Source organism: Ornithodoros turicata, chromosome 3 (assembly GCF_037126465.1).
Source record: "Ornithodoros turicata isolate Travis chromosome 3, ASM3712646v1, whole genome shotgun sequence".
In the NCBI taxonomy this organism is placed as follows: Eukaryota; Metazoa; Arthropoda; class Arachnida; order Ixodida; family Argasidae; genus Ornithodoros; species Ornithodoros turicata.
The window spans coordinates 76654736-77231451 of record NC_088203.1 but is presented as its reverse complement, the minus strand read 5'-3'; the positions used below and the strand labels follow the sequence as shown (position 1 = coordinate 77231451).

The 576716-nt window shown below is 45.3% G+C and overlaps 16 protein-coding genes and 6 long non-coding RNA genes across 41 annotated transcripts; 12 read left to right on the top strand and 10 right to left on the bottom strand.

Moving 5' to 3' along the window:
- Positions 1-11356: 11356 nt before the first annotated feature.
- LOC135387371 (uncharacterized) lies at positions 11357-14598 on the bottom strand. 4 transcript variants are annotated; one of them, XR_010421072.1, is made up of 9 exons: positions 14450-14598; positions 13543-14357; positions 13317-13477; positions 13191-13219; positions 12866-12985; positions 12670-12769; positions 12398-12586; positions 11632-11754; positions 11357-11515 (listed from the first exon to the last, which is right to left on the bottom strand). It is a non-coding gene; the product is annotated as an uncharacterized LOC135387371 (long non-coding RNA). The 4 variants fall into 4 exon arrangements; XR_010421073.1 differs by having other exon boundaries at positions 11358-11515; positions 13543-13843; XR_010421074.1 differs by having other exon boundaries at positions 11359-11515; positions 13543-13610.
- Positions 14599-24782: 10184 nt separating this feature from the next.
- On the bottom strand, positions 24783-37839 carry LOC135388663 (chondroitin sulfate synthase 1-like). Of its 4 annotated transcripts, none has more exons than XM_064618363.1 (7): positions 37750-37839; positions 36885-37176; positions 36607-36798; positions 34175-34419; positions 30727-30966; positions 28414-28554; positions 24783-28292 (listed from the first exon to the last, which is right to left on the bottom strand). In XM_064618363.1, the coding sequence occupies exons 2-7, from the start codon at positions 37165-37167 to the stop codon at positions 27201-27203; spliced, it is 2193 nt and encodes a 730-aa protein (XP_064474433.1). In that variant the 5' UTR covers positions 37168-37176; positions 37750-37839; the 3' UTR covers positions 24783-27200. The 4 variants fall into 4 exon arrangements, with proteins under 4 accessions (XP_064474433.1, XP_064474432.1, XP_064474431.1 ...); XM_064618362.1 differs by lacking the exon at positions 37750-37839 and adding an exon at positions 37352-37517; XM_064618361.1 differs by lacking the exon at positions 37750-37839 and adding an exon at positions 37355-37517.
- An 825-nt stretch (positions 37840-38664) lies between these two features.
- LOC135388661 (F-box only protein 33-like) lies at positions 38665-42943 on the bottom strand. Its single transcript, XM_064618357.1, has 3 exons — positions 42496-42943; positions 40949-41643; positions 38665-40503 (listed from the first exon to the last, which is right to left on the bottom strand). The coding sequence occupies exons 1-3, from the start codon at positions 42918-42920 to the stop codon at positions 40217-40219; spliced, it is 1407 nt and encodes a 468-aa protein (XP_064474427.1). The 5' UTR covers positions 42921-42943; the 3' UTR covers positions 38665-40216.
- Positions 42944-43045: 102 nt separating this feature from the next.
- On the top strand, positions 43046-44964 carry LOC135388662 (frataxin, mitochondrial-like). 3 transcript variants are annotated; one of them, XM_064618358.1, is made up of 5 exons: positions 43046-43257; positions 43563-43642; positions 43726-43849; positions 44158-44255; positions 44746-44964. In XM_064618358.1, the coding sequence occupies exons 1-5, from the start codon at positions 43114-43116 to the stop codon at positions 44885-44887; spliced, it is 588 nt and encodes a 195-aa protein (XP_064474428.1). In that variant the 5' UTR covers positions 43046-43113; the 3' UTR covers positions 44888-44964. The 3 variants fall into 3 exon arrangements, with proteins under 3 accessions (XP_064474428.1, XP_064474430.1, XP_064474429.1); XM_064618360.1 differs by lacking the exon at positions 43046-43257 and adding an exon at positions 43269-43408; XM_064618359.1 differs by lacking the exon at positions 43046-43257 and adding an exon at positions 43269-43473.
- A 10279-nt stretch (positions 44965-55243) lies between these two features.
- On the top strand, positions 55244-62111 carry LOC135389694 (uncharacterized). The gene is made up of 4 exons (XM_064619728.1): positions 55244-55433; positions 57949-58092; positions 58612-59748; positions 60886-62111. The coding sequence occupies exons 1-4, from the start codon at positions 55244-55246 to the stop codon at positions 61083-61085; spliced, it is 1671 nt and encodes a 556-aa protein (XP_064475798.1). The 3' UTR covers positions 61086-62111.
- A 2255-nt stretch (positions 62112-64366) lies between these two features.
- On the bottom strand, positions 64367-84866 carry LOC135388660 (uncharacterized). Of its 3 annotated transcripts, none has more exons than XM_064618356.1 (3): positions 84728-84866; positions 66392-66558; positions 64367-65294 (listed from the first exon to the last, which is right to left on the bottom strand). In XM_064618356.1, the coding sequence occupies exons 2-3, from the start codon at positions 66547-66549 to the stop codon at positions 64760-64762; spliced, it is 693 nt and encodes a 230-aa protein (XP_064474426.1). In that variant the 5' UTR covers positions 66550-66558; positions 84728-84866; the 3' UTR covers positions 64367-64759. The 3 variants fall into 3 exon arrangements, with proteins under 3 accessions (XP_064474426.1, XP_064474425.1, XP_064474424.1); XM_064618355.1 differs by lacking the exon at positions 84728-84866 and adding an exon at positions 73410-73719; XM_064618354.1 differs by lacking the exon at positions 84728-84866 and having other exon boundaries at positions 66392-66849.
- Positions 84867-131146: 46280 nt separating this feature from the next.
- LOC135387370 (uncharacterized) lies at positions 131147-131661 on the top strand. Its single transcript, XR_010421071.1, has 3 exons — positions 131147-131306; positions 131394-131490; positions 131551-131661. It is a non-coding gene; the product is annotated as an uncharacterized LOC135387370 (long non-coding RNA).
- Positions 131662-134976: 3315 nt separating this feature from the next.
- On the top strand, positions 134977-382877 carry LOC135388659 (protein madd-4-like). Of its 2 annotated transcripts, none has more exons than XM_064618353.1 (23): positions 134977-135055; positions 159152-159661; positions 331304-331381; positions 358739-358882; positions 361645-361875; positions 363692-363836; positions 365732-365861; positions 366843-367041; positions 367845-367992; positions 368052-368145; positions 368238-368368; positions 368487-368639; positions 368706-368835; positions 369555-369765; positions 373506-373798; positions 374907-375142; positions 376213-376367; positions 376456-376654; positions 376746-376891; positions 377232-377384; positions 377453-377635; positions 377693-377843; positions 382623-382877. In XM_064618353.1, the coding sequence occupies exons 2-23, from the start codon at positions 159374-159376 to the stop codon at positions 382730-382732; spliced, it is 3708 nt and encodes a 1235-aa protein (XP_064474423.1). In that variant the 5' UTR covers positions 134977-135055; positions 159152-159373; the 3' UTR covers positions 382733-382877. The 2 variants fall into 2 exon arrangements, with proteins under 2 accessions (XP_064474423.1, XP_064474422.1); XM_064618352.1 differs by having other exon boundaries at positions 363668-363836; positions 367815-367992.
- On the bottom strand, positions 141945-142532 carry LOC135389693 (uncharacterized). Its single transcript, XM_064619727.1, has one exon. It carries the CDS (start codon positions 142530-142532, stop codon positions 141945-141947), a length of 588 nt encoding a protein of 195 aa, XP_064475797.1.
- Positions 156360-157253, top strand: LOC135389692 (uncharacterized). Its single transcript, XM_064619726.1, has one exon. It carries the CDS (start codon positions 156360-156362, stop codon positions 157251-157253), a length of 894 nt encoding a protein of 297 aa, XP_064475796.1.
- On the bottom strand, positions 213093-216832 carry LOC135387369 (THAP domain-containing protein 5-like). Its single transcript, XM_064616594.1, has 3 exons — positions 216593-216832; positions 216236-216349; positions 213093-215855 (listed from the first exon to the last, which is right to left on the bottom strand). Exons 1-3 carry the CDS (start codon positions 216792-216794, stop codon positions 215662-215664), a joined length of 510 nt encoding a protein of 169 aa, XP_064472664.1. The 5' UTR covers positions 216795-216832; the 3' UTR covers positions 213093-215661.
- LOC135387368 (uncharacterized) lies at positions 256336-260826 on the bottom strand. The gene is made up of 8 exons (XM_064616593.1): positions 260492-260826; positions 260158-260243; positions 259692-259884; positions 258934-259095; positions 258654-258859; positions 258268-258426; positions 256740-256959; positions 256336-256559 (listed from the first exon to the last, which is right to left on the bottom strand). Exons 1-8 carry the CDS (start codon positions 260670-260672, stop codon positions 256393-256395), a joined length of 1374 nt encoding a protein of 457 aa, XP_064472663.1. The 5' UTR covers positions 260673-260826; the 3' UTR covers positions 256336-256392.
- LOC135387367 (uncharacterized) lies at positions 261245-266304 on the top strand. The gene is made up of 4 exons (XM_064616592.1): positions 261245-262719; positions 262845-263126; positions 264091-264351; positions 264654-266304. The coding sequence occupies exons 1-4, from the start codon at positions 261339-261341 to the stop codon at positions 265445-265447; spliced, it is 2718 nt and encodes a 905-aa protein (XP_064472662.1). The 5' UTR covers positions 261245-261338; the 3' UTR covers positions 265448-266304.
- On the bottom strand, positions 319687-322685 carry LOC135387366 (uncharacterized). The gene is made up of 3 exons (XR_010421070.1): positions 322620-322685; positions 320105-320177; positions 319687-320001 (listed from the first exon to the last, which is right to left on the bottom strand). It is a non-coding gene; the product is annotated as an uncharacterized LOC135387366 (long non-coding RNA).
- A 10827-nt stretch (positions 382878-393704) lies between the features above and the next one.
- Positions 393705-394322, top strand: LOC135389691 (uncharacterized). Its single transcript, XM_064619725.1, has one exon. It carries the CDS (start codon positions 393705-393707, stop codon positions 394320-394322), a length of 618 nt encoding a protein of 205 aa, XP_064475795.1.
- Positions 394323-399750: 5428 nt separating this feature from the next.
- LOC135387365 (uncharacterized) lies at positions 399751-402326 on the bottom strand. Its single transcript, XR_010421069.1, has 2 exons — positions 402180-402326; positions 399751-399952 (listed from the first exon to the last, which is right to left on the bottom strand). It is a non-coding gene; the product is annotated as an uncharacterized LOC135387365 (long non-coding RNA).
- LOC135387364 (uncharacterized) lies at positions 400600-401959 on the top strand. Its single transcript, XR_010421068.1, has 2 exons — positions 400600-400988; positions 401244-401959. It is a non-coding gene; the product is annotated as an uncharacterized LOC135387364 (long non-coding RNA).
- A 15542-nt stretch (positions 402327-417868) lies between the features above and the next one.
- On the bottom strand, positions 417869-421893 carry LOC135387363 (uncharacterized). The gene is made up of 3 exons (XR_010421067.1): positions 421864-421893; positions 419775-419869; positions 417869-417900 (listed from the first exon to the last, which is right to left on the bottom strand). It is a non-coding gene; the product is annotated as an uncharacterized LOC135387363 (long non-coding RNA).
- A 120-nt stretch (positions 421894-422013) lies between these two features.
- LOC135388658 (peroxisomal multifunctional enzyme type 2-like) lies at positions 422014-451388 on the top strand. The gene is made up of 31 exons (XM_064618351.1): positions 422014-422135; positions 423598-423651; positions 424020-424127; positions 424246-424305; positions 424430-424498; positions 424595-424679; positions 424833-424897; positions 426112-426234; positions 426318-426434; positions 426524-426586; positions 427731-427793; positions 428130-428264; positions 431081-431244; positions 432092-432215; positions 432307-432483; positions 432892-432957; positions 433055-433161; positions 433270-433356; positions 435940-436041; positions 436111-436252; positions 437559-437689; positions 437753-437884; positions 437976-438120; positions 441056-441186; positions 442365-442538; positions 442630-442768; positions 444403-444533; positions 445203-445340; positions 447558-447699; positions 447765-447895; positions 451084-451388. Exons 1-31 carry the CDS (start codon positions 422084-422086, stop codon positions 451168-451170), a joined length of 3444 nt encoding a protein of 1147 aa, XP_064474421.1. The 5' UTR covers positions 422014-422083; the 3' UTR covers positions 451171-451388.
- Positions 451389-458540: 7152 nt separating this feature from the next.
- Positions 458541-482149, top strand: LOC135388656 (E3 SUMO-protein ligase PIAS2-like). 7 transcript variants are annotated; one of them, XR_010421498.1, is made up of 11 exons: positions 458541-458649; positions 460973-461130; positions 464494-464822; positions 464994-465078; positions 471065-471682; positions 472813-472997; positions 473481-473895; positions 478181-478362; positions 479340-479383; positions 480450-480613; positions 481454-482149. XR_010421498.1 is itself a non-coding variant. In XM_064618346.1 (10 exons), exons 1-10 carry the CDS (start codon positions 458626-458628, stop codon positions 480505-480507), a joined length of 2079 nt encoding a protein of 692 aa, XP_064474416.1. In that variant the 5' UTR covers positions 458541-458625; the 3' UTR covers positions 480508-482149. The 7 variants fall into 7 exon arrangements, 6 of the variants coding, with proteins under 6 accessions (XP_064474416.1, XP_064474414.1, XP_064474417.1 ...); XM_064618346.1 differs by having other exon boundaries at positions 480469-482149; XM_064618344.1 differs by having other exon boundaries at positions 480450-482149.
- Positions 482150-487394: 5245 nt separating this feature from the next.
- On the top strand, positions 487395-536499 carry LOC135388655 (protein polybromo-1-like). 2 transcript variants are annotated; one of them, XM_064618342.1, is made up of 41 exons: positions 487395-487569; positions 488324-488428; positions 488749-488846; positions 489168-489315; positions 492622-492729; positions 495070-495216; positions 502800-502967; positions 503057-503148; positions 503990-504259; positions 505311-505380; positions 505453-505551; positions 505628-505693; positions 508801-508962; positions 509048-509179; positions 509602-509783; positions 509948-510059; positions 511161-511331; positions 512907-513133; positions 513208-513250; positions 513791-513904; positions 513965-514141; positions 517135-517229; positions 517865-518003; positions 518072-518173; positions 518253-518327; positions 519661-519810; positions 519897-519981; positions 520041-520116; positions 520193-520365; positions 521134-521231; positions 521320-521391; positions 525287-525328; positions 525399-525521; positions 525628-525747; positions 526241-526544; positions 528951-529008; positions 529074-529166; positions 530201-530247; positions 532410-532646; positions 535713-535821; positions 535919-536499. In XM_064618342.1, the coding sequence occupies exons 2-41, from the start codon at positions 488345-488347 to the stop codon at positions 536133-536135; spliced, it is 5085 nt and encodes a 1694-aa protein (XP_064474412.1). In that variant the 5' UTR covers positions 487395-487569; positions 488324-488344; the 3' UTR covers positions 536136-536499. The 2 variants fall into 2 exon arrangements, with proteins under 2 accessions (XP_064474412.1, XP_064474413.1); XM_064618343.1 differs by lacking the exon at positions 532410-532646.
- Positions 536500-538215: 1716 nt separating this feature from the next.
- LOC135388654 (dual specificity mitogen-activated protein kinase kinase 1-like) lies at positions 538216-557823 on the top strand. Of its 2 annotated transcripts, none has more exons than XM_064618341.1 (11): positions 538216-538479; positions 540698-540923; positions 541005-541151; positions 541229-541306; positions 542530-542581; positions 545842-545966; positions 548963-549080; positions 549178-549254; positions 549771-549832; positions 551298-551343; positions 556011-557823. In XM_064618341.1, exons 1-11 carry the CDS (start codon positions 538385-538387, stop codon positions 556128-556130), a joined length of 1146 nt encoding a protein of 381 aa, XP_064474411.1. In that variant the 5' UTR covers positions 538216-538384; the 3' UTR covers positions 556131-557823. The 2 variants fall into 2 exon arrangements, with proteins under 2 accessions (XP_064474411.1, XP_064474410.1); XM_064618340.1 differs by having other exon boundaries at positions 538219-538479; positions 548927-549080.
- Positions 557824-576716: the final 18893 nt, after the last annotated feature.

Genomic DNA, 576716 nt, shown 5'->3' with positions numbered 1-576716 from the left:
AGCAGAGTTTAGTAATGGCATAATTTAGGACGCTCCGCTGGGCTTTAATTATCACCGATATGACGGCTATCCTACGTTTTCTGGCAATATAAAGTCCAAGAAATGCGGCGTAGATCCTCTTTAAAAGGCGCTGCTAACCACTTTTTTAGCTAGTAGCAAAACATAAATGATGGCCAGCTTTCTATTGTTTTCCTGGGCTCAGGTTAGTGGTAGCAGAGTTTAGTAATGGCATAATTTAGGACGCTCCGCTGGGCTTTAATTATCACCGATATGACGGCTAATCCACGTTTTCTGGCAATATAAAGTCCAAGAAATGCGGCGTAGCTCCTCTTTAAAAGGCGCTGCTAACCACCTTTTTTAGCTAGTAGCAAAACATAAATGATGGCCAGCTTTCTATTGTTTTGCTGGGCTCAGGTTAGTGGTAGCAGAGTTTAGTAATGGCATAATTTAGAACGCTCCGCTGGGCTTTAATTATCACCGATATGACGGCTATCCCACGTTTTCTGGCAATATAAAGTCCAAGAAATGCGGCGTAGATCCTCTTTAAAAGGCACTGCTAACCACTTTTTTAGCTAGTAGCAAAACATAAATGATGGCCAGCTTTCTATTGTTTTGCTGGGCTCAGGTTAGTGGTAGCAGAGTTTAGTAATGGCATAATTTAGGACGCTCCGCTGGGCTTTAATTATCACCGATATGACGGCTATCCTACGTTTTCTGGCAATATAAAGTCCAAGAAATGCGGCGTAGATCCTCTTTAAAAGGCTCTGCTAACCACTTTTTTAGCTAGTAGCAAAACACAAATGATGGCCAGGTTTCTATTGTTTTCCTGGGCTCAGGTTAGTGGTAGCAGAGTTTAGTAATGGCATAATTTAGGACGCTCCGCTGGACTTTAATTATCACCGATATGACGGCTATCCTACGTTTTCTGGCAATATAAAGTCCAAGAAATGCGGCGTAGATCCTCTTTAAAAGGCGCTGCTAACCACTTTTTTAGCTAGTAGCAAAACATAAATGATGGCCAGCTTTCTATTGTTTTCCTGGGCTCAGGTTAGTGGTAGCAGAGTTTAGTAATGGCATAATTTAGGACGCTCCGCTGGGCTTTAATTATCACCGATATGACGGCTATCCTACGTTTTCTGGCAATATAAAGTCCAAGAAATGCGGCGTAGATCCTCTTTAAAAGGCGCTGCTAACCACTTTTTTAGCTAGTAGCAAAACATAAATGATGGCCAGCTTTCTATTGTTTTCCTGGGCTCAGGTTAGTGGTAGCAGAGTTTAGTAATGGCATAATTTAGGACGCTCCGCTGGGCTTTAATTATCACCGATATGACGGCTATCCTACGTTTTCTGGCAATATAAAGTCCAAGAAATGCGGCGTAGATCCTCTTTAAAAGGCGCTGCTAACCACTTTTTTAGCTAGTAGCAAAACATAAATGATGGCCAGCTTTCTATTGTTTTCCTGGGCTCAGGTTAGTGGTAGCAGAGTTTAGTAATGGCATAATTTAGGACTTTCCGCTGGGCTTTAATTATCACCGATATGACGGCTATCCTACGTTTTCTGGCAATATAAAGTCCAAGAAATGCGGCGTAGATCCTCTTTAAAAGGCGCTGCTAACCACTTTTTTAGCTAGTAGCAAAACATAAATGATGGCCAGCTTTCTATTGTTTTCCTGGGCTCAGGTTAGTGGTAGCAGAGTTTAGTAATGGCATAATTTAGGACGCTCCGCTGGGCTTTAATTATCACCGATATGACGGCTATCCTACGTTTTCTGGCAATATAAAGTCCAAGAAATGCGGCGTAGATCCTCTTTAAAAGGCGCTGCTAACCACTTTTTTAGCTAGTAGCAAAACATAAATGATGGCCAGCTTTCTATTGTTTTCCTGGGCTCAGGTTAGTGGTAGCAGAGTTTAGTAATGGCATAATTTAGAACGCTCCGCTGGGCTTTAATTATCACCGATATGACGGCTATCCCACGTTTTCTGGCAATATAAAGTCCAAGAAATGCGGCGTAGATCCTCTTTAAAAGGCACTGCTAACCACTTTTTTAGCTAGTAGCAAAACATAAATGATGGCCAGCTTTCTATTGTTTTGCTGGGCTCAGGTTAGTGGTAGCAGAGTTTAGTAATGGCATAATTTAGGACGCTCCGCTGGGCTTTAATTATCACCGATATGACGGCGATCCTACGTTTTCTGGCAATATAAAGTCCAAGAAATGCGGCGTAGATCCTCTTTAAAAGGCGCTGCTAACCACTTTTTTAGCTAGTAGCAAAACACAAATGATGGCCAGGTTTCTATTGTTTTCCTGGGCTCAGGTTAGTGGTAGCAGAGTTTAGTAATGGCATAATTTAGGACTTTCCGCTGGGCTTTAATTATCACCGATATGACGGCTATCCTACGTTTTCTGGCAATATAAAGTCCAAGAAATGCGGCGTAGATCCTCTTTAAAAGGCGCTGCTAACCACTTTTTTAGCTAGTAGCAAAACATAAATGATGGCCAGCTTTCTATTGTTTTCCTGGGCTCAGGTTAGTGGTAGCAGAGTTTAGTAATGGCATAATTTAGGACGCTCCGCTGGGCTTTAATTATCACCGATATGACGGCTATCCTACGTTTCCTGGCAATATAAAGTCCAAGAAATGCGGCGTAGATCCTCTTTAAAAGGCGCTGCTAACCACTTTTTTAGCTAGTAGCAAAACATAAATGATGGCCAGCTTTCTATTGTTTTCCTGGGCTCAGGTTAGTGGTAGCAGAGTTTAGTAATGGCATAATTTAGGACGCTCCGCTGGGCTTTAATTATCACCGATATGACGGCTATCCTACGTTTTCTGGCAATATAAAGTCCAAGAAATGCGGCGTAGATCCTCTTTAAAAGGCGCTGCTAACCACTTTTTTAGCTAGTAGCAAAACATAAATGATGGCCAGCTTTCTATTGTTTTCCTGGGCTCAGGTTAGTGGTAGCAGAGTTTAGTAATGGCATAATTTAGGACGCTCCGCTGGGCTTTAATTATCACCGATATGACGGCTATCCTACGTTTTCTGGCAATATAAAGTCCAAGAAATGCGGCGTAGATCCTCTTTAAAAGGCGCTGCTAACCACTTTTTTAGCTAGTAGCAAAACATAAATGATGGCCAGCTTTCTATTGTTTTCCTGGGCTCAGGTTAGTGGTAGCAGAGTTTAGTAATGGCATAATTTAGGACGCTCCGCTGGGCTTTAATTATCACCGATATGACGGCTATCCTACGTTTTCTGGCAATATAAAGTCCAAGAAATGCGGCGTAGATCCTCTTTAAAAGGCGCTGCTAACCACTTTTTTAGCTAGTAGCAAAACATAAATGATGGCCAGCTTTCTATTGTTTTCCTGGTCTCAGGTTAGTGGTAGCAGAGTTTAGTAATGGCATAATTTAGGACGCTCCGCTGGGCTTTAATTATCACCGATATGACGGCTATCCTACGTTTTCTGGCAATATAAAGTCCAAGAAATGCGGCGCAGATCCTCTTTAAAAGGCGCTGCTAACCACTTTTTTAGCTAGTAGCAAAACATAAATGATGGCCAGCTTTCGATTGTTTTCCTGGGCTCAGGTTAGTGGTAGCAGAGTTTAGTAATGGCATAATTTAGGACGCTCCGCTGGGCTTTAATTATCACCGATATGACGGCTATCCTACGTTTTCTGGCAATATAAAGTCCAAGAAATGCGGCGTAGATCCTCTTTAAAAGGCGCCGCTAACCACTTTTTTAGCTAGTAGCAAAACATAAATGATGGCCAGCTTTCTATTGTTTTCCTGGGCTCAGGTTAGTGGTAGCAGAGTTTAGTAATGGCATAATTTAGGACGCTCCGCTGCGCTTTAATTATCACCGATATGACGGCTATCCCACGTTTTCAGTGGCAATATAAAGTCCAAGTAATGCGGCGCAGATCCTCTTTAAAAGGCACTGCTAACCACTTTTTTAGCTAGTAGCAAAACATAAATGATGGCCAGCTTTCTATTGTTTTCCTGGGCTCAGGTTAGTGGTAGCAGAGTTTAGTAATGGCATAATTTAGGACGCTCCGCTGGGCTTTAATTATCACCGATATGACGGCTATCCTACGTTTTCTGGCAATATAAAGTCCAAGAAATGCGGCGTAGATCCTCTTTAAAAGGCGCCGCTAACCACTTTTTTAGCTAGTAGCAAAACATAAATGATGGCCAGCTTTCTATTGTTTTCCTGGGCTCAGGTTAGTGGTAGCAGAGTTTAGTAATGGCATAATTTAGGACGCTCCGCTGGGCTTTAATTATCACCGATATGACGGCTATCCTACGTTTTCTGGCAATATAAAGTCCAAGAAATGCGGCGTAGATCCTCTTTAAAAGGCGCCGCTAACCACTTTTTTAGCTAGTAGCAAAACATAAATGATGGCCAGCTTTCTATTGTTTTGCTGGGCTCAGGTTAGTGGTAGCAGAGTTTAGTAATGGCATAATTTAGGACGTTCCGCTGGGCTTTAATTATCACCGATATGACGGCTATCCCACGTTTTCTGGCAATATAAAGTCCAAGAAATGCGGCGCAGATCCTCTTTAAAAGGCGCTGCTAACCACTTTTTTAGCTAGTAGCAAAACATAAATGATGTCCAGCTTTCTATTGTTTTGCTGGGCTCAGGTTAGTGGTAGCAGAGTTTAGTAATGGCATAATTTAAGACGCTCCGCTGGGCTGTTATCACCGATATGACGGCTATCCCACGTTTTCAGTGGCAATATAAAGTCCAAGTAATGCGGCGCAGATCCTCTTTAAAAGGCACTGCTAACCACTTTTTTAGCTAGTAGCAAAACATAAATGATGGCCAGCTTTCTATTGTTTTGCTGGGCTCAGGTTAGTGGTAGCAGAGTTTAGTAATGGCATAATTTAGGACGCTCCGCTGGGCTTTAATTATCACCGATATGACGGCTATCCCACGTTTTCTGGCAATATAAAGTCCAAGGAATGCGGCGTAGCTCCTCTTTAAAAGGCGCTGCTAACCACCTTTTTTAGTTAGTAGCAAAACATAAATGATGGCCAGCTTTCTATTGTTTTGCTGGGCTCAGGTTAGTGGTAGCAGGGTTTAGTAATGGCATAATTTAGGACGCTCCGCTGGGCTTTAATTATCACCGATATGACGGCTATCCCACGTTTTCTGGCAATATGAAGTCCAAGAAATGCGGCGTAGATCCTCTTTAAAAGGCGCTGCTAACCACTTTTTTAGCTAGTAGCAAAACATAAATGATGGCCAGCTTTCTATTGTTTTGCTGGGCTCAGGTTAGTGGTAGCAGAGTTTAGTAATGGCATAATTTAGGACGTTCCGCTGGGCTTTAATTATCACCGATATGACGGCTATCCTACGTTTTCTGGCAATATAAAGTCCAAGAAATGCGGCGCAGATCCTCTTTAAAAGGCGCTGCTAACCACTTTTTTAGCTAGTAGCAAAACATAAATGATGGCCAGCTTTCTATTGTTTTGCTGGGCTCAGGTTAGTGGTAGCAGAGTTTAGTAATGGCATAATTTAGGACGCTCCGCTGGGCTTTAATTATCACCGATATGACGGCTATTCCACGTTTTCTGGCAATATAAAGTCCAAGAAATGCTGCGTAGGTCCTCTTTAAAAGCCTACTTTTGAAGCCTACGGGCTAATATTGACTTGCTATCTTGTTTTTTGAGTTCGTATCCATGTGATATTCTTTGTTTGACTGAAACTTGGCTATACGAAAATGAACATTATGCACTTCCTGGTTATTCCTTTGTTGGAGTGTCCCGGAAAACACGAGGTGGTGGAGTCGGGATTTATGTAAAGAACACTCTTAGTTATTCAGTTTGTACAGAACTTAATTTCAACATCAATAACGGCTGTGAGGCTCTGTTTATACAATTACTGAATAAAATTGTAGTGGGAGTTATTTACAAGTCTCCCAGCCTAAATGTCAACCATTTCCTTGATCAAGTTGAGGAGCTATTTGCACGGGTTCACCCAAGCGGGAACCGCACGTACATTTGTGGTGACCTTAATATTGGTTGGTTAGATGTGGGGTCTTCTAATGCATTCCGTTTATTATTAAGTTCATACGGGTACAGAAACTTAGTTGCAGCGCCCACTCGCGTAGTCTCAGGGTCTGCCACTTTAATTGACTATATTATATCTGACGATAATAGTAGCGAGAACTACGCTGAAGTTGTGGAGGAATTAATTACCGATCACTTTCCTGTGAGCACTTTAATCCCTGTTACCATAACCGCACCTTCACGCGCTCCAGTAAAACCCTTTCGACGGGATTAATTACTCTCTGTTACGAGAGAAAATTGTCGGATTTTTTAGCCATACTCAGTATGAGGGTAATGCTGATGACATATGCCAGTCTGTCGTCTCACTAATTCAAAAAGCAATAAATAAGGCTAGTGTTCACACACGCGCTGGTTATTACGATAGGCCGTTATGCCCGTGGATGACAGCTCCCATCTTGGAAATTTTGAGAGAAAAAAATTATTGGGCACGTAAGTTCAAACGGGATAATCAAAATCAGCACTTCAAAAATAAATTTAGTTATTATCGTAGTATCTCGGTTAAGATGATCCGAGAGCGTAAACGTGAATATTATTGTCAGTTAATACGGACAAGCAGTAATCCCCGTCTAGTATGGCGGATTACAAATGAGGCTATATGGGAAAGAAATTACCAAAGCAAGTACTGCCTACGACGACTGATGATCTGACCTTATTGTGCGAGCATTTTAATGGGTTCTTTGTTAACTTGGGCTCTTCACGTGGAAACTACATTGGCAGTGTCCCATGTCACACTCATAATGACAATGAGAATACGTTTGCACTGTTCGGTGTTACTTGTGACGATATTCTCGAGGCTATAAATAAGTGCTCTGATAATACTTCGCCTGGCAGTGACAATATCACTATGAAGGTAATACGGCACAATAGAGATATCCTATGTCCGGTGCTGGCTACAGTCTTTAATTCTTCTATTGCTGAGGCTCGCTACACAGCTATCTTGAAAAGTGCTAGAGTGGTACCAGTATATAAAAATGGCGACTATAATAATTTAACTAATTACCGCCCAATCTCCGTGTTAAGCGCGCTTAACATAATTTTCGAAAAAGTACTGTTCTCTAGATTGACAACTTTCTTTGAAAAACACAATATAATCAGCCCAAACCAACATGGGTTTCGCAGGTCGAGGTCCACAGTTACTGCTGTACTTTCAGCAACTGAAATTATCAACAGTACTATTAATAGAGGTGAATACTGTGTTGGCATTTTTTTAGACTTAAAGAAGGCCTTTGATACAGTTCAACACAATATCCTCCTCGCTAAATTGTCTAAATATGGTATAAGAGACCACTCTTTAGAGTTTTTCTCCAGTTACCTCAGCAATAGAACACAAACTGTATCTATTGCCGGGCACCACTATTCGTCACTCCCAATACATACTGGCGTCCCCCAGGGCTCGGCCTTGGGACCTTTGTTCTTTATTTTGTACGTAAATGACTTTCCTAGTGGAATGTCTTCAAATTGCATTATGTATGCTGATGATACGGCGTTGTTTTTTACTAGCAAATGTATAGATACAATTCGAACCAACATTGCTTCTTTTATGCCATTGCTTCTCGAATGGTTAGAAAACAATGCCCTTCTTTTCTGGCAATATAAAGTCCAAGAAATGCGGCGTAGATCCTCTTTAAAAGGCGCTGCTAACCACTTTTTTAGCTAGTAGCAAAACATAAATGATGGCCAGCTTTCTATTGTTTTCCTGGGCTCAGGTTAGTGGTAGCAGAGTTTAGTAATGGCATAATTTAGGACGCTCCGCTGGGCTTTAATTATCACCGATATGACGGCTATCCTACGTTTTCTGGCAATATAAAGTCCAAGAAATGCGGCGTAGATCCTCTTTAAAAGGCGCTGCTAACCACTTTTTTAGCTAGTAGCAAAACATAAATGATGGCCAGCTTTCTATTGTTTTGCTGGGCTCAGGTTAGTGGTAGTAGAGTTTAGTAATGGCATAATTTAGGACGCTCCGCTGGGCTTTAATTATCATCGATATGACGGCTATCCCACGTTTTCTGGCAATATAAAGTCCAAGAAATGCGGCGTAGATCCTCTTTAAAAGGCGCTGCTAACCACTTTTTTAGCTAGTAGCAAAACATAAATGATGGCCAGCTTTCTATTGTTTTCCTGGGCTCAGGTTAGTGGTATTTAGTAATGGCATAATTTAGGACGCTCCGCTGGGCTTTAATTATCACCGATATGACGGCTATCCTACGTTTTCTGGCAATATAAAGTCCAAGAAATGCGGCGTAGATCCTCTTTAAAAGGCGCTGCTAACCACTTTTTTAGCTAGTAGCAAAACATAAATGATGGCCAGCTTTCTATAGTTTTGCTGGGCTCAGGTTAGTGGTAGTAGAGTTTAGTAATGGCATAATTTAGGACGCACCGCTGGGCTTTAATTATCACCGATATGACGGCTATCCTACGTTTTCTGGCAATATAAAGTCCAAGAAATGCGGCGTAGATCCTCTTTAAAAGGCGCTGCTAACCACTTTTTTAGCTAGTAGCAAAACATAAATGATGGCCAGCTTTCTATTGTTTTCCTGGGCTCAGGTTAGTGGTAGCAGAGTTTAGTAATGGCATAATTTAGGGCGCTCCCCTGGGCTTTAATTATCATCGATATGACGGCTATCCCACGTTTTCTGGCAATATAAAGTCCAAGAAATGCGGCGTAGATCCTCTTTAAAAGGCGCTGCTAACCACTTTTTTAGCTAGTAGCAAAACATAAATGATGGCCAGCTTTCTATTGTTTTGCTGGGCTCAGGTTAGTGGTAGTAGAGTTTAGTAATGGCATAATTTAGGACGCTCCGCTGGGCTTTAATTATCACCGATATGACGGCTATCCCACGTTTTCTGGCAATATCAAGTCCAAGAAATGCGGCGCAGATCCTCTTTAAAAGGCACTGCTAACCACTTTTTTAGCTAGTAGCAAAACATAAATGATGGCCAGCTTTCTATTGTTTTGCTGGGCTCAGGTTAGTGGTAGTAGAGTTTAGTAATGGCATAATTTAGGACGCTCCGCTGGGCTTTAATTATCACCGATATGACGGCTATCCTACGTTTTCTGGCAATATAAAGTCCAAGAAATGCGGCGTAGATCCTCTTTAAAAGGCGCTGCTAACCACTTTTTTAGCTAGTAGCAAAACATAAATGATGGCCAGCTTTCTATTGTTTTGCTGGGCTCAGGTTAGTGGTAGTAGAGTTTAGTAATGGCATAATTTAGGACGCTCCGCTGGGCTTTAATTATCATCGATATGACGGCTATCCCACGTTTTCTGGCAATATAAAGTCCAAGAAATGCGGCGTAGATCCTCTTTAAAAGGCGCTGCTAACCACTTTTTTAGCTAGTAGCAAAACATAAATGATGGCCAGCTTTCTATTGTTTTCCTGGGCTCAGGTTAGTGGTATTTAGTAATGGCATAATTTAGGACGCTCCGCTGGGCTTTAATTATCACCGATATGACGGCTATCCTACGTTTTCTGGCAATATAAAGTCCAAGAAATGCGGCGTAGATCCTCTTTAAAAGGCGCTGCTAACCACTTTTTTAGCTAGTAGCAAAACATAAATGATGGCCAGCTTTCTATAGTTTTGCTGGGCTCAGGTTAGTGGTAGTAGAGTTTAGTAATGGCATAATTTAGGACGCACCGCTGGGCTTTAATTATCACCGATATGACGGCTATCCTACGTTTTCTGGCAATATAAAGTCCAAGAAATGCGGCGTAGATCCTCTTTAAAAGGCGCTGCTAACCACTTTTTTAGCTAGTAGCAAAACATAAATGATGGCCAGCTTTCTATTGTTTTCCTGGGCTCAGGTTAGTGGTAGCAGAGTTTAGTAATGGCATAATTTAGGGCGCTCCCCTGGGCTTTAATTATCATCGATATGACGGCTATCCCACGTTTTCTGGCAATATAAAGTCCAAGAAATGCGGCGTAGATCCTCTTTAAAAGGCGCTGCTAACCACTTTTTTAGCTAGTAGCAAAACATAAATGATGGCCAGCTTTCTATTGTTTTGCTGGGCTCAGGTTAGTGGTAGTAGAGTTTAGTAATGGCATAATTTAGGACGCTCCGCTGGGCTTTAATTATCACCGATATGACGGCTATCCCACGTTTTCTGGCAATATCAAGTCCAAGAAATGCGGCGCAGATCCTCTTTAAAAGGCACTGCTAACCACTTTTTTAGCTAGTAGCAAAACATAAATGATGGCCAGCTTTCTATTGTTTTGCTGGGCTCAGGTTAGTGGTAGTAGAGTTTAGTAATGGCATAATTTAGGACGCTCCGCTGGGCTTTAATTATCACCGATATGACGGCTATCCTACGTTTTCTGGCAATATAAAGTCCAAGAAATGCGGCGTAGATCCTCTTTAAAAGGCGCTGCTAACCACTTTTTTAGCTAGTAGCAAAACATAAATGATGGCCAGCTTTCTATTGTTTTCCTGGGCTCAGGTTAGTGGTAGCAGAGTTTAGTAATGGCATAATTTAGGACGCTCCGCTGGGCTTTAATTATCACCGATATGACGGCTATCCTACGTTTTCTGGCAATATAAAGTCCAAGAAATGCGGCGTAGATCCTCTTTAAAAGGCGCTGCTAACCACTTTTTTAGCTAGTAGCAAAACATAAATGATGGCCAGCTTTCTATTGTTTTCCTGGGCTCAGGTTAGTGGTAGCAGAGTTTAGTAATGGCATAATTTAAGACGCTCCGCTGGGCTGTTATCACCGATATGACGGCTATCCCACGTTTTCAGTGGCAATATAAAGTCCAAGTAATGCGGCGCAGATCCTCTTTAAAAGGCACTGCTAACCACTTTTTTAGCTAGTAGCAAAACATAAATGATGGCCAGCTTTCTATTGTTTTGCTGGGCTCAGCACTGCAAGAAAATATTCCGTTTCAAAACGGGAACGAATGCTGCTATCCGTTGATGCCAGCCAAGTGCCCGTAGTCTTCCGTTACGGCTCTGATGGTAGACGGCGAATGTACAGGAATGCACCCGTAACTGAGAGAAACGGTGTTGAGTCTGTTGTGAACTGCCAACGGCTACCACTCAGTAAATAGTACATCATCACCGAAGTGCCGTTTGGACAAGGTACTGCTATATATCAGTAAGTATAGGAAACTGTACTCGTGATGTGCCTCTTCATTACGGCAGCAATTCACTAATTATAATGACGGGGCGCTGTCCAGTAACGAAACGATGATTCCGCTTTAAAACAGGGATAAATGCTGTCAGCCATGATGCTAGCTGCTTTCCTGTTGTTTTCCTTTACAGTCCTTATAATCAATGCGAGATGTCCAGAGATTTTGTTTCATTGTTAATTGTTCAATTCTCATGTTTTGTGTGTCCAGAGAGGATAGCTTTTCAATAATAACCCTTTATTTTGGAAATTACTGGAAAGACTACAAGTAACTTGTGCATGACTTTGGTGGCGGAACATTTGACCGCTATGTATCACATGAGCTGAAAAGAAAAGAAAGTATTACTGAGCCTCCTTAGTAATAATACTTGCACAACAAATTAAATTATTTGATGAATAAAGAAATGTAATATGCTCGTAGGAAGCATTTACAACTTACATGTTCCCACTTCTTGCTATATTCATCTGCTGCCCTCACTGCCTCACACATTTATGTATGTAGCCGTCTTGATTTTTTTATGCCTGCTGGCTCCCTTCGTTCTCAGTGATACCAACCAGGTGCCTAAAATCACAACCAATTAATAAAATTTCCTTATGAGTATTCAAAATAATTGCATGAAATATTCTTAGTTTCACATGGTGTAATGGTCAGGACAAACACTCCATTTCTCTACCAACAATTCCAAATAAGTTTATGAAGAACACTACACGTCCACCACTGCAAGTGGCACAACAAATTTCTGAGCACATAGATAGGATTTTTTTTTTCATTCGTGAAACATGCTTATCAGCATAGTTCAGCATGGCAGAGACACCACCATATGTGAAGCATATGAATGTCTCAGAAAGGTTAGCAGTTGATATGGCCTCTGCTATACGTATGTGTTACATCGCCTGCTGTATTTACTGCAGTATGTATCGTACCAGCCGAGTAAATATGTAGTATAATATAAGGAGGGTTCTTGCGAGACAGGCCCGCAGATAATCTAAGCTAGAGCAATATCTAAACTTCCAAACCAGTTTTTTGTTACTCTACTACATCACGTGAGTTGCAAAATGCTATATTTTACCAGTATGTGATATGCTCTCCTACAACATTTCAATGCATGTCACAACATTTTTTTTTTATATCTGCCGTACCCAATCCAGGTAAGCCAGGCACACAGCAAATATACCTGTGAATAAATATCAGGAGTGCCTCCCACCTTCAATTGATATGCAGGGCCATGACGCTGCCATGTGTGCCACTTCCTGTCGTTGAGAGGGAAGCAGAACATTGTCTGCTTCCAATGCATCAAGTACTGTCTTGCTGAGGCTCTCCCAAGGGTAATAAATTCGTGAGAGCAGAGGCATTTGTGGGATTGGTGAAGGTGCACTCACACATGTTGACCGATCTAAACAGGAAAGCAAAACAAAAAATGGCACTTAAAGTCCAAGCAAGAGGGCAAAGTGGCATCTGGAGATGTATGCACTATACCTTGTTTCTATAGTCCATTTTTAACAATGAAAATGTCATCGAGGCATTTCTCAGCACCAGCAACCATACAGCGAAGTGATAACTCATCCACTAAATACACCTAGAAACAAATAACTGGTGTTACAAAGATTTTTAGAACAACAATGCAATTGAAGCTCATACGAGCATTATCAACGTTATAACAAAAGTGGCATACCTGTATGTCGCCTTCCTGACAAATTCGATGACCCACAGCAACTCTGATTAGCTCCTCAAGACATGTTACTGACACCAAGTTTTTCGTTTTGTGATCTCTACTCCTGATCTTCAGAAACGTCTAGTAAAAAAAGAAAGAGAAAAGGCAGCAGCATTGAGCAAGCTTTGAAAACCACACACATATATAGCAATCACTGTAGCACGCATAGGGAAATATATGTACCTCTCATATAGAACTTTCTGTGTCAGAAAACTAGAAGCTAGTAAGCGAAACCAGAAGTATTGTATATATTTGGCAAAAATTTGGTTAAACAGACTATATATACCTCCATAATCATGGTTGAGCAGTGATATTCTGGGGGAGACAACAATAGAGTTTATTACTTCATAAGCTGAATATGGATGACTGTCCATTAATTATGAGGGTCGCACACAACAATATTCACTTGTACCTGAGATTCAAGATGGTATAGCATGAGGTCTAGTAGGAAGGTTGATGGCGTTATGCGAAAAAGAAAAATTGGCATCACCTCCGGGCCAGTTTCCACAAAGATGTGTACCAGTTTCCCATAGCACAGGTTGTACTCGTCTCTGGAGACCACAAGATAGTGTCCTGTTGTATGTTGAGTCCCATGAATAGTGACTGTCGAAGCACACAAGAAGGGACTGTCAACTCACAGTGCACGATGCAATGAGGTGATGTTTTCAGCGTGCAATATGTGCTTCCTCACTGTCCACACTGCTGGCTGCAAGAAGTCAGAGAGAAAAACTTTTGAGACAATACTTTTTGTGTTGAATGTGTTGGCATTTCGTCAGGATGACACCTGGAGGAATTGGTTCTATAGTTCTTAGAAGCAGCATTACGTCCCTCTATGGTGCAAGGAACACCACTTGCAAAATCTTCATGTGATAGCAGATGGTCGAAAAGAGCTCGACGAGATGAAAATTTCTGCAGGAACAAAGTGCACCCGTATATCACCTACCAAGAGAGTGCAAAAAAGGGATCCATTTATGTACAGCCTTCAGCTGTGCGAGCAGGAAACTGTTACTGTTGAAAATTTTGACGCCGCTTTTACTAGTAAAGGTACATTTGTCTGGAAAGACTGTGAAATGTGACCTCTTTGATAAATTGTAAACTGTAGAGGATTGCAATTTTGCAGACAGGAGGCCTTCCTATAGTGCAAATGCAACAGACTTCAATGGAAAGTAGAACAGGCCATATCGGAATGATATCCACTTTGGAGATTGGGACACCTTCAGGTGAACCTTCCACAACAGAGGAATTCTGTTTACTTCAGCTCCAAGGGGGAAAATAGAGTCACAACATTTATCAATTTTTAGTGCGAGATCACAGCAAAACACAAATTATTTCAGTAGCCTCCCCCTGAATAACTGAAGGTTAGGCAACTCTTTACGTTTCTACTCATGATCCACACACAGTGATACACACAGACACTGCTCTCCTGCTGTTGCACACCGTTGCTGAAACGCGTCTGCAACGAAACAATTTTTTCAACCATGCATACAAGTGGTGCTTATTTGACTTGGCATAGTAGTGGAACAACGAAAGAGAGTTTCAACTCACCTTTGCTTTGCGGGGGTACAGTCGGCCAAAGACCAAACACTAGATGCACTTCTAAACACTTAAAACTTCACGGAGCGTCTCATGCGTCTACGAGGAAAGAATTTCGCGGGCTTCCAGTTAGCGGCTCAGGTGACAATGCTGTATTGCTCCGCGCTGCGCACTCGCTGGCGGCGAGACGCCGGCGTCCTTGAGCTTGCCACATTCATCCGAGCAAAAAGTTACGCCCGAAAATCGCGATATCATTGTCGAATCGTTTAAAAACTGTAAATATGTGCTTCGCTGAAGACATATATCGTCTTCCATATTTCTGCTAGTATAATCGTGACGTGGTCTGAACAAAATATTTCATTTTCAGCGATATTGCTCTACTCATTCCTGGAAAAGACGACGGGATAGCAACGGTTCATGTGCTGCTACGGAATTGGAGCAGCAATGAAAAAGAGAAGCTCTGGTTCCGTGGGCGCCGTTCCGTAAATTTACGGTCTTTTTTAACAGTGAGGTTAGTGGTAGCAGAGTTTAGTAATGGCATAATTTAGGACGCTCCGCTGGGCTTTAATTATCACCGATATGACGGCTAATCCACGTTTTCTGGCAATATAAAGTCCAAGAAATGCGGCGTAGCTCCTCTTTAAAAGGCGCTGCTAACCACCTTTTTTAGCTAGTAGCAAAACATAAATGATGGCCAGCTTTCTATTGTTTTGCTGGGCTCAGGTTAGTGGTAGCAGAGTTTAGTAATGGCATAATTTAGAACGCTCCGCTGGGCTTTAATTATCACCGATATGACGGCTATCCCACGTTTTCTGGCAATATAAAGTCCAAGAAATGCGGCGTAGATCCTCTTTAAAAGGCACTGCTAACCACTTTTTTAGCTAGTAGCAAAACATAAATGATGGCCAGCTTTCTATTGTTTTGCTGGGCTCAGGTTAGTGGTAGCAGAGTTTAGTAATGGCATAATTTAGGACGCTCCGCTGGGCTTTAATTATCACCGATATGACGGCTATCCTACGTTTTCTGGCAATATAAAGTCCAAGAAATGCGGCGTAGATCCTCTTTAAAAGGCGCTGCTAACCACTTTTTTAGCTAGTAGCAAAACACAAATGATGGCCAGGTTTCTATTGTTTTCCTGGGCTCAGGTTAGTGGTAGCAGAGTTTAGTAATGGCATAATTTAGGACGCTCCGCTGGACTTTAATTATCACCGATATGACGGCTATCCTACGTTTTCTGGCAATATAAAGTCCAAGAAATGCGGCGTAGATCCTCTTTAAAAGGCGCTGCTAACCACTTTTTTAGCTAGTAGCAAAACATAAATGATGGCCAGCTTTCTATTGTTTTCCTGGGCTCAGGTTAGTGGTAGCAGAGTTTAGTAATGGCATAATTTAGGACGCTCCGCTGGGCTTTAATTATCACCGATATGACGGCTATCCTACGTTTTCTGGCAATATAAAGTCCAAGAAATGCGGCGTAGATCCTCTTTAAAAGGCGCTGCTAACCACTTTTTTAGCTAGTAGCAAAACATAAATGATGGCCAGCTTTCTATTGTTTTCCTGGGCTCAGGTTAGTGGTAGCAGAGTTTAGTAATGGCATAATTTAGGACGCTCCGCTGGGCTTTAATTATCACCGATATGACGGCTATCCTACGTTTTCTGGCAATATAAAGTCCAAGAAATGCGGCGTAGATCCTCTTTAAAAGGCGCTGCTAACCACTTTTTTAGCTAGTAGCAAAACATAAATGATGGCCAGCTTTCTATTGTTTTCCTGGGCTCAGGTTAGTGGTAGCAGAGTTTAGTAATGGCATAATTTAGGACTTTCCGCTGGGCTTTAATTATCACCGATATGACGGCTATCCTACGTTTTCTGGCAATATAAAGTCCAAGAAATGCGGCGTAGATCCTCTTTAAAAGGCGCTGCTAACCACTTTTTTAGCTAGTAGCAAAACATAAATGATGGCCAGCTTTCTATTGTTTTCCTGGGCTCAGGTTAGTGGTAGCAGAGTTTAGTAATGGCATAATTTAGGACGCTCCGCTGGGCTTTAATTATCACCGATATGACGGCTATCCTACGTTTTCTGGCAATATAAAGTCCAAGAAATGCGGCGTAGATCCTCTTTAAAAGGCGCTGCTAACCACTTTTTTAGCTAGTAGCAAAACATAAATGATGGCCAGCTTTCTATTGTTTTCCTGGGCTCAGGTTAGTGGTAGCAGAGTTTAGTAATGGCATAATTTAGAACGCTCCGCTGGGCTTTAATTATCACCGATATGACGGCTATCCCACGTTTTCTGGCAATATAAAGTCCAAGAAATGCGGCGTAGATCCTCTTTAAAAGGCACTGCTAACCACTTTTTTAGCTAGTAGCAAAACATAAATGATGGCCAGCTTTCTATTGTTTTGCTGGGCTCAGGTTAGTGGTAGCAGAGTTTAGTAATGGCATAATTTAGGACGCTCCGCTGGGCTTTAATTATCACCGATATGACGGCTATCCTACGTTTTCTGGCAATATAAAGTCCAAGAAATGCGGCGTAGATCCTCTTTAAAAGGCGCTGCTAACCACTTTTTTAGCTAGTAGCAAAACACAAATGATGGCCAGGTTTCTATTGTTTTCCTGGGCTCAGGTTAGTGGTAGCAGAGTTTAGTAATGGCATAATTTAGGACGCTCCGCTGGACTTTAATTATCACCGATATGACGGCTATCCTACGTTTTCTGGCAATATAAAGTCCAAGAAATGCGGCGTAGATCCTCTTTAAAAGGCGCTGCTAACCACTTTTTTAGCTAGTAGCAAAACATAAATGATGGCCAGCTTTCTATTGTTTTCCTGGGCTCAGGTTAGTGGTAGCAGAGTTTAGTAATGGCATAATTTAGGACGCTCCGCTGGGCTTTAATTATCACCGATATGACGGCTATCCTACGTTTTCTGGCAATATAAAGTCCAAGAAATGCGGCGTAGATCCTCTTTAAAAGGCGCTGCTAACCACTTTTTTAGCTAGTAGCAAAACATAAATGATGGCCAGCTTTCTATTGTTTTCCTGGGCTCAGGTTAGTGGTAGCAGAGTTTAGTAATGGCATAATTTAGGACGCTCCGCTGGGCTTTAATTATCACCGATATGACGGCTATCCTACGTTTTCTGGCAATATAAAGTCCAAGAAATGCGGCGTAGATCCTCTTTAAAAGGCGCTGCTAACCACTTTTTTAGCTAGTAGCAAAGCATAAATGATGGCCAGCTTTCTATTGTTTTCCTGGGCTCAGGTTAGTGGTAGCAGAGTTTAGTAATGGCATAATTTAGGACTTTCCGCTGGGCTTTAATTATCACCGATATGACGGCTATCCTACGTTTTCTGGCAATATAAAGTCCAAGAAATGCGGCGTAGATCCTCTTTAAAAGGCGCTGCTAACCACTTTTTTAGCTATTAGCAAAACATAAATGATGGCCAGCTTTCTATTGTTTTCCTGGGCTCAGGTTAGTGGTAGCAGAGTTTAGTAATGGCATAATTTAGGACGCTCCGCTGGGCTTTAATTATCACCGATATGACGGCTATCCTACGTTTTCTGGCAATATAAAGTCCAAGAAATGCGGCGTAGATCCTCTTTAAAAGGCGCTGCTAACCACTTTTTTAGCTAGTAGCAAAACATAAATGATGGCCAGCTTTCTATTGTTTTCCTGGGCTCAGGTTAGTGGTAGCAGAGTTTAGTAATGGCATAATTTAGGACGCTCCGCTGGGCTTTAATTATCACCGATATGACGGCTATCCTACGTTTTCTGGCAATATAAAGTCCAAGAAATGCGGCGTAGATCCTCTTTAAAAGGCGCTGCTAACCACTTTTTTAGCTAGTAGCAAAACATAAATGATGGCCAGCTTTCTATTGTTTTCCTGGGCTCAGGTTAGTGGTAGCAGAGTTTAGTAATGGCATAATTTAGGACGCTCCGCTGGGCTTTAATTATCACCGATATGACGGCTATCCTACGTTTTCTGGCAATATAAAGTCCAAGAAATGCGGCGTAGATCCTCTTTAAAAGGCGCTGCTAACCACTTTTTTAGCTAGTAGCAAAACATAAATGATGGCCAGCTTTCTATTGTTTTCCTGGGCTCAGGTTAGTGGTAGCAGAGTTTAGTAATGGCATAATTTAGGACGCTCCGCTGGGCTTTAATTATCACCGATATGACGGCTATCCTACGTTTTCTGGCAATATAAAGTCCAAGAAATGCGGCGTAGATCCTCTTTAAAAGGCGCTGCTAACCACTTTTTTAGCTAGTAGCAAAACATAAATGATGGCCAGCTTTCTATTGTTTTCCTGGTCTCAGGTTAGTGGTAGCAGAGTTTAGTAATGGCATAATTTAGGACGCTCCGCTGGGCTTTAATTATCACCGATATGACGGCTATCCTACGTTTTCTGGCAATATAAAGTCCAAGAAATGCGGCGTAGATCCTCTTTAAAAGGCGCTGCTAACCACTTTTTTAGCTAGTAGCAAAACATAAATGATGGCCAGCTTTCGATTGTTTTCCTGGGCTCAGGTTAGTGGTAGCAGAGTTTAGTAATGGCATAATTTAGGACGCTCCGCTGGGCTTTAATTATCACCGATATGACGGCTATCCTACGTTTTCTGGCAATATAAAGACCAAGAAATGCGGCGTAGATCCTCTTTAAAAGGCGCCGCTAACCACTTTTTTAGCTAGTAGCAAAACATAAATGATGGCCAGCTTTCTATTGTTTTCCTGGGCTCAGGTTAGTGGTAGCAGAGTTTAGTAATGGCATAATTTAGGACGCTCCGCTGCGCTTTAATTATCACCGATATGACGGCTATCCCACGTTTTCAGTGGCAATATAAAGTCCAAGTAATGCGGCGCAGATCCTCTTTAAAAGGCACTGCTAACCACTTTTTTAGCTAGTAGCAAAACATAAATGATGGCCAGCTTTCTATTGTTTTCCTGGGCTCAGGTTAGTGGTAGCAGAGTTTAGTAATGGCATAATTTAGGACGCTCCGCTGGGCTTTAATTATCACCGATATGACGGCTATCCTACGTTTTCTGGCAATATAAAGTCCAAGAAATGCGGCGTAGATCCTCTTTAAAAGGCGCCGCTAACCACTTTTTTAGCTAGTAGCAAAACATAAATGATGGCCAGCTTTCTATTGTTTTCCTGGGCTCAGGTTAGTGGTAGCAGAGTTTAGTAATGGCATAATTTAGGACGCTCCGCTGGGCTTTAATTATCACCGATATGACGGCTATCCTACGTTTTCTGGCAATATAAAGTCCAAGAAATGCGGCGTAGATCCTCTTTAAAAGGCGCCGCTAACCACTTTTTTAGCTAGTAGCAAAACATAAATGATGGCCAGCTTTCTATTGTTTTCCTGGGCTCAGGTTAGTGGTAGCAGAGTTTAGTAATGGCATAATTTAGGACGCTCCGCTGCGCTTTAATTATCACCGATATGACGGCTATCCCACGTTTTCAGTGGCAATATAAAGTCCAAGTAATGCGGCGCAGATCCTCTTTAAAAGGCACTGCTAACCACTTTTTTAGCTAGTAGCAAAACATAAATGATGGCCAGCTTTCTATTGTTTTCCTGGGCTCAGGTTAGTGGTAGCAGAGTTTAGTAATGGCATAATTTAGGACGCTCCGCTGGGCTTTAATTATCACCGATATGACGGCTATCCTACGTTTTCTGGCAATATAAAGTCCAAGAAATGCGGCGTAGATCCTCTTTAAAAGGCGCTGCTAACCACTTTTTTAGCTAGTAGCAAAACATAAATGATGGCCAGCTTTCGATTGTTTTCCTGGGCTCAGGTTAGTGGTAGCAGAGTTTAGTAATGGCATAATTTAGGACGCTCCGCTGGGCTTTAATTATCACCGATATGACGGCTATCCTACGTTTTCTGGCAATATAAAGACCAAGAAATGCGGCGTAGATCCTCTTTAAAAGGCGCCGCTAACCACTTTTTTAGCTAGTAGCAAAACATAAATGATGGCCAGCTTTCTATTGTTTTCCTGGGCTCAGGTTAGTGGTAGCAGAGTTTAGTAATGGCATAATTTAGGACGCTCCGCTGCGCTTTAATTATCACCGATATGACGGCTATCCCACGTTTTCAGTGGCAATATAAAGTCCAAGTAATGCGGCGCAGATCCTCTTTAAAAGGCACTGCTAACCACTTTTTTAGCTAGTAGCAAAACATAAATGATGGCCAGCTTTCTATTGTTTTCCTGGGCTCAGGTTAGTGGTAGCAGAGTTTAGTAATGGCATAATTTAGGACGCTCCGCTGGGCTTTAATTATCACCGATATGACGGCTATCCTACGTTTTCTGGCAATATAAAGTCCAAGAAATGCGGCGTAGATCCTCTTTAAAAGGCGCCGCTAACCACTTTTTTAGCTAGTAGCAAAACATAAATGATGGCCAGCTTTCTATTGTTTTCCTGGGCTCAGGTTAGTGGTAGCAGAGTTTAGTAATGGCATAATTTAGGACGCTCCGCTGGGCTTTAATTATCACCGATATGACGGCTATCCTACGTTTTCTGGCAATATAAAGTCCAAGAAATGCGGCGTAGATCCTCTTTAAAAGGCGCCGCTAACCACTTTTTTAGCTAGTAGCAAAACATAAATGATGGCCAGCTTTCTATTGTTTTCCTGGGCTCAGGTTAGTGGTAGCAGAGTTTAGTAATGGCATAATTTAGGACGCTCCGCTGCGCTTTAATTATCACCGATATGACGGCTATCCCACGTTTTCAGTGGCAATATAAAGTCCAAGTAATGCGGCGCAGATCCTCTTTAAAAGGCACTGCTAACCACTTTTTTAGCTAGTAGCAAAACATAAATGATGGCCAGCTTTCTATTGTTTTCCTGGGCTCAGGTTAGTGGTAGCAGAGTTTAGTAATGGCATAATTTAGGACGCTCCGCTGGGCTTTAATTATCACCGATATGACGGCTATCCTACGTTTTCTGGCAATATAAAGTCCAAGAAATGCGGCGTAGATCCTCTTTAAAAGGCGCCGCTAACCACTTTTTTAGCTAGTAGCAAAACATAAATGATGGCCAGCTTTCTATTGTTTTCCTGGGCTCAGGTTAGTGGTAGCAGAGTTTAGTAATGGCATAATTTAGGACGCTCCGCTGCGCTTTAATTATCACCGATATGACGGCTATCCCACGTTTTCAGTGGCAATATAAAGTCCAAGTAATGCGGCGCAGATCCTCTTTAAAAGGCACTGCTAACCACTTTTTTAGCTAGTAGCAAAACATAAATGATGGCCAGCTTTCTATTGTTTTCCTGGGCTCAGGTTAGTGGTAGCAGAGTTTAGTAATGGCATAATTTAGGACGCTCCGCTGGGCTTTAATTATCACCGATATGACGGCTATCCTACGTTTTCTGGCAATATAAAGTCCAAGAAATGCGGCGTAGATCCTCTTTAAAAGGCGCCGCTAACCACTTTTTTAGCTAGTAGCAAAACATAAATGATGGCCAGCTTTCTATTGTTTTCCTGGGCTCAGGTTAGTGGTAGCAGAGTTTAGTAATGGCATAATTTAGGACGCTCCGCTGGGCTTTAATTATCACCGATATGACGGCTATCCTACGTTTTCTGGCAATATAAAGTCCAAGAAATGCGGCGTAGATCCTCTTTAAAAGGCGCCGCTAACCACTTTTTTAGCTAGTAGCAAAACATAAATGATGGCCAGCTTTCTATTGTTTTCCTGGGCTCAGGTTAGTGGTAGCAGAGTTTAGTAATGGCATAATTTAGGACGCTCCGCTGCGCTTTAATTATCACCGATATGACGGCTATCCCACGTTTTCAGTGGCAATATAAAGTCCAAGTAATGCGGCGCAGATCCTCTTTAAAAGGCACTGCTAACCACTTTTTTAGCTAGTAGCAAAACATAAATGATGGCCAGCTTTCTATTGTTTTCCTGGGCTCAGGTTAGTGGTAGCAGAGTTTAGTAATGGCATAATTTAGGACGCTCCGCTGGGCTTTAATTATCACCGATATGACGGCTATCCTACGTTTTCTGGCAATATAAAGTCCAAGAAATGCGGCGTAGATCCTCTTTAAAAGGCGCCGCTAACCACTTTTTTAGCTAGTAGCAAAACAGAAATGATGGCCAGCTTTCTATTGTTTTGCTGGGCTCAGGTTAGTGGTAGCAGAGTTTAGTAATGGCATAATTTAAGACGCTCCGCTGGGCTGTTATCACCGATATGACGGCTATCCCACGTTTTCAGTGGCAATATAAAGTCCAAGTAATGCGGCGCAGATCCTCTTTAAAAGGCACTGCTAACAATGCGGAGACGCCAGACAGAAATTATTGTCTGTTATTTTTCCCCTGTCTCGGGCACGACCGTGGTCTCGGTCATTATGAACCAGCTAGTCTAGTGCCTATCGACGGCTAACAACTTTTAAAACTAAGCAAGGCATAAATTATGGCCAACTTTCTATTGTTTTAATTGCTTTGCTCAGGTCAGTGGTACCAGAGTTTAGTACCAGGCTTTTGGTGGTGATGAAAATGAGTGCACTATTTATCGCGCTTCACTGGGCTATTATCACCGATATGGCAGCTATCGAACCTTATCAGTGGCATTATGAAGTCCAAGAACTTTGGCACAGGTACACTCTTTCAAGCGCACTGCTAATCACTTTTTTAACTAGTAGGAAAGCATAGATTATGGCCAACGTTCTATTGTCTTGCTGGGCTCAGGTCACTGGTAGCAGAACACTTACAGAACGGAGCATAGAACCTTAAAAGGCAATATTCTGCTGTCGGCACCACAGCACCTGAAGTAGTAAACTAACTGCATGCAAACTCAAGAAGCATGTAAGATAGAAACATGGCACGTGTCGAAAAAGCCAGATTGGTGCAGGAATAGACCTCTCCCTTTTTACAAACACATGATGTCAGAATGTACAACAGTGCCACCAACTTGGTAGACTGGAACTATTATACTAAAACATCAATAAGTCACAAGAAAGCCACATTTAAATATAGCTTTTCATATTGTGAGTTTCTTATGCAATTCCTCATAAATTGTATATGGCCTTGAAAGATGGAAGTCATGTATGTATTTGTCCGTTCTATGTGTTCCAGCCTCAGAACATCAGTTCCCTCATGTTGTATGGCCTTGTTCTGCTCCATTCTACCTGCAGCCCTATCTTTTCAGTAGCCCTTTCTAAAGGTGGCTACCAGACTCTTCCATCTTCTGGAGCCTGAAAGACACCATTTTCTCTCGAAGTGCATGTGGTGTTTCTATACAAAGCAAGTGAGAACAACAACAACAACTTTATTTTCGGCCTTGGAGAGTGGGGAGTTTCATCGCAACAGGCGATACTCTACCCCAGTGCTTGGTGGAATGGGGGGAATAAAATAACGAGCCCCTTTACAATAACGATCGAAGTCCGATGGTGTCCTAAGTGAGAACTAAGTAAGTCGTCATAACAAATCACATTCCGCAGAGGATTACGACATTGACTTTCGAGACGATGCAACCAACACTTGGGTGGAGCCTTTTCCTTTCCATGGTGGATGGGAACTCGAATAAAGACACCAAAGCGACTAAACACGTGACCCCATTTTTGTGTACCATTAATACAAAGAAGCGACCCTCGACCTTCGTGAAGGAGTACGGCTTTGCGAAAGAGCTGTGTTCTCCGTCCGCACTGTTTCAGTTTCGCTATGCCTGCCAACGTCATGATTACGTCGCCGTTTCTTCGGTAGAGGTCTATTCCAAGATAAAGGAGATGTCCCGGGAGGGTGGGGAGTGGGAAATTTGGGTATCTTTTTTGATCTCGGAAAGAAGGGAGGGCTGCGTTAGTAATCTGTCTCTTGGTCTTTCGGGCAGGGACAGGGAAATTCTTAGATCTTTTGAACGTGTCGTTCGTGTATAATAAAAATTTGGCGTTAATGCACTATCTGTGTGTTCTGTTCATTTTCTCATATTCGGTTTTAGCACTTTTAATTTGTGAAGAAGAAATGAAAACCAAAAGAAAGTGACCATATCGCTGGCACCAAAGCAATGAAAATGAGTAATGTTCCAGTGTGCTGCACAGTATGCAACAAAAATCACAGATACTGAAAAAAAAAGAAAAAGAAACTGAGCGTAGTACCCATTTAATAGGCACTGATGATAACATTGGTTGCAAAGTGGTGAATAATGGTAAGTTTTATAACATTCAACAGGGTTCAAAACTGCTGTAAGATTCAATCCAGGAAAACAAGCATGGAACCTCTTTAAAATACACTATTCAACCACTGGAATCATTCGTATCCAAACTATGAACAATGCCAAATTTTATAACATTGCATAGAGCTCAAAACAGCAGTAAATATCGGCAGTGTGAAGGCTTGAGGCAGGCAATAGCTTGCAATAGCTTGAAATGAGAAATTTAATGTGTAAACAAGTGTACATTACATAGAAACAGGTTCTGCAACATGAACTGCATGCTTTTAGCATCTACAGGCACAAGACAGTAAAATCTACACACGATGAACAATATACCCTGTTCAAACTGGAAGCACAGCACTAGCAAAACTTTAACAATGTTGCTCAATATGCAGAATAAGAAGAGGTCTTGGCACTGCTATAATACTTGTTTCCACCTGGGGGAGGGTGCCACGTGCAAAACTAGTCATCTGGTGACTCTTGGGCAGAGCAGTTCCGAGGGGTGGGAAGGGGGTGAGATGGGCAGCCGCTCCAGGTGCCAGGGTGGTGCCGGACACTGGGTACCCAGGAGCTAAGTTGTGCAATAAAGCAAGACCCAGCGGATTCTTAGAGCTCTGAAGAGAAACTTTTTCGGAGGTATTGAAACGTTTTTTAGACGTTTTTAGTGTGGCTCTGGAAAGCGGAGGACGCTTCATGCCTGTCCTGCCCCAGGCGGATATTCACCTTGTACGGTCTCTGCTCTTGGGCATTTCCTGTTCCCCCTTTATGCCATTGGAATTCTTTCACACATTACCCTTCCCGAAGTATACAAGTATACTTCCATATTGCCATAAAATGTGGCACGTTTGCTCGGGCCAAAGATACATACAAGACATGGTAGTTCTAGCGGTATGTATAGCCATGACCTTCAAAGAGAAAATGCCCTGGCTGTGCTGCAGGTTACCACAGAATGGCACTTCATGACTAGCAGTGGTGAATGCTTACCCCACAGTTGGCACATGGTAGGAGCTGTTTTGTGCTAAAAACACCCATCAGTATATATCATGGGCAGTCAATATCAGTATGCAATCACAAATGCATCATGAAAGCGAAGCTGTACTTCCTCCCCAAAGAGTGCATCTTTGGGATGTTTCTTGAACATATATACCGTATTTTCACGCGTATTAGCCATGGCTTATGCGCGATTTTTCTATTTTGCGGACGCTCTGCGGCTTATCCACGGGTGCGGCTTATCTGATGGCTATTTTTCCCTGGTATTTTCCCCATACCCGGGATTAAACGAAAGGGCCGACAGTACCTCATGTTTTTCGGAACAGGACCGCCCTGCCAGTGCACGAACAATACCGAACAGGGGCGGGTCCACATTCGAGTGGACTGACCTTACGAATGCATTCCCCCACGCATCTTTAACAATAGGGCGACAGTGATTAACGTCTCCTGGAACCCCACTAACTCGTCAATCCACCAGAAACTCGCATCAAGGGCACAATCCGATCTTAATAGAACACTAGAACTGATCTCCTTTGTTATACATCATGTCTACACCTGAATGTGGACCACAGGGTTGATGGCCTTCCCTACAGTCTCCTTTGTCGGCAGACCCACAGGAAGGGTTCAATACACCTGACATCGGGATAGGACGTGGTCAGCTAAGCGTCAGCTCTCATTTGACCTGAGCAGCAGCATTGGTGGACACGGGCACGGCAGTTACAGGTAAGGCATGGCTCGAACGCGGAGTCACAGCTACGACAACGGCTTCAAACTAAAAGTCGTCGACGTCGCGGACCAGTACGGGAACAGGGCAGCTGGCAGGGAGTACGGCGTCGACGAGCGTTGAGAGTCTCTATTGATTTTTTTTGTGTGTGTGCATCACTGGTTTAGCGCACAAAGCAGTCGCGTCGTATTACCCGCGGCTTATCTGCGAGTGCGGCTTATCTGAAAAAACATTTTCAAAATGTATCTAAAAACGAGTCCTGCGGCTTATCTGCGGTGCGGCTAATACGCGTGAAAATACGGTAATTTGCTTGGCTGTCAGAGTATAAAACCCTTATTCAATGCAAAGTAATTGTATCAATTGAAACACTTAGTGATGACAGATACTGAGAAGGGGTCAGGACATTTGACCAATTGCTTTGCTCCCTTGCTGTAGGAAATGACTCTCTGCAGCCAATAAGGGCACTCGTATGATACGCATATCACAAGATGCCAGAAGGAGCTCGAAGAGATTGCCGCTACTGTGTGCACTCTTGTTCAGGTTACTTTCCATGCTCCTTTACGGGAACACTGTTGTGGTATGTTTCATAAACTGATTTTTAAACAAATGTACAAGTGATCAGAGAAAAAATTAATGCCGCTCATCTTTTTAAAAGTAATTGCTCGCTGGATGTCAAAAGGTACTGAAAAACTCGAAGCTGCATGGTGCCTGGGGTCAAAGAGTCCCCAGACTTACTGGAATAACACAGCTAATGAACGAGTATGTTTGCTTTTCGAGAAACCTCATTACTTGTACTCAGATGGAAATGTCATGATTAACACCGTGTTCCTAATTTGATTACTTGCAGAGGTTGGGCCACACTGTGGACATAACCTGTCGCGTCTCCTGGAGCAACGTAAGTCAAAATTTTATCGCCTAAAGTTCTGTTTAAGTAAATCAGAGTGCTGTTCAGCTATCAGCTTGGCAAGTGTTCGTTCAGATGCAATGTTGGACCACTTACTGCCGAGACACATGTCGTGCTGAGCTTGAGGCAAGTCTGTGCTACAATCGACTGGGTGGTATACATGTATCAGTCCAGGGTCAGGAGCTCGTACAACAGTTAGGTTTGATCGAACAACGCGATCGTAAAGATCCACGTCTTCTTTACCCCACCCCTGGATCGACACATCCAAACCCCCAACGGCTTCCAAGTCAGCGTGGAAGATTGCCACAATGCCGAAGCCAAACTGTCTCCAATAACCAGAGTCATTGTCTATTGTCATGTCAGATATACCGCTGACATTGGGGTCGTACTGGCTGAACACAATTGGGAAATAGACCGTTTTTCCAAGTACTGTGTTCCACCTGACACGGCGAAGCACAGCGTCATTGAACACCATGTCCACGTCTATGAAAAAGAGGAGGTCTTGCGAGGAAAACAGTCCAGCGCCGAGTTGCAGTGCCGACGCTCGAGCAAAATTTCCCGGAGCGGCAATCACTTTAATTTTTTCGCCGTCGTACTCATCACCTAGCATCTCGAAAGCAACCGTTTTGGCATCAAAGTCATCTTCGTCAGCAGAGTCTTGGAACTGGACAACCACCAAGACAATGTCCTCTGAACTGTGCAGGCACACATCGCGAAAAACACCCAAAAATCTTTCGTAAGTTGATTTCCTTCCAGATAGGGGAAGAATCATGTGAACTGGCCGTTGCATATCTTCCTGACTAGGAGTGATATCCCTGATTTGAAGCTGAGAAAACGCTTGCTGAATGTATGCGTGCCGACGAACAGGAAGGGTCATCTTTCTTCCTTTGTACTTGCGGTACGTTAGCAACAGATCTAGGATGTAGTCAGCACCATGGAGGGGATCAACACGAACGTATCCATACAGAATGTCTTTGAATTCGATGACGCGTCCACGTTGTTTTGAGAACCGGTTGGTCAGCTCCATGAGGTCGCTGATGACGTTGTTGACACTGACCTCGTAGTGAGTCTCAAATCGACGTCTCGGGTTTGTGACCTGTCAATCATATTGGACATCAAAAGCCCCCTAAGGGTTCAGCCACAATAGTGGAGCATTGCTACATGGAGACTTTGTGAAGTATCGCAGTAGTGTTCCAAAAGTAGAGAATTTGGCTTACCTGGGCAGAATAAATGTTTTTCGAAAAGAAATCCCATGTGAGGATGTCTTGAATATCATGCGGAAAGAACTTTGTCATCGAGGGCATTTCGGAGAGTGCGGACGAGCTGTTCAAAATGCTTGTACACCAGGGTGCAGACGCCTGCATGAAGTATGAGGGTCAGCATTGATTATGAAATGGTGAAAGAGTGTTGAAGGCATATTAGAGGACTTCTCAAAAGAGCAAGGATGGGACATTTAACAGCGCTCGAAACCCTGTTTCTAGCACACACATGGCTCCCACAAAATTTTGTAAACAAAATCCAAGGGTCTGTCAAGGACCTCTCAAGGCTCAGCCATAATTTTATGTAGGATGTAATACACAGTTTACGGCCAGGGCTTCAACATTTCACAGAAAAAAAGAAAATACACTTACAACCGACAGGTATCGCATGGGAGAAAACACAGGGACTACACAATAATGATCAATTCCCAAACATGACTGATGATTCCTGAATAATAAAGATCATAGTACAGTACACAAAATTGTTCAATACAAGAGAGGGCTCTGTTCATTTCTCGCTGGTGATCCCATTTGCAAAGAGTGCCAACTCCTGTGGTTGAAACTATAGTTTTGTACTATAGTTAAATTATAATTATGATTCTGGGTAAGTGAAATTATTTGCACTAGCAGTTCCATGAGAACAAGAAAAAGATGCAAAATCAAGGGTTTTCAAGGACCGTTGGAAAATTCCAAGGTTTCCAAGACCTTGAAAATGATATTTTAAAATTCTTGGTATTCAGGGGTTTAAAGAACCAGTGGGAACCATGACGCACAATATTCTCACTATGTGATGTACCGTGACATTGCAATCAAATTTACAAGAAATACGGAGAAAGCTGTCATTGGCAGTAGTGAGCGGGGGTAAGAAACTTCCTACACCCTAAGGTGCACATCCCTGGTGCACGCCCTGATGTGTGTGTGTGTGTGTGTGGGGGGGGGGGGGGGTATGCCCACACCCACTGCTAAGTCATTGGCCCAACCCGATCTCCTTGGCTGACATCAGCAGACCTGCATGGCATCATGCCAGCACGGGGAGCAGCTAAAAGCTATCATCAGCCAACGAAAATTTGTATTTTACTGGTGCTGCAACAGTGCTTCTGCCACACCAGACGACAGCATGAGTAAGGCCCCGAGTTTTCCGCGATTCAACGAAATGTCGCGGAATCTGGAATTCATTGCGGAATCCTTCGTTTGGCATGGAATCCCTTATTCTCAAGGTTGTGTGGATACTGGAGTTCTCGAATTCGAATCGAATATCACTCACTCGAAGTACTCAATTCGCGAATCGAATACCCAATATTCGGGTCTCCGAATATTCGACTGTTCGCCGAATCTGAACGACACCTCCCGAGAGCGGGCTTCACCTGACGCTTCCCTGCATGAGGTGAAGCCTGTTTTACAAAATTGCACATGCTGCAGGACCAACACAGACAGCTTCTAGTGTAGCTTAAAATAACATTAGCCTAAGTTTGTTGTGCATACTTGACCTGAGGAAGCGGTGGTGTCCCTCCCGTGTGCAGTCTAGCATGGCACGAGGGGAGTTTGATTTGACGTCTGGGAGGTTGCCTTTAAAAAGTTGAGACTCTTACATAATGGCTACAGCCCAGGAACAAAAAAGTTGTTGTAAGATGTAACTTTCCCAGGGCATGTTTTGTAAACCCCTTCCTATAAAGTTATTATAAACTGTAGATGTTGAAAGATTTTTGAGCAGGTATAAAATGACTGCAGGCGACAGACTACATCAAAGGAGAACAGAAGATATTATGTATGTAATGCTGAGCCACAAGTGCTTTGAACCTGCAATTTTATAAAAGATTTTTTGTTTGTACATTATCCAAGAAAATGAAGTTTTTCCTGTTTGAACCAGCCGGTGACTCCTTGCCGCGGAAAATCGCAGAATTTACAAGTTGGTGCCGCAGGAGTTTGAATTTGCCACAGCAGAAAACTAGGGGCCTTAAGCACGAGTCACCCGACACCGGTGACACCACATTGTGACTGCAAACAGCATGAAGTGACGTTGTTTGTTGTTTCAGCAGCATTGAGTATGAGATGCAACACACCTAGTTTGCAGAAAATGCAAAGATTGCACAGCCACGTGCACAGAATGCTACTCTGAAGAACATCAGGAGCCACTGTGTTTTTCACCGTCAACAATATCACCCCTGGTGGTGAAACTCCCCATTCATCATCTCAGAAATAAAGTTGTTGTTGTTCACTGTCTGTCAGCTACAATTTTTTTACAATACTCGTGCACTACACTGCATGCCCCACCTCTAGTGGTGATGTGCATCCTTCGTAAGCTTCTGCTGCAGCACGCATTTCCCGCAGCAGCTGAAGAGTGCGATGACGAAGTTCCTGCGCCTTAAATCCGAGAAAGTATGCATGCACCCTGTACATCTCCATGGGGTCCTTGATTGGGTGAAGGGTGAGAGCACGATGAACCTCCCTGCGCCGTACCCTTCCCTTCAGTGCAACCTCACCAAAGAAGTTGTGATAGAAGATTGTCTGCATCTGTAAACAAGCACATCTCATTGTCAAAGGGGGCAGATATCTTGCTAGAGAATGGTGGGGTACACACAGCCATGGATCTAGTAGGGTTGGGGTGGGTGAGTCTGGGTGCCCTGAAACACCCACCCACCCCGATTTCTGTTGGTGCCGTACACTTCAGTTGATCAAATACAGTGTGCACAGCAAGCTGTCCAAGCCTAGACCCAGACAACCCCCACGGATCAGAAAAATCCTCGACCTGCCTATCTAGGGTGGCACAGTGCCAAGCAAACAAAGCAAAACGACATGTATAGTCATATGTTCTTGTTGCAATATCAATGTCAATGCTTTTCAATATAAGTGCATATCAATGTTTTTCCTGCTCAAACTGAACACTGGTGAAAATGTTTATTCTTTATTGTATAACACGAAAAATGTTACTTCTCTGATCCAACAGGGAGCATATTCTGTACATGCTATAATGCATAAGCGCAGAGTTTATCCATAAACACAGAGTTTACATTAAAATGAGCATTTGCGACATTTGGAGGCACAGGTACACAGGATACAATATCTGCTTTCCAACAAGTCTGCCGTTCAAAAGCGCTGTGTGAATATTCGAATTTTTCAAATACCAAAGCAAATAACTGTGTATTCGAATCAAATTCCGAATGGAATATGAAACCCCATATTCGAATAGCTCCGAATCTGCATGCGTGAGCACAAAAATACCACAAAAGAAGGTACGCAACTAAGCGATCACTGCTTCTCGCATGTTATCTGCTATACCTTGTAGCGCTTTTAGCACAATGAAACTACAACGAGGTGCCGGCACACTACGTTTCCTTAACCCTGTAAAAAGACACTTTGCTTTTCACGTCTCTGCAGTGCTTCCGTGGACCGGTATTCACCCACGGCGTCTCGCAGTAGTCAATGTGCGGTGAATGTTGCTTGCAGAAAGAAACCACTCATGTCGTTTTTAATGGATGTGGTTGCTGGAACGCTACATACCAAACTTTGAGAAGTCTTTCATAGTGAAGCCGCTTTGAAGTGTGCTGAATGGTTTAGTTTTCTTAGAAGGGGCACTAAGGTGCAAAAATTTCGCCTTGTAGAATGGAAGACGCGGTTACGGTGACAGCTATGCAAAAGTATCTGGGTTCATCTGTTGCGTCATTCGCTTGCATTTAAGCGCAACGAAAACCGCAATAGATGATTTCCCTCTTCTCTCCTCCTTAAAGAGATTGTTTGCTCTCCAAGCATCAACTACAGTCGCCGTCCGATTTTTCGGACTCGGCGGGGATCGCGTAAGAGTCAGAATATTCAAGCAGTCCGAAAAAACGAATTTCGCTTCAAAATAAACTTTACTAAGCCCTAGTAGGCTGAAAAAATTTGTCGATGCTTTCCCGAAGCGACATTTCGTCACTAAGTACACTGACAGAGGCACCGCCGTCATCAAGGCCGCAAGTCGGCTTCACCTAACGCATGCGTGCTGTAGGTGAAGCTCGCTTTACAGCGCTGTCGCGTGGCTCGCGGGCGGACAGCACGTGCTGCTGGGCCGTTGGACAAAAACAAAGACGCAAAAGCGCTACGAGAGGAATGAAAATCAACAATCATCACTGCCTATTTTTTTGCCTCAATAGTTTAGTTGGTTGATTTCTTTTGATACGAATTTCAGATGATACCAATGTTTTCCGTCACCCCATGAGAGAAATTCGCGGGTTGGGCAAACAGAGTTCGAAATATCGAGCGACGGAGCAGCACGGCGTCCGAAATTTTGGACGTTCTTATATACCACCTCTATGGGACCCGCGGCCGTTCCGCGAACGAGTCCGAATAATCGAGCATGTCCGAAAAATCGGTCGGCGACTGTAGTTGATTTCTGTCGCAAACGATACTGTATTTCAAACTTTATCAGATCCGCGCGTTAGTTTGCCGCTGCTCTAGCGGTATCATTTGATACAGGGATCCGAAAGCAACAAGATCCACGCAAGTAGGCTGTCCTGTGGAGAAGGAGTGCGCTGGAGAAAAATGGAACGTCTAGAGGAAGTGCTGTTTTGGCGGTTCTCCGTGATCAAGCCCCCTCCTATCCCCAGCTTCTCGCCAGGAAATGTCACGCGAGCCATCCCCCCCCCCCCCCGTAATACGCTCCTCCCCTGGCGCCCAGCTGCGCTGCCGATGCTCCAATGAAAATACTTAAAACTCTGTGTCAAACTTAAAGGGACGGTCGCATCCAGAAACTCACCTATGAAACCGATACCAGTGTGTTCGGCATTGGCCAACAGTCTACCTGGCTAATTTTTTCATTCCAAAAGTGCTTAGATAATAACAAAACGAATTTTAAAGATCAGCGCTGCCTCCGTGGCTGCAGCAGCTCCAGCAGCATGACGTCGCTCTGTAAACAAAGGAGTGAGAGGGTGGCGTGCAGAGGAGGAAAGGCGCCGTCCAGACGCCCTGTAATTCTACGAGATGCTCGCACGGCCATGGCATTCCTTTTCTCAAAGGCGTGCCACTATTGGCCAGTTACAGAATGGCATTTTCTCGTTTTTCCAGAGAGGGAATTCCGGCATACCCTCAATATCTGTCGTCTGCTCTCGTCATGTATGCCGCCAAATGACAGTGAAAAAAAGTGAGGAATTAAATGACACAATAGTTTCGAAATTCACTGGAACGGATGCGACCGCCCCTTTAAAACTCGTCCATTTCGAATAAAAGGGATTAACAAGGAGTTGTTAATTGTCTATTGCACATGTTCAGCATGTTTTTTCCTGTTTCGTTGGGGAGCAAACTATCCCTTTATGAGGCACAACAGTCTGTGCGGAAAGGGTGTTCAATCATCACAGGAAACTATGTGTGGAGACTGATGGGAGGTCACCCTGCACTGTCACGCCCTTGAGAAGGAGAGAAGAGGGAAAGTGCAAATAGTGGTTTCCCGTTCCCTTTTGTATTGCTGTCAAGGTAACGGTAAGGCATCTTTCATTCCGCGAGGAGAAATGTTTTATACTTTAGTGCCCCTCTAAGATAGCGTCGAATACCACAACTACATTTGTGAATCACCTGCACCAGTATCTGGTGGCAATTCTTTTGCACTTCATTTTCACTGTGCCTGTATTCAGTTTGATAATGTAACTATTTGCTTCGTATTTGCTTTGGTTTTAAAATGGCTACTCGCGTACCCTTACGGTACATGATTTCCACAATTTCCCTCGCATGGCTTCCCTTTCACGGTGCATACCTCGTAAGACCAAGTGCAGGGAATACCGACGAACCGCCTGACACAGCGGCCCACCTCCACATCCTCATGAGTAGAATAAAGGTTCTTGAGGCAGTAGGACACATGGGGTGCTAGGCGACGCAAAGTTTCCCTGCTGAATAAGACTCCTGGACCTCCCATGCAGAAATTCTCATCTGGCTCCAAGCTCAGTTGTCCAAACTCCTCCTTGTTCCCCAAGCCTGCCTGTCCAATGTACTGTGGACGACCTGAGAGATTAAAAAATGTGTTGCAATAAACGTTGAACAAAGAAGTAAAAGGCAAGTGATATAGTGTAATGAACTTGTAGGTAACATTTCCTTGAGTATGAGAAGAAGACACAAAGACCTTCATGTCTTTTCCTTATAATCGAGGAAATGTTGTCAACAACATTGGTGTACATACCCATACACTATACATAGGGCCAGAAGTTTTCGGTTTTAACCCTATTTCTCCCTGTTTGTACCCCCCGAATGCAATTATCAGACTTCGGGTTAAACCCCATATTTGCGCCCCGACGATGTCAGTAAAACCCGAGAAACCGACCAAACACAGAACATAGAGGAGGGCGCAAGCTAACCGGCCAGTCTCAATCCGTGTCGAGCCGAGCGACAAGTCAATCCAATCCAATATCTGATTTGCGCATGTGCACCAAGCGGCGGGCTTTCTGCGTTCTCCCCGGTTGTGGATGCGTCACGCATCAGTGTCGGACGCTTTCGGTCACACTTATCACACGAACTTCGTTCAGTTTCGCAACGTGCACCTTTGTGTGACGCCTATTCTTGGGATCAAAGCCTGCTGTCCTGATGGGCAGACCAAAGAAGACAGCCCACGACTGGGCGAGGGAGTACTCAGATCTTGAGGTTAAGAAGAAGGCGTGCCTAGACGCTTTTCAGGACTCCGGTGAAATGCCCTGCGGAATTCACGTTGGTCTGCAAGTACTGCTGCTTGGAGATTTTGCCAGATCCAGCAAAAAAGCCTTATGATCGCATCAGAGAGCACGTGGCGTCGGCACGGCACGGTAAATTGAAAGCGGACTTTTGCAGAGCTCTGACTGACAAATGGAATGCCACATGCATGAGGAACCTAACAGAACTTGAAAGGGGCCAAGTCACGCAGAACGAAACATGGAAGCAATCCTTGATCCTCGACCCCCATCAGAAGCAAGCTGCTAGCCAAGAGTTCGAATCATACCAGAGCTTCTTTTCACTTGTAACTGACCCTGCATCTGTGCAAGAAGAATTTTGTCTTTACTTAAAGGAAGACATCCCAACAAATGATGGCCTGGGCATCATGGAATACTGGGTGAAGAACACAAAGTACCCTAATCTGAGGTCAGCAGCTCTGAGCTTACTGCGTATCCCTAATGGGAGTTGAGCGCACCTTCAGCCAGCTGTGTTACGTTCAGAGGCCTGACCGTTCGTCAATGGGTGCAGAGACATTGAGGATGGCAATGATGCTGTATGTTAACAAAGGAGGGTAACTACAGATGACATCATATTAACAATTGTATCTTCATTCCTTTGAATTTTTAAAACATTTTGAGAGAGTACATGTGTTACCATGTCATAGCTGTGTTGTAAGGTTTTGCTGTTGTATTAGAAGCATTGAAGTGATGCATTTAAGAAAGAATTCCTTTTCTGGTTGCGCACTACATATTAATAGTATAGGGATCCTGCCACTGTACCGACATAAAATAAAGCTTTTGGACTGGAAAATGCATCCTGCTGTCAGTCACCTGAATTTGCATGAATTTGGCCATCCAATATATAGCACCCGATTTTTACACCCCGAATTGAGAAAAAAGTATTTCCCAAAACCTTTCCTTCCTAATATAAGACCCGATTTCTCCCTGCACCACAATGCACTAGCACAGTGCAAAGAATTTCACCCGATACTTGCAGGAATTTAGGGTATAAACGTATTTCCCCGATTTTTACTCCCTGAATCTGAAAAAGGGTACCGAAAACTTCTGGCCCTAACTATACACCTACAGCTGCCTATACACTCGCTCTCCTGGCGGTATACTTTCAGAATAGGTACAAATAGTTATTATTGGCTAATTAGACCCCTATGAGGCTGAGAAATTCAGCATTTCTGAACAGCAAAGCATAAACAGCATCAGTTGTGCTGACAAGGCACATTTCAGAGGCAGATGAAAGTTGTTATTTAGGCTGAAACCCCATAAATCATCTAGGCTACAATGCTTGATTTCTGTATCAGGAAGGGAGCCACATGGAAAAAAATCTGGACTGACTCCTTTTTTCGATTGACATTTTTACAAAAAAAGCTTTCGCATTTGGCCTGCTGTGCCACTGTCGAGATTCGAAGTGTGCTGTGTAAACAGGCACTCTACCACGCAAACAAGTGAGGGGTTGCGGACATCTTCTGTGAAACTTTGCACGTGTATCACTCACTTGAGTTAACAGAGCGCAGAAATCTTTCCATGCGCTCGACGTGGACATAGACGTCGTCGTCCGAGCGCATGAACCACTCGTACTGATCGAGCAGATGGTCGTGCATGTACTTGAGCATTAGAAATGACTTCTTCTGTGGAGGGTATGAGTCGTCCACTCCTTGAAGAGAAACCAGTGGCAGGTCTTCTTCGCCTGCGGAAACAGCCAAAGTGCACCATTAGTACCATCCTGCATCCAAAGCTCGAATCGCCCTGGCCGTGTATGAAAGGTAAACGTACCTTCCCAATGGGAATCTTCACTGGAGAAAAACGCCAGGCGCCCCTGCAGAGATCGTCCCCATGTCCTCTGGATAGCAAGCGCGCGTGTCGATAAATACTTCTGAGCAGTCATCACACCGACAAAGAGAAGCCTTGGATGCTCCTCGCTCACTGGCTGAGGTTCCCCGACCAAAATGTTGCATTCCGGCGCACCATTTCGCCAAAGCAGAATCTGAGTTGTTACCATGAAGCCAAATAGGACGCTGGCGAGAAAGGTGCACACAGAAGAAAGGAGCCAGGGCATCGCATACACCTGCGAACAGCACGAACTGCTATTTTAGCTACAGGATCACGATCTATCAAATGTCAAGCTAGGGAGGCGACACGCAGGCACGGCTTTTTTTTGCTTGTGGCTACTTTGGTTCCACTAAAAACCTCGCAACATGAGCGAAAGCTCTAATAAGCACCAGTATGTGACTTTCACTTACTACCTGTCCAGTATATGGGCTGTTTGAGAACTTTCGGAAGCTTCGGAAAGTTTGTCAAACTTCCCCAAACTCATTCGCGCATGGATCGGATTGGATTGCTCAGGATGACAACATAGCGCATGTAGCCAGTGGTCGTAGTGTTGCTTTCCCTCTTTCTCACTCGTGTCGTCTTGTCCTCAAAGTTCTTCATATTGTCCCAAATTAAGGTCATGGGACATTTCGAACACCACATACGAGATCCAGCAGAATCTTGGTAAAAAGATGTAACGTTTCCTTGACTTTAAACCACTTACGTACAAAGAGTGGTTTCAGTAGAAATTGTTTCATAAACCACTCGTAACTGCAAAAATTTTTCACCTCATTGTCTTGTGTGCTACTCAAACTCAAGGAAATGTTACCTCTTTCTTCTAGTGAGTGCACCAGCTCACTTGCACTATTCTTCTTTTGTTCATCAAGATGCAAAGGTGCGAACCCTCAAACAAGACTGATCTGACGTCAGAGAAGTGGCGATTCCCATTGGGTCTCGAAAGCACGTGACCTCGCCCGCAGCTGTGCTTCACTCGAGCAGGTTGAGTTTCGGTATTCTAGGTGCTCCTGCGTTAGTCGGGATGTTGCCTGCTACAGGTGTGGCCGATCGCGGCGAGCAGTTTCATCCAGAAAAAGGGGAAAAAAAAAAATAAATAAACGCTAACAGAAACGGAAACTGTATTATAGCGGAAATATAGCAGGTAACGGCAACAGCAACGGATATCCCACACTCAGAATACCTGAAACAGAAAGGAAAATAATTTACGGTAATATAGTTGGGGTACTGCAGGACCCGAATTATTATAATCCTTTAGATTTACTTTCGTGTTAGCGTCGCGAAGCAACTGTGGCTATGAGCGGGTATCATTTAGATAAGTTGGTGAAATAAAGTTGAATGAAGCAAACAAATTAGCTAAGGAACTAACGCTAAAACAAACTATCAAACTGAAGCATATAAGTAAATGGTATTGAGTGAATAGAGGACGCATAGTTCTTATATGCTTATGGTGATGATACCCTGATGGTCGAAGTTGGATGGTACCTTATGGCGAACGCCATCATAACCGCTCTGAAATAACACAAAAATGATCACAGAATGATCTGCAAAAACCTTTGCCATCGCATGCGGTTGTCCCGCAGGAAAAGAAATTAGGCAGGCAGTACAATGATAATATTGGCTCAGAGCTGCAGATACATGCTAGTACTTAATGGAGGGCAGGAAAGACTGCTACAGCCAACTTTGCGACCTCTTATCAATATCACTCCAAAGGAACTGCTAGCATAGCATCAGTATAGTCAACATTTATTAATTTCACTGAAAAATAACATCTACCTTTGAAAACAATAATTACTCAATAGGTCGTTAAAAGCGGGCATGAGCAATAAAAATATATAACTTGCTTTGGTCAATTTAATATGGCACACACCTGCCAGGCTTCACATAATGAAGGTTACAGGGATCGTTAACCAACAATTTCCCACACTGAGGCCCCCATGGCCAGAGTCACGAATACTGCAGTAGGAAAAGCTTACCCTGCCACACAAAAGTAACAATAGAAGACATTAATAGGTTAATACACGTTCAAATTTCATTGCGTATGGTTTATAGTCAAGATTCCCACAAAAATTACGTGTTCTCTTCCGTCGTTTCCCAAAACCACGTCATTTCAATTGCAGCGCCACCTTGTGCCATTTTCCTGAGTAACACCAGCAATTTTACAGCATTTGCAGGCACGTAGTTGGAGAGTTCTTTCAAAATATTACAAAAGTTGAGCCTCACATTAGGCTTACACCATTTTTTAAACAGTTTTTTGTACGCACGCAAATAGTGTAATGCTGTGGGTGTCTGAAAGACGTGGATCTGGGAAGACGTGTCTTTGTCAAGGAACACCGAGACTGTTGTTATGGTGTTTTCGCTCCTCAGGTAACAATGAGGCCTTTAGTGTTTTTACTTTAGTAGCACATTGCTAAATCCACAACCACGAGTTAGGATATTCTTTTCTCTAGAGTGAAACTGGATTCTTCTGCCACTTGGGATGTATGGTAGCTGTCGTTTAGTTGAAAGTGACTCCCATTAAGAACCTCTATCGGGGCAGTAAACTAGAGTTTGTGGTCAGTTTTGCCCGCAAACATGAAATGTCGTCCTTGCTGTAAAAAAGCACCATCTCAGAGGCAGATACTAAAATGTGAGCACCACGGATACCCCGCACCACGACCACGAGAAAAAGATCACGATTTTCATTTTTTATGACTCCTGAATTTGAGAAGGGTCTTCCTCTCAAAGCTACTATCACAGGAAATACTCCCGAGGGTCGTGGCGTCAAGGTGATACATTTGGAAAACGTGCGCACTCAACAGGTGTTAATTCTCAGGATGCTTCAAAATGTGTTGGAATACTTTTTACTTTGCCACTCTCAGGCCAACGGCACCGGCCTCTTAGTAAAGCAGCCAACAACCCTCTAAAAACATGGTGTAAAAAAGGGGCTGTTCTTTTCCCCTTGTATAAACTTCCTAGTGTGTTTGATCTTTGCACAACAGTAAAACGCCAACATCAGGCACCATCATTTCTAATCAACGAGGGTGATATTCTTCAACCTGCCAAAAATCAAGCAGGGGTCATCTGTTATATATGGTGTAAATATAAATAGACTCTCTTCAAAAAGATGCAACAATGATGCGTTGTTGGAATGCGCAGCTTTGTCCTTAAAATATCTCGATCACTGTGCTGTGTGTATGGTATCGTTGGTCACCACCGATAATGTTCTTAATGCGCGCTTTCAGAAAGTTTGTAAACAGATGATGATGACAAAAAAGCGCGTGTGGTGCCCCGTGTTGCGGCTATGCCTCAGAATAGCCCTGAAGCAGTTGAAGGCTCTTCAGGTAGCTGCGGAATGCCCCGTGTTCCACTTCTATTGGTGACTGGGTACTGTCGAGCGTCCACTTGCGTTGGAGACTTGTCGATACTTCAGTTTCGAGACGCTGAACATCAGTGGGGCACAGTTCACTGTAATAAGGTCCTCCCGATCCTCCCTCCGACACACAGTCAAGCGGGATACGCAGTTCTTTGAGTTGCTGGCCACGTAGGCGCGCCACCGCAATCAGGTCTGTATCGGCAATTTCGTGTCCTGTAAAGCATACATATTGTTAGGACAGTACATCCATCTGGAAATTTTCAGCCACTGTTACGTAGACGGGACTGAGAAATGGGGGACAGCATGTATACAGAGTGTTTATTTCCAGACACGCCAGAGATGGAAAGACAGGAAACGGACGGGAGGAGAAAAAGGGGGTTGAGGGATTCAAGAAAATTCTCAAACAATCCTTGTACATGCTTCTTTTTCTGTCACCATGGCTTTCATGTGGGCCAAACAGACAAAAGGCCACAGCACCTGCAATACACTACATATTGTGGACTCTATTGTGTTCACATGCACCAGAACCTGACGAAGAGGAACCTCCTTGTGCGTCACGGCATGTGCAGTAATCTCGAAGAATTTTACAGCCCACAGTGAATTTTAACAGCTGGAACAGATATATGCTTGGAAAACTTCCATAAGTTAGTATACTAACCCACAAGCTGCAGGCTAGCAAGGCGATGACATCTCCAAGCCAGCATCACCACAGGACTCTCGGCTCTCACCAAAAAAGTCCTATGCGGAATTGCATCTTCTTCTGTCAGGGCGTTCACTACATTTACAGCACACAGTGTCTCTGCATATCTTCCCCAGAGGTAATTAAGGACCTCCCCATGGAACGCGTCGCTGTAATATGAGCTGAACTCCGCCAGAGGCATCGACGGACACAGCAGGCTCTCTACGGCTGTAAATGGCTCGCACGTATGGAGCAGTATAAGTGTTACCCGCAACTGAGGCGCACTCGAAGCCAGCCTCGACCAAGAGGAGTCTTTGATTGACTTCTGATAGCTGTCCTCCAGTCCATGTACATGAAGAATGAGCTTAGACAGTGGTGCCACCTTGTCAGCGAGGAGGAGGAGTAGGTGGTCGCAGACATAGTCGTAGTCGATGCTCAAAGTTCGTAAACGGCTGAACACGGAGAGCAGGCCAAGCCGGATTTCCGGAATGGGATAATGGTCCGGGTTGTCCTTGACACTGGCCAAGTGGAGGTGCGAGAGTGTGTGGCGATGATGAAGGCTTAGCAATCCCAGGAGGTGATCAGAGTGGTGAAGCAGGTCTTCCAGGCCACCAAGTGACAAGTGTTCCAAATTGGTGGAAGTGCGAATCACTTGTTTGATGGCTTCGAGGAACCTGAGGAAAGGTTGGTGAAGAGGGTATGAATCACAGGTTTTCTGACTTGACTAAGCAACAACATTAGGTTGTGCGTGTGAAGATTCACCAGGAAAAGTAGGAATCCTAAAACAACTCAACTGCACTTTAGCCATGCTTTAGGTTGCATTTACAAGATTGCGGCAGGCTCGCTTGTAGCTCTCCCATTGTTACTCTTACCGGTTTTTACACGCGAGCATTTTTTAAGGCAATCTTAGTGCAAGGTCACGAGAAATGTGTCTGTACACTTGATCTGTTATTTTCGGACTTTTGTGTGACTGGTGGCATGGCTGCCTAATTTCATTTGAATTATTGTCACGACATTACAATAAAATATTGCAGAGTTTGCACAACACGATGCTTTTTCTTGTTGACTCGTCATGCAATATAGGGTTTAGCCAAACTACACATGTGGTTGTCAGAAATGACAGTTTCGCGAGAGTTCCGCAAAAAAGGCAATCATACAGCCTGCATACGTGAGGATGTTGGTTAAGGACTGCGATGACATTTAATGAACTGTACCAAACAAACAGGCTGTCCATATGACACATATTGAAGATGGGTACAAATGATAAGTGGGGTTTGATGCACATCAGACTTAACGTGTGCTAACGAAGTGCCTCGCAACCCTGTAACTGCGTCGGAAGTACACGGTGAGTACACGGTATCAGTGATGAGCTACACTTTCAACTTCCTTGTTTTACAAATGTTACCCTTATCTACTATCCACGCCACCCAAGGAGGCGATCAACCTACTGATCCTAATGTTTGTTTAACTAATTTTCTCTCCTTTACGCACCGCGCCACAAAAAACGGTGACTGTCTTCTGCTTACCTGTCGTACACTGCGAAGGTTTCGTTTTCGTTCGAACACCCATTGGCAACGTAGGGCCAGTCGACAACACAAGCCGTTGGTCGTAGCGTGAGCGAATGTAGCATTCTGTTTTCTCCCAGTTGTGTGAGGACGGCGACACATTGCTGGATGATGTTTGCACTAGTACAGTCAAATTCGAGCGTGACATATCGTAAAAATCGGCCGCACTTTCTAGAGAGGAATTCGGCCCGTCGCCAGCAGTTTTTCTTCAGACAAAATTTGATGTTGAGCTTCGTCCAAAATCGAGGGTGGAATAGACATTCTCTCCATGCCTTACACGATGATGATGCTCGTAATTTGTCTTGAAAAGGCAAGTATTTGTAAATTTCAACCAAGACGATAGATGGTAAATATGCGAAATTTGCAGTCACCCTCCCCGCCGACATCACTACTTCGTCGCCCTCCAGAACAACACGGACCAACATTGCGATATATATATCTTTGATGAACGGCCGACGCGGCGCTAGCAGAGGATCGTGTTTCTGTTTTAGATGTCTCCGGCTAAATTCAGCGGAATAGCGTCGAACGGCTTCGCACATTGTGCTCTCGTCTGCTGCTCGTGTTGCGTCTCCTGCGCGAATGGAAATTTTCAGTGTTTCACGGAGGCATTTGTACCTTTGTTTGCGCCAGTGCAGTATATTACGGATTTACAGGAGGAGCGCTTGCTCTTGCAAAGGATGTGCAGCGCAATATAATGGCCACAAATACCCAAGGACTGCTAGTGTCAGTGCCACTTATGTCTGCCGTTGTGATTGAATTATGGGGTCGAGCAGGCTCTAAGTAATCTTACGTAGTCACCGGATATAATAGACAAATAAAAGCGAACAGAAAATTGTGTCAGTGTTCACCGCGGTGACACCGACAGAACCCCCCGGTGCAGTGCAGTTGACAAATACATTGTTTCTGGCGCGGTTTTCCTTCTTTTCTGAACTGCTTCATGTAGGATTATTCAGTACATACAGTGTCTTGCCGTGTTCTACCTCGTGTAGTCTTAGCCCATTATAATGTGTCTTCTTGTTTTTATTCAGCCAATGCAGCAAATGGGTCTGCTACGAACTCCCTGCACTGCCTTGTGGAGGACGTCGTCATTTCGCGCAGGATCAACAGAGTAGGCTCTTGATGAACTCATTTTGGAAAGGTGCCCTTCTGGGCATTGCTTCCCTCACGCATTGTTTTCTGTGTCATCACTAGATCGTCCATATCTGCGGCCCAGTACGAGTCAATCACCCAAGAAACGTTGGAATCCCTAGCAGAGCGTTTTGAGGAGATTCTTGATGATGTGACCGACATTCCTGAAGCCGACCTAGCTCTCAGTGTAAGCAGTTCTTGGCAGCCTGTTAACTGTACATGTGATTCTCCCTCTAAACTTGTATATTACATATCATGCTTATTCTTATGTATTCATAATGTCAGCACAATGGGACGAGACACAAACACGACACACAGCACTTTTGCTGTTGTGTTTCAGCATTGTTGTTTGCTGCAATAACACACACAACACTTTTGCTGCAGCAAAAGTGTTGTGTGTGTTATTTGTGTCTTGTTCCATTGCACTACAAGTATGAGTAGAGGCTTATACCAACTGCCCTGAATCCACATGGTTGTCCATCTACTTTTATGCAGGATGGTGTTCTTACTGTACACTTTGGAGAAAAGCTTGGGACCTACGTCATCAACAAGCAGACGCCAAATCGGCAGATCTGGTTGTCATCACCTGTGAGGTGCGTTTCAAATGATCCTACAGCTCTATAGGTTTCATGTTGTGACTATACATACCCTAATTCCTGCAGTAGCACACTAGCACCTACAGACAGTGGCGTAGCCACGGGGGGCTAGGGGGGGCCGGGCCCCCCCTACCTGCCACGGGCCGACCCACGCAAATCGTGCAAATCCGAGGAGAAAATAATATATAGGAGGGGGTACCAATGTGAGCGTATCAAAATACTTCCAATCTGGTGACAGGGCCTCATTGGTCATAACAGCCTACATGTAATCGCATTGTGAACGTTCAAATCAGTCTAGATTTGCATCCCTAATCTTGCGGTGTCAGCAATAGCTCCCTGGCAATAAAATGTGTGTGTTGGCTGACACAGGAATAGTGGGAGGGGTGGGGGGGGGAGGTCTGGCTACGCCACTGCCTACAGATGCTACAAGATACCTGTGGATGCCATCAGAAGATAACCCATAGTCCCCTATTTTTTCACTCTTTAGTGGGCCCAAGAGATATGACTTTGTTGACAACAGATGGATCTATATGCGGGACAATGTATCCCTGCACCGGCTACTTGCAAAGGAGGTGTCGGAGTTTCTCAAGAAAGATATAGACTTTGGAAAATGTTCCTATGCTGCATAGTGGCCAAGGTAGTATGATAATTGAACATCAATGTATGTATTTATTGCAAAGTAAAGTCAGCATAAGGTGCCATGTTTTATGAGAAACGAAGGAATATTTTTTCTCGTGGCTGTGTGGTTGGAAAACGTAATTCCAATGTACTGTTTGCTTCTATCAAGTGTACAAAACTTGGACCTAAATCTGACAGTGAATCTGGACCAACCAGTTTTTGATCAGGCTAGGTCAGAGCAAATCCAGCCTGGAACCAACAGAATAGCCCTGGAACATCATTCTGTGCCCAGCCCAATTAAAACCAGATCAGGCCTGATCAACGCTGGACGCCATGCTAATCTGTGGCTCTATTTCACTTTTCTTCGAAAGGATGGCGCTCTAGGAGGCCGCTCCTCATTGGAGGAACGGAGCGCCGAAACGTGTGAACGATGGTAGCCGGCAACGAGATGGGTACTACGTAAGCGCAACCCGTAGCCCGTAAGCGCGAACGTGGCAGTGTGAACCAGCCTTAAGACGCGCAAGACACCGTGGCTCGGTTGAGCCATGCACACACCCAGGGCCGTCTCAAGGCAAGCGCGGGGCACAGTGCCATGAATCGATGCGCGTGGCCTGATACAAAAGTGATGGAGGCGCGAGAAAAAAGAAGAAAACGGCATCACGGCCAGAGTTACGTTCTCGGCATAAACACACCAAATCATCAGCGACATACTTTAACTACGTTGATTGACTACACTCTTGTGTTCTTACTTGACGGCCTGTTTTATACGGTGTTTATATAAGTACAAAACTGTCGATCAGAATACTATAAATATATAACCGCCGCGAAGGGACGTTAAATGTGGTATGGCGTGTGTTGAGATTTCACTCTGGTGTGCAAAATTAATCCACACACTGACCACTGGGGTCTCGCTCATCATCATCATCGATGTCTCGCGACGTAAAGCCACAAATTACTTATAAAAGTATGAATAGAGAGTTACATATATAGGTACTTATAACGAGGCGCATAGTTACAGACATAGGAAACTATTCTTCCTTTCTGGCGAACTCGGAAATAATATCTGATACCAGTCAACAGATTCTGCTATTTCGTTTTGGATCGACAGCATTGCATAGCGCATTGGATAGCGCGTTGGACTCACGCTTTGGTGGCGCTATCTTTCCCGCTTTAGTCAGTGAGGTTTGCCCAGGGCACGTGGCCCATCAATGTGCGGGGGCCTGTGCGGCTGGGCACGCATACCGCACCAACAGTCGGTCTCGTCATACTATGTCGTGTCTCGTTTGCACAAACCTAACGTCCAACGCTTCGTGGTGCTGCCGTCCGCGCAGGTCACGCGTTCGCGCGCTAAAGGGGCCACCGAAGTACAAGCATTCCTGGCTTCAGCATTCACATTCGGAATGAAGATACCGTTACTATGACAGCAGCACAGAAGGAACGGGATGTGAAAGGACTGGATATTGTGGGATAATTCTTCGCCCAATGTGATTATATATATTTTATGCTGCATATCAGGAAATAGGCTCGACAAAAGCGAAATGGTGCTGACAAGCTGGCGCGTGACTGCGAAATAAACCCGAGACAAAAAGTGCAGACAAATATTTCTGATCCTTTGTTTGATGTTTAATGATTGTTTAATGTCTAAATATTTCACCTATTTCCATATCAGGAAATAGGTCGGGCGAGCTGCTGCACTTCGCTAGGGGCGCCACTGAGTATTGTCCAGCCTCTGTTGTAGTCCAGCGGCCCTCGCGGCGAACTCGCGCGTTCTTTCCCTGTCTGTCATATGTGGTCGGTGTGGATCCAGGGCATTTGCTAACCGTCAGAAAGCTTAAGAAAATTTTTCATGTGCCTGTTGTTTTGGCAAGTTATGTGTCGTGTTTGGTTGCGCAGGATAATAGAAAAATGTTTGTCCGACGAGAACATACTTCGTTGTGGCTGGGGGGATGTCTGGTGGGGAACATCAAATTTATGCGTCATGTTTTCAACCACGCGCATAATTGAAGCTCCTTGATAGTAAAATAATTCATATAGTATGTGCACAAACATAGAAGCATGGTGGGACTCACGTGGTAGTTGGTTATTTCGGTACAGGGGAGCTTGAGTGTAAAAATCGAGAGCATTTATTGGTCACTCACTTATATAAAAATCTTTCAGACAAGTGCAAAAGCGTATGAAAATAATGCGTCAATGCTGCTTTTACGAAATGCTGTGAGCGTGATATCGGACTTAGTTCCAAGTAAGCTAATCCAGCCACAGATTTTAACCCTGACTTGGCGAAATGCAGTAGGCGCACAATAAATAGGCCCTGTGGTCGTTAATGAAAATATGGGGCCAAGAAATTCGTTTTTTTTAATATGCCTCAACACCTAGTATATCGTGAGACGCTAGGAAGGTTATCCCTCTATTTTGTCGGATGACTCCATAGCGTAATCCTGCAAGGAATGTAAATTCCCTGGGTAGGTGTGCCTCAGAAAGCTCTTTCTGTACTTCATATCTCAGGAGCGCTGCTGCTTTGTGTATGTGATGTGGTGTTCCTCCTTCTAGTATTTCTTGTACAGATAACGAGCACTGGAAGTTTTCCCCACTTATTTCCACTTTTCGTTGGAAATCGGTACCACACAAATGCCGACTAAAAATTTTAGTTTCAATACCTCCAAACAACAAAGAAAAGCGAGTTGGGACCACGGCTATAAATGACCAAGACGACTGACATCTGTCGTACCTTGCGTTAGGGAGGTCTTTAACTCCACCAAGGGAAGACTGAAGCTGCTTTTTAATAGCTGTCAGACGACGCATTCGTTTTCGTTTTTAGGAGGTTCGAAAACTAAAATCGTGATTTCAAAAGTACAAACTCTTATTATCATTGACTATTTCACACAGTGGATGAAATTAAAATAAATTATGAGTCTGTCAGGGTGGGCCCATGGAGAAAGAGAACGGGGTGAGAAAATGTCACGAGTAATTTGTCTTCTTCTTCTTTGTCCGGTGAGCAGTTGTCCGCTCCCCATTGTGGGTATGCCCAAACACGACAGAACAGCCCGCCCGTCCTAACAACGAAGTAGGGAATTGCGCACGAGGCAGGGAACCCAAGTGGAAAGTGGCGACTGCCAACCATTGGCTAGTGTTCTGTTTTTGGTCGGCATGCGACTTAGTCGGCCACTGCACCTTGGACCAACGTCAATATGATGTCGCTCACAGTTGTTGTCGAACGACGTTGTGCGGCGATTTGCGGGTGTGCTATTGAGAGATTTGCATAATATAGGCGGGTCAATGTCGGCCCTGCACTGCAAACAGACCCGAAAACAATGCAGCTGATGCAGCAAAAAGACGCTTTGACGGTTGGCAGAAAGTCGGATGACAGTTGGCCAACGACTCTTTCGGCCAGCCAACGTTGGCGCAATGTTGCATAGTGATAGGCAGAGCGAGATTTGGCAAGCCGTCGGCCAGGGGGCAGACCTGTACCAAGAACGAGCTCGTTGGCGAAGCACCTGCCAGGCACGGCTAGGTTTGCTAGCTAAACTCTTGCCAAGCTCGGTCCAATCTCGGTATGTTTCCTTGGGGAGAGGGAAAGGCGGAATGGTGTAGCACTGCGTAAGTTCGACTTTCGATTGGCCAAGAGATTGTCTCGAACCAAAAGCAGTAAGAAACAGAGACATTATCTTCATGGTGAGGTAATCCGACCATAAATTCCTCATTTCAGTGTTGTTTGTGTACACGTCGAATTAAACTTAGACACCTCACCTTTCATTTTGACTCATACGCGAACAGGGCTCTCGAATCTGTGGATGCTCGCGAGACAACCTATGTATAGTATCTGTTCTTCCTCAGGAAAGAAATGCTTACGTCTTCCCATCCTAGAGTTAGCAATATGAGAAATGTAATTGCTTTTCTTTGTGAGCTGTTTGATTCTGGTGGTCTCGGACATATTGCGAGCTTTTATGATTCTCCCTTTCTCTATTTTGTTTTTTTTTTCACTTTGAAACGCTGTTCCGTTGTGGGAAATTTCTGTGCTCTAAAACGGCGTGCTCACTGACCGTTGTGGGAAATACTAGCAACAAACAAAGGATGATAAATCGTTACTCTACGCTGCGAGACAATTGAGTATGAATAACCAACGTCGGGCCTACTGCTCTATGGCTGTGGGGCCCATGGTCGGCCCATCAATAAAAATGGCTTGCTGGCCAGGGTGAAGCCAGGGAGACCCCAAGCTGCAACCAATCTTGGTTTTGTGCTGGCACTTCCTTGGCCCTATGTCGTTCAGGTCGTCCATATACGTTGGCGGAACCTCCGGCCGCGTTAGGCCAACCAATGTCAATCCCCGACCTTGGCCCGGTCACTTTTACGTAGGTCGGTCCGACAACTTTTAGTCTCACACTGTGCATTGGGCCGACTTTGTGCCGACATTGTTTTTCCCCTTGGGAATATATTCGCCCTCCTGCCGCAACGTGGAGCCGGTGGCGCTCCAAAGGTGAAGTGCGGCTCCCCTATGACCCTCCGTTCGGCCGTGGTCTGGTGTTAGCAGACGGAAAAGACCGAGGTCTTGTTGATCATGACGTCATTGATGCCAGCCTATATGCGTATAGGGCACAGGGATCCAAAACAAAGGTATTTCATATGGCTGAGTTACAGCGCCCGCAAAACGGCATGCAGGCAATTTGTCACCTCTGCAACCGGTTCTTCAGAGGTAGAGAGTGGCGGATACAGGGGTCGGTTGGGCGAGCCCCCCCCTCTCCCGCAAAAAAACAAACAAACAAAAAACAAAGCAAAAGAAAGAAACGTTCGTCTTATATTAAGTTTGCCTCTCCCTCGCCTCCCCACTACACGCTTCGACTAAGGACCCCCCTCCCCTCCCCAAAGAAAGAAAAAAAAGAAAGAAAAAGTGAGGGTCCGCCCCTGCATCGCCATTCACATTACATCTCAAAGATCCCGCTCATCTTACTGAGACTGTCGCTGAAGTTTTTAAGCTGAGGGTTGGGCGCCAATTTAGTCGTTATTCACTTTGTGACTCTGTTACGTTGCCACTTTCAGAACTTCATATTATTAACATTTTTCACTATACTACCGGTTCCATCACAATGTCCCTTCCTAAAAGAGGTGGCCAGGACTTCCCACGCAGCCGGTATTCCACAGTCTGCGTCATGGATATCATTACTAACAATCTATAATTGCCATTTAATCACTCTCTTGGGTGACTGGGACTGCGAAGTAACCCGGGTTCAAGTCCCGGCACCGGCTGTGCTGTCTGGGTGTCTTCTTTGGACTTTCCCCATACATTATAAGGGAAGTGTCGGCACAGTTCCCTGTGAAGTCTGCACAGGACGCCCCGAGCAACGTTGTAAAGTTGGAACTTGCTGTGTGACAGAAATGCCGGGTTTCTTTTATATTTTTACTTCTATGTGCCCCCCCCCCCCCGCGCTTTCGGAGAACACGGCCGGACACTTCGAAGATGTCAGCCTCGTTTCTAGCGGGTCTGGATAGTGCTCCTAGAGTCTGGAGCGAAAACACGGGGGATCCGGTTACCCTGAGGGGTTCTTCCTATGGTTCTGTGTACCAAACAGGGAGCTATAAATCTCAGGGTTCGGGAGTGGTTTGGTCAGCCGATGTAACGTTTGTACCGGGTGTACTGTTTTTGTATTATTTTCGTCAAGTGTGTAACCTAAGCCGTGCAAAGGGAAGGGCAGCACCGGGGACTGGAAAACAACGCCATGAGCGGGGAGAGTTGAAACAAAGAAAGGGGACTTGGCTAACGGACTCTGAGGCGAACGGACGTGTCAGGACGAACGTCTTGACTGTGCTTTGTAAATATCATCGTGTCGTGGAGTGACCGAGACGTTGCCCGATTTCATCATGAACACAGCAACTGGCAACGGCAAGCAGTGGGATCAGAAGAAAGAAGAAAACAACGAACCAACAACTTCTCTCTCCATCCAAGTTTTACTAACGTATACCGGCATACCGCTCGCTATGACCTCTGCCTTAGCTGTGGCCGCAGGTATAAAGGAAGAAGAAGAAGCAGAAATCATCAACAGTGCACCGTTTTCATCAGCTGCCATTGTTTAATCGATACGCCGTTCCCGCTGAGTGATGGAACCATTCAACGCCACTCTAGGAAACACTACCGTCCTGCCTCCTGATTTTGTCACCTCCAACTTGAGCTCTCCGTCTAACCACACCGCTACTTCTCTCGCATTCCCGCGTTCTCTCCTGGTGCAATCCCTCGCTTGGGCTGTACAGCACAGCATCAACGAATCTCGCACCAAGAGACACGGGAGCCCGTTTCGCAGGGCTTACGACGCCAGCAACATCCTGGACTGGGTGGAAGCGCGACACTCAAGCAGGAGTGCAACGACTCTGCAACTGGTGCACGTAGCCGTGATTGTAGCCACAGTGATGGCACTGTTACTGGGTGTCGCCTGCTACGCCTGTTACAACCGGAAGGCGCCGCCGAAACGAATGGCACGGCACAAGCACTACGGCAAGCTTCGTGACAGCCCGTCGCCGCGGCCCAATGTGTTTGAAGCGTCACCCGTCCGGCACAGCCCACAGTGGCCGTCTCTGTCTTTGATCAATCTGTTGACGAATTATCCGTCGACCGGGATGTCCAGGGAAGGAGGCAACATGTGACAAACGCCGAATATGTGGTGGTTCAAGTGCGCTGACAAAACGGGAGCATAATTTGTCTTCGTCGTCGTCGATTCCGCGTTCAATAAACCACGTAGTAGTAGGTCGTGCAATAAACTAGTGATGGGACGAATCCAGAATTTTCTGAATCCGAATCCAAGGAAGGTTCTATGAATCCACGAATCTTTCGAATCCTTTCCTAAGAAAGAGTTTAAAAAGACAAAAAAAAAAAAGAAAAAAAAAGAAGAAGAAAAGAAACGCTTCTACTGAAAAGTGTTATGAAGCAGAATATGATATCTTCGTTTAATGAGAAACAAATTAAATAATAGTTTGCTTTCAGGAGAAAACATACCCGTATACTTAAATGCAATTTATGCGACAAATAACTGTCATTTATTACTTCTTCTTCTAAATGCAATTTATTTAACATGTTGTTCATCGACTACAGGAAACACATAAATTCTCGAGTCCGAATTTTTTACATATAACTAAAATAATCAAAAGCAAAGCTATGTTACTTTCAAACTTGTAATGTAAGAGTCCCTCCCTGAACTCTTGCAGTCCCAGGGCAATGTAGTGGTGGTGGTGGTGGTGACGAAAACTGGCTCCAGAGCAATGTAAAGAAACAAGGAAACATCCGCCAGCCAATCAGGCTTTAGGCGAAGTTCGGAGGTGCCAATTTTTAAAAGAAAGAGACAAACGTGTTTGGTAGATTCGAAAGGTTCGATTCGCCTTTTGGGCACTGGGATTCGGATTTCCGAATATCGAATCCCTGTCTAGGATTCGAGGATTCGGAAAGATTCGGTTGGCACACCCTATAGAATAAACGTAGATCCAGATATCAGTCTGCAGCGAAGAACGAGAAAGTTTGTAGCTCTACAGGTTTTCCCGCTCATTTTAATCCATTGGTCACTGAATTTAATCCAAGCGCTACCCAATTTAGTCCAGTGGTCAACCAAGTTAATCCATGCGCTACCCAATTTAATCCAAGCAACACGTGTAAATGTATTCCATATGTTCTTCGTCATGGAAATTCCCCTGACTGAGACTTTCATGATTATGCCAATGTATCATGAGTTTATGACTACTGATCCAACAATTAACACGAGTTTTTTTGCAGCCATGCGGTGTTTGATGACTGCTTTTTGTCATGACATTTCACGACTATTTTCATGATGTGTGCCATAAATTGGTTTTCTGGAACTATTGCTGGATTTTAACGGTGTCATACAGTGTTTTATGATTGCCGACGGTCAATGTGACATTACATGACTATGATATGTGCCATGAGTCGATTTTTCGGGGGCTTCTGCTGCTTCAAACATTGTCATACGGTGGTTCATGACTACCAACTGTCATTGTGACATTCCATGACCATTTTCACGATATCTGTCATGTGGATCAATTTTAGGGAGCTACGGCTGCTTCAAAAAGTGTCATATGGTGTTTTACGACTACCGATTGTCATTATGACATTCCATGGCTATTTTCATGATATGTGCCACCGATCGATTTTAGGGGACTGCGGCTGCTCCAAATAGTGTCACAGAGCAACCGTAGTCTTATAACATCGATTCATAGCACACGTAAAGATATCATGAAATGTCATAATGACTGTCGGTAGTCATAAAATACCATCTGACCTGTTTGAAGCCACCGTAGTTCGATAACATCGATTCATAGCACATATGATGAAAATAGTCATGGAATATCATAATGACATCGACAGTCGTAAAACACTCGATGACATTATTTCAAGCAGCTGTACTCCCATAAAATCGATTCATGTCACGTGAAAATATAGTATTGAAATGTCATAATGACCACCAGTGGTCATAAAACAACGTATGACACTGTTTCAAGCAGCTGTAGTCCCAAAAAGTCGACTGATGCCACATATCATGAAAATAGTCATGTAATGTCATAATGGCTGTCGATAGTCATAAGACACTATATGACACTGTTTGACGCAACCTATAAAATCGGCTCCTAGCACACATCATGAAAACAGTCATAGAACATTATAATGACCGTTGGCAGTCACAAAACACTGTCGTGACACTATTGAAGCAGCAGTAGTCCCATAAAATCAATGCATGGCAATACTATGAAAATAGTCATGACATGTCATAATGGGAAACAGCAGTCATAAAACACCGCATGACACTGCAAGAACCAGGGGCTGTTCGATCAGCAGTCATAAACTCAGGATACATTGAGGTAGTCATGAAAGTCTCAGTCATTACAATTTCCTTGACGAAATATGTATATGGAATACATTTACACGTGTTACTTGGATTAAATTGGGTAGCGTTTGGATTAAATTGAGCGACCAATGAATTAAAATGAGCGGGAAAACCTGTAGTTGTCCAAGGAAGGCAGCGACCCCTGTAACGAAGGCTGATTTCGCTTTTACTGAAGAAATCTCAGAACCATGGGAAGTTTAGAAGTCATTGAAAAAATGTACTGCTCTTATATATAGGTCGTAGACTAAAGTACGTTTTTTGCGTGGATAACAAAAATTCTTAGTACAATTATTCCTCCGCCTGTACCGCAGGTTAGAGAAATGAGGCGGAGAAGGAATAGAGAGAATTCTATCGCGATAATTGAGATAATTCTGTATGAGGCAAAGTGATGCTGTTTCTCCGTAGCCAATAAACACAAGGACAGGAAGCACTGCACACGTGAGAAAGGGGCCAAAACAAAGCAGCTACACCGACTTTGTCACGCTGTTGTTGGGAAAAATAGCATTGATCTTCATGGGCAGAGCCAACCACTTAGTAGTTGCAAGCACTTGTTCGCACGTGTTCCTGCTTTTCCAGAAGGAGAAAAGCTATGCTCAAAGTCTAGAGCAAGAGAGATTGCAGACTCTTTCCCTACAGCAGACATGCTTTTCTCCTCGTATTGCCTCTGTTGCCACACTGTGACAGTCAAGAACAAGAATGACCTATTTTCTCTCTTCCATTTGTTGGCAGTTCAAAAATACATTCTTCAGGGTCAAAACACGAACAATTTTCCAATACAAACGTCCGAATCAAGTGGTAGAAAATGCACCATGGTCAGCGAGCGTTACCAACAAAAGATAAAGCCTTGCCCCTGCTTTAATAAACTTCACCCGACCAATGTTGTCAAATGCACGCATACAATTTGCTTTATTCACTGCGACACGGTTGTGTATGCAAAATAAAAAATAAATATCTAAAGGTACTAATGGTTCATTGTATATAAGTTTGACGGAAATGTGCGCGATGAAAATGGCAGACACTAATCGTGAGGCCTCATGCAGCGCTCAATGCCAACGTTCGGTGAGCACGAGGTGCAAATATGAGATAGTACAAACAAATCAGCATGAACAGAGGTTTAATATGTCTACGGAAATGCACTACGTAAGCTACAAGGTGACGTGCACTTTAAAATGGACAAAAGGCACAAGGTCTCCAGCACAAGGCAGCTACCATCATGCCATTCAGCGTAGACGCCCGACAGTTTAATTTCCATTTGGCGTCAACCAGGCCAAGGTATATCCCCGTCTAAAGCGTTCCTCTTTCTCCAAGAACAATATTCTCTTCCGCCTACTGTCATCGTCGAGAGCGCAATCGGACAAGGTCAATAACTTCTTGCGGCGCTTCTGGCAGCGGCATCACTTATGCAACTGTATGTCCCTTATAGTCTATTAGGGTCTGCCCTTGAGTACTTCCGATAAGACTTGCGCGCCGTTTACATTCCATGCAGTGCACGAAAGGATGGCTACACAAGTGGACTCTGCTCGCAGTTGGGCAGTGGCTGTGGCCTGTTGTTGGATTAATGGGTTCATCTTGGCCCTGGTGAGGTCATCGGCTGTCATCTATGTAGGAACTCTGCACGCATTCGACGTTGACAGGCAACAGGCCTCTTGGCCCATAACGTTAACGGTGGTCTGCAATTGCTTTGGCAGTAAGTCGATCTTTGGCCTTTGCTTATTTCCAGTCAAGGATGAACTGTGTTCGAATTGTGTGTTCGAGTTGCATTCCTACCAGTAGTTGGACAGGTCAGGTTGTGTAGGCATCAACTACGGAACTGTATCTGTTGTGCCAGAAATTAAGCAGTCCCTGGGTACTAGGTCGTCGTTCTTCCCAATTGTGGGCGCATTATCTCTTGAAGATTCCGCACGTACCTATAGAGCATCGACCTGTGACAAAATAAGATCTAACGTTATCTTCGGCTACGCTTCGAATTTACTATTTGTTCTGATGATATCTGTTCATGCTGTCTACTCGTCAAGTAGTACATGTGCCAACTGGGACGACTGCCAAGTTCTGGGTGTTGAGCTTATTAGCGCGGATAATTCTTTGAGGATTCCGTGTTAAAGCAAGCGTGCACTGCGTCTTACAGTTTGAGAACGGTTTGAAGACGGCATGCCGCTCGAGGGGATCCTGTGCCGAATTCATAGGGAATTCTACCAACATTTGCTACGCTTTACACACATGAGGGCAACCCCGGGTAAGCACTGAGACGGTACATCCGATGCCGGGATTCGAACCTGGTACACTTCCCCGTTCTTAATCCTAGCCATTCTGCCACAATTGCAACTCACTTTTGTGTTCTGTCCTATTCATATCAACTTGGAAAGCTGTCATTTTCCGGACAGCGCGCCACGTTTGAAGTTTTGACATGGCTTGGAGATTCGAAACATGTTGGTGTCCTGGAGGAATTCTTTTCCGCAAACACCTGGCGACTACGCATGCTTAATAAAACACGGGCTCATTGTCTGAGAAGTATTATCCTGTGAATTAGGCAACCGAGGGAGACCATGGTTTCGCTTCTCTCTTGTCGCGACGTAGTGCTCCGACTTCATCCACCTACAGCCCGCAGATCAGCAGAGTCCGAGTTGTTCGATAATTATGCCCAATCATCCTGAATGAGGACAACACCTGGGATATAGAGCCAGCGGTCGCCTTTCTTTGCGCTCGGGTACATGGCGATTTTCGAAGAATTGGGTTTAGACGGGACGTATGGAAAGAAGTACATCACGGGTTCTGCGTGGTTTCGAAGAGGAGCCTCGAGAAGATTGAACCCTGTTCCTCCAGTGGAACTTGGGGACTGTACAATTTCTACGGTTCTATGATTTTCTACGCTAGATAGGTCCTATATAGGCAACGTACGCCTTGCATGGTCACACTTGACGGCGCACACCTGTGAAGCACTGAATGAGGTCATGAAGTAGGTAGTATATGGCGGACCGAAGAATGGGAATAGGGCTAGATTTGAGTACATCCCAGTAAGCGCGATCCCCCTTCCACTGCTGTCGGAGCTTTACAAGTGGTTCTGGTGTCCGCTCGACCCTCCACGCGTATCCTGTCCTCTCAGGTTCGGCAGTTTCCTTCAGGTTCCTTGGCCAAGTGTCAAGCTTCACGTTGCCCGTAAGTACCACAGTCACCGGACTGACCTTAGTACATTACGCCCCATTGCGCGACTGGACTGCGCCTATAAGACCACAGCAGAACGACTGTTTTGTCTGCTTTACTGGTCGCGAGTCAGGCACCACGTGTTGAGGGAAGGACCACGCAGCCACACGTACTTATACCTTGCACATGATCCATCCACTCGATCCATCCACTAGATAGGGGACCGCAATCTTTCTCGACAAGGGAAATGTTCTTTCATTGCATAAGCCGCGTGAGTGCCTTTTCTCTCTGGCATGGGGCTGTGGTCTCGTTGACGATAGTCCCGTTCGCACGATACAGGTTCTGCATAATCAAGACACTTCGTCCGTTACAGCCGACCGCATTTCTGCGCATATTGTAGTCCTGCGGAGCGCCAGGGAGGACCGCCTTCTTTCCCTCGCCTTATGTGCATTGGAGATTGAGCCGTTGCTGTAGCGTTTGAGCCGTTGCTGTAGCGTTTTCAATGGAATTCCTGTGCAGGGCTTGAGGGCTGCGCAGGAGAGAGCTTGCGTGTTGTTGTTGTCGTCTCTGTTTTGCTTGCTCCTTCTACCGTGGACTCTCACCAACTAGCCTGTCTTAACGCGCTTATAGTCAAGGCTTCTTAGCTTGCTGAACCCTATGGGGTGCTCTTTCTATTAAATAACTGCTTCAGCAGTTCAGTCGGTAATGTGCTGCACTACTGCGCTCAACGTCGCTGGGTCGTTCCCGTCCAAGAGCGGTAGCAATGTGGGAGTGAGAAATTTCGACAAAGGTCGGAGATTTTCGTCGCACGTTAAAGGACCTCAGGTCACCTCTGTGCCTCAGGCGGTCGAAATTTTAGTCAGTCATACAATGCGGCTAATGCACGTGGAAAAGCCATGCAAAATTAACCTACATTTCTGTAAAACATCTCCAAAACTACCCTAGGACCACAGAGGGAGAAATTTCTTTCCTAGAATCCGTTCAGAAGTGAATTTATCAAATATTGATGTGACCGATAACAACCACCCTTTTGCATTTCTACAGGCAAACTGTTCTCTATGCAGAACCGCTGGCCGGTGTGCTGGCCAGATACGTGAGCATCTGGAAGGTAACACTCATCGGCTGCATCATGGCCTCCTTTGCTGTCTGCGTGTCCTTTCACGCCACGAACATTATCTTTCTGGCTGCCTTCCTAGGTGTCGTACAAGGTATGTGAGGTCTAACCGGCACTTCAATAGTACGTTTTTTGCAGTCCTCAGAAGCGGTAACTGAATGTCTTAATCAATGAGCGCTAACTGTGCTTCTGGCACAACTTCGCGTGTACAATGTGCGGAGTGTGGCACCGATTCTAGCTCACATATTTGCAAGTCCTGAAAATTTAGACACTAGTCACCATCCGTGCACGAGTGAAGAAATATTAGGTGCACTTGGGGAATAAGTTGGGAAAATGTTGAAGACGGCACGTAAACCTGTTTCGACAATGTCCAGGTGTCAAATCGTCAAATCGGGTCAACTACGCGTCATTTTCGTATTCCGTATAATTTGCATAACACAATGACTTTTCTCATCCTCATTCAAAATGTATACAATTCATGCCACAGGCAGGCGTTGCTCATATCCGTTCAGATGTTGTCCCAGTTCGAGTACGGTACGAATTGTGTAGAGCTTTCATGACCTCACTCTGCGTGGACTAGTAAAGATACAACACTCCATAATACTCACAACAGGAACGGGCGTTGGATTGACGGGGCTTCATCCAGTGGTCATCAACCAGCACTTCCACCGGCATCGGGCCACAGCCTCAGGCATCAGCGCTGCTGGGTTCACTATAGGCGGCCTCATATTTCCTCCACTGGTTCAAGCACTACTGCAACAATATGGCTTCCGTGGAACACTCCTCATCATTGGTGCTATCATGCTTAACGCGGGTGCTGGAGCATTCATGCAAGGAGATCCACCTAAACAGTCAATTCTTCCTAGTCAGTCTGACATTCAGCCTACAAAACCATCGGGATCCACGTCGTCCCCAATTGCACGAAACGGCACAGCAATCAAAGCAGATGGCACGAATCGAATACTGGACGAGCCTGGAAGAAAATGTTTAAAATATGATGGGATTATTACGAGGGAACCTGAATATGAGCATGCTCTACTGCATGACCATGAGGCCTTGTTCCACAAGAGGGATAGGACAGAACAAGACGACGACCAGCAACATTGCAACACTCATTTTGACAGCAAGGGAGACATTTCGAGGATGTCATACGAGATGAAACAAGCAACCGATAGAAAGACCCACAATGAACTGTCCGATGTCACAGAGCCGTTTATGGAAAAATCGATGAACAACAACGGTCAACTGAAGACGTCCTTTTCCCCTCCTTGTACGAAGCCAGACTATTTCCTGTCCTTCCTCTTCAAGCTAAAGTTCTATCTGATCGCGATGTCTTTCGCACAGATCCTGAACTGTATGGTGTCTTACATGACTGTCATCGTGGACTTCGCCGCAGACCGTGGCGTGACGCGATGGTACGCCGTCTTTCTCATAACCACCTATAACATCAGTGACCTCGTGGCGAGACTCGGGTCTGGTTGGATAACGGACAAAGGTTACCTCTCACGCAGTGCAGTGATGTCGCTTCACCTTTTCGTGTGGGGTGCTGTCCAATACATGATCCCGGCGTGCGACGACTTTTACTACCAGGTGATGATGGCTGTGATGTGTGGATGGTGTACGGGATGCACCATCATATTGGTGCCGGTGCTTTTCATGGAACTTGTGGGTATCGACAAACTTGGTGTATGCTACGGAATGGCCACCCTACTAGCGGGATTTTTAGGGTTCGCAAGACCACCGTTAATAGGTATGTGTACACTTAGCAGTGATGAGCATCTACTGTGTGAACTGCTAACTAACTGCTAATAGGTATGTGTACGTTTAGCAGCGATGAGCGTGTACTGTGCGAGAGGCAATCTCTCTTTGTGGGGATACCTGGGAGATGTCCCACAGTATGGTTTCTGGGAGGAGGTCCTCTACACTCGATGAGCCCGTGGCGACAGAATTACTCCTTCAGCGCCACGAGGTGCCGCCCGCCTATAGGGTTCCTGTAGAATCTAAGACACCCTGCCCTAGAGTTTCGATGTCGGTACACTACCTTTCGCGACGTGGAGTGATGCGACCAGCCATTCGAGTCAATATAAGCATAAATGTGCCGCTCTTAGGTTGAACACGACTACACTGGAACGTTGACTTAGTACTCGAGATTTAAATCAGAACGTGGCGAATCAGATTATAAATTATAATATATTAAAGGACTAGCTTTAGTGATACCTGCCCCTCCAGCTCACAAATATGAAACCAGGGGATGTAGATAAGGAATTGCAAGAAAAAAAAAAGAAGAATAGGCAGCAGAGGTGAGCTTCCGGCTGGGGCCGGTTAAACATTAAACCCCATAGAGAGAGCCCAGGATTTTTTCTGAGAGGGGAGTACAGCCTTGGTCAGCGGGGTTGATACACGATCTAGGTCAATTAACGCTATGTGAAGACAGAAATGGGGGAGGAATCTAGATCCGCCCCTGTATAGAGAGCACATCAGAGCGCAAAAAACCTCTTGGGTTTCTCTTTATTGGAGAACCTATAGCTCCCGGGACCTGCATATTCGGCGCCTCCGCGGGCGGCTGGTGCCAGGGACGGCGCTGCCTCCATCCTCCCCTGTCGGAACTAAAGTCCGAACTGCTCTGATAGGCAGCAACTGCAAGCGAGAAAACGATAAAATAAACGAGCCATAATGATATGGCTAAGGTTGCCAGGGCATAAACAACTGATTTATCTACCTTTAAAATGGCTCTTCAAGCTAACAGCCTGTTCGACCAGTGGAGAGTTGCAGACCCAGGTGTCAATAACGTCGGGTTTCTGTTTCCATAGAGTGTACGTGTCTTCTATCGCGCTATTTACCACCCATATGAGAAGAAGGGCTTATGAAATGATGTTGTTCTTTACAGGTTACTACAGAGACGCCCTAGGAGACTACGAGGGCTTGTTCAATTTATTCGGCGCGCTCTCCGCGTCCATAGCATTTTTGTGGTTGTGCATTGCTATCTGGGAAAGGTGTAAGTGCCGAGAGATTGTCAAACGGTTCCGAAATATGTTGTCGTATTTTGCACCCCAACGTAGTACAACGCCGAAGGGGTCAGTCTACTGATCTGCGTATGATTTCTATTCAGGAGGTTGAGTATCGCGACAACGACAAGTGTAATGTAGGCAGGCTCATCTGCATGAAGCAGGGAAGAAAAACAATACCGACCATGATAATGATAATAATTCGTGGCTTCACGTCGAGAGACAACTGTGATCATGGGTTGTCGTACTCTGGGTTCGATATGTCCACCTCTTGGTATATCGAGGCTCAACACGTCACACAAGTACGCCACTAAAAGTGTAGTTCTCGGAGAGAAGATCTGCTGGATCGTAATCACGTCGCAATTTGCTTTAAGCATGGTTTCCTAAGACGAAGATCATCCATCGCCAAGTTCAAGGCTACGTTCAAGGCTGTAAGGATACACAAAGAGTCCCCTGGATCCTGTGAACGACGCCTTCCACCCTCTTCGTCATGTACTGTTTTACTTGCAACAAATACTTGCGATACTGTGCATATTGCGACACCACTAGCCTTCATGTGCACCTCGTCATATTTGCCTCAATAATTCGTGCTGGACTTCACAGAACGTACACAGCCCTTGGCGCTCCTATTGTGCATCCCACTTGATGTCATCGACAGCATCAGCGGAACTATGGTACAGCTTCTATGCCAATGCCGCCTAGATATAGGAAGCCTGCTTAGTGCCCCTTCACTCATTCGCCATGCGGATACAGAGCCGCCATGTCCTCTAATCCAGATAAAATCGCCGCAGACGACACACATGTATACTCTCTGCGGCTACCAGTGGCTGCCACGTCGTTGAAGCGGCCAGCGTTCCTTGTCATTTCGCCTGCGCTTCTGCTGTTCTTCGCCTGCGCTGCGTGAGAGGCCGTTGAATGGTCAGAGGAGTGTCCACAGCCACGTCGCAGAACCGCGTTGACTTCGCCTATCACCATATAGTAACAGGCGGGCCACGTGGTACGCTTGGCGGGGTGACCACTAAAGAGCCGTTCCCTGGCCAGCCCGTGTGCCTATACGATTGTCCGCGTTGTACACGCTTAAAAATGAACTTCACCACATAGCACGCTCCTAGCCAACCATCATCACGAGTGACATCGTTCTTTCCCCTGATTTGCTAAAAACGGGGGGCGTACGCCATTTTTGTGGCATTATGCAGTTCATAATTGCCACAAAAATGACATACGCCCCTGTTTTCATCAAGTCAAGGAAGAGAACATTGTCATTCCGGATGATGGTCGGCTAGGAGCGTGCTATGCGCTGAAGCTCTGTTTTTAGAGTGTAAGAGGAGACTGCACGACTAAAACAAGTCCGGTGTTAGACGTTCACGTTGGAGACAAATCTCTCGAATAAGGAAGGCATCGCTGATGACGACCCAGTGCGCAGATATCGCACTGATAATGGTGCCTTCACTACCATATGGTGAACAAGGAACAAAGACATCATGGTGACAAAAGTATTCCGAATTAATATACTTAGTTTTGTGTTTTTCTAAACTTTTACACAACCCGTGTCAAGCCATATCCTGACAAATGATAGGACTTGAATTTCATTCTGAAGTGTATTAGATAGTCCATGCAATAATTTTGAAGCTTCAGAGATCGCGAATAAAACACAAGCAACGATAAATGTTGAACCGAATGCTTAATGTCCAGTTCCCACTTGATGACGCTTCCGTCGCTTGCGGAAGTAGACGCGCGTTTATATGGCGTCCTCAGAGAAGAGACGCAGCAGTTCGACATGCAGAACCTTTCGTTTTGCCGCGTTTTCGAAGCCCGCTAGACCGATGTTCTCTTGGCCAATGAGGTGGCATGTCCAAATCACGCCTTCTCACTCTTCATCTGCTGGTTTTCGCCGTTGTCGTGGCATAGAAGCTCGCTACATGGAGGATCCACAGAATACACTAAAAGAAGAGCGGGCTGAGGAAATATCTCAAAGAGTCTTGTCAACCGCGAGACATAGCGGCAAGCTCTTCGTACTGTGAAAACGTACTCTCTCCCGACGTCCCCCGACGTCACCATTCGGGCCGTTACGGCGTGAGTGGGCGGTGGAAATAGGCGCGCATTTCCGCCGTCCCGTCAGAGCGCACGATTTTTCAGGTTCCCACCACAGTGGCATTTCGTCGTCCAAAGCAGATCAAAAATCAGGAGGCGTGGCCTTTCTGTGTCACCTGATTGGTCGCCAGTATATCGTTCTTGGCAGCTCTCGCCAACGTCGTGAAAGAAGTTCAGAATGGCATTTTGTTTTTTTTCTGGCTCGACGTCTCTCGTGTCCCAACGCCGGAAATGCGCATCTATTTCCGCCATCCGTTCACGACGTCGCGTCGGGTGTCGCCAAGTGAAAGCTGTCCCTGAGCATTTCTCCGCACGCGCATATGGTTCACAGTGTTGCAAACTCTAGGGAAATTTCCCTAGATCTAGGGGATTTGAAGTCTGCCTGTGGAAAAAAGGAATTCCTTCAAAATCTAGGGGATTTTACTGCTGTGACGCCTGTACCGAAAAATTTCATTATATACAATTTTCCCTGGGTCAAGCAAAGGAAAAATTCAACCACAGAAGGACGTGGGCTGATCGCTGATCTCACTCTGCACCGTAATTTTCCCAAGCACCGACGGCGGCATCGACGGCAGGTACTTGAAGATCGGCCGCGCCCATGTGCTCCGCACATCCACTTTCTGGCAGGGAACCACGGTTTTGTTTTCCTTTCTGCTTGCCGCACCTCGCCAAGTCGCCCTTGGCATCTCATGTTTGTTTGTTGCGGGAGCGAAACTGTTATGGAATTTTGAGTGTACCATGAAATCACGATGCAAATACAAATTTCTCGCACATTTATTCATATTCTCCGACTGACCTGTCACTGCAGGACAAGGTTGCGCTTAGGTGACGTCGTTTTCTCGCATTTGTTCTCGACGCCGTCGCCGGTAGTATATGAGCCGCCGCTGGACAAACTTGTAGTGTAGGGAAATCTGGGGAAATTTTTCGCCCAATCAGAGGGGAAAATGCGAATGGAGGTTTGCAACACTGATAGCGACGGCACGCGTTCTCGTGCACGACTTTTGGCGACGGCGATCGAGCCATCACAATGGACCTTTTTCTTTTTTTTTGCACTTGCGCCATGGTCATTGGACGGCCTGTGGCGTAGTACTGGTGAAGGCGAAGCACACACGAACTTGCGAGGCTAGAAGAGGCGAGAAACGAGCCCCCAGGCTTTTGTTTATTCTAGGTGGCGTTGGCTATGCACAGTTGGATCACTTCGTCTCAGGAGCTTGTGGCAGTAGCAAACATGGCATCTGCTTCGTAGCTACTATGTGTACATTACAGAGAAACTGAGGTATCCGTAGCTTTATTTCGTCGTATTTACATCATGCAGTAGTGATACATTTTTACACCGTGATGCACTTAAGCTTAAAGTTAACCGAGTCAAATCACACTTCTGTTCAGTGACCAACGTCAGCGTAGCTTTAACTTATGCCGTACCTCACAAGGACCAGCATTATCGCAATTGCATCGATGGAACAAAGCAGGTTCGACGTAAAATACGATGCTGCAAATAAAAAAAAAGTGCAAAATAAATAAAATATTCGTATTTCGAAACGTTAAGATGCGTCCTGACGATTTACAAGAATCCATGTCACACCAAGAAGAGCACTTGAGAGTGCGCGAGCTCGTATCTTACATTCGGACGTACTTTGTCCAACGTTACATTAGACGTATCATGCGTTAAGACGCCATGTCCTGAAGGTTTAACTGGCTCAACGACTTGGTCAATGTAGCTTCCGTGTTTAGGAATTTCTTTTCGTCTTTGTGTCTTAAGGGCGATTTTTTGGAGTACGCTTTTACAGTGTCCACGTACTGGGTAAGCCTATCTGGGGTCACTTGAAATAGGGTTGCGGTCTCTACCTCGCAGGCTAGATGTTCCTGGTCGAACACTTTCGTCACTTCAGGAATTGAATCTGTACGGCACTCGTAGATGAAGTTTGACGTCCGCTCCATAGAGTCTTTCCAGCGACGTAGAAGCCGGACGTTCGCGGAAGACACGCGGGCCAGGACTGGATCTTTCCAGTTGTCGACGTCGAAGGTGTCCGCTATGGTATCACCAAGCTTCACCCAAAGTAGAATGATGGCGCAGAAGGCTTTGAGGTGATTAGGACTCTGGGCTTCAATGACGTCGTAGCATTTCTCCAGACAACCCATGACTTTCGCCCAAGAGTCTGCGTACAGCCGGCGGAGATCTTCAAGGAGGACTAGAAGGCGCCTGAGCAGAAAAGCGTTTATCATTGAGGAGTATGTTGTGAAAGCGCGGAACCAGTGTCTTATCAATGCTAAGCAGAACAAGGACGACAGTAACAAGGCTGATTGACCAATCCGATCATATACTCTGGACAGATTTCTGGATCGGTAAACAAAACCTTCGAGCAATGGTACGGTTGGTCAAAGTAGTCATCGTCATCATGTGAGTGTTAGTCTAGTTATTAATAAATTCGAGATACAAGATACACGAACAAAACCAAAAATCCGCGTCTGGCGCTATCATTTCTGCTGCATGATTATCCCATGTGGTAACAAAGAAACCAGAAGCGCAAGAAACCGCATGCCCGTGACACGCGCCTCTCTTCTGCCGTGCGTTGGTTGGTTTTAAGGAAAAAAAAAAATGGAGATTTTGGCCTCACTAATGTGAGGCCCGCAACTCCACATCACTTGCACCGGTGCGTATTCCTACCTTTCCAATACCAGTTATCAGCGTCATGCTGAATTATAAAATTCAAATACCCGGAGGTGGTGGTGCTAATGAAAGAGCTCGCCGTTGTCGGCCTCACGGAGGTGGGCAACGTCACGCAAACGCTCTGGGGCAATGTGCGTCCTGGGCAGACTTCTAAGGAAATTGTGCCGACATATGTCTGACAGAGTCTGAGGGAAATCCAGGAAAAACCCAGGACAGCACAGCCGGCACCCGGATTCGAATCCGGGTACCTCCCATTCTTGACGTGATATGCCCAGCACGCTAACCTCACAGCCACTTGTGAATTCGAATACCCAAGCAACTACCCATATGCTGATAGTTTGGTGACTGGAAGCTACCCTATCAGAAGAGCAATGTCACAGAACTGCAGTCTTCAAGAACCCGCCCACCTATACGCACCCGTGATTTCAGTACATCATGCTGCTTGACGACTGACCACTATCGTTAGCAATGTTTCGAGCGCGCTCGAAGTGGAGAAGACAGAATCGTTATTTCGATTCTGAGTACGCAGGCTTCGGGCCTATGATCAGTTTGAAGCGATGGATACGCCAGCCGAAAAGCCATGGTCCCGTTACACACACCCCCACGAGAAAAAAAAAGTAGGCACCTACCGTGTATTTCTGCTGCCACAAAGGTAGGTTTTACTGCTGACCAAGTGCAGGCTAGACGCGTCCCAAGGCTGAAGCGTCTGCGTCGGAGCTTGATCGGGCTTTGGCTTCAACTCCTTTCGGCACATGATGCTCCACTTGATCAGCTTCTTGAGACCCATTGAAGAAAGCTGAAACGGCATTGCACTCTCGCTTTAAATATCCCGTCTCATCAATAAATGCAGGTGTTTCACGACTCAGCGAGGTGTGGCAGCACACGGGCGAAGTATTCCAGCCAGTTGTCTTTCCGCAAAACGAAGCCCGAGCTACTGCTTCAGGTCTGAGCAGAGCGTCCTTCCAACATCGAGAGCAAGCATTTGACTAAATGTAGGTAGCCTGTCTTCCGCACTGCCTTTTGAACGCTATCTTGGAACTATGCTAGAGATAAAGATAGTCTCGGGATGCCACTGACGCAGTCTACGGATTGACGGCTTCGTCTCCTCGTGTCGTTTGCGTATGGCGATAAGACTGACAGCGTCTTTCAAGGTGAAGAGGGGAGCGCGTGACAGCAGCGCGCATGTTCACGTGGAGATTGAGAAACGTTTCCTCTCGAAAGATGCAAGTCACTACGGTACACTGTTAGACGGCCTATCGCAACTCCTGCTGGAATGAGAGTCAGGGGCTCACATTTCCTTTAGATGTCCAAAGCTAGGGTGGGCAGTAATAGTAATGCTTGGTATTATACATTCCTGTAATATTTCTGGGTTGTTGCGTTATAACAATCACTCTCTGAATGTACTCGTACCTGCATCAAAATATACAAAATCGAAGTGTTACAACCCAACTGGGACAATGCCCTAGTAGCGTATCGCCCTCGGCGATGAAACTACCCAATCATAATCACAAAACAAAGTTGTTGTTTTTGTTTATTTAGGCATATATTTCAGCTTTTCCTTTGTTGGTAGCCCGCGGGTTGAGTAGCATATTACTCGCGTACAATTAGGTACTTAGAATATACCAGAATCAATGTATTAAATTAGTACCCGAATACCGGTTTCTGGCACGTATTATATGTTTGCATTATTATATAAAATAGGAATATTATTGCCCGCCCCTGATATCAAGTATTATCTGATGCTTGCAGGGGTTCCGTTATCATGCAGTGCAGATATTGGTAAATGAAGTTCCGTCCTTTTTTCGTAATTTTTCGTAAAGTCTTCTATAGTCGTGTACTGACTTAACAAAGAAAAGAAATCTAGTCTTTCAGCTACATACGCTGTTGGAGACAATGAGACGCAATAGCACGCCAGGAGAAATACTGCAGCGCCACCATGCACCATCAGTGGGGGAGCGCACTTTCTGCCACAGCTTAGTGTCATGCTGCCAGTCTCAACAACCAATACGGAAGCGGAGTGGGTATGGTGAATTACGTTATCTGGCACGGAGGGAGACTGACCTCTCTGTGTCCAGCCATCCTATCTGCGGCGCAGTAACATTTTGAAAGCTGACGGACTAGATTTCTTTTCCTTCTTAAGTTGAACACAACTACTATAGACATTAGAGATATTGCGGAGTGATTTTCAAATATGGATCACAATATTAGGAAAGGTAAACTAAGCAGCCCTTTGCAAGGGTATCCTATCAACTTTTTGGTGAAATAAAGTATTATTCTTGGCTACAAGCCTCGTAGACTTAGAGGGCCCGCTCTGTTTGTTGTTGTCTATCCATAGCCTGGAATAAAACGAATTGAATTGAATTATTATTATTATTCTAAGACAAATTGGCCGTTGTAAATCGTTGCTTTCCCGCTAAAGGGACACACCATATAAACTTTCTCGCCTCTCTGCAAATAACACAAGTTGGTATGCGGTGATATGGGCACGATAGTCGTTCATGCAAAAAGTCGAACGAGGACGCCATGTTGTACGAGTCTCTCACTTGGCCAGCACGCAAGAAACGTTTGTACCATGTTGAAAAGAAAACAAAAAACGCAAACGAGACATATAGTCGGCCTTTTTTTTTTCATATGGACGGCGTCACTTTTGCGTTTATTTTCATCATGTTTCAAATAGACGAAAACGCTCTGCATCTTGCACTTCTCAGACTACAACTTGTGTCTTCACAATCTTAGCGATTTTATCTGATTGCAATCTATAGGTTCATTCTTTGCGCCTGCACTACATGCACCTTGTGTGTCTCAGACTGTGTTATCCCAGAACATTGTTACCCTATCGGTGACACCAGTAGCATAAAATTAATTTCTAGTTTTGAGATGTATGACGTCATGGGGGTGCCAACCTGCACGCGTCTGGCGATATTTCTCCTCAAAGGTCGATTTCTGTCCCCTCACCACAGCTGCTTGGCAGTTTTCCAACGTGAGGAGGAGAGCAGAGACGCGCGAGACGGACGTCAGAGCTCCCGATGACGTCACCTTCTCTTGGAGAATCCGAAACTATGAAGTTTTGCGGGTTCTTTTGAAGAAGTTCGTGCATGGAAGCGCGTAATGTTCACCGACGACGTTTATATTTTGCGTACCGAGCCATCGAGCGAAGCTAATTTATAATACCAAATCAAATAAAAATTACTTTGTAGTAATTCGTGGCACTTTAAGTCTTTGTTGGACCGTGGGACACCGGTGTCACACTTGTCACTTCCTCTTTAATGCGGGCTCCAGTCACCACATTTTCTCCCCAGATTGTTGTGGCTCGATCTATGAGAAGTAATAGTAACTTGCGCATACAAAATGTTTCCGCAGCGTGACTTGTGCGGTTGACAGCAATCGTCGACGAAAACTGTGCCGTATATATGTTCCTCGGAAACTCCTCAGTGTCTCTTGCACCCAACAGCTGGAGCGGAGCGTCGAATTCTGAGTGAGCGTATGCGCTCCCACCGTCCGCATCAAATAATCGGTGTAATTGAAATAGACCTGGAATTTGATATATGTCCATTACTCATACTTCAAAAATAAATAGTCCGAAAGGATAGTGTGCACCCGGATGCGTTGCGAAAATGCTGTGATCCAACTCCACCGCAATAGGCAAGAAACAGTACGGGGCTTCGGGGTCGCTCGCGAATTTTCAGGAACTGCAGTCTGCATCCTAAAATGGTAGCCAGCAGAATGGGATTAAAATCACTTTTGACAAATGTTCCTATTCCTAGCTATGTCTGTCACACATTTTCTTACTTTTTGTTTTATTTTTACTACGGCGTGTTCTACAATGCAGGCGACCTGTAGCGCGGGTGGGGGGTGGGGGCGTACATCTGTTCCGCACGCATTTGAGAAATCTTCCAGTCTTGGGAAGAGCGTATCAGAGAATGAGGTAGGCGGAGGGTACATCGTGACGTACTCTCTGTTCCCCTGGCATGTGACGTAAACCGGCGCAGCACAGACGGGCATGAGCAGCGTGTGAGCTGAGAAAAAAGAAACAAAGAGGAAAGGTAACGCGGACTTGCCCGGACGTCAGGCGAGGATCGTGTCATCCGTCCGCGGCTGCATTCGCCGACAGCTTTCGTAAATTTGATTGCGCAGTGCCAATACGTCGCACAACGAAAATATTTCGCATGGTGACTCCTGATGGACAGCTTGACGAATGAGACAGGGAGCCACATTAGATGTCACCTCATTAAGGACAACGCCACTTTCTTCGCTTCACTGCCGATGTTGGTACACAGCAACTGAACAGTGTACATCCGCAGATATTACGCGATCTTTTGTCGCTCAGTGACATCACATATCATGCTTGAGTAACTCCAAGTCGTACTACGTTCCTGGAAGGCAGTGTAGCTGCAATATACGCTATTCTCTATACGCCATTACACAAGCGAGGTTCCTGAGAATCATGTTGGTAACGCGGGTTTCCACGAGCCACACACGGATACATACAGCACGAGGCTGTGCTGCGGTGTGCGTAATAATAATTGGAAGTAGACTTACACGTACGGTGAGTCATTACATGTTTTTGTGGGGACACGTGCCGCAGGGTGGGACTGCGGATGCATTCGACCATGTAATGTTCGCCAAAGGCTCTCCTATACGCATGGTACAGGAATAAATTTTTAGGTCCCCCGCGTTGTTACAGTACAGTTCGGTGCAAATTCAGTTTATTCGTCTTTTTTTCTTCTTTGTCGTCATCACCATCAGTTTATTCGTCAACTGCCATCCGTTCTTGGGTCCCTTGGCTTTCGCCTTATGTTTTTCATTACCTATAGTTACGTATAGTTTTTTCTTTGTTCTAATAAATATATCCCCCAATCAAAAATAAATAAGTGAATAAAAGTAAAAATGGAACACTATAATAGCGATTGAGTGGAGACGAAGCACACGATTGGAGGAATTCAATCGCTGGTTTGAAAGAATAGAATATACACTAGACTAGTTGTAGACTGTGAGTGTTATCTTGGAGTTCTCATTTTCTGTCCCGTCACACTTCCATGTTTACTCTTCGTATTATACTTTGTCATTTTCTCGTGTCCTTCGTTTCACGCTTGCTAGTTGCAGAAACCAATCTCCATTAGATGCCCTAACACAGCGTCAATATTTCTATTATGATTCGTCATCCCACCTATAAGACAAGCCGCACGTACAAATATTCTCGGTAACGCAATGGTACACTTGGCTGTAACAGGTACATTACTGCCTTCTTCTCTCTCCCTCTATCTTTCTCTCTTTATCCGTCCCATTAGTTTTATGTCGCCGTGACCGCGCGAACATTGCGCACACGTTAACCAATGACAACACGCGTCACGACATTTTCACGCTGCCGTTTACGTGGTACATGCACGTGTATGTAAGTGCATCGAGCCTTGTAATCCTTGTAATAGTGCATGTGCACAACGAAGCAATACCAAGAACGCATTGAGGACGGGTCGATGAGGAAATGGATTTTTTGCCCAGCTGCTGTTAGAGTTTAGTAGGACGTTCTCGAAATGGGGCTTTCTTTCTTTTTTTTTTTTTTTTTCAGGGTCGTCTTTACATGTGGCTTTTGCGTGTGAAGTAAAACGTTTGGAAGCATTAGAGCAGCTGCAGTACACGCCGTATCGAAAGAGAATGTAAAACGTGGCTGCATTGACATTGTAATGGGGGAGGGGGGCAAATTGCAACGCGTACAACAGAGACTTCGAGAAAGGGTGGAATGGTAGAAATGGCGAGGATCTTGTGTGAAAAAATAAAATAAAAAAAAACGTGGGGGAAAACGGTTTCATTTCGTTTTCTATTCCTCGGCGTCGGAAAAATTACTTAAAATTTCCAATCCTTGATATAAAAAAATATAAAGTGCTGACAAAATCTAATGCATAAACGAAGCCAACAACAGCAGCTACATGCATTGATGGGCTGAGGTACAGCTTGCGACACACTGCTTGCGGTTTATGCTGTCTGAAATCTACATGTGTTGCAACAGCGTTTCTTCCGACTAATAGACACGCACGGTATGCTACCCAGTACGTGTTTATTAGTCGAAACAAACAATGTTGAAACGCCCGGAGTTTCCAGGCCGGATAAACCGCAAGCTGCCGATTCCAGACAAGTATGTCGCAACCTGAAGATCACCGCAGGAATTACGAAGCCATCATATGATGAGAACATATGCCTTTTGAGCCAAAATAAAAGCTGTTCCATGCACTTTTTATTTTATATGGCGGACGTTCGTTGTCTCATTTAGTTTTGCTCTTTGAACGATGTGGAGTAGCCGGCATGCACGTAGATCGAGCCAATTTCTCCATGTTTTCTTTTTTTCTCGTTTACTCAATCTTAGTCAACGAACAATGAAAATTTAGTTTGTCTTCAATCCTTTTCTATGCTTCTTGAACGACAAAAAAAAAAAAAAAAAAAAAAATCGGAGTATGGTGTTCTTCTACTTCAGCAGGTCAAAACTACCGGGAACTTTGCATCTCTGAATAACAACTTCATGTGCGTTTGCTAGTTTGACCTAAACTTGTTATAGTATTTCGTATTCGTGTGCTTACGAATCTGCATCTCGTGTGCTTACAAATCTGCATCTGTTACAAATCTGTATTTATGATTTATAGCATTCTATGATTTTGTTCCCTAATGTTTGCTCATAAATTTAAGTCTGTACAAGAGTGAACATGTCGTTTTCGTCCAAATTTCCCTCCATCTCTATTATTCCAAGCTAAGATGTATCTTGGGTAGAATAAAAATGAATGAATGAAAGAATGAAAAACCGGTGGTTTGCAGCAGTTCAAAATTTCCGGAAATTTTGCATCTCTAGCGGCAAGGGTGAAGTCACGGAAAAGAGAAAAAGAGAAATAACAGAACGTGAATGAGAGACTTTCAAAGAATGGATCCAGTAAAGCTCGCGGGCCTTTGCAGTACCACGCAGTTACTGTCCACTTTGGAAGATTGCGGAATTATCGCGCTGCATGTGTTGCTGACATTAGGTGTTCTCAATTGAAGTATCTACATGACTTATGGAGGTCCCACATATATGGGGATTGAAAAAACGCTCACATCTCCATATTTTATATCTCAATCAACCAATCAATCAGGATTGAACGCAGCGAAAATGACGTCCGCGTGCTACATACCTCCTCCTCGCCATGCACACCGCGTTACGTGGAGAAACAATGCCATTTTAGAACGGAGCGTACCTTTCGTTGTGATGGACCCCGCACAACCTTTTAACGACGTCTAACGAAAAGTACAGTGAGTTTCGCATTCTGGACAGCTCGACGACGTCAGTTAGCCGTAAGGAGGGATAATGTTTTGTAGCAAAGTATACTTCTGAGTAATAATTCTGCTACTCATAACTCGTTATATATTGCATGGGTGTTCATTGTTTGAGCTCTGGGTCAGTGCTATATCATTTTTATTAACGCTCTGCCCTCATCTTCGAACATTACGTTCGCTCTTTCAACAGCATAATATTGTCAGACAACAGCTGCCGGATGACATCGCCATCTGCCTATTTCGGGGGCAGATGTTTGACATGCACCGCAAACACTCCGCTTTTTCGCAAATTTCACGTAATGTATGAGACACAACGACGTAGGCCCTTTTTTAGGGAAAGTAAGTGCCACTTACAGTCAGAGACAGTACCAATCCAGCTTCCGAGACAAAAGCGGTTCAATCCCAAATTGTGGCAGACGACACAGCTTCCGGCACAGCCCATAGCAGACGACAAATCCCGTTCGCGTCGTTTCGCACCTTTGCATACCACGCAAAGGGCTCAGAACCCATTTCAGGTGAGCAACACAACGAATAGACGACACTGGTTAGGCACTGTTTGTGATACACGGCGTGAAAATCACTACTACTGACGTTGTACAACTCCCGCAGCTACGAATACGCTTCAATACGCTCTCGATACCACAATATGTAGACTTATATCACGCAACGGGGTTGCATCGTTGTGAGCTCACGGAGCAGCTGTGTTATGTTGAGCTCGAGAGGAAACTAGGCCGGGAATGTGACAGCGGAAAAACGACGAATTCCTGCGGAACAGCTCACTTCGTATAGGTAGGCTGACATTCTGGGAATGGAAGTGTGGATATAGGCACGGATATAGGCTTAACACTTCCTCCTTCTGCTGTCTTGTTATGAAATAAGAGGCACGTGAGAGGAAGAAGGGAGAACTTCGTTCCTCAAGAAAAAGGAAACAGCAAAACAAAGAAAACGGGAACGGAAGGTTGCTAGCACCTTCATCACATCACCTTCCGCCGTCGTATGAACGTCAGGTCCTTTCTATTCTGAATTACACACATTCTCAGTGTTGGGGTAACTCGTTACAGGTACCTCGTTATTACAACTAAGCTCATTTTTTCGGTAACTTTGAACTTAACTGGTTGCTTTTGAACTCCAGTAACTTCTTGAGGAACTCGTTCCTTTTTTTGGTAACTTTGAACTAAACTGGTTACTTTTGAACTCCAGTAACTTCTTGAGGAACTCGTTCCTTTTTTCGGTAACTTTGTCAAAGTTACTTGGGGTAAGTTCCAAGTTCCTTTTGTTCGGTCTACAAACATCGCAAGCTGCGTCTTCCCTCTCTAATGAGATGACAGCACGTCGAACTCCGCTGAGTGAACGGTAACTGAGTAACAGTTGCGTGGTGAACGGTACAAATTTTGTTTTGGCCGTACATTAGAAGACTCAGGTGGCGTCTATCATAGCGACGAGCAGTGTATTTATAATGACAATGGACACTGTATAGCAAGATTAAAACTTGGTGCGGTTCTACGAAATGTGCGTATAGAGGACAACTCATGGAACCTAAACTTACAATGCCTGCTTTGTGTGCCGTTGAAGAACCTTATTACGAGATCAGAATAATCAAATGCCTCCCTAAAGAAGTACATAAAGTTATAACAGAAACGTGTGCGAGTTGGTGGTGCATACTATAAGGAAAAGGTGAAACCGAAGATAGTGCTTGTTTCATCCACGTCTGTCTTTGGTTGCACCTTCTTGGCACTTTGGCACGTTGCACGAAGGCATGCTTCTTTCGTCATATAAAATATTAATGCGTTAGCATTAGGAGTGTCAAAGTAGAAATAGCTGTATGTATGTATGTGTGTGTGTGAGGGTGGAAGCCTCACCGAGGCAGAGGTATAAGTGGATATGTAAAGGGGAGAAAAGAGGATAAATGTAAATGAAGATAAATCATATGAAATTGAAGTAGTTGAAGACTTGACGGTAATTAAGAGTACGAGGAAGAGGTAAGAGCACATAATTAAAGGTTAAAGCAAGAAAGTTGAGTTTAAAGGTAATGGATGTAAGATATACGTAATTCAGAGAAAGGTTAAATGAAATTAAAGCTTACCGAAGGGAACTGCAGGTTACTGGAGGTAATTATAATACTAATGTTTATTTGTTTTAAAAGATCATACATCTTTGAATTAACAGCATTATCATCATTATTGACATTAACATCGCGAACATCAAATGTAATTACAGGTAATTAACGTCAATTAAAAGGAAATTGAGAGTAATTAAAGCAATGTAAACGTAATTAAAGGGAATTAAATGAAATTCAAGATTACCTCAGGTAAGCTGCTGCGATGTGATGTGATAAAGATAAAAATGGGAATATGGGTTACCTTCGGTAATTAAAGGGTATTGGTATAGTTTTCGTATATCAAAACTGTTATAAAACGTCTTGCAGAGCACATGGTGAGATCAAGATCTGAATTAATTATAGAAAGGTAAGGAACTAAAAAGTGTATGATAGCATTAGGTAACAAGTAACTTCAAAGTAACTCGTTATTTTTCCAGAGTACCTTAGGAACTTCAAGTTCATTTTCATTACTTGGAAGCTGTAACTTCGTTAGTAACTTAGTTACATTTTTTTTTGCATATGTTAACGAGTTCCTTTTGTCGAGTAACTTCCTCATCTCTGGTCATTTCATTTGTTAGCAGCGTATCATCCTCACGGTATGCTGTGCACTATTCTTTTTTAATTCTGTGTTAGCGCCGCGAAGCAACTGTGACTGTGAGTGGCATACAGATGGAGAGAGGCCAGCAGGAGGGAGAGGGGGACAAGGGGATTAGTACACGTCCTAGGCCGACTTCCGGGGGAACTGCGTCGACGTCCGACTGGAAAGCCTGCCGTAAAACCCAGGCAAAAAAAAAAAAAAAAAAACAGACAGGCAGCACAGCCGGTGGTAGCATTCGAACCCACCACCTCCCCGCCTACAACACGACACTGTGTACTACTACCGCAGATATTCCTGTTGTACAGTAACATTACACTAAAGCGGTGAGCAATTAGCCTCACGGTGCTATTGAGCACATACCTGTAAAAGCTAGCCGCGCATATCAAACAAGAAGTACCTTACTCCGTTACCTCAGCCCGATGCCATAGCATTCCCTCTCTCTTAGTCTGATAATCTCCGACGGATGATTTCAAAGTCTTTCCTCGTCTCGTTATGTGTATGATGTATACTTGGGATGTCATAGCACCGCGTACCGGTATTACAGAGAGTTGTGTACCCTTCCTGTCAATGTCCTTTGCCGTCACTAAAACAATGCACTGTATGTGCGACAACGAGAGAGTGTATGTTTAGGGCGACCTTTGGTATTTAAAGGCCTTCGGCTATGTCGTTGCCCTTGGAACGAGGCCTTAAATGAAGGCTGCCAGTGCTAACAGACGTAATCACAATCCAATCGTCTGCCGCATGGCTTATCCTACACAAAAGGTATCACTTTCTCTGGAGTGGCTCGAACGTATATGTTGATATAGCGACGGCTCGTTTTAGGCACTCAGTGATGATGTAATTCGCGCACTTTCTGCTTGAGAAAACGGTTATATTTCCTGTTCCCTGACTGTTCTGTCAAGAATCGATTTCTAGGAATGAAACGAATGCTAATGCGTTTTACGGAGGGATGCTGACGATGAAGTCTTGCAGGCGGCCGTCACAAGATGCAAGGCGATATAAATTATGACCCAGTTACTGCGCTCGTGAAATAACTGTAGTGTCCCAGAATCTTCGAGGAAGATTAGATGCTTGAAGCGTGTCGCTATTCTATATTTGTGTTACATTGTATTGATATTGTATTATAGAGTACTTTGGCACATTAGGGGCTCTGAACAGGAAAACATGAAGACACTGGTCGCAAAACGGGGAAGATGTAATGGCAGTTCCTATCTAGCCGACAAATTTTTTATCGCTTTTACCGCATCTATTTTCTTGAATGTACGGTTTCTCATTGCCAGAAGGCCCTGATAGAAAACCTGCAGGGAATTTTGAGGTTCGCACTCTCTGATGTAATTTTTCCTTGCCGCGTCGTGCTCAAGATGGTATGTCCCTCTGGGTACATGAAGGAAATCGTTTACCCTTGCTTCTCCTAGCATGTGGTATATTGCATCGGTGTAGCCAGAAAAATATTTCGGGAGGGATGCTATGGGGACTTTACGTGGGAGAAGAGGATTTCCCCACGTTTCCCTCTCCCAAATGCACTACTAAAGGTATCATTTCTGAGGAAGGTTTGAACACCATGCATGACCCCCCCCCCCCCCCCCCGCGGTACATTGCATGTGCCATTAATTAACCACAGTTATGTACGTGTCGAAACTCTTTCACATAATGCGACTACTCACTGCGTCCGAATGAAAAGACACGGTGTGGACGTCACAACTCATGGCGTTAAGCCACGCGTATAGCCCTTCCTGTGCAGAACGGTGTTTCATCGAATTTGTCACGGCACAGAAAGGGCCACCGATTCCCAACCATTAGGAAAGTACGATAGACGAAGCAGTAATGATGACGGCGGCTGGCTACTGTCCGCGCGGAGCGGGTCGCTTTGATGACGTCCCCTCAGCAACATATACGGTGAAATGCGGTAAAAGAAAATGCGAGGTTGGAAGGTGAACAGTCCCAATCATGGCCAGTGACGGCGTTAATAGTATCGACGAGGAGAATGCCGGCAGAGATTGAGCCAATTGGTGCCCCCCTTTCGAAGACGCCATCGTATAAAGGATGGGGACACTGAACTGGACGGCTTTGTGGCCACGCATCCGTTTCAAGACACTTTGCCGCCTGATGCTCGGGCAATTCACTCGTTTTTCACGGTTAGAAGGTAAAGCAGAGGGAAAACCTCTACATGCTATAGAAAAAGTGGAAATAAAGACAGAGTGGGAGTACTTCCTTCAAGCACCACCGGTAATGATTAGTGCTGAGCAGAGTTGGGGAAATCACTTTTATTTTGTAATGCATTGCCATTACTCATTACACTCTTGTAAAGTGATGCATTACTAATGACGTTACTTTTTTATGATTAGTACTCGTGTCATCATTTTTCGTCAAGCAGTTACATTACTTTGGCATCACGTTTTCGCAGAAGCCTCTCAGACAGTGGTGTTTGAAACGCGCACTGTAAAGAGAAGCGACCAGTCTTTTCGCTACACGTTAGCGGTGACAGTAACTAGAGTTTCTGCAAAATCGCCACGTGTGAACGATTAATGTAACGAACGTGTAATGCATTACTGGTAACGCGTTACTTTGTAATGCGTTACTCCACATCTGGTGCCCAGGCATTGCTCCATCTTAGTTGTCATGGTGGACGCCTGTGACACAAAAAGACATACGGAATGGAAAAGAAAAGAACAAGTGAAAGAGAAATTTCCGGTTGAAATATGCTTCAACTCACTCATATGCTTCAAGTGTAAGCCCGGTTTCATTCCACTGAAAGGTCATACTTCCAAGCAGGTTTGTGAGTCATATGCGCCGCGTAAGTAGGTATGTCAGAAAGGACAGCAGCAGAAACGATTATATATATATATGTTTAAAGGGGCACTAACTGGAATGAAAGATGTTGTTACCTTGACACCAACACGAAAGGAACAAGATTCGTCCGTTGTGCCGTTCGTGTCTTATGGTCGAAGGAAAAAAACACAATTTACCACTTCCCTCTCTCTATCTCTCCTTCTTAAGAAGGCTGACAATGTGGAGCGTGCTCTCATTAATCGCATCAAACGATTTGTCCAATCATCACCGGAGATCGTTTGAGGAGACCAATGACCGACTTTCATTCCGCGAGCAGAAGGTTTTCGTACTGCTCGAATTGCTTAGCATGCGAGAATGCCCTTTTTCACCTGACTGCGACATTTGGAAGGCGTTCACCAAATTTCTGTGATGCTTTTGCAGCCTCAGCGACAGGCATGTTCCTATGTTTCTGCTAAACACAGGTTTCTTATCATGGTCTTTCATTTTTTCATTTTTGTCATTTTTGTCATCGTCATTTCATTTTTTTCCTTTTCGATTCGTTAAATATTTTCATATTTGTTGCGCGTTGATCAGGGTAAAACAATCAAGTTATACACATGAAAATTATATTTTGAAATGAATGAAACTCGGTGTAGCAGGTGCTCATAAAACCGCGACCAAGCTCTCCGCATATTTTAACTTTACATATCCCCCACTTCGGTGTACCTCAATTAATTTCCAGAGTAACTGAAATCGTAATTTAATCATCCTTATTAGCATCTAGTTGCAACTATAATTCAATTGTTCTGAAAAGTAATATTTACGGGTGTGCTCCGAATATACGTGCACTGTGTGTATCTAACTAACAGACATCTTACGTTTACATAAGTTCTTGTATATTTCACGCATGGACACATGAAAAATTGTAAATAGTGTCAATATGTAAAAAGTACCGTATAATGTGTCTGCATGGAAGATGGCAGTTGACGGAAGGTTACTGTGCGTGTGTGTTCGTAATGTCTGATATATTTCTCCTTAACAACTCTCACATCTTTCTCAGATTTACTGCACACGTATAGTTACGACATTGTCCCTTCACTACTCACTTCCAAAGAAACAAGCGAAAGAACTAACAGAGAGTAGCTCAGCGTAAACAAGAGCTTCCCTTCTATCCACAACGGCCCCTGGAGTGCTTGGCGTCCCTGATGCTACTTGAAAGGACCCCGAGCAGGTGGCTTCCGGTTGACTGCATATTGGAACGTGCTCTCTCTAGGACGCGCAGGACCGTCATTCCTCTATCTGTCGCAGGCCGCAGCCTGATAGTCCTGAAGGACGTACTTAGCCTCCTGTCCAAGAGGTTCTCACTTCAAACTTTTACTTATCTTTTCTGAAAGGGACGTTTCTAGTTATAACGACTGCACTGCCATTGGTTAATGCGAGTCTCTGACGACACGTGACTCTACACCGTCTTCCGATCTGCGGACAATGCAGTGCTTTGTCTTTTCACTTTCACTTTAATCGATATTTGTACCGAGAGCATGTCTGTGGTGTGACCTTTTGTGACTCTAGAAGCGACTTTCGGGGAAAACAAAATATTTTGAGAGAAAGAAGAATGGAGTGGCGAACAAGAAAAATCTACGTGGAAAATACGAAATCGAGACGCTCGGAAGTTGAGAAACAGTTTACTCTGGGATAATGAGGGTTGTAGCGATATGTGCTGGGACATAAAGTTTGTAGATACAGAGAAAAAGAAAGATGTTGTTCCGGTACGTTCTATGCGAGGTAAGGTTCGTCCGGCCTCATTAAAATATTTATGTGTATCAAATTGCATTCTAAAGAAAGATTTTCTCTCCAAAACATAAAGCGTTTCCGTCAAGTGTTTTTCGTGGTCCTTACCGTGTTTCGGTGTCGCCGTCGCGCGAGGTAGCTGTTATTTAGTTCAGATTTCACACTCGCAGCATTTTCTTCGGATGTCGTCGGAGCATCTTTAAAGCGTGCTTCTCCTACTAGCTCCGGTGACATGCGGCGAACCATTATAATTGTCGTTGAGTGTTACGCGCAGGCGGAGTCAATATCTTGCATTTTAGCGTTGCTCCCAGAAGAATGCAACAACAATAACAAATACAATAGTTAAAAAGGATAAAACCCTCAGTGCAGGGAAAGACGAGGACGGAACACAAAAAGAGACAAGGATACCACACTGATGTCCTCGTCAGTGCCGTGTCGTCGTCTCCTGTTGTGTTCCATCCTCGTCTTTCTCTGCACTGAGGGTTGTATCCTCTTTGAACTATGAATCACCAACCAGCCCAAGTTTTAACCCTTTTTTCACAAATACAATGCAGTGACGAACATTGCGGAAATTTGCCACTTAATTTCTGGCTCACTACCCCAGGGCAGGAGTGTGCAGCACATTGCACTGCTATTACGCGAAATGTAAGCCGAAGTGGAACGTAAGAAATAGTAGTAATCGATAATATACCTAGCAATAATGAAAAGTTAACTTGAAAAGTTGATCCATACTGCAGGTAACAAACAGTCTGTGTTACCTGCAGTACGAATCAACGTTTCGTTACGGAACGTCGTCTGATTGGAACAGACGACGTTCCTCCTTGTGTCGTCTGCAAGTGACACGGCGAGATTAGAGAGTAAGAAGCCACAACCGGATGCCCCAAACAAGTAAAAAATGAAAAAAGGAAGAAGAAAAAAGAAAGGAAAAATTACTCCGCAGGTTCTTGTATGATATTGTTTCTGTATCTGAAACGCAGATAGGAGTGTCCTGACACGCCTTTATTAATGAACTCATTCCCATGAAAGCGAAGTTTGACAATGTTCCAGAAACGACCTGTAATTACGCACAAGCAGTATATATGACGCGTACCTTCTCATAATAAGAAAGAAAACTGGCTGCATCTTCGGGCATGACGCCAAACGCGTTGAAATGCCATAACTTTATCAGGTCATCGTTGGCCCCAAATTTCTGGTCACGTGGTCACTGTCACGTGATCCTACAAAGCTACGGACGGACCAACACTGTGGTTAGCCTCATATAAAGCTATCGCTTTATACGCGGTGTATACTAATAGCTGCATGATCCGTAAAAACTGAGGATACGGAATTACGGATACGACTATACAAAATAAAAAATAAAAAAATCACAATAGATGTACACGTAAAATACAGCGGCAGTCAGAGCTTCCTTTACTTCGGCAGACGACTACAGCGCACAGCATTGGCCGCAGTGCACGCAGAAGCAGTAAGTACGCCGTCGGTCATAAGTGCACGTGCCGTTCCTCCGCGCAATGTCTAGTGCTGTTTGCGAATGTAAAGGAACGGTTCGGATGCATTCCAGATTATAGGGCTGCTATAAAGGCCTCTGTGGGTCGTTGAAGTGGACGTAAGAGACGGGATGGAACGTCGCTATAAAGATAGAGGCCAACAGAAGGGTCTTACGAGCTCCCGCTTTCCAAATAAGGTGCGCCATGACGAAGGCCAATCGCCTGCCACTTTTCTTTTTATTCGACGTAACGTGTTTGTGTGCAGGGAAATGGAAGGGTCACTGGCACAACATTGTACGAGTACCGGCACCGTGAGCGTTCACATAAAACGTTACTTTGAAATTCATTGTCTGTTCACCGCGTTGGTTGAGAAACCCAGCCCTCTTCGGCGCCACAGGGAAGAGTTGGGTGGGCACTTCTTTAGAAAGACATGCAACATCGCATCACGGCGGAGCTTACTCACAGCCCATCACATCAACATCATAGCTCATTATTCGACACCAAAGTCACAACCCATCAACATCATAGTCCATCCTTCCACCTCAACTTCAAAATCTATCATTCAACTTCAACTTGAAAATACATTATTCGATCTCAATTTGAACACCGCATCACATCACATAGGCTATTGTTAAATACTCCAATACCTCATCGCATCGCAGCCCGTCGCGCAACGTCACGCCATTCTCCATGATATGATAGTAAATGACGGCAATGATGACCACCACGAGCGAATTCGGCGGCCTACTGCTAAGAAGTGTCCCTGGATCGAATTCCAACACTGGATGTGCTGTCTTTGTGTTTTCCCTGGGTTTTCCTCATTCGCTATAAGGCAAATGTCGGCATAATTTCCTTTGAAGTTGGATCTGCACTCTAAGGAAAAAAAAAAAAAGAAAGAAAAAGGAAGGAGTGAAATTGGGAGTAATTGCAGCTGCTATTCTTCTAGACTGCAACTACTCCTCATTTTAGTCCCTTAACCCCGACATTTACTCCCCAGGACTGCATATTGTCACTGAACTTCGGAAGTGGTCTTCCGAATGCAACAGTCTACGGAAATATGTGCTCCTGGTCAATTTGATGGCATAAGGCCATAACTCAGCCAACTTAGCAGTTTTCCACGCACACAGAGTAAGAAACAGTTAGCGCTTCTCTCTTCGCGAATTGTGACCTATGTATGTTAGTAAGATTTTATATCATTCGATATAAAATCACGGTTGACGGCTTTATTCAAAGTATTTTCATGCATGCACACGAATTATGTGCCCGGGACTCTTAGAACAGAGTGTGAAATGCAGTTTCCACCCTAACATTCATTTACTCCAGTGCATTTACTCCCGAAAGGGACTATTTTTTGTGGCAATGCATTTAGTCCCCAAAGGGAGTAAAATTACTCCTTTTTCTTAGAGTGCGGACGTACGCTTCCTTCAAGCAACACGCCGCCGTGTTGCAATGCGCGCTCAAAGGAAAAATAAATAAATAAAAGGAGTAAATTGGGGCATCACCGCAACTTTTAGTCCCAAGATTGAAATTACTCCGCATTTTAGTCCCTTACACTAACATTTACTCCCGAGCACTGTAAAAAGTCGCTAAATTTCTCATAAACTTTCGCGCATTAAGTCCCGAAAGGGCTTGATGGTCATGGCAATGGATCTACTCCACGAAAGGAATAAAATTACGCCTTTTTTTCTTTCTCTCTTTCTCTCTCTGAGTGCCAGACCGCTGGATAATGGAAGCGATTATCATCTATCTATCGATCTCTGTTCGAAATATCGGAGGCTCTCGTCCTGAGGAACTTCCCTCAACATTTCCTTACCGGTTCACTGCATTCTCTATCCTTAATTGGAATGTGCCTCTCGACAAAGACACAGAGAAAGGGGTCAGTAAAAGGGGCAGGAGTTACTTTTTATACTTTTATGACAGGCATTGTAAACAAGATTCGCAGAGTCAATGGCAACCAACCAAAACGAATAATCACTCTATGATAGGACTGCAGATAATGAAGTGAACAATTACGAAACAGTAGCTAGAACCTGTAAGGTAGTGGTGGTGATGGCGTTTAATAGGCTAATCAAGTGGCAGATTCCCGACTGATATCGTCATGACATGTATGACACGACATTACATGTACTCGTTGTGTTGTTGTTTGATATGAGTTACCCAAAGTGGCCACGCTGTATACAAATGCAGCTTCTTCCGATGCCACGATGGTATCATCTGTCGTATATGGTTAACATATCCGTGCCCTTTCCGACTATACTACAAAAGTGAATCATTGTAACTGCCAGCGATATAAAGTGATCGAGGTTTCTCTTTCCTGCGAGAGAGAGAGAAAAATATGTATCTGTCCAGATGACTATGGAACATAAACACACGAAGAGGTGCGAATGAGCGATGGGCGTACTAATGCATACAGCCTTTAGGACATAGGCGATACCCTTCACGAAAAAGTGAACTTCAAATTTTACGACGCGTTCTTTGTGTTCTAGTGTAGTAGCAAGAGTCGCCCTTTCTGCACAAGTGGTTTTCTTTTCCTTTTTGCATTGTGCAATCTTCCTCGAGGGATCTTGTCTCACGTGCATAAAAAACAATAAGACACTAATAAAATAGCAACTTTGTAATATCACAGGTTTTTGTGAATGCTAATATTCTGTCGGGGTTGGTTCAGACTGTGTCTTAAGTATGGTATCTCGGTGTTAGACAGTTACATCGCTAGATTCACAAACAGCTGCGTGTCCTACCTGTACGAAAGTTAGTCAGTCCACAACTGAGTACTTTTGCTTAATTTTCCTCGTGTAGTTGCCCGTCCCTGTGCTCTGTTCTGCTCGTTCGTATACAAAATGCAATTTTCCTTACGGCATAAATTAGAAATCGAATCGGACGGTGCATATGGTTCGGCCACAAACCGGCTCTTCGCCGAGAGAAAGTTCCCTACCTTCAGTGAATGAATCTCTTCGGAAACTCTTGAAGCCGTTTGCAAAGCCTCTTTCGCAACCGCCGCTAATGTCCCGAGACCCTAGAGCTGCTCCGACGATAAAAACCGAAAGGAGGACGTCTTTTCGCGACAGCTAGCGCGCTTTTCTCTCTCTGTATGTGTGTACACTGTCTGTATACACAGGCGTCGCTTGCCAAGGACGGCTCACAGACGGCGCTCTCGCTTTGTGACGTCAACATCCACGTGCTCCTGACCTTTACAGGAAATGATATTCCAATGAAGAGAAAAGCATTGTGGCACTGCACTGCAAGGCCTTGGGGGTTGTCTTATATAAGGTCGCGATAAGTCTATTGTGTGTGCGGACACAAGGAAAATGTTATGATGCAGGCCCCGATGGAGCATTGCTAGATGGTGTTCGGGTTTCTTCATAATGGCTCGAGTTCTTTGGGGCATGATACGTCAGAGAGAGAGAGAGAGAAAGTGATGACAGGAACAGTGACAACTCATATTGCCCCGTGTGTCGGTTGGTGCACTCGCTAGTTGCGAATATAATTATATTCGCATATATTATTATACAGATGCTATATATATGCATATGTTACTATAAATGCGAATACAACATTGGACGACATGGAACGTCCGACCACCCTACCACACTTTCAGGACTACATATAGAGTGTCTTTAAATCAGCTAGGTTAGGATTGATATCTTGGGTCAAGCAACTATATACTACTATATATGCGAAATATATATGCATATAGATCAATGGATTCCAAACTTTGCTACCCTGCGACCCATCAGAACTACAAGATATCGCGTCGCGACCCCGCCCCCTTATTTCGCCATGCCACAAGCTTTTCGATATCAGCGCATGAATAGTAATATACAAAACCGACGCTGAAATTTAATTTAGCAGTTGATATCGTCACAGTTAGTAAGACGGGCTAGAAACCATCGCAGACAGAAAAATAAACGCGTGGCAGCGGGGATGACTGTTTCTCTTCACGAAAGTAGAGTCTGCTTTTTAGACTTTGTGGACCGCTACCACGAGCTTTTTTGGGACGCAGAATAGTGGGCAGAGCATGGTCTATGGACATCTCTTCTTTACAGTCTCTCAGCCGATTCGCGACCCGCCGCTGTATCTGTCACGACCCCCCGTGGTGGTCGCGACCTACAGTTTGGGAAACACTGAATTGAACCTCTGTATGCAATAAGGGGATAACTCGAATTATCACCTTTTCAGTATTTTTGTTGCAATGACATCTACATACCAGTATGCACCTGTCAAAGAAAATGTAGGACCGTATTGCAATTTATTGTCTCTCTATAGGAGGATAAGAAACGGGAAATGCATGCGTGTCAATGGGATTGACAGCCAGATCAGGCCCCTTTCCTACACATGCATACAAATGGTGTAGGTCAAATTTTGCTACGATGCGAAAATCAACTTCGACTTTCACTCGAAAAACATGTTCTTTCTACCTCACGTGACCGTGCCAGCAGTGCTACTGAGCGTTGTAATCGGAAGAACGTGTGCACTATGCTAATAAGTCATATTTTGCTGGCCATACAGAACATTATTTTCAAGAGCGTGCTCGTTTAGCAGCACGATAATTACGATCTAGGCTGCTTCACCGCACAAAGGTAACTTCGCCCGTCCTGGCGTCACCATGGAAGTCAGACTCGTGAAAACTGTTTTTTCCTGCACGAAAACCCTGTACGTGCGGTGTTATATAGAAAAAGGGGATATGTCATGCTCCTGGGTTTTGCTCAATTTCTGCTAAGTCACCCCCAGAAACGATGCTAACGGGACATGCATGTATATACACATTTTACATTTGCGTTTTTCGAGGAAACTCATCTGCAATTACTTTACCAAATATTCACTTGCAGTTTTCTCGGTTTGGGATTTTTCGACTTATCCCCTTATTGCATACAGAGGCTCAATTATAGGTGATATATGATACAAACACACCCAGTGCTCCCAATTATTATAATTATTGATATGATTTCCTGCATATATATGAGTACTTACCTGTATTCTGTATTCATATATAACATACGTGAAGCCTAAGAGCTCAGGCTACTAAGAAAAGTAGCCGAATCTCTTTGACTGCACGTAGATCTGTACAATTCATAAGTTGGGGGTCGATATGTGCTATGGTTCAAACGGGACTACAAACGGTTTTTCAATTGTTTGAGGACAATGGTGATGAGTAGCGGCCTCTACGTGTTGCCGACGGTTTGCTAAGCTTAAATCGATTTGTAACCAAGTATATCTGCAAGCAGGCACTAATACGGGAACTTTTTTCAACAAACCTGTATCATTGGTTTTCTTGTTTCCTTGGTCTTCGATAATATGGACGATTCGCTTTATGGACGATTTTGGTCAGGGACGAAGGTGTCCATATTAACGAGGCACGACTGTATACGCTGACACTGATCGTTCAACAGATAGTACGTTTGCGATCCCGTATTTGGAAACCTTTTCTGCCATGTTTTGACCGGAACCATATGTTAGACTGACCTCGAGGACATCACGGAAAGAACAGCAGAGAATAAGTTACGTGAAATGCTAATACATCATCCCTGTTGCTTTTGTTTGCTTGATAGCTTTTTGGGGATAGCAAGCCTACACCGTGGCTAACCTTTCCCTTCTCTTTTTTCTTTTACTTCGCATTAAACATACCCCCCCCCCCCCCACTCCCTGTGTTTGAACAGCTTTGCGGAACGCGGAGGAGGCCACCAATAAAGCGTATTGTAACGCATATGATGTGTTTCAATAAAGAGCACGCAATTTGTGTTTAGAGAATTGCGCAATGAGCACGGGCTTACCGCATCTCTGAGTATTAGGCAGTGAGCGTTTGGCAGGGTTATACGTGTAAATATTTAAACCACACTGTGCCGTGTTATTCGGCGCAGAACCATCATGATTGTGGACGATGTACGACACCTTGAAGATTACAGCCGTCTCTAACGTTTCCTTGCTTGAATCACCATACTTGGCTCAACTGTTCCACCACATTTGCAGACACCGTTTTGGTACTTTGGTTGCATTCGACTTGTTCTTAGCGAAGGAATTCGTGTAAAGTACTTGTAGTTTTTTTTCTTTCAAACGTATATCACGTACACGGAGAAAAAAAGAAAGAAAGGAAAAGACAGTCTCTGCTCGAATAAATATATACCAGGGGTGGGCAGTAATACTCATATTTTGTATTACAATACAACAACAACAAATTATGGAAAATCGATGATGACATGGGATGCTTCTCACAATACAACAACCAATACACTGATGGTGATGAATGGGGAAATTCGCCACCTGGGTTGTGTCCCACTACCCCAATGCCGACGGGGCTGCATGAGATGTAAAATGACAATGAGGGGACGAGGAGAGAGAAACGGTAGCAAGGCCGCACATCAGGATTAAAGGACATAAAGGAGACCGCGCTGTCTTGTAGAAAATCCAGGAAAACCTGCAGGGCACAACGGTGTTGCAGGATGTCGGTCCAGGGCCCAAGCACTGTCGCCAAAGTGAACGGAGCGGCAGCGATTGGCTTCAGTCGGTTTCGCAGCCTTTCTCGTTGAACCTCTCGTTCTTCAGCGACACAGGTCTCATGCACAGACTGTGAACTTAAGTCTTGTCATCTCATTCGTCAGTGCCCCACCATCACCTCTCACCCTCATACACATTACCCTCATCTTGTTTTTTTTTTTCAATCTTTACAAGAAACTGCGAAGAGGATGAGGAATGACCTGGCCCCACCTGGCCCCATTCGTGGTTCAGCAGAGCTCGAGCTCGTGGATAGCTGCTCGTTCGGGTTGCATTAAACACTTGTTCTTTCAGTTGGAGTCATATTTTCCTAGAATCTTATCTGGTGTTGGTGATGTAAAGAAAGAAATGGGGATGTCAGCTGCGACGAAGTCGAACTGGCTACGTCAGGAAGCTTACACGCAGAATCTTATTCGTCTCATCTCTCTATCTCATCCTTCTTCAACCTTTTGTTAGTTTATCCTTCACTGCCTAATTCCTTTCTTTTTATTTTTTTTGCGGAATAGCAAGCCGACATACCGTGTGGCTGACCTTTCCTCCCTTTTTCTTTGCTCTAATAAATATACCTCCCCCTCCCCCCCTTGAAGAGAATACAGTCTACGATGACGCGCCGGATGTCTGCTAGCACGGCACACCTTGAGCATAACATGGTGTCAGAGCGACCAAGTCTGTGTTTAAAGACTGGGGTGAAGGCGACACCGAGGCGGAGCCTGTGTATAATGAACGAAAAATTGCGAGGCAGCCGATTGGGCAAGTTGATGGATAAATCGGGATCCACTTCTTTCATTAGGGTCCTTGATGGGACATCTAAACACCATTGTAGATGGGACAGGGCTTTACCACATCGGCATGGAGGCTTCCTCTATTCCCTTTGAAGAGGATAATTAGAACGTTTTCGGGAACTGGCGTGGTGCACACGGTCGGTCGGCCGGTCGGTGCGTGGTCCAGTGGCAAGGAACCGACCGGATCTGGCCAAAAGAGTTTTCGGGAACGGAAGGGAAACAACCGCCGTGATACGTGTGGCGCCACCTCCCGTTAAGAATAGAAGGAAAACAATTAAAGAATTTTTCCGATGCACTGTAAATATCCTTTCACAGAGCAATAATAAGCGTACTCCCACACGTATATTGGACCGATAAGATATTGTACAATCTACGAAATGGAACGTTTGAACAGTTCTAAGTCACCTAAGCATCATCACATGGAACGGCATTTAAAATGGCGGCAGCGGTCTTTTCTGGTCTTTTCCGATATTTTCTACGGCGAGTTTCTGAACGATGAACCAGAAATATCAACACAACGCGAGGTTTCCCAGGAACGAAACTTTGTGAGGAACCATTATACCATCCAAGGAATACTTTTCTGTGGCCAAGTAAATGGAATCCACCGCGGCAGCGGCGGCCATGTTTGAGCATCGTTGAGGAGTCCCCCAAAGGGAACAATCGGTAGCGAACCGATCGTAACGTCGAAGCGGCCAGGAAGATCCCCATGCGGGAAGGCTAATCCCCACGAGGTAAGGCGCATGCGCGTCGCTCCCTTCTCTCCCAACTGATCGTACCGAGTGTGCTCAACCGGTTCCCGAAAACTCTCTACTCGGTACCCATATCGGGACCCATACGCCGCTGCAGCAGCCCTGTCCGGTTCTTCGTTCCCGTGGATGCCACAATGTTCCGGAATCCACTGTAGGGATACTTCGTGACCACTACTCGTCTGTAGACGACTCATTTCCTGGAGGATGGACGTAATAACCGGAGCCAGTGATCCACGAAGCCCCATACGTGCAATATATTGAGGACAGCTTTGGAATCACAGAATACCACCCATCTATACGGTCATGAGTGGATGGGAGGGACATATCACAGAATACAAACACTTCACAGAAATCAGTATTCTAATACTAATTCATAATACTTTGATTTTGAGGTACAACAACAACAGTAAATGAAGAGGAAGTGATGATGACATGGGATGTTTCCCCGTAGTAGCCACAGGGCCCTACCCCACTTCACAGAGGTTAATATGAGAGGACGAATTATGGTGAACGGGAAGCGACGACAGGTCGGAATTCTATTTACAGCCTCTTCGAGGAGTCCAGTGGCTTGCATGAAAACAAAAAGGGAGCGACGAGCCCGGCAATGATGCGCAGGGGAGCTCCATAATACATACATACATATTATAATACATAATACTAACTTATATGTATTACACGAGTAATACTAATACAGTAATACATTGATACATAACTCAGGGGTTTTCAAGAATAAATAAAAAAATCAGAAATACGTATATAAACAATTTGTGCAGTACTTATTGGAACGGTCATTCACGTTTTATTTTAGGCGGTTACATTTTAACGTGTTCTCAAAGGGACAGCCTCGTAGTGCGTGTCTATTCGGTCTTAGAAGAAAGCAGGGAAATGAAAGTAGCCTCTGGTGATCCGATGAGATAGGGCAGACAAATTTCGACCACAGCTGACTCCCTACGCGCACTGTGTCAGTCTCGATTTCGTTCAGTCTGGACAATAAAAAGTGGGCTGTTCAAAATGGTGTGACCGTCCGTGATGCAACTGCTTACAAGAGTGACTTTACTGGACGCTCTGTTTCAGACGACAAAGGCCTTGTAAATGTGATTACTCATCATTAAGGATAATGCACTACGAAGGAATGCAGGAGAGCGTCCAGTAATCTCTGACCCTGAGGTCACTCACTTTTGGAGAATGTGGCGTAAGAGATTGAGAGTGTAAGAATTTGGAATAATAGGGGCCGTGTTTATAGCCATAAATCTGTAGGATACAGAAAAATTGTTGATAAAGTACACGGTGACACTCTGTAGACCTGTGGGACTTACGGTCTCTCAAAGTGTATTACACCTTCTAGAGTATTATGGAATGTGTGTGTGTGTGTGTGTGTTATAATACAGATACAAATACTTTCGGAAAATGAGTATTATATATTATATATTAACATATATATTATATATATTATATACATAACATATATATATATTATATATTAACAGTTATATTACATAAAGCAAGTACTCAAAAGTATTACAGTAACAGTATCATAATACAAAGTGTTACTATTCCTGCCCACCCGTGATAAACACCTACACCCGAGGATAAGATAAGGAATAACCTCGCACAGCAAGGATGCATTTGTTTCTTATGCGGTATTGACTATTTTCATGGATGGTAATTTTAGAAGGGTGTAATTGCCTACACTCTAAGGCATAAAAAATTGGGGAGTAGGGGGAATATATTTATTAGAAAAAAAGAAGTAAAGAGGAAAGGTCAGCCAAGCGGAGGAATTACGATACCCTACATAGGATGAAGGGAGATAAAACGCACACATGACATAACACATGGCCAAATGAGATATACAGCACATGCATAGGCACTGTAACTGTTCGGGTAAGCAGTTCATCCAGTCGACCACCCACAGGTGGTGTAGAGAGCGTAGTAGTGTGGTGGTGGTGGTGGGGGTTCTGGAAAATTCCTGGTGCTGGTGACGGGAACTTTCTTGGTCACCAAGAAATAGCCTACACGCAGTCGAGGCACGCGAACCGCCGGTCGACGTCCTGCGGGACGGCGCAACTCTCCGCGTTCTCGCACGGTACCTTACTCGGCACTCTCTTCTCTACCTTCGACACGTGGATGAGGACTGCCCGGCCTCTGACTTCGGTCGTGCTCTCGTTTGCCTCAAAGGGTCCGTCCCTGCACAGTTCTCCCTGCCCTTGCACGCCCCGGCGATGTGGACGCTTGCTAGACCCGAGGTCTGTGCCAGTATCCCCGGCCTCCAGAGATGTGCCTTTGGCAGTAGCCCACCAGCTCGCGCTCGAGCATCTCAGTTCGGCCTATCCGCAGAGCCGCGCCATCTATACTGATGGGTTGGTAGCGAATGAATCATCAGCGGCGGCCTTCTACGTCTCGCAGGCAAACCGTGACCTCGCCCTCCGACTTCCCTACACAGTGTCCTCCACGGAAGCGGAGCTGTTCGGTCTGCTCGCCGCTCTGTGGCATATCGCTGGATCTGTGCTTGATGCGTGGGTCGTCCTCACAGACAGCAAGGCGTCTTTGGCACTTCTGTCAGCATACCATCCGAGCGTCGTGAGTGATCTGCGTACCATGGTACGTTAGGAGTACGCCCACCTCTCCTCGGCCGGCCACCGTATTCAGTGGGTACCCGGGCATACAGGGCTACACGGAAAACCTGTGCTGCCTCGGCTGTGAGACACGCCGCGCCTGATGAGGCCACGCCGGTGCCCCTACTGCTGCTCCCGGTGTCTGCGTGTCGCCTGCTAACACGGCGTCTCTGCGGCGACGGCACCTGCCAGGTTCTTGTAGACGCTATCCGACCGCATGCATTCCTGCAGTCCATTGACCCCTCATTGGAGTTTGTCATCGGCTGCCGCTGTATCCGCGAAGAAGAGTCCCTTCTACATCGTCTTCGGTTGAACGCTGCCCTCACCCGTTCACTCCTGTTCAAAATGGGCCGCGTCCCATCTCCCACTTGCCCCTCCTGCGCCGTAGAAGACGACATCCCCATCAGCTCCTCCACTGTCAGCGTCACCATCATCATCGGGCCGTGCTCTGGCAACACCTCTCAGAGCTTGGGTGCACGGACGGACGGATGGACGGACGGACGGACGGACGGACGTTTCCCTCGCAACACTCCTTGGCCCCGTACATCGAGCTAGCCAGTGGAGTGTCACAAAAGCGGTGCTCTGCTTTCTGCTTGATACGGGCTTCCCGGGCTCCCTGTGAACCGGGTTTCTTTTTCTTTTTTTCCTTCTTTCTTTATTTATGTCATTTTTATGTTTTATTTATTTTTTGTTGAGGGAATAGCAAGCCGGCGTGCTGCATGGCTGACCTTACCCTTTTATTTTTCTTCCTTTTTTTTTTCTGCCAATAAATCCCCCCCCCCCCCGCTAAACGCAGTAAAGCTTTCAACTGTTCATTGACACAAGCTTTCGTGCAGAACCTGTGCTTCATCAGGGGAAAACACAAGTAACGTTCAGCACAAACGGGCTATAAACGATTGAAACAATTGTGTCAATAAACAGTTGAAAGCTTCGCTGCGTGTACTTTATTGTGCTTGTACATCTTGGACGCTGACTGCCCCTTGGATTTACATATGGTCACCAAGAGAAAGGAAGCTGACGTAACTTGCACCATTTCGCATCGTGTCGGGCCTCATGCCCTTCTTTTCTTTTATAATATATAATCTAGTCTAATGAAACGATAGGGACCATGATGCCATTCTAAAACAAATGGGTATCGCACTGCTAAGAGGTGACTATCAGTCTAGTTTTAGCCACTTAATAGAACCCGCCAATGAGAAACTGTCATTCCTCCCACGTCCATACTTGAAAGAGTTGATCCAACGGTCGGCCCCGGGTGGTGCCGAATGTCGATTTTAGTGCTTTTAGTGCTTAGTCGCATTATACGGCTTACGACAAGTGGACTCTCCAAGCTCTGCGCACACACATGGGATGATGATCGCGATTGGCCATTCACCGGAGCTATGGCGGCCACTGTACGGACTTGGAAAATCTGGAACACATCCTTCTCTATTGCCACCCTACTGTTGGTGCTATCACCTTTTCAGGATATATATTGAGTGTCTTTAAATCGGCTAGGCTCGCGAACTGTCGGTATGACAAAATTGCTTGGGCCACCGGTCAAACCGACCTGCCCAACGCCATGCCTTAACGGTTCTCCCTAAACAAAGAACACAACAGGACGATCTACTCGGGCTACAACAAAATTTGCCTTCAACGAAACGTTGAAGCGACGGGCGAGAGTATCCATATTGAGCGTTGTGCCGAAAAACGAAAACACTCGCATCGATTCTCATCCTATCCGTCGTATCATTCCTCCTACATAGACGATACATGCATTAGTCACATGTAACAGCCCTAGAAATAAACCACGGTAAATGGTTACTAGAGATGAAGATCGTGTTCTACACGCCACACGAAATATAAATTAACGCGAACTGAGACGGTATCGTTATACAAATGGGCCATCTGTGTCCTGGAGCTATGCGGTTTCTGCCAGTCAGGTCAGGTGGATCTTCGCTGGGACACTTTATTTCGGTGGGCCTGAACTCGTTTTGCGTTAGTTAGCTAATAAATTAGTCAAATAAAGTAAGCCTTAGAGCTAGTAGTAAAAGGTGGTTGCGAGGGAAACCGGATGAGAGTTAGCTCTATGGGTGTCTGGTTCGAACCCCACAGCGTCTGGGACACTGTCGAGTGTGCGGAGGGCGCGGCGCCTGTGCGGAGGGTTGTCCGCGCGCTTATCGGCGAGGGGAAGGCTGCGTGTGCGTTTGCCCTCTCACATTTTTCAGCCTGGGCCAACTTCTTTGGTCATTTTTCAATCTGCGCCGACTTTTTTCGCGACTTTTTCCCGTGCGCGACAGGCGGCGCTTGGGTGGAGGGCTGCTGCGGTGGGCGGAGCGTGGCCGGAGGGTTGCGTGAGCGCTTACTTGCTCACATTTTTCAGCCTGGGCCGACTTCTTTCATCATTTTTCAATCTGTGTCGACTTCAATCGCAATTTTTTCCCCGCTACAGCAGGTGTGCAGTAGGCGATTTACATGCAAAGGATAGCCATACACAAAAGTACAAGTGAAAATATATTTATTAAAGTCAGTAGTGTCAGGAATTATGTTATGACTCCGTGTGAAGGAGAAAAACTCAGCCAAAAAATCTGATGCAATAGCATTGAAGGGGTATTTTATTAGTGATAATCACGCAAGTTTTCAATTAAGCAGAAGGAGTAGCACATTTTAATCAAAGAAGACATTTTTAATCAATACGATTACAATCAAAATTAAAAGTTTTATTATATAATCATTATACGTGACCACCATAGTGGAGTTTTAATTACAAAGTTCTGATATGTAACTTCAAGAACAATAGCTGGGCCGACTTCTCTAGCGATTTTTTATTATTTTTTTCAGCGCGCGGTGGGTGGCGCGCAGGTGAGAGGCTGTCCGGGTGCTTACTAGCAGGTCGACGGTGCGCCCTGGGCCGACTTCTTTGGCGATTTTTCCGCATGGGCCGACTTCTCTAGCGATTTTTTTTCAGCGCGCGGTGGGTGGCGCGCAGGTGAGGGGCTGTCCGTGTGCTTACCAGCGGGTTGAAGAGCTGAGCGTACACTTATGATTGTACACACTGGACTGACTTCTTTGGCTATTTTTCAGCCAGGGCCGAATTCGTTCGCATTTTTTTCATGCGGCGCGCAAGTAGGGGCATGCACACTGACAACATCGGACCACATCTTTGGCGATTTTTCACCCTGGGACGACTTCGTTCGCAATTTTTGTCAAGTGGTGCGTGTATCAAAATTAAAAGTTTTATTATAAAAAGTCGAACATGAGCAACCTAGCGGAGTTTTAATTACAAAGTTCTAATATGTAACTTCAAGAACAATAGATAATATTCCATTATGACACATTTAATCAAAGAAGATATTTTTAATCACTATGATTACAATCAAAATTAAAAGTTTTATTATAAAAAGTCTAACATTATTATACGTGAGCACCATAGCAGAGTTTTATTTACAAAGTTCTAATAGGTATAGTTAATTGTGAACAGAAGAGAACCTGGAAGACCATGAGACACGAACACGAGAGGAAATAAAATCTATAACAATACGTTGGTTAATCAAAAACAACAGAGGAGGAGACTATCATTTTTAACTATCATAAAATCATCCTCGTGACTTCCCCATACAATTTTCATTCTAAGAGACACTACAAACCTTACTTTGGTTTATGAATTCAACACAACACAGAAAATATATTAAAAAATGAACTTCACCACATAGCACGCTCCTAGCCAACAATCAGCTCTAATAATATCTGCCCTGATTTGCTGAAGACGGGAGGCGTACACCTGACAGTTATGAACATTTTCGAGCGCAATAGGGAAGATTATTCCAAAATTACACAATTAATCATTTTCTTATTAAGTAAACAGCATAGACATACGGAAATAATGAGAAAAACGATCAACAGCTAATAGAGAACCAGAACACATCACATAAACAACAGACACATGCAGGAAAATAAATGGAAAAGAATCTATCAAAACGATCAACATGCACGGATGAACGGCAGAGAAACACTTTGAACAGCACATGATGAATAATTTAATACAGCACAGAGCTAACGCTGAATAGCAGAGAAACAATCTAAACGGCGCATCTGCCAACGTGTAAACAACAGACAGGAAAATATTACTGAAACAAGATCAACAGCTAATAGAGAGCCAAAATCCAACACGTAAACAAGAGGTACACAAAGGATAAATAGTTGAAGAACAATCTAACAAAACAAGAAACATGCATGGATGAATAGCAGAGAAACACTCTAAACGGTGCATCTACCAACGGTAAACAACAGACACATGCAGGAAAATAATTGAAAAAGAATCAATCAAAACGATAAACATGCACGGATGAATAGCAGAGAAACGCCTTGAACGATGCATCTGCCAACATGTAAACAACACACAGGAAAATAATAGCGAAACAAACTATCAAACATTACAATTTGAAATAATATATCTTTTCAAATATCATAAAATCAACCTAGCGAGCTAACAATATAGAATTTTCATCCTACTCAGGCACTATAAACATTACCTTGACAGAGTTATCCAAACACGCAACGCAGCTATGCTTTACACAGTACAAACAGACTCGAGACTCGGTGGGGTCACTCTCTCCATCTATGCAGCCTGGTGGGGCCACTCTCTCCATCTATACAGCCCAAAGCAAGGAACCGGTTGTCAATCTGTGGGTGGGGAAACCATCTCTCTTTTTCAAATTCCTTCCTCCAAAAGGAAATATTCTTAGGACCAGTGTACAGAGGCGAAATTTTTATTGATCGCAAACAGACATTGGAATTATTCGATTCTCAAGAGCACAATATAAATTCTATCAAAAAAAAAAAAAAAAAGAAATCTAGGAATTGACTTTCTAAGCAAACGAGAAATATTATCGACTCAAACAATACCAAACGAGAAACGATGCATTTTAATGTATTTCAGATCAGACACAACTATTAGGCAATCATTATTCTCAACTTACAAAATATCAATTGAGTGAAAGTCAAATTTATTCAATGATAGAAACAATACTCACTCGAAAACGAGAATCAAATTTAATTACGTCGTTTTATGTTAACTTTGCAGTACATGCAGAAGCCGCAAACAAGTCATCTGAAATGCAAATTATTGTGTTTGCTATAGCCGAAATCAACGCACACAACTTAAAAATACATTCCCAACTAGTAGAATATTTTTATTAATATCAATCGAGTGATCATCTGAAACAAAGTTCAGCAGTAATTAATTTAGGCAAACATTTTTCGTAATCACACAGCGCAAATATACATCACAGAAACATGTCTTTTTTCATTCAGGACCCACTAGTGGAAATAATGTGAGAGAGGGAAGCTGAGTTCCCGCACACTTTCGTTAAGGTTTCACCCGCAGGGAGTAGGGGAATCCAACAACAGCCTTGGTACACAAAGCCATAAACTCGCTCCTACAAGTCAAGTTAGGGAAGGAGGGGCTCTAGCGCTGTCTTGTACATAGAATCACTGAAAGCACACATTTTTTTTCATTACGCATCACATCTTTTTTGTAAATTGACTTTCATAATTCTAACGTCAGGTGGAAGATTATGAACCTGATAATAAAATTTTAATAAATAAAATTAGCACCAATATGATTTAATTAAATGTCGAGGCGCACTACAAAACGGAACAGACAACTGATATACATTGAAGAGATGGACAGATTTTGTACTCGTTACCATTCGTCACGGGAGGACCTGATAAAAAGTTGTTTCGAAAAGGAGGAGCCACGAAACGATTCATTTATCGCTACATTTCAATACGTCCTTGACATGGTCGTATTCGGAGATATGGTGCAAATTATGGAATTCAAGATGCGATAACTTGTATGTCGAATCTACAATAGTTATAAAAATATTTGCACGTCAACATCGGAAGGACCATTTGGATTGATGGTGGAGTTTTTGAGGTTTGCTAACGAAGAATTGAAATACACTAGACCAAACGTAATTGTAATCATTGCAATGGGCATTGCATTAATCAAGAAAGCAATCAGATCAAATTATCATATACAAGCAGTCTATATCGCACGATTCATTACGGATTTGTTGAAATTACACCTAACGGTTGAAATGGAAAGTACATAAAAATCTTATCACGTGGTATATTCCACCCTAGAACCTCTACACATTTATTTTATTCTACCAGTCATGGATGTCGAATGAACAGAAGTTCAATATTGTCGTGCAAGGTCTGATGTATCATCACTTATTGAAACTCAACAAACATATCAATTGCGGTGGGCCACCGGACGATTTTCATCTAATACTCTCTTGTACGCCATTCAAGAATCTTCATACAAACAAAGGAAGCATCAATAAGAGACTGTGCAAGTTGGCCGCAACAAAGTGCAAGTTGTTGAAGCAATACAAACACGGCGACAACATATCACCTGCGTTAATCAACGCTGGATTCAAGCGCCCAATAATCAGAATAAATTACTTGATGTCTTCGGAATTCATTAATCAAGACAACAAACGAAAACTTCGGAGTTTGGAATAGAATTGTAATTTATCGAAATAAACAAGTGTATAATTGAAATAATAATTGTATTCTTTGTCATCATTGTAATGTATTCTACACAGCGCAACGAAAACAGCTTTTGATTAGATTGCTAAGGAGACACTACGTACAAGGATCTTCGCATGGAATCAGCGCTGGCAATCAAAGAGATTTTTACACGACCACACTCTATACAACACCGACACCCGAAGGAAAGAATTGTAGAAGATTCGATAATAGAAATTTAGAGGCATGTTACATCAATCTTTGTTTACAAAGAGGATCACTAATATTTTGCGAAAGCTTATTTTATGAATTAAATTGCACAGTGTATATATTTTCTCAGACTATTGGACAGTTGACAATACTATATTGAAAGGAATCTATTATCAAATGACGCGAAGGTGGAGTCTACAATTCTATGCATAAGATATGTAATTATAATAAGTAAATATTCCTTTTGCAAACTTAACCAAAGCAGCACACATAAACGTAGCTTCAATTCACAGAATGTACCCGAGGTTTTTAATTAGCCATACTGAAAAACTATGAGTCTATTCGATATGTCACGGCATATGAGGCACTACAAATGGAAGGACATACATTAATTTTAGAAGATTTTAGCTCATAATGAATCAAAACGCAATCTCCAACACCAAAGGTTCGTGTTTAAATTTTCAAAGTCAAAACTGTACACTCTTTCTTAAAATTTTTTTTGAAGATGTAGATTAAAAAGCTGTCTATATAGTCACACATTGTATACAAGATATTTGTTTGTACATTAATTGATAAAATTTATCAGATCACATTCCGGAGCAGTGGAGACTATCAGTAAGTGTTTAATTAAAATTTGAACTGCTACCGCAATTTACGAACTGAGTTGTAGAAAGCGTAATTTCACAGCTTTAGCTGGCTCACTTTGATACGCGAAGGTTTTAAGAACTCTTTTGCGATGACAAAGAATTTAATTGAGTGTATTGATGTTTTCTATGTACTCTATAACGTAATGTGAATTCTCCACGTCGTGGATAGTAAAAGTTACAAATATTTTTCGAACAAAATTTACTTAAAACTCGGAGAAAGGGTCACCCGCGTCGACGAACCCGTTTCCGGAAGAAGGCAACACGCCGGGCAGCGTTTCCCAGACACCCTTCCGAAACCGAACGCGATTCGGCGCCCAACGCGTTAACGTGGCACCCCACGCGAGCGTGTTGCTTACTTCCGGAAACGGGTTCGTCGACGCGGGTGACCCTTTCTCCGAGTAAATTTTGTTCGAAAAATATTCGTAACTTTTACTATCCACGTCGTGGAGAATTCACATTACGTTATAGAGTATATAGAAAACATCAGTACACTCAATTAATGCCCATGCCTTCAATGCCCATGGCAACGCGTGGGGAAGCCAACATGAGGATGCGCGGGGTCACCTCTTACAGCAGTGCCTAGAGACTTCTGGTGCCATTGTTTTGAATGATGGTTCCTCGACTTTTTTTCGCGGGCCGTCGGACTCCAGCTGCTTAGATGTCACCTTCTGCTCTGCAGCACTTGCCCGAACACTGCACTGGATGCCTGCTTCGGATACCATGGGTAGTGACCACCTGCCAGTGCTCGTATCCCATAGAGGGATACAAGGTCTTCCTAACAAAAGGAGGCTTATAAATTGGCAAGTTTTCAAGTCACGGGCAGAAGAATTGGCCCCGTCGTCCGGAAACCTGGAAGATTTTACACACGCTTTGGGGTCCAGCCTCTCTATGGCAAGCAAGCAAATCTCTGTACCGCCAATGCACTCCTTTGTCGATATTGAATTTGAACGCCTCAGAGCAATACGACGTCGAGCAGAGCGACGGTTCCGCAGAACTGGATGCCCTCGAGACTACAAGGACGTCTGTAAATTACGATGCCTTATACGCAAACACCTTCAGCGCCTTGGTCGAAAGACCTGGAGGACGTTCTGTTCCTCCCTTTCCCCTTATACGCCGACCTCAAGAATTTGGCAGGTGATCAAGACCCTCAGCTGCCCTGCTGTTGCACAGGAGACGCCCTTCCGAGCACTGGCGCTTCACCAGGACGTACCAGAATTAACTGTTGGTGACGATTTCTGCCGTCTCTTCACTCGCTCATCCTGTGCCTCCTTAGATGACGCTCACAAGCAGTCTGCCCATGATGCTCTCAAGGTAGTCGACTTCCATTGCGGTGCTCGCGAGCCTCTGATGGACCTAGATTTCTCCTTAAACGAACTACAGTCTGCAATTTCTGTCGCAAAGAAAGGCTCGTCGCCAGGACCCGACGGGATCTCATACCAAGCCTTACTCTCTTTGGGACCTGAGACACTTGGTAAGCTGCTGTGTCTCATAAATGAATCTTGGAGGGACGGAGTCGTACCTGACATGTGGAAGACTGCCCGCGTAATCCCGGTGCTGAAACCAGGAAAGTCACCAAGAGAACTGGCATCGTTTCGGCCCATCAGCCTCACTAGCTGTCTCTGCAAACTTGTTGAAAGGTTGATCCTGAACCGCCTCGACTGGTTCCTGGAATCCCGAAGCCTTCTAGATCCAGCACAGGCTGGCTTTAGACGGGGACGTAGCACGATGGACTGCGTGATTAATGTGGTATCCCACGTGGAACAGGCTAGTGCTGACGGCCTCCTGAGTGTTGCCGTTTTTCTGGATGTCAAGCGAGCCTATGACACCACAAGTCACAATCACGTGCTGCATGGGCTTTTTACTATGGACGTCACGGGGAGAGCCCTTAGGTGGATCTCTGACTTCTTGCGAGACAGGACCGTATACGTGAAAACCTCAGAAGGCGAAACCCTTCATCACGGTACAGCAGCTGGTGTCCCACAGGGAAGCGTCCTTAGCCCGCTCCTGTTCAACGTTGTCATGGCCGCACTACCATCTCTCCTGCCACGGGGCGTCAATGTTAGCCTGTACGCTGACGATATTTGTATCTGGTCTTCTGGAAAGCAGTGGCCAGCACTACAACGCCGCCTGCAAAGCGCGCTGGACATTGTAGCCTCCTTCCTGGCAGAGAGAGGTATGGACCTGTCCCATGAAAAGACTGTGTTTTTGCCTTTCACACGCCGCCATTTGAGAAACCTTCAGCTCTACATAAGTGGGCACCCAGTGAGGCGCGTTACGCACCACCGGTTCCTTGGTCTCATCTTCGACCGCAGCTTATCGTGGAGAGCAGAAGTTCGCTGCTTGAAAGACAGAGCAGAGTCCCGACTGAATGTTCTGCGCTACCTCTGTGGTACCCGGTGGGGGCTCACTTCTAGGGCTCTTTTCGGTCTTCACCGGTCCCTTGTACGTCAGGTATTGACTTACCACCTTCCAGTACTGCATCATCTCTGCCCTACATCTGAGCAACTGCTGGAGACCATTCTTGCGAAGAGCATCAAGACGTGCCTCGGCGTCCACAAGTCCACATCAACTGCTCTAGTCTTCGCGGAAGCCAAGGAGCCACCTGTACCCATCATGAGGCTCGATCAGTCTCTTAGCCACTATATGAGGCTGGCAACTCGCCACCATCGACACCCCTTAGTGCGCGCTTTGATTCGTCGTCCAGCGTCTGGGTACAGCCAAGCCGTTCTTGCCCACCGAAGCATCATCCCCAAGCACAAATCTCTGCCGAAGCACCCTGACCCACTATGGGCCCTGCCCATACCCCCTGTCCGTGTCGAGGTACCTGGAGTGTCCTCGAAGAAAGCTGCGTCGACGGTTGTTCTACGGCAGCTCACCTTGGCCGTACTTGACAGCGATAGAGGGAAGATTCAGGTTTTCACCGACGCATCAACGACGCGTTCCGGCTCTGCTTGCGCCTATGTGATCCCACAGTTGTCAGCTGAAGGATGTGCAAGACTCTCACACCGCACGTCGGCGGCGGCGGCGGAACTGCACGCGATTTGTATGGCGCTTGGCGTCATTGCATCCTCTCCATCCCCAGCTCAGTGGTCCATCTACACCGACTCCAAAGCCGCCTTACAAGTCCTTCTCCACTCTACAGGATCGGGATGTCTGTCTCCAATGGTGCATGACGTCCTTGAAGTGTACACTTCTGCCGTATCACGGGGACATGACATCCAGCTGCAGTGGGTCCCTGGCCATTGCGGTGTCCCCGGAAATGAGGCTGCGGATGCAGCTGCCAGGCGTGCCCATCTAGCGCGTGGCGTTCGCACGCACCCCGTCTACTTCACAAGAGGGGATGCAAAGAGCACGATAAACGCAGTAGTGAAACGTCTGAGCGGGGAACACTGGCGTCGATGCGTCCCAGTTAACTCACTGCTGCACAAAGTGGATCCAGACCTGCAGTTTTTAATGTCCCCAGCGCTCCCCCGGGCCGTTACCTCCATCATTCACCGGCTACGTCTCAATGTGCCATATACCGGCCGCCTCCTCTTTAAACTTGGGAAGGTTTCCACACCGAATTGTTCCGAGTGCGGGGTATTGGAGGACACAGAACATGTTATAGAAGCCTGCCCTCGATACAGAGAGCCTCGTCTTTCCCTTGAGGCGGCACTAGCCCGCCTCGACAATCGCCCTTTCTCCGTTGGGAAGGTTCTAGGCTGCTGGCCCGCCCAACACCAGGTGCCAGCATTGCGCGCTCTTGTGGACTTTCTTATCGCTTCGGACTTGCTGGACACTCTGTGAAAACTTCGGTGACATTGTGTTCGCACTATATCTGACATTGTGCAGTGAGTGATTCTCGGCGTCGAACGTCTCCCCCTTTCCTTTCCCCCGTCTTCCTTTATGCTTTATCCTGCTTGGTTGTTTGTTTGTTTGTCCTATTTTTCGTAGCTGACCTTTTTCTTTCTTTTTGTTTACCAACAAACGCGTTTTGGAGTAGCCAGTTCTGACTGGGTCGGGACTAACCTCTCCATATTTTTCTTTCTTTTCCAATCCAATCCAATCCACACTCAATTAAATTCTTTGTCATCGCAAAAGAGTTCTTACAACCTTCGCGTATCAAAGTGAGCCAGCTAAAGCTGTGAAATTACGCTTTCTACAACTCAGTTCGTAAATTGCGGTAGCAGTTCAAATTTTAATTAAACACTTACTGATAGTCTCCACTGCTCCGGAATGTGATCTGATAAATTTTATCAATTAATGTACAAACAAATATCTTGTATACAATGTGTGACTATATAGACAGCTTTTTAATCTACATCTTTAAACAAAATTGTAAGAAAGAGTGTACAGTTTTGACTTTGAAAATTTAAACACGAACCTTTGGTGTTAGAGATTGCGTTTTGATTCATTATGAGCTAAAATCTTCTAAAATTAATGTATGTCCTTCCATTTGTAGTGCCTCATATGCCGTGACATATCGAATAGACTCATAGTTTTTCAGTATGGCTAATTAAAAACCTCGGGTACATTCTGTGAATTGAAGCTACGTTTATGTGTGCTGCTTTGGTTAAGTTTGCAAAAGGAATATTTACTTATTATAATTACATATCTTATGCAGTGCTCATCTTCATTGTATAGCAATTAAACATTTCTGATGACAGTTGTGTGATTCGATTCTCCCAAAATCTTATTGGAATTGTGTGCCGCATGTTATGATGATTAGAATTGTAGACTCCACCTTCGCGTCATTTGACAATAGATTCCTTTCAATATAGTATTGTCAACTGTCCAATAGTCTGAGAAAATATATACACTGTGCAATTTAATTCATAAAATAAGCTTTCGCAAAATATTAGTGATCCTCTTTGTAAACAAAGATTGATGTAACATGCCTCTAAATTTCTATTATCGAATCTTCTACAATTCTTTCCTTCGGGCGTTGGTGTTGTATAGAGTGTGGTCGTGTAAAAATCTCTTTGATTGCCAGCGCTGATTCCATGCGAAGATCCTTGTACGTAGTGTCTCCTTAGCAATCTAATCAAAAGCTGTTTTCGTTGCGCTGTGTAGAATACATTACAATGATGACAAAGAATACAATTATTATTTCAATTATACACTTGTTTATTTCGATAAATTACAATTCTATTCCAAACTCCGAAGTTTTCGTTTGTTGTCTTGATTAATGAATTCCGAAGACATCAAGTAATTTATTCTGATTATTGGGCGCTTGAATCCAGCGTTGATTAACGCAGGTGATATGTTGTCGCCGTGTTTGTATTGCTTCAACAACTTGCACTTTGTTGCGACCAACTTGCACAGTCTCTTATTGATGCTTCCTTTGTTTGTATGAAGATTCTTGAATGGCGTACAAGAGAGTATTAGATGAAAATCGTCCGGTGGCCCACCGCAATTGATATGTTTGTTGAGTTTCAATAAGTGATGATACATCAGACCTTGCACGACAATATTGAACTTCTGTTCATTCCACATCCATGACTGGTAGAATAAAATAAATGTGTAGAGGTTCTAGGGTGGAATATACCACGTGATAAGATTTTTTATGTACTTTCCATTTCAACCGTTAGGTGTAATTTCAACAAATCCGTAATGAATCGTGCGATATAGACTGCTTGTATATGATAATTTAATCTGATTGCTTTCTTGATTAATGCAATGCCCATTGCAATGATTACAATTACGTTTGGTCTAGTGTATTTCAATTCTTCGTTAGCAAACCTCAAAAACTCCACCATCAATCCAAATGGTCCTTCCGATGTTGACGTGCAAATATTTTTATAACTATTGTAGATTCGACATACAAGTTCTCGCATCTTGAATTCCATAATTTGCACCATATCTCCGAATACGACCACGTCTAGGACGTATTGAAATGCAGTGATAAATGAATCGTTTCGCGGCTCCTCCTTTTCGAAACAACTTTTTATCAGGTCCTCCCGTGACGAATGGTAACGAGTACAAAATCTGTCCATCTCTTCAATGTATATCAGTTGTCTGTTCTGTTTTGTAGTGCGCCTCGACATTTAATTAAATCATATTGGTGCTAATTTTATTTATTAAAATTTTATTATCAGGTTCATAATCTTCCACCTGACGTTAGAATTATGAAAGTCAGTTTACAAAAAAGATGTGATGCGTAATGAAAAAAAAAAAAGTGTGCTTTCAGTGATTCTATGTACAAGACAGCGCTAGAGCCCCTCCTTCCCTAACTTGACTTGTAGGAGCGAGTTTATGGCTTTGTATACCAAGACCGTTGTTGGATTCCCCTACTCCCTGCGGATGTAACCTTAACGAAAGTGTGCGGGAACTCAGCTTCCCTCTCTCACATTATTTCCACTAGTGGGTCCTGAATGAAAAAAGACATGTTTCTGTGATGTATATTTGCGCTGTGTGATTACGAAAAATGTTTGCCTAAAAAAATTACTGCTTTAAAAATATTCTACTAGTTGGGAATGTATTTTTAAGTTGTGTGCGTTGATTTCCGCTATAGCAAACACAATAATTTGCATTTCAGATGACTTGTTTGCGGCTTCTGCATGTATTGCAAAGTTAACATAAAACGACGTAATTAAATTTGATTCTCGTTTTCGAGTGAGTATTGTTTCTATCATTGAATAAATTTGACTTTCACTCAATTGACATTTTGTAAGTTGAGAATAATGATTGCCTAATAGTTGTGTCTGATCTGAAATACATTAAAATGCATCGTTTCTCGTTTGGTATTGTTTGCGTGGATAATATTTCTCGTTTGCTTAGAAAGTCAATTCCTAGATTTTTTTTTGATAGAATTCTTATTGTGCTCTTGAAAATCGAATAATTCCAATGTCTGTTTGCGATCAATAAAAATTTCGCCTCTGTACACTGGTCCTACACTCTAAATCGTTTTACACCTTAAAGGGTGTAAATCAAAATGTTCATGGCGCACACCTTTTAAGGTGTATTTTAACACCCTCATGCCAATTGGGGTGTAAAGGGTGTAACGCCGAATAAAACTGCTGGGTTCGTGGCAATATGCTGGTAACTGTGTATTCACAATTACCAGCATATTGCATATTGAGGTCCATATATGTATGCACATCAAGGTGATTAAATATATGTGTAAACATGCACAGCCGACAAACAGACAACCATGTATGGCATGGGAGCTGTGCATAGCAATGAAGCATGGCAGCTGTATATAGCTTTTCGTGAAATTGTAGACCTTCTCATGAGCAGGTACCTCCCCCATATGCATGTTCATTACTTAGAACGTTGCCTTTATTCGTTTCTTCAAGGCTTTGAAGTGTTGTACCCACAAATATATAACCCCTGTAAAATGCATTACATTGTTCATTATCCGCGACTCATCAGGGTGTTTGGTCCTCTCCTAGCTGTATGGTGTATGCGTTTCGAAGGGAAACACTAGCATTTGAAAGATGTTACTAGAAAAACTCGAAATTCTAAGAACATAACCCTTTCAGACATATGTCGGCACAGTTCCCTTAGAAGTCGGCCCAGGACGCACATTCCCACAGGGCGTGAGTCGTGACGTTGCCCACATACGTGAGGCCGACAACGGCAAGCCCTATCACCACCACCACCACCACTAGAAAAACTCGAAATTCTAAGAACATAACCCTTTCATTAGCAAGAAGACATGAATTTTATCAAATGTATGTGTGGTCGCAGCCCTTCATCAGAAATGCCACATCTACTGATGGTTCCGAGGAGATACTACTTCAACATGCGCCAGAAGAAATTCAGAGTTACATTCATAACCGTGACATTCACGCAGAATCTATAGTCTATGTGAAAAGTGCAGTTGATAATGATCACACATTTGCTGTTGGCTGTGTTGTTGCCAAAGAATCATCCTAAGAGGACGTACCCGTGTTCGTTGAGATTGCAGGCATATATGTTATTAACTCTGATACCATTTTTCTCATACAAACATCAACTGCAGTTGAGTATGATGAGCACTGTCATGTATTTGTTCTGTCTTGCAATGAGGAGCAACGTGTTTTAAGAAATTTAAGCACTATCTCAACAGATCTTCTAAATCTGCATACATTATCAGATGGTAGACGTGTTGTAAATCCACGCCATGCACTTTTGTAATGTAACTTCCCGTTCCCTGTTGTTGCATATATTTACTTTTGTTCATGTGAGCGAAAATAAACATACTCCCTTTATGCACCCAGGCGACACACCTATCACCATAGTTCACCTGAGGGTGTAGTACACCATTGTTACACCCTCAGGAACTTCCGAAACAAAGTTGTAGGGTGTGAAAGGGGTGTGATCTTTGTTAATACACCTATTTTACACCTTTAAAGGTGTGAAACGATTTAGAGTGTAAGAATATTTCCTTTTGGAGGAAAGAATTTGAAAAAGAGAGATGGTTTCCCCACCCACAGATTGACAACCAGTTCCTTGCTTTGGGCTGTATAGATGGAGAGAGTGACCCCACCAGGCTGCATAGATGGAGAGAGTGACCCCACCGAGTCTCGAGTCTGTTTGTATTGTGTAAAGCATAGCTGTGTTGCGTGTTTGGATAACTCTGTCAAGGTAATGTTTATAGTGCCTGAGTAGGATGAAAATTCTATATTGTTAGCTCGCTAGGTTGATTTTATGATATTTGAAAAGATATATTATTTCAAATTGTAATGTTTGATAGTTTGTTTCGCTATTATTTTCCTGTGTGTTGTTTACATGTTGGCAGATGCATCGTTCAAGGCGTTTCTCTGCTATTCATCCGTGCATGTTTATCGTTTTGATTGATTCTTTTTCAATTATTTTCCTGCATGTGTCTGTTGTTTACCGTTGGTAGATACACCGTTTAGAGTGTTTCTCTGCTATTCATCCATGCATGTTTCTTGTTTTGTTAGATTGTTCTTCAACTATTTATCCTTTGTGTACCTCTTGTTTACGTGTTGGATTTTGGCTCTCTATTAGCTGTTGATCTTGTTTCAGTAATATTTTCCTGTCTGTTGTTTACACGTTGGCAGATGCGCCGTTTAGATTGTTTCTCTGCTATCCAGCGTTAGCTCTGTGCTGTATTAAATTATTCATCATGTGCTGTTCAAAGTGTTTCTCTGCCGTTCATCCGTGCATGTTGGTCGTTTTGATTGATTCTTTTCCATTTATTTTCCTGCATGTGTCTGTTGTTTATGTGATGTGTTCTGGTTCTCTATTAGCTGTTGATCGTTTTTCTCATTATTTCCGCATGTCTATGCTGTTTACTTAATAAGAAAATGATTAATTGTGTAATTTTGGAATAATCTTCCCTATTGCGCTCGAAAATGTTCATAACTGTCAGGTGTACGCCTCCCGTCTTCAACAAACCAGGGCAGATATTATTAGAGCTGATTGTTGGCTAGGAGCGTGCTATGTGGTGAAGTTCATTTTTTAATATATTTTCTGTGTTGAATTCATAAACCAAAGTAAGGTTTGTAGTGTCTCTTAGAATGAAAATTGTATGGGGAAGTCACGAGGATGATTTTATGATAGTTAAAAATGATAGTCTCCTCCTCTGTTGTTTTTGATTAACCAATGTATTGTTATAGATTTTATTTCCTCTCGTGTTCGTGTCTCATGGTCTTCCAGGTTCTCTGCTGTTCACAATTAACTATACCTATTAGAACTTTGTAAATAAAACTCTGCTATGGTGCTCACATATAATAATGTTAGACTTTTTATAATAAAACTTTTAATTTTGATTGTAAACATACTGATTAAAAATATCTTCTTTGATTAAATGTGTCATAATGGAATATTATCTATTGTTCTTGAAGTTACATATTAGAACTTTGTAATTAAAACTCCGCTAGGTTGCTCATGTTAGACTTTTTATAATAAAACGTTTAATTTTGATACACGCACCACCTGACAAAAATTGCGAACGAAGTCGTCCCAGGGTGAAAAATCGCCAAAGATGTGGTCCGATGTTGTCAGTGTGCATGCCCCTACTTGCGCGCCGCATGAAAACAATGCGAACGAATTCGGCCCTGGCTGAAAAATAGCCAAAGAAGTCAGTCCAGTGTGTACAATCATAAGTGTACGCTCAGCTCTTCAACCCGCTGGTGAGCACACGGACAGCCCCTCACCTGCGCGCCACCCACCGCGCGCTGAAAAAAAATCGCTAGAGAAGTCGGCCCATGCGGAAAAATCGCCAAAGAAATCGGCCCAGGGCGCACCGTCGACCTGCTAGTAAGCACCCGGACAGCCTCTCACCTGCGCGCCACCCACCGCGCGCTGAAAAAAATAATAAAAAATCGCTAGAGAAGTCGGCCCAGCTATTGTTCTTGAAGTTACATATCAGAACTTTGTAATTAAAACTCCACTATGGTGGTCACGTATAATGATTATATAATAAAACTTTTAATTTTGATTGTAATCGTATTGATTAAAAATGTCTTCTTTGATTAAAATGTGCTACTCCTTCTGCTTAATTGAAAACTTGCGTGATTATCGCTAATAAAATACCCCTTCAATGCTATTGCATCAGATTTTTTGGCTGAGTTTTTCTCCTTGACACGGAGTCATAACATAATTCCTGACACTACTGACTTTAATAAATATATTTTCACTTGTACTTTTGTGTATGGCTATCCTTTGCATGTAAATCGCCTACTGCACACCTGCTGTAGCGGGAAAAAAATTGCGATTGAAGTCGACACAGATTGAAAAATGATGAAAGAAGTCGGCCCAGGCTGAAAAATGTGAGCAAGTAAGCGCTCACGCAACCCTCCGGCCACGCTCCGCCCACCGCAGCAGCCCTCCACCCAAGCGCCGCCTGTCGCGCACGGGAAAAGTCGCGAAAAAAGTCGGCGCAGATTGAAAAATGACCAAAGAAGTTGGCCCAGGCTGAAAAATGTGAGAGGGCAAACGCACACGCGGCCCTCCCCTCGCCGACAAGCGCGCGGACAACCCTCCGCACAGGCGCCGCGCCCTCCGCACACTCGACGGTGTCCCAGACGCTGTGGGGTTCGAACCAGACACCCATAGAGGTTTCCTCTCTCATCCGGTTTCCCTCGCAACCACCTTTTACTACTAGAGCTTTCAGCAATACACCATGGGTGCTGCGTGCTTGACCTGCTGGTCAAGAGCTGTATAACTATTACATTATCTGAATCAAAATCCTTACAGCAATCAAAACAAATCACAGCGGGATCCCTCACATTCTCACGAGCACTCAATCAATTGAGCGGGAAAACAATAAAGCACACTACAGATCTACAAAATACGGTGTCAGCAGTTCACACTACGATGGAGTTCGCACTTAGTGTTCACAACACAGTTGTGAGACCAGTCTCACTCAGGAAGGCTACCAGCAGACGGATTGCCCTTAGTTGATTGCACGGAGTATCCCAAGGACCCAATAAATGAGTCAGCTCCACTGGGCGGTCCGTCATGCGTAAAATGCCGGCAAGGAGTAACTGTTTCTCTGACCTGAAGTGGCGGCACTCCAGCAAGACGTGACCGCTGTCATCCACCACATCGCACTCGGGGCACAACGGAGACTCAACCAGACCCATCCTGTGCAGTAAAGAACGGCAGAACGGGACGCCAGCTCGAAGACGGTGAATAAGAGTCCCAGCACCTCGGGGTACGCCGCCAGGCATGAAAAATCTTAGGTTGGGGTCCATCTGTCGCAGAACATTCAGGTTACGGCTACTGTCTGCAAACCACAGTCGTCGAGAAACGTCGTACGTGACGCTGTGTAGTAGTCGTCGTGCGTCGTGCGCTGTGAATGGCATAGCATGACATCGGCGCATACTATGTGCCTCTGTAGCGAGACAGTCAGCCTTTTCATTACCAGGGATACCGCAGTGCTGGGTACCCATTGGAACCTAACCTCGTGACAGTCCTGGACAACAGCGTCGTGAACAAGAAGGGCGTCATACACCATCCAAGTGCACGATGAGAATGGGTCGCGGTTGCGTAGCGCAGATAGAGCGACTTTGCTGTCGCAGTACACGACCCAACGAATGCAATTTGCTGTCTTGATGTATCGAAGAGCTTGGGTAATGGCGTGAATCTCCGCAGCAGCAGACAATGACATGTGTGATAGGCGATAACGCCTTTCAACGCCTCTCTCGGGTACCACAAAGGCGGACGAAGAAGAATCCGATGTACATGACCCGTCCGTGTAGACATGACTGTGGCCGCTGCGGAGCTCTGCCATCATCTCCAGGACTCGCTGTATCTCGGTGCCGGCTGTGCTGTCTGGGGTTTTCCCTGGGTTTTCCTCAGACGCTTTCAGACATACGTCGGCACAGTTCCCTTGGAAGTCTGCCCAGGACGCACATTCCCCAGGGCGTCAGTCGTGACGTTGCCCACATCTGTGAGGCCGACAACGGCGAGCCCGTTCACCATCACCACCACCACCACCACCACCAGGACTCGCTGTTTGATGACATCCGCATTGGCGATTTGTTTACTTGGACATTCAGGCACAGTCAGGGATACAGCTGGGTCCCGTAATATCCATGGTGCAACCATTGGGGCAGTTGAAAGTTTGTGGGTAGCTGGTCGACGTGTTCGGCGATGAGCGAATGAAACTTAGAGTGGCACCTATCACTAAGCTTTCGGACTAGTGGATGTTTTTCATGAAGAGTCAGCAGGCGCAGGTGATGGCGCAGTGTCTCTTGCAACCTCAGGGCTTGTATAGGTGGTTCTTTTCCACCAATGCGCAACGGTCTGAAGCTGCTCGAGGTAGGCCCAGTACTGTACGCAGGCTTCTGGCGAGTGTTCTCTGCAGCTTGAATTCCGATGCGGCCGAGAGCCCATGGAGAACGGCAAGAGAATAGAGTACCGTCTGCCAGATATGTGATGCCTTAGGAGAGACTTACAGGAACGACCCCATCTTACGCCACCCAAGGAGCGCAGAATGGTGCGATACGCATCCGCTTTTGTGGCGATCCTTTTTATATGCGGTCAAGCCAGCGTCCAGAGTCGCGCCCAGAAAACGATGTTGCTTTGCTGTGTTCAAAGCAGAGTCTCCAAGGCGTAAGGGGAATCTCGTCATGCGCTTGCGCGTGAATGGTAGAACGACGGTCTTCTCTGGCGAGACATCCATACCTCTTTCTGACAAGTTTCTCACTACAGTGTCCAGAGCTTTCTGCAGGCGCTGTTGTATTTGCCCGACGTCCAAATGCAAACGTTGTCTACATACAGAGAAATATGAACTCTCCGGGGAAGAAGCTTGGGGAGGTCGCATAGCACCATGTTAAAGAGCACCGGGCTGAGCACGCTGCCCTGCCGAACGCCTGTGGTCATGGTGTGCTTTTGGCACATCCCATCTTCTGTGCGCATGAAGATGCTCCTGGGACAACAACAACATATATATTGTGATGATGAAGTGGGGAGGTTTTCCACTCTAGGAGTGGAACGCTACCCCATAGCTAGGGGTCTAATATGAGTGGTGACAATGATCAGTGATGACGATGAGAGATGACGGGAATGATCGAAGTGGCGATGACGATGCTTGACGTGATCGTGGTGGTGGTAGTGTCCGAGGGCGCTGCTGGGGTCATAGTGAGTCCTTTAGGCCTGTCGCCTCAAAGAAATCAACCACGTGACGTAAGGCCGTCCTGGAGTCGGCCGCGGTGTCCCAAGGGCCGAGGATGGTCGACAAGTTGAAGGGGCGGCAGCCAAGGGTGGCAAGCTGCGACTGCAGTGCACGCCTCTCGTTGAGATACGTCCGGCAGCTGAGGAGTATGTGCTCAACGTTGGCAAGTACGCCACACTCGTTGCACATAGGGCTATCCTCACAGCCTAGCTGGTATCGATAGGACGGAGTGAAGGCCACATTCAGACGTAGCCTGTGGATGAGTGACTTCAGAGGACGAGGAAGCTTTGCAGGCAGTCGGTATGACAGCGTTGGGTCTACATTCCCCAAAGAGGACATAGTTGGAATGTCGTGTTGCCACTGTAGGGTAGACCAGGAATCGGACAAATGCCTGAGGAGGGATCTTCTGTCTCCTCTCGAGAGTATAATGGGCATAGAAGGTCGTTGTTGGTGTGCAGCGGCAGCGGCAGCGTCGGCCTCGTGGTTCCCAGTTATTCCGCAATGCCCTGGAACCCACTGAAAGGCAACGTAGTGGGAGCGATCTTGTAGGGACTTCAGGGCGCACAGGATGTCTATCACCACTGAGGCAAGGGAACCGCGGATGCCCATGTTCTTAATGCACAGGAGAGCTGCTTTGGAGTCTGTGTAAATTACCCAGTGCCGCGGTTCACAGTCTTCCGCATATGTCAAAAATAACAAGATAGCATAAAGTTCAGCGGATGTCGATGAGGTACGGTGAGATAGACGACACCCACGTGTAACAGACTGTGATGGAATGGCAAAGGCTGAAGATGAAGTGTCCCTGGTCGACGATCCATCCGTGTATACAGCGGTACTGTTGCGGTATTGAGCCTCGACGAAGTCAAGGGTAAGTTGCCTAAGAATAAAATCAGGATAGTTCTTTTTGTTGTTCTTGAGACCGGGGATGGAGACAGTGACAGACGGCGGTGGCAACGTCCATGGAGGCACTTTGGGTGCCGTCTGGTCGACTATGAATTTGGGGATATGAGGTCTGAATGATGTCACAGCAGCATGAACCGTCGCGTTCCGTCTAGCGTGAAGCTTGCGAACCAGAGTGTGACGGTTATGATGGGCACGTAGACGCAGATAGTGGCGTGCAGTTTCCCGAGTACGGAGAACCTCAATGGGGATGTCCCTGGCCTCAGCCACTACTAGACGGGTTTCAGCGCCTCGTGGGACCCCAAGACATACCCGAAGGCTGCGCGCTAGCATGGCTCGAATCCTTTGAATCAGTGTCTGAGGAAGTCCGTGTAGGACGGGAAGGCTGTACATCACTGAGCCACGAACCAGGGCATTGTGCAGCATGAGGAGATCCTTCTCGTCTCGCCCCCATCTCATACCTGCGAAGTGACGAATCACGTTGACCCAGCGTTGGACTTTCTGTTCAATGACGTCTATGTGGCGCTTCCACGACAAATTCCATGATAGAGTCACGCCTAGGAACTTGTGATGTGTCACCTGCTCCAGTGGGCTTCCACCAATATACAGGCGATATCTATGCATGTCTTTGCGCGTGAAGGCTAGAACTGCGCTTTTCTCTACGGATATCTCCATTCCTGCCTGGAGTAAGTAGAGGCGAATGGCATCTAACGTGCGCTGAAGACGCTGACGGAGTGCTGGACGGGAAGTGCCTGTAGTCCAAACACAGATGTCATCGGCATACAGGGACAGGTTGACTTTCCGCTGAATGCAGGTTCCAATGCCCGCCATAACAGCATTAAAGAGGAGCGGACTTAGGACGCTTCCTTGTGGTACCCCCTGAGAGATGGGGAATTGCTCTGTGTCGCCTTGTCTTGTCCGGACGAAAATACCTCGTTGACTGAGGAAATCGGCTATCCAAAGCAACGTTGTACGTGAGAGCGCAGCGCTGTATAGAGCATGTAAGATTGATGGATGGCTAACGGTGTCGTATGCTCTCTTAACATCAAGAAATACCGCCGCCGAGATCTTCCTGCCTCGTCGTGCCTCTTCCACCGACGTGACCAAGTCGAGGACAGAGTCTATCGAACTGCGGTGCCGTCGAAACCCAGCTTGCTCTTGAGGGAAGAAGGAACGGCTTTCAAGCCACCACTCAATTCTACGCAAGACCATTCTTTCCATAACTTTCCCCAAGCAGCTGGTCAGAGTTACCGGGCGAAATGATGCCAATTGGGATGGGTGTTTTCCTGGTTTTAGCAACGGTACCACTTGGCCGACTTTCCATTGCCTAGGAACCTGTCCATGCCTCCACGAGTGATTGCAGATGTTCAGCAGGGCCTGAAGGGAAGTAGGGTCAAGGTTTCGGATCACTGTGTATGTAATGGCGTCCGGGCCTGGAGAAGACTTCTTGCATGCAGCTGAAATGGCTGACGAAAGTTCTGCCACGGAGAAGTCCATATCCAAGGCAGGGACAGCTGGTGGGTTGGCATGCTCGAGAATAGATGTCACATGGGCTGTATGGGCTCCTGGGACAGAAAATCACTCAACCAGGCTATCATTCGTCCCACGACGCCTCTCCATCGCAATGCAGAAATAACGTGCGGATGGCTTACGGTGTCAAATGCCCTCTTGATATCAAGAAACGCACCAACTGTTATGCGGCGGAGCGTACGCTCGTAGTCGATGTAGGTGGTAAGGTCTATAAGGCGTAGTCCGATGAATTTATAACCGCAATAGAGCACCAATGGCATCATGGCTCTTCCTTCGTAGGTACATCTATTCGTTCTGTAAATTCTTCTTGTCGCAAACAGGTTGTGCTCATTGAATACTTCGAAGTCCTACGGACTATTAAATTGCTGTTTCGCAGTTCTTGTTATTATTGTGTGGTAACATGTACATAACTGACATTGGATATGATGAGCGACCTATATGCAGGCTTTACTCATGTTTTTACGGACGGCTCATCCACAAAAACCAGCTCCGTATGCGCCTATGTTATTCCCTCCGAAGATATAACTGGTATCTCCCGTCTGTCGCATCCAACGTCGTCAACATGTGCTGAGCTGCATGCTCTGCTCTTTGCCATGCTCAAGATTCTGCAGTATTCGGTTTGACAATGGGTCTTCTACAGAGACTCAAAGGCTGCTCTCCCATGCCTCGAAACAATGAGCCTTCGCGGTCATTTAGTGTCCATTGTCGCTGACGTGCTTGACTCCTACAAGGAGCTGCTGGACCTGGGCCACTGCATGTTACAATGGGTACAGTGGGCATACCCTGCAATGAAGACACTGACCAGGCTGCCCTACGGGGTCATCAGATACCTTCAGCCCACTCTATCATCTTGCCCAAAGGTGACCGACGGGCCCTTGATCACAGTGGCTTCATGACATGACACCCTACTCTCTGCTCCACGCAGTGGATCTGTCTCTCTCTCTACCGCTTCCTCGTCGCCTTCCGCGGCACTACGCATCTCTTCTTCACCGTATGTGGCTGAATGTTGCATTTACCCCAGTTATGAGGCAGCGCCTTAGTCGTACGCCATCGGACTTTTGTGCATCATGCAATGTGCGCGCTGACCTGCGACACCTACTTATGGACTGCACTGTCTAGCACGATATCTTGCAGCACGGAATGCATGCAATCGACCACCGCCTCTTTACCATAGGCAAGGTGCTGGCCCCATGGTCCATTAGCTGCACCATATGCACCAAGGTCTCCGTCACCTTTGGAATTTCCTGTCATTAACAGGCCTCTCTACCCTGCTTTGATCACCTGAATCTTCATCACCATCATCATCTCTCACAATCTACAAATGGCACTGGGGCAACGCCTAGTCTGCTAGCCGACGTCAGCCCCATCTAATCATCGTCCCTTTATGTGTGTACATAAGTGTATCAAAAGTATATGGGTTTTGCACATTATGCACTCAAGCATATCTTTTCCTCACTCATTAGTGTACGTAGCCCATATGAGAAATTATAGCGTGCGTACTGTTATTGTTTGTGCATGTTATTTCCTTAGTTCATACGAGCGCTCATCTTGTACATACTCGTTCACGCATGGCGTGTGTGTAAGTTCATAAGTATTGTTTGCAGAAAAAGTTTTGTGCATAAGAAAGAAAAAGAAAACGTGGCCTCGGTCGTTAACTTTCCCGCTTTCTAATCCCAAGGTTGCGAGTTCCGACCCGGTCGAGGACGCCCAGAACGTAGTGGCAAGGTTCAAGTTGTTTATGGTTAAATTCGATGGTCATTTCGTGGCAACACGGCCTACCGCTCGGAAACTGCTAGGTCGGCGCCCCCGCTGGATCACGTGACCGTTGCCACTCGAACACGAGTGCCAGGAATCTAGCGGATTAGTCGCTTCGATCACGCTAGGGGCATCGCGGTCGCTCGTCTTCGGGTTCCGTAGCAGGTTCCCGAAGGTCGCCATTTTCCCATGTATTTGTTCCTATCCCGATGCGTGCAATGCCGGAGGCCGCCCTTAGATACCCCATTGTTACCAGACGTTGGCTTGTGTTTGATTGTAGCGCGCTAAAGATCCAGTTGAAGCACAGTCCAAGCCAGGCCAAGTCACCGAAGGAGAAATCGACGACTGCGCCTGCGGCGCCAGTGGCGGCGCCTGGTACGACAGGTACGCTATGTGATGCACGCAGCCGTGCACTTGATCCTTTCGATCGCTCAACACATTTAAAAACGGGACCAAAACGTGAAACACGACACAGAAAGTTGTTATACGCGTTTTATTTGGACATATAGAGGCTAGATTCATTCGCAGAAACAACAAAAACATTTTGCCGCTAAACTTAGCGCGCTGAAGTGATCCGGAACGGCAACAGTGGGGTATCTAGTGGCGGCCTTCTTCGTTCCACGCTTTTCCGAGGTGAGTTTGGGGGACCTGTTCCGTAGTCTGCAAACCCACGTGGACTTCGATGTACAGGCGATGTCGCCACCCTGACGACACCGAATATAGTTGGGCAATCTGCTGCCGGGTCGCTTCGAGCCGAGCGGAAAAAGTGCTAGCTGGCAAATTCCTGGTGCTTGGAAAGGCCCACGTGAATGTGCGAAAAATACGCAAAAAAAAAAAAAAAAATGCTGCCGCGAAATGACCACTCAAATTCGCCATTCGACACGCCGTCTTCCGCGAGAGACATCAGGGAGTTTTTAGGAGAACGTACAAGTTTCACGATAACGTTTCCGAAAACATGATAAGCCAATCGCATGATTCCTTTGGGGTGGCTGACATCACGTTGCTACACTTTTAAAACAGAGGGGGGGGGGGGTCGAGGTAGCTTGCCGTTGTGGCATCGTCACGACTATAGTAAAAAAAAAAAAAGGAAAGTGGGAGAGGGGAGTTGAAGACTTCAAAGTGATGCATAGGCAGGATGACCGATACTGATGGGACGGAAGCACACTGTAGGTGAGAGATGCACTAGAGTGGTCTTTCCGCTAGGCCCGTTTCTTGAAGATAGCGCACGAGGCCGCGAGCTTTTGAAAGGCGTTCCGCACAAGAACCTTCGGGGAAAAGGACGTCTGTCAGTATGCCAGGCCTGGCGTGGGGAAGATGAGTTTCCCGCATAGTATGGTATGCACGACATTCTGCCAGGATATGCGCGATAGCCTCCGGATGATTACAGTGTCCGCAACTGGAGTCCTCCCTGGAGCCGATCTTGAACAGTTGCGAGTTCGTGAACGCAGATCCCGTGCGTAATCGATGGAGCGTTGTCTGCATACCACGGGGAAGATCTTTCGTGGGAAGAGAGGGTCGGTGATTCTTCATGATGTCCTGTATGCCAGGATGACGCACCTCAACTAGCTGTTTGACGACCATGTGCCTGTCAGTGTCGGCCGGGACTGGTAAGGATGGGCTGCAGCTGTGGTGTGCTGAGGAAGCTAGCTGGTCCGCTCGTTCGTTGCCTCTGATGCCGACATGAGACGGGATCCATTGGAGCGTAAGCTCACCTCCGGTTAGCCTATGCTGGGCACACGACCTCCTTATACATCGGGCTAGGATGCTTCCACACATGGGGTTCATCACGTTGTTGAGGGCACTTCTGGAGTCCGTAAGCAAAACGGCCTTAGTTATTCCGGTGACTTGAACCGCAGCAGCTGCGTGTAACAAGGCCAGGAGTTCGGCCGTCGTAGATGGGATTGGGTAACGAAATGACTTCCCTTGCCAGGCCATGTTCATTGACGGGATGTAGTACGCGCTGGTAGCGCTCTCCGAACGGTGGTCAATGGAGGCATCCGTGAACACCAGAGTATGTGTGTGATAGACGTCGCTTATCAGGTTCTCAGCCGCCATCCTGGCCACCAGGGGGTTGGACTCGCTCTTCTTTCGTAGACCCGGGATGTGAAGCGTTGTTGCGGGCACAAACTAGCGCCACGGCGGCGTAGGTGGATTAGCTGGGAACTGAGGAATAGCCCTCCTGTTGGCTAGAGAGCTGGTGGCACTAGCCAGGCGTCCTAGGGATGTGTGTGTCCTTTGTTCGAGGTCGGTTAAGAGGGAATGCTTTTTGACAGATGTTGATGCATTATCCAGAAACTGGAGTCCTTTGAGCTCAGAGTGGCAGGCCCTTGAGCGCCTTCATCGCGCCGGAATAAGAACTGCGCCTGGTCTCCCAACCTTCTCTAGCGTCACCCAAACGTACCTGTTAAAACAGAACTTCACCACATAGCACGCTCCTAGCCAACCACCATTCCGAATGATATCATTCTGTGTCTTTATTTGCCGAAAATGGGAGGAGGCGTCTATCTGGGACAGATTATGCATGTCCCAGATAACATCCTCCCCCTGTCTTGAACGAGGCAACGAAATGTCGGCATCAGAGGCAACGAACGAGCGGACCAGCTAGCTTCCTCAGCACACCACAGCTGCAGCCCATCCTTACCAGTCCCGGCCGACACTGACAGGCACATGGTCGTCAAACAGCTAGTTGAGGTGCGTCATCCTGGCATACAGGACATCATGAAGAATCACCGACCCTCTCTTCCCACGAAAGATCTTCCCCGTGGTATGCAGACAACGCTCCATCGATTACGCACGGGATCTGCGTTCACGAACTCGCAACTGTTCAAAATCGGCTCCAGGGAGGACTCCAGTTGCGGACACTGTAATCATCCGGAGACTATATCGCGCATATCCTGACAGAATGCCGTGCATACCATACTATGCGGGAAACTCATCTTCCCCACGCCAGGCCTGGAGGTCGTCCTCTTTCCCGAAGGTTCTTGTGCGGAACGACTTTCAAACACTCGCGGCCTCGTGCGCTTTCTTCAAGAAACGGGGCCAGCGGAAAGACCACTCTAGTGCACATCTCAACTACAGTGTGCCTCCGTCCCATCTGTATCGGTTATCCTGCCTATGCATCACTCTGAAGTCCTCAACTCCCCTCTCCCACTTTCCTTTTTTTTTGGCTATAGTCGTGACGATGCCCACTTGAGTGCGGCCAACAACGGCAAGCTACCTCGAACCCCCCCCCCCCACACACACACACTCTATTTCTTGCTTTCTTCTTTATTTTTATTTTTTGGCTATAGTCGGGACGATGCCCACTTGAGTGCGGCCAACAACGGCAAGCTACCTCGACCCCCCCCCCACACACTGTATTTCTTGCTTTCTTCTTTATTTTTATTTTTTGGCTATAGTCGTGACGATGCCCACTTGAGTGCGGCCAACAACGGCAAGCTACCTCGACCCCCCCCCCCCCCCCACACACTGTATTTCTTGCTTTCTTCTTTATTTTTATTTTTTGGCTATAGTCGTGACGATGCCCACTTGAGTGCGGCCAACAACGGCAAGCTACCTCGACCCCCCCCCCCCCACACACACACTCTATTTCTTGCTTTCTTCTTTATTTTTATTTTTTGGCTATAGCCGTGACGATGCCCACTTGAGTGCGGCCAACAACGGCAAGCTACCTCGACCCCCCCCCCCCCCCCTCACACACACACACTCTATTTCTTGCTTTCTTCTTTATTTTTATTTTTTGGCTATAGTCGGGACGATGCCCACTTGAGTGCGGCCAACAACGGCAAGCTACTCGATCCCCCCCCCCCCTCTATTTTAACAGTGTAGTATCTGATTGACTGACAGTGATACGGCGATACAGAGTCGGATTCGAAGAGAACGAATTATGATCACAAACGGAGCCGAGATAGTTTCCACCCTTTTGTGTACAGCAGTGTGCTCGAATGCGATCACGGGATCAAGGTAGAAGCCGTTGCGTGACCTTGAGACAATGTTTAACGTATGACATTAATCCTTTACGTCAATGCTTTATGGTATGACATCGTTACTGAAAGCGTCGTTGTATCTAATTGGCACAAACATGAATGCAGCATATATTAGTAATGATTAATAACAGCACGGCGAGGACATTTTGTCGCTCGATCAAGTCGATTAATTCGCGAAAGTCAAATGATTGAGCACAGTTTTTCTTTCACGTGTTCAGCTCTGGTGAGCTAATCGATTTTTTCCCCTTTGATTCCGTGTTAGCACCGCGAACCAATTGAGCTCATTGCATCAAGAGGATCGAAAGGAACAAAGAAAACGCTCAGTACTGTACAACTATTTCATAGTTATCGTTATTGCTGGTTTCAGCCCACGTCATGGGCATGACGCTACACATTATGCGACAACGGGTCCCCACATGGCCTCAGAACGGAACAATAAGAGAAAACTGCGAAAGGGTAAACTCTCTAATAAGAAAAAAATATTCCTCGTGAATTATAGTGAACATTCGATTTTTTTTTAAACCAGAGATGAGGAAGTTACTCGACAAAAGGAACTCGTTACTAACGAAGTTACAAGATGAACTTGAAGTTCCTAAGGTACTTGGGAAAATGAGTGAAGTAAAAGCTCTAAAAACACAGGACGAAACAGACGAACTGACGCAGCACACAATACGGAATCGCGCTTCCGTGTTTCGTGTGTGTTTTGTGAGTTTTAAGAGTATGCGGCGCATTGGTCACAGTCCGGCTTACTTGAAGTTAATTTTGCTAGCGAAAAGGCGAACGTTCATCTCAATGGCCACGGAAATCGTCACAACTGCCGATGGTGGGAGATCTCAAGCAAAGGACTGAGCAAGCGTTTCGTTCCACTCGACTGCGAGAGCGGGTACTGTAGGAGTAATCATGACAAAAAAAAAAAAAAAGAATCAAATGAATCTGGTTAATCCGATTTGAATCGGATTTATTTGATTTAAATCTGACTCATTTGACTTTCATCAGGCTCTTAAGTCATGGGGAGCGGTAACCGTAATGGTAACGGAAACAGAAAAGGTATAGTATTACCGAAATTAGAGATGGTAACGATATCGGAAACGGGAACGCATACCACGGAACTCCAGTGTACTGCTCTCAAGCGGTGAATCACCCCAGGCCATAGTCATGATTTAGTTGTTGTTGTTGTTGTTGTTCCAAAACCGAAAACAGAAACGGAAACGAAAATGATCGTTCGGTATTGGGTTCTGGTAATGGCTATTCCTGTTGTGCAATGAGATGAGTGACTTTGCATTTGTTGTTGTTGTTGCTTCTATTCCCAGTAATATATGCTCTGAATGCCAGACAAGAGCACCTCCAACTCCAAGAGTATGGGAAGAGCAATGTGTGATCTGTCGCTTATACTCGCCCCAGTCCGCGTAACTCATGATGACAATGAACACATGTGGTTTACACAACATATTCCACGACATAGCACTTGGACGCGTGTCTGCTTTTTTTTTATTATATCATCATTTCGTTTTTCATTGTTATGGTAGCATTGTTTACTACTGAGAGCGTCTGCCTGTGTATGCAACATTAGAAGCAGGTTCACGTCCAACTTGAGTTGCTGGACACAAAGTTTGAGCACGGCACTCTACGGGATGAATACATGTCCCTGTAGATTTAAAAAAATCCCGCGAGATAGTATACAGATCCCGCCCACGCGACATTACTTGAGCGAGATGTACGCGTGACACCGAAGCAGCACTTGGGCAAAACGCGATGCTGACAGAGTTGAAATGGCTGTCCTCCCGCAGCGAGTCGTTCCATTACCAGAATCACTACCAGAAACGTAACGGAAACGAAATTGAAAGGCTGGTATTTGCATGCCAGCAACAGATAACGGAAACGAAAATATTGCAGTAACGAAACTGGAAACGGTAACGAAAATATACCCCTTACCTTTCCCAGCAGGCCTGGTAACTGGCCATTTTTCCTCCGCAGTCATGAAGTACAACGACATTACAATGACAGCGTTTCGGTTTCGTTTTACTCATATGCGACACTCACTGGCAGCACGACTGCGCTAGCACCACGTACAGCGACCCAGTCCAATCCATTGGTTTCGTTTTTAATTATTGCTGTTGTTCATCTATAACAAGCTCGTACAATGTATTCGAAGGGTTCTTAGGGTAAGTTACGGGAGCGCTAGACAGAAAAGTAACTGAGTATAAAGTCTTGTGCTGCACCAAATACCTCAATAACCTGGCTACACGGCAAACTTAATGCTGAACATGAGAGAACTGAAGTCCTACAGCTGGCTAACCTGAAAACAGGAGGCGTACGCCTTCTGTTTTCATCAAATGAGGGGAGAGAACGACGTCATTCGAGATTATGGTTGGTTATAGGAAGTGGAGTAAATGTCATTTCGTTTAATGCATTAAGTTTGCCGTGTGGCTATGATATTAGAGTAGCTCATTAGTCATTACTGAATGGGTACTATCTTGACAGACCACAACTTCTACACGCCCCCAGCATTAATGATCATGCTCTTCAGCCCAACAGAGCAGTATACGCCGCGTATCCACTAAGCCTGACGTATTTCTCCATACCAGGCATCTACGAAAAATGACACAGGTCACTCAGGTGCCCCGGGATTGTGTCCTAAGGACAGGACTGTGCAGTGCGTTGAGGGCCATTGGTTTATTTGGTATACGATCATTTGAACTATTGTCTCATTAACTAGACTCATTGATGATGATGATGATGATGATGATGATGACGAATAGCAGCAAGAAGACAAGGACCGGGTACGTATACCAACTACCCCGGATTGTTCCTATTGTGTGATGATGATGATGATGACGACGACGACGGACAGAGAGAAAAAAGAAAAATAAAAGAAGAAAAGAACTCATACACTGGACTCGTTCATTATTTCGACCCTGCTTGTTCTTCGTGGGGCATCTTGGGGTTGCATGTGTTATGTTTTTCTACTTCCTTTTCTATTCACGTACTCTGGAGTAGCCTGTCCCGACTTTTGTCAGGACTTACATCTCCTTATTTTTATATTTTCAATCAATCAATATAAAAAGTATTTAACTTAGATACAAAATGCTGACATTTAAAAAAAATTCAAACAATGGTAGTAAGATACCACATTGTATCCAATAGTATTTGAGATGAAGAAACTTGGGCTCACCACTCACCAGCTCGCTTGCTTCCTAGCCATTTTTTCATTGGGTGGAGTATTTAAGTTATGTACAAGTCTGGTGTGAAGTGCACACTATTGCCGGTAATCGTTTGCGTGACGATGTTTAGTCGAAAGGGATGCTGTGTGGGTACTGGGTATGTGTACGCGACATCATTGTAACAAATAACCATTAGTGTGAGCGTTGTTGGAATTACTATTACTAACCAAATGTTTGTACCTTTTGCCACGTTTTCTTTCCTTCCCCTTCCCCTTGCCTTTTTTTGTTTGGAATGGCAAGCCGACCTTCGTCTGGCTGACCCTTCCTTTCTTTTTCTTAATAAACATATCCCCCCCCCCACGTTTTGGAGCTCCTTTCTGAATTTTGAATCATAAAAATTATTCGACTTCAATCATGACAAATACGAGTAATTTAAAATCACGAAAAAAATCATTTAATTCACGCAACCTTACAAACGAACATGGAGAACTGATATTCTGAGGCTGGAACAACATAGAAGGGACAATCACATACAAGGCCTCAAGTTGCCTAAGAAATTAACGATGAAAGATGAAAGTCACTGAAAAGGTTAGCCAGCTGTAGGACATCTTTCATCTTACAAACGAAGACTGTCGCTGCATCAGTGTTCACGGCGCACATGTTGAAGCGGAGCGACCTTCCTGAACTCCTAGAAGTAGTTTCTATCTCGAAAAGGCCCCTTTCAGAGCCTACCATTTGATGCCACGAAGACAAGGCGTCTGTTGAAAAACCACGACACCATGTTTTTCTTTTGTTCTCTACGCAGCTTTCAATGTCTCCCGCAGCGCCGCTTCCGACTGTGCCGCCATCTAGCGGAAGGAGCGGAAACACAGGTGCGTTTTTTAAATTTTCAGGAAATATTCGCAGTAAGTTAAACGGAGTGACTGTACTACTGACACAAAATCTCAGTGCATGATACGCCGTCCGATGCATAGTTAAGCTCCCGAAAGTCGATATTCTCTGTTTTATCGTGATTACAGACCCCGTACTTTATCTTGGGCAACCCGGTACTTCTTCGGGGAGGCATTTAATGATTTTGATCTCGTTATAAGGTTCTTTAACGGCACACAAAGGAGGCGTTGATGTCCTCTACGCACATTTGGTAGACCCGCACCAAGTTTCAATCTTGCTACACAGTGCTCTCCGTCATTACAAACTACATATAATATAATATAATAAAACATATAAACACATATTAAACTTGTAGATAATTTTTGCATCGTCCATGACGTGGACATCTTTCACGTACCTTTGGTGGATGTTATAAACTCTTTTGTTTTATGTGTTTTTCTCTGTTTTTTTTTGTGTGTGTGCTGTTTGCTGTTTTGGTGCACCATTACCCCACACAGTTTGTTGTTCATGACCACTGGAAAAATAGAATACCTCAATTACCTTAGATTATAAATACACTAATCGTCACTATGTAGCGTTCACCGCGCAGCAACAATGGAGCGGAGTCAGACCCGCGCGCTGTCCACGTGCGACCGGCGTGAGCGTGCTGTCGTCTTATTAGACCGGAAGGGCGAAGTTTGCGATGTTTGTAGTTCAGAACTTGGAACTCACCCCAAGTTAGTTTGGAAAAGTTATCTAAGAAAGGAACGAGTTCCACAAAAAGTTACTGGAGCTCAAAGGCAACGAGTTAAGTTAAAAGTTACCGAAAAGAGTAGCTTATTTACAGTAACGAGCTACCCCCAACACTGATAAATGCTGACAGACACCTTTGGGTATAGCCAAAGCAAGAATGGAAAGCTCCATGCACGCAAATAACTTGTCATACAAAGCTGTTCATAGGTGTGTAATGTCATTATTCTTCCATCACCTAATCATGTATCATACTAACCAATGTGCCGCGGGGGTAGTGAACCAGAAATGAAGTGACAAATTTCCTCACTCATTGTCACTGCTTGTACTTATTGTTGCTGTTGTATTCATTTCGCTAGTTTTTTTATTGAATTGCTACAAGGATTTACAAAAAAATTACAGTGCATGTTTTTTCGTTTCTCCTACGACAGCGGGAATCATTATTATATTCCGGGACGCTTTTATTCTTGCAGGGTAAGATGGTGCAAAATGAGGCACACATTTGCAATTCAGCATCGATTTTTATTTGTACGTTTACTTAGAAAAATCATCATAGGAGTGTTCTTCGGGGTCTCGAGCTCCCCACCTGTAAATGTGAAAGCAGTAGACTAAATCTAACACAAACATGTGCTGCGAAATTCTAAAGTCAAAATCGTCACATCTTGCTCAGACCTTCGGGGGTAAGATTAGCAACCCATAAAATGGACCGTACCAATAAAATCTAGGAGTGGAAACAAGCAAAGTGAACGCCATAATACTCAACACAGTCTCCATACTCTGCATGTGGTGCGCTGATCTTTCGCATGCATTGCTACTCCGTTGCAGGGGTGGATCCAGACCCTCGGTTTGGGGGGGAGAGGCGGTTTCTTTGTCGGAGCGCGTAGTGGGGGAGGGGGGAGAGGGAAATCCAATGTATAAACTGACGTTTTGGGGGGGCGATCGCCCCCCCCCCCCTGGATCCGCCACTGGTCTGTTGTGACTTGTGGCGCACATGGCAATAGCTTTCCAGGCCGCTTGTGTTTTGCTATGTCGGCTCGTCATATTTCCCTTTGCAAAGTCTGTTTGTTTCTCGTATGTTTGAAAGATCCCAGGCAATAAGTCAAAAAGAAATACCTCAGGAAGAAGCGTAACGTTACGTATGGCCGGTGCACGCCCTTACTTAAATAATCGTGACTGAACAACGCACAAGCAAGACAGGGCCCATTACAAGCTTCTGTGGTCATTGTCTTGTTAGTGCGCTGTACAGTCATGATACCAACTAGGCCAATATCTTCCATCTTGTTACCTAAATACCTTTTCTCCTCAAAACCAGCAAAAACCAGAGCATGGTATACAAATCTAGCGCGATAAATAAACAAGTAGAGTTGGAACTTTGAGATACCAAACTTGCAAACCGGCGCTGTACTCATCAACGGAAAACGAACTGTAGAAATCCACGCTGTTTTGGCTAGTCTTCATCCTTCTTCACCCTCTCATCCTATAGCCTGCGTCTCATTGTGCTTCACCTAATACCCTTGTCATACGTAAACGCGGTTCGCCGCCCTCACACGGCCGATCGAACGGAGGTTACGCCGCTAACTGCGGTCATGGGAAACCGAGCTTGGCAACTTCGGTTTCGCGAGGTAGCCAGGGTTTCGAGATTACGATCTCCCGACGTCAATACGCGTGTAATGACATTTCCCGAAATAATCATGTGCGTGCCGTGTATCTAATGGCTATTAAGGTTTTCGTTTACCATTACGCCCTTTTCTTTTCATTATATACAGCGTAATCAAAATACACCTAGTGCTTGTGTCACAATCACGTGGTCACTGCTAAAATATCACAAAGGGCCGTGTGACAACAACAAACCGTGAAAGATGATGAAAGATGAAAGTCACTGAAAAGGTTAGCCAGCTGTAGGGCTCGAACCCACATCTTCTCGATTACCGGTCCAGGGCTCTACCAATTGAGCTAAGCTAACACGCCTTCTCAGCCACAAACCGTGGTTCGCGACAACCGCGGTTTTGTCGGGAGATGGGCGGTTAAGCGTTACCGAGGTTAAGACTGCCCGTGTGACAAAGGTATTATTCTAACACAATCAGTTTTTATACTTGTGATGTCAGTTATGACTGACGCAAGGCAGCACACAGACAGCTTATGGTGACGGCGTAGTTTCACAGCTTGTTGTTTGTAAATCCAACACAACAAGTTACAAATACTACAGAGCTGCTGGATTTTCCCATCCATTATCATTAATTTATTTGTTATTGTTGTTGTTGCTACAGAAAACACGTAATATTTGTTAATTTGCAAGCAAACCAGAGGTCAAACGGCTCGGATCGACGTCTGGTGGGACAGAGTCCCCAATTCGTCATGCAACAGTGATCTATGTTCCCGAATCTTGACTGACTTGCTGCTCCTGATGGCTATGCAGCCGACACGTATAGTCAACTTTTTAGACCCAGTGTTGTCCACCTGCAATGTAGTTTTGCCGTCGTACTTGACGAGAAATGTGCAGTATGGTGACCACTTCGACACATTGTTGCCCGTAATTTTTCAATTTTAATTTAAATAAACTACGAGCACACTTGTGACGAAATTTGTGACACAGTAGTATTGAGGGCTCTTGCTATCGACTAGATACATCTCGATTGATTGATTTGTAAAAGAAAAAATTGAGATGTTGGTCCGAACTCCCAAGCCACGCGGGACTGGCTACTCCGGGACGCGTTATTTAGGACTCGTTATATGTAAAACAAATGAAGGAAAAGGAGGGCGGGGAAAAGAAGAAAGGAAAACTATACAAATCTATACATATTGAAATGGAATAGATGAAGGCATAACCACAGAACTTTGCGCCAGGCAACAGTGCAGGAGAGTTCAAGTGCGAAAATCACAATGCACAAAAAACAAAGAGTGTCACAGGGTGCCAAAGAGGTCCGTCGAGACGAGGAATTGCATAAGGGCACACATGGCAAGTATGAGCTGATTTCCCCCAGTCCCAAGTCCCCCGTCTCATTTCTCTACGCCATTTCCCCCGTGTTTCAATTCCCCCTGTCAATTCCCCCGTCCCCTGCCACTATTTCTGGTGCGTTTCAAAAAGGAAAGGAATACTTTGCAGGGTGTCAATTTAACGGCTGATCCGTCGGTATCTAGTCAAGTGATGCCATAAATTGTCCGGCATACGGGCCCTTTTGGCGGTACTCAGCATTCCATGAGCACCCTTCCGAGAAATATCTAACAAAACCACCAGTCATATGAAGGGACCTCAGTTCGCCATAGAGATCCCCAAGATTAACAGAGGAAATGACTTTTCCATGCCTGGATCAGCACATGTACAGCCTACAACACCGCAATAAGAGTGGTGCATTCGTCTGGATACGTTCAAGGTGCTACGGAAACGACTGTACCAGAGCCGTAGCGACGGGGGTGCGAGAGGGGCAGCCGCCCCGGGCGCCCTCTCGAGAGAGGGCGCCGAACGGCAGGCCCTGGCAGGTTGGTTGGACAGGATAAAGCGGGAACGAAGAAAATTTGAATATACGATCTCGGCAGTGCAAATAAGCGTTTTCATTTCTTTGCTTGCAGGACTTCTGACGGCAGTGGGTGAGGGGGGGGGGGGGGAGGGGGCTTCAGATTTACTCTGCCCTGGGCGCAAACTTGCCTCGCTACGGCTCTGGGCCGCACAACCAGACTGCGATGATTAGCACCCGGATGTTTAGACACGAAAAATATTGGTTTTATTCGCCTATAAAAGGCAGAAAAAACCCATTCTAATGAATCACATATTAGAGCAGATTTTTTGGTGCTATGGGCTATACGAATGCGGAAAGCAGAGAAAGGACGTTGAGGAAAAAAATAATAGGGAGAGATTGAATTCCTCAGACGAAAGGAAAGGAGAAAGGAGTGGCAGTGATGGCACATGGAACCAGCTCCGGTAACGCGTGTTCTTGGAGACTGGGAGGTCCGCGGTTCGAATCCGCGGGCCGGCTGTGCCGTCTGGGGTTTTTCCTGGGTTTCCCTCAGATGTGTAATAGGCGTATGCCGGCACGGTTCCCCTGAAGTCGGCCCATGGACGCAGCTATCCTCCCCCCGAGCGGATTCCGCTCGGTCTTCCACTTCACCCTTTCCTCTCCTCCTCTCCACCAGCTTTCCCTTCCCGAGAAACATGCCGCCTAATCAGGCAGGCAGACCTCTCAGGTTCCTCCCAACGACACTCCTCCTCCTCCTCCTCCATGGCACATGAAAGATAAAGATCGAAATCCCCACGTCACCCTCTCCTCCCTTCAATTACGGTCGCACTTTTATTATCATGTAGTCGGGAGCATCATCAAGTACTTGTTACATGACACCTGTAGAGAACTAGAAGCCTCGAACATAATGCTTTTAACGGCGGGTTACGCGTTCCATCAAACGCTATATTGATAGTAACGAGCGAGTGACTGATCTCCAATAAAACCCCCAAGCTTGACCAGCAGTTTCGTCAAAAGCGCGCTTTCAAGCAATAAATGAATCCCACCACAAATTGACAAATTGGACAACAAAATTCAGCATTTTTGCGGCATATGGACCTGACACGCATTAGCCTCGGCATTTTAAAATAGAAGGTTGAAAGAATGTTTAGCCTCTCAAACAATTCTTCCGTTGCAACCTTTATGTGTCACTGCACTAAGGCGGGGGAAATGCGACGGGTGAATAGGTGGTGTCGGTTTCGCGGATTAGTGACGTCAGCGCTCAGTCGTCTGCTACTTCCGTCGTCTACTGCTGCTGTCAGTTGTAGCACCACGTTGTATTTGGCAGCTGTTATTCATCGTTTGCGGACGCAAAAAGACGCTTCGAAATGGGTGGATGCTGTGCTTTAAGTGTACAACTAGCACTACAAAAGGCCATCGCATGTTCCGCGTTCCCTGGAACGCAGAAAGACAGAAGCAATGGGCGGTTGCAATCAACCGACTGGGCAAGGACGGCAAGCTTTGGATGCCATCGCTCAACAGCCGGCTCTGTAGCGAGCACTTCATCAGCGGTAACTGGCATACTTCAAGATCTGCCTGTGCATGACTAGGCATTGTGGACAGCATATATGTTGTACGTGATACGACTTACACATTAGGATCTAGCAGCGACGACCCAGCAAACGTGGACTACGTACCGAGCATTTTCCGCCACAGCCAGAAGCTGAGCGAGAAATGCGAAAAGGCGATTGAGAGGTAAGTTTGCCTTGTTGCCGTGGTGTGCAAGATGGTGTCTTACTGGTATGAATATGACAGCCACAAACGCCGATGCCGCGTCGCTGAAAAACGGAGCATCGCTGCGGCGGCCGCCCCTGAACCAACCGCTTTGGAACAACAACATCCCGCAGAGGATGGAACAGAAGTGGACATGGACGTTGGTTAGTTTTCTTCAGTAACTAGTCAAGTGCATTCACGCTTTTGACACAATACAGATACGACGCTGTCAGATCTGACGACAAACCACGTTGTGGACGCAGAAGTGCAAACTGCTCCGTGTGGAGCGCTATGCACCTCCTGCAACATTCTACAAAAGAGTATAAAGGGAACCGTGTGCCCTTGATCAGCTGTCAGGGCAGTAAATACAAAGAGCATGTGTTTCGATAACGCCTTCCAGATGTTAAAATATTGTTCCAACATCGAACAGACGCGTTGTACTTGCTACAAACTTGCTGGGGAAATAAAATGTAAGCTGCTTTTTGCAGACCTTGTTTAACGTTCATTTTCTGTGCCGTTCCGGCCCTGTACTTCAATATTTCGCTGCAGGCTAGCGAAACATACTGCAGTGTCTGACCATCACTCTAAAATGAGCAATCGCCTCAACTGGTTTCATACTTCACGTCCGGTAACATGCATGCAGAGCGAACGAGATACACGCATGCGATTTAAACTTCGCCGCTGCACATCGTTTAAAGTTTATTTCCTTCAAAATGTGTCGCTACATGTGTCCATGCTCACAAAATACGGCTAATTTTGCCACATTCTAACGGAATACCTCGTAAGTGATTATCGTTGGCCAGGGATTTCACGTATACGAAACGGAGAGCCGCTGAAACTTCGACCCGGAAGTGCTTCCTCCTCTCACCTTTCCTCCTCGTCTGTCCGGGGGAATTGTGACGGGGGAGTTTAAATCAGGGGAATCGTGCACTACCCCATCTTCTGAGATTGCATCTCTACTGATTCACGTTCAAATAATTGGGAGCAGATTTACACGTACGCTCTTAAAAATGAACCGCATAGCACGCTCCAAGCCAACCATAATCTCGAATGATATCGTTATATGCCCTTATTTGTTGAAAACGGGAGGCGTACGCCATTTCTGTGACAATTATGAACAGCATAAGTGTCACAAAAAGGCGTACGCCTCTCGTTTTCAACAAATCAGGGCAGATAACGATATCATTCGAGATGATGGTTGGCTAGGAGCGTGCTATGCAGTGAAGTTCATTTTTAAGAGTGTAAGGCTTACGTTCAACTCACGCACACACATCGCGTGTTTGTGCGGCCAATACATAAAGGGCATCGGAATTATGAGCCGCGGACGGGCACAGCTCTAACACATAACACGATCCGCTGTTCCACTTCATTGACACGCAATCTCTATTTGTTGAATTTCATAACAGAGCGCAATCGATTGCACCTTTGACATTTTCAGTATTACTCAACGCTGCAAACAAAAGTGCGTGCACATTAAAAGAACAAAAGACAGATAGACGAATTACGTTGCTGCAGACACGCAAACAGCCGCGCGTGTCAAGTTAATCTTCGTGTGAAATACAACATCTTGTCGAAACGACATGGAATATGCAAAGAAAGAGAAAGCACTGCGGAACGGGACGTCGCTTGGGGGCGCAGAGTAAATTGGAACGGACACACGAGTATGTGGGGGAGAAATGAATTGAACGAGGGCTCGTTTTGAAATAACAAGGTTGCCAGAAAGAGACGCAAGAAACAACGGGAGACATTTTTATGGGCACTGTTTATGATAGTGTCGCAAACAAGGGCACGGGAAAATGTTTCACTGCATGGGCTCTGTGTTATCGGTGGGAAACGCGGAAGATACCTCGGTGGGAATATGTTGGCGCACAGGGAAATTGCTAAATGGATGATAATGAACATAAAAAGGTTTTCTGTATGGGAGATACAAACTATATTCTGGAGAATTCGTGCATGGCAACAAAATACTGGGTCATGGGCCTGGAGAACTGTAACATAGGGTTTGTGAAAACATGAACGCCTGGTTGGTTTTGTTTGGTGTAAGAAAAAATAAAATGGACAATGTGGTGTTCACGAAGACACCATGCGATCGTCGTGATTGAGATTGTAGTCTACTGTCTGAGATGAGTCCGGTAGTGCAGGGTCTTCAATGAATGGACCGTCATCATCATCTCTGGGACGCTTGTGCAGGGGCTGGGGAGGTCCCACATCGCTTGAAATGTCCCCAGAGCCAGTTGCTGGGGATAGCTGAGGATAACTGGAGTACGTGGAATGATACAGATATAATGGAACTGTTTGTAGTGTACGCAGATTTACAGTAAATCTACAGAGCGGAGGACCGGCGTGCCTCTCCACCGAACACTTCGCCGTCGCTCTTCTTTTTTTTTTTTTCAATCACTGTACACCCATCAGCTTAGTGTCTGTAGAAAACTGTACGAACGCTTGCAGGGCTTGGAATTGTTTGATCGGGGATGTAGGATCCACGACCTTCGTTGCATCAAAATATCGGCTGTTCAGTCGGACCAAGGTGGCCTGGAGATGCTGCCGCTGCTGCTGATATCGTCGACAGGACTCTATGACACGTGCAGCGTCCTCTACAGACCCACACATGCGGCAGTTAGGGGAGTCTACCTTGCTAGATCTATGTATAGTACCAGTAATGATACTACTGATACTAATGACACTACTATGTATAGCAATCGTTCGCATGAAAGCTTCTTCCGTGTATAGTCATGAGCAGTTTCAGGGCTTGGGGGGGCATTAGAAAACATTAGAAAAAAGAAACGGAAGAAAAAGAAAAATATTACGTAGGGAGGTTTATGCTTGTTTAGCCTTGTTAACGCTCCTGTGCTGGAGATACCTATATGCGAACGTCAACGTACAGATACGTAGAATCTTCATTACACGCAAGTGGCTATAACAACGTTGGACAGTACGACAGACTCGATCTGTTATAATTAGGGTTCTGCGTTTTCGATTTTCATCGAAAAACACCGAATACAGAGGAACCATGACAGATAAATTGCTGCACATGCCCAGCTTAAGATTCCAACATGCCTACTTGTCTAGCAGGCTTTCCTCTATTGCTCTTCTTTTCCTGGTATTTGCTATGGTTGGATGACCTGCGACCACATTGAGTGTTCCAGGGTCAATCCTCTTGTCCCGAATCGGGTGCGCTGGTCGGAATCTCATTCTTCTGCCATTGTAGGTGCCCCACCTCGCTTGTGAACCTTTTAGGGACGTGACGTCAAGTAGAATCTCGGTCACCGGCCTTTAGCTATTTAGTGGAGAGGTCACGACAGTACATACACCTCCACTTTCCACGTACGGCGGTCCTGTCTTTCCGCGGCACCCGAGATGGGAAGGAAAAGGGCCTCGAACTACGTTTGCGAAAATCAAGATTTTGAACTCTCAGGCAAAGAAGATGTTGTATGCAAGTTTTGTCACGTGACAGTTAATGTGGGCTGTGGAAGAGGTGCGGCGCGCATATCGGAGCACGTGCAATCGCGGCGACTCGTGTATCTGAAGAACCCTCGTAACGAACAAGGTAAGCAAACGCCTCCCGGTCATTTCTTGCAGCACAGAACTGGTACTTCGTAAAACTGGTACTGGTAAAACTGGTAATTCGCATTGGTTGTTGCTGTTATGAGTGCGTTAGACGCGCACAGTACTGAAATTGCATTGTAATTGCTATTCGCGGATAACTGTCGGGCAAACTATGTACACGCAAGGAAAAACATCGAAAAGCATACGCCGAATCCGCCCAAAAATAAACATCGAAAACGCGGAAGCCTAGTTATACTATTAGAGCAACGTCAGTACAAGGCGGTCTCTTTATACTTAATCTAGGAAACGTGGCTTTGAAGTAGCATAACAACAACAAGAGATAAATTGATTGATTGATTGATTGTGATAAACAGAAATTGGTGATGATGAATGGGGAAATTGAAGTAGCATAACTATTAACTGAACTCCGGCAAATTTGAGTGTTACAGTGTTACGTGCATGATATAGTTCCGCTCACAAGAACGGCAAGGTGAAAATGGTGATGATGATGGTGAATATGCAGTGATGTGCAAGTTCCTTCGAAAATGTAACTATTGCAGCCAGCTTGTGAAAACAGTATCCGAGCCACATAGTTCTTTCTTTTTAAATCGACCTTGTTATAGCTACATGTAGCAAGTTAAAATAACTTAGTTACTTTGCAGTTACTATTTAAGAAAACGAAAACCCCGTAACTGCAACACACAGAAACAATTCATTTTAGCACCCGTACTATGGTCAACTGCAATTACGTTGCTGTAGCTGTTGTTCGAAGCCGTCGTCGCTAAGCTGCCATTCGCTTCAGTTCAAACACATATCCCTTCCCACGCTAAAAGTAGTTAAACAGGGGATGCTGTATAGCATTAACATTGGTTATTTTATTATTCTTACGTTCAAAAGAGCTACAAAATGGCGTTTGAGAACTGACACACGAAAAAAAAAAAAAGCATTCCGAGTAGCTATGCAATCTTTGGTACTCGCAGCTGAAATACAGCGATAGCTGTGTCGCTACGCATTGTGGGCAGACTTTAACACGATGCTTTCTCTGTGTTTGAGAGTTCGTAACATATAATCAGGGCCGGTGCTAGGGGAGTGCGGGGCCTGAGGCAAAGGCACATCGCGGGGCCTGTTTCACAGGCCCCGCTAGGCCTCGCGGTCTAGGCGGTCACGTTACTCGCCCCCCCCCCCTTATCGCCGGCCCTGCATATAATATGTTAATATATCAAACGCATTGCGATTCGAACCCTGTTCAGATGTTTAGGAATCTTCATAATCTTTTCTGAACAAGTTCGTATTACAAGTACACAAGACAAGGACCTTCACTAAGGAGCTTCCTCGGCGGAGCCATCCTGGCGAAAGGCCTGTCCCTGTCGTCTTGTGCTTTCCACTCCCGCAAGCTATATCACAACACCTCACGTTGATCCACCCCATCGTCCCCTGCCACTTTTTCTTTTCATTTTTTGCTTCTTTTTTCTCTTTTGGGAATAGCAAGTCGGCCTTGGCCTATCTGACCTTTCCCCCTTTCCTGTATCTTTAATAAACATATCCCCCCCCCCTTCACGTGATACCCAACGTCGCGTCACGCTACCTTCGCAGCGCGCTTGTTCGGTGGCTCACCGCACCGCGATAATGCAGCCAGCACAAGCCAGAGAGGAGGAAAGCGACATCAGGATACCAGGGAGGAAGCGCACGGCACATGTGCTTTCTCTGGCTTGGGCGGTAAACAGCTTTCACCGTGCTCCCCCTGCTAGATGGCGCTGCACTTTCAATATGGCGGCGTCCACGAGAAAACAGTGTATACACAGCTGTCGCTGTAAAATTTGGCACAACCTGAGCAAGTTAATTACAGTGACATCTCACTGCTACTTTTACCAAAAGTGGTAAATAGTTACAGTTAAAAGTTACGTTTATCATAGTTTACTACCCAAGGCTGGTAATCTTATTCTAAGTTCCATGCCACTCTGTAACAAAGGAACAGAAGGGGAGTGAGCAAGCGAGATCGTGGATTGAGGCGTTTCCTTGAGTTTGAGGAATGATTATAGGAGATACATACAACGAAGAAAAAACACGACACGACACTCAAGTATGTAGTATCGGCGAAGAGAACCGCGAAGAGATAATAGCAACCCTCGGTTTATTCTTTTGTTCATTGACCGAACAAATACTGTGAAAGAATCAATGTGAGGACTTGATATTGATAACGTTACGAGTTTGAGGTCTGATAGGAATCCCAGGATAGCAGAGGCATACTTGACATGGCACTGGAGGCACGTGCGTTCCACGCAGGACATAGGTTAGGTGCATGCAGGGATCGCTCATATTGAAAAACGGGAGGTAATTGTACAGTTCCTTCGAAGAAAAAGAGGAAATATCAGCCAAGTACAAGATCGAGTTGCTTTTCTATTGAAGGAAAAGGAAGAAGAATGGGAAGACGCCAAAGAAGAAGAAAAGAAGATGAAGAAGAAGAAGTACGATGTCATTGGTGGTCCGTCAGTGATGCAGAGAATTCGTCACTTCATTCTGGGAGGTACCCGGGCTTGAATCCCGGTGCCAGCTGCGCTGTCTGGGGTTTTCCCTGGGTTTTCTTCAGACGCTTTCAGACATATGTCGGCACAGTTCCCTTGGAAGTTGGCTCAGGACGCACATTCCCCCAGGGCGTTAGTCGTGATATTGCCCACGTCTGTGAGGCCGACAACGGCGAGCCCTTCCACCACCACCACCACCACCACCACCACCACTGTCACTTACGTCAAAAGAGCCCCAGGTGGTCGAAATTAGCCGCCCGAAATCGTACGCTGCGGTGTCCTTACGTTCTTCTGTGGTCCTTACGTGTAACATCACGGCACCATTATTATTTTTATTACGTCCACACTTACGTGATCATGCAGCACGTCGCCACACTAGGCTAACACACCTTATAAGTGTAAATCTACTCCAATTACCTTACGTGATCCACTTTTATACAAAACGTCTGTGTCACTCAGGAAGTGGAGTGTGGGGCGTACCGTTACAGGACCGGGTATTGTCGGGAATGGGCCGGCCCATTCCCGACAATACCCGGTCCTGTAACGGTACGCCCCACAGTGCAGTACGCTGTGCAGTCCGAGGATGTGCAGTCATTATGAAGCGAGGGGGGCAAAGGAGATACAACGAAACATGCGAATACTAAGGCGCATGAGCCAAGTAGAAAGCCAAGATTCAATAGGCCTCGAATCATTTTGTACGGGAAGGAGATCTGTTACAGAGTACAGTATACAACGCAGCCACCACCGGAAAGAACAAAGATGTTAGTCCAATAACTAGAGTCATTCCGTACACCAGGAATAATAGAGGACCAGGGACCGGAGTCCGAGGAACGGTTGTTAGCAACGGTCTATACTGCGCATCTCGCAGGCTTATCTCTCTCGCTTGCTTTCTTACTATACACGTGCATTTTCAATGCAAATCCGTCGCTAGCACCAGTATTATTCATTTACCAGTACCATCGTTTGCTGCAGAGATGCAGAATGATGAGCTGTACGCTGTACGGTGATATGCTTGACATGTCGGCGATAACAAACATAACCGGCTTTGTCAGTCACCATGTGGTAACCGAATAACAGGCGCCGGAGCAGCTGGCGTGTTTGTGTCGTCCATGTTATGTAGCCTGCATCGGCTAATTCTCGTTGTTCAGCTCGATGATTGGTAAGTTGACCATAAATTGTGGTGGTTTTACGACATTACTTGGCTCTGTTGGTCTTTGCCATAGTCAATGGATTGTCAACAGTTTATCTTTTGTCAACGTCTGCCGCCGCGACGTGCCAGCGACGGCATTGCGATAGTTTTCACTGGATTGTGTCTGGCAAGGTATCGGCAAGAACACCCCCAGCACAATGACTAACAAAGTTGATAATCGAAGCGATGGGTGAATTAGTGATCAGAGCGATGCGGCGATCGTTTTGAAGCGTGAACTGAAGCAACGCTAAAAGCATGGTCCGCACCAGGGTTGCGGAATGGGGTCTCTCATTCCGTTCCAATTCCATTCCGAGGAATGGAGATTTTCGATAATTCCATTCCTTTCAATTCCTCGGAATGAAAACGTATGGTCAGTTCCCACTCCTGGAATGGCTTGGCAACCCAATTCCATTCCATTAATTCCCTCAATAAAAGAAGAGGATCGGTAACCATACTGGCAGGTCTAGCAGTGCTAGAGGAGATTGACATTACCAAGCACGGAAAAAGCACAAAGACAAGGTTATTTCACTCTTGACCGTGTGCATGTGCAGTGCAAAAGGTGCGAGGGCAGATACCAGCACGTTGAAACCAAAACTGCCACCGGGGCAGCCAGACCATTCCATTCCCATTCCTAGGACAGTTTCCGCCATTCCATTCCATTCCGGGCTCCGCTAAATCTAGAATGATTCCCACTCCTGAGTGGCAACTCCGCAAACCTTCCTTCCGTCAGCGTCTCTGTGTGACGGACGGATGGGTTTCCAATTCACGTCAGCACTTTTTCGACGTTGCGTTACGAGAAACAACTTCCAGCCGACTACATGAAGTGAAGTAGAAGAAGATAAGAGTGCGCGGTGGCATGGTTACCGGGGCAACGACCGCCATTTCTTGCGTCGCTCCGTCCAAAAATTGGACTCGGCGAACCTATGCGTCAGTCGCTTTCGAAGGGTCTTGCGTCGGTTCGCAGACGGACGCAACGCTGACGTTTACATTGACGTCAGAGCCAGTTCTCACTTGGCAACGCCGGACGCGGCGTCGTGAGCGGGGGGGGGGGGGGAGGAGGAGGAGGAGTGTCGTTGGGAGGAACCCGAGAGGTCTGCCTGCCTGATTAGGCGGCATGTTTCTCGGGAAGGGAAAGATGGTGGAGAGGAGGAAAGGGTGAAGTGGAAGATAGCTGATAGCGAGATAGCTGCGTCCATGGGCCGACTTCAGGGGAACTGTGCCGGCATACGCCTATTACACATCTGAGGGAAACCCAGGAAAAACCCCAGACGGCACAGCCGGCCCGCGGATTCGAACCGCGGACCTCCCAGTCTCCAAGCGCACGCGTTACCGCTGCGCCACCGGAGCTGGTGTTTTGAGCGGGCGGCGGAACTAGACGCGCATTTCCGGAGTCGGGATAGGAGAGACGTCGAGCCAAAAAAAAAACTCTCATGCCAAGCTTCTTTCACGACGTCAGCGAGAGCTGCCGAGAACGACAGCTGGCGACCAATTAGGTGACACAGAAAGGCCACGCCTCCTGATTTTTCGTCTGCTTTGGACGACGGAATGCCACTGTGGTGGGTACATGAAAATCGTGCGCGCTGACGGGGCTGCCGAAATGCGCTTCTACTTCCGCCGCCCGTTCGCGACGTCGCGTCGGGCGTCGTCAAGTGAGAACTGGCCCTTACACTGACGTTTACGCTGTGTTTACATTCATTGCCGCCACACGACCAGAGCAACAGTAACAATAATCACGATAAGGAACGCGCTATAAAAAAAAAGAAGACACGGACAGAACAGCGTTCAACTGGCAACGGAAGTTTATGTTCACAATCCATCTACTCCGGAATGTCGCGCGATACAAAAGCGAGCTCGGGCGGGGACAGGTTGACCGATTTTTGGCTAACGTTGTTTGGGGACTTCTCAATGAGTGTGGCCATCTCAATCTCACGGCGTAACCTTGAGCCATGCCTTGAACGGTGTCTGTAGACCAATGTTCGTTTAATGTATCTGATAAACCTGATAAATCTGATAAAAGAAAAAGCGGAAACAAACACTTCTTCCGCTATTTGGTGACTCTAGTCGTTCCGAGTGAAAAATAGAAGACGACGTTTCTTTAAACCAACCGCTGTACCTAGTGGCATCAAGATGACGTGAGCGGCTGGTCGGCTCGTTGCGGGCATTGCCACCGTTGCGCACGATCGCGACTATTAAAATCAAATTCTGCGATATTTATACACCTGTTGAATGAATCACTTCGCATGGCGCATTTTAATAGGCAGGTTAATTGATTGGCTTGAAAAAACTGTAGTATTGAAGTGCCTTCTGAGCTCCTAGCAGGTACACGTTAGTAAGGATAAGTAGTCGTCCTTATAGAACGAATCACGGTGGTGCGAATGATATAAAGAGCGTGGCAGGCTTCGCCGGCTTTCTGCAGCTCCTGTAAGGGATGGAAAAATATAAACTTTTTGTATACTTTAGTACTTTGGTAATATTTGAAGGGGGAAGCTAGTGAAGTGTATAGAAGAGACAGTGTCAAACATTTAGGAGTCTGTTTTAACAATGATACCTGTAAACGTATCTTTATTCGCGATGTATTAATTATCGTGAATTTCGTGACCGCTAAAAAATCGTGAATAACTGTAAGAACATAGCTCGACGTTTATTCCGCGGAAGGAAAAAGCCCCAGAATCTGAAATTAAGCACTCGCGAAGAACTTCGCAAATGAGAGATTGCGCGATTCGCGAAAATTAATACATCGCGAATAAAAATACGTTTACAGTGTGTCCTGGACTGATCATCGGTTACAAGTGTGCTCTAGGCTACGAAGGGGGGGTATGTTTATTAGAACAAAGAAGAAGAAAATGGAGAGGAAAGGTCAACGAAACGGCATGTAGGCTTGCTATTTATCGAAAAAAAAAAGAAGAAAGAAAATTAAATAAAAGTAAAATAAAAAGGGAACAAAAGAATTTGGAAGTTAAGGATAAACTAGCAAAAGGTGAAAGCAAGATGCGATAGATTAAAGACAAAGATGACTTTAGAAAAGTTGTCGCGTCGTGACGAAAGGAGTCGAGGACAGGCAGCAGGAAGAATAGCCAGATTACTGGGCAAGAGCGCGACTTAATGAACGCGGGTGGAAGAATGATGATGCGTGCCCGATGAGCTTGACTGGTCACGGGGGGCGTGACCTAGCATCGTCGTCAGCTACAGCCCCCCCCTGGACCGTAAGCCGGCGAGGAATGAGACGGACAGAAGGTGCCGGGTGCCCAATGCACCGAACGTGGCGGATGGACCGGTACAGGCGGGCAGGGGGACGAGGCGCGAGAAAGTTCGGGCACCGGAGTGATGGCAGGCAAAAAGGCAGGCTTCACACGGTCCACCGAGACAACTTCGAGCCGATGAGGAAGCCTAATGGTGATGGTCTTCGCTTGACGAGAGTGGACGGGAAAAGGGCCGTCGTAAGGGGGTTGGAGCGGTTTACGAACCGCGTCGTGCCGCAGAAACACATGCGTTGCGGAATGAAGAGCCGGATGAATGAAGACGGGACGGGACGAAGGGGACCGTGTGGGCGGCGGCCGCAAGTCAGCACAGTACGACCGCAGGCGTGCGGCGTAGTCAAGAAGGTCAGGAGCGGGTTGGGCAAGAGTTGCATGGTCAAAGAATTCTCCTGGTAGTCTTAACGGCGCGCCATGTACGAGCTCAGCAGGTGAGACAGGCGCGTCTGTCTTGATGGCAGGCCTGACGCCAAGGAGGGGGTAGACGTTCCACCCAGCGGTTGGGGTCGTCATGTGCGCGCAGGGCGGTCCTCAGAGTGCGGTGGAGCCGTTCCACGAGGCCATTGGCGCAAGGGTGATAAGCCGTCGCCTGTCGATGTTGGGAACCGAGAAAACGGCACATATCTACGAACAGATGGGAGGTGAAGTGGCGGCCTCTGTCGGTGGTAATTATAGCGGCTAAAGGGTCTAGGCGTACCTGAACCTGAACCTGAACCTGAGCGGGCGCGCCGAAGCGGGCCACCCAAGTGTAGAGGAAGACGCGCACCACCGTGTCAGCAGTTATGTCGGCGATGGGAATGGCCTCCGGCCAGCGGGTGAAACGGTCAATGCAGGTCAAAAGGTAGGCTTTGCCGGCAGATGGGGGAAAGGGACCCACCAGGTCCAGATGAACATGACGGAAACGAGCATCGGGTGTAGGGAACGGTGAGGGAGGCGAAAGTGCGTGGAGCTGAATTCTTGGTGGTGGTGGTGGTGGCGATAGGGCTTGCCGTTGTCGGCCTCACGTATGTGGGCAACGTCACGACTGACGCCCTGGGGGAATGTGCGTCCTGGGCCGACTTCTAAGGGAACTGTGCCGACATATGTCTGAAAGCGTCTGAGGAAAACCCAGGAAAAACCCCAGACAGCACAGCCGGCACCGGGATTCGAACCCGGGTACCTCCCAGTCTCGACGTGACATGGCCAGCACGCTAACCACTGAGCCACGGGAGCTGAATTCTTGAGCGTTGACAGGCCAAACATAAGCGGGCCCAATAGCGGACGTCTCGGGTCATCGAGGTCCAGACAAAGCGAGTCGCAACGAGCTTTTGCGTGGCCTTGATTCCTGGGTGGTGCATGGAGTGAAAGACGTCGAAGATGTGTCGTCGAAAATCTTGTGGAATGAAGGGGCGTGGGCTGCCGGTGGAAACGTCGCATACCAAATGGTGAGGCGTTCCAGGGAAGGGAATTTTGTGGATGGACAGCGATTGAGGGCAGGCAATGAGGTCTTGGATGGCAGCATCGTGGTCTTGAGCTTGCGCAATTGAAGCGTAGTCGACAGTGGTCGGGAACGTGATGGCGGAAATCCGTGCCCGTGAGAGAGCGTCCGCTGCGACGTTGCGGGATGAGGGTAATGCTTACGAGTGTGAGAGGTGAGGGCAATGACATGAGTTTACAGGCTGTTCATGAGACCTGTGTCGCTGAGGAACGTGAAAACTGCTTTTCTCACAGACCGCTGTGTGGGATGCCGTACTGGGCCGAGCAGAGTGGCCAAAGAAAAGCCCGTGCACCGCAGCTCGAGTATAGGCGTCGTCTCAGCGTGGCTCGAGGGGTGTCGAATCTGCTGCAGTCGAGAAGAAGATGTGGAACATCAGCTTCAACAGCCCAAGTGGGGCATTTGGGCGAGTAGAGAGGACTCATTTTATAGAGAAGCAGTGGTGTCCTGGCGAAATTAAGTCGTAGTCCGTGCAGAATGAACGCTTTTCGACGCGAGCAGTGGTGTGTGGCAACGAAATCCGTCGACGGGTCGATGGACCGGAGATGATCGTGTAATTGGACAACGCCCTCTCGAAACTGCCGCTGTGGCGGATTCGGCGTGTCCGTAATCGACATGCTGAGTCTGAAAGTGTTAATGGACAGTTATTGACGGGGACGTCCCCATATGCCCGACGTGCTAAGGCGTCTGCGCGGGTGTTTCCATGCTGGCCGGTGCGACGGGTACCCATTGGAAACACAGGCTATGACCCGAGGATAGAAGCCGCCGGTTGTATGTTGCGACTATCATGGTGTCTAGGCCACAGATTGGTTCGATATGGTTGAACGCGGTCAATGTGGCGAAGAGCTCGGACTCGGTAGATGACGTTTCGTTGGGGAGTGTCTGCGCCACTTCAGGGTGTTCATGTGGGACGTAAAAAGCTGCTGTTGAACCGCCTTGAGACACTGATCCATCGGTGTACACAGGGAGTCGTTGAGGGAAAGCTGAGCTGAAGTGCTCCAGCGTAAGTTGATGAGCAACAACGGGAGGCACAGAGTTTTTCTTCAGAAGACCAGGAATGTGGTCACATACAGGAGGACTGCGAAGAGTCCACATTTGCGGAGCATAGGAACGCACTGATGGTGTGGTGGGGAGCAATAGTTTCAGGTGGTCAACAGCGCTGCCAAAGCTAGAGTCCGGACAGTCAATATCGATTAGCCGAAGATAATGGTAGGAGTGCTGTGCGAGGTAACGCGCATACATTCGAAGTGTTTCCACATCCCGTAAGACGCCTGCTGGCGTTTCGCGTGCCTCTGCCAGGAGAGGGTAAGTCTCTGTCGTCCTGGGAACTCCCAAACAGACGCGGAGGCTTCGGGCCTGAATATTGAGAAGCTCACGCTCTCCGGATACGCTGACTCCATGTAGAATAGGCAGGCTGTACCGTAATGTGCCCAGAATCAACGCTGTGTGCACGTGACGGAGGTCAGTGCATGAAGGGCCCCACGACGATTCAGCAATGCAACGTAGAGCATTTACAAAACCGCTTGTCTTGGTGGCTATTGTTTTTTACGTGCCGCAGATGTCGTCTGCGTACAGAGTGAAGGACTGAAGAAGGATTTCCAATGTATTATGAGGGCTACGTAATGTTACTCCACCAAGCATCAGAACTATACTTCAGAGTTTGGGATACAGTGTCTTTCGATATGGCATTACAGAATTCAGCCACTGCAATGAAGCACGGATAAATAAGTTTAACTACGTGCTAAAAGGCCGCTTGAAAAGCATGGTGTAGGGTAGGAGAGTTGTCGCACTCGCTACTTAAAGAAAAGGAAGCAGAGAGCTGAGCCATTTTTCCGCTGTTTGTTAGCAGCACGGGCGACCACTAACTGAAGAAACCTTCATTGTCACGGAAAGTGTGGCAAGGTGCACACAGCACAAGTCTCGTTTCTGTCACAATAAGTAAAATTTTCCGTTCTTGCAATTTTCAAATTTTTCACGACACATATGAAAGCTAATGCACGAGTTCATAGTGTTTATCAGCTTTCGGACATGTTTTCACGGATTTTCAGCGGAATACTCTCCAGAGTTAAGTCCACTGCTGAGGTAAAGTCATTGCGGGTGTCATGTAAGTGTCAGTTGTCCCATACCAGGCGGGTTAAGTTGTCACGTGCTCCAACTATATCCACGAGAAAGTGCTTCAGTTGCTTTTTTAGCACATCTTAGAGATCGTGTAAGACTTTAGTGCCGCTTTTTACATTTACAATGCTGGTCTGCCAGCCAGTAATGCCTAGCTTGCATGAATCCTGTACAGCTAGGACAGACGTGGAAATATAAAATGTAATGCTTAAGATAATAGGTTCTTCTCTGCTCGGCTAGTTTGTTTTCTATGTGCACTTCCAATGGTATTTCATTCGGTACACCTCCACAATAGAGATTACGAGAAAATGAAGCTGAGACAACCTGCCCCAGCCTGTGTGACAACTTGCCCCGCTAAGCGTATTGTCACACTTGACGACCTCCGCGCAAATGTCTTTTATAAACTGTTTTTGGAAGCCAGCTTTAGTTTAATATGTGCGTTTTGTTGCCAAAAGATCGCAATAAAATCCAGTCTTGGTTTCATCAAACTGACGAACGTACTTTCGTCACAGCAAAGTTAGAAGTAAATACTGTGACAACTGTCCCCGGTCTCCCCTACTACACTTCCTGGTGACACTGACTTGTTTGCCTTTGTACAACTTCCACGAGTCGAAAATTTGTTCAGGTACACTGTTGTGTTAAAACACTTATATTCTGATGCGTTCAAAATCCTTAATGTGATGAAACGACCTGCTAGAAAATTGGGTAGTCGATTTGTAGTTACTCCCTGATTCGGTATGGAGCCTACTGCCGTATGCAGATTCTATGTTCCGGCCATTTTTAATACCCTACCAGATGAACCGTGTATTATCCAGTCACGACTTCGTTTAAAACACCACATCAGAGCTCTCTTTTAAAAACATAGTTTTTAGTGTGGTAGTGAGAGACAGGTATTGTGAGTGACAGGCCTCTCTCTATTACAATTTAGTGTACTAATCTATCGGGAACTGTGTGCTGTATAATTTTCACTCTACGCATGCACCTTAAGGATGCACTTTTCATTCGGTTGCACCATCTGTAACTATGCTCTCAATCACTGCTGAGTGCTGACGCCAGGCCCAGTGTTATAATTACAAGTCCTCGGGTGGTGGTGGTGATGGTGAAAGGGCTTGCCGTTGTTGGCCTCACGTATGTGGGCAACGTCACGACTGACGCCCTGGGGAAATGTGCGTCCTGGGCCGACTTCTAGGGGAACTGTGCCGACATATGTCCTCGGACTTAGGCGGGCCTGTATGTATTGTATGTAACTGAATTGACTGAGAATCAAATCAAATCAAATCAAAGAGCACTGTAGAGTTCATGCCTGGGATTATTCAAATGCACATTCTTACAATTCCATAATATAACAATAAAAAAGAAAAGAAAAGATCGAAGCCTCGCTTGCTTTATACGAAGCGTCTGCTACGTCTGCTACACTCCATGTTTTTTTACTAGTATTGCTTGCGCCCTCCTGCACTAGACTCAACTTTTAACATTCCTTCGTTGTTGACTCCATAATATGCGAAAGAAGCGGACTCCGGGCCGGCTGTCTCCAAGAGAAGGGTTAGGTCAAAACCAAAGTTCTGTATTGTGCATACTACCAGCGGCAGTGGCGCACACTGGCGGCAGCTGGGTTAAGCTCTGAAAGCTCCACGCTCCACGCTCGGATGCGCAGGTTGTGCGTACCGTAGCGACATCCGAAGCATATAAACAGTTTCGTCGTTATCATTTTCATTACATTGTAACTGGTTGATACAGACGCTCACGGGCATGAACGCGCAAGGAAAAAATCACAATCGGAATTTTCTGGCATGTGTGACGCGAAGTGTTCAAATACAACAGGTCACTAGAACAGATGAACAACAACAACAACTTTATTTTCGGTTTGGGAGTTTCATCGCAACAGGCGATACTCTACCCCAGTGCTAGAACAGATGAAAATTTAAGCAGATTGCCGCTTGTCCGGATTTCACCCGAAGAGTTTGGAAATTCAAGGTTTGCGTTTGGTTTCCGGGCGAAGGTGTAATCCGGGCATAAAATGTTCGGAAATTGGCAAAGTCGGAGGAAAAACTTTACGAGTTTTTCGTTTGCGTCATCGTCGCCAAAGAGTGAGCGATAGCTAATATGAGCAATCAAAGCTACGTTGAGCCAAATGAAGATACTGCGGACAACCTCCATCTTTTATTAGAACCCTCCGTACCCAGCGCTCAGCTTTCAAGTCTAAAGAATTTGATACGGTACCTCACAATCCACTTCATCCCATCCAAGACGAAACATAAAAAAAAAAAAAAGAAACAGGAGGGAGGTGTGGGAGGACCCAACAACAACGGCAGAGCGCTCTCCGTCCACTCTGTCCCTCTCTCCCCGGAGCCTCTGCTAAAAGGGTTTTTAAGCCTAGAGAGCGTTCCGTGTGCACGTGATGTGTGCACGTTGCGTGTGCAAAGCGCCTCTAGGCAACGCCACCTAGATAGAGAAAGCCTGCGCATTGCCTCCTCTCCCTCTTTCAATTCACAGTCAGAATTCGTCTGCTACTGCGATTCACCGTTCTGCGAATTCAAGGACCCGCAAATGCTTGCAGCTCACCTGGAACCGGCAGACCTAAATCTTTAGATAAATAGTGCAAGACGCTTTCCAGAAAATCAGTTTGAGAAAGTCAGATTGAGAGCTCTTTGCGGGGACGTTCAATCACAACTCGTAGACGACGGTGGTTCTTCTCCATGGCCAGGACCTCTGAAAGCATGTTCGTGGTTGGCTACGGCCGTTGAAGACACCATCCTGATTGGCTGACTCTTAATTATTACGTCACGTCGACGAGCGCGCAGGCTTTCTGTATCTAGGTGGTGTTGCTCTAGGCCTCTGGGTGTCACTGAATGTTCTTTTCCGATAGAGCCGTCTTCCGATCCGGCTGTCTGATCCCAACTGGAGAGGAGTAGTGAGCGCGAGAAGCGCTCGGATTGGTGGGAAGGAGCGCGGAAACGCCACACTGGCCACACTCCGCAAAAGGAGATGTCCCGTAGCCCTAGCTTGGCTAACCTCTCTTACAACTCATAATAAAGAAAGAAAGAATAAAAGTAAACAGGATCGCGCTCCATGCGCTCCCGAGCCGATACTTAACGCGCCCATAGTTTGAGATAGTTCGCACAGCGCTGTGCAGAATGCAAATGAAACTGACTGGACCAATAAAAATGCGACGTTGCATTCCAGCCGGCCAAACAGGGGCCTTTCTGCTTGTCCCGCCTTTCGGCGTGTCCTGACTACCATCGACTTTCACTGGTTTTCCGCCTAACGCTCAGTTATTTGAAGTCTGAAAGAACTCCTTCCTTCCTCCCTCCATCATCTTCACATAATGTTCCACGTGCAATGGGGTAGGATACCGCACCACCGTGGTGAAACACCCCATCTCATCGTCATCATGTATTGTTGTTGTTGAAGTCTGAAATAACTAGGTCAACTTTTGGTCACTGTTTTGGTGGAGAGCTTCCCGCGAGTTGATTGGATAGCTTTGTACCACCAGTAGCGGCAAGCATCACCCCCCCCCCCCCCCCCACCGTGTTCCGTATTTACGGACGGAAAAGGCGGCCACCCTACTCGCTGGGACAAACTTCTTGTCGTAAAGACATGAGTGCGCAGTGTTTTTCACCTTCTTACATGGGCGTTTTTTCCAAGCGGGAAGTGCTTCCAGGTGCGTGTGTGTGGGGGGGGGGGGGGGAGCTTTTCACTTCTTTTCCTGGAGACGGACGCTGCGGTCTGTGCGTGTTTTCAGAGGCTCATATTTTTACGACATCTGGGAAAAATCAGACGGCCTATGAATAAAGGGTGCACAATTTTCACAGGTGACCTTGAATCTCCAGGGGAGGGGGAGGGGAGAGCAAGGCCCCCTTTCCCCTCCTCTCGGTACACTTATGCCTTCTGGATATGACGCCTTTTGGAAACACAGCGCACCCCTCGCTGCTGCATCTAGTGGTCTCGGAGCTGAAATCCAGTGTCCTGTCCGCACGTTACCTCGAACTGGTCGGACGCTATTCCACAGGTTTCCTTTGAATGTCCCGTACACGGGCGCCAATTCCTCCATAAAATTGGGAGTCAGTGAACTGTACACTTTGTGCAACCGTGGAAGACACTGAGCACATTCTTGTCCATTGTTCCAAATATGCATCTTGAAGGGCCACTATGAATATATTCTGATCAGTGTGAAATCTTCTTTCGACTGATGGAACAACCGAAACTTTGACATCGTAAAAGTGCTGGGTACTTCGCCACCCGACAAGAGGGACGCTGCATTGCCAGCGCTTGTGACTTTTATACATAGTAGTACATTGGGACCAGTGCCGTGTATTAAAAGGGAGTCTTGCCATTAGGTGGAGCCTAAAAAAGAGGCTTGACCTGCCAATGAAACTTAGGCGCGTTTCATTGGTTGCCGTTCTCTATGAGGGCCGCCATGACACCAGAATTTCTCCAAAAATGGAGGATAGCTAGTGTGGCGGCATTGCCAACGCCATCACATCAAGGAGCGAATAATAAATAGCCTTGCCTCGGTCAGCCCAAGCTCTCGCTCTGACCTGGCAATTCCACCGCCATGTTGTTGCCTGGTCTCGTTAGTGTTCAGTAGCACTACAGTGGTGACCCGAACAATACCTGACGGACCTGGACGCAGCACGAGGTGAGGGCCTGTGTAGGGCGGTTGCAGCGGCTTCCGTACAGCGTCACAGCACACAGAGGCGTGTGTGCAGGAGGCAAGGCCGGGATGCTGGAAGACCGAGGGCAAACGCGAGGGCCGAGATGTTGCTGGACGAAGGGCGGCCGTAGTACGGCGGAGCCGCGAAACGTAGGTAGTTGGTGAGAGAGCAGTGCTGCCTGGCAACGGGCAAATGAGATCTCCGGGGAGGCGTAGGGACGTGCCGTATACCATCTCGGCGACGGCGCAGCCCATGTCAGCTTTCAAGGTGGAACGGATCCCCAGGAGCGCGACCGGTATGACTTCTGGCCAGGGTGTTTCAGGAGCAGCCCGGAGGGCAACCTTGAGCTGTCGGTGGAAGCGCTCAACGAGGCCGTTTGACGCCGGGTGGTAGGCAATCGTTCGAATCCGCTTGCAGCCCAGTGTGTTGACGAGTCTAGAGAAGAGGGCGGACTCGAACTGGGGACCTCGGTCTGACGTGATGATAGAGGGTACATCGAAGCGCGACACCCAGGTGTTCAAGAGGGCGGTTGCAACAGTGGATGCAGTGGCGTCGGGTACCGGTACAGCCTCAGGCCAACGGGTGAAGCGGTCAATGACGGTGAAGATATAACGACAGCCGGATGATATTGGGAGTGGTCCCACCAAGTCGATGTGGATATGAGCGAAGCTGCTGTCTGGCGCGGGGAACTGAGAAGGATGAAGGAGGGTGTGCCTGTGAACCTTGGTCCGCTGACACGGAATGCAGGCTTGAACCCAGTGCTTGATGTCCTTGTTCATGAGGGGCCAGACGTAGCGCCGAGAAATGAGTTCTTGAGTTGCGCGTATGCCAGGATGGGATAATGAATGATAGCCCGAGAAGACTTCTCGTCGAAGTGCCGCCGGTACAAATGGGCGGGGTCGACCTTGTGACGTGTCGCACGCGACCGGATGTGTAGCGCCTGGCAGGTCGACATCCTCCTTAGGTTAAGGAAGACGTCGGGTCACTTCTGAAAGATGCGAATTCTTGATCGGATGATTGGGCCTGGGCCAGTGCGTCGAGGAGTGAAGACTGACAGGTTGGCCCAATGAAGTTGACGCGACTGAGAGCGTCCGCGACCACATTATCTGCACCACTGATGTGCTGAACGTCTGTGGTGAACTCCGAGATGAATGCGAGGTGGCGGGTCTCACGAGGGGTGTAGCTTGTGCTGCACGAAGAAAATGCGTAGACGAGGGGCTTATGATCGGTGAATACAGTGAATTGTCGGCCCTCCAAGAAATGGCGAAAGCGCTTGACGGTGAGATATATGGCCAGGAGCTCGCGACCGAAGGCACTGTAGCGAGTCTCCTGGGGCTTCATCATGCGTGAAAAGAATGCTAGAGGGCGCCAAGCACCAGAGATACGTTGTTGGAGGACGGCGCCGACAGCTGTGATGGATGTATCGACCATGATGGACGTTGGCACGTCGTGTTGAGGATGGAATAGAAGGGACGACGAAGCGATTTCCTGTTTGATTGCCTGGAAGGCAGCTGCCACTTCAGGGGTCCAAACCAGCACAGAGTGTTTCGAGCGCTTGGTGGCGAGCAGCCGTCGCCGAGATGGTATACGGCATGTCCCTACGCCTCCCCAGAGATCTCATTTGCCCGTTGCCAGGCAGCACTGCTCTCTCACCAGTTGACTACGTTTCGCGGCTCCGTCGTACTATGGCCGCCCTTCGTCCAGCAACATCTCGGCCCTCGCGTGTGCCCTCGGCCTTCCAGCATCCCGACCTTGCCCACACACGTCTTTGCGCGCTGTGACGCTGTACGGAAGCCTCTGCAACCGCCCTACACAGGCCCTCGCCTCGTGCTGGGCCGTTCACCCAACTTTTACACCATTCAGCTGAACGGCCGCGAGGACACTGTTGCCTTAGAACGGCTTAAGCCGGCATACGTCGACGCTGTACCACCGTTGCCGCCCTCCTTCTCCGTAGGGCTACTCCACGACTCATCCTCCACGGTCCGCTCACTACTCCGGCTGCTCTTTCCCCACCGTCTCCCCGACTCAGACCGCCCCGACAAGTCACTTGGGCTCCCAAGCTCGTTTCTATACGCCAGCTTCCAGCGCTTGGGTAGGGGGGAGGCCCTGTGGCGGCATTGCCAGCGCTACCACATCAAGGCGCGAATAATAAATAGCCTTGCCTCGGTCAGCCCGAGCTCTCGCTCTGACCTGGCAATTTCACCGCCATGTTGTTGCCTGGTCTCGTTAGCAGAGGTGGGCAAAAGTCCTCACGGTCTTTGCCCTCACCTCAGTTTTTCCGAACGGAGCTTTGTCCTCACCTCACCTCACCTCAGAAAAAATTCTGGAATTTTTCCTCACCTCCCCTAACCTCAAAAAAGATTCCAGAAATTTTTCCTCACCTCACAAGGTTTTGAAAATTTTCCTCACCTCACCTCACCTCAAAACTGTTTCAAATTTTTTTTCCTCACCTCACCTTTTCTTCAGGAAGTTTCCTCCCTCACCTCAGAAAGTTTTCTAAAAAATGTCCTCACCTCAACACCTTATTTGAAAATGTACCTCATCTCACCTAAAAAAATTACTGCAATTTTCCTCACCCCAGCCATTTTTAGGATTTTTTCAGCTCTCCTAAGAATATTACCTGAAATATTTGCTAGCCCTCCCTGAAGGTATTCACCCAATAGTATCTTCAGCCTATTCAGGTCTCACTCATTTACTGAGAACGTTTTTAACATACAGGCATAACTTTATTTTCACCCAGAGAATATGAACAAAAGAGCATGAAAGTACACAGTATGAAAGTACATACATATTGTTCTCTGCTATTGGAAAATTATCACAACGTGAAGGAAGCTTTGACAGCTTGAAAACTCCCGTGGTAGTTCAAGGGCCTTTCTGACTAGGCATTGCACTCTTAGATAAGTATCTGCTCATGTCTGTGCACGATTCACTGCTCAGACCGTTATGGAACTTAGAGGCGAGCTTATATCCACGGCCTCATGTTTTCTATCGAGTTGACTGGCCAGTCATCTTATGGGAGCTTTCAAACAGTCAGAATGCCGAGGAAAATGGCAGCTAGGCAATAAAATAAAGGAAAGGTGGCAGACATACATTGTACCTCCTGTGTGCCACCAGTACTTAATACTTGATATATCACAATACTTAATATATCACAACAAGGTTTTCTCCATGACTTATGGATAATCAGCAGTGAGACCTATGTATTGCTCTACTGCAAAGGAATCGTGCTGAGTTTCACTTCTGCCCCAAATTTCTTGAGATACTGGGGATCCTATGCTCCCGATACAAGAGCATTTCTGCAACCTGGCAAGCATGTGCCCTGGCAAACCTGCACAATTTTTTTTTAAGAGAGCGAGAAAATTAAGGAGAGTGAACCTATCTCTTCCGCTACTTACGTTACAAGCCGGTTCTACCTTTGACGTAGCTCGCGTTTGTTACTCAAGTAGCGGGAATATAGCGCTAGTTTTTCTTTTATCACTCTCTTTGAAAAAGAAATCATTGCAGAGTTTCTGGGGCACACTGTAGACTGCTGACCTATCATAAAATAATCTAAGTCATCACCTAGTCAATTTTAGGAAATTTTCCCTCACCTCAGCCTTACCTGAGAAAATTTTTCCTAGCTTCACCTCACCTCAAAAGATTTCCTCACCTCAACCTTCTCTAAGAAAATTTTCCCTCACCTCAGCCTCCTCGAAAAAATATTTCATCATCTCTCCTCACCTCAGCCTTCTTTAAGAACATTTTCCCTCACCTCACCTCACCTCAGCCTTCTGTAAGAAAATTTTCCCTCGCCTCACCTCACCTCAGCTTTCTGTAAAAAAACTTTTCCCTCACCTCACCTCACCTCTCTATTCTTTAAGAAAATTTTCCCTCACCTCACCTCACCTTGCTCTAAGAAGATTTTTCCTCACCTCACCTCAAGCATCGCTCAAAATATTGCCCCTCACCTCACCTCAAATTCCGTGAGGTGAGGGTGAGGGATCCCTCACCCTCGCCTGCCCTCGTGAGGGTGCCCACCTCTGCTCGTTAGTGTTCAGTAGCACTACACTAGTACTTGGAACTACAGGGGAAGAATTCTCAGCTGCGGTGAAGGCCACAGCTGAGGCTGCAACCAAGGTTGTCACAGTTCCCGACACGTATCGTCAGGTGGACGCGGAATACGAGAGACTACGGGCGATACGGCGCAGGGCTGAAAGGAGGTTCCGTAGGTCTGGAAGCCGTGCCGACTATCGCGAAGCATGCCGCTTACAGAGGGTCATCCGCCGTCATCTTCAAAGGTTGTCGCAGCAACAATGGATAACCTTTTGCTCTACTTTGACTCCTTTCACACCTACAACGAGAGTATGGCAGATCATTAGAACGCTTGGGACGCCGACTACCCAGACATACCCGTTTAGAGCATTGGCTATCTATCGAAATACGGACGAGAAGACGGTGGCTAATGAATTCTGCATGTCACTTGCTAAACCGTCAGTGGCATCTGCAACTAACGTGCATCAAACATCTGTGAAAGAGGTCACGGACACCATGTGCTTTACTCGCAATGCGCAGTGCGAAGCACTTGACTTCGACTTCAGTCTTGCGGAACTCCAGGCTGCATTGAAATCAAGGGCTCGCCAGTCATCGCCAGGTCCTGATGGTGTTACATATAGGCATGTGGTTAACTTGGACCCAACTGCTCAGACGACCTTACTGCATATCATGAACGCCAGTTGGGCTGAAGGCAAACTACCAGCGTCATGGAAAGTCTCTAGAGTGGTTCCTCTACTCAAACCCGGAAAGTCCCCTCGTGACGTCAATTCGTTTCGTCCCATCAGTCTCTCCAGCTGTGTGTGCAAGATCATGGAAAAAATGGTCCTGAGTCGGTTGGAGTGGCTCCTAGAAGCGCATTGCGTTTTCCCTGACTCCATGTCCGGGTTTCGTAAAGGCAGATGTACAATGGATAGCGTGCTGGACTTGGTCACGTATGTAGAACATGAGCGCGCTCAAGGCCGGACAGCTGCAGCAGTTTTTCTGGATATTAAAAGAGCGTACGATACGGTCAGCCACAGTCACGTGCTCCACGACCTCTTCACTCAAGGCATCCAAGGGCGTGCTTTACGGTGGATTGCTGACTACATCCAGGGCAGGTCTGTTTACATGAGGACGGAGAACGGTGCAAGTGATAATCATGCTCTCACATGTGGAGTCCCACAGGGGGGCGTACTGAGTCCTCTACTGTTTAATGTGGTCTTATCATCTCTGCCACAGCTGCTGCCAAAGAATGTACATATTACCATCTACGCTGACGATATGTGTTTGTGGGGCTCCGGAGTGCAGATGCCTGCGCTACAAAAACGTCTTCAAAATGCCCTAGACGTAACTGAAGGCTTCTTAATGCAGAGAGGAATGGACATCTCAGCAGAGAAGACGGTCTTCCTTCCATTCACCCGAAAGAAATTGAAGCATTTTCAGTTGCATCTAAATGGGCAACGAGTAACAAGAGTATCTCACCATCGCTTTCTGGGAGTAATCATCGACGCGCAACTCTCATGGGCTGCTCATGTCAAATATATAAAAGGAAGAGCCGATGCGAGAAGCAACGTGTTGCGTCATACCGCAGGTTCTCACTGGGGACTGTCGACCAGATCCCTATTCGCCATACACAGAGCTCTCATTCGGCAGATGATTGCATTCCACCTTCCGGTGTTACATGGTATATCTGACACCTCAGAGCGAACACTGCAGAGTGCACTAGCCAAGGGCCTGAAGATATGTCTTGGTGTACCGTGCGCCACTTCTAATATTCTAACCACAATAGAATCCCGAGAACTTTCGCTCGCTGTGCTGCGGACACAGGAATCAGTCCGTCATTATGCGCGGCTAAGCACGTCACACTACAAACACCCGCTTGCACGACAATTAGTCCACCGAAAATCTAATTTTTCAAATGCGATCGCTCAACACCACCGAACAATTCCTAAGGCGCAAAGACAGGAAACGGCGTTGCATCCTCCATGGACATTTATACCCCCGGTAGTTTGCACGTCCGTACCAGGTTTGCAGAAAAAAGCACATCACCCAACCTTGGCGATCCGACAGTACTGCCTTGCCGCAATGGACAATCACAAGAACAGGACGGAGATTTTTACTGACGGCTCGACGACGACCTCAGGATTTGCATCTGCATTTGTGGTACCAGAGCATAGTAGGGAAGGGATCGCGAGACTATCGCATCGCACGTCGTCGACCATGGCTGAGTTAGTTGCGATTAAAATGGCAATAGATTATATAGGCGCAAGGGAGATACCGGCTCACTGGGTTATCTACTGTGACTCCAAGGCTGGACTTGAAGCTATACAATCGTTCTTGACCGGCAGACGTATTAATCCAGTTGTTCACGACATACTGAAAGAATATGCAAGATCGTACATCACCGGTCATGACGTCCTCATCCAGTGGATACCTGGCCACATTGGCATACCGGGTAATGAGGCCGCAGACAAATTAGCGGACGTAGCACATTTTTCGTCAACAAACTATGTGGTGCCATTTTTCAAGGCAGACGTGAAATCGCTACTTCAGTCCATTTCAAGAGCAGGTATGGAGGAACAGTGGCAGGAAGCTGATCGCCGATCATCTCTCCTCTTCAAGATCGACCCGGAAGGGAAATACAGGTTCCCATCCGGTACACGGAGGCCCATTGAGACGCTGCTGCATCGTTTTCGGTTGAATGTCCCGTACGGTCAACAGTTCCTCCACAAGACTGGGTGGGCAGACTCTGCAGACTGTTCAGTGTGTGCGACAGTGGAGGACACTGAGCACATTCTGCTGCATTGTACAAAGTATGCTCCACAAAGGGCTAGGTTGATGTATACCCTCGACCGCCTGGACAACAGGCGTTTTGACGTGGTGAAAGTGCTCGGACTGTGGGACCCAAGAAAGCGAGACACTGACTTTGCGGCACTTGAGAACTTCCTTGTGAGCTGCGGCATGGAACTCATATTTTAGGATTTTGTGCGAGTGCCTCGTATCAGTGTGTATCTTTGTAGTATGTATTTGTAGTGTGTATCTTTGCATTAGTGTGTATCTGTTTCTCTGCATGTTCTAGTGATATTTATTCACTTGCACCTAGTGTACTAACACACTAATTGTTGGGGATGGGGAATGTACTTTGTTTGTTTTTGGTTGTTTATAGGTTGTTGTTTTGTTTTGGGAGTAGCAGAACTAGTCAGGAGACAAGTTCAATTTCTCCCTGGTTTTCTTTTAAATAATCAATCAATCAATCAATCGTTACAAAAAAAATTTACAGACTACTTTAATTTCATACTGTGAGTATACTATATCCTTGTGTACGCATCTGCAAAATCAGCTCCAACTTTGGCTCCGCCATCATTATTTACGCGAAATTGACATGTTTCGTCGCTAACGTTAGGCCTAGTTAGGACCGCCATACCAGGAATATAGCGCACGTTGGCGTTCGTAACCTCATAACCAGACAAAATAATGGGCCAGGAAATTCTCGTGTCTTCATCCAGGAGAGGATGGCAGTCGTGCAACATTTTCCCATTGAGACAGCGAACTACACGTCCCTGAACTCAAGTGCAGTAACCTCATTACAATACTGTACTGCACGTATTTGTATCTCTTCATGCGGATGACGGAAGAAGCTATTTGATGCCTTAAACAGGCAACATCCGGTGCGCCAACACAACATTGGGAAACAACAGGAAAGTTGTTTTTGAGTTAACCGTGTTTCCTGCAAACTACCCTACAACGTCATCGCTGGCCTTTTCTCTATGGTTTCATCAGCAGTCCTAAATGTTACCTGCATGTAATATCCTAAATGCTACAATTTCCTTTTATCTTTTTTTTGTTTGTTTGCATGCACCATTTCTGCGAGCTCCCGTCCTCAGGCACTGTATCGAACAGTCTTGGGAAAAGTTATTTTAAAAAGTGACTACACTACTGTTACCCATGATAGGCAAGCCTGAGCGATGGGCAAGACACGTAAACTTTACAGTTTACTACACTACACTACACTACACTACACTACAGTTACTTTCCGAATTGGCACCAACACGAACTCGAGCCTAACAACAATTGTTCCGAATCCTACTATAGCGTGCAAGGTTAACATGTGTAAGATGTCCCTACATGAGTAATTCCTATTTCGTAAAGTTTGTCCCACTTTATTGCGAAAAACGTCCCTACATACGCTGAGCAACCGATCAACTGGGGTATACACAATATTAGATGTCATAACCCTTTTTGACAGACCAGAAAGTAATGTATTACTCCAACTATGTAGTTGCTTTCTCAGTAACATGTTACTTGTGACTAATGTACTTCCCAAGACTCGTACAGAACGAATGAACGACAGTGCCCTTACTAAAACACACAACGTGGGGAACAAAAAGGAAACGAATGAGGCACGATGTGGCCGCGGTGTGTATTATGTATATCGTTGCCGTGTGTAAAGATACCGCGTATGTAGATATTCACGTATCGGCGTTGTAAACTTGGCTTATCTTTCGACGGAAAAGGACAGCAACAGTTCTCAAAGGCACTGTAAAGTTGGCATCCTTACATACTCAGGTGTCACGCAGTGAAGTCTACTTACAGCGACATGTTTTTGCCAAATTTCTTGCTCCGCCACCGCTTCCGTCAACTTAAACGGGAGGTAAAAAAGAAACTGAAAATACTCAAATTTTGTACTGCAACGTTGGCTTCCGACACTGGGCTGGATCCCAGACAGATCGATATGTCGCCAGTAGCATTCCTCAACCTCATGTCAAATCTGAAACCTCTCTCGTGCGACGTATCATCTGCTTGCTATCTCAACAGCTAGTGTACCTACTCATCTACACTGCCCAGGTCACTTTATATCTACTTTATCTCGAACGCAGGCACGACAAAACTGAAGAAAGAGAGGGAAAAAAAATTCTTCTCCTCCCAAAGGAGACCGCACTCGAAGAATGTCATTCAGCACAATGAAAAATCCCAATGAAGCCACGATGTTCCTCGGAAACTGATCGATACCCACCAAAACTGCCGTCTTCTTTTTCTTCTTTCCTGTGCTCGTTTATAAACTCCGCCGCTGTTTTGCCGTTTCCATCCTTCTTCCTTAGATGGCGCCACCGTACAACTCTGTTTTCCCCTTGCCGTCTGCTATCGGCCGGGCCGCTCTCCTCTCTGAACTCCTGGACGAGTACCGTTTTTACTCTGTGCCGGCGGGGGTGGTGAATCAGGCAGTGGTTTCCAACTACTCCGTGTGTGTTTGTGCGTGCTCGGCCGGGACGTTGCTTGGTGGGACTACGGGACCATGTAGAAACGAACGCCTCGATACCAAAGCAAATCTTCTTGCAATGTGGCGATATCGGAATCATCTCAAAGCAACTGTCCTTTGGACTTTGTGGGTATGTACACCCTCTTCACTCTCGTCTGCTTCGTTCAAACACAAATTTTCTTCTTGTAGTCTGCTTCCATAGTTTTGAGCGGTGCGATAACAGCGCACGGATTATTGAATGTTTTTGAACAGGGACAAAGCAAGTTTTGGGAACTATTTGCGAGCAACTTTTGAGCTGGAGGGAGCAGAGGAGCGCGAGTAAGTTTAAGGGTCCCAGTTCGGGATGCGAGCTCCCGGAGGTTCGGGAGAATGCGAGGGGAGGGTGGAACCGTTCGATGGCGCCAGAACTGGAAGGAACTGTTGGTGGAAGGTGGCACAGCTTTGAGCAGTTTTTATATAGATCGCTCCATTGTACGCGAAGGCCATGACACGTACAGACAGGGAGGAATACTTCTTTTTGTGTGTATTTTGACTCTTGCTTCTAAAGAAGATCGAGTATCGTGTAGTGGATTCGATGTCAATGGGGCGATCATTCTTTTTCTTTCCCTGTGTACGGGTAGGTGTTTCGTCTGGGAGTGCTGTAAGCACGGATTGTGCAGCGATGTTTGCCCACTGAAATGGTACCAATACAATTGTCTGCAATGTACCGGCTTCGTAGTCCAGTTGCGAGAGACGCATCCCGGTGGCGGTCCTGGGACACCGCGCAATAACAAAGGAGAATTCTTGGTGGGAGACAGTTGTACACATTAGATTCACTAGAATTGAACTATATATAGTTCATGCTGACTTGGGTGCCGTGGAATGCCCGTTGGAAGTGCTGCACTCGGGGCATGTTTGTGCATAAGCAAAGGTGCATAATGGTCATGAACGTTCGGAGATTGGAAACTCAAACAGGCGTGTTACTTGACAGACACGTGCAGCAAGCACCTGACCAGTCTTATTATGATTACGCGTTGGGGCGTCCACGTAATCGGGACAAGTAGTGCAAACTGTACGTACTAGTACGAAATTTTATGAGATACAGTAAATAAGAAGAAACACTCACTGATAGAGCAGGATTTGAAAAGCGCCTGGACACGATTAAACTTCTAGTAAAAAAGAAAAAAAGAAAAGCAAGGAGAAAGGCGCATAGAGCTTTGACAGAGTTCGTTCGTAAGACTCGCTTGAATTTATATTAATTAATTAATTTATAAGCCACAGTCGACAACCGCAGATCTGAAGGACACTGTGAACTACAGCAATACTCTCGGCGCGTATCTTAGTGGTGTTAGGATTTGACTGAAGCGCTTCGTTTTGTTGTACTGCGCCCTTCGAGCACTGGACAGTTAATAGGTATTGATAAAGTATACCGGAAATGCACGTCACCTCACAACGTATGCGGCAGGATTATTTTTCTAAAGGCAGTAGTCGGGCAACATTACAGAAATGAACTTTGACTTAAATATAGCATCAGTGTGCTCCTATACGCGGCAAAAAGGTATAGAGAGAGAGGAAAACAAAAAAACGGTACGGCATATTCTGTACCCCTGTCCATCATAACTTTATCCTGGCCGCGGCCGCTATTTTCTTGGGTGCTTTCTGCGTGGATGCAATCACGGTTGAAGAACAAAAGGGATGCGGTGAAAACGCTTTGTTTCGTTCAGTTGTTATCTTCTTTTCCTTTTTTAACTCGAGAAAACTACGCTTGTTCCTTTTACTTATTGTGTTGAGTTTTCAGCGCTTCCCGTTACCCACACAGGAACATCCTCCAATAGGGAAAACTTTCGACCACTACCTGTTAGGCGCTCAATGTATTTTTGCTTAAACTATTCCAGGAAAGGCACTTTCCTGTTTTCTGTGTCGTGTGTTATGAATTCCCTTACGCCCTTCCGTAAGATCTCGTAGTGCTCCTCGTTGTGCCCAATACCCAATTTTCTTTAAAAAACCTTCAGATACGCATGAGCTGTTCGCCAGAGTAACTACTTCTTGTTCGCGATGAATTAATTTTCGCGAATCGCGCATTCAGTCGTTTGCTAAGTTATTCGCGAGTATTTAATTTCGCGATTCCAGGACTGTTTCTTTCTGCGGGGTAAACGTCAAGCTGAGTTCGTGAGTACAATTTCTGGCGATCTTTAGCGGTCGCCAAATTCGACATATATTCGAAATTCGAATATACGACATTACCGCACGTGTAATGATACCAGCAGGGACTTAATTCATTTATTAAAATGTTTACAAACCGGGTCAGTAGCCAGGAAGGACTCAGTATTACCTGGCTGGGGGGGGGGGGATCCCACGGCCCCCCTCGTTTGTCAAATTTGTACGTATACTGAACATGAGAGCTAAAAACTAGACAAGGACAACGACACTGCTCAGATTTCCAACAACCTGTTTAATGCGACAGCGTGTCGCACCAGCAAGCCCAACCACTCGTTCACTTTATTCAAGTTTACAGGTTGTCCCAAGATTACTTTTCCAGTTGTTCGTGTATTTCCTGGAGTGTAGACGGAACTTCCGATGGTCAGTACTAAGCAGAGAGAAATTTGTCTTCTGCATAAACTTTAGTAGCTTGATGCATAATGTAAAGTCCCGAGACTAGGGAACACGAAGGGACAGACACAACACGAAGTCTCAAACTGTTGTGTAGTGACTATTCAAAGCAGAAAAGTTGACTTCGTGTCGACTTTTGCCTTCGTACCATCAACTGTTGCGTGAGTACTGTTCTTACCTAGACGGTTCGACATCACACTAACTGAGACCGCGCGGGATCCCACTTGACTCACTTATCTGGGGATTCCGACCCACGGTCACGTGGTGTTGTTCGGGAGAAGCGCTAGCAGTAGCGATTAGTTTCCATAGAAACGATTATTGCGTTCCATTATTTACGAAGGAAGACTGACGACCCGCTCAACACTGCCCATTAAACGTCCTTTTTAATTAGTCATTTCGATATCGTCGTTTGGTTTATCTCGCGCAACCGGAACAACGCTAATCCGCAGCTGATGTCTCGAGAGACAACAGGGACCATTAGTCCACTTCCGGCTCGAACACCTGTTTGGTAACGTCAAGCTAAACCGTAGTGAGCGTGAAACACCACTGGCATATTCCACTAGCCGTTGCAGGGAGTCTAACACTGGCTCGAGTGGGTGTGTTAACACTGGGCGTTTCATCGATCCTTTCCTTCACTCTTCGTTCCTTTGGTGTTATAAGAAAATTTATTACCATCATCCTTTCTACACAGAAATCACACCGGTACACCACACTGCGCTGCAAGCTTTCTCGCTTTCTTCCTCAGTGTTACTTGAACTTGAAGTGACTCTAACTTGAACCCGTTTCTCGCTTTCTTCCTTGAGCTTGCTGCAAGCTTTCTCGCAGTCATACTCAAGCTTACAACAAGCTTTCTTGCTGAAAGTCTCAATACGCAAAATAAACATTCCGTGAGTGAACACCCCGCCCTTGCACGAATTTTCGAAAGAAGCCGCACAGCTTCATAGTTTCGGGTTCTCCAAGAGTAGGTGACGTCATCGAGAGTTGGCGTCTCTCTCCATGCAACAGCGTGAGCGTCCTCGCCCTTCACTCAGCTTTTTTTTCTCTCTATCTCTTTTCGTAATGCCTCCGTAATGCTACAGTTGTGGAACTGCAGGGTTTCCTGTAATAAATAAATAAAAATAAATAAACGTTGGAAGTTTGCCAGCAACTCTGGCGAGGACCCGGAAATCGACCCTTGGTGAGCAGTATTGCCAGATCCATTGCAGATTGCGCACCCTATATATGATGTCATACTTACCAAAAACAGAAATTAATTTTATTATACCTCTACTTCACACAGAAAAACAATGCTTTGGGAGAACACAGTTTGGGAGACGCGTATTACAGCATCGGGGTAATTTATCCAACACAAATCCCGGAAAGCACGGTTATGGGCATGAAGCTGTATTCCAAGTTGTTCGCACTGCCTAAGCCGACATGTCTGAAAGATCAAAAGAAAAAGCTGTGCCACACTTAGTTCGCTTACCTGCCACATTGGCCCCTTCTACATGGCCCAACGATCCGCTACGGGAAATACTTGCAGACCTAGGTACAGCAAAGAGAGAAATATACCGGGTGCTTCAGTTAAATCCCCGGACTAAATAATTCGCCGAACGGGTGCACCAATCGACGAACTTTCTTTTTTACAAGTATCTGTCCGACACCATCTACAATCTGCACACGGTGTGAATGAGTGGGAGGCGCTCATTATTTAAATAAAAATTCACATGAGTTTCGTAAAAAAACATAACTTCTAAAGCACGGCACTGTCGGCATTTAAATGGGTACTACCTGTTTTGGGACCTTCAATGGACACCTTTTAGACAAACATCTGCCACCGAAGCGGATCATTGTTGCTGTACATAATTGTTTCGGTTTACATATTTTGTCGCGGCTGGTCGCGGTGAAGCGCAAACGTACGTAATTCATTGGTGTAAGGACATCATTCATTGGTGGATAAGGGAGTGGAATAGCGTCCTTTTGCGTCTCACTGCGACCAGCCGCGACAAAAATATTTAAACCGAAACCAATTAATTACTGCAACAAATGACCAGCTTCGGTGGCAGATTTGTCTCTAAAGGTGTCTTCTGAAGTTCCCAAAAGGGGTAGTACCCATTTTAATGCCGACAGCGCCCTGCATAGCGAACAAAAGGGTAATTGAGGGGAGGCGAGAAGGTCGAAAAACGAACCGAGAGATATTTGAGCTTTCTTACTATTTTACGAAATCCGCTCACAGAAAAACATGATTTTATCCGAGCACCCGTCGGGACAACATACCTGTATCTCGCATTTGTATCTGCATCTTTCATATTTTACCCAACCGCATGATCCTTATTCATCCAAATAAAGTTGTTGTTTCTAGGTGCCCAGTTTTGTAATAACACAAGATACACATATCGAATATAATTCGCACTTTGCATACGTCGCACTGAAAAACGACACGATAATAATAAAAGGAAGGCTCGAAAGAGTTTTACTTCTTTTATTAGGTCGTGTTGTATTTGCTGCAGATCTATATTACATGCGGATGACTCCCTCTTACTCAGTGAGGCGCAATGGCGAACCGTCATTCTGTGTATTGCCCTTGTCATGCGATGTGTTTTCGGCAATGTCGTTCGCTGCACTATACGACGGACGCAATTGGATAGAAGCCTGCAGATAGCGTTGGCTATATACCCACGGTGGTGACGTCGCTTTGTTGACGTCATCGGAGGCAATTGGTCTCATATACAGGGAGTGGCATCGGAGCAACTCAAGATGTGAGGCACGCGTGATGGGTCTAAGAAACATCAGCATTGATGTGAAATACAGTATGCGATAGGGAAAGGACGTGATGAATGTTTCTCTGTGCCTAACGTCTCCCCCTTTCCTTTTCCCCATTTTCCTTTATGCTTTCGTCTACTGCTTCACCCGCTCTACCTCTTTCCTGTTCGTTTGTTTTTTCCACCCACAAACGCGTTTTGGAGTAGCCAGTTCCGATCTCTATATTATTCTTTCGTTTCCAATTCCGATTCTAAGTTTTGTGGTTTTTCTCGGAGGACCTTTGACCTTTCATGTCATCTACACTTCACCACACCCTCGTCATCTTACATTTGGTTTTGCTTAATCATATTTTTGTTTTAGGAAGAGCAAGCCGATCTTCGGTCAGGCTGACCTTTCCGAAATAAACGTATACCCCCCCCCCCCCCTCGAAGGAATGACAGCACGTGGCTTATACGGAGTATGAAACTGGAGATTGGGAGTAATGCACCACAAAGCAACAGTGCATTACCGCTAATGCATAACATCTCGGTAATGAGTATTGCTAATACGTTATATTTTATGCAGGAATTATCAGTAATGCAGTGCCATTACATTTTTGCTGGGTAGTGCGTAAGTAACGACTTTTCTCATTATTTAGGTTCAAAATTCAAAGATCGTCTAAAAGCAGTAAACCGACTTATAACAGTACGCGCGTATATCCTTCTCGAATGTGCGCGGTTTCACACTGCACGTCCCTGGACCGTCTTGATAGCCGACCCTATGACGTTGTGAAAGTGCTGGGCGAGTGGCCTGCGATTCATCGTCAGGGTGCACACCGTCTTCCACGGTCTTTTTAGACGTACTTTTCCTTTTTCTTTTTTCTCTACTAGACCTGGGGTAGCTTGTCCCACAGTGAGCGAGCTCACATCTCCATTTTTTTCTCCTATCATCATTATCAGCAGCAGCAACATCTGTTCAAACACGACGAGAATTCTATTAGAGATCTCTGGGAAAATGTAATGCCAAAGTAATATCATTACTTGATGAAAGTAAAGACATTACTAATGCATTACTATGCATGAAAAAGCAATGAGTGTATTAACTATGAGCATAACTATACAATACTATATTGTATAATTATGCATATACATAACTATACAAAACGGTGATGGGTAATGGAAATTCATTATAGAGTAAATGTAATTTTCCTAAGTCTGTCTGAAACACAATGTAATGGAATAGCCCTCACGTGTCGTCCCTTTTTTTAGCGAACATTCTTGAGGGGGGGATGGAATCGAAAAAAAAAGTTAGATTCGTAGATGTGAAAAGAATCTTCCTCCTCATTAGTTTAAGCGAGACATAAACACGATCAAGTTAAAGATGCTGTTCAGCTTATGTTTGCATCCATAGTACGCACTGCTCGCGACACGGTTGTCTGACATCGACGATCAGTGGATCCGCAGCCCGCGCTTCATTGGTCGCCCTCCGAAATGTTGTGTCAGTGTTGTATTTAAAGGTAGACCATATGGTGCACATGTTTACTACTCAAAACGAGTGGGCTTGCAACACCTGAAGATTTAGGTTGGGATAAACAGCCGGACGCTAAATTCCGACAACCGTGTCGCGAGCAGTACATTTTTGTTTGAAAAATATTTGCTGTCTCCCTGCTGATGCAACGAGGGAGGCGTAATACGATAGCAATCGAGCTACTAAGCAATTGAACTGCTGGGAAAACGCGGAGATAATTTTAACTTGTGCGAAATGGTTTGCAGATGTGGGTCAGATGTACGAGCAAACAACAACAACAACTTTATTACTGGATGATGGCTGGGGAGTTTCATCGCCAGGGGCGATACTCTACCCCAGTGCTGGTGATGATGTGGGGAATGTACGAGCAGAACTGCTATGAGCTACGATGTAATGCTAGCGAGGATAACGCACGGTGGGGCTTGGCGCGAAGAAATAAGATCCACTGACCGGGATTAAAGGATAATTTGTTTGTTTGTTTTTCTTCTTCGTTGAGTACACGAGTTTAGCATATGCGCAGTAACAGCTCATAAGTGCTCGCCTACTGCCCGCAAAGGCGGATATTGTGTGATGAGCTTGCCCGTATCAGCAAGAGGCCGCTCACATTAGCTGCACTCATTGGCCCCTGTGAAGATCCTGTGCTACGTCGTCGGGTTCTTCACCTGTTCATGGACCTCCTGTCGTCCACTGTTTTGCTCCAGACGCCTTTAGTTCTTTCTTGTATTTTCATCCTTCCGTCATCATCTTCACTTAATGTTCCACGTGCAATGGGGTAGGGTACCGCACCACCGCGGTGAAACACCCCATCTCACCGTCATCATTTATTGTTGTTGTTGTTATGAGTGCTCCTTGAAGCCACTGGAACATCCTCATTTGCATTTCCTCAACTGCTTGGGCCTTCGGTCAATCTTGCGCATCGGCTACGAGATCTTCAAGTCCTCATCACCTTAGCAGCAACAGGGCCTCTGCGTGAACTCTGAATTTTCATCATCATTCACTATCTTCTCCCCCTCAAGCAATGGGATAGGGTGCTGCCTCAGCAGCGAAACATCCCACTACGTCATCACTACTTATTTGTTGTTGTTGTTATGAGTGCTCCTCGAAGAGCTCTAAACAGAACTCAGACCTGTGGTCGCTTAGCGTTCACCATAAGTCATTCTCTCATGTTAACCTCTGTGAAGTGGGGTAGGATCCTGTGGCTACCACGGGGAAACATCCGTTCCCCTCATCCGTTCCCAATGCGCAATAGGGCAATGTACCGTCTCAGCGGTGGTGAATCGCCCACCTCATCATCGTCCAATGTACGAGTATGTGTGTGTGTGTGTTGCGGGGAGGGGGGGGGAACATCCCATGTCACCATCACTTCTCCTTCATTATTGTTATTGTTGTTATGAGTGCTGAAATACGTATTTCGAGAGCCACAGATTTTAATGATCTGAGGCATGCACATAAAACCTGTGGGGATGACAGCAGGCATAACCGGATGATTTACTGCAACGCGTGGACAACGGCCACCAACGTGGGAAGTCCGAGAACTACCGTTTGTTCATGTCGGCAGGTCCACGCCACGACGAAGCAAGACGTCGCTCTCCCGCCTTGGCAGTCGCGCTTGCAAGATATAATAGAAAGTGGCATTCCAACGCCCGCAGGTGCCTCGCGATAGCCTCACCTAGCAAACATGCCCGGTTCTAAGCTTTACTGTGGACACCCCTAGCTGCGTGCGGGTTCTCAAGCGACCCTCCGCACCCGAGCTGTATACGGGAAAAGAGGAGGAATCACGTTGAATACCCTCCCATAAACTTTTCTGCGCCCACGATTTCCGCGGCGCCATTTATCGTCCGAGCCGAATTTTCGTCGCAGACCACAGGAATATCCGAGGAGGTAGCCCAATAATGCTATCACACTAAAATCAGCCCTCCTTTCGCTGACAGTTGCGTCGCTCCTCACACTGACATTCGAATTCGTAACGGCGTCCTTCTTCTGACGCATTAATCCCAATGGGGGTTCCGAAAAGGTCACCTTTTCTGGTGATATCGCAGCACGTCAGACCGACCATATAGAATAAGCGGTCATGGCGGCGTGCTATCGGCACTCCGCACTAAACACCGACGATTAGCCAGTCGGATTAAAAAAAGAGATGATGTTGTTCGCATTCGTGGACGTAAGCATTCAATAACGACGGTCATATGTTATTAAGATTACCGCAAGATTACCGCGAAAGCCTTTTCCTATATGGAAGCTGTCTTATGGGAAATTGTCCACCTGTTCTACCATAATATACGTGCACGAAAAACAACGACGCTACCGTGGAAAGATATCAGAAAAGGGATACACAGGCAAGAATGCCTCGCGTTCCGGTGAATCAGCCAGACAATTTAAAAATGATAGTATAACAACTGGGAGGGAATATTTGCACGTAAGGTGAGTCAGCCTATATTTGTTTGCTAGACAATTTCTTTCTCTCCAGACTTTCTCTCCTGTGTTCGCAAATTGTTTACCGAACATAAAGCGTTCATACATGGAACATGGAGCTTGGGTTATCAATTTTTCGATTGAGTGTCAAGTAAATTCCGCATCCAAAAAATTGCCAGCACTCACTCCATGACAGGCATGTGAGAGGTACAAATTATTATTTTTTATTTGCATGTGCCCACCAACGGCGGACGCCTCAACGGGGTGCACAACAAAATTAAGCAACACTGACATACACAACAAAAGTAAAACCAAAAGGAAATTACTAGCAGACATTTTAAACATCGAAAACGGAAGAAGAAAATTCGGAAAATACATCTACATCTTCGCAATCAACGTCATTAAGACGACACTGCTTTCGAACAAGAGGGGAAATACGAGCCGACAGATCATGGTATGATGGGTAGAAGATAAAAGGAAATCTACTGCGTCTAAAAGTAACATGAAAGTCGATAGCATGTAATAAATAAGGCGCATCAACCTTTCACAATATAGTATACGGACAACCTTATACAAGAAAGTCATGTTCCGAAGATAACGGCGCTTACTCAAAGATTCCATACCGAGCTTTGCTAAAAGAAGCTGATAATCATAGAAGAACGTCTTCTTTAAAAATACTTTCCTAAAGATAATAAAATTAAAAAGTTTCCTCTGTATAGTTTCCATGTGATCAGTCTAAGAATGAGATATAGGGTGAGGTTGAGCAAGATGATACAGAAATTTGAAACTTCGTATGAAATTTTTATTTTCCCCGATCTGTAAATGCAGAACGGACGTAGTCGGTGTATAAGGTGAACACAGGACAAGGAATTCAAAAATGCAGATTGTCTCATCTTGCCACAACCCTTGGGGAAAGACGAGACATCGTGTGTGGAGCAAGATGAGACGCGTACGCCGTGGTAATGAACCACACAAATTAGTTTTTGCAGTCGAAGCAAGCAAAGTAATGCACGTGGGCCCTTACGCAATCCCCGCGAGCCCACCGTCCACATGTTGTGCAATGAAGCCACACAGAATCTGATGCTGTTTTGCTCCGCCGTCCTTTCCAAAAAGGCACCGCCAGTGTCGCTGGTCGCTCGCTTTAGCGCGCGCTTCTCTTTTGTGCTGGGAATATCCTAGGACACAGGAAACTTTGCTGGAAAATCTTATAGGCAATATGAAAAAAAAAAAAAAGAAGAAATATCTGAGGAACGAGCACAAAGTCACCTGATAGTTGGCTTATCCGTTTGTAAATAACATTAAAATTAAATTGCATTGAATTTAAATTACATTAAGTTGTCGCGTCTTGCCCCGTGCATGTACATCGGATGCATTAATTTTTCTGTTCAACACCGGAAAACCAAGAGTGCCCATATTTTGCGTGTATCTACAGCTTACGGCGTTATTAATCCTCTTGTCATGCATTTTAATCCTTATACCATGACATTTAATCCATTTGCCATCGGAATTAATCCTCCTTTCATTATTTTTAATCCTCATTTCACACATTTTAATCCGTTTCTCACGCAATTTAATCCAAGTGACTATGTGTGGGCTACATGACTTTTTTGTGTGTATTTTGGGACAATTCCCATGTGTACGCATATTGTACATGCTTTTCACTAATATTGTGGGTTTCTGCACCATAACGGGATACTGTGGGACTGCCAACCTAAATTACGGTATTGTGGGACTATTTCCATGTCTATGGGTATTACCCATGCTTTTCATTCAAAATGCAGATTTCTGGAGTATAACGGGGTACTGTGGGATTGTCTATCTTGTTTAGGATATTCTGGGACTACTCCCATGTGTGCGGGTATTACCCATTTCCCTTTATTAATTTCTTTCTCTTTCTCTCTTGAAACAAACGTGCTGTCATCTAAGAGCTCTTCGCACATTTCGCACGCAACGCAATGCTTCACAGACGAGCAACTGCCGCCACTTTTCTCTGACGATTATTTTAAACTTGGACTTCGCGCTGTTTACACAGCATGTGTGAGCACACAGGCGCAGTGTGGCGTGTCGGCGGGACCCTTTGACCGCGCGCGAGAAAACCTCCAAAGGGACACACACATTACGATATGGGCAAGGAACTCTGTGGAACGTCGGAAAATATTTGGTCATTGCCTCGCTTTCATGAAGCCGATATTATTTGGCTTTGCGTACGCTATACGAGGTATGTCCCAGTTCGAGTTATGTTGATTGGAAAAAGAAGAAAGTGGACCCTCCTCTTACGTCGTTTGTTTTACGTATAGTGGGCCTTAATTAACGCGTCCTAGTAGCCAGTCCCGAGTGTTTTCGGACTAATATCTCCTCTTTTTTTTTTCAATAAATCAATCGAGTTATATTAGGTTATCTATAAGAACGGGAGAAGAAGGGAGGAAAATGTCAGGAAACACGCAATACATTGCAATGCCTGCTGCAGATTGTCCAGTGGGACGAACCAATTTTTGTTAGACTTAAAACCAGACCCAGTGAATCAGTTAAGGTGAATCGCTTAAATAAAACAAGAAATAGTTCCTTTAAAGTAATTCTAGTCCCTTTTGCGGCAGATAGACTGACATAAGAATTAGTCCATATCCAACCGTCCAACATGTCCATATTTTTCTTTTCCATACCAACCAACCAGAATTAATCCCTTTCAGGACTAAATGCACGGGATCAAATGAACGTCACCTTGTATTTCACACTTTGCCCTCAACAACAACAACAACAACAACAAATAAATCGTGACTATGACATGGGGTGATTCACCGCTGGAGCTTTGTCCTCACAGTCCTATATACGTGCGTGATTTCTGTAATATTCATGTTCCGAGGAACCTCGAGGCTTGTGTTTTGTTTGTCAGTTTGCGTGTTCCAGTGTCATAATAGAAACTCTCTGTCATAATATTTGTGCATGTACAAAAATGATTTGACTTCCAATTTAACTGATATGTCAAGATATAAAATCCTGTGACATGCATAAGACACAATTTGTCAAGAAAGAACCACCAAGTATTTCGTGCTCTGTAGGAAGAAAATTGCTTAATTATATTGCATTGTCCATGAAATTTTCGCAGAGCGTATATTTCTGTACAATGTCGCATCCAGGGTATCATTTTCGGGACTGTTTCCAGTGTTGGAAAGTAACTCGCATGGTCAACAGGGTAGCAATCGAGGGATGTAGAAACTTTGTCAAGTGCAAGGAAGCTTGTACGTTAATAAACAGTAGTTTCGCTGTTTTATCTTGTCAACAGGGTACTAAAATGGGGAGTAGTTGCAATCTAGGAGACTAGAAGCTGAAAATTACTCCTCAATTTCCTCGTTTGTTTTTCTCTTGGAGTGTGATTCCGAGGTTGTGGGCTGGATCCGGGCCAAGGACGGCAGCGGACAGGTGGCTCGGTACACGTTGCCTAGGTACGTCGTCCTGCGTACACGAGAAACGTTAGATGGAAGGCACCGTACACTAGAGAAGCAAGAATGGACCAAAGAGTTCAGAGCACCTTCTTCAGCAGCTGAGCTCCACGGGATCCTTCTGGCACTAAAGCTTCATCATTTCTCAACCCACGTGCAGCTCTCAGTGGTCTGTGTACAGTGGCTCAAGACGTGGCCTAGAGTCATTGGCCTCTATGCTTATCACAGGGTCTCTGGCCCTAATTGTTCATGATGTGCTGCACCTATATGACGCCGCGGTATCACAGGGACATGATATCATATTACAGTGGATTCCTGATCACTGCGGCATAGCAGGTAACGAGACTGCGGATGCCGCTGGCGCGCCGAGCACTTCAACACGGTCACGTACAAACAAAGGCCATTTATTTCACCGTAGGGGACGCAGAGAGAACGATACGTGAACTGTGACAACAAATGTGCAACTCTTCTTGGCTGACAGGATCTGCTCGATCTTCGCTGTTGTACAGGGTCGACCCCGAGCTACGCTTCCAGGTACCTCCGTCGTTTCCTCGGCAAGCAGCGTGTCTCCTGCACAGACTCCGGCTGAACGTCCCGTAGAGCGGTCGGTTGCTCTACAAGCTGGCCAAGTCCCCATCTCCAAACTGCAGCGAGTGCGATGTTGTCGAGGACACAGAGCACATCCTCCTCAGGTGCTCCAAGTATGCCGACAGTCGCAGGACACTAGAAATAAGTCTTGCTCGCCTGGACGCCAGGCCATTTGACCTTGTAAAGCTCCTGGGTCCTCAGCCATTCAATCACCAAGCGGCTGCATTGAAAGCGCTCCTACGTTTCCTCGAAGAAACTCATCTGATTGACATTTTGTGAAACTTTCTGGTTCCTCGTTTGTGACAAGTGTTCCCAGTAGTTCGGGATGTTTGTCTCCCGGCCCCCAACTACTGGGTTTTCTCCTTCTTTTTATTTATTTCAACTAACTGCTGCTAAGTGGTCTGGGGTAGCCAGTCTGACTTTGTCGCGACTTAAATCCCCCTTTTTTTCTTCATTTTCTATCACATCACATCACCTTCTGCTTCTTTATCTTTTTCCCCGGTGTGTTTCCCCCGCGAATAGGCGTACGCGAAGACATCAGATGAGGATAATCAAGGACTCTACATAAAAGTCGGCGAGTAAAAACATAAACAAAGATGTCGTTTCGACTAGTCCCGACTACCCGTGTGCGATTGGCGACGAAAACAGCAAATACATTTTTGGACACCGAAGTCGAAACCAATGAAGTCGACCCAGGACGCATACTAGCCCCCCTGTCCCCCACTCACTCCGCAGGAGACCTACTGCAGGTCTCCAGTCGTATATGTTTTAACCCACCTGTCCGCGTCCCTCTTGCTGCATTTTCACTCAAGTACCCACTCATTCTTCCTGCTGTCTTCTCTCCATCTGTCCACATCTGTACGCCGCTCATAGCCACAGTTGCTCGCGGCGCTAACACGGAATTAGAAAAAAAAAAGCATTACCGACAGCAATGACAGCTGGCGTGAAACTCGCCCCATCATCATCATTAAAATAAAGTTGTTTATTGTGTCGTTTGGCTTCCACGTGTTTTCTTCAGAATAGCCTTGTGATTGTGTGACCGTGTGTGTGATTTTTCAGTTTTAGTTCTGTCTGTTTTTTGTTCTGCCTTTTTCTTTTCCTTCTCTTCTTTTCCCTCTCCTTTTCTTTTCTGCTTTTTTTTTGAATAGCAAACCGACTTCTGTCTGGCTGACCTTTCCTTTCTTTTTTTTCTTAATAAACATATCCTCCCCCCCCCCCCTGCAAAACATATGCTGATGTTATTTCCCTACACTCTTAAGACAGAACTTCACCACATAGCGCATAGCCAACCACCACCCCGAATGACATCTGACACCTGGTCAATCTGATGAAGCAAGGATGACCGCCTGTCGACTTGTAACCATTGCCTTCTGCATATGTCTTCTGTCAGCAATTTTAACGTGTGGTTCAGATCTGACCTGGAATATGTCACCTTGTGTTCCGTTGCCGATAGGTGCTATCTCACCTGCAGCTTCATTACCCCGTATGCCAGCATGTCCAGGAATCCACTGAAGCAGAATGTCGTGGCCAGTATCTACTGCTTTCTTGTATGCGACAAGAATGTCCCGTACTATTGGCGCCATACAGCCACTTCCCAAGAATGATGTTATGGCTTGAAGGCCGGCCTTTGAATCGCATTATATGACCCATTGCGCGGGCACATGGTGTGCGGCCACATACTGCATTGCCAGGCTACCAATTCCGCTGTTGTCGACGATGTTCTGTGGGAAAGCCTTGCCATTCCTTCTCTACTATGCTGTGGTACAACAAACGCTGATGAAGACCCAGACGTTGACGTCGACCCGTCTGTGAAAATTGCGGTCCTGGCACGATGGCTTTCCATCAGAGACAGACAGTACTGTTTCAGCACTGGAGATGGTAGTGAAGCCGTTTGGTGATACACACCAGGAAAAGTCAGCGCGATACAAGGAAGTGTCCACGGAGGATCGACCGCCGTTAATGTCAGTTTTTTGTTTTGTTTTGTTTTTGGTAAAGCACTGCGATATGGAGCGATCACGTTGATGAATTGCGAATTTCGACGTGCCACCTTCCTTGCAAGGGGGTGTTTGTGATGCCTCGTGCATAGACGAACGTAGTGCCGCACTGTTTCCTGCGTCCTCGGTACATCTAATGGAAGTTCTCTGGCTTCTGCTGTAGTGTAGGACATTTGAAGTTGCACAAGGTAGTCCAAGGCAGACTTTTAAGCTTTTCGATAATACGCTTTGCAGCGTCCTCTCTGACGTGTCGCTTATTCCATGCAGTACGGGCAAATGGTAGGCCATCATCTGCCGAATGAGTGCTTTATGTATGGCGAGAAGAGACGCTGTCGACATTCCCCAGCGAGAGCCGCTGATGCGCTGATGGCGTGGTTAAGTTAATTATCTTAATTACATTAGTTTAATTAATCTAGCCATACACCAAACTGTAACACCAACACGTTACGTGAAATTTCTTGAGCGTCAGCCATACATCATAAGAGATCGGAAATATGTAAATTCTACGTAAAAAATATAGAAAGCAACAAGAGCAGCCTGCTTGAACTTTAGAAGTCCTCAAACACATTTCCAAAGTCGAAGCAAACTTACTTTCCAAACATACTCCAAAAGTTCCCTCGGAAGACGGGCGAAAACGCGAGCTCTTATTGGCCCATTGATTTTCCACAAAAAAAAAGCCTGAACTGATTAATTATCGCACATACATTCCTTTCATTTATCAAAGAATCCGCATCTCTCTCAGACATGATCTGCGTGAAAAATCCCCTTCGCCAATCGAACAGCGCCCAAGCTGGTTCTGATTAAGTTAACATCCCTTTTCAATGCAGACACAATAGAGAGGATTTTCTCTGCAGACGACTTTACAGCGGCAGACAGAATGTAAAGAGTGAGAAAAAGTAAACAGAAACGAAAAGTAGGAATGGGGATTGAAAGCGGATCGTCTGCGTACTTTGAGCTCTCATCGCGCAGAATTTTTCCTCCACCAACGAACAAAAGCGCTGGCTCGTCCTGATGTGAGCATGCAAGTTGGTAGTGCCCAAATAGACTGCGTAAGTGGGAACAGTTCGCGGAGTGTTTGTGCAGTGCATTAACGAGGCATGGACTGAGTGTTTTCTCATAATGTGTAATGGGTAGGTCGGTTTTGAAGATTTCTTCAAACGCGCTGCAGGTATGGACTCAGCTCTTGACAAGTGCGAGCAAAGTGTAATAGCTCGGGGTAGATAGCAAAGTTAGAGTAAAATACTAGAAGCAGTAAAAAAACAAAACAAAAATCAGCACTTTGAAAGAAATCATATATCAGAAATATATCATTCCCCGCATCACCACCAGCAATGGGATAGGGTATCGCCCCTGGCGATGAAACTCCCCATTCATCATCTCGTAATAAAGTTGTTGTTGTTTGCGCACAAAGGCAAATTCTGCTATTGTTCATGCAGTGAGGCGGAACAGAATCACGACCAAGGACAGTCTCTGTTATTATGTTCAAACTGCAGTCTAAAAACACGGCAGCTCGCCGTTGCTGGCCACACACCAGTGGCCATCGTCACGACTAAACAGAACTTCGGCTCTGCTCCTAGCCAATCACCATCATCCCGAGTGACATCGTTCTGCCACCTGGTTGGTGGCAGATTAACAACTCGCGCCGTACGCCTTTTTTAAAGACTTTCCCCGAGTCATGCAGACGATGCTCCATCGGCTACGCACGGGATGTGCGTTCACGGACTCGCAACAGTTCAAGATCGGCTCCAGGGAGGATTCCAGGTGCGATCACTGTCATCATCCGGAAACTATCGCACATATCCTGACAGAATGCCGTGCATACCACACTATGCGGGAAACTCACCTTTCCCACTCCAGGCCTGGCATACTGACGAACGTCCTCTTCCCCGAAGGTTCTTGTGCAGAACGAATTACAAAACCTCGCAACCTCGTGCGTTTTCTTCAAGAAACGGGCCTCGCGGAAAGACCGCTCTAGCGCACCTCTCATCTACAGTGCGCCTCCGTCCCATCAGTATCGGTCATCCTGCCGATACCTTACTTTCAAGTCGTCAACTCTCTTCTCCCCCCCTCCATTTTTTCTCTTTTTTTGGCTATATTCGTGACGCTGTCAATTCACAACACCACACCACATAGCACGGTGAGGGCCAACCATTGCACATAATGTCGTTATCACCCCTGACCTGTAGAAAGCGCAGGGCACACTCCTTATTGTGACAATTAACGTAACTTCATAAGTGTCCCAAAAACACCTCCCGTTTTTAGCCAACCAGGGAGCAGAACGGTGTCATTCGAGATGGTGGTTGGCGAAGAGCGTGCTATGCGGTGAAGACAGGGAGGTACCCGGGTTCCAATCCCGGTGCCAGCTGTGCTGTCTGGGGGTTTTTCCTGGGTTTTCCTCCGACGCTTTCGTACATGTGTCGGCAAAGTTCCCTTAGAAATCGGCACAGGACGCACATTCCCCCAGAGCGTTAGTCGTGATGTTGCCCACCTTTGTAAGGCCGACTATACGGCGAGTTCTTTCAGAAGCATCACCACCACCACCATCCGTTTTAAGAGTGTACGGGACATTGGCAGAGGTACTAGTGCTTATTTGTGGATAAAATATGGGTTTATCCGCATCTTCTCCGCCTGGACTTCAACAATTTTTTTCTCTCCGCAAACCAGGATGTCGTGCGAATAACCGCACGGATCCGCGGATATAGGGGGGGGGGGGGGGTCGAGGTAGCTTGCCGTTGTTGGCCGCACTCAAGTGGGCATCGTCACGACTATAGCCAAAAAAAAGGAAAAGAAGGTGGGAGAAAGGGGAGTTGAGGACTTCAAAGTGATGTAGAAGCAGGGTGACCGGTACTGATGGGACGGAAGCGGATCCGCGGATATAATCGCACCCACGCACACCTCTGTAGCCTATCACATCCAACCTACGCGCAGAATGCGAGAGAAAAGAAAAGAGGAGGTGGTACCCCGACGTGCACAACAAGCCACAGGGATAGGACGTTAACAACACTCTTTTCTTCTTCCTTTCTCCTACCAACGAAATTCTTTCTTTTTTCGAGGTGGAGAACTATTACACGGAAAGCAAGGCACCCAGCTTTGTGTAACTTCTCTGACCAGAAGGTTTATGAATATCAGGAGGAACGAATGAATGAAACAAAGCTTCTGCGAATACAATTTCAATTTCTACGCCACCGTGTCATACACAGGGAAAGAGCGGGAGACAGGGGTCTTCGTATGCGTCCCGGAAATACTGTGCCACTGTGCCGATATACATATATCTGCAAAGTATGCCGGACAACCCAGAGAAAGCCTGGGACAGCACACAATGTGGGTTCAAACCCATCACCTCCCAGTTTGCAAAATGCGGATGCTACAACTACAGGTAACGTTTCGCCGCGAGATACATGGCAGGGTGGACGTGGTGACCTTGCGAAGGTGACTTTGTCGAGCCTTGGGTTGCGTAATTTTCAATCAGTGACGTAGCAACTGCATCCAATAAAGCAATCCCGCGCAAGAAGATGGCGGTGCGTCGTCTGCGAAAACACTCGTCTGCATCGGTCGTGCATAATAGGTGCTATACGGGCAGGTGGTTGGGAATGAAGAGAAAGATTCCCCAGTCGGGGGTGCAACCGGTAAGCGTGGCCAGATGGCGGGGCCTCGTAAACTTGCTCTTGCGTGAGATTGGCAGCAGACGAAAATGCTGTTCTCGGCACGCAGCTTCTCTTTCCATCAGTTCCGCGCTGCTTAAAGAACGAAACCTCTCCTCTCCTCTATACCTTTTCTTTCTGTTTTCGACGCAGGTAGGTACGGGGAAAATATAATATTCACAACGTCATCGAGTTCAGTGCAGACCGCGCAATCAAAAACTGAGTCACACTCTTGAGCCTTTTTATCTTTTTTACGTCTATTGTCTTCTTCTTCTTTTCTAATCTTTTATCAATTTTCGCGATACATTACTAAAACAGACCTTCACCGCATAACACCCTCCTACACTATTAACACAGAGGGGAGGGGGGTGGGGGGGTGCCGAAATAGCTCGCAGAACACAACTTCACCACATAGCACGTTGAAGGCCAACCATTGCACAGAATGATACCGTTATCGCTCCTGATTTGTGGAAAGCCTTTCCCGGACACCTTTCTCGGACAATTAACCTAGCTGCATAAGTGTCCCAAAAAGGCGTACGCCTCCCATTTTTAACCAATCAGGGGGCAGAATGATGTCATTCGGGCTGGTGGTTGGCTATAAGAGCGTGCAATGCGGTGAACGACCACCGTGTGCGGCCAACAACGGCAAGCTATTTCGGCATCGCCCCCTCCCCTCTGTGTTAATAGTGTAGGAGGGTGTTATGCGGTGAAGGTCTGTTTTAGTAATGTATCGCGAAAATTGATAAAAGATAAGAGAAGAAGACAATAGACGTAAAAAAGATAAAAAGGCCCAAGAGTGTGACTCAGTTTTTGATCGCGCGGTCTGCCCTGAACTCGATGACGTTGTGAATATTCCCCTCCTCCCAATCACGGCCACCACCCATCTGTTTTAAGCCCGACTTCGGCAAGCAGTTCCATCATCACCACCACACTCTTAAAAATGAGCTTCACTACATAGCACGCTCCTAGCCAACTATCATCCCGAGTGACATCGTTCTTTCCCCTGACTGGCTGTAAACGGAGAGCGTACGCAATTTTTGTTGCATTATGCAGTTCATAAAGCCACAAAAATGGCGTACGCCCCCGTTTTCATCAAATCAAGGGCGAGAACTCTGTCATTCGGGATGATAAATTGGCTAGGAGCGTGCTATGCGGTGAAGCTCTGCTTTTGGAGTGCACCATCCTGGCCACCATCCCGAATGACATCGTACTCAGTCTTCCCTGATTTGCTGTAAGGAGGTGTACGCTTTCTTGTGACACTTATGTGGTTACGTTTAATTGTCATAAAAAGGCGTACCCGTCGAAATCGGAGTTAAGCACCGAATAGCGTGCGTGCGCAGTGAGTCACGGAAGAAGCGCGCTGCGAAAGTGGCGTGAGGCAACGTTGGGTATCACGTGAGGTGTGGTGATGCAGGTGGCAGGAGTGGAAAGCACAAGACGACAGGCCTTCCGCCAGGATAGCCCCGCCGAGGAAGGTTATGGAAGTTCCTTGTCTTGTGTACTTGCAATACGAACTCGTTCAGAAAACATCATGAAGATTCCTAAACACCTGAACAGGGTTCGAGTTGCAATGCATTTGTGAGAGATGATTTCGAAATATTAACATATTATAGTATATGTTAATAACTCTCAAACACAGAGAAAGAATTGTGTTAAGGTCTGCCCACAATGAGTATAGCGACACAGCTGTCACTGTATTCCAGCTGCGAGTACCGAAGGTTGCAGGGCTACTCGGAATTTTTAGTGCGCAAAGTGCAAACATTTCTCGCGGAATGAAAGATGCCATTACCTTGACATAAGTACAAAGGGAACGAGATTCAACAGTTGCGTCGTTCAAGATTTATGAGTGAAAGAAACCGCAATTTACGTTTTCCCTCTCCACCTCGTTTTGAAGAAGCGCGACAATGCAGATAGGCCTCTGATTGGTCTCCTCAAACGATCCCCCGCGATGATTGGACAAATCATCGGCGAGGACCAATAAGAGTACGCTCCGCATTGTCAGGCTTCGTGAGGAGAAGAGATAGAGGAAAGACGTAAATTGCGTTTTTTTCTATCGGAACGATGCAATGGATGACTGTCGTTCCGTTTGGATTGTTGTCCAGGTAACTGCATCTTGCATTCCGCGAAGAAAACTTTTTGCACTTTAGTGCCCCTTTAAGGTGAGTATATGCTATAACGGTACTGAACAACCGAGCACCGTCTCCTCATCATATGAATGTACAGCTACGCAATTCCGGTTGCTTTTACGCCGGTTGCGACGTCTATATATCGGAATATGTAGAACAACTTTCACGTGAGTTTACGGTGCTCCATAAGCCTTAGGACATATCGCAAGTTATCAGTGATATAACTTATGGTGATAACTTATCACCATTTGTGCGTTAAATGTGTCACAGCCCTTCGTTCCATTACGCTGTTTAGAAGACTATTAACACTGAAAACATGGAAATTACAGGGCTATAGTACAAATAATGTTCCCAGGGTACAAGAATTTAGAAAAACCAAATGAACGGTGAATACGATAAGGGTGAAGGTGTGAACGGTCAGGACCTGAGGACATACCATCAAATCCGCTGTGGACTGTGGCGCCCTTCTGCGAGTGGCATCATTCGAATGTACCCTATAATAGTGAGACGGGATGCTGCTCTCTTATATTGTCTCTATACCTCGCCCAGAAAGAAAGATCAGTCCTTTGGCTGGCGGCCATTTCTAAACAGACGTATATGTTGTACGGAATCATTCTACTGATGCCGTACTCCGATTGTCAGAGGTGATCAAAGAATCAAAAGGATCATTCCGAAATGACATAAAAGACCAAGGGTAGAGACCTGCAGAAGCGGAAGAGCAAGAAGAATCAATCGCATCGGACATCCGGTCCTTGAAGCCCTTTGTGATGTGTACGCCTCTAAAAGCAACCATATACACCTCGGAGAACAATGCCATGTACGATGTACTTAGAGAACGAAGTACTACATCATTTTGTCCTGTCTGGTAGTGCGGAATACCCTCAGATACGGGTGAATTGGTCGTGAAAGGGTGGACGTGGCGGTAGCACTGGATTGGAAAAGATAATAATTACTGAAGAATACGGCAACGAGACTCGGCGAAATTTGCGTCGACAGATAAGTTTGGTTCTACAGGCTACGACTTGGGACTAGAACACTGCTGAAACACGCACGAGTAAAGACATCTGCAGTTCAATTTATTTACAGGATAATCGAGTCTCAACCACCGGGTCCGTCACTTTGTTTTTCGTTCATGTCAAAAACTACATTTCACAGGGGGTACAGCTGCTATACGGCACGGTGGTGGAGGTGGTGCGCTATTTCCGAGCGCTCTCCCTTGCCGCGGCGTTGTTGCTCGGGAGGGGTTCGTGCGTCCTTGGCCGACTTCACAGGGAACTGTGCCGACATTTGTCTTAGAGCGTCTGAAGAAAACCGAGAAAAAACACCCAGACAGCACAGCCGGCGGCCGGATTCGAACTTGGGTCACCTCCCGGTCTTGATGTGGAATGCCATCATCGTACGTCGCCACTAAGTCACGGGAGCTGGTACTCTGGAGTACCGGAAAAGCCAGTCCGCCTCACGACTAACATTGCCACGAACCTTCTTCTATCCGTCTTATCCGATATAGTTGGGAGAAGACAGGCGAAGGAAGGACACAGAAAGAGTTCATGTGAAAGTGTTCGTGCGTGCTAATTACAGTAAAATAGGTAATGTAGTATTATGGAGAACAAACTGATCCGATGGTTGTGGTGGGGGGTACAACTGCTTGCCGTAGTCGGCCGTGCTCACAGACGGGCAACGTCACGACTATCGCAGAGGGGGATCGTGCGTCCTGGGCAGACTTGACGAGGAACTGTGCCGACATTTGTCTTAACGCGTCTGAGGAAAACACAGGGAAAACAGCCAGGCAAGCACAGTAGGTGGCCGAATTCGAGCCCGGGCTAAACTGGTCTGAAGCGACATGGCAAACGACGGAGGGAGGAATGTAAAAATTGAAAGCAGGCCAGTCGATGCAACATTTTTTTTTTCATTCTTCTTTCCATCAGAGGCATGTACAGCTAGCAGCCTCCAGCAAAATTTTGCTCCAAAACTCACCTGCTTGGTCGTATATTTGCCCGATCAGATGAGCGACATAGCTCTCAATGCCACTACCTGCTCTTATGTAGTACTCTAGTGTACTATGTTGTATAATATAGCAACCTGTCTATAGTAGTGCCACCTATATAGTATCTATAGTAGTAGGTCGTGCCCGGCGCACGATCCAATCCAATCCCTAAGCAAGATCCACATATACCGAACTCAAAGCATTTTGAGAACGCTCAAACGGCAACACCAAGAAACGAGCAAAGCAAAGAAGGAACGCATAAATATATTGCACCCACTGAACGCAACTCCCACGCGTTGTAATCGAATTAACGCTAACGAGATGACAACACGAGCGAATCAACGAGACGACGAAACACAAACAGAGAAAAAGGAAACTGAGCCAGCCTATTATCTCAAACTGTGAGAGTCAAACATCCGAGACCTATAATGACGCCACGAAAAAAAAGAAGAAGAACATGAATGAGAAAGAGAGAAGAAGAAGAAAATTTCTGCAGAAGAAACCGTTAGAATTAAGCTAGGCAAACTTCCGTTCAGAGTGTTCCCACCACGCTATTAAGAAATGACCCGCTTTTTTTTTTTCTTCTTCGTGGCACCCATCGCGTCTCCTCGGCTATAAATTGGCTTAAGAAGCGATTACGCTCGGTCCATGTGTCTCTGCAGTTACGCAAAATCGTGATCCTCAACAGCCGCGGGGTTGTTTAGAGGATGGGGGAGGAGATGTTCAAAAGCGCACCCCGAAGATTGTAATGACCTCACTTAGCTGCTCTATGAAATTCCGTAATTTGCACTTTGGGCTGGGCTCATATCTTCTGGGGGTCGTATAGGTGAGCGAGATCAAAGTCTTCCTTCCGCAGCCTTCTACGCTAAGGAATAACAACGAAGGAATAAAACAATAAAATAAAGGACGAGAAAATAGCTATTTTTGGTGGGTGTAACTCAACGCTTCGTGTTCTCTCTGTGTGTAGTATACGATACATATATTGCAATGTGCTGCGTGCATCGTGAAAATTTCTGCCTTTCGGTAGTCGGTCTGGCATGAAAGAACTGATGTTCTGAGGATGGAACAGCATAGAAGGGACAAATATAAGTTCATTGCAGTAAAAATGAATAATAACCAGCTAGTCGTTATTACGAAATAAAGCAATGACACGAAAAAAAAAAGTTATGCATGTTATCATGTACGGTCAAGCACATCGTAAAATACAGTCCTTGTCGCCGAAATTGCCGCAGCGTACATTCCTGTCAGTGACTGTCCGTACGAGGCAACGGACAAAAAATTCACCACAATTGTTTCTCATTGTGAACGCAAAAACTTTCATTGGAAGAGTTGGTACGGCTTCTGCCATTGATATCGAAACTTTATCACAGGAAGCGACAGTTACGGCTTCCACACCTCCGACCAACATCAGCAAATACACTGATGATGATGATAATGATGATGACCAGAAGCACTGGCACAGTGGGGAAATCTAACCTCGACCGACAAAGTTCGCACTGTACCGGCACCTCGTGTCCTTTCAACATCACCTACAAGTTTTTTTTCTTCTTTATCATCGTTTGATTTTGAGCAATGAACAGTAGACTGTAATCCCTCACGGCTTACAGCAGTCGCTTAGATTCCTCGGTATAGAAATCCGATTTCCTGTGAACAACGGCAATTTGGATTTGAAAAAAAAAAAACAACAGAGTCAGACAGACGGTAATTCACGGTACCGAATGCAACATCCAGATCGTTTTTCTTTTCCTTCGCTTTTCTTTTCTTTCGCAGTTCTTTTATCTTCGACGCTCGCACCGCTTTGTTGCGCTGTCTCGAACCCTTATAACTCGAGCACGAAAACGGCGTAACAAAAGGAAAGCCGAAACTCGAGTCAATCCTTTCTAAGCTGAATTTCTATGTTTCAGCAACATAAAGAGACCATATTTCACTGAATAGCGTTTGTAAATAGGAACACTTCCTCGGTATAGAATTTCCAATATTTTCCCCGAATTCCAAAACAACGTATCGTTGCTTACAGTGTGTACAACGACCCAAGTTTCTGTTGAAGGAACGGTAGGGTAGAATGCCATGTTGAATACTTATTATTGAAATGCGTACAGCAAAACAGCGAGCTACCGATTATTCCGAGGAAGTAAACCACAAGCTTTTTCCCTCCAATAATAATCACCGTACCAACGTATGCATACACGACGGTCATGAGAGATCGTATTAGGTTCTTATGCTTCTTGTGTTCTTAGCAGGGTTGGTTACCGAAAATAATAATGTCTCCGTTTCTGTTTCCAGACGATTTTCGGTAGCGGTTTCCGTTTCTGTTTTCTCAGTGGTTTTCCGTTTCCAGCTGAATTTAGGTATTTAACGTTTCCATTTTTTTTTTTTTTTTCAGTAACAAACCCTGCTTTCTATGCCATACTTGAAGTAGGAAAACACAGAATACGTATATGGTCTTCCCCGACCACTCCTGAGTCCTGACCACTCATGCTCGGCACAGACTCGGGCAATAACTTGGCACGACTTCGTATGTTTACATGTATTTCGCCATTAAATCAATCTTCTGACTCATGGGATGTGAATGAGAGAATACTACTATATACATATTTATTTATTTATTTGTGTATTACTACCTCGAATGCAAATACAGAGGGGATGGTGGTTCGTTATAATTCGATGGAACATAGCATTCATATACAAAACAATGACGATGGAAGGTGATGGTTCCACTCCACGCTGCTGGGGGAATTCCGTTACGTGAATTCCGTTTCCGTTGACGTCTCCAGTCGTGAATTTTGTTTCTTTTCCGTTTCCTGCGGACGTTTCTGGTTTCCGTTTCCAGTAACCAACACTGGTTCTTAGGTTATTTGTTCATTCGTTCAAACTGTAAAGTGTAGCTCCAGCAAGTCCCCACGCATCACAGAACAGAACAACGGAATTCGCGTCTGTCTCGCTTCTCAAAGGCGGCGCTGCACACGACGCTCTCACGCTCTCACATATAGCAGCCGACAGAAAAATGTCCTCTGCTACTGTCAGAACAAACACTACTCAGTTCTCCCACCAATATCGTACGCGCAGATTTTCCAGCACCCTTATTATTTACTGAAAGCCTCGCTGGATTAGGGAAAAGCTCAGTTTCTGACAGAATCGTTTCCGCTTTGTGCGTCCGAAACGCCCTCTCTCTACATGTGTTAGGCAGGGAGATAACGATCCGTTGAAAAAGGTTCTGATTGTGCTCAATTGCCGGGAAAGATTGGATATGGATCGCAGACGGAGGACAGGAAACACACACACACACACACACACACACACACACACACACACACACACACACACACAATGACACATTGATAAAAGGCGCACGTTATGGAAACAGTCTATTACGTGCACACAATAAGCAGCACATTAAAAATACGTCAATAAAATGAAACTAAAGAAGAACGAAACTGTAGCTTCACACATCCCAATATACCCACATTCACTGAGCACACCCAGTTCGCTCATTTATTTGTTGTTTGTGATACGCATCTTGACTAGTATGGAGAGCCCAGCAGGGACTAATTCGGATCTTATGACGAATCGGTATCGTCGGTATAGGAAAAGTATTTCCGTTACAAATTTCTGGTATAACGCGATGTCTGTATCGTTACCGATACCGATACTTTTTAGTGGCCCCACCCTTTCTTCACCGACCATATTTCTCACTGTTATTCGTTGTCAATGGTCCGCATAGCAATCGACAAGAAGCTTGTGGACACGCCTACGTGCTCCGTAACCGGAATTATGGAATTATACCAAACACGTGTTCACCGTTTTTCTTTGAAACTGAAGGAAATAACCATGCTGTGTGCAACAAAAGAGTTGAGGTCAACGAACGGAGGTCAACACTTTGACAGTGCGCTCTGGATTCCACTGCTAAGCTGCCGTGTCGCACTGAGTCACGCTCACATATGCTGTGGCATTGTTAACTTCGGATAGGATTCCTTGGTCATTGGACTCCATGGTATGTGTGGGCCTGACACTAACGTAATTGTCACACTGGCCTCTGTCAGCTGCCGGAGAGACCACGGCTTGCAAGGATGACAGAAGACGATTTCAAGAATCACCTATTGATAAAAGTCGAGCATAACGTTTCCGAGCTACGTATGAAATATGCTGTCTTTTCACTGCAAAGCTGTTCACCTAAGCGATATTACTATGTTGCGTCATCTCCGTATTTCAAACAAAAGTATCGCCCAAAGTATCGCGTTACTTTTTTGTATTAACAGTAGCGGTACCCTATTACTTTAAAAAATAAGTATCGCTATGGGTATTTCGATACTTTTTACTCAGGTAACGAGTATCGGCATCGCGATACCATATTTCGGTAACGGGTACAGCACTGGCTAGTGTCTGTCTTCTGTTTTTTTTCTTCGTTTCTCAAACCCAAGGAAATGTTGCCTTCATCGGGAGCAGTGTAGTAATTGCCCTGAAAACGCCACGTCAACACGATGACGTCTATTACGCAACCCTTTCTTCGTATTACACTCAAAGGGGTTGAGTAGAGCTCCAAAGTTCACGCGCAGGAAGGAAGGTGTGGAGAGATCGTTGCTCCGGAAAGCTTTCCATCGCCTAGACATCGCACAGACTGGAGCGGCGGCAAGCGTTTTAGTGCTGGCCGTCAACCGATCGGCAGGCTCTGGTTACCGGGGCAATCCGTCTGCAAACCCGTTGTCCCAGCAATAGCACGATGAACGTCATTCAGTGCGCGTTTTGGGGCACAGAAAGGGATTCTAATGTTAGTAGATTCGTTAGGCAGTGAAACGCTGTCTGTGTCTCATCATCCGCAGGCGGTTCCCGCATCATTATCGCTTCTAATTCGGAGAGAGAGGATAACCCCATTGCATTCGTGGTAATGGTTGGCGCAGAGCGCGGGTCTTCGGTGAACTTCTGTGTTTGGAGTTTAAGAGTGGAGTGTTTTGAAAATAGCTACCCCTTTATATTCCGCAGGCTCAACTGAAACATGTAACAACAATGTCGCAAAAGGTGTTCATAAAAGGCACATCAGAAACAGCGCTTTAAATGCAATCCACCCCTCTGTAGAACATGCATGCCCTTTGCAATGGCGCGTCGTTATACAGAGTACGCCGCTTAGAAAGGTGTTTCACAGAGCAACGCCCTCTTGTATGGTGTGAAACTTAAACCGCACAGACAAACGGCATGACATTTACACCCGATACGTCTAGAAAATATTGATGTGTGCTGTCCCCTGTCCACGTCGTCGTCGCGACAGCTCACAGCCACAGTCGCATCGCGGCGATAACACGGAATAATAATAATAGCAAACAAAGAACCGCCACGAAGCAGTGGCGCCCTATAGCATTCACATTTTACTCCAGACAGCTTCGGATCTCTCCGCAGACTTTACTGAAGCGTAATAAGCTACAACTGCCACGAACCGCACGCATGCATTGTACTTCAGCAAGTCATAAAATAAGAGTTAAAAAATACAATAAAAAAAAGACAAAGCAAAGTTGGTGTACAATAGACTGAGAACGAAAAAGACGGAAACAACGCTAGTGTCAGAAGAGGAAAATGAAGTGCTCCGACGTCGTCGTGCCGTCCGAATTATGCGCAGAGGTCTTCGATTGAAGGCCTCGTAAAACATCATTTGTAAAAACGCTGTCTGCGTTTTACAAGTGATGCGCCACATTCGCGCTACCAACTTCAAAAGAAAACCTCGGGAAGGAGGAAAAAATATTAACCAGAGATTCGTCTCGACTTTACAATGAAAATATATTTCTCTCGGTGAAGAAGAGATATGTCAGGATGGGGCTTTTTGATTACGTCGTCTGCGCAAGAAAGCTGGCACGTTTGCGACCAACCGACGTCTTGGCGCTGCAACGAGGCAATGTCTTATTTCTATCTTGCATGCGTCGTTCGTGTCTGACTTGGGGTGCATCATTGCGGCGGCGTTTTCGGGATACGTACTAGCAGAACGGGAGACCCATACCCCAGGCCTCTCCTATTGCTTTCAAGAGCTTTCTTTCTCGGAATGTCGGTTTATCTTGGTCTTTGAAAAAAAAATATACAGCAAACCATCGTTATAACAGAGTCAGTGGGAGTGGGAAAAGTTCGATATATGCGACAATTCGATAAAAGTGGAAGTGCCACAAAAACGGTGACAGTAGTCTCGGAAACACCGCGAGTGCCCTAAAAAGTAAGTAGAAAGCAAAAGTCTTTGTAGTGAACACCTTTGCAAAGGGTTAATTCATATGGAGGAGAAGAGAGAGAGAGAGAGAAGACGTGTGTGACGTACGGGCTTCTTTCTGCTTGTCCTTCATAAGTGCAGTAGACTGGAAGTCCGCTTCGGCCAATTGGGTTTGAAACGGGAGAATTTATGACCGGAAAGTGTCAGTTTTCGAATAAAGCGATAATTCGAGAAACGAGACTTCGCTATAACGATGCTACACTGCGTATGTTGAACCGTTAGGGAAAGCAAATGAACTGTTGCATGCGCTCTGGCAACGGCCTCACAGCTGCGGCTTTCCGTGACAGTTCAGAATGAGAGACCGGTCTAAGTATCTCATTCGGTACCACCCCTCAAGTTCGCGGATTTGCTCTCGTGCTGTATCCCTAGCGCCACGTTGGAGACTTTTACTCCAGGTGTGCTAAAATACCCGCAGTCGTATAACCCCTAGGGACTTTACATGGAGGAGGATTTCGCCATCGTTCCCTCTCGCAAATGCACTACCAACGATACCATTTCGGGGGATTGCACATCCCCCCCCCCCCACTGGCTATGCAAGTGCTGTAATCTGTATTACTACCGGAACGACGAGACGTAACATAATGGGCAATAGTTCGTAACCGACATCGGTCGCACAGAGAGAGACAGCGAGAGAGATGGTGAGAGGCAAGGTTGACATGTGGGGGTGCTGTACGAGCAGACAACGTGGAAAACACCCTCAAAATAATAGTCGTAATTCGACGTAATCGCGATTGCTTACTTGACAGAGCTATACATCCAGACATATTTGTACGATGGTTGAATTGTGAGCTATGAAAACAAACGGAGGTTATAATGCATTGAAAATAAAATAAATTAATAATGTAATATGTATAATAGGCGCACATAGAACAATGCTGTCTTTTGTACCATTTTACTCAGTTGCTCACTTGAGACACCCTAATGCGGTATACTTCAGCTTCAGACTGTCCTCCATCGCCGTTAAACATCGAACAGAACTATTGAACGCCGAACGCCCGACAGTGGAACGAGGCTTTGTTACTTCCGCACAAAGTTACTGTTACCGGTGCCAACTGCCACCGGTGCCTCACGGTCCAGCGAAAACTGAGAACTTGCCCCTTCTCCAAACAATGCCCAGAGATGCGGCTCAGCGTGTTTAAAGAGACGCATAAGTCTCGCGCCGAATACCGGCTGCTTTAGAGAGAAAGTTCCGGAAGACAATGCCGCACATTGTATCGGAAAGAGAAACTCTGTACATAAGCTCGGAGGCCCCTTGGAACAAAACAGTTCAAAAGGTTCCGACTCGAAAGTGCGTCTCACGAGGGACATTTACTCGAATGTGTTGTAAAACATCCCGGAACAAATGTAGACATGATTGGATTCACTCTCGTACATCTCCTATCACGGAGAAGATAAAGCGCTGCAAAAAGTTTGACTTGTATAGTTGGAACAGATTAAATTGGAGTTGATATTTTTCGCCGGCCTCGATACATTTTGAGAGTTAAATAAGTCCGCGCGAATGAAACAAGCGTTGTAAACAAACGTGCGCGGGCGTGCCTCGTAAAATGTCGGACGATATATGGGATCTGGCGCCTGTGTATTTTTCGCTCGCAGCGATACATTTGCGTCGTTACAGTGTTTTGCTACGAAGTTGAACAAACGCATTAAAGGACGACAGTGACAAATAGTAAGCACGGTCCTATTCGATGTTCGTAACGGTGGCGAAAGTGCGTATTATACCCTAGCCACACGGCAAACTTAATGCATTAAACGGAATGACATTTACTTCACCTCCTAACCAACCACCATCACGAATGACATCGTTCTCTCCTCTGATTTGTTGAAAACAGGGGGCGTACGCCTTTTTTGTGACAATTATGCAGAACGTAGTTGCAACAGAAAAGGCGTACGCCACCTGTTTTCAACAAATCAGTGGAGAGAACGATGTCACTGGAGGTGATGGTTGGTTAGGAGGCGAAGTAAATGTCATTCCGTTTAATGCATTAAGTTTGCCGTTTGGATAGGGTATTAGCATTGCTGTTCAGCAATGCACGACTCTCTGTCTCCAGTGGGTTCTTGCGTCGCTTTGAAGGATGAGTGCCAGTGGGTCATGAATATTTGTGGGTCTTGGAAAAAGTTACTCGAAAAAGTAACTGAGGTAGAGTAACAGCTAGTACGCACATAAGGTAGCTAAGTTACAAGTACTGTTACTCTCCACAAATGGTAACTAGTTAAGTTACATGAGCTTAGTTACCTTACAGTTGCTTTCCAAAGTGGCAAGAAGGACTCCAAAACTTTTATTCCAAATTCTTTACTGATGCAGTGTCAACTACTTGTGCAGGTTACACTCGAAGGACAGCTACTACCCGAAGTTTGTCTTTGTAAATCTGCCCCGTTTATTCCAAAGTATCCCTACCAATGCCTAACAGCCGCTCAACAGGGCACTAGACGGGACCAGCGCTTCTTCCATATTGCACTAGGGAGCGCTGACCACGGAACTGTTTTCTTATCTCGGAATAATAGTTCCGTTTTACATTGTACAATACCAAAATCAACTTTAATTTCAGGTCTTTGCTACAGTGTAAGCGTTATACGTCTGTGCGAGGGTACCTGGAGTCCTGGAGCATATCCTACACTCTTAGAAATGAACTTCACCACATAGCACGCTCCTAGCCAACCATCATCCCGAATGACAACGTTCTCGCCCCTGATTTGCTGAAAACGGGAGGAGGAGCCTATTTTGTGCCGTGCATAATGGCACAAAATAGGCTCCTCCTCCCGTTTTCAACAAATCTAAGGCGAGAACGTTGTCATTCGGGGTGATGGTTGGCTAGGAGCGTGCTATGTGGTGAAGTTCATTTTTAAGAGTGTACACTCTTAAAAATGAACTACACCGCATAGCACGCTCCTAGCCAACCATTATCTCGAATGATATCGTTCTGCCCTGATTTGTTGAAAACGGGGGGCGTACGCCATTTCTGTGACACTTATGCTGTTCATAATTGTCACAGAAAAGGCGTACGCCCCCTGTTTTCAACAAATCAGGGCAGAACGATATCATTCGAGATAATGGTTGGCTAGGAGCGTGCTATGCGGTGAAGTTCATTTTTAAGAGTGTAGCATAGTGAGGTGCAGAGCTGTAGTGACGGGGGGCGAGAGGGGCAGCCGCCCCGGGCGCCCTCACCAGAGAGGGCGCCGAACGGCAGGCCCTGGCAGGTTAGTTGGATAGTATAAAGCGGGAATGAGGAGAATTTGAATTTATGATCTCGACAGTGCAAATAAGCGTTTTCCTTTCTTTGTTTACAGAGCTTCTGGTGGCAACGGGAGAGAGAGGGGGGGGGGGGGGGGGGCGCTTCGGATTTCTCCTGCCCCGGGTGCAAACTCGCCTCGCGACGGCTCTGGTGAGGTGTATGCCACCACGGGTAGAATCAAGTTGACAGCCTCCTCCGAATGCGGTGCTAGCTCCTCCGTTTTTAAATACCCTTTGCTTTAGACCAATACGGGAAGTTGTGGGAGCCACGAGTAACCGGCAGCAACGGGTGGAGATAGAAAATGCGGAAACCTTACGAAATTATTGCGAATAAAATTACGATTCTGAAAGTAAATAGTTACAGTAGCTAGTTACTGAAGAAGGTAACTTGTTACAGCTGACAGTTACATTCTTAGGAAGAATAATTAGTTACAGTTACTATAGTTACTTTCCCAGTAGCTAGTTATTGTAACAAGTTACGTCTAACTAAGTTAATGCACGACTGGTGATAACATCCGGCGACTTAGAAAGGGAATTGTGATGATGATGATGACGATAATGACGAAAAAGAAGATGGTGATAGGAACAAGAAAAAGAACAAAAATGGGGACGTGAGATGCAAACAAGATCGGGCTAGCTACTCCGTTACCAACTCCGCCTACATTAACTAAGAAAATAAAAGCTACGAAAAGAAAGTAGGAAGGAAGAGGCAAGTAATAGGTGATGAGAAAAAGTGAAAGTTCAACCGGTGGGAATCGCCAGTGGAGAGCACTGGCAGAAAATGTCTATCAGTTGGATTTCCTCGAGAAACGATACCCAGTGCTTGCGCTACAGCCACTTGGTGTCGCTCAAGCAAACGGCCCCAATTTTTTACGGTATAAATTAAAACTTGAAAAACTTGGGAACTTCCTTTCACAACGCCTCACAACCCTTCTCACGACCCTGCACAACGCTAACGCAAGACAGCATTCGCAGCCACTCCTTCGCACAGCTTACATACAGCGATACAGCTTACAGCGATAAAACGCCAGTGCAGGGGACGACACGAAAAGACGAGACGAACACGAAGTTGTTGTTTTCGTCTCGTATTTTCGTGTCCCCTGCACTGCGGTTTTATCGCTTTTAAAATGTACCACCAAACAGCCCGGTTTTTATCGCTTCTCAGCTTTCATAACCCATGGCACGGGCACGCACTCTTAAAAATGAACTTCACCGCATAGCACCCTCCTAGCCAACCATAATCTCGGATGATATCGTTATCTTCCCTGATTTGCTGAAAACGGGAGGCGTACGCCTTTTTTGTGACAATTATGAACAGCATAAGTGTCACAAAAAGGCGTACGCCTCCCGTTTTCAGCAAATCAGGGCAGATAACGATATCATTCGAGATAATGGTTGGCTAGGAGGGTGCTATGCGGTGAAGTTCATTTTTAAGAGTGCGCAGAAACGTCTGAACCTGTCGACCACCACAGCTGCACTACTGAGTGGCTGAGTGCCGACGCGCCGGCAAAGCCCATGCCGCAGTGTCGCCACACGAAAAAAAAAAAAAAAAAAAAAATCTCTGGATCCGAGTTTGAAAATCTGTAGATCGAGCTAAAAATCTGTAGCCACTCAAAGCTCAGTTTCTTGAACGTTTTGCCTTCAAATCTGAAATGCCTGAGCCTCTAAATTAGTAGTAGGGCGAGGGCTTATTTCGTTCGACAACTGCTGAAGGCCACAGGCGGAAGTTATTGCTGCGACGCACTGGCATTACACGTTGGAACTTTCGGTTTCGGTTTGCGATGTCGCATACTTAAGTCCGCTACAATTACACACACACACACACACACACACACACACACACACACACACACACACACACACAAGTGTCACTGCACATAGGTTTTAATATTTTGACATGTGTATTCACATGAGCTGTGGCGCTCCAATGCAAGAATAACGCATCGCGTGTAGTAGGAACATTTCTCTCGCTCGTTCTGCCATCACAGTGGTGAGCGAGGATCGCATGAACACAAAAACAATAAAGCTCGATAGATTTCCACAGGCATAATGAAAGCGTACATGCGCGACGTGAATTATAAACGTTGTGTCTGTGAGGCAAACTGGTAACGCGCACAGAAACACTGAAGAAAACGAATTTAGTGTTGAGGCTCGCCAGTGGTTCAGTCGCTGTAGACGTCTTTCTTCTCCGCCGAGTCCAGTTTCGTGATTGACGGATCAAATCCTTGTTAACGGCGAAGGCGAAGCAGCTTGACCCAACAGCATTATTTTTGTGTGCAGGAGGCCGTTTATGGTGGTCGTTGATAGGCCGTTCCATTGCTTCGTTTTCATCAAATTAACTGCCGAAAAAATTCTAAAAAATAGTCTGTAAAACACTAATTCCCGCCTTCTGCTGGCATTCTTTTTATCGTTGTCGTTTTGTGTACTGATGCGAAACACTGGGTCAGGTGATTCATTCGTTGGAGCAAAAAATCATGAGCTTTTCCGAAATCTCTGTAGATCTGTAGATTTTTTAGAAAGTAGGTAGATCTCACAATAAATCTGTAGGTGTGGCAACACTGCTGTGCCGTCGCCGCGTCGTACTCTCCACACGCCCTCTCCCTCCCTCTCCATTCACCGCGCATGCGCGCCGCGCCGTGGCTACAGACAGACCACGCCACGATTCTTGCGAAGCGAGCACTATAATGCAAGTTCCTTAAAAAAAAAGTCAGACAAATACACGAGGAGAACATTTATTTACGATAGAAGAGCTGGACGAAAGGCAAGTCTTGACCAGAAGTTGACCAAGCCATAAAAAATTATTGCAGTAGATTTACACGTAAGGTGCGGCATCCTATTTGTGTGGCGACATGCTGCACGTACCGCACAGGGTAAGACTGCGGATAATTTCGACCACCCGGGGTTTTTGACGTATGCCGGAAATCTCCGGCACACGGTGCTGGAAACATTGTTTACCTCCTCCATATTGCTACCGTCCACGGTCGGGGTTGCACGGGGAGGGGGGATACGTTTAATGCTGATAGAAAAAAAGTGGGGAAAGGTTAACCATGATGTAGACTTGCTATTCCCAAAAGCAAACACAAACAAACAAAAAGGAAGATGAAGCCGCACAAACACAGAAAATTATGAAGAAATACAGGAAGAGACAGCTCCTTCCCTAATCGTTGTGCAGACAGTCATAAGGGAGCCAAGACGGAAACGAGGAACGACTGCCCGTGTTGAACGATTAGCACGAAGTGCCTCGTGAACGTTACTTCACGAGTCCTTTATTTTCATCACAACAGCAAAGCAAAAGAGAACAAAGTGATGATGGGTGAAACTGTGAATTGGTGCAATGAGTTCACCTTCCTTCCAATCGTGACTTCGAGTTTAACGTCGCCGACTCCCAGCGCTTCCATTACTCGTCCGTCTGCGAGTGTCACTTTTCTCTGCTCGCTCTTGTAATTCCAAAGCACGTCCAGGGATCCTGTCATGTGACTGCTTGCTCCAGAGTCGACCGTCCAACAGTCGTTGGACTCATTATTTTCGCAGGTACCGAAAGCATATTCGCTGCGTGAGCCTTGTGTTGGGACTTCTTCACTGGTCGAGTTCGCTATCCTCGCAGTCTGGTTTGGCCTGTCCCCTCTTCTGTTGACGAACGGTGACGGGTTTCCTCTCTTTAGATTGCGCTCTCGTGGTCCCGACGAACGGCATTCTCTGGCAAAATGGCCTGGTTTACCACAGTTGTAACAATGTAGTTTATCGATCACTCGTGGTCCTCTGTTCATGACTCGCGCCTTGTGCGCAGCTTCTTCAGTGGTATCCCTCCGCTGTCGTAGCTCTTCCTGTACTATGGCGTACTTCACTCTCTCGGGCGTCAAATCGGATGCGTTACAAGCATCAAAACTCCTGGCCACGTTATAGTAAGCCTTTGGGAGCCCCTGGATCGCTAGTGAGGCCACTTCAGCGTTGTCAATCTTCTCACCTAGTACACGGAGTTGCTCTGCCAAATATTCGACGCGCTGCATATACTCAGTAGCAGTTTCCTGATTTTTCCACTTGGCGTTGTTAAGTTCCCTCTTCAACGTCAACACCCGTTCAAGGACTCGACCTCTGTTCACTTCCTCGAGCTTTTGCCAGACTCCTTTTGCTGTCGTCTGGTTTATCACGTAGCTGGTCTGGTTCATTCCGAGTGACTGGACGATGACATTCATGGCTTCTGCGTCGCTTTTGTTCCATTCTCGAATGACTTCAGACGTAGAGGTTTCTTGAGGTGACCTCGAGGAGGTTGTGGGCTGTTGAGGAGGATCATCCGTGATCACATGCCATAGCCCTTTGGTCTTCAAGTAGACCGTAACCTTGTAGCTCCAAGTCGGATAATTGTCTTTATCTAATTTCTCCAGTTGACTCACTGCCTGCGTCATCCTTTCTGATGCGTCGGGTACCGGGGTCGCTAACTGGTAGATAAGTCCCGTTACAGGGTAGCTCACAGACTGTTTCCGCCCGGTCCAAATTTCCTCGGGTACCATCCCATCTAGTATTCGCTTAGCGCAGCGATTTCTGACGTACACAGCATTCCCGAAGGAATCGTGCCAGTGCAGACGTGACTTCAGCGTGCTGAGCAGGGCCAAGTAGCACCGCGAGGGAGAGCTCTCGGTAGCCTAGATGAGCGAGACGGCGTCGGAGACTGGACCGGTGACCTTCGTACCGCTGGTAGGCAAGGAGTATCTGTTGCACGTTAGCTTCTACATGACCCATGGGGCAAAGAAGTGATAGAAGTTGTTTCATCTTAAACAGGAGGAGTGAAGTTCGTGACACACTCAGCCGCAGCAGATGAAGCAACGACTCCTCGATGCTGATGTTGACGAAAAAAAATAATAGGGAGAGATTAAATATGTCACGTGTCAATGGATTTAAGGAAGGCGTTGGTGCGCATAGCGTCTTGCTGAAAGATATGCGTGCAGTTGGCAATAAAGCAGCGGATCTTCAGCTGGCATATAGAGATCGTAAGGGGAAGGACAGTTGGCTGCTCACTGTCGTGGGCAGCCGAGCGAGGCCGTCAGCACGATCATTTCCAGAAAGTCCGTCATGTCCCGGAACCAACTGAAATACCACGCTGTGTCCCAGGGATACAAGTTCGGAGTGCAGGACGATGACCGATGACCGCGGGCAAGATAACGCGTGCACGCCTGTAAGGCGACACTATCGCGAAGAATAAGCACCGATGGTTCACGTACCTCAGCTAAAACAGAGAAGGTTTCCGTAGTCTTCGGTACTCCGAAACAAAGTGACTAAGTGATAGTGACAAGGGCGGAGGCTTCTGGCCTTAATATTGAGCAGTTCCTGCTCGTGAGTATTGGAGATCCCATACAGGAAAGGCAGGCTATAGCGCATAGTGCCAAGCAACAGGGAACAATGCACACGACGGAGGTCACCACAGGACGGGCTCCTGGATCCGCAGAGATGCCGGAGCACATTACTGAAGATGCGGGCGCTAGCAGAGAGATAGTTGATATGCCGCGACCATGTCAGTCCCTTATCAATGATTATGCCTACACTCTAAAGACAGAACTTCTCCGCATAGCACGCTGTGCGCCAACCATTGCAACGAATGATAGAGTTACCGCTTGTGATTGGACGACAGTGGGGGGCGTACGCGTTTTTGTGATGATTTTCATATATCCAAATGCCACAAAAAGGCGTACGCCCCTTCACTCTTCGAATCAGAAGCGACAACCCTATCATTCGTGGCAATGGTTGGCGCACAGCGTACTATGCGGTGAAGTTCTGTTTTTAGAGTGTAGGTAGTGACAGTGCGATACGTAGCCGACAGAGCGGCAACGGCTGCCCAACAGTCTCGGACTGTTGTACCAACGGTGTTATCAAGAGGAGACAGGAGATCACTTGTGAATGAGCTCATTCAGCCACTAGCTCGCCATCAGTGGAGTCGGGACATCACTGACAGGTCTCTCATGTATTCGGTGGATCCCACTATGTCCTTCTCAGTTCCTGACCGTTTACCACGCTATTTTACGTCCCTTCTGCACAGGCTTCGTCTCAACGTTGCCTTCACTCCCCAATTCAAGTGCCGAATCGGATACTGTGACAGCTGCCTATGCTCCAAATGTGGCGTTGAAGCGAACCTTGAGCACGTCCTAATAGAATGTAAGCTCTACGAAACGGAGAGGCGGCAACTCTGTGCTCAGCTGAGTGGTGCTAGCCGACAGACGTTCAACCTGGCTGCAATTCTTGGCCCATGTCAGAGCCATGTCCAACACCGTCGAGGACTTCTGATGTTCTTGGAGTTCCTCTTGGCTACCGGCTTGCTCCAGACGCTGTAGGGTCCGCCCCTGCATCTCAAGGACCATTGGCTTCTTTCATGTGCATCTTCCCTTTGTGCGACGTATAGCGTTGCGCAACCAGACGACGGGAGTTCGAGTTGTACTTGCACATAACTTCATTTTCATATTTCACATCTCATGCTTCTCGTGTAATGGGGTAGGGTACTGCTCTCAAGCGGTGAATCACCCCAGGCCATAGTCATGATTTAGTTGTTGTTGTTGTTGCGATACGTAGTTCAGTCTAGAGCCAGCTAGCAGCAGGGTATTTGTGGAAAGAGCGGCGTGGTGAATGTCAGCTACTCTCTTAGCCAACCCATGGTCAGCAAGATACGCCACAATAAGGTCTAAGGCATGTTGCAGATGACGCTGGATGGCATCACGGCGCGTTGCAGAGGTCCATATGCGAATGTCATCATCGTCATATGAATATGCTTGGGCAGAAGAGAATAGAGGTGCGCCAGGATGACATTAAACCGGAGCGGGCTCAGGACGCTTCCCTGTGGAACTCCACGATGCACAGACTAGTTCGCTCTGTCACCCTCTGCTGTGCGTACGAACAGAGACCTGTTGGAGAGGAAGGCTTTTAACCAGGCAAGGGTACAACCGCCCACACCAGCTTCTTAAAGCGATGCAACAACGGCATTGTGGAGAACACTGTCGTATGCTGTCGCCACATCGAGGAAGACAGCGGCCGTTAGAGGCCCATCAGACTTTGCTTGCTGGATAGAGGAGACGAGATCGATGACATTGTCAATTGCAGACCGCGCTTGCCGGAAGCAGCCATGGCCTCAGGAAAGAATCGGGTGCTTTCAAAATATCAGTTCGGTCGTGCGGATACCATCCGTTCCGTAATTTTCCCGACGCAGCTTGTGAGGGCGATTGGGTGGAAGACATCAATGGCGTGCGGAGGCTTGCCTGGCTTCAGGAGCGGCACTATCATCGCATTCTCCCATTCTGCTGAGAAAACACCATCCCGCCAGCAACCATTGTAGAGCCTAAGCCAGCTCCCCCTTGTGTTCCAGCTGTGGCGAGGTGGCCGACATTCCTCATTGTCTTCTGCACTGCCAGGAGCACATTCCCCAGCGGCAAGCCCTTTAATAGCCAAGGCAAGCCCGTCTAATACAGCTCGGCTGCAACACATTGTCCATGGCCACTCTCCTCGGTCCCGTCCCTCGGCCTACTCAGTGGGCCATCACCACAGCCCTGCTCCGCTTCTTAAATGGCTCTGGCCTTGCGTCTGCCCTCTGACTGGACATTCTTAGAACTTTCTTTCGTGCCTGTACTGCACTGCACTGCGTGCCTGTTTTTCTTTCATTTTTTTCCTTTCCTTTATTTCTTTTGTTTATTCTCGGTTCCTTTCTTTTTGTTTATTTTGCAGTTTCTTTTTCTGAATAGCAAGCTGGCAATATCCTGGCTGACATTTCCGTTTTTTTCTTTCACTCCATTAAACATATCCCCCCCCCCCCCCTGAGGAGGGTGTGTCGGGTAGATTTTGGAGCGTCTTGTACGTATACAGTCATGCCCCGGAGAGGTGTGAGGGGGTGATTTCCTTAGGGCAACCTGTAACTCCATGGAACGGAAGGAGATTACTCTTGTGAGGATTCCAGGATTACCTGGATGGCACGGTCTGACGATACCTGTGACATCGAGGCCCCCGAAGCTGTCGTTAGACAGGCACAATATTTGTTTGCAACAATTTGTTGTCCACACGTCGATTGGCTCGTCGGGCTCGCTCGAGCAGTCTCGTTTTTCCCCGGCATGTCCCCGGCCCGTACTACACACTACTGACGATGTGGCTGCCATCGCCGCGGTGGGCCACAGTCGTAATAGTAGTGAGTTTTAGTGTATCGTACGCTATCGTCATTGCGTACACACTGGATAGCGTTGGTGGTTGGTGGACAGATGCCGACGTCGGTTCCAAGCCTGTTCTTGGTTCACGTGGGAAACAACAACAACTACATGAATGACGATGTGATGAGGTGGGAAAGCGACTGCATGTGGTCGGTCTTATCCGTGGCCCGGAGGAAAATACATTCGCTGCTCTATATCGCCTGATTAATTACATGAGTTACTTACTCTCCGACCAGCCCGTTGTCGCAATTACCTGTATGAGAGGTGTCCATCCACTGCTGGCGCAGCTTGAGGTAAACAAGACAGGGAGAGAGGGAAAAGCTCACTTTGTTTTCACGTTTACTGAATCATATGGATGCTAGTGCAGACTATGTAGTTTCATATTGGCGTTGACGGCTCTATGAGCTACACAGTTTCGAGAGTTGTCGTATATGTGATAGAAAAAAACAATATGACAAACTCATTAGCGCAATTAAAACATTAGCTGACCCCGTGGACGCCTTTCAGGAAACACCCAGCACATCCACAATATGTAGAAGTGTCCGGCATGGAACCGTTTATAGCGGCGGAGCCGGTAGCAATATTTTTATGAGTACGTTTACGATGGCCTCTATTACGCAACACCTTTCCTGGCTGCACGTAATTCGCCGTGTGCGCGACTTATTGCGTAGACGTAGCCTTCCACGTTTCTCCTTCCAGCACTCCCCAGTGTTTATTTTGATAACGTGGAGAACAAACGTAGGGCGGCAACGGCGCAATATTAATGGTCCTTTTATCGCTCCTCTCACGGGTCATGGCACGAGGCCCTCAATTGCGCGCCCCACATGAGGTCGTCAGATATCGGGAGCACAGTGGCATTGCAGTTCAATACTCTGCGCTCACAGATATGGTATGAATTCGAAAGCGCACATTTTAGAGTCTCTTCTCTAGAAAGTCGACTCCGACCGACTTTCCTTCTTTCTTTTTTTAATTTTTTTAGCCTCTAGAACCTAGATTCTGTTCGTCAGCATCAGCTACTTCTATTGCGATCTCATGCGTGTGTTGAAACGTTGAAGCCGAGTATCGCGGTGATGGTGATGTGATAAAGAAAAAAATTGGGATGTAAGTTTCGACGACGTGGAACTGGCTACCCCAGTACGCCTGCACACAGAAAGTACAAACAGATGATGAGAAAACAGAGATGATGACCAGAGAAGAACAGAGATGATGGGTGGAGTTCACCATGCAGTTCAAAAGTTTCGACCAAGTGAGTGTAAAATGTCGGAATCACTGGGGGCACACACAGCACACATCCAGCGAGAAATAGAATAATCTCCATAAGCCCAGTTGTATGTAGAAAATCTTCAAGTGCCCTCAGCGCCATGTCGGACGACGGAAGACCTAACAGTAACCCTATACGAGTAAGTTAGGTAACGCCAAATTATGGACAACATAAGTTGATAAGAAGTACGCTGGACAGGAGAACCTGTGAATCGAACTGAAAGGCATTCGTATATGCCATTCAATCCTGTTGAGCTTCTCTAACGGATATAAAGGGAGTTTCAAACCATATATGTAAACTTCCACATATGATGATGATGAGGATTGAAATCATCATATGTAGAAGTTTACATATATGCATAAATAACTTCTACATAAATGCATACGTATACATATCTTTACATAAGCGGAACCTAAAGAGCCGTGCACAGCGAGAATACATACAGTGGTGACACTGCCAACTGCCACAACAGCAAGCTGTTCACACCAACTCCACTAACCAGGCGCGGATCGAGAGAGAGAGATTGCTATTTTCACATACTTTTTCAATTATTGACACTAGGTGGTATGTAGCATGCTGTCCAAGGCTAGCTTGAACTTTATCGATGAAAAAATTTCTTGAATATCGTCAGTCGGTTGAGACCATGGGGACTCCAAAGCTTTTGTGAACGTTACATATAGCGACATCTGCCCATAATAGCCGGAAAATATTAATAGTGGTCATATATGCGGGAGGGGGGATCATTCCCATTCAGTATACACGACATTCTCGGGTAAACATAAGCAAGTCCCCGCCACAACTTCCGGTGCACGAAGACTTCCGGTCCTTCCGCGACTAAAGACGCTCGGAACCAGCAGCCATGCAGAGTTATATCTTTCGCTTGTTTGATTTGTTGAAAACGGGAGGCATACGCCTTTTTGTGGCAACTTGAATTGCCACAAAAAGGCGTATACGACCCTCTCTCTACCCAAATGAGAAGCGATAACTGCATCAGTCGGCACGGAGAGCGTGTTTGCTGTTAAATCGGATGTCGTCCTGGCACCAAACCGGAAATGGTGAAAATGGCATGCATATAGGGTCTAATAGGATTAATTGATGCAGCATGCTGGAAACAACTTTGTGTGTGTGTGCGTGCGGAGTTCGCTTTTTTTTTTTTTACACTTTGCCGTGACGCTTTTGCCTTTATGTTCTTCATGAGATCGCCCCCCCCCCCCAAGAAAAAAAAAGCAATCTACGCCGACAAAGGAACGTTTTATTTATTGAACATGTACAAACTGACAAGCTGCACACCTCATCGCATCGCATGCATACACACAGCGCCCCACGAACCAGTAGTTACATACTGTAAAACTTTTTAATATCGCGGCCCTAAATTTTCGCCAATCGAGTAACAGGGATATATTCGCGACCACTACATCTCGCGAACAACAAAATCTCACCGTGTTCCTCCTCCTTTGTTTTGAAATTTTTTCGTGCCCTTAAAGTTAAATTGCCTCGATTTCGAAAGTTCGCGAAAATTAAAGGCTCGTGAAATAAAATGGTTTTACACTACTCTCCGGGAAAAAGAAGTGAAAGTCAATGAACGCTGTCATCAAATTATATCTATACATTCCCCCTTCCCGCACTCACTGTATGGTGCACATTTCATTGTACACACATCACACAGAACAATGATACAGAGCTTTGTACGTGACATACATTGACAGTGAGACGTCCAAACAGCTAGCGTCCTGCACATAGACAACCAGATGAATTCAAAAAGCCTAGTGGTTGAATCCTTGGCCCGTTGATGTATTGGGTATCTCACTATAAATAGTGGGAACTCATCGACTGTCATTCGATCGCTTTTGTCGGTTCACTGTGTGGATCACGAGGGGGAGGAGAAAAGTGAACTCAAGAGTGAATTTATTTACTTGCGTGTGTGCAGTGGAGATCGATGACTGTTCAATGTGGATAATAAAGAGGGGGTCCTCGCTGATGGCTTCACATATTTATGCTTGTCTGATGGCCCGGCGGTCGCAATTTTCCTGGTGAGATTGTTTCCCCTCGCGTTTCGTGACTGCGTGACTGCCTTCTTTTTCAGCGTCGTAATGGTGGCTACGGAAGGACTCTACCAAAAACAGTCGTCGGTTCGGTTGTTCTTGCTTTAATAATAATGATCTTGCAACGTGCACCTTGGCAGCTTGTTTTTAATTCGATTTGATTTGAGAGAAAATGGGAAACTTGATGGAAAGTAACCGTTGTAGGACTGGAACGCACAAACTGAAAAACATTCGTCACCCGACGAATACTTGCTTCGATGGCGAGCCTGGTTGGAAGGCCGGTCCGAGGCTTCCGGCGAAAAGCAAATTTGTTGACTGTCTTGCTTCTTAATTCTAATCTTTCTCGTAATGGAGAGTAAATTTAATGGAGAGTAAATGGAGAGTAAATGGATATGTACTCTTCCACATTTACCTCAGCTTATTCGTATCGACGTCCATGTGGCTCACTCTGCGAATATTCCAATTTTTCCAACGCCGAAGCAAATAACTCTATATCCGATTCCATTTCTGAATCGAATGTGGAATTCTATATGCGAATTCCGAATAGAATCGATGTTTTAAGTGAATATATTCAAACAATAGTTCCAAGGCTGCACGCGTAAGGCCGAAAACGCCACAATATCGCCTGTTATACATGCTGTACACACGTTTATATCCGTACATGTGCTGCGTTTTACAACTGTCCGTTTCGTATTCGATAGTTATTCGCACACGCCTGCTTCGATCAAAGTGGCACATAACATGCTCAAGGCGAACTGTGATCCCAATGATGTTCCGCGGGCGTACTCCATTTTTGTAACCGTTTATGTAAGCTGTCACACAAAAGCCGCACGCCCCCATTTTCGATTGTAGGGGACGCCTCTGCCGCCAAGAAGGGAGCAAATGTAGACGTTACTCAACAATAAGAAGACATGCAGAACACTGTCACTTTACATACACCAGTGGTGTGGCCGAGTGGATCAAAGCGTCTGCTCGTTGGTGGTACACTCTTATAAATGAACTTCACCGCATAGCACGCTGCTAGCCAACCATCATCTCGAATGATACCGTTAAAAACGGGAGGCGTACGCCTTTTTTGTGACACTTATGCAGTTCATAATTGTCACAAAAAAGGCGTACGCCTCCCGTTTTCAACAAATCAGGGCAGATAACGGTATCATTCGAGATTATGGTTGGCTAGCAGCGTGCTATGCGGTGAAGTTCATTTTTAAGAGTGTAGCCAATATCGTGCTGAAGACTGGGAGGTGGGGGTTTCGGATTCTACTACAGGCTGTGCTGTCTGCCCTGGGTTTTCTGGCAGACTTTCGAGACGGATATCGGCACAGTTCGCCCTGAGAGCACATACTAAAGCCTCTCACTATTTCCTACTGCCCACACCTGCACTTTCACAACAGAACTTCACCGCATAGCACGTTGTCCGCCAGCCATTGCCACGAATGGTAGGGTTATCGCTTCTGATTCGAAGAAAGCCTTCTCATTCGTGGTAACGGTTGGTGGACAGCGTGCCATGCGGTGAAGTTCTATTCTTGTGCGGAACGACTTTCAAAAACTCGCGGCCTCGTGCGCTTTCTCCAAGCAACGGGCCTAGCGGAGAGACCACTCTAGTGCACCTCTCACCTACAGTGTGCTTCCGTCCCATCAGTACCGGTCATCCTGCTTCTACATCACTTTGAAGTCCTCAACTCCCCTTTCTCCCACCCTCTTTTCCTTTTTTTTGGCTATAGTCGTGACGATGCCCACTTGAGTGCGGCCAACAACGGCAAGCTACCTCGACCCCCCCCCCCCTCTATTCTGAGAGTGTGTACGCGGCTTAATAATAATAATAATTGGGGGTCTACGTCGCGAGACAATTGAGATCATGAGCGACGCCACAGCGCTCGGTCTGTGGATAGGGTTGCCACCATGCCGGTTATTTGCTCGCTCTGCCGGTTGCCGGTAGGAAGGTGATACCGGCAGCCTTTTGCCGGTATTTTTGGCTCGGGGCCTTTCATAGGGGCATTGACGGGGTTTTCTCTTCAACATTCCAATACAGCTCGAATAAATCTGGAGCACAGACCCAACTCCGCAGTCACCAGTCGTTTTCTTCGTTATTCATTATTATTATTATTATTATTATTATTATCATTGTTATTCACTAAGTCTTGTGTTCGGAGGGTACAAGAACAGTGGTTGTGCAAAGCTGTTGGTGGTTGTGTCGAGCCAACGAGAACTTAGGCCGCATACAGCCATCACGAGATCTACGGCTGCAAAGAAGGGTTTGTCTGCTCGACGAGTTTTTCGAAGTAAGTGGCAGTCCAATCCGGTTGCTCCAATACGATCCAGTGTAGCGTTCATGCTTGTTTATAGCAATTTCTAGCATAAATGATCCAGCTACACACAGGAACATATGTTTCCTCGTAGTATCTTGAGCGAGCATGCTCGCTCTTTCTCTCTCTCTCTGTGTGCTCGTCCACCCCTCACCCACTTCCCCTTTCCCGCGAGCCGTTCCTCCTTTCCCTCTATTCCACCTCCTCTCCCTCAGCCGGTATTTTTCACTACCAATGGTGGCAACCCTATCTGTGGATTGCTTTTGCCCACCTGAGGGTTCTTTAATGTGCGATGAAAGCTCATCACACGGCACCCCGTATTTAACGTCCCTCGCGGAAGTACTCTGCCACCAAGTTGCTGGCGTCCTCGACCGGGTTCGAACCCGCGATTTCGGGATCAGAAGGCGCGGGCGAACACGCTACCGACTGAGCCACCGAGGCCGGTGTGTACGCAGCTGATAGGCACAGTTGCATAGCGGAGCACCGAATAAAAGAGAGAGAGAGAGATAAATACCTGATGACGATGATATGGGGATAAAAGAACTTCACATGTTGGTACGTTAATCTACGGGGTATGCGGTCAGTTCTGTACTAAAAGCGGACACCATGCATGCGACCACGTGACGTCGTCACATCAATTGACCACGTGACGGTCCTATACATGCCATTTTCACCGCTTCCGGTTTCACAGCAAACGCGCTCTGCACCAACCACTGGGCGGATTGATGCACTTATCGCTTCTGATTTTAGGAGAGAGAGCGTAGTATACGCCTTTTTGTGGCAATTCAAATTCCCAAAAAAGTGCGTTCGCCTCCCATTTTCAACAAATCAGGAAAGCCAAAGATATAATTCCGCGTGGCGGCTGGTTCCAAGCGTCCTTAGTCGCGGAAGGACCGGAAGTCTTCGTGGTACCGGAAGTTGTGGCTTGCTTATGTTTACCCGAGAATGTATCAAGCTACCGCATTTTCCCGCGTTTCGGTACAATTCTGAAAGATGATGTCAATTATTTTAACGTTGTAGATTGCCTGCATTCAAATCTTAAACATAAGGCCGCGGTGTCGTCTACCGCGGCCTTTTCGTCTACCTACTGCCTGCTGATATCTTTGACTGTAATGTAACCCGTCGTGTTGCCTTTTGGTACATGACCAACCACGTAACGAGCAGCGTGCGCGCGTTTGCTTCCCGACATTTCTCCGCCTGTTATCACTGTTGCGCCGGTCGCCTGTCAACGCCTGACAGTGCGAAGCCCACTTATTCCGGACCACACTCCTCCGGTCGGCAAGCTTCGCTTACTTTTTCGCTATGTCACTTCGCTATGCTGTTTCCACTCTCTTTGGTAGCGCACCTGCAGAGACCCGTGCGCACGCGTGAGCACTTGGATAGCCGCATGCTGTCATAACAGCTGCACATGTACCCCAGACAAACGTCACTTTCTAGAAGCCTCGTCGATTTTCGAACGGTGGGTTGACACAAGACTCCACAAGGTCGCGTCATCACACGTACCGGGAAGATGTGAGGGAGGAGGAGGCTTTCGTTGTGGTTTGGGAAATGAAACTGAATTCTTTGGACATAGCGTTGCTGTAACTCAACTCAGGGATGCGCATTACGGGGCACCTATATTAGGATCATGAAAGCTGGTACACTCTTAAAAATGATGGTGGTGGTGGTGGTGGTGGTGATGATGATGATGATGATGACGATGATGATGATGATGATGATGATGATAGGGCTTGCCGTTGTCGGCCTCACGTATGTGGGCAACGTCACGACTCACGCCCTGGGGGAATGTGCGTCCTGGGCCGACTTCTAAGGGAACTGTGCCGACATATGTCTGAAAGCGTCTGAGGAAAACCCAGGAAAAACCCCAGACAGCACAGCCGGCACCGGGATTCGAACCCGGGTACGGCGAGCTCTTTCATTAGTACCACTACACTCTTAAAAATGAACTTCACCACATAGCACGCACCTAGCCAATCATCACCCCGGATGACAACGTTCTCGCCCCTGATTTGTTGAAAACGGGAGGAGGAGCCTATTTTGTGCCATTATGCACGGCAAAAATAGGCTTCTCCTCCCGTTTTCAACAAATCTAGGGCGAGAACGTTGTCATTCGGGGTGATGATTGGCTAGATGCGTGCTATGTGGTCAAGTTCATTTTTAAGAGTGTAGTGGTACGAATGAAAGAGCTCGCCGTTGTCGGCCTCACAGAGGTGCACTCTTAAAAATGAACTTCACCGCATAGCACGCTTCTAGCCAACCATGATATCGAATGATAGCGTTATATCTGCCCTGATTTGTTGAAACCGGAAGGCGTACGCCTCCCGTTTTCAACAAATCAGGGCAGATAACGATGTCATTCGACATCATGGTTGGCTAGGAGCGTGCTATGCGGTGAAGTTCATGTTTAAGAGTAATGGGCAAAGTCACGACTAACGCTCTGGTGGAATGCGCGTCCTAGGCTGGCTTATAAGGGAACAGTGCCGGTATATATGTCTGACAGCTCCTGGGGAAAACCCAGGAAAACCCCAGACAGCACAGCCGGCACAAGGAGTTAGCCAGCACCTGGATTCGAACCCGTGTGCCTCCCAGTCTCGACGTGACATGGCCAGCACGCTTAGCACGTAGCCATGAGAGCTGGTATGATCATGAAAGACGCTGCAGGGGACGGCACACTAACGTTTCATCATAATGCGCCTATGGTGTCGCCCTTTACACGTCTAAGTACCGTTCAACCAAACTGCTAGCGCCCTCACTGCTACATCACACACTTGGTTGTTGGCACATCACGGGAGAGCAACCACTTTAGCTCTTAAATGCAATATTAGTTACAAGTAAGTCTGGTCCTAGCCAGGCTAGGAGGCGGCCCAGTAGAAGCGGAATGACTTCGTGGTTCATCCGCAGCACACCTGAGAGCGTTATTATCGTGGCGCACGAAACGCGCACCTTCTCACGTGCTTTTTTGTTTTCTATGGGGCCTGGAAAAAGAACGAGAAAAATACTTGAACAAACTACAGTGTCCGTGGGCGCTGTACAGCTTTCGAATTGAAGCCGAACGTTGAAATTGATATTTTTTTTTAATCATAATCAATCTAATTAAATGAAACAAGTATGAACAATACAAGTGGGATACAACGGGGAAGTCGGTAATAGTTCACATTGAAAATGCAGCACGGAGACGGGACTAAGGGGGATTAAAACATACAAGGACACACCACGTAACTCCCAGCTATAGTTAGAGTTACTCTCAGTTAGTTGAGAGTTGCAAGATTGCGTGTCCTTTTATATGCTTTAATCCCTATTAGTCCTGTCTCCGTGCTGCATTTTCAATATGAAGAATACAAAAAATACCCTGTCCCGCGCAAGTCGACTGCCAACAATACACAACCGGTCTCGTTCGCGTGCAGTTTGTTTAGCGCTTGGCTCAAGTGACGTGAGACGCAGTGCAGTGTGCTCTCTTTGAACGTAATGATTACTGAACTACAATAAATTACTTTGCGAGCTAGTTATACGCTAACGCTGAAATACATGAGGACTAATACCCTAGCCACACGGCAAACTTGATGCATTAAACGGAATGACATTTACTTCACCTCCTAACCAACCATAATCTCGAATGGCATCGTTCTCTCCCCTGATTTGTTGAAAACAGGAGACGTACCCCTTTTTTGTGACAATTATGCGGGACATATTTGTCACAGAAAAGGCGTATGCCGCCTGTTTTCAACAAATCAGGAGAGGGAACGATGTCATTCGAGATTATGGCCGGTTAGGAAGTGAAGTTACTGCCATTCCGTTTAATGCATTAAAGGGGCACTAAAATGAAAAAAAAAAAGTCCCTTCAAATTACGTTACAGGCTATGTTAATTTCCCATTTGTTATGACAATTCAAAACTTTGATTCCTTTACAAAGCTACAATCAGAATTATACCAGACTCTTTCTTGCTTCGGCACTCAGCAGTGAACGTCGCTGCAGCTCGTGCATCGGGAGTGTTTTTAGTACATGCTGCACGTGCATGCGCGTGCCACGCCATGTAGCAGTCCCTTCGAAAAACATAGTGCGAGTCGCGAAGTGGACGTGTGTCGCTGTCTGAAGGACGTGAAGCTAATTGGTGTCAGTGGAACATTTGTGATAACTGTTGTGGTCTACAATTCAGTAAACCCAGTATACCAGGGAAGGATAATGGACATATTTTGGTTACCGTTTCTATTTTCGTTACTGCTATATTTTCGTTTCCGTTATCTGTTTCTGATACCGGCCCTTCAATTTCGTTTCCGTTACGTTTCCGTTACTGTTTCCGGTAATGGAACGGTTGTTACAGAGCTGCGAGAGGACAGCCCTTGCAGCTCTGTCAGCACCCTGTTTTGCCCAAGTGCCTTCGGTGTCACGCGTAAACACTACATAAGTAATTTTACGTCGTTGGGATGCACACATTTTGCAAAATGTAGGAACATGTCTTCAGTCACTCGGAGTCCAGCAACTCCAGATGGGCGTAACCTTCATTCCGTGTCGCATTCATAAGCAGACGCTCTCGGTAGTAAATGATACTGTCATGGCCACGGTGAAATTAAAAAAAAAAGAACAAAGTACAAAATAAGTAACTAAATAGTAGGCTGTCGTCCACTTGCTATGGTGGAGTATAGTCATGTGTTGATGTCATGGAATTATGAGGACTGGGACGATGTAAGCGACGGATGCACCCTCGAGATCCACTATTGCGCTTTCCTTCTATTCTTTCGTGTAGTATTTAGAGCATTACAGGGAATGGAGTCATCAAAACAAAAACAAAAAATGAAAAGTCACTCAAATGTCATCGCACAACAGGAATAGTCATTACCCGAATTCAATACCGGACGATAAATTCGTTTCCGTTTCTGTTTCCCGTAATGGAGGACCGTGGTATGCGTTTCCGTTTCCATTATTGTTACCACCTCCAATTTCGGTAATATACCGTTTCTGTTTCCGTTACCATTACCGTTACCCTTCCCTGCCCAGTACTGAAAAATGCAACAATACGCATCGTGCTGCGCATGTACGGAACACAACACTCTTAAAAATGAACTTCACCGCATAGCACGCTCCTAGCCAACCATCATTTGGAATGATACCGTTATCTGACCTGATTTGTTGAAAACGGGAAGCGTACGCCTTCTTTGTGACAATTATGAACAGCATAAGTGTCACAAAAAAGGCGTACGCCTCCCGTTTTCAACAAATCAGGGCCGATAACGATATCATTTGAGATTATGCTTGGCTAGGAGCGTGCTATGCGGTGAAGTTCATTTTTAAGAGTGTACGCAGGTGCTTCTCATGCTGTCTCTTTGGATGCCGCCAATCTTCGCTTTTTGAGGATCCCATTCGTTGCCGCCTAAGGGGGCTCTGTTTTTATTGCGTTTTTCTTCTAAACGGTAGCACTGTGCGAACTAATTTTGCATGCACTGAATACCAATTCAAACAGTGGCTTTTATTTGAGAACAAGTTGTTTTTGCATTTTAGTGCCCCTTTAAGTTTGCTGTCCGACTAGGGTATTAGACGGGCTACCCATGCTCAAACACGGGCAATCTTCACGGTTCAATATGAAGTTAACCTTCGTTCCTCAACCCATAATCGGTGGGCCCTTTATAACTCCACCTCTATATCGTGGCCATACGACCAATGACCAGCGCGGCGTATAACGGCTCGGGACAGAATAGTCGCGTCACGTGGCCTGTGTGCCGTAAAAATAGAGTGTACGATGAGGTCGCACCAGCAGGGTTTCTGGCACCATAAAAAAGCCAACGACTCTTTGCACCCTTATGTATTATTACTGCGGTGGCATCTCTCGTTCTCTCCCTATTTACCCAATGTGGCCGCGTTGGACGCAGTGGCTGCACGCGACAGCCGATGCAGAGATAGACGCTATGATAGAGAGCTACACGAGCGTGTTGATATCTTAATGGGGGACCGACGTAATGAGAAGTCTCCACAGTTGCATGTCGAAACGAGTCGTCAAACGGGGTGGGCAGTAATTGTAATACTTTCTATTACTTTTGAATATTCCTTTTATGTAATACTCATTCTCTGTATTTATTTGTATCTGTATATTATGTTGTAATATTCAGATCTGAAGTATTACTAATAATACCCGACTCTGGAAGACATAACACTTACTGAGAGGTTCTAAGCAGGGAAGGGTAACGGTAATGGTAACGGAAACAGAAACGGTATATTACCGAAATTGGAGGTGGTAACGATAACGGAAACGGAAACGCATACCACGGTCCTCCATTACCGGAAACAGAAACGGAAACGAATTTATCGTCCGGCATTGAATTCGGGTAATGACTATTCCTGTTGTGCGATGACATTTGAGTGACTTTTCATTTTTTGTTTTTGTTTTGATGACTCCATTCCCTGTAATGCTCTAAATACTACACGAAAGCATGGAAGGAAAGCGCAATATTGGATCTCGAGGGTGCATCCGTCGCTTACATCGTCCCAGTCCTCATAATGGACCTTTTTCACTTCGAAAGAGCGCCACTAGCGGTGAATGTCCAAAACACGATTGGGGGCTCTCCGCCGATCCGCTTCTGCGTGCGTAACGCCGGATCGCTTTCCGCAATACTGCTATCGGCCAGCATCGCCCTTATTTTGACAGTCTCGGGCTGCAAATTTTGTTTGCTGCTGTTCCTTTGCTTTTTTGTAGCTTCGCGTAAATGTTTTCGGTGGATGAGCTGAAGGAATTTCTGGGTACGGGTAATGAGTGGACCAGCGATTTAACCTGCGTGCCGACGGTTTGCGAAGACACCATCGATGCCCACTTCGTCGCGTCCAATCGGCAGCTCAACAAGGGATGGATATTCAAGGAGGAGAAGTACATCCGGCGGATTGAATGCTCCGTGCTTCGGGGGACCGACCTGCTAGTGCTTAGGAGCATATGCCTTTGCTCCATGAGGTCCGGGCACTACAAACAAGTCGTGGTTGTCAAGGTGGATGTCTCAGCTGCTGTTGTACAGGCGCACTGCGACTGTGTTGCTGGGTTAGTATAAATGTTTTTCCTCCCTTCCGCTTGAGTATATTCTGCTTTAACGATACTGCGCTGCTGTAAAAATAAGCAAATGACAGTAAAGCTATTTCCACCAAAGGAAACCTGCTAACATGCGAACATTTTCTGTTATAGGTTGAGCCAAAGATGTCAGCATGTAGCCGGCCTCCTTTTTGCAGTCCGGAGTATCCAATTTCCGTCGTGCACCGATATGCCATGCAGATGGATAGCACCGACACAAGGTAAAAGCACAGCAAGCCACTGAGAAAAACATCTTTATTGATTCACGTCAACAAGTTTCATGTCAAGCTCTATCAGGGCATTTATCACCTTATCTTGATATTGTAGCCAGTTTTACAACCCTATGAGGAACGGTATAGTGTATTCCATGGTGGGAAAAGCCCGAGTCTGCACAGCACCGTACACGCAACATGTGTTTATACGGTGATGCCCAGAGTCAGGATTTTCCCATAATGGGTTTCCTCCACTGGCCTGCCTGTGTGTATACTATCCTTTCGCTTCAGTACATACACAGACTCATTCTGAACACAGAAGTTTCAAACGTGACTGTGCCCTTTCTCTTACAAATATTACAAATGCATTTTCTGATTTCCAGGACAGAACAATCTACCAATGCAGCCACTGCAGGACATCACATTTAAAAAGCACGTCGTCAACAAGGTGGTACCAGCAAAACCAAAGCGTCAGCTGCCAGCCACCATCCCGTCACTGACACACTCGGACATTGAAGAGTTTTCCAAGAACATTGCCCGAGATGACCCGCACCTGTATATAACAGATATAGCAAAAGCCGGTCTACTCCACCATGTAACACAAGCATCATTCCCGACACTGAAGATCTGCATTCAGAGAGGTGCTCCTCCATATTTAGAGAACACTTTGAGAAGATTGTACCACTGACGTCTATTGAAAGAGATTCACTGTGTAAAAAGACACTTGGCCAAAACGAGAACCTAGCATGGACCGCAGTGAGAACTGGACGACTGACAGCATCAATGTTCAAGACCATTGTGTGCTGTAGGAAGCCAGACGGACTCCTAAGCAGCATTTTATATCCAAAAAGACAAGAAGTGCTGAGACCGGGTGACCCAAGACTGTACGGTCTCCAAAATGAGGATGTTGCTGTCACCAAATATGTCCACCTGATGCAACTGTATGACAAAGACATAGAGGTCACCAAGACAGGACTGCATGTGCACGAAGTACACCCCTTCCTCGGTGCATCTCCAGACCGACTCGTAAAGGATGGCAACGAGGTTGGACTGCTGAAGGTCAAGTGTCCCGCTTCAAAAGCTGGACAAACAGTGCAGCATGCGTGTACTGACAAAGCATTCTGTGCAGAACTTGCTAATGGAAACGTGTGTCTGAAGCGAAGCCACGCATACTATTACCAAGTGCAGGGCCAGCTTGGAGTGACCGGAAAGCCATGGTGCAATTTCGTTATCTGCACCAATCACCCAGAGCTACACCATTGTTTGTCAGTGGAGAGAATTTATTTTGACAAAGACTTTTGGAAGGAGATGTGTGAGGGACTGCTGTATTTCTACAGGTTTGCTGTGATCCCAGAACTGCTAACCCGCCACATTCGACGACTGGGTTTTTTGTACACTACAGGGCCCGGATACGTGTCGTTTCAGAAGTACAAGGATGGGTTTTATTTTGTTACTGAACAGGATGGGGCATTCAGGTTTAAACTGAGAAAATTGAAATAAATGAAGCTCATGCTGCAAACCACAATTCATTCAAAGTTTTGCCACAGCACTGATGCTAGTCTGAATCTGCCTGCTCTGTGTCCTGTCTGTTACTTATAAGTGGTAGCCTGAAGTTCGACAGAAGAGCACATGTTGTAAACACTGCATCTGCCAGGTCAAACATGTTAATGGGGAAAGGTCTGTCTAGGATGTGGAACTCTTTAATTCTTCTAATCACTCTCTCAATGTGCACTCTCGCACTCGCAACATGTTTCGTTGCTTCGACATCTTTAGCACTCATTTGAGCCTCACCAGCAATGCGAAATGGGGGCATATGGAGGGTAACACCTGGGGGAAGCAGGTCATCAACTTTAAACCCCTTATCGGCCATAACTGCATCGCCAGGCTCCAGGAGATCAAGTAATGCTGACTGCTGCACAATGGCCCTGTCACTCGTACCTCCGCCGTATAGTGCGGAGACAAAGCTTACGTAACAATCTGGGGTTGCTCCTACAAGACACTTCATTGTATTTGTGTACTTGTAGTTCGAAAATGTCTGTTTTTGGGCATTAAGGCCGGAAGGCTTCTGGATACGAACTTCTGTACCATCAATGATAATACGAGTGTTTGGACACTTCCTGAAATGAGGCGGGAGATGTTGTTGGACTTCAGCAAGGCTTGGGAACCTAGTCACTGCAACAAGTGCCTTTCTCAGTGCCAGGACCCACTTCGAGAAGATACGGCTAAAGGTGGCCATGGAAATCGAAAAGTTCCGTGAGATCTCCTTCATCTGCATTCCTGTGCGCAAGCGCACCAGAACCATGAACATCTGGTCCTCGACACTGTGTGCCCCTCTCTCCTCACTTCTTAAAAGCCGTGGACTTTGTTTCAACACTAAGCCCAGAATGTGCTTGAAAACCGCTTGAGAGGGGATGCCTGTGTAATACAGCATGTCTTCAGTACATTTCATATTCTCCAGGCACAGCCTTGCAGATTTCAATTCACGGAAGCGCATCTTCCAGTACTCCGCATTCGCCGTGCTTCTTGTGAGGTTTGACTCCAGGTCAGAGCTCTTCTGCCTTTCATCCTTTAGGAAACCCTCAAGCTGCTGTATTCGTTCTAGCAGGTGATTATTGGTCTGGCAAGATGGTAGCATCCTGAGCTCCGTCATCTCTGGGCAAGCTGCTGGAGGAGGCCACTTCACTTTCTGGTCCTGCCGGCACCTCTTCCCTGCCCACAGTCACTGCATCAGCATGCTGCGAGTGTTGTACGCCAGGTGCTTTGGTGCTTGAAACATGGCTTGTCCGCTGAGCCTTGGCATGACCTAGATCGGAAGGTGCAGGGCAGTCAGTTTGATGTTATAGTACAGAGCAGTACATTTATGCAGATGTCTGGTGGAAAAATGGAGTGGCAACATGCAGTGGCATACCCAGAAAAAATTTTGGGAAAGCATGAAACAGTGTCACAATCTCTCTACGTACAACTCAGTTTAAAGTCCTGAATAAGTACATGTGGATGTACCTCACTGCAGTGTGTTCTGTATGCCAGTATCATTTCACAAACATGCAATGTTCTAGTTGAAGGCAAGAGTACAGAGTAATGCAATGCGTTGCAGATATACCACGGGGGGGGGGGGCATATGTTTACTATAAGGAGAGATATACCACGGGGAAAAGCACTCTGTGCATAATGTCGATAACGTACCTTGCCTCTTTCTTAATCTTTCAAAGCGTTCCAGTGCTCCAGTGCTGGTCGAACACTTGTGTTTAAAGACCGACGGCACATAATCCGGATGGTGAATAACGCGCGGCGGCGCCCCTGGAACATAATACACACTTGAGCAGGCTTTCTACAGTACACTGTCATCATTTAAATATCCAAGCGCACTGTAAACATGCGACCGCGACAAGCGTCTCCCCGGTGTCATGAGATTAATGGCCGATGTTGGCACAGCGAGCTGAGTTCGGTCGCTGATTCCCAACCTCGATGATGGTGTGGTATGTAAGCTACACCTTGCTACACACGTTTCAGTTATTAAACGTACGCAATAACGGCATTTACCTGTGACGAAGTGGTCGCTGCATACGCGTGAGTTGGCTGTCGGCTCCCATGGAGATCCGTCTTCGTTTACACGTCGCATCGCTTGCACCCATTTCTTCCTTTTTGCTGCGTGAAGATTGCCCGCAGGGAATCTGAAGAAACGTTTCTTCGGTGCTTTCTTGCTAGAGTTCGTACAGCTTACAGCAGCACATCGATGAGGCATTTCTGCTCGAGAAGAAGCCGCGTACGTGAAAAGCACTCCTTCTCCGTGGGAGCCGGAGAGAAAATGAAGCCCCCAAAAGTTATGGCGCCCGCGCGCCGCCAGTCGCGCATGCGCAGACGCCGATGTGAAAAAGGTCCATTCCATGACATCAACACATGACTATATACTCCACCATAGCAAGTGGATGACAGCCTACTATTTTGTTACTTATTTTGTACTTTGTTCTTTTCTTTTAATTTCACCGTGGCCATGACAGTATCATTTACTACTGAGAGCGTCTGCTTATGAATGCGACAATGAATGCAGGTTACGCCCATCTGGAGTTGCTAGACTCCGAGTGACTGAAGACTGAATACATGTTCCTACATTTTGCAAAATGTGCGCATCCCAACGACGTAAAATTACTTATGTAGTGTGTACGCGTGACACCGAAGGCACTTGGGCAAAACAGGGTGCTGACAGAGCTGCAAGGGCTGTCCTCTCGCGGCTCTGTAAGAACCGTTCCATACCGGAAACAGTAACGGAAACGAAATTGAAGGGCCGGTATCAGAAACAGATAACGGAAACGATGATATAGCAGTACTGAAAATAGAAACGGTGACCAAAATATGTCCGTTATCCTTCCCTGGTTCTAAGCCCCATACATACCTATATAGCCAGTGCCACCGGTGCGCTCCGTTGCTAATTTTTCCAAGCCCGTGTCCCACAAATGTTTGGTCGCAAGCAATGCACCTACAATTCTCCAAAAATAAAACGTGACTGGAGAGTGACTGTGCATATTTCTTGATAACCCGCGGTTTGAGTGTCGATGTATCAATAGTATTACCCTCGTAAAAAAGTATTACTATTCTGATATAGATTTCTAGCAAGCATGAGTGTATTATAACATAAAGTTATTAAAGTATGACTATTATTGCCCACCGCGTGGTAACAACGAAATAATAACAAAACAAATGGTTTATAGTGTAGTGGAGAATGGCATGCATATATCTCACCTTCCCTTAGCCCAAGAGCTGGCAGTATCCACATCAAAGCGAGCTTCAATATATCGAGACTTACACCTTCTCAACATAAGGACTTCCTGAGAGAATCGTGGCATCAACGTTAGGCATTAACTCCAGTCATGATTTTCTGCGGCGACCGTCATCTAAGCCAGCGGTCAGCCCGTCGGTGCACCACAGTATAGCGGGTCATCTTCTGTACGTGCCGCTTTGGAAATCACTATTTTCAGAACCCGCTTCTGAAGTGTCTCGTTTATTTTATTTATCTATTTTTGAATTCCGCAAGTTGCTTTAGAGAAAGTACTCTTTTATGGTATAAGACTGCTCGCTCCATATTTTTCTCTACTATCATCATCATCATTATTATCATTTCTCACTCATTTGAGTTTGCACTGTGTCCGGAGCGCCACAAACATGTTACGCCGTGGGTTCTAAGCTTGTAAAGCTAACATCAACGAACAAGTTCGTGAAGGAAGATACACTCGGATTAAGTAATATGCTCGATGACTTCTCCAATTCCAATAGTAAGGGAAAGCGAACGCCAATACACCGTTGCACCGGTTGCCAGCACTCTGCCGCTCTTGCCTAAATATAGAACATGCCCTCGTACACACTCACTAACTCACACACTCACTCACTAAGATATCTCCCGCATACGGACGAAGGTATTCCTCATGCTCGAAGCAGCTCTCCGGCAACAACACCCGGAGCTCCGTCTTCTATATGCACGAATCAGACACGCGGACTTCTGTCACTGAGGAAACTGAGCGGAATTGAAATGAGAAGAATAAAATGGAGATGTTAGACATTACATTAACTGTGTACACGAGTATACCCTTAACTCATTAGACATTAGAGAAAGAGAGAGAGAAAGAAAGGAAACCTAATAGGAATATGCATGTCAACGGCAGAAAGAAAGAAAGAAAAATCTAGATGAAAAGAAACAGCGTCATCCGTTCGTTAGTAATAAACACTAAAAGCGGAACTTCACGACATGCAGTGATGTGCAAGGTAAAAGTACCAAGTACCTAGCACCTGTTATGTACGTACTTAAGTACAGTACATAGTACTGAGTACAGAGTAAGTAATATGTAATAAGAACATTACAAACTCACATCGTACCGCTGAACGTTTCAGTTAACAGTTGGTGGTGATACAAGGTGAGGTAATCATGTCTCAACTGTTACCTTTCGAAAGCTTTTAACAAGAAGCATTGCCAAGTGCTATAGTTAGAAAACATTTCGTTATGCACATTTCGTAAACAAGTGAAATAAATATTCTATTGAAAACGTGGATGTTCACAGCTGACTCATTAATATGAACTGAAAGAAATTATAGAATTCGTATTACACTGGCACAGGGAATCAGTTCTGTTAGTGTAGTACTTCAAGTACTTCTCATCACTAGACCACTCTAAAAACAGAACTTCACCGCATAGCACGCTGTGCGCCAACCACTGCCACGAATGATAGGGTTATCGCTTCTGATTCGAAGATAGAGGGGGGCGCCTTTTTGTGGCAATATGGATATATGAAAATTGCCACAAAAAGGCGTACGCCCCTCTCTGTCTTCCAATCACCAGCGATAACACTATCATTCGTGACAATGGTTTGCGCGCAGAGTGCTATGCGGTGAAGTTCTGATTTTAGAGTGTAGCATGCTGTGCGCCAACCACTGCCGCGCGGATGATACACTCTTATAAATGGACTTCACCGCATAGCACGCTCCTAGCCAACCATCATTTTGCATGACATCGTTATCTGCCCTGATTTGTTGAAAAGTGGAGGCGTACACCTTTTTCGTGACAATTATGAACAGCATAAGTGTCACAAAAAGGTGTACGCCTCACGTTTTCAACAAATCAGGGATGATAACGATATCATTCGAGATTATGGTTGGCTAAAAGCGTACTATGCGGTGAAGTTCATTTTTGAGAGTGTTGGGCTATGGCTTCTCGTTCGAAAGGAGAGGAGGCGTACGCCTCTCTGTGTCAATTTGGATCTATTGTAACTGACACCAAAATCCGTACGCCCCCTCCCCTCTTCGAATGACACACGATGACCCTTTCATTCGGGGCAATCGTTGGCGCACAGCGTGCTATGCGGTGAAGTTCTCCAGTTCACAGTTCCCCGTGAAGTTCGCCCAGGACGCACGATCCCCTTCTGCGATAGTCGTAACGTTGCCCGCCTGGGCGTGGCAGACTACAGCTAGCAGTCCAAGCACGTACACCACCACCACCATCTATTTTTAGAGGAGGTAAACATTGACAACTAGCATCGTGTGTCGGAGATATCCGGCGCACGTCAAAAGAACCCCACGTGATCGAAATTATCCTTAGTTATCCTTATAATTAGTCCTGCCCTGCCACACGTGCAAACTACAACGCGACTACATTGGGGAGTAGTCACAGCTTGTATGCCTCTAGATGGCTATCACTCCCCAGTTCTGCAAATACAGAATTTAAAATGCAGTTCCTAAACATCAAATAGATCGCGGGGGGATTGAAATTGACTCGCCGTTGTGCATCTTTGTGCAGCGATGCTTCTAGTTCCCAAACCAACTAAAAATACTCTCTTTTTTTCCCCTTCCTCTTCTTAAACGGACGATCGCATCCGCAAATTTATCTATGAAGCCGGTACCACTTTGTTTGGCATCAGCCGACAATCCACTTGGTTATTTCCTCCGAAAAATGCTTAGATATTAAATAAAGGAATTTTAAAAATCAGCGCTGCTCCCGCAGCGGCGGAGGCTCCAGCGTCGTGACGTCACTCCCTATGTGGAGGAGTGAGAGAGCGGCGGTCAGGGAGAAAGGCGCCGTCCAGACGCCCGCGGCATTACTTTTCTCAAGGTCGCGCCCTCATTGGTTCCTAGTGAGTGACGTTTTCTCGTTTTTCCAAAGAGAGCGCTCTGGTATACCATGGTGCACAGCTTACTGGCCACGCAGCTTCTCCGTAACTCTATGGGAGAGTTTCGTCCAGCGACTGGAGCGCCCGCGTGACGGCGCTGCCATCTGTCTGCGGGAGAGAAACTCCCCCGTCTGACATTGCAGTGCATGTGTTTTTGCTGTCAGCGCGCGATAATTGTATGCTTACAGCATGTCAGAAATATGCTGTGTCACGAAGTGTCGCCCGGGATACTCTGGAGGAGAGGAAGTGTCGATGTTTACGCTTCCCACGGATCCTGGCAAGCTTGAGAAGTGCAAACGCGCCATTGAAGGTGGCGGCTTCACCTTCGACTCTCCTCGCTCACACACGTGTTTGCGAGAAGCACTTCGACCGGACCGATGCCGTGCAGCACGATGAACTCATCGTCAACGGTGAGAAAGTGCTGCAGAAACGTGACAGACCAAAGCGTCGAGATGATACAGTGCCACGCATATTCGACGGCTGCAATGTACCGAAGCAAGCTCAAACCACGAAGCATTCGGGTAAAACCCGATTTCTCCCCGATTACCAGTCACTATGAAATCCTCAAGTGACGGTCTCCACTGAGACAAATTGTCACCTGTAACACGTGTAAGAGTGAGTCACCTACGCTACCAGAAATACACCCATGTGTGTCAGCATTGGCCTTCGGGAACTAGCGCTGGTAGGCTACAAAAACAAAATAAAAATAAAAACAGGAAAGGCCCAAGCAGCAAAATGTACTGAAAGTCGAGTGCAATAGGGGTGGACGGGTAGGTGGAAGGCATTGAACAGACTGATGAAACTAAAGAACATTGATAAGACACATACCGTCCACCCCTATTGCACTCGACTTTCAGTACATTGTGCTGCTTGGGGGACTTCACTAAGTCCTTGGCGTGCGCTTACCCTCGCACATTTTTCAGCCTGGGCCGACTTCATTCATTTTTTTTTTCGCTACAAGATCCGTGTGGTAGGCGGTTTACATGCAAGTATAGACATGCAAAGGGGAGTCATACACAAAAAGTACAAGTGAAAATATATTTATTAAAACCAATAGTGTTGGGAATTGTAATGCCAATTGTGATGCCAATCAGGTGAAGGAGAAAAACCCAACCGAAAACCTTCACGACCTGAAACACAAGAAACAAAATGCAAGACAGTACATGTAAAGAATATACATATTTTATTCACTATACCTAGCCATCTGATTCCGAAAGAAAACATAAAATCAACATTCATCACATTCCTTACCTAGTTTAATATTCCAACATGACACAAATTTAATTAATCAGTTTCTTATGAAGTGAATAGCGCAGACATAAGGAAATAATTCGAATCAACACGATCAACACATAGCATTAATATAGAACCAAACCGACATATCCTCCAACATGTAGGGAAATAATAGCTACACAATACCATATCAAATCGAGAAACGGTCAGAACATTTAGTCAACGAAGATATTCTTAATCAATATGATTACAAACAAAATTACATGTTGTATTATAAAAAGTCTAATATTCCTATACATGAGAACCATCATTGCAATAGCGGAAAGTTCTGATAGTTGTATGTAATTAGGTGGGAACAGCAGAGACCCTGGAAGACCATGGGACACGAACGACAAGAACGACACGAACACAAGAGGAAATAAAATCTATAACACCGCATTTAATCAAAGATATTCTTATAATCAAAGATATTCAAAGAAGAAGATATTCTTAATCAAAACATCAGAGGAGGAGAATAATCTGTCATTTTAACTATCATAAAATCATCCTCGTGACACAACCTAATCGAACACTATACAATTTTCATTCTAAGAGACAATACAAACCTTACTTTGTGTTATGAATCCAGCACAGAAAATAGATATGTTAAAAATGAACTTCACCACATATAGCACGCTTCTAGTCAGCAACCAGCTCTAACGATATCTACCCTGATTTGCTGAAGACGGGTTCTGATAGTTGTATGTAATTAATTGTGAACAGCAGAGACCCTGGAAGACCATGGGACACGAACGACAAGAACGACACGAACACAAGAGGAAATAAAATCTATAACACCACATTTAATCAAAGAAGATATTCTTAATCAAATCAACAGAGGAGGAGAATAATCTATCATTTCATTATCATAAAATCATCCTCGTTACTTAATCTAGTCGAACACCATACAATTTTCATTGTAATGACACTACAAACCTTACTTTGTTTTATGAATCCAACACAGAAAATATGTAAAAAAAATGAACTTCACCGCATAGCACGCTCCTAGCCAACAACCAGCTCTAATAATATCTGCCCTGATTCGTTGAAGATGGGAGGCGTACGCCTGTTTTGTGACAGTTACATTTCGAGCGCAATAGGGAAGATAAGTTCATTATTCCAACATTACAAAACTTTTAGTTAATCAATTTCTTATTAAGCGAATAGCATAGACATAAGGAAATAATGAGAAACAACACAATCAACAGCTAGCATTAACAGAGAGCCAAACCTGCAGCTCCTAGCCAACACGTAAACATCAGATACATGCAATAGCTAATCAATCTATCAAAAGGAGAAATATTACAAATTTAACACTATAGCACAGACTTAACACTGAAGAACAGAGGAACATTCTAAGCGGCGCCACGTAAACAACAGAGGAATATAATCCATCATTGAACCATCATAAAATCATCCTCATGACTTAATCTAATCGAACAGTATACAAAACACTACGAACCTTGATGGAGGTATCCAAGACATAGAAAATATGCACTGTTTTCATCTCGGTTTTCACTCTTTTCCTCAAAGCCGAGAGTCTTTATGTCTCTATCTACAGGGTGTTTCAAAAAACGTGTCATTCGGACTTTATAAAAAAACGGGGCGACGGAAAAATACGGGGTAAAGGGCACTTGTGTGGCAACTGAATTTGCCATCTTGTAAAACTATTTTCATTTGATTTTAATTAAAATAAATTGAATTTCTTTAATTGAACTGCAAAATTTCCCAAGTCAACCTAACGTTTTTTTTACAGAATTTGAGAGCCCGTAGCGAGCTTAGTCAGATCCACCAAGAAATCCGCTCGATATTGCAAATGGAACTGCCCCAAAAAAGTCCCGAAGTTGAGGCTTCAGAGTTTCGGTTATTCAATAGCGCACCAAATCAGTCGGAAAAATGCGCGGAGGGCAGGACATGCCCCTGCCCCCATGAAGCTAGAACAGTTTATCGCCGGACCGGCGTGCAGCACAAGACGCGGAGATAACAAGGCAGGTGACATTCCACCATACGTTGATAAGCGGCAAACAAAAATGATTCCGCCTCTTTTTTCCCGCCCTGTGTTTTTTCGACCTTCTATCTTTCATGGGGGCAGGAGCGTGTCCTCCTCTCCACGAATTTTGCGTCTGATTTGGTGCGCCGTTGAATACCCGAAACTTTGAAGCCTCAATTTCGGGACTTTTTTTGGGCAGTTCCATTTGCAATATCGAGCGGATTTCTTTGTGGATCTGACTAAGTTCGCTACGGGCTCTCTAATTCTGTAAAAAAAAACGTTAGGTTGACTTGGGAAATTTTGGAGTTCAATTAAAGAAATTCAATTTATTTTAATTAAAATCAAATGAAAATATTTTTGAATGTGGCAAATTCAGTTGCGACACAAATGCCGTTTACCCCGTATTTTTCCGTCGCCCCGTTCTTTTATAAAGTCCGAATGACACGTTTTTTGAAACACCCTGTATATGACCAAAACGAAGCGACTGCGCATGCTTTATCACTCAAAGGGTTGGGGCTATATTCATTCTTCCAGCAAACAGAGCGGTCAGATAAGATAGTACAAAGGCGATATATTTTATTGTACATCGCAAATACTTAGATGTCGGCATTATTCGCGGATATCACTATCTTTTCGCATCCACTCCTTGAAACGGAAGTCTTTCGTTAAAGTTGATAAGTCGGCTAAGTTTCTATATAGGCGATATTTTATTGAACATGTAAAGAAAGTCCAAAGTATTCAATGATAGAAACAATACTCAATAAAAAACGAGAAACAAATTTAATGACATCATTTTTGTGATAGCTTGAAAGTTCTATATAGATGAACCACTCAGAAATAACAAATGTGAAATACAACTCAGAAACATGAGGCATACCCATCTCAGAGATTATTTTTACTAATGTCAATCGAGTCAACAATTGAAACAAATATGACACAATTAATACATCATGCATACATAATGCCCAACTCATAGAATATCAATCGAGTGAACACCTGATACAAAGACAAAACAATAATTAATTCAGACAAATCATTTCTAAGCAAGCAGCGTGAATACAGAATCGTTGAAAGCATACGTTTTTCCTTGCTCATCATATCCTTCTGTAAATCATTTTCCTTAATTCTCACGACACGTGGATATTATAGCATTCTAAACCAGATAATAAAATTTTAATCAATAAAATGAGCATAGATATGCTTTTAATGAAGTGTAGACGCGCACTTGAGAACAGAAGAGACAATTGCTCTACATTGAAGAGATGGACAGATTTTGTACTCGCTACCATAAGTCATGGGAAGATGTGATAAAAAACTGCTTCGAAAAGGAAGAGCCGCGAAACGATTCCGTTATCACTGCATTTCAATACGTCCTAGACGTGGTCGTATTCGGAGATATGGTACAAACTACAGAACTGAAGGTGCAAGAATTTATATGGCGAATCTACAATACTTATAAAAATATCTGCACATCAACGTCGGAAGGGCCACTGGGTTTGATGGCTAAGTTTTTGAGGTTTGCTCACGAATAATTGAAATACGCTAGACCAGATGTAATTGTAATCATTGCAATGGGGGGGGGGGAGAGATTATGCGTTTAATGGCACAAAGGGCAGCAAAGGCCAAAGAGCGCCAAAACTATGGTAAGTGTGTGGGAGATGATGATGGGAGAGATGCATTGCGTTCATCAAGAAAGCAGTCAGATCAAATTATCATATACAAGCCGTCTATATCGAACGATTCATTTTGGATTTGTTGAAATTACACATATCTGAGGTGGAAAGTACATAAAATCTTATCACATGATATGTTCCACTACCACGGCAACGCAATTATTTTCTTCTACCAGTTCTTGCAACGATGTCGAATGTGCAGCAGTTCAATATTGTTGTACAAGGTCTGATGTATCATCACTTATTGAAACTCAACGAACATATCAACTGCAGTGGACCACGGGACGATTTTCATCTAATACTGTCTTGTACGCCATTTAAGAACTTTCATACAAAGAAAGGAAACATCAATAAGAGACTGTGCAAGTTCATCGCAACAAAGTGCAAGTTGTTGAAGCAATACAAACACGGCGACAACATAGCGCCTGCGTTAATCAACGCTGGATTCAAGCGACCGATAATAAGACATCATTATGTAATACATTCCGAATTCATCAATCAAGACAACAAACGAAAACTTCAAAGATTGGAATAGGACAATTGTAATTTATCGGAATAAACAAGCATACAACTGAAACAATAAATGTAATCTTTGTCATCATTATAATGGATTCTACGCATCACAATGAAAAACACTTTGCATTTAGCATGGCTAGACTGAGAACAGTGATCGCTAAGGAAACGAATATTCCACACTGTGTGTAAGAATTCTCGCGTGGAATCAGAGCTGACCATCAAATAAGTTTTACACGACTACACTCTGTACAAGTTCAACACCCGAAGGATAGAATTGCCGGGGAAGGATCGGTCATTGAAATTTAGAGGCATGATACATCAATCTATGATTACAAAAAAGGATTATTAATCTTTTGTGAAAACTTATCATATTTCATGAATTAAATTCCACAGTGCATGTATATTTCTCAAACGGTTGCACTAGCCCAGACGTAGGAAAAGATGTAGAAAAGACGTCTTTGACAAGCAACCCGATTGGAGTGCGGAATAAATATTTTCGTCAACACGATTGTCCGTTTGTATGACTGGATAGGAAAAAGGAGCCGTCCAAGATAGGGCAAAACTGGAAATAAGGCAAGATAACTGATTGCGGCGGGATACGTCAAAGCGTTCGCGACACAGTGTCATCAACTTTTGCAATTGCATTCGGGTTCAGTGCCTGCGAGATAATACGAAGCCTTCGCGAAAAGCGAATCTATTATCAAATGCCGCGATGCAAATGGAGGATTTTACAAGCACGATGTGCAGGCGTAGTCTACATTTCTAATCACGTAATCTTCGTAACACACGGCACACAAACGTATATGAAATAATTTCCAAGTGGCAATCAGATTTTGGGAGAAGCGGATCACACAACTGTCATCAGAAATGCTTAACCAATATACAGTGAAGATGAGCATTATGCATAAACACAATGGAAGATATGTTATATTAATTATAATAAGCAGATCAGCACAGGTCACACATAAACGTAGATCCAATTCACAAAATATACTCGAGATTTCCCGTAGCCATACTGAAAAACTATCAGATTATTTTAGTGTCATAGCATCCGGGCACTACAAATGGAAAGGCCATACTTCAATTTTATAAGTTTTTAGCTCATAACGTTGTAAAACGCAAACTCCACACTAAAGGGCATTTTCTTCTTTAAATTTTCAAAGTCAAAACTGCACGCTATTTCTTGCATTTTGTAAAAGATATAAGATTAAAAAGTTGTGCATATAGTCACACATACTATACAAGATATTCGATTGTGGCTTAAATACTAAAATTTATCGATTCACATTCAGGAGAAGTGGTGACTACCACACATCAGTAAGAGTTTAATTAAAATTTGAACAGGTGTTGCGATTTACGATCAGTGTTGTAGAATGTGTAATTTCACAATATGCAAGCTTTAGCTCGCTCACTTTGACGACCACCCTTTCATGATGATAGAGAATTTAATCGAATGGATTGATATTTGCTATATACACTATAACATCATGCGAATCCTATACGTCGTGGATATTAAAAGTTACGAATATTTTCCGAACGAAATTTACTTAAAACTCGAAGAAAGGTTCACCCCGTTCATAAGCGCACGCGAATCCGCGGAGCGTAGTTCCGCGTTGCCGTAGTTTCTATCCCTAATAGTACTACTAACCCCCGTTTTTACCCCCTGAATCTGAGAAAGGCACTTAACCCGAAAATGTCACTCCCTCAGTACAAGGGGCCATGGCTTATGAAGCAGACAATGGTCAGGCATATGGAATTTCAAGGAAAACTGCAAGAAAATGCATTTTGAGCTTCATTGGCCAAGGGTATGTTGAGTGATGCAATAGATTCAGTGAGTATACATTGTTCTTGTCAGCTCGTTGCCTGTGTCCATCCTTGTCTGGCTTGAGGTTCTCTCATTATTTGTTTTGTCTCATTAGCCCAGAAGTAGGATCCCAGTCGGATCACATATACGTGTGGTCCCCCCCCCCCGCCCCTACACACACACACACACACACACACACACGCCCAGGCGGCGTCATTCGCGCCGTAGCGGTTGCCGTTTAACAATAGAAGAGTCCCTTATGCGCTAAATAGAAAAACTAATATCTTACCATCTGTCATAATGGAAATAAACGGGGGAATTTTAGGTTGAATGTTGTGGAAACACGCCACTCGCGACAATACATCGATACCAGCGGCATGGCCGAGTGGATTAAGGCGTCTCGCTCGTTGGTGTCGTGCTGACTGGGAGGTGGTGGGTTCAAATCCTACTACCGGCTGTGCTGTCTGAGGTATTCCCTGGGTTTTCCGAAGACTTTGCCGACGAATGTCGGCACAGTTCCCCCTGAAGACGGCCCAGGACGCATACTAATCCCCCCTGTCCCCCACTCCTTCCTGCTGTCCTCATCTGTACGCCGCTCATAGCCACATTTGCTTCGCGGCACTAACACGAAAGTAAAAAAAAAAAACAATACATCGATGACACCAGTTTTAAGCGTAAAACGAAGTCGAACAAAATACGATTATTAACGTCAGACACAGGACACCACAGCAGCAGGACACCACATGGCAGCAGGACACCACAGCAGACCTCATTTTTGTTGCAAGCCGCAAAAAGCGCAAGAACGGTACGGAACGCGCCATTCCTAAGCCTTGCGAAAGGGAGGTTTTATCCTGTATAAGCATGGCCGCGCCACTGCGCGGCGCCCACCGTCACTAGGACAACTTTTTGGTGGAGCTGCGTGACCAGGAAGCTATCAAGAGACCGTGGGTATACTCTCCACATCCAGCGGCTGCTCTTGTCAGATATTCCATCGAATAACAATCAAAATACGCCACACTTTCACGTGGGATTTTCAATACCATACCGTGGTCAGTGGTCCAAGAGGAATAAAATGATGCCATAGTTTCAAAATTGGAAAGGATGCGACGGTCCCTCTAAAGCGTATTTTCAAGGTCATGCCGAAGACGGAGAAATAGTGGGTTCGAATAATACAACAGGAGGCGCTCTCTAAAATCTCCCGCAGACTTTCCAGGCAGATGTCGGCACGCTTGAAGTCGGAAGTTACGCCTAGATTATCGCATTCCTTTTCCGCGCCGGAGCCGCCGTTCGGTGTCCGCGATTGGGCCATTCGTGTCACGTGGTTTCTCCTTCCAAGAGCGCACCGTCCATGTTGAGTCCCCTCCATCCAAAAACGGTTTCCTCGGTTGCGGCGACCTGGTTCGGCTGCGCGCTGTTCTCCGACGGAGAAAAGGGAGACTGGCGTCCCATTGCAAGGCGACGCATCCGCGCCAGACACAAGATGGCGGTCTCGCTCGCCGGCGTGATCCAGTGTCACTACTCTGCTCCCTATTTAGTGAATGTAGTTACGCCTTGAAGTCGGCCCAGGGCGCATATCAACCTTCCCTCCTTCCGTCTGTACGCCGCTCAGAGCCGCAGTTACTTCGCGATGCGAACACGTAACTTTTAAAACCAAGTTTGACTAACCTTATTTTTTACTGTATTTTTATTTCGCTGTAACATGTGCTTTTGTGTTCGTTTTAACATGAAGAATACGAGGCGTTTGGTTCGACTTTCTCGTTCGAGTACTCACTTCTGATTGTGGTCGAACAGGTCGGATAAAAAGCAGAAGTTCAGGACCAGATTGACGGTGACGAGGAGCGTGTGATTGGGACTCTTCCTTACCCCGTTCCCTTCTTCCGCGTGAAAGAGAAGAAGCGTTTAACGCCCCCACCAATTGAGGGCCAATCAAAAAAGGAACAAACGGGGGAGATCGAATTAGTCCACAGTTGCCAGATTCATTTGTGCTCCCCCCGCTACTGGTTGTGGCAGCAGGTTGGAGCACAGTCATCGAACGAACCGCAGGAGAGGAAGCAAAAAGAGCATTCTAAGCGGTAAAATGAGATTGGGCCGCTTAAATGAAGGGAAAAGCGTGGTCGTTGGAAGCAGTTGCTGGAACCTCTCGCGCTCTACGCGTGCCTCGCTGTTCTGGTGCTACGCTATCCTGCCGCTATCAGTGACAGGAGGACAACGAAAGGTCAGAGAACCGCACTGGCAGTGGGCTGAGGTGGCGTTGTCTGTGCTAATGGGAAATGGTGCAACAATATATGTAGAACTCTCATATGAGCAGGAATGGCCAGATACGGGCGCAGTTGACCCTTGACTTTCACGTGGGTTTGCCATCCTGGCGAAACTCAAAATTCGTGAATAACATGAAGCTGTACCTTTCACTCGTTAATATCATAATGACAAGGAATTGCAGAAGATGACTCTTCACTACGCAGCGTATCTAATAGCTCAACCTTTTCTTGCAAGGTCTTTACCGTCTTGTGCCTCTTGGGAGTACTTTCAGGAGCAGTAGAGGTACCACTATTACCATGCTTTGATTACCCTTGGTGATCGCCCCTCCGAAGTTTCCGAATCTATGTCAAGCAGGCAGCTGAACTGAAGCCTAAGAAACAGCGAATAATCAAATTCGCGAAAGTGGAAGGCCAACTGTACTTTTGTCGATCGAATAAGCCGAAGCTCTGGGAATTCAAACGAACTCCGTGCAATAATTTGCAACAATAAACTAGGAATAATTTAGGAAGATCAGTACACAATCTTCTGTGGCTCGTCTCATAGAGTCAACAATACAAATTACCAAATTCCATCATTTGCGACAAATCTCACAGGTACACAAACACAACACATGTATATACCTATAAGGTTTGTCACCAAGAATGGAATTGCACAAGCGTGCACGCATTGCAGGTTTGTTGGACAAGTCAAGTGCCGGAGTATCAAAACTTGACCCGCATATGGTGAAACGGTTCCCAGAGTTTTGCTGGTGAGGAGCGCAGGCGATGCGTCCAAGTTTTCGTAGCTTAGTCACGTAGCACTTCATTTGAGCACATTGCAAACTGAAGTCACGTGGTGTGGCGAGAGAACGTGGAAGGAGATAAAAGGAAGAGATATACCCTAGTCAGACGGGAAAACGGAATGGCAGGAACTTCACCTCCTAACCAACCATCATCTCGTGACATCGTTCTTTCCCCTGATTTGTTGAAAACAGGAGGCGTACGCCTTTTTTGTGACATACAGGACATGATTGTAAGAGGTGAAAGGGCTCGCCGTTGTTGGCCTCACATAGGTAGGCACCGTCACGACTGACGCCCTGCGTCCTGGGCCGACTTCTCAGGGAACTGCGCCGACACACGTCTGAAAGCAGACGGAAAAGCCCCAGACAGCACAGCCGGCACCGGGATTCGAACCCGGGTAGCTCCCAGCCTTGACGTGACATGGCCAGCATGCTAACCACCGAGCCACGCGAGCTGGTTTTCTTTTCTTTTTATTTCCAAACGTTTATTATGGTTCATGGCGCTGGTAACAGAATTGTAACAGAAAAGGCATACGCCACCTGTTTTCAACAAATCAGGGGGCTTAATCACTTCCATCGTTCGCGAGCCAACGAGGGGCGGAGCTCTCGTTAACACGAACACGTGACACGTTTTACGTGACGCGCGTTTTTCGTTAACGGGACAAAGGCGTAATCTCTTGCTCGCGTAACGACCGACGGTGTCGTCTGCCTATCGAATGTGTTCACGTGCTCACAGGCTTCATCGCCTACATGGCTCATGATCTAACAAGGCGCGAGGCACTCGGTAATATACACTGACTAGGGTTGATTGGTTGGTTGGTAAAATAACAAGGGGGGGAGGGGGGAGGTTGAATTCACGCAAGCGAATTCTGCTACCCCCAAAAAAGAAAGACTGACTAGGGTAATATACCAAAACCATGCAGGTTGCTATAGAATAGACGTATTGCATGTTTGACATAAGGCGCATAAGAACGCGAAGGCATGCATGACCAGGGATGGGCATAAATACATTTTTTGAGTATTCAAATATAAATACAAAATACTTTGTTGAAAGATAAGTTAAAATACTTTGCATAAATAATTTTTGATATGAGTATTTCAATACAAAATATAAATACGGTTGCAGAGAAAGATGATATCATATCACGTAAAATCATGGCACGGATCCAATTTGTACTCGTCCTCTCTTCTTGTTACAACAGTACTTAGATACAGTAACTACTATCCTAAATGCTGCGAGGACGATGTCATCTGGAATTACAGAAATAATGATGACCTTGACAACAAATCAGCAAGGAACAATAGTACTTATTTGTTAGATTATAATGTCGATTTTGATATAGAAGTTTCTTGAAGACTGCATCTTCTATAGGTATCTTCTCCACAGGTGGCGATGCAGAAAGGCTTGTATTAAAATTGACGAAGATGCTTCGTTCATACAACAAGGTAGTCGGGTAGTCCTGAACGTTGTCTGCAACAACAGTGGAAAACTCGCCATCTAAAATGGTTTGTCGCATACATAAAACATGGCATACTGCGCGGCTCTCCAAACTCTGCTTTGCCCTTCTTATACCGATAGGTGAAATGCAGGGTAACTTTAAGATATGAATTAGTATCTTACGTATTTAGGAGTATTTACAAAAATAAATACCCAAAATTTTGTCTAAATTTTCGAGTCTAAAGCCAAAAATTTCCGAGTCTCTATTTACATACAAAATATAAATACGTGCATTTATATTTTGAATACTATTTTAAATACGAGGTATTTAAATACTGCCCATCCCTGTGCATGACAGTGGCATTTCACTTGTCCGTGCTCGCAAAGAGAGACTTCTCAAATTACGTTTAGGCAAAGTTTAAAGTTTGCCTTTAAACGCGTCCATCCCGGAGCGTAGTCCAGTTGTGGCGAACGGATAATTAGATGGAAAGTAACAGTTCTGAGGCTGAAACACACGACACACGAATGCAAGCCTCAAGGTGACGACAGCCTTATTTCAATTGATAACTCTAACATAGCATGGTTATGATACGAGTGCTTTCGCACACCGACCAATTTTGCCCAATGCCTCTTAATCCTATATACTTGTCATCTCAACATACAAAGAAGCTTTCAAGTATCACATTTGACACCAATATAACTGGCTTTGACCTTATGCGGTGCACGCTCAAATAAGTTTCTAATGAAATAAATTGACCGCGGATCATCACCTCGAACATCACAACATCATCGTCTTCATTCATTTTCTCTCCTTCTATGATGATATATTTTTCGAGAATTGTCCTCGTCGTGATAAGCAAACGATCGGTGATTGACGCCCGCGATAACGGTGATCGATGTTATTATCGAGCGGACAAAGATGGCGCTCTATGTGGAGTTCAGCCAATGAGCGACGAATGACACGAATGAGCGTTCCTTATGAGCAAAACGCGCTTTTTTATCTCTTATTATTCTTTATATCGTATCGGAAAGAAATTGACGAGGCCCAAAGTGGCTTTTTGTAGTAGCTGTTATATGATTGTTATCTCACTGAAGAAAAATCATTAAATGCACGAGGGGGTCAATATGAGGAAAAGAGAGCAGACAGTCAACGGCAGGGTTGAGTGTAGAATGTATTATGTAACCTACTCTTTCCAACTTACTGGGACCGTTATGGATTCTGCTATGCGACCGTCACGCACGATATGTGAAGCTTTCTTTCTGCTGATTGACGCTATGCCTCCTGTTCCTCTAACCCTTTGTGCATCATGCAATGTGCGCGCTGACCTGCACCACCTACTTATCGACTGCCCTGTCTACCAGCGGGAGCGCGAGATCTTGCAGCAATGAAGGCATGCAATCGGCCTACGCCAAGCTTTAAGGTGCTGGGCCCCTGGTCCAGTAGCGTTCACATGCACCAGGGTCTCCGTCACCTTTGGGATTTCCTGTCATCAACATGCCTCTCCACCCTGCTTTGATCACCTGAATCCTCATCTCCATCGTCATCTCTTACTGTCTACAAATGGCACTGGGGCAACACCTAGCCTGCTGCAATTACCGACATTTCGCTTTGAACGTTCACGGTTGGATATCGTTGCGGAAATCGCGCTTCGGGAACTGGGGAGCCTATACCGTGTATTCACACGAGCGACATTCCAGGCAGAAGCGGAAGACGCGAAAAACGTCATAGCTTTCTCAGCGCGAGCGCCCAACGTCCAGTGTTCACGTACACAGGTAACCGCGGGGAATATCCTGCAACGCAGTCACAAGATATTCCGTAGCAGACGACAGGAAAAGGCGCAGACGGTGTCGTCTGCTAAGTGTCGTCTGCTAAGTGCGCGGTACGCCGCTCCCAATATTCCGCACCGTGTGAATCCTCACATAACACGGGACGGAACTTCGTCTCTGTAAGCAGTGTTCTTGCTTTTTCTTCCACTGGAATCTTCCGTGAGGATGTTGCTCATGTGAATACACAGATAGGGAACTGTGCCGACACGTGAGAATGTCTAAGGGAAATTGAAAGAGAAGCCACTGACGCGGGTCGGGTGAACTCGCAGCGTGCTCAGAGAGTTGTGTCAAATCCACGACATGCGTCAGCGCCGACTCAGAGCCAATAGCCATGCCAAGACCGGCGCACACGAATCAATTTATTTCGATTTGTGTCGCATTGTGAAGGGTACTACATGTGGCTTGGAGACTCATGGTAGCGCCAAGTTTAACCAGACACCTATCGTTAATTTATATTGGGCTTATTTTTTGTTACGTTATGTGCAGGCCATTCCCATATCCAGTGCGATGGCTACGCAGGTCTTCACCCGCCGCCTTGCACGTCCCAAAGAGGTTTTGAGTTGTACATAATTTAGTAATAAATTAGTTCTGTGGGCTTTCAGATATGAATCTCTTTGAGCTGGACACGAGGAATGTGATCTGTAGTGGTCATTAGCGCGCATATTGAAACAGTATATACACTCGTCGCAGTTGTAAGTGCCGATAACATAGATAACGAATAATGATACGGCTTTCGTTGCTTGGCATAACGCCATTGGGCTCTTGTGGGAGTGAGATATGCTTATTTTTGAAGTCCTGAAGCCGAGACAACGCGGAACTTGTCCTTCATCTAACCCCTTACATGTATTCTACTAGAGTATACTGCAATCCAATGGTGGAACACCTGGTGTCATCATCATCGAGCGAGTGTTACTTTATTTCATTTATTTTTATTTTGTTTGTCTGGGAGGGCCAATAGAAGACTAGAGTTATAGGGCCTTCCGATTAACAATTCACAGACAACAACAATAATAATAACAACAACAACTTTATTTTGATGATGATGACCCACATAACGATGATACACGATACACATAAATTCATATTCCTGCAAGTCAGCCATATACGACGCAAACGAGATGGGTAGAGGTTGTATAAAAAAAATACACATGAAACAGGAACAAAACTGAAGCAAAATAAAGCGCATAACATTAAACACATGTGATGTCTCATGTGTCCTATACACATGAATGACAAATAAATGATAAAGACGCAAATGAAATGAATGTGAACATGTATTACATAAATAATGGGAGATAATAAAGTGAACGATGACTATATGGCTGAAAGACAGCTATTCCAAAAATGTCTGCGATAGGATACCCCGTTTGAACAGTTGTGATTGACTGAGGGTTTTTGTGATGTCGTCTAGTGAATCCCATGTGGCAATTGCGTTATAAATTAATGATTCCTTGCCATAGTCAGTGCAGACCTCAGCAACGTGAATATATTATTATGCACCGAAAACCTGATACGAAATTATGTATAGCGGAAGACGTGCTGTGATCTGAAGACAAATAAATATGATAGTGGAGAAATATTTAGTCGGATGAGACGGAGGAGAAGGATATTTAGAGCATGAAATAACGACACAGATGGAGCTGAAGGTTAGGATTCGGATGGCCCGTTTGTAAATGCGGTGTAAGAGAACTAGATGGCTATTATACGTATGTGGAACCCCAAGATGCGAAGCAGCAGATGAGAGTGAACGAATGAGTCATAGAGCAGTAAAAGCAGGGATTTGCGCAGGGCTTTCATCCTGGAGGTGTTCGAATTCAGACACATGTATCTTCGTGCATTTTTGTGCTTTTCTAGAGGTATTTTGGCCTTTTTGGTAGGTATCTTGAGGGGGGGGGGGATAATATATTTGGGGTGGTGCTAGGGGTGCGTAAGGGGGTACAGGGAAAATTCCCGAGTAAAAGAATGGGAAGAATTCTACGGGTTTTGGTGTCGACACGTGAGCCGTATAGGCAACCTTTGATATGACCAGCGTATATTGTCGCTGGAAGACAATACTAGATGTTTTCAAGTTTGCTGACACCGTTTTAATCTTGCGGTTCCCTTCAGTTTTTACTCGTGCTATGATAAAGACAGAGTTATTACACAGACGCTTTGAGAGTGACGGGCAGTCCGCTATTGTCAATCGACGAGAATCTTATTGCAAACAAGGCGCCCAACGGAGAAACGAAGCAGTGCGCTAATAGTCCGTGGCCCTTTCATTTCTTCATTCTTTCCATGAACGTCATCTCATTTGTCGGTCATTGACCGCGTTGTAGATGGAAAACAAGTTGAATGCTTGCAAGTTGAATGGACAGGCTCTTGCACTAACCCGTAACTTCATGCGCGGTGTGGATACTAATGTGGATGCGAGGACTTACGGCAAAAAACGTCGTCTAGAAAAGAACACGAGGACCGGCGTTTCAAGCGCAGTAGAGAGAAAGGTTGTGTTCGACTCGAGCAACTCGAGAGTTGAGAGAGTAGTCGACTCTTGATGGGGGCGAAAATGCCGCAGCGTGGCTCGCGTGACCTCATCTCCGTGACAGTGACACGCGCTCTAAAATTCAAGGATTCAACACTAGAAGCGCTCGAGAGTCGACGCCCGGCGATTCTCTTCTCGAGTGTCAATGACGTACGATGACTCTCATACGTCACGATTCCGACTCGCGGGTCGCGTGCGCGTTGAATAAACGAACACAACCGTCGCCTGATAGCTTTAAATGACGTGACAACAAAGAGTCCACCAATCACGATCGTGCTTTCGGAGGCCGTAGCTATGGAGACGAGCTGACGTCAGACACATGGGCAGCCATTGGTAGCCACAGAGAGCCTATGTTTGAAATAGACTCCGGCGATTTGGCTGAAGCAGACGACATTCCGGGGCTGTTTGTTTTGCAACTCGCGCGACTCGCGAGTCGGAGTCGTGACGTATGAGAGTCATCGTACGTCATCGACTCCAGCGACCCACATCGAAAGGAGAGTCGCTGCGAGTCGACTCTCGAGCACCTCTATAGTTGCGTCCAACTTAAGAAGGAAAAGAAATCCCGTCCGACAACTAAATACGCCGTTGCAGATACGGAGACGCAACAGCGCGCCAGGAGAAATACTGCAGCGCCACCATGCGCCATCAGTAGGGGAGCGCAGTTTTTGCTGCAGCGTAGTGTTATGCGGCCGGTCTTAATAGCCAATACATAAGCAGAGTGAGTATGATGGATTATATTACCTGGCGCAGCGAAAGAGCGTGACTTCTCTGCGTCCAGCCAACGTATCAGCGGCGCAGTAATATTTTGAGAGCTGACGGTCTAGATTTCTTTTCGTTCTTAAGTTGAACACGACTATAGTGTTGAATCCCCGAATTTTAGAACGGCTGTCACTGTCACGTGACGACGTCACGAAAGCCACGCCGCGAAATTTGCGCACGCCAAGAGTCGACTCTCGAGTTTCTCCAGTCCAATAAACGAACGTAACCGTATTCATATGGGGAAGGAGCGGAGGAGTACATAAGTGGCGCTGACTGTGTGTAAGGGAACCGATCTTTGCTGTCAGAATTGATTGCAGGCTCATCGTGTATTAAAAAGCATCATTATCGTGGCGTGTGGTGCTTTTCATTGTCCCCTGGTCCTGCTACCCCGTATAGTTATAGCACCAATGCAGAACGTATAGTACATCACGAAGGAACATGAGCGTGAACCGAAAGGGAACAGGGAACCCCAGTGATTGGGTGTTTCGGCTCGGCGAGCCTTTCTTGTCGTTGGATGCTTCGACACGTATGTAGTATATAAAAAGAGCTTCCAGTAGCAACAACAATACGTTGGAAAACTCATAAAACCCTTTCCACACACGCACGACTGTTCCAATGGTCACTCTCCGCTCCGCTGAGTGTTTGCACAAACCAACAGACAGGTATCGTTTCAGCCAGTAAAAAAAGAAAAAAAAAAGAAGAGGACAAATAGTATTTGTTATCTTTACGAGGGAGGGAATGAAAGAGGGCGATGAAAAAATGGGGCCATATATTTCGGTGGAAGTATAACGGTTCCCGAAATTTCGGAAACTGTTTGCCGAACGCCAGCAATCTGGCCGATATTTATCTACGACGCCTGTCAAATATTTCGGAGACAGCCGCAGTTTCATTGTAGCTCTTCTCCCGCGGACGTTCTTTCTTTCTTTTTTTCGTCCTCTTTGACTCTTCTCTGCTTCTTCTTGTACGACTCTGGGCAAAAGCCAACGTGGCGCAATTGTGACACCCGTTCCTTCGGCCCGGGTTTCGGGAAGTCAGTTTCTGATAGGACTTCATTTTTGTACGTCGTAATTTTAGAACTATAATACACGTATAGGTGCCTTACGACAAATGAAATCGAGGAGGTGCTCTTCCGTAGATCAGTCATGAGTAAGTTACTGTAAAGTAAAAACTGCAGCAAAAGGACACGGACAAGCGGGTTAAAACAGTAAACGACAGGTAGACCTGCAGGCGGTATTCTGCAGGTCTATCTGTCGCTCACTGTCTTAAAATGTAACTAAAATATACTGTCTTTGAAATGTAACTAGTTACAGCTAGAGTTTCTAGGTTAAAATAACCTACTTACTGTCTGTCACCTTTTGAAAAAGAAGCCACATAAATGTAACGTTCAATAACGTTGTTTTAGCACTTCTACTGTCCAAGCATAGCCGTACCGTTACACCGGGTTCTAAACAGAAGATTTCCCATGGGTCCCAACAGCACGGTGGGAGTTATAGTCATCCTGGCTGCGTATGAGATGATGAAATACGTGAAATTCCTGGTTCCATGTTTCTCACTATGTCAAGCCTCGACAGAGCGACACTACGCGTGGAAAATATTGCAGTACCTGATAATACATGAGTAACTTCGTTACAGTTACAAGTTACTTGTAATTTAGTTACTGACTGATTGATTGATTTCAAGAAAAAATAAAATGTGTGAGGCCCGCAACTCCACATCACTTGCACCAGTTACTTTGGTGGAAAACTACTACCCAATAATACTGCCGTAGATTCTTTAGCAATAGTGTCATTTTTCACTCGCAAACCCTATTGAATCCTTCGCGCATATCAGCGTTGCACGTGGTATGACATCCTGACTGACCTTTCATTTCTCTTCATTTACGTCGAATAAACACATATCCCCCCCCTCCTCCCCTTTGGCACCTTATTCTGCAATAGAAAATCCACAGATGCGGAAAATTAATATGCGAGAAATACAGTCCCAATCGAGCAATTATTTCAATTTGTACAGATAAAATGGTTAAAAAGCAAGCGAGCTGGTGGCTAAGATCCATGACGAAAACCCGAGACTGGGAAAAGACGAGACTTTTCATTGAGATTTTGTGTTGTGCCGTCTGTTTTTCGTCTTTTCCCAGTCTCGGGTTTTCGTCATGGATTTCAATTTGTGTCGGCAAATAAAACCACTTTGAATCCGGATTCATACTTTCCACATGAAATCAAATCTTTTTAAAATCCGCCTTTGTCAAATCCTTCACCAAAACTGGAAAGTTGGCTCTCTGACACTATTCCCATATATATTTTTAAAATTACGTGTTAGCGCCGCGAAGCAACTGTGGCTATGAGCGGCATACAGACGTGGACAGATGGAGAGAGGACAGCAGGGAACAATGGGGGATACACTCTTAAAAATGAGGGGGGGTGTCGAGGTAGCTTGCCGTTGTTGGCCGCACTCAAGTGTGCATCGTCACGACTATAGCCACAAAAAAAAAAAAAAAAGGAAAAGAAAGTGGGAGAGGTGGGAAAACGGGAGGCGTACGCCTTTTCTGTGACAATTATGAACAGCATAAGTGTCACAGAAAAGGCGTACGCCTCCCGTTTTCAACAAATCAGGGCAGATAACGATATCATTCGAGATAATGGTTGGCTAGGAGCTTGCTATGCGGTGAAGTTCAGTTTTAAGAGTGTAGGGGAACATGAGAAATTGATGTTCTGAGGCTGGGAAAGGACAAATACATACAAAGCCTCAAATTGCCTAAGAAATTAATCATGATGATGATGGGGGGGGGACTATGCGTCCTGGGCCGACTTCAGGGGGACCTGTCCGACATTCGTCTGGAAAGACTGTCGGAAAACCCAGGGAAAACCCCAGACAGCAGAGCCTGTGGGGGGACTCGAACGTGCGTCACTTCCCACATTCTTAGAGATGAACTTCACCGCACAACACGCTCCAAGCCAACCATAATCTCGAATGATATCGTTTGATATCGAATGATATCTGACTATGATATCTGTTCTGATTTGCTGAAAACGGGAGGCGTACGCCTTTTTTGTGACACTTATGATAAGTGTCACAAAAAAGGCGTACGCCTCCCGTTTCAACAAATCAGGGCAGATAACGATATCATTCGAAAAGATGGTTGACTAGGAGCGTGCTATGCGGTGAAGTTCACTTTTAAGAGTGCAGTTTCGGCGTGGAAGGCGGTCATCCAAAACACTATGCCACGGGAGCTGATCTGTCTGACACTGAAAAGCTTAGGAATAGCTTCGAGGTGTAAGAATGGTTCGAAATCGGCCACTGGTAGAAATACCTCAGATAATAGTGCCAGTGTTACACCTATCTCACACTCAGATATCAGCGAACGATCAACAATTGTGTAATTGTCCGACAGAAAGAGACGAAGGTCATAACTGAAATTATGGAGTTATGGTGTATAGCATCAGACGGTATATTTAAAAAAAAATGAAAACAACAATGTATATGCTGTTGAAAACTGTTTTCTTTTCTCTCTGTATTCGTCTCTCCTTTTTTTTTATTTTTATGGCGTTGATTTGTTGTAAACAGGAGGGGTAGGCCTTTTTTCTTCTTTTTTCTGACCAATTATGTACTGCATAAACATAAGCGGTACAAAAAAGGCGTACGCCTCCCGTTTTCAACAAATCAGGGAAGAGACCGATGTCATTCCGGATGATGGTTGACTAAGAGCGTGCTATGCGGTGAAGTTCAGTTTTAAAAGTCTCCGTTTTCTTCTTTTTTTTTTTTTCTGCTATAGTCGTGACCACAACCACTTTTGTGTGACCAACAACGGCGAGCCGACCCTGCCCCAGTCAAGGCGCTACACGCTACCCCTTCACCAGAGGGACGTGGATGTCACGGGGGGGGGGGGGGGGGGATATGTTTAATGCAAAGTTAAAAAAAACAGAAGGGAAAGGTTAGCCACGGTGTGGGCTTGCTATTCCCTAAAGCTTTCAAGCAAATACTAGAAGGCACAAACAGCTGGGATACAGAAAATTATGAAAAAAAAAATGCAGCGAAAGAGCTCTTTCACTAATCGTTTGGCATAGGACGCATCAGAGAATGCCCTGGAGTTTAGATCCCCGAAGGCATCGTGTCAGCGCAGACGTGACTTCAGCGTGCTAGGTAGGTCCAAGTAGCACCGCCACGGAAAGCTCTCGGTAGCCTAGATGAGCAAGGCGGCGCCGGAGACTCGATCGGTGATCTTCGTACCGCCGGCAGGCAATGAGGATATGTGGCACATCGGCGTCTACGTTGCACGTTGGGCAAAGAGGTGATGGGTGCTGATTCATCTTAAATAGGAGGACAGGAGTTCGTGCCACATTCAGCCGCAGCCGATGAAGCAACGATTCCTCGATGCGCGGGATGCGGCCAGGCACAGCATATGTCATTAAAGGGTCAATGGATTTAAGGAAGTTATTCGTTCGTATAGCTTCTTGCTGAAAGAGCTGTGTGCGGTTGGCAGTAAAGCGGCGGATTTTCAGCTGGCACATAGAGTGCGCAAGGGGAAAGACAGTTGGTTGCTCAGTGTCGTGGGCTTGCCGAGCAAGAGCGTCAGCACGATCATTGCCTGAAATTCCAACATGGCTCGGAATCCATTGGAACACCACTTCGTGTCCCAGTGATACAAGTTCAGAGTGGAGGGCGATGATCGTGGTGTAGGTGTCACTAATGACTGCGGCATAGTAAGAGGCCAGCGCCTCCAGAGCCACTACTGTCGGTGAGGATCGACCAGGCCCTGGGCACACACGAGGAGACATTTCTCAAAGCGGCCAGTATTGCGAATACCTCGGCCTCAGCAGATGACATAAGAGGGAGCTTGAAGCCGTGCTCAGCTCCATCCTCTGGGATGCAGAAGGCAGCAGACGACCCAACTAGAGGAACTGAAGCATCGGCGTATATTTGGGTTCGATGCCGGGGGTGACTGTAGATGTGGAACAAGGTCAGTTGGCAGGCCACAACTGTTAGCACAACCTTCTTTTTCCTAAGGCCCGGAATTGACGTTTGTACAGTGGGGTAGCGAAGTGTCCACATGGGTGGCACAAAGGAGGTCCGGGCGGAGGTTGAGGTTGAGGGGATGTTGCTTCGTAAACGGCAAATAGCTCGATCGAATGCAGATGCGGGATAACGTTGCGCAATGTCACAGAGGTAATGGGCTGGATGGCGGGCAAGATAACGTGTGTACGCGTGTAAGGCGACACTATCGCGAATAATAAGCACCGATGGCTCGCGTGCCTCCGCCAAAACAGAGAAGGTTTCCGTTGTCTTTGGCACTCCCAAACAGAGACGCAGGCTTCTGGCTTGAATATTGAGCAGCTCCCGCTCGTGAGTGTTGGAGATCCCATAAAGGACAGGCAGGCTATAGCGCATAACGCCAAGCAACAGGGAGCAGTGCACACGATGGAGGTCAGCGCAGGACGGGCCCCATGTGGATCCACAGATGTGCCGGAGCACATTATGCGGGCGCTAGCAGAAAGGGAGTTGATCTGCCGCGACCATGTCAGTCCCCTATCAATGATGATGCCTAGATACCGATAATGCGAGACGTAGTTCAGTCTAGAGCCAGCTAGCAGTAGGGAGTACTTGGGGATGTCCCGAATATCTCAGGCGCCAGCACAAAGCGCATTGCCGAGACAAAAGAGAATCTTTCACTCGACCTCCGTGTCTCACGCACAGAGAAGCATCTTTAAAGTATAACTGGGAAAATGAGTACAAGTTATTGGAAAAAAGTATTTTTGTTAAATTACTAAATATATACTGATCTTTTTGCAATACCACCACCACCAACATCAACAACAGATGAATTAATGATGATCAACGGGGAAATTCGCCAAGTTACTCGCAAAACTATTTAAGATACGTAACTTAAATATACTCTACAACAACAACAACAACATCTATATTTTGACGATGAAGTGGGGAGGTTTTCTAATACTCTACTCAAGCTCATAGTACGAGTTTGTAAAAAGTGTTTCGGTTGATATCCGAGCCTCTCTTTGGAAGAGCGATTCAATCCACATCTAAGTTCCTCTTTCGAAAAAAAAAAAGTTGAATCTCAATTCAAATCATTCTACAAAACTTGAGTGGAACTGCAGTAAGGGACGCGGGCAAGCGGTTTAAAACGTAAACGACATGAGTACTCGGTACTTGAGTCGGTACTTCAACCAGCTACCCCGCTTCAACCCACTTGTCTCCTTCTACAATAACCTGGTTCAATCCAAATCAAAATCCTACCCATTAACTGGTCACTAATCAAATCAAAATCAAATTCGCGTGCCTTTCACGCGACTTTGAGTCCGGATTGAAGTCAAATCTAGAATTTCAAATACAAAAATACCGCTACCGACATGTTCGTGAAGCTCTTCACTTGAAATGTTTTCCACGGGGCAAGAACAGATCATCTAGTCGCTGTGGTGGAATCGATCCAGAGGGGTACTATTTTCCAGCGATCGAATACGTGCGGGCCGATGTCTGCTTCGCTTTCCGGTTACATTTTGCAGACAGGTACAGACAAAGGTCGCTAATCAGTTTGGTTGCCAGGGACCAGTGCGTGCGGCGTGCTGAATATTACAGAGAGGGACTATCCGGCTTATTAGTGTGGCGCATATGGTTTGCACTTGTACGAAAGTGTTTGCCTTTATGTTTGGGGGGTCCTACTTTATAACAATACATATACTTGTTGCAATTTGCTATCGCACCAGACCCAGTCTAGCAAGTCTGGATGTGCCGACGGGACCAGACAATGCCGAAAATTGGTGCTCATCCTCTTCGAGCTATGCCATGATTCAGCTATGTCACTAACTACAATGTCTGAGGGGAGGGGGAGTAATTTATTGGCAGAAAAAGAAAATAAGAAGAAAAGAAAGGGGAAAGGTCAGCCACGCAGCACGCCGGCTTGCTATTCCCTTAAAAAAAAAGAAAAAAAGAAAGGAAAAATATAAGCATGAGAAACAAATAACAAAAAGATGAATAAATAAATGAAAACAAGAAATATTGAAAAAGACACTCGGCTCACAGGGAGCCCAGGAGGCCCGTGTCACGCCGTGTGCTCCCAATCTGCCGAATCCCAACTCGCCGAATACTTTGAAGGCCGGGAGACAGCCGTAATCCCTTGACCTCCAAATGTGCTGATTCGACTGGCCGAATGACCGACATGTACCTTACCAATTCGCCGAATTTACCTTACCAACGTGACTTAGTGGCTAACACCAGACAGAAGATCCCTCCTCAGGCATTTGTCCGATTCCTGGTCTACCCTACAGTGGCAACACGACATTCCAACTATGTCCTCTTTGGGGAATGTAGACCCAACGCTGTCATACCGACTGCCTGCAAAGCTTCCTCGTCCTCTGAAGTCACTCATCCACAGGCTACGTCTGAATGTGGCCTTCACTCCGTCCTATCGATACTCGATACCAGCTAGGCTGTGAGGCTAGCCCTATGTGCAACGAGTGTGGCGTACTTGCCAACGTTGAGCACATACTCCTCCGCTGCCGGACCTATGTCAACGAGAGGCGTACACTGCAGTCGCAGCTTGCCACCCTTGGCTGCCGCCCCTTCAACTTGTCGACCATCCTCGGCCCTTGGGACACCGCGGCCGACTCCAGGGCGGCCTTACGTCACGTGGTTGACTTCTTTGAGGCGACAGGCCTAAAGGACTCACTATGACCCCAGCAGCGCCCTCGGACACTCCCACCACCACGATCACGTCCAGCATCGTCATCGCCACTTCGATCATTCCCGTCATCTCTCATCGTCATCACTGATCATTGTCACCACTCATATTAGACCCCTAGCTATGGGGTAGCGTTCCACTCCTAGAGTGGAAAACCTCCCCGCTTCATCATCACAATATATATGTTGTTGTTGTTGGCTAACACCATCGCCTTCCACATCGAAATTGGGAGGTGACCAGATTGCGCTGTCTGGATGTTTTCCCTGAGTTTTCCTCAGATGTTGGTAATGTTTCCTATGAAGGTGGCCCAGGGCGCACTGTCCTCCCAGCAGGGCCGGTGAGAGAAATTACAGACCCCGGGGATGCAAGACTACGGAGTCCTGCCCGTACCCTCTCCTCACGTCCCCTGGTGTTTGCAGCTGTCGGGCATTGGGACGGACAGGCCCGTGATGAGGCCCAGGGCTCCATTCTCCCCCCCCCCCCCCTCTCGCCGGTCCTACCTCCCAGTGTAACGTGTCTTCCGCCGCACCGGTAGGCAGAACGCTATGTAACTAACACGCCGTCAATCGACCAATTCGATTGTTCGTGGGACGTTCTGTACTTCCTACGTTCATCTCTCATGGGGCTTTCCATTGCCTTGACAAGCATTACGCCTTCGCTGTAATTGGTTAATAAGTGATTATAGAGGGTTTCAAAATCATCCTCATAGCAAGCCACAATGTTACTACGATAGGACCTCTCACGATAGTGACGCAGAACTTACGGCTTCTAGGTTCAGGAGCCGAAATAAAATACCTTTAAAATATTTAAATGAAAAGCACAGAAAATTTAACGGACTGAAATGTCTCGAAGAGATATTTTTCTTACTCTAAATGAACAAAGTACTAAACAGCACACATATTGTTAATGAAATAATGTCGAGAAGACATGCGAGCTGTTGGCAAGGATTCAATACGAAAAAACCCCCGAGACCAGGGTACATAGAAAGACCACACAGAAGAGAAGTTTGATTCAGAGATGTCCCCCTTTGTTACTCTGGCCATGGATAAATTTATCGTCTCCCTGTTAAACTCCAGCTGTGGCATTATCTGCATGTGCTGCTACGTTCCCTATAGCCGGGGGTTTTCGTCATAAATATTGGTAATGATATTGCGATTGGTGGGTGTCATCTTTCAACATAATTTCTAGTTCTCCAGCCACTGTTCACTAAGGGATTCAATGATTCTCGCACGTTTCCTGTCTACAGTTCATTGCCACCATACCCAACTCGCCGAAAAGCTCCTATATCATTTCCCAGCTTGCCGAAAGGGGTTGACCTTTCCCCTCAAAGATAATCCGCTTAACTGCATTCGGCGAACTGGGATTCGGCACTGCAAAATTCGTACCTGTAAGATCTTACTGACTGCAGTCTTGGATGAGTCGATTCAACATAAAAGGACAAATACAACGCGAGCCACACAACGCCCAGTTGCATACTTCAGTTGAATGCCATCATTCAATTGGCTATGGACGGTACAAGGTGGAGGTGTGCTTTCGGAAACAGGTAAAACTGACAAAGAACGCGTTTCACGTGATAACGTTGCGTCATGCATAGCGGGGCAAGATGACAATATATAGGGATAGTTGGCGACATTTGCACACGAGAAGGCAATTGCTTTTCTTCTGGAAGTTTACTTTCAAATTACTTTCGCGAGTGCCGGCTATATTCGGGCTCGGGGACACCGGATCATTCTATTCTCCAACCCGCAATCCTGTAAACAACGAGAATTAGCCGAGGCAGGCTACAAACACAAACACGTACGCCTCTAACGCCCAATCAATGAAATAAACAACTCAGGAGAAAGGACTCCAGTTGTTTGATTCCACAATCCTGTTCTACCTTCTCTCCATTTCTGCCCGTAATACGTAATAAAAGTAGTCTGTTTACACAATAAGAAAAAGGAGTAAATAAGGAGTAAATTGTGAAGTAATTACACTCTTCTCTACACCCTGCCCTATAGATTGCAAATTTGTACCCACTCCCCTTTATGTACCCGGGTCCTGTAATTTACTCCCAGGCCCTGCAAATAGTCACTAAATTACGCATAGGCGTCCATTTATTCGGTCCTGAAAGGGACTAAAAGTTGTTCTCTTTTCCGCATATCCAGGACACTTCGTTGTGGCCAGAATTCTGGCTACACCGAAGTGTCCTGGCTCCGCGCTTCACCATGCCTATGTTTACAGTCCTTATCGTCGTACTTCCTGTCAGCGGATGTAGAACGCATTATATTGTAACCGCTCTCGCGCAGCTAGTGGTTCTTCATTCACAAGCCATCCTCGCTTTGAGCGTTGTAATATGATCGCGACAAAAGCGCGTGCGTGGTCGCAGATGGCGACACGACCGACTTGGCTTAACGCGGCTTTGTCTTATCGTGGATTGGGTCGTTTCCGGCTTCTGTGAAGTGGCCGCCTGTTTGCATGCCGACCCCGATAGTGGCGGGTTTCCTCGCTCCACTGCAAACAACGCTGGCGCTCGTGTGTGATTTATGATCTGCTCTACGGCACAGCGCGACTCCAGCGGTGGGGTGGATTCCTATCACATTGCTATTCAGATGCAGACAAGTAGTAAGGGACACTCCTTGGATTTCTACTTTTGTGTAGCTTCCCCACACCCGGAATAAAGTTCACTTAATAAAGAGAGAGAAGTATGCTATAACAGTACATCGTTATTGATGGAAAGACGAAAATATACCGTCTACGCGTGCGTTAGCTTTTTTATAGTAGGCGGTTTTAGCAAACTTTTGGTAACGTCAACGTAAAGGTTTCGTATACCTGCTACGTCAATCGTAACTTTGTGCGATTCACATTCTTATCTATTGAGAAAAGTATTCGGAGACCACATTAGTAAGGGTTTAATAAAACACTATATATTCAATCGATTCAGACAAATGAGAGCTTAGTTAACATTGTATACTAGTCAATAATAGTTTAATATTGTCGGGAACTGTTCCAAAGGTAAATTCTTGACGGCGAATACAGCCTGTACCTTGCTAGTCGTCGCGAAAGCTTATTTGCAGTATTTAAGGGTTTGGCTTTGGGAGGGTTCCTCGCAAACAGAATCGTTATAAGAGAATTCCAACTCGTCGCACTATAGAACATAGGATGTCCGCGACCACTAAATGACCTTTGAGCTTTGTTGGCTGATCATGCACGTTAATGTTGGGATATCCATTAAAATATTAAAAGAAAATGAAATATCCCGCAAACAAAAGGTTTTACCCTTCTATACTGATGTATTTCCCCAGTAAAATGGTTTAAATCATGTATAGTAGACTGCCATTTCACATAGTTCTCCTTTGAATGATACTGAACAGATTAGGAACAAGAACTACCCCGATACTTAATTTCTCCCGAAAATAAACAACACACGAATTAGACAAAGCTAGTGTGGGGGAGGTGGAAATATGTGTTTATTCGAATAAAAAGAGGAAAGGTCAATGAAACGGTCTACCTACTGTTCCATCGAAAAAGAAAAGTAAAAGAGTCATAGGATGAAGGACAAGTGTTGGGATATCTTACATTCTCTCTCCTCCTGTCACATAAAGTTCCCGTGACACGAGCGAAGCTTAGTCGATAGGACGCTTTCCGTAAGCACACTTACTCTGTCTTAATTTGCTCATTTGATATGCATGTTCTACCTTTAGTGAAGCAGCACGAATGTCAATAATGCGATTCGTGTCTGTGCGGAGCACGGTGGACAAACAACCCTTTTTGTCGAGGCATGATTTATTGTCCAATATGCTCTATGTAGCGTGCTGTGCGTCGGCTGTTGTTACTCTATACAACTCTTGCGTGTGACTCTTCAAAAGCTGTGTCTCGCATAATGAGATGCCTTATGAATGATCGGCTAGAGTGATAGTCACGGGGAACATTGTTCCAGTACACTCTCAAAACGGAACTTCACCGCATGGCACGTTGCCGCAACCATTGCCACGAATGATAGGGAGGGGGGGGGGGGGGGGGGGGTAATGGCAGGATCGGCTCGCTGTTGTTGGCCACACAGTGGCCGTCGTCATGGCTCTAGCAAAAAAAAAGAAAGAAGAAGGACGCACGGATGGACAGACTTGTACGTATTTGGAGTATTGTATTTAAAATACTGTATTTTAAATACAATTTGCGGTATTTTGATACTCTACTCAATAATTTTTGTTTTGTGTGTTTGTACTCTATTTAAAATACATTTTATGGTATTTTCTACTCAATACTCTAATTATATATTTTGGATCTCCCTCTCAAGCTTTCTGTGTCTTTTCATTATCTTTCTTGTTCAGTGGAAATTTCCTGGGTCCCTCGGACTTGACCAGGACATTGGCCCTTCTTGGAAGTCTCCATTTAGAGATCCTGCCCCGTGTGTCCTAACGCTTGGCCAGTGAGGGTTCTATTATGTGTGCCCTGACGCGGTGACGCCGAATTCTGACCTCGCCGAGCAGGGGCCTGCTAGGAGTTTGCTTTGTTCTGGGTCACATATACTTAGTGGAGTTATGTGGTATCTCTTTGTCATCTTTTTGGGACTCCTATTTAGATGACTCCTATCACACAGCGGCGGCCGGCGTAGTGCGCGGGGTTTTGGTGATTCATGTCACATAGCGGCGACTTGCCGCATTGACCAGTGACTTTTGCGTTCAAGGATAAATGGCATCTTAATTGTATTTCAAATACTTTTGAAGTATTTTGTACTCTATCTTAATTACTTTAATTTTCATGTATCTATACTCTATCTTAATTATATAATAACGTTTATATGTATTATATTATCTTAAATACATTTTTGAGTATCTTGTACACGTCTTGCACGTGCGGAAGATATGGTACCATTGCACCTTACGTAAATCTACTCCATGCTATATACGCCTATTATATGGAGTCCCTGGCACATGCAGGACAGTAAAGAAATGCTTTTCTTTATGGAATTTCTATGGAACACTGGTCTCCTTCCTACTCTTTGATGCAACTGGACTTTTACTGTAACGTTTATGTCTTTTGTCCACTGACATGAGAACTCAATGTCATGCCAAGGACAAGGATGTAGTATTACTATTAACCAATCACCCGATAACATCGTCATTTCGTATCTTATACAGTTATACTGTACCAGGGGTGTGGGCTTGTATTGTAATACAAAGTATTATAATAGTATTATTGTAATACTTTTTGTATTAGTATTACTTATTCTAATTCGAGCTTGAAAAATGTATTAGTATTAGTATTATAATACGCAAAAAATGTGTATTACTGGGACTGGAGTATTACTCATCCTATCCGGTGGCTACAACGGGGAAAACAACGACACATAAATCGTGACTATGACATGGACACACGGGGAAGCATCCCATGTCATCATCACTTCTCCATCATTCATCGTTGTTGTATTACTCATAAGACAGCAATTCTTCTTGGCCTTCACACTGATCATTGCTCCTGTAGACGGTATGCACTGCTTTTTTTTTTCTTTTTGGAGTAGCAAGCCGGCATTAGCCTGGCTGACATTTCTTTTTTTTTTCTGTCTTTTCATTCTATTAAACATATCACCCCCCCCCCCTGGGCCTGGGCTCACATTTCCGCTTTTATTTTCTGTCTATTAAACATACCCCCCCCCCCCCGGGCCTTCAAACCAGATCCATGGCATTAATGTCATTACACATTTCTACTGTTCCATTTTTCCCACCGGCTTTGTGCAAAGCATATGGTTGAGGCCATTTTTAGGTCTGAAGAAGGCTATGCTTTTTGTTAACATATCTAACCTTAGGTTGAACCACTTAAAAAGGAGATGGAAGGCCTCATTCTTCCTACTTACAGAAAGGCGCACCGTCCAAAACAATAATTCCTTCTTTTGTGTGTGTGTGTGTGTGTGTGTGTGTGTGTTTGTACGCGCGTGCGTGCCTGCGTGCGTGCTTCGCAGTGAAATCTGAATTTTTTTTTTTGTTGTTGTTGTTGTTGTTAGACGGCAACTTGTATTCATCTACTCGGGTGGGGCGCGGGTGGCTACTGGTGGTTCCTTTGCAAACCGGGTGCTCAGACCGAACAAACGAGCACTTGAAGATTCCTTTATAGAGAAAATGCTGAAGTCAAATTGTGTCTAGACGCCTATTGTGTAACAGCACAAGAGATTTACGTACCAAAATAAATGTTGCATGCGCGTTAGTGTCTTCAAAAGGAATATATATTTCCTGTATTACCAGCGTATCATAATTCGGTATTAGTATTACAATATGCTGTTTCAAAAGTATTTCTGTGTTAGTATTATAATACGCATTTTCATCCAGTATTATATATTACTATTATTATTATAAAAAAATAGTACCACTGCCCACTCTTGACCATAACCAGTGTATCTTGGGGTAGTGATCAACAAATTAATGAAAATTTTCTTCACTCAGCGTCACTATACATGAGTTTGTTGTTGTTGTGAATGTTCCAACCAAGGGATTGCCTAATCAAAGCAATAGCAGCATTTACTGACATTATTATTATTATTATTCGAAGCATTCGGTTTCATATTTCAAGTACCTTACGTAAAGCGTTTTAGATGATTGGCCGTAGTAATTAAGGCTGGATGACTTCGTACACATACATCCTCTATTTTAGGCGTAGTTCTGCTTTCACAGTTCCGCTCTATAGGCTTTACTGTGCGTTTCGTGCTAATTTACTCATCAACAAGTGTCTGAACTCCAAAATCCCGGGCGCATTGCACTACATTTCTGCTTTAACTCGTAAGCAATTAGGCGTGAGTGAGCCGTTTTTAGGGTATTGAGGAAGAAGAGATGAAAAGAGAAAGGTAGTTTGAAACGCATGAACTTACGTATTGACGAAATCTTGTAGAGGCGGCTTTCCCGCGCACCATTCTGTAAAGGCAGAGAAGCCAACCTAGGCGTAAACTTGCGCAGTTTTCTCCCGTTTGGGATAAAGAGGAGTATAGAGTTAATTAACCCTTTTTACACCGTGAGTTCGGAACTCATGTTGTAGACGTTTTACTGACATTACTGCCGAGGACTACGGGTCTAGGACATCTCGGTGCAGGACAATTCGGTGTGGGACAATTCGGTGCGGACATCTCGGTGCACGGACATCTCGGTGCACGGACATCTCGGTGCGCGGACATTTCGGTGCGCGGATATTTCGGTGCACGGATATCTCGGTGCGGGGACATCCCGCTGCACGGACATTTCGGTGCGCGGACATCTCGGTGCACGGACATTTCGGTGTATGCGTCACATGTTTAGTCGTCGTTTCACGTCGTTACAGCGCCACATGTTTAGTGCAGACCCAACAGCGGATTTCCATCGCATTGGCAAAAAATTGAAGAATCTTACCAAATTAATGAAAAACGATTAATAATCTCAGATAAGCATTGACATTGTGTTGTATTGCTTCTCTTTTTCACTCATGTAGTGGCCTTCGTGGTCTTTTGGCTTTGTAAATAATAAATTAATTAATTAAAAACAAAGGTCACACAATCCTAAAAGGTACTTCATCTCATTACCGGCAGTCAGTACTTAGTAGTATATTGGGGTCCGAGGACATTTTTTCACCGGAGGACCGTTCACCCGTAGCCCTCCTTATGGGGACATTTTCTCCGGGGTCATCCTTCCCGGAGACTTTCCTTCCGGGGACACTTTTTGCAGACACATTCTTTCCGGATCCCGTTATACGCAATTACGAGTCCATAGATCTTCGACTCATGTGTATCTTTTTAATTGTGCGCTTTAGGGACGAAGTGCAAACTAAGAGGTTGTAACAACAACGTAAATGATGACGATGACGTGGAGTGTTTCATCGCCGCGATGTGGTAACCCTACCCCAATAGCGGCGTTCATATCAAAACAAGCACTAACGCAGTGATTGAGTTCCACAACAAAATTCTGCATTGTTGCGGCATATAGACATGATACGCTTTAGCCTCGCTATTTAAAAATGAGAGATGAAAAAGTATTTAAACTTCGAAGACATTCTTCTTTTGTGACCTTTGCGGGTCACTGCACTAAGGCGGGGGAAATACGACGGGTGCGTCGGGGCGGTGGAGATGAGCCGGTTGTTTCGTGGCGGAGGAATCGGGACGGGGGAGTTTAAATTGGTGGAATCGAGCGCCACTCACCAAGGGTTAAAAAACAAAAACAAACGAGGCGCCCTTCGCGATGAAATTTGCTGGGTGTTATTTCTAGCCGCGTGTCCTAACCTCCAGTAACTTTTTAATCGCACTTTATTAATTAATCCGGCATCCCAATTGTTTCCCAGCGACGTGCGCCTCACGTAGACGTTTACTTTTGGTACAAGAAGAAAAGAAAAAAGAAAAGAAAACGCGCAAGACACGAAAAGTACCATAGAGCGCTCCAACGTCTCTCTCTCTCTCTCTTTTGTTCAAACTAACAATGAATAATCAAATGAACAAGGATATCGACGTAAAACATCAAGTTGGGCCTGTTTTTAAGATATGACGGATAAAAGCTCTAAAACCAAGACGAAGGACGAGATACACAGGTAGCGGTGCCTGTGTGTGTCGTCCTTCGTCTTTGTTTTAGTACTTTTAGACGTCATAATATCGAATCCGCGTTTGCACATTTTACGACTGTGCAAAACTTGCTGCATAATAGTCTTTATGCTTGCAATGTATGTTTGCCGGTGCACAAATAATTATTTGCTAGAGATGCCACGCAAATCATCACTTTCAGCGCTATCGACACAGCCCCAACACCCTTTTCGTCTTTTTCTTCCCTGTTGCCCGTGCACCGAAATGTCCGTGCACCGAGATGTCCGTGCACCGAAATGTCCGTGCACCGAGATGTCCGTGCACCGAAATGTCCGTGCACCGAAATGTCCGTGCACCGAAATGTCCGTGCACCGAGATGTCCGTGCACCGAGATGTCTTGCACCGAGATGCTCCTGCACCGAGATGCCCGCACCGAGATGTCCTGCACCGAATTGTCCTGCACCGAGATGTCCGTCGCCCGTTTTCCGAGACTATACGTGAACGTTTTTCACTTCTCATCGCCTGAAAGACGTGTTTTCGTAAATAAACACATTTCTCATTACGCAGTCTCAACTAAAATGTGTGATAACAGCTGAAAAATGCATCTGACTTGAACACATCCGAAACAGGTGTTTTCCATAGAATATGTCCTTTCAAATGTCACGTCGTTATGGCCATAGCCGCTCTTCTCCGTTTTCTCATAGCCTCAGGACTCATGAACTGCCTGTGACATTGTCAGTTTGTTGTGGCGACTCTCTTTTCTTTCTTTATTTTTCTTTTCTTTTAGTTATTCCTTTTTCCTCTCTCTCTCTTTTTGGAATAGCAAGTCGGCCTTTTCCTTTTTAATAACCATACCCCCCCCCCCTTTGAAATTGTTCTTTCTCGTAAAAAAATCACTGCACAGTTTGGCCCGCTGCCGAGCGCGTACGAAATGCGATAGCGTTGCAGCACAATGAAGGGCGGTCCCTGCGCTGTGACCGTACATGATTTGCGTGCAGAGTTACGGCACATCCGACCATAGGTTGCTATGGCCTTATGTACACTGTAAATTTCAGAACACCTTTTTTGGTGTGTTTGAGGTGTAATTAGGGTGTAACATTGCATATACTCCCCTATTACACCTTCTATGGAAAAAACAGTCACCAGAAGTGGTGTTAATGGGGTGTTAGTGTTTCGAAACACCCTGTTTCCAACGTGTTATCACATTTTGGTGTAAGTATAGTGTAAATAAACAACATATATACTAATGAGACTTATATTTGGGGGACATCCACAGTGGGTGAAACATGTGTTCCAGTTTGACTTTTGAATAAGAAAAGGCAATGAATGGATATGTGGCGAATAACGAATTACCTTCTTGTGCTGTCAGTACCTAATATGTACGATATGACTTCATCATTAACTAATACCATAAAGTAAAAAATACTTGTCCTGCCCAATCTTTTTGTGGACATTATGTCAGATGTCAGCCCAATACGGTGTGGTAAGCAAGTGCAGTGCATATTCAGCAAAAATGAATTACGATAAAGGATTGGCAGAGCAAAAAGTTGTGTATTCACAAAAAAGAGGAAGAGAGCATTTGCATAACGAATACAAGGGTACATACTGCACTAACAAACAGGAAACCATGAAGAACTGTATGTTCAAGTAAACAAAATTTGTTAATATCTGTATTTATTTATTTGATTTGTATTATACTTTACGATATTTTATTTTATTTTATTTATTTATATGTATTCATCTGTATCATCCGTATGATTTATTATCTGTATCAGCTTGGCTTACAGTTGTTGCTGGAATTAGATTGCTGGGGTTCCAAAGCCCAGCCATGGCATCTTCAGACATTCCTCAGACGCGTTCGCGGACTTCATTTCGCCGTGTCTTATATACGACACATGGTGCACTCCATTTACACCCTTTCCAGAAGGGTGTAAATGGAGATTCCAATGGGTGTAGGATTACACCAAAAAGGGAGTCAGTTATGATACCGTTGAAGTACACCAATTTGGGTGTAAGGAATACACCTTCTCTGAGGGGTGTAACTTTTCCAAAGGGTGTTGATATACACCAAAAAGGGAGTCAGTTATGATACCGCCGATTTACACCAAAAAGGGTGTTTTGAAATTTAGTGTGTAGAAACACGGTTTCGCCCGCAAACGCGTTCACTTCCTGTTAAAGTTCACTGTTCTCTTTAGTGCGCAAATCCTGAACGTCTGGCAGAGTGTAGTGGCCGTGCGCTTTGTCGCACGCCGCTTACGTTCCTCATCTTCGGCCACCGCATCTGCATTTCCCGCTGCAATGGCGGCACATCTTGCGAACTCTATCCCTATTGAAAAAAGTCATATGCACTATACGACGATACGCAATTATGGTTCAAGAGCCTGTATACGCATATGCATATGCATGTGGATGCATATACATGCGTATACTGTACGCAGGTTCATATCCATATACAAGCATACGCATATATATATATATGTATATGCATATGAGCATGCGTACAGCGTGTAATGCTGCGTATATGTGCATGCATATGCAGATATGTGTACATATAACTCAAAGCATGCAAATACTGTGTGCTCGCATACATATACATGCTTACATGCAACTGAATGGTCCACAAGTGTTTTAAAGACAGAAGCAATATATTTCATTTCAAGAACAGATTTAGTTCATTTCAGCATTGTCTTGCTGAGTCTCTTTGTTGATCCTCCCTCTTGCGCTTTGATGTCCCTGGAGAAGTGACGCCAGGTGCCTGTTCATTGCACCAAGGCGTTTTTTCCACATCTCGGAACCCTCAGGGTCGGTCCTTTCGATGTAGACCTTGAAGGCACCTGAAAATGAACACTGCATAAAACGCATTGCTCATTGACCACGAAGATCGGGAAGTTTCCCAACCTGAAGTGTGAAAGCGAGAAAAAAGTATAGGTAAAAGTGATGCGTGTGGGCCGGTTGTCCCAGAGGTGGCCATATCCTTCTAGTACTTACTTCCTAACGGATAAAGTAACACTTACCCTCCAGGGCGTCCTTCTTTTCTGGCGTCATTGCCGGCTTGGGTAGCCGGCCCTCCTTGCTGTACCGCTTGCAAGGAGCACCTGTTACGCTCCTGTGGAGCAGTGCTTCCTCGGACCACAGGAGGCGGGCAAAATCCTTGCAAAATCGCCCATCTGACGGTCTCTTCATGACATCTAAATACTTCCTCTTCTCAGTACTGACGCCGTGGCCCAAATCAATCTGCAAGTTTCACAAAGAATTGTAAGAGCATCTAATTTTGAAGTCCTCACCATTCATTTCAATATACTTCAGCGTTGTTCTGTTATCTGATTAGCACTCACAGAAGTCTATGCACTTTACTCTATAAACATTTGTCATATGAAGCGGTAATACACTTCTAGTACTGCAATTGAGACACTCGCATTGATGACAGGAGGAGCCACCAAAATAGAGAATTAGTTGTTAAAACAAGCCTGATGTGTGCGGAACCGAGGAATTATTAGAAATGCTGCATTTGCCGAGAAAGCAGTACACACAGAGTGTAATATAGCGGAAAATACTGTCACTCTCTCATGCAGCCAGTTCCTCAAAGCAAGGACCGCTCCCGCTTTGTATGTGATTGCATCGCATAATGCCGCACTGCAGCTAACTTCAAAACACAATATTATCTGCTATCCTACAAATAGCTACAGTCAAACCTCATTACAATGAAACGTGATATAATGAAATTCGCGGTAGAACGAAATAATTTGGATTCTGCGGCAGACGGCCATAGAGATCAATGTATTTTAACTCCCGCCACAATGAAACACTTTAGCCCCCACCTCGATACAGCAAAAGAACAAGATAAGGTTTATGGCCCAAAAGCCGACTTTAGTGTCACAAAAACAAATGGCGCAAGCAGCATCCTCCCGCTCAACGAAAGGTGGCGCGAACGACTAGGGTGGGGAGGAATCCGGTGCCTACAAAAAGAAGCCTGAATCATTGGAAGGTTATGAATTTTCCTTCTGAGGCTTCTCCTTTTTGTGCTGGTTTTCAACTGTCCGGTTGCAGCCAAGAACAGGACGAAGGTAAAGAGCATAAGACGCAAGGCACCATCACGTGAGTGTGGGGGAAACTTCAATTTTGTGGCACCGTAAGTGACGAAATCAGCCTAGATGATTTTCCTGATGGGGACAAACACGCTGTAGCAACGAAAGACGCACTACCATAGACGTAGGACGTTTGCGGGATCGCAACACGATATGGAAAGAGTTGCAGAGGCATTGGCACCGTACGAACCGCGTCTTTTAGGCACTACGCAGACGAGTATAACTGGCTATTTCACGCAAGCATAAAACGCTGTAGGTGTCCTGTGACGTTCTATTTGTAGTTGTCATTTTTTACGAAAAACTTTTCCACGTCGTAGCAGGAGTTATCGACGCCTATGTACAGAATGCACCCTCGTAAAGGTCCAGGTCCGTGACCTTCTATTCGATACGACGAAAGAAATTGCGGTCCCCATGAGTTCCGTTATATCGAGGTTCGACTGCACTTCTTCAAGCATACCATCTCCGGAGGAGGCGTCATGTTCAACACAGAAGCAATTTCCTCCTGGTCTCCTGGAGGCAGCTGTGCTTGATTGGTTGTGCCAGGTTTTGCCGTTTTGTCTTCTGTGCATGAGCTTGGTTGCTCTTCTGCAACAGGCTCATTGGGATGCTCCATTGACTAGAATGCAGGGGGGAAAGGTCAATTTTACATTTGAAAATCAGCACGTAACAGGAATCGCAGGACTTGATATATTGCAAAATAATGACAATAAAAAAGAAGATTAATTTAGACTGAAAATCAAGGATTTCATCATTGCCAATATATTTTTTGCAGCTTTTAGAATCAAGAGGTTTCTGTTCATAGATGTCATTATTTTTTGACCAAGTGAACAAGCCAATTCAAACCTTTTCTGGGGTGGCCTTTTCTTGTGGTGAATGCAGTACTGGGTGCTGCATCACAGAAAGACACACAGGTGTAAGTGGGGCTTCAGGTTGCAGAGGTGTGTCCTGAGCTTGTGGAGGCCGGCACGGAGATCGTTGAAGTGAGGCCTGAGCTCGCTGGATCGGGACCTGAGCCCGTAGGAATGGTTCCTGGTCCAGCACATCGACCCCTAAACACAGTGTTATGAAGACACAACATTCGTGTATGCCGATTCAAACATGATGAAGAAAGTCTTGTACATACTCTTCGGTCTCGCCAGTTCCGCTAGCAGAGACCGCTGCACTTCATGGCACAGCGCCCTTTCCTCCTCAAGCTGCTTTCGGAGGCTCTTTATTTCCCCCTTGAGGACACGAATCTTTTCTTGTGCATCAAGCAGATACTGTTCTGGTACAACTGCACCGTCATCTAGAAGGTAAAGTGGACATATTCCTTTATTGTTTTCTTTCCACTTGCTTCAATCAAAACAGCATACAACCTAACAATACTGTCAGAGAAGACGTTAAGGGTAGATTCACACGATGCAACTTTTTGCTGCAACTCAGTTGCTGCTAGTTGCACACAACTGAGGTTGCACCAAATAGGTCCTTTTCATACAGCGAGCAACTCGGAAAGCCATAGTGGTCACCGAGCTAGCCAGATGGCGAGAAAAAAAAATTGTCATTTCATTGTGACTTCCACTTGTTACAATTTCAATATGTTGCGACTTTGATAATTTTGCATAATTTGCGCTGGACAGTGGGAATTTCATAGTCTTGTGTACTGCCACTGCAGTAACTGACACACTGAAGTATTCCTGATTGGCCACGCTTGTCAAGAGGAGCCATGTGTTTGACAGGTTGCACCTAGAGCTGCAGGAGAAATCGCTCGTGAAGCAATTGGCTCTGAAGTTCCTGCAACTCGGGTTGCGGAACTAATGCTTCACCGTTAAGGTTCACCAGGTTCTTTGAGTACGAACGAGATTAGCCTGTCGTACCACATATACATAAAACTGCCCACCGTACCATCTGATATATCCGATTCAGAGCTCGGTAGCCTCGTCCTGGACTTCTTCTTCATAACCTTTGAATGCTGCAATCGCAGCACTTCCTTAACCATATTCTTTTTTCCCTGTTCAGTATCCTGTGTTTTTGTTCGTTTAAAAGCAGCCTTGGCAATGTCCTGGCATGTTTTTTTCGGGGGAGGTGCTGAGGAGACCTAATACAAAGAAAAGTTCCAGAACATGTAAAACCAAGTTGCAAGAACAGTGTACTGCATTAGCAGCTGCAACAAGTGCATGAATTATGTTAACTGAGCCTATTGACGCACTTGTTGCAGGTGTTTTGCAGCCTGTTAGTTAGGTAAATAAAAATATGCAAGAATACTAAAAAGGCAACACATTAATACCTAAACAGCGTATTCCTGCAGGAAGAACTGCAGGAATATTAACTGTCATAACCAATAACAAGTAAATTTTGTTAAGTACATTACCATGGCATCTAGGTCACTGTCCTTGAAAACCCTTGGAATTGCTTTCCTTGCAGTGACTAGCTGTTCATACAGGTCATCCAGCGAACCTAAAAAAAAAAATCAGAGTTATTATCCAAGGTGCAGCAAATGTTCTATCGTGTGAATCAACCCTTACTGCTCATACGCTGTAATCCGATACGCTAAAACCGTTGCTGGCTAAGAGTTAGGATTACAGCAGAGGCGAATGAAGTTGAGTTAATATATACATATGTATATATATATATAATTTGTCTTTTCTGTTCACGTTACCAGCTACGCTAGCTATCCACAGCTATCCACGTGCAAATATACTTACCAGCAAGATACTGCACGGTGCCCGGGTAGTAGTTCGCTGCTGAACCGTCTTTGTCGGCCCAAAAGACCTGTTTAACATCAGTTGCACTGAAGTCTTTCGCGTCGCTCGGGTGAAAACGCTTGATTAGTGATATTGGCACTATCGCCGCGGCGCCATCGGCATACTTTACAAAAGCGTACATGACCACCAATGCGCAGAAAACACGCTATCAGAGTGACACTAGATCTTGCTTGTTAGGAGATCAAACGCACCACACATGTGACAGGCGTGCAACGTGCTACACGGTAAGTTCGGGTTCGGCCACCCACGCAAAACAAAGAAAATAGAGAACTGTGATGACGATGTTGATGCGAATGCCTGCTCCAGTACTCACACTGCCGTTGTAATATGTTGGTGCCATCAGGCGAAACTATTTACACTATTACACTACACAATTACACTACTCCATACAATACACAAGTTTTCCAGTGTATGATTAAAGCCATAGCCAAAGGCCTGTTAAGAAATGTTAAAACTAAAAACACCAATTTGAACTCTCAAAGAATATTCCATGCTAATATGCTAATATGTGACACAAACAGTTTTTGTGCTATTTCATAATTCAGTGTTTTGTTTCAACGGTCTTTAAATTGCATGCAAACCTGCAATTGATTTTGTTTATTTAGCTTTGTTCTTGTCGCTTGGTGTCGACAGGCTTATAGCGCTCGCTGTGTGGATTGCATTCGCAAATATCCAAGCGAAGTCAGCGTTCAATCCGCTGGCGCACGTTTAGAAGTTTGAATGGTTTCACGTTGGTTTACGTGCGTGTGACAGCACTTTTTAGTCATCGTCCCTCCACGAGCAAAAAATGGAAGACGACGGGGATCCGTCAATGCAACGCTCTTTGGAGGAACCCGCTCCGCGGAAGCCATCGAGCGCACGGAAGAGAAAAATGTATCTGTATCCTGGAATGCCGTACAATGTTCCGAATACTACGAAGCGCCGTCAAGAAAAGCAAAGCAGTGCTGCAGTAGCCGGTGTCAGTGACTGTCACCCACAACCCGCAAGTTCCGATCATACAGGCCATGATACACTATCGGCGGCACCAACAACACCATCGCAAAGTTCTTTGGAAGCAAGCGTTTCTGATCTTTCCCCGGCTGTGTCTCTCTCCTCTGCGGAGACTCATCATTCAGACATTTGCGGTACAGGGGACGATATCGTATACACGGCAGGTACGAGCGGCCCTAGCGTGGGCAACGTTGACTTGGATGTGCCTGGCATCTCCTACGATGGTGGTGAGTTCGAGGTACCGTCCGGTGAAACGCTGTTCTCATTTGTCGACGACGGGAACGATTTTGCATCACGGTGCGCTGCACATTTCGGTGACGAGAAGTTGCCGAATTCGACAACAACGATAGCCGCGGGTGTGGTGATGATAGCTGCTTTCGCGTTGTCCAAAAACCTTACATGGACTGATTTGGACGAGCTATTGAAGCTCATCAACAAACTGTTTGCGCAAGCAGCAGTACCTGGAAGCAAATACCTTTTTCGAAAGCTCTGGGCCTCGCGAATTAAGCCTGCAACTAAGAATTACTACATGTGCAAAGAGTGCGGAACGTTGCTCTCTACAACAGATGCTGAGCTGGTGTGCAGCAGCTGTAACAAAAGCTGCAGTGTAAAAGAAGCGGAAAAGTCAGACAGTTATTTCACTCTGATGGACTTGAAAGAGCAAGTGAAACATGTCATAAAAAGAAACAAATGTGACTTAAGTAACAACATCGACCGCATCGAAGCTTCCCCAACGGACTCTCCGATAAGTGACGTTACATCGGCAGGCATTTACAAAAGCTTGCAGCAGAATGGTGTTGTAAAGCCAGGTGACCTTACATTGACTATAAATACTGATGGTAGCCCTGTTTTCCATTCGTCTCAGAGGTCCATTTGGCCCATACAATTCACCGTCAATGAACTGCCACCAAAAGCCAGGTTCCGTGCAACCACACTAGCTGGTTTATGGTTTGGCAGGAAAAAGCCAGACATGTCTCTCTTCATGAAAGAGTTTGCATTAGAGGCAAATGCCATTGGACTGATCAACTGGACACATAACAACAAGACGTACTGCTCTAGTGTGCACGTCATTGGCTGCAGCGTTGACTCACCAGCCCGAGCTGCGGTCCAAAATCATGTTTTGTATGCTGGCTATTTTGGTTGCCCTTGGTGTGTGATTCGAGGCCAATACATCGATGGTGAGTAATCCGTATTCTAGTCTAATTAACATTGATAAAACATTGTTTTTTAACATCCATGTACTTGAGTGCTTGCTATAATCAGGAAATTGAAGTGACATAAACTGAAAATATTCCTTTCACAGGACATGTTCGCTACATTGCATCTGAGGACGAGCGACCAGAAATGCGCACAGCTGAACGCACAACTCGGAACGCAGAGATTGCTGCACGACTGTCTGCCAGGGCTGGTCATTGCGTCCCAGTTGAAGGTGTCAAGGGGCCGTCATCACTCTCCTTACTTCCACATTTTGATCCAGTTTGGGGATATTCTGTAGACTACATGCACTGTGCACTTTTAGGAGTGAGCAGGCAGTTTACAGAACTTCTCTTATCATCGTCAAGTTATGACAAAAGGTTCTACATTGGTAAGTCATAAGTGTAATATTAAGACGTTGAAGAAAGCAGGCACAAAGCAGGCATTGGGATAGATTGAGAAGTTACCCGCCAAAAAGAACTCGTTACAAGTTAAGTTACTGTGTGCAAAATGTAACTAAGTTAGTAACGAAGTTCTTCCGCCTGAAATGTAACTTGCAGTTACTGAGTTACTTCGAGCACAAAATAGCACTATGCAGGTGCAGCGCGCATGAGCAGTTGAGTTAGACCTTGAGTTGCCTGCGGAGGAGTGCAACACGCTTAAATAGTTTTTGTTTATGTCCAACAATTCACCGCTCCCAGTTTGTAAACGTATGACGCCATAGTGTTTGAGAGCGCCACAAATTTGGTATAATTGAACTACGCTCGAAGATAGAGGTGAACAAGGTCACGCCCGAAAGCCACACCCAAGCATGGAACCCCCCTCCTGAGTGGGACCTGCCTCTTTTTATTTCGTCCAAACATCACTATGGTGGCTCTTTTCCTGCTATGCAGGCCGGAGCCACATTAAAGTTAACGACACATCAAATAGTGGCAGATACCCTTGGCATACAAAGGCGCCAAAATAATACTGATGGCTCGTCTTTGCACACAGCAGCTTTGCATATGTGCATGAGTGCGTCATACGTACAAATAGCAGTGCTCACTGATGTGTCATACTTTGCACAAAACTGGGGCATGGCTTCATTTTGATATACCTTCCATATTATCTGCAATGTCGACATTCCCAGTCTTTGAAGCTAGATAATTTGCTGTTCTTTCTGCAATCTGACAGCTATAGCCACAGGCACTTTATTGCACTGCCAAAAAGTGTGTTGTGTACAAAGACTTATCAAGCATAAGCAAACCAACTAAAACGCCAGAAACGATATTCGATAATGCATTTCTGAAAACTGAGAAAAGCTGCATCCATGCTGTCATCAACCATAATTTTTTTCTTTTCTTGCTTAATGCCAGGGAGTACTGCAAGTGTGGAGAGAATAGACAAACGGCTTCTAAGCATTTCACCTCCTCACTGCTTCACTCGGCTACCAAGGTCTGTGAGAGAGCGTTCCAACTGGAAGGCAAGTGAATGGAAGAATTGGATTCTCTACTACTTCCTCCTATGTACTGCTGATATACTTCCACTGCGATACTGGAGGCACATGTGCCAATTTTCTGAGGCACTTCATATTCTCCTGTCAACTGAGTTGACTGAGAACATGGTTAAAAAAGCAGGTAAGTTGTAGCAATGTCCTACGTTCCTCATTCATCCACGATTGAAGCACTGCATGGTGCACTTATCATAGTAAAGTAAATTAAATATACGGTGAAACCACCCTTAGCGAACACCTCTCATGTACAGACACTGTTCTCTGCCAAATTCAATGCTTTTTCATGATTGACTCACCACTGTATAGCGGACTCTCCAATGTGCAGTGTGTGTTGGTGGTGCTCTTTAAAAAAATTGCTTAATGGTGGATCATACGGAACACTGCTTTATTCCTGATATACAATCTATGTTCTATATTTCTTTTTAGACCATCTTCTGTCAGAGTTTGTATGTCACGTTCCAACCCTGTATGGGGAGAGCAGCGTGACATTTAATGTACACCAACTGCAACACCTGGCTTCAACTGCTAGAAACCTTGGCCCACTTTGGGCAAATTCAGCATTTAGCTTCGAGAGTGGCAACGGACGTCTCCTGAAGCAGATAACAGCAGCAAAAGGCGTGCCACACCAAGTGATTGAACGAGTGATCATCTCCCAGGATTTGCATGAAGTGCTGTCATCAGAACAGCTTCCTCCTGATGCATCCTCGTACTGTAAAGGCTTGTTGGGCTGTGAACCTATCCAGAATGCTGTGTCTGTGGGGAATGTGTGTCTTCTAGGAAAAGGGAAATTCGTTTCGACTTTCACATCTCATGAACAGACTGCTCTTGCAGAAGTTCTGGGTGAGTGCCCCACAAGTGCTCTTGAGTACAAACGCTTTATAACTGGTGGGGAAGTATTCCACACAGTGAGCTATGCCGCATCAATGAGAAGAAACTGTTCCGCAATAGTTTGCAGTGATGATGCATCATATTGCATCTTGCGGGTTCTTAAAGTGGCTTGTGAGGAACATGAAAGATGTGTACTGCTGTGCAAGCCAGTCAACGAAACTGAGAGTGTGCTACCACTGCCGCAGCATATTACAGAGTGCTTTCTTTCGCCCCTACGTGACATGAAATGTGTAAATGCCAATGATATAGTTTCTCCGTGCCTTTTCGTAAACTTCAAGCACGAAGAAGTGACATATTTGTGCCACCTCCCAAACACAATTGAGAGAGACTAGCATACGTTTTTACTTGGATTGTGCTGTAATAGAAGTCATCAGGTGGCAGCTATTTTTCTTCTTGTTTGGTGGGGGTGTCAGTATGTATAATTTCGTATAGTGACAGTAAGTTGTATGACAGTTGCGACTGAAAGTGGCAGTGACTGTAGACATAGTACTGTGTGCTGAAAAATCTTTTGGATATTAATAGCGGTAAAACCCCGTTGCTGAAGAGACGAGATGGGACGGCACAAGCACACAGCACCAACTGGCAAGCAGTGTTTATTGAAGACGACAGCTGCTCTTTTAACCAAGGCCAAGGAGTGTTCGCTAATGCAATTCCAGGATCCTTGCTTTGGCAAAGTGCTGTCATTTTTACCTGCTATAAGCATGGAATGCATACTAAATGCACGGAATAAAACCCCGGCACGGGGGTTTTGCCGCTTTTAATGTAAAGAACCAAACTGCCCAATTTCTTACCAGTCTTATTCTTTACCAGCTGTCCATCCGAGCGCACTTGTAAATCTGGCTAATAATTAGAGCCTGAAGTTTCAGGGTTTAACCCGATTCTTTCCAGAATTTGCACCCCGAATTAGCATAAATTTAGAGCGCACGTTTATTTACCCTATTTTTGCCTCCCGAATTTAGAAAAAAATATTTCCCAAAAACTTCAGGCTCTACTTCAGAAAAATTGCACAATATTGTGTTGAGATTCTGGCCTGACAAGGCTGCCTAGCAGTACATCAATCATATTTCAATCACATTTCTTATTTCGTTGCTTGACACCGTGTGACATTGATAGAGGTTCTTTACATTAAAAAATATATCGCACGCAAATGTTGAAACCAGAGACTGATGCCACTTCTTCTCAGTGTACAATAATAATAATAATAAAAGAAAAGGCATGCTGGCTTTGTACAGGAGGCTTTTCAAAAAGAAACTGCACCCAAGCTGTACACAAATTCATCAAGATTTAGGGTACACAAACAAACGTCATTGTGTTCTTCATATATATATATATATATATATATATATATATATATATATATATATATATATGTACATCATATATATACATCATATATATACTATGTATCCAGTGTACTCATGAAACTTATATGCACCAACGTATGCCCTTCGTAGTTATGTATATGGGATTTATATAAGGAGTGTGCACACATACGTTACGCATATGGTCATGCATATAAAATGCATATGAGGGTTATTGATGCATATCTGTCATATACGATTGTGTATATCAGATGCATATGGCGATCATGCATATGATATGAAGAGATATGATGCAGCGTACAAAATTATATGGCTGATATGCAGACTCATATCGGTCCCATACGCAAGGATATGATTTTCATAAAGAATTATACAAACTCATACCAAATGCATACAAAATTATATGACTTTTTTCAATAGGGATACTTGCTCCAAATGCTCCGCAGCACACCGCCTACGCTGTAACTCCGTGGTATCCGTGTTGCCAAGCGACGTGGACGGCATCACATGAGACGCGTTGTGCAGACACTGAACGACACATGGCCGAGTGGGTAAGAGCGTAGATTCGTCGGTGGTAGCCAAGGTCTTGAGGAAGACTAGGAGGTAGTGGGTTTGAATCCTACCACCGTCCTACCTGCTGCCTCAGGTTTTCGCTAGGTTTTCCGGCAGCCTTTCCAGACGAATGTCTGCACAGATCATCCTGAAGTCGGCCCATGCACACCAACCCTCTGTCCTTCACTCCTACCAGCTGTCCTCTCTCCTTCTGTCCACGTCTGTACGCCGCTCATAGCTACAGTTGCTTCGTGGTGCTAACACGGAATCAAAGAAATATTAGGAAGTTTTAGAGAAACTATACGACGAGGGAACCTGTGGAATAAAAGATCATCAATCTGATGATTTGAGGGAATCAGGTGCTTGGCCTACCATGTTGTCCGATCCGTTAACACAATTGTTATACACGTGCTTCAAACATGTACGGCGCATGTATAATGCTCGGCCACACTGGTTATACAATTCTTGTTTGACAACATCATTTGGTCCAAACGCTTGTATGATTATACATAGTCTCGAACATATGTTGTTCAAACATCGGTCACACTGGTTATACAACTTAACTGGAGGAACAGTGGGAGTGGCTTAAACCCTGATATATGGCACACGTCACAGTAACCAACCGAGGAGTTTATATAGCTTCCATTCGCCGACATCGCTATTCAAAATGTACGAAGACGACGAAGACGGGGCTGCACTTGTCGATTTTCGATTGTCTCATGCTCCATGTGCGCAGGCAACGAGCTCGCCATTTTGAACCGTGCAACACAATGTCGCTGACTCTGACTATGGCGGGCTACTCTGACTTACAACTTACTCGTGCAAAATAAGTCACGGGAATCACGATGCCGTTGACACTGACTCGTGCGAACGAAAACTGTCGTGGCGAATACGACCGTTTATCCAACTTGTCCATCACCGTTTTTCGGCAGTGCCCAAATACATCGTCGTGTGTTTGACAACATGTTGTCAAACATAGTCAGAGGGCTTGCTTATATGACGGCACGGTCACACTGATTATACACACGTGTTTTAAAACATGTTTTGCCGGTATATAAGCAGTGTGATCAGCACTGTATGATCATACATGTTTAAGGGATGTTTGTTATACACGTTCGTCATACATGTATGACGGGATGTTCGTGTATAATGTATAATGTATAACCAGTGTGACTCCGGCCTAAACCTCCCTACTGGACCTGCACCGAGACGAACGAGAGCGACAGTGAGCCCCCCCGCTCTGTCTTCAAGCAGCGTAACGCGACGCGGTTACACCGAGGCCCCAACAGTGCATTGAAGGAATGCTATCTTATTTAATAGGAGGCATGCTGGTATGGAAGGTATTTATGGAGTGAAGCTCAAACCACAAAGGCATGTTACACTAAAGTGCGAGAAATTCTCCTTGTGGAGTGAAAGACGTCTTTACCTTGACACTAGCACAAAAAAAACAAAAAAAACGGAATTCATCCATTGCGTCGTTCGTGATTTACTCATGAGCGAGAGGAGAGAAACCGCAATTTGCGCTTTCTCTCTAACTCTTCCTCTCCTTCTCAAGAAGGGCGGCAATGCGGAGCTGTCTCTCATTGGTTTCCTCAGACAGTTTGTCCAATCACCGCGGGAGATTGTTTGAGGAAACCAATCGGAGGACTCTCCGCATTGTCGCGCTTCTTGAGAAGGAGGTGGAGAGGTACGTAACAGCTTTTTTCGCTCATAAATCACGGACGACGTAACCGATGAATCCCGTTCGTTTTGTGTTCTTTGCTTTTGTCAAGCATTACTGGCCTGCTGCCCTTTGTTCCACCCGCAAAGGAAAAATAATGGTTGATTGATTGATCGATCTTTCATTCCGCGAGGACGAAATTTAGAACTCGAGTGCGCTTTCTTACTCTTTTTGTAGTTGCATTACGGAACCTCCCTTCGTGTCACCAACGGGTTTACCCGCCCTTGACTCGATGCTACTCCGCATATTTATACCGTCAACCAGAAGCAACAGTCTCATCTCTTCTAAGAAACGTTACCTTCTTGTCTTCGTTTAGTAACTTCCACGTGAACTTCCGCTGTCGAAAACGCGCTTCTGTTGTAGCCTATTCCACGGGTGCACGAACCGGCGGCATTCCTCGCTCTGAACGTAATTCAGCATTGAGCCCAAGATTGTTATGTGCGCCGTCGGCAGTAAAGCAGAGTTGGACACGCGTGTCAAACGTGACACAAACGTTCCGCTTCAAAGCAACCGCGAGACGCCGCGTCGTAACCGTTGCACGGCAAGCCTTTACCGAGTATAAACATGGTGTGTGCGAGCCTGGCTGTCTCTGTTTCGGCGCGGATGGATGATATCGCACGTTCTGGGTCATCGATGTTTCACTATGGAAGCACGAGTTTGTCTGAGGAATGAAGAAGGGGTTATCATGGGCAGAGTCATTGTCTCCTATTAAACAGTTATGGTTGTAGGATAATTGGCAGATTGCGATCGTGCGTATTAATTCTGTTGAAAGGGCTGTGGTATACTTAGGTATATAGAGGGTGTTTGACCTAACGTGTTAAAAAAAATTATACGAAAAAATGAATCCACTTTCTCGAGAATTATGAGGTCAACAGTGTGTTGACCTCGTAATATACCTCTCCCTGTTTGTAAACAAATGACGTCATTGTGCCCGACAGCCCCACCAATTAGGTAGAGTTGAACTACGCTCAAAGCTAGTCGTGAACAAGGTCGCGTCCGAAAGCCACGGTCTTGAGGGGATCGGTGGTCTCTGAAAGGGACGCGACCTTCGGTTCTACTGTTCTTTCAATATGAGGCAGCGAACAAGTGCCCATTCGTGGAACCAAGCCCTCCCCTTCCGATTTGTTTCGGTTTCAGTCTGTCTACCAACGTCATGATGACGTTTCTCGGGTAGAGATCTATTCTCGGGAAAGTGGATTTACTTTTTGATAAAATTTTTACGAGCAATTTAATCGAGTTTCAGACGGGAGAAATTCAATTTTCTGAATTGACCTCCGAAATTTGCGAAGCAAATGTCACGTTTCTATGCCGGAAACAGAAAGCGCATGTCGGATTTACTCGACTCCATCTCATAATATACATACCTTATACTTAGGGTTCGTGGTTTTCGGCATTTTCCGAAAAATGCCGGAAAACACCCCCCGAATGATTTTTTTTCAGATTCGGAATATTCCGAAAAAATCCGAATTCCTCGTATCTTGACAGCTGCCATTCCTGGAACCGCAAAGGGAAATCCCTTGGAATCTCCTGTTGTCGTCTATTTCTCGAGCGTGGCATTACCTTCTCGCTGTGCCCTTGTTTCGTTGTGCTTAAGCGGTTATAGGAGGATGACCTCAGCTCTGTTGTGCGGTCGGTGATCGCCTTTTGGCAGCACACGTACTTAGTGACACACCTATCTTTAGTGAATTTACTATTTGGAACCTTTGTGGTCTGTTGTTGTCCGGTTAGAAAGAGATCACGAGTGTACGGAGCTCCCAAACGGTTTCAAAAGCCGATCGCTCATCCCCTGCCCTAGCCCTCCAGTTCATTTTTGTGTTCTTTGTATTCCTCTATCTACTCCCTTCCAGTTACGACTAGGAGTGACCCTTGTTTCCCTTCGTGAGGCACTTCACTGTATGAGGACTTATTCTTATTTGTTGATATAAAGCGCAAGTTTTTCGAATATGCTGTATGCCCTGCCCCTCAGGTGGATATATCTCCTATTCAGTTTTGGACGGCCCGTTCCAGCACATGGCCTTTGTTATCGCAGTGCGCCTTAAGCATGCTGGCTATTCCTGTTTCTAGGGCTAATGTTGAGAGCGCGTTCTCTAAACTGCGTGTTATTAATCGCAAGGAGCGCGCCGCTATGACAGATGCGAGCATGATGATGTACGCTTGCATCTATTACAACAAGAGGTAGTCTCCTTGTTTGCTGGTTTGGCACAGGCAATAAAAGACATTGTTAATGAACCCATGAATCGATTCACTTCTTTTCGGTTCGTTGTTACTTCGCGCGCAAAATAGGCTTTCCTTCATGCGAAATAAATAGATGCCCGTATTCGGGCATTTGTTTTTTGGGCGGAATATAGACGCCGAAAAAATTCGATTTATAGTCCCTCATATAAATGCCGATAAACACCCCCCGAATTGGGTTGAAAATAAATGCCGAAAACCACAAACCTTATACTACAACGGTAATAGCGGAGGAAAATTGCGAAAACCTTCGTTTCGAGAGGCAGAAATTGCCAGCCGCGCGCATTTCTCCGCCAATGTGATGCAAGCAGTGGTACAACAAGACGTCCCTTCAGTTTCCTTTTCCATGCTTCTGTTGACAACGGCAGCAAGGTTCAAACGCCAGAGTTATCTCAAAACAAGAGTCAGGAGGAAATAGGAAGAGGGGGTCGCAGTTTTTGGTGACAACCATCGAGGCAGCAGAAGGAACATAGACAGGTTAGATACACAGGCGAAATCACAGCTTTTCGTGACAACCATCGAGACAGCAGAAGGAACATAGACAGGTTAGATACACAGGTACACAGGCGAAATCACAGCTTTTTCGCGCCACTTGTTACATTAACTTGCGCGCCACCGTATAGAGGAAAAGATAATTGTTTTTCTGCTTGTCATAGTTTGCGAGAACAAATTTTTTGGCGTGGAACTGTAATGTGAGAGGAGCGAGGGCTACGGCCATTCCCATTGGTTCTCGTAAGTACACTCCTAAACAAAGGTGCGTGTGTGTGGGGGGGGGGGGGTCGAGGTAGCTTGCTGTTGTTGGCCGCACTCAAGTGGGCATCGTCACGACTATAGCAAAAAAAAAAAAAAAAAAAACTTCACGGCATAGCACGCTGAAGGCCAACCATTGTACAGAGTGATACCTCTATCACTCTTGATTTGTGGAACGTGTACGCCTTTCTGTGACAATTAAGATTTCTGCATAAGTGTCACAAAAATGTGCACGTGACCTCTCCCACGCTTCCTAAGTGGCTACGATGATGGCATACTCCACGCCAAGACTGGGAGGTGACCCGGGTTCGAATCCGGGTGCCGTCTGTGCGTTTTCCCTGGGTTTTCCTCAGACGCTTTAAGACAAATGTCGACACAGTTCTCTGTGCAGTCGGCCCAAGACGCACGATCCCTCTTGCTATAGTAGTGACGTTGCCCGCCTGAGCATGGCCGACTACGGCAAGCAGTTCCATCACCACCACCACCACCACCACGGGGGTGATTTTATGTCCATAGATGCATTTTGGGCACTTTGGCACATTGCCACGGGAATTCTGTGAACTACTTCGCTTATTCGTACGTCATTCTCACATCACTCATCACTCGTCTTCTCGCATGTAAGGTTAAGTGCTGCAGCTCCAATGGTTAGACACCTGATGTCATTCAGGGATGGGCAGTATATAAATACATTCTAATTAAAATAGTATTTAAAATATAAATACATGTATTTATATTTTGTATTTAAATACAGATTCGAAAAATGTATTTATAATTATATTTAAATACTAATTTTCGGGTATTTGTTTGTGCAAAGACTTTATAAATACTCATAAAGACGCAAGATACTGATTCATAGCTTAACGTTACCTGTATTTGAAATTTCGATAAGAAGGTCAAAACAGAGTTTAGAGAGCCGCGCAGTTATGCCGTGTTTTCGCAAGCACGCACATGCGACAAACCATTTTAGAGTGCCAGTTTTTCACTGTTGTTGCGGACAACGGTCGGGACTACCCGAATACATTGTTGTACGCACCTGTGGAGAGGTGTTCTCCTTTGCGAATCTGATTCTACAGGCCGATCAGAAGGTACCTAGAAGATGCAGTCTTCGAGAAACTTCTAATATTAAAATCGCCATGATAATCTAACAAATAAATGCTATTGTTCCTTGCTGATTTTTTGTTGTTATGATCATCATTATTTCTGTAATTCCAGATGACATCTTCCTCACAGTATTTATCGTAGTAGTTATGGTATTTAAATACTGTATTTATATGTTATATTTAAATACTCATATTGAAAAGTAGTTTAGTATTCTCAACAAAGTATTTTGTGTTTATATTTAAATACAAAAAATGTATTTATGTCCATCCCTGATGTCATTATAATAAAATATTTTTGTTGCTGATGCAGCGGCTTTATGCACGTCACTCTATTGTGATCTTTTCGTTTTCATAAAGGTGGCGTGACACCCTTCAGCCTCTGTGAGATTCTCCATACATTTTAAAAATCGTATAGCGCCATGAGGAATTGTTCAATTTGCAAGGCCTTCGTGTTCTTGCGGAGCTCTTGCGTTCCACCGGTCTGGCGACGGATCTCTAAAAGTGCTCCCCCCATCATCATCCCCTCATCCGTTCCCAATGAGCAATAGGGCAGTGTACCGCCACAGAGGCGGGGGGGGGGGGGGGGTTGGCAGGATCGGCCCGCCGTTGTTGGCCACACACAAGTCGGCGTCGTCACGACTATAGCCAAACAAAAGGAAGAAAAGACGGATGGAGGAGGATGAAGGGTGGAGATGCGTAGAGTGTGCTTGAGTTCGTCGGGGAGAGCAAAGTGTTAGAGGGTCGTTGCGCAAGACCCTCCTCCTGCAGAAAAAGAACAAGGTTTCTTGCTTTAGCGGAACGTTTGGAAATAAGAACCACCGGGGTAGAAGATGTCCGCTAGCGTGCCGGAGCTGGGAGTCACGGAGATGGGCTTCGCGCGCAGAATGATATATGCTCGGCAGTCTCGCAAGATGTGATCGATTGTTTCAGGTTGTTGACAGTGACCACAGCAGGCGTCATCCCTAGAGCCGGTCTTGAATAGTTGAGAATTGGAGACGGCAGATCCAGTGCATAGCCTATGGAGCATGGTCTGTATGCCTCGAGGAAGGTTTTTCGTGGGAAGAAGGGGGCGATGATGGGGCATGATATCCCGGATCCCAGGGTGGCTCAGTTCAACAAGCTGATTGACGGCCATTTGCCTGTCGGTGTCGTCTGGAGTTGGTAAACCTGGGCTGCAGCTCAGGTGTGCCGAGGATGCTAGTTGACACGCCCTTTCGTTGCCGCCGATACCGGACGTGGGACGGGATGCATTGAAAGGCGATATCTCCTCCGGTTTGTTTATGCTGAGCGCACGATCATTCTGATGCTTCGCGCTAAGATGTTGTCACACATAGGGTTCATCACGCCCCATAGGGCGCTTCTCGAGTCCGTGAGTAGGACCGCCCTGACGAACCCTCGCACCTGGAATGCAGCAGCTGTGTGCAGGAGAGCCAGGAGTTCAGCAGTCGTAGAGGATATCGGGTAACGCGATGTTCCCCCTTGTCAGGCCACGTTCATTGATGGGATGTAGAACACACAAGTAGCACTTTTGGTACGGTCGTCAATAGAGCCATCTGTGAATACTAGAGTATGCGAGTGGCAGACATCGCCTATCAATTTATCAGCCGCCACTCTAGCGACAAGGGGCTACACTCCCTCTTTTTATGAATACCTGGAACGTAGAGCGTTGCAGCAGGTACAAACTCCCGCCATGGCGCTGAATGTGATCCAACAGGATGTTGAGACAAGCTCTCACTGTGGGCCAGGGATCTAGCAGTGTATACGCCGGCCAAGCTGCCGAGGGACGTGTGTGACCTTCTTACGAGGGCAGAGGAAAGGGAGTGCTTGCTTCCGGACGTGGCCAAGTTGTCTAAGTACCAGAGCCCCCTAAGTTCGGAATGGATACTAACGGGCTTTTCCTTGGCTCAGGTAAGTCTGGGTAATTCACGCATCATCTTTACATAATGTTCCACATGGAATGGGGTAGGGTACCGCACCACCGCGGTGAAACATCCCATCTCATCGTCATCATTTATTGTTGTTGTTGTGGGTAATTCCAGAGAAGCTAGATATTTCAAGCGCCGTTCGTATTCCTGCGCGATGGAGTCGCTCAGGAGACTGCCATTGTGTAGGTCCCAGATCTACGCACGGTGACACGTACAGGATACGCGAGAGAATGGGGGCTCTGTGCAGCGTGAGCAGCGAACGTGAACTGCAGACCCATGACTTGCCACTGACCTTTCGGAGTAAATTAAGAGTCCTCTTGCCTTTACAAACCGTTTTGTTCACTAGCCTAGACCAGCGTAAAGCACTGTCAATAGTGACGCCAAGATAACGGCAAGCCTCACCTCTTGGGATGCGGGTGTTCTTGACGGAGAGATTAGGAAAGCCCTTCCCCACATACTTGCGGCGAGGAATGCAAACCATCCATTGAGACTTTTCAGGCGATACTACCAGCCCTCTTTGAAGACGTCCCGCACTGAGGCACGTCGGCAGTGTCACGAAGCTTCTCCTTCTTGTCTCCCACAACGCGGAGGCAGACACCGTCCGCGTAGATGGTAAGTTGAAGGCTGTATGGAGATGGTAGAATCCTTCGGTGGACTGCGGCCATGATCAGATTGAATAGCGTGGGCGACAGAACACCGCCCTGTGGGACTCCGCGTTCGAACTTTTTCTTTGAGCTGATACAGTCATTGACACACATATCCGCCACAGCGGCGGTGAATCGCCCACCTCATCATCGCCCAATGTATGTATATGTATGTGTGTGCTCATTTCGCGCGCAATATATGTGGATGGTAGATTTTAATGATCTCTAGTGCTTAATGGGGCTAAATTTTCGTTGTGGTCCTTAGAATCATTCCTAGAGTGCTCTGACGATGACCAAAAAATCGCATATCCTCCTTCATTCACTTTTGTGACCACCAACAAAACAAAAGTGCCTCGCCGAGAGAACTGGCTAACATTTCAGGTTCAAGCTATACAGGAAGCAAGTTGCGTGGACAAATAAGAGGTACATAGCGACACATATTAACCCCTGCCGCGCGTGGCTGGAGAAACAAAGATGGAGAGTGTAGCAGGCATATAGAGGAGGTTCCACGTGGTTACCACAAGCTCAGCCCATTTGCTAGCCTGGCTGACATTTCCATTTTTTTCTTGTCTCCCTTTTTTCTTTCACTCTATTAAACATATCTCCCCCCCCCCCCCCCCCATTCGCTAGTGGTAGGGACAGAACTTTCCTTTCAAAGCAAATCAGTATGGGTGACACATCGTCCCTCGGTACAGCATCCATGGCAGAAGACCTTAAAGTGAAGTCTACAGTGCACCAACATGGGACTCACATCACAGAGAGAACCACTTTCTTCGGCCATCGAGCACACGCCCGTAACAAAAGGGGTTTGCGCTCATGGCAGCCTCAGAGACATGAGGCCTACTTCTGGCTCAAGAAATAGCGTCTGCAATTTGGCCGCGCGTATACGGAATTCACATTGCCTAATCAATAGCACCAAACGTCCCGCTTCCACTCAGGTCATGGATGATTTCCTTCTCGCCGGCTTTTTACCCCCGCATGCCTCATGATTCTTTCCCCCAGTTGGCTTCGCTTCTTCTGAACGCTTTCTTCCCATTTCTGAATCGCTGTGCAGCGGAGCCGTGCGCGGATGCAAGTTTCGACAGCCGTTTAGAGACACGAGCGAAATCTTTGTCCGACATCGTCCTCATGATTTCTTGTATGTGCGTCAGTGCAAGATACTTCCAGCATTCCTTTATTGCGAGGGTTGATGCGTCACAAAATGCTACGAATGTCAGGATAACGAGTCAAATCCATCTCTTGCTTCGGCAGCTTGATCCGTGGTGTCCTCCCCTGGCAACGTTTGCTGACATCACGGCGGAAATAAGATACATCATACCAACGCCATCAAGAGGACTTGCGAGCCTTGGCCACCCATCCTGTACTATGAAGAGGCTCTGTTATATGCCCCGGTCATATAGGAAGTGGAGGTGGTGAAATGGTGGAGTGAGCAGTTTACCGTTGTTGACCTTACAATTGTGGACAGCTGGATAACCAAAAAGCTGGAAGATGAGTTGGGGGCAAGAGGCGGCTACCGAGCGATGCTTCGGCGGCACTCCAAGTCCAAGTCCGAGCTGGTCAATGCTATGAAATGTCCAATCATATGACCTAGCGCATCATAAGAGCTACAAGCCAACCTCGTTTTGTGCAGGGCTCGAAACCGTTATTTTTTGGCGTTCGGTTCAAGTTCATGTTCAAGGTTATCGGTTCAATTCGGGTTCGGGTTCAGCGCCACCAAAATAACGGTTCGAACCAATATTAATCGGTTCGAACCGGTTTAAGTCTGCTGTGCTAATCAGTGCACCACATCTGAGAATTAATATCAGGTTCCGGCGATGGCTTGCTCCTTCTTTCTTCCTCTTACTTCCTCGCTTCCACACTTTCTGGCTGCCATTAGCCTGGCTGCCATTTCCTTTTTTTTCCTTTCTTTTTATTGTGTATACGAAGAGGGGAGTCAAGTCCTGTAGATCACATAAACAAAATACAGAAGCCGACACTGAAGATTTTTGTTTAAGTTTAATTTGTACAAGCTTTCGCGTGGAGGTCCACGCTTCCTCGGGTACAAAGTGAAGTGGTGACACATATAAGTATATATAGTATAGACACTGCTGTACAAAGAAAGGGAAGAGGAAAGGAGATATGGTGCCACATGTCTGTGTACAATGAATAGCTGGGCAGACGGATAAGTGACCTCTAACCGTTTAAGAACAGTAAAAGGTGTTGTTGTGAACAAAAAGGCTCGCCAACCCAGTTTCGCGGAAGGGGGGCCAGGAGTATGGGAAACGAGTGGCCCAGAATGGACAAAAGGGAAGGTTACGGATTATCTAACGGAGTACCAGACGATGACTGAAAGTGGGGATTCAAGAATTGTGCACAAATAAATATAGATATATAGCTACTAAATTTACATAAGCGGATATAACGAGCCAGGACTAAGATTCAGACCATTTGGTGTGAGACACTTGAATTGCGAAATTAAGTAGGACTCTCTATTCTTACGTTTAATGTCGGTGCGGAACCCAGATTCTAGCAATATAATTTTCAAATCAGTTTCAAAATCGTGATTAGGTTGATTGAAGTGAATGGCGACAGGAGTTTGGCGGGCATTTAGGATATCAAATTTGTGGCCATAAAATCTTTTTCTCATTGTGTTGGAGGTTTCACCGATGTATTGTGAATTGCACTTGCTGCAGAATATCAAGTAACAAATATTGGGTGAATTACAGTGGAGTGAATGACGAATTTTCAAACAGAAGTCACCCAAAGTGCTACGGGCAATGGTGGACGGCGCGATAAATTTACAGGTCTGGCACCGTGTACTACCACAGGGATAACAACCCGGCGAGCGCTTCATCATGCATGATGACGTGAGGATGTCGCGCAAATTTTTCGATCTACGGAATGCTACTAATGGGGGAGTGGGAAAAATTTCCTTTAATTGCTCGTCAGCATGTAATATATTGAGGTGGCGTCTAAGAATGGAATTGGTATTGACAAGTGATTTATGGTATGTGGTGGATAAAACTACATTACTTAAGTCCTCTTTACGTTTCGGGGTGAATAAGGACTCTCTGGATAGGCTAGATGATTTGGCAAACGAGTCATGGATGAGTTCAAATGGGTAATTTCTTTTTTCGAAATCAGATACCATTTGCTGAGCATGTTTTACAAAATCAGTCTGATCTGAGCAGATTCGTTTCAGGCGCAAGAACTGACCATATGGAATACTCCTTTTCTGGTGATTGGGATGATAGCTTTCATAGTGGAGATACTGGCGCTTGTCCGTTGGTTTCTTGTATAGTTCAGTGGTCAGCCTACCAGATTTACATGACACTGTCACATCAAGGAAGTTGATGGATGACCTTGAATAGTTACAGGTAAATTTAATTTTGCTATGCAGAGAATTGAAGTGATCAAAAAATGACTGCAGAGATGCCTCATCACCAGACCAGAGGACAAAAATGTCGTCGATGAACCTGAGATATATAAGTGGCTTAAGGGGGAAAGAATTGAGGGCTGAGTTTTCAAAGCGACCCATGAATAAATTGGCATAATTAGGTGAAACCCGGGAGCCCATGGCAGCGCCATGAATTTGGACGAAGTGTTGATCGTTGAATACGAAGTTATTACAGCTAAGAACTAGTTCTAAAAGGGGGATGATAGCGGGCATGGGAAGAATATCGGAAGGGTGAGAATTAAGGAAGTGTTCAACAGCAGAGAGACCTTCGTCATTGGGAATGTTAGTGTATAGCGAAACGACATCCATTGTTGCCAACAAAATGTCACCATGGTTACTGAAATGGTCATGGACAGCGTTAATTTTGGAAAGGAAATCGTTTGTGTCTTTGACAAAGGATGGGAGAAGGGGTGGGATGTGTTTGATGCAGTGGTCAGCAACTAAGGATAATTTCTCTGTCGGTGTGTTTATTCCTGAAATAATGGGTCTCCCAGGGTTATTGGGTTTATGAACTTTGATCAAAAGATAAAAATTACCTGGTGTAACGTTCTTAGGACGCAAGAATTTGGAAATATGGGACGGGATAAGTTTACTAGTGACGAGTTCATCAATTTTCTTATTAATAAGAAGACAAAAGGAAGGGGTTGGATCCTGATCGATAGCTCTGTAGAATGAGCGGTCACTTAACTGCCTGTCTGCTTCAGCGATGTAGTCGGATGTATTGAGAACAACTATACCGCCACCCTTGTCCGCTGGTCTGATAATAATGTCATTACGGGCTTTAAGATTTCGTAGCGCTACTTTCTCACAATTAGACAAGTTATCAGTGTGTACAATAGATTTCGAATAATTTGTCTTGATATCCTTGTGAACGGCCTTGATGTAATTGTCAATAAGGGGGCTAGTTCTAGAGGAGTCCGGCGTCCAGCTAGAGGGGTTTCGGAAGGGCGCGGCATCTGAGCTAGGTTTATCGTGAAAGAAGGTTTTCAGGTGCATTCTCCTACCTAAGTTGTGCAGATCGTGCAGAATTTCAAATTCATCAATATTACGCTCCGTAGGTACAAAACTGAGACCTTTTGAGAGAACACCAAGTTCAGCCTCGTCGAGGGTCACATCAAAAAGATTAAAGACGGTGTTATGGCCAGCCTTCGTGGAAGATGGTTCAGAATTTATCACGTCACAAATGCCATGCGCTAAAATGGGAGATAGAATAAGATCATCACGTTTCGATTTTTTGGTTTTGATTTCGTGAATTTTCTTCAGCTTATTGGCAGTGAATTCAGAGAGATTAAGAACTTCATGTTGAGAGAGTTGGTTAGCAAGCTGTTTGAGCTGGTTATCAATATCTTTCAAGACGTAAGAACTTTCCTGTCTGAGAATTTTAACTAGTTGGAGCGACGCATTATTGAGAGCGGTAACCCACTTCGTAGAGCTCAAGGGGGAATGGAACTTAAAAGACGGCGTGATGGACAATGATAAACCTTTGGGAATTATACGTTGAGATATACAATCTGTATAAAAACTAAAATTAGACAGGAATCTAGCTTTCCTAGCCAAAAGTTTACGCGCTTTCAAGAAGGGCACTGAATGACGTTCAATGTTCTGTACAAGTCATTGTGTCCGGCCGGACCTGCGTTGTCTAGACTGCTTACGTGTTGTCATATATCTCAGGTTCATCGACGACATTTTTGTCCTCTGGTCTGGTGATGAGGCATCTCTGCAGTCATTTTTTGATCACTTCAATTCTCTGCATAGCAAAATTAAATTTACCTGTAACTATTCAAGGTCATCCATCAACTTCCTTGATGTGACAGTGTCATGTAAATCTGGTAGGCTGACCACTGAACTATACAAGAAACCAACGGACAAGCGCCAGTATCTCCACTATGAAAGCTATCATCCCAATCACCAGAAAAGGAGTATTCCATATGGTCAGTTCTTGCGCCTGAAACGAATCTGCTCAGATCAGACTGATTTTGTAAAACATGCTCAGCAAATGGTATCTGATTTCGAAAAAAGAAATTACCCATTTGAACTCATCCATGACTCGTTTGCCAAATCATCTAGCCTATCCAGAGAGTCCTTATTCACCCCGAAACGTAAAGAGGACTTAAGTAATGTAGTTTTATCCACCACATACAATAAATCACTTGTCAATACCAATTCCATTCTTAGACGCCACCTCAATATATTACATGCTGACGAGCAATTAAAGGAAATTTTTCCCACTCCCCCATTAGTAGCATTCCGTAGATCGAAAAATTTGCGCGACATCCTCACGTCATCATGCATGATGAAGCGCTCGCCGGGTTGTTATCCCTGTGGTAGTACACGGTGCCAGACCTGTAAATTTATCGCGCCGTCCACCATTGCCCGTAGCACTTTGGGTGACTTCTGTTTGAAAATTCGTCATTCACTCCACTGTAATTCACCCAATATTTGTTACTTGATATTCTGCAGCAAGTGCAATTCACAATACATCGGTGAAACCTCCAACACAATGAGAAAAAGATTTTATGGCCACAAATTTGATATCCTAAATGCCCGCCAAACTCCTGTCGCCATTCACTTCAATCAACCTAATCACGATTTTGAAACTGATTTGAAAATTATATTGCTAGAATCTGGGTTCCGCACCGACATTAAACGTAAGAATAGAGAGTCCTACTTAATTTCGCAATTCAAGTGTCTCACACCAAATGGTCTGAATCTTAGTCCTGGCTCGTTATATCCGCTTATGTAAATTTAGTAGCTATATATCTATATTTATTTGTGCACAATTCTTGAATCCCCACTTTCAGTCATCGTCTGGTACTCCGTTAGATAATCCGTAACCTTCCCTTTTGTCCATTCTGGGCCACTCGTTTCCCATACTCCTGGCCCCCCTTCCGCGAAACTGGGTTGGCGAGCCTTTTTGTTCACAACAACACCTTTTACTGTTCTTAAACGGTTAGAGGTCACTTATCCGTCTGCCCAGCTATTCATTGTACACAGACATGTGGCACCATATCTCCTTTCCTCTTCCCTTTCTTTGTACAGCAGTGTCTATACTATATATACTTATATGTGTCACCACTTCACTTTGTACCCGAGGAAGCGTGGACCTCCACGCGAAAGCTTGTACAAATTAAACTTAAACAAAAATCTTCAGTGTCGGCTTCTGTATTTTGTTTCTTTTTATTGTATGAAACATATCCCCCCGCCCCCAAACTCGTTTCACTAAGGAAGCTTCGAGATTCTGGGCTCTCGTGCGTTTCACTAAGGAGCTTCGCTACGGTGGTTACAAGGCATAAAGTTGCAGAGATGTCGTCTTCAGCCAATTTCCGCGGTCAATTTCCAACACGCTTAGCCTGTGGCTAAGCGTAACCCCAATACGGCTGGTGTCTCCTCGCTTTTCCGCTACGCCAACACCACTCAAACTACACAAGACCATCACCCGTAGCCATGATAGAGCGATCAGCAATCAGCCGCATGTGCATCCACTCGTAACCACCAGACCACAGTCTCTCTATGGGTGAAATAATCCGCGGTGTTTGGATGAAGCGACGGACAGGACCCCATATATCTACGTAATGGACGATGGAGAGAAGGCATCGAGCGGGCCTTCCTTTGGCTGGAAACGTTGGCTACGTCACGTCGATTAGAGATCTGGGGCCCGATCCCCATAACTGCACATAACTTGTTGTTATAAATAATAATGGTACCGTGATGTTACACGTACAGTTTGCCTGCCAAGTGTGGCGGCATGTTGCACGTGCCGCAGGGTAGGACTGCGGATAATTTCGACCACCTGGGTTTCATTTGACGTGCGCCAGAAATCTCCGACACACGGTGCTGGAAGCAATGTTTACCTCCCCCGCACTGCTACCGCCCTCGGTAGGGATCAAACCCGCGACCTTGAGCTCTGCAAGCCAGACTGAGTCTGACTGAGCTACCGAGGACGGTGTTGTTGTTATCCCCATAACGCGCGTTAAAAGCATCACTTCACCCACTTCTTCTTCTTCTTCTGTATGGGTATATAGAGATGTTAGCCACCCACTTCGCCACGCTAGCTCTTGCGCAAGCCCAGCAAAACGCCTACTATGTCAGAGTTCAAGATTGGGGCCCAGGCCTTCTTTAGGATAAATGACGGTAGGCTTGCTGGATGCCTCCTCTCCTTCTCACCATTTGACACATGACGTCATGACGTCTGTTCTTGTGAATCACCGGAGACGATTCCAAACACAGCGGGTCTGCGTATACGAATAGTCAGTTCGTTTCGGTGACTACAACAGTTGCAAAAAGCGTGGTTGTGATTGGTGGTACTACTGGCGATACGTCACGTCAATTAGCAAATCTTAGCCTACGCTCTGAAAACAGAGGAGGGGGGGGGGTGAAAACAGAACTTCACCACGTAGCACACTGAAGGCCGACCATTACACAGAATGATGTCGCGATCACTCCTGATTTGTGGAAAGCACGGGGCGTACGCCCATTTTGTGGCACTTGTGCAGTTATAATAATTGTCACAAGGTGGCGGCGCTGCTTGCTGTAGTCGGCCACGCTCAGGCGGGCAACATCACGACTATCGTAGGGGGGATCGTGCGTCCTGGGCCGACTTCACAGGGAGCTGTGCCAACATTGTCTTAAAAGTGTCTAAAGAAAACCCGGAAAAAGCACCCAGACAGCACAGCCGTTGCCCGAAAGGACTCGCCGTTGTCGGCCTCACAGAGCTGGGCAACGTCACGATGTCACGTCAATTGTCACAAAAAGACGTACGCCCCTCTTTTTCAACAAACCAAGTCACAACCAAGTCCAACCAAGTCCAACAAACCAGTCAAGGGAGCGATGATGTCATTCGGGGTGACTGTTGTGTAGGATAGGATCGTGCTAAGCGGTGAAGTTTTGCTCGTTTGCGGTGAGTGTATAGAATTGGTACCGTTCATCTGCTGAAACGTATTTCAGAGGAGCGCATTGTGGCAGAGCCAATGTACACTCGAAGCAACGGTATAACCGCCAACTTCATACTCTTGTCTGGATGTCTCCCTCCAGATTAATCGGGCGGTTTGACGCCTTGTCCTCCAACTACTCTGCGTTACATAAGATTTAATTATCCGTAAAGAACATAACGTTTTCCATTTCCACAATCATATTACCGTATCATCGAGAATATGTACTTTGAAAAGGGATTTGTATCTCTTTCACGTGCCTGTCTTCTCGCGATACTTTTCAAAGTACACGCACACATAAGTGAAACGAAGGATCTCCGAGTCGAAATCAGCATCGATCCCAATGTGCCGTGCAAGGAGTAATGGATGGCCACAGGAGCAATTACTCAGCTTCCATTATTTCCGAGATGTGCATTACTGGCCGCTTCTCTCCAGAGACAATAGAAAATGCTTTCTTTTTATAGCTGCTGCCAAATAAATGCCTCGCAATCGTTTCGAAACTCGGATTGAATATTTCCTAGCTCTGTGTAAACGTAAAGGAATACCAGTTCAGCGATAGCCCTTTAGATACAACTACGTGAGGCTTGCGTCTAAAATCTGTAAAAACCTTTAGTGCAGTCCTGAAAACAGACCACCAACATTATCATTACCAACAAGCGCAGATTCTCACACTCCTGGAGGATGCTTATGCACTCTACTTTGCACTTTCTGAGCCCTGTGTGCTCAGTTGAGCCCCGAGTAATTGAGTTGAACTCCGACCTGTCGTCGCTTCGCGTTCATCATAATTCATCTTCTCATATTAACCTCGGTGGAGTGGAATAGGGTCCTGTGCAGGGGTGGGCATAAATACACTTTTCGAGTATTTATAAATATAAATACAAAATACTACATGTTTTCATGTATTTAAATACTGCCTATAAATACTTTATGATGAAAGTAATTAAATACAAAATATAAATACATTAAGACAGTATTTAAATACTGTAACTACTTCCGTAAATACTTTGAGCCCTCCAGGCACATATAATAAATGGATCCACCTGTGGATGCATCTCTGCTGCACATAATGCTCACATGTGATGATTTCAGCGTCTTGCGTGGACCGACTTCCCATTGAACGAAAACATCTCCTTGACTCTCAGGAGCAGCGAAGGGGCTATTAGACAGGACGGTAACGGCACAAGAACCGACGACGACTCAAAACCAGCTAATGAACTCGTTATCGCTTCTTCCACTTTCTCTATGTTGAATAAAGTGTCCATTTGTTCATTTGCTGGTTTTGAGTCATCGTTGTCGGTTTTTGTTCCCTGTCCAGTCCTTCCCGTTGCTCCTCGGACTCATGGAGATGTTTCCGTTCAATCGTATACACCAGCTTGCTTGCCTCCTTCGGCTTTCCATCTTCAGCGACAACAGTGAAACACTACCCGTCAAAAACTGTCGGCTGTGCTGAAGCCACTGTCCTGAGTTCCCAGTGAATGACTGAGTAGATTTGCCGGTAACAGTTGCATTTTAAAGGTTCCCTTTAGACGCCAGGCTTTGTCAAATGATGCAAGAGAGTTACGAATCACATCTTTCCCAAATTGGTGTTCTCAATCCTCTCCCCGCTTTCAAGGCTGAAGCAACGAGGGTGGCGATACCCTCATTCGCACATTGTGCTGTTTTCTAGAAGGACGGAAATCCCCGAACACACGGGATACCCTTCATCTCTTTACCAGCTTCGGTGGCGCAGCGGTAACGCGTGCGTTTGGAGACTGGGAGGTCCGCGGTTCGAATCCGCGGGCCGGCTGTGCCGTCTGGGGTTTTTCCTGGGTTTCCCTCAGATGTGTAATAGGCGTATGCCGGCACAGTTCCCCTGAAGTCGGCCCATGGACGCAGCTATCCACCCCCCGAGCGGATTCCGCTCTGTCTTCCACTTCACCCTTTCCTCTCCTCCTCTCCACCACCTTTCCCTTCCCGAGAAACATGCCACCTAATCAGGCAGGCAGACCTCTCGGGTTCCTCCCAACGACACTCCTCCTCCTCCTCCTCCCTTCATCTCTGGAGGCCAACAATGTGGAACTCGAGGGAGGCCCACAAATACGGGAGGATGAGATATGTGTATTTAAGTGGTATTTTAAATATAAACATGCCTAAAACGGCACTTAAATATAAATATAAATACATTTTTCGTTTCTGTATTTAAATACGTATCTTAAATACATGTACGAGGGGCGTTCAAGTCTAACCGGGAGTCTGTATCTCCTGAGTGTACAAATGGCTCCCGCTACTTCTTTTTCATCATTTTCACACGCGATAGGCCTCCGCGTTTACTATGTAATGGTCCAAAGTTTGTGCAAAACAGAAGACAGGTGCTAGCCAAGATGGCCGACAACGAGGTGAGCGCGCACATCGAACAGCGAATTGTCATGGAAGAAGGGAGTTGCCTCAGGACAGAAGCCGCCGATATCGGCGGCTTCTGTCCTGAGGCAACTCCCTTCCTACATTCTACCGGTTCGCTGGATTTCTACCCATCTAGCGAATTGTCATGAAGTTTCTCGTGAATGAAGGCGTAAAGTCATCTGAAATTCACAGAAGACTTCAGGCTCAGTATGGCCACGATACTCTTAGCCGCAGCAAAGCGTTTGAGTGGTGCAAACGGTTCCGAGACGGCCGTACATCAGTGCAGGACGATCCTGGTCGGGGCGGCTGAGAGCCCAGTGTCAGAGTTCCTGAGAACATCCAACTTGTGGAGCGCCTGATCCTCAAGGACCGACGGATAACATGTCTCGCACTGGCTCGAAAGACGGACCTTTCTGTGGGAACATTGAACACTACCATTCATGAACACATCCAGTTTCGGAAAGCCGGGTCTCATCACCAAAAGAGTCCTCCTCCTACAGGACAATTCACGCCCGCATACCGTACATCTCACGACACGCACCTTACAGGAACTTGGCTGGGAGTTGCTGCCACATCCCCCTTACAGTCCAGACCTCGCCCCCAGCGATTTCCATCTCTTCGGGCCACTGAAGGCGTTCCTTGGGGGCCGCCACTACAGCTGCGACGACGAGGCCAAGAATGCGGTCCGATCATGGCTGCTACGCGTCAGTAAGGATTTCTACGCTGCTGGCATCCAAGCCCTCGTGAAACGCTGGGACAAGTGCATTAGTGCAGCTGGAGATTACGTTGAAAAATAAAACTAATTTCTCGCCTGTGAGTTCATTTTACTTTTGCGAAAAATGAAAAGCCCCGGTTTGACTTGAACGCCCCTCGTATTTATATTTTAAATACTATTTTAAATACAGTGTATTTAAATACTGTCCATCCCTTCCCTGTGTTCCTGTGGCTACCACGGGGAAACATCCCATGTCATCATCGCTTCTCTTCATTTATTGTTGTTGTTGAGTGCTGCTAGCCGACAGACATTCAACCTGGCAGCAAATCTTGGCCCATGTCAGAGCCACGCGCAACATCGTCGATGTCTTCTGATGTTCTTGGAGTTCCTTTTGTCTAGCCGGTCTGCCACAGACGCTGTAGAGTCATACTCTGTATCTCAATGACCATTGGTGCTTCTTTCATTCTTTTTTCTTTCTCATTCTCTTCCTTTTTGCGGCGTAGCGGAGGAAAGCTCATAAGTTGATAAGTGGATAAATAAATTTAAAAAGATACGGTGAAATTGAATTCGGCACCCGACCAATTCTGCAACTAAAAAAATACAAATACAATATTAAAAAATAGAAAGAACAGAAATGCATCATAATACACGCACACATCTCAATTGTTGTACTTATGCATAACTTTAACTCCTCACATCTAATGTTTCGCGTGTAATGGGGTAGTGTATTGCTCTCCAGCGGTGAATAACCCCACGTGATAGTCACGATTTAGTTACTTGTTTATTTATTTACTTGATTATTTGTTGTTGTTGTTGTTGTTATGCACTCTAAGAAAAAAAAAGGGGGTAAAATGGGGAGTAATTGCAGCTTGTAGTCCAATTCTTCCCCATTTTAGTCCCCGGCCCCCAATTTACTCCCCAGAACTGTAGATATTTACTGAACTTCGCAAATGATCTCCTGGATGCAACAGTCCACGCAATAACGTGCTCGGTGAATTTGATGGAATATGGCGGCTTCAGAAACATATACAACTTTGCACTTTTCCACCCACACAGATGTAGAAATAGTTGGCGATTCGTTCTTGGCAGATTGTGCCCTGTGCATGCCGCAAGGTTTTATACCACTCGACATATCACGGTTGGCGGTTCATTATTTTCATTCGTGCACATGAATTCAGCACAAACAGGGCTGTTAGAACAGAGCGTGAAATGCAGTCCCGCTGCACTCTGTGACATTCATCCAAAATGGACAAATTTTTGGGGCAATGCATTGAGTCCCCAAAAGGATCAAAATTACTCCGTTTTTCCTAGAGTGCGTTCAGTTCACCTGGTACGTGCACTGCATACGCATTTTAACTCGAAGCGCACGTTCCCGGCTTCAGACGTCACTTGTCACGATGTTGAAGAGCTCATGTGACGCACTGTGTCAACGCCACACAGAATGATCGTGATGTGAAGGCACTGTTGGTCGCTGACACTAACACACCCCACCCACACACCTTCCCACTTCATCATCAGAATATATCTGTTGTCGTTGACACTAACACAGTTCAGCGCATTTAGCACGCAAATATCTCCGCTTGCTGTCCAGCCATAGCGAATGAGGGAACACTCCCCGAGCCGTACCCCATCACAGTGTCCTCCCAACTTTGAGAGCAGTTCGAGAGCTACGCTGCGCATTTGTAGCGCTCTTGCGAATTAATATTGCCCTGATAATAGGTCGCTCTGTCAAAAATATTTTTCGTGACTCCTCCTGATGTGCTTCCTTTGTGAAACACGGTGTTTGGCGATGTAAAATGTCATTTCGTCGCTCCTTTAAAATCAAATGAGTTGCGAGGTTGAGGTCGACCTTACGCAATAAGAGGTAGTACAGAGGGTGAGGACAACAGTAGACAACGCAATAGTCTGTCACGGAATATTTCTGATTTTTACCGTTGCACAGTTACGAGGACGTGAAAAGCTGCCCCAGTTCGATACAAGCTCTGACGCCCAAGCATCGAACAGCTGCGTTCCAACACACGACGGCAACCGTTGAAGGAAAGAATGCGCCTATAAAAAAAGGAAACCAAAGGGTTCGCTTATAAACTAAAGGGTTCCACAAAACGAGCACAACTGGCTCCGTCGTCATATTTCATGCCACACTACAATATTAAGGAGTCAATAGCAAACTCTTAAACCCATTGCAAAGCAAGAGTGACTCTGGGTCAGTTACTGTTCCTTTTAAACTGCCCAAAAGTGCAATGGATGAATTCAATCGAATTGAATTGAATTGATACACACTGTTGGAAGGTTACACTGAAGTGTTTCTTTTCTATATCTTTCGTGGCAGCTTCCACCTCGATTGCAGGTGGACAGACTTCCCTAATACGTTGCACTAATTCCAACCACAATTACAGTAGGTATGAGTACTGGAACCTGTTCGCAGAAAGCGATCTATAGGTTTTAAATCTTCCCAATACCCATTTCTCCAACAAGCCCTCAAGCGTGCGCATCTGGAAAATGTGGCTAACGTAATCGAATTACCTACTTTTGCGCAGACTTGTACGTATTTGGAGTATTGTATTTAAAATACTGTATTTTAAATACAATTTGCGGTATTTTGGTACTCTACTCAATACTTTTTGTTTTGTGTATTTGTACTCTATTTAAAATACATTTTATGGTATTTTCTACTCAATACTCTAATTACATATTTTGGATCTCCCTCTCAAACTTTCTGTGTCTCGTCTTTCCATTATCTTGCTTGTTCAGTGGAAATTCCTTGAATCCCTCGGACTTGACCCGGACATCTTGGAAGTCTCCATTTAGAGATCTTGCCCCTTATGTACTAATCCTTGGCGGGTGAGGGTTCTATTACGTGTGCCCTGACGCCCAATTCTGACCTCGCCGAGCAGGGACCTGCTAGAAGTTTGATTTGTTCTGGGTCATGGAGTTATATGATATCTCTTTGTCATCTTTTTGGGACTTGTGTTTAGATGACTCCTATCACACAGGGACGGCTTGCATAGTACTCGGGTGTTAGGTGATTCATGTCACATAACGGCGACTCGCCGCATTGACCATTGACTTTTTGCGTTCAAGGATTAATAGTATCTTAATTGTATTTCAAATACTTTTTTGAATTATTTCGTACTCTACCTTAATTACTTTAATTTTCATGTATTTATACTCAATCTTAATTACATTCTAACGTCAGTATTTATTATTTTATCTTAAATACATTTTTGAGTATCTTGTACATGTCTGCCTTTTGCGACACCAAATGCTTTTTCTTTACCATTCTCACTTCACTGCCGGTCTCACATGTTTTACCCCTTCAGTCCTCCTCCTATCGCCTCGTTAATAGAACTGACACGAACATCCGCTGTTGGCTTGGTAAACATCTTCCTATTCACCACTTTCCTAGCTTCGCTCACAACTGCTTTTCCCCCCTTCGCTCTCGGGTTAATTTCATTTATATCTATATATATTCTGTAATACACAAAATACCAACAAGCAGTCCGTTTAAACGATTAAGGTTTACACGGTGCGAAACTTATAGGATATCCAAAAGTCGATATCGCACATTCAATTCCAATTTAAGGATCCTTTTAAAACGTCTTCTGCCGCACAACGCTCGTTGTTATTTTGCCGGTCTCCCCCAAAATTGTTCATTTTGAGTATGTAGGGTCGAAGTCCAATTTGCACGCACACGAAATACGAAAGAAATAGAGCCACGATCGTTTTCTGAACGAAGCAGTTGGAGTGAATTGTCTCCGTTGAGGAAAGCGCCTTTCAAGTGACCGCGTTTCCTCCTTTCCTCGTTTGTGAAGGCCGCACCCTCATTGATTGGGCTTCAAATAAGGGGAAACCATATTTGATGTGGTCCGCGTACATTCCCGCATTGTCTCAACACCAGTGACAAGAAGAGATAAGCCAACGAAGCGATATACCAAAACAACAACCAGATGCTTGACGAGTTGCACCCTTACTTAGCCAGACACGTAGTTTCTCTTCTGTTTACCTCGTCTCATGCGCAGAGACACGCTGTCGTAGCGTGGTATGCACTGTTTTATCGTGGGCACCGTTGCAAATAGCTGGCCGTACAAGCTAGAGAGAAGGAAAGTACAAGGGCCATTTACCTTGCACGGGGTGTGTGCTTCCTCCCTGGTATACGTGGGCTTTCCTTCTCTCACGCTTGCGCTGTCTGCAAAAGCGCTGGATGTGAGGATGGCTGGAGAACGGTGTATACGAGTCCCTTGCGTACTGCATCCCTCTCTCCAGCCTTTTTTCCCTTCCCCCATCTGCTTACCCCGTGCTACCCCTTTCCTTTCATCCAGTTTTCCCCATCTTTCCCACATTATGTACCCGTTATTCACCGTTTTCCAGGCAGCCTCACACCCAGCGCCTTTGCAGCCAGCACAAGCCAGAGAGGAGGAGACCAGAGAGGAAACACATGGCACGTGTCCTTTCCTCCTCTCTGGCTTGGACGGTCAGTTTTCAACGTGCTCCCCGCCTAGACGGCGCTGCGCTTCCAATATGACGGCGTCCACGAGGAAACATTGTATAGTATTGTTTCGTTTCTCGTCGTCCTTATTTTATTTATTTTTTCTACCAACCCATCATTCTTCTTATTTCCCATATTCTCCACTTACGTGTCTCGCTCTTGATGCATCGCCTCCTGCCTTATCTTACAACGATTCCCGCGTGAACGTATCTGGCGCTTATCACATGTGTACCCAGGTTTATCAGTACCTATATGTACTTCCTTAATATTGTCCTCCTCCTGATAAACTCTGCCTGAGTCACGCTCAAGCCTAAAAACCAGAACAATTAAGTCCCTTCTAACTTAACCGATGCAATACCCCATACTGTAAAAAGCCTGCAAGTTTGGGCGAAAAAGAAGAACAGATGACACAGAAGGACTGCAACCGATGCAATATTTCAGTGACATCCACCTTCCTTCCCCATTTCGCCCATCGTCTCATCATCGTCAACGTTCTGTAATCTTACAACAAGCTCGAATGAAAACTCGCCATCATCGATCCATTTTTCACTCTCAATCGCACACGCTCCAAATATCGCACGAACTTCACCGTCTGACATACGCACAAATCTACGTGCAGGTCTCAATATAATCATAACCGACGCGCTCGCTCACAACAACGCCGCAAGGCAAACCGCATAACCGCAGTGCACGGCAGAAGAAGTAGCAAGATCTCGAACACGATCTCGCTATATGCAGTACGACGTGCGTGGTAAACGACAGTGCATCCGTCCCGTTTGCGGACAAGGCAGCAGTCGAAAGGAAAACTTTTTCCTCGTCTTCGTCTTCGCCGGCGTCGCCGCATGTTGAGGCAGCCGCCATCGATTTTTGTTGCTACTTGCGCGTCGCGTCGAGACAGCTAGGAGCCGCACGGCCAGACTATGGTGAACAATCGTCTCTTTCCGCGTTATACGGCCCGAAAAGGAATACAGCGGTGACTGTTATTAGCGTAATGCTCTTATAGCCGTGCCTTCCCGGTGTATATGTGTGGGTGGATGAGCAAGACTTGGTGGTTAGTGATGTGAACAGAGTAAATTGAAGCAGCAAAAATTATCGAATAAGCCGGCAGGAAGGGAATTTTCTTTGCGTAACTCAGCGAATCTATTGCTGTTCTTGTGTAGGGTGCACTGGGCGCAGCCTTCGGTCTTGCGACAGTCGCGAGATGGTATACTGCTTTTGCTAATGTTCGGAAGTTCAGCGGTTTTTCCTGCTTCTTCTTTTTTGTAGATTTATGTTGAGTGTCATGCGATTAGGCGGCCAGTAATTTCAGTTTCGCTTTTTCGCTTTTCAGTAATTTCGCTCTTGCGGCCGTTCTTGGGCACAATAAACTCATTCATTCTTTGGACACTGGTGCAATCACGCGCACCAATACTGGGCTGTTTCACCACTTGTGACTTTTCTAACAGCCACATGCCGACTGGACGAGCTCTGAACTTTTGCCCTGCTGCATTTACCCTTCACCATTGGCCTGCAGTATTTATGAATAAAAATAATGTGAAAATTTGCGTGCGTGACATGCTGACTCGTCAAATCATGTCAAACCACATGAACTCGGCATAGGGTCCCGCAGCACAAGCGGCGAGACACCCCATGGCATCATCGAACGTGGCGAGAAGTGTTTTGTTAATTTTACATGGCGACACATTGAACTGTGGTCTTTGGAGTTGGGAGTTAGGAAAGAAGATGGAGTCTCCTACGAAATACAGGAGCCGGCTACTCCAAAACAACTTAAAATAAAAATCTGTGGTCTTTGATGATTCCCTGTAGATTTCTTTGCCTTTTCTAGCTGTCAAATACGTAGTAGGCACGAACAATTTGTAGACGCTTTAATTTGTTCTCGTATTTTCATCCTTCCTTTCTCTTTCTTTCTTTCTTTGTTTACCCTTAAGCCATATGGAATTACAGAGGGGAGTGGAAATAACAATGAAGCAAATGAAAAGTTACACATCAAATAGGTCATGGAGTAAATTACGGAACCTTGTTGGGTCCCGGACATCATCTTCATGTCATCAGCATCTTCATATAATGTTCCACGTGCAATGAGGTAGGGTATCGCACCGCGGCGGTGAAACACCCCATCTTATCGACAGCATCTATTGTCGTAATACCTTTAAGAGTTGGCTAATAGAGTTAATAAAGTTGGCCATCTAGTAGTAGATAGTAGTAGTGTTGTAGTCGCACGTGGGGAGTAGAGTGATGCACCAAACTTGTTACTTTATTACAACAATAATTAAATTACGATGATGATGTCGTGGGGTGTTTCCACGCCTGGGCTCTGGGACCCCATCCCAGTGCATGCGATTCGTATGATTCGATGAGTTAGCCCTGCGTGCACGCGAACGTAGCAGGGCAAAAGCTTTTCATCCTTATCGACTTTTTAATAGTTTTGACACTGTAGGTATATATTTCCACAGTTAACCGTTGGTTCCCAAGTACGTGGAAGTTTAAGGACTTTATGCAATGCTTGGGAGCACAGCATGTGACCAGCATGGGGAGTAACTACAATATATGCATGGGAGTAAATGCAATAAGTGCATGGGAGTAAATGGGGAGTAACTGCGATATATATAGCATTAGAGCGTTCTGCAGCTGTGAGTGGTGTACTTTATTGCATTCCTTATAACGTCATCTCTTTCCTGAAGGACATGTGTTCTTTGGTTTTGGTATTTTCCCCTCATATATGCCGGCATTGTCAGAATATTCAGACTTCGGGGCACTATTTCCTGTATAACTCAACACCGTCGATGTCTTCAGATGTTCTCGGAGTTCCTCTTGTCTACCGGTTTGCTCCAGACGCTGTAGAGTGCTCCTTTGTATCGCAATGACCATTGGTGCTTCTTTCATGTGTGTGTGTATATGTGTTTTTCCTTCATCTTCCTTTTTTGCGGCGTAGCGCAACCAGTAGAGGACAGCTCAATTGTTGTGCTTGTACATAACTTTAACTTCATTCTCATATCTCACATCTAATGTTTCGCGTGTAATGGGGTAGTGTACTGCTGTCCAGCGGTGAATCACCCCATGTCATAGTCACGATTTATTTGTTGTTGTTGTTCCTGTATAACTGTCAAACGCGAGTTTTTTGTATTATATACGCATTAGGTTAAAGCTCCTCAAGACAAAATGTTTGACATTTCATTGGTATTGCTGCGACACATGGTACATGTGTTACGCGGTGATTTTTAGGCGATTGACGCGCGGTATTCGTACCCTCAATTGCGCACCGGTGACGCGTGCGCTATCACGTGACACGTTTATCCGTTATCTATGGAACGCCACCTCACTCACTGCGGTGCCCCGAATAGCTTGGAAATTATGTGTGTTTTAAATTACTACTCCCAGTTTGGCGGCGCGACCCCGCCGGTCACGACATCCCATACGTACCGCAAAGAAAGACGTAGTTCTACGTCAAAGAAGTTGGCCATAATCGAAGCACATAATCTGTATTTTTTAGCGTTGACACAATTTAGAAAAATTGGAGGAGGACGCGTTCAATTTCCCCCCCTTTTTCTTTTCTCACGATTCGAATTCAATTCAATTCAAATCTTTCTTTACCGCAGAGAAAACGCTCGCGCGAACACAGTCCGCACGGTTTTCCGGCATATTTACAGTCTAGCTGCTGAACACACGCGGCAGAAGGAAATTACCGATTCTGGCACGTCGGTACATACCTTATGAATGACGCGGTCTTATTGCCACGCCCGGACTGCGCGTACTTCCTGTAGAGCATCCTTATGGGAAATGAAGCTGTTGTTTGGCTAACTCCAGGTGTAAAGCTCCATGAAGCGGTAGTTTACTGCAGGAGCCTTTCATCGCGTTAGCCCTGTGTGTCCTTACACCTGACCGAAAGAAACAAAAGCGGCCTTTATACCTGCCCCTGTTGGGCGTCTTCTCACAAAGCTGTCAACGCACGGATCCCCTACATAACGCATAAGGGCATATCCTACACGCGAGTCTTCAACTCGGGAGACCACCACCACGGAATGGTAGACAAACTTTACCACCGCCCTTCTATTCCTGGACAACCATCTTCTCCCCTGGTGGGCCACGCTGATCTGGGGGTCAGAGCCACACCTCAACGTCCTGTAGAGACAACGGTAGATTGAGGTCACAACGGCTATCATGCCCGCTTTCGAAAGGAAGATGTAGTTCCGCTCGAATTATAAATATGAACAGAGACAGATGAGAAACTGATTAGATTTTTGACGGGCATCTTGTGTGACAGATATGCATGCATCTGAAGGGAGAACGCATGGTTGTGTTCTTTCTTCTTTTTTGTCGAGGTGTGCGCGACGTACGATTGTAGAAATGACAAATTATCGAAGAATATTGTTTTAGTTTGCGTTGTCGGACCTGTGAAATACCGAAAGGTTTACGAGAAAAAAGAAGAAAGAAACCGCCGGCACTCTCGTTATTGCTCGCGGCCCTCAGGTGTACAAAAATAATCAATAGATAACTTTTACTACTAGCTGATTTCACTATCATTTGCGTCATTTAAAATCACCGTACAAAGCCCTGGCCTCATTTATGTCATCTGTTCCTAACCTTAAACCTTAACTTCACCACATTAACACATTGCTTGCGAGTCATCATTCCGAATGACATCATTCTTTCCTATTTTCTTTTTCTTTCACGTTTTCTTTCTTTTCCTTTTCTTTCTCTTCTTGTTTTTTTTTTTTTTTTTGTGTGTGTGTGTGTGTGTCTGATGGGTGCCGCACACTGGTTCAGGGCACTTTGTATTTGGTTAATGGTCACAGAAAGCCGGACAATTCGCATTCTTCTCTTTCGAGAGCGCTTTTTTTGGAGAGCAGTATACTCACACGAAAAATATCGCAGGCGCTTGATGACACCTAAGGTCTCGACACGTTTTTTCTTGTTCATATCTTTTTCATGCCTCGAAACAGCACGAGCCATTATCAAAGAGAACCGTTACCTGCTCTGTCGGTGGCAATCCACTTACCAATTTCAAGCTATACACTATCGGTACCGACAGAGATACCTTATGCAGAATGTATTCAGCAGCTGTTCTGTATTCCACCGGCTCACGGGTGGCATATCCTATCCACAACTTTGTAAAAGCATTCCCTAACTATCCAAAGTCACTGTTTCGATATATCCTCCGAAGCAGCGCGCAGTATATGTCAACATAAGAGAGACAGCGGGAATGTTTTCTTGGGTGTTTGAAATGCATTCCGCTTTGACAGGCCGATGTTTCTGATTAGACGCGGCCTTGTCTCTCCTGTTTGCTCCGTCTGCATTTGTTCTTCTTTTTCTCGTCGCCTCCCGTATAAAATATTCACGAAGCCGTCGCATCACTCCACTGCTGTCTTCTTTGATCGCTTCCACTCAAGTTATACCACAGAAGGAGGAGGAGGAGGAGAAGAAGGAGGAGGCAAACATTTGGTCTGCGGATTTAAAACCCAAACGAGTTGGGTCTTTCTGGCTTTTTGTATAGCCATTCTGTCTTGGAGGAGTGTCTGATAGCGTTAAGACGAATGGTGCACAACTGTTTGCTTCAAGTGTCGTCGGGTTTGTGGGTTTGTAGGATGAAAGGTTTCCAATGAGTACGCCCCAGAGGGATGTATAAGTCATTTAACCTCGTGACACATGACCTATACCTCCTTTACAGTGGGGCCCTGTACCAAATCAATGTTCTTATCTTTGTTTCTATACCTTTTTCTCTCTTGTGCTAACATCATAGCTGATGTGTAAAGGTGCTACGACATTCTTTAAAAATATATAAAATAAAAATCGAGACTGAGACTCGACGCCCCACTCGGCCTTACATAACTGAGCTACGTGCTGCTTGTGCTCGGTAAATTCCGATTGGCCAGTGTATGTTGTAAAATGGAAGCGCGCCACGAAAAATAATAAGGATGATAATAAAAGTGAGAGTACTACCATGAGGAGATCCAATGTGAAGTTCTGAACGTACACTAAACTAACTTCGATTGCGTCATATGGAGGCCAGACGCCGGACAAATTGTCTGTCCGGTTCATTGAGGAAACGAAAGTAAAGAAACTCGCTGAACGGAAAACTCTTAACTGATAAACTCCGTTTAACGGTCTCCAACAAGTTTTCCTGAGAATGCATTTCCAACGTGTCCAAAAGTTCTCAGGTACAACCACAGACAGAAAAAAGACGGATAATGTGAAGGAAGAAATCGCAACGGGGAAGAAGAAAAACGCACGGTTGATGAACTTTTGGCGAATGTTTGTTTGAATTTTAATGGGCTTACTTTTGATGAATTTTTGAGTAAAAAAACATAGATAATGGTTAGCCCCTTAGAGACTGGGATCCGACACATACATCGATCAAACATAGTAGAGGTTAGGTTAGGTTATATATACCGGGTGTTTCAGTTAAATCCCCGGGCTAAATAATTCGCGAACGGGTGCACCAATCCACGAGCTTTCTTTTTTACAAGTATCTGTCCGATACCACCTACAAGCTACACACCGTGTGGATTAGTGGGAGGCGCTCATTATTAAGATAAAAATGCAAATGAGTTAAGTAAAAAAGCGTAACTTCTAAAGCAGGGCGCTGTCGGCATTAAAATGGGTACTACCCCTTTTGGGACCTTCAGTGGACACCTTTTAGAGAAAAATCTGCCACCGAAGCGGGTCATTTGTTGCAGTAATTAATTAGTTTCGGTTTACGTATTTTTGTCGCGGCTTGTCGCTGCGAAGCGCAAAAGGACGCTCTTTCACTCCCTTATCCATCAATGAATTACGTCCTTACACCAATGAATTACACCAATGAATTACACCAATGAAATACGCCCTTTTGCGCTTCGCCGCGACCAGCCGCAAAAAAAATACGTAAACCGAAACCAATTAATTACTGCAACAAATGACCCGCTTCGGTGGCAGATTTTTCTCTAAAAGGTGTCCACTGAAGGTCCCAAAAGGGGTAGTACCCATTTTAATGCCGACAGCGCCCTGCTTTAGAAGTTACGCTTTTTTACGAAACTCATTTGCATTTTTATTTTAATAATGAGCGCCTCCCACTCATTCACACGGTATGCAGCTTGTACGTGGTATCGGACAGATACTTGTAAAAAAGAAAGCTCGTGGATTGGTGCACCCGTTCGCGAATTATTTAGCCCGGGGATTTAACTGAAACACCCTGTATAAAAAACATGAGGCTGCTGGCTCCTACAAGCGAGCAGCCAGCTTATCCAAGTGTGTAAATAAATATGTATGTGACTCCGAGAAGAGGAGAAAGATGATGTTGATGTTGATGTTGGCGACAAAAAATAATCAGGAGAGAAGAGCGATATGTGGAAAATGCCGCAATATTCGTAAGAAACTTCAGGCCTAAACGCTCGTGGCCATAGCCCCACCGCAGCCAGTCCCCGAGTACACTCTTAAACTCTTAAAAATGAACTTCGCCGCATAGCACGCTCCTAGCCAACCATCATCTCGAATGATATCGTTATCTGCACTGATTTGTCGAAAGAGGGAGGCTTTTTTGTGACACTTATGCTGTTCATAATTGTCACAGAAAAGGCGTACGCCTCCCGTTTTTAACAAATCCGGGCAGATAACGATATCACTCGAGATCATGGTTGACTAGGAGCGTGCTATGCAATGAAGTTCATTTCTAAGAGTGTAGGAGCGTGCTATGCGGTGAAGTTCATTTCTAAGAGTGTAGTCGGTCCGGGGCAGCATGAAGATCGCATTATTGCGAACTGTATAGAGAGGAGCCAAGCAAGTTATGTTCCGTGTTTCCTGTTTCACCGCATAAAAAGCGGTTCTGTAAATAACAGACACCTTGTTTTATAAGAACCCCGCAGAACGCAACCAGACCACGTATACTATAGTAGTACCTGTCGCGACGGTCGTATCGTTGGATAACGACCGACTCGGATTGCATTGACTAGAAGACACCTTGACATATTTTCTCCAAATTCATTGAACACTGCCGCAGTGCTTTTGTCTGCCGACATTATGTGCCTCTTCCGATAAAGGACGGAACGGCGGGCATTGTTGACGAGGTGGACAGGCGGTAGCCAAGTATACTGCCATATACACGGAAGAAATGCCTGGCACTGCCGCACTCGCTTTCACTTTTCTCTTTTCCGATCCTTGTCGAGGACGGTATAGCAGTCTGGGGCAGAACAGTGTGTCGGAGTTAAAGAATGCTCGAAAGTATCCACAATTCTACCCTGCGGCACGTGCAGCGTCGCCGCGTAAGTGTACGCTGGGTAACCTCACGCCCGAATCTACTCCCATGCACTTATTATTATTCTTTTCTCTCGTGCTTTTTATCTCGCTCTTTTGCACGCACGCGCAATACGTGCACGAAAGAGTGCATGTATACGTGGTTCCGTCGCAGAACCCCAGACGCATGGAGAACAAGATAGACAACACGCAAAAATAACTATACCCCTCATAGATACGAGCATCGCCCGGGCGAGCCATTCGCAATCAATTGCGACTCTCCAAAAATTGCGTCACTTTGGCATTGCAGCACGAGGATCTTATTCTGGTAGCCGCCACAATCACGATTTTGAGCAATCTTGCGAAGAAGGCATTGGTAAGCTAAGGCCGTATAGAAGTACGCGGACAGAAAAGAAAAAAGAAAAAAAGATGAACATACACTCGCGCATATATCTCCTCTGTCGCCGCATTTGAAATGGTTGCATTATGGCTGCGTGATTATTGTCGGTGCTCTCGTCTGAGTACACGGGACGACGACGGTGTCGGAGGACCCAGTCGTCTACACTGTGTAAGACTTCTTCTTTGCAAGACGTTTTTTTACGAGCCACTCCATAAATCGGAGGACAGCTTTACTCCTCTCTGTTATTCTTCTTCTTCCCTTCTTTTCTTCCAATAGGGCAGCGATGATCCTGGCGTCGTTGTCATAAAACAGGATATTAAACGTCCTCTCAGCGCGTTCTCGGTGGCGCTTCCAAAGAAATATATTAAAAAATAGAAGTGTAAAGAAGAAAGGTTCCTTTCTTCTTCTTCTTTTTTTTTATGTGGAGAATGGAGTATGGCGTGTCCATATATGTGATCGGTGTGAGAGTAATGTTGATCTGTGGATCTTCAGGGTGTCCCAACTAATATGTACCAAAATCTAAGGGGGGAAAAGACTGATCACCCTATACTCGAATGAAACCGAGTGAATGTTGTTAGCAATATTGTGCACCGTGATCGGCAGTATTTTTTTCACTGCGCCTATTTAGTTGGTTGATTGGTTGGTTGGTGGTTGGTAAAATAACAGGGGGAGGGGAGGTTGAATTCGCGCAAGCGAATTCTGCTACCCCCAAAAAAGGGAAACGGTACGATTGCACCACAGAAGGTGCGAGTGCACCGCAAAAGTTCACCGGGGCGAGCCTCTCGACCGCGACCACGCAGGACCGAGCGCGCCGTTCACATCAAGGATCATAGTAATGTCCACGCACCCTCTAGTATAGGGTTTCTATAGTCCAGATTTCACAATGAAATTGACAAGAGCAATGAAGGCCGCGTCTCTGTGCCTAGCGTTCCATACGCTTAAGACTTTCTCTATGCTGAAGTCCCTGTTGTTGAGATGGCCAAGGGTCTGCCTCAAGATGCCTCTTTGTGCACCATGTTTTGGACAATGCATGATGATATGTTCAGTGTTTTCCACTGTCCCGCACAGTAAACAGTTGGGCGAGTCCACCTTGCCCACTTTATGAAAAAACTGGCGACCATAGGGCACATTCAGGCGTAGACGATGCAGGAGAATTTCTATGTGTCTGGGCGTTGAAGGTATGGTAAAATTCAGCTCCGGGTCTAGTGTGCGCAGCAGTGACGGACCGCTGTCGGCTTGGTGCCATTTTGTCCTGCGGATGTCATGAGTCATAGATTTTAGGAGAGATTTGATGTCCTACTTAGAAAACGTGACTAGATGTTCTGTCTGCCTATTTAGTTAATTAGATATGAGTAACTAGCTAACTGTTAATTGGTTTAAGGACCGAGGTGACACTTGGGAAGCTGTACTGGGGCTTTGGGAAACATCCGACAGAAGTATTTCCAACCTCCTTGCACATTGTACTGCACTTTGCACTTTGTACCTTGTGTGATTGTTTTGTTTTTCCTTTTTCTCTTTCTTTTTTTCCAAAACGGACAGACCGGATTACAATGACACGGGTGCCGACTAAGGAAGAAATAGGCGCGTAGAGTTCCCAGAATGTGGTGCCAAATGACGAGATAGCGGGCAGGCTCAGGCACCACGAGCCTGCTCGCTTTCGAGTTCGCGCTGCCTTGGACATGGACGTTGAACGTATACTCCCGGAGGTCCGTGGAGTCGAAACAAGCGAACTGAACTCTCTTTCGAATTAATGGGACGGTCTCATCCTTTCCAGTCGATCTCGAAACTATAGTGTCATTTTGTTCCTCCTGCACCACTTGCCACGGTATTGAAAGTCCCAGGCGAAATAGTGGCGTAGTTTAACTGTTACTCGATGGAATACACGACAAGAGCAGACGCCGGATGTTGAGGGCATTCCGGAATTGCCTCTCTCGAAAAACGTCACTTCGTAAGAACCAATCAGGGCGCGACCTTGAGAAAAAGGAATGGCACGGCCGTCCGGGCGTCTCATAGAGTTACGGGGCGTCTAGATGGCGCCTTTCCTCCACTGCGTGCCGCCCTCTCACTCCTCCACTTAGGGAGCGACGTCACGCCGCCGTAGCTTCTGCGGGCGCAGAAGCAGCGCTGACCTTTAAAATTCACAGAGGGCCATCCAAAAAAATACAGAGCGCCATCCAAAAAAAATTCAGGTTAAGACGTCTGATGAATGTGTGTGCGTCATTTTGCCGAATAGCGCGAAAGGTTTTGATGTGTGCAATTTGTTTCCCAGATAAAAAAAACTCACATAAACATGGCTCCGCGCGTTCACCCTTAACTCTCCACTCCGGCTATAACGAGGAGGAGAAGGTATGATGCCACGTCACCGATGACGTTACAAGGAGAACTCGTTCTGGTTCGCCGGTCAGTGGGGGTCAACGCCCTGTCCCTTTGGAGCTGTAAACCGGTTTTGCCAGTTTTCCGGAAGAATTGGGGATAGAATGAGCGGCCGAATCATGACCGAACCAATAGAGCTGTTGCGCTAAAGTTTGAGGAGGGCGACTGGAGCGCCACCCTGACACCTACCGTCGGAATGCTACAACACGCGGCCGCTCACGCCTTGTATGCATAACTGATAGCAACGGGTAGGACGCGTCAAAGAGTTGGCCGTTTCTTTTTTCTTTTTTTTAATCGAGCTCTACTCTACTCGAATCGAACCCTATTAAAAATTGCAAACTACTGTTGTGTTGTACGGTGCCATAGCAGCAAGAAGGTGGCTAAGGCAATGATTTGCCCGCCCAAGAAATGTCCCCGGAAAAGATGTCCCTGAAAGAAATGTCCCCGACTGACAGCGCCATTCCGGCTGCTGGCGATATGCAAGCGGCGGTATTTTTGTTGTACTCAAGGGCTAGCTAATTCCTGAAATATGAAGCCCTGAAATAATTATTCCTCACTACTGCCGCCATTTACCGTTTTCAGTCATAGACTTGCATTGCGGCTGTGTAATATCAAAGTATACCTAGTGAGTGAGTGATTGAGGTTTTTCTGGCGCATGAGCGACTAGGGCTATTAAAGTATACCTTATGTAGGTATACTGCAATAAGTATACCTAATTATTGCAGTATACCTACATATCGGCATCCGTTCTAATGAAATAGAACACAACAGCTTTGATCATATATACATTACGTTTTCTTGTATTTGCTTTGCATTTTTCTGCTTTTTATACTAAAAGTCGACTGTGCAGCCGATGCCTCGGATAATTGTCGCTGTGTGACAGTAACATCCCGAGTCTAGTGACGACGAAAACAGACACACACAGACAGAGTTTGGACACATCTGTATGTGTCTGTTTTCGTCGTCCCTAGTCTCCGGGTCTTACATCAGTCATGAATTACATTCACCAGCTCACTTGTTTTAAGCAATTATTTCATTGGGTCACTGTCACCAGAAACCCCATATATATAACTTTTTGTTAAATATGCGTACGGAACTAAAGCTTGTGCACATATACACGAGGCTATATTGTATATGTATAGTTACATATACAATATTGCCTCGTGTATACATGTACAAGATTTGGTTCCGTACACATATTTAACAAAAAGTTATAGACGTCTGTTTGAACGAGGCGGACATATAATAGCTGATTCCAAATTTAAATAGTCGAGAAGTTTGCTCAAGCTGCATGGCTGTGCCCGAAAACGCTTGGAAATCATCGGTACTGCGTTGCCCAATGGCTGTTTATTCTGTGTTCATGGTAGAGTCGTGAACGTTCCGCACACAGAGAGAGAACATAACCAGAGGTCCCAGGAAAGAGCAACTGTTTGGTTTTGAACCATAAAACAGTTTGCGTTTCATTTAGATGTCCTGTTATTAGTGTTCAATTATCTTCAATTAATAACGGCGAACGTTTTGTTAGGTCCCCATTGAATTCGATAAGCACTCTGCGAATTAATCTTTGCCTTGTTCTTGTTAAGCCTGATTTTTCTCAGAATGAAATTTATACCTTGGCACGCCCAGTGCACCAGAGAAGCACACTAAACACTCTAACAAACAGCGTCTTTCGCGACATACACGCGTTCTGCATATGTACATCGTGCTGCACGTTGTACACGTGCTTCAACAACTTTCTTTTAAAAAATTTGTCGATCCTTTTGAGCTTTTCTGTCCGTAAAGCAGATGATAAACGATAATGCCACACCAACTTAGCCAGCGTAGACTGAGTGTCGTCTGCTAGGGAGCGGCCGTGTGTTGAAAAGGTCGCCACGAGCGGCGCCGACACACAATGTTTGCAGCGCCACCTGGCCCAGCGCAACATGTCTATAGCAATGCTTTTTCAGAACACCGAACAGCCGAGTAGCAGACGACAGCGGAGTAGCAGACAACATTTCTCTGGACCAATCAGCAAGCGTTCTCCTTATAGCGTCAGCCCGAGGTTCCAGGCAGATTACAGGCTGGTACTGCTCTCCACCGCCGTTGCGCACGGGCGCTTTTTGCGGCGTACTTTAAATTCAATTTCTGCGATAATTATGACTCTGTCATGTGAAATACTTCCCATGGTGCATCTTACCGGCCTACTTAATAGTTTTATAGGAAGAAAATAGGGTGTTAAAAATGACTTCTTTTCGGACGAAAAAATACCCTGACACGAAAACGTGATGCCAAACTGCTAACGTGCATGTTCAGTGGACTTTTGGGTGGATACTTGTCTGATTTAATCTGTAGCTCAATATAGACGAGCCCTGTGAGCTCGTTTAGGAGCATGTTAGCGCGCGACGGTGTCCATTAGCGAAGGAACGAGAAATCTGGAGCAGCCAGACATACAGAGGCAGCGTCCAGAGCCGCACACGCGAGATCGTCGTGTGCGTGAGCCAAGCACGACATCACACCGTTGACGATCGGCTTCCGGCACACGACAGTCGGTGGCTTTTAATTTCACGAAATGTTTCCGGTCCTGTACTGTACCAGGAAGACCATGCGGTGACATTGATACGTTCGTGTCAAATAAAAAGAAAAAAAAGGGGCAGAAATATATATATTTCTCACTGACATGGAAGTATAAAGTGAGCGTGATAGATGGTTTCAAATATGACCAAGAGAAGGCATCCGTTTTCTTTATTTATAGCGTCCAAAGACGGAGACAGATTGATTCGGGACGGTTTGACGTGGATGGCGTGAGATTCATCAGCGCCGTTGCTTCTTGCGATGGATTTCCTCGCTCGTTATTCTAATGCTGTATTCGGATTTTGGTCCAGAGTTTTTTTTTTTCTTCTTTGTACATGTACCGGGTGAACGTTTCTTTTCTTTTTTGCCTTTTCTGCTAGGTTCTTGGGGGAATAGGCAGGTATCACTTATAAAACTTCAAAACCCATATTCTTTTAACAGCAGCATCACCACGTACTGAAGAACAACAACAACAATGAGTGGGAATCATTAGTGGGAAACAATTAAATTATGAGTGGGAATCATATCAAGGGGTATTTCTCCGCTCAGGCCACGGGATGCTACCCGAGTTCATGTGGGTACGGAAAGTACCCGAGTACAGAAGGTACCTGCCTGGTGCAGAAATACTTGCCTGTCAGAAAAGAGGCCCAAGGTCTACGTTCGCACCTATTCTCTGGAGGAGTGGCCATACGTATACCACTTACTGTTGTTTATGCGCATCAGTTTTTTTTTTTTTTTTTACAAAAGGCCGAAAGAGAGGTTCGAGCCCATTCACCTTTCGGCATTTTGCAAACTTCTGGATCCCGTTGCACGAACATTGAGGATATTTCTCAGTGACTTCGGTTGTGCTTCGAGTACTTGCTACTGTCCTCAACGCTGCTCGCGCATGGAGCACCGACAAAGCTACTGGGGAATCACCTCAACGTTCGTGCAAGCGGGCCAATGGCCCACCACGGCGCATTAGCTCTGGGGCCTCTTCTGGAACTCTTTGACGACGACCAGCCCCGCAAACTAATGCAATTTTATCATAATCACCCCGCGAATCATTGAGAGGGCAATGGGACAGATGTTAGCCTTGATGGCAACAACCGTGTCACATCATCATGCTTTCTGTATCTGTGTTTGTGTGTTTCTTACTAAGCCTTGTGCTAGGAAGTTCATATCATCCGTACTGTGGGCTAGAAACACATTTAGTGCACCATATCATCGTCTCCTATCGTGAAAAGCCCAGTTTATTCTCCCATGTGCCGTTTATGCAGTCTCGCTAGCCAACGCCACCTTGGGGGCGTCGGAAGTCCCTCACGGCAGGGGGGCGAGCCCTAACCTAACTCAGAGGAGCCATTGATGCGCTAATTAGATACGACTCGTCCATGCAATTCAATGACTGTGTTGGTCGTAACGCATATGGGAAGGCCACCTCGCGTTCTTGAGTACATCGAGGCGAAAAAGAAACCCACGTATGAGCAGCACAAACTGAAATATTGCTTGATTGTTTCATTATGTGCGATAAGACAAATAGAAGTAAGCGAGCGGTAGCGTGTTCCTTTATTTTATTTATTCTTTATTTATTTATTTTTTTGCTCCCGTCAAAAGCGCAATGACTTCGTCTGCACAGGGTGTCACTATTGTCGCACTAAAAAGGCTCATGCAAACACAGCAGATATGCTACACTCGCCGCAGGATAAGAGTTTCCCTTTCTAGCCTCAGCCTGCTGGAGCGAAATCTGCGTTTACCTATATCGTCTAAGCAATGCTACTGAATGGCGTGACGCTAATCTTCGCAAAACAGGTCTGCACATATAATATGGATGGATGTATAGTACATATTCGATGTGTTAGTTTACACTTTTCGTGGTAACAGAGCTGAAAGTGAGTCTGTCTCGGACGACACGTACACATGAAAAATGGGGTTCCGGGACACTCAGAGCGAAAGTTCAAGGAGGCGGGGGGCCCGGACCGAAAACTCAGGGGAGCGACTGCCCCCTTTGCACTCTTAAAAATGAACTTCACCGCATAGCACGCTCCTAGCCAACCATCATCTTGAATAATATCGCTATCTGCTCTGATTTGTTGAAAACGGGAGGCGTACGCCATTTCTGTGACACTTATGCTCTTCATAATTGTCACAGAAAAGGCGTACGCCCCCCGTTTTCAACAAATCAGGGCAGATAACGATATCATTCGAGATAATGGTTGGCTAGGAGCGTGCTATGCGGTGAAGTTCATTTTTAAGAGTGTGCCCCCACCTTCCGACGCCTCTGCCTGGATACAGCAAGCCTGCTTAATACCTCCTCTCACTCCTTCGCCACGTGGGCAAATGGTGGTGGTGGTGGTGGTGGTGGTGGTGGTGATAGGGCTTGCCGTTGTCGGCCTCACGTATGTGGGCAACGTCACGACTCACGCCCTGGGGGAATGTGCGTCCTGGGCCGACTTCTAAGGGAACTGTGCCGACATATGTCTGAAAGCGTCTGAGGAAAACCCATGAAAAACCTCAGACAGCACAGCCGGCACCGGGATTCGAACCCGGGTACCTCCCAGTCTCGACGTCACGTGGGCAAATAAAGTTGGGATGTCGTCTGATTCAGCCAATCAGCGCAGACGTTTTCAAACGCATGCCATTCAATCATCAAGCGGCTCATCGAAAGCGTCCCTACACTCTTAGAAATGAACTTCTCCGCATAGCACGCTCCTACACTCTTAAAAATGAACTTCACCACATAGCACGCTCCTAGTCAACCATCATCCCGATTGACATCGTTCTCTCCCCTGATTTGTTGAAAACGGGAGGCGTCCGCCTTTTTGTGACAATTAACATTTCTACATAAGTGTCACAAAAAGGCGTACGCCTCCCGTTTTCAACAAATCAGGGGAGAGAACGATGTCACTCGGGATGGTGGTTGGCTAGGAGCGTGCTATGTGGTGAAGTTCATTTTTAAGAGTGTAGTTGGTGGGCGGGAGACAAACATCCCCAACTAGTGGGAACACTTGCCACAAACGAGCGACCAGAAACTGCCACAAAATGTCAACCAGATGCGTTTCTTCATGAACTTCACCGGTATAGCGCGCTCCTAGCCAACCGTCATCATGAATGATATCGTTATCAGCACTGATTTGTTGGAAACGGGAGGCGTACGCCTTTTTGGTGACACTTATGCTGTTCATAATAGCCACAAAAGATGCGTACGCCTCTTGTTTTCAACAAATCAGGGCAGATAACGATACCATTCATGATGATGGTTGACTACACTGTTAAAACAGAACTTCACCGCATAGCACGCTCCTAGCCAACCGTCATTCCAAATGATATCATTCTGTGCATTGATTTGTTGAAAATGAGAGGAGGTGCCTATCTGGGACAGATTATCTTGTCCCAGATAGGCGCCTCCCCCCTGTTTTCAACAAATCATGACACAGAATGATACCATTCGGTATGATGGTTGGTCAGGAGCGTGCTATGTGGTGAAGTTCTGTTTTAACAGTGTAGGAGCGCGCCATGCCGTGAAGTTCGTTTTTTAGAGTGTACTGGGTCTTCTTTTTTTTTTTTTTTTAACTAACTGCGGCTAAGGGGTCTGGCCTTGTCGTGACTTAAATCCCCATTTTCACTCTGCGTCTCCCTCCTCCTTTTTTTCTTTGTTCTAATAAATATATCCCCTCCATTTTTTTCTTCTTCTATCACATTACATCTCGCACGCTTTCTGTGGCTGTCCATGCGGCTCATGGTGGTTCGTATCCATAGTTACGGTCACAGAAAGCACGCTCGTGATTTGTGGATTTTTACCGACTACGTCACGTTGTTTAAGCGATCATTCTTCGTTTACTCTAGGTGGTGTTGCTCTGGTTCACCATAGTCTCGTGCAGATATGCGCATGTTAGGAACAAACCACCATGAGCGAAACCATGCGAAACCAATAGACGAGCTCAGAAAATCCCAGTGCTCTTTGCGCATGCATTGCATCCTGGGCGCTTGCTGAGCGGGGGAACGAAGAATAATCCTTCACATTTCGCTTTCGCTGACCTTGACACGTCGTGGATAATGGACCGGTAGGGGAGAAATCAGAACAGTTTGGAGGCCACCCGTTTCTTTCGTATTAGTAAACTCCCACAGTTCAAAGCGACGCTAAACACTCTGGGATTTTCTGAACTCGTCTATTATGGTCCATACAGCGTACATATGCTTCAAAGGTCGGTACTATAGAGAGTTCTAGATTAAAAGAAAAGAAAGCGCGCAATACAAAATTCCGCAGGCGTTAATTTATACAAAAAATACTGCCGACTCCTATCACCATATACGAATATACCAGCACCAGCCGAAACCTAAGTCTCGAACAATCGGACGAGTCACCATGACACCCCGGAAGAATGGTTTCATTCACGGCGATCATTTTGTGTCTTCAACCGAATCAGTCCCCGAGCTATAATTAAGGAAACCCACTACGATTATCCGGAACCATTTTGACAAATGCTTCTCTGACTCGCACAGCCACCGTAGTCTATTAGCTGCCTGCCCAAAGTAAAGGATATCGAAGGGCGCTTCTGACTACGTTCGCAAAAAAAAAAAAAAAAAAAAGTCTTCGTTCAGCCCTCGGGGCGAAGCTCTGATTAATCCGGGCGATTCTGATAGAGTCGGTGATTTATCGTCATCTATGTAGGAGTGATCACTTCTTCGTTTCCGTTTTAGTTTCCGTAGTTCACAGTTTTGCCATTGAAGATGTAGGTGAGAAAGGAAGGTGCTCAACGGAGGATTTCCGTGCAGCGCGGTGTCAACGGGGATTTGTTTATACGGAGCATAATGCAGGTGGATATTTTTTTTCTCTACTTCTACGGATAATTGAGCTGACAAATATGCGCTTTGCTGCGAAGCGCTTGTCAACTTCATAGTGAGTTGTGCTGTGGAGACAGGCTCGTGTATAGTGCTTGTTTGTTTGTTTGTAAGGAAAAAAAAACGAGGAGAAGTGTTTGCGTTATACAGTTCCCCGTTTCTGCGCTTGTTGAGCCGTCGCGTTTCTGTATGTCTTATAGGGCGCAGTTCGGAAAGGCGTATGCTGGGTGTGAAGGAAGGGGTAATGTTCGGGTCGCGTCGTAATCCTCTTCTTCTCGTTTTTGTATATTTTATTTCTTTCTGTGAGAGATGGCGCATGTGGATATTGATAATTCGTTGCCTTACGCCACGAGACAACTGTGTGATCATGAGCGAAGTCACACCATGAGCTCACGTGGCACCTGTTGTCGCTGTGCCCTTCGTGGAGTCACGAAGCTATATGTGGTGTGAGAAGCTGTAAATATTTTATATTCTTGGCATCACTGGCGCACGTATCATCGTTGCATTAAAGTTTTGCTTTAAAAAAAAAGCGAAGTTGTCGTGGCGTATCGGTTAGAATGATCGCTTTCCACGCCGAGACTGGGAGGTGACACGGGTTCGAATCCTGTCACCGGCTGTGCTCTCTGAGGTTTTTCTCCTGGGCTTTCCGACAGACTTTCCAGACTCATGTCGGCACAGTTTCTCCTGAAATCGCATACCCATTACGCGTACTAACACCCCCTATGTCCCACTCCTTCCTGCTGTCCTCTCTCCATCTGTCCACGTCTGTACGCCGCTCATAGCCGCAGTTGCTTCGCGGCGCTAACACGAAATTAAAAAAGAATGCTGCACAGTAAGTGATACCGTGAGAATGATACGGTGCTAACAAATGAAATGACCAGAGATGAGGAAGTCATTCGACAAAAGGAACCTGTTAACAGTTAAGTGACATGTGCAAAAAATGTAACTAGGTTACTTACGAAGTTACATCTTACAGGTAATGAAAATGAACTTGAAGTTCCTAAGGTACTCTGGAAATCTAACGAGTTACATTGAAGTTACTGGTTACCTAATGCCAATATACACTTTTTCGTTCCTGACCTTTCTATATTAATTAATTCAGATCTTGATCTCACCATGGCCGCTGCAAGTGGTTTTATAATAGCTTTGATATACGAAATCTATACCAATACCCTTTAATTACCGAAGGTAACCGCGGCATACCTGAGGTAATCTTGAATTTCATTTAATTCCCGTTAATTGCGTTTACTTCCTTTAATTACTCTCAATTTCCCTTTAATTGGCGTTAATTACATTTAATTACATTTAATTATGTTAATGTTAATAATGATGTTAATTCAAAGATGTGTAATCTTTGAAAACAAATAAACATTATTAACCCGATGGTATTTAACGTCCCTCGCAGAGGAAGCTACGTGTACCCAGCTCCTTATGAGAGCCGCAGAATTCGTTAAGTGACGAATTCAATTTCTCCTTTTTTTCTGAAATCAATCAGTCAATTACAGCAGCTGATCCGTGATGGAACGGCATTCCTACCTTACATTTTGGTATTGACTAAGTTTAAGGTATTGGTGTTTACTGTTTATACATACGTGGACGAAAGAAACATGCTAATGGTGTTTTGTCCAGACCAGCTTTATGCACCAGTCGTGTAATCCTGTATCACCAGGTTTTTATTCACCCGTAACATTTAATCTTTATCCCTGATTGCGATTAACAATAAATCCTTAAACGTATACAGTAGTGAGTTCTGTATCCTTCCCGTCGTTCTTCCGTCCCATTGTTCTTGCATGGTTAAAATAAATATTTCCTGTAGGTTACGTTGCGTTTTAATCGGAGAAGTGTTTAACTGTTACATGACGACGAAGCCTGAGGTCGGGCACAACAAGGACGTAACGTCCACACACGCATCTAGTAGTTCTCGATGAACATTCCGCATGAGGTGATGATGACGCCACGAACAAGCCGAAAAAGAAATTCCCGCTTTGCGCCGCCTTCCGCTATATATTGCAATGCCTGTGCGAATAAATCGTTATTGCGGGTTTCAGATCCTCTTGTGTTGTTACGTTACGCTAGGTATTGTTGCTATTGCACCCAAACTCGGGCTTCGTCGTCATGGATCTTGTCCAGCACCTTGCCTGCGTATAAGTGTGCTATTTTATCTGTTGGCTGTTACTTTCAGTTCCACTAATTTCGTTTATAATAGCATCATCTGACGGCTGTGCTTTTCTATTACGGTGGCCCAAGACAAAACAGTAGTACACTATTCCGGTCTGCTAGTACAGACCGGACAGTAACCTTGCCATGACCTTGACGCAATAATCTGCGTGCCAACTTAGAAAACAAAGTTCGTGACCATTGAAAAACTCATCCCGGGAGCGAATATAGTTAGGGAGTGACTTTTTCGGGTTAAACCCGATTCCGCCCGCTTATTCCCCCCGAACTAATCTCCGACCAATTCGGGTCAAACCCGATTTCTCCCCCAATTCTAGTCATTATGAAATCCTCAAGTGACGTTTCCACTAAAGACGAACAAACGTCGCCACGTGTAAGACATGTAAGAATGGGTCACTTACTTTCCAAGCAATACATCCAGGTGTGTCAACACTGTCTATGGCTTCGGGGATTACCGCTGGAAGGTCACGATCTCGCAAAAACAACAACAAAAGAACAAAAAAGAGAGATTAGGAAATGACTTAATAGACAAGAAGAGAACCAAAAACACGATAACACTCGAAGGCACAATTATCGCGCGATTTCTCTCCGAATTACAGATTTAAAAAAAGCGCCCGATTTTTACCACCGAATCTGAGAAAGGCATTTAACCCGAAAAAGTCACTCCCTAATTATAATGCACCATATTAGCCGCAGTAGGCTTCGTACAAGGAGCGAATCAATACTGAATCTTCTCTTCGTGTTCTGCCCAAAATTATATGAACATTCAATGGCATAATGATGCGTTTCTTTTTATATAATTTTGTTTAATAAAAGAAGAGACCAATGTACACGGAAGACTGGAGAACGAGAAGGAGGAAGGGAAGGCATGGAAGAATTCTTCCAAGCGCGGACAAGATATCAAAGAGTGATATTAAACGGTAGGAGCAACTTATTTATTTAGACGTGGTAACGAGACTTTCGTGCACGAGACTGCACTTCTTCAGGTTACAAAAATGACAAGATATGAAAGAAAGCTTTTGGGCGTTCTCTCTGGTACCTCAGTTTCGGTTGTCCGTCTTATCGACTGTCGCGACCTTTGCTACAGACCAAGACAAACAGCGTGGTTCTCGAGATAACGGACCTCCTGGCCCTTATCATGGGTTCAACGAACTACAAAACCTCCCAAAAATGTTGGCCACAGTCTTCTAGCTTCATACTAGATGATATCATTGTGTACCACCAAGCTGACCGCTCGTGAGAAAGAAAGAGAGAGATTTCGGCAGCAACATCTGCGAGGTATACAGCCAGAGAGTAGGGCTTAGGCTACATAGGACGTCTATGATACGTGCATTGCGGTGAAAAAGTTCTACGTGTCTACCGCGTCGTCGTCGCTGGACTGCTTTATCTGGCAGTTCTCGAGGACATCATTCCTGGTACCTGAAGACACCACATACTGCTGGTCATGCAGACATAAAGAGAAAGGAAACAACAACAATACATGAAGGAGAAGTGATGATGACATGGGATGTTACCCCGTGGTATCCCCAAAATTCCGTCTTTTGGAACAAATTGAACAGGGAGTGGAGACATGGATGTATTTATTATACATATCTATTACGAAGAAGACATGCATAGCAAGCTACAAGAACCACAGCTCCTTGACACAGGTTGTCATCAAGATGACGAAATAGTTACCCCCGTGAAGCTACTGTGGCTATGGTCGGTGTACAGACGTGAACAGATGGAGAGAGGACAGCAGGAAGGAGGGGAGGGGCTTAGTATACATCCTGGACCGACTTCAAAGGGAACTGTGTCTGGAACCGTCTGTCGGAAAACCCACGGAAAGTCTGAAACAGCACAGCTGATGGTAGGATTCGAACCCACCACCTCCCAGTCTTCAGCACGATACCACCAACGAGCGGACGCTATGACGACAGTGACGATGACAATGATGATGACTCTGCCTCACAAAATATGTATAGCATAAAAGAACGCATAAGCGGGTGACCACGACATGCACACCTCGCAACATGGTTTTCTCTTGTGTGTTGACGTAGTCCAACTTTTAGTATCACCACGGTCCCTTGATAGCCTTGAAGCTATCAAGGGACCGTGGTGTCACGTTGACAAGAAACGGTAAAGATGCTACAACAGGGATGCGGAAAGTCAATAGGATAACAATTACAGCATGTATGAGAAATTTGCAATGTTTTGGGAGCTACTATTCCGTCCGATTCTGTCGAGTTCTTGGCTAGTGTTACTCGTTATTTCCCCTTACCCACGAACCAGGGAACTTAGTTTAGAATGTAGCTAAACCTTTTTGCGTGGAATGCATTCCATCAGCATTCCCTTAGTATGCGAAATGACCGAGATACGCTCTGGACGCGGGGGAGGACACCATTCCAGTTGCATTCTCTTACCAGGCACGTCCGTACAGCACACAATGAGGATGAGCCACCGTCGGCACCTGCCCTATAGTGTACACCGCTTGGAAACACTTCAGGCTGGTCGACTTCTTGTTCAACAACGGGAGCACTTGACTTTGACCACATACTTATGACGTCACACTATCGGTTCAGCCGCTCGTTCTACCTCCTAGAACATGACTGACAGACCAACTGCTGCCGGTTCGTCAGCAATTGTTTGATTTTGTTGCGCAAATAAAATACGGGGACGGAGCGCGTCCATCGTCAAACTCCCCGCGTCGGCGACTCCCCACTGCGGCAATCCATCATGACCGCCTGCCGCTTTCAGGGCGCGAGAAGTTGACGAAAAGGCGTCGATAACATCGCTCGCATAAAGAGTTAAGGGTTTGGTTAAGGTAACGATAGTGATTCTAGCTGACAAGGTGCGCCGTTCAACGCACCGGTTCTTGGCGCCAGCACGCTGTCTATACACTCCCGATCGCTTCCTTCACCTGCCATTGTACTGGTCGCATGCACGGTTGCGAAATGATGGATTGATTCCTATCGATAAAGAAGCGCAGATGTAGCTGTGAACAAGGTGTAGTAAGAGGTCGTTTCATATAGAACTGGTAGGTGCGATTCTTCAGAAGCGTTCTTGCAGACAGTGCTGAAGATTACGTTGAAGCCAGTGATGGGCAGTACTTGAAGTACCAAGTACTCAAGTAGTACTTTAAGTACATTTCTGTGTACTTATACTTTACTTTAAGTACATTTTAAATAATGTACTTTGTACCGTACTTGAAGTACTTTTTTGCGAGTACTTTCCCATCAAGTACTCAAGTACCCAAACTTGGACTCCGGACAAAAAATCACAAAAGAGTATGCAAAGCGCTAAAATGACAACAAGAAAACGAAAACACACAGATAGCGCTATCTGTGTGTTTTCATCTCCTTGCCATCATTTTAGCGCTTTTAATGGGGTGCAGTACCAAGAGTCCCAGTCTGATATTTTACCAGAAAGGATTTTTGTGCTGTTAAAGAGCGTATTTGTTGGAGCAAATTTATTGTTGAGAGGCTTGAAATGTTGAAAAGGTATCAACGCTTCTATGACTATGTAAAACGAATGGAACGCAAAGAGACGCACACATTATGACATTGCAACCGGCAGCGCAATGACTTGGTCAATTGTCATTTCAGTTCTCCCAATGCAGGGTTCTATGCTTTTTTATATTGTTTCCTTCATTGGCAATTAATAATAATTTTATATCACAATGTGTGATTGCATTACATGATGAACACTCTGAAAGACACACATGCTTTTATTTTTACATTTTACGTTTTTTTTTAATTGGTCACATGGATTACATTGCTGCAGATCACAGTCGTATAAAAATTAATGGCTTACATTGTGCTTCATCCTTTTTTACTTCATATTCTTTTTTTAAACATGTTGTACTATTTCAGAAAGCAGCCTGGAATGCCCAGAAATATATAATCTCCGTTGGCTTGTACATTTTTTCCCTTGAAATTTCCTAGCCTGTTATATCAGAAGATTAGTACCGGAACACCACACTAGGCGGGTGATCTTGGATCAGTCAGGGCAGCACAGCTGACTGATTACCTCTCTACATGTAACTGCAAATTATGTCATCTGAGTAAGTTCATATTCACGGGTTAGCATTTAACCTAGGACTTTGGCTTTAGAGCATGTGTCAAGAATGCTCGCTAAAGTTTTGCCAAAAAAGCAAGACACAGATACTAAACAGGGAAATGCAAAGTGATAAAAATTAAATTCGCAATGTACTTGATGAATAGTTGAAGTACTTTGCCCAGTACTTTGTACTTTACTTGAAGTACATTTGGAATTGGGTACTTTGTACTGTACTTGAAGTACACATCTCATCCTGCCCGATTGTGCCTTGGGGTAGTGGGCCGCACCTTACGTGGCGAATTTCCCCATTCATTATCATTAACCTATTTGGTTTTGTTGTTGTTGAAGTACTAATGATGCCAGGTACCTGGTACTTTACCTGGTACTTGAAGTATAATTTTGAGGTACTTTGCCCATCACTGGTTGAAGCGCGTTGCACACGAAAGTTGCACAACTTCGTCAAATCTTACATTTTAGTTTATAAGAAGGTCCTATATGGTTGTTTTGTTTTATTGTTTTTATTGTTATTGCAGGTAGTGCTTTCACCGCTTTCAGTGCTTTCACCGCTTTATGTTTATCATCTCGGTTTCGTAATAATTAATTAAACACCTTCTTTAATTGGTTCCCTAGAAGGCTGCTGAGGCCCGCGTGTTTTCTGTGGTGTTCAGTTTTACACAAACGTCAGAGCAAGGGAGATCACACGCCCCTTCCCTTCCTTCCTGTACGACCATCTTCTTTCCTTTCCCTCTTTCACCCTCCCCTTAGTGCGAATTTTCCAGATTCGGGCGTCATATCACTGCTGGCGACTATATACACGGCTATGGCTGTCTGGATAAAAACACATAATGAATGCGATAAGGAGGGAAATGTCGACCCTCGACCAATGAGGAGAGTTCACAGATAAATCTTTTGTGGTTTCAGAGGAGGTTTATGTTATTGGCATCAAAGTGGAAGTCTAACCACGAGGGTGTGGCGTGTCGAACAGAGTTATGGGAACACAATCTGTAGCAAACTCACGCCTTCCGAATGCTGCTTACGTAGGCTACAAGGAAACCGTTGACGTCACAGAGAGGAACATTTGCATCGGGGTACAGTTCCCGTAGCCAACCTATACCGTGTCGACGCATGTCGCAAAGTGACAAGGAGGCGGTACATCCGCTCAATGACGGATCTCTGAAATTTCTATAAGACACCAAGTGGGGTACCCACACTAGGCTGACGTACACTTTTAAAAAGAGGGTGTACTTTAACTCCTTTCCTGGATAGAATATTTATTTCACCCGCTTACGAAATGTTCAAAATATCACAAAGCCTGACTGCCGAAAAATCTCAGACCAGTGTGCCACACGGCCGCCGTCCCCCAGAAACAAAACGACGTCATTTACCTTCTCCAGTTCCAGTATACAAAAAATGCAAGGTACGTACTATAAGTGCATTAACTTGTGGTTGCCTAACTAAGAGAAGTATACACTATGTATAGATGAGCCCCGTTATTCGTACACCTTTCCTTGCCACATATATAACACCCTTTTGGAGAGTACAGTTACGCTCAAAAGGGTGTCTCCTCACTCCCTCAAGGGAGTAGCATAACACCTTCTCCCCGCAGGAGAGTAATATTACTCCCCAGTAGGGAGAAATGTGTCATGCTATACTCCCTTGAGGGAGTGAGGAGACACCCTTTTGAGCGTAATTGTACTCTCCAAAAGGGTGTGGCAAGGAAAGGAGTTAAAGTACACCCTCTTTTTAAGAGTATACCATACGTGTAGATCTACTCCAATTACCAATTAAAGTTTGGGTTATATTGTATTGGAAGATTAGCGGGTTTTAATATATCGTACGCTGTCGCCTTTGCGAACGTAAGCGATAGCCTGGTGGTTCTGCGCAATGTGCAAAGCTCTGTTTATATATTGCGCGTGCGCAGAACCACCAACGCATCCCTTACGTACGCAAAGGTGATAGTGTATGATATACTAAAAACTCACTATTGTCGATACGGGTAAAAACGCGATATCTATAGGTTTTATTCACATGACGTCGCTCACAGGGGAGCGTCACAATCACTGGGGGACTTGGCGTCATGAGGCAGGTTTTTACCTTCATAGCATTCACCATTCACGCACTCTCTGTGCCGCACATTGAGTTGGATGTACTACGGTCGATGCAACTTCCATCAAGCGAGCAGTCAATACTGTTATCACTCTTTTGTAATACGTTGTGAATGTGGTGTGGGGCAATCCGTGGGCTTGTTATGTGGCGAATTTCCCCATTCATTATCATTAATTTATTTGTTGTTGTTGTTCTAATCCGTGTTCAACAGAGAAATCGGTCTCCAGGTTCACGGGTCTCATGTGACTGAGTTGCATTTTTGAACAAGTATGATATAACTGTTCCTGAATTCCGTGTCCCACTTTGATTCACAGAGTAGTTTTTGTATAGGTGTATAGGGCGGTAGAAGTAATGTCCAAGTAAGTTCTGTCCAACTGATTTGATATATCGTCAGGTTCTGGTGCTGCTGAGCTTACGCCCATGAACTTCACAACCTTGTCTACTTCCTTGTAGAAGTGCTCTTTGCCCAGTCTCAGAAAGGTGCGGTTATAGGTTCAGCTTCAGCACCTCATCAGGGATCGGGTTCGAGGGCATATCGAGAAAGCTCTGTGTTCCATTAGACCAAGCCATACGGATCAAACTATATAGCCAGGGCGAGGAAGAATTGGGAGGACGGGTATGACCGAAGACAGACGGTGTTATCCTATGGTTTCGTGGTGTGCAGGATTACCTACGCACGTGTTTCTCTGTGGATTTCCGCTCCCGTAAAATTCCTTTTAGGCCTGCAAATCAGCGTTTATCATCACACTCACTACTACTACTACTTCATTACCGAGAGAGAGAGAGAGAGAGAGAGAAAGCTTAACGGTTCAACAAAACCTAGAAAGCTTAACAAAAAGCGTAACACATACACGAAGATACGATCCAAAATGAACCACCTCGCACAGCATGCGCGGATCCTCCACACCTTCAAAAACGAAACAAAAAGCACAATGAGGAAATTTCGTTCCCGAGGTGTGTCCGTACAACGAAGAGGCAGCGCACACATATCTCCATGAAGAAACGTGAGAACCCTCTTCTTTTTTCTTTTTTTCCTCTCTCTATATTTTCGCCCCAAAGGGAGGAGGATTCGCTGGGGTCCAGGAAGAAAATTTCGGTGAAGTCAACGAAGAGCGGCAGTGTGTGAGGTGCGTGGGCGGTTAATTACAGCTTTTCAGAGCGGATGCTACTTATTGTTCCGGCAAAAGGTGGGGCAAAATCTTGCGCTCCATTTGGTCATTGCCGAAACGCCGTTGCAGCGGAAAGAGGCCGACGGATGTGTCGCCATCTGGCGTCCATTTCGTTCGTAAATCTGTCCTCCAGACGATGCTGTCAAGGATGTTCTTGCCATAAGGAGACGTACTCGTTGTAAAGCTTTTAGTCGTTTTTTATTTATTTTTTTAATGGAGGGCTTTCCGCGCGCTGGTAATAAATAGATTGCACATGCAACAGAGGTCGGATGTCGTCAATACTTATCCGCACGGGAGCGCCACTGCATACATAGTAGCACCGCGAAGCAACCAAGGCTGGAAGCATTGTGTACACTCTTAAAGCAGAACTTGACCACGTAGCACGCTGAAGGCCGATCATCGCGCAGGACGATACAGCTATCGCTCCTGATTTGTGGAAAGCGTGGAGCGTACGACATTTTGTGACAGTTAAAATAACCACATAAGTGTCACAAAAAGGCATACGCCTCTCAGTTTCAACAAATCAGTGGAGAGAACGCTGTCATTCGGGACGGCGGTTGGCTAAGGGCGCGCTATGTGGTGAAGTTCTGTTTTATGAGTGAGATGAAGGGAGGACAGACAGGGAAGTCATCATGCGTCCTGGTCCGACTTCAGGGGAATTGTACCGGTATAAGTCTAGAATGTCTGTCGGAAAACCGAGGGAAATCCTCGAACAGCGCAGAGGTGACGGTACTCGAACCCACTTTGTGGCTGCCACCAGCGCTGCTAATGCTGAATTCGCTTGGCTATGCTGCTGGTCTGCTCTGCACATATCCGCTGCATTCCCGTCGCCGATCAGAGCTTCAATGGAAGTAGAATGGCCAGTGCTTGTACATGTGTTGAAGTACATCTCAATACCGGAATGCTTGTGTTTTATGAGCTTCTTGCTTCTTCACTATTCTTTGTGTAAAGTGTGCAGAGGATACTGACCTTTTCCTGACGATGTCGGGAAAAAAGTGGTGGCGTCAGTTTCTGGCACATCCATCCCCGTTTGTGATTGCACCTGAAAGAGGAGATGTGTACACCAACCAGCGTCAGAGAAAGCATCCGTGACGTCACTGGCATCGAATTTCCGATGCCACTACGGTTTCTTCCTGCGTGTTAATCTAAATGAAGAATGTGTATTGATAATGCCTATTGTTTGTCGTACTGCTTGGATCGTGTCGTTCATGCAACAATCAAATTAGACTGTTGGTGACATCAGAGACATGTCCAAGTGGTGGTTTTGGTTTCCGAATGACTCATATCAGCGAGCCCATGCAAGGGTTATTTTTCATCGGAGATTGATATGAACATATAGACAGAACCTATTTGAGATTTCATGCTACATGTGTAGAACGGGGAGTACTTAAAACAAAGCTAAAAAAGTACAGTCCTGTACTTTGTTCTGCGCTCTTTTTTGTACTCAGGGGCGGATGTCCTGTCCTCCCTCACCTCAATTTCTGTCGTTACATAGAGTTTCAATTGACCTTGGCAGTGTAATAGCATGCTGTTCAAGGAAGTACCTCCCCCTCCCCCCTCAAAAAACGCCTGGATCCGCTTGTGCCTGTAGTCGGAGTCGCAGTGCAAAATATTTCGACGAAAAAGCTCAGGGGGCGCCCCCCCCCCTCCCTGCCCCCACCTTCCGGCGCCCCTGCCCTCGCTCCCAAGACAAATCGTCTTGAATAAACAATGATAAAACCCGCGTGTTGGTCTTACGATGCGACCAAAATGTCATGTAACGATTGCTAGATTGCATGCGTGTCTGTGTGTGGGGGGGGGGGGATGTTTACTAGGAGAAGAAAGGAGAACTCTGTATTAGAGAAATGGCACGGGCCCGGACCTTCATGTTTTTATGGGGCACGGCCCGGCCCGATGGCCCAGTGAATAGAGCCCGGTGACTCAGCGCGTAGATCCCGGCCTAGTATTTCCAGACGTGACATACGCGTTTTTAGCGCTTATCACAAAAATTCATAAGTAAATTTATAAGAAGAGAAGAGACGGCAACAAACATACAAGAACTGCCGGTTTGACACCACAATACACTCTAAAAAACATAACAAACATAATTCCTTTTCGGGTGTAATTTGACGATACCCTAACTGACTCCCTTTTTGGTGTATATATACACCCTCTTGCAAAACTACACTCCTCAGAAAAGGTGTTCTCTACACACCTCTATTGGTGTAGTCTAGCGGTACCCTAACTGACTCCCTTTTTAGTGCATGTCTACACCCCCAGGCAAGACAACACCCTTCAGTAAGCGTGTTACGCCAAGGGCAAAACAGAAACACAACGGTTAAAATAACAGGCATATTCTTTATTTGGATTACCTAATAATACACTGCATGCACTGCAATAAGAATTACACCCCGAGACGCTCACCCCGGTGAACTTTTGCGGTGCGCTCGCATATTCTGTGGTGCAATCGTACCGTTCCCTTTCTTTTTTCTTTCCTGCTTTAGGGTGTACCGTCCTTCTTTTTTTTTTTGGGGGGGGGGGTAGAAGAATTCGCTTGCGCGAATTCAACCACCCCTTGTTATTTTATCAACCACCACCACCAGAATTACATTGTCACCGCACAATACAAAACATAAAAGTGTCCACCAACATGTCGACCAAGATGAAGGTATTACGGTGAGGCTAAGAGACGCCCTGCCTCTGTAGTGAAAGAAAAAATGAACTGTGAAATGCCTTAATCAAATTAAGGGCGAACCACAGATTACATGATAGTTACGCAGACGGCTGAGGCTAGAGAAGAATTAAGAGTATACACAAACACAGCCCTCGTCAACATGCAAGCAGCTCAAGATAGAAAGTAACGCAATCGATAAATGATGATGATGATGATGATAGAATTTTATTGGCGCAAAAGCAACTCAAGCTATAATACGCCAAAACCATGGTAATATTGTGACTAGTTAAAAATCAGACGATTATACTAAGATAACGTAGAAATTAAGAAGCACACAATCATATTGTAGTTAAAAGACCAATGTCCTTACAAAGCTACAATCGGTAAAGGGTCAGCGAAGTGTCGGTAGCGAGACCCGAACCCATACCTCTCTGATTTCTGGTCAAGTGTATTACCAATCGCACCATTCTGACATCGCCAACACACAAACTTGCCAAGGCCTTGTTCAGAAGACGCGCACAGCCATTGACTCACCACATCTGGCCCGAAATGAGAGGGTTGTGGCCTTGTGGTTTCATTGCCCGCTACCTCCTACCGAGTTGTTGACTCTTGCCAGCTGCTTTACTTGCTACCACAAATTGCACCAACTTCGTTTGTTACGTATACCCCTTGGCTTTGCCTAACGGCCACATCTGAACGTTACAACGCGACGCGCACTATTCTCTGATCTAATCCGTGTATTCCACTTAAGGTTCAAACATAATCTCAAAATACCCGCTTCAAAGGCTCCTCAATCAACCAGACAAGACAAAATACACCGACAACTCTTACCAAACAGCACGCTGCAGCGAGACGCTCGGACAAGTTACTCGATCCGATGGGCACGGCGCATCTGTTGCTTGCATCCGTTCGAGACCCGGGACCATAATCCTTGCAGTGTCATACTAAACTCAGATGGTCAAATGACCTGTAGTTCACCAAACGACCTCCCCAAAGAACACTCTACCACAAGTAACTCCAACCGCCATAGCTGGAGAACACAGAGTAAACAGCACACTGTTGCCAGACCTGTCGTAGCGAAGCATTAGAAATTTGATGGCCACTACACCTTTTTCACACCAGTTCTCGAAATTACACCCTGCAGAGCGGGACATACACATACACCCATTTCGGACCAAAAACAGGGTGTATTCTTTTTCTTGAGCTTACAGCAATTGATACACCCCAAATACACTCCAATACACCCCAAGACTTCTGGCCTTGGGGAACATCGCCTTTCAACCATCCAGGTCAATGAGATAATCCCTGTATTCATAGGGGTAGAAGTCGCACACACGGCAACAGTCAACCCCATTGCACGTCATCGTCACTTCCCATTTCGGAGGAGAAATCTGGCTTGGCCAGATGGGGCCGAATCCGGCACGGAATTCTGTTCTCCGAAAAAAGTTCGGTCCCGAATTCGGTTCGGAAAGAATTCTGACGCTTTTCGGGCCATGCGGTTCACGCTTTACACTACCAAACTTTTGTAGATGTAGAGGATGCAGTCGACAAACTCCTCTCAATCCTTACCCCTCTCACAAGCTTTGCGAACTGTTTGTGAAATACGTGAGGAGTCAGGAGTCAGTCAAGACGTGAGTCTCAAAGTGGCTTTGAGAATGTTATAGAGGGTCGAATCATACGCATAATGCAGTGTCCCTTGCTTGTTTTTGCAAATACTGTGAACAAGAATGACGCAAGCACGTGATGATATGAACTAATAGTCTTCCATTGCGTGGAATTAGCTGCGTGACCCGGTCGAGCCTGACTCTCGGAAACATGTTTGCCGGCCCGTGCCCGGCCCGGCACGGCCCGGAGCGCACAGCCAATAACAAGCCCGGCCCAGCCCGCGGGCCGGGTCGGGGGCCCGTGCAGGACTCTACTCTGTATGTCTTACATATTGTGACTAGGCGTAACTCACAGCAGTGGAAGAAGTTCCAGTCTCAAAATCAGTAGACGGCTCCAGACAGTTTCTCGACACTTTCCCGACACTTTCCCGACACTTTGGGCCTTAGTTGGAGCGTATTTCGAGATAACAACGTTGTGCTGCACTTTTCACTGTCCTCCCGGTACTCAAGCTTTAAGTACTATTTCTTTATTATTTATTTAGTACAGGCCGTCTGTAGAGCGAAACGAAGATGTTTCAAATGAAGCGCGATTCGTGTTTTTCAACAGAATCGGGCGATTAAAGTGCATGGTTGCTGACATGGATTTCAGCGGACACGTATTCTTAGAATGTTTCGTGCGTACGAACGAAAAGCGAATGTAATCATATTCCATGCATTCTTGCAAATCAATGAACTAATGGCTGCAGGGCGTTATTCTCTTAGGCTCTAGCTCAGTCGGCAGCGTGTGTAGAGGACGGTGGTCTTCCTCTACATGAGCCCCGACCGGCGATAATGGTATGCCACGGAGAGGCGGTGACGGTGGCCTGTCTCCATGGCCGCGCCGGTGGAACTGAAGCCGGTGCTCCACGCGCGTGGCCATCGTTGTCGTCGTCGTCCGCTACAGCGTGCTTGCTTGCTGAGCTCAAGCTCGCGGATTCGATTCCGGCCGAGGTAAACATTGCTTCCAGCGCCGTGTGTGTCGGAGATTTCCGGCGCACGCCAAAAGAACCCCACGTGGTCGAAATTATCCGCAGTCCTACCCTGCGGCACGTGCAACATGTCGCCACACTGCGCAGACAACAACAACAATAAATGATGACGATGAGATGGGGTGTTTCACCGCGGAGGTGCTGTACCCTAACCTTAAAGTAACTCAAGTTACTTTACCTTAAGTGCTTTTGGAAGTAAATTGGTATCTTACAAATACTTTTAAAAGGCAGTATTTAGTATCTTGACTCGAATACTTTTTTTAGTATCTTGTACAAGCTGGGCTCCATGATATATTGCAGCAGTGAAAGTCCACTCCATTCCTCCCGTTTATTTATTTCTTGCTTTTTTTCCCTTTGAGTTATATATGGCTAGGCGAACATTCCCTCGAAGAAAGTATATAACTACAAGGTCACTAATTACCTACAATTCATTAATTATCCTCTTTAATTAGGGGATTTCGCGCAGAAGCGATGTAGCGAAACGAGAGGTATTCCTTATCCCCCGAAGAAAATTATCTCTCGATTATCCCAAGAAGGAATCGAAAGGCTTTGAAGCACTGCCTTTACCACAACATTCCAAAATGCGAACTCGTCCGTCCATCGTAATCATATCTCCGAAGCATGATGTATCAGCACGCCCACATTTTTTTCTTTCTCCCCCTGTATCTGCCAGATTGCTTCAATTTCGGCCATCGCGGGAACTCCCTGGCGCTCCCAGGTGCTCTTTGCGCATGGGGTCACATGGCCGTGAGGGCGCAAGAAGCGGCAGCGGGTCGAGCCCTTGGTAGCCACCTATCGGCAGGCCCGTAGTCACGACCCGGTTTCAGTCGCCGTTCAGCACACCATTCATTCTAGCTCACCATAACCCTACCCCATTGCACGTGGAACATTATGTGAAGACGATGAAGGAAGGATGAAAATACAAGAATGAACCAAAGGCGTCTGGAGCAAAACAGTGGACGACAGGAAGTCCATGAACAGGTGAAGAGAGTGAGTGAGAGAGAGATACACGATGATATGGGAATTACTTCCGCTCATTGAGGAGGTGAAGAACCCGACGATGGAGCACAGGATCTTCATAGGGGCCAATGAGTGCAGATAGGGTGAGCGGCCTCTTGCTGATACGGGCAGGCAAGCTGATCACACGATATCCGCCTTTGCGGGCACTAGAGTGCACATTCCATGAGAATGTGCGTTTCGTTTTCTTTCATTTTTTTCGTAACATATTCCCCCATAAGAATGTGCTGGGCGGTCGCCACGACACCGCAGGTGGAACAGAGGCTTGTGTCACAGCATCTGATTATGCACTTGAACTGCGGGGTGAGAGCTACATTGAGCCGGAGTCTAAGCAGGAGGGAGGTAAAATTGCGTAATAGACGGGCAGGGAAAGGAAACGACAAATTTGGGTCTACCGAATGCATAAGCGATTGAGTCGTGATGTCCCGGCGCCATTGTGACAAACCTTACGTGTAACACCACAGTACCATTATTATTTGTAGGCTCTTATCTATGTCTGTTCTAGGCTTCTATAGACCTTGTCGCGTTACTCTCAAACCACTAGTCTCCGCGCGCTCCTTAGCCTCGTTCCCAGCGACGACACAACAGGGGTGGGCTTCCAAAATCGCTCTTCGCATTGGGATGAATACTGGTGACCGCCGTCTTTAATGAGTATGACTGACGATAACGTAACATTTCGTATAACTAGTCATCCGGTAAAGATCAGAGTAGGGTACACCAATGTTCGAAAGGTAAAGGAAAAAGAAGATTGCTGGCTTCCGCGTGCGATATGCAAGGTTCTTCGCGTGAGAAGTGCTGGCTGGCGCGACATCTGTTCTACACAGGTGCCCGAGCGGGCGAAAATGAACGGTCACGAAATGAACACGAACGGACACGAAAATGAAGGAACTCTGCACACGGCAGTCCACACGAGCACAGTTCCCGTGACTACCACGGGGTGGCAGCACTAATGGCGGCGCCCATTCCTTGAATCACGTTTTTGTGTATAGTCGTGTTCAACTTGAGAAAGAAAAGAAATCTAGTCCGTCAGCCCTTAATGTATTACTGACCGCAGATAGGATGGCTGGACTCAGAGAGGTCACGCTCTCTCCCTGCGCCAGATAATGTAATCCATCATACTGCTGACACTACGCTGCAGAAGAAAGTCCGCTGCCCTACTAATGACGCATGGTGGCGCTTCAGTATTTCTCCTGGCGTGCTATTGCGTCTCCTTGTCTCCAACGGCGTATGTATTAGTTGACGAACTAGATTTCTTTTCCTTCTCAACTTGAACGCGACTATAGCGCTTCGATTGCATTTGTTTTGCTGATTTTTCTGAATTTGTGGAACCTGAGAGCTTCATTTTTTCTCCTAATGTTTTTCGTGTCATTCTGTGATTACTTTTCGGATCCCTCTAAATTTGACGACTGTCTACAACAGGGAGTCATATCTTGTTTCTTTTTTGTTTTTTGTTTTTTTGTTTTTTCTGCTTTACCTTTTTCCAAACACCATGAATCCAGATCACCCTTTCAACTGACCACCAACCACTAAACTATCGAGCTTCCGAACTGTTCGGATGAAATCTGGACAGGTGGCAGCCCTATACGTGAGGTAGCAGAAAGCAAGCATTAAACGAGGCATCCACATCATTGCTCTTCAGTCAAATACCGTGCCAGATACACGTCGAAAACAGAATGTGTGAAAAGAAACGTTCGACACGCTTACTGCCGATTTGTTTCGCAGAAGACAGTATTCCGCATCGGTACAGGATAGCAAACAAACGACAGAAGCGCCACTTGAGACATCCCTGCTTTGGGAACTCTCGTAATTAAAGCTTTGACACTCTCTGTCGAGTGTTTTCATTCAATCCCATTTCTCCGATGCGCACTTCATGGCTATAGATTGACCTATCCTTGTTCGAGTTTTGTACCGAAGGCGCATGTGCAACGGTTCTCAGGCTTCTGTGTCAACACCATAGAGCCCGGTGCAGAGTGCTTTAATGCCAGAACAAACACAGTCGTCGCCGTACGACGCGAAATAATAAACTGGGAGATTTATAACAGAAATGTAGAAGTAAGAGAAAGGTAAGAGAGGAAATTTGGCGACGGTCGTCCGACGTCAAAAATGAGCCTGTTCGGTGGGCGTCAATTTCCGCGCTGCCCGGCTAGGTAAACATTTCATTTTATCGCTCTTCTGTTCTGCTGTCTACGCAATGTTCTTTGTCGGGTTATTACACTCTCTTCCGTGACTTTCGCGGCGTTTTCGTGTGTCTGTATCGTCATTCGAGTGGGTACGTAACAGGTGCGACCTTTACACCCTATTTACATGTCATCGGTATTTGTTGGTAGATTTCAAATGAAGTTTTAGATCTGGGAAGTGTGCAAAAATGTGAATCACTATGTGTAAATAAACCTCCTGCAAGCTGATTGAACCAAAAAGAGAAAAGGTTGTCCGCAAGCTCATCCCAAGGTTGCGGATTCGAATTCGGTCGAGGACGCCAGCACCTTGGGTGCTTGGAAAATGGATCCATTGACCAGTATGCCGTCATTCATGATTGTCGCCGTCTGGCGACGCAAAGCAATGATATCATGATAAGACACTTAAGAAAAGAGTTAAACAGATGTCCAGGCGATCAGTCGTCTTATCTATTCTGCTACTATAGGTAGAGGTGTGCGCGGATGCGGTTATACCCGCGTATCCGTGCGGATATCCGCGCGAAACCTCGTTTTGCGGATAAAAACTTAGGGGACGGAAACCCGCGCGGATAAAACGCGGGCAGAACCGCGCTAGCGGTGCGGGTGGCGCGGATATCCGCGTTCCCACTGGCGCTTCAGGAGACGTGTCCTAGGTGGAGCCGCTTCCGCATCTCGCAGTGGTGTAAACGCGCGTTCCCGATAGTTTCAGATTGTTTACAACGGATGACAGCAGGTTCCATCAACGCCATGTCGCAGAAAACTGCACTGGAAGACATCGAAGCTGAGCTTCAACGTGGAACCTACACCCTTGTACCAGAAACTGACCTCAAATCGCCCATGGGGAAACTGTTTTGCCATGTCGCCGACGAGAATAGGACGAGAATCCCAAATGTGGTCGCTTGTTCAAGCTATAAGTCTGTTCGCAGATTTGTGGGACGTAAGGTTGGAACATCGAACTTTCTGAAGCACGTGTGCCGTGGCGAGAAAGAGGGTATCAGGAAATACCTTACGGCGAAGAGAACATCAGACACGCTTCCCGGTGCAGCCAGTGACGAGATACTGAAACGCGTTGTGCGCTTTGTGGCCGAAGATGTCAGACCTTTTAATGTGATCTCTTGGGCAGTGGATTTCTCACGTTAGCACAGTATCTAGTAGTTGTGGGAGCGAAGTACGGCTCGGTGGATGTAAAACAATCGATCCCACATCGCACCACGGTTTCTCGTTCTATCAAAGAAATCGGGGCTCAGGAGCGACTCTCCTTCAAGTCTGAGCTGCGTGAAATATTCAGCAACACCGGTGGAGCTGTCACCCTTGACATTTGGACCGATGACTTCAAAAAAATGGCGTACTTAGGTGTTGCAGTGCATTTCACTTTTGAATGGGACTTACAAAGTCCCGTTCTTTGCGTCGCGCCGTTCGAATTCGATAAGAAGACGGCTGAGAACATTAAGACCTCTCTCCTAGATATTCTTCGAAATTATGGGCTACACCCAGTTTCGGACATAATTGGTTTCATTATAGTGATCGAGGAGATAATGTTATTGCCGCTCTCAGACAATACCATCACTTGCATTGTTCCGCCCATGTTCTCCACACGGTTGTAGAGACTGCACTGAAGCAGACCGCATCTAAGCTGTCTGACGTTAGCACTGTTATTGCCGCTTGTCGGGAGCTGACTACTTACTTCAAGCGGTTGGGACACCAGTACCTTCTCCCGAAATCTTTGAAGGGGGACGTCAGCACCAGGTGGAACAGCAAGTTGCGTATGCTACAAACAGTCGACTCCCAATGGGATTCCATCGATTCAGTTTTGCGGACTACAGGAAACAGCCACTACATTGATGCTATAGACCGCAGAGTTCTCCGTGCAACGATAAGTTTTTTTGGAACCGTTCAAACAAGCGTCAGTTGGCATTGAGGGCTCGAACTACCCAACTCTCTTCCTTGCTGTGCTTTGGTACTTCAAGCTGAAGAACATCCTTGATAGCCCTTTCAGTGGTGAAACGAAATGGGAATCGGTTTTGAAGGCACACGCAAAAACTTGTCTGCTGTCCAAGTTTGAAATCACCGCTTGGCATATGATTGCGCCATTTCTTCACCCTAATTACAAAGGAGTGAAGATGCTCACTGTCCAGCAGAAGGCATAAGCAATCGAAAAAGTTTTTCAAGCTCTCGGAAGCGCTCGGAGGAGACGGGTCTCGTTCCAGTGGCGTAGAACGCAGTGACGACCAGAGATCAAGATCTGAGGGCCAACTGTCAGAATTCATGGATGACTCAAACGACGAGGAGGAGAACTGTGAAGAGATTGATGCCTACCAGCAGATAAAAGGAAAAATTGATGACGCGGACTTGCTGCAATGGTGGAAAACGGAGGAAACAAAGCTTCCTTGTTTAGCAAGGACGCTGCGTTCGTACGCAGCATACCAGCGTCCAGCGCGCCAAGCGAGAGGGTCTTCTCGATCGCAGGCCACGTCCTCCAGGAAAGGAGGACATGTCTCAAGCCAGACAAGGTAGATGACGTACTGTTTCTCAACAGTCTGTATGCAAAAAAATAAAAAAATCATCTCTTTCCATGTACACAGTACTCTTCTAGCGCACGTTTCTTTCCACCGGAGACATGACCTTCATTTGCGCGGATAAACCCAGAAACCGCGCGGGTGCGGATATGGAACTCCTTTTGCGGTGCGGATGCGGATGCAGACTTCTAAAATTGCGCAGTTGCGGATACTGCAAGCGCGGATGCTGTGCGGGTGCGGATACCGCGAAGGCTATCCGCGCACACCTCTAACTATAGGCAGACAAACAAAACGTGTAACATCACGATACCATTATTATTTTTATTCTGCTATGACTGAAACCTTCCTTGTAAGGACGGGATGCTTTGCGAAAGTAGGTATACCGGGTGAAGAAGCAGTTTACAAGCCCGATAAGAATGCGTAATCAGATACAGCTGTTTTCGTCAATCCGTGATGCAGCGGCGCGCTATATGATGTCGTGACATACAGGGTGGCGCCCTTTGTAAGCCTACCCGCGTGCCTGTATGTCATGTTTAAAAATTACTCAATACGGATGGAACATTGCGTTGTCGACAAACAGAACTCTGAAGGAGATTCAATCCCGATAAATTCCAAAGTGATTGAGCATCGTAGCGCAACGTTATAATGAGAAACGTGCGGATCCTATATTAAAAACAGCCAAAATGGCGGCGTTCCGAAGTGCTGTTGGAACGCTGTTTCCCAGTTGGCGTCGTGACGCAGAAAACTGAAGCGGTTAAGAACTGAGATGGCAGTGAGCTGTTACGCAATGACAGTCACTTCAGTGTTGTGTGTCTCGGGAGCAGCGTCTCAACTGCTTTTCGCAACACCGCCATTTCGATTGTTTTGAATACGGGAGGGGGTATGTTTAATTGTTAAAAACAGGAAAGGGAGTACAGGGTTCGTACGCTTCTCACCTTATTTTGTGCTACGATGCAAGAAAACGCCGCATCTTCTCTTGCAACCCACTACTTTGTAGGCGATATGTTTGTGAGACGTGACAGAGCTAGTACTAATCAGATATCTCATTGGATCCTCCATTAAACTATTTCAAGAAATCCCAGTGTACCTTGCATCCGGGGCGCTTATTGTTACAGGGAACAACAACGAATCGGAATACAATATGCTGATTACTCGTCCGTTCTTATTCTTATGCAGGTTCTGCAGGTTCATACCGCAAACACCTTTGGTGACGATCTTTTTGTGGCAGACGACAGCTCTCGGGTTGAGGAAGTGGTAAGTGGCAGACGATTACAATAATATTGATTGATTAATCGATTGGTAATTTACTCTACCACTGTGGTAGTACCACTTTGGTAATACTTCTTTCCATTCAATTTCTTCGTGCCAAACCGTATCAACGTTACAGATGCAGAGATCGCAACGTTACGTCAAAACAAACTTAAAAAAAAAACTCGAATACGAATGATCCGAAAGAAGAGAGTGAAAGAACATCAGGTGGTCGAAATTATCGGGAGATATATTATTATTACCGTGCGGCCCTTGCCACACTAATAAGCTGACTCACATTACGTGTGAATCTACTCCCAATTAAGAGAGCTATCGACCCGATGTGGCACAGCCATGGTCGGACGGACAGACGGACACATGCTTTGTATCAGTTCACTGTAGAATTCTGTTACACTAAAGCGCTAGCACTCGCACCAATGGCCCTATAGTGTATATGCGCTATCATGTGTATACCACCTATTATAGAGCCCATGGTGAGTTGGCGATGCGAAGAATCCAAACACGCTCAACAATAGCAACCTTATTTAAATAATTATGAGTGGGGAGTTTCATCGCCAGAAGCGATATCTTAAACCCCAATGCTTCCCACACTCTGCTACACAGCGACACACCAAAAATATGAAACGACGCGTTCCGAACCCCCACCCCTATTTTTTTTCTCCTTCTTCTTTTTTTTTCTTTTCTGGGTTTTCGCGATGCCACGAGCTTTTCGATTTCAGTGCATGAACTGCAATACACAAAATTGTCGCTTAATTTTTTTTTGACAGTTAATATAGTTAGAGTGAATCACCTGGGCTAGAAACCATCGCACAAACGAGCAAAGAAGAAAAAAAAAGGGTGCGTGCCAGCAGGAGTGATTGTTCCTAATGGCTGAAGTGAGCCTGTTGTTTAGATTGCAGTTCACAAAACGAGGGCGAAGTTTCCACACAGCTTTCACTTCCGTCTCCACGTTGAGCTGAGACCCGTGTACCTTGTTTTCGTCGACGCCACCACAGAGAAGCCAATTTCGCAAGCCGCCATAGCGCAGGCTAACCTTTCCCTCCTTTTTTTAATAATAAACCTATCCCAGGCCCCCCAATTTCGCAAAGTACATCATGGCAAGGGAAAAGGGAACTTTCTTGGCTTTTGTACTCAAGAGCAGGTACTCTCCCACCATACCCGCCCAAGATTTGGAAAGTCTCTTCAGCCGGAAACCAGAGCCGCTCGCAAGCCGCTTCGCGACCCGCCTGGGGGTATTAGCGACCCACTGTTTGGGAGACACTGCCCTATATACCCAATTGCTGGCGGTAATGTGGTGAAATGGAATACTATAGAGTCGCCTCAGAGCGAGGACCGAAGTTGTGTCCAAAAACTTTAGAAGTGCTTTTAGGGCAGTGTGTTTGTGAATTGGATGTGGCCATGGGCCAAGCAGTTTCGAAACACGCTCAATTGCTGGCGGCTCCTTCGCAATAGCAATATGTACTATAAATTCGCTAATTTTATTTTACCATGGGCTGAGACTAGGGTTGGGGATTCCGGGCCATTTGTACAATCCCGCGATTTCGGGACGTCTAAATGTGTGTCCCCGGACGGGATCGGGACTTTTTTTGTAGCTATTCCCAGGATGTCATATACAGGGTGTCCACGCTAAGTGTGAACAGATTTTTTAAAAATATATATAACACTTTTTCCAAGATGAAATCAATTGCAATATAGCATATGCTGAAGGGCACTCCCTAGCAGGGCATTAGCAAAGTCCAAAGGCAACGTCTTAATTAACTTTTATTAATGAACTTTTTAATTATAAAAGCTACAAAGTTGTCCCAATGAGAACATCTGTTCCTTTCGGTCACCTGATATCGTAGCCGTTTTCAGAACAAAAATCCGTTCGATAGATCGCCCGCAAAAAATTCGTCAAGGAACGCCATTTTTTTCTTTATTTTGTTCATTGCGCTTCTTAGAAGACGCGTATTTCCTTCATCCCCAACGGGAGAGGGGGAAGGAGCACAGTGCCGCCTCATGCGTCGAAGATGAGTTTTAACTTGCGGAAACAAAACAAAAACAAATGTATCGGGTGACTCATTTGGAACTGGCCTTATCTTGGGTTGCATTTTCCGTTTCCTTTTAATCTTTTTCCAGGACGCGAGAGGCGATAGTGTGCTCTTTCTCCCTCTCACATTGGGGATGAAAGAAAGACGCGTCTTCTAAGAAGCGCAATGAACAAAATAAAGAAAAAAATGGCGTTCTTTCACGAATTTTTTGCGGGCGATCTATCGAACGGATTTTTGTTCTGAAAACGGCTACGATATCAGGTGACCGAAAGGAACAGATGTTCTCATTGGGACAGCTTTGCAGCTTTTATAATTAAAAAGTTAATTAATGAAAGTTAATTAAGACATTGCCTTTGGACTTTGCTCATGCCCTGCTAGGGAGTGCCCTTTATCATATGCTATATTGCAATTGATTTCATCTTGGAAAAAGTGTTATATATATTTTTAAAAAATCTGTTCACACTTAGCGTGGACACCCTGTATATGACTGTATCCACCCGCACATCCATGCTATCACAGATTGGGATATACAGTGCGCGTTTCATATCTCACGTCTAATGTTTCGCGTGTAATGGGGTAGTGTACTGCTCTCTAGTGGTGAATCACCCCATGTCATAGTCATGATTTGACTGTGAGCAGCAGTGAGCATTAGTGAGACTTCCTGTTGTGTCTCTCCCTTCGTGTTCCCTAGTCTCGGGGTTTTTACATTATGCACGATTTATTTGTTGTTGTTCCTGTCACACCCGCGGGACGTAGTAGTGGAAGAAAACGCACACACGCACACAAGAACACTGCTCACCGGGCAAAAGTTTCGACGCGAGTAGTATAGGACTTGTGAGAGTAGCAGGCAACGCCGCTAGGCAGGCGCCACCGTTGCGGATTTTTCCGGTCGCAACAGCTGTGCGAGTTTCTCCGGTGGGTGGCCCGTCGGCGCAGGGCTTCGTTTTACGACCGGCGCGGTTCCAACAAAGTGCAAATATAGACATGCAAAATCATACACAAAAAGTACAAATGGAAATATATTTATTAAAGCCAATGGTGCTTGGAATTGTAGTGCCAATCTGTGTGATGAAGAAAAACCCAGCTAAAAAACCTTCACGATATGAAAAAGAAACAACACCAGACAGTACAATTCAAATAATAAAGAATATACTTACTCCTTACCAATTTCACAGCTCCCATATAGGTATGATTCACTTCGCCTCTCCAACTATCTATAGAGACGCTTGCGTCGTCCTCAAGATGGCAGAGAAAAGAATGATTGCTGATGAATAAATTGCTCTGCTTCGTGCCTTCTTCCACGAGACAGCTTCAAAAATTGTACAAACAGCATAACTCGCGTGTGGTTTCCTGTGATAGTATCTCTTTCCTCTTCTCAACATTGAGTATTCTTCTCTGCAGCAGTTTTGCACTGCGGATTTGAGCAGTGCTGTTGCTGTTTGAGTTCTATAAGTCGGGGAAACTCCATCACACACAAAGGAAAGTTGCGGAAGTTTCAGGTCAGCGCGAAATATACCTGTCGTCTGCTATTACTATCTTTCATTGAGTCCGCTAGGTAGCGAGCAGCCAGCTGGATAGGCGAATAGCATTAAAGGAGCATGGAAATCATTTGGAACATATATTTTTCACAGCTTCATATGAACATACTACCTTCATAAACTGTCACGCAAAATATTTCCTTTGAAAAGCGCAAATTTCCTGAGAAAATTAGTCTGCAAAAATGTGCTCCGCGGCGACAGTCTCTCCCAAGCCGAGTCTGGCGTGTGGTGACGTCAGGTGGCCCAGCACTTAATTGGCTGCCGGAAGCGTCCGCTCCCCGCCAGAATCGTTATTAGCTCCGGAATCGTGGCAACTTACCGACTGAGACGCTGTTGCTATTTATTTGCGTTTGACATTCACTTCCATTCTTACATGATTTGTCTGGTACGTTTTGCATAAAACAAGACTGCGTGCAGTGAAAAAGGTGTGGGTAGGCCTCTAGGTCTAGGCCTTTAGGTGTTTTGTGTTGCCGTGACGGGCCGGGTTGAGGTGGATAGTACACGGTTGTGGTTTCTGTTTTGATTGTGCTGAGATGTCGTTAATTAGTGAACAGTATTGTGCCTGTGTGTGCAGCATATATATGATATGACATTCCTGTCAGTTGCAGATTTATTCCATGTGCCACTGTTGTATGCTGCATATGACCATTAAAAAAAAGAAAACGCTTATTTGGCCATGTGTTTTGGGGTTTCCCACAGATCGCGAGCAGATGAACTCTACTGACTTTACTTTGGTATCCATGTTATTGTACTTGTAGAGATGTTGCGCTCCTGGTATCAGTAAGATATGGTAAGCGCAATGTTACACAGCTATGCATTCATCGGTCCGCTCTTTCGCCTCGGAGGTGCCAGTGTCCATGCAGTTCAGAGCCCATAGTGTTGACCACAACACGGAGAAGTCATGATGGTCGACGACCTCGTCAAATGGAAACACTGGTCACTGCGCCGCGTCTTCCTGACTATGCATTTGTAACCAAGAAGAAGCACTATATTTCAATCCGAATGTTTGTTCACACTTAGCAGCATCACTTACTAGTCTCCGTGATATTCGTGTGACCAAATCGAAGCTGGCAGGGCTTAGGCTCCAACTCCATAAAAAGTTTTGTCAAGAAGAGCAGACGTGTCGCCTGTAGAGTGTCCAGTTCATCACCTGTCCTTTGCACGACGTCCGATGAACAACAATGCTTCGTGCTCGGTCGGCTTGCCGGCGCCGCGACGCTGGACAAATCGCAAAAGAAAAAGACGGCGCGGCCACATAACGTCAGCGGCTGGCCGCCGAGAGAGAAAGGGCTTTTCTGCCGCGAGATTCAAAGCTTCCTCGCGCGCCAGGACTGCGGGCTACGCTCAAATTTTTTGTGCGAATATATATCACAGGGCTCAGAATCATAATTTCTGCTTCTCCCGTCATATTTTATTCCAGTCATTTCCATGCTCCTTTAAAGAGGTATCTCGTGACATCACCCGTTGTCCACAGCGAGCCATACACAATTTTACAAACAAAACTATTTTATTATCAGGGCAGATCCAGACCTTCAGTTTGGGGGGGGGGGGCAGTCCCTTTGTCCACGCGTCTACATGATGGCGCCAGACGTCGAAGACGTTTTGGCAACACGCCGGGACGTTACCCCGACGCTAGCGACGTTCCCGAAATCCACCGCAACTCGCCTCCCCCATGCATTAACGCGCTTGTTTCCGGAAAATGAGTTCGTCGTCAGGCGCCATCACGTAGACGTGTCACGCCACGTCTTCCAAGGTCGCCATTTTCCCATGCATTTGTTCCTATCCCGATGCGTGCAATGCCGGAGGCCGCCCTTAGATACCCCATTGTTACCAGACGTTGGCTTGCGTTGGATTGTAGCGCGCTAAAGATCCAGTTGAAGCACAATCCAAGCCAGGCCAAGTCACCGAAGGAGAAATGGACGACTGCGCCTGCGGCGCCTGGTACGACAGGTACGCTATGTGATGCACGCAGCCGTGCACTAGATCCTTCCAATCACTCAACACGTTTAAAAACGGGGCCAAAAAGTGAAACACGACACAGAAAGTTGTTATACGCGTTTTATTTGGACATATAAAGACTAGATTCATTCGTAGAAACAACAAAAACATTTTGCCGCTAAACTTAGAGCGGTGAAGTGATCCGGAACGGCAACAGTGGGGTATCTAGTGGCGGCCTTTTTCGTTGCACGCTTTTCCGAGGTGAGTTTGGGGGACCTGTGTCACGCAGTTGGCCCTTTCTTCCAGTTATAAGTAAATTTCCTCCGAAAAACATTTGTAATTATCAATCTCCACTGTAAGGAGAATCCATATTGTGTTTTAGTGTAGTGTAGTGTAGTGTAGTGTAGTGTAGTGTGTTGTAGTGTTGTGTTGTAGTGTGTATGTAGAAAAGGATATAGCTTTGACTAAATTCTATGTCGCCTCGAACCCTTCGTGTGTCGTCAAGTATCGTTCAGCTAGCTAAAGCTTGCGTATTGTGAAAATTAGACTCTCTACGACTAAGTGTAAACTGCAACACCTGGTCAAATTTTAATCAAACACTTACTGCTGTGTGGCAGACTCGACTTTCAAAGACTTCTCCTGGAAGGGTTTCGACAAATAGACGTGTCTGTGAGACGGCTGCAGTATAGAGAATGCAAAATAATATTTCCTAATTATGATAATTACTGTAGAAACAGTAGCGCTAAGCAAAATAGTCTTGACTGCATACACTCTTAAAAAAAGGTGTGTTGTAACTCCTTTTTGGAGAGTACATCCTTGGAGCATATATCACTCCCCTTGGAGTGTACAATTACTCTCCAGTAAGGAGTTAACGAGTCTTCTCGCTCTTTGAAAGGAGTGAGGAAACTCCTTTTTCAGAGTAATTGTACACTCTAAAGTTACAAAAATGAGTTACAATGCACCCCCTTTTTTTAGAGAGTGTAGTGCTTACTGAACCACCAACCTTCATCGAAGAACAGCTTGTTCTCGCGTATTAGTGATATCTCTGAGGATAACTGAATAATGTGGAGATGCAAGTACAGCCGAGCCTTGGACTTGTAGTTCTGGCTACCCTGTTCCAGAAACCACAGCCACACTCTAAGAAGAAAAAAAAAAGAAAAAGAGTTTAGAGTTTTCTACCCAATCTGGAAGACCGACAGTACTTCTACCATTTCGAGCCAATCGACGTGCTCCTTCTGCTACGCGGGTATAAGCGCCGTCGTCTCTTTCCGTTGCTCCTCTCACTCACCTTTACCCTAAGAAAAAAAAAAAAAAAGGTAGATATTCCTACCCGAGCTGGTAGAACGACAGTTTGTACTCTGTAGTTTGTTTCTCCTCTGCAGTTATACCCAAAAGAAAAATTTGGTTCGAGTAGAAATGTGGTTACAATACAGCTATACCCAGATGGATAGAAAATTCGACCGTCGGTTAACCGCGTATTAACCGCGACTTATGCGCGATTTCTTTTTTTCGCGGACGCTCTGCGGCTTATCCGCGGGTGCGGCTTATCTGATGGCTATTTTTCCCTGGTATTTTCCCCATACCCCGGATTAAACGAAAGGGACGACAGTGTCTCGTGTTTTTCGGAGCAGGACCGCCCTGCCAGTGCACGAACAATACCGAACAAGGGCGGGTCCACATTCGAGTGGACTGACCTTCCGAATACATTCCCCCACGCAGCTTTAACAAAAGGGGTGACAGTGATTAATGTCTCCTGGAACACCACTAACTAGTCAATCCACGAAAAACACGCAACAAGGGCACAATCCGATCTTAGTAGAACACTAGAACTGACCTCCTTTGTTATGCATTATGCCGACACCGGAATGTGGACCACAGGGTTAATGGCCTTCCCTACGTTCTCCTTTGTCGGCAGACCCACAGGAAGGGTTCAATACACCTGACATCGGGATAAAACGTGGTCAGCTAAGCGTCAGTTCTCATTTGACCTGGGCAGCAGCATTCGTGGACACAGCTAGGCACGGCGGTTAGAGGTGAGGCATGGCTCCAACGCGGAGGCACAGCTACGGCAGCGGCTTCAAACTAAAAGTCGTCGACGTCGCGGACCAGTACAGGAATAGGGCAGCTAGCAGGGAGTACGGCGTCGACGAGCGTTGAACGTCTCTATTGATTTTGTTTGTGCATCACTGGTTTAGCGCACAAAGTAGTCGCGTCGTATTACCGTCGGCTTATCTGCGAGTGCGGCTTATCTGCAAAAACATTTTCAAAATGTATCTAAAAATGAGTCCTGCGGCTTATCTGCGGTGCGGCTAATACGCGTGAAAATACGGTATTTAATGATCATAATAATATTTCTTGTGATGATGAAGAAACATTTTTAATATAGTTTTTTTTTTCAAACTCCACCCTATTATCCATACTCTCACACACGCTTACTTTCCACAACTTGGATGACAACTACGACAAAAAAATCAACACGATTAGCGTTTAATGCGTAGAGACAAGCAAACATGTTGTGTACGGTGTCTGACTATGTGACTTCACTCACACAGATCTGGCGCCCCTCAGACCTCATGAGTGCAGTCACAGGAGATCTCATGAGGGCCAAAACCTCATGGGTGCACTCACAGGAGACCTCATGAGGGTAAGAACCTCATGAGTGCACTCACGGATGCCTCCTTTCAATATATGTTGACAAAAGAGGTTATAGACATTCTTTCAATTATGCATTTGTCATTGCTCAAGAATAAGAGAACATTTTGAGTGCGAATAGGTTTTTGAGTTAGTTCAACGGGGTGGAATATATACACACCACACAAATTAATTCACAAAATATGACAAGTTCCCGCAAAAGATTATTGCTCCTTTCCTATTTTGGTAAGCAAAAATTGATGTATCATGCCTCCAAATTTTAATGACATAACTTCACTTTGTGTACAGATTCTTCCCCGTCAATTCTCTTCTTCAGGCGTTCAAGTTTTAAAGACTGTGCTTCTCTGTGTTCTATTGTTGACAGAAGAGGGAGTTTATGGGCGGTGGGGAGGTAGCCGGCTAAAAAGCTCTTTGGCAGTCCTCTCTGACTCCATGTGATTTAGAAAGAACACAACAACAATAAATGATGACAAGAGGTGGGGTGTTTCACAGCAGTGGTGTTGTACCCTCCCCCATTGCATGTGGAACATTACGCGAAGACGATGAAGGAAGGATGAAAATACAAGAAAGAACTAAAGCGTCTGGAGCAATCCAGTGGACGACAGGAAGTCCACGAATTCTTGCACGTAGTGTGAAATATTCGTTTCCAGTCAGCAATTGAGCCTCTGTATGCAATTAGGGGATAAGTCGACTTATCCCCTTTCAAGTATTTTTGTTGCAATTTCAGATCAGGCCGCTTTTCTACACATACATACGAATGATATAACTTAAATTTTGCTACGATGCGGAAATGGACTTTGACTTCCACTCGAACAACACGGACCTCCTACCTCACCTCACCGTGTCAGCAGTTCTACCGAGCGTTGTAATCGAAAAAAAAAATGGTACGTGTGCACTAAGCTAATAAGTCAAATAATGCTGGTCAGCTAGGACGTCATTTTCAAAACTGTGCTTGTTTAGCAGCAGGATAAGCCCGATTAAGGCTTCTCAAATACACACAGGTTCCTTCACTCTACTTGGCATCACCATGGTTCAGCCATCAATGTCCGACTCATGAAAACTTTTTTTCTCCGCGATAACGCTGTGCACGCGGTGTTACATTGAAAAAGGGGATATGTCATGTTCCCCCTGGATTTTGCTCAATTTCTGCCAGGCAAGTCACACACCCAAAAGCGATGCTAACAGGACATTCATGTAGAGTAGACACGTACATACATATTGCACACTTTGCATTTGCGTCATTCGAGGAAACCCATCTGCAGTTACTTTACCAAATATTCACTTAAAGTTTTCTCGGTTTGCGATTTTTCGACTTATCCCCTTATTGCATACAGAGGTTCAATTGGACCTAACCATCGTTCTCACTCTACCCGTAACATGCTAAACACATTTGAAATCAAACTGTTTTCGTTGTGATGCGTAGAATTCAGTATAGTGGTCATGTGATGACAAAAGAAACTACACTTATTGTTAAAGTACTTAAAGTACAACTGTGCTATGTGAAACTCTGAAGTTTTCGTTTGCTGTCTTTGTCTTGAGTGATGAAATGACAATGCATCATATAGTAGTTCCTTATGATGGGTCGCTTGAATCCAGCGTTGATTAACACAGGTGATATCACTTCGCCATATTTGTAGCGCTTTAGTAACTAGCATTTAGTTGCCACAAACTTGCACAATCTCTTATTGACGTTTCCTTTTTTTTGTATGTAGAATCTTGAAGGGCGTACAAGAGAATATTAGGTGAAAATCATGCAGTGGTCCACCACAGTTGACATGGTCGTTGAGTGTCAATAAGTGGCGATACATCAGATGTTGTAGAATAATATTGAACTTGTGTTCATTCCACATTATTGATCCAGGTGGTTGCAACAACTGGTAAGTGAAAAATAATTACATAGCCGTGATAGTGGAATACATCACGTGATAATATTTTTTATGTTTTAGTACTTTCCACATCAATAGTTAGATGTAATTTCAACAAATCCATCATGAATCATGTGATGTACAACGCTTGTATATGGTAATTTGATCTAACTTCTTTCTTGATTAATGCAATGCCATTTGCAGCGATTCCGATTACGCCTGGCCTCGAGTACTTCAGTTCTTCGTTAGCTGACCTCAAAAACTCCACCATCAATTCCAGTGGTCCATCCAATCTTGTTGTGCAGATATTTTTTTAACAACTGTAGGCCGTACAATTTCTTGTACCTTCAACTCCCATATCTCCGAACGCGACCATGTCTATGACATATCGAAATGTAGCAATAATGGAATCGTTTCGAGGCTCTTCTTTTCCGAAGCAATTTTTTTATCACTTCCTCCCATGACATATATCGTGTGCAAAATCCGTCCATCTATTCGATGATGTCTGCTTTGTAGAGTAATTATTTGTTCTGTTTTCCCAATGTGCTTCTAATTAATTAAGGCGAGACTTCTTAATTAAGGTATACCTGTGCTCATTTTATTTGTGAAATTTTGGAAGCTTCGATAGCGACTCCTGAATCGTTCAAATTTACATTCCATATGCTGTCAAGCTTAAAATGTAATTAAAATCCCACCCATGTCGTGCTTGTAAGATCACTCATGAAAATAAACCTGTACCCGAGAAACGTCATCACGACGTCGGTAGGCAGGCTGAAACCGAAACAAATGGGAAGGGGAGGGCTGGGTTCCATGAATGGGCACTTGTTCGCTCCCTTCTATTAAAAGAAAAGTAGGACCGAAGGCCGCATCTCTTTCAGGGACCATCGTAATCCCCTCAAGATCGTGGCTTTCGGACGCGACGGCCTTGTTCGCCCCCTAGCTTCGAGCACAGTTCAACTCTACCAAACTAGTGGCGCTGTCGAACACTATGACGTCATTTGTTTACAAACAGGGAGAGGTCTATTATGCAAACTGATTTACAAAAAAATGTGATGTGTAAGAAAAATGCGTGCTTTCAATAATTCTGCGTACGAGACCCTGTGAGAACTCTCCCCTCCCTGCGAATATAACTACCCTGCTAGCGTAAGCTTGACAGGAGTGGATGAAGTTTATGGTTGTTCTCTTAGTTTCTTGTTCGAATATTTCGTGTTGACACAAACACATATAAATGGGATGATGATGTGGTGGGTCATTCTCCGCCGTTATGGCGGTTGAATCCCCTGCATGTTAACGAGAACGATATGTTTCCTTTGTCATATCGCTTGCCTAGAAAATGATTGCCTGAATTAATTATTGGCTTGTCTTTGTTTCAAGTGTTCACTCCATTGACATTAATAAAAAAATATTGATCTTGCGTCGGATATTCACTGAGCTGGGGATTATGTATAGAGGATGTTATTTCTGAGTTGTGTCTGATGACTTCCTTTGTACAAAAGTTTTACGTTAATTTGCATATCAGATTAATACTTGTGTTGTTTCTTTGTGGCTGCTGCATGTATAACTTTCTGTGGCAAAGTTATCATGAACAGTTGGAAGTTATTAAATTTGTAAAGTTTCTCGTTTGATAGATTGGTTGAGTATTGTTTCGCTATTATTTTGCTACATGTATCTGTTGTTTGCGTGTTGGAGAAAGCGCTGGTTTGGCTCTCTATTAGTGCTGGCTATTGATTGTGTTCCTCTGTTCTTCAGAATAGAATTATTTCCTTGCGTCTGCGCTGGCCACTTAATAAAAAAGCTCTTTTTATAAGTTGTGTCCCGTAGGATTTGAACAAAGCATAATAATTGGAGGTCTTTGGGTGGTTGTCTCCTCTGTTGTGCTCGAAATTTAAGTAATTCCTAGCATCTATCAACACTTTATTAAGAAACTTGTTTAGAAGTTGTGTCCCCACTATGTGTTAATGTTGGCCGTGGAAAATTGTCAGTGTCGCAGTGATGGTGGTTACGTATAGGAATCGCAGACATCTTTTAATAAAAGTTGTAATTTTGATTGTCATCATATTGATTAATAATATCTTCTTTAACTAAATGTTGTGTCCTTTGATATAGGAACATAGTGTTTTAACTACAATGTATCAAAAACTTGTATGTATGATACGATGAGTGCCAATACTAAAATAGTTTTGTTTGCAAAATTGTATATGGCTCGCTGTGGTCAACGGGTGATGCCACGAGATACGGCTTTAATGCTACTGAATCATATCTACGAGCTGTGAAATTGGTAAGGAGTAAGTATACTCTTTCTTATACAAATTGTACTGTCTTGCGTTGTTTCTTTTTCAGATCACGAAGGTTTTTCAGCTGGGTTTTTCTCCTTCACACACATTGGTGTTGCAATAGACATCTCTCTGTTTGTAAACAAATGACGTCATAGTGTTCGACGGCGACACCAGTTTGGTAGACTTGAACTACTCTCGAAGCTAGGGGCAAACAAGGTCGCGCCCGAAAGCCACGGTCTTGAGGGTATTACGATCGTCCCTGAAAGGGATGCGACCTTCGGTCCTACTTTTCTTTCAAGAGGAGGCAGCGAACGCAGTCCTCCCTTCCGATTTGTTTCGGTTTCAGTCTGTCTACCAACGTCACGATGACGTTTCTCGGGTAGAGGTCTATTCCCAGCACCATTGGCTTTCATAAATATATTTCCACTTGTACTTTTTGTGTATGACTCTTCTTTGCATGTCTGTACTTGCATGTTGGAATCGCACTGGTCGTAAAACGCAGCCCGGCGCCCACGCGCCACCTACCGGAGGTACTCGCACAACTATTGCGACCGGAAAAATTCGCGACGGTGGCGCCGCCCTAGCGGCGTTGCCTGCTACTCTCATAAGTCCTCTATACTACTGACTGTATTATATTGAGCATTCGCACCGTGCTGGAATATCTACTTCACGTTGGAATGCGCCTCTTCACGTCGGCTACGGAATATCTTGTGGCAGCACCCCAGGGTGTTTCCCGTGGTCAGCAGTGCACGAGAAGACATGACGCTCAGCAGTTATATATACTAATGCGGGTGCTAAAGCAAGGACGTTTTTCACATCTTCCGCTGGAGTATTGTGGGGCTCTATTCCGAGCTTCTGTCGAATGCCACCGACAGTGTTGACAGAGGAGTATCGGCGGTAGCGATAGGAAGCGATTACAGCCACCGGGAGGCGATACCTGCCAGTTTTGGCATTCCCATACCGCGTTTAACAATAGTATGACGATAGTGCGTTTGGTTTGTCGACGTTTGGTGGTGATGGTGGTGGTGTTAGTGAAAGGGCTCGCCGTTGTCGGCCTCACGGAGACGTCAGGGAAGGAGACGCCGCGCTCTCAGCCAGAAGCAGAAGGAGAATCACTTAGAATGCCATTTGTTTGGAAAGCAGACGACGACGTCGCGTTAACGATGTAAAAAAGTCTCGCGCTTCTTGCCCAACACATGAGTAATATGAAATGACGTTGCAGTTCATAATCGGGAACCACAATTTATTCACGCGCATTTTGTCGCCGTCCCACAAGCAATTAGACAGGCGAAAGGAGTGGACAGAATTCATCGTTGAGGAGCTGTCAGGACAGTTGACAGGTGGAGAAATGTAAGCTTTGGGCAGACCTTTGTGTATGCTGATAATCTGTACATGGTTGATAATGAAGTGTAGCCTCCGCGGTGAAGCAGTTTCACGAAAGACGTCTCTAAACGCATTGTCGCGCGATCTAAACACCGCGCGCGCCGACCGTGGCGGTGCTGATAGAAGTCACGCGAAGTTGACAGCTGTCGCTCCACTTAACGACAGGGTCGTGGCTGCCGTTCCCGCTAGCGGCACCGTCGCCGAGCTACGCATTTGGATCACAGGGAATACCAAATTCTCATCGCTGGCGTTACGTTGCGTCACATACCACGTGCGCTCGCTCCCGAACGACACGTTCGCGCTACCGACCACGACCTACTAGATTATAACGACCATGTCATTATCGGCAAGTCCTATGAGGAGCCCATCCGCACGATCCTATAGGGGCGCCACTCATCGGCCCGCGACATCTACATCATGATTGGACAATGAAAATTTAAATTTTGAACGCGCAGATACGGACCTACGACTACCGTAGCAACAACTCCTATGAAAACGCGTAGAATGATGATGATAATCAACTTTAGAAAGAAGCATCTCCCGTGGGACACCCACCGCTCGTGCAAAAATACTAAGGTAAGTCGAAGTACAAAGTATTGCAGAAAGTGAGTAAGCAATAACCGGACCGATGAGCAGTTCCACGCTAGCTTCTAAATGCGGCGCTGGGAAGGGATGCCTATGACATGGTCGTTGTAATCTAGTAGGTCGTGCAACCAACACGGAACGGAATTGGGCCTCTGGGGACTGGCGGGTTTTGCACTTCTCCCCTTTTACTCATACCCAGTACTCATTTACCCTACTGGACCAATGTCAACGCGGCGGGCAACACAAATCATAGTCCTAGATTTCATGAAGGAGAGTAACCTCCTAGGTATTCTCTGACAGCAAAGAAGAAATAGACAACGCTGCGAACTGAGTTACCAACAACCTATGACAACTGTGAACAACGAACCTGTGACCAACTGAAAGTGATTATGGTGAACTGTATGGTGTGAGCCGAAGGTGACCACCAGATGGCACAGCCACCCGAACTTTGCACTGAACGTATCATCGCCATGTGTCGTGTGTCTACACTCTAAAAACTGAGCTTCACCGCATAGCACGCGCTTCGCCAACCATTGCCATGAATGGTAAGGTTATCGCTTCTGATTCGAGGAGACAGGGAGGCGTACGCCTTTTTCTGTCAGTTATCATATATCCAAATTGACACATAAAGGCGTACGCCCCCCTCTCTCTTCGAATCAGGAGCGATAACCCTATCATTCATGGTAATGGTTGGCGCAGAGCGTGCTATGCGGTGAAGTTCAGTTTTTAGAGTGTAGTTGCTGTGTCTCGTTTTTTCTTTTTTCTTTCCTTTTTTCCTCTCTCTCTGTGGCAACTTGCCGCCCGTCTCGGCAGGCAGACCGCCCTCTCCTTCTTATTTTTTTATTTCTTTAGATAAACGATACCCCACCCCCAGTAACTGTTGTGTTCTGGTCTGGAGCATCTCAGTCTACACTCTTAAAAATGAACTTCACCGCATAGCAAGCTCCTAGCCAACCATTATCTCGAATGATATCGTTACCTGCCCTGATTTGTTGGAAACGGGAGGCGTACGCCTTTCCTGTGACACTTATGCTGTTCATAATTGTCACAGAAAAGGCGTACGCCTCCCGTTTTCAACAAATCAGGGCAGGTAACGATATCATTCGAGATGTTGGTTGGCTAGGAGCGTGCTATGCGGTGAAGTTCATTTTTAAGAGTGTAGTTTTATCAAACGACTATCTCAGTTTTTTCTTCTCGCCTTCAAACATACGTGTTCATGGAGAGTAAAAGAACAAAACAAAGACAAAGAGAGAGAAAGAGAAAGAGAGAAATTCTGCTGAGAGAGAGAGAGAGACAGAGAGATTCTGCAATACTTTGGCCTTATGGATAGGAAGACTCATGATTTCGTAGGAGAGAGAATGGAACTTGGGGGCTGTTCTCGGCCATCTCATCATCTGTTTGTGTTACTGTACTGGGGTATCCAGTTCGACTTTGTCGAAACTCACATCCCCATTTTTTTTTCTTTATCACATCACATCACATCACATCTCGGCCATAGCTTGCGTGGTTCACGTGGTTCGTGGTGCAGGTAACGTCCTTTTCAATTGTCATGGACGACCGTGGTTCGGTTTCGTATTGCGTATTGCGATTGCGATTGATATTTTTAGGAGATGGCCGCTTGAAACCAAAAATCAATAAGACATTGCTGGTTCTTTTTCACTTGTACGACCGCATATTCGTTGTCCAGAAAGCCGAAATTAATTATCCCGAATTCCCGGGATTTCGGAACATGAAATTGTGCCCAAATCCCGGGATCCCGAGATCTGAACCCTAGCTGCGATGCAACTGATGATCACACTTGTTACCCTGTACCACGGACACTCTTAACAACCGTTGAAGTCAATGGCAGCTGAACGTTTCAAAGGCTGTCCAAGTGACCGGCAGTTCCTTGTGCTTAGACGGCCTTGTTTCCGTGCATCAGGTTCAGTAGTTCAGCTTTACTAGGTGACAGACTTGTACAAAATACTGCGCAAAAGTATTTAAAATAAGATACTAAATACTCTACGGAAAAAGTATTTAAAATAGAGTACAAAATACTCAAAACTGAAAGTAATTTGAGTAGAGTATACTAAATACTCTAAGAAGTATTTAAGATACTCTTTAAAGTACTTTAGTATTAGCAGTAAGTGAAACGCGTATTCTGAACGTGGCCTTACAAATGAAGGGAATAAACTTCATCAGCCATTCATATCTTTCATTTGCAACGTCTTGGTGTCAAGTAATGTTTGGTGAACTTTGGTGAACCCAAGTAAACTTTGTTGATATGTTCTGACCCAAAACTTCGTAATCCCTCCTGTATGTCGGTTCGGGTCTTTCAACCTCTGACACATGTTTATTGCTTTGATGACCAATGAAATAAATGCCGGGATTATCTTGTACCTAATCCTCTAGTGATTCACCTGGCAATATGAATAGGAACGGTTTTCTGACGAAGTTGGCTATTGACAAGCAAGGCCAGGCTTGGGATCAGCCTATTGTACAAGAGGATAAATGACAGATTCGCGAATTCCCGAAAAAGGAAAAAGAAGAAAAAGGGGGTTAAATTCCAGTGAGCTGAAAATCTCGGCACGGCGGGAAGCGTGCTGGATATGGCTTGACGAGGAAGGAAAGTATTTTGAGTACTGAGTAGCAAATACCGAAAAAAGTATTTTAAATACATTAAAAATACTTGTCGCAAAAAAGTATTGAGTAGAGTACTAAAATACGGGAAAAAGTATTTAAAATACTGTATTTTGAGTACGTACTCAAGATACGTACAAGTCTGCTAGGTGATTCTATTCCTACCACACTCTAAGAAAAAAGGATTAATTTTACTCCTTTTGGGGACTAAATGCATTGCCACAAAAAATAGTCCCTTTCGGGAGTAGGTGCAGAGGAGTAAATGAATGTCACAGAGTGGGACTGCATCCCACGCTCTGTTCTAAGAGTCCCAGGTACATATCTCGTGTGCATGTATGAAAATAGTTCGAATCAAAGCGTCGACAGTGATATATCGAGCGATATAAAATCTTTCGACATACATAGGCCACAATTTGCAAAGAAAGGCTTGCTGTTTTTCGCGCTAAGTGCCAACCATTTTCGGAGTTCAGTGACAATTTGCAGTCCTGGGGAGTAAATGTCGGGGTTACGAGACTAAAATGGGGAGTAATTGCAGTTTAGGGGACTAGCAGCTGCAATTACTCCCCCCAGTTTACTCCTCGTTTTTTTCTTTTTTCTTTTTTCTTTTTTTTAGAGTGCACGTGATGGTTGTAAGCACGACAAAAATTCAGCTTATCCTCTCATAAGTATTACATCCTTCCGGCAATCTTTGCGTCCAAATCCCTTTCTGCCGTTAGTTTTCGCACTGGATTTGTCCGTTTAGTGTCTTCCGCGTATTAGTCTCAAGAAAGGCGCGAGGATCACTGCATGACAGACAAAACACAGCAGTTGAAACTAGAAAGACCGAGATCACTGTGGTGTCTAAAAATGGCAGCTGTTAGCGAGTCGTGTTGGATTACGGGATTTACTTTTTATCGTCCCCTTTAAACATGGTTGGATTACGCTTTACAATATGCGCTCGGGCGAATCGGCTGTCGTGCGCGACATCCTGTTCTCTTTCCTCTTTTGAAATTTTTAATGGGGGTTATTTTCGGCGATGCGATGAAACGTCGTTGTTTCTGCCGTTAAATATCGTTAATAAAAGCGACTGTTCCTCGCAAATCGTAAAATAAAGGCGACGCTTCGGGTAAAAGTATTCTTCGTCCTTTTGAGATTATCATTTTTTACGAGGCATCCGAAAAAAAATGGAGCGCAAACGGTGATCAGTATTTAGCAACTTTATGACACGGCGTTAAAGGATTAATGTCCTTTAGAAGCGATTGAAATAACCGCTCGTGGCAACAACTCAAAGACGGTGGAATTCCATGTGGTTGCCTCGGGTAGATACGTGTTGATAATAGGTAGTCTCCCACTATCTGGGCCTCCGCTGTAAAACGGATTACCATGTTGCTCGAGAGAAGAAACGCAATTATTCTTTAATGCGCTAGCATTAGGAGTGTCAAAATGAAAAAAATCTGTAGGTATGTGTGTGTGTTCGTGTATGAGATGGTGAAGCCTCACCGAGGCGGACGTATAAGTGGGCATGTAAAGGGGATATAAGAGGGTAAACGTAAATGAAGGTAAATGATTTGAAATTGGAGCAGTTGAAGGTAATTATGAGTAAGAGGGAAGAGTAACTAAAACGAGAAAGCTGAGTTTAAACGTAATGAATGAGATATATGTAATTAAGAGAAAGGTTAAATGAAATTAAAAATTACCGAAGGTAACCGCAGGTTACCGGAGGTAATTAAATGTAATTAAAGATAATTAGCGCCAAGTAAAGGGAATTGAGGGCAGTTAAAACAAGAAAACGTAATTAAGGGGAATTAAATGAAATTCAAGTTACCTCATGTAACTCGCGATTACTTTCGGTAATTAAATGCTAATTAAAGGATAATTGAAAGTAATTGAGGCTAATTAAAGGTCAATTAAATGAACTTATATATAGTAATTGAAAGTGTCGTACCGGAAACAAGGTTAGACCGGAAGTGAACAACCGGAAGTTGTGTTTAGACCGGAAGTGGATACCCGGAAGTGAAGTGTAGACCCAAAAAGGCGCTTAATCCTAAGGCATTTCTCTCGCATTTGCCGCTAAATCGGTATTTTTTTCTTTCTTGTCGATATTTTTTTGTTTTAAGCAGGGACACGTGGATAGTATAGTGGCAATTTTGATGCCCCATAGTGTGATGTTCGGCCACCAAGAGAAAAAAATTCATCTGTTCCATATTGAACCTACACAAAAATCGTTTGCGAAAGCTGATTAGTTGAAGTTTTACGGTAATATGCCATAACGGTAACTTGCAGGAAAACGAGACTTTCCAGCGTAAGCCTTCCCTGGAAGCGTAAGCCATAAGCGTGAACTGCGCATTTCGGAGGACTATCGTGCGCCTCACAGCGCAGCCTCCGGTCGTGCTCCCATGAGCTCAAGGTATTCCACCTGGTCTTCAAGAGACCCGGCTCGGGACCTGCCCCTTACCCTTTTCGAGCTCGGCTCTGCACTACGGGATTCACCTCAGCGTACCTCCCCTGGAGCAGACAAGACCACGTATAAGGCCCTTCGGAATCTTCCCCTGTCGGGGCGAGCATCCCTCCTACGGACCTTCAACGAGAGCTGGAGCCAAGGGGAAGTCCCTAACGAGTGGAAGACCGTGATGGTGGTTCCTTTACTTAAACCAGGTCAATCGCCACATTCTTTCTGTCCAATAGCTCTTACAAGCTGTGTGGGAAAGACCTTGGAACGTATGATATCAATCGCCTGAGCTGGTACTTTGAGACCACGTTTTTTTCCCCAAGTGATGGCGGGATTTCGTCCAGGCCGGTCAGCGATGGACAGCGTCATAACTCTAATCAGTAAGACACAACAGGCAAGGGCCGAAGGTTCACTGACAGCCGCTGTCATCCTCGACGTCAAGAAAGCGTACGACAGTGTCCTCCATAGTGCAATCATGGCGACGCTTTCAGAAGGTGAACTCGGGGGCTGCCCCTGGTCATGGATCAAAGACTTTTTGGCTGACCGCTCCCTGTTTGTGTGCGCCGCTGACGGGGGTACTGCGACGTTCCGCGTGCATCGTGGTACAAGGGGGCATCCTCGGTCCCCTTATTCAATATCATTATGGCTTCTCTTCCTACGCAGCTTCCTAATCACACTCACGTTACAATATGTGCTGACGACATCTGTATCTGGACTTCGGCCGTCCGGCGTGACACGACCCGACGCCGACTACAACGTTCATTAAACATCATTTCAAGATACCTCCTTGACCGCGGCTTGGTTGTCTCGCCTAGCAAGACGGTATATAGCCATGACATTCTCACGAAGATCATTCCATATGTACCCGCGTTTCATTGATGGCTCACCACTGACCTTTGTCACGACCTGGGTATTACAATTGACCGTGGCCTGACGTGGTCCCACCATGTGAAGCTGCTTTCTACCGAGGCCAACTGTTTGGTAAATGTACTCAGGCGTATCTTCCCAACACTACACATCTTATACGCCTGGAGCTTTTAACGCAGCAGGCGCTACGTACTTCAAGCAGATGTGTAACTGCCTGCAACCTTCGACACGATGTATTACCTTCCTGACCCCGTAACTCAGGCCGGACGCGTGGCTCCCGGTCGTACGCAGTGTACCGTGCACAGACAACATCTCCACCCCCGTCTGGAAGTCATCTCGTGCGACATACGCCGTCAACCTCCGACTGTAATCACCTGCCCTTTTGCGTCAAATTGCCCCCGCCGAGATACCTCGGACGACATCTTAGGAGATTCCGTTGATGGAGCACTTTCGTTGTTCTCCTTCGCTAAAAGCCAGGTATTTCTCTCTTTTTTTGTCTCTCCCTCATTTGACTTCCTGCGGGGAGATCGTCGAAGAGGTCGTACCTAAAGGGGAGGTCGACCTGGCAGGGCGGGCGGGCGAAACGACCGTCGTCGAAGCACGAAGTAGAACGGGAGGTCTCGTAGGGCGGGCGTCCAAAGGAGAGGAGGGCTATTTGCTGTCTTGCCGTTTCTTATTGGCCAGCTGGCCATGTGCTCAACCTGGGCATGCCACAGGAGTTCATCCGCCCTCACACACGCGTACCTGAGTTCCTTCGACTCCTTTATGGATCCACCCGCCGTCAGCAGAGCGGTCCCGATAGTGAACGCGGTGTTGTTTCTTGTGTGCCTCAAGACGGCTTCCAGGAGCAGGCGGTCCGAAGGGCGCGCGTTGCGGCCCTCGAACCGCGACATCTGATCCGTAGACTGGAGGGATAATGGCTATGGCAGAGACCTTGTTGCGGAACAGTGTGGTGATCGTGCTGCTGCTGTTCCAATTGGTGTGCTGTTTCAGCACCAGTGGACAAGGGACGTCGAACAATGCAAGTGGTCGTGGCCGGGGTCAAGGCCGAGGTTCCAGATGGTGGTGAGTGGCCGGCCCTCCGGGGCTGCAGCCTTGGAATGCTGCTTTCGTCCTTTCTCTTCCAAATAAACGCAATCCTTCGTTAGCTCCTGTTCCTTCAACCAGACCTGAGAATGCATGACCTGAGAATGCACGAGTCCTTCTACGCACGAGACAGGACAGGACATGCACCGGCGGTATGCCGCGTTATTCCTTGCAGCACCTCCTTAGTAATCGACTCGACACTCTCCCAACTCGAGCAATGTTCGTGTACCAACATTCCAGGGGTTATCCTCACATGCATTGTGCGCTGCATACACTCTTCAGTCGCATAGACGCAGCCATGCCACGATCGTTAAACACGGAGTCGTTGTGACGCATGCAAGCATCTGATGTCATATCGACTCTTCTGTCACGTGATTGAAAGCTACGTTCATTCATTAGCTGTGTACAGCAATGGATGACTACATTTCTTGTCATGTCGGTAGATAAATATCTACTACCACTGTGCTCACGAAATACACGAACCGTAAGACAGTTTAGGAGACAAAACGACGAGTTGGAGTTGGACGGACTAAAAATAATACGGAGAGGTTGAACTTGTCACCTGACAAGTTCTGCTACTCCGAGAAAACAAAACAAAAAGCAAAACAAAACAACAACAAACAAACAAAAAAAGAGATGACTAGGCTAGGCTGTACGGCGCAGTGTTCACGGGCACATGACCGTCAGAGGATCGCGCCACACAGGAACCAGGGCGTCACGTACAGTACTGAGCATCAAGAGAACAACTTGAGATGAAGCCTACGAGAGCCTTGAATGCGGCGTCTCTCTGGTTGGCGTCCCACGTCCCCAAGACCTTCTCTATGGAGAAAGCTCTGTTGTCCAGACGAGTTAGTGCGGCCCACAATGTCTTTCGGGCACTCCACATATTTTTATGGAGTGCAGAAGATATTAGTCCCAAAACGACGAGTCTTTTGGCTTCTACTTGCGCATTCACATGGCACATAGAGAAAGTTACACCGCATGTAATGCAGGACGTCGTAGTCGCATTATCGATCTGACATTTTGTATTTTTACAACGTATATCACATATCGGGATTATACCCATTGTTCTAGCCATTTTTTTCCTGGTATTCGTGCGGTTTTATTCATCAACGAAATGAAAATTTAGCCAGAGTTCCAAATAGCTGGTAATTTGGTCTCAATTACCAACGTTGTCGTCGTATTGAAAGACCAATTAGTGAGAAACAGAAACAGAAAATCGGCGAGGGTGTAATTAGACCCGTGTGAGAGACCCTTTCGTGCAGGCAAACCCGAAATGGTCGAGTGCACTGAACGTATAACAGATATTCTTGCATGCCATCTTTTTAAGGAGCATGAGAGCGAATATGAAGGGTGCGGACTCCACCCCTGAGCTGCGTTACGCTTTATGTTTGTTCATGTTAATGTGTAACTCCAATTCATTCATTCAAAACAACAACGACAACAGATAAATTAATGATGATGAATGGGGGAATACTAAAAGGTGTAACTGCTCCCCACCTACAGGACGCCCAGCTGAGAGTTACGCTGTAACCTGAGAACTGCGACCCTGGGCGCTCGCCTCCACTGCGACGAAGCCGGCTGTTTCTTTTCCTTTTTTTTTCTGGGGGGAGGGGGGGCTCCACCAGGGCGTAGCAAGCCGACATAGGTCTGGCTGACCTCTCCCTGCGTGGACACCACCTCCTGTTCATTAAACATACAGGGTTCGCCAAGATAAACTTCGGGGTTTGTAACGAAGATAAAACAAATAAGAACAGTGTCGGGAAGCTAAAGTAGATGCTAGAGGACGCATTATGCCCCAAAATTTTATGTCGGTATTGCCATTTGGTCCATTTCTCTGCGGATAAATCGTGAAAATTAGAAAACCGCCGCTGCCTAGTCGGCTATACCTGTGTTTCAGCTCCTTTCCGTCAGAAGGCGAAACGGTCGAACGCGGCGTTGCAGACGACATCGAAATTTGAACAAGTGGAACTGTATGCAGAATCGCACCCTGCAACGCCGCGTTCGACCGTTTTGCCATCTGACGGAAAGAAGCTGAAACACAGGTATAGCCGTTTAGGCAGTGGCGATTTTTTAATTTTCACGATTTATCCGCAGAGAAACCAAGCGGCATTATCGACATAAAATGTTGGGGTATAATACGTCTTCTAACATCTACTTTGGCTTTCCGACGCTGTTCTAATTTGTTTTATCTTCGTTACAAACCCCGAAGTTTATCTTGGCGAACCCTGTATATATACCCCCACCCCACCCACTTTTTTCTAAGAGTGTACTCGCCGAAGCTAGGGAACAGCCTATCCCATTCTGCGTGACTCAGTCACCCTCCCCGTCTACGCCGGCTGTCTGACGCAACCTTCTCATCCCCTACGCCGCATTGCTCTTAGCTGCCCTGAGTCCGCTTTTGCCAATGCTGTTGCCCGCTTACGAGACTATATCCCGTTTTCAACATCTGCCCCTTCATTTGCACCAGCAATGTAGACCTTTGAGCGACCTCGCATTCACGCTACTATATCCCGGACCTTCCCCGAAAACAGGCAATCAGCCCTGTGATAGCACAACAACTCGCTTTTACCCACCTCACCTCTACTCATCCCCACTGCCGACAAATATTCACCGATGCCCCCGTAATGCATGACGCATTGTGCGCAGCCTTTTACGTCACCGATACGGACCATGAACAGGCCTACAAACTGCCCTACCCCATGTCATCCACCAAGGCTGAACGCTTCGGCATCCTGACCGCCCTGGAATAGGAATACATTGCTGACTTGCCACCTGGGAAATGGGTCGTCCTCACCGACAGCAAGGCGTCCTTCCTCCTCTTGGTGTCGTCCCGCCCATGTGCTGCCCGTGCCCAAGCGTTCAGATCAGAGGCTACCTTCTACAGCAGTCAAATGCAGCCCATCGACCCTCGGTTTCCTTCTTCATTGCGTGCCGCTGCAGTCGCCACGAGGAATCACTTCTGCAGCACCTGCATCTCAACGTTGCCAGCACTCTATTGCTTCTATACAAAATGGGCCAATCCAGCTTCCCCTTGTGTTTCAGCTGTGGCGAGGTGGCGGATATTCCTCAATATCTTCTGCACTGCCAGCAGCGCCTTCCCCAGCGGCAAGCCCTCTGTCGCCGTCTAATGCAGCTTGGCTGCAACACAATGTCCATGGCCACCACAGGGGTGGCATCCAATGTATTGCTCCGTAGACGAAAGCGTGCTGGGCGAACGCAATGCATCCTGGACAGGTCCTGGTCGCACGTCACAGCAAACGTCAAGGCGCACGTGACCTTAAAGATGGCGGCGCCCGTGATCGGCGGCCAAACCGTTTGTAAACAATGCGGTTGTTGTTTCTGGACGACGTTTTGGATGTTTTTCGATCACGGGAATTATTTTTATCCGATAATCTTCAGTAAAACGCGCAGTTTTGCACACAAAGCCTCGTAGTGTTGACTTCCAAAGCTGTGATGACGACTGCGCGTTAAGACTTACCGAGCCGATGCCATGTACTTAAACTAAGGAGAAATGGGCTACCATGTTGCGGAAGAAGCACCGCATAGTTTACGCTGGCAAAATACGGTAATCTCTTGGTGTTATGACGGCGAAAATATGTCGGTAAGCGGCAAAAGGACGTATAAACAAAGTCACATGACCTGAAAATGACGTTTTCTATGACGTGCGACCAGGACAAGATGGCAGTTTTGCCAAAAGCACCCGCTTGAGGGTAGTTACAACAATGGCGGGTTTGTGTCACCCCTGTGATGGCCACCCTCCTTCGTCCCGTCCCTCGTGGGCCGTCCCAGCCGTCCCAGTGGGCCGCCACCTCAGCCGTGTTTCGTTTCCTGCAAGATTCGGGCCTTGCATCCGCCGTCTGACCGGGCTTTCTTGCATCATGTCGTGCCTGTGCTGCACTGACTGTTATTCTTCTTTTTTTTTTATTCTTACTTTCTTTTTTATGTTTATTTTGAGTTGCTTTGTTTTGGAATAGCAAGTCGGCATCACCCTGGCTGACATTTCCCCTTTTCTTTCAACTAAACATATCCCCCCCCCCCCCCTGTCATTGTAGCCAAGTCCGCGCCGCTCTGTCCACGCTTTGGTGTGTTTATGATCTTAGAAACAAGTCCACCATATATGCATAAAAATAATCGTTGTCGAACCTGCACACGTGTCGTCCTCTATGTGAACCAGGCGTAACATGCTTTCTCTCACTCTCTTTCTTTTTTGTAAGGCATTTAATAGCAACACTCACACACTGATTCTCTTTGAACAAGCATTAGCAATTTTGATTTCCAAACCAGCGTATAAACGTATTCAGCCTGTAACGATTTTCACGGTGCCGTCAAAAGGGGTAGGGTCACAAATGGAATGCAACTAACACACACAAAAAAACGAAAAAACCTGCCGGCTTTTTTGTTCGTTGAATTATTTTCGTAAACCTGCGTACGTCGAGCATAGGGTATAAATTGATCAGGTGAGATTCGAATACGACAGTGCTTTGGCCTCAGGGCACAGCCATAGTCAACTTCTAGCGATGCCTATTGAAGGTCTCTAATTTTGGAAACATTTTGATGGTTACTGGAGAAAAGCTCGCTAAAAGATGTGAGTGGTCTTGAGGTTGTCGAGACACCGAGAGCAGCGTTAGCTACAGGCGTTATTAGCAGCGGTGAAGGGTAACCGACGTATTTTCGTTACCGTTTCCATTTTAGCTACTGCTATATTTTTGTTTCCGTTATCCCTTTCTGATACCAGCCTTTCAATTTCGTTTCCGTTACGTTATCGTTACTGTTTCCGGTAATAAAAAGGCTGTTAAAGAGCTGTGTGAGGACAGCCAATCCGGCTCTATCAGCACCCTGTTTTGCCCAAGTGCTGCTTCAGTGTCACGCCTACACAATACACACAAGTAATTTTACGCCGTTGGGATGCGCACATCCTGCAAGATTTAAAAAAAAAATGTAGGAACATGTCTTCAGGATTCACTCACTCTGAGTCCAGCAACTCAAGGTAGGCGTAACCTTTATCCAATGTCGCATTCATAAGCGGACGCTCTCAGTAGTAAATAATACTGCCATAGCCACGGTGAAATGAAAAAAGTAAAAGAAATAAATAACTATAAATCGCAGACTGTCATCCTCGTGCGATGGTGGAGTATAGTCATGTGTTGATGTCATGGAGTTATGACGACTGGGACGAGGTAAGCGAGGGATGCACCCTCGAGATTCAATATTGCGCTTTGTTCCAAGCTCACGTGTAGTATTTAGAGCATTACAGGGAATGGAGTCATCAAAGTACAAAAATAAAATAACAAGTCACTCAAATGTCATCGCACAATAGGAATAGCCATTACCCGAATTCAATACCGGACGATAATTTTCGTTCCCGTTTCTGTTTCCGGTAATGGAGGACCGTGGTTGCGTTTCCGTTATCGTTACCATCTCCAATTTCGGTAACATACCGTTTCTGTTTTCGTTACCATTACCGTTACCCTTCCCTGATTAACAGTGGAAGTCTCCGTCGTATTATTTTTCTTTTGCTTTTTTCTTTTTTTCTGCTGCGGGCTGCACTTCAAACACCGTGTATTCTTGCATAAAAACAATTATGGGAGCTGACCTTTAGAGCACGCTAGAGATATTTGTTCTGCACACCCTCTATGGTACCTGGCCGAGAATGAGTGAAGTTGACATCGCAATGTGACGCAGAAGGTCCGTGTGGAAGTACGGTCTGGAGCCTCGCTCACGGCTGCGCGCTACGCTGCTGTTACGTCTGTAACAGCAAGTGTGTAACAGTCTGTAGCTGTAAGCTCGTGACGTCGCGGCAGACGATAGTGCCATGTCTGTAAGATTACTCTGCTCGGCAGACGGCGGATTTCTCAGGACGTATGTTCGGAAATTATGCTACTAACGTCACAAGGGTACCGACGTTAGTTTCGGTACAGGCGAATTTCTGTCTACTTTACCACTCATTCGTCTATGTAAAACCTAGGTTCATCTCGATGGTCATGGTTCTCTTACACACCTCTTCAATGATACGCTGTAATAACTGTCAAAAAGTATAATTAACTGTACGCTTTTACATGTACTTGTGTTCAGGACGAGGATGGGTGGTCTCGCTGGAGCCTCTGGAGTACGTGTTCACGCACCTGCGACGGCGGAGTCAGCATGCAGTTGCGACAGTGCCTACGCAGGTCCGGATGCCAAGGGGAACCCGCCAGGTACCGCATCTGCAACATGCAGGTGCGTTTGTTTTACTTGTTTCTGCTCTTCTACCATAGGTTCTGGAAAAGTAATTGTTTTTCTGGTACGCTGCCACTAGTGTAGTCCTCAAGCAGGCTACTCTGGAGTTGATGGACGCTGCATACGGAAACCAAACCGCCGTATATACGGACGGTTCCTCCACTACTGGCGGCTCATCTGCTGCATTTGTAATTCCAGAGGAGTCAATTTCACGTGGGTTCCGCCTATCACATCGCACCTCGGCCACCTCTGCGGAGTTGTATGCCATCCTGTTATTCCTCAACTCTATTTTGGATCACCACCCCCGCCTCTGGGTGGTCTACACAGATTCGCGGGCAGCGTTGCAGTGCATAGACAACATGGGCATCCGTGGCTCCTTGGCTCCGGTGGTAGTGAACATCTTGACGACGCTCAAGGTTTTAGAAGACAGGAGCCACCGGCTGACCCTCGAATGAATCCCCAGCCACATTAGAATAAGAGGCAATGAGGTAGCGGATCGGGCAGCTGCTGCGGCCCACCATAGCCGCTCAGCAGTCTCCATCATACTTTCGAACGCGGATAGACGCTCCCTCTTGTCCGCGTTGACGTCGTTTGGGCCCTTCAGGAATGGTGTCATGGCATCACCCGGTGATCGCTTCTGTATGCTGTTGACCCAACTCTGTTATTTGAAATGCAAGGCGGTTTCCCTCGCCTCTTTACATCTCTCGTGCGTCGTTTACGACTTAGCGTTGCATTCACCCCTGCATTCCGGTATAGGCTGGGCCACAGCAACACGGCGCTGTGTACAACTTGTGGTTTCCCGGCAACAATCCGACACATTATAGAAGACTGTAGCCAGTACGTATGCGAGTGACGTGCCTTTAAATGTCAACTTGAAATGCTGGGTCAGAGGCCATTCAACATCTGCAATGTTCTCGGCCCATGGAGTAACCCTGGACATCAGTGCCGTGTATTTGGCGCTTTTCTTTCCTTTCTGAGGGCCAACTCCCTCCTTCAAGAACTGTAGGGATTTCCTTCCCTCGTCATCCTTTCATGTGAGCCTTTTTGGAATGGGGTAGGGTCCTGCACTCAACGCAGGGAAACATCCCACATCATCATCATCATCCATTCATCTATGTTGTTGTTGCCACTAGTGTACTGATCACTGTTAATATGAAATATGAAATTTACGTGATAACCTTCGACTTGTGCCCCTTCTTCTGTTGTTGGTTGATGGAGGTTCAGTTCACACTTCACAGACAGTTTGGTTCACCGTAGTGCTAGAACTGCAGAGCAGTTTCTGAGAGGAGCTTAAAGGGAGACTTCGCAAGGATTCTAAAGAAATTAGGTGGGCATCATACCGAACACGAACTACCCCTTCGATACCTAATACAAGATTCGCATTCATTTTGCGCGAGTAATTAATTCGTAAATGATGACAATAGCAAACCGAAACCGAAATGCGAAGAGCAGAAAACAGAGCTCCATACTATACGGTGGTTCGCCCGGAGGAGGATTCCGTGACGTCATCCATCATTGTCGTCTGCTTCCAAGCCTGCATTCTTTCTCCCTTGTCGGATGCCGGATGATGTCAGCAGTGTATTGCTTTCAGCGCCCTCTCGCTTCACAGAGGCGAAGCGCTCGTTTCGTAATAATTTGTTTCGTACCACAACCTTTGTGGTGATTTTGTTGCGGAGTCCCACTTTAAGGAAAGTTTCTGGACGGACACAGTACCACAGGTAGAGCAAACTTTATTGCCGGACTGAAGCCGCGTGGATTACATAGCATGTACGAGTACATGGCCTCCTAAAAAATCGTCGTGTTCTCCTGATATTATATGCATCACTCGCATTACATTTCAACTCGGGCGACGATTGGCCTTAATGGATAACGACAGAGTACGATAACGACTTCCTTCTAAGATGCCTCTTATACCTAAGACACACGGCCGCTCCAAAGGCCTCTTCACAAAAGGAGTGCCGGAAAACGCTCGTTGCGCCCGTTATCGTCTAGCAAGCGAACCTTCTGATGACAAAAAATGGAATGCTGTTTTCATGGTTCGCTTATCAAACGATAACTGGAACCACGTGCGATTTTCAGCACCCCTTTTGCAGAAAGGCCCTTAGAGCGTGCCGTGTGTCTTAGGTATTAATCCAACTGTCCTAGGATGATCCCAGATTGCTGCGCACGCCATCACACGCACTTTACCACCGCAGTTTTCCCCACGGCCCAGTCAATAGGTCTTGTGGGTATCAGGAGTCACCGGAACACGGACAGGGCACAAATGGCACAAAACAACTGCTCCAACAATGTCCTTTGCGTTCTGTCCGTGTTCCGTTGAGCCCTGATACTTACGCGATGCAATTTTACCAACAAGCCCATACAGTGAAACCTCCCGTTACAGACACTTATCCTAGACGGCCATTCCCCTACTGCGGACAGCTGGATTTCTCCCGGCAAACTTTAATGCTCTTACCTCAATACCTGTCGTCCCTTCCTTAAGCGGACACGAACTTTGGTCCCGTGGGTGTCCGTGCTGCAGGAGGTTTCATTGTGTCCTCTGTTTTGGTAAATGCTAGACAGGACGGTTAAAACCGAAGAAACTTGGGGCATCGTGCTGGCCCTAGGCGTCCTGGCCTTAGTCGTGAAGACGGGACCCTGACAATGGCTGGTCTCAGTCAGTGGCTGTAGTGTCACTTATAATGTTCCATAAAGTGTAGGCCGTAGGCCTGATGCTGCTTAAATGTGAAACTGTACAACGTCCTTCCTTCCACTTCCCGCAGCCATGTCCTGAGGTGAGCGACTTCCGTGCGGCTCAGTGTGCGGCGTACAACAGTGTGCCGTACCGCGGCCGCCTCTACGAATGGACGCCGTTCCACGATCCCTCCGACCCGTGTTCCTTGACGTGCCAGGCCAAGGAATTTCGCTTCATGGCCAAATTGGCTCCCAGGACACAGGACGGAACTCGTTGTCGCGACGGAGCACTCGACATGTGCGTGCAAGGACGGTGCATGGTTAGTACTGTCCTTTATACTATTGTACTAATAATAATAACGAAGAGTAGATTTACACGTTTGAGTGAGTTTGAATGTTAGAAGAAAAAAAAGGGAGAAGTTGAATTTGTCGCCCGACGAATTCTGCTACCCCAAAATCAACCCCTTAAAAAGGGGAGGTACAAAACGCCACCCCTCCTTCTCCCCGAACTGCATATGCGCATGCATATCTGCATTCCATGGGAGTGTACAAAATCGCGACAACTAAAACAGCAACAGGGAACTCGGCAACACATGCGGTCCTCAAAGACTGTTTCCGGATAGCACAACACAATACAAAGTTTACACGTGCCGACAATGCTGCATCTCTCTTCTTGGATTCCCAGCACATTTACTATATCGAAGGTTCCGTTGTCCAAGGGGTCGAGAGCGTATTTCATTGTTTGGGATGCATATCTTGTGCAGTGCATGACTTACACGTAGATTTACCCTTACCACCGTCTTTCGTGTGGAATACTATAGTAGTAGTCAGTATCCATCTTGCCTGCATCTCCATGTTTTTCTTTCCTTTTTTTTTTCGGACCTAGCACATCTGTCCTCATCAAAACATCAAGTGCCGTATGCCAAACCAGATGTGCAAGACATATTGAGGTCTCTTACACAGACAGCAATGGCTACAAGGCGACGGGAACTCCTCATTGCTCCATCTAGTAGGCTCGGAACTGAAATTTGCAGTTCCGTCCGCGTTACCTCAGTCTGTCCAGACGCTCTTGCACAGGTTCCGTCTGAACGTCCCCTGCGGGCGCCGATTCCTCCATAAAATTGGGACGGCTGATTCAGAGTACTGTACACATTGCCACCGTGGAGGACACTGAGGACATTCTCGTACACTGTTCTAGATACCCATCTCAAAGGGCTACCATGAAATCTACGCTCGACCGACTGGACAACCGCAACTTTGACCTAAAAGTGCCAGTGCGTTTGTGACATGTATTCAGAGCAGTGCGTTGGAGTCAGTCTATTAGGACCGTGTGATTCATTGTGCGCAACGGTAACCGATGATTTGGTCTTTTGCCGATATTTATCGCGAAAGCGGCAGGTTTTTCATTTTTCTTTTCCTCTTTTTTTTTCGGAGGGGGGACTGTTTTTGGGAGTAGCCGGATTAGTCGTGTGACGATTTCAATCTTTCCCCATTATTTTTTTTTTCGCCAACATCAATATCATCCTTTCTTTCCTTTTTTTTTTTTCAACACGATAATTCAGTACGTCATGTGCAGTCAAAGCCGGTGAAATGCAAAACAGACATACCACGTGACAACGCGGCGGCTGGCTTTCTTTGATGCCCGTGAAAGCCCGCGGGCACATTGTCACGTCACACAAAGCTTGCCTTGCTCGGAACACCTCGGTCGGGTGCTTCTTACGTCGATCTGCAAATTTCCAATTGGCACTTCGGCCCTCAAAGAAACTTTGAAGTTATCTAATTTGTTTTATCTAATTAGTTGATTGGGCATAATGAAAAAATGCTATCAACTACGATACAAGACTGCTCACAACATTCAGTTGGTTGCATTCTCGTAGAGCGATAAGTCTCGTTTTAAATCTTGTTGCATGTCAGCTGGAAGTCTGGAACACCCTGTCGTAGCTGTGATTCGTTGTTGTGATTCGTTGTTACCTTTGGTATCGGTAGCTTCAACTCACTTCCTCTTAAAGAGACATCACCGTATTGTCCCTCTCCCCTTCAAAGTACCTCAGTGTGTTTAATATAATGCTAAGAACAATCAGAAGAAGCGTGTAAGTTGCAAGCAACGCGCAGTGCTGCTTCGGTCCGCTGTTTCAGCCCGTCGGATGTGATCTGAAGCTGGGATCTTCGGCCGAAGTGGACGAGTGTGGAGTATGTGGAGGCAACGGGACCCTCTGCAAGACTCCAGCCTTCATTTGGGCAGAGACGCCTTTCTCGACCTGTTCCGTCACATGCGGAGGAGGTGAGCTTCACATTTACAACTGTAATAATAATTGAGACTAGATTTACACGTAAGATGACGCAGCCTAAGTTGCACACCAGTTCCGGACCAGGCCACCCCCCAAGCTGTCGTGATCGTTGAAGCCCAACGCCCAATCCAGTACGTTGCCGCCCTTGAGAATAGTATAGTGTCGCACCACTATTCTAGTCACTAGGACCGATAAGTGAATCGCAGAGCCTTGCTGAGGCAGCAGATCATAACAACAACAGATAACGTAATGATGATGAAGGAGAAATTCGCCACATGAGGTGCGTCAAACAAACCCAAGGCATAATGGGCAGGATGGGGTGTGTCCTGATGATGAGGTGATGAACGACGCTGAATTGGGGTCGATAGTCAGTGGAGTCAGTGAGACATCAACAGAACGCTAGGCAAAAACACAACACACAAAAACACACACAGTGCACACAGATACGCAGGCACATCATAGGGTAGTCAAGAGACCGGTGTCCCGGAGAAAAATGTGGAAGTATTCAGGAGCTTGGCAATGGTCAGGTTAGACCAAGGGCCGAGGATGGTTGCCAATGTGAATGGTGCGGCCGCGATCGATTGCAGGCGACACTGCAGAGCTGCTCTTTGGGACGTGTAAAGATGGCAGTCGAGAAGCACGTGCTTGGTATCCGCCAAAACAGCATTGCGAAAGCAGAGCATAGAGTCGTAGCGGCCTATCAGATGCTTGAAATGGGGATGAATGCAACCTCGAGACGAAATGTGGTGAAAAGGGGGTGAAATGTGGCCATGGGGATTGTAAAGGTTCCCGATCCCTGCCCTAGGCTATTGAGAAGACCATTGAGCTTATCTAGGCTCTAGGAATCTCTGAAGGCGGACCAAGAATACGGTAGTTTCGTTCTCAGAATCTCGCTGGCGATTGGTAAATACCGTAAATAGCCACTTGCTGCGGCACCGTCCACCTTCTAGGTGTTACCTCAGGCGTGCCTCAATGTGTGATGTGTTTTAAGGAAAATAGGTAAAATGAAAAAAAAGCTAAATACCCTAGTGTATTTACCTTTACTTTACTACAACCTAAGCACCTAGTGTTTAGGTTGCAACTAACGCACGTGAAAACATGTGCCGGTCCCATTTGCAACGTGACTTAAAATGCGTCACCAGGATTGCCATTATATTTTTATTTCTCTGTATTTTTTATTATACACCTAAGGTTGTACAGTGCTGGACAAAAGTTTACGGAACACGCACCAGCGCATCCCTTCCTCAGAATGACACGCTAGCAGCGAATTATACAGAACGGACTTACAAACATGTGCCTTAGCCAAGTCACCTGTTTGCTAGTCCGTACGGTCCCATTCGCTGCTAACGTGTCACTCTGAGGAAGAAAGGCGCCGGTGCGTGTTCCGTAAACTTTTGTCCAGCACTGTACGAGTACATTGCGGGGAGCCAGGAGCGGGATGTACAACAATATGAGTAGGTGACCAAAGAGAAAGTAAAGTTGAAAAAAATTAAAGTGCACGACACATGACCCGTACACGCAACTGTTCACTCATGAAGTACGAGAGAGTCACATAGTATAGTAGTCCAACAAATTAATGAGGAAAGGCTGCTCCAACTTAACGATCTACATATCTGTTCATATATGTTATCTCTGTTCGAAATATCGGCGGCTCCTGTCCTGAGGCAACTTCCGACGTACTTCTCTACTGGTTCGCTGGATTTCTACCCATCTATGTTCATAAGCACAGTGATTCGAAATGCGAAGCAGAAACGGTCTCGATTGTTGTTGTTGTTGTTGTTAAGTGTTGAGAGAGGTCACGATTGGTTCCAGAGCAGTACAGCGACCATCAAATTCAGAGATTCCTTCATGTGTCGAAGCGTAATGGGCATTTATTTAATTTGTCTAGGTACCCAGGAGAGCCATCCTGTGTGCACTTCTTCTGACACCGGCGAAGAAGTGGACGGTCGCCTGTGCAGCGTCGAATCCAAACCAGACCCTCGTGTCCGCGGTTGCAACACCAACCCCTGCCCGCCGAGGTAACATGTCCACGACCTCTCCTATTCTGCGAATGTACAACATGGCAATCCTCATAGTTTTCGGGTACACACTTTCCGCCAAGCGCCTTGAGGGGTCCGTTCTCCTCGCGTTAGTGATTCAACTAATGGCAGTGCTCGAAAACAACAACGATAGAGTAGAAATTATAATTGCAAGCCCTGGGATGCTATTCGCCCAGAAAGTACGACTGCAGCGTGGAATCCAGGTGCAGAAGGGAGTTTTTAATCGCGCGGATCAGGAAAGCCACTCGGCTTTCAGTCCGCGAAGTCATCTCACCCGCACGATACTCAAGCTGCACAATGTACCGAAAGTCTAGTGCGATAGGGGTGGACGGGTAGGTGGAAGGCCTTGAACAGACTCATGAAACTAAAGAACATTGATAAGACACGTACCGTCCACCCCTATGCACTCGACTTTCAGTACATTGTGCTGCTTGGGAACCGTTTCGCAAAATATTTCCGTTTGGGAATCCAGCGCTGGCGTCCAGCGTCCGACAGAGAGCAGTCGACCGGTCGCCTCGCTCCCGAGCTGTAGCAGAGGGTACTCGGCAGCCAATAAAATCGCTCAAACGAGCTGCCATCACAACACGCCAGAAGGAGCTGGTAGAGTACGGCGCGCGTCTGCGCGTGTTTTTGTAAACTAATTTTCTCGGGACATGCGCGATTCCCAAACGGAAATATTTTGCGAAACGGTTCCTGAAGGTAGTATGTTCCTATGACACGGCAAAAAAGAAAAAGAAAAGTGTTGAAGGTGCCCTCCATGCTCCTTTTTCGGGGGTCATCTTCAGAAACTCATAATACAACGCCAATGAGAAACCGCCGGCGACCTGCATTTGAGTAAACCTGCAATTATCTTAGCGCCACGCGAATAAGACGGTCACCACGCATCCAAGAGAACATCGCTCTCGTCGTGCTAGTTGTCGCTCAGTATGGTTCACCCTAAGAGCTTTGCTTTCGTTACAGCTGGCACTTGACGAGTTGGAGTGAGTGCAGCGCTTCGTGCGGGGGCGGGCGGCAGCACCGCAACGTATCCTGCGTAAGGCCTTCTGAACGTTCCCAGGAACCCGTCCAGGACCATTTCTGTCCAGGACAAAGACCACCGGACTCTCGCACGTGCAACACACAAGAGTGCTCTCGATGGACGGAGGGGCAGTGGTCACAGGTATATCTAAGCAACAGTGCACACAACGGAATATACACCGTACAAGTAATTTGCGAAACAGAGTGGAGAACGTCCTTGTCCCTGCTAGTGTGGAGGTCTGTTCCAGAAACACGGGCGTAACAAAATTACAATAGGTTTACTGCTACATGGTATAACAGTCAGAGGCGTGTGGAAACAGTATCATTTGATAAAACATTGTATGCGTGATAAATACAACAACTTATCTCCACGTTAGCCTTGAGACAGCCGCAAGAATGACGCTGTTCGCACTGCGGCAGTCATAACTCAGCAACCGAAGAGCGTGCTTGACCGCTCAGACGGTTCATTATGACGAGTTCTACAATACTAATGTGCAAAATCGTAACATGATGGAAAAGTGGAAAAAGAGACAAAATTGCCGACTTGACTTCGACATGTCGCTACATTTGCAACAAAATTGTGTAAAACAATATGAGAAAATCAAGTGTTTGAAGGAAGACAAAATGCCGGACACAACAGAGAGTTTTCGTACCGCGTACGCAAGCAAATAGCGGGTGCACACTCTGCGTGCGCCGAACGTCGCTTTGCAGTTAGCGCGCGCGCAGTGTGAACACGCCTTTGCCCTGCGCACTCAAAGCGGTTGCGTCCGCCACAAAGACATCTAATGAGGCGCTGGGCGAACACGGCGCTGGAGAGAGCGTTGCAAAGCTGCGGCGTTCATGTCGGCTAGAGCACTTCCACCGATTTAGCAAAGAAGCAGAATAGACAACAGTTCAAGATGTTCTTGACCGTAGTGCTCTGCATCGTGTGGCGTGGGAACGCAGACGCGAGTGGTGGAGTGCCGTGACGCCAGGGGACGGAAGAGTAGCCTGTGTGACCCCGGCCACAAACCTCGCTCCAGGCAGCCCTGCTCCGCTGCAGACCCATGCTTCGCCAAAGGAAGCAAGAAGAAGCGACTCAGGAACCTGCGCAGTGAGCCCCTCCTATACATGGCTATCGGAAAAGGGACTCGATGATATTTTCTGTTTTAGTTGAGGAAGACGGGTCACAAGAGGATGCTCCCCCCCAGAGTGTAGTCCCTCGTAATTTCTTCGCACGTCCACAGCGACAATCACCAGAGCCCAGGTACATGTACCTGCTTTTTACTTCTTCACTATCAGCGATACGTAGTGAAACCTCCCTCACCAGTGCATTTCATAAGACTCTGTATACTGTAGTTTCATCGTGGGAGACTGGGGATCCTGCAGCGTCACCTGTGGTGAAGGCATACAAAAGCGAAAAGTGGAATGCAAGATCTTTCTGGAGTTTTCCAGAACTATGGCTGAGCTTCCAGACAAAGAATGTGCCGGTAGGTGTCACAAAGTGGTTATAGCCCAAGGCGCCTAACGGGTTCTCAGACTAAAGGTCTTTCGACGCAGCTTGCATTTGATTTGCATCCTCTAATTTTGACAGCTTCTTTCTTTCAGGCATTCGCCCTGCAGAAATTCAACGGTGCTCCCTGCGTCCCTGTGCCCTGGACCAGAACAGAGAACAACTCGCAGATACTGAGCAACGGGAAGAAGTATCTTACTCGTGGCGGAATGCAGGATTCACACCTTGTTCAGCTTCGTGTCTTGGCGGTCAGCATTTGCCTTCGTTGCGCCTTTCCACTCCTGAGCGAAGTATGTAACTTGATGTCCTCGCAGGCATCCGAGAATCTCTGGTTCAGTGCATGCAAGACCAAGACGAGTCTGTCGTCAGCTACCTGTTGTGCGACATAAGGAAGAAACCCGAAACAATCACGCAGACATGCAACAACCACCCGTGTCCACCAAGGTGACGTTGTTATAGGACCATGTGCTTTACCAAAATGTAAATGTGGCGGAAACGTCCACAGTCGTTTGTTAACATCAGCTTCTATTATGGAATTATCTTGCACGTTCTCGAGTCGTTATCAGGGCCTGGGGACATCTTCGTTCATTAGAAAAAGGCAGGTGTTAACAGATGCCTAAGCATAACCTGAAATCTCAGTCCCCCCCCCCCCGGCAGCTGTGTTTAACATTGCTTGCGGTGAACGACATGTCACAAGGAACTTGTACCATGTCGCCTAGTTACTGCCGTCCTCGACCAGGAATGAACCTGTACCCTTGTAAGTAATAAGCAAGCACATTACCCACTGATTCAGAAACCAGAGACAAACCACCCAGGGCACAGCTGAAGAAGTTCTTCCTGGTGCAGCATCACTTTCTGAATTTTTAACTCTGAGTAAAACCTAAAAAGTAGCTTGCCCCTGCCCCCGACTCCTGCCTGCAATCTGTCCCCGTGTGTACGCCGCCAGTTGCTTCGCGGCGTTAAAACGGAAACAACAAAAAGAGAGTAGGAGGAGGAAATATCTGTTTCTTTACAAACATTGGAGCTGGAAAAAAAAAGAGAAGTAGTTATTGATCGTTATATCTGAGTGGCTCATCAGATCATCGTTCCACCTCTATCCGTTTCCTTTACTGTTCACTTCCAATGCGTATACGCATGTGGTTGAAAACGTTCTTGTTGCACAGGTGGAATGTGTCTGAGTTCGGCGTATGCACCAAAGCCTGCGGTGGAGGTACCCAGACACGCAGTGTACAATGCGTACATGAGGTGACGCGAGGTCCAGGGAATACGCTAGTGGTCAGCGACGACCACTGTCCAAGACCACGCCCGGTCGATAAACAAGCATGCAACATATTCGACTGCACGGCCCGATGGGTGGCCGAAAAATGGAATAAGGCAAGGTCGCTTCTTGTGTTTACTAATGTTAACAATGGCTAAGATTCAGCTATGATCAGAGAGCTATGGCGTCTTCACATTGCATCAACCTCTGCAATTACCTTTTCTTCTTTTTTTTTCGTTGTCTTTCTTCTAGTTATTTAGCTTAATTTTTGTTGTTGTTGAGGTGTATTTTTTTACATTTCTCTGGTACTTAATATGTTATGATATTCACCTTCAGATGAGAATACGTGCATGAATTGGAGTTATATAGCATACAGAATAACACTCGCATGCCACAGGCTGGAAGACTGCCATTGCACTTGTGATTTAGGCTATCACAGATATAAATGAATAAAAATCCCACACACTTCTACTGACTAGGAACAACATTTCTTCAAGATTCAACTCTGCAAGTGACGGGGACAAAGAACACACTAATATTATTCTAAACAAACAGAACAGGGGAGAGCCCAGCCAGTATAGCTCAGGACGGCAATTGTGCTAACGCTTCAGAATAACGCTTTAGGTACGAACTCTCATTAATGAAAATTCCAAACACTTGTAATGTGTAATAACAATACTTCTCCAAAATTCAGCTCTGCAATGTAAAGAAATATCACACTATAGGTAACACGTAAAGAACACATATATTATTCCAAACAAAAATACTGGGCGAAAGGCCAGGCAGTACAGCCTGGGATGTGCGACCAAATGCTTTCACTGCGCTCTCTCTCTCGCTTACATGACTGTAAATCACAAAATATCAAAATATCGCAGACACTGGTAAAAGTGGCTATGCAAAAATTAAAGAACACAGCATATATATTATTCCAAACAAAAACACCGAGTGAGAGGCCAGGCAGCTTTTGTTTTGCTCTGGCTTTTGTATCACGGATCTATTCCACCTGCGAGCCTGCGTTTATGATTTTATCTGTGGAAGGTCATGATGCTCCACCAAAATATACATAAACTTTCTTCATTTTATTCATTCAACGTTTTTCATCACATAATCTTTTGGTAATTGTGCAATCTAGCACATATTCATCGCACAAACCTTCAAACACATTCAAAGGGCCCATCTGCGTTTCGCCAAATGGTCTTGTAAACTTTGTGTCAGAGCTATTTACAGGATCCACGTCAGATAGTGGATGTGTCTTACAAAGCAGCCTTCTAAACCTTCACCTTGAGCGAAACTGTGCTGTCATCGCCGACAATCGATCAAGGGGTACGAGCTTTAGAAAATCTGCAACTGTTCTTTAAATCCATAATAAGTGGTGGGAGAACCAAATTTCTGGTCAGGTATACTTCAAGGGCAAGAAGAATGAAGATCAGCTCACAGTGCTCTCTTAGTCAGTTTTTAAAGCCTACAGACATCTTCAGGACATCAGAAGTGTCTGTCTTTTTCCGATATTACTGGGACATTAAAAACAGGGTGTCGAACCGCAAAAAATACGGGTTCGGTTCGGGTTCGGGTTCGCGTTGCTTGGATTTCGTTCCGGTTCAGTTCCGGTTCGGCCACGCCAAAAATCGATGCATTTGTTCAGTGGTTTTCTTCTTGCTGTCCCTACCTCCTTTAGCGCTTTTAACCAGGGAGGGATAACGGACATATTTTCGTTACCGTTTTCATTTTCGTTAGTGCTATATTTTCGTTTCCATTATCCGTTTCTCATACCAGCTTTTAATTTCGTTTCTGTTACGTTTCTGTTACCGTTTCCGGTAATGCAACGGCTGTTACAGAGCTGCAGGAGGACAGCCCGTCCGGCTCTGTCAGCACCCTGTTTTGCCCAAGTGCTGCTTCGGTGCCACGCGTACACACAAGTAATTTTACGCCGTTGGGATGCACACATTTTGCAAGATGAACATCCCAGGTGAAAAACGTCTGCAATCCCAAATGGTTGATGAAAGGATTTCCACTTGAAACCACTTACGTACAAAGTGGTTCAGAGTGGTTTCAAGTGGAAATCCTCTCATAAACCACTTGGGATTGCAAACATTTTTCTCCTGGGATGTCTTCAGCCAGTCTTCTGTCTTCAGTCATTCTGAGTCCAGCAACCCAAGATTGGCGTAACCCTCCTACAATGTTGCATTCATAGGCGGACGCTCTCAGTAGTAAACAATACTGCCATATAGCCGCGGTGAAATGAAGAAAGCAAAAAAAAAAAGAAGAAGAAAAAATAATATGCTGTCATCCTCGTTCTATGGTGGAGTAGAGTGCGTGGAGTCTATGTTGTGTAAGTCTCATTTCTTGATGTCATGTACGTAGGTAATGTCACGAGTAGGTAAGCGAGTGGTGCGCCCTCGATATCCAATATAGCACTTTGTTTCCGTGCTGTCGTGTAATATTTAGAGCATTACAGGAAACAAAGTCATAAAAATACAAAAAATAAAAAGTAAATTCACTGAAATGCCATGGCACAACAGTAATAGCCATTACCCGAATTCAATATCGGACGATAATTTTCGTTCCCGTTTCTGTTTCCGGTAATGGAGGACAGTGGTACGCGTTTCCGTTTCCGTTATCGTTACCATCTCCAATTTCGGTAATACATATACCGTTTCTGTTTCCGTTACCTTCACCGTTACCCTTCCCTGCTTTTAACCGCATCGATAATGTACCAACAAGCCCAAAGGGCAATTTTAAATGTCCCTACCTCGACGTGCTGCAGCCAACGACGCGTGGAGGTCCATTTCTCTAAAGGCGAAATGGTCACTTCCGCGTCGAGGTCCATTTCTCTAATGAAACGTTCTTCACGACGTTTCATTAACCGGGAACAAACTTTATTCGGAATATACTTCACCCTTTTTCGCATCGCGTTAGTCTAGTTCCGAATATATTTCCATGCGGTCTCTTGCACGGCTGACGAGAAGTACACCAATGTTTTATGGGAAATGTTTTATGATGGGAATGGGATGGGATGGATGATGAATGGGAAATGTTATATATATATATATATATATATATATATATATATAAAACATTTCCCATTGTTTTCCAATATTTCGCCCAGCGCGACAGCAGCACCTCCTTTGCAGACCGCGCCGCGCGTGTCTCGCTGCATCTTTATTCGAGCTCGGCGTTGGTGTACTTCTCGTCAGCCGTGCAAGAGACCGCATGGAAATATATATATATATATATCCATCACCATCACCATTATGTTCGGAATGGCTAGCGGTCTGGAATGACAGACAGTCGACGTTTTACGAGATCTGTCCGTGGTCCCATCAGGCTAATGCGTAACCGGCGCACATAACGGCGCACATAACAGTGTCATTGGAGTCATCTTGACGTAGAAGTGCAGACTCTTCACAAAATCCCGTGATTACACCTTTTCTGGGTGGTCCATTTATTTCAAGTTTATTCTTTCGGTCTTTGACTGGCGTATAAGCTTTTACATGGCTTACTCCAGTAACCAGAAACCATGTAGAAGTTACGTTGATCTCGGGTAATTTCCTCACAACTACCGCGAAGGTGCTGGTGCTCCACGTCCATGCAGTGATTTATCCAGACCCCTCTACACCCTCAAATGTTTGGCGACACCCCTCTAATTTTCCTACCTGTGCACCCCTATAGAGGGGACCCTTGCTAGTTCAGGTGTAATGATACGCCGAACCATTATGACGTATCTGTAATAATGACTCCCCCCCCCCCCCCCCCAGTGCTTGCGTTTCTGGATAGACCACTGCCTCCATGCCATCGCCAACGGTTTCGTAAGACATTGTGACCGTCATAATAACGTTATGGCCTTAATTTGGTGCAGTGTTCGAAGATATGCGACGGTGGTGTGAAAACGCGGAAGATCCGTTGCCAGAGGCAACTGTCTTACGGAAACGTGGTGGAAGTGTCACCTTCGCAATGTCTGCGACGCAAGCCGAAGACGGTCAAGGCTTGCAACACCAAGCCCTGCCGTGGCACTAAAATCCAGAACGGTCAAGGCGTCCAGGGAGGACCTCACCTCAAGGCTTCCATCACAGCGCGAGGTAAAGCGGCTGTCTTCCTCGGCACGACGCTCAAGATGCGCTGTCCTGGAGCGCACGCTGCCATCAACGGGAGGTGAGAAGAAGAAGAACTATAGATCATAATCACCATCGTTAGTTAAATGAGGGGGGAATATACATTTATTAAAAGGAAAGGTCTGCTAGCATGAGTAGCGAGTGTAACAGCCCCCTTTTTTAATTTGTGACACAGAAATGACTATAGAAAAAAAAGTATAAATGCGTTACAGCGTACCGAGAATAAGATCGACTGCGGTGAGAGGGGCGCCGAAAATGCAAAACTTTCTCGCCGCAGAATGAAAGATGCCGTTACACCAACGTAAAAGGAACGGGATTCGTCCGTTGCGTCGTTCGAGATTCGTGAGCCAAAGAAGCCGCAATGTACGCTCCCCCTTTCCTTCAAAAGGAGCCCCGCAATGCGGAGAGGATGTGGATTGGCCTCCTCAGACGACCTCCCGCGATGATTGGGCAAATCCTTTGCAGAGACGAATGAGAGAGCGCTCCGCATTATTGGCCTTCTTGAGAAGGAGAGTGAGAGGGAAAGCGTAAATTGCAGGTTCTTTCGCTCATAAATTACGAACTACGTAACAGATTACTCTTGTTCCGTTTGTGTTGGTGTCAAGCACAGTGGTGACAAGGTAATAAATCTTTCATTCCGAGAGGGAAAAAAATTACACTTTATGTGTCCCAATAAAAATTCATCTGAGACTCCTATATCAGTTGTCAAGACAAACTGTTTTGCCCGTCTGTTTTCTTATCACCATTAGAAGACCACAACTAAAGAAGCATTCGCAGGGGCAAAACTGAGGAGCATATGCTACCGCCTATCGGCAGGTACACCGCTCTGTAAACGCATGTACGAGAGCGAGAGAAAAAGTGGAAAAATTCTTTTATTTCGAGTATTTCATGAACGGTGTGTTGTGTGCAGTGTTGACTACGTCGGCAAAATGCGGGCCTTTCGCAGTCTAGGATACGTCTGCCGTCCATAATATTGACGTTTTACGAAGGCCACATTGTAGATAGTGACCTCTGCTGTTAATTATTTTTCCATCCATGTAATACATACACCTCTCGCGCCACCCTCTAGGTTCCAGAATGCTGTCTAGAGTGGCAGTCACAAAGCTTACGCCGTCTCCTAATGATAGTTACATGCTTCTAATCCACAGTGGCATCGAGTGGGCGAAGGACGGCGCAGTACTGAAGATTACTGGCCACCGTATCGCGATTTCGAGGAAAGGTGCTCTGAGGATACGGAGGTTAGCTCCGTCAGACGCCGGAACCTACAGTTGTACACTGGGTTCGACCAAGAGCGATCTCGTTCTGACAGTCAAGGAACTGCCGCCGGATTTCGATGGCCTCATTGAGGAAGAAGACGACGGCAAAGGCTCGCGCGGACACAAAGGTAACGGAGCCTATTGCACCCGGGAACGTATGTATGAGGCCGATACGGTAATTCTCTCACCGCTTCACAGTAAACTTGGGTAAACTTGGCCAAGTTTCTCATCCAGCTTACATATTAAATAAACGAGTTTTAAAGATTCGCACTCCGTCTGCAGCTAAAGAAGCCCCAGCGGTAGTAGCACCCACGATGACGTAAGCCTAGCACACGAATGGGAGCGTAGCGCAGGCGATTGTCTCCGAGGTCGTCTGCTTGGCGTTCGCGTCGCAATATACTAAGTGATAAGTCCTCAGTGAGTACGCCGACTATCAACTACAAGTATGAGTTCTGACGCGACCATGTTGCACGGAACACGATGTTACACTCCTGGCTGGACGAACACGTCCGACGCTAACCAGAAACAACATTCTACGAGTCGATCACAGACTCTCCGCGACCAGCAGACGCCGTCCCCTCGTCCCACTCGCCCGTCGGTCGGTCTCCAAGGCTGCCAATGTCCCTCCAGTCGCTCCCTGATTGGACTTGTGCGCGGCAAAGGGCGCTCACTGATTGGCCTTGTCCGGGTGACGTTTTCTCCAACTTCCAGAGAGTGAATTCCAGAATATTCTCAATATCTGTCGTCTGCTCTTTCCATGCGTTACATCAAACTGCACTGGAACAACGCCACCAAATCGGGTCACATTTTCGGCGTTATTGTCAGTAATGAACGCGGACTGAAACGGCACTATAGTTTCGAAATCGACTGGGCGGATGCGATGGGCGAGCACCACTGTAATGGGGAGGTCGGAGCCAGCAGTTACGTGTCTGACATGGAAATGATTCTTGCGATTGCAAGTTACAGAGCGCATTGCCATTAACCAATTCGATTACCTTTCCATTTTCTTTTAACAACAAACTGCATGCATTATAAGGGCGCGGAAGTTCTTATAGTCTACATAGTGCTAGTGTAATTTTGAAAACAAGTTTGGAAGAACACGCATTCTTGTCGGCAGATGTGACATTGTGTCCTAACAACATCGTATGTCTGTAGCGCATGCGCGTCAGCAATATCAAATAAATACTACATATTTCAGCGTCTCCAACATTGGCAACACTGGACGTGGACCATCGCAAGCCACATAAGTTCGGCAAACCGCTGTCTCCAACCAGTACGGTGCCAAAGCACAAGAACAAGTTCCCATTCCTCACAAACAGCGTAGAAGACACGCAAGATAAGGACGATTCCAAGGTTCAGATCTGTACATTATACATGAAGTGACGAGGTTTGAAACTGACCTCTGAAACTGATCAAAGTGACTTTTGTTGTCTCCCTACAGCCATGGGACGAAAGCGCCACAAGTAGCTGGCAACGAAAGCATGGCTTGGTGTCTGACCAGGAGAGCGAAGACATCGGCATTGTGAGGGGTACATTAGATGACCCAACGGTAAGGTCGGGCGCCTCAAGCAGTCACGAGGGCGGACTCTCCCGTATCCAAACGATGCTCACAAAGTTCCATCGCACTTTTGGAGGAGGAGGCAAGACTGTCTATTGTTCTTCCGACACACTTAAAGAGCCATTGCCTTCATTCGGCCTGTCAACGCTTATGATGGTTTGTTCCCGCATTAGATGGGGAGCTTCCTCCGGAGGACGAGGACATGGGCTCTTCTGACAGCTACGTCTTAGGAAAAGGCAGCGCGGAGAGCCTCACATTTGAATGGTCTACAACACCGTGGTCTGCATGTTCGCAGACATGTGGAGGGAACGGACTCCAGGTAAACGAGACATATACTGTCCCCTTTCGGTTGTATTGCTCTGCAAGTATAATGAACACAACGAAATATGGACTAATAAATGTAGCATCTGCAACGATCGACGAAAGGCGTAGAATTCTCTGCAGCGGCGAAGCGATGGCTTACCCCAGAGACAGAAAGCTCTAGGCTAATTTATAACAGTCCGAAAGTAACTGGATGATCACGTGCACAAAAATTTCAATAACTGAATCCCAGACCACGCAGGGGCCTATATTCGTAAATAGTCGTAGGACTACGTATAGAAGCTCATTGGCCATATAGGTTTCATTGAACACACATAGTATATGTCTTTTCGCAACAGGTGCGCGCCACGCAATGTATGGTCCGCTTGCACAACGTGTCCAGGACCGTTGACAATAGCCTCTGCGTGGACGCAGGGCTCGAAACGCCACAGATGCTCGAGAAATGCGGCCTTCCCGAATGTCCACAGTGGGCCACAGGACCTTGGTCGCAGGTTCGTACGCTTTAGGCATAGCCAAGCTGTCCCCGAAGTGGCACTGATGCGAACTTCGACACATGCAGTGCTCGGAAAGGGCGTGCTTCACGCTCAATACTTCCACTCAGGAAAGAGAGGTGTCATGTCGTCTGCCCAACGCGTCTACAGTGGAGCCTTCCTGGTGCAGCGCGTCCTCCAAGCCAATGACGCAACAGCGGTGCTTCAGTGACCGATGTATAGGTGTCTGGAAAGCCGGGGAGTGGTCGGAGGTACGTTGCTTGTATCAGTTGCAAAGAGTGGTGAGTGAACGCTCTCGTCTCGCGCAGTGTACAGCAACATGCGGTGAGAAGGGGTTCCGAACGCGTATCCTGCAGTGCGTGTGGTTTGGTACGGATAAACCTGCAGGAAACTCGTGTCTGCATCAGAGTCGTCCAGAGGTGCTTCAGACTTGCACTGCACCACCATGCAGCAACTCAGGTATGGACGCTTTTGTGAGCTACATTATTTTCCCTGGCAACAACGCCTCTGGCATATTGGAAACGTTCACTCTCTCTCTCTTGGTTGGTTGGTTGGTAAAAGAATAACAAGGGGAAGTTGAATTCGCGCAAGCGAATTCTGCTACCACAAAAATCTTTCTCTCTCTCTCTCTCTCTCTTTCGGTCAGTGCCATTTGCAGCTAAAAGTAAAAACACGTATTTACTCGCGTCGAAAACGGAGCGCCACACAGGAGGTGCACTAGTTAGTGCGAAGGGGAGATATATTTGACCTGCACGGCCTCTCGAAACCCTTCAACCCCTTCAGAGACAATATAAGAGAACGAGTGAGGTTGACGTAATGATGTTGTCATGGGTGAAACCTACGGGAATGCAGATGGCTGATGCGGGGCTGTCTCACGGCTGTTAGCTACGCTACTTCCGTGTCGCCCTGTGCTTCTCGGCCGCCTCTTCATGGTCACTCCGCTCCGCACAAGGCTCATTTTTCAAGCCGTCTTTGTAAATCTAATTGCGCAGTGATCAAATATTATTCAGCGAGAATACTTGGCTCCTGCACTCTAAAAACAGACCTTCACCGCATAGCACGCTGCGCGCCAACCATTGCAGGCATGATAGGGTTATCGCTTCTGATTTGAGGAGAGGAGGGGGCGTACGCCTTTTTGTGGCAATTATCATATATCCAAATTGCCACAAAAATGCGGACCCCCCGTTTCTCTTCAAATTTGAAGCGATATCCCTATCATTCCATCCCCTATCCCCTATCATCCCCTCATTCTCTCGCGTATCCTGTACGTGTCGCCGTACGTGGATCTGGGACCTTCACAATGGCAGGCTCTTGAGCGGCTCCATCGGGCAGGGATAAGAACGGCGCTTGGAATACCCAGCTTTTCTGGAATTACCCAGGCCTACCTGGAAGCCAAGGAAAAGCCTGTCAGTATCCACTCCGAGCTTATGGGGCTCCGCCACTTAGACAACTTGGCCACGTCCAGAAGCAAGCACTCTCTTTTTTCTGCCCTCGTAAAAAGGTCACACACGTCTCTCGGCCGCTTGGCCAGCGTATACGCTACTAGCGCCCTGGCCCACAGTGAGCGATCGCCTCAACATCCTGCTGGGTTACCTTCAGTGCCATGACGAGAGTTTGTACCGGGTGTAACGCTCGACGTTCCGGGCCTTCATAAAAAGAGGGACTGTAGCCCCCTGGTCGCTAGAACGGCGGCTGAGAACCTCATAACTGACGTCTACCACTCACATACTCTGGTATTCACTGATGGCTCTATTGACGATCGTACCAAAAGTGCCACGTGTGCCTTCCACATCCCGTCAGTGAACGTGTCCTGGCAAGGGAGATCATCGCGTTACCCGATATCCTCCACGACTGCTGAGCTCCTGGCTCTCCTACATGCAGCTGCTGCGGTCCAGGTACGAGGGTTTGCCAGAGCAGTCCTACTCACAGACTCGAGAAGCGCTCTATGGGACGTGATGAACCCCATGTGTGACAACATCTTAGCGCGAAGCATCAGAAGATCGTGCGCCCAACATAAACAAGCTGGAGGCGATATCGCCTTCCAATGGATACCGTCCCACGTCGGTGTCGGCGGCAACGAAAGGGCGGACCAGCTGGCGTCCTCGGCACACCTGGGCTGCAGCAATGTTTTGCCAACTCCGGACGACGCCGACAGGCAGATGTCTGTTCAGCTCCTTGTTGAACAGCGCCACCCTGGAATACGGGACATCATGCATCATAATCGCCCTCCTCTTCCCACGAAAAATCTTCCTCGAAGCATCCATAGAGCAAGATAGGCTCTAGGGGTGACGCCTGCTGTGGCCACTGTCAACAACCCGAAACAATCGAACACATCCTGCGAGACTGCCGAGCATACCATTCTGCGCGCGAAACACATCTCCCTCGCTCCACCTCGGGCTCGCTAGCAGACATCCTCTACCCCGCTGGTTCTTCTGCCGAACGTTCCGCCAAAGCAAGAAACCTCATTCTCTTCCTGCTGAAGACTGGCCTTGCTGATCGACCCATCTAATACTGTACTCTCCCCGATGAACTCGTGCACCTCACCGCATCCCCATCCTTCAACCTCCTCTATCCTCCATCCGTCCGTCCTTCCTTTGTGTTTTGTTTTGCTATGCGTTTTCCTTTTCTTTTTTTTTTTTTTTTTGCTATAGTCGTGACGACGCCCACTTCTGTGTGGCCAACAACGGCGAGCCTATCCTGCCATCACCCCCCCCCCCCCTCTGTTTTTAGAGTGTTTAGAGTGTGTGTTAGAGTGTTAGAGTTCTGAGAAAATAACAAGCTACACCTCACACAGCCACACGTTTCTCCCCCGCATCGGACTGAACACATCAACAGATCATCCGAAGTTCTTTACGCGAGATTGAGGATTGGGCACACATGGCTCACGCATCACCACCTACTCAGAGGTCAGGATCCGCCAGCTTGTGCGCACTGCGGTGACAGCTTGACTGTCTTGCACGTACTGGCATCCTGCCCTCACTTCGAACACCAACGCCAACAGTATTTCACCACATTCTACAGATACCATGTCCCACTCCACCCAGCCCTTCTACTGGGTGACACTCCTCTTGTGCCGTTTGATAATGTCATATAATTTTTGACCATGTGTGGATTACATAGTCAGATGTAGATGTTAAGTATTGCTCCGCTTTTATCCAATATCACTGAACTCCTCATGTAAACATCTCATCCTGGATCATCTCATCGCTCACACTTGTAGATACTCACTTGTTATCGTCCGCCAAGCACGTTAGCCTGTTCACCCTCCTCTCTTTCTTATCCTGGTCCATCTCATCGCTCATACCTGTAGATAGCTTTTAACTACCACACACTCTCACATCCCACTCTCATCTCTCCCATAAGCATCTCTCACACACTCACCGTAGTTTTGGCGCTCTATGGCCTTTGTTGCCTTTGTGCCATTAAAACCATAATCTCTCTCTCTCTCTTTTTAGAGTGTGATGGACTGCATGACGAATTAAGTAGGGTTTCGAGCAATTCTAATACCCCTGTGGCCCTGTCACATGGCAAATTGAATGTTGTTCCCGGCGAATGACATTCGCGCTGAATGACATTCGTTCAGTGCCACACGGTGATACCAAATGGCATTTCATGAAACTGACATTCGCTCAGCGAATGGGTTTGGGGAACTCATTCGTTTTTCCCTCTCGCACTAACTGCGTACCCTCAACGGCAGAAAGGCAGCAAAAAACAACAACTATAAGCAGCGAAAAGAAACGAAACGCGAATGGAGAGTTATTGTCCGATAAGTTTTTTTCGGGCTTTTCTGAAATTTAAGAAGGAAGTATTTACGCAGTTTTCAAAATCAACGACAGCGACAGAGCTGTTCGCCCTATCGGTTGTAGTCCGCAGCAAGATCTTCTTCCGTACGTACACTTCCTAGGACGGCCCATAATACCGCTATTCACCTTCGCATAGACGCGCAATTCCGTCTGCGCTGCTGCTGCGGGCGACGAGAAGCCGATACGCGCGCGGCGCAACTCTTCACATGCCATGACATGTGAATCGGCAACCACCGCTGCCCCTTTTTCTCTGAGGCACGTGACGCCAACGTCACAGTCAACGTGACTCTCCGAAATGACCAATCTGCATCGCGCGCCATTTTCGCGTTTCTTCGCTTCGTCTCGCGCCAAAGGAGAGAAGAGGGTTTCGGCGATGCGACGTACGGGACAGGATCTTCACGAAATTGAGCCCTTAACAGCTGTCGCTGTAAAACTACTCTTGTACCCAGTCAACTGGTTCGGCGACCCATTGGGCCTCCAAAGGTGGCCCAATAAAGCTACCTCATTTAAATTCGTTTGGCACAATGCCCAAAGGTGCAGGCAATTTTTATTCGAATATTTAGGAATATATTTATTGATGACAACACGCGGCACAGCGTTTCCTGAGTCAAGAAGACGTGCACCGAGCACTTCAGCGACTCCGAAAGGGGTGGCAGTCCAGGACCCGGGTCGGCGAGAGAGGGGGCAGCCGGGGATGGAGCCCCGGGGCCCGACCCAAGGCCCGACGGTTGCTAGCACCAGGAGACGTGAGGAGAGGCCCGAGCAGGACTCATCCGGAGTCATTCCCCGGGCCCGTAATTTCTCTCGTCGGCCCTGTCCAGGACTACACTCTAAGAAAAAAAGGAGTACTTTTACTCCTTTTGGGGACTAAGTGCATTGCCACAAAAAATAGTCCCTTTCGGGAGTAAATGCACGGGAGTAAATGAATGTCACAGAGTGGAGACTGCATTTCACGCGCCGTTGGAAGAGTCCCAAGTACATAATTCGTGTGCATGCATGAAAATACTTTGAAGCAAACCGTCAACCGTGATCTATCGAGTGACATAAAATCTTGCGCCATACATAGTGCACAATTTGCGAAAAAAGATGCGCTGCTTTTACTATGTGTGGCTGGAAAACTGCTACGTTGGCTGAGTTATAGAGTCTTATGCCGTTCAAATTGACCAAGAGCACATATTTACGTAGACTGTTGCATTCAGGAGGCTATTCGCGAAGTTCAGTGACAATTTGCAGTCCTGGGGAGTAAATGTCGGGACTAAATGTCGGGTTAGGGGACTAAAATGGAGAGTAATTGCGGACTATGGGAGTATAAGAATCTGCAATTGCTCCCCGGTTTACTCCTTTTTTTTTTTTTAGAGTGTACGTACCAGCTTCAATATCTAAGCAGCGATGAGACTGCCGATTTAACGCTGTTCTCTGTCGCTTACTCTTGCAGAGAACACATGTGAAGATCACTCACGCAACTGCCACATGCTCCCTACCTTCCACATGTGCCACATGAAGAACTACCACGACTTGTGTTGTGCTACCTGCGAGCAAAGCTAAGGAAGACTTAACGAGCCTGCCACATGGAGAAAGAACGTCCCACCCTCTGCATGAACTACGGTAACCCTATGGTCACAACTCGTGGGGCACGTAGGAAACGGGACTGTACCGTCAATGAAAAAAAAAACCTACTCGGGAAAGATTGTTTGCTTGTGGGAAGCTAGACGATCTGGATCAATCTCAAGAGCAAATCAACGGGCCAAATGCTTTGTCCTGTGAATGATGTTGAATTGATCGCGAAGCTTTTGTTTAGATCTCCACTGACCTTCACCGAAACTGAGATCCTTTAGACCACGTGCAACAGCTCGTTATACTCATTGACACGTGTTTCTGTTAAAACCGCCAAAAAGAATTACGCTCGCTCAATAGTATATGAGACTTATTATGACAGTTCCATACTCTTAGTTACAGGAGAGGAGAATCAAACAGACGTAATTTTAAAACAATATTTAGTTGCTTCGAAAATATTGACATAACTTCCATCAAAATGCAGAATTAGTCCTATCTTGTGGGCTTGTAAAGATTCAACTGATTTGCTGAGCGTTACAACACGTGTAAAAATACGAGCTCCGTTAAACAGTACAGACATGCTACGGGGACTTGTCTGGCCGTTTACGTTGCTAGACAGTTTGTTATATGATCATGGCTACCGCATGGCTGTCATATTACAGCGTAACTACGGGTATATTTCGCGCTAATAAGCGATTCGCCATGTGCAGCAGTCATGTCGCAGTGTTGGTCACTTATGTTTCATCTATGTTCACATTATTGATGTTTTATCGTTTGTTCATTCGTGCAGCTTCGGTAACCAATGCAAGGAAAGGGATCTCGGAAAATCAATCATAGAACTGCATAGAACTACAAGGTGAATTTCGCAAAGGTTGCACATTTAAGATAACGTCTCTGGCGTTTCAAACTTTGCAGATGGATGGTCGTTTGCTCGAAGTTTTACCCTTATTTTTATTTTTATTTTTCAAATGCTATCATTTTGTAGACAAAAAGTTAGAGGCAAAGCATATTCTCACCCCATACATTTCCTATGGCCTATACCGGCCGCAAACCGCCATTTTTTCCTCTCTCTGCTTCACGTTCACATCTCCACGTATAGGTGGCGCTGCCTGGAGACGAAGTACAACCAGAACCTATGGAAAAACCAACAAACAAATGGATGAGATGCAGGGTTTCGAGGCAGCGCTACCTATACGTGGTTCTGTGAACGTGAAGCAGAGAGAGGAAATCATTGCGGTTTTCGGGCGGTATTGGCCACACGAAATGCATGGGGTGAGAATTTGCTTGGTTTCTAACTTTTTTCTACAAAGTGATACCGTTTGAAAAAAAAATATCGATAGAACTTGAGACAAATGACTATAAGTGTGCAAAGTTTGAAGCGCCAGAGATGTCACCTTCTATTTTTACGACGCGATCGAAATGTGTAGCCTTTGCTAAATTCACCCTGTACATAGCATAACCACACCGACTACACAGACATTTGCTCGTGAAAGTAAGATTCATGTAAGCTTAAGCATCATCATCAGCTTCGATTACGTTTAAAGGGACTCTAAAGTGAAATATAACCACCATGTTTCAAGATATACCATGATGTGGAACTTGGCTTTGTGATGACACATATGAGTCATCACCTCTCAGTTATTCATACTTTCGTACTAATTAATTTCGAACACTTCTAGAAACTGAACAGTGGCGACCTTCTACGTTCGCCGAGGAAAACAGTGGGAGCTCGCCACGGATTGGCGGGCTGGTATCACGTGATATTCAAGTAGTACGTAACGCATTTGAGACAGGTTACTAATTATTATTTGCCCTGTTTTGAAGAATAATAGCACTGACTCTTGAGAAGCTCTGTTTAAACTGTTCCCGTAAGAATATCTGCGCGATGTGCATCTGTTGGCCGTCCTCGCTGTCCGCGTCTCCGTGTCGTCTTCGCTCCGAGATCGAACGGTGTCGGCGCGCAGCGGAGCAGCGATGAGCTACCGCAGTCTGGACGCGTCGTCTGCTTTTAACGTTCATTCCGCGTTCAGTGCAGTAGGTGAAGCATTGGAGAACCGAACAGTATCGTACCATTGCGGCACAAGTGATCTTCCGGTGAATATACACGACAATTACGGAAAAGAACCATCAACCCCGAACATCGGCCGGCGTGTTATCCACACTAGAATGGTGACAGTGTCACCCCCTGAAGGTCGATCTCGCATTTATTTCCTTCTTTTCGTTTCTTTTACTTTTCGCCTGTGGCACCTCAAGGTGCCTCCCTGTGTCGAAAGGGATTAGGCGAACCTGAACCTGAACCTGAGCCATTACCCACGGTCCCGGCGTGAGTAGAGTCACCAGAAGATGAAAGCCGTGAAAGTCGCTGGGTGTCGCTGCTGTGTGCAAAATGTCGCAACCAGGCGATTTCTACGGATGTCTGCTTTTCGTTCTAGTGTTCCAGGATGCACCAACAGCGCACTTTTGACGACGAAGCGCACATTGCAGCTGGCCACGACCTGCCAGAGGGTTAGCCTAGTTGCTTGCGTTCTCAATAGATAGCGGCATGACGCCTCAGGGTTGCCCCGTCTTGGGGTCCGCAAATTTTGCTTTGTGCAGCAACCTTTGAAATCAGGTTGCTAAAAAATGCTCAGTGTACAACAGCTATTAGGTATCTGAAGCGGCCAAGTTGCAACCTTTCAGAAAAGCACGCAGTTTCTAAACGTTTACAATTCACTTTACAGTCCCTTTAAACTCTCGAACACGTTGTGAACCGTTCTGCCCTCTTGAGCTGATTGTTGGAATCTCGTGTTCAATGTTGCCCAAGTCAAATCGGGAACGCGTCAAAATGTTTAAAACAAATAAAAACTAAGCCCTTAATCGGCCCGTTGTCCAGTATCCTAATGAATATTGTCGGGTGAGTCGAATCATTGAACTCTGAACTGTCGACGTCCACTGTGATTGTCATGCAACGGCTCGGCAATGTTTCTTCTGTCCCTTCTGTGTTGTTCCAGCCTCAGAACATCAGTTCTTTAATGTTTCTGTGTTCTCTTTCATTACATTCCGCTAGAGATGTCTGCGCGAGCTATGGAAATGCATCGTGGTTGACAAGAATAGTATTCCTCGAGATAAATAATAATAATAATACTCCCAATTATTATTATTATTAAGTATTCCTTCAGCAACAGCCATAGTTATGTACATATAGATTATTCTTTTCGTGTTTATGGATTATGATGAAGAGAAATATCGAAAGTGCTATGAAATGATGATGCTATGAAAAATGCTATCGAAACATTGCTATGATTTTATGAGTTCATTCTGTAAAAAATGTTACGCAGTTACATTCATATCGAAGCACGTGGGTTAGCACGCGGAGCAATTTTTTTCGGCACTGCCATTTTCTTTCTTGTCGTTGTTTCGGAACTGTACCTCATTTTTTTAGTGCATGCATTTTTTTTAGTACGTGTGTTTTTGTCCGCGCTTTTATCTTTTATTTACCATATCTACTTCGCGTATGTTTTCACGTGTCCACTTTGCATGTGAAGTGGGTTCCGTTATTTATTTCCTCCTTGTACTTAAGGCTTTCATCGCACTCGGAGGGACTCCCACATTCAATTTAAATGGGACAAGCACTTCATTACCGTTGTTTCATTACACATGCACACAATTGTAATGTATAGGCGTCTTACCCTGAAATATACATGTGCATTTCTAGCTCTAATGTGCCACGTTTAAGTTTTTTTCGTTTTTTTTTTTCACACATTTTTCGCAGCACACTTTTTTTTGTGTTTCAAACATTTCACGAGCCAACGAAATTCGTTTTTTCAGCTGAATAAGTGATAATTCCAGCCAATCAAATAATGTCAGGCTGTGACTGGAACCTTGGAAGCGTGTCGTACAACAGAATGGAACCATATTTAAATTTTAGCCTACTCCACCTGTGCCCGCTGACTGTTTCTTTTTTTCTTTTTTTTTTTTACATGTGTATATCTCGTGTGCAATGCCCTTCGTATGCTCGAAATGTGTCCACAGTGAATGTAAATTTTGCCATTTGATTGCGTATGTTGTTTCATCGTCATGTTCCCTTCTTCATGCCACAAAGAACATCGTGCGAAAGTATTGATCTAATCGATAAAATTCGACATTTGTATCAAGTGTTTACGGCCCCTTTGACTCGTACAATGCAGTCCCCCGGATGTAGAACATTAGGATCTCCAGTACAATCGTTAAGTTTATGCCCCTTTTATATATATATATATATATATAAGAAACCGTGACAATGAGGGGAAAAAAGAATACGGTGAATTCGAATGCTATATACGTTTCCGATAATCTATTTTCTCCGTTATTATTGTTCTGCGTGTCACTAGCAAGAAAGTAACTGGAGCTTTGGAACTTGGCCGATGATTCCAGCACACTACCCCACGTTTTCTGAATCACGTGACGTTCTGTAGGTATAGGTTCATAATGTATTAGTATATTTCGTGAACCTGTTGATTCCACTGTAGCATGTTCGACGTCTGTTCAAACACGAGTGAAACGTGTGAAACCTGTCACAACCACTACGTGAACGCCACAGAACAAAATACTGAGTGTTATTTAATTCTTACAAGTATAGTCCGCATGGCATTCGCAGCCTCAGAAAAGTTTCTGCTAAACACTATGGCAGTTTACATTCGTGTCACGCGTTAATTAAGCTAATTTTGCGATGGATTTTCGGTGTCAAATTTTCGTGGAAATCTTGCGAAAAACTGCGTGATTTTGATTGGAGAAATGTGTTAGGGCCATAGGCTTCCGAATTCATCGTGACAAAACTTTGTCGTTACTTGGCTAATTTTTCGTGTTCAATTCATAAAATTACGTGACATGAATGCAGACTACCGTAATGTGTGGCAAAGACTTTTATGAGTGTCACTGAGGAAGTGGCGAAATTTTATGGCATGCAGGCTATTTTTAGCAATTAAGTAACAACGGATACCCTCTTTGTGCTTACCAGCAATGGAGCAGCTCGAAACTTCGATTCGCAAAATTACCAGTGCAATAAATGTAACACAGTGCTTTGTCGCCCTCCCCCAGAGCTGTTTGTGTGAGAGAGAAATATAGAAATGTCGTCACGAACACTTATGTTGTTACAAACTGCCACTTGTAAAAAAAAAAAAGTTTACACTTCCGTTGTACACTACAAAGGTGCGGTTGTGAACGACACATTATCTACATACAGTGAGGTTAGTTGTTGTCAATATTTTGTGCAGTGTTTGCGAGTGCTATCGGTTGTTTTGTTGTACACTGTACATATATGGTCATGGGTCCTATATTGACTTATCCACAGGGACAACTATTTTCACGCTCGCTGTAGTGTCTGTCTGCAGATTAGCCAATAAATAGCACATTCCGCTTTGAATGTATAGGCAGAAAAAAACAAAACACTGGCCCATTGCTGCAAAACTCAGCACTCAGTGACTGAGGCTAATCAGCGCACTGGCTGCTCTGTACTGGCGGTTTGCAACATCGTGTACTTCATTCTATTAGTAGCTGAAACTTTAGTCAAGAATGTTGATTAACCCAGCCTTAGTCATACTCATGTCATCCTTGTTTCTTCGTACTGCACACGCTACTTCTGTAGTCACCTTACGTCATACAAGTTTTCTTCCTGTCTCTCTCTCTCTCTCTCTTTTCATTTGTTTTGTTCATCTTTAGATGTTACCGAACATCTTCGTATATTTCGCCCAAAAGCAACTTGCAAATCCCACTCATGTCTCACTTTGTGACATCATCCTTGTCTACCCGAATGTACCATCTTCTCCTTTTATTTTTTAAAAATACACCCCTGCTTTGCTTTCGAGAGTGAAAGTTCCTGCATCCTGAAATGAGCAGCTGGAGCCTGCGAACTTGTATGTAGAAGAGTGTACATCTTGGATTTGAGCATGCAGCGTGTGACCGTAGCACATGTGTGAAGGTCGGTGTGTGTTCGAGTTGTGAATGATACCGTGCGTGTTTTTACACATAATCTACCTGGCCTGTTTCTGGCTATCCCACATGTAGAGAAGACAACGGACATCTGTACAGAAATTCACGTGGTTTAGCAATTAAGCAATAAGGTAGTTCTCGTCTCGTGATGTGCTATTTATGATCTCGTAGTGCCAATAAATGATATATATTGAGCTTCTGGTTGATTCCTAAGTCCATAGGCTGGGGGTGACAAAATAAGACTAACAGTTCGCATATACTGTTTGTGTGCATGTTTTTGGTTTACGTTGTTGCGTTTAACTGGTTGCACGTAGTATAATAATTTGCGCATACATTGCTGCTGAAAAGTAGTAATTTTTGCGGAGATCTAATTTTCGAGAAATTTGCTCTCGTCATTTTCCCGCGAATTTAGAGTCGCGCGAAGTGTTGTTAACGAGGACTGGAAAGTATAGAGAAACTGTAGTTCTCAACGAATGCGTTTCACTAAGTCGAACACTGAGTGTAATTTATTGTAGCGCAATTTTAGGCGTTTAGATGTTTTTTTTTTTTTATTAGTGCCCATGAACGACACGAACGTCTACATAATGGTGCATACACAAGAAATGGTACAACAACAACAACTTTATTGTGAGATTATGAATGGGGAGCTTCATCGCCAGGGGCCATACTCTACCCCATTGCTGGTGGTGATGCGGGGAATGAAGTAATCACAATAAGGATCGAAGTCCTATGGTATCCAGAAAGGTGAAGAGAGATTTGAAGGCAAAGCGTTGGTGGAATGGATGTGGCCAGGGACCAATTTTGGGAGAGAGAGGATGCGAGAGTTCAGCTCGTTAAGGGATACGGAGAGTACGGTTCGGGAAGGTTGGTATAGTGGGGCAATGGAGAAGAATGTGCTCTAGGTCTTCTACAGCACCGCAGTGACTGCATTGGGGAGAGTCAACTTGTCTTAAGCGTTAACGCCACTGCGCTGTAAAAGACGCATCGAGGCGCATTCGATGAACTAATGCGGCATCTTGACGAGAGGTATGTCGAGACATGCGGAAAGCGAGCGCTGGATCAACCCTGCTCAGCATGGCTGGAGGGAGAATATCAGCAGTCCATTGGCGGGAAGCCAGGGGAGTCACGAGGCGTCGAAGTACGGAACGACGATCTCCTCTCAGCAGCGCAGTACGCGTCCGTCTCCGAGACGAGAGAGATGCTTCTGCGGCGCTGTCGGCCTCTTCATTCCCTTCGACACACCGCAATGGGCTGGAACCCATTGGAGAACCAGCCTGTGCCCTGCTTCGTAGACAATGTTGTAAGTCATTACCACATTCATCTCCCAACGGTGCGGATGAGCCTCGGATGCCAGCATTTTCAATTGTTTGCACCGCAGATGTTGAGTCAGTGAACACGACCCATTCCCCTGGGGTAAAATCAACGATGTGCTGCAGAAAGAAACGTACGGCTTAGATTTCCGCAGCTGTGGATGATGTTTGGTGCGAAAGGCGACGTCCTTCCACTACGCCTTCGGATGGGATGACGAATGCCGAGGCGGACTTGCCATTTCAAGATGCGCCATCGGTGTAGGCTGCGGCAGAGGCAGAAAACTTAGAAAACTTCGTGTCTACCAGAGCATTAAAAAGGTCCGGAAGACGTACGAAGGTGGGTGGCACAGGCAGAGACTAGGGGGCGTCCGGTGGTGTGACGTCGTTAGCTATGAAGCCAGTGAGAGCCTGGCGTGTCCTCTGCGTTACACGATGGAAATCACTTTCAGGGCGGTATTGAATTTTCCTGAGAAGTGGGTGACGGGGAATGTGTGCACGCGAACGTAGGCAGTGTCGAGCCGTTTCACGCTCACGGAGAACCTCCACCGGGAGTTCACCAGCTTCAGCCCTCCTCCAGCGCACAACAGCTTCCAGCCGCTCCGTTTACAACAGCTCCTCTCGGCCGAGGAGCTGGGAGATCGCCGTCCCACCCAGCTTTTACGGCGCATGCGGCAACTGCTCGGAGACAATTCTGCGTCCATGGACGACGCGCTGCTCAGGGAGCTTTTTCTTCAACGCCTGCCACAAAATGTGCAGATGGTCCTGGCCACAGCTTCCAACATGACACTGGACCAATTGGCCACACTCGCTGATGCCGTTGTTGAGGTGACGAGTCCATCTCCCGCCATAACCGCGGTGTCACAGCTTCCACATGCTGTCCCCAGCCACAACAATGCCGCTTCGCAGAGCGCGCCAATCACCTCGCATTCTCAGACTGACGACCTCTGCCGCGAATTTCTGAGCCTCGCGAGCATTATTGCCGCTTCCATGCACAGCCCCGTCACCCCCGCGCCTCTCGACGACGAAGTCCAAGCAGTAGTCCACGTCGCCCTTCTAACGGCCGTTCGACCAGCAGAGACCGGAGCCCACTCTCGTCCATTTGCTGGTACCATCGTCGGTTCGGCGCAGACGCGTACCACTGTCTCTTGCCGTGCTCATGGAATGCGGAAAACTCTCCGGCGGACCATTAATGGCGACAAATGGTCCAAGCCACTCATCCAGTCGCCTCTTCTACATCCGCGACCGTAACTCCACCCGACGTTTCCTAGTTGATACTGGCGCAGAGGTCAGCGTTATCCCAGCGACCAGCACTGACCGTCGGCAATCCCCCTTGTACCACCTTACTGCCGTCAACGGTTCGAAGATCCCGGTATTCGCGCAGCGCCCTTTAACGCTCAACTTGGGTCTCCGGCGCGAATTCCGCTGGATGTTTCTGGTCGCCCACGTCAACCAACCAATTTTGGGCGCGGACTTCTTGAACAACTACCACCTCTTGGTCGACATCCGCACTCGCAAGCTCATTCACTCCAATACTAACCTAGCTGTCACTGGTATACATTCTTCCTTATCTTTAGGTGTTGCCTTTTACCACGACACCAGCAATGCCTTCAGCGCCATTCTTAAGGACTTCCCCGAGCTCACCCGGCCACCCGACTGGTCGAAGCCAGTAATGCATCATGTAGTCCATCACATCGAGACTAAAGGACCACCTGTGTTTACTCGACCACGCCGACTGCCCCCGGAAAAGCTGAAGATCGCTCGTGAAGAATTTAACCACATGCTTGACATGGGAATTATTCGTCCCTCTTCTAGCAGCTGGGCATCGGCGCTACACATGGTGCCGAAAAAGACAGGTGATTGGCGTCCCTGTGGGGACTATCGGGCTCTGAATCGAGTTACCTTCCCCGACCAATACCCGGTGCCCCACGTCCACGACTTTACAGCCTTCCTTCGTGGTGCCACCATCTTTTCGAAGGTAGACCTAGTCCGGGCTTATCATCAGATACCCGTCGCTGAGGAGGATATACCCAAAACGGCCATTACCACCCCATTTGGTCTATTCGAGTTTCTCAGTATGCCGTTTGGGCTGCGAAATGCCGCACAATTCTTTCAGCGCTTCATTGATTCGGTCATCCGTAGTCTACCTTTCGCTTATGCTTACATCGATGACATTCTTGTCGCCAGCTCATCCATCGAGGAACACGCTGATCACCTACGTGCACTGTTCTCCAGGCTTTCCGCTCATGGCAATATCAACGCCAGCAAGAGTCAATTTGGCGCTCCGTCTCTTGAGTTCCTGGGCCACCATATCTCTTCTCATGGCGTCAAGACTCTTCCATCCAAAGTCCAGGTCATTTCTCATTTTCCCCGTCCTGCTTCTCTCAGCAAGCTCCGCAATTTTCTCGGGCTCGTTAACTTCTACCGGCGATTCGTCCCACGCTGTGCTAAGATCATCCTGCCCCTCGAGAAGTTCCTCTCGACCAAATCTCAATCTTCTCGACCTCTAACTTGGACGGATGACGCCATAGCAGCTTTCGACAACATTAAGCAGGCTTTAGCTAACGCCACGCTGCTCGCCCACCCCCGCCCAGATGCGCCAACCTGTTTTATGGTGGACGCATCTTCAGCCGCAGTTGGAGCCGTCCTGCAGCAGAACATGTCCGATGACCATACCGATTGGCAGCCCATTGACTTCTTTCCCGGAAGTTGAGACCCCCTGAAACGCGCTACAGCACTTGGCCGAAGATACAGGCCGTGAGCTTCTTGCCATCTACCTGAGCACGAAGCATTTTCGCCATTTTCTTGAAGGACGAACTTTCACGATCTTCACAGATCACAAGCCGCTCGTCTACGCTTTCCAATCTCCGAGCCCGAATCATTCATCAAGAGAGCAGCGCCACCTCTCATTCGTGTCTGAATTTACAACGGACATCAGACATCTAGCCAGCATTCGGAACCCTGTTGCTGACGCCCTCAGCCGTGTCAGTATTCCCGGACTGAACCGCGATTCGTCCGCACCCTTAACCTTCGCCGCCATAGCCGACCTGCAGCGCACGGACGTTGAGTTCCAGTTTTACCGTTCCTCTGCTAAGACCAGCCTTCAACTCCAAGACATTCCTCTCCCAGGGGTTGGAGCTACCATTTGCTGCGACTTGTCAACCGGCAGCCCACGCCCATTTCTTCCTCGGGCCGCTCGCCGACCCGTATTTGATCAGATTTGGTCAGCTGCACTCCATGGCACACCCCGGGATCCGTGCCACCCAGAAGTTGATCTCTTCGCGGTATGTGTGGCCACGTATGCAAGCTTATATCAAGCGTTGGGTCCGTTCCTGCATACCGTGCCAGCGATGCAAAGTTTCCAGGCACACCAAGACCGCACCAGCACAGTTCCTACCACCAGACTCTCGCTTTGATCATATCCACCTGGACATTGTCGGTCCCCTGCTCTCATCCAACGGCCATCGATACCTCCTCACAATGATCGCTCGTTTACGCGCTGGCCCGAAGTCGTCTGTCTCCCCGACACCACAGCCGCCACCGTCGCAGTCTCCTTCGTACAAGCTTGGGTCGCCCGCTTTGGCGTGCCGCCCTCAGTCGTCACAACCGACCGCGGACGGCAATTTGAGTCCGCCCTTTTCACTCAACTGACAAACTTGCTCGGCACATCACGTACAAGAACAACGGCTTACCACCCTGCAGCCAACGGGATGGTTGAACGCTTACACCGCCGGATTAAAACAGCCCTCAAGTCTGTATCCCCCGCTTCCTGGACCGACGCCCTCCCCCTCATCCTGCTGTCCCTTAGGGCCACCGTCAAGGAGGACCTGCAATGCTCACCCGCCCAGATGGTTTACGGGACTACTTTACGCCTGCCTGGCGAATTCTTTGCGCATCCCTCGTCAATCGTCCATACCGACCCGACAACCTACCCTGAACGCCTGCGCACGGTCATGCAAGCCCTACCAGCCATCCGACCCCGCTCACCGTCGCAGCCCTTCACCTATCGCCACCCACTTCTTGAAACAGCCTCTCACGTCTTCATTCGCCATGACGCGCCCCGAAAGCCTTTGCAGCCCACATATGACGGTCCCTACAAGGTTCTTCAGCGGTCACCGAAACATTTCACCCTTCAGCTCGCTGGCCGCCAGGACACTGTATCTATTGACAGGCTGAAGCCGGCCTTCATCGAAAGCCCCGTTGACGTGTCTCCTGCCACCACGCCTCCCAGTTTGCCTCCCCATCAATTTCTTCCAGAAGACACCACGCAGCCAGTTCGCCGTCGCCATGTTCATTGGGCTCGTCCCCTCAGCTCCACTCACCACTGATATCGCTTCGCTAGGGGAGGGGCGGGGGGTCCATGTAGCGGCACAGTCATCGTCATCGACCATCCTGATCATCTCGAGCATAGCGCGCCGCTGCAGAATAAACAGTCGAGCTTCTGGCACGAACGCGAGCTCTTGTCTGCTCTTTGCCTCCTAGCCTCGACAGACTCAAGCTTCTTTGCACCAACCCAAAGAGGGAAATTTCTCATAGCCTTGCGGGTGAAAGGGAGCTCGACGCACTTTTCGGGCGAAAGGTCCAGCCCAAGACGCGTGAGGTACAAATGGACATTATTTAAGGCTAGCTGCAAACTGCGCTGAATGGCTGGTCGTGACTTGCCTACTGTCCAAAGGGCAACGTAATCGGCATACGCAGGGAATGCTACTTTGCGAGGAATAATCGATTTTAGGCCTTCCATTAGGCATGTAGGACTCAATGATGGTACGCCTTGATGAACAGGATGCTGGCTTTGGCCGTGGGTTGTGCTGACAGCAACAATTCGGTCCGTAATGAAATCGTGGAGGCCGCTGAGGAGTCGACCACATTCTCCAAAAAAGCGCAAGGCGTGCAGCACACAAACGTGCGAGACGGTATCATAGGCGCGCTTGATGTCTAGAAAACTGATACAACGAACCGCCGATGTGCACGAGCATGTTGGACTGTAGAAATACAAGGTCGAGAACTGGATCCATGGAGCTTCGGTGGCGGCGAAAGCCTGCCATTTCGTGAGGGAACACACCTTGCTTTTCCAGCCACCAGTCGAGACCATTCTCTCTCTCTGTTTTCCCACATATCTTGCCAGGCTCACAGGGCGAAAAGAGGTGTGTGTGTCATCATCATCGTCATCACCACCATCCTCTTCCTCCTTATTGGCATCATGAGACTCATCTCCTCATCTCCGAGAGAGTGTTGTGGCGGCCCGTGGACGACGATGACAACGACGTGCCTCTGCTGGCGTGTGCCACTGCGCCTGGCAGCCAGTTCTACCGGCACCGTCCTAGTGCGAGGCCACGTCCATCTGCCCGCTGGGACATTCCATCATCGCCGGTCAGGACTCATGTAGAGGAACACCACCTCCTCTACAGACTCATCTCCGCTCTATTGCGCATGCACCGGTGTTAGTTCCCCTTTCTCGAACTTTCACGCGAACGAAATATGTCAGAACACCTAACATAACTGACCCCCGTGGCGGACTGTCAGCGCGCCCGCCACACCTATCGTCCCCAAATGTCTGTGAGTGCACCTGTGAAATCCAGACCCATTACACGAAATAAGCATGATCACATATAAAAACGGGATAGTTCTCAGATGAGAATACCATGATATCCCATACCCAATGGGAAAAAAAAAAGTGACATGAAAATTCAGCTGTCCAATCTCGTGAAATATGTTCGCGTACATGCCCGACCATGGCCGGCGTTGTCAAGCCCGTACACGGCCCGGGCCCGCATAAAAAACGTAAAGCCCGGCCCGGCCCGGGCTTTCGGGTAAGCCCGTGCCCGTGCACTGCTCTACCATGTGCTCTCGTAACACCGCGTGCCCCATCACACAGCTATTGAGATGCGCCTGTCAGCACGTGGCTGAGCGCGAGAAAACAGCATGCCATCTTTTGATTCTATGTCTGAGTGAGTCGGCTTTCATCTACTACAGTCATAGCGCTTAGGATTCAAGTCACTATCGTTGTATACCACAAATAAATGTCGTCAAAATATTTTCCTCGAAGAAATACGTCCGCCAATACGATTTGCCCACCGATTGACGATTGCTTGCTGATTTGCGTGAACTGATGACGATGTCGCACTGTTTGACGGACACAGTTACAGCTTCGCTATTTCTAAGGTTCCCGAATGAGGCAGATATCGGCAATATAATGCTTTGCACCATGCCTCACTCTGGCTGTGCCTGCCGTTTCCCTATACTCCTGCGTTCGCTACGAGTTCCCGCCACTAGAGTTTTACTTGTCATTCGTTTGATGCTGCGTGATTTGCGTTTCGGGAGCGTTTGAACAGGTGGCGCATAGAATGAGCTTGTGTTGGCTGAAATAAGTTATGTGCTGTACACAGGCTCGGGTCTCTCGGAATCTTCGTTTAGTTGCTGCCATCTTGCTCGCTGTGATTCGGCCTCCTTCATTTTCGATTGCGACGCATTACTGTCTTCCCGAAAAATGAAATTCAAGTAATTCACGAAAACATCAATTAGTGCCGTTTCGTTCGTTAGGCATTTCATGTTTGCCACATGTTCTCTAGACGTTCAGAGGCTCTGTGTGTTTGTGTCGTCCCCAAATGGCGCTTGCATCGGCTGTATGTCTGTGTCTTCCCAAGATATGTATATCTTGGGAAGTAAAGCAAACCCGGAGGAACCTCTTCAGTATCATCACGCGCCGTTACAACAGCGCTGGAACATTACGTTTGTTGACTGAGAGAATTTGGGAGAGACGTAGTGTTGGCTTCTCCTGCATATATAATAGCAGTGCAGTGAAAGCACGCTTTGCAGGACACCGCCACGGACGGACAGACGGGCACACCTTTCGAATACATTCTGTGTTAAAGGAGCAATGAAATACCCTTCCATAAATTTTTCGATATTGGCTGCGGTGCACGGGCTGCACAAGAAACAACCACTGCTCTTGCACCAAACAACGGCAGTCGTTGAAGCGCAGCATGCTCGACTTCTGCGGAGATCGTGTAAACGTCAACCACCATGGAGCGAATGTATAACTTCGCTGCGAAAAAGCGGCGAAGTTCGCTCGGCGTCGGACGCCCTGCCCGATACGTCAGAAACGTGAGCGTCCGCCGGCGATCTGCCCTTGCCAGATATTTTCGCCCAGCGTCCGCAGTTCCGAAAGCGTGGTGGTGCTGGTGCTGGTGTAAGGGCCGGGTCCCATAGCTTTATGCGAGCAGCAGCAGCAAAGCAGCAGCGGTGCGGCAGCAGCAACACGGCAACATGGCAGCTGAGCAGCTTTCTGCTGCCGCTGCTCTGCTGCTGGAGGCGTCCCATAGCTTCGTTTTGAATTAGCGGCAGCAGCGGCTTAGGAAACACAAAACGTGTTGGCAACGGTGTCATTGTTTACATTTCGCACATTCCGAAGGCGTATGCAGCGGCTAAGCCTTTTAGTGCACACACCTAGGAACGCAATCCTAGGTGAAAGGCGTTTGTGTGAGAGATATATTGTGGATTTGAAGCTCATAAGTGAACTTTGAGATGAGTGTGGTGGTGGTCTGAGCCTTGTATTACCTGATTGACTCTTCGTTGATGTGTAGTCAGTTTCATGACATTCAACGTAGGTTCGTCCTACTGCTGTGCAGAACAGTCCTTGCTGTGTTGTGTAGAGATTCTTCTACGGGATTTTGTCGTATAAATATTGCCTGGTTACTATAGTATTCGATATTTTGATTTACGGTGACTGTCAAGTGCGTACGTTGCTCTTAGTGAAATAAAGTTGTCTAACGAAAACAAAGGCCCTTTCTGCTAGTACTCACTGCTGCCTGTTTTCACAAGGAATGGGTTCATTATCTATCTCTAGCGAACCTTTTTTTTTTTTTTTGTCTGAACGTTGTCTATCTCCATCTAACCCTTTTCAAGGGTCAGTTTCATTTACAACCACCTAGCAAGGTCTTGGAATACCGTCCACAAGAAATTTGTTCTGTTTGGTTTTCACACGGCATGGACGTGAAAGTGCTTGTACTACGTTATCAGGTCACGGGTTTTGAAGTACTTTCCAGAAAGCAAGCGAACATGTAGCTACAACTGGTACACAACATATGTATCACGTAGGTTCGGTCGAACACTTTATTGAACTTTATGAACTGAATTATGTCCTGAAAACGCACTTCACACAGTCCCGATGATTGAACACTCGCTCCAAACTACTGGCAATCACAAGCGTATCCAGGTCTTCAGAATCAAATCACAGAAGAACCAGAAACAAACCTTCTGCCGTTACTCACCGCCCTGCTAACCCTAAACACCGCCGAACGAAAACAATACCAACCAGCCTCCTGATTGGCTTTCGAGACCGGCTGCTCAGTCTGCAGAGCAACAGGGCAGCATAGCAACCAAACCAGCTCCCGTGGCTCAGTGGTTAGCGTGCTGGCCATGTCACGTCGAGGCTGGGAGGTACCCGGGTTCGAATCCCGGTGCCGGCTGTGGTGTCTGGGGTTTTTCCTGGGTTTTCCTCAGACGCTTTCAGACATATGTCGGCACAGTTCCCTTAGAAGTCGGCCCAGGACGCACATTCCCTCAGGGCGTCAGTCGTGACGTTGCCTACATACGTGAGGCCGACAACGGCAAGCCCTATCACCACCACCAGCAACCAAAAATTCGGATACGAGAGCAGGGAAGGGTCTGCAGCTCGGCAGAGCTGCTGCTCTCGCCCAGTGCGCTGCTCTCGCCCAGTCGTGTCGCTCTGCTGCTGCTGCTCAAATCGAGGCTATGGGACCTGATGTTCAGACATCAAACTTGGAAGCATTCCACAGCCTTCTCATCCGGTTTGCTTCCAAGGCCCCAAAACTATGAAATGCAGGTTTGTAGGTCTCATCAGTAAGCTGCATTCTGCTAGAAATTATTTGTGTGCATGCCAATGTATCACAAATTTATGAAGTACACTTACATATAAGGCACCAGGATAATTACTTTCTCCATTGAACATGTAGGACGCAGCTAGCCACCCTGCATTTCAATGAAAACTCCAACAGGGCCCATGCTTTCACAGAAGATGGAGAACTGCGCTACCTAATGAAGCGATCGAAGGTGTACTCTGGAGAGTATGTTGCGCTGCCCATCAAGGAGGAGCCTACCTTCAGTAAGTGAACCACGAACAAGACACAAGTACTGAGCCGGTGCCATGTCAGCCTATCCATATTAAATTCAAAAACATGAGCACATTTTGTTGCTGTTTTCAGATTATGCTCGCAAGCTTCTGGACAAGGTGGTAGAGCTCTGCCATAAATGGCCTACATTTGATGACGCATGGGCTGCAAACCCTCCCGATGAACTGCCTAGTCTAACGAAGAACGAGCCCCCTGTAGACAAGAGGGCACTTGTAGAGGCCAGGCAACACCGTCTAGAGATGTGTCGCTGCTGCCTGTGCAAGGAAGATTCGCAAAGTACGTGAACCATCCAGATGCTGTATTGTCAAAAGTGCATAGCACTTAACATACTATCCATGAAGACTTCTTCACACACACACAGACACAGAAGACGACACACGTAGGTTCTTTTGTTTCTTCTGTGTCCGTGTCTCTCGGTCTTCTTCATGGATCTATACCAGCTAGCCTGCACCCTTTCCCTTGTTTCTTTTATAACATACTACAGTGCTAAATGTCAACTATCGACATGTCGACAACGACAAGACTTGGCACTGGAGAAAACTAACAAACAGCAATTTTGTTTCACTGCTCCTTTGTATAAAATGAGTTGACAATGTAACATAGATCCACAAAAGTATGTATTGAAAATAGTTACGGTACATCAATTTTATCTCTACAGTGTAGGTCTAAATCCAGTGTAGTACGTTGAAGGGAACTTTTCCCGAATTGCCCACACAACACATGATGGCAGCACATGACGGTTCCCTTCACCAAGGTGCCCCCAGAGCCAGGATGCACACTGCCGGTAGGCAACATAGCGGTACCTCCTGTAACAAACGGAACAACATCATTATGACGAGAACTGTATTTTTCTCCTACAAGGTCTGCTGCTTCATGGCCGTGGGCCAGCATGTCATTTATTGAACTTGACACTGGAGATGACACATTTTGTTTGACAACTTCAATTTGAGCTTTCAGAAAGCAGCTTGCAGGTGAGTGACTACGAAAGAGTGAAACTGAACCACAAGACCGATAGAATCATCTGTGTGGAAGGCTAGCTTATCATACTACGCACTGGGGACAAGGCATTTACTTCATGGCAGTTTCCATCTGTAGCTTTCAGAGAAACAGTGACTACCTATATTACTCTGACACTCATGCAATCACCCCTGGAAGAGAGCATTACGGATGGTCTGGAGGAATGCATGTGGAGACATCTGAAGACTCTAAACAAATTTTATGAAATGGTAATGCAGCTGCGTTTGTGTTTCACTGGTACGTTGGAGTCTTACAATTTCCCTTTGACTTTTGTTGCGCATGAGAGCATCGTCATGGATGGCCTGGAAGAACGCATGTGGAGACATCTGAAGACTCTAAACAAATTTCATGAAATGGTAATGCAGCTGCGTTTGTGTTTCACTGGTACGTTGGAGTCTTACAATTTCCCTTTGACTTTTGTTGTGCATCAGAGCATCGTCATGGATGGTCTGGAGGAACGCATGTGGAGACATCTGAAGACTCTAAACAAATTTTATGAAATGGTAATGCAGCTGCGTTTGTGTTTCACTGGTACGTTGGAGTCTTACAATTTCCCTTTGACTTTTGTTGCGCATGAGAGCATCGTCATGGATGGCCTGGAGGAACGCATGTGGAGACATCTGAAGACTCTAAACAAATTTTATGAAATGGTAATGCAGCTGCGTTTGTGTTTCACTGGTACGTTGGAGTCTTACAATTTCCCTTTGACTTTTGTTGCGCATGAGAGCATCGTCATGGATGGCCTGGAAGAACACATGTGGAGACATCTGAAGACTCTAAACAAATTTTATGAAATGGTAATGCAGCTGCGTTTGTGTTTCACTGGTACGTTGGAGTCTTACAATTTCCACTTTCAAATGTATTGTTGAAAGCCCTACAGTATTTATTCCCCCCTGAGTTTCAGAGATGGTTTCCATACACCCACCATATGTTGTCTCCCTTCATACTAGTTGAAAAGACTATCTGGTATATGCATCTGGATAACTAACGACACTGGTGTCTGCTGATCTGAACATTGGCCTGCAGTTTTATATGATCTGGAAGATGTTGGTAATATAAGAAATAACTATGTACTTATAGATTTCAGATTACTGAGAACACTTTTTCACGGATACTTGGTACAGAGGTACATGCTACTGTTCCTTTGTGTTGGGCAATGATCTTCTAAGGAACTGCGACAGACAAATCGAAAATCGAGGGAGAAGCTTTTCACAGTAACAACAGCTTGGAGAGTGCGTGTGACGGGAATATATTTCTGTATCCCTGGGCCTGATTGTGATGATACACATCAAAGGTCTGTTGCTACAAACAACAGGCTGCTCCTGAGGCATTTCTGTGCATAAAAGACAGAATTTTCTCTGAAGTGTAAACATGCTCTTTCTATCCAAGACCTCGTGTACCAGTGAACATGCCTACTTGTGAATGCTCAATTTTGCTTTGAGGGCATGTTTCTTGCTCAACAGGCATATCAGAACATCATATGAACTGCCAGTCCTTGATAAACTACAACCTGTTCTAAAGAATTCATAAAAGCAAGGCATGAATGCAAAAAACTTGTTCTTGTCTCTTGGTAGTGAGTAATGTGCATAGTTGTTTGTTATTGTGTCTAAACAGAGTGACTTGTAGCAATATCTGACTTCTCCATTACAAAGTGCACATGAACGTATCTATGAATGATAATAAAATAATTCGAGGCTTTATATCGTGAAACAACTGTGATCCTATCTGTGAATGACTTATTGCTTGCAGAATAATAATTACCACTGTGAGTACAACTAATAAAAAGTTCATTAGGACGTTTCTGGCGTGATTCTGGGTAACAGTGGCCCCGCACGCATACTTCGTTTTTCTTTGTATGTGTGTGTGTTCTATCATATGTTCCCAATTATATCTTTATGATGAACCATCAAAAATGACACTAACTTTGCAGCGAAACTGAACGCTGGCATTGTACCGATTCGCGCATTTCCCAATGCTGCACCATTTACTCAATATTAGTCAAGGTTGTGAACTTACTCGTGAAGCGGCGTGTTCATGAACACACCCTGATTTTCAAGTGATTGGAGGGCTAGCCGTATAACGACGTAGGTCAAGCACGACGCTTGGAACTCCGACGCCGTCGTGACACAGCCCTCCGGCTTCTTTTCGACAGCTGCTGGCACGTTGCGGCAGCAGACGCCCTCGCGCCGTGTTTGCATTGATCGGCACACTCCACATGTGCACCTGTTGCAGAGATCAACACAGTTAAGCAATGTCATAAAGTACCGCAACTATGGTCAACTTACCAATCATCCGAGCTGTCCCGCCGCTTTCTCTTGGCTGCCACATGGTTACCGACGACGCCAGCTAAGTTTGCGCCTGGCGTCATGTAAGGCGTATCGCCATACGGCGTACAGTTCATTATTTTGCACCTCTGCAGAGTTCGAATTTCCCATTCAGATAGTGGCATCAAGTGCCGATATTCCGCAGGCACTTCGAAATCCTCCATCGTTCACGACAGGGAGAAAGCAAACCAGCTCCGGTGGCGCAGCGGTAACGCGTGCGCTTGGAGACTGGGAGGTCCGCGGTTCGAATCCGCGGGCCGGCTGTGCCGTCTGGGGTTTTTCCTGGGTTTCCCTCAGATGTGTAATAGGCGTATGCCGGCACAGTTCCCCTGAAGTCGGCCCATGGACGCAGCTATCCTCCCCCCGAGCGGATTCCGCTCGGTCTTCCACTTCACCCCTTCCTCTCCTCCTCTCCACCACCTTTCCCTTCCCGAGAAACATGCCGCCTAATCAGGCAGGCAGACCTCTCGGGTTCCTCCCTACGACACTCCTCCTCCTCCTCCTCCTCCGGGAGAAAGCAAGGAAAACGAAAAGAAAGAAAACCGGGTAGAACTGACCCAGATAGAAGCGCGGAAGAGCGGTCGCCGCTTTCTACTTTTATTACGTCACGAATGACATTTTTTCCTTCTCATCCTCGTTTGACCCGGAGGAGCGAGTCGAGTGGGAACGCGCGCGGCGATGTTCAAGTGTCTTTTTTTCCTACGAAAAACATCGCGCACAGAGAAAGTTTTCGTGTTAATCATCAAGTTAAGTTACCTGCTTCCACAACGCGTTCGGACCGGAAAATTTTTGAGATGGCTTTCAGAGCTCCTTTAAGAGCTCGCCGTTGTCGGCCTCACAGAGGTGGGCAACTTCACGACTGACGCCCCGGGGGAATGTGCGTCCTGGGCCGACTTCTAAGGAAACTGTGCCGACATATGTCTAAAAGTGTCTGAGGAAAACCCAGGAAAAACCCGGGAAAGCGTGGTGGTGGTGACGAAAACCGGCTTGCCATTGTTGGCCTCACGTATGTGGGCTGCGTCACGACTGTAGCCAGGACGAGATGATATGGTGTGATAACAGATGAAGGAATGATGACGACCGAAAATTAAGATTTAGGGCAGTCACTGGGAAAGCGTGGTGGTGGTGACGAAAGCGTCAACTGGGGATGAGTACGAGGCTGGCCTGTCAGAGCGCTCTTCCGCTACGAACGTGTGGCACCTACGTCTCGCTGCTTTCTTCTTCTTCATCAAAAGTGGTGCATAGCTCACTGGCAATTGGCCACGGAACACTGGTTTGTTTGATCACCTTGCCTCGCTGCCCTGACGTCTGCACCAGCTCGCGTGACTCAGTGGTTAGCGTGTTGGCCATCTCACGTCGAGACAAGGAGGTACCCGGGTTCGAATCCCGTTGCCGGCTGTGCTGTGTGGGGTTTTCCTGGGTTTTCCTCAGACGCTTTCAGGCATATTCACTCTGACATTCGGCAGGCAACGGCGACCCCTATCACAGCACCACCACCTTGTCGTCTGCACGTTGTAGTCTTTTTCTTCTCTTCCTTTAGCAGTATTGAATACGCCTTTCGGTACACTTCTGGACACCGTTTTTTAGACAGTTATTGGATTTAGTTGCAAAATTTGTGACCTTATGTGCTTTTTTTTCGAGAAACTGATTTCACTAACCTTTCACTTTGTACTCTGGCAACAGTAACATCAGCGCAAGGCAAGAGTTTCAGACGCCGTCCTAGCTGTCCGCTGGTTTCTCGTCCCATGGAGCTGGCGCCGGCGAACAACTGGAGGCGGAACGCGCGTGACAGTCTGCCGCGCAAACTTCGTTGCAAAAAGTTCGCTCTATAGAGGTTGGCCTTAAAGGGGCCGTAAACAGGTACAAAAGGTGCACATTTCTTTGTGTTATATTATTAGAACTTAGTCAGTGAAAACTCCTTGCAATTACTAACGCTCAAAAACAAAAGGCGCTTGCATACGGATGAAATATTCACTGCACTCTTTCGCATTTTAGCTCCGCCCCGCGCTCTAACTTTACGTCATTTTGACGTAGCGCTTTCCCCCACCAATTACGATTGAGTGTTCCACGTATGATTTTATTTCAAATGCGGAATTGGACTAGATGAACGTGAATCATCTTCTATTCAAAATCTAAACAGTTACAGCCTCAAACTGAGAAAGAAATGCGTTTAATTTAGGTATCATACGCGCACTACGTTTTCTGGGCAGTAGCACGCACCACACCAGCTGCGCGAATGAATATCCGGGACTACAGTTCCGGAATCTTAGGTAGGTGCGCGATGGAACATCTTCGTCATCTTCGAATGGTTCCGACAACTGGGCTGCCGTACTTTGATTTGATCCACGCGGCATCGCGTCACCAGCTCGCGTGGTACAGTGGATAGCGTGCTGGCCATGTCACGTCGTGACTGGGAGGAACCCGGGTCCGAATCGCGTCATGTGATAGCAGCCCAGCTGTTGACGTTTGCGCCAGCCGGAGATGCTGAAGATGTCATGACGTTGAATTTCGGAACCACGGAGCGCAAAACGTCGTTTCACACAAACAAACTGAGCGCTCCGACTCACAGCTGATAACGAAGTATGTTTATTGGCTGGTAATTTGAAACGTCATGTGCGCAGCTGGGCCGCCCGATTGGACGGCAAAACGCTACGTAGCCATGTGACGTATGCGTTGTGGAGAGAGGCTCGCTGGCTACTCATCTTTGAAAACAGTTATACGGGTTAATGAGCTGGCACGAGCCGAACGAAATGTATATTTGGGTATTATATGAGCTGCGTTCTTTCATGGGGTATCATTATTTCAGAAAACGGGCCGTAAACAGGTGGCCTGTTTACGGCCCCTTTAAGAGGATGAAGAAGGTTGTCGTCACTCCATGACGTCACGATCCGGTGGGAGTGCCGATCGAGTGGCTCACTCACAGTGTGCTATTTACGTCACGGAAGCAGGTCGAACCGCGCTTCCAATGTCAAACCGCTCCGTACAAAACTGATTTTTTTTTTTTCGTGCCGTTCTTGTAAATTCAATTGCGAAACATAAAAAGACGTGCAGACAGAATGAAAGCGCGTGCGCAGGTATCCACATGAGAGTCGCGTGCGTATAGTCAACTTATGAAGCGTTAAAAGGGCACTAAAATGAAGAAAAAAAAGCTCTCAAATGAAAGTTCGTGATCCAATTAGTATGATGCAAGCAAAATTGGTTCACACAGCGCTACCGTTTAGAAGAAAACGCAATGAAAACAGAGCCGTCTTCGGCGGCAACGAATTGTATCCCAAGGGGGGCAAAGACTGGCGGCAACCAATGAGACATCAGGAGACGCGCGCGAATACCTATCATCGGCATGGGGATTTGGAACGGGTCCGATCGTAGTGTTCTATATATGCGCGGCATCATGCTCATTGCTTCATTTTTCAATACCGATTCACTGAATTGTAGCCCACAACGGCTCTCACGAATGTTCCACTGACAACATTTATCTTCACGTCCTTCGGACAGCGACGCCAGTCCGCTTCCCTACGCGCACTATGTTTTTCACCGGGACTGCTGCAGGGCGTGGCACGCGCGTGCACGCGCAGTATGCACTAAAAACACCGATGCACGAGCACTGCTTAGCGCCGAAGCAAGAAAGAGTCCGGTATAATTTTGATTGTAGCTCAGTAACGGAATCAAAGTTTTGAGTTATGATAGCAAGTACGAAATTAACATACCGTGTAACGTAATCTGAAGTGAACTTGTTTTTGCATTTTAGTGCCCCTTTAAGAAAGAAGCACCTGAGGTGACTCCGAATTTTCTTTCTTTCTTTTTTTTTCTTTCGTTTTTCGGTGCAGAGTGTTCTCCGACGAATGAAATTTCCTGCGAAAGAACGACGAGCGTAGGTGACCTACAGAGCTAGCGCGAGGGCTCTGTACCGCACACCTTTGAAAAGTTCACGTTCTCCTCGTGAAACGAGCGCATCGCAGAACTAGAGGACGTCGTGACGTATGCTACTCCCCCTCACGTGACCAGTGACATACGGCGATACAGCTCAAGTGGCTCAAGCGCATGAGCTGCGAAGAAAAATATAAAGAAACAAAGCACGGAGCCTTCTCCACGTCACGAGAGCATCGTGTCGGCCGTTCGCGGCTGCTTTCTCCGACTGCTTTTTCTTTTTTTTTTTTTTTTTGTAAATTCGATTGCACAGCTATAATGCACCGCAGAGCGAAAATATTTTGCGTTGTGACTCCTGGTGGACAGCTTGAAAGAGGAGGCAGGACTTCGAGCGATGTTAAATGTCACGTCATTGCTCTTTTAAGCCCAGTTCCAACGCCATCTAGATACAAAGGCCTGCTTATTGCCTCCTCTCCCTCCTTGCTATACGCCGACATATAAAGTCAGGAGTCGTCTGCTACCGCGATTCGCCGTTCTGCGAAACTCGCAAAGTACTGCAGCTAACCTCGCAAATTTGAACCCGTAGACTAAGTGCAACACGCTTGTCTTGAGAAAAATATGGGACTATGTTGCGCTTTATTTTGTTCTCCCATTTAGTACGGGGAACGTACGTTTACTCGCAGACGACAGTTGCTACCTATGAAGCCGATGGTGGCTCGTTGTCACGGTTACGACAGCTGAAAGCACGTGATTGGCTACGGCCGTTGAAAACACGATCCTAATTGGCTCACTCTTAGCTGTTACGTCACGTCGACGAGTAAGCAGGCTTTCTTTATCTACGTGGTGTTGCCAGTTCACGCTATGGCGTTCCAATGCGTGCGTGCGGCTGCGTGCGTATGCGTTGACATTCTTTTTCTACCTGGAGCGCGGCCCATGATTGTCGATGGTACACGGGGCGACGCACAGGTTAGTTACCACGGCGACCCGCACGCATTCGCACTGCGTATGCGTGCGTTGTAAGCAATCCGTTCCGCTGTTCATATACCTGCGTCCGAATGCGTGCGTCACCAAACCGTAAGCCAATGAGCGGCGAGCGGGATTTCCACTCCGGTGGCCGCCATGTTGAAAACAGTCTCGCAGAGGCAAGCCTACTGCGCACGCTCGGAAGGCGGCCTCGCGATTCGTTCTCCGCTTGCGGGCTGCTGCGTGCGCCGGAAAAAGTTGAGCTCGGGCGAACTCCTTGCGTTCTGCTGCGGGAGGTCGCGCACGTATCTGTTGCCATGGTAACCAGCGCCCGCACGCAGCAGAACGCACTAGTGTGAACCATGCTTTAGTGTGAACCGTTGCTCGTTACTGTGTTCGGCCGGATGACGAAGTTTTCCCCCAAGTAACGGAAAGGTTTCTGCACGTTGGTATAAATCTTGGATGCTGCGAGTGCAAACCGGCAGGGGCAGATCATACAACAAAATGATACAGATGATAAGAACAAGTTTGTGCATAGTAAAATACCGTTGGAAGTGAGTGCGTGTCCGTGTTTGTATCATCCGTCCCTGTCGCTTTGTACTCGCAGCATACAAAATTTCCCTCCAAACTAACATGGAGGCCGCCAGCGGGTGGCTGCGCATGCGTAAACGCGTACTCGGATCGGAATGTTGAAGGGGAAAACTGGAGGCACGTGTTGGTGTCGGAGAATCTGGAACAACGTCTTCATAGATAAAGGTAAGTAAGATAGCGTCCCTCTTTTTCTGCAGCGAATGAGTAGTTCAGATATGTTTGTACAAACTACGGGTAATGAGGCACACCTATAATCCCTCGTTATCGGAGATTACTCGAGGAGCAATGTTGCACGAACCTTGAAGAGATTCCTCAGTGGCATCCTCACTAGCTTTGGCAGTGGCTTTACGCACGAACAGCGTTGTGGACTGTAGCGCGTACCAGAGGAACTACGGAGGGACACAGTGGAATTTCCTCAATGTCCGTGCAAGCGGACCCTGTTGCTACCACGGAAAGCTCACTCGTGGAAAATGGTTCGTCGCTCGCGAACTCTTAATATGGAATGCATTCTTAACTCGGAATTTGCATGACGGCACCGGTGTATGTCCATTCACTACACTGGACACAGAAAAAACCTGTATGTCCTGACTACTTTATAGGGGCTAAATGGGTCCCTCATTTTGAAGTCAAGTGCTGCTCAGAATATGTTATTGTTATTGTTTAAGAATACGTCATGTTTCACTGACAACGTAACAATTAAAATAATGCAGCGACAACGTAAGTGTTCTACATCTCGACCAAACTACCAGATCATATACAAACTTCCTGTCCGAAGCGCGTTTTTTCTCCTACGTGGCCCAAACTATATGCACGGTATGTTTCTAAAGTTTTGGTTTCTGCGTTTGCCTCAGTTTCGGTCGCCAAAATCGTGTCCTACATGTAAAGATTTTGTCAACCATTGGCTGCGGATACGGTACAGCACCAAACTTGCAGCCGGAATATCACACTAAACCTGTCTTCCTGAAACCGGGTCCGCGCGCGTGGTACTGTGAAATTCGTTCAATTTCACGGGCCCAATTTTTCGCGAATTGGAACATATCATACATTCGCGTATCCTGGATGCTGAAATTCGTGGCTTGATCGCTTCGTGCCGTATTGCACATTGAAATGCAAATGAAATTGAAATGCATTGCAGATTATGTACTGTAACACGCCATACGGATCATAGCGTAAGCTAGTACGATCCTAAAAACATGTCTATCTTATATGTTTTACACAGCAACCTCTGGCAAAAAAGCAAAACGTTTCCTAGTCTTTCCATAACACTTGGAATACGATTTTTTATAACATATAAACAACACGTACCCATGCAACAAATCTATAAATGGCTATAATTCACAGTGACGCTAATGTTTTCAGTTTATATACAACAACAACAACATATATATTGTGATGATGAAGTGGGGAGGTTTTCCACTCTAGGAGTGGAAAGCACATATAACACATACAAATACTACAGGTAATCTGCAAATGACTACAAGGGAAGGGCCACAGTTACATAATCCCACGTGTTATACGCACCCCTGCTAGTTCATCCAGTCCAGGTTATCTGTGTGAAATAGGTATCTCCTAATAGCCAGTTTGAAGTTAGCTGACGTCACAACAGACGCTGGTAGAGAGTTCCACTTGATTACGCCTTGGTGAGCGAATAACCGTTTACCGTATACATTTTTAAACCGTTGAACATTGAAATGATGGGATAATGCAGATCTACTCATACGAGTTACAGCAGAGAATTGCAATTCAGCAACAATTTTCTAATTGAGAATGCACTTACGAATAAGCAAAACGCATCTTTCAAAGCATGCACAGTCGTTCGAACGGTAAAATTTTTAGAGTTTTAAACAGCGCAGAGATTGACTGCATAGGATGAGAATTTGAGAGTATACGAACGATACGTTTTTGTAGTAGTTCTAAGGGTAATAAAGGGGTAGGATTTGTAAGTGCACCTGCCCCCATGATTCTACACAATACATAAGATGACATTGTACGAGAGAAAAGTACAGTGATCTCATAACTAGTGTTGGAAGCATTCTCCTTACTCTGAGCAAAACACCACATCCTTGTGATAATCTAGTACATATATATCTGATGTGGGGCCTCCAGTGCAAAAAAGTGTCGAAGATAATACCAAAGTATTTTATACTATCAACACGCTCGATTTCAGTGTTTGCTATGTGCACTGAAAAATTGTTCAAGTTAAGAGATCTACAACAACAACATAGATGAATGGATGATGATGATGATAAGAGATCGACGATGTGAGCGAAACATCATAAATTTTGTTTTTGTGAGATTCGGCGTGAGAGCATTTGCATTCAACCATTTTATTAATTGAGGAATACCCTCATTAATTTTTTCCTGTATGTTTTCAATGCATCTGTCAAAGTACCAGTGTTGTACGTAATGCCGTTACAGTAATCGATACTTTTTTTCGTTATCGGAGTGTGCATCGCGATACTTTTTGGAATCGGTATCACAATAACGGAGATTCTCCTTTTAGATAACGGTACTTTTGGAAAAAGGAAATCGACTATTTCATTCCCCACCGAAAAGGCGTAGCCTCGATAGCAGCACCCGCCGATGATTAGCAGATCCTGATTATTTAGCACACAAATGCCAATGTTCAACATTTTATCAGTCGTTAAAATAGTTTTCCAGACTTACAGGGGCCTTATCATATCTTTTTGCAGTGGTAATAAATTCAAGAATCTCGCGCCCAAAAAGCTGTGTGTTCAGTGGCAAGAAAGGGATACACGGGCTGTAATAAAGTTATGAGAAGACAATTTAGATGACCTGCGTGGACAGAAACAGAATGGTGAAATCTACAGCCGTATCGCCGAGACATTGGGCAATTCCGGAGTGCGCTAAGACATACACTAATGGGAGACAACCATTGTCGCGGGTTTGCGGTACGAACTCCTTTCCCTAAAGGGTCCTTCAAAGCTACAAAGGAAGAAGTTTTAGCCTATGCCCGTATGTCACGGCTGCAAGTGTGTTGCGTCTCTTCCTTAGACCAGCTTTTTTCTTTTTTTCTTTTTAGGCCGTGTTTTCCCTTTTGTGCATTGCAACGTGAGTTTGCATAGCGCCACGTGTCACCGTTTGGTGGTGACAAAATTTGATAAAGTGTTCCTATATTTTGATTGGCTAAGTGTGAACGTAAGCATTTTTGCAAATGCTAGTTCTGAAGCCCAGCTAGCTATAGTGCTTGCATATGATTATGAACTGTAACAGATGGCATAATTCCCGTTTACAGGTGCTCAGGCAACCAGTTGTGCTAGTGGAAAGTATTTTTATTTCCTTATTTCCCTCTCCTTCCTATTGTCCTCTATCCATCTGTCCACATCTGTGCGACGCTCATAGCCAGAGTTGCTTCGGGGCGGTAACACGGAATAAACACAAAACACAAGCATCTCTTGGTGTACTATGAAAAAGGAAGACAGCAATTCATTTTCTTGCTCAAAAATACTGCTTCTAGACGCAAAACTTACTTCGTATTTATTTATTTATTTATTCTCTTTGCGGTTCCAGCCGAGTACTTGATGGGAAAGTATAGACAAATGTGCTTAAATGGTCGGTCGCATCCGGAAACAAATGTATGAAACCAGTACCATCATGTTCCGCATGGACCGACAGTTTACTTGGCTAATTGTTTCATCCGAAAAGTGCTTAGATATTAAACAAACAAATTTTAAATATCCGCGCTGCTTCCGCAGCTGCAGAGGCCTCGGCGAAGTGACGTAACTTCCTAAGTGTAGGAGTGAGAGGGAGGCGCTCAGAGGAGAAAGGCGCGACGGCGCGTCCAGACACTGAGTACCTGCACCTCCGGCACTACAGGCTTTCCCGGTGATTTTAATCCAAGTTCCAGCTAAATTAATCCATGCCCCATAAGGTTTGCATGGCACGTGGATTAATTTCGATGGCGCTTGGACTAAAATCACCGGGAAAACCTGTAGTTCAGGGGAGTGCCGATGTGGTGCAAGCGCGTGTGCTGCCGACTGAGATAGTGCAAGTGTAGGTTCAGCACTTGCGCTGCGCGGTCGCTTCCAAAACGAAGAAGCGAGTGCAGGAGCATGCTGTCTGCTGTCCGCACCGCGGCCAATGTAATGTTCTTTGTGCTTGCTTTTCCCTTCATATTGTTGAAGACAAGACAGGACAGAGAGGAATGATAAAGATGGGTTGTTTATTCCATGAAGGTTGAGCTAAGAATGAGCGTGATTCCGTCGCGTGGTGAGCGACCTTGACTTGATCTTCTTTGTTGACGTCGCATGTTGACATAGCATTCAACACATATATACTGTTTGTGTGTGTTGTGCTTCATTCGCTTTAGTACACATTTGAATACGTCTTTCTTATGGCTCTGTACCTGTAAGCAGCGAGTGGACGACGTATGCATTCTACTTGCTTGCACGAAAGGAAGGGAAGATCTTGTTCCCGGCTGTCACGAGAACGTTGTGGCAGATACTACGAACCTAAAATAAAGGTACCGTGACGTTACACGGAAGGTTTGTCTGCGCAGTGTGACGACATGTTGCACGTGGGTAGGACTGCGGATAATTTGGACCACCTGGGGTTCTTTTGACGTGCACACGGTGCTGGAAGCAATGTTTACCTCCCCCACATTGGTACCGCCCTAGGCCGGGATCGAACCCGTGATTTTCCGACTTGGTTCATCTCTCTATACAGGGTGTTTCACCTAAGGTGATAAAAAATTCTAACTGGCTACGTACTCGCAGGAGGATTGTCGGATTTTTGGCAATTACCTTCTGGAAGCTTTTGCCACCATTGAGGAAGGCTTTAGACAATTTTTAATTGCGGGAAATTTTTTTAAAATTGAACTTCGAAAATTGCCAGCCGAACCTCACATTTTTTTACAGAAATATCAAGTCCTCCACGGATAACCAAAGACCCAACCAAAACTATCCACGGTATCGCAATGGAAATAGTCTAAAAAAATTAGTAAAAATTACGCTTTAGCCCCGCCTGCTTGCTTTTCGCAGAGAAGTGCGCGCGAAATCTGCGTCTAGACAAGAGAATGTCCCCGCCTTCATTTGTCTTGGCTTCTTTGTGATAAGACGGCTGTTTTGTTTCCTTTGTGATAACTCGGTTGCCGCCATCATCAAGGTCAAACCGGGGAAAAGAAAGGTAAAACAAGAGGCGGGAACACTTCCTCCTCTCCCCGCAAATACCTTTTTGTAATAATTTGTCTTGTGCTTTCCTGTGCGACAACTGAGCAGGCGGGGCTAAAGCCGAATTTTTACTATTTTTTAGACTATTTCTGTTGCGATACTGTGCATACTTTTGGTTGGGTCTGTGGTTATTCGTGGAGGACTTCATATTGCTGTTTAAAAAAAAGTGAGGTTCGCTTGGCAATTTTCAAAGTACAATTGAAAAAAATAAATTTCCCGCAATTAAAAATTGTCCAAAGCACCCCTCAATTGTGGTAAAAAGTTTCCAGAAGGTAATTGCCGAAAGTCCGACAATCCTCCGGCGAGTACGTAGCCAGTTTGAATTTTTTATCACCTTAGGTGAAACACCCTGTATTTTTTTAAGGAATTATTCTCAGCCGCTCCAAAGCTTGCGTCATTTGCCGCAGTGAAGACAAGCTTAATAATTAATGCTCCCAGTGCAGCAGAGAACTCGAGTAATCCGTTCGGTTAGGTCGCAAAATGTAAACGCATTATCCCACGCGTTTATCGCGACCATGCAACTTCACTGACTGCTGCATCGCACACGTGTCCACTGTCTTGCTGCAGAAAGGAACCGTCAGCATACACACATCCATGCCACCGACGCGGACTCATGTCGTCTGCTCCACGTGCACTCGTACTGCACTTCCTATCCAGCAAGTGCAGGCTGGCCGTGCACTCGTGCAGAACTAGTGCTGCACCATTACAAAACGAATACGAGAGTGTGGAGGGCGCGCACGATACTCGCAAAACGAATAAACCTCTACCCGAGAAACATCATCATGGCGTTGGTAGACACACCGAAACCAAAACAGATCGGAATGGGAGAGCTGAGTTCCACGAATGGGCAATTGTTCGCTGCCTCCTATTGAAAGAAAAGTGGGACCGAAGGTCGCGTCCTTTTCAGAGACCATCGTAATCCCCTTAAAGGGACTATGAAACGATTTTTTTTCTTCGTTTCGTTCGAAAGAAGACATTTTTCTGAGTCTAGAACCGAAATTTTACTTTCCTCGCGCGAGCGGATTTCTCGGGAGCGAATTTAAACGGAGCGGCGAAGGGAGGACAGCTGGCGCCACGCCGTGGCGAGCTGCCGAGCGGAGACACAACGGGTAACTTGACGCGACCACGGCCGGCTCAGCAACACGTCATCGTGACGTGTTGCCGAGCCGAGGAATCCCGCCAGGAGCATGCGCCGTAGGAACCCGCGTATGCGTTCATCGGGAGTGGAAATCTCCATGACAGCAGCTTTCGCGCGATCGGCAGATTTCGGCAGTGGCGGCAGCCACAGCGCGAGCTCGCGGCATTACTTGCCATTGTGCAACACCGGTGGCGTAACGGGGAACCGAAGTGCGGTCCGTACAGTTACACCATCGGCAGGGAAATATGCGCGGGAGAGGAGGAACGCGGAAGAGACATTTCCAGCGCGCGCTCCTCGCAGAGTGGAGCGATTTCGTCCGGAAAAATTTGTGGCATATTAGTTTCTCTGCGGGAAGAACAGTTTCCATCGAAAAAAAAGTATGGGGGTTCGGGAAATTTCATAGTCCCTTTAAGACCGTGGCTTTCGGGCGCGACCTTGTTCGCCACTAGCTTTGAACGTTTTGAAGTTCAACTCTACCAAACTCGTGGCGCTTTCGAACATTATGACGTCAATTTTTTACAAACAGGTAGAGGTTTATACGAAGGTGATGCACCGCCTGTCGAAGGTACCTTGTGTGAAACGGCCGCGGCATTCGTTTTCTCAAGGTCGTGCCTTCATTGGTTCTCAGGGAGTGACGTTTTCTCATTTTTCCACAGAATGAATTCCGGCATACCCTCACAATCCGGCGTCTGCTTTTGTTATATATTCCATCGAATAACAGTCAAACTACGCCACTCTTTTGCGTGGGATTTTTGAAACCGTGGTCAGTGGTCCACGAGCAATAAAATTACACTATAGTTCACTAATCGATCACTAACACTAATCGACTGGAACGAATGCGACCATGCCTTTAAAGGGGTTGGGACACGTTCATAGATGGGGTTCATTACATCATGGACGCACTGTATTGCATGCCAGAATACCGAGGAAAAAGAATTATTTTTCTACGTGTCGTACTTGGCGAGATACAAGCCCTCGAACACACTCCCAAGCGAAGCGCAAACGTCACAGAGCTCAGAGTTGCATCCATTCCCATTGGCAGCCCTAAACACGTGACTCACTGACGGCGGTGAGGGGTGTGATGTCGGAGCCGCATGGGTTTCGGTATTCGCGGTGCCCATTTTCTCCGCTTCTATTATCTTCTTCGTTGTGGAACTTTCAGTGCAGGTTCGCATCGACGCAAAGAACCGTCTTTTACGTTTATCTGAGATAACCTGGGATGACTTGTCGCAACCCCTTTTCCGGTTTTATAGTACTTTCTTCCCAACGCACTGAACCTGCACTGAATGCATATTCATCTGCTGTGCGGCTTTGTGTGTAAGCACTCCAAAGCTCAGCTGCGCGGGAGACTAATTAATTTGAGAATGCACTTCGTCGGCATAGACAAGATAGGACAAGATGGCGTAGACGCAGACAAGCTGGTGGATCATGAACGGAGTACAGCCTGAGCTTGGGCAACGAAGAAAACACGACACTGTGGCTCATCTCGACAATAACCGAGGCTTCTTGGAAGTAAATTACACTTCTGCGCCCGTCGACACTAATTATCATGATTTACAATTGCTTTTCTCTCTGTCAGCTTAACTTAGCGGCAAACTTCAATGAGAACTTCCCTATGTGCTTCCCATCAGTGATGGCCACTAACTACTTCTACAGTAGTTTAACTATAACTACTAACTACTTCGCGATGGAGTAGTTTAACTAGTAGTTCAACTACTTTTCAGGGGAGGTAGTTAAAACTACTTCTTTAACTACTGCAATGTATTTTAACTACATCTCTAACTACTTAACATTGTCCATCAACACCAATCCCATTCTATAGTGTTCTTGGCACCTAAATATGAATCATAAGCAGTGATAAAAGTGAAGATTTAGTACACATGCACGGCACAATTGCTCTGCACTTCCATTCTCATCAAACAAATAGATCAAGTTAAAATTCGGAAGCGCAATCCTGCCGTAAAGCTCGCGGCAAAATCGGAAGTAGTTGGCGCCTGCAGTAACCTAACTACTGTAGTTAACTACTCGAAATAGTAGATTAACTAGTAGTTGCACACTACATGCATTTCTGCAAGTAGTTGATAACTACTTTTTAACTACAATCAGGTAGTTTAACTAGTAGTTTAACTACATGTAGTTAACTACTGGTCATCACTGCTTCCCATTACCGTAGTCCGCGTAAAACCATCAGGTCCATCGGGGCCTCAAACCCCCAGGTCCGTCGGGGCCCAGGTTCAAATTGATAGTGAGGGACCAATTACCTAATCGAGTTGGTGCTTCCGGTGGGCTGCTTCTCACACGGATGCTTTTATATACGACCTACTGTATGATTTACTGGAAGATGTTACAAATGTAATTCCTCATTGCTCCTTGTCATCCCCTGTAGGTTGCGACCTCTCTAGGCTATGGCCCTTGAGGAGCGGCTCACGGTCTTAGAAGCCATCCTGATCGGACTCACCCCCATTGTTAATCACATCCTGGAACATTTGCCTCCGAGGGCGGAGACGGAAATCACGCTATAGGAACAAGGCAGACTGGAATATCCATCCGGGGACTATATCCATCAGAATGGAATCCCCGCTTCGAGGTGCAGTGCCAGAGAAGGAGCGTATAACTAGCCGAGGCAGGCTACATTTATGAACACCTTTTCAATCACCTTTTTAATCACCTTTTTGAGTTTAGGTCCTGAGTGATCATTTGCCTGGGTTGTTTGATTTCTTTTGATTTCAAGGAATGACACTGTTTAGTAAAAAAGAACGCGTTCCCCGGTCCCCGCTTAACGCGCCCTGTGTCTACACCTCGCGGCAGCACGAGTGCAGCACTTTTCTTTAAAAAAAAGCAATAATAACGAGGGTTGTAAAACTGCACCTAATACACGGCACTGCTACGGTCGTATGTCAGTTACTGCACGTTCATTAATTCAAATTTGCTTTGTCCAATCATGATAAAGACCTCGCGGGCCGATGTGTAGCGCCCCTTGCGGATAGTGCCATAGTGCGGACAGCCCTCTCCTTGCATACGAGTTGCCAATTATGAAATGGTCGCTATAATCTAGTGGGTGGTGCGTGTCTCTGCCTTTCGAATCTCTGCACCGATTAGCGGGGCTTGTTTTCCTATGCGATTAGCTCCAGCTCTTTGTTTCACGGCAGCTCGTATCACTTGCCTGTCTATCTTGTGGCGCGGTGCCTCGTGGTTGTGGAAAAGACGTTGCAAGTACTTTATCCAGAACCGCAAGCTTGGGGGGGGGGGGGGGGTGCAAAAAAATGGGGCGTGCAGTTACATTGTAACAGTAGTATACAAAGGAAAAATTGGGGGTGTTGCCAAACATTTTGGGGTGTTGGAGGGTCTGGATAAAACACTGAACGCTGCTGATCATCTTGCAGCATGGTTTCTAGACCGGTGGTAGAAAAGCTTGCGTGCACAAGTTTTCACTGTGCATCGCCATCTGACAGATTTATGTTCTCTTGCGTACCCACGGCGAAACGGGGACGTCAATACCTGCGTTTCAAAACTATGTCGAGTCAACCAGCCAGTTCACTCTGTCAACTCACCTTTCCAACGTCGGCAGCTCCATCGTCACTCCAGCCGGATCTCCTCTGTTTCGGGAAACTTGGAATGGAAACGAAACTGGAAACAAACTGATCCAGCGTACCACGGAAACGAAGCTGCGGCAGCGTACCAGGGGAATAAGCTTTCCAATATAGCTAATCCATTCAGGACAGGATCGTAAAGTCTTGGGATGGCCCATCATAACACCATTTGAAAGCAAGAAAACTGGCACAGTTGTTCCAATGCGCGTTTTTCGATATTGAAACAAATCGAGATTCACTTCCGCAGTCGCCAAAGTTAGTTTTACTTTCTTTTCCTTTTTTTTTTTTTTTTTCTTTGGCTCAGGCGGGCATTTTGTGCTTTGCATGTGCGTTTTATTCTGTGGGCATCAGTTATGTAGTCTTCCAAGCAAAATTCACGTCATGCTGTATTGCTCTCTTCTTTTTTTTTTTTTTTTTCATTTCAAGCTTTCTATGCTGCTGGAAAAGAATCGCGATTGCATATCTTTGCTGCACCTTGCTACGAATTAGGGTTGGATAGTTGTTGGCTTTATCGTATTATATGATTTTTAGAAACGATATAGCCATCTTGTAGGAGGTCCGTAAAAAGAAAAAGCCGATCACCTCCATGCTCGATGAGTTCCCAAACCTACTGACCGGTTACTTACTCTAGGGTCACATGATCTACCCAACTTGGGAGTAGGTTTAGGAACGCACCCAATCGCGAGCGATGAGCGATGTGGAGGACAAAAAATTTTCGAGATCAAATACAATGGAAAGCTTTTGCATGGTGGCTTATTTGAGACACAAGGAATGGCATGACAACGCTCTTTTACTTCTCATTTTCTGTCGAGACAGTCCCTTTAAATCTTGACTATCTTGAACAGTTATATCTTTCAATTTGTTGCTTCGACACATGACCAAATCCATGGTGATAATAAGTGAAAGCCAGCACGAATGCGTCCAATCACGCGCATTGCACCCAAATACATTACGCCTGCTGTTGAGTCGATTTTAAAACCCTCGCCCAAATAAAGCCGCTTCCTTTTTTGGCAGATCCACATTGCCACTTTGCGCAGATGCATGCATGACCCGAGCGCGTGCGCATGCATGTTCCTAAACCTACTTGAACGACTCCAGGGTAGATAAGCCCAGTTCCAAAACCTACCCCAACTACTCGATGGCGTCATAACCCAAAAGTAACTCAGGTCACTCGACGGCACTCCCCAAATCGGTGGGTATGACGTCACCGACCCTGTCGTCTGCTAATCTCCCACCGTATTGTACGGGCTTTATCAGCTGTTGTCCCTTCAACTGGTTCATTTATGAACAGTGTCTCAGAGTGACTTTTCCTCGTAAAAGGGAGGCCCACACCCACATTCGCAGCATTCATTTCCCTGATCAAGATGGCAAACAGCGGTAGCAGATTGGTAGCTCTTAGAAAAAGGAAAGCGTGTAGTGGTGGTGTTTGTTTTTCGGCACATCTCGCAAAGAAATCTTTCACATCGTTCCGGGTTGATTCACTGCACTTTAGCTTCGCTCAAGAAACTCTGTGCTTCGGCCGAAAGGATCTCTCCAGCCTGTCTTTTATTCCACGTACTCATAAGCTCGTTACGTCGCGTACCGCGGATTTGGATAGCTAAATCTGCGCTATTGCACGTATCTGATACGTACGTCTATTTTGAACATCCCCTTCATTGTCTTCTATTCCGAAATTGCTAGAGTTACAGATAATTGCACTGCCCGCGGGTGATCAGCTAAAGGAAGCATTGCAGAAAAAAAAACAAAAAAAAAAACATAAATGCATGCTGTTCCGATTGGATCCTCGCTACACGGCAGTCGGGATCTATTAGACATCTGTCCACTGCAGTGAAATCCCTGATAGACTCGTGCAGGGGGCTGCCGGGTAAGAACGCAGTGCAACACACTTGATGCAGTAGGCAGTATGTTACGCTAACTTGTGTTGGCATATCACGATTCATTGCATTTACCTATGTCCCACATCTGTACGTATAGGGCCACTGTTGCGTTTCGAGGAAACGGTCATGTCGTGCCAGGCACCCAGGTGAAAAAGAAATAGATGAACCTAAAAAAGAAATACAAAGAAATTGTTATGCAGGACACAACCACCGGTAAATATGCTTGCCTGGACCACATCATGAGGCAGTATAACACGAGTGCCAAGCTCGAAGTGTGTTGTTGATTGACGCAATATTGCCGCAACCAACCAACCAAACAAAACAAAAATATTCTGCAATAACCCACGCAGCACAATGTCCTTAAAGTCGAGTGCAGGGGGGTGAACGGGTACGTGAAACGTCTTGAACGACCCGTGAAACAAAGAACATTTGATAAGACACATACCGTCCACCCCCACTGTACTCGACTTTCAGTACATTCTGCTGCTTGGGAACCTGGTGCGAAAACTGTGAGCTAGGTCACTGACAAAATGGCGTAGATGCAGGCAAGCTGGTGGATGAACTCCATAATGTAAAAGCCTGAGTCTGGGCCGGACGACACGCAACGTTGAGTCGTGTGTTGTGTTCCCAGACTCAGGCTTTTACATTATGGAGCTGGTCACGTGCGATATGCAATCAACTTCGTGATCAGATTTAACGCACATTTCTTTCTCGTTCGGACTGCAACTTAGCATGGGAAGTGCTTCATCCAGTGATTTCCCTAGAAATTCATCGCTGGGGGGGTGCCGAGCTTTCAAGGGGAGAGGGGGGGGGGGGTATGCTTGGTGGGACACGGACAGAATCGTGGCACAATGGTGACATATCTGCACAGCTTTCCCGTTTTATTTGTACATGTTATTACGTTATAACACAGTACATTAGAATAGAGACTCATTATGAACGGCATTTCAACATTAAGATGCACAATAACACGAGTGACAAACAAAAAAGACTATAGCACCTTGTCTCACGAAGCTCCTAGCACCTAGCAACCAACGGTGAAAACCTTAGAAAAAAAAAAAACAATACTCGTTTGATTGAGTTGGACGCAAATGGTTCTTGGTGATCCACATTGAGTTTGCATGCCCGCACGCATTTTTGCTCGTATATGCGCGGAATATATGCATTGAACAGTCACTTTCAAATGATTTTGGACAAATGCGTGGTACGATCATCTGCATGACTGTGGTCCAACAGCCCAAGTTTGACAGTACAGGATGTAGTTCGCTGCGCCGGACTCACTACCAGAACGTGTTGGTGGCCGAGCTGGTGGTTGGTGGTGGGGTCACCTGATAAATTACACGGGGGGGGGGGGGGGTTGCAAAAATGCAGGGAGGGTGTACACCCCCCGGGGGGGGGGTGTAGGAAAATCTCTGGCGTCATCCCAGTGGAAATGGAAAATTTTGGCTTCCCGGAGCAGAAATGTACGAAGATTCGCTTTCATCATCCATTGCCGCTGTCATGTCGGCTGCAAACTGCAGAAACAATTCCAAACAAGACAATAAGTCATTTTCTTGTAATCTTTTACTTTTATTTCCATTCTTACTCACTCGATCACGTGGTACAACCTGGTCACGTGACTATAATATACCTGAGGGTTTGTTTAGGAACACTCTCGCAGACTGCCGTGACATTTTGTGCAGAGCAGTATATAGTATATATTTTGTGTAGACACAACTCCCCCCGGTTTATTTATAGCTATATAGATTGCAAATTCTCCACATGAAGTGAACATCCTTCGTATATACTTGATGTGAAGGATTTGTATGTGCAGTTTTCTTATAATGAACCCACATTTTCAAGTTGAAGTTGAATTACTGCGTAAAAAAATGTTACGGGCCACGATGCCGTTTGGACCTTGGCAAGGGCTCTATCGCTGTGAAAACTTCTGTTATATTGGCGAGTTCAGCTCTCGTCTGCGTGTCGTGTTTTCTTCGTTGCCCAAGCTAGTGCTCAGCTCCTGTCATGAATATCATTCACTTCGAATTAAATCGCAAATTCAAATATAGCGCTTCTTGTATGTATTTCGCGACACTAGAGAGTGAGAGAAACCTGAGTGGTAGCGGTGGTAGCTGGTAGCGACACAGGGTGCTACTACGCTACTATGAGGCACTTTACTCACATCGTACTCGCATGTGACCTTGGACGCGGCCTCAGCGCCTCCTCGCCGCATCTACTCACAGCAGGACAGGTTCTCTCCCCTGAAGCCTGAAGCAGACGGCATTCTAGGTACTCCTAGGGAACTCCTAGTGACAACTTGAGGAACTAGGGAATTTGTGTGTTTTCATGTGCTTCGTAATCGTCAGTCGCTGCCGTGAACTTCCTCGAAGACAGTATTCACTATGGCGTTGAGATTTGACGGAAAAGTTGCCATCGTCACTGGTGCAGGAGGCGGTAAATATACTATTTTGTGGATGTTACGCTGTCAGGAACCAAGTGCAGTGTGAGCCCCCACTGAATGCACCTGTAATACCTCGAACGCGCTCAAATCCGTACCTCACATCGCTCACATCATCTCGGTTTCCTCGTTAGTGAATGGAAGTGTTGCGTTAGCTACGCCGCTTCAGAATCCCTTACTTTTTCATTAGCATCCCGAATTTTACTCCCCATACGGTCAAATATATGACAACTTCGCAATGATGCTATTTTCGCTGTTTATCCGGGAAACGCAGCAAGCTGCGACATAATCTTTGGGAGGTTTGCTTTATTTTTTCACCTAAAGTTTCCAAAGCAAGCGACGTGTGTGGTGTCCTGTGGTGTTCGCAGGAAGTGAAGACACCGTGTAGCACCGTCCTAAAATAGGTACGAAGTGCGTCCGATTGATTTGTTTTGTGGAAGCATTATGTGTCAGTCAGTGTAGCATTGAATATGTGAAGACCCGTGACGAACAATACGAAGGCGTAGTGTAACTAGGACGAAGGACCTATTCACGTTGACAGCAGCCTGCAAACAAATCGACGTGTTTCGTTTCGTACGCTGCCGGTTCTGAGTGCAGTGCCCCGATTCCTATGACCTCAAGTTACCTGTGCGACCGGCGGTGTTAATGCGAGCTTCTTGGGCAAATCTCTCGAAAAGCTGCGAGAACATTTACAGGGAAATCTCCAGTGGAAGCCCATCGCGTACATAAAGTGTAAAAAAAGTGTTTTAAAAACTGCTTTATTTACGCAAAATCGGGAGAAATTTGGTAGAATAGTGTGATAAGAGTCACTGTAACTGTAACTGCTTTGAACGCAGGACAGAGCACCAGCAAGCGTTCCTACGTTATAGAAAGCTGCCGTTTTCACTCTTCCTGGTTTATGTTCCTCAAAGTCTTTCGGGAAAATGGCTTTGTTATCTTAAGCTCGCTACTTCCTTGTTTGACACGTGAAATTACTTTGATGAATCTGACCATCTTTTGCAATAGCATACACAAGTTTTCATGACTTTACAGGTCAATATGGTAGTGAAAGAGCACATTCTGTTGGCACTGGTATCCATCAAAGAAACGTAGTTACATATTGCATGGTACATATTAAAAAAAACGCAACATGTCATACAATACGACAATAATTATGTCACTTGCACATATAAAAAGCATACAACGTGGGCAGACAAGCAGAATCCTATATCCTGCTTGTTTGTTTGTTTGTTTTTCTTTTTTTATGGCTCTATCTCTCCACCCACGGTTGGAGTAGCCAGCCCTGACTGGGTCGGGACTAACATCTCCATATTTTTCTTTCATTTCCCATTCCTATCACTGCACCCTCCAAACTAGGTGTAGAGCGAATAAAGCAGTTCTTTTTTTTACATAGAATACGAAAAAAATGTCTCAGAAATGCATCCATGCAATTTATAACCTTTGCTATTCTTTGTGCAGGGCTTGGGAAAGAATATGCCCTTTTGCTTGCAGAAAGGGGGGCTTCTGTCGTTGGTAAGTAGCATTGTGTTTGTGTTAATGCCCTCCCCTTGCCACATGCTTTCATTTACGTCAGTCTTGCATGATTACCTAGCCAAAACTGCCTTGCCGTTTATTTTTCCTTGAATGAACCATTGTTTTATGTTCAGGGCTAGTTTTGTAGGGAAAATATCCTTCAAATGAGGTTAGAAAACAGGAAGCCATTTAGCAATATTCCTCTGGGCATCGTGAACGAGGAAATGTTAAAATAGAAGAGCGATACGTGGTTGCATGGCAATGCAAGAGATTTTCAAAAAATAGAATGTCTGTAACAGAAATATATCGATCTCAGCATTTTTTTCTTCAGTGCATTTCTTCTTGGTGGTAACCACAAATTTCTGCAGTAAATGATCTTGGTGGTACTCGGAGTGGTGAAGGCCAGTCACGTTCAGCAGCTGATAAGGTTGTGGATGAGATAAAAGCTAAAGGTGGAAAGGCTGTTGCAGACTACAGTGAGTAATTATATTAAAGTTACAATAAGTTGCATTTCAGATCTCCTGTGAGCAACAATTACAGTTGCAGTATTAACATTACCGTTACAGCTTGTGTTAATATTTTGGCTCTTCGTAGATTCTGTTGAAGAAGGAGATAAGATTGTCAAGACAGCTATCGACAACTACGGGCGTGTAGGTGAGCAACGCTCGCATTCCATATTGCATTGCATCCCATTGCATATATATATCGCATTGCCATAGAGAAGAAAAATCTCTAATTACCTGTAGAGGGAATGCCAATTGATTCATCTTGTTTCCAGACATTGTCATCAACAATGCTGGTATTCTCAGAGACAAGGCCTTCGTCAACATGTCTGCTGATGAATGGGGTCAGTTATTTTTTGCTTCTGTTAACAGAGCAGAAAGTTTCTGGTGGCATTGCATCCAAAAGATGCAGCAGGGTTTCAAAATGTTTTCTTTTGCAGATATCATCCATAGAGTTCACTTGAGAGGGTCTTTCCTGGTTACAAAGGCTGCATGGCCATATTTTAGGAATCAAGGCTATGGAAAGTGAGCATGCATGCATGCATGAAATCATGTAATATGATACCTAGTTTATCGAAATCATTGAAGCTCTGACAGCAATGTGGCTCACCACAAGGAACCCACAATTTGATGGAAATTGAAATTATGGCATGTAATGTACTGCATTTTCAATTTCAGAGTCATCATGACTGCCTCAGGCGCTGGCATTTACGGCAACTTTGGCCAGGCCAACTATGGTTCAGGTACCTCAAGGCTTTTATTGTTGACCTGAATGTGTCAAATGAATTTGAGTAGATAAGGCCAGAGTGGCCTTAACCCATTAGCGGTGAGTGCAAAATTTTTCAGTCGCAGTGGTGTAGCCAGAGGGGGGGTTTGGGGGGTTCAACCCCACCAAAACCGTACCTTTGGTAGTGTATTTGGGAGAGGGAAGTGAGGGTGAAATCCTTCTCCCCCACGTAAACTTCTCATATAACCCCTCCTGAAATATTTTTCCAGATACTGTTCAGTTGTATAAATTTAGATGCACGGTTTGGAACTCCAAACAAAAAAATTTGGAACACCAAAGCTTGTGTGAAAGTTGAAAAATAAAGCCTGGTTTTATACGTGTTTTCTTCACAATGCAAAAATGTCAGTATTTTGCGAAGAATTATTTCCAATTTAATTTTATAGCTAGCAATTTCAATGCCATGAAGCCATTGTCGACAGCTTCCAGCTTTTGCTCGATGATTCATCAAAACAACCGACTAGTATAGATTTTGGATTACGTTTTGACAGATCTGAAAGCTACCCTGCAGTCACTTTTGTCTTGCTCCCATTCACCCATGGCTTCTACAATGTTGCACCCCATAATGCCTACGTCACTGTAAAACTGAACTGCGATGTGCCCGTACACCCATGTGTTTTAGGATTAAACCCTGTAAAACCTCCTTCTACCATCCAATTTGCATCTTCATCACTTGTACTAAAACCTGAAAAAGACAGAAAGCGAACTTGTCAAAGTACAAGTTTAGCCTCCAATACGGGCACTGTAGAACGCTAAGCACTGTACCTTCATCACAGCTTGTCAGTTTCTCATGTTTATCTAAAATGCGAGAAGTGCTTTTTTTTTTCCTCACCCAAAGGTCTTGATATACGTAGCCTGTTTCATGGCTCGTGAAATAAAACACGTTTTTTACCTCCCACCATGATTTACGAAAAGCATAAAAGCGGATAACACAAGGGGGTCGACGTGCATGCCAGGTTCATGCCTCTCTTTCCCCAAATTTGAGGTTCTGCTGAAGAAAGAAGGAACAAAGAACCATGTGCCACAAAAATGTAACTCATCACTAAACACGACTCTACTCTGACAATAAGCAGTCAGCATCTCCAGACTGTTCCTTTTTTTTTAGACATGCTTCCAAGAACTTAAGCAGTTCTTATGCATATCACAAATCTTTTTCTTTACTTTCTCTTATAGCAAAGCTTGGTCTGTTGGGCTTAAGCAATACCCTCGCCATCGAAGGGAAGAAGTACAACATATCGTGCAACACCATTGTCCCATTGGCAGCATCGCGACTCACAGAGGATATTTTCCCCCCTGGTATGGAATAAGAAACTGTGCTCTTCATATTTGACATAATTTGACTACAGATGCCATGCTCATTTAGTTGATTTTGATTCCAGAGATTTTCAATCAACTAAAGCCCAGCTTTGTGAGCCCTGTGGTCACTTGGTTGTGCCACGAAAGCTGCAAAGAAACTGGAGGTGTCTTCGAAGCAGCCGGAGGATACGTCGGAAAATGTTAGTCTAACTGGCTCTTTGTTTGGAAGCTTCCAACATGGTAGGGTTCTAAAGTTGGTACACTGCCCCTCACGTTCCTAATCTTTCAGACCAGTGGCACCGTTCCGTCGGCAAAGCATTCATCAAGGATGAAAAGATGACTCCTGAAAGTGGTAGGTAGTTCGCTTCAAACCGCTGTCATTAAAATCATAGCTGTACCTTCATTATTTTTTTGTTTAGTTTTTGCCCGTTTACTCATACTACTAAATACTGCCAATTGGTATTAAAGACATTGGACTAAAACATAAAAGCATTGCAATATACAGGGTTCGCCACTATAAACTTCTGGGTTTGTAACAAAGATAAAACAAATAAGAACAGTGTCGGAAAGCTAAAGTAGACGTTAGAGGACTTATTATGCCCCCAAATTTTATGTCCATAATTCCGCTTGGTCTGTTACTCTGCGGATAAATCGTGAAAATTAAAAAACTGCCGCTGCCTAATCGGCTATACCAGTGTTCCAGCAACTTTGCTTAGATAGCTACACGGTCGAATGCGGCGTCGCAGAGAACTAGTCTGCATTCAATTCCACATGTTCGACGTCATCTGCAGCCCCGCGCTCTACTGCTTCGCCATCTGACGGAAAGGAGCTGAAACACAGTTCGTGGGTCAGCTCCTTTCCGTCAGATGGCGAAGCGGTCGAATGCGGGGTTGCAGATGACGTCGAACATGTGGAACTGAATGCAGACTAGTTCTCTGCGACGCCACATTCGACCGTGTCACTACTACTACTGAGCAAAGTAGCTGGAACACTGGTATAGCCGAGTAGGCAGCGGCGGTTTTTTAATTTTCACGATTTATCCGCAGAGTAACAGACAAAGCGGAATTATGGACATAAAATTTGGGGGCATAATACGTCCTCTAACGTCTGCTTTAGCTTTCCGACACTGTTCTTATTTGTTTTATCTTTGTTACAAACTCCGAAGTTTATCTTGGCGAACCCTGTACATAGTAGTCTAGTGCTTTAGGGTTAAGCCCTGTAAAGCCTATTGTTTTCCTCTGATTTGCATTATCGCCACATTGGGTGACACCGAAAAAAGGAAAAGAAACATAAATGAACTGGCCGGTGTGCAAGTTCAGTACAGGCATAGGAGAGTGCTATGCACTGTCAATGCAGCATCTTGTTTTCACCTCAAGTGTATGAAGTGCATCACCTAAAAATTGTGGGTGACATGTCGTTCATAGGTTTGTCTGTCCCGATTCATCAATTGATCAGCAATTTACGTGCTCTGATTATCGCCCATCTTTCTCTTGCAGTCCGAGACAGCTGGGCACAGATTACTGACATGACAGATTCACAGCAAATGACAAGCGTTCACGGTAATGTTTTGCACATGGCTCCTAGATATGAATACATTGGTGCTTCAGTAGCAGTTGCGGCTTGATTGAATTTTCGTGCATCGTCCTCACGAGGATGGCACATAGTGAATCACAACAAAATACACGTCCAGACACACTGCGAACAGATAGGCAAAAAAGCCGATACAAGCTCCATCTAGGACCTCGAGATGCACTGTTTTGCCTGCATCTGCAAAATTACCACTGCTGCTGACACACTGCTTCAGTCATGTCCGTTAAATGTTTAAATGTCTAAAGACCATGTTTCTTTGTCCTCACTCTTCCACATACTTCAAACATATTTAAACATACTTTCAGATCAAACAACGTCCTTGATCCAGATGCTTTCTGGTCAAGTACCAGAAAGGAAATCTGCAGTACCAGCCCCTGGCAGTGAAGACCCCTCTGTGTTTGTGTACACTCCAGATTCAGCCATTTTGTATGCCTTATCAGGTATATGCTTTCTGTCAAAATATCTGTTGGCACTCCTCAGCATAACACGGCTGCGATGCCCTGATATCTCAACACATGATTCAAACATGACTTTGCCTGCTCAGTAATACCCAAAACACACTGTCGCACACAATTTAGATCGATCCGCAATCCTGGTAGGCGTAATCCCGCTGGGCACGTCGTACCGTCCGCACTTCACGTTCGTGATCTTGGTTTTCATTTGCAGCCGTCTGGTGGAAGCTTTACACAATACCCCCAGAAGTTAAAAATTAAAAGAAAACACTGGTCCAGGATGTCTACTTTAAAGAAATTCACATTAATACAAATGCGATTTCACCTGTTTCGGCGTTTGTCGTTGTTGTTTTCTTCGTGCGGGCCGCTGTCATCGCCGCCATCTTGCCAACCCGGAACCGACAGTGCGAGTAGCGAGAAGGCGAGGGCGAAAGGAAGCCACTACGCCTGCGCCAACCCTTCTTGAAGTGTTTAATCGTGATAGCGAACGGGGGGACAAGTGTCTGCGTTGTTGATCTCTGTCGCCGAGACTCGCTTTGTCCGCACCTGAGGGCGATCACAATTGCTGCCTAATCACGATTGCGCGCGATGTGGATCCTGCATCAGTGCGTTTTGGGTATAAGCTGTAAAAACAAGTGTCCATCTATGAAACATATTTGGAGGTGTATGCTCTTGTGCGTCGTTCAAGTCATACGAATACAAGCTCCATTTCATGTAGTGCGCACATCTCCATTGGTTCTTTCAAACTCTTGACACGGAGCATGCAGCCTAAGCGATGAAGCCTTCTGATGCTCTCTGATACAGTGTGTGTGTATCTGCGTGTGGCTATAACGCCCTGGGTCACAGACACATATCGATGAAAGTGATAATCTTGTGTGCCTATTCAATGAAGCGTGTGAAATGTTCAGAAGCCCCTTCAAGTTCAAGTGTAGAAAAGCCCTGCCTTTCTCTGGAACTATAGTTACAATCAATAGCAACTTAATTGTACATATTCTAAAAGTATACGTACCACTTCACAAAACTCTCATATAGCTCTGGACAAACCGAATGAAAATTCAGTCAATTTCTTCACATTCAGTGCACTCGTAAATACAGTAAAACCTCCATATGTCGGACACTCGTGTTGCAACCAAACCCTGTCCTGCCTAGAGGGGTGTCCGAGTTACAAAATTGTCTAACATTAGGAGTGCGAGAAAAACGATACACAAAGGACGCCATGTTTGTATTTGAGAGTTTATTCTAGAGATTCTCAGAATGTGAAGCAGTATGTATCGAAAATTTCGATCAGAAATCAAAATAGAAGTGCAGCACCTTTTTGTTCACGCTCGTTGTCCGTCTTCTTGAGGATCCTTTTCCTCTCGCTGTTGGAGATCTGCTCCAAAGAGCATAAGATTCCATGTCTGCTCGTACTGATTTTGGACACTGTTGACTTGGAAATCTTAAATTCCTCCGCAACTTTCTTGCATGTTGCCCTTCCGTACAGCCTGTCGAGAACTCCTTTCTTCCTCTCGAGCGTTAGTTCCACGAGCTTTCGCTTTGGCATTGCTGGGCGGTATGCTGAGCGCTCCCACAAGGTCTGCAGCCAGAATGGAAGCACACATCTAACAGGCAGCAGTTACTGCGTTTGTAGGCACTCCACGACGCAACTGGTTCCATGGTGACTCACAATGTCAAATACGTTCAGAAACTCCTCGTCCTTTGTAATCCGAACAATATTGTTCACAGGTCAACGGATTAGCCGGCTGCAGGTCTTCCAAGCGAAAATTCAGATTAAGTTTGAGAAGCTGACGCTTGGCCTCTTGTCCCACTTAGCAAGAAAACGCTGTCCTACTTTCGAGATAGGGAGGTCTCCGACATAGAGAATCTTCTCCCCGTGTATTTTCAATGGAAGCGTGCCGGTGCAACAACTTTTCGTCCGACTTAGGGAGTTGTCCGAGATACAGAGGCGTCTGACATGAAGGGGACATGAGGGGTCCAACATGTCCACTTGGGCGTAGAACTTAACTGCAAAAATGACATCTGTGCTGGTTTCATAGCTCTTTTATAAAAATACTGTAAAGGATAAAAATAAACACCCTGTATATATGAGTGGTGCATGAAAATTTGATTATATTAGCTCTCACTATACAATGAACACTCGTTAATATGACTGTAGCCGTTCCCGTGGGTTTTGGTCATAAAGTGAATTGTCATACTAACAGGAAACGCACCCCCTGCTGACCGTACAGACCGCTATACGTAGAACAAAAGACAACGTAATCGTGATGGCTGATTTTCTGAAAAAAGTCTGTCTATTTCGAGCAATATTGTCAATAATAAAGTTATATAAGCAGACAATAACAGTATCAACTGTGCACCAAAGTCAACAACATCAGGAGGCATTCCTTGGCTTAACACGTGTCTTGTCACTCTCTGCCCGTGGTTGCCTCTGGGGCTGCTCTGACTCTCACGTGATGCAGTCATCATAACAAGAAGATAATACCTGTATTTCACCCTACTTGTGACAAAAATCTTGGCCATTGTCGGATAAGGAAACTGTCGTATTAACGCTGTGGATTCATATGGCGGTGAAACAGTTCCCAAGAAAAACGGTCATAAAGTGGGTGTGTCAGATTAACGGGGGTCATACTAACGAGGGTTCACTGTACGCAGTACTTTGCAAAATGTTGATCACTGTGGCTGTGACTAGTGTTGGACATTAAAGTGTGTGCTGTAGCACATGATCCATTTAGTGTGCGTGGAGAACAGATTAGAGCTGACGGGACTTAACCCTCATATGCGCTGCATTCTTTTTTTTTTGGCAGTTGGCCTTTCAACGCAGGAGCCGGATCATCTGAAATTCTTGTTTGAGAACTCTGTGGACTTCAGTGTGTTACCCTCCTTTGGGGTGATCCCTGCAATGAGTGCAGTTTTCAATTCGGAGGCACTGAGCAACGAATCTCGACGTCTCAACGTGGACCCTAGCAAGGTGTGTTCATTTTCAAACATATTTACAGTCAAACTCCTTTACAACGAAACTCAGGGGACAGCAAAAAAAAATTTGCAGTAAAGGTATTTTCGTTAAAAAGGATGTCCATTATTGGACCTATAGGGCTCCAGCGGGACCGCAAAAAAATTTGCTGTAGTGGTATTTTCGTTAAAAAGGTGTTCACTATAAAGGAGTTTGACTGTATTTTCCAGATTCTGTGAACCTTCGAAAGTGGGGTAGTAACTCTGTTGAGCAAAGCCCTGTCAACATATGCACAATCCGGGTTCATCTTTGGAGCAGGGTGGAATTGGCTCAAATTACATCGAAGGATGCATTTCAGAGCAGTTTTTTTTAATTTTTTCTCCTCTTTTTTTTTTTTTTTCTTCTTTTGTTTCGATGTTCAGAGTGTCACCCTGAATTTTAGGGCACTTAGGTTAGCAGCGACATGGCCGAGTGGGTGGTAGTCAAGGTCGCGTGCTGAAGACTGGGAGGTGGTGGGCTCAAATCCTACCACCGGCTGTTCTGTCTGAGGTTTTTCCTGGGTTTTCCTGAAGTCTTTCCAGATGAATATCGGCAGAGTTCCCGATGAAGTCGGCCCAGGACACATACTAACCCCCCTGTCTCCCACTCCTTCCTGCTTTCCTCTCTCCATCTCTCCACATATGTATGCTGCTCATAGCCACAGTTGCTTCGCGGCGCTAACGTGGAACTAAAAGAAAAAATAGGTTCGCATGGAGTTATATGAACTACCGATGTCAAGAACACACAGGCAGCAATTGATGCGTAGCTCAGTAGAAACAAAACTTTGTCTTCGCTTGGCCTTCACGTGCACAAATTGCTCTTGTAGATGCTCCACGGTGAACAGTATCTCGAGCTGTACCGCCCCCTTGCACCATCAGGCGTGCTTAAGACTGACGTTAAAGTGGTGGAAATTTTGGACAAAGGCTCTGGAGCTGTTGCTATAATTGATGGTAGGTGTCATTTCATTGGGTGGTACTGTAGAATTGTGTTGCCCCTTCCCCAACTATAATGTCTGTTCTGATTAAAGTACTTTGTTTGTAGCCAACACATTTGACGAGCGCGGGCAAAAAGTAGCCTACACGCAGTGGTCAGTGTTCTTTGTTGGAAGTGGAGGATTTGGTGGAAAGCGAGTTTCGGATAAGGCCAAGCCTCTGGCAACGATACCTAACAGGAAACCGGATGCTGTCCTGGTGGATAAAACATCCGCTGATCAGGCAAGTAGAATGTTGCATTGTGTGAGTCTAGACTTTTGTGTATGTTTCTCAAAAACTTGGGGGCAAAAATCGGGTTTTAGTTCAGAAGCCTTAAAATAAAATTAAATTGGGCAATATCGGATGGAAAATAATAATGATAATAAGAAGACTCTCTTCCTGCATCTTAAATGAACACAAGATTCCAAGTGTCTGCTGAACGTGCAATGCTTAGTGTTCTCGAATGTCCATATCAGTGGCTGAATTTGTGCTTTTGCAGGTTCATCTTTGGTTTCTTTTGGGGGGTTTTACACTAAGTGATAATGATGCAAACGAAGGGGTAAAATGGTTTAACTATGTAAAACCCTAAGCCACGAGACTCTGTGAGCTTTATGAACCCATATGTCATTCATGTTCCTTGTGTGTTTTCAGGCAGCGTTGTACAGGCTTTGTGGTGACAAGAACCCCCTGCACATTGACCCCAATTTTGCTGCAGCAGGCGGTACGCGCTGTTAATCGGCATTTAATTTTGAATTCATTCTCACATTTACAACTGAGATGAACACCGAGGCTTCTATTTTGCTTTGTTTCCATTACAGGGTTCTCTCAACCCATTCTACATGGCCTATGTTCATATGGCTATGCCACGCGCCACGTCTTGAAGCAGTATGCAAACAATGACGTTGCTCGATTTAAATCCATTAAGGTATGTGTGGTTCGCAGTGCTTTGTAAGCTGTGCAGGCATTTTGTGACGCTTTGGTTTAGTACTGAAGTTATCTTGCTTTTTAAATTTGATTTTTGTGTTAATTGTAGGCACGCTTCACTGGTCCAGTCTTACCTGGCCAATCGATACGCACAGAAATGTGGAAAGAAGGAAACAAAGTCTTGTTCCAGTGCTCGGTAAGTCTTCATGATTGGTCAGTTTTAGGAGCTAGTGACTCGGATCATCTGTTACACAAGATTGAGAAAAGTTAAATGTTCTGTATGGGCAGGTTTATCCATATTTCGGATGCTTTGGATATTTGAGGGAAGACTAGGGATGCATTGGATTATTTAAGCAGGAGCTGTATCACGTCTCATCCAAGGAAGGCTAAGAGTATGTCACCAAACTATATGGAAAAACTTGTCTGCAGTATCGGTAGTCTGAGTTGACAAAGTGTCAGTTAAAACAAAGCTGTCTGGAGCACAATGCAAAAATATATAGATTTATTCAATTTGTTAATCTGCTGAGCACTTCAATGGGCTTTACTACAGGGTTCTCAAATATACAACCTTCAGGCTTCTTGTTGCCTGCAATCAGCCATTCTCTGTCCAGAAGGCTCTCGGAACAGCAAGCACAAAGGATCTGCCATATAAAATATTTCAATGAGCTCTCAATCAAGGCAGATTTTCAAGCATTCTGTTGTATTTAAAGGAACTGTAAAGGGTTTCAAAGTAGAACTTGGTTATGTGATCACACACACAAGTCATCACCTCTCAGTTCTTCGTGCTTTTCGCACCAATTAATTTTGAACACTTCTAGAAACTGAAAGGTGGCGACCCTCGACATTCACCGAGTACAAAATTGGAGTTTGCCATGGATTAGCGGACAGACATCACGTGATGTTGAAGTAATGCATTTGAAACAGGTTACTAATTACCATTAGACCTGTTTTGAAGAACAGCAGCAACTCTTGAGAACTTCGGTTTATAAACAGCTAATGGTTGTCATCTGTGATCCCTGTGCCTGTGAGAAATCTGTGTGATCTGCTCCATCTGTTGGCCTTTCTGTCTTTTACATACCTGTATCGCCTCTGTTCGCAAGACCTTGTGTTCCGGGATGCATAAACCATGCATCTTCAGCAATGAAACGTGCACTGCACTTGTGAAAACCACCACAATCTCCCCTACATGGCTCACCTAGTTGCTTGTGGTTTTAGTAGATGGCGCATGAGAGGCACCTCATGGTTGGCGTGTCTGGAGTCCGCAAGCTTTCCTTGGGTGCAGCAATCTTTGAAATTTGATTGCTGAAGAGCAGAGCTATTACATATCTGAAATGTCCAAGTTACAAGCATTCAGAAACGCATACAGTTTCTACAGGTTTGCCATTCACTTTACAGTTCCTTTAAGTTTTGCATTGAAAGTCGTGAGCACAGTCATAGCTGTATATGAAGAACAACGAATACCGTTGTTTCTCGAATCTAAGACACCTGGCACCTAATAGTGAATTCGGGTGGTCATTTTGTGGCAAAACGACTTAGCGCTAGGAAATTGCTAGGTCGGCGCCCTTGCTGGACTCGTGACCTTTGCTACCCGAACATGCCAGGAATCTAGCCCGAGTGCCAGGAATCTAGCAGTTTTAGTCACTTCGATCACGCTAGGGGCATCGCAGTCGCTCGTCTTCGGGTTCCATTGACTGGTAACCCATGTGAATTTCCCCGTACGGGCCAATGAGGACCCTCTTCACGCTCACAGTGCGGATGTGATGGCACCAGATATAGTTGGGCAATCTGCTGCCCAGTCATGTCGAGGCTGGGCAGAAAAAGTGCTCGCTGGCAAATTCCTGGCGCTCTGAAACCTCCACAGGAACACACAAGATTGCTACATTTTGACCAAGTGAATGCAGTTGCTCAGAATCTGGCAAAAAAAACCTGCCAGGAAATCGCCACACGAATGTGCCACAAGACGACCCCAGAGTATGCGAATTTGTGAAGAAAGTAAATAGAGATTCAGTATAATGGTTGGAAACGATGCACAGTACTATTTATTCATCACCGCTTTCCTCGCTGCTGTTTTCTTTGTAGATATCTGCCAACAGCTCATTGTCCTCCGTTCCGTCCAAAGTGTTAGACAAACCATACTTTCTATAAACGCCCACAACAACGTCATCAGGCACATGGCACCAAGTGTCCAAAATCCACTGTGCTAGCGCAATTATTGATCTTTTCCTGTTGCTTCAGCCATTTTCTAACATTTGCTTCCAATACTTGAGACTGCCTTGCCACCCCTAAATTGTTGCCCCATGCAGTGGCGAACGCGATAACTTTGCGTTCAAACGCAGCACAGTGCCAACACCATGACAGTAAATTAACGTTGATAAATGCACTAATAACCGCAACATGTGGTATCAGTCGCGCCGGGCTAATGGCCTGATCTTGTCGCCCGCTCCCGCCTCTCCCCTGACATCATTGTGGTGCGGATATTCAAATCTAAGGTGACCCCCGACATTGGAATCCAGGATATTGGGGGAAAAAAAGTCCTCTTAGATGAGAGAAAATGCTGTATTTCTTAACTCGTTTCTCATTATTTTAATACCTTATTTGGGGAGGCTTTTTAGTTGGTGCTCCCATTCTTATTCTTGCGGGTATTTTATGGTTATTACGGTGATTCCTTTCCAATACCAATGTGGCCCTTGACGCGATGGTCTAAGTTTGATCCCCCCCCCCCCCCTCCCCCGCTTTACTATGTATTGTTTGTTCAAGTTCTTATTACTTTCTCCGCTAGGTACCAGAGTCAAACAAGCAGATCATTTCTGGTGGATGTGTTGAGTTGCACAGCGGGCCTCCAGCATCCGTTGCTCCCTCACCACCTGTTGCTGCTCCTAAAGTATGCATCCTTCCGGCATTGTCATGATACACACTGTGGAACAAACACCTCATGCCCATTTGTCTGCAGGCTGGTGGACAAGAGCTCATGACCGACCTGGTGTTTGCGGGCATGGCAGCGCGTGTTGAAGAATCTCCAGAGTTGGCCAAGAAAGTGGAAGCCATCTACGAGTATCATATTACTGTGGGAGGAAAAGAAGCCGCAGTTTGGAGTAAGCTGTTTATTTACATTTGTAGAACCTGTAGACGTGTATTTCATCCCTGAAGGGATGTGGCAAGGGAAGACCCTCAGGACGAGAGCCGGTGAGGTTTCGAACAGAGATTGTCCTTCTGGTTCGAAAACAGTCGCTGTTCGAAATATCACCAGTTCTTGCGCCGAGGTTCTTCTCATAACATTTCCTCAGTTTGCTGAATTTTCTACCTTTCTACTCTGCTGAAGGGAGTGTGGCACACAGGAGACTAGGAACTTGTGGCATACTATTATTAAGGCCCATGGTTTTCTGCTGCAGCAAATTCAGAATTCTGCGGCACCGACTTGTAAATCCAGTGATTTTCTGGCTGCTTGAACGGCTGCTTGAAATGGGAAACACCTTATTTCCTTGGGTAGTGTGGGAACAAAAAATATTTTGGGAAATTCGATTCAAAGCACTGTTGTGGCTCAGCATTACATATGTCATACCTTGTGTCTGTCACCTGCAATCATTTTATATGTGCTGAAAGATCTTTCGGCTACTACAGAGTTTATAGGAACCTTATAGGAAGGAGCTTACAATGCATGCCCTGTGGAGGTTACTACTTTAGGACATCCTTTTTGTTTCTTGCTGTAGGCATTATTTAAGAGTCTTTAAAGGCAAACTCCCAAACATCAAATCAAAATCTCCCACTGCCACCGCTAAACTGCACACAGGAGGGATGCCGTCCCATCCTCAGGTGGAGTATGCACAATAAACTTGGGCTAAGATTATCTTAAGCTCAACTACAATCTGTCTGTGTTGGTCCTGCACCATGGGCAATTTCATAAAGCAGGCCTCACCTCATGCAGGGAAGCTTCAGGTGAAGCCCTCTTTCTGGAGGTGTCGTTCATATTCTGCGAATAATCCGATATTCGGACATCCGATTATTGGGTATCCAATTCGCGAATGAAATACTTGGAGTGATTGATATCTGATTCGAATTTGAGAACTTTAATATCCGCACACCCCTAAAAATAAGGGATTCCGTGCCAAACGAAGGATTCCTCGATGAATTCTGGATTCTGTGATATTTCACGGAATTGTGGTAAACCCGGGTCCTTAACTATCATGTTGAATGAGAACATAGTATTCCAGCCACCACCAAATTACTAATGACTGGTTTTCAAGTGCATTTTTGTGAAGTAAATTCTGCAGTGACAATACACTGGTCATTGAAAATATTCTAAGTAATACTAGCTCCTGATAGACTGCTTGGTGAAGAACTAAAAAGGATTTTCAAGCAATGCTAAATGTCATTTCATTTCGCCATTAATGCTTCTTGCAGCCTTGGATCTGAAGAATGACAAAGGGTCAGTGTACAAAGGGCCCACCAAGAAAGGAAGGCCAAACTGTGTGATAACAATCAGTGATGAAGACATGTTCAACATGGCTGTTGGTCAACTTGATCCTCAAAAGGTATAATGCCATTGTTTGAGAATACCTAGTATTATTGCAAAACACATCCTTTGTTTTGTGCAGGCCTTCATGCAAGGAAAACTGAAAGTGAAAGGCAACATTTTGATGATGCAACGACTAAGGGCCCTTTTGACTCCACCAAGTGGTGGTGGTGGTGGGTCAACACAGAGCTCACCCCCTGCACCACCTCCAGCTGTAAGACATGCTATATATAGTCCCTGAGAAATTGCATTGCCAACATTCAAAGAAAGGCCTAATGAGTTTATATGTACTGTAATTTGCATAGACTTCACAGTTTCCACCTCTGAAGAGTAGTGTCATCTTCAAGTCAATGGACAAGAAGGTTGCAGCAAACCCTGACCTTGCATCCACAGTAAAAACCATTTTCCAGTGGGACATCAAAAAGAACGGCCAAGTTGTTAAGCAATACAGTACGTGAGCATTCTGCTATTGGCTAATTCCAGCGAATTTTGACCAAGCAAGGAACCTGACCACCTCCAGTTTTCTTTGAAAAAATACTTTCTTCAGGGGACGGGAAATGATGAAAAATGCGCCTATATTTAAGCCCGAATCTTCAGCCATTTTCGAGGGGGAGAAAGAAAGAAAGACCCAGTCATTTCGAGCTACTTTGAGGGCTTCTCAATTGAGAACTGTGCGGTTCTAAGAGCCAAAATATTTTTCACCTTCTCAGTACTACATGGACAATGCTCTGTCTTCTTCCTACCCATTTGTATTTGAAACTTTTTCGTAAAAAAAAGGCAAAGTCTAAAGCAAACACGAAAAATGCCGTTTTTCGGAGCCTTCCTGTACTGACGCCTTTTATCGGAGAATAATGAAACCTATACCATTCGTCTCGTAATTGCATGCCCTATCTGTTGATACAATTTTCATTGTTCTAAAGTTAATCTGCTCGAAGCAGATTGTAAGAATTCCACAGGCGGTATCGCGATTTTGCTGTTATTTGGCCAGCGCTAGCAAAATATGGCCACCAAAAAGTTGCTGCGATTTTTTTTATATGTGGCGAAGAAACCCTTTCTTAACACACAGAAAAAAAAATTGAGATTCGTATTTGATTTTCGGTGACTCTACGATTTTTTAAAATGACAGTGTGCACGCGCGCTGCCCCTGGGCAGTACTCTCCCGCAGTTAAAAACGCGGTTATGGCTCATATCCGTGTCGCTGACACCATCAATACAACCCGGTACATGATTTAGAAGTCACAGAAGTTGGTCGCGGAAAAAGACGTGTGGGCATTGCCTGATCCGTACCAGCGCAGTGCTCAGAAGGAAGATGATTTCGCGGCAGCAACGAGCTTTTATACGGTGGATGAGCTGGGCTGCATGTTCAGAGCCCAAGATCAAGAGACATCATGCACGTTAAAGAAGGAGACCAGAAACTTGCAACAGCTAGGAAGTACATGACTTGTTCAATCCGCGAAGCCTACAGAAAATTTAGGAACAAGTATCCAGGCATAAGGCTTAGCTTGAGCAAATTTTACTCCATCCACCCCAAGTGGGTTAGTATTAACCCATGCAGAGAGGAATGCGTATCCACGTACTGTGCAAGCTTCGAGCTCAACGCAAAGGATCATCAGCATGTGCATCTGTGATGGAAACTCCGAAGAATGTCTTTCTGGGGATTGCGAACAGTGTCCAGGTACGGAAGCACTTACTGAAGAAAGTCTGGGCATCCAAGATAACCAAGAAATTGATTTTGCAATATGGGAGGACAAAGGCCTGCTGAGGAAGAGGAGGACATTACCTGCGCGCAACTTCATTGAAGTAATTAGAAAGTGGGTGCTCCTATATCAACCATAACCACATCGGGAAGGTCCAGAAAGAAGCGGTCCGAAAGGAAAAGTGTTCTGTCAAGCCAGGACACGTTGTATTTCGCAGCGACTTTTCAGAGAATTTGACAGTTATTCTGCCCAAGGAAGTTCAGACCTGCCACTGGCACAAAACTCAAGTTTCGATGTTCACATGTGTGGCTACTACGTCAACTTCAACTCGCTGTTATGCTGTTGTGTTCAATGACACCCGGCACGACAGCGCAGCAGCATTGCTTTTTCTTCTCAAGATCGAAGAACATATGGAGGACCACGAACTCCTGTATGGAAGCGCTGTATACATCTCTAATGGGGCCAGTGCGCATCTCAAAAACATGTTTCAGCACTGAGCTCGGATGCAACACAACTGTAAAGAGGTGGCCTTTCTCAGCTCCAGGTCATGGAAAGAATGCCTGTGACAGAGTCGGAGGTGTTGTCACACATGCTGCAACAATTTTCAACTTGCGCTCTCCAGCAACGGAAGCAATATGAAACGCGTGTGAGTTCACTACTGCCGTGTCAAGACACGTAAAAAATGTGACTTTATTGCAACTTCGTTCGGAAGATGTGAAAACCTTCAGGCGACAAAAAGAAGATGAGTGGAAGAATGTACGTCCAGTGCTCGGCCTTCGTTCTCATTACGTGTGGGTAAAGGAAAGTGAGGCGCCCAACAGTGTAAAGTTGAAAAAGACTCAAGCAGATATCCCACCTTTATAAACTAGCATTCTGATCCTGTGTTTTCCAGAGTTATACAAATTAAAAGTGCATTGCTCTGAGCCATAACCACGTTTTTAACTTTATCTCTCTGAATCGCGTCCGTCCTTGGCGACCGTAACGCCGACCAGCTGCTGGAGAGGTTCCGCAAAGGGGGACGCCCGTGCACACTGTAACTTTAAAAGATTGTTGCATCACCGAAAATCAAATACGAATCTAAATTTTTTTCTGTGTGTTAGGAAAGAGTTTCTGCGCAACATATAAAAAAATCGCGGCGAATTTTTGGTGGCCATTTTTTGCTAGCGCCGGCCGAAATACAGCTAAATCGCGATACCGCCTGTGGGATTGTGCTTCTAGCAGATTAACTCTAGAACAATGAAAATGGTATCAACAGATAGGGCATGCAATGACGAAATGAATGGTGTAGGTTTCATTGTTCTCCGATAAACGGCGTCATCACGAAAAGGCTCCGAAAAATGAAATTTTTTGCGTTTGCTTGCGACTTTGCCATTTTTTTGCGAAAAAAGTTTCAGTTACAAATGGGTAGGAAGAAGATAGCGTGTTGTCCATGTAGCAGTGAGCAGGTGAAAAATATTGTGGCTCTTAGAACTGCATACTTCTCAATTGAGAAGCCCTCAAAGTAGCTCTAAATGACTGGGTCACATTTCGACCAGTTTCTTTCTCCCCCTCTCCCTCGAAAATGCCTGAAGGTTCCTCGCTTGGTCGAAATTCGCTGGAATTAGCCTATTGTAATTTACATGCAAGATGGTAGCTATGAGATGTTGTATACCTAAAGTGGTCATGACATGGGTCATTAACTCTTTCAGCACTGGATCTGAGAAACGGGAAGGGAGCCATGTACGAAGGTGCCTGCAAGCAAGGCAAACCAGACTGTGTCCTTATCATGGAGGATGACATCCTTTTTGATATCTATCAGGGCAAACTGGATGCGCAAAGGGTATGTGCCGCCGAACCAAGTTTGTTTTTCTGTTATATAAATAGGGTTCCCGGTTTTGGGTTTATATTTTTTGAGGTATTTAGAGATAGGGTGAAGATAAGTGACCAAGAGAAGTTATCCTGTTATTTCATTATGTTACATAAGCAAATTCAATCTTGTACTACTTTAATTTGGTTTTATGTTCATTTTTGCCACGTTTCGGGAGGTCTCAAAAATTATAAACACAGAAAATCTGGAGCCCTAAACATGAGTAATGTAGAGGGATGAGAGAAAGAAGGTACAGTCCAGCCTATTTATTGTGATCTTCAATATAACAATAACTCCAACATTACAATGGAATTGCTGCTTCCCGTCAGCTTGCCCACTGAAGCAGGTGTAAATGGGACTTGAATGCAATGATCGTCATGAATACGCTTCCTCGGGTATAGCGATCAGAGTTCTCCCTGCAGCCGATAAAACATGCAAAATTAAGAAACAAGTTATCATTTTTTATTTAAAACTAGAGGTGTACGAATATCGAAATTTTCGAATATGAATCAAATACGAATGTCTGCAAAATTTCCCTTTGAATATCAAATCGAATTTAGAATATCACATCATAGAATAAGGGCTTCTAAGAGTACTAACAATTAAGCCCGGGAAACATTGTCACAGTTGTGTTCTGTTGATCTTGGAAAAATTCCCCAAGGCATGCACTTGGAAAGTGCTAATAAGGGTTACTATATGTGTTTGTGTATTGGCTCAACACAAGGCATACATGCATATCTGCACATGTACAGTCAAATTATTTTTACAATGAAATGATGTGTGTTGTCCTCATGTGACAAACTGAGAACCGTAAAAATAAACTTGCACTTCAAAAAGATTTATAGACACTGAAAACCTGCATTGGCATTGTAAGTGAAACAGACAGACAAATGGAAATAAAGGGTAATGGAAGTAATGTCATGTTCAGAATGTGGAATGGTTTACTGATAAGTACATCTCAGCTCACAGGTTATCAAGAAGGAAAACGAATGTAGCGAGTGCTTCTTGGTGCACTGGCAGTGACTTCTTTTAGTTGTAATTCCGCATCACGTCACCCATATGTGCACTAGGAGTGGGCTAATATTTAGATTACTAGGTTATGCTAAATTTTCAAAGAACCTATACTAAGCAATTTCAGTGGTATTTTTCAGGCATTTATGACAGGAAAGCTCAAGATAACTGGAAATGTTCTGGCAAGCCAGAAGCTACAAGACCTGTGGGAACAGGACAAAGAAGAAAATCCTGAGGATGAGCTGGCTGATATGGTGAAGTCTGCTGATGCCAGTGCCGCATCATCTGAAGAACGACCACCTCGTCCCACAGAGGTAATTACATGATACATTTGATATAGAAAAAACTAATAAAACCCCTGAACCAAACTTGGAATGTAGTTCTCAAGAAGCTTCGCTATTTCAGCCACCGAGTACCGTGAAGTCAGACTTCATTTTCAGTATCTTCACGGAATACCACAAACAAGAGCCCCAGATAGCCAGTATTGTCAAGACCATCTACCACTGGGTTATTGTACAGAATGGAAAGAAAGCTACTGAATGGAGTGAGTCATGTACCCTATACGCTTTTGCGCTTTTGGTTTTTATTAGGGGTGTGCAAATATTTGAGTTCTCAGATTCTAACTGAATATCAGTCGCTCAAAGTATTTGATTCGCAAATCGAATATCCAACATCCGATTTTCCGTATATTCGACTATTCCCCGAATATGAACAACACCCCGAAAGTGGGCTTCACCTGATGTTTCCCTGCATTAGGTGAAGCCTATTTTGCAAAATTGCCCATGCTGCAGGACCAACACAGATGGATTGTAGTTTAGCTTAAGTTAATTGTGTGTACTTCAATTGAAGAAGGGGCGGCACCCCTCCCACGTACACTTCAGCGATCCTGGCGGGGATTTTGTTTTGTTGCCTTTAAAAAGTTACTTGTGACTTTTGAATAATGCCTGCAGCCCAGCAACAAAAAGGGTGTGTTAAAGATGTCCCTTAAGTTCAAAATTTCATCAAAGAAGCTAGAGGGCATTCATGGCAAAGCTGAGGCTGAACACCAATTTGTTTGTTTCACAAGCGACCTGTGGATGTAAGCAACTACATCCTCATCTGTGTAACATGCCACTGCCTGACATCAAATTTTGAAATCAAGATAAATGTACACCCAGACAGTAGGTGTACACTCACTTGAAAAGCAGGAAACACTATCATGCAAAATTAAAGAGTAGGGGCTTCCCACAGAAGAATTGCATGCCTCTCTTGTGACAGTTAATGCCAGAAAATATGTGAAAACCATGGGCTACAAATTGCAAACTTTTAGTGCAAAAGGTGCATATTGTAAACTTAGCACTAGACGGTACGGTTGGTACTGTCTCTTGGCTGGCGGCCCAGACACAAGAAACGTATTGTATAATTTGTGCGGATATTCAGCTCGTTATTCAGAATTTTTTTCCCCTCATTCCATTCGATATTCGAATCAACTTCAACTATTCGGATTCACACACCCTTAGTTTTTGCTTTAGGGCGGATTCAGTGTATGTTTTTTGGTGTTTGTTTATTTTCATGAAATCAGCACTTTTCTGGAATTTTTCTGCTGTGTACACGGTTTACCCTGCAGTTATCAATGAATATAAATCAGTGTAATTTCAAAACTGTGTGTCCCAGCACAGCCTTAAAACCAAAAAAACAATACAAAATGAGCCCCTGTGAGACATCACCTAAATCGTGAAAGGTTAGTCCCCCTAATCTTCCTCAAACATTCATTTGTATTCTATGTTTTTTTATTAAAACACAATGATAAAAAAAATTACCGGTGTTCATCGTTTGGTTAAAACCGAAAGCTAAGAACCCTAGTCATGTACAATTGTACGAGCCTCCTAATAAGACCAATGCAATGAGCTAGCAGCATTTATTTTTATTTATTTACTTCCTCCTCACAACATCCTCCCATTTTTAGTGCAGTGTTCTGAAAATTTCTGCATATGCACGTAATTCCAACCAGAACAGCCCTCACACCGCCTCACACTAATCTTCATAGATGAGTGTTCTGACCCCTATTTGCTAACACTTTGAGGTGTGATTTTGTGCCGTATGACACGCTTAATTAGGCACCACTTTAACTGTTAGAATTACTAACTTCATTAGTAAATGCCAATGCAACTCTCTTAACTCTGACATAATCCTTGACAGCTGTTGACCTAAAGAATGGAGAGGGTGACCTGTACAAGGGACCACCAAATGGAGTGAAAGCAGACGTCAGCATCACAATCGAGGATGAAGATCTTGTACAGCTTATGCTTGGAAAACTTAATCCACAAAAGGTGATGCACTATATTAGGAGCCTCATGAATCATTAGTAGGGCCCAGATTTTTAGGCATTTGCCTATAAATGCCTATAAACACCACCTAAATGCGACATTTTTGGGGTAGCCTGCCTTTTCATCGACTCTATCGAATGACTCTGTTGTAGCCTTTTTTTAACAGTTTTAGACACCATAACAGCCTTTTTTTTAGAAGATGTGTAAGTGCGAGTGTGCCTTTGAGGCTTATGCTAGATGCTGCATTTTGCTCTTCGTTTCTGCGTGTTCGGGCCTTTTGTTCCTCTTTTGCTTTTGGTTTCCTTCACTACCTTGGTTTCTTAGAAAGGGTTCATGTACATCTGATCAAAAGATTTGGCCTCTCTGGGCCTTTCAGATCTTTGAGGGCGGAGATCTGAAAGTGTTATTCAATATAGCGCGGTTCCAGACCGCCTCAGCATTCGTCTACCAGACATCAAAGCTTTTTATGGTACTGTAACCTTTAAAGGAGCAGGTTTTCCTTGATGAAGCATTATGAAGCACCAACGAAGCCAAAGAGCGTACCAGATTAATGTGCCTGTTTTTGCATTCCATCGCCTATTTTTGTATTTTTGATGGCCTAAATGCCTGCCTATTTTTAGTGTCTAAATTTCCGCGCCATAATCTTAAGTCAGCAATCTTTTGTATCCGTAGGCATTCATGACAGGACGTCTGAAGATACGTGGGAACATCATGCTGACACAGCGCTTCAACCAACTCTGGCAGGAAATCCTCAAGAGTGGTCGGGTGGTAGAATTGAAGCTGATGAGTCCACTGCTCTCTGATGCACAGGTGAACATGCATGATTGTCTTGGCAAAGTGCTTGTGTATGACTAGAGCCTGAAGTTTTCGGGAAATATTTTTTCTAAATTCGGGGGGTAAAAATCGCGTAAATAAACGTGTGCACTAAATTCGTGCAAATTCGGGTGAAAAAACTTCCAGTGCGCTAAATTCTGGGAGAAATCGGGCTCAGTTACTCAAACTAGCTGTAATGGTTTGGTACAAACGGTGATGTAACTGCATTTGCTGCCAAACAAGTAAGTTAATGCATTCCTACAGACATCCCAGTGAGGGGAACTTGCCGGGTAAAAATCGGGTTTCACCCTAAAGGGTGAACCTTCAACTCGGGGTGCAAATTCGGGGAAGAATCGGGTAAAACCCTAAAACTTCAGGCTCTATGTATGACTCTGTATGGAAGTTTGCTTTTGTCTTCTAAAAATTTGGTGCAATAATTCACGCGTAGCGTAGTTGAGTTTAATGATGCTGACAAATTGTCATACTGTAGTGTTTACCAGGCTACTTATATGTAGGTCCTGAGGTCTTAGCGTTATATTTTTCAGTGCAGGGGCATACGCGCACGCCCACCATGTTACATGTGTGACATACATTGCACATCCATCCAGGCGAAACTAGCGAGAAGTGAGAAACTTTCAATTAGCTCAGCAAATCTGGATCGGTCACAGTGTTATAATGTCAATATCCAACGCATGGTAGGAGATAAAATTTTAAAAATCTGAGTTTTGACTGTCTCAAGACGAGGTTGTGTCAGAAGTGTCAACAGTGTTTTCAAGAGCGCCACACATAAATGACTAAGGCCCTGGGTTTTCCGCGATTCCGCGAAATAATGCAGAATCCTTTGTTTGGCATGGAATTTCGCTGAATCCCTTATTTTTAGGGGTGTGCGGATATTCGAGTTATCAAATTCAAATCAAATATCAGTCACTCGAAATATTTCATTCGCGAATCGAATACCCAATATTCGGATTTCCGAATAGCCGACTATTCGCTTATTATGAACAACACCTCCCGAAGTGTGCTTCACCTGATTCTTCCCTGCATGAGTGAAGCCTGCTTTATGAAACTGCCCATGCTGCAGGATCAGCACAGACAGATTGTAGTTTAGGTTAAGATAGTGTTTAGCTCAAGTTATTGTGCAGACTCCACCTGAGGAAGGGGCGGCGGCACTCCCGTGTGCAGTTTAGCGGTGGTAGTGGGTATTTGGGTAGCGGTGGTAGTGGGTAGTTGGGTAGTGGGTATGGGTAGTGGGTAGTGGGCTCTTGTATTTTGGTTTGATGTCTGGGAGTTTGCTTTTAAAGACCCTTAAATAATGCCTGCAGCCCAGAAACAAAAAGGGTGTCTTGTAACTTACAAAGGGCATACATTGTAAGCTCCTTCCTATAATATTCCTATAAAGTTCCTATAAACTCTGTAGATGCTGAAAGATCTTTTCAGCAGGTACCTTCGTCTTTGTCAGAGGGGAAATCAAGATATCACGTATGTAATGCTGAGCCACAACAGTGCTTTCAATATGTAATTTTATAAAATATTATTGTCCCTGTATTATCCAAGAAAATAGTGTTTCTCATTTCAAGCAGTAGTTAACTGCCTGCCGTGGAAAATCGCAGAATTTACAAGTAGGTGCCGCGGAATTTTGAATTTGCCGCAGCAGGAAACCAGGGGCCTTATTTAAAATTACTTCCAGCAATCGAATTAAACATGAAAATTACTAATTTGTATTGAGGGGGTAAATATCTGGCATTTTTTGGGTATTACCAGAACAAGTCGGGCCTTACTTTTGCATGTTGATCTTCAGAGCATAAAAAAATGAAAATTTGTGCCAGTGCTTCTCAACCCATTCAGAGATTGTCTTTATTGAAATTGCTCTGCAGCAGTATGCATGGTGACGTGTACCATCAATACTCAGCTAAGACACTCTTTAGGATGAGTAATGAAGTGCAAGTGTCTGTGCTGGTGTAATGAACCTGTATGTAACATATCCTTAAGTATGAAGAGAAGACAAGAGACACAAAAAGGAGTGTCTTTGTGTGTCTTGTCTTCGTGGCTTTCCCTCATACTCAAGGAAATGTTACCAGCAAACTCTTTAAGAGTATAGCACACGTGGCATGTGCCCTCAAAAATGCCAAAGTCGCACAAAGACTGGCGTGAAATACTATGGGTTCGAAGACACTATATCACAATTCTATACCGTTCCATTTCTTCCACTTCCAGCCACTGAGCCCAGACCTGTGGAGCGATTGTGCATTCTTCTTGCTGACCAAGAAACTCGCTCATTTGCCTGACCTGGCATCTAAAGTACAGGCTGTCTATGAATGGAAAATTTTGAAAGATGGCAAAGAAGCAAGCAAATGGAGTAAGTCAGGACTACTTGCGTGACGGATCCTGTGACGGTCACCGGTAACGTCTCACACTTTGCAGCACTGGATCTGAAGAGTGACTGTGGAGCTGTCTACCGTGGCAGCCCAAAGGGAGGTTCGCCGTCCTGCACCATCACGATGGAAGATGACTTGTTTGCTAACTTGGTTGCCGGAAGGATCGCGCCAAAAGTGGTATGATTTGTGGTGTCTGTTTGAATCTTCTGCTGTAGTATTCTGAAGGGACGCTGAAAGGGATGCTCAATTGGTAGAGCCCTGGACCTGTACTCCAGAAGATGTGGGTTCGAGTCCTACAGCTGGCTAACCTTTTCAGTGACTTTCATCTTTCGTCATGCTGACACTCCCCCTCCTTTTGTCAGAATTTCCTGAAAGTCATTGAAAATAACACACTATCCATTTTTATCATCCCCCTGCAGAATGGTTCATACGCCCATATTCAAATATGAGCTGTTTCAGAGCTGGACTTTTGATGGCTGCAGGCATCACTGTGTGTAATTGACTGTAATCGCGAATTCCATCGTTATACGGGGTACATCGTTAAACGAGGGTTGACCTAAATAGTGAGTCCCCAAAAAGTCGTGCGCCACCCCGCGTGTAGCAAAAGAAGAAGAAACAGATGCGAAAAATCGGGTGGAATATAATCAGTTTCTTCGAAGTAACACGTTATTTTTTACTGACTGCTCGCTTTGTCTATCTTAACAAAGTCGCGTTTGATCGCGTCCAGCTGTGCGTGGAAAAACCACGCTCTGTGATGAAATCTTTAAGTGTGTCTATAGCACGGAGTGCCGCTGCACGGGTAGTCGAAGGCAAATTGACGTAATCGTTGCCCGAAGCTTCGCTACCATTCGTCTCATCCACTTGAACGTCACGTACAATTCAGTCATCCGTCACAGGCTCTGTGACCAACACGTCCTTGTCAATGCTGACGTACTTTTGTGACGTAGTGTCATCGCCAACTAAGTCCGACACTGTGACCTGTTGCCAAAGGGACTGTGTCTCGTCGTCAGCAGTTCCGGCGGCATCATCGACGATTGTGTTCAATACTGCCACGTCTTCCTTCGGCGGAATGAAGCCTCCTTTCAAAAAGCAATTTCTTATCGTTGACCAGTGCACCTCATGCCACGCCACATAGACGAACTGAACGGCCATAAGGGGGGGGGTCACTTTAAGGTCCGTGACTTCTTCTTCACGCACTCTGCACCTATCAATGTGAAATATTATTCGGTCAACCACGTGCCGTCTGAACGCCATCGTTGACAGCGGACAGCAACGATATATGCAAAAGCTAAACTCAACAGAATTCTTCACTTCAAAACTTCTAAACTTCACACGTTGCCAGAGCAGAAACTGACACGGTTACGGGCGAAAACAAAAATGACGCGACCTCGTGAAAGGGACTGACTAAGGGTAGGATGACTAAGAGGTCATCCTCCGGGTGTCCCCATTCTCCTTGTGCACTGCCGCTGGGAAAAGGTGAACGTCCGACAGCTGACGTGGCACGGAAATCGCCACTAGGTTACGCGCACGGGGACAGCATCCAACATCGTTATACGAGTACTCGGAACTGCGGTCTCCATTGCTGTACACAGGTCATTTCCCCATACAAACAATGTATACTGCAAACGTATTTTTATTTGCGATGTATTAATTTTCGCGAAAAATTGTACTCGCGAACACAGCTTCACATTGATCGCGCAGAAGGAAGCAGACCTGGAATCGCAAAATTAAATACTCGCGAATAACTTCCTAAATGCGATTCGCAAAAATTAGTACATCGCAAATGAAAATACGTTTGCAGTATTTTGATGGTATGATCATAAACCATCGTTTCACGAGAGATATCGTTATACAAGATATAGTTATCACGATACACGAGTATCGTAAAAACACCATTTCGTTTCTTTGTGTCCGACAAGACTCTTGTTTGGGCACGTTCTTTTGACAAAATGTCAGAAGAGTGGACCTGATCGCAGCAGGGCTTACTCGGAGGATTTTTTTTAAAGAGGGCATGGTCAGCTGCTACAACACTTTTCCAGTAATAAGTTGTACTTGGTAAACTGCTGGGGCCAAACCTGCTGTTATTGTACATATGTGAAAATAAAAGCCTATCAACATCGTCCTTCCCTTCCATACATTATCGAGCCTTATTTCTCATAAAAACATAACCCTGCCCCTGGTTTTTAATCCTCCCTAATTTGGTTTTCCCCAGCTTGGCCCGTCTGCATGCATAACATACAATGACATCCACCATTAATACCTTTGCATGTAGCTCCAAAACCTGGCTCTCATCTGTCTCTCCTATGTCTGCAGTACTGTTTTCAGGGCATTTGTGAAAATATCTGTCTGTCTCACCTGTTACCTTTGTACCTAATTAACTTGCTGGTGGGATTCTCTGCCCTCCACTTTTACTAGTCATGACCCCCCCCCCCCCCCCCCCCCACACACACACACACACACACACACTTCCCTCCTCTTCTTCTCTTTTTTGTTTTGAGAAGGGCAAGGTAAGGTAAACCGTGGGCATCTAAAGATTGGTATGACCTCAACTGACGAGGTCTGATCACCTTACTTGTTCTGAGTAGTCATGGTGGAGCACCGAATAAGAATGAAATTTGAATGATGTGTATGTGTTGCAAGAAAGGATTGACTAATGTACCAAATCAGGGTGTCTACCAACCTGAAAAAATCGGGGGGATTGTCAGGGAATTCGGCAAAAAGCAGCTGGAGTCTGGAAAAATCGTAGACAAGTGCCATGACTGTGCGTAGCGAATCATGATTGCCGATCAGTGGTTGAGCGGTCACACCGCAGTAATGTTGCCACGAGTAGCAGTTTGCCAATTCGACAAGCTCGGAGGAAGAGAAGTAAGGCATCCTAAAGTAAAACTCAATAAATGGTCCGTTGTATGAAGAATCTGTATCAAAGCATAGCAGGCTCCAAGTTCCGTTCTGTTTTGGTCAGAGAATTTGCTTGAAATAGTCAGTGAATTGGAGGCTGCAATTTGGTAGACATCCTGCAAATGCAAATAAATAAATAATAAACGTAAATAACATTGATTACTTGTGGAAGAAGATTAGCCTTTAATGAGTGGTTGACCTTTCTTGAGAGCAACAAATGTTGACCGACCGACGCATTCAGTAGCTTTGAATGATAAATGAGGACGTTGAGCTGAATTTTTGTTGTTTCAAATATGTCTTGCATTTTTGTGTGGATGTTCATTCTGAACTTTATCGCATCCAAGGATGAGGCTTTAGATGGAGTGGTTTCAAACTCAAATTTTGTCCGTATATGAAAGAAGCCTTATTTTTATGTCACATTTATTCATGTATCACGCAAGTATCAAACATGTTACATGTGTTTTCAGGCCTTTTCCAAGTTTGTCAAGATCGAAGGCAACAAAGCTCTTGCAGACAGCCTGCACCCCTTGTTCCTGTCTCAGTCCAAACTCTAACCCTGCCATGCACTTTCTGGCGATGTAGCAATACTCAGGTACCCATTTATATCATGGCATCTATAACATGATTGAGATCTTTAGAAAATGGTGCTCCTACCTAACCTATAGCTAATATTGATCGAAGGTAATTGTTTACTTGAACCAATGTTTGTGATATATAAGTATATTTTTCTAAGGTATAGTATTTGAATAAAGCTATTTTTATTACTCTCTGATTTGTGTACCAGCTGAATAATTGTTCTGTTTGATCATGTTTGATTGGTACGGTCATTGATCTAGCACGATGCTGACCTCCAATTCTGAAATAGTCTAACAGCTTTATATGTACATAATTCACATCTGTGGCAGGTTTATGCTTTATGGTTAAGCCCAGTAAAACTCATTTTTGTCCCCTGACTTGCATCATCACCAATTCGGGTGAAGAGCCAAAAAAAAAAAAAGATCTGATTGAACTCGCCAAAATGCAGGCTGATCCACTTAGAGGATTTGGGGGGAAAACACTATTCTGTTCTATCCCTATTTCGTTCTTGGAAAAATTTAAATACAGATAACTGCTGCAATGCAAGCATGGCCTCATGAGAGCATATCTGAGGCCTAGCTATTTGTGCAACAGTCATAGCTGCATAGCTGGAGGTAGCTGCTTTGTTTTCCTTTCTCGAACAGCACGAGACCATTAAAAACAGCAAACATAGGGGCTCATGCAAGACACTATACAAGATGGTCATGGTCCACCAGCTAGTGTTCTGAGGTTCCTTTCTGGGATTTTAGACAGCAGGCTAGTACTTGTCTATAAACCGTTTACCGCAGCCAGTTGCTTCAGGCACTAATAGATGGCACCACACTAGCCCTGCCATTGCTTGCCTTCTGCGTGCCTGTGTACCTTTACCTATGTGAGTGCTTCAGAGATTTTTAGCTGCTGTGCTGCAGTTTTGTGCAAAATCTGGAAAAGCAGAGGGAAGACTTGTTGCGTGATTGAGTGTAGAAACTGTGACGCTGAGAGAAAAACAAGCTGATCCGACAACGGTGGTCTCAAATCTTCAGAGGAAGGATTTCAAACCGGGAAAGTCAGCGAGGGTTAGTAATGCATCCCTCAAAGTGGCACAGCATTTCTGTGTGAGCCCCAAGCTCTGCTGTAGGCATTGGCTGCTGCTTGTGAGGATAAACTTCCTCCATAGTAGCAGGGGTCACGTTCCTTGCAGTAGAACGGTTCACTGTACATGCCTGTCAGCGTACGAAGCACTCATGAGCCCCTTGTTTGTCACTTCTACAACCTTAATGGGCAGTGCGCATAGATATGACTGCACCTGCTGCTCAAACCCGCTTTACATGTGCATATTGCCACCAAAGTGGGCCCGAAGCGAATTTCTGTACTATACGTTCTGCTCACTGTTTGTGTCGACTTGATGTCAGCCTTTAAAATGCATACATCATCGTTGCACTGGCACAGTCCTACACCGACATGGCCACTGTCAAACGCAATGGTTCCCTTTGCAAACCCTCTGTAGTTCAGTGCAGGCTTTCCGTCTCCCTCTGTCTCGTTGATCATGTAGTTGCATACATCTGAAATCAACAATAAAAGTATGCTACTTCATAACGAAAACATAACAGCCCTTATACATGCACATCTTTCTTAGGTAGTTGTACCACAACCCTTGCGATAAAAAGCAAGAAATCACGATCTTACGATATTACATTATCAACGTATCCATAACGTAACGTATGCACAAGAAAAGAAAAAAAAGTGCCGAAATGTGTAGTAACTCAAGCATATAGTGGGGCCGATCATGTGGGACGCACAAGGGCAGAAATATCACCTAAATCAAGAAACTGGAACTTAAATTATATAAAAAAGCGCACTCACCTGGCCGATTAAGCTTCGGCCAAAGCCTCGTGTCATCTTGCCACCCGGAATTCATTGCAAAAAGTTGAAAATCAGGGAAAGTGTCTCTGGGTTGCACCGCAATACTGCGTGCACCATGCCAACAGGCAGCCAAAAGAGAAGGCAAGCAATGGTGCGCAACGTCACATGCGCCAAGATGGCAGCGCTCAGATAACTCTGCTGTGAACTGTCTATTGTGTTTGTTTCTCTAGCCTTTGCTGGTGTGCAACACTGTCCAGTGGTGGGCATCCTCACAAGGGCAGGTGAGGGTGCTCTTACTTCACCCTCACCTCATGCACATTGAGATGAGGATATCTCCCTGAACAATGAATTGAGGTAAGGAAAAATTCCCAAAAGGGCCAGAGATTGTCATGAGGTGCAAAAAGTTTTACAGGGAGGTTGAGGTGACGTGAAGTGAGGAAAATTTTTTGACAAGGACATCGAGGTGACGAGGAAAATTTTCAGAAATGGAGATTGAGGTGAGGTGAAGAAAAATTTTTGAGGATGAGGTTGAGGTTAGGGGAGGAAGAATTTCCAGAAAGTGATTGATGTGAGTAGAGGCGGGAAATAAGACTTAGGCGAGGGAGTCCCACGGGAGAAAAATGATTGAAATAATAAAAATTTGAGCAGGATAGAATTTAGTTAACAGGGGCACCAAAATGCAAAATCAAGTTAACCTCAAATTGCGTTACATGGTATGTTAATTTCATACTAGTTATCATAATTCAAAGCTCTGCCGCCATTACGGAACTACAATCGAAACTATACCAGACTCTTTCTTGCTTCGGTGCTAAGCAGTGAACGTGGTTTCAGTTCGTGCAACGGTGTTTTTAGTCCATGCTACGCGTACCACCAGTGATGGCCACTAACTACTTCTACAGTAGTTTAACTATAACTACTAACTACTTTGCGATTAAGTAGCTTAACTAGTAGTTCAACTACTTTTCAGGGGAGTAGTTAAAACTACTTCTGTAACTACTGCAATGTAGTTTAACTACATCTATAACTACTTAACGTTGTCCATCAACACCAATCCCTTGTAGTGTCCTTGTACACCCAAATATGAATCACAAGCAATGATAAACTTATGCTCAAGCAATTGCTACGATCGTCAAACACAAAGCTTGCGGCGGGATTCTTTCAGTGCCTACGCGATAAACCAAGTTACAGAATTATTTCACAGCAAATGAGGCTTCATTAGACAAGCATTAAAAGTGAAGATTTAGTACACGACACAATCGCTCTGCACTCCGTTCTCATCAAACAAGTAGCCCAAGGTAAAAGTCGGAAGCACAATCGTGCCGTAAAGCTTGCGGCAAATTCGGAAGTAGCTAGCGCCTTCAGTAACCTAACTACTGCAGTTAACTACTTAAAATTGTGGTTTAACTAGTAGTTGCCACTACATTTCTGCAAGTAGTTGATAACTACTTTGTAACTACAATCAGGTAGTTTAACTACGTGTAGTTAACTACTGGCCATCACTGCGTGCCACGCTATGGCACAGTCCCTGTGATAGACATGGTGCGCGCTGCGAAGCAGACTAGCGTCCGAAGGCTGTGAAGATAAATGTTGTCAGTTGAGCATTCACAAGAACTGTTGTGGGCTACAATGCAGTGGTGTGGGTATGGGTGCGAAAAAATTTGTGGCTGTAGTTAAATTGCAACAATAGTACACAAGAAAACAATTTGGGGAGTGTTGGGGGATATGGATAAACCGTCGGTCATGACAGCCTATATGTACATAATCTCATTTTAAAAATTCAAATATTCTAGATTTTCATCTCTAATCTAGCTGTATGCACAGGTATGTGTGTGTTGGTGCAACCGGAATCAGCGGGGGGCTTCTTACCAACCCCTCTAACCTCGGAGGTCCTGCTATGCCACTGCCTATACATACCCACCCCTAATAGAAAGAGCAATTGTTAAGTGAAAATTTTTTATGGAAACGGGTAGGTGAGACGAGGCAAAAAATTATGAGACAAGCGTTGGTTGAAGTGAGATGAGGTGAAGACATTTTAGAAAGAAGGTTGAGGTGAGTTGAGGAAAATTTTACAGAGAAATGGTGAGATGAGGAAATTTTTAAAAGAAGGTGAGGTGAGGAGAAAGTGTTCTGGAAAACCTTGAGGTGAGGTGACAAATATTTTTCAGAAAAAAAAATTGAGGTGAAGTGAGGAAATTTTTTCAGGAATGTGGTGAGGTGAGGAAAAACATCTGGGACGAAAATTGAGGTGAGGACAAGGATCGTGAGGGAATTTGCCCATCTCTTGCATTGTCTGGTGAAAAGTTGTTCATGTCAACAACATATGGCATCATCCTGTACTGCTCGCAACATTGTTGTGTGAAATTGGCGTCCTGCTGTTTGTCCCATCCTAAATCTTCAGGTATTGCAAGACCATTTGTTTCGAGTAATAAACATCTGCAGCATGTGGTCTACCTTTAAATACAATATTGACACAACATTTCAGAGGGCAATCAAGGAAGTGCGGGCTGCGTACCCACTGATAGGCGATTTCAGACAACCGTGTTGCAAACAGTACTTTATATTACATGGGTTTTTTGTAATGTGTGCTATATTCATATTGAAGATGCAATACACTGATGCTGAACATGGAAGTGAAACGACAATATGGAAGCCAAAGATGTCCAAAGTCTTTTCTTCGGACTGTTATGTTAACTTTTCTGACATCATTATGGACCACTGTACATTGCAGTAGTACCTGCGTTAACACTAAATGAATATGTCAGCTGGTAAAGTAGGACAAGCCCCAGTGGGACTTGCAATTAGAAAAGAAACAAAGAAAAGGCTTTAGTCAGGGAAAGTCATTGCTGACTTTCCTGCCAACGGACCGCCGACATACTACCCCCCGCCGTGCTGAGCAGAGTTGACCCAGCGCTCGCTTTCCACATGCCAGCGCATATCTCTCATCAAGACGCAGCATTAGTTCACCGAATGCACCTCGACATGGCCTTCACAGCACAGTGGCGCTACCGCTTGAGACAAGTTAAATCTCCCCACTGCATTCACTGCGGTGCTGTTGAAGATCTCGAGCACATTCTTCTCCATTGCCCACACTACCACCCTTCCCGCTCCGTACTCTCTGCCTGCCTCAACGAGCTAAACTCCCGTCCCTTCTCCCTCACAAAATTGCTTGGCCCCTGGCCGCATCCAGTTCACCAACGCTCTGTCCTCAAGGCTCCCTTCGCCTTTTTGGACGCCACAGGACTTCGATCCTCATTGTAATGTGACCCATTCCTTCATTCCCCGCTTCACCTCCAGCAATGGGGTAGAGTATCGCCCCCGGCGATGAAACTCCCCATTCATCATCTCACAATAAAGTTGTTGTTGTTGTTCATTGCTGACATCATCTGTGCTGTCTGTCATTTTTTCTCGGGTTTCCACAAAAATTTGTGGTGAGGTGTCTGACTGATGTCTTTCGCCGTCCAGTGATGTAAGTAAATGTGGAGTGTCGCAAAAAAGGTATATGTCTCAGATTTTCAGCAAACTGGGGCAGAGTAGTCTACCATTTGAAATTGAGATTGGTTAGGCAAATACCGTGTGGTGAAGTCCTGTTTCATGAAAATACTAGACCCGTGGCACAGCTGGGTGCACTCATCTGTGGTAGCCAAGTTCGTGCTCAAGACTGGGAGGTGCTGGGTTTGAATCCTACCACCGGCTGTACTGTCTGAGGATTTTCCCTGGGTTTTCCAACAGACTTTCCAGACAATTTTCGACACAGTCCCCCTGATGTAGGCTCAGGATAATCCTGTTCCCCACTCCTTCCTGCTGTAATCTCTCCATATGTCAACGTCTGTATGCCATTCATAGCAACAGTTGCTTTGCAATGCTAACACAGAATTGAAAAAAAAAAAAAAAAATTGAATGGTGCAAGCGAGCTGGTGTACTGTAGACAGAGGTAACATTTCCTTCAGTTTTAGGAACACACAAGACAATGAGGACAACACAAGACCCAATCTAGCCATTAAGCTTAATGCAGCAGGTACAGTGAGAACAACAGGGTGAGGGGGACAGGGAGACCGGAATATAGTTGTCCTCGGCGTGACTGGCAAACGAAACAGTCAAAGGCAGGCAGAAAATTAGAAAAACAGACTTATTTTGCCCTTTTTTTTTTGTTAACATGTCTATTTTTTTCTTTTCTTATTTTGTGCGCGTCTCAGGACAGCCTTGGATAATTGTGCTGGTTGAACCTCCCACCCGTAGATAGTTTGCTAACTCTGATGAAGTCGAGGAATTCAACACATTTTTTTTTCGAGTTCCCTGAGTTGCAAGTGGCAGCACACTGAAGGGGAATGGAGTAGCTGCTATACTGACTTTTTGCAGTTAAAGTAGCTACAGGAACGGGTAACAATGCAATCATTATTTTCTGGGGCTCTCATGAAACCTGTCAAGCTTGAGAACCTGTTTTTAACAGAATAAACCACACCTTGAGGCTTTGTGTGGAGGCTAACTTCCCTAAAAAATGAGAAATGCCATGGAAGTATGCCAGAACAATTGGACACGAATTGTGCTGCAGGATAACTCACAATTCTTGGAAAATGATATATGAAAGGAGGTTATGGATAGTATCCGAGTGGTAGCCAGCATCCACCAGGCATGAGATCTGTCTGTTCCAGGTGCAGATCTAAGAGGGGGAGGGGTCCAGGGGTCCGGACCCCCTTCAATTCCAGACTTGGACATGGGGTTCAGTGGACCAATCCCAGCATGCACGTGGCACTTGTCCATAGCGCCCCCCCCCCCCCCCCCCCCCCTCGCCGTCGGGTAAATCCTAAGAACCAACATAATAATGGCACACTTTCACTGATTTTGAGTCTTGCGTGCTCCTCAAAGTGAAGGAAAAGTTCTGTTTCATGTGATATGGGCGCACGTGATACCGCGGGACCATCCTTCCCTCCATGTCAGATGGTACCGCCTCCGGGTCCATTCCTTTTTACCTTGTCCGTTTTTCCGCCCCCCCCCCCCCCCCCCCCCGGTGCGACTCAAAATCAGGGAGTACTTAAAACCTCATCAGCTTAGTCGACGCACCAGAACAGAACCGCCAGAACACTCTTCCAGTCCGAGACACTGTCTTATGACGAACCACCCACTTCCCTCCACTTCCAAAAGTGGGCGTTCGCCCCACTTTTCCCGTATTTTCCTGCTATCCCTTTCGCGTAATCTGCCTGGCCAACTCAGTGTCCACCACAAATCTATGATCTGCTGTACTACGTTTGAAACAATATTCAGCTTTAGCTTTATGCTGCGAAACGTAAGGAGCACTTCGCGGTCAATCAAACGTTGCCATGGAAGAACGTTGCCTTCCACTGGCGGTGTACATCATAGGCAGAGAAATAACCGAATAGCTATGAGTAAATGCAGAAGTAAAAGACAGAGTGGACATCACAGGCACAATTCGTTATAAGCGATGTACTAAAATTTAATCGTTGTAGGTTCAAACGGAGCGGAACCCGTTATCCGCGTTCGTTGCCACGTAGAGGGAGCGTCGAGCGGTCGAGCGGCTCACTTGGTTGGTTGTTTTTGTACCCAGAGTTCCGGAGTTCGATGGCAAAATTGACAAAATGTCGGATACCGAGGAATATCGCGTAAGTTCTTGCTCCATTTACTTTAAACCCGCTGTTCCCTATCTGGCATACTTTTGACTGCATTCTGGGTATATGCTCTTTTGCACTATTTGGCAAAACTTAGTAATTATGGTGGTTTTTTAAAACTTTCAAGGATAGTGTTCAACACGATTAGGCCTAACTGACTATGCACTGTAATTTCTGTCGAATTAAATTAACGGGCTTCGCAATGCGGAGTTGAAACTTAACCGCGGAATAACGATATGGGTGTCGTGAGATCTCTTCAGTTGGTGTTATGTCTGGATTAATCCGACAGTGTGACAGATAGTTTGCGTCTCATTGCAAGCGAAGAATTAGGGCAATGTTTTAGGAGCTACGGGTGTCATATACCCGTGTATGTGTATGTATTGTATCTGACCACGTTAATATTGTTGATAATGGTTTACGTCGTGTGTTAAGCAGGGTTTTCAATTTAATTTTATTGGGAGGACGACCTTCCCAAGGGACGGAGACACCGTTGCAAGCACATGAAACGCTGCTTCCGTGAATGCTCAAGTAGCAAGTGTTCCTGCAAACCTGTAATTTAAACATTTCGCGATAAATGAAATGATGCACAGCCCGGTTCCGACGTGGAGGACCGTAGTGCGGGGGTTTTCCGTAATGTGTACTGGCAACCGACAGGGTCACAACGAAGGAAGAGGGGTGATATGGGAAACGTTGTCCAGACGGTGAACCTGTCAGGGGGATCAGGCTTCCGTGCTCCGTGTTCTCTGCAATGCAAACGTGCCCTCAGTGGGTGAAAATCGTTGACAGAATCGACCATTAACGACTCCTGGCAACTGCATATAAAAGAACTAAGGATGCACTTCTGTCAACTCCCATGTTCTTGAAACAAGGAATACGGCACTGCATATCCATTCCGTTCGTTAGGCATATTTAAATACCATTTGATATTGTTACAGTGGTGTAGAAACTCTTGACGTCTGCAAGAAGAGGCAATGTGCATGCATAGTCATGTAATCTCTGCATGTTGTTCTCTATGTCAAGTCACGTTTGAGAAAAACACGTACCTCTACAGGTATACATATACCCCTACTGATTGTGAACTTGCACCCCCTCAGCAGTTATACTACCCCGCATGTTCTGAAGCTGCAAAACTCTTAGCGAAGGCAAACTCGGCTTATTAGAAAGGAGGCCAGCATATGCCTGTAGCATAAGTTGTAAAAAAAAAACAAGGAACCTGAGAAAAAAGCTTTTTTTAAAAAGCTCACTTTTTAAATACAAATACAGTTTTGTAGACTCATATGAATCCCCATGTCTCCAACAAGCAACTGTCCAGTTTCCATAAAACTTGCGTATCTTGTGACTTACGTGTAAGTACCTGTTGACACATGGAAATATCAAGATGGTGCTCATTTGAGTCTGCAGGGTGCATTTTGAATGGGGTACCACCTTTCCAGTTGTGTTTGCTTTCATAGCTGACTTTGTCATAGGTACTGGTCTATTCTGCTGTAGTGGTCAGGGGGTTTAAGGAGTAGATGTGGCTCTCATAACTTTGGGTGGTTAATTGTAATGTACTTGTGCAATGGTTGCAACGTAAGCTCCAGTACAGAAAATTTACTGCACCACATGCAGCCTCCATGGTGTGGCTCAAAAACTGACTAGTACATACCAGCCCAAGAGACGTTTTCCACGGTTGCTCGCATTTTTGTTCTGACGAGGAAATAGCTGCTTGTTTTGCACAGTGTTGTGTCAAGATCAGCTGTGCTTACACATTCATTCACTGTTTTTTGGAAAAGCGACAAATGCACGTGTTGTAATGTGCATCATTGCTAAAGAGGGAGATAGCTTGAGAGCAGTGAGATAGTTGCTCTCTCTCCACATTCCACAAGAAGGGGCGTGACGTCTCGTCTATACACTTTGTGTAGTGCAGAAGTCGCACTTTGTTAAAACACCATTATGTGAAACAGCATACATTTGTAAGTTTTTCTGAGAATACAGTCAAAGCTCATTAGTAAACTGTAGCGTTCCTGTAACTAAGGAACACTTGGGCAAGTTGTTACAACTATCCCCCTGTCTGGAAAATGTACTTGTGACTGACATTGAACGTACTGAGCTACAGCCACATGGCTTCATCTGCTGACAGGCCTGCCAGAAAAGTGGGTCAAGTTCGTGAGGTGAACTGTCTTCTCACTGGTTTGCCTTGGACTTGCCTGCACTTCCTATTGAAGGGCACAAATGTTTCTACAATTCACAACGAATGAAGGAATGCAGACATTGTTGAGAATATTTTTTTTTTTTTAATTATGTCAAACGAAGTCATTCTGTAATGCTTCCTGTACAGCAAATGGTACTGAGCTTCCGTGTGTCGGAGCTGCAAGTACTCCTCGGATTTGCGGGCCGGAACAAGTCTGGCAGAAAACAGGAACTGCAGGCTCGAGCCCTCGAGCTGCTTCGTATGAGGTCCCTACCTATACAGATGAAAATTAGGGAATTGCATAGGTGAGTATTGCATGTACCAGTAGTTTTCTGTTGCAACATCTTTCAATGTATTAAATTACTTCCAGTTTGGAAAACCATGAGGGCATGCTCATGTGTTGCAGTGTGTAGTGGCTACTAATGCAATACACCCTGGGATAGCAAGTAACACGTGGTTAAATGTGGCTACCAAGACTAGTCAGCAACATGTCATGTGGTGCATTTTCTTTGTGTACTGACATTTAAAACGACTATCCAGGCCCAAGCTGAAGCTACAAAGCTGCTATCACCCAATTCCTTCCTTTTGCTCCAGCGATGCATCAGAGCTGCAGATTTGAGGCAAAATGTTGTTGACTATGCCCTATAACAAGCCTCAGAGACTTTGGAAGCATTGATTTTGGTTACCCACCTCTGCGTGGGTCGACACTTTTCTAGAAATCCATTCCGCGTCGCATCGTGGTGGGCCCATCACATAATGTTGCATTTCATTACTCAACATGGGCCCAAACTCATTACCTGCTCAACATAATTTCATTTCCCATTATCTCACTTCATTCACCAACATAAACAATTGGCTCAAATAAGCTAAGCTTTAGAACCAGAAATGGGGAAGTTACTTGACTTGTTACAAGTAAAGTTGCTGTGCAAAAGATGTAATTATGTTACTGGTTACTTTACTGGTTACTAAGTTACTTCAAGTTACTTGATACATAATATGCAGTTTTTTGTTCTTGACCTCTATATAATTCTCGCAACAGGTGCACGATATACGAAAACTGTATACCAATATTTGAGATGACAAAAGAAGCCTACCTTTATTTGCTTCTTTAGGAAGGCATTTCATGATTTTGATCTCATAGTAAGGTTCTTCAATGGAGCACAAAGTGGTCATTGAAAGTCTAGGTTCCATGAGTTTTCCTTTACCACATTTCTTATGGAACCGCACCAAGTTTTAATCCTGCTACACAGTGCCCTCTGTCATTATAAGCAGGGAACGGAAACAGTATTACACCAGAAATATAGCGGGTAACAGTAAGACACAAACAGATATCGCACAGAGTACCTGAAATATAAATGGAAATGAAAATAATTTATGGTAATAATTCGGAAACTACAGGACCAGAATTATTACAGTCCTTTGCGAAATCATTTAGATACATTTATGAAATAAAGCTGAATGAAGCAAACCAAAATTAACTGAGGAAGTAAAGCTAAAGTGAACTATCACACTGGAGCATATAAGTAAATAGTATATAGGAAATGGAAGAAGCATAGTTCTTATACACTTATGGTGATTTGCAAGTTGCAAGCGTGAGCAAAAAAAAGAAACCATGTGCTATACTTTTGAATAAATGTGGGCACTTATCCCAAAACCCCTCAAAATAGATACATACATACAAATACACTATACATACATACATACATACTATACATAACCAAACCGACTATACATAATACTATAATATATACATAATACATACTATACATAAAACCAAATAGTAGCGGAAATGTAGCGGAAACGAAAACAACTGGTGGTAACGGATTCTGAAACAGAATCAAATATGGGCCAGAAACGGAAACAAAGATTCCCTTAACTTTCCCTGATTATAAATACACCGCTCGTTGCTAAGACGAACGTCACCTGCATCCCCTGATGTATGGCCGAAACAGAATTTGTAGCAGTCACCGTGCAACAACGAGGCCGTCAGACGTGTGCCGTGCACGTGACTGTCCTCTCATTAGGGAGGGAGGGAGGGCACAGCTCGCAATGTTTGCAGACAAGAATCAAACAGAAGGAACAAGTTCCTCAGGAAGTTGCTGGAGCTCGAAAGCAACGAGTTAAGTGAAGAGTTACTGAAAAAAAAGTATATTAGTTACAGTAACGAGTTACCCCAGCACTGCATAGAACCACTCAAAGGGAGAGTACGCCCTACAGGAGCAAAAATTATTTATTCTTTTTGCGTACTGGTTGTCCCATGACCATGTCCTATCACTGCACGAAGTTTGTTTTCGTATGACGTTTCGTTTTCATGTTATAGCAGGTTTTGTCTTGGGAGCAAATGCTCCCGTATTTCAAACTGACGATATTATTGCTAAAAGAATGTTGCTTGAAAAAGAATGTTCTTTACAGTTTTTTTTTTTGTGTGTGTGTGTGTTTTTGTTCAAACTAACATATTACATTTCTGGTTCAGTTTACGGCCACATTATTGCCGCAAGGGGGCCAGCAATAAATGTTGGCTTGATGAAAAAAAAAGCTGTTTTGTCATGTTTGCTTTTTTCCGCTTTCTATGTACAGTCAAACTCCTTTATAGCGAACACATTTGTAACGAAAATACCACTACAGCAAATTTTTTTGCGGTCCCGCTGGAGCCCTATAGGTCCAATAATGGACATCCTTTTTAACGAAAATACCTTTACTGCAATTTTTTTTTTTTTTGCTGTCCCCTGAGTTTTGTTGTAAAGGAGTTTGACTGTATACCAGAAACTTCTCAACAAATTTTAATGAAATTTGTACTGGCTGTTCCTTGGGCAAGCACAAAAAACTAGCAGAGCGAATTTGCCGACATAAAATTTTTTCCTGAGTTATCACTAGCTGGGTGATTGGAATTGTTCCAGTTTTATGCAGTGTTTCTGATATGGTGCTGCATAACACAATCTAGAGCAAATATCTCAAATGCCCTCTGCTACCTTTTTCACCCTGCTGGCTTGAACAATAGTAGGTGAAAGTACATCAGACCTGCAGCGAACAGTGGCTAGCATATACATATTGCATTGTACAAAAAAAAAAATCTAACAAATATCACGTAATTCTTTAAAACGTTTATATTCATGCTTGGCACGCTCACCTTTCGTGATATAATTGATGTCTGTTCCAACGGGAAGCAACATGTGTTCTCTGTTATTGTTAGTCACTTAGTACGGTATGCTCTAGATTGCTTTCGAACCTATAGTCTATGTTGAATGTCATTTGGGCCATCTGCCATTCACAGGAAAAAGCCTCGGTTTCGGATAGTATCACGGGTGTTTGTTTTGTGGTCTATAACTTTTTCTTTTGGATACTTCTCTTGTTGTGGCTTTAGTTTTATATTCAAATTTTTACGTTTCTGTTGTCAAGTCTTTGTTCTCGCTTCTAGCCTATGACCCCGATGAATAGTTACTTGTGTGGCAGATGCCGTGCTAAAAGTGGACAATAACTAGTACATGGTACCTGCACACCAGCAGGATGTAAAGCATAGGTTGTAGAAGAGAGCTGATATTAAAAATCTTTTAACTGTCATTTCATTGTGTCTATTGTTATTTTTTTTTACTTCCTTTCTGCGCTAACAACTTTGGTGACATCCCTCTGCACATTTGCCATTGAACACTGCATTTTCCATACACTCGCAGACGTCGAATCACTGCCACTGGTATAGTATCAGCTCCGTCGGTCCCGCGGCCTGTCTCACCAGTTCCAGCTCCCCTCAAACCCCACCAAGGTGGTGCATCTTCAGGCAGCTATCCCACGGCTACTGGTGACCGGGGGCCAATGATGATGTCATCTCACCATGTGGGAAGCATCCATGGTAACAGCGAGTATCCCACAAAGCTCCACCCTCCGCCCCCATTGGTGGGTCCTGGCGGGGGTGGCACCACCTACCCAGTGCATCCAGATGTACGATTTAAACCACTCCCATTCTACGACGTGTTGGCTGAGTTGCACCGGCCTGCCAGCCTCAGTGAGTGTTCAGTTATTGGGCTTTGTTTTTAGAGCGTTGCGTGACATCCACAAGCAACAACCAGGATTTCTTTGCTTTTCCCCTTTTGCCTTCCCCAAATATTCAAAACTGATGTTCAATGGACTGCAGCTTTCTACTCTTCTTTTGCTTATTTTGTTCTGTTTTAAACAGTGCCCAATGGGAATGTCAGATTCCAGGAGAACAATTTTGTATTCCACTTCACGCCTCAACAAGTCCACAACATAGCCGCATCGCGGTAAGTTTTTCTTTTCCACTGCTTTGTGTGCATATTTTCTCTCTCTCTCTCTCTCTCTCTCTCTCTCTCTCTCTCTCTTTGCTTTCAATCACCCAAGGTTGAGGCAGCAAATTTTGGGGTATCCTTGAGTCATTGAGGTCCATGTTGTTGCTGCACACTTGTTACACATTTTGTGAGAGCTATACAAACATTAAAAAGGAAAGCACGGCAGTGTCCTTGTCTCAAAGGCATACTGTAATTTGTTGTATCCACTTAGTTTTTGTGTGTACATGCATGCTTCGTCAATTTCTCTATAGAAACAATCTACAAGTGCCCAGCAGCTGTTTCAATACTTCACGTAATTTTGGAGCATGGAATGTACTTCAAACATATTTTTTTACCATGTGACATGAACATACTGCCTTTAGGAACTGTCCCGCAAAATATTTCCTTTGGGAATTGCAAATTTATAAAAAAAATTAGTTTATGAGAATGCACGTGGCAGTGATAATCTAGCTCAGCTACTCCGTGCATGTGGTCAGGTCAGCAGAGGGGTTTTTATTGGCTGCCGAGAATCATCTGCTAGTGAGAACAACAGATTCAAGACAGGAGGTGATTCAGAACATTCAAAGTGACATTTAAAAGTCTTATACAGTAAAACCCGCGGATAACGATGACGCGTATAACGATATCCCTCGTAAAACGATGGTTCACGATTTTACCGTCAAAATATACATTGTTTCTACGGGGAAACGACCTGCGTATAGCCATGGAGACTGCCGTTCCGAGTACTCGTATAACGATGTTGGACGCTGTCCTGTACGCGTAACCTCGCGGCGATAAGATACTGTAGAATCTCGATGCTACAAATGTCACGGGGTAGCTGAAAAAATTCGTATCATCAAAAGAATTAAACCAAAATAAAAATTGAGGCAAGAAAATAGACAGCGACTGTTCATATTCCAATACTGTCAGTGAAAGGGTAGGTGGTAAAGCTTTTGTGTCTCTGTACTTGGCCAATGCTGCTCAAATTTGCGAGATGATTGGCCTAGCACATGCTTTGCACCCGTGAGTCGCGCGACAGTGTTCTAAAGCGAGCTTCTCCTAAAGCACTCAGGCGTTAGGTGAAGCCGACTTGCGTAATGGTGACGGTGTAGTGTTGCCAGAAGTTGTCTTGCTATGTTCTCTGGTTCCCTCAACGAGTTCTGATCGCTGTTTTCCCAAGCCCAGTGAGATGTCACACAGCTTTTTAAGAATCTGTTTCTCTTTCTTTTGCGACTTTTCGGGGACACGCTATTTAGGTCAGCCCTCGTTTAGCGATGTACCCCGTATAACGATAGAATTCGTGATTGCCGTCAATATCGTTATATGCGGGTTTCACTGTATATGCTCTTTTTATTGATTTCTTTTTATTGTCTTGCCATTATCTTACATGATACTGTGATAGGACCGCTAGGCAACCCTCTACTGTGGTCCTACAGTAGAATCTCGATGATACAATCACGGATGATACGAATTTCGGGATGATACGAATTCTTTTCCGGTCCCGGCCGGAACGCCTATTCTTCCCATGTATTAGAGTTCGGATGATACGAACGCGTTATCTTGCCTTTACGGATGATACGAATGAGCCAAGGATGCTACAGAGGTCGTTCCCCCGTGACGCGAGAGCACGCAAGTCATGCTGCTACGTCTTTCGAAAAGGAAGGACGATCCTCACCACGAACTCCCTTACATCATGTAGCGCAATGCAAGCAATGGCTTTCCTTTTGGTGGAGGTGGAGATAAGATCAAAGGGATTGAACGGCCTGGAACCTTATCACCTTATCTCTGTTTTGACCTTTTACCCCCCTCGCAACAATAAACCGCGAAGCTGTGTGACATCGCTCTGGCGGGAAACAGCGACCAGAACCCCAGAACACGTGGAGGGAACATATCAGGACAACTTGTGGGAACATTACGCATCACCATTCCGCAAGTCGGCTTCACCTAATGACTGCGTGCTTTAGGAGAAGCTCGCTCCACTGTCGCGCGACTCGCGGGTGAAAAGCACGTGCTACATCTTTTGAATCATGTCGCGTATTTGGGCAGCATTGGTCAAAAATGGAGACACAAAAGCATTACAGCCGACCTCTTTTATTGACAATAACGGAAAATGAACAGTCATTGTCTATTTTCTTGCCTCAATTTTTATTGTGGTTTAATTCGTTTGATACGAATTTCGGATTATACGAATTTTTTCCGAGACCTCGTGAGATTCGTATCATCGAGATTCTACTGTATTTTGCACTCAAAATATACATAAACTGACACGAAACATAATGGTAATATCATCATCATCACCACCATCATCATCGTAAACATGATAAAGGAAGAGAGTCACATCGCACCTGAAAGCATGCGTTCAAATATGTTAAGGCTACCTGCCTCCCTAGCTTCCATTGACAGCATGTTCCAGTTCTTTGTTACGAAATATCGAAATACCCGTAATTAGTGCATGACTGTGGTAATTTAATGCAAAGATCATTGTTCCTTAAGTGTATATTCCTGTGAAAAAAATCACAGGTAGCAACAAAGAATGAACCATATTATGCAATAGGTTGTACATGAGAATAAAACACTTGTATCGGACAAACGTGAAAATATCGTCAATACCAAGAGCTCAAAAGCAAAGGTGGCAGATTCAGAAGGTGAAAGACCCATCATTATCCGTAGTGCTTTTTTTTTTTTTGCAGAACATATACCATATTTTTTTAGAACGTATAATGACCCCCAAGTTCAGGGTACATGAATTTGGAAAAGGGAACAGAGATTGGGATGCAGCATACTCTATAAAGGTAGGCCAGCCTTTTGCGCAGTCCCTCAGCTTTTCCCTTTCCCATCGTGCACATAGAACAGTCTGATGGGGTCGCTCTCAAATAAGGTGCTCAAATACCACAGCAACTGCATCTGAGGTCCATGTTGCTTCATCTTTTTCACCATAGTGTTGTGGCCCGTCTGCGAATACCCCCTTATTGCTGCTATCTGAGTGGACAGACACTTTGTCACGTGCTTTCTCCAACCTTTTCTTCCTCTCATGCGCAGAGACATACTGTCGTAGTGTTTAGCATTTGGATATGATGCCCAATACCATTTATACATCACCACTTTCTTCACCTCTATCTGCCCAGAGCTCATTGTGTTCCGTTCCGTTCAAAGCATTAGACAAACCATAGCTTTTAAAAGCTTGCCTGAGAGCGTCGTCAGGCATACCGCACCAAGCATCCAAAATCCACTGTGCTGGCGCAATTCTTGATCTCTCGCTGCTGCTTCAGCCATCTTCTAACATTTGCGTTTGATACTTGAAACCGCCTTGCCGCCGCTAAATTGTTGCCGCATTTAGTGGCGAAAGCGATAACTTTGCCATCAAACGCAGCAGTGACGACGCCACAACAGTCCGTCCCCATTTGCATTGCTTCGTTTGTTTCGTGCTGACTGGCGCTGACAACCACAACACATGGTATCGGTCGCGCTGCGCTATTGGCCCGGTCCCGGTTCTCCCCTGACGTTCATTGCAGCACAGATATTCGAATCTAAGACGTCCACCAACTTTGGAACGCAGGATTCTAGGAAAAAAAGGTCATCTTAGATTTGAGAAAATACAGTATAGGATGCAGATTTTACCTGTATGTGAATCCCATACACTTCCAAACAATAAGAAATGTGTCTGTGGATAAGTGCAAAATAAACATCTAATAACACACTAGTGGTAATGAGGTGCTTTAACCGTGATAAACCAAATAAATCTTGCGAGACTTTCTTCCTGACATATGCGATACGAGGTTGATAAGCCAAACCAGAATCTAGATTCATACCAAAAAACTTGACTCCATCAACTTGTTTGAGCTTAACCACAACAAACAAGGTCAAGATTATGATGAGCAATTGCCCTCTGCCGTGGATGAAAGGCCATGTATATGTGTTTGCTTCACAGCACAAACCTATAGCGATGTACCGCGGTGAATTTCAAGTGTAGTACCATCCTTGTACACGTTCATGCGTGTAGTCGTCGCAGCAAGGATTGCCCCCTATGGATGGGGGTGCATCAACGACATCCTCGTCCTTGCCGTCGATTCCACATTTTTTATGTTGTTGGTGCTGAAGACGACGTTGATGCTGACACTGCTGAACCCAGCAAACCACGAACGTCTAATGGACATCTAGAGGATGGTACACCGTGGATATTTTGGATATCTAGTAGACATCCGGATATGTCCAGCTAACGTAGAATGGATGTACTATGGATTGTCGGAAGCTCATCCATAACTGTATAGATGGATATCTTCTGGATGTAACAGCTGGACATTTGCACATCCAATGGACGTGCTTGTGAGGCATTGCGACGTCTAATATACGTCCTATCGATGTTCCTACTGGATTAACTACAATATAATATAGACCAGATTGCAAATCTACTTTTTCTGCTGTTTTGTGGGCATGAACAGCGCAAATGACATAGCCGTTGCCGTACCCCATCCGACACGGCTTGGGCATTTCTCAGTAGCCTCTATTGGCGTACTGGATGGAACATATACTAAAATACCAATAGTTGCGGGATGTTTGTTAAGTGTAGTGGGGCCGAAAACGTTTGTAACGGTGACGAGGATGTGATTCTGCAATTAATTCGTACGTCTGCAATGAGTCAAACTGCCCGCTAACATTTCTGATATTCCTTCCTGGCAAATATTGTGTTTGTAATTCAGGCTATTGTCTATGATGAGGTTACCTGCTGAATGGAGCTGTCAGACTGACAGGTTTCCTGTGTTGGTGGAAGAGTGCTACGTAGATACTTTGCAGAGAGCAGGACGTGAACAAATGGAAAAACTTGCTTTTACTTGTTCTTCAATTTCTCACGTTCTCGCAAGATAGATTCGCTTTCTTCTAGCGCTATACGTAAAAATTACTATTGAATTGATAATCGAAACAAGGTTTCGTAAACGTACGTCTATATTGTATGTTAATCCGGTAGGAACATCGATTGGACGTATATTAGAGTCGCAGTGCCTCACGAGCACGTCCACCGGATGTGACAAATGTCCCGCTGTTACATAAAGAGAATATCCATTTATACAGTTATGGATGAGCTTCCGACGATCCATAGTACATCCATTCCACGTTAGCTGGACATACCCGGATGTCTACTAGACATCCCAAATGTCTTAGACGTTTGGATCTTTCTGGTATGTCTAACAGACGTTTGTGTTTTACTGGGAAGTATCAAACGACGACATGGCATTAACGCTCCATCATCTGTGAATTTGCGTCTTTGTGCCTACTAAACATGTCTATCGCAGTAACATAATAGACATCCTCACCTGTAGTTGAGGTCGACATTTCAGTATTTCCGATATTTGTAGTTGAGGACATGAGTATTGAAAGATGAGTTCTTGCAACGTGTCTGACATGGAGCCGGTTTCGGTTGGTCGTGCACAAATAAGCTCCGCCCTCCTGCGCTGCACTTCCATGCATGCATCACCTCAGGAATGGTAGTTTCGTAACGCAGTACGAAATCTTGGGTGCAAAAACACATTGATCTGCTGTACCTCTGGCACTCGGGAGATGCTACGTCACAAAGATGCAGGTTTGAAGTGAGATGACTACGAATAATCAAGCGAGTCATCTGAGGAATGGTCCAAATTAATGGAGGCAGATGTGCATTGGTTCTATGGGACATTTGACGGTGCCGACAGTTTTGTTCAAAAATTGGAAAGTGCGAATTTTTTAGTTTGAATTATCGGTCGGCGACTGTATAATATAATATAATCCGAGTATCTACTCCTCCTGACATAGTTTTTTTTTTATAATTCTGAAATGCTTCTTTAAGATAAGTAGCTTGGTAGAGTTCTGTGCACAATCATATCTCAAGCTGTTTCTCTTAAATTAATATCATCCTACCCACGAAATACTTCAGACATCCTCAGTTATCAGCATTGTGTACAGATCCTCCACCCACGTTCTTTATCTGCAGGGACTACACCCCGGGGGCCAAACCCGATTACACAGTTCAGGTCCAGCTCCGATTCTGCCTCCTGGAGACCAGCTGCGAGCAGGACGACAACTTCCCGCCCAGCATCTGCGTTAAGGTCAACTCAAAGGTGTGCCCTTTGCCAAACCCCATACCAACGAACAAACCCGGAGTAGAACCAAAGCGACCCAGCCGCCCGGTCAACATCGTCGGACTCTGTCGACTCTCCCCCACCACTCCAAACCAAATATCTGTCACGTGGGCATCCGAGTACGGCCGCGTCTACGTCCTTGGGGTCTACCTCGTGAGGAAACTAACGGCGGCCACGCTGCTACAGCGTTTAAAGGCAACAGGTATCCGCAATCCGGACCACACAAGAGCAATGATCAAGGAGAAGATGCAGCCAGAGCCGGATTCAGAGATTGCAACAACGAGCTTGCGAGGTTCCCTCATATGTCCCCTGGGGAAGATGAAGATGACAATACCATGCAGGGCGATGACATGCACGCACCTCCAGTGCTTTGATGCGTCGCTCTATTTGCAAATGAATGAGAAGAAGCCCACATGGATATGTCCAGTGTGTGACAAGCCAGCGACATTCAACTCTCTTGTGATTGATGGGTGAGAGCTTTCTTATCAGATGAATTGCACGTGAATGAATGGGCATGGCAATGTATTATGTAAAGGCCTTGGCTGAGAGCACCTTCAAGCTCAGGCAGACTGTGTTATCCTTGTGCCAGATATATATAAAATCAAATACAAAATCAAATCAAATCAGGCTCGGGCAGAATACTTTCGAGCTTGGAGTTGACACGGCAGAATGTTCTTGTGGTATTCATGCAAGTACCTTTTGTGCTGGTATGGGAAATTACTGCACACAATTTGAGCATGGTGAATTGAAATGCTAGAGAGATGTTTTCGGTTCTTGTTTCTGAGCATGATATGGCACTTTTCAGCTCTGCTCTCTTGGGCCGGTTGCAGTGTGCTACAGTAGTCTAGCCATAAAAGCTGCAATACTTTTAGCATGATTTAGGTTGTTCACAGCTGGGGTTGTCATCCTCTAGTGATTTCCCTCTTTCTCATATGCATGTGGAATATATTCAGCAACCTATTTTTTTTGTGGCACTGTTAGTGAGAAGTTGGTACTTCTGTGAATGCTACCGGCCCAGAAGAACTTTGTAAGAGGACTGAGAGCCTACTAGTACTTGGGAGAATGTTTCCTCTTGAGAAATCAGCAGTTTGAAATTGTTTTATACCATGCTATGGCAGTGGTGTCACACCAGCATCTGTTATTGGAATTTGCAGACTCACTTTTTCATGTGACTATTATTCCTATGTGCTAAAATATGGATTTAATGTGAATAGCTATCTGGTACCTCAATTTGAAAGTACTCTCCGAACTCTCTCTGACTCAAGTCATAAGTACCATGCCCAGGAAGGCCAATAAGGCATGCATCCTTTTCGTGCTAATCTCGCTGAAAATAAATGAACAACGAAGCACGAATGCAACATTAAGTTACAAGCTTTTGTGCATGAGGCTGCATTTCTTGCTTATCATGGATATCACTGTGCATTTATTTCTTTTTTAATTCTTTGGCCTCGACTGGCCATAGTTGATTCAGAGTTTGAATGAAATGTACAATTATTCACTTCGGTATTTGAAAAATTTGCATATAGCCCCCTTTATCCCTCTCATCCCCCCCCTTAAGCCCCCTTTATCCCGAATAGAAATAGAAATCTTTGTGTTACAGGTTGTTTGCTGAAATTGGTGGGCGAGCTCCTCCTGATTGCAAAGAAGTGCAGTTCCATGAGGATGGCTCTTGGACACCACTAATGGCCAAGAAGGAAAGCCACGTTATCAACAGTCCAAAGTCTAACAGTGCGACATCATCGCAGGCACCCGTCTCTGGCTCCTCTAAGCCAGTAGTTGCAACAGGTGAGCTTCAATCTGTCGACACTGATTCACATCTACAAATAATTTTCTCTACCCTCTGGGCAAATTTTTTTCCCAGGCTGGAACAGCAATGCACATGACTCCATTTTTGATGAATTTTACACTCTTTGTTTATTTCATTGTATAGATGATGAATGTTTACTTTTTTGTTTGTGGTTTCATGCAAGTAAACTTCAATGTGTGGATACTTTGGATGTCAAGGTGACAACGTAAACCGCTTTCACAGTGGAAAACATTTTCTTTGGTGTCCTCTCTCTTTCTTTTTTTTTTAACACACTTTTCTGCATAGTTTGCATTGATGTTTTAGAGGTTTTTAACATCCATTCATTAATTTGATCTAATTTGGAATGCATTTTCTAGTTTTTGTGCCCTTGGCAAGTCTTAATGAGTAAAACGTCTTTAGCTGGTTTTACTTTCCACCTGGATCGCAAGTTGAGGCAATTATAAAACTGTTTCCTTGCCCAGCTCCACGGGAACCATCATCTCCGCCACGTAGCAAGCGTCCACGTGTGGAAGTGATCGACCTCACCTTGGACAGCAGTGACGAAGATGACGATGCCCCACAGACCCCTTCCCTGCCCCGACCACCTCCCCTCATGTCGGCAGCTCCCCTCCAGAGGGGTGGATCCCCTCCCTCTTCTGCTCCCCTCATCTCCCTCCCATCTCCCTCGTCATCATCCTCTTCATCATCTTCAAACTCTTCGAGTTCGTCCAACTCTTCGTTTCCGAGCCTCATGAGTCCGCCCCTTCCCCCTGCGGCCTGTTCCTCCTCCGTTGTGTCTACGGTTCCGTCGTCTTCGATGCACTACACAAACCCGCTGGGATCCCTAGGATCAAGTGTGTCGAGGCAAGGTGTCACAGTGTCGACTCAGCCTCTAGGGTATGTAGTCATTTCTCTTAATTAATGTGCATTGAATGGTAAAATGTGATCTAACGTTTCGGGCGTAAAGTTGAATTTGCGCCTGAATGTATTATACTGCTTTGTAAGTGATCTCACTACAGAGTGTATTCGGGATGGCTTAAATAAGCACCCTGTATCTATGATATTACATAAAGGAGCTGTTAAGAAAAGGCCATGTTGCACGTTGTGTGCACCATATGCCCCGTCACTTACACAACGCCACAGGGTAAAATGAATTGCTTCTGCAGTTTTTTTTTTAGGTGCTGAAGCTATGTAGATTCTGCCTTTTATGATTGAAGCAGTTCCAAAACTGTCATTGCTTTATGAAGACTCACCAGTTTTAGTGAAGTAAAACCACATTGCTATCAAGGCGCCGTAATATGGAGACAGCTTGAGTTCAGTGGGTTAGTGATATCTTAAAATGTTTGCATGTGCTGGCAGGCCCTTGACCCCCAAATCTGTGTGCCTCTGTTATACCTCAGGTGCTTATAGGTATTTGAGCACCTACGTTAAGTACTACAGTCATACTCGTTGCACAAAGTTAACAGACCTGATGTCTTTAGGAATCCTATACCACCTTTCTTTTCAGCTTTTAATATAATCTGTACATCATTTACTTGTACTGTGTTCTATCCCACGGTCAAACATGATGTAAGGAAGTGGGGAACAACGTCTGTTGTCCATAAAGGTTATGTACCGGCAACACCGACAGAACCTAGAGACTTCACTGTCGACCCGTGTGCATGCATACATTGCTTTTGCGCTTTTGTAACATTCAGGCTTGACCTTGCTTTTCTGTGTGTCCTACTTTCTTTGTGAGCAATATGAGACAGCCTCTGAGTCATTCGATTGAGCAGCATTATACCCCGAAACTTTGTTCTACAATGACAAGAGCTTTACTGATGAGGGAAATCGTTTCACATTAACATTACAGTAGGTTAAGCATTGTGTGCGTTTGCCAAGACATGCAAGTTGCCTTGTTTGTATAAGTAGTTTTCTTCTGCATTGGTTGATAGAAGCACTTGATTGTGTTAGTCTGTAAGGAACAGTGAGTTTGCAAAACTTGGTTTGTACTTCTAGCACCACAATCAAACTGGGATAAGTGTTATGCTAGCACGTGGCTTTCCTGGTCAGAAATAGCTGTACTCTTCAAAACCAATCTACCTAGTGCAGCAAATAGCAGAAGCATGGGCACGTGTACATTGCGTGACTACTGTACATACAAACTGTGATCTTCACATTCAGTACTCAGCTCAACTTTTCACTGCATTGCGGCAAGAATACTGGTGGAATACTCTAGTCTCCAGTCTGATGTGTGTGTATATATGCGCATAATGTAGCATTTTCTTTGACAGCACACTCAGCTAGTCTCACTTTCGCATATATTGAGATTGTCTTCACCCCCCAAGACGTATTTCTCAGTTGTGGGAATCATAATTTTTGAGTCTGTAAGTGCAGTGGACATCTTGCATTCACACAGTGCAGTTCTTGTAATGCTCAGTCCTGTGTGTCAACATGTTTCTGCAAGTTTTTGAATGTGCAAACTTGATTTTTATGGCTGAATTCTGCGAAATTTCTGATACAATTCGTGGGCATATGATCTTGAACATAGACGTGAGGTCTGCCTTGAGGCAGCTCTAGAGTGCATCCATTGCATGGTGGCTTCCTCTGTCGCATGATTGTAGTAGCCTTTTGTTGTGACTCAGTTATTCAAAAACTTGCTTGTCGTGCATGTCAAAAAATGCTTTTCATGGCAGCAGTTGTGCCATTCTAAGTTATGCAAAGCCTGTGCACTTTTAAGAAATAAAAGTGGTGCTTCTGTGCTTGAGCTTGCTGTTTGTTGGTAGAATATGATAGTTGCGTGGCATGGGCACATTTAATTTGCATGACTCGTACTTCATAGACATTTTAAGTACTTGTTAGGTGGGCTTTTTGAAGGACTGAGAGGCTGTTGCTTTGCGTGTGAATGGGCCGGCATATATTTAAGAAGCAACAAGAGACTGTTCTGTCAGGCTTGGGAATACACCGGTTTGTTTCTTTACAACTCCATAAAGGTTTCACGTTGTGGATTATCATATGCACAAGATGTCTTATTAAAACTGCATTGGACAGGAAATGCTAGTAGTGTAAACACTAATGTCCCAGATAACATGATGGGGGTTTGTGCTTTCAAAACTCTTACATAATTGTTTATGTTGAACAAGTATCACAAACAAAGGAAGGAATTTTGTTCGGATGGTGTTTGGTCTGAAGACAGTGTGTCATTCTGTTGGTGGTACTGTAAGCATGGTGGTATATGTATGTCCAGCAGTGGTCAAAATAATCCAATCTTTTTTATATTTTGTGAGATGAGGGTCTTTTCTGAAGTGGGTGTTCTTTCAAAGGGCATGTTTTTTACACAAGATGTCAAGTGCTGTATCAAGGGTGTCAACCAGCGGGGGTTGTTTACGCATTCTTGGTTTTTGCCAATTTCTAGGTTATTGGCAAAAAGGTTATTATTTAGATTTGACAGTCCAAATACAAATGCTACAAAAGAAATGCAAGACATACTGTTCCAGAAGTTTTACTGTATCAGTTCTGCATTAACCACATGTGACATTGCATTCCATGGCAAGACGAGTATGATTTTGACTAACAAAGGGGGAAGTACATACAGTAGACTCTGTTAATTTGCACCCCAAGAGAACACAGATTTTTGTTTGAATTAGAAATATTTTGCCCACATATATCTTGCATGATAAAATTATGATTCCTTATGTATGCAAAAGCACATTTTTGAATGTTTCCCCTACTAAACACATCTATCGCAGTATCGTCGACATCCTCACTTGAAGTAGAACATTTCAGTATTTCCGATGCTCGAAGGCGTGTATTGAAAGATTACCCCTTGTAATAAGTCTGAAGCGGAGCGTTCGGTTCGGTTCGGTTCCGGTCGTGCGCAAATACACTCCTCCTCCCATCGTGCGCAGAAGCTTGTGCGCCATGTCGGAAACAACCTTTGTATTGGTTGCTCAGGAGACGGTAAGTCCCAAAAACCATGCAGGTTTGAAGCAAGATGAGTATGATCTGAATTATTGGACATGGCAATATGTTAGTTCTATGGGGTGTTTAACAGTGCCAACAGTTTTCTCTGAAAAATTGGAAAGTCAAAATTTGAACATTGCACGGGCCTACATTTACCGGCCTGTACCCAAACTCACGGAGTCTTACCCGACCCAGCTTTTGAAAACTCTGCCGGGCCCGTACCTGATGCCACGGGGGCTTAACCGACCATAGCCCGACCGAGGCCTGGCCTGCAGCTATGTAACAAATTTGTGATGCGATCTGTTTACCAGGTCCAATTCATACAATTGAGTCTCATAACACAGCATAAACCACACATACCTGGAATGCGCAAGCACAGTCTTTGATGCGATTTGTGCTCATGGTTGGTGTCTACTCTCGTGCACCTCTGGCAGCGTGATCCTCAACATGGCAAAGTCAAGAATAACGTGGAGACTGTGTTATAGTGTTTTAGGAGAAAGACTGAAGAAGGGCCCAGCCACTTGGCTGCTTTGTTTTGAAAACTAATGTTGAGGAGTAAATAATGTGAAAGAACGGCACACAAAAGCTCGGCCTGACTCAGGCCCAAGAACTCTCTGACTGGACTCGAGCCTGCAATCAAAATGATATTGAAGTCTGATTTCGAGCCAGCCTGGCCGTTTGTAGTACTCTACTCTGAATTATCTGAATTATCGGCGACTGTTTTTCCCAGCGAAGACATGAAACATTCAAGAAGTGTGCAGCGGTGGATGATGTCTGTGTATGTTCAACCCAATTGACTAAAGTTCGATTTTGTGTATGCGTCTTGTGCATGCAGTATGTGGTTCACAGTGCCCCAAGAAACGGTGTAACCAATTGAAAACGGAAGCCACTTCACAGGCTTCATTTTGCCGCTTCCTGTAGGCAGAAGCACTATGAGGGAAGTTTGAATTAAGCAAAAGTGGCATTCGAATTACGAAGCTTATCATTACATCGAAAATATAGAGGGCTAAACAAAAATTCGAAATACGTTTGAATTAACAGAGAGCTCGAAATGTTGGAGCTTTAATTAACGCGAGTCTACTGGATAAAGAGCCTAGTAGAATATGCTGCCTTATTTATTGTGCTGTGCTTCCACATTATGCATGTGTTCGATTCCATGGTTGACTTGGTCTAAAGAAATAATTTTGGTGTCTCTTTGGTATTTACACGGCCTTGCAAGAATGTCTTTGCCCTCTTACAGCATGCACAGTTCAGCAAATTCAGGAATTTCAACGTCATCTATGCCCACATCAAGTATGCCTGGTGGCTCTCTCTATCCGGGCATGCCAATGATGGACCCTAGCAGTTCCCCGTATTACCCTCCAGTTTCGAGTCCGTTTCCTGAATACTACTCTTCTTCACATGCCATGTACAACTATCCAAGTGAGTAGGCTCGCATTTTATGGTTTTTGTTTGTTTGTATGGTTTCTGTATGTGTGTTGGGCATGTGGATGTGTAATATTTTCTGATGATTTCAAGCTAGTTTTTGCACTCAAAAGCTTTCAAAACTTCTTTAGCTTATGCTCTTGCCTTTAGTTGTGTAGTGGGACTTCCAGAACCTGTGGACTGTTTTGTGCATTCGGTCGAATACGCTATCTAGCATTTTTGCTGCGATTGATTAAGAGTGTATATATTAGCACATCGGTGTCTGCTAGTACTGCAGGGCATATGTAGCTGTTCCTAGGGCAGTGTCCAGACTTTCAAATACCAAAATGAAGCTTGTGTATTTGATTCAAATTTCGAACCAAATTTAATGTCTAGTTTCAGATTGAATATATTCAAATAGTTCCCAGTCTTCGCATGCATGCCTGAAAATGACGTGAGGCAAGGTGAGAGAGCGGCTTCATACGAAGCTCTGTATCCATATGCACGTATCAGACATCCATCTGTGACACTTTGCAGTGGTCTTAGCACCGTGAACGTCACTCCGCTCTTCGCGAGTGTTTGCTGTGCTTTCATATACTACTGGTATTGTGCGTCAAGTCACTGCACAGCTCGTAGTGTGCGGTGACCGTGCCCTGCGGAGTTACGAGAGACGGCCCATGCTGTTTCTGGAACCCTAGCAAACCTTGGGAATTCAAAGTGCGGTAGTACTCTTAGGATACTGTCAGATACCACAATTACACTCTTAAAGCACCTGTAGTGGCTTCCGGCAGCTATGTGCTTTTGTTGGTTCTGTATGAGTATTCAATTCACTTCACTTTGGACTGTAGCACTATTTGCTTCTGTTTTAAAATGACTATTCACACAGCTGTAGCTGTTCAGTTAGCATGCAGCATGTGGGGTGGAGGTAGTTGCTATCTGTTTATGTAACTGTGCAACTATTTTTACAAAGCCTTTTTTTTTTTTTTCTTCCTCAGGCTTTGACATCTACTCTCTGCTTACAAACGAGTCCGAGAGATCTGTAAGTGTTCCTATACATGCTAAAATATAGTAATTACTACAGTGGCATTCACGTAAATGCAATTATTTCATATACAGGGCTCAGATACCTTCAGAAATTTGAGTAGATAGTCTTTTCCAAGCTTCACTTGTATTTCTCACTACCTTTTATTTGTAGCCATAATAAGAGAATTGCTGCTAATGATTCCTTGGAGTGGTATGGAAGAATGAGTAGCTGATTCCAATAGTCCATGTTTGTTTGTTGTGACCAAAGTTATTTTCAGTGATTCTGTCACTTACGTATTGAAAATCTGCTTGTATACCTCAAGATGCCAAAATTATGCACTCGCTGTGATCCGAGAATAATCTTCTGAATCCTCTGTCAGTGATGCATTACTGGGCCCGTACCCTCTGTCATTTAAATGTTTTTCCTTTGTGTGTTAGTCGTCCTTCAAGATTTGTCCAGTGCTGGTTTCTTGCTAAACGAATATGCTGAACTAAGCTGATAACTTGGGTTCCACACTTTTGGACTAACAGAGAGGCCAAAATGTGCACGATCTGTGCAACTTTCTTTTTTCATTCAGCTAGATTCTGTTCCTGTTTACTGTAGCATGTATGTTGTCAGATGGTCACACCCATGTGAAGGGAAACTAGCAAAGTGCCCTTGCAGACATTTATGTCCAGCACAGATACTATATCAGTTGTGCGAAAGAGGATTAATGCTGAACAAAAAACAAAGTAAATTCTTTTGATAGACTCCATTTTGGCAATTTAAAATGCAGCTGTTGCATAGCACCAGAGATGGAGGAGCAGGCACAGGAAAATGATAATCGATTATGGTCCACACAAGACGAAGATACACTTGTACGTTCTGTGGGTGATGTTGCTTCAATATAAGTGAGGGAATTCAGCGTAGAGCCTAAAAAATGTTCAGATTCTTATCAAGTTATTTTTTTAAAGTGAGGCCTTGTAGTCTGACCATCTGACAGGATCATAAGGCCAAGCTAAGGACAAAGGCAGAAAAATTGGGGACCCGCGTTGTCGTGCTTAGCAGTAACGGTCACCTTTTCTGGTCTGTCTGTCTCTAGATGCCCTCGTATTCCACAGGACTTGTTAGGAAGGCATCCGGCTCCACTCCAGACATAATCTCTTTGGACTGCGACTGATGGGCCTGCTGCATCCATGTACATAGGTTGGCAACACTGGAGGCCCAATGCGGAGGAAAACAGCAGACCACCTCTCGCTTGCAACGGTGTGTGTGTATGTGTGGGAGAGATGCGTGCTTGTTTTCTTCACCTATCTTTTTGTATTGTTGTAATTTGTCTGCATGAATGGAGATTGTGAGGTTGCTGCGAACAGCCTTCTGTAAATAGGTGCGTGCATCGTTACAATTTCCGGGTGGGTGTGTGTCGTTCACTGATGTAAAGCTTTGTACAGAGTAAAGCTTTATTTTTATTTTGGCCACACAATATATCTACAGGTTGCTTCACCTAATGTAAAAAAAAAAAAAAAGAATTAAAATATGTACTTGTGTGAACACTATGGGATTAACACTATTTATATCGATGGAGATTTCCCATGACTTCTGTGCACTTTTATAAAATTTAATTTGCAGAAAATTGAATTTTACGGAAGCAGAAAGCGTATGCCAGATTTACCCATTCTATTGCAAAATACATTCACTAATACAATGGACAATGGTAATAACTGCAGAAAAATTGCGAAAGGGTTCATTTGGAGGCTCACAAATTTCCAGCTACACTAATGTATTTCACATTGCGGTGTGGTAAATACGATGTGGGCTTCGTTTCTGTAAAGAAAAAAAAAGTAGGCTGACTTGTCAAATCTCTGAGATCAATTCAGAAAATTGAATTTCACATGAATTAAATTTGATAAAAGTACTCAAAAGTAATGGCAAAATCTCCCCAGAGATAAGTAGTGTTGACCCCATAATGTTCAGGCAAATAAATTTTTGATACGATTTTTTTTGGGGGGGGGGGTTAGGTGGAACACCCTGTATATGCAGACAGTTTCGAGTGCTGCCTTGTTACTACTCACAAGGGTTGACAGTGTCCTTTGCTTTCTTTTTCAGAGTGTAACATTATTATTATTGTTTGCTGGTTGCTTCTCACAAGATTACCTCCATCTTGTTGCTCTGTATGTATTTCCCACTGGCTTCGTTAGCAGCTAGCAAGGCAATGCTGCATATTTGCAATTGGATATGTTCCTCAATCGTGTCCGGCACCCTACATGGTCTAAGTTGTGGGCTGAAGTGTTCAGTTATGCGCTGTTGTATACCTATTTATAGCTTTCCTCCCTTTAAGTTGTTCACCTCACGGACCACACTAGTCGCTGCAACTCAGACTGTGCGCATGCTGTCGGAAAGGTATTATCATTCTGTACATTTTTTTTGTCTATGGTGCCTAGATGCGAGGTGTGTATGGTGGCTTCCAGCCGTAATTTATTCAGAACATGTGTTTCTCCTCCGAGAGCAGGTTTGTAGCTGATGGTACCTCGTAAGGGCACTGCATATCTTTCCAGACACTTTTTGTTTCCTTATTATTATTATTCATCGTAATGACAGCGTGCTATCACATGGAAACATCACAAATGTGCATTTGTAAATATTTTCATAACCAGACGTGTAGATAGCTGCATAGAAGACTCCACTGCAGTATGAATGCATACACTACTTCATTTTGTGAATCTTTTGGTTTTATTTTCATGCATATGGTTAACAGAGGTGTATCTTGCCATGGACAAATAAAACCATTTGTTACATATGATACCTGCATGTGGTGGTGTTTGTTGGAAAATACATGTACAGGGGTGAAGCTTCAAGCAGGGTAAGTATAAGCATCTTGTAAACATTTTTAAAATGTTTCATTCTCTGCAACAAAGTAGTCCATAGTATTTGCTGAAAGTCCAGAGAAAGTCTGCTCTGTATACCTACCGTGCAGGTCCAAACCACTGTGATGCAAGACTGTCAAAAACAGATTTTGAGAATGAAGTTTGTTACAAGTAACTAGTAATAACTGTCTCAAAGTATTCGTGAACAAATCAGTGGTGCAAGGAAGCTGGTGTACATGTAGGAATGCACAATATTGAGGACAACACAAGACTCAATCCAGCAATGAAGGTTTAATGTGGTAGGTGTAGAGAAGTGAACAACATGGGCAAAGAGGGAGGGAAATATCCTTGTCTCTGGCAAGGCTGGCAACCGAAGTAGTCAAATGCAGGCAAAACGTGGACATTTGATTGTATTAGTAGCCCTTCCCTAATAACGAAAGGGCTAGTGGGGAATGTTGGTTTAGGTAAAACATGCACAAATGCAAGAGGGAGACTACCGGGCTGACCCACCAAATTTTTCGCAAGAAGGCGACCTCGTTCTCCCCAAAGGCGAGAGAGTTGCTGCTCGCATTGTTTGTTGCCACCGCCTCAATGTGAAATTCCATGACCTACATCCCTTGTATCGTGTGGTATTTTCCCAATATGGTCGCCTTTTCTAGGAGAGGGAGGCACCCAAGGCACGCGCTGAGGTGCTGTCTTAAAGGAAGTGGCTCGTCCAAGTTTAATTTGTAGCGGTGTTGAGCGAGCCATTCAATGAGACACTGCCCCGTTTGGCCTATGTACTGTTTTACGCAATGAAGTGGGATGGAATAAACCAAATTCCGATCACATGGGACGAAGGGACTCCTGTGCTTTACTGTGCAGACAGGGCGGTTGCTTCTTGGGCACGGCCGGAATCATCTGTGATAGCCTGTTGGGGCATCTGAAGAGTACATTGCATGTTTACATGTTTACATTACATGTTTATCGAACTTTCGAGTTTTGCAGAGTCAATGTGTCATAGCCTTGTATTCGAAATGCCACAACCTGCGCAATCAAGCCTGGTAATAAAGGATTGACGTTTACGGGGGACAGTATTTTGTGGGATCAAATCGTATCGACACGGCGTGGCAAAACAAAAAGAAAATGAGGGAAAGAAAGGACAAACAAAAAGAGACTGGTGTATTACAGAAATAGAACTGTGCAAGTGTACACCTGCATGCTTGATGAAACTCTGGAAAGTGTTGGAAATGCACCATAAGGTCACTGTTGTTGTCTGGCATGTTAATAATGATAATTTATTTTTGATAGGGTGCCCATAAACAACCCGAAGGTCTGGGAGTACATATATTAGTCTCAGCACGTGTCGCAACACCACCTGGGCTAAGTGACTAACAACAGCTGCCCCCCCCCCTACATTCCACCAACACTCCGCAAAATTGAAGTCCTGGGAAAACCCCTGAGGCGGGAGGTCTGAAAGCTGATGCTAGACGGCACTAGGTGTGAGCATGATTTGGTGGCGGCTGAGAGGAGAGCAGATTTGACAATACTGTGTTTGACTATATTTTTGAATGGGAGCTTGAAAACTGGAGAAGGCGTCTTTGAAACCTTTGTTGAGCTGACCAGCACAGTCCGGAAGGGGAAACTCGTGACCGGACAACTAGGAACTGCAGGGATCCGGAAGTGGGCTCCTCTTCCGTAAACTGTAGACTGAGACTGCACTTCTTAAATGTCAAAACTATGTTGGCTTTTGCCAATCTTGCAGTCGTGAATGATGAGGTAGTCATCAAGCTTCTGCAAGGTGTTGCATTCAGACGTCGTCCGTCTGTGTCTGTTGCGTTCGTGCATTATGTTTTACCCGTCCCCATAGCATTGGCAGAGCAACGTTGGAGGAACATTGCGGCTCTACTTTCCCTAAACGTTGTTTATTGACTTTCCAGCAACATACCCAAGCAACACAACATGTTGCCCCCATATTGGACCAATATTGGGAATGTCGGTCCGATATTGGGCCATTATTGCCAATATTGGTAAAACATTGTGCCAACGTGTTGTGCTGCTTGGGTAACACTGCGTAACACTCTCAAAACCAGGATAACACTCTTACCAACAAACAAAACCTACTGGCTTTACAGCTCCACTCAGGAGATAATCACATTATAGATAAGTCTGAATAAAAAACAGAGCAGTATATGACAGGAAGGTATGTCAGGGATGTTGTCGACTACTCTTGACTCTTGCAGATACAAGGGTTAAAGTGGTTGCGATAGATCATCCCAAGTTATCCTAGATAAACGTAAAGAACGATCCTTTGCACCAATGTGAACGTGGATTGAAACTTTTACAGCGAAGAGAGTAATAGAAACGAAGAAAATGGGCACCGTGGATACCGAACTCGTGCAGCTCTGACATCACAGCCGCTGCCAGTGAGGCAGCGCACAAGCAGTCGCATGCTTATGGCTGCCAATGGGAATGGACACAATTCTCGCACGTCTGTGACATCTGCGTTTTGCTCGGGAGCGCGTTCGAGGGCTTGTATCCCGCTAAGTATGACACGTAAAAGAATAATCCTTTTTCCTCTGTGTTCTGGTGTGCAATACCATGCGTCCATGATGTAATTAGACCGCACCTGTAAAATGTCTCAACCCCTTTAACTTCGAAGACGCGTCCTGGTCACCGTTACAATCGTACATCTTACTATACACTTAATGAGCATGCCCCAACAGTTTGTACGAGGGGTGTTCAAGTGAAACCGGGACTTTCTGTCTCCTGAGTGTACAAATGGCTCGCGCTACTTCATTTTCGTGATTTTCACACGCGACAGACCTCCGCGTTCACCACGTGGTGGACCAAAGTTTATGCAAAACAGAAGACACGTGCTGGACAAGGTGGCCGACAACGAGGTGAGCGCGTACATCGAACAGCGAATTGTCATAAAGTTTTTGGTGAATGAAGGCGTAAAGTCATGTGAAATTCACAGAAGACTTCAAGCTCAGTATGGTCATGATACACTTAGCCACAGCAGAGCGTTTGAGTGGTGCAAACGGTTCCGAGACGGCCGTACATCAGTGCAGGATGATCCCGGCCTGGGCGGCTCAGAGCCCAGAGTTCCTGAGAACATCCAACTTGTGGAGCGCCTGATCCTCAAAGATCGACGGATAACATGTCTCGAACTGACTCGAAAGACTGACCTTTCTGTGGAACGTTGAACACTATAATTCGAACACCTCCAGTTTCGGAAAGCCGGACCTCCTCACGAAAGGAGTCCTCCTCCTAGAGGACAATGCACGCCCGCATACCGCGCATCTCACAAAACGCACCTTACAACTTGGCTGGGAGTTGCTGCCACATCCCCCTTACAGTCCAGACCTCGCCCTCAGCGATTTCCATCTCTTCAGGCCACTGAAGGCGTTCCCTGGGGGCCGCCACTTCAGCTGCGACGACGAAGTCAAGAATGCGGTCCGATTATGGCTGCTACACGCTGGTAAGGATTTCTACGCTGCTGACATCCAAGCCCTCGTGAAATGCTGGGACAAGTGCATTTAATGCAGCTGGAGATTACGTTGAAAAATAAAACTAATATCTCATCTGTATGTTCATTTTACTTTTGCAAAAAATGAAAAGTCCTGGTTTGACTTGAACGCCCCTCATATTTTACATGTTCCATCCTGATTGCAAATAGAGGCCACTGCTTGATGACGGTACCCAAGCGGTCTCCCCAAGCCCCACCCCAGTGCCCAAGTGAAGCGGCTAGGGTACGGCACTTATTTGCGGCGCAAGAGATGAGTATACCAGTGGCGTACACAGTGCTTGCAGTCAGCATGCATCTGGCTTAGTTCGATGTAGAAAAAGGAAAAGAGCAAATAAATAGCACACGAATCTGAGCGTCAAACCGAGCCGGAATCGAAACCGGAATTAACCGTTCTTTTTTTACTGGAACTGAACTGTAATAGACAAGTTCAGAAAATCCCAGAGTGCTTAGCGTCGCTTTGAACTGTGGGAGTTTACTAATATGAAAGAAACGGGTGGCCTCCAAACTGTTCCGATTTCTCCCCTACCAGTCCATCGTCCACAATGTGTCAAGGTCAGCGAAAGCGAAATGTGAAGGATTATTGTTCGTTCCCCCGCTCAGCAAGCACCCAGGATGCAATGCATGTGCAAAGAGCACTGGGATTTTCTGAACTCGTCTAGCGCCATCCTGGAGCTGAACCGGAACCGAACCAATCTAAAAACTTTGGTTACTGGTTTGGGATACCGGTGCGGTTCGGGTTGGTGTGTGGTGAGGGGTGATGTGGGGATTCGAGCGGTCTGCTTGCCTAGATTAGCGGCACGTTGCTCGGAGAAGGTATGAAAGGGGGTCCTGTTGGTCGGAAAACATAAATAAATGCATAAAAAATGTAACTAAGAGATCTTGTATCATTTTTAGTGGCTACCTATAATTTTGTAGCATTTAACCTCGCACCGGTTCTGAACTGGTTAATTGAACCGATATATTCGAACTCCAAAGATGAACCAGAACCGAACCTTTATGGCGGAACCCGAACCAAAAACAAACCAAAAATGTTTCGGTTGTACACTCTGGCACAAATACCTCTGCCAACCTCTTGCCAATATTACATAAATGTTGTCATGACATTGTGTGTAATGTTGCAGCTATCATGTTGCAGCAATGTTGCAAGAACATGTTGCTCAGAATGTGGCCTGAACGGGCCTGAAGAGCGATGTTTACGCATGCCTTTAGGCAACGTTTCCAGAAAACATTGGAGCATACATTATAAATGTATAATTTGAAACTGTTGAGCCTGAGTTTTGAGTTTCTTGTAAATAACTTATCCATAAGTTTACCACTTTTCAAATAACATTTCGTAAGCAGTATAAGTGGTCAAAAGAACCAGTCGCTGTGTTTCTGTGTTTATTCCATTTTAGAGCACTGCAGTAGAAACTAACAAATCTCTGTTTCGAACCATATAGTTCGCTGTATCTCAACAAGTTTGAATCGACTCTGCAAAAGCACTGCGGGAGCTTCGATAAAATTGACTCGTTTCATATTCAGCGATGACGAATAGTTTCGATATGGTTACGGAAATGGGCGCTGCAGGGCCCATGGGCGGAAATCCCATAGAAATTTATCTCCGTATGCTTTCTACGAGCGCTGCAGGGCATCGCGCGTCGCTATGGCTATGGGCTATAGCGTCGGTCTCGCGCTTTCTCGCACTACAGAAAGCGAACGTGACCAGCCAACAGCAGCAAAAAATGTCGGATGTTTTCGCTGCTGAAATAAATAGTCTGCGTTGATTCGTAATACGGCGAAGATTTTGACCCTACGCCTGCGCGAATTACGCTAAGCCTTTGTCGCCACAACTCAATCTCTTCAATTGCGTAAGTAAATTAAGCAACGCGCGCGTATTTCAGTGTCAAACGCTTCTTCTTCTACACCGCTTCTATGCATCGCGGGTACGAACCCAATACAAACAAACTCACGTTTCTTGTTTCAGCACGCGATAACTTTGATGTTGTAAGCATCAGCAGCGGTCGCTGTAGCTTCTCCTTTCGTGGTTGTGCTCTTTCTGTGTTCAGCTATCGGCATTTGAGGAATCTTCACAAGCGCGTGGAATGCCCTAACGTCAGATCTCTGATCCATTCATTTGTTTCGTGTGCGCGATTGCTCTTTTTCAAATTATATATGCACAAACGTGACGGTGATGAAAGTGGAGGACACTGGATGCATAGTGCGATGTGCAGAAGTAATACCGGTGCTCTCGCCTTACGTTGTGAAGGGACCCGTGAGTGCACCTCTTGGTTGCCGAACCATATACATTTTGTGTATTTAAGGAGTGTACAGTCGAGTTCGCGTAAGCATGACGTCTGTTTTATTTATTTCAGCTGTCATGCATGGCACGGTACTAGTTTAGCATCCCTGTCTTTTATGACATGAGAAATCAAGTGAGGCTGGTTTAACGCAGCGTTTTTGTCACACCCTCATGGCCACGTCTTGTTCGGTATTTGTGGTTGTTTGTGGAAAATGAACTCAAATATGGACATGACAAACATACGAGGAAGGAGGATACCCATGCAGCCTCTGATGACCATGGTTAACATGCTCAAGATGTCGTTTTTCAACTTTTCTTTTCAGGTACCTTAACACCGGACAAAAATGCCAAAACGAAAGAAAGTTTCTCTTCCCGAAGATGGGGCTGATGAAATCCACAGAAAGCGAAGACGAGGCAATGCTGACCTGGTATGGAGTCTTGCACCGTATAATATTGTAATGTTTTGTGAACTTCCGAAAGTGTAAAAAGAGACTTCTTTTTGCACATTTCATCCATACTTAGCACCGTTTAATGAGTTTACGAGTAAGTATTTAAGTACTGCTAATATTGTTACCATATAGGGAGCCTTTCTTGACGATAATTACATATTGTGGCAAGGTGCCTATGGTGTGTTGTAACTGTAAGTGCTTCAGAAAAGATGGCAGTTGCAAGATTCCCTGGAGTGTGAAACATTTCTGTGGTATGGTTGCTGTTCCACCTTCAAAAAGTTGTTTCTCTGTCACTCTAGGGAGACATCTTCCAGACACTGTACAGTGCAATGCAAACATGCAAGAGTGAAGACGGACGAGTTCTTTGCGAGACATTCATACGAGCTCCAAAGAAGAGGTAGAGTACCATTCAGAATGTCACACAGCAAAAATAAACAGATGCCTGGGGTGAAAACAGCAAAAACACAAGAAAGATGCATGATAGAAATTGTTCTAAAATGCATACGCTAAGCATCAAGCCCAACGAAAGCTGCCTCAGCGTCTTTGCAGTCAATTGCATTGCAGACTGAATGGAAGATGACCTTCAAACCTGTTTGTTCAGTTGCAAACACTAGCTGGTAAAAAGTTCTAGTATCTGTGGAAAAACTCGTGCAAGTCAGTATAAGCAGAAATGAACGCACTTGTAGAATATGTAAGGTGTTTTGATGGTCATTTACAGGGTTCAAGCAGACTACTATGATGTTGTGGCAACTCCGATGGACCTTCTGACAATCCATCAAAAGATCAAGTCAAGCGAGTACACAGAGCTTGATCAGCTTACTGCTGATGTTGAACTGATGGTCAACAACACAAAGGCATATTACAAGGTGGAGTATTCAAAGCATGTACAATCAGTGCAACGCAATCTCGTTAATTCGAACTTGAAGGGGACCAAAGATTTGTTCAAATAAAGCAGAGTTGGAACTAAAGGGAGCTGCTCTGAATGAGGGCGTGATGCATTATGGTTCGCTTGACCGTGCTGCATGGCCTTGCTGCATGTTTAGTCAATCAATCAATCGATTTAATTACTCCAAAAAGACCCGGGGAGGGCATTACATGAGAAGAGCACATTCAGGCAAATAATACACTAAAGAGGGATACATTGACAGAAGCTAAGTACACTTTTAGAAAAATTGCCACGTACCACAGATCAAGCGCATGAAACGGCAACGGCATATGAAGAAAAAGTATGTAGGAATTGAGGGAGTTTGAAATATTAAGTGATTATTTTATATGGAGTTGCAACAGTTGGGAGGCTCAGTGACAGTTGAAGTGTTAGATGGGAGGTTATTCCATTCGATGGATATCTGGATATCTTAGGAAACAATGAATTTGAGAAGGAAGAGGTGTTACATTTAAAATGAGACACATTCGTGGTCACGTTGTGGCAGAAATATAAGAGCCTCATTCTTTCCTAAATAGATATCTATGGGCAATTATCAAAACATCTCAGGACATAAAATAATCTGTTAAACGCGCTTGCGTTTGTTTCTTCAGTCGTGACTCTATCAACATTGTTTGCGATGTGGAACCCAACCGCGCAAACGCGAACATGGCCAACCCAATTCGGGAAATTAAATGCCGTCCTCAATGCGTTTGTACACACCATTACAGTAATTTGTTCCTTACTCCTCTTTCCTCTGGTAGAAGTATTGCTTTTATGAGAAATTGTCTAAGTAGACTTAACACTTTATCAAGTGTTAATAAATAAATGAGCATCCCTGACACGCCAGCTGGTCATCGTGCTGCTGGGCTCTTCCTAGCAGATGCATAGTTGGCAGTTGGGCGCGGCTGAGCTATCTTGTTCGATTAAACCGTTGCGCACGTTCATGTGTTTGAATAGGAGATATGCGAAATAGCGCCATCTGTCGAGTGCGCCGCTTCCGACCGCCATGGCTAGGGCAGATCTCTCACGAGCTGCAGCGCGGCTTGAGGGGGTCCCGCTAAAGAGGAATCCACGGCCCCAATTTTTGAAGCACGACTTCTCGGTGGAGTACAGAACATTTCGGCGGAATGTACGGATGACAAACTGTTCAGAACTCTAGTCTCAGCAGCAGAAATAGTCCTACAGTTTTGCGGTCAATTCCATTTTCAGCGAGATCTCACACGGCATTTATCATCGATGTTTGGCATTTGCATTTACTTTGTTTTCTGCAATACTTCACTTTTTAGTTTTAGCTGATATTGTGATGGTAAGATTAAATGAGATACTGGTCTTATAAAAGGGAATATTTTGATGCAGGAGTTTTTCATACCATTTGCCACACTCTGCCGAGCAGTCTCTTCCTTAATGTTTTGAGATTCTGGTAACCACGCCACGGTTGTAGTGCTGCTGCATTTGATAGTTGTGATATATAATTAGACGATATAGCACTAGGTTTCAGATTTAGATGTTGGAAAGTATCTGGTTCTATCATTGCTGCTTGCTCTCCTTAAGCCACGACTTGACCCGTTTGTCGAGCATGTGACTTCATGACCAACACTTATTTATGTTATTTAATAAGTAAGCATTTGATCAATATAAATGCCATAGTTCTGAACCTGTAATAAGTGTGGTTTTATCCTATGTAGTTCAACTACAAGAAGTGATTTTCCTTTTAACTGTGTGAGGCAATTCACACATACACACAAATAAAATTTCAAAGCAAATATTCATAGATGATGTCCTATTCTCGTGTTCTGGCCTATTTAGTGGCTCGACTAATTTCTTTTCTTACTTTCCCTCGTGCACGAGAAACTGGAACACAGTAGAGAACACATGTAGAGACTGCAAATTATTGTGCACATTCTTATTTGGAGTTAGGATGTACGTCAAGAGAGCGCACTAGGTACGTATGCAAAACAATATTCCAATCTATCACATTTGACAATTCACCTGCGGGTTATGATATAATATAACATAAGTTCAGTGATTTTACAAAAAGAGTCAAATCAGGGTCACTCATATCACATTATGGGTCTGCCTCTCAGGTTCTGCATCAGTGGTGCATAAACGAGCGGTAAAATGTCTGGATCTAAAGTGACTGCATACTCGTATTAATTCTGAATGATCGAGAATGTTAAGCTTTACTCGTTAAGCTTTAGTCTGGTCCGATAGTAGCCTCAACTTCAGGATACTATTTCAGGTTTTTTTCTTCGTGTCATTTTGTTCCTAGTGCTCAGTTACAGCGATTCATGAATATGCACCCTTTTGTCGTTTTATTCCTCTCTGCTAGTACAGCTTCGCGCAGCAGTGCGGTGACACCTTCATCATTACTAAATAACATTGTGTTTTGTTCTTCAGAGTTTGGACATACGCAGTCCTTTTCACGACAAAAAGTTGTGGTAATCAGACGATTCTTTACTAAGCAGAACGAAAAGCTTGCAGTGTCGTTTACACTATGCTGCCGGCTGCTGCCTTGCTGCACAACAAACTTTTACTAACGCAATGGTACATGAGGCGGTTACACATAGGATGACAACAGAAGCCCTTTCCAGCTGCCACTATTCAGTCAAACTTACTCAGGGGCAACGCAAGCCGTGTACACGGAACAGCGAGGCCATGCTTTCCAAGCATTGCCTCAACGAAACTGGCGCGAGCGCGTTTTCGCTAACGGGCAAGAGAGGGTGCTTCATTTCGCATATCTCCTATTACCGGGCATTTTCCCCCCATTGAAATTTATCCTACGCTATCCCAGATAACCGTAGAAGATGGTTGTTTGCACCAATGTGAACCTGCTTTGAAAGTTTCACAAGGAAAAGAGCGATAGAAGCGGAGAAAATGGGCACCGCAAATACAGAAAGTCATGCGGCTCTGATATCACAGGGCGCTCCACTGCCAGTGAGCCAGCGCACGAGAAGTCACGTGCCTAAGGCTGTCAATAGGAACGGACACAACTCTGAGCTCTCTGACATCGGTGCTTTGTTCGGGAGTGTGTTCGAGGGCTTGTATCTCACTAAGTAAGATACCTAGAAGAATAGTTATCTTTTCTTCTGTGTTCTGGCGTGCGGTACAACGCGTCCATAATGTAATTAACCACACCTATGAAAGTGTCCCAACCCCTTAAAGAGATTTTTGAATTGACGGGATTGCACCGTATCTTGCTTTTATATTCTCAGTGGTGTTTCTCACACTCTATGTCACAACCTTGTAGGAGGGCAGTCAAGAATTCAAGGATGCTGAAGAAATGTGGGAAGCATACCAGACTGCCAAAACAAACTTGTTGTCCACAAGGGCTAAAGAAGAGGAGATGGAATCTATGGTACCCACTTTTGACCCTTATGTCATTGTGTGTCCAGTTGTTAGCTTTTTATTTTTATTTGTCTGTGTATTTAATAGTTATCTATTTATTTAGTGGAAAACACAGTTATTCACGTTGAGCATAAATGCAATATGCAAACGAACTGGTGTATAGGGACTGTGAGAGAAACTGGTGGCGCCGCGATGTGGCTTTCGGAGAAAATACCTTGCATGATAGCCGCCGGGTAGCCAACTTTGTTTACATGTGAAGTGCGAGCGTCTTTTTTTTGCTGCACTGGAACTGCTGCATCGCTAACTCTGGAAGCACCTAAAAGAACTCTCCATTAGGGACCAGATGTTTCATTTCTCATGCTTTCTACACTTCCAATACCACCAAGGGCACCAGACTTGCAGCTAATAGCGTTCGTGGCGCGCGTTCGGCATTGCACGAGGTGTGCACAACATGAACGAATATATTCTATTTCTTTTGTTCTAGTTTCGATGAAACTGAATGAGGACCTGCAAAATGATCAATAATTTCCAATTGCCACTTTTGTGACAGTGAAACGCTGCTATGGGTACTGTATCACCGTCAAATGCACCGACCAGATGGCAACTTATTTCGAGATAATGATCGGGTGTTTTATCACCATTGCCCAGAGCTGATATTGCTCCCGTACTCTGGTAAACGAGTATTACAGTGAGAACGGAAGTTCTATGTTGTCCAAAAAGTTTAGTATTTACGCACTGACCATTTCACAACTGTCGTGCCGCAAGCCCACGGCGGTAGCAGATGTAAACACTCATATATACAACCTTTGAAGATCTCTTTAGCGCTATTGTATCTGAAGATACTGGAAAAACTGCAGTACAACTTCAGACAATATCTTGTGAGCACATGTGTTTATTTGTACGGATGAAACGGACGCATGATGTAGATTTCCGTGACGATGCTATGTGCGCAGTAATGGGCCAAAAGGACGAAAGGAATATAGTTGCCGTCTGATTTTTCGGACTCGGCGGGGATCGCGCAAAAGTCCGAATAATCGAGCAGTCCGAAAAAACAACTTTCGCTTCAAAATAAGCTTTCCTAAGCACTAGTAGGCTGGAAAAATTTGTCGATGCTTTCCTAACGTGCTTGCAGCTCTGCCTGATAACACTAGCTTCTATTTCCCGAAGCGACATTTCGTCACTGTACACTGACAGAGGCACCTCCAATCAATAAGTCCGCAAGTCGGCTTCACCTAATGCATGCGTGTATTAGGTGAAGCTCGCTTTATAGCGCTGTCACGCGACCGGCGAGCGGACAGCACCTTTTGAATCAAGCCGTTGGCCAAAAAAAGACGCAAAAGTGTTACGAGAAACCTCTTCTACTCAGAGGAATGGAAAATTAACAATCACTGCCTCTTTTTTTGCCTCAATATTTTAGTTGGTTGATTTCTTTTGATACGAATTTCGGATGATACCAATATTTTCCGTCATCCCAAGAGAGAAATTCGCTGGTTGGGCAAACAGAGTCTGAAATATCGAGCGATATTTTGTCTCATTGGTGATTCCCACGGCCCTTCTCTTCTACAAGATGTGTGTTTTTGGTGCTCGCTTGCTCTATGTTGGTTGTTGCCTTGCAGTGTGTGCTAGCCATGTGCTGCTAGAGCCGTGGTGGGTTAAATATGCAGGAAAGAGAGAAGCACCGACACTTGGGTGCCCAAGTTGAAGATGCATTAATTATTAGAGGAAATATGTTATTAAAGGGGTTGAGGAACCATACGCAGCCCACTGAATGTATGGCTCCGTTTCATACACTGTAGTCCATGGATTCAACATGCAAGGTCCCACATTCCTCCTTGGAACAGTCTTTTAACTGTTGGGTTTTTTAAAACTGTGATTTCTTCAATCTGCCTTTAAAGGTGGCACCGAACGGCGCTGAAAAATGTCGGTAGAGACATAGGAAGTAATGTAATATCCGTTAATGCTTCCCCAAAGTTCTCGAAGGTCACCATACTAAAGGCAGTTCTCCAGTGACTGGCTCCCACTTTACAACCACCTCCACCGTCATGGAAACGAAAAAGTATGCACTTTCTTTCTCCATGGTAAAACATCACTCCAAAAACAGGCGAGGAGGTAAAGAATTGAGAGCGACGGAGGAGCTCGCCCAACACACGACCTTTGGTATACACTAGCTTTGTAACGTGGGATCGCAGAAGCATAGTGTTTTGATGTGCATGTTCAGTACGCATAAGCCAATATTTACAACGTTATTTCTTCGTAAGTTCGGAGATGGTTTTACAACCCCTTTAACCGTGTAGTTTACAAAGATTTGGGAAAGGTTTGCACAAATGTTTAGTGGTCCTTTCCTTTGCAGGAACTGGACGGTGGTTCTCTGACAGGGGCTGTTTCAGATTCCACAGATGAGGACCACTACGAAGAGTTGTTCACGTCCGTGATGACTGCAGCTGATGCCGAGGGGCGCTGCATCAGTTCCATGTTTCAGCTCCTACCTTCCCGAACGGTAAGTAACGTTTCCTGCAAACACAGTGACATGTTGGATTCATTTACAGAATCTCTAATGGTTTCCTGCAGCACTTTCAGCAAAACAGTTACATCATGTACAGTAGAATCTCCATGATACGATCATGAATGATATGAATTTTGGGACGATAAGAATTTTTACAAAGTCCTGGCCTGAGCACCTTATGCATAATAGATTATGTTGTGGAATAGTACAGACACTTTTCTGGGATACGAACAGGCGGGAGGCCATGCACGCCTCCTGTGCTTGAACGCAACATGCTGTTACGCAAGTCCATTCAGTTACGATAACTGCAAACGATTGTCTTTTGCCTTGCCAGCGCAGGATGGTTGAAGCACCGCAACTGATACAATAAACTTCCGTTAATTCGACCCTGACGGGAACGCAAAATTTGATCGAATTATCCGAAGGTCGAATTAAAGAATAGGCGGAAAAATGAACGAAGTCAATCTCACTTTTGTGAATCGTCTGCCACGTGCCACATAGAGCACGCGCGCATGCACTCAGCAACGTCGTCTTCAGTTTCGCTTCCGCCATCTTGCGTGCGGCAGGACACGTGGCTCACAATATTGGCATCCGACAGCGCTGTTGTCCACTTCCACGAAGTCATTGGATCTCTCCAAGCACACGTTGTATATCTGACTGTTGTTGCACTGGCAGATTCCTAACAAAAGCCTGGTGAAATGTGAAAAAAAAAAAAAAAAAACGTGTGAGAAAAAACGAGAATGGAGATGTTTCCTCCTCGCCCGGGACTCTCCAGAACCGCCACCAAATGGATTGAGTTTTAGTGCATCGTATGCTATCGCCGTTGGGTACGTAAGGGATAGCGTGATGGTTCTGCGCAATGCGCTAAGCTCTCTCTATGTTTTGTGCATGAGCAGAACCACCAATGCCATCGCTTACGTGCGCAAAGGCGATATCGTACAATGCACTAAAACTCGTGGTATCGGTGGGCGATTTCATGCAGATTCAGGCAGGGTCGTAACCTCTGTATCTCCGATTTCTTTTAAATTTTTTTTATGTGATAGGCCTGTCTGTGCCGCGAATATTACCATTGGTCCCGTATTTCGCCAGTAAGTGGATCTCTAGATATAAATTTCTGCAGGTAACGGGACGAAATCTGTGCGCTCTCTTACCCGCGTTTTTCGTCCACTTTCGAGTGCCGTATCTTCGCACTCGTAACTCATAACCACAAAATATATTTTCTCGTGATCCATCTCATTCTGGACGTTGACTCTGTGGAATAATTTCAGTTTCTGGTGAGAGGCAGGTTTTCTGTATAGGCTGGAAAACCGTTTCGACTCCAGTTTTACACTATGTTTACGTTTTTATTTTGTTGGCTTGCCTCTAGTGTAGCTCATGAAAAGCATATCAAACGAAAGCTCGTTCTTTCCTCTTTTCATCATTGTACAGAACATAATTCTATCTCGAGCTGGTACCGAGGAACACACGTTAGAAGAGTGGCCTGTATGAAAAAATTGGCTATGTTCGCAAAGCATTCAAACCCCACGTTTGATTTGAACCAAAAAAATTGTACTTCAAGAAGAAAATTCAAGCTGTCGAATGATATAAAAATCACGTGTCGTAAATGTTTCATCATTTAGATACAGCGCTTGAACTTGAACAAGGTACATATGAAGCGTAGAGGCCTTGTTTCTTGATGTTTCTTTTTTTTTTTTTTTCTGCTTCTGCTGCTTTTACAGCAATCGTGCCACATACTTTCGTCACTAGATGCGCTTCCCCCAAACCCTTCCTCGTTCCATGTACATTTCTGTGTAGTTTTAGCTTGATCTCTCTCTGGCGTCACGGCAGACTGCTGGCGCTATGTAAGGTCGTTTTCCATTAGCCAAATCTCCACTCCTGCCGGATAAGGGCACTACATGTACAGGACCACCAAGGTACATCTAACAAGGATGACCTTGTCGCTGGATATGATGGAAATGGAGAAGGACACACAGTGATGCTGCCTGTCATTTTACTTTGCACTGCGGACACCTCTGCGTACGCTGAGTGTACTGGGTTGTATAGTGTACATGACTTCCTATGTCTATAGTAAGGACCGCGTGTATTGTGCAGACCATGACCATCGCCACAGAAAGCGAATTTCAAAACGGCGTGACTTTGTGCGCGTTTCTGAGCTGGATACTGCAGCGTTGAAGAGGGTTATAGGCACCGAGCACACCTGTGTGTGCTGTGTCAGAAGACGCCGAGATCTGCACAAACTGCTACAGTATTTTCGCGCCGCTATTGATAAGCTATCTAGACCTGATGAACCAGACAATCCTGAAGCACCTAATCCTAACTATGTTCAACCAGAAGAACTTGTAAATCAGATTAATCCTCATACTTCATCTGCGGACATTGATGTTACTCCATTGAGGCCTCCAGCGACTTTGAAGGGAAGAAGTGAAGTTTACGCCAAACGAAAGCAAGCAGAAGTTACCGAAGCGCTGATCGGGTCCGTGCTCCGAAAAATTAGTAACGCGTACGGTACAGCTGAGCCAAGCACGTCCACCCGTGAGTGCATCAACTGTGAACCCTTTCTGGACAGCGTAGCAAAGGCGTACGAAAAATGCACATCACAGCAACAGAGATGCCAGCTTCTGACATTGCTACCTGAGAGAATGAGCAAGACAGAAGTGATGCACCTTATTCCCGGAGCAACGAAATACGTAATCGACAAGGCACGACATCTATGAGCGTCGGTTGGGGTTTGGGCCCTGCCAGATGCTTACACCGGCCATTCACTAAGTGAGGCCGACATTTCTACCACTCTCCGCTATTACCTGGATGACGAACTAGACTGTACCGTGCAAAGCCCAAACAAAAAAAGATGTAATTCATGTGCTCCAGGACGGAAGACGGAAGCCCATTGTCAAGCGGTTCATGATGCAATCAATAAGGGAGACCTACAGCATTTTCAAAACTAACAATCTGGATATAAAACTCTGCATGACAAAGTTCTACACACTGCGACCAAAGTGGGTTCGAGTAGCCCCTCGTCAGCTGAGTTGTGTTCGCGTTTACTGCGCAAACTTTGAGCTTGTAGTCATCCCGGCGAATAGTGTCTCCAAACGGGAGTTGCGTAACAAGACTCTAAAGAAAATGAGCTTGTGTGAGAAGCCCACTCAAGCCTGTTTATTTCAGGAATGCAAAAGTTGTGCCAAAGGGAAATGGTTAACCTTGAAAAGTCTACAAATCAGCGCAGAGGACGAAGTTGTCGTCGCACTTTGGGAAGTTGGTGACCTTATTAAGAAAACCATCACCGGCCACACATTCATCAAAGAAATTCGTAAGTGGGCCTCAACGTACACCAAGCGTGCGCACATTTACTCTGTTCAGAGAAATGCCATTTGGAGCGAAAAATGTTTCTCGAAGCCGAAGGACGTCGTGCTAAGCTTTGACTTTGCCAAGGACTGGACCATAACTATGCCGAACGAAGTTCAGGGCCACTACTGGCAGCGGAATCAGTTGTCGCTGTTCACTTGTGTTGTGAAAACGCAATCGTCTACCCTTAGTTTCGTAACTGTGATCGACGATATGCGTCACGACCACGACCTACTAGATTATAGCGACCATGTCATCATCATCAAACCCAATGAGGAGCCCATCCGTACAATCTGCTAAGGGCGCTACTCATCGGCCCGCGAGATCTGTATCACGATTGGACCATGGAAATTTGAATTTTGAACGCGCAGAAACGGACGTAAGATTACCGTAGCAGACGACAGCAACAGTTCCTATGAAAACACTTAGAATGATGATGATAATAAACTTTAGAAGGAAGCATCTCTCGTGGGACGTACACCGCTTGTACAAAGCTAAAGTACAGAGTACTGTGGAAATTGAGGAAGCAGTAACCGGGCCGATGAGTAGCGCCACTGCTAGCCTCCAAATGCGGCGCTGGAAAGGGGTCCGTATGACATGGTCGCTATAATCTAGTAGGTCGTGGTCACGACACAGCGCACGCTCTTCTGGCCTTGAAGAAAATCGTCAACACCGTCGAGGACACTTTGCCTGTTTTCTCTCATGTCATCTACATATCGGATGGAGCGGCAGCCCATTTCAAGAGCAGGAACCAGTTGTACGAGATGCGTACCAAGACTTTGCTGCTCCGCTGGGTATTCTCAGCAAGTGGACACGGGAAAAAATGCTTGCAATGGGGTAGGTGGGTCAGTTAAGCACGTCGCCAGCATGTATAGCTTGCAGTCCAAAGAGGCGAATGTGATTCGATCGGCCAGAGACTTCGTCTTCAAGCTCAAGCTCATCTTTCAGCAGACGATGTGGCAGCGTTTTGAGCGATCAAGCTGGACCTTAGGTCCTCAAGCAAGGTCCTCAGTGAGGCCTGTATGAGGGCTGCGTTCTTCTCATGTCTGGTACAAGAAACAGACCAGCGGACAATCGCAGATGTTCCTAGCAGGAACTATGGACGAAGTGAACAGCAGTTAGGAATGTGTTTTCAAACTGTCCAATTTTCTGACATTGCGAAGCTTGTATGTAAATGTAATAAAAGTAGGAAACTTTTCCCTGTACACGAGGGCTATCAGACATCCCTTCTTCGTTTGCAATACGCAATGGCGTCTGAAGCTACTGTACTTCCATTGCAATATTTAGCCTCAGGGAATATCCGTGATTCAAGACAAACATGCACAATTCGGTGCATCAGGATCGGAGGAGGAGTGGTTGTTTCTAGACCTTCTCCACTTGCGAGCGTTCTATCCGCAGTAGTAAGCATTTATGACACATGATTTTTATATCATTAGAAAGCTTAGGTTTTCTTCTTGAAGTACAATTTTTTTGGTTCAAATCAAACGTGGGGTTTGAATGCTTTGCAAACATAGCCAATTTTTTCATACAGGCCACTCTTCTAACATGTGTTCCTCGGTACCAGCTCGAGATAGAATTATGTTCTGCACAATGATGAAAAGAGGAAAGAACGAGCTTTCGTTTGATATGCTTTTCATGGGCTACACTAGAGGCAAGCCAACAAAATAAAAATGTAAACATAGTGTTAAACTGGAGTCGAAACAGTTTTCCAGCCTTTACAGAAAACTTTCCTCTCGTCAGAAACTGAAATTATCCCACAGAGTCAAAGTCCAAATTCACATGAAAATATATTTCATGGTTATGAATTACGAGTGCGGAGATATGGCGCTCGAAAGTGGACGAAAAATGCGAGGAAGAGAGCGCACAGATTTAGCCCCGTTACCTATAGAAATTTATATCTAGGGGTCCACGTACTTATGAAATGTTTGACCAGTGGTGATATTCGTGGCACAGACATGCTTATCACATTAAAAAAATTTAAAAGAAATCTGAGATACATAGGTAACAACCCTGCCTAAATCTGAATGAAATCGCCCCACAGGATCAGCATGGTAGCTATATATACCGGTATCTTTTTTTTTTTGGGGGGGGGGAGGTTCTATGGGGACTTTACATGCGGGAGGTGTTTCCCTCTCCTAAATGCACTACCAAATGTACAATGTTTTTGGGGGGCTACATCCATGCACAAGATTATAAAAGAAATATAATAATATGTCAAGAAATATTTTTCTACAGAAGAGGTATTGGATGCTTGAAGAGCACAAAAAAATTTCTTGCACGGTATCACCACGCTTGCTGCAAAAATTAAGTTCTGCAGCTCGGCTTGCAATCACAAGGCAGCTACTGCAACTCGGTCGTCGTCAGTGAACTTGCCAAAAACTAAAGGTCATTGACCCTCTTACTGTGTGTTTAACAATCTAAAGCCCGACAAAACTAGATAAGTCACTTTTCAATCTGCAATCGAAGTAGATGGTGCTCTGCAGTTTTAAGATATATAAAGCCAGGGACAGTGACAGGAGGCCACAGAAAATTACAGGCCATGTTTTCATATGGCATATGTCGTCACACCTACCCAGTGGTTGTGAGGAACACATGTACGCGTGAACAACACAATAGCAAAAAACGATAGTGACAAGTGTAAATCTGGTGAAGATCTCATGTAATGCAACTATTAATTTGTTTTCATTCATGAACCATGAAGGAATACATCATTTGTTGGACTTGAAGGGAATGCTAGTACAAATTGTAACGTAAGTTTCTCCCAGCTCATGTAAACTTTCTGTGAAGTCAGCTTGCAGAATGGTAATGCCAGTCACTGGACAACCAACGTAGCAGACATGTTAGTTGCAGTGTTAAAATACAGGGTGTTTCCTTTTATCTGCAACAAATTTTTATAAAAAGGGGAGTTGCCTTAAGGCGGTTTTATTTTTGGCATTGGATTACTCGGCGGGACTGCAACTAGGAACCAATTTTTTGCTCAGTTAGGAAGCTAATTAACAGAGATATTTTAATCAACTTTTTAATTATTGACTTTAGGGAGCACATTGCAATTGCAATATTAAAGCCTGGTCACCACATGATCCGCTCGAACCACTGATGAAGCACTAAAGTAGTCTGAGTGTGTGCTATAGACCTGAGTATTTCACCTCGGCCGTCTGCTGGAATCAGAAAGTGATCGCAAAAAGAGCGACGGTGACGTCGATATCTCCGCCCTCACTTACTATCGCAGAAAAATGTAATGATTCACGATCTTTGTCTCCTTTTGTTTTTCTTTTGGCTTGCAAAGAACTCTGCGCATCACCACTACATATCAGCGCTTATCGCACCTGGGAAGGGCAAAAACTGTGTCCGGCAGGATGAAATGATTGATACAGCAAGTGACTGGGAGCACGTGAAAGAACGAAAGGAAGGAAAAAGAAAAACAAAAAAAAAGATAGTAAAGCATACCGCGATAGGGTTTGCCAACATCACGTATCACGTTTCTCTGAGGGCAGAGATATCAATGTCACCGCCGCTCTTTTTGTGATCACTTTTTGTTTCCAGCGGACAGCCGAGGTGAAATATTTGGGTCTATAGCACGTGCTGAGATTACTTTAGTGCTTCATCAGTGGTTCGAGCGGATCATGTGGTGATCAGGCTTTAATATTGCAATTGCAATGTGCTCCCTAAAGTCAATAATTAAAAAGTTGATTAAAATATCTCTGTTAATTAGTCCCCTAACTGAGGAAAAAATAGGATTCCTAGTAGCAGCCCGCCGAGTAATCGAATGCCAAAAGTAAAACCGCCCTAAGGAAACTCCCCCTTTTATGAAAATTTGTTGCAGATAAAAGGAAACACCCTGTATACTGCAAACACAGACTGTATTTGTATGCATAGATTCTCAGCGTTTTCTACAGGACTCATTACATTTTTGTAAACTACATTGTGCAGTATGAAGGAGGCAATCCTTTCTGTATTTGGAAGATCCTAGGGCAGCACATCACATGAGTTAGAGCTTTCGTAATATGACATGTTTCCTCTTTCACAACCCGTTGTGCATCCTGCAGTAAACCGAGAATGAGTTCCATGATGCAAAAATGAATTTTCACTTGGTCTTTCTTCGATGTTCTCAATGTTTCATGTGTGTATGTGTAAGTGCCAAGTGACAGTGTATACTTGCTCATAGAGTTATCCCACTAAGTGCTTCAGACACTAACGGAAATCATTTCTTGCGTATTCTATTGCGGGCGCTATAGCTGTATCCAGAATACTACAAGATCATAACAGAGCCCATTGACCTCAAGCTGATTGCGACCAAGATCCAAGACAGTGCCTACACAAACCTCGGAGAACTAGAGAAAGACCTTATGCTGCTCATACGGAATGCAAAAACCTTTAATGAGCCAGGTTCACAGATATATAAGGTACGCTGTATGAAAACGTAGTGCTGGAGTCCCTAGCTTTCTGTGGCACACAGTGTGACGTATTTAATTTTCTCAATCATCATGCGTAGGATGCAACGCAGCTGAAGAAGGCAGTTCGCATCAAGAAAGCAGAGATAGATCAGCGAAGGAATGCACCCGGCAAATGCAGCGAGCGAATACGGTAGCTGTGCGGGCATGTGCTTAAGGGGCACTAAAGTGTAAAAATGTGTCCTGACGGAATGAAAGATGCCGTTACCTTGACACCAACACAAAAGGAACGAGATTCATCAGTTGTGTCGTTTGTGATTTATCGGAGAAAGTAACAGCAATTTAAGGGTGCGTTCAGTAGTGGCTCCTGAGCTTATGGAGCGTGTTTCTTTTTACTAAACGGGAAATCGTCTTTTACGGATTGTGGTGCTACCCGCTACCTTGCGCTGTTCCTTGCTTCTCGCGCTGTCCACCCTCCTCTCTGGTTAGACCCACCTGCACCTCAATGAATCTTTTTAAGGCTTCAGACAGCCAGAACGGATGACGGCCTAGAGGCGCTTTGAACACTCAACGCTCTCTTGGCTTAAAAACCCGTTTAGCAGAGGCTCCAGAGCGAGAGGGACAGAGTGGACGGAGCGCACCCTGCAGAGCTGTTACTTAACGCACCCTAAGATTCCTCTTTCTGTCTTGTGCTCAAGAAGTGTGTCAATGCACAATGGTCTCCGACTGTTTTCTTCTAATAATCTCCCACAATGACCAATCATTGACCAATCATTTGAGGAGACCAGTGAGAGCCCACTACGAATTGTCTTATCTTCTTGAGAAGGACAGGAAGAGGGAAAGTGTAAATTGCAGTTTCTTTCTCTCATTAATCACGAATGATGCAACGGATAAATACTTGTCCTTTTGTGTTGGTGACAAGGTAACACCATCTTTCACTCGCACGAGGAGAAGCGTTTGCACTTTAACACCCCTCTAACCACATTTTCTTTTTTTACTCAGCTAAGCCTATCTTATGTCATTCTACCAAACAGCTCAAAACGCATCATGGCAAGCCAGAAGCTGTCGGCCATTACGGCTGCCCTCAAATACGAGGACAACGAGCCCCCCATCACTGTTGCAGCAACTCGTGTTTCCTTGCCCGAAGGGACAGCCGTTTCGGCTGCTGATGAGAGCGACGACGACTCGGGTGCTCCTGAAGACGTGGACAACAGCCCAATGTGGCAGCTACTTGAGACCGTTCGCACTTATCAGAGTCAGGGATACTTCCTTGCAGAACCGTTTACAAAGTTGCCATCTAAAAGGTGTGTGATGTGATATCACATTTTTGTTACTGAGCTTCCCACTGCACCCTTATCATGTCTGGCGTCATAGTTACATAACCGTTCAACGTGGTGATGTGCTAAATTTATATACAGTAGAATCTCGATGGTACGAATCTCACGGGCTTGTGGAGAAAATTCGTATCAAACAAATTAAACCAAAATAAAAATTGAGGCAAGAAAATAGACAGTGACTGTTCATTTTCCGTTACTGTCAATGAAAGAGGTCTGTCGTCACACTTTTGTGTCACCTTTTTTTTGGCCAATGCTGCCCAAATACGCGAGATGATTCAAAAGACGTAGCACGTGCTTTTCACCCGCGAGTCGCGCGACAGTGGTCTAAAGCGAGCTTCTGCTAAAGCAAGCAGGCGTTAGGTGAAGCCGACTAGCGGAATGGTGACGCGTAATGTTGCCACAAGTTGTCCTGATATGTTCCCTCCACGTGTTCTGGGGTTTTGGTCGCTGTTTTCCGCGAGAGCGATATCACACAGCTTTGTGGTTTATTGTTGGGAGGGGGGTAAAAAGGTCAAAACAGAGATAAGGTAATAAGGTTCGGGGCCGTTCTATCTTATCTTATCTCCTTATCAACTTTGATCTTATCCCCACCACCACCACCAAAAGGAAAGTCATTGCTTGCATTGCGCTACATGATGTAAGGGAGTTCGTGGTGAGGATCGCCCTCCCTTTTCGAAAGACGCAGCAGCATGACTGGCGCGCTCTCGCGTCACGGGGGAACGACCTCTGTGGCATTCTCGGCTCATTCGTATCATCCGTGAAGGCAAGATAACGTGTTCGTATCATCCGAACTCTAATACATGGAAAGAATAGGCATTCCGGCCGGGACCGGAAAAGAATTCGTATCATCCCGAAATTCGTATCACCCGTGATCGTATCATCGAGATTCTACTGTAGTACCACAGAACAGATATCGGTGTCGTTTCTCCCGTGTCACCGTTCCCTTCTTCTAAGAATGTGTTGTCACCGCAATGACGTTCATCATGCCTGGACAACGTGACATACTTTCCTTTTCCAGGCTGTATCCAGACTACTACAGAGAAATCAGGCAACCAATCTCCTTGAATAAAATAGCAGCTAAAATTAAGGTAAGGCTAACCCCCTCTTTTTTTTGTTACGTTCAGGACAGACTCTGCGTGCTAAAGTTGATTTGTTTGTAGGATGAAGTCTATAGCTGCACCATGGACACTGTGGATGACTTGAACCTACTGTTTGAGAATGCAAAACGCTACAACCGTCCAGACTCTAAAATATTTAAGGTAGTTACAACTCTTCGTTTGAGAACCAAGTGCGATGTCTAAATGTGCGTTTGTTGCCTCGTCATCTTCACTACAGGATGCAGTCAAGTTACAGAAAGTTATGCAGGCTAAAGCACGGGAGCTCCTAAATTGCAACATCAAGGCAAGTCGTCCGTTTCACACTGTTTATCTAGAGATATTTTTGTTACGTAGTATTGATGCTTAATGATCTTGTTTCATCTATTTACATAATGAGTCCTGTTTAGCCATAGCAATTTCTTTATACGTAATGACAATTCTGATAGCGTGATGCCATCTGTGGTTCTTGTGAAGCAGTGCATTGATTGATCAATTTTATTTTTGTCTGGTGTCTGTCGGTGGCTAGGGGCCCTATCCTGGTCAAAGTAATCGATCTCGATTACTTTAAATCTCTTCTGTCATTGGTGCACAATTGAAAAAGGCGGGAATATTAAAAGTGGTTGACACCTTTTATCAACCAATGGCCCAACGTGTTATCTTTGAAAGCGACCCGCCTTATCGGTGTTTCCTCCTGAGAATTCGAAGGCCACACCTATGATCTGCCTGCCCTGCCTTGTTGCTTCGGTTCTTTGGTGTCGGAAACGGAAAACTCTACCGGCGTAAAACTGAATTTCATGGAAAGTCCGCGGAAAAGCACGCTCGTAATTTCCTTTTTTGCTGTTTGTCATTTTTCATGACGTACAGGTGTGCAAGACAGCAATGTTTGTGTGACACTGTGATTGTACTCGACATTTATAATGTGGTATGTGCCAGTGAGATGGCGCTGATGGCAGGCAACAAAACGATAAAACTGCGAAGGATCATGCAAAGGATCGAACGCACAGTGTGGTGCGAGCCGTAAACACGTTTATGAATCGGTTCGTGCTTTTAATCTTGAGCTTTATTTATGAGCTTTTTTATATTTTTTCTGTGTGTTCGTGTGCTCGATATGCGAAATGATAAGTGGCATTTATGCTTCTTTTGCTTGTGAGCTGTAAGGGTAGGTAATGGTACCGCAAATGAGTGTTGGTAGTTTTACTCACTCAACAAACTAAACTTTGATGAGTTTTTTGTGTGCACACCGCTATGTTGCAAGGACATTGATTCTATGGTGCCTCTGATGACGCTTCGAAAAGTGCGCCACTTTCACGCGTACAAGGCGGCGATCCGCGCAGAGGAACTGTGTTACGCGCTAAAGTGCATTGTGCAGCGGTGCTTTTCTATCATTATTAAACAAAAACGAAGAAAAATATGAATTTTTTGTTGTGACGAGCACATACAGACTTTATACAACACAATAAATGGAAACGCACACGCGGACCCAAACCCATCGCCGCTCAAAGTTATCGACCCTTTTTCGCTACATTACTTTTCAGCTTTGAAACTAATCTTTTACGTCATTGTTACGTCAAAATGACGTAGGGTCACAGTCCGAGATTAGGGCCGAGAGGCTGCGAAGGAAAACTAGGTATAAATTTCAATTGAAACGGACGGGATCTAAGGGCAGAGTATTTCGTGGCAGCCCCGCCCTACAGCTTGTGACGTAAAGTAATCGAGGTCGATTAGTTTTGACGAGGGTAGGGCCCCAGGTCATAGCCTTCAAAGTTAGCATTGAGGTCGGAAACAGGTTTTCTTCTACAACAGGCAGGGTAGAGAGGTCAGAATCCAGAAGAATTGCCAACATGCCATAAGCAAATAGCGAAAAGTTGCCAGGTCCTTTGGTGTGTAGCCAATTTGTATCTGTAGCCAGTGGTGTGCAGGTGTCGGGTCATATAGGAGGAGCTTCACTAAGCTAATTTTGCCACGGATGCAGAATAGCTATTTAAACTAAAACATACCAGATGCACAGTGACAAATGAGTAGTTAAATCTTCGGATCAAGTTCTTAAAGTATACGACATGTTCTGAGACGATTGCATAACCAAAGTCTGCGGTATGTCAATATGCTTCAGTTTCTGCACAAGACATGTCGAACTTAATGACCACTGCGAAATTGCAAAGAGAGCTGATGATAATTTATGGCTTTGCATCGGGACGCAATTATAGTCATGAGCGACACCGCACTGGTTGGTCGGATATTTAATTTTACACCCCTGACGATTCCTGAAAGGGGCACTTAACAGCTTGACGAGCATTCTCCAATTATTATGCCCAATGAAAGAGTGTGGCTCACGATATCCAAATATGAAATTCATTTCCTTCTAGCGAACGCCTTTACCATGAAACAATGCCATTCAAAGAGCATAATCCGCGTGAGTCTCTCTTTCATCCTTGGAACGGGGTCACGTCATCACATTCCAACGTATAGCAACACAACATTCCAGGCGCTGGAGGTGGGGGGAGATTTCGCTCTCCTAGCCAATGACGGCTCCCCATTGAGACAAGCTGCAGCTCGCGAAGGAACCGGTTGCAGGAACATCGCGGTGACATCGCGGAGCGATAAAGCACTGAAAACATAGTGCACACATGGAATGGAACATTGCTGCCTTTTGCTACCGTTTGATCTGGGTACCTTGGGATTGACAAGTGAAAAGATGTTTAGAATTGACCGCACTTCCCAATATTAAAACAAAATCAATGTATAAGCATCCCGCATTTTGAATGGTTGATGGTGTGTGACGTCAAAATGACGTGTGGCGATTGTCGCCAGGGCATCGCAGAGCGAGGCATGAGCGCGAAGGAGTACAGTGAATATTCCGTCGCTCTGGAGCCATTATTTGCCTTTTTGCGACAACAATTTTGGAAAACGTTTACCGTCTGCAACGTATCACAATGCAGTAAAAAGGTGCACCTCGTATACCTGTTTATTGCCCCTTTAACGAGTGCCAAGATTCAATCACATACAGAGCAAAATAATATGGAGGACATCACACCACCTAAGAGTATTGCTCCACTCATGAAGAGACAACGAAGTGAATGCACTGTACTTTGGCATTTGACGTGGTGCCATGACGAAATGGATCAATCCCGGCTTAGGTGCATAGGAACATCAAATGTAACACTAAGAAGTATCCGCAAAGATGCCAGAAAATGGCTAGGTCGCTGTAGTCTAAGCTTCCGCGCCACACTTGTCAGGAGGTAGCCAATTTATCACACAGTAGCCAAATCCAGTAACGCTGGTCACGATCATAGGAAAGCAATTGACACCTCACGGTTTGTTACCATAGTTCACGTTTCCCCGAATATTGCTATGAGCATGCTTTCGACACCTAAGATTTCTGGCAGCGAAAGCCTTAAAATTTTTCACTTACAGATTCCAGAATCGGACAGTGAAGGCGAAGTGGAAGAAAAAGTGAAACGAAAGAGCAAGAAAGTTGTCACTCCAGTGAGTGCTCGACGGGGTCCAAAGCCCCAGGAGGATTTGGTTCTGAAGAAAAGGCTCAAGGCACTCATCAGGTCACTCGTCAATTATGCTGTAGGCAAAGTTTTCATTACAACATACTTATTCGGTTACGTTGCGCATGAATACGTGTACCATATCTTATCTTTTTTACCGAAAGGATGATTCTGGCCGTCCCCTGATCTCCATCTTCATGGAGAGACCTTCTAAACGGGATTATCCGGACTACTACGAAGTGATAAGTAACCCCATTGATATGCGGACCATAGAAGAGAATGCGAAGAGCAACAAGGTATGTTGCTTCTTATGCACAAATGTTAATACACGTACTTCATCTAGAATCTAATACTGTGCAATCTCGTCAATTTGAACTTGAAGGGGGCCGAAGATTTTTTTTGCACTAAAGGGAGCGCTCTGAATGAGGGCTTGAAGTGTTAACACCGCATACGAGTGCTCACTACGCCTTGCCGCACGTTCGCATAGAATGGCGGAAGTGCAAGATACTCATTGCTGTATTCGATTCACGAAAAAGTGCAAGAGCCAGTGTGAAGGAGTGCAAATGAAGTGCGACCCGATTTGAGTTTGAGGCCCTGTTTACAGTATTCACATATTTTTGCCCCACTGGTTGTTATGTCTTGCTCTTTTAATTCAGACCATGCACTTGCTTATGCTAGGTGAGGTTTCTCATTGTGCCTTACAATCTTTGCACGTCAGTATATGACGGAGGAAGCCATGATTTCCGACCTGAGGCTTATGTTCAACAATTGCCGACTCTACAACGAGGAAGGTTCTCAGATTTATCAAGATGCAGACACTCTTGAGCGTGTTCTGAATGAGAAAATTAAGGAACTGGGTCCCCCTGGTGACTCTCGGACACCTCGGACAATGCCTCGAAGGTTTGTTTTAAGTAAAATTTCATCATTGTTTGCTATGTTTTCACTGTGCTTTGTGGTTCTCCTTCCTTACGCTTTGTTTTGTATGATGGTATGAAGTGCAAACACAGAATCTATTGCAACTGCATGTGATGCATGATGGACATCAATACGTTCATCTTGCGCAGGAACAAAGGGCGGAACTACAAGCTACGTGTGCTGTATGATACCATCAAGGAGTACACAGATGCCAAAGGGAGGCGCCTCTCCACAATTTTTATGAAGCTGCCTTCCAGAGCGGTAATATCCCTCCCTGTTCCACAGCACATTTCCGTTTGCTTGAAGCCCAGTGTAGTATATTCAGACGCTTATGTTCTCGTGTCTTATATTTTTCTTGTTTTAGTGAAGTGGAAAATCGCGCTTAATTTCAGAAGCTCTAAAGCAGGGTAAAATTAGATGATATCGCGGGAAAAAAACAAATTTTTCGGGTGGAAAAAGCAAAGAGAGAAGAAGACCGTTTCTCGCATTCCAGATGAACATGATATGCTAAGTGGCTGTACCGAATGCACCAGTGCCCTGCTGAATTTGCGCTTTCGCAAGTGAGTTTTCAGGGTTTTTTGGATTTTACCCTAAGCGATCATGATGCAAATCGCAAATAAAAATGGGCTTCATTGAGTATAACCCTAAAACACGAAACTATAATTATGCTGCATCCTCTGTGCAAGTATAAGCTTTCTTAATGAAGTTTAATTTTTTAATCTCCGTGACACTATTATGTACCATGTTTTTTTTATGTGGCAAGCTGAAGTGAATTTGTCAGTGATTTTGAGGCATGACATTGGAGAAACTTAGCGGGTCCAGCGGATATTTTTCACACAGAAATCAGTTTGCGCTTCACAGTTTCGATTATTTCCAGTGGATTTCTTTGCACTTGGAAGTAGCCCATTCCATGTCATCATATTCTTTATCAACACCGCGATTTTGCAAGTAAAGAAAATCACTTATCAATGTTGCACACTTGGTGTGCTACGCTCCCGCTTTCGGTTTACAAACCAGTTCGCATAACGCCATTGACGCGTGGATGCGAGACGAGGCACTGCTAGCGCCGTCATGCGAAACACGATTATGACGATTAAGCGGATTACGTTTTGGACCGGCATAAAATCTAACGCATTGCTACTCCTATCACGCCACATGTTTCGCCATACACAAGTTTTCACGGCTGCTTTGGTCTCGCCCACACTGCTGATGTGAAAGTGTGCCAACGAAGCTGCTACACTACGTTTCAGAAATAGCGAAAATTGCGAATACTGTTTGAATAGCATTAACTACTATTCGATTTGATTTCAAAGTTTCGAATATTCGCCCGGCTCTAATATTTGGGTTCGTCCCTCTGTGCAGGAATATCCTGACTACTACGAGGTGATCAAAAAGCCAATTGACCTGGAGCGCATTGCAACACGTCTGCTGAAGCACAACCAGTACGAGAGCCTGGATGACCTGCTGGCGGACTTCAACCTTCTCTTTGACAACGCCTGCAAGTACAACGAACCGGACTCTCAAATCTATAAGGTGCTTTATGCTTTTGCCTTCGTTGTGAGGGCTACAGAAAGACGCTAGCTGCTGCACCAATTTGAGCAGAATATTGCGTTGTCTAAGATAACCAGTCAAAAGTGCAAGTCAGGATGGTGGAATATGTACTACTGTACTCAACACAAAACACATTTTCCGTGGCATCTTGCTTGAGCGATCAGTTTCCTGAAGTTTGGTTAGGTTGCTCATAATTAAGATGCTGTTGCCTGTAGAAGAAAATGCCTTTTCAGCTCATGTTGCATGCTATGTAAAATACATTAACCTTTCCTGCACTTATGCACAAACAACAAAACGGTCAAAACGAAAATATGTCAAGCGAGAACAAATATAATGATCGCTCAAAAATTGTAACTGTGATTGCAAGCTGAAAAGGCCTATAGTACGTCTGCCACACTGACACCCCAAAGGCCTTTCAAGAGAATGACAGCCTGTCCAAACAGTATTTTTTTCCACATTCATACAACCATGGATAATCTTCTTTCGGATACTGCTTCTTTTCGGAAGAGTGCACATGCAATCTCCCTGGTAACACAAGAGGAATAGCCACGAACACAGGGCCAGCAATGATTTCAATTTCAAAGATACGCGAGGGTAAAACTTATTAATTTAAATATTTTAGGAGTTGTCAAGACAGTTTTATAAACTTTTTTAATTCAGTACACTCGCGTGAAGGTCACGAGTGCCCAACACGACGCCGGAGGCTTTTCCTACTAATTATAAACTTCACTATCAGGTGCACCCACAGAACTATTGCCATAAGATGCGCACATATTTAGCAATTTAAAATTTACTGCTCGGTAATATGTTGTCCTGTGATTTCTCGTGCGAACAGCTAGCGCCACATTTCCGGTGGTGTGCGCTGATAGAAACAGCCCAGGGAGATGGACAGTGCAAACTCTCTTCGATAAGGAGTCCTTCAAAGTTGTATAAGAACCCTACTTAATAGGAGATTGATAATGATAATGATAATTATGATTATGATAATTATGATTATGATAATTATGATTATGATAATCATAATGATAATTTCCTGTCGCACTGACGCGCGGGTCGAAAGCACGTGCTGGGCCTTTTGAGTCATCGCGCGAATTTGAGCAGCATTGGCCAAATACCGAGACACTAACGCGTTACCACCGGCCTCTTTCACTGACAGTATTGGAAAATTCGCTGTCTATTTTCTTGCCTCAATTTTTATTTTGGTTTAATTGTTTTAATACGAATTTCGGATGTTACGAATTTTTTCCGCTACCCCGTGAGATTCGTATCATCGACGCCGCGAGGTTACGCGCACGGGACAGCGTCCAACATCGTTATACGAGTACTCGGAACCGCGGTCTTCATCGCTGTACGCGGGTCGTTTCCCCATAGAAACAATGTATATTTTGACGGTAAAATCATGAACCATCATTTTACGAGGGATATCGTTATACGCGATATCGTTATCCGCGGGTTTTACAGTAGATTGCAAATAGCATCAGATATTCGTTTCATGTTTGAAATTTTGAATAATGCGCACAGCTCTGCTTATTAACAGGGTCTCCTGGTATTTTACAGGATGCGTTGACGCTACAGCGGATCGTGCTGCAGACCAAACTCGAACTGAGCAGCGAGGAAATGGAAGACGGCGGAGTCCCCGATGTACGCACTCTAGTACAGGAGATGCTCACTAATCTGTTCATTTCTGTGTACAACCACCAAGACGACGAGGGCCGCTGCTATAGTGATTCTATCGTGGAACTCTCTGAAACTGCTAGTGATGGGGCTGGTGCACCTGAAGAAAGGTTGGTGTTGCACTTCACTGTTCACCTGGATATGCATTCCCGACATAATGCGTAAATTAATCTCCCTTGTCTAGGAAGCTGTTAACGTTGGACATCATCAAACGGAGATTAGACAGGGTAAGAGCTGCTGGAAGTGCAGTGCATATCTCTGAGTTAGAGCCTTGTGTTTTGGGATAAAACCTGCTAATATCCCTTTTTAACCCCAGATTTGCAGCATTGTGACTCGGGGTAAAACAAAGAAAAAAGCCTTGAAAAGCTAGCTTGCCAAAGTGCCAATCCAGGCACCTAGTACATGCACGCATTGGAGAACGTTTAAGTGCTACACATTCAGCACACCCACTCAGCATCTCGTTTTTACCTGAAGTGCAAGAAGCTTTGTCTTTGCAATTTTATTTTGATATTGCTAGATTTTACCCTACTTTTCAGCCCGTGAAGTAAAGCCCAGTTTTTGTTTTCTATTTTCAACAAATATAAAAACTCGAAACACAAGGGTCTACTTAGAATGGATAGACACAACAGCCACCTTTGTCCATTGACCATATTTGCTTGCTCCTCTATACACATACACAAAATAAAAAAGTGCTGTGCTGAGCCACCAAGACTGCTTTTGTTTTCCTGCTTTGCTTGACGTTCTGCTAAAATATTCATATTTTTTAGGGATGTTACGTCAGGTTGGACCGTTTCCAAGAGGATATGTTTGAGGTGTTTGAACGAGCACGACGAGTCTCCCGCACAGACTCTCAGGCTTTTGAAGATTCAGTCGAGCTTCAGGTCTGTGTCAATGCAGTTAAATTCTTGCTTTGTCGAGTAATGTTGCGTTTACTACTTTAGTCGTACTTCATTAAACTCCGAGATGAGCTTTGTGGAATGGGAGATGTTCTGCAATCGCCAGCACTCAACTACGCATCTCAGGACTTGGCTGAAAGTGTGGAGGCAATGAAGGCGCAGAAACTGCCCCAGGAGCAGCAGGAGGCTGCTGCTGAGCAAACCACCCAGGAGGAACAAAAGGTTACAGCAACAAGCTTTATGATGCATATATATTGTTTTGTTTCTGCATCAGAGCAATACATGCGTGTTAATTTTAGGGGAACCCGCAGGTACTGAACATTGACTCACTGACACAGTATGCTTTATACTGAAATTTAGTTTTTGAAATGAATATGTACTCGCTTCTTTACAGCAGTCGCCAAACAATGTTTCGTACTTGTAGAAACCTACAAGATCATTACAAATTATCGAGCAGTCAAAATTTTTAGACAAAGGGTTAAATATGCAATGTTTAAAAGAAACTTTATTTGAGCACTCACACTGGCTCGAAATAACTGTCGACATGAGTTTGCTTCACTGCGCGGACACGTGAATCCACATCGTGGTGAGTTTCTGTTAGCCTTCTGCTGCCTTGTCATAATACACTTCCATGAGCATAGTAACGGCCGTAACGATCGCTGTGGTTGACAAGGGTGCAACTGCAACCTCTTCGTCGCTGCCACTGTTGTCTGAACATTCCGGCGGCAGATCGAGAACCTGGCCGACAATGTCGTCATAAGCTATTTTTGGACTGAATTGGCCATTGTTGCCCACGTCTGTGCACACATAAAATGTTACACTACCGGGAACCTCCACGCCCGCGCAGCTCCACCACGCTAGCGCCGGGTCGGCACGCTTCTCTTTGTGGCACAGTCTGAAATATAAAGTTTTGAAACGCAGTGTAGGGCATCTGTATTGGCTCTTGGAAGGCTGAAGGTCTGAAAAAATAGGCATGCTCAGAGCAAAATGACGGTGCCAAGAGTTTTGCCCAAAAAAGTGTCTGAAATGTTTGGAGTCCAAAATATTGGTCGATGACTGGATAATGTGTGGTTCATGCAGTGGCAACCCTCTCAATTATTTTCTAAATTGAAACTGACCATTACACATGCCGATATCATTCACTATACACATTTTTTACTAAACACCTACACTGACATAATCTTAATTCAATCCGTGGCATGTTACTTTTACCAGATCAGTGCCATGACATTAGATGTCTTACAGTGAACATAACTTGATCTTGCTTAATCAAATTTTAGTAAAAGGGACGGTCTCGTACAGCCCGGACGATTCCGAAACTTAGCCAAAACGATCTTCACGAGTACTGTACACATACAACCGTCAAAGTTTCATTCGGAATAACCAAGTCATTTTCGAGGAATTTGTCGAAACGTGCCGTGATAGCAGACGACGAAACGTGCGCGTCTCTCATGCATACGTCACGTATGACGTCGGCCTGCGGGTACGTCGTCGTTGTCATGGTAAACCTGCAGAAGCACCTTGGGTTGAGTCATCCCCTTTGCCCTCGAAATGGGGACACTCAGGCATACACCTCCGCGAGCGGAGAATGTAGTCCAAGCACTGACTGTGGGGTCTACAATAATGTGGCGCATAATCGGGTACGTGGAAGCTAAGTCACGTGTTTTCTTTTAGCGAGTATTTAATGCGTTTTTTAAATAAACACACATATACGCATAAGCACGCATATATATAAACACACACAACTTCATATACGTCGTGAGCGACACCTCATTTCGAAACATGATCAGGGTGCTACGGGGAGTGTAATGGAAGCGCGTGTAATATATATTTGGTCAGAGCTGTAATGCGAGCGCACACGCCGATGGGCGGCGACTTCGATTTGTGAATGTGGGTTGGGTTGTCCTGCGACTTTTAACTCGTCTCTGAGGTTTAACATAGTTGTTCTAAACCACCATGTGGGCCATCTCTTAGAATGTGCATTTTTCGCCCGAGAAGAAAATGTACAAGAGTTGCCGCGTTCCCCAGACGATTTCTGTATCCTATCTCGGACTTTCCTGCAGGGCGACGTAGCCATTCCTAATGTTGCCAACACAGATCGCGGCATGCTCTGCAATCTTTATCAATTTAACTCGGTTATTTAATAACCGTGATGTGCTTTGTCAGGTAAATTTGCTCTATTCCATTTTCAACAAAGGGCAATCGAATCGTACACTTTATGAGGGGGGCAGGGGGTACGAGACCGTCCCTTTAAGTTAAGAAACCCTTATTTAGGCAGTGTAGTACTATGCCCAAGGCCTCAGGTGTTCCGCGGTTCTGCGATTCTGCGAAATTTTGCGGAATCCAGAATTCATCGTGGAATCCTTCATTTGGTACGGAATTTTGCGGAATCCCTTTTGCTCGAAATTTTACGGCATTTCACAACACCGAAAACTGAAACAGAAACGTAGCAGAAATGGAAACAACAATAGTGGTAACAGAATCTGAAATTGAAACAAATTACTACACGTATATGGGCCAACAACTGAGATGGTGACAGAAACGAAAAAGATTTCATTACATTTTCCTGATTATAAATGTCACAAAATTGCTCGGTCCATGGTCAAATCCAGCTTACCAACACTGTGCCCTCAAAGGACTTCTGGCCTTTCTGGGCACTGTACGGGACTTCGGTCCTCACTGATTATTCCATGTCACCACATTACCGCCAGAAATGGGGTAGGGCATCACCCCTGGCAACGAAACTCCCCAGTCATAATCATAAAATAAAGTTGCTGTTGTTCGATGGATGTCACCTGAGTCTCCCCGCCAAAACAGAATTTGTAGCTGTGCCAAGATTTTTGTTCGAAAAATTGGAAAGCCCGATTTTTGTTGAGTCAGAAATATTGGTTGGCGACTGTACATCGCTAAAACATCAGCACATCCACATAGAATACAGGTGAACGAAAAGAGGCAGACCTTGGCCTGACTACAACCAGCAAGAATTTATTTTTGAGGCAAAGACACAATATTTAACTAGCCAGCAAGTACATAACTAACCAGCCCAACTAGTCACACTCTTCACGGCACAAAAATTTGCTTTGTGGAGGATTTCTTATTGGGTCACAGGAGTGCCTTGAAAACACATACCTCACAACTCTCACAACGCGAACACCAGGCTCCCATTCTAGCTAGTCATATATAATATTTAGAAAGTACCACATCTCATATTTTAGGAGGTGCAACGTAACAATGAAGCTTCCTCGTCTGATAGCACGGAGCATCGCGGTATCGTGATACACGTGGGTGACTTTGTGTACGTCGAACCCAGGTAGGGACTTCAAGGTTCTTTAGTTCCTCCATGTTTTACTGTGTAATGTATGTACGGTCAACCCTCGATTTATGAACACCCTCGGTTCCCGAAAAATCGTTCGTAAGTCGAGGGATTTATAAATCGAAAATTCCGTTAAGTCAGTACTATCGGCTGAAGAAACAGTACTTGTGAGTTGGGATTGTGTTTATAATGCAATATATTCCGTAATGTTGCTTTCGACCAGGCCTTCTGCTATACACTTGGTCGTCCCTAATGCGCCCCAGAAAACCCGTTTGTTGTTCGAATTTCGAGGGGTTAAAAACCGAGGGTGCAATACCTGGAAAAAGATTCCTTCGTTCCGGCATCATTCGTAAGACCATGGAATAATCCATTTGAACATTTCTATTGACCTCGGAACCATCCGTTCATAAATTGAGGGCAAAAACGCTGGGCAACTCCTAGTTGGTTCCCAGAAATGCCATTCATTATTCGGATATGGAGGTTCATAAAACGAGGGGGAAATGCACGTAAAAAGTTTGGTTCCTCGTGCTCCTGTTCATAAAATGAGGGAATTCATAAATCGAAGGTTCATAAATTTAGGGTTGACTGTATATGTACTTATGAGTGTATGACCTGTCCTCCTTCCTGGTTAGAGAGAAAGGCATGGAGCCACATATAACAAGTGTAGACCGTCTGTGGCGCGACAAGAGTGGGGAACAGTGGCTCTATGGCTGTTGGTTCTACAGGCCCAACGAGACTTTCCATCTGGCGTCACGAAAGTTTCTCGAGAAGGTGAGCCACAGCTATAGCCAAAGCCTAAGCGCCCTCTTTGTGTCCACTGAGAAAGCTGCCTTTTGCAGGAATTGTTCAAAAGTGACAACTATAATTCTACGCCCGTAAATCAAGTGTTGGGCAAGTGCTACGTGATGCCTGTCAAGGACTATTTCAAGAGTTACCCCAAAGTAGGTTTTCATGGCAGCCATGCGACTTTTGTTTTCATTTTTGGAGGAATTGAAACTCAGGTGTGCTTGCCATGCGTAGGGGTTTGACGACAAGGATGTCTACGTGTGTGAATCTCGTTACTCTGCAAAGGCAAAGGCCTTCAAGAAGATTAAGGTAAGTATATATTTGCTTCAGCTCTAATATTTTGTTTTAACCAGTATACGGGTCGAACCAGAATGCAGGTCTGCTTTCCAATGGTGATGTGGCTCCTAAAATGGAAAAAAAATTGCCAAACTTCGATTTCTATGGAGCAGCTGTTATCTGAACTACTGTAAACATATTTTTATTCACGGTGTATTAATTTTTGCTATTTTTGCGAGCACCAAAAAATCGCTAAAAATTGTACTCACGAATAAAGTGGCATAGGATCAACCAGATACACTCTGTCAGTTAAGTTGTCACAGAGAAGCAAAAAAACTATAGTCGTGTTCAACTTAAGAAGAAAAAAGAAACCTAGTCCGTCAACTGCATATGCCGTTGGAGATAAGGAGTCACATTAGGAGTCAGGAGAAATACTACGGTGCCACCATGCGCCATCAGTAGGGGGAGCACTTTCTGCTACAGCATAGTGTCATACGGCCAATCTTAAGAGGCAATACTTAAGCAGGCGCAAAGGGGGAATGTGACCTCTCTTTGTCCAACCATCCTATCTGCGGCGCAGTAATATTTTAGAGCTGACGGACTGGATTTCTTTTCCTTCTTAAGTTGAGCATGACTATAGGGATGGATGCATATTCCTTTATTTTCGCATTTGTCCTACATTCTTGTTTGCACAAATCCTGAATAGCGAAGCAATGACATCGTCGTGGTTACGTCAGACCATGATGGAACTCGCAATCAGACCAACGTATGTATGTACCAGATGACAAAAATTTCCTTGGCATGGATGCCAAGATGCATAGATGTTCTGCTATGACTGACTTTTGATTGGCTTGTAGCTCACCCACACTACCCAGAATTTTCCCCGTATCCCTCTATTGTTATCTGGTGGGCTCGTCAGTCTTCCTGGTCCACCATTTTCACTGGTGAGAAAATCAGTGTTGGGGTTACACCGTTTTAGACATGTCATGTAGCAAGCACTTTTGAGATTGACGGCAAAAGCCCTCGAAAACATGTGCTGACCGAACACCTAACACAGCTTGACGTCAATCCCTCGAATGGAAGCTGCGCAAGAATTGCAAAATCAAACACATGCGAATAACTTTGCAAACGATTGAATGAGCGATTCACGAAAATTAATACATCATGAATAAAGATACGTTTACAGTATCTATTTTCGAAGCATTCTGCAAAATATCGACCTGGAAGTAATAATAAAAACCATATAGTATTTGCATGTGGTTGAGTGTTTCAATCCCCAGACTTCCAGCCATTATTCCAGCGTATTCTAGCCAGGGTCTATTTATACGGTAGATGCGCATTACTTAAACTGAGGCTATTTTTGCAGATCTGGAATTTTGTATTCAATGAGCACACACAGCTGGTACCACGGGAAGAGCTCCTCTCAGCTGTAAGAGTACCCTCAGTGTTTAAAGATGGTGTTGATAAATTGGGTGAAGATGAAGAAGAACTCAAGCTTGTGGAAAAGCCCCGTGCGGTAGGCTGTCATACTGTCTTTCTGTTGCACAGAAGAGATTCCATTGACATGTTTTTTTGTGGAAACAATGGAATTTTGTATTTCAGAATGTTTCTCTCCCCCCTGCAAACGACGATGAAATTGCAGTCTATTACGAGCAGCTGAACCTTCCTTCTGGTGTATACAAGTTAGGTAGGTCACTGCAGCTTACACAGACCGCACCCCGCCACTTAAAACTTCTGTGCACACAGGTGACTGTTGCTACGTTAGAACGGAACACAGCAAGACGCTTATTGGCCGCATTGACAAGATGTGGATGGATAAAGAGTGTGTACCATTTAGGATACCTTCTCTTACTTTTGGATGCGGAATTTTTGACAATGCTTTAAATGGGTTCTTGCAGCGGGAACGGTTTCTATCACGGGCCGTGGTTTGTCACTCCGAGTGAAATTCAGCATCAACCGTCGCGGACGTTTTACCGTCAAGAAGTCTTCTTGAGTTCGATTGAGGATACTAATCCACTGCTCAGTATCGTAGGGAGGTGCTCCGTCCTTGACTACAAAGACTACACCACATGTAAGTCATGTGTTGCCCCAAACTGCACCGTCAGACGTTAACATCAGACTGGACGAAGTCATTTATGGAAATGCCAGCATAGTAAAAGTACCAAGAACTGCATCTTGCCTTTATTACCTTCTTGACCTACTTAATAAGAGGTAGGGTCTAGAAATTTAGGCAAATGATGAAAAGAGGCAGGCAATTAGGCTTCAAAAACAGCCCTCAAAGACTTTGAAAGGCCAAGAAAGGTCAAATCTTTTGATCAAATATACATGAACCCTTTCTAACAAACCAAGGTACTGAGGGAAACCAAACGCAAAAAACAGAAGGAAGAACAAAAGATGCACACATTCAGAAATGAAAAGCAAAGTCCAGCACTCAACATGGGAGTGAAAGGTGCACTCGCTTGTACCTCTAAAAAAGGCTATTATGGCATCTAAAAATGTTCAAAAAGGCTACAATTCAATAGAGTCGATAAAAAGGCAGGCAACCCCCAAAATGCTGCATTTAGGCATTTGTAGGCAGATGCCTAAAATTTCGGGCCCTAATAATAAGGCACTTTGTCTGTTTGCGTGGCGCATGTATTCACTATTCGCAGCTGTGCAGTATCTCTCTATCCTTGTGCTCTGTGGCATTGTCATTTGCATTTTTGTGGTCTCGCATTTTTAACGTGATGGCCGACATAAGCGGGTTGAGATAGATGATTCATTAAGAGGTATCAAATCGTGATTCACGATTTGATTTGATTTGGTATTCACTAATTCGAATAACAAAAATCATTTTCAGGTCGCCTCACCGAAATTAATGAACAGGACATCTACATATGCGAGTCACGCTACATGGAGGCTGAACGTCAAATTCGAAAGCTTCCTAAAGGCCTGAAAGTAAGCATTCTAAGATGGATGAGTGTATTGCGATGCCTGCCACATGCAACACTTTTCAGTTTATTCAGTTGAATTTGTATTCCTACAGAAATTTTTGCATTCGGATGCAGTAACAGCGGATGAGGTATATTATTTCAAGCATTCCATCACTCCACAAAAGGTGAGATATTATAACATCTGATTATTTTTTGTAGGGGTGTGCGAATATCAGAGTTGTAAAATTCGAATCTAATATCACTCACTCGAAGTATTCGCTTTGCGAATCTAATACCCAGTATTCAGTTTTCCGAATATTCGACTATTCGCCGAATATGAATGACAGCTCCTGAAAATGGGCTTCACTTGATGCTTCGCTGCATGAGGCGGAGCCTGCTTTATGAAATTGCCCGTGCTGCAGGACCAACACAGATGAATTGTAGTTTAGCTTAAGGTAACGTTAGCCCAAGTTTCCTGTGCATACTTTGCCTGAGGGAGGGGCGGCGTCCCTCCCATGTGCAGTTTAGTGGTGCCAGTGGGGGATTTTGATTTGATGTCTAGCAGGTTGCCCTTTAAAAAGTTAAGACTCTTATATAATGCCTACAGCCCAGAAACAAAAAGGGGTTTCCCTTACGTTCAAAATTTTAGCAACGTAACTTCCCCATGTGAGACGTACACACTCCAGCAAAGCAGCTAAAAGACGTTCATGACAAAGCTGAGGCTGGATGCCAATCTGTTTGTTTCACAAGTGACCTATGGATGCTCAGAAACAATGTATGTATGTACTCACCTGAAAAGCAGGAAACACAATCATGCAATAAGGGGATAAGTCGAAAAATCCCAAACCGAGAAAAGGGGCCTGATCTGATTGTGCGTCCCATTGACATACATGCATTTCCCATTTCTTACCCTCCTGTAGCGGGCCAATAAATTGCAATAGGGTCCTAAATTTTCTTTGGCAGGTACATACTGGTATGTAGATGTCATTGCAGCAAAAATAGCAAATGTCGATAAATTGACTTATCCCCTTATTGCATACAGAGGTTCAACTACATGTGTCTCTTGAAACAGTTAATGCCAGAAAAATTACACTAAAGCCATGGATTGCAAACTTTTAGTGCAAAAAGCATGTATTGTAAACTTTGCATGACTATTTGATATTCGATTCGGTATTCGACATTTTTTCCTCCATTAAATATCATGTAAGAAAAGAGAAGAAGATTCGTTTGTGACACTCGTGACATGTGCGCTTCACCCACAGTTGTTCTAGTCATCCGCCCTTAAAGGTTACCTGAATTCACCCTATTTTTGGTGCCGAAGCCCGGGAAAGAAACTCTGGAAAGGGTTTGGCAACTGGACCGTGCCCCATGGATTGTCTCAAACAGCTCAGAGAACCTGTCCGTGAGAAGATCACTCAGCTTACTTAGGAGATCACAGCATTCCTCCAGGAAAATCCTGCAATCAAGATCCTGGAGCTGAAGCTTGCGCCGCTAAGTCGTCATGCCGGAGTACTGCGAGATCTTGATGGACAGATTTCTGCGATCATATACTTCGATGAGATAGACAGTTTACCTGGAGATGGTGGTAACTGCTCGAGTGTGCGCTAACAGATTTCTGGAACGTTCAGGAGGAACTTTGATGACTGCTACTTGGCCTACCCTGGACGCTACACAAGTTGCGCTAGACGAGACTGAAATGTTCACGGCTGAAACCACCCAGGAGTCATCTCAACGCACGTACGATGGAATAGATGACAACGACAACAAAGAATTTGCTGTGTGCCCGTCAAGTGACGGCTCCACAGCTAAGGCCCAGCGTCAAGCTCTGCTATCGTATGGAACAAAGCCATCAGTGCTGCACCGAGCCAGATTCATCACGGGGAAACATTAACGAGTAGTCTTCAGATCTCTGGTGATGACACCGTGAATGGCAATGGAAGCACTAGAGAAGAATGCGAGCATCGGAGACATCAGGAAAATCATGAAGTTTCCTGTACTGCATCGGAGGAGCGGACGTTAGCTCAGACCCTGACTTTCTTAGACCCTTGTGACTTGTACACTGGCGGATGTCCTACGACCTCTTGCGAGGATGTTACTGCTAAGGTTATTCCGACTGACGCCATTCCTGTAAGCAAGAAAACGAAGAGACACATTGGTTGATGCCACTCTAAGTCCCACCATGCTTCGTAGGAGAAATTGTTCCCGATGTCACTCCGTTTGGTTACGACGTCTTTACTGGCACATTCATGCGATGACGAAAGGCCATGATACCTTGCCATGTAAGGTGTTTCCCGTACGACACTCGTACCGAATACCAGCTGTAACTTCAAGTAGCCATGGTGCTTCTCCAGCACCTCAGCGTGACAACAGTCTAAGTAACATCGTTCGGTCTCCAAGGCTCCCTGCAGCACTGGTGGGACTACTTCTACAGCCTGACTGAAGACATCTCCATTTTGTAGTGTTTCCTCATCCACCGTGCCTGCCGTTTGTATCGTGTTTTCGTTTTGTTGTCCATGATTGGCACTTGGAGTGTATTGGAAACGATGCCAACGCTCATGTCAGTATGCATCTGATGATCGCATGCATCTTCCGTGATTAGGTTCATAACCATTAATCCGAGCACATCTACACAAACCAGTTGTCATATTTCTTACATTTTTGGTGCCAAACCCAGGACGGAGGCATACCCTGTCTGTGACGAAAGGACCGCAGGAATAGGACAACACATGGAACAACTCTAGACACTACGTGCCCCTCATCGTTCCTGTGTTGAGAAGCTGGTGGATGACATCGTGATGTCACTTTGAGAAACAGCACCATCCAGGACAGAAATCCATTTAAAACTCACCTCACTAACGAATAAATCATCCCTGCTCGCTGATCTGGATCATCAAATTGCAGCAATCGTAGACGATGATGAAATTAAGACTGAGGCTGAGACATGCGATCATTACCTGGAGCTCATCACCAGAGTAACCTTGAGTGCCAAGCGCTGCCTCTCAATGCATTATGGCCTGACAACAAACCCCAACTCTGCTGCCACAACAACAAGGAATACTTCGCAGCAGCATATTAGGACCCCAAACCTTCCCTAGCTGCTAACACCACTCAGTGACTGCAGTTCGTCGAAGCGTTGATGCCAAAGCACTCCAACTATGTACAAGCCACCGTCATTGGATGTTCATGATGCCCTGGGTGATGACAACGACCTCTGGCATATACCGATAGTCCGCTTGAAATAAGCGAACAAAATGCATCGACTAACTCAGTCACCACGAAGGAAATGATCAACCAGAACATGAATGACATCTTTTCGACAAGCCCACCGCAGCCGGCTCCCTTCAATGACATTCAATCTCAGGAAGAGGAAGTACCACCGAACTCCAGGGTCCGTCCTTCGTCTTTGGGCCTTGAGTCAGCTACGAATGTGAATATATCAGTTGGCAAGTCTACGACCCCACTGGATTGTTCTGTACTTCAAGGCTTGCGGCTACAGAACATATGACCACCATTTATCTCTACTGCTACATCTTTGCCACTACCCACACGCATTACAGTGTCACCTCTTTCGAAGTAAGATGAAGACCCACACACATTTTCTCATCCACGGCATCCTTTATACGCGACAGATAGCGAATCCTCTCCTTGCAACATATATTGCTACAGCTATCAAAGCACTGCTGATGGAAGGACTACACTCTTTGGATCTTGCTACCAGCAAACAGCTCCTCGACAGCATCGTTGGTGTTGTCACATGCGACTTTACCTTCTGGACAACTACAGGCTCCGTCATATTCATGCGCTGCCCACGATGTAAGAAAAGAGGAAATTCGTTTGTGACATGCGCACTTCACCCACAGTTGTTCCAGTCATCATCATCCGCACAGTTGACCTAAGTCATCTGCCATTAAAGGATACCTAAAGCTTGGGTTCCTGCTTCTTTCCCTGCATTCGATATTTGGTTCGACTTCAAATATTCGGATTCACACACGCCTATTTTTTAGTGATCTGAACATTATGTTTTCTGTTTTCAGCTTTCTGTTAAAATAACATTGAGACTTGATTTTCCTTGTGTTGCAGATTGAACCAACTCCAGAACCTGAAACAGTACCTACAACTGACGTAAGCGTTTTTTGATACTGTGGGAATGGAATTTGTTGTTAATACTCCAACATTTTGCCCTGCACAACAGGAAATGTCCCCCAATATGTCACGAGTCACGTCGGAGACCGACAATGAGGAATCAAACGATGTTCCCAGTTCGTCTCTCGGGCGTGACGAGAATAGCAATCTCTCTTCTGCCTCAGGTAAAAAGGTGAGGTGAATTTTTTTTTTTTTTTGCCACTTTTCACAAATTGCTTTCCGCAGCAGTGAAATCACCGTACCGTGCTGATCACTTTGTATGCATAAATGTGTTGCAGAAAAGCTCTAAGAGACTAGTCACTGGATACCTGCTATTTGCTGGTGAAATTCGAAAATCTATTGTCGCTGCTAACCCAGACAAGTCATTTGGAGACATCAGCCGGCTAGTTGGAAATGAGGTGAGTTTTTTTCCCAAAAAAAACTGTGCTACTTGGACACTGCCTCTCTGGGATGCTCCAGCAAAGTTGCAACAGCAGTAACGTTGGGGCACAATCACCAGTTTATCACAAACTGGCAGGTGCACTTTCACTCTAGCTTTATATTTAATAAATTACGTTGCGAGAATTTGACAGGGAGTGATTTTGTAACTAGTTGCAATGCACAAATACGTACACAATGTATATCTGCTATGTGGTGGAGACCATTTATGGTTACATTGTGTGTAGTCATACATTGGAATAGTAATAATTTCCATGGCAGGGGCCAAGTCCCTATTGAATTTTATGTACCGTATATACAGTATATCTATCGAGCATGGAAATTGCAAAAGCTCTCTACCATCTACATCTTCTGTTTACAGCTTTCTGTAATGGTAATGATGATGATGTGAATTGTTGCTCCCTTCAATTTATTTATTTTTTACAACCTAGCTCTCATTCATTTATTAACTAGTGGCGGAACCTACAGCCGAGCCAGAAAGTTGACTTTGAGGAACGTGCTCAGCGTGTCAACGAAGATGCAAACAGCATGGACAGCTTGCCGCAAAGTCCAGCTTCGTCAGCATGCGGAGAGGGAAGTCGTGACGGAGGGCCTCGAACACCAGGAGGTGGTGCCGACCTCCCCACACTTTCCACCACTGTATACGAGTGCCTGTGGGACACTTGCGAGGCGCAGTACGAAACACAACAAGAACTTGTGGATCATTTAGCCCAGGAGCCTAATGGACATGTGTATCAATCATATCTTGGTTTCAAAGGTGGGCAAAGATCTCAGAATGGCATAGAGCCTTGTGTTTTAGGGTTAAAACCTACCTGGGTTTCCTAATAAGGGTTGCCTAGTAAAAACCTTTTTTATCCCTCAATTTGCATCATTGCCACTTTTGGTAAGACCTGGAAAACACAGAGAACGAAATTTGCCAAAGTGCAGATTCAGCACTGATAATTCTACATACCGTATTTACTTGCATATTAGATGTCCCACCCCCAACTTGAGCGCTGAAATGCTGGTACTTTTTCGTTCCTGACATTTGAAACGCACCCCGACTTTATTAGCATGGCCGGATCGTTTCGCGCAGCACCAGCCAGCATTTCGCACCCGCACAACCACTCGTATCACGCTGTCAACGAGAACGAGTGCTTGGCGGAGTGATGAATGACAAATACGACAAGAGTAGAGGAGTATTTCATCCATGCTTGATGGAACAGAAGACAATTTGGTGTGGAAGAATTGCGGCGACGAATGACAATCTTGACGTGTTTCCGGGGGAGATTGCAGTGGAAATTTCAAAATAAAACGGGAGTTAAGTGTACCTTAAGTGTTGGGTTCCAATTTTTCCCCACGTATTGAACACAACACCTCAATGATGCAATGTTTCTGGGTTAAAAATGTGTGTCTTATGCGCGAGATACTTCCTGTCAGCACTGCCACTTAACATCTTGTGTTCATGTGTAATGTGAGAATCACTTTTTTTATTATTATCTCTTATTTTTGACCCAAAAACCTACTCTCTCTCCACATATCTTTTACCCCCACCCCCACTTGACATCTTGTGTTCATGTGTAATGTGAGAAGCACTTCTTTTTTTTATTACCTCTTATTTTTTACCTGAAAACCTGCTCTTTCCATGATATCTTTTTACCCCCACCCCCATCCCCACATGACATCTTGTGTTAATGTGGAATGTGAGAATCACTTTTTTTATTATTATTATTATCTCTTATTTCCGACCCAAAAACCTACTCTCTCTCCACATATCTTTACCCCCACCCCCACTTGACATCTTGTGTTCATGTGTAATGTGAGAATCACTTCTTTTTTTTATTATCTCTTATTTTTGACCTGAAAGCCTGCTCTTTCCATGATATCTTTTTACCCCCACCCCCACCCCCACCCCCACTTGACATCTTGTGTTCATGTGTAATGTGAGAATCGCTTCTTTTTTTTATTATCTCTTATTTTTGACCTGAAAACCGGCTCTTTCCATGATATCTTTTTACCTCCACCCCCACTTGACATCTTGTGTTCATGTGTAATGTGAGAATCACTTTTTTTTATTATTATTATATCTTATTTTTGACACGAAAACCTACTCTCTCCACATATCTTTTACCCCCACCCCCACTTGACATCTTGTGTTCATGTGTAATGTGAGAATCATTTTTTTTTATTATCTCTTATTTTTGACCTGAAAACCTGCTCTTTCCATGATATCTTTTTACCCCCACCCCCACTTGACATCTTGTGTTCATGTGTAATATGAGAATCGCTTCTTTTTTTATTATCTTTTATTTTTGACCTGAAAGCCTGCTCTTTTACCCCCACCCCCACTTGACAACTTATATTCACGTGTAATGTGAGAATTACTTTTTAAAATTATCTCTTAATTTCAACCTGAAAATCTGTTCTGTCCACATACCTTTTACCCCCACCTCCACTTGACATCTTGTGTTCATGTGCAATGTGAGAATCACTTTTTTTATTATTATTATCTCTGATTTTCGACCCGAAAACCTACTCTCTCCACATATCTTTTACCCCCACCCCCACTTGACATCTTGTGTTCATGCGTAATGTGAGAATCACTTCTTTTTTATTATTATCTCTTATTTTTGACCTGAAAACCTGCTCTTTCCATGATATCTTTTTACCCCCACCCCCACTTGACATCTTGTGTTCATGTGTAATGTGAGAATGACTTTTTTTATTATCTCTTATTTTTGACCTGAAAGCCTGCTTTTTCTATGATATCTTTTTACCGCCACCCCCACTTGACATCTTGTGTTCATGTGTAATGTGAGAATCACTTTTTTTTATTATGATCTCTCATTTTTGACCTGAAAACCTGCTGTTTCCACATACCTTTTACCGCCACCTCCACTTGACATCTTCTGTTCATGTGTAATTTGATAATCATTTTTTTTTTATCTCTTATTTTTGACCTGAAAGCCTGCGCTTTCCACATACCTTCTACCCCCCCCCCCCCCCCCCACACACACACTTGACATCTCTCTCCCCCCCGATTGTGAACAGACTAAAACCAAAAAGCAGGGAAGTCTAGCACTGACCCACGCCCACTCAAACTACATTAATCTTCTTCTTTGGAAGCTAATTTGCAAGTTCACCAACAAGGACATTGTTAACAGTTCTTCGCTTCTTTCTGCAGATAACAACGAGTTCCAGTGCCTGTGGCCTAACTGTGCCAGAGTAAAGAAAAATGTCCCGTGAGTATTTTTTCTGTAATTCTTCCTCGTGAAAGAACATGCTCTCTTATGCATACTTTTCTCAGGCCATTCCCAAATATTCAAAAGCTACTGCGCCATGTTCGTGAGGTGCACGTCAAAACAGCTGGAAAGATCATAATGCCAGACGTGAAAGCCAGGTTGGTAGAGTCGTGTACCCCTTTTGAAATTTTGTGTACAGGAACAGTTTTGTATTTCCATTTTTGGCGCCAACAGCAAACACAAGAAACCCTTGTTATGACGAAATCACTTTTTTTGTTGTTGTTGTTGTTGCGCCATTCAAAGTTTCACACTGTCCTGACCAAAATGCGTGCATTTTGGACTAGATAATTCTAAGCATACTGTCCACCTACTCTACTTAGTGCAAAGGTTGTGCCGGTGTAAGGTCATTCACATTGAAAGCGGAACTTTCATTGCATGACAACCAACTGTGAACCATCGTGCTGAATGATCATCTTTGGTTTAAGGAGAGAGTGGGACGTACGCCTTCCATTTCCCAGTAATTCGAGAAAATTATATTCTGAGTTAAGGCTAGTTCTCGACGTGGTGTGCTGTAAAGTTCCGTTTTTAGAGTCTATAGCAAACCCAGCTCACCCAGCTTCTTCGTTTCTTTTTGATTACGCATGAAAGGACACCAATGTTTGTTTGTACTGCAAGACTCCTGCAGTGTTTCTGCTCACTTCGGGGGTATTGTCACTTTTCGTCACTTTTCACTTTAGTCACTTTCGTCCTGTTGATTTCGACATAGCGAAGGTTTCCTATGTTATCTTTAGAGCCTGAAGTTTTCTGGAAATATTTTTTTCCCAATTCAGGGGGTGAAAATCAGGGAAATCATCATGTGCCCTAATTCATGCAAATTTGGGTGGAAAAAAATTCAGTATGCTAAATTTGGGGAGAAATCGGGCTCTATTGCTCAAAAGAACTGTACTGGTTGGGTACAAACAGTGATGCAATTGTGTTTGCTGCCAAACAAGCTAGTGCGCATTCCTACAGACGTTTCAGTGAGGGCAATTTGCATGCTAAAAATTTGGTTTCACCCTAAAGCGGCAACCTTCAATTCAGGGAAGAAACGGGTTAAACCGAAAACTTCAGGCTCTAGTTATCTTATTTACTGCTTCCACAGTCTGCTTCTTCTACTCTTTGCCCCTGTTTTCAACCTTCCCATTGTTTCTAGGTCCTTTACACCTTCGAAAAAAGGCGTTGCATCTCCTGCTCCTGCAGGTGAGATCGGTATTGCATTATCTTTCTTGGTTGCATAATGTAATGTAATGTGTTCAATGAGTGTGGCTTGCAGTGTGATCTTGCATGCTGAGCGTTATTCATTTTTACTGGTGCTGCATTAATTATTTCGTAATTATAGTTTTGCGGTATGTTCATGTCCTGTTAGCCTGCATATGCTTTTGATTTGTTGTTCCTGTTGTCTGTTTGAAAAAACAAAAAAATAATTTTTGACTTACATGAAATTGGCTTTAATTGGGTCAGTGTAGCTTTTTGTTTCAACGGATGAAATTTATTGTATTTATGGCTATGTTCAGGTGGAGGATAACATGAAGCAAAAATGTGGTGAAGGTTAAAAGAAAAAGATTTGCATGTGTGCTGTTACATGAGCCATATAATAGTATTTTTATTTTTATTTTACCATGACAGGACCACAGAATTGGGTCAAGTGGTCTGAAGATCAAACTAGTCAAAGTCAAATTAACAAACGTACGCGATACTTGTCTGAACACGAACCTTCCTGCGAGTGAAAGCATGAGGGACAAAATGGCAATGAAGCATGTAGAGGATGTTCTTGATTCTAGAAATCTCTTCATTTTTTTCACAGTTCTTGGTCTTTTGCCAGAACACTCATACTGTAAAAGAAAATAGTTTAAATTGGATAGCAGGAAGATTGGAACAGATTAGACATGTGCGAATAGTAATTTTAAAGCCAAAGTCAATACGAAGCGAATAGTTACAAACCCGATGCGAATATGAAGCACGTAGTTCATACCTGAAGCAAATACGAAGCGAATAGTTACATAACTGATGCAACTACCAAGGGATTATACAGGGTGTTTCAAAAAACGTGTCATTCGGACTTTATAAAAAAACGGGGCGACGGAAAAATACGGGGTAAACGGCATTTGTGTGGCAACTGAATTTGCCATCTTGCAAAAATATTTTAATTTTATTTTAATTAAAATAAATTGAATTTCTTTAATTGAACTCCAGAATTTCCCAAGTCAACCTAATGTTTTTTTTTACAGAATTAGAGAGCCCGTAGCGAACTTAGTCAGATCCACCAGGAAATCCGCTCGATATTGCAGATGGAACTGCCCAAAAAAAAATCCCCAAATTGAGGGTTCAAAGTTTCGGGTAATCAACGACGCACGAAATCAGAGGCAAAGATTCGTGAAGAGGACTTGCTCCTGCCCCCATGAAAGATAGAAGGTCGAAAAAAAACAGGGCGGGAAAAAAGAGGCGGAATCACTTTTGTCTGCCGATTATCAACGTATGGTGGAATGCCACCCGCCTTGTTATCGGTGTGTCTTGTGGTGCACGCGGGTCCGGCGATAAACTGTTCTAGCTGCTTGGGGGCAGGAACATGTCCTGCCCAACGTGCATCTTTGCGACTGATTTGGTGCGCTGTTGAATGCCCGAACCTCTGAAGCCTCAACTTCGGGTCTTTTTTTGGGCAATTCCCTTTGCAATATCGAGCTGATAACTCTGTGGTTCTGACTAAGTTCGCTCCGGGCTCTCTAATTATGTAAAAAAAACGTTAGGTTGGCTTGGAAAATTTTGGAGTTCAATTAAAGAAATTCAATTTAATTTAATTAAAATCAAATTGAAATATTTTTGCAAGATGGCAAATTCAGTTGCCACACAAATGCCGTTTACCCCGTATTTTTCCGTTGCCCCGTTTTTTTATAAAGTCCGAATGACACGTTTTTGGAAACACCCTGTATAATTGAACCAAACAGGCATACAGTACATACACAGATATACAGCATTTGTACATGATAGTATATGCATATGGGTCTTTGTATGCAGCAGCACAGACTTTGTTTTATGCCCTCTCTTCTGTCGTTTTTGGGCTTATGAGAACAACTTGCGTTTTGAATACATTCAGTTTAGAAGAGGCATCGCTTTGATTCCAAATTTGAAAAAGAATTACACATTCTATTCAAAAGTAATGCACAATTATTCGCTTCGGTATTCAAAAAATCCAAATATTCGCACTGTCCGAGAGCAGATCACAAACTAAACTTTTATTTTGTTGATTGTTCAGTGCCTACAGTTTTGTTACATGTTCTGTTGTCTGTGAGTGTTTCATGATTGGGTCTTGTGCACTTGTGTGGTTTGCTCCCGCATGCGGTGTGATGGTGCCATCGTACCAGCAGCTATGCCTCCAAGCACACCAGTGTCGCACCACCATCTCCACCACCAGCAGCTGTCTGCTCCTTCCCCTATGCACCTTGTCCCTCCCATGCCCCATCACCCCGGCATAGGTGCTGCCACCCATGGGACCCCAAATTATGGGACTCCTCCTCCTCCCCCTCCTCCTCATTTTGTTCCTGGTGCCAACAGTCCTTACATGTCAGCGCAACCGCATTTGAGAGTGCAAGGGGCCAGCATGGGTAAGGTCCCTTAGGCATATCCTAATTAGGGCTGTGTGAATAGCAATTTTTTTGTTTTGTTACACAACTCGTGTGCATTTAGTTGCAGGGATCTGCTTAAAGCAAAGAGAATACAGAAGGGATGAGAATCAAGTTTGATTGAAAGCGCTAAAACCCCAGTGCCGGGGAGCTAAAATTACAAACACAGACACATTGCACTCTGCAATTTGTGCTTCCTTGCATATTGCACAGTGCAATGTGTCTGTGTTTCTTATTTTAGCTCCCCAGCACTCGGGTTAATCATATTTAACTTATATAGTACAGGGTATTCTTTCTTTCTTTTTTTTTTTTTTTTTGCTTTTACAGAATTTTTATAAATAAAGCTAAGAGAGCAGCATAGATGTTGCTTTTGCAGTTGTGTTCTGCGGCCAGGCGGACATCCTCTGGAAGCGAGTATGGAACCACAAAATGATTAGTTATTTGAAATTCATTGGTGAACTCTTTAATTAGAGAATTCAGGCAAGAGGGAGCTAGCAAAACGGGAGACAGTCCATTCTATCCTTCGAAAATCAGGGAAAGAGCGCATGCCGTGGAATATCCATTGCTGAGTTTCAGCATGTGAATGAGCCGAAACTGAAAGAGTGTGCTTAGGAACGTATCACCGTCACTGACAGAGGCTTATCTGGGTGGGAAAGCAGTTTATCTGGCCAGCTGAGCGGCACCTACACCAATTAATTTCCATTGCTCCAAATCTGATGGCCCTCTGACGTTAAATGAGCGCTGTACTCCCTGCGTTCCCTGTGGCCACTATTTCGACTAATTTGCATATCAAAATTAGGGGTGGATATTTTAACACGTGTGTGTTTCAGGATTTTTTAAACGTGAATGACTTTCAACTAGGGTAGTCTCTCAATCTGCTGTTGCAGATTCTCTCGCAGATTAGTATCGCTTCTGCCCGAAATCCCCTAATTAAAAGGGTTAATTAATGAATTTAGGTAATTAGTCATCTCGTAGTTACACACTTTCTTCGAGAGGATGTCCGCTTGGCTGTAAAACTCAATTGCAAAAACGACATCTATGCTGCTCTCATAGCTTTTTTTATATAAAAGCTCTCATAGCTTTTTTTATAAAAATTCTGTAAAGGCTGAAAAGGCACCCTGTATATCAATTTGCGTGAAAATCAAACTGAAAAATCTATAATCAAAATGACATAGGGAATATTATAGTTAATAAGCCCTTAACACAACTTGCGTGGTTCCAGCATGAAAAATTTCAAGTGCTTAATAATCAAACACACTGTCAATGCATGCTCTTGGGGATGCGATTATCGGAAGTGCATAGAAACTTCAAACCTGAATTTGTAGCAATGGGAATGTTTGTTAATAATGCAATACTATGTGTTGGACATGTGCCCCATAACATAATGCTTTGCTAAACCAACACTGATGTACATGCAATAAGATTGCAATTCTGTGCATGCAAAAAAATTCCTGTGTGCCAATGCTTTAGGTGACTTTTTTTATTATTATGGTTATTTTATTTTTCACTTTTCTTGGTAAAGGTGAGGATCAGGTGCAAAAGGGAAAATCCCTGACAAAGACACCTGACCCTCTACAGCAGTCTTATGGCGGTAGTTCCAGATAAGTATGACAACCTAAAAAAAAAAAGTCAAGAAGAAGGAAAAAAAAAAAACTTGCTTAGAATAAATTAGCAACTACAGCATGTTTTTTTGAAACTGCAGTAATATTTCCTATAATTGGTCTATGCTGTTATTTAATTTCAAGTGGCTGACATGACTGTGCTGAAGTTATGATTGTGTATTAGGTCTATGTTTTAAGTTAATGCATGTATGTATATAGGTACTTAAGTCATTGTACGTGTAACACATATTCAAGTAAAATTTTTAAAAGTACCTACATCAGTAGATACAGTAGAATCTCGGTGATACGATCACGGATGATATGAATTTCGGGATGATACGAATTCTTTTCCGGTCCCGGCCGGAATGCCTATTCTTCCCATGTATTAGAGTTCGGATGATACGAACGCGTTATCTTGCCTTCACGGTACGGGTGATACGAACGAGCCGAGGATGCGACAGAGGTCGTTCCCCCGTGACGCGCGAGTCATGCTGCTCCTTATTTCGAAAAGGGAGGAAGATCCTCACCATCCTTACCACGAACTCCCCAAGCAGCACAATGTACTGAATGTCGAGTGCAATAGGGGAGGACGGGTAGGTGGAAGGCCTTGAACAGACTCCTGAAACTAAGGAATATTGAACGCATTACCGTTCCGCAAGTCCTCTTCACCTAACGCCTGCGTGCTTTAGGAGAAGCTCGCTTTAGAACACTGTCGCGCGACTCACGGGTGGAAAATGCGTGCTGGGTCTTTCGAATCATCTCACGAATTTGGCCAGCATTGAACAAAAACGGAAACACAAAAGCGTTACGACCGACCTCTTTCACTGACAGTGATGGAAAATGAACAGTCACTGTCTATTTTCTTGCCTCAATTTTTATTTTGGTTTAATTTGTTTGATACTACTTTCGGATGATACGAATCTTTTCAGCTACCCCGTGAGATTCGTATCACCGAGATTCTTCCGTAATAGATAGATAATAGAAATTTTGTTTTAATTGTTCAGGTTCTTGTACACAGCTTGATTGTGTAGAGGAAGAGACAGATTACTAGAATAAAGATAAGAAGCATGTTTAAGATGCTTCAAGGCTTCACTTAGTAGAATTATGTTCATCAAAACGTGCACGGCAATTCGATGACACCCATCGTCTTCCTTAACAGTGCCGTTGCATAATTCTGCTTCATGAGACGCCTTACATTTGCCACTACATGTGCATGCTTTAAATGTCAGCATGTAAAAATGCTCGCATTTAAAGCCAGCATTCTTTACAAGTAGTATCCATTAAGGCTAGTTCACACATACGGCAATGGCAGGGGCAGTGAATGGCACTGCGACATGCTCTCGTACAACGTTATTCGAGAAAACATATGCCCTCCCTGGTGGAGCAATCACTTTTATTACATAATATTTTATCTCCGTAATAATGCTCCCGCTTCTTTTCACTACAGGCCAGCCCGGCGCTGCAGCTCCTGCCCCTCCAGAGCGTACCCTCGAGCCCATCTTTGTGGCTCCCCCACCTCTGCCACACAAGCTACTTCATACGTATACATACATCAAGTATGTTACCTCTTTTTTGCGTAGCTACGTGTCATATTGCTGTTACGTTACGAGTCTTCCTTTTCAACCTTGAAAATCCATGTCCACCCATCTGCAGGTACATTGAGAGCCTCCAGTCAGACAGCAAGCACGTCAGCAACTGGGACACGCAGCTCAAGGCCACCAAAGACAACACCCCTGTGTATGACGCCAGCCGCCTTCCCACACATTGGCTGGGCAATGGAGTTGGCGGTCATGGGAACGCCGTCAATGCTCTGTGGGCCCTGAGGGACTTTATGCTCAGGGACGCGCTCAATATATCTCGGATATCATGAGGAACTTGATTGTGAGGTGCTGTTTTAGTGTGGGTTGTGGCCAAACAGATTTTAAATGGTGTGCACAAATAGCTGTGCTTTTTTATTCTTCTATCTTAAACGAAATTTCTGAAAAGTAGCCGTTTCTGTCGAAGTGGCTCTTGAGACCTGCTGCAATGTTCTGGTTTCCTTCTCACTGAAGAGGGATGTTATTTGTAAGATTTATCGTTCTTCTTGCGTGAATCTGTAAGAAGCAATCATAAGGTGTGAGATGTCATCATGTCTGAGTGGAACATTTATGTGTCGTGCATGGTTCTTTCATTTTAAAACCTGTGTAATTGTGCTCATAATGTTCATTTTTTCAGTAAATATGCTATGTGCAGTATGTGGGACATTCTTATTCTACGGTTCGAAAGAACCGATGTCGAGACATTGAAATCTCATGCCATTCTTGAGTGCTACAGATGATACATAACTATTGTTTCCTCTGTTGGAAGTGCTCTGAACATATATAAAATCAGGAAGCCCTCTTTTCAGTAAAATAGTGCACGTGGGGAAGAAACAGTTTGAAATAACATTGGCTATCCTCTCCAGATGGAGTGCAGAAAGTTGGGCCATTTTAAAGCAAATCTCCAGCAAAAAGGGGTTGGGAGTTCCTCACTTTACTCGGTGATAATTAGGGCCCGGGACTTTATGCACAGAAATCTTCCAAAAATATGCATGCAAATATGTGGCACGAAACTTCTAAATATGCACAAGATATGCAGAAATATTATGAAGCTGGGAATGCTGCTGTGGAAGCTTTTGCATACCTTGGAACTGTACAAATACCCAAACTGTCTAAGAAATGTTCTACAAATTAAAATACACATTCCTTATCGACAGTTGGAATGTATGTTTGCATGTGCACGCCCACGCATTCCTCGTTGGTCATTGCAGTGTAGCTCCATACAAATATTCAGGTCTTAACAGCATACACATATATGTATGCATTTTTACATGGGACAATTGAAAACTGTCTTGCCAGTTAAGAAAGCCATGCACCGCAAAAATGTGAGCTGCGTCGCTAGGTGTTGTTCTGAGGAATTAGCTAGCAACCTAGCTCATCTACACAATGTAAAGACAGCTCTTCGTTGTGCTGCTAATTGCCTTTGAAAATGACGCTCACAGACTACAATACTTCGATTTTCTTATTTTTAGCAAATACAACTTCAACTCTCTGATTACTTGTTGCGCGTTCTGGGTGCTAGTAGTGCTTGCCGAATCCACTGATTGCATAGCACACAGCAGCCTAAGAGCAGTGTATATATATAGCTGAGATGTGTAGCTGGAGCATGGGTTTTGAGCCAGCGACCTCCCTTTTGAAATAATGAACAGTGGCAAAACAAGGGTACTGGAAACGTTAAAAAAAAAAAGGTTCAAATGGCGCCAAAATATAACAGAATATGCAACTAGTATATGACGACCAGGAAGAAATATGTCGAAATATGCAATTATACGATACACGATGGATTTGTGACGTTGTGATGGGTAATGTGTGGAGAAATGTTAGGATATCCGTTGCGCTTGTAAAAAAATATGCATTTTGCATGAACTTCCGGGCACTAGTGCTGATGAATGGGGGTGTTTCACCTTTTGCCATGCCACTGCAAGATTTTTGGAAGAACATTCTTCAAGAGAGGAATGCACATTATAGAAATCATGATTATGGCTTCTGCAGTGTACACTGTTCATTGCTGCATTGGTGTGCAAGAATTTCGGGAGGGTCCCGATTTACAGGAGTCGCTCGTCCTGTCTGTTCTGGTCTGTTCCTCCGTCCCTTTGTCTTTTGCGTCGTGTTTACTTCATTATGCATATTCTCACAGGTCTAGTTTCGCTATGTTTGCTCTGTATGTCTTGCCCCTTTTTCCCCATCGGCATCTATCACGAAAAATTGATAATACAACGTGGATAAAACTTAAGCTGCTACATTATCAAATCAAAACTCCCGGGCGAGTGCGGGAGCCGATCCGAACCGGTTTGCCTTTGGCCTTTGGAACTTGTTCTCCTTTGGAACCGTTCCCGACTGGTCTGGCGTCTGGCAACGGGTCGCCTACTGTGTCTCCACCTGGCCGATGTTTGAGGCAGTCGTTATTCCGGCGAGCCAGGCGAGCGTCGCAGGGACTGCAACAGCGTCGTCGGTGTCGTCTCAGTATCTCGCCTTTGGAGTGTGGTGGACCCCCTGCGGTTTGCATGCCAAAGTAGTGGAGTAAAAAAACCGAGGCCTCGACATGAGTAAGAACCCCGGTAAAAACAAACTAAACCTTAAGCTCCCACCGGGTTCTATAGAACCTCTGGACCATCAAGGAGGTGATGCTGGCAATGAGTAAGTCGTGCCCAGCTTTTACCTCACGAAGTTGAAGTGACCGATAAGTGCGTTGAAATTTACAGCAGTGTTGTCACAGCTGTAATGCGCTTCATATCAACACTTCTTTCGTTGAAGTCCAACTCAAACGTCGACAGATACAACAAGGATATGTGGACCAAATTGTTGCGCTTTTGACAGTAGTGCATAATTGCCCAAAGGAATCTTGCGGCATCTCCGCCACATTTTTCTCGAAACCGGCATATTACGCGTTGTTTATGCACTTCACTTTGTGGTTATATTCGTTTCGTTAAATTGATGCTTTCCTTCGTGTTTACGTAATAAATTTTCTGTCTAATGGTGGTGCCGACTCACTGTGATGTCTGTATGGGTGTCTGAAATGTCAAGACCGGTGATGCGCTTCAGTGAGTTTGTCACTTAGAATGGGCAAGTGTCCTTGATTTGGCTTTTATTCATATTTATTTCTTCCCTGCCCATCTCCCTGAAGTCTCACAATGTCAAATTATTGCGTGTGCGCCATTGATATATTCGTTTCCCGCTGCATATTCCGTACTGATGGTCTCTGTGGACCATGTTGTATAGCGAACATATTTGAGGTGCAAATTGCAACAGGATCACAGATGCCCTTTGCAAAGAGCAGAATACAGACCTGCACATCGATATACAGCTACACTCAGTGTTACACGCGTTTCAGTAAAAGTTAAAAGTAAAAAGTCTGCTTCTAAGAATGGGATATTATCCTGAGGTGTGTGCTGGAACCTGCATTAGTGATGAAAAGACCACGTTGTTTGCAATATTGCAGCTTCCCTTTACCATCCAGCATATTTAGAAACAGACTGCTTCCTAAAAGGGGATGTTTGGAAACACAATGAGATGGTTAACAACATGGCACTTAATGGAAAGAAATACTTAGGATCTCCAATTTACCAGCATGTCCGCACTTTGATGCTGGACCCTCATTACAAAGAGGCCCACCAGCGTTGTCACTACAATCCGTCCATCCATGCATGGGTTTCGTAACCCCAACTCATAGGGGCAAGGCTGCATTATTAAGTGCAAATCTAAGGGGGATAGGTTTGTCCGGATGTCCTGACCCCTTCAATATCGGTCATCACATAGTGTTTCGTCTATCTTAGTTAATATGTAGCAGAGCCATCGCAAGGTGAGTTTGCGCCCAGGGCAGGGTAAACGTGAAGTGCCTCCCCCTCTCCCCCCTTACTGCTATCAGAAGCCCTGTAAACAAAGAAAAGGAAACGCTTATTTCCACTGCCGAGATTGTAAATTCAAATTCTCTTCATTCCTGCCTTATACTCCTTATATCCTTATACTCCTGCCTTATATCCCCCTCCCTCAAAAAACGTCAGTTTATACATTGGATTTCCCTCTCTCCCCTCCCTCACTACGCGCTCCGACAAAGAACCCCCCCCCCCCCCCCAAACCAAGGTTCTGGATCTGCCCCTGGTTCGTACAGTGCCCTTATGTAACATGATGTCCCAGGGTAGGACCCCTTCAGAAAAATCGTGGATCCAACCCTGCTTCAGACTGGAAATCGTTCAGTTTTGAGAATGAACTACAGTTGAACCATCAATCATCCTAACAAAGGCCACATACCCGTTTAGAATGAGTACAGGAAAAAGCACATCTGTGATATCTTATTTTGATACGACAACTCGATGAGCAAAAGGTTTCTATGCTACAAAAGAAAAGTAAGGAACGTCTTATGAACTAACGTCTATAAGATGTTTCGTTAGTGTACAATAGTGAAACAACGACAAAGGAAAGGAATCAACTAGCAGTCCTCTGCATACAATAAAGTGCAAATGTACATTGTTCCAAACGCCACCACATTTCTGCAACTGCCTATGCAGAAAAAAAAAAAATGCTACTACAAACAGTCATGGTAGTGTTGCAGAACTTTTGAATCCTGTAGAAATCTGGTGAGTTATCATCAAACTTTCTGCTACGATCATTTGTGGCAGGTTACACTGCTTGTTAAAATTTGTTGCAGAAGCGGGTTAGGACATCATTCTAAAGTACGTTTCTTCGATTGTGAGACACCTAGTGAATCTGCTGTGCATATCCTAATAATTCTAATTGCCTTTTTTTTTTTTTTTTTTAAACAAAACCTGATGTCTTTGATGATACTTTGAATGAAGGCTGTCAACATCTGTGTGCATTCTTTTAACATCCTTTAATAAGGTTCCTTCTAATGTTGCAGGAAATCGACACTCGCAACTAGCATGGAGGCTCTCCAAAAGACTTTGGAGGGCCTGGAGTTAGACGAGCAACAGCGCAAGCGCTTAGAAGCGTTCCTCTCACAGAAGCAGAAAGTAGGAGAACTTAGTAGTGATGATTTTGAAAATCTGGGTGAACTGGGTGCTGGGAATGGAGGTGTAGTAACCAAAGTACTCCATCGTCCCAGTGCACTAGTAATGGCACGAAAGGTTTGCATATTTTGAAACACCTCGCTTGAGCACAGTTGTACTGTCTGGACCCCAATTTATTCTATCCCGTATCATCCACAGTTGATCCACTTGGAAGTCAAACCTGCAATCAGGAACCAAATTATTCGGGAGCTGAAAGTGTTGCACGAATGCAATTCCCCACACATTGTGGGGTTCTATGGAGCGTTTTACAGTGACGGTGAAATCAACGTCTGTATGGAGTACATGGTGGGTTGCTTGTGCTGCTCTCAACAGAATGGAGGATGCTTTAGATCGCTGTTATGTAATTAAATTTCTGTTTCCAGGATGGCGGATCTCTTGACTTAGTTCTCAAGAAAGCTGGCCGCATCCCAGAACAGATTTTAGGCAAGGTCACAATCGCGGTAAGTGTGTGGAAACATTTACTGCCTCAAGTGGCACAATCACTGGAGAGGGGTTCATAACAACAAGCCCTTTTTCTTTCCTTTTTTTAAATATGTATATGACAGCTTTATTGCGTGTCAATTCTAGGAAACCCCGATTTTGGGGAGAAGAGGCAAAAAAATAAAAAAAAACCCAAATGCGGTTCCCTTCTTCCCCCTAGTCCACAAATGTTTTTTTACAGCCAGTTCATTCTATTTCCTAGCTGTTTTGTAGGGATGTGCCAACTGAATCCACGAATCCTAGGACAGGAATCCCAGTGCCCAAAACAGCGAATGGAATCTTTCGAATCCACCGACCACGTTTGTTCTTTTCTTTTTCAAATTGGTGCCTCCGGATTCCACCGCAACCCTCATTGACCGACGGGTGTTCTCTTATTTCTTTGTTTACGTTGCTCTGGACTGAGAGAGATCAGGCAGGAAGTGTTGCATTACAAGTGTAAACGTAATATGGTTTTGCTTTTGATTGTTGCTTTAGCTGTACGAAAATATTGCAGATTCGAGGATTTATGTATTTCTTGTACTCGATGAACAATACATTAAATATACTACGTAGGTATACCTTTTCCCGAAGCTGAGCTATTATTTATTTTTGCATTAAACAAATGCATCATATTCTGCTTCAAAACACAATCCAGTATAGGGGCTTGTTTCTTGGCTTTTTAAACTCTTTTTAAAGAAAGGATTCGAAAGATTCGTGGATTCGCAGAACCTTTCTTGGATTCGGGTTCGCAAAATTCTGGATTTGTCCCATCTCTACTGTTTTGTATGAGCTTTATATGGTGGATTAATCCAATGAAGCTGGAAGCAATGAAAAATTATTTTGTACATCTCGCGGCACTTCAGAGTTCATCTCCTTTTGCGTTGTTGCTTTAACCAATCCATACACATTTTCCAATTTCTCTTTTATTATGTGGCAGAAAAGAACTCTCGTGAATAGCAGCCACTGCCTCGTACTTTCGAAACGCGTAAAATGCTTAGTCTCATTAAATGTACACTGGCATTGTAGGAAACACATTTTTCACTTCTACCTGCTCTTTTCACCTAACTCGCATTGGTGACACACAGGAGTTCACGAAACGGAATTCATCCTGGAACTTTTACCCCACTTGTTGATTAAATTGCCTTATCGATTAATGGATATGATTGCCCTTATATATGATTGTGTAATGACCTTTTCTCCGTAGGTGTTGAAAGGACTGAGCTACCTAAGAGAAAAGCATCAAATCATGCACCGTGGTAAGTGCTGTGGATATACAGGTATTTTTTTTTATCAGGACACAATTTTTATAAAAAGGCTACTAAGGAGCAGTCTAGAGGCCCACAACTTTGTTTCTGTTTTTGGTCAGTATGGAATGTTAGGCGGCCGAAAACAGTTTTCCCACAATTAGTGCAACCGTAGCGAAATTGGGACGCCTGCAATAGCTCCCCGAACCTCCCGTGCGCGAAACAGCCTCCTTCGCCTTCACGATAGGCACGTGATGAGCGCCACCACGCGCGTCACTATGTGACGCAAGTGGTGAGGATGCTCCTCATTGCACCTGGGATCACATGATCGAGGTGAGCAACATCGCGCAGGCTGGAGCGTCTGCTACCGCTTCGGAGACGCCATGCGGTCTCCGGCTACGTGATGTCCGAAACGGAGGGTTTGAAGGTACAGCGAAAACCCCATGTTTCTCGACAGTGTGCAGCCTGTCCGACCGTTTTCACCGCGCAGTTGGTTCAGTGGCTAACAGGTGGCGCCACAATACCGCCGCCATCGCTTGCTTTCTGCTACTGTGGATTCTGAGATTGCACAGAAGCCACGGATATATTACTCTTGTGATCGTAATCTTATTTTCTCAGGCTGCATATATGCTTTGTTTTTTTTAGAAAACGTGATATAAATGATATAAAAATAGAAGTCAACAAGAAACAGCTCGCAATGTTCATAGCAGGCCGTTTTTCCTACGAACGAATGAGGGGCTCTCTACCACCAACGTCACAGTAGAGTGGGTGCGGTTTGCAGTTGGAGCGCTCCGGCCTGCCACCGCGGGAGCGCTTTTCCAAATTAATTGCACCGTGGTGAAACAACTTTGGACAAATATTTTGTGGGAATGCTTTTCACATACTGCTTTACAAGATGACAGCAGTTTTTGGCCACGTTAGATACCACTTTAATGCTAATGCTGGAGCAGGCTACAATGTTTTGGACGTATAAATGAAGAGCAAACAACAACAAAAAAGATTCAAACACAGTAATACATAGAATAGAGCGTAATGAAATCATAGAACAAGCACCAGAACATATAAAGATGAAGGGCTTTACAGCTACTGTGGGATGATGGCTGATGAGAACGCATGTAATGAAGCATTTGTTATCTCGTACGCTAGTGCATTCCAGTCTGTTATTGTGCGTGAAAAAAAAGAAAACCTGAATGCATTTATTCGAGAAAAAGGGGCGACAAACGTGTTGTTATGCCGGGATCGCTCTGGCCTATTTTTGTTACGCGAGATATATTTGTTGATGTCGATACGAAGTTTTCCATTGACCATGAGATAAAGAAGTTTAAGCCTTTCGCGTGAGCGCCGAGCAGTTAGTGGTTCAATATCAGCTAAGGCGTAAAGGGATGTGACAGATGTGTTACGTTGATACTTATTAAATATGAATCGAAGTGCCAGACATTGTACACGCTCGAGCAGAGTTGCGTTAGACTGTGTCCCAGAATCCCAGACTGAGGACACATATTCTAAAATGGGTCGGACAAGGCTTTTGTAAGAAGTCAGTTTGGTTAGAAATGAGGCATGCTTCAGGCTACGCCTGATAGACCAGAGTGTCTTTGTGGCCTTTTGTGTTACGCTAGCTATGTGTATGTTCCAGTTCCGGTTAGAAGAGATGTGTACACCCAAATACTTATACGCAGAAACTCTATCAAATACATCGGCAGTCAAAGTGTAGTCCCACAGTAAGGGCGATTTCTTCTGTGTAATAGTTAGTACAGCACACTTGCTTGAATTCAAAGTCATTTGCCATTTGTTACACCATTGTGAGAGAGACGATCAGCCGCACTATTAATTTCCTTGTAAACTACACAGTCGTCTGCATACAATCTAAAGGTGACGTCATAAGAGCACACAATATCATTAATATATATATTAAAAAGCAACAGCCCCAATACAGAGCCCTGGGGCTCGCCCGATCTGACAGAGGTAACGGAAGAATTAATACTGACATACTGGGATCGGTTATTTAGGTAGGATTCGATCCAGCGCACAACAATTAAGCAATTTTCAAAGTTTAAGTAACAGCTTGGTATGCGAAACACAATCAAATGCTTTAGAAAAGTCTAGAAAAATGACATCAACCTGCCCTTTTCTGTTGTGCACTTCTGCTAGGTCGTGCACAAATTCGATGAGCTGAGTTGTGATTGAGAGACCCCTACGAAATTCATGTTGGTTATTGAAGAAAAAGTTACGTTCCTCTAAGTATGAGGAGATATGACTGGCTATGACAGGCTCAAGAATTTTAGAGCATGAACATAGTATAGAGATTGGACGAAAGTTAGCAATGTCGACGTTTGTACCGGATTTAGGTATAGGGACTACCCTTGCACATTTCCACTCAGTCGGAACCGTGCCAGACTGCAGGGACTTGACAAATAAAAGGTGCAAGTACTTAGCACACCACTCAGCGTAACGGATCAAAAACTGATTTGGAATTTCATCGACACCTGGTGATTTTTTGGGGTCCAAGTTTAGTAAGGCCAAAAAGACACCCTCGAAAGTAATCGTAATATCAGGGAGATCAAGATTAGTACGTATAATCGGTACAAGGTGTTACACAATTGTCATTCACAAAAGATGAGGCAACTGAGTCATCTATGCACTGACCATTTACTCGTATTTCCAAATATGAAATCCACAGGATGGCCGCCTGGCTGTATAACGCACCTGTGAAAACGAAATTCACAGTGCCCTTAACAGCCTTTTTATAAAAAATTTGTAAAAAAAACAGAAAACACACTGTATACTAAGCATGTGTATTTGCTATGAAAATTTTGTCTTTGCTACTGTACTGTAAATGCTACAGTCCATACTGCCATGTGCTATCGTACTGTCATAAATACTACCGTGTTTATTTGTACAGTTCACATGATTGTGTAAATAGCGCACCCCCCCTGCTTAGACATCAGATACTGGTAATTTTTTTTTTACACACTGAGTTCATCATGTACAGCACATGCCACACAGCAACAGCGTGACGCGAACGGCAGTTTTTCTTGTGAATTGACACACAGCCTCTAGTGCACTGCATTTTTGAGTAGAGTGTGCTAATTATGCAAGTAAATCTGGTATCACCAAGCATTGCATGTAGCGCATTTTATATGTCTCTCAGTATTGGCTGTCATGATCTTCAGTTACATAGCACGTCGTATGACATATATTGTGGTACATATATTGAGTTGCTTTGACTGTGTGACATAACAGCAGCATATTTAAATATGTACATACTGTTACAGATGTGAAACCATCAAATATGCTTGTCAACTCGAGAGGAGAGATAAAAATCTGTGACTTTGGAGTGAGCGGTCAGCTGATAGACTCCATGGCCAACTCCTTCGTAGGAACAAGGTCGTATATGTCGGTAAGTATGATTTGAATGAGAAGGAAAAGTGGTTTATTTACTCAACATTGTGAACCACTCAAGATTAAATGCACAGTTTAAGATTAGGACACAACAAGATTAAATGGCAAATCGATGCGCCTGGTTGAAAGGCCCTCTGTATGGATGGAGTCAGTGAGTATGAAAACATGAAATGCACAAACAAAACTCTATCTTTCTGCTTGTCACCAGCCCAGTACTATTCAATTCAAACCGAACCAGGGATCGGAACTGTTATTTTTTTCGGTTCGGTTCGGGTGCAGCCTTGCAGTGCGCAAAATATCGGTTCAAACCGGTTCGAACTGGTCCAGGAAAGTGAGCCTCTGGGCAGTCTGTCATGAGTTAAAAGCAAGCACATCCTTAACGCTTCTCAAATGACACAAATGTACGTCTGTTGTTGTTGTTGTTGTTGTTGTTGTTGTTGTTGCAGACACAGCAGTGGTTCGCAGCAACACCTTGCGTTACAGATCTACATTCAGGTGCAACATTACAGTAGCACACTGTACTCTTTATGTTCACTCATCACACTGTTATATCTTGCTCAGGGACTGGCTGTTATTTTCAAAGCTCAAAATGAAGACTTTGGGTTGCTGGACAAAAATCGTGTACAAGCAAGCCTAGAACTGCCAAAAGGAGGACCAGAAAACTAACGCAACAGAATGATCGAATCGCTGCATGTAGGAAATACCTTGTGCACTTGTGTTTGCAGCTTTGTTTTGTTCAGTTTCGGTTTTGAATTTGTTTGGGAATGCGGCTCAATCATCCGTCTAAATCGTAGTTCCGATGTCTCATAATGCACATTACGTCTGAACCGTTTTGCGAACCGGTAACCGCCTAAATTTTTTTCGGTTCAGCTCCAGTTCGGTTCAACGTGAGAGGAAAAATATTTCGCTTCGGTTCAGTTCTGGTTCAGCAAAAAATACTGGTTTTTAGCAGTTTTCGGTTCGGGTTCAGTGTCTGTTCTAATCCCTGAACCTGACAGGTTTTAGTAAATAACTTTGTGTAGTCTTGGACCTTGTTCATTCATCATATATTTGAATTGCATAATTAGCATAGATGCCAATCGCAAATTTATTTCGTATGCAGACAATACAAATATGGTATTCAGTTGTTCTGATAATGATGCAGGGCTCTCGCCAGAAAATATTGAGAGGTAAACAAATACTGGCTACAGGGGGGAATCACACTTGGTTTTGCCAGTTTAAATATTTATTGCCACACTCGCAGTGTGCTTAGACTCTCAGTCTCCTATTTTTTCATCTTTGCCCACTTGTCCACAAGTTTGTCGTATGGGAAGTGTTTCACATCGTCTTGCAATCGAAACCATACTTCCCGCCGCATGAGGGAGAGCGCAAACGCCAGACAACAGGGGGAGAGCAAAAGGCGACCCCGCGTGACTGACTTCTCCCTTACTTGTCAGATGTGTCTCGCGAGTCGAGTCTTTCAGCACTAGTTAAGTTTCGCGTTTGCACGTACGTTTCGTGATGACCCCAAAGCGTGTTTTCTATTCTGCCGTGTTCAAACGAAAAGTGATAGAAGCAGCTGAAACCACGAACAACAATGTTAAGTTGGGCAGCATTTCGGAGGTTCCGAGGCAAACGTACGAAGATGGCTCGGACAACAGAAATAAATCTTCGACTGTTCCAGTATGGGGAAAACCTTCGGTGGGCCAGAGAGTGGACAGCACGCTAACATCGAGAAGGAGCTAACCCCTACTGGACGGTCTGAGGCACGTGCCAACAGCAATGTCAGTAATGTCAGTATGACAAATGTACGGTGGGAAACATAACAGAAAGGAGTGGTTGGCGGGTTGGTGCCAGAGATGGGCAATCAGGCGGAGTGGTGGGCGCCAGGTCCACTGCCGCCCACCGTGGGGAGAACCCTGTAATAGCCAATACTGCTAATGAGATGGTTTGCAACTTGGAAAAATAGGTTAATTTAAACTCTTCGCAGATTAATAGTAGTAAAACGGACCAAGCTAATCATTTCTTGACCAAAATATGAGGGTTAGTCTAAATAAACAGATACCGTATCATACCATCATCATATCATCAAAATATATCATATTTTGCACCATCACACAATTTGTACACCCCTAAAGTTTAGCACTAAAAATGACAAGAAAACAAAAAATCTCATAATTTGTCCACCTGTGATTTTTGCGTGCGCATATCTGACATGTGTGTGTCAGCGATTGTGGCGATTGCTTTTCGCAATGCGTCAGTGCTACCAAAGTTATTGCGGTACTTCTGTTTAACTTGCTCACACTTTCCGGTGATGGTCCACTGATGTGATGGACGATACTGCCACTCGAACTACAAAACGCAGGAAGAAACGCTGGACAAACATGCTATGGCAAACCTTACAGCGCGTGACAAAGTTGGCGAACACATTGTGCTTTCAGTTGTCAAGTGCGACTAGCAGCGTCTTCTAGCAGCGCCTCAACGCATTTCACCGGTATATGAGTGGTAGTGGGCTTGCACTTTGCCTCCCGACCGTCAGCGTTACTTCTAGCTATTACTTCTACTAGTTATTAGTGCATAGTGCAAAAATAGATACGATATTTATAGGGAGTGTATAGTACATCTACTATGGTTACAGAAATATCGCTCTAAGTCGAAGTTCATTGCCAGGATTTGGTGCCTAGCAATTTTTTTTATTCCAGTGTTTTTTTACGCAGCTTAACGATACATGTATGTGGAGCTTGAACGGTCAAGAAGACACACTTAGACACTGAAAATACACTTTGTAGTATCTGCAATCTACATTTCACATATATATTTGCTTGGTGTCAAAAACAGCACACTATAAAAAATAAGTTTGCACTGTGAACTGTGTGCTGATGCAAGCAGAATGTATGCATAACAAAATAACAATGTTGTACAAAGTGCCGCGTCACATTCCATCACGATGCTGAATGTTGCTTGCTTCTTGATCTTCAGCCGGAGCGATTACAAGGCACACATTACACTGTGCAGTCAGACATTTGGAGCCTCGGGCTGTCGCTGGTCGAGATGGCCCTGGGACGCTACCCCATTCCCCCGCCTGATGATCGGGAGCTTACTGCCATTTTCGGTCGTACGTACAATCCAGAAGGTATACTGCTTATTTTCCCGAAACACGTGTGTTTACTTCGTTGATGTGCAAAATTATCTTACCATGTACCTTCTCTCCCTCCCTCTCTCTCTCTAAGGGAATGCAACAGGAGCTTCAGGGGATGGCCCACGACCAATGTCCATTTTTGAGCTCTTGGACTACATTGTCAATGAGGTGCGTTGTGTTTGCCTTGCATCGTGAACATTGCAAGCATAGTAAGGAGGGAGCGCAATATTATCCATGCAACTTGGACTTTCTCTTTTTTTTCTGTAAGAACCATTTCATTAATACGATAATTTATTTTTGAGGCTGTGAGTGTGGTGTTTTTGAGATTTTCTGTTTGTTTTTCGTTTACTTACATTTATGTTCATTTTCATTGAAAAGTCTATTGAACACACGCATTTCTGCATCCAGATTTTTGAAGTACTTCCTCATAAACAAAATACAGAAACAGAAGCGTATACGAAGAGGGGAGTCAAGTCCTGTAGATCACATAAACAAAATACAGAAACAGTACTCCCTCAAGTAGAGACAAATTTTTTATACTCTCACCAGGCAACTTGCGTGCTCTCATCCAGCCAATAATAACGACACATATGAGGATGCAATAAGTTGTCACCTGGGAAAAGTAGCCTGGACACTCTAAATACAATTCCCAGAGAAACAAACGTTTCTGTACATATTTTTCAGGCCCCTCCATCTGTTCCAGCAGGTGTGTTTTCTCCGGAGTTCAAAGATATGGTTGACAGATGGTAAGTTAAAACAAAATGTTGCATCCTCATTTTTCACTGTGAGTGAAAAATGTCTATGAAATGTATGCGGTAGTAACAATCGGAAAGAGGCAGTAAGATGTAGAGCGTGTTGGTTGACTCTATACAACAAGCTTTGCCGCTGCTGGTGTTCGTCCTAGTCTATTTCGCATTCCTCCGGCACGTTCCAAATCAAAGAGATGTTTCCTCAAGTCTGACAAAAAGTACCAGGACAGAACAAATTGCATGGCACATGCTACAGTTGAACCTCTCAATAACGAACGTCGATTTAACGAAATCCTCTGTTTAACGAAAAATTTCCGTTGCACGAACGCATCCCTATAGACGCCAATGTATTTTTGCATTCGATTTAACGAAATACATTCGTTTGGTCACCTCTATTTAACGAAATCTCTGGGCTCTTCTGCGCGTGTCTTTCCCCTTCACCACGAAGAAAAGGAGGAGAAACCTTCCCTCTCTGTTGTCCTTACGCGAGTTTTCATTGGTTACTTCGGTTGTCACGTGCTGTAGGCACGAGCGTGCCGACATGTGCGTCTCCGGCGCCGGTAATCGTTGCGCCGACGCTGTTTCGAAACCGGCGCAAGGGTCTCTTCGCACCTGTTTTCGGACAAGAAAACACGCATTGCTGACATCTCGCGAAGTCTAATTTGCTTGTGTTGATGAAGACGACAGTACGTTGCGGTTTTGTGCCTTTTCATTACTTGTTTTTGTTCGCGCCGCTGATGCTGACGGTGGTAAAATGGGCATGATGCCGCTGCCATTCAAGGTTCCATCGGCGCAGACGTCTACGTGACATGTACCCGTTTCTCGTTCTTTTCGGCGGTGTACGGTTGTTCTTTCCGGACGTCATGAGTGCAAGTGAACCAACCAAGAAACTTCGATACGCGATCGCGTAGGAGAAAGCAGTCGAGGTCATCCGGAGTTACGAAGGTTATGAATGCTCAGAACGATATTGTGCACAAATTACGCGTTACCTAGCGTTATGTAATGAATAAAGCTTGATATTTTGTGCCCTTCTTACCTTAGTACCTGTTTTATGACAAATGACGTTTTGCGGTACGCGCGGCGCTGGTAGTGCGGCGGCCATCTTTGTTTAACTTGGCGTGTTCCATTTAACGAATATCTCGATTTAACGAAACAAAGAGCCAGCATTTACAAATTCGTTATATAGAGGTTCAACTGTATTCTATCTGTCCCTGTTGCATACGAGACCCACTCGTCTGATTCGAAATAATGTCCACTAGCCTGCCTCATTCTGCATTGTCGGTTTATATGACTCGTCATGCTGTGTGCTGCCCATATTGCTGGAGTTGTCTTACTATTTTTTAATTGCTGCCAGAAAAGTCACTGCTTCAGAAGAGATGCACCATTATGTTATGTCAGAGAGGACAACAATGCATTCTTGCTTCAGGTTCTTCCTCACAGTGCTCTTATTTTCTTCCTGTAGTTTGAAACGGAACCCAAGCGAAAGGGGAGATCTGAAAACTTTAATGGTAAGATTCCTAATCCCTCCTTATAATGAAGTCTTTGATACCAGAAACAAAATTCCATGAAAGCAGCAATTTGATAAAAGTGGAAGTGCCAGAGGAGTGCCAGAGGAAGTAAAAGAGGAGTGAAAGTGTGTTTGACATGCATTGTAATCGGGTGCAGTCTTGTCCTATGACACACACACCTTTGTGGTGCAAGTTGTGTCAGATACACAAATGTGTTTTATAAAACACCCTCCTAAATGGTGCATTCTATACAAAAAAGCACTACTTCAAATGGCATATTTAAGCCCGTGGTTTTCTGCTGCGGAAAATTAAAAAATCCGTGCCACTGACTTATAAATTCCGCGATTTTCCGCTGTAAGCAGTCAACGGCTGCTTTAAATGGGAAACACTATTTTTTGGGGTAATGTGGGAATGACAAATATTTTATAAAATTACAGATTCGAAGCACTGTTGTGGTTCGGCGTTACACACATGATATCTTGCGTTCTTCTCTGACAAAGAATGCCGTCTGTCGCCTGCAATCATTTTGTACCTTCTGTAAGATGTTTCAGCACCTACAAAGTATATAGGAAGATTATAGGAAGGAGCTTACAACATATGCCATGTGGAAGATCTTTAGGACACTGTTTTTGTTTCTGGGCTGTAGGCATTATATAAGAGTCTAGGCAGACTCACAAACATCAAAATCCCCCACTGCCATACAGGAGGGACGCCGTCCCATCCTCAGGTGGAGTATGCTGTATGCACAATAAACTTGGGCCAATGTTATCTTAAAGGAGCTCAGAAAGCCATCTCAAAAATTTTCCGTTGCGAACGCGTTGTGGAAGCAGGTAACTTAACTTGATCATTAACACAAAACTTTTCTCTGTACGCGATATTTTTCGTAGAAAAAAAGACACTTGAACATCGTCGCGGGTGTTCCCGCTCGACTCGCTCCTCAGGGTCAAACGAGGATGAGAAGGAAAAAACGTCACTGGTGACGTAATAAAAGTAAAAAGCGGCGACTGCGCTTCTATCTGGGTCAGTGCTGCCCGGTTTTCCTTTCTCTCTTTCTTTCTTTTTTTTTCTTTCCCCCTGCTTTCTCCCTGTCAAGTGATGAATAAGGAAGGACCTCGATATTCCTGGCCGTGAAACCCCCGTTCTGGAAATTTGTTCTCGTATTGCCAACTTTAAGATGGGATGGATTCATGTTCTGGAAACAAGGAAAACCAGGGAAAATGCTGCTTCGTAAGATGATATGCCGTGATTAAGAACATAACATCACTATTTTAACCACTCAAATTCACGGGTTTTCGATGTGTGTCCAAGTCGTGTTAGCGAACGAAAGCCACATTTTAGCAGCCGTTTGGCTTAGCAGGACGGCATGTTGGTTAGTTCATTATTAGGTTAGTTAGTTGGGTGTTTGCAGTGTTATGTCTGGGTAAGCAGTTCGCCATTGGCAGTTTCCCACACGCGACTGTGCATTTTATGGTCAGATAACATCTAAGCTAGTCACGTGTTGTTTCAGTGCACGCTGATAAGTCGACGGGCGCAAACTTAACCGGCGTTGTCGGTCATTATGTGGTGACAAAACAAAAGGCGCCGGGCACGGATGAACTCAAACTTGCGTGTTTGTGTCGTCCACGTTTGTAGCCTGCACCGGCTAATTCTCGTGTAGCTCCATGATTGCTGAGTTGACCATAAATTGTGGTGGTTTTATGACACTGCTTGGCTATGTTGGTGTGTAATCCAGCCAATGGATGTTCAACGCCTAATGCCGCGATGCGCCGGCGACGGCATATTGTGGTAGATTTCACTCGATTGTATCTGATAGCGTATCGGCACGAACACTCCTCCGGCTGAATGGGACATTAACTGAATGGCTAGCAAAGTTGCTAGTCGAAGTGACGGGCAAATTAGTGATCATAGCGATGCAGCGATCATATTGAAGCGTGAACTGAAGCAGCGCTTAGTGCTGCACTGTGTTTATACTTATTGCCGCCAACAACAGAACAACAAACAGTCACCACAATAGCGAACACCATACAAAACACAGACATGGACAGAACAGCGTTCAACTGGCACCTGAAGTTTATTTTCATAATCCACCTACTCCGGAAGGTTGCGGGAGGCAAAAGCGTGGTCGAGCGGGGACAGGTTGACCGATGTTTGGTTAACTTTGCTTGGGGAGTTCAGTGAGGGTGGCCTCCACAATCTCATAGCCTAACCTTGAGCGGTGCCTGTAGACCAATGTTTGTTTACTGTACTTGATAAATAAAAGAAAAAGGCGAAAAGAAACCTCTTCAACCGCTGCGGTGGAGTTCTGAGTGAAAAATAGCAGACGATGTTCCACTAAACCAATCAGCGGCTCCACTTTTCCGACATCAAAATGACGCAAACGGCTCGACAGCTTGTTCCGGGCATTGCCACCGTTGCGCACGGTCGCGATTTTCAAAATCGTATTCTGTGATATTTGTGCACCTGTTGATAGAATTACTTCGCATGGTTCATTTTAATAGGCATGTGCACCGCTTGGTTTAAAAAAACGGTGGTGATTGAAGCGCTTTTAGAGCTCCTTTAAGCTAAACTATAATATGTCTGTGTTGGACCTGCAGCATGGGCACTTTTGTAAAGCAGGCTTCACCTCATGCAGGGAAGCGTCAGGTGAAGCCCACTTTCGGAAGGTGTCGTTCATATTCTGTGAATAGTCAGATATTGGGAAACCCGAATATTGGGTATCCGATTTGCGAATGAAATAAATCGAGTGATTGATATTTGATTAGAATTCGAGAACTCGAATATCCGCACACCCCTAAAAATAAGGGATTCGGTTAAATTCCATGCCAAACAAAGGATTCCGCGGTATTTCGCGGAATCGCGGAAAACCTGGTGCCTTAGGTATAACCGGGTCCTTCCCCGGGTTCGCACCCCAAATTGAAAGTTGCCTCTTTCGGATTAAACCGATATTTACCTGGCAAATTGCCTTCACGGAGATGTCTGTAGGAATGCACACTATGTAACTTGCTTGACAGAAAAATACAATTACATCACCGTTTGTAACAAACCAGTCCAGCTAGTTTGAGTAACTGAGCCCGATTTCTGCCTGAATTTAGCACACTGGAAGCTTTTCCACCCGAATTTGCATGAATTTAGAGCACATGTTTATTTACCCAATTTTTACCCCCGAATTTAGAAAAAGATATTTCCCGAAAACTTCAGCCTATATGTATGGTGATATTAAATGGTAGAAGCAAGTTATTTATTCACACATGATAACAAGTCTTCCGTGCACAAGACTGCACTTCTTCAGGTTACAAAAATATGAACATGGTACGGGAACATATATACAGTCAACTGTATACAGAGTGCCCAGCTAAGTGTATACAGATTTAAAAAATATATATATAACACTTTTTCCAAGATGAAATCAATTGCAATATAGCATATGCTGAAGGGCACTCCCTAGGAGGGCATTAGCAAAGTCCAAAGGCAATGTCTTAATTAACTTTCATTAATTAACTTGTTAATTATAAAAGCTACAAAGTTGTCCCATTGAGAACATCTGTTCCTTTCGGTCACCTGATATCGTAGCCGTTTCCAGAACAAAAATCCGTTCGATAGATCGCCCGCAAAAAATTCGTGAAGGAACTCCATTTTTTTCTTTATTTTGTTCATTGCGCTTCTTAGAAGACGCGTCTTTCCTTCATCCCCAATGTGAGAGGGAGAAAGAGCACACTATCGCCTCTCGCGTCCTGGAAAAAGATTAAAAGGAAACAGAACATGCAACCCAAGATAAGGCCAGTTCCGATAGAGTCACCCGATACATTTGTTTTTGTTTTGTTTTGTTTTGTTTTGTTTCCGCAAGTTAAAGCTCATCTTCGACACATGAGGCGGCACTGTGCTCCTTCCCCCTCTCACGTTGGGGATGAAGGAAATACGCGTCTGCGAAGACGCGCAATGAACAAAATAAAGAAAAAAAATGACGTTCCTTCACTAATTTTTTGGAGGCGATCTATGGAACGGATTTTTGTTCTGATGACGGCTACGATATCAGGTGACCGAAAGGACCAGATGTTCTCATTGGGACAACTTTGTAGCTTTTATAATTAACAAGTTAATTAATGAAAGTTAATTAAGACATTGCCTTTGGACTTTGCTAATGCCCTCCTAGGGAGCGCCCTTCAGCATATGCTATATTGCAATTGATTTCATCTTGGAAAAAGTGTTATATATATTTTTAAAAAATCTGTATGCACTTAGCTGGGACACCCTGTATATGTTCCTGTACCATGTTCATACTTTTGTAACCTGAAGAAGTGCAGTCTCGTGCACGAAAGACTTGTTACCATGTGTCAATAAATAAGTTGCTCCTACTGTTTAATATCACTCTTTGATCTACTCATCACCGGCAACTTGACATTGCCTATTTTTCTGCCTTCGTATCTTCCTATATATATATATACGTCGAGGCATTGCAAGATTGTTTGTCTCTACTAATAAACATGTACTGGGTAGCATGCCGTAGGTGTCTATTGGTAAGGATAAACCACAAGCTGTCGATTCCAGACAAGTATGTCGCAAGCTGTACATGTGTAGCATCAGGCATGCAATTGTGCAACCATGACAATTTTAGCCACTATTCAACTCTATTTTCTAGTGGATAAACGAGGAATGTCCGTCATTTTCAGAACCACCCATACGTAAAAAGGTCGGAGCAAGAGAAAGTGGACTTTGCTGGCTGGGTTTGCCAGACGATGGGGCTGGACCCTTCTACTCCTACCAAGCTCACTCCTGATGGGCAGGCCTGACTTCCATGAGGTTCTACTACAGGTGGCACCACCTATCTCTAATTACAACGGCCCCCTCCTGACTAGCTGGGACCACACACATCGCAGAAACTGAAAGAACTTGCTCACGCGTGCTGATCCATGTGTGTGACCGAACACATTATTTTTGACAGTATGTGATGCAGGACACATTGGAAGTGGTGTGTCGTTTACGCGAGCCTTAGTAAGGTGGCAGCACTTCCAATTTTTATTTCATTGGCTTAGTGTCCTGTATCGTACATGGGCGTCTACAGGTTTGGCAGAGTTCATGTTGTTGTATTCTGCATCTAGACTTTTCCTTTCTCTACATTTAGTACCTAAGCACGTCAGAAATTCTGCACTGCCATCTGCAGGAAATGACAAAATCACATGCAGACAAAACATTTCTTTTGGCTGACTTCCACCCTATTAATAACCTTCATAGTTTGGTCAGTACAAAATAATAATACGTATGCTGATTGTCAATATGGTATAGTTTCATTTATCAATCTCTTTTTCTTATAAAGTTGCATTGTGAACACTGTTACTTTATTTTAGAAGCTCTTGAAGTTTAGTATGAAATTTAGAAAAGGTTGAAAATTGGGTGGTTGGTAGTCCATAATTAAAGGCGCTAAAACCCCCAGTGCCGGGGAGCTAAAACAAATGACACAACCATAGAGCACTGAAACCACAGTGCTCTGTGGTTTTGTCATTTGTTTTAGCACTGTTAAGTATAAAATTTACCTGAACCAGTACTGCTCTACAGCACTTGAGCATTTTGTGATCAAATTTACGTATACCTTTGTTTCGTCACCATTGGGGCTGCTGTCTTTGAGGTTGACATCAAAAAAGAAATATTACTGCGCAGCTTTCAGGGCAAAAGGTTTGGGTGAATTGTGTTCTCTGCCGGCATTGCTGTATCTTTGGACCCATAAGTTCTATTTTTTATTTTCCTGCCATTCTGCCTTTTGCCTTTCGTATTTCAAGGAGTTCTGAGAACAATGTTCTTAATTTATTTATATTCCTTTCCTGACAGTAAGATGCATTACATTTCTTCTTTGGTATTTGTCAGAATGCTGGAGACTTGATTCAAGTCTGGCGTAAAAATGGGGGTTACTGGAAAAAACAAGGGTCTATGCCTATGTCATGTGGTGGAGCTACATGGTGGGTGTTATTTTGTCTTCATATCATCCTGCTTTATTTTCCTTGGAAGTTTTATAATTTAGGTTTTGCCTGCCCATAGTGGCTGTAGATGTCCAATAGATTTGTGCTTTTTGATCATGCTGAAGTGTTTAGTGTGGAAGTCAACTCCGAATCAGAAAATAATGCAGTGTACACAATAGCACCCACGAGGTACGTGCCAAAGGCGCTTTTTCTTATTGATACTATCGCAATTATTTATTTGTCGTCTCGAGTCTGCTCACATATCGAATCAAGGTAGCTCTCGTAAGCCTGATCTCTGCCCCCACCTCTCCCTACACATGCCCATAAGGAGTTGATTGAATGACAACATTCCCCGATCTTCTGGAATTGTTTATAGCAGAAATGCAAGGAGCTTGTTCCTTTATGGATTCAGTCCAGCCTTAGAATTTTAGTTTTTAAAGCATCCGGTATGAAGTGTTCACTTGACCAAAGATGTTTGCAGTAATATTGCATTTTAGTGTTTGGTTAATAAATCACTGTCTGAAATACTTTATGAATGCACTCCTGTATAGACTTTCACAAAGGTTCATACCCTTCAGCCACATGACCAGCCATTTCTTTCCTCTCCTTGCATCAATTTTCCATAATTTCAAGAATGCACACTACTAATGCCAGTTCAATGCAACTCTGGACACCTCTGTTTCAAGTTACTAGTCCACTGCACGGCAACGGACACTGCACTGTTTGATGTTTTTAATGCCGATCGGAAAACAAGAAAGGCACCTGAAGTGCTATACATTCTTTCAGAACACAACCGGAGGTGTCAGGATCCTGAGGTGGTCAGTTAGACTTCATCGTGACTCGTGTCCTGATTTTTTTCTTTATCACATCATGATAACCTTTCCAGATGCCAGAAGCGTTGTCATCTTTTTTTCTGGATTTGTCTAGGACAGGGGTTCTCAAACTGGGTTTCGTGACGCCACAACAAGGGTTCTGCGGGCAGTTACCACATGCACAACCCTAAGGAGCGCGTTAGTCTTATTGTCGCAGTTACCACATGCACAAGCTATAAGGAGCGCGTTAGTCTTATTGTCGCAGCTAAGTCCTCACTGGGGTTGTCCCAGATGTATTCGATTGTTTGTTCGGTAGAATAAAAAGAACTGTGTGCTCTATTAGTTTTGTGTGATATCCCACTTGTGTACTTTCGAAAGCAGATCTGGCAAGCTGGGTGGGGATTCCTCCAGTGCGCCCGCAAATGTGCAGGGGTTCCCTGGAACAACAAAGTTTGAGAACCCCTGGTCTAGGAAATCATGATAGTATGAGAGTCAGCAATAATAATGGTGCAATGATGTTACGCGTAGAGGGCCAAATTCTCACTTGGCTACGCCCGACGCGACGTCGTGAGCGGGCGGCAAAAGTGGGCGCATTTCCGCCGCCCCGTCAGAGCACACGATTTGCACGTTCATTCCGTCATCCAAAGCAGACGAAAAATCGGGAGGCGTGGCCCTTCTGGGTGACCTTATTGGTCGCTAGTATATCGTTTTCGGCTGCTCTCGCAGACGACATGAAAGAAGGTTGGCAATTTTTTGTCTCGATATTGTCTCCTCTCCCAATGCTATGTGCGTCTCTTTCGGCCGCCTGCTCACGACGTGTCGGCAGTCGCCAAGTGAGAAGTTGCCCTAAGGCTGTGAATTCAGAAATTCTCGAACGTTCGGTGATATTCAATTAGTTCTAAAGCGACGAATACAAAATCATCGAACGGAATCTAATACGAATACGGACAATATTCGATTCGTATTCGAAATGTTGTAAATTCGCGCAACCCTATGTGTTTTGTAAACAGGATGTGTTGTTCGATGAGCATTTGAGGCTGGCAGAGGCTAGGAGCCTTCGCGAGTTGTGCAGATTTTGTCTTCATTCATTTTCCTTTCTTGGGTGTAGCACTGGGAGTTCCAATCAGTGCTCTTGCAGTAGCACAGGCGAGGTATGGGGTCAAAAGCTGAGGCTGTATCTCGGTGAGTCACCAGGGCCATCCGGACCAATGTCAATCCCTATCTCACGTCCCTTAAATCTTTCTCCTCGGAGTTGCACATGACGGATAGGTGGCTCCTTGGCATAGGTGGGCATTTTGGTGAAACCTCACTCGCCCTCACCCTCACGGCCGTCAAAAGCGCAAGCCCTCACTCGCTCTCACTCTCACGGTCCTAACGAGCACATGCCCTCAGTCACCCTCACCCTCATGGCCCTCACTCATGGGTGTCTTACCCTCATCACCTCATCAGATCTCCTGTGTGTGCACTCATGAGGTTTTGGCCCTCATGAGCCCTCCTGTTAGGTCTGAGGGGCGTGAGATAAGTATGAGTGCATCAGAAATGCAGTCAAATGACGAATTATGATGTGCGCAAATTATGAAGGCACTGACACGTGATGCCTTCAGGAACACGAAGCCTATTAATGGAGCTCAGGACATGAGGCCTATGGTGAGTGCACTCACCCTCATGTGAAAGCCCTCATACGGTTTAACACTCAAGCTGTTGTAAAACTGTATCAAGGCTCTATATGACTGACAGCAGTTTCTGCTTTTTTATGTATGTGGGGTGGACAGGGATTCTATTTACTGATAACGAAAAAACTAAAAGGAAAGGTCGGCACAGACCGCTTTGTTGTGTTTGCAGCGCAGCCATCTGAAAGGCATATATATAGCATGGGGCAGTTTAAAGCGCTCGTGTGCACGTTTTTACCAATTTCCTCTACGTCGCGCTGGGAAAACAGCGAAGCGTCCTAAGCTAACTACTTACTTGGTGATATGATGCTAGCGACACAAATACCGCCAGGGTGTACTTTAAAGGGCTGGTGTGCAGGTTTTTGACAATTTCGTCTATGTCGCGCTGGGAACATAGCGAAGCGTCCTATGCTGACTACTTACTTGGTGATATGATGCTAGCGACACAACTACAGGCAGGGTGCACTTTAATGGCTGGTGTGCAGGTTTTTGACAATTTCGTCTATGTCGCGCTGGGAACATCGCGAAGCGTCCTACGCTAACTAATTACTTGGTGATATGATGCTAGTGACACAACTGCCGGCAGGATGCATTTTAAAGGGCTGGTGTGCAGGTTTTTGAGAATTTCGTCTATGTTGCGCTGGGAACACAGCAAAGCGTCCTAGGCTGACTAGTTACTTGGTGATATGATGCTAGTGACACAACTGCCGGCAGGATGCATTTTAAAGGGCTGGTGTGCAGGTTTTTGAGAATTTCGTCTATGTTGCGCTGGGAACACAGCAAAGCGTCCTAGGCTGACTAGTTACTTGGTGATATGATGCTAGCGACACAACTACCGGCAGGGTGCAGTTTAAAGGGCTGGTGTGCAGGTTTTTGACAATTTCGTCTATGTCGCGCTGGGAACACAGCGAAGCGTCCTAGGCTGACTACTTACTTGGTGATATGATGCTAGCGACACAACTACCGGCAGGATGCACTTTAAAGGGCTGATGTGCAGGTTTTTGACAATTTCGTCTTTGTCGCGCTGGGAACACAGCGAAGCGTCCTAGCTAACTAATTACTTGGAGATATGATGCTAGCGACACAACTACAGGACGGGTGCACTTTTAAGGGCTGGTATGGAGGTTTTTGGCAATTTCGTCTATGTCGTGCTGTAACACAGCGAAGCGTCCTAGGCTGACTACTTACTTGGTGCTATGATGCTAGCGACACAACTACCGGATGGGTGCACTTTAAAGGGCTGGTATGGAGGTTTTTGAGAATTTCGTCTATGTCGTGCTGTAACACAGCGAAGCGTCCTAGGCTGACTACTTACTTGGTGCTATGATGCTAGCGACACAACTACCGGACGGGTGCACTTTAAAGGGCTGGTGTGCAGGTTTTTGGTAAGTTCGTCTATGTCGCGCTATAACACAGCGAAGCGTCCTAAGCTAACTGATTACTTGGTGATATGATGCTAGCGACACAACTACCGGCAGGGTGCACTTTAAAGGGCTGGTGTGCAGGTTTTTGGTAAGTTCGTCTATGTCGCGCTATAACACAGCGAAGCGTCCTAAGCTAACTGATTACTTGGTGATATGATGCTAGCGACACAACTACCGGCAGGGTGCACTTTAAAGGGCTGGTGTGCAGGTTTTTGGTAAGTTCGTCTATGTCGCGCTATAACACAGCGAAGCGTCCTAAGCTAACTGGTTACTTGGTGATATGATGCTAGTGACACAAATACCGGCAGGGTGCACTTTACAGGGGAGGTGTGCAGGTTTTTGGCAATTTCGTCTATGTCGCGCTATAACACAGCGAAGCGTCCTAAGCTAACTGATTACTTGGTGATATGATGCTAGCGACACAACTACCGGCAGGGTGCACTTTAAAGGGCTGGTGTGCAGGTTTTTGACAATTTCGTCTATGTCGCGCTGGGAACACAGCGAAGCGTCCTAGCTAACTAATTACTTGGTGATATGATGCTAGCGACACAACTACCGGCAGGATGCACTTTAAAGGTCTGGTGTGCAGCTTTTTGACAATTTCGTCTATGTCGCGCTGGGAAAAGAGCGAAGCGTCCTGGGCTGACTACTTTTTGTGATATGATGCTAGCGACACAACTACCGGCAGGGTGCACTTTAAAGGGCTGGTGTGCAGGTTTTTGGCAGTTTCCTCTACGTCGCGCTGGGAATACAGCGAAGCGTCCAAAGCTAACTACTTGCTTGGTGATATGATGCTAGCGACACAAATACCGGGAGGGTGCACTTTAAAGGGCTGGTGTGCAGGTTTTTCGCAATTTCGTCTACGTCGCGCTGGGAAAACAGCGAAGCGTCCTAAGCTAACTACTTACTTGGTGATATGATGCTAGCGACACAAATACCGGCAGGGTGCACTTTAAAGTGCTGGTGTGCAGGTTTTTGGTAAGTTCGTCTATGTCGCGCTGTAACACAGCGAAGCGTCCTGGCTAACTAATTACTTGGAGATATGATGCTAGCGACACAACTACCGGCAGGGTGCACTTTAAAGGGCTGGTGTGCAGGTTTTTGGCAATTTCCTCTACGTCGCGCTGGGAATACAGCGAAGCGTCCAAAGCTGGCTACTTACTTGGTGATATGATGCAAGCGACACAACTACCGGCAGGATGCACTTTAAAGGGCTGGTGTGCAGGTTTTTGACAATTTCGTCTATGTCGCGCTGGGAACACAGCGAAGCGTCCTAGGCTGACTACTTACTTGGTGATATGATGCTAGCGACACAACTACAGGCAGGATGCAGTTTAAAGGGCTAGTGTGCAGGTTTTTGACAATTTCGTCTATGTCGCGCTGTAATACAGCGAAGCGTCCTAGCTAACTAATTACTTGGTGCTACGATGCTAGCGACAAAACTACCGGCAGGATGCACTTCAAAGGGCTGGTGTGCAGGTTTTTGACAATTTCGTCTATGTCGCGCTGGGAACACAGCGAAGCGTCCTAGGCTGAGTACTCTGCGATATGATGTTAGCGATACAACTACCGGCAGGGTGCACTTTAAAGGGCTGGTGTGCAGGTTTTTGGCAAGTTAGTCTGTGTCGCGCTCGGAACACAGCGAAGCGTCCCAAGCTGGCTACTTGGTGATATGATGCTAGCGACACAACTACCGGCAGGATGCACTTTAAAGGGCTGGTGCACAGGTTTTTGACAATTTCGTCTATGTCGCGCTCGGAACACAGCGAAGCGTCCCAAGCTGGCTACTTACTTGGTGATATGATGCTAGCGACACAACTACCGGCAGGATGCACTTTAAAGGGCTGGTGCGCAGGTTTTTGACAATTTCGTCTATGTCGGGCTGGGAACACAGCGAAGCATCCTATGCTGACTACTTACTTGGTGATATGATGCTAGCGAGACAACTACCAGCAGGGTGCACTTTAAAGGGCTAGTGTGCAGGTTTTTGACAATTTCGTCTATGTCGCGCTGTAATACAGCGAAGCGTCCTAGCTAACTAATTACTTGGTGCTACGATGCTAGCGACAAAACTACCGGCAGGATGCACTTCAAAGGGCTGGTGTGCAGGTTTTTGACAATTTCGTCTATGTCGCGCTGGGAACACAGCGAAGCGTCCTAGGCTGAGTACTCTGCGATATGATGTTAGCGATACAACTACCGGCAGGGTGCACTTTAAAAGGCGGGTGTGCAGGTTTTTGAGAATGTCGTCTATGTCGCGCTGGGAACACAGCGAAGCGTCCTAGGCTGACTACTTACTTGGTGCTATGATGCTAGCGACACAACTACCGGCAGGATGCACTTTAAAGCGCTGGTGTGCAGGTTTTTGACAATTTCGTCTATGTCGCGGTGTAACACAGCGAAGCGTCCTAAGCTAACTAATGGTGATATGATGCAAGCGACACAACTCCCAGCAGGATGCACTTTAAAGGGCTGGTGTGCAGGGTTTTGGCAATTTCGTCTATGTCGCGCAGGGAACACAGCGAAGCGTCCGAGACTGACTACTTACTTGGTGATATGATGCTAGCGACACAACTACTGGCAGGGTGCACTTTAAAGGGCTGGTGTGCAGGTTTTTGACAACTTCGTCTATGTCACACTGGGAACACAGCGAAGCGTCCTAGGCTGACTACTTACTTGGTGACATGATGCTAGCGACACAACTACAGGCAGGATGCACTTTAAAGGGCTGGTGTGCAGGTTTTTGACAACTTCGTCTATGTCGCACTGGGAACACAGCGAAGCGTGCTAGGCTGACTACTTACTTGGTGATATGATGCTAGCGACACAACTACCGGCATGGTGCACTTTAAAGGGCTGGTGTGCAGGTTTTTGACAATTTCGTCTATGTCGCGCTGGGAACATCGCGAAGCGTCCTACGCTAACTAATTACTTGGTGATATGATGCTAGTGACACAACTACCAGCAGGGTGCACTTTGAAGGGCTGGTGTGCAGGTTTTTGACAATTTCGTCTATGTCGCGCTAGGAACACAGCGAAGCGTCCTAAGCTGACTACATACTTGGCGAAATGATGCTAGCGAAACAACTACCGGCAGGATGCACTTTAAAGGGCTGGTGTGCAGGTTTTTGACAATTTCGTCTATATCGCGCTGTAACACAGCGAAGCGTCCTAAGCTAACTAATTACTTGGAGATATGATGCTATAGCATCATATCTCCAAGTAATTAGCAAAGCGCCAGAGCGACACAACTACCTGCAGGATGCACTTTAAAGGGCTGGTGCGCAGGTTTTTGACAATTTCGTCTATGTCGGGCTGGGAACACAGCGAAGCATCCTATGCTGACTACTTACTTGGTGATATGATGCTAGCGACACAACTACCGGCATGGTGCACTTTAAAGGGCTGGTGTGCAGGTTTTTGACAATTTCGTCTATGTCGCGCTGGGAACATCGCGAAGCGTCCTACGCTAACTAATTACTTGGTGATATGATGCTAGTGACACAACTACCAGCAGGGTGCACTTTGAAGGGCTAGTGTGCAGGTTTTTGACAATTTCGTCTATGTCGCGCTGTAATACAGCAAAGCGTCCTAGCTAACTAATTACTTGGTGCTATGATGCTAGCGACACAACTACCGGCAGGATGCACTTTAAAGGGCTGGTGTGCAGGTTTTTGACAATTTCGTCTATGTCGCGCTGGGAACACAGCGAAGCGTCCTAGGCTGAGTACTCTGCGATATGATGTTAGCGATACAACTACCGGCAGGGTGCACTTTAAAGGGCTGGTGTGCAGGTTTTTGAGAATGTTGTCTATGTCGCGCTGGGAACACAGCGAAGCGTCCGAGGCTGACTACTTACTTGGTGATATGATGCAAGCTACACAACTCCCAGCAGGATGCACTTTAAAGGGCTGATGTGCAGGGTTTTGGCAATTTCGTCTATGTCGCGCTGTCACATAGCGAAGCATCCTAAGCTCATTACTTGGTGATATGACGCTAGTGACACAACTACCTGCACTTTAAAGGGCTGGTGTGCAGGTTTTTGGCAATTTCCTCTCCGTCGCGCTGGGAAAACAGCGAAGCGTCCTAAGCTAACTACTTACTTGGTGATATGATGCTAGCGACACAACTACTGGCAGGATGCACTTTAAAGGGCTGGTGTTCAGGTTTTTGAATATTTCGTCTACGTCGCGCTGTAACACAGTGAAGCGTCCTAAGCTAACTACTTACTTGGTGGTATGACGCTAACGACACAACTACCGGCAGGGTGCACTTTAAAGGGCTGGTGTGCAGGTTTTTGGTAATTTCGTCTATGTCGCGCTGTAACACAGCGATAGCGTCCTAAGCTAACTATTTACTTGGTGATATGATGCTAGCGACACAACTACCGGCAGGGTGCACTTTAAAGGGCTGGTGTGCAGGGTATTGGCAATTTCGTCTATGTCGCGCTGTCACATAGCGAAGCATCCTAAGCTAATTACTTGGTGATATGACGTTAGTGACACAACTACCTGCTGGATGCACTTTAAAGGGCTGGTGTGCAGGATTTTGGCAATTTCCTCTCCGTCGCGCTGGGAAAACAGCGAAGCGTCGTTAGCTAACTACAGTCGACCCGCGTTTATCCGGACTTCATTTATCCGGATCCCGCGGTATCCGGACAAAAGGCACGGGAACGGACTTTCCTACATGTATTTTGTTCTCGTTTACCCGGACTTCAGCTTCCGGACTCCGACAAGAATTCCGGGGAACGAAAGTCGAAAATTCTAGTAATCCAGCTTCAGTTATGCGGACTACCGTGAGTAAGAGGAGACGCTGACCCCGCTCGTCACCCTTTTCGCTGTGTTGGGGTTATTTCCGTCACACGTCAGGGACCACATTCCTCCGTAGGAGAGACAACCGTGCACGATGACCCCCTATGCTATTTGTGTGTATTGGGTCACGTTGACCAGTCGAGTCATTTGGAAATACCTCGAGCAACTGTCCGATTCTAGAGGGGAAAACTACAACTCGAGGGATTGCTGCTTACGGTCCGTTGGCCGATGAAGACATTCCCCTAGCTGAGCTGCGATCCCTGATGCAGAGGCTCACTACGACTGCCGTAGATGATGCTGCGGTTTCTGACTACGTTGACGTTGATAAGGATGATGAGACGTGTGCAGCTATGACTGATGACGGTGTGATTGCTGCAGTTGCCTCCGATGACACGCAGCAAGACGGTGCCGATGACGGCCCTGAGAAACAAGGCTCCGACATTGACACTTTCGTCCGCACTGACATTCTTCGAGCAGTGCGCTCAACAGCGTGGCTCAACTCTATGCTATTAGCAAAAGTTTGCAGGAATCGAGTGCCTACACTACTATGTAACAGCTGTCATTGACGAGATTTCTGTGTTTTAATTAAACCTTGCTCTGTAGGACGTTTCTATTCGGTCGTTTCATTTATCCGGATGCCCCGGTATCCGGATGATTTCGCTGGGAACGGCACCGTCCGGATAAACGGGGGCCGACTGTACTTACTTGGTGATATGATGCTAGCGACACAACTACCGGCAGGATGCACTTTAAAGGGCTGGTGTGCAGGTTTTTGAGAATGTCGTCTATGTCGCGCTGGGAACACAGCGAAGCGTCCTAGGCTGACTACTTACTTGGTGATATGATGCTAGCGATACAACTACCGGCAGGATGCACTTTAAAGGGCTGGTGTGCAGGTTTTTGGCAATTTCGTCTATGTCGTGCTGTAACACAGCAAAGCGTCCTAAGCTAACTACTTACTTGGTGGTATGATGCTAACGACACAACTACCGGCAGGGTGCACTTTAAAGGGCTGGTGTGCAGGTTTTTGGTAATTTCGTCTATGTCGCGCTGTCACACAGCGATAGCGTCCTAAGCTAACTACTTACTTGGTGATATGATGCTAGCGACACAACTACCGGCAGGATGCACTTTAAAGGGCTGGTGTGCAGGGTTTTGGGAATTTCGTCTATGTCGCGCTGTAACACAGCGATAGCGTCCTAAGCTAACTATTTACTTGGTGATATGATGCTAGCGACACAACTACCGGCAGGGTGCACTTTAAAGGGCTGGTGTGCAGGTTTTTGGCAATTTCGTCTATGTCGCGCTGTAACACAGCGATAGCGTCCTAAGCTAACTACTTACTTGGTGATATGATGCTAGCGACACAACTACCGGCAGGGTGCACTTTAAAGGGCTGGTGTGCAGGTTTTTGGCAATTTCGTCTATGTCGCGCTGTAACACAGCGATAGCGTCCTAAGCTAACTATTTACTTGGTGATATGATGCTAGCGACACAACTGCCGGCAGGGTGCACTTTAAAGGGCTGGTGTGCAGGTTTTTGGCAATTTCGTCTATGTCGCGCTGTAACACAGCGATAGCGTCCTAAGCTAACTATTTACTTGGTGATATGATGCTAGCGACACAACTACCGGCAGGGTGCACTTTAAAGGGCTGGTGTGCAGGTTTTTGGCAATTTTGTCTATGTCGCGCTGTAACACAGCGATAGCGTCCTAAGCTAACTATTTACTTGGTGATATGATGCTAGCGACACAACTACCGGCAGGGTGCACTTTAAAGGGCTGGTGTGCAGGTTTTTGGCAATTTCGTCTATGTCGCGCTGTAACACAGCGATAGCGTCCTAAGCTAACTATTTACTTGGTGATATGATGCTAGCGACACAACTACCGGCAGGGTGCACTTTAAAGGGCTGGTGTGCAGGTTTTTGACAATTTCGTCTATGTCGCGCTGGGAACACAGCGAAGCGTCCTAGGCTGACTACTTACTTGGTGATATGATGCTAGCGGCACAACTACTGGCAGGGTGCACTTTAAAGGGCTGGTGTGCAGGTTTTTGACAATTTCGTCTATGTCTCGCTGGGAACACAGCGAAGCGTCCTAGGCTGACTACTTACTTGGTGATATGATGCTAGCGGCACAACTACTGGCAGGGTGCACTTTAAAGGGCTGGTGTGCAGGTTTTTGACAATTTCGTCTACGTCGCGCTGTAACACAGCGAAGCGTCTAAAGCTAACTAGTTGCTTGGAGATGTGATGCTAGCGACACAACTGCCGGCAGGATGCATTTTAAAGGGCTGGTGTGCAGGTTTTTGAGAATTTCGTCTATGTCGCGCTGGGAACACAGCGAAGCGTCCTAGGCTGACTAGTTACTTGGTGATATGATGCTAGCGACACAACTACCGGCAGGGTGCACTTTAAAGGGCTGGTGTGCAGGTTTTTGACAATTTCGTCTACGTCGCGCTGTAACACAGCGAAGCGTCTTAAGCTAACTAGTTGCTTGGAGATGTGATGCTAGCGACACAACTGCCGGCAGGATGCATTTTAAAGGGCTGGTGTGCAGGTTTTTGAGAATTTCGTCTATGTCGCGCTGGGAACACAGCGAAGCGTCCTAGGCTGACTACTTACTTGGTGATATGATGCTAGCGACACAACTACCGGCAGGGTGCAGTTTAAAGGGCTGGTGTGCAGGTTTTTGACAATTTCGTCTATGTCGCGCAGGGAACACAGCGAAGCGTCCTAGGCTGACTACTTACTTGGTGATATGATGCTAGCGACACAACTACCGGCAGGATGCACTTTAGAGGGCTGGTGTGCAGGTTTTTGACAATTTCGTCTATGTCGCGCTGGGAACACAGCGAAGCGTCCTAGCTAACTAATTACTTGGAGATATGATGCTAGCGACACAACTACAGGACGGGTGCACTTTTAAGGGCTGGTATGGAGGTTTTTGGCAATTTCGTCTATGTCGCGCTGTAACACAGCGAAGCGTCCTAAGCTAACTGATTACTTGGTGATATGATGCTAGTGACAGAAATACTGGCAGGGTGCACTTTAAAGGGCTGGTGTGCAGGTTTTTGGTAAGTTCGTCTATGTCGCGCTATAACACAGCGAAGCGTCCTAAGCTAACTGATTACTTGGTGATATGATGCTAGTGACACAAATACCGGCAGGGTGCACTTTAAAGGGCTGGTGTGCAGGTTTTTGGCAATTTCGTCTATGTCGCGATATAACACAGCGAAGTGTCCTAAGCTGACTACCTACTTGGTGATATGATGCTAGCGGCACAACTACTGGCAGGATGCACTTTAAAGGGCTGGTGTGCAGGTTTTTGACCATTTCGTCTATGTCGCGCTGGGAATACAGCGAAGCGTCCTAGGCTGACTACTTACTTTGTGCTATGATTCTAGCGACACAACTACCGGCAGGGTGCAGTTTAAAGGGCTGGTGTGCAGGTTTTTGACAATTTCGTCTATGTCGCGCTGGGAACACAGCGAAGCGTCCTAGGCTGAGTACTCTGCGATATGATGTTAGCGATACAACTACCGGCAGGGTGCACTTTAAAGGGCTGGTGTGCAGGTTTTTGAGAATGTCGTCTATGTCGCGCTGGGAACACAGCGAAGCGTCCTAGGCTGACTACTTACTTGGTGCTATGATGCTAGCGACACAACTACCGGCAGGATGCACTTTAAAGCGCTGGTGTGCAGGTTTTTGACAATTTCGTCTATGTCGCGGTGTAACACAGCGAAGCGTCCTAAGCTAGCTAATGGTGATATGATGCAAGCGACACAACTCCCAGCAGGATGCACTTTAAAGGGCTGGTGTGCAGGGTTTTGGCAATTTCCTCTCCGTCGCGCTGGGAAAACAGCGAAGCGTCGTTAGCTAACTACTTACTTGGTGATATGATGCTAGCGACACAACTACCGGCAGGATGCAGTTTAAAGGGCTGGTGTGCAGGTTTTTGACAATTTCGTCTATGTCGCGCAGGGAACACAGCGAAGCGTCCTAGGCTGACTACTTACTTGGTGATATGATGCTAGCGACACAACTACCGGCAGGATGCACTTTAGAGGGCTGGTGTGCAGGTTTTTGACAATTTCGTCTATGTCGCGCTGGGAACACAGCGAAGCGTCCTAGCTAACTAATTACTTGGAGATATGATGCTAGCGACACAACTACAGGACGGGTGCACTTTTAAGGGCTGGTATGGAGGTTTTTGGCAATTTCGTCTATGTCGCGCTGTAACACAGCGAAGCGTCCTAAGCTAACTGATTACTTGGTGATATGATGCTAGTGACAGAAATACTGGCAGGGTGCACTTTAAAGGGCTGGTGTGCAGGTTTTTGGTAAGTTCGTCTATGTCGCGCTATAACACAGCGAAGCGTCCTAAGCTAACTGATTACTTGGTGATATGATGCTAGTGACACAAATACCGGCAGGGTGCACTTTAAAGGGCTGGTGTGCAGGTTTTTGGCAATTTCGTCTATGTCGCGATATAACACAGCGAAGTGTCCTAAGCTGACTACCTACTTGGTGATATGATGCTAGCGGCACAACTACTGGCAGGATGCACTTTAAAGGGCTGGTGTGCAGGTTTTTGACCATTTCGTCTATGTCGCGCTGGGAATACAGCGAAGCGTCCTAGGCTGACTACTTACTTTGTGCTATGATTCTAGCGACACAACTACCGGCAGGGTGCAGTTTAAAGGGCTGGTGTGCAGGTTTTTGACAATTTCGTCTATGTCGCGCTGGGAACACAGCGAAGCGTCCTAGGCTGAGTACTCTGCGATATGATGTTAGCGATACAACTACCGGCAGGGTGCACTTTAAAGGGCTGGTGTGCAGGTTTTTGAGAATGTCGTCTATGTCGCGCTGGGAACACAGCGAAGCGTCCTAGGCTGACTACTTACTTGGTGCTATGATGCTAGCGACACAACTACCGGCAGGATGCACTTTAAAGCGCTGGTGTGCAGGTTTTTGACAATTTCGTCTATGTCGCGGTGTAACACAGCGAAGCGTCCTAAGCTAGCTAATGGTGATATGATGCAAGCGACACAACTCCCAGCAGGATGCACTTTAAAGGGCTGGTGTGCAGGGTTTTGGCAATTTCCTCTCCGTCGCGCTGGGAAAACAGCGAAGCGTCGTTAGCTAACTACTTACTTGGTGATATGATGCTAGCGACACAACTACCGGCAGGATGCACTTTAAAGGGCTGGTGTGCAGGTTTTTGAGAATGTCGTCTATGTCGCGCTGGGAACACAGCGAAGCGTCCTAGGCTGACTACTTACTTGGTGCTATGATGCTAGCGACACAACTACCGGCAGGATGCACTTTAAAGGGCTGGTGTGCAGGTTTTTGGCAATTTCGTCTATGTCGTGCTGTAACACAGCGAAGCGTCCTAAGCTAACTACTTACTTGGTGGTATGATGCTAACGACACAACTACCGGCAGGGTGCACTTTAAAGGGCTGGTGTGCAGGTTTTTGGTAATTTCGTCTACGTCGCGCTGTCACACAGCGAAGCGTCCTAAGCTAACTACTTACTTGGTGATATGATGCTAGCGACACAACTACCGGCAGGGTGCACTTTAAAGGGCTGGTGTGCAGGTTTTTGGCAATTTCGTCTATGTCGCGCTGTAACACAGCGATAGCGTCCTAAGCTAACTATTTACTTGGTGATATGATGCTAGCGACACAACTACCGGCAGGGTGCACTTTAAAGGGCTGGTGTGCAGGTTTTTGGCAATTTCGTCTATGTCGCGCTGTAACACAGCGATAGCGTCCTAAGCTAACTATTTACTTGGTGCTATGATGCTAGCGACACAACTACCGGCAGGATGCACTTTAAAGGGCTGGTGTGCAGGTTTTTGGCAATTTCGTCTATGTCGTGCTGTAACACAGCGAAGCGTCCTAAGCTAACTACTTACTTGGTGGTATGATGCTAACGACACCACTACCGGCAGGGTGCACTTTAAAGGGCTGGTGTGCAGGTTTTTGGTAATTTCGTCTATGTCGCGTTGTCACACAGCGAAGCGTCCTAAGCTAACTACTTACTTGGTGATAGGATGCTAGCGACACAACTACCGGCAGGATGCACTTTAAAGGGCTGGTGTGCAGGGTTTTGGGAATTTCGTCTATGTCGCGCTGTAACACAGCGATAGCGCCCTAAGCTAACTATTTACTTGGTGATATGATGCTAGCGACACAACTACCGGCAGGGTGCACTTTAAAGGGCTGGTGTGCAGGTTTTTGGCAATTTCGTCTATGTCGTGCTGTAACACAGCGAAGCGTCCTAAGCTAACTACTTACTTGGTGGTATGATGCTAACGACACAACTACCGGCAGGGTGCACTTTAAAGGGCTGGTGTGCAGGTTTTTGGTAATTTCGTCTATGTCGCGTTGTCACACAGCGAAGCGTCCTAAGCTAACTACTTACTTGGTGATATGATGCTAGCGACACAACTACCGGCAGGATGCACTTTAAAGGGCTGGTGTGCAGGGTTTTGGGAATTTCGTCTATGTCGCGCTGTAACACAGCGATAGCGTCCTAAGCTAACTATTTACTTGGTGATATGATGCTAGCGACACAACTACCGGCAGGGTGCACTTTAAAGGGCTGGTGTGCAGGTTTTTGGCAATTTCGTCTATGTCGCGCTGTAACACAGCGATAGCGTCCTAAGCTAACTATTTACTTGGTGATATGATGCTAGCGACACAACTACCGGCAGGGTGCACTTTAAAGGGCTGGTGTGCAGGTTTTTGGCAATTTCGTCTATGTCGCGCTGTAACACAGCGATAGCGTCCTAAGCTAACTATTTACTTGGTGATATGATGCTAGCGACACAACTACCGGCAGGGTGCACTTTAAAGGGCTGGTGTGCAGGTTTTTGGCAATTTCGTCTATGTCGCGCTGTAACACAGCGATAGCGTCCTAAGCTAACTATTTACTTGGCGATATGATGTTAGCGACACAACTACCGGCAGGGTGCACTTTAAAGGGCTGGTGTGCAGGTTTTTGGCAATTTCGTCTATGTCGCGCTGTAACAGAGCGATAGCGTCCTAAGCTAACTATTTACTTGGTGATATGATGCTAGCGACACAACTACCGGCAGGGTGCACTTTAAAGGGCTGGTGTGCAGGTTTTTGGCAATTTCGTCTATGTCGCGCTGGGAACACAGCGAAGCGTCCTAGGCTGACTACTTACTTGGTGATATGATGCTAGCGGCACAACTACTGGCAGGGTGCACTTTAAAGGGCTAGTGTGCAGGTTTTTGAATATTTCGTCGACGTCGCGCTGGAAACACAGTGAAGCGTCCTAAGCTAACTATTTACTTGGTGATATGATGCTAGCGACACAACTACCGGCAGGGTGCAGTTTAAAGGGCTGGTGTGCAGGTTTTTGACAATTTCGTCTATGTCGCGCTGGGAACACAGCGAAGCGTCCTAGGCTGACTACTTACTTGGTGATATGATGCTAGCGACACAACTACCGGCAGGATGCACTTTAAAGGGCTGGTGTGCAGGTTTTTGACAATTTCGTTTATGTCGCGCTGGGAACACAGCGAAGCGTCCTAGGCTGACTAGTTACTTGGTGATATGATGCTAGCGACACAACTACCGGCAGGGTGCTGTTTAAAGGGCTGGTGTGCAGGTTTTTGACAATTTCGTCTATGTCGCGCTGGGAACACAGCGAAGCGTCCTAGGCTGACTACTTACTTGGTGATATGATGCTAGCGACACAACTACCGGCAGGATGCACTTTAAAGGGCTGGTGTGCAGGTTTTTGACAATTTCGTTTATGTCGCGCTGGGAACACAGCGAAGCGTCCTAGCTAACTAATTACTTGGAGATATGATGCTAGCGACACAACTACAGGACGGGTGCACTTTTAAGGGCTGGTATGGAGGTTTTTGGCAATTTCGTCTATGTCGTGCTGTAACACAGCGAAGCGTCCTAGGCTGACTACTTACTTGGTGCTATGATGCTAGCGACACAACTACCGGACGGGTGCACGTTAAAGGGCTGGTGTGCAGGTTTTTGGTAAGTTCGTCTATGTCGCGCTATAACACAGCGAAGCGTCCTAAGCTAACTGATTACTTGGTGATATGATGCTAGCGACACAACTACCGGCAGGGTGCACTTTAAAGGGCTGGTGTGCAGGTTTTTGGTAAGTTCGTCTATGTCGCGCTATAACACAGCGAAGCGTCCTAAGCTAACTGATTACTTGGTGATATGATGCTAGTGACACAAATACCGGCAGGGTGCACTTTAAAGGGCTGGTGTGCAGGTTTTTGGCAATTTCGTCTATGTCGCGCTGTAACACAGCGATAGCGTCCTAAGCTAACTATTTACTTGGTGATATGATGCTAGAGACACAACTACTGGCAGGGTGCACTTTAAAGGGCTGGTGTGCAGGTTTTTGACAATTTCGTCTACGTCGCGCTGTAACACAGCGAAGCGTCTAAAGCTAACTAGTTGCTTGGAGATGTGATGCTAGCGACACAACTGCCGGCAGGATGCATTTTAAAGGGCTGGTGTGCAGGTTTTTGAGAATTTCGTCTATGTCGCGCTGGGAACACAGCGAAGCGTCCTAGGCTGACTAGTTACTTGGTGATATGATGCTAGCGACACAACTACCGGCAGGGTGCACTTTAAAGGGCTGGTGTGCAGGTTTTTGACAATTTCGTCTACGTCGCGCTGTAACACAGCGAAGCGTCTTAAGCTAACTAGTTGCTTGGAGATGTGATGCTAGCGACACAACTGCCGGCAGGATGCATTTTAAAGGGCTGGTGTGCAGGTTTTTGAGAATTTCGTCTATGTCGCGCTGGGAACACAGCGAAGCGTCCTAGGCTGACTACTTACTTGGTGATATGATGCTAGCGACACAACTACCGGCAGGGTGCAGTTTAAAGGGCTGGTGTGCAGGTTTTTGACAATTTCGTCTATGTCGCGCAGGGAACACAGCGAAGCGTCCTAGGCTGACTACTTACTTGGTGATATGATGCTAGCGACACAACTACCGGCAGGATGCACTTTAGAGGGCTGGTGTGCAGGTTTTTGACAATTTCGTCTATGTCGCGCTGGGAACACAGCGAAGCGTCCTAGCTAACTAATTACTTGGAGATATGATGCTAGCGACACAACTACAGGACGGGTGCACTTTTAAGGGCTGGTATGGAGGTTTTTGGCAATTTCGTCTATGTCGCGCTGTAACACAGCGAAGCGTCCTAAGCTAACTGATTACTTGGTGATATGATGCTAGTGACAGAAATACTGGCAGGGTGCACTTTAAAGGGCTGGTGTGCAGGTTTTTGGTAAGTTCGTCTATGTCGCGCTATAACACAGCGAAGCGTCCTAAGCTAACTGATTACTTGGTGATATGATGCTAGTGACACAAATACCGGCAGGGTGCACTTTAAAGGGCTGGTGTGCAGGTTTTTGGCAATTTCGTCTATGTCGCGATATAACACAGCGAAGTGTCCTAAGCTGACTACCTACTTGGTGATATGATGCTAGCGGCACAACTACTGGCAGGATGCACTTTAAAGGGCTGGTGTGCAGGTTTTTGACCATTTCGTCTATGTCGCGCTGGGAATACAGCGAAGCGTCCTAGGCTGACTACTTACTTTGTGCTATGATTCTAGCGACACAACTACCGGCAGGGTGCAGTTTAAAGGGCTGGTGTGCAGGTTTTTGACAATTTCGTCTATGTCGCGCTGGGAACACAGCGAAGCGTCCTAGGCTGAGTACTCTGCGATATGATGTTAGCGATACAACTACCGGCAGGGTGCACTTTAAAGGGCTGGTGTGCAGGTTTTTGAGAATGTCGTCTATGTCGCGCTGGGAACACAGCGAAGCGTCCTAGGCTGACTACTTACTTGGTGCTATGATGCTAGCGACACAACTACCGGCAGGATGCACTTTAAAGCGCTGGTGTGCAGGTTTTTGACAATTTCGTCTATGTCGCGGTGTAACACAGCGAAGCGTCCTAAGCTAGCTAATGGTGATATGATGCAAGCGACACAACTCCCAGCAGGATGCACTTTAAAGGGCTGGTGTGCAGGGTTTTGGCAATTTCCTCTCCGTCGCGCTGGGAAAACAGCGAAACGTCGTTAGCTAACTACTTACTTGGTGATATGATGCTAGCGACACAACTACCGGCAGGATGCAGTTTAAAGGGCTGGTGTGCAGGTTTTTGACAATTTCGTCTATGTCGCGCAGGGAACACAGCGAAGCGTCCTAGGCTGACTACTTACTTGGTGATATGATGCTAGCGACACAACTACCGGCAGGATGCACTTTAGAGGGCTGGTGTGCAGGTTTTTGACAATTTCGTCTATGTCGCGCTGGGAACACAGCGAAGCGTCCTAGCTAACTAATTACTTGGAGATATGATGCTAGCGACACAACTACAGGACGGGTGCACTTTTAAGGGCTGGTATGGAGGTTTTTGGCAATTTCGTCTATGTCGCGCTGTAACACAGCGAAGCGTCCTAAGCTAACTGATTACTTGGTGATATGATGCTAGTGACAGAAATACTGGCAGGGTGCACTTTAAAGGGCTGGTGTGCAGGTTTTTGGTAAGTTCGTCTATGTCGCGCTATAACACAGCGAAGCGTCCTAAGCTAACTGATTACTTGGTGATATGATGCTAGTGACACAAATACCGGCAGGGTGCACTTTAAAGGGCTGGTGTGCAGGTTTTTGGCAATTTCGT

Coding starts and splice junctions, on each gene's coding strand:
- LOC135388663 (XM_064618363.1), bottom strand. CDS start 37,167: ATGCCCTGGCTCCTTTCTTCTGTGTGCACCTTTCTCGCCAGCGTCCTA. Junction 34,420..36,606: donor TCTGCGCTCTGTTAACTCAA/GTGAGTGATACA, acceptor TTAATCTCTCAG/GTCGTCCACAGTACATTGGA. Junction 28,555..30,726: donor GATGCACATCACCACTAGAG/GTGGGGCATGCA, acceptor TACTTCATGCAG/GCGTCTGCACCCTGGTGTAC.
- LOC135388661 (XM_064618357.1), bottom strand. CDS start 42,920: ATGTCGGCGGGGAGGGTGACTGCAAATTTCGCATATTTACCATCTATC. Junction 41,644..42,495: donor ACCTTCGCAGTGTACGACAG/GTAAGCAGAAGA, acceptor ACCTTTCCTCAG/GTTCCTCGAAGCCATCAAAC. Junction 40,504..40,948: donor TGCTAGCCTGCAGCTTGTGG/GTTAGTATACTA, acceptor TATGCTTTACAG/GACACGAAATTGCCGATACA.
- LOC135388662 (XM_064618358.1), top strand. CDS start 43,114: ATGGAAATTTTCAGTGTTTCACGGAGGCATTTGTACCTTTGTTTGCGC. Junction 43,850..44,157: donor AAGCCGACCTAGCTCTCAGT/GTAAGCAGTTCT, acceptor ACTTTTATGCAG/GATGGTGTTCTTACTGTACA. Junction 44,256..44,745: donor TGGTTGTCATCACCTGTGAG/GTGCGTTTCAAA, acceptor TTCACTCTTTAG/TGGGCCCAAGAGATATGACT.
- LOC135389694 (XM_064619728.1), top strand. CDS start 55,244: ATGGCTACACAAGTGGACTCTGCTCGCAGTTGGGCAGTGGCTGTGGCC. Junction 58,093..58,611: donor CTTCCTAGGTGTCGTACAAG/GTATGTGAGGTC, acceptor TACTCACAACAG/GAACGGGCGTTGGATTGACG. Junction 59,749..60,885: donor CGCAAGACCACCGTTAATAG/GTATGTGTACAC, acceptor TGTTCTTTACAG/GTTACTACAGAGACGCCCTA.
- LOC135388660 (XM_064618354.1), bottom strand. CDS start 66,570: ATGCCGTTTCAGCTTTCTTCAATGGGTCTCAAGAAGCTGATCAAGTGG. Junction 65,295..66,391: donor TGTGGCAGCAGAAATACACG/GTAGGTGCCTAC, acceptor TTTTCTGCTCAG/GCGCCTTCTAGTCCTCCTTG.
- LOC135389693 (XM_064619727.1), bottom strand. CDS start 142,532: ATGACGACCCCAACCGCTGGGTGGAACGTCTACCCCCTCCTTGGCGTC.
- LOC135389692 (XM_064619726.1), top strand. CDS start 156,360: ATGGACAATCACAAGAACAGGACGGAGATTTTTACTGACGGCTCGACG.
- LOC135388659 (XM_064618352.1), top strand. CDS start 159,374: ATGGCGCCACCGTACAACTCTGTTTTCCCCTTGCCGTCTGCTATCGGC. Junction 367,042..367,814: donor CGGAGGGGCAGTGGTCACAG/GTATATCTAAGC, acceptor TCTTGACCGTAG/TGCTCTGCATCGTGTGGCGT. Junction 375,143..376,212: donor AGGCTCGCGCGGACACAAAG/GTAACGGAGCCT, acceptor TACATATTTCAG/CGTCTCCAACATTGGCAACA.
- LOC135387369 (XM_064616594.1), bottom strand. CDS start 216,794: ATGCCTCATCGATGTGCTGCTGTAAGCTGTACGAACTCTAGCAAGAAA. Junction 216,350..216,592: donor CAGCGACCACTTCGTCACAG/GTAAATGCCGTT, acceptor ATTATGTTCCAG/GGGCGCCGCCGCGCGTTATT. Junction 215,856..216,235: donor AAGATTAAGAAAGAGGCAAG/GTACGTTATCGA, acceptor CTTCCGATCTAG/GTCATGCCAAGGCTCAGCGG.
- LOC135387368 (XM_064616593.1), bottom strand. CDS start 260,672: ATGTACGCTTTTGTAAAGTATGCCGATGGCGCCGCGGCGATAGTGCCA. Junction 256,960..258,267: donor TGACGCCTCCTCCGGAGATG/GTATGCTTGAAG, acceptor TGAAACTTGCAG/ATTGATTTGGGCCACGGCGT. Junction 256,560..256,739: donor AAAGAAGGACGCCCTGGAGG/GTAAGTGTTACT, acceptor GTTCATTTTCAG/GTGCCTTCAAGGTCTACATC.
- LOC135387367 (XM_064616592.1), top strand. CDS start 261,339: ATGGAAGACGACGGGGATCCGTCAATGCAACGCTCTTTGGAGGAACCC. Junction 262,720..262,844: donor TCGAGGCCAATACATCGATG/GTGAGTAATCCG, acceptor TTCCTTTCACAG/GACATGTTCGCTACATTGCA. Junction 264,352..264,653: donor GAACATGGTTAAAAAAGCAG/GTAAGTTGTAGC, acceptor ATTTCTTTTTAG/ACCATCTTCTGTCAGAGTTT.
- LOC135389691 (XM_064619725.1), top strand. CDS start 393,705: ATGGTTGAACGCTTACACCGCCGGATTAAAACAGCCCTCAAGTCTGTA.
- LOC135388658 (XM_064618351.1), top strand. CDS start 422,084: ATGGCGTTGAGATTTGACGGAAAAGTTGCCATCGTCACTGGTGCAGGA. Junction 432,216..432,306: donor AGCTGTTGCTATAATTGATG/GTAGGTGTCATT, acceptor CTTTGTTTGTAG/CCAACACATTTGACGAGCGC. Junction 442,769..444,402: donor AAAGAAAGCTACTGAATGGA/GTGAGTCATGTA, acceptor AATCCTTGACAG/CTGTTGACCTAAAGAATGGA.
- LOC135388656 (XM_064618344.1), top strand. CDS start 458,626: ATGTCGGATACCGAGGAATATCGC. Junction 461,131..464,493: donor AAAATTAGGGAATTGCATAG/GTGAGTATTGCA, acceptor ATACACTCGCAG/ACGTCGAATCACTGCCACTG. Junction 472,998..473,480: donor TAAGCCAGTAGTTGCAACAG/GTGAGCTTCAAT, acceptor TTCCTTGCCCAG/CTCCACGGGAACCATCATCT.
- LOC135388655 (XM_064618342.1), top strand. CDS start 488,345: ATGCCAAAACGAAAGAAAGTTTCTCTTCCCGAAGATGGGGCTGATGAA. Junction 513,251..513,790: donor TCAAACGGAGATTAGACAGG/GTAAGAGCTGCT, acceptor CATATTTTTTAG/GGATGTTACGTCAGGTTGGA. Junction 526,545..528,950: donor ATCATATCTTGGTTTCAAAG/GTGGGCAAAGAT, acceptor TTCTTTCTGCAG/ATAACAACGAGTTCCAGTGC.
- LOC135388654 (XM_064618340.1), top strand. CDS start 538,385: ATGAGTAAGAACCCCGGTAAAAACAAACTAAACCTTAAGCTCCCACCG. Junction 541,307..542,529: donor TAGGCAAGGTCACAATCGCG/GTAAGTGTGTGG, acceptor TTTTCTCCGTAG/GTGTTGAAAGGACTGAGCTA. Junction 542,582..545,841: donor GCATCAAATCATGCACCGTG/GTAAGTGCTGTG, acceptor ATACTGTTACAG/ATGTGAAACCATCAAATATG.